The 446,673-nt window shown below is 36.6% G+C and overlaps 7 protein-coding genes, 2 long non-coding RNA genes and 2 other non-coding genes across 34 annotated transcripts; 7 read left to right on the top strand and 4 right to left on the bottom strand.

Moving 5' to 3' along the window:
- The first annotated feature begins 42,288 nt into the window (after nucleotides 1-42,288).
- ARFGEF1 (ARF guanine nucleotide exchange factor 1) lies at nucleotides 42,289-192,080 on the top strand. 4 transcript variants are annotated; one of them, XM_060610667.3, is made up of 39 exons: nucleotides 42,292-42,656; nucleotides 94,334-94,364; nucleotides 94,890-95,046; nucleotides 96,150-96,296; nucleotides 98,195-98,374; nucleotides 106,373-106,649; nucleotides 109,908-110,018; nucleotides 122,263-122,438; nucleotides 123,615-123,748; nucleotides 127,344-127,578; nucleotides 134,472-134,571; nucleotides 134,677-134,816; nucleotides 134,923-135,031; nucleotides 135,716-135,917; nucleotides 139,871-139,982; nucleotides 140,320-140,525; nucleotides 140,780-140,864; nucleotides 145,010-145,181; nucleotides 145,860-146,011; nucleotides 149,968-150,096; nucleotides 150,948-151,106; nucleotides 151,348-151,498; nucleotides 156,562-156,652; nucleotides 161,811-161,851; nucleotides 161,942-162,111; nucleotides 162,472-162,623; nucleotides 162,762-162,934; nucleotides 163,709-163,869; nucleotides 164,777-164,907; nucleotides 168,275-168,404; nucleotides 169,717-169,852; nucleotides 169,934-170,072; nucleotides 171,997-172,069; nucleotides 180,369-180,501; nucleotides 184,544-184,683; nucleotides 186,205-186,373; nucleotides 187,920-188,058; nucleotides 189,011-189,128; nucleotides 190,622-192,080. In XM_060610667.3, exons 1-39 carry the CDS (start codon nucleotides 42,533-42,535, stop codon nucleotides 190,784-190,786), a joined length of 5,550 nt encoding a protein of 1,849 aa, XP_060466650.1. In that variant the 5' UTR covers nucleotides 42,292-42,532; the 3' UTR covers nucleotides 190,787-192,080. The 4 variants fall into 4 exon arrangements, with proteins under 4 accessions (XP_060466653.1, XP_060466650.1, XP_060466651.1 ...); XM_060610668.3 differs by lacking the exon at nucleotides 42,292-42,656 and adding an exon at nucleotides 62,168-62,188; XM_060610669.3 differs by lacking the exons at nucleotides 42,292-42,656; nucleotides 94,334-94,364; nucleotides 94,890-95,046; ... (2 more) ...; nucleotides 106,373-106,649; nucleotides 109,908-110,018 and adding an exon at nucleotides 110,842-110,915.
- Nucleotides 62,195-65,755, top strand: LOC145713474 (uncharacterized). Its single transcript, XR_014136598.1, has 2 exons — nucleotides 62,195-64,012; nucleotides 64,257-65,755. It is a non-coding gene; the product is annotated as an uncharacterized LOC145713474 (long non-coding RNA).
- Nucleotides 192,081-192,942: 862 nt separating the features above from the next.
- Nucleotides 192,943-347,110, bottom strand: CSPP1 (centrosome and spindle pole associated protein 1). Of its 15 annotated transcripts, XR_013553383.2 has the most exons (32): nucleotides 347,001-347,110; nucleotides 336,521-336,642; nucleotides 329,088-329,187; nucleotides 302,129-302,232; nucleotides 301,386-301,409; nucleotides 296,976-297,056; nucleotides 295,545-295,646; nucleotides 293,887-294,326; nucleotides 283,452-283,550; nucleotides 282,223-282,293; nucleotides 273,861-273,954; nucleotides 272,768-272,825; nucleotides 270,864-271,072; nucleotides 268,612-268,733; nucleotides 268,171-268,249; nucleotides 243,691-243,820; nucleotides 241,817-241,964; nucleotides 231,380-231,532; nucleotides 227,123-227,235; nucleotides 223,074-223,223; nucleotides 222,527-222,673; nucleotides 219,517-219,621; nucleotides 217,526-217,592; nucleotides 216,822-216,939; nucleotides 212,149-212,288; nucleotides 208,754-208,894; nucleotides 206,397-206,443; nucleotides 202,221-202,284; nucleotides 198,365-198,474; nucleotides 195,842-195,980; nucleotides 194,503-194,649; nucleotides 193,683-193,790 (listed from the first exon to the last, which is right to left on the bottom strand). XR_013553383.2 is itself a non-coding variant. In XM_060610672.3 (31 exons), the coding sequence occupies exons 2-31, from the start codon at nucleotides 336,617-336,619 to the stop codon at nucleotides 193,579-193,581; spliced, it is 3,666 nt and encodes a 1,221-aa protein (XP_060466655.3). In that variant the 5' UTR covers nucleotides 336,620-336,642; nucleotides 347,001-347,110; the 3' UTR covers nucleotides 192,943-193,578. The 15 variants fall into 15 exon arrangements, 13 of the variants coding, with proteins under 13 accessions (XP_060466655.3, XP_060466656.3, XP_060466660.3 ...); XM_060610672.3 differs by lacking the exon at nucleotides 194,503-194,649 and having other exon boundaries at nucleotides 192,943-193,790; XM_060610673.3 differs by lacking the exon at nucleotides 194,503-194,649 and having other exon boundaries at nucleotides 192,943-193,790; nucleotides 336,521-336,629; nucleotides 347,001-347,083.
- LOC132664887 (small nucleolar RNA SNORA31) lies at nucleotides 319,688-319,816 on the bottom strand. Its single transcript, XR_009603888.3, has one exon. It is a non-coding gene; the product is annotated as a small nucleolar RNA SNORA31 (small nucleolar RNA).
- On the top strand, nucleotides 346,513-349,407 carry LOC144615065 (uncharacterized). Its single transcript, XM_078441544.2, has 3 exons — nucleotides 346,513-346,699; nucleotides 346,744-347,198; nucleotides 349,134-349,407. Exons 1-3 carry the CDS (start codon nucleotides 346,513-346,515, stop codon nucleotides 349,215-349,217), a joined length of 726 nt encoding a protein of 241 aa, XP_078297670.2. The 3' UTR covers nucleotides 349,218-349,407.
- On the top strand, nucleotides 349,326-366,691 carry COPS5 (COP9 signalosome subunit 5). Of its 2 annotated transcripts, none has more exons than XM_060610688.2 (8): nucleotides 349,326-349,468; nucleotides 351,893-352,127; nucleotides 353,086-353,214; nucleotides 353,870-353,935; nucleotides 354,575-354,660; nucleotides 359,535-359,646; nucleotides 364,109-364,257; nucleotides 366,452-366,691. In XM_060610688.2, the coding sequence occupies exons 1-8, from the start codon at nucleotides 349,326-349,328 to the stop codon at nucleotides 366,534-366,536; spliced, it is 1,005 nt and encodes a 334-aa protein (XP_060466671.1). In that variant the 3' UTR covers nucleotides 366,537-366,691. The 2 variants fall into 2 exon arrangements, with proteins under 2 accessions (XP_060466671.1, XP_060466673.1); XM_060610690.2 differs by having other exon boundaries at nucleotides 349,362-349,476.
- A 6,113-nt stretch (nucleotides 366,692-372,804) lies between these two features.
- On the bottom strand, nucleotides 372,805-432,050 carry LOC144615086 (uncharacterized). Of its 3 annotated transcripts, none has more exons than XR_013553478.1 (4): nucleotides 431,718-432,050; nucleotides 423,267-423,407; nucleotides 420,625-420,668; nucleotides 372,805-372,927 (listed from the first exon to the last, which is right to left on the bottom strand). It is a non-coding gene; the product is annotated as an uncharacterized LOC144615086 (long non-coding RNA). The 3 variants fall into 3 exon arrangements; XR_013553479.1 differs by lacking the exon at nucleotides 431,718-432,050 and adding an exon at nucleotides 430,775-430,964; XR_013553480.1 differs by lacking the exons at nucleotides 420,625-420,668; nucleotides 431,718-432,050 and adding an exon at nucleotides 430,775-430,964.
- On the bottom strand, nucleotides 373,380-374,074 carry LOC132664160 (thymosin beta-4). The gene has a single exon (XM_060610696.3). It carries the CDS (start codon nucleotides 373,917-373,919, stop codon nucleotides 373,785-373,787), a length of 135 nt encoding a protein of 44 aa, XP_060466679.1. The 5' UTR covers nucleotides 373,920-374,074; the 3' UTR covers nucleotides 373,380-373,784.
- PPP1R42 (protein phosphatase 1 regulatory subunit 42) lies at nucleotides 377,192-429,954 on the top strand. 4 transcript variants are annotated; one of them, XR_009603486.3, is made up of 10 exons: nucleotides 377,192-377,389; nucleotides 383,294-383,511; nucleotides 385,884-386,050; nucleotides 387,927-388,065; nucleotides 389,743-389,859; nucleotides 390,054-390,098; nucleotides 411,281-411,398; nucleotides 415,170-415,301; nucleotides 418,525-418,711; nucleotides 422,864-422,939. XR_009603486.3 is itself a non-coding variant. In XM_060610691.3 (10 exons), exons 2-10 carry the CDS (start codon nucleotides 383,383-383,385, stop codon nucleotides 429,705-429,707), a joined length of 1,053 nt encoding a protein of 350 aa, XP_060466674.3. In that variant the 5' UTR covers nucleotides 377,192-377,389; nucleotides 383,294-383,382; the 3' UTR covers nucleotides 429,708-429,954. The 4 variants fall into 4 exon arrangements, 3 of the variants coding, with proteins under 3 accessions (XP_060466674.3, XP_060466676.3, XP_060466677.3); XM_060610691.3 differs by lacking the exon at nucleotides 418,525-418,711 and adding an exon at nucleotides 429,662-429,954 and having other exon boundaries at nucleotides 422,864-423,023; XM_060610693.3 differs by lacking the exons at nucleotides 390,054-390,098; nucleotides 418,525-418,711 and adding an exon at nucleotides 429,662-429,954 and having other exon boundaries at nucleotides 422,864-423,023.
- On the top strand, nucleotides 382,519-382,642 carry LOC132664889 (small nucleolar RNA SNORA51). The gene has a single exon (XR_009603890.3). It is a non-coding gene; the product is annotated as a small nucleolar RNA SNORA51 (small nucleolar RNA).
- On the top strand, nucleotides 431,186-440,440 carry TCF24 (transcription factor 24). The gene is made up of 3 exons (XM_078441660.2): nucleotides 431,186-431,360; nucleotides 432,015-432,427; nucleotides 440,031-440,440. Exons 2-3 carry the CDS (start codon nucleotides 432,038-432,040, stop codon nucleotides 440,142-440,144), a joined length of 504 nt encoding a protein of 167 aa, XP_078297786.2. The 5' UTR covers nucleotides 431,186-431,360; nucleotides 432,015-432,037; the 3' UTR covers nucleotides 440,145-440,440.
- Nucleotides 440,441-446,673: the final 6,233 nt, after the last annotated feature.

The raw sequence follows: 446,673 nt of genomic DNA, 5'->3' as shown, positions 1-446,673 counted from the left end.
ACTTGCCCCTGAGTCACAAGGGGCCACATGCTGCTCTTTGACTAAATCAGCTTTTCCATATCTCTGAGACTTTGTACGCAGAAGAAACATTATGTTCTTGTTTTTTCTGCACTTAGTTATCAAGACCCAGTTACAATATTATCTTTACCCTAGTGTTTTCCCTAACTCGCCCAGTGAGAAGTAATTGTTCCCATAGTCCTTTGCACATATCTTCTTCATCGCATGTACCCTCATATTTTAGAATTATTTCCTTACGCCTAGCTCCAAAGCATCAGGTATGGGGTGTCTGAGTTCCCAAGGACAAAGGCTTCGCTTCATTCATCTTTGAATTCCCAATGCTTGAGATATTATATCCTCAATAAATGTTTGTACCATTGTCTGGTTTGCCCAAGATTCAGGCCCCTATGACTTATTGCTAATTAATCTTTCAAAAATTGTCTCCCACAACTCTGCTGTATGTACTTTATACTCAAACAAGGCTAGACTACTTTCTGTTCGTGAAATAGGACTTACACTTTCCCACCTCTACAAATGTGTTTATGTGATTCAAGAGATTCTTATGTTTGGGAAACTCACCCTCTCGCCATGATAGCCACCTACAAAACTTCTATTTATCCTTATGACCAAGCTCACATCCACATTCTCCTGAGAAGTCCTCTCTTATACCCAAATGAAGCATTTTCTCTGAGCTTTTTAATGCTTGGTTATACAGTTCGCCTGACCCTAAGCACAAACTGCTGTGGATTGTAGTCACTTGAGTATATTTTATCTCCCTCACTAGGTTACAAAAATCTCCTTGATGCAAGAAATACACCTTATTAGTTTTTGTTTTCTCATTAGTACCTATGCAATATCTTGCACGTAAAGGTAGTTTTTCAAGTGAGTGAAATGGTGGATACATTCCCACCAACAGTACACAAGAGTGCATCACACTCTTCACTCTATTCTACCTACATGTGCTATCATACAATTACGGTCTATGTAAAGGAGCCATTTCAAGTTTCCTTGGTACATTATACAATTGTTACCTGTGTAGCAAATTCTTGTATCACGCTTGCCAGACTACTGCATGCTGGTTTCCTTACTGAGATAATTTATTTTTATTTGCTTTAATATTTATTTATTTTTGAGAGAGAGAGAGCACAAGTGGGGGATGGGCAAAGAGAGAGGGAGACAGAATCCAAAGCAGGCTCCAGGCTCTGAGTCATCAGTACAGAGCCTGATGTGGGGCTCGAACTCACAAACGGTGAGATCATGACCTAAGCCAAAGTCAGACACTCAACTGACTGAGCCACCCAGGTGCCCCAGAGATAAATTTTAAAACTCTACTCAGGATGGTTAGTTATTAACTAACCTTATTGTAGCAGTCATTTTGTAATACACATGTGTATGAAATCCTCACATTGTACATCTTACATATGTTAGATGCCACTGATATCTCAAAGCTTGAGGGGAAAAAAAAAAACCTTACATAGATGTTTTCCTCTTACTCTGGAATCTGAAAATTCTAATTTATAACACAGAATAAGTCGTCCTAATAAAAGTGAATTCCAATTCTTCTCCTGCAGGCAAAGGTCGTCTCTATCTCCTCTTTGTTTCAATTCACACGTCTATAATAGCAATTATTTCTACTGCTTTGTACTTTGTTTTCACCTTTATCTCCCCTGCTAGACTTTGAGCTTCTCAAGGCTGATAACCATGTATTCTCTATCTCCATCACTCTATGGATCAACCTATCATAATTAGTTTACATATATAAACATGTTTTATTTACTTTTTTATATTTATTCAGTTGAACAACATGGGGGTTAGGGGCACCAACCCTCACACAGTCGAAAATCTGCATGTAACTTTTGACTCCCCAAAAACTTACTACTAATAGTCCACTATTGACCAAAAGCTTTACCAATAACCTAGTCAATTAACACATACTTCGTATATTACATGTATTATATACTGTATCCTTACAATGAAGTGAGCTAGAGAAAAGAAAATGTTAAGAAATTATAAGAGAAAATACATTTACAGTACTGCATATATGTTTATTGAAAAAATCCACACAGAAGTGGACCCCCACAGTTCAAACCCATGTTGTTCAAGAATGAATTATATATAAATATTGTTTAAATATTTTTAATATTTATATACAAATGTAAGAAGTACCTATAAATTATATAACTATTATGCCTGGCAATATTCTCCATTCAATAAATGCCTGCACCTTACTTATTTTGTAACTGTAAGTTTTGTACTTCCTAATCACCTTCACCTATTTTGCCCATCCCCACTCCCCCCCACTCCCCCCACCCCCCCACTCCCACTTTCTGGCAACCACCAGTCTGTTCTCTGTATCTGAATAGGAGTCTTTCTGGTTTTGTTTGTTCATTTGTTTTTTTTATATTCCGTGTATAAGTAAATCATAAGATATTTGTCTTTCTCTGACTGATTTCACCAAGCTTAATACCTTCTAGGTCCATCCATGTTATCACAAATGGCAAACTTTTGTTCCTTTTTATGGCCGAGTTGTACTTCATTGTGTATATATGCCACATCTTTATCAATTCATCCTTTTTTTTTTTTTAAATGTATGTTTATTTTTGGGAGAGCACATGCACACAGGGAAGCGGCAGGAGGGAGGGAGCAGAGAATCCACAATGAGAACAGAGAGCCCCATGTGGGGCTCAAACTCAGGAACTGTGAGATCATGACCTGAGCTGAAGTTGGCCACTTAACAGACTGAGCCACCCAGGTGCCCCTATCAGTTCATCCTATAAGTTACTTCCCATACCTTAGCTGTTGTAAATAATGCTTCAGTGAACAAAGGGGAACATATATCCTTTCAAATTACTGTTTTCCTTTTCTTTGGATAAATACCCAGAAGTGAAATTGCTGGATCATATTTCTATTTTTAATTTCTTGAGGAACCCCATAGTGTTTTCCATAGTGGCTGCACTAATTTACATTCCCACCAACAGTGCACAAGAGTTCCTTTTTTTCTGTATCTTCACCAACACTTATTATTTCTTGTATTTTTTTATTCTAGCCATTCTGACAAGAGTAAGATGACATCTCACTGTGGTTTTGATTCGCAGCTCCCTGATGATTAGTGATGTTGAGCATCTTCTTATGTGTCTGTTGGTCATCTGGATGTCTTTTTCAGAAAAGTGTTTATTCAGGTCCTTTGACCAATTTTAATCAGATTATTTGCTTTTTTTGGTGTTGACTTATATGAGTTGTATGGAAATTAACCCCTTATCAGGTATATCACTTGCAAATACCTTCTCCCATTCAGTAGGTTGTCTTTTCGTTTTGTTGATGGTTTTCTTTGCTGTGCAAAAGAATTTAGTTTGATGTAATTCCAATACTTTATTTTTGCTTTCATTTCCCTTGCCTCAGGAGACACATTCAGAAAAAGGTTCCTAAGGCCAGTGTGTAAGAAATTACTGCCTGTGTTTTCTTTTAGGAATTTTTGTGGTTTCAGGTCTCATTGTTAGGTATTTAATCCACTTTGAGGTTTTTTTTTTTTTTTCTGTATGGAGTAAGTGGTTCAGTGTAATTCTTTTACATGTAGCTATCCAGTTTTCTCAACATCATTTATTGAAGAGACTGTCTTTTCTCCATTTCTCAATTTTAATTGACCATATAGGTGTGGGTCTATTTCTGGGCTCTATTCTGTTGATCTATATGTCTATTTTTGTGCCAGTACCATACTGCTTTGATTACTATAACTTTGTAGTATAGTTTTAAATCCAGGATTATAATGCCTCTAGGTTTGTTTTTCTTTCTCAAGATTGCTTTAGCTATTGGAGGTCTTTTTGGTTGCGTAAAAATTTTAGAATTTCTTGTTCAATTTCTGTGAAAAATACTACTGGTATTTTGATAGTGATTGCACTAAATCTATCAATTTTGGGGGGTAGTATGAACATTCAGCATATTCTTCCAGCCCATAAGCATGGTGTATCTTTTGGGTCATCTTCAATTTCTTTCATCAATGTCTTATAATTTTCAGAGTATAGCTCTTTTACTCCCTTGGTTTAATTTATTCCTAGGTATTTTATTCTTTTTGATATAATTGTAAATGGGATTATTTTCTTAATTTCTCTTTATGCTTCTGTGTTATTACTATATAGAAACATAACAGACTTCTATATATTAATTTTATATCATGCAACTTTACTGAATTAATTTATTCTGTCAATGTTTTGGTGGAGTTTTTAGTGTTTTTTATACGTAATATCATGTCCTCTGCAAATAGTGACAGTTTTATTTCTTCCTTATCAGTTTGGATTCCTTTTATTTCCTGTCTGATTGCTGTGGCTAGGATTTATGGTTTTATGCTGAATAAAGGTGTCAAGAGTGGGCACCTTTGTCTTGTTCCTGATCTTAATCCTGATCTTAAAGGAAAAGCTCTCCATTTTTTACAATTGAGTATCAGGTTAGCTGTGGGTTTGTCATGTATGGCCTTTATTATGTTGAGGTATGTTCCCTCTAAACCAACTTTGTTGAGAGTTTTTATTATAAGTGGATGTTGAATTTTGTCACATGCTTTTTCTGCATCTATTGAGATGATCGATATGATCAATGTGAGGATGATCAAGATGATCAATAGGATTTTTATCTTTCATTTTGTTAATATGATATGTGATGTTGATTTTGCATATATTGAAGCATCCATGTATCCCTGGAATAAATTCCACTTGATTGAGATGAATGACCCTTTTAATGTATTGTTGAGTTCAGTTTGATAATACTTTCTTGAGGATGTTTGCATCTATGTTCATCAAGGATATTGGCTTGTATTTATTTATGTATGTATGTAGTATGTATGTATGTATGTATGTAGTATCTTGGTCTAGCTTTAGTATCAAGGTAACACTGGCTTCACAGAATGAAATTTGAAAATTCTTCTTCCTCTATTTTTTTTTTTTAAAAGTTTGAGAAGAATACACATTAACTCTTTTAAAAATGTTTAGTAGAATTCACCTGTGAAATCATCTTGGACTTTGGTTTATGGGGGGGTTGTTGTTGTTGTTGTTAATTACCAATTCAATTTTGTTACTAGTAATCAGCCTGTTCCAATTTTCTATTTCTTCATGATTCAGTCTTAGAAAATTGTATTTCTATGAATGTATCTATTTCTTCTGTGTTGTCCAATTTTGTTAACATACCATTTTTCAGAGTAGTCTCTTTATAATCCTTTGTATTTCTGTGTTGTCAGTTTTACTTCTTTTTCATTTTGGATTGTATTTGAGTCCTCTCTCCTTTTTTCTTAATGAGTCTGACAAAAGGTTTATCAGTGTTATATTTTCAAAGAACCAGCTCTTTATTTCCTCGGCTTTTTTTTTCTTTTCTCCCTTTTTTTACTTTATTTCATTTATTTCCATCTTTATTATTTTCTTCCTTCTAACCTTTGGATTTAGTTGTTCTTTCATCAGTTCTTTCAGGTATAGAGTTAGACTGTTTGACTTTTTTTGTTTCTTTACCTAGGCCTGTACCACTATAAATTTCCCTCTTATGAATGCTTGTGTTGTGCTTCAAAAATTTTGGACTGTTGTGTCTTCATTTTTATTAGTCTCCATGTATTTTTTTTTCTATTTCCTCTGATTTCTTCATTGATACATTGGTTTTTTAGTAGCATGTTGTAGCCTCGAAGTGTTTGTATCTTTTACCAGTGTTTTCTTATTGGTAATTAGTTTCATATACTGTTTTGGTTGGAAAAGATGCTTGACATGATTTCAGTCTTAAATTTTTTGAGACTGGTTTGGAGTCTAACATGTGAGCTGTCTGAATAATGTTACATGTGCACTTAAAGTATGTGTGTTCTACAGTTCTTAAAGTATGTGTGTTTTGTATGTATATGTAAATCGACCTAGTCCAATGTGTCATTCAAACCACTGTTTCCTTATTTTTTTTGGGCGGGGGGGGGGGGTCTGGATAATCTATCCATGTATGTAAGTGAGGTGTTAAAGTCCCTTTCTTACTACTGTCAATTTCTCCCTTTATGTCTGTTTAATATTTGCTTTATATATTTAAGTGCTTCTAAATGTTAGGTGCATAAATATTTACAATTGTTATCTCCTTTTGTTGGCTTGAGCCCTTTATCATTATATAATGCCCTTCTTTGTTTCTTGTTATAGTCTTTGATTTAATACCCATTTTGTCTGATACAAGTATTGATACCCCAGATTTTTTTGTTTCCATTTTCATGGAATATCTTCCTCCATTCCTTCACTTTCAATCTCTATCTGTTTTGAGGTCTAAAGTGAGTCTCTTGTGGGCAGCATATAGATGTGTCTTTTTTTTTAATTTTTTTTAACGTTTATTTATTTTTGAGACAGAGACAGAGCATGAATGGGGGAGGGTCAGAGAGAGAGGGAGACACAGAATCTGAAACAAGCTCCAGACTCTGAGCGGTCAGTACAGAGCCCGACGTGGGGCTCGAACTCACGGACCGCGAGATCATGACCTGAGCCGAAGTCGAATGCTTAACTGACTGAGCCACCCAGGCGCCCCTAGATGTGTCTTTTTTTTTAAATCCATTCAGTCACCCTATGTCTTTTGATTGAAGCATTTAGATCATTTACATTTAAAATAATTATGGATGGGGCACCTGGGTAGCTCTGTCAATTAAATGGCTGACTCTTGATTTGGGTTCAGGTCATTATCACATGGTTCCGGAGTTCAAGCCTCACATCAGGCTCTGTGCTCACAGGGTGGAACCTACTTAGGATCCTCTGTCTCCCTCTCTCTCTGCCCCTCCCCAACTCGTGTGCTTGCATGCTTGCTCACTCATGCTCGCTTGCTTGCTCAAAAATATTTTTTAAAAATTTTTAATAATTATGGATAGACATGTAGTTATTGGCATGTTGTTGCTGAGTTTCTATGTAGTTCTTCTATGTTCCTTCTTTTCTTTGTGGTTGAGGTCTTTAGTGTTCAGATTCCTTTCTCTTAATTTTTTGTATGACTATTACAGGCTTTTTGATCTGTGCTTACCATGAGGATCATATATAACATCCTAAGTATAGAGCAGTCTATATTAAGTTGATGGTCACTAAATTCAAACACATTATAAAAGCACTACATTTTTACTCCCCCCGACACATACACACATTTTATATATATATATATATATATATATAATGTGTGTATGTGTATATATATATATATATAGTGTCTTACTTTGTCTTATAGTATCTTACTTTGCTTATTTTGTGAGTTCCTTAAGTAATTTTTTATCTACTTGATTTTTACTACATTTGTCTTGTAACCTTCATACTAGCTTTAAAAGTTATTGATTCACTCTTTTTGTATATATTTGCTTTCACCAGTAAAGTTTTTTCTTTCTTTCTTTCTTTCTTTCTTTCTTTCTTTCTTTCTTTCTTTTTAGTTTACTTATTTTGAAAGAGAGAGAGCAGGGGAGGGGCAGAGAGAGAGGGGAGAGAGAGAGAGAGAGAGAGAGAGAGAGAGAGAGAGAGAGAATCCCAAGCAGGTTCCATGTTGTCAGTGTGGACCCCAATGCAGGGCTCAATCTCACAAACCATGAACTCATGACCTGAGCCAAAATCAAGAGCTGGGCACAACCAACTGAACCACCCAGGTGACCCCAAAGTTTTCCTTCTCATAATCCTCTCTCTTTTTTTTTTTTTTTGTTTAAGTTGTATTTATCTTGAGAGAGCATGCGTGCAGGATAGGGGCAGAGAGAGAGGGAGAGAGAGAATCTCAAGCAGACTCTGAGCACTATCAGTGCAGAGCCTGATGTGGACTTGAACTCAAAAACCGTGAGATTATGACCTGAACTGAAATCAAGAGTTAGGCGCTTAACCTACTGAGCCACACAGGCACCCCTTATTTTTTCTTTTCATAATTTTCTTCTAGTTACAGTCTTTTCCTTTTCAAGAAGTTCCTTTAATACTGCTTGTAAAATCTTTCAATGGTAATGAACTTTAACTTTTGTTTGTGTGGGAAACTATCTCTCCTTTTAATTCTAAATGATAACTTTGCCATGTGAAGCGTATTTTGGGGTATAGATTTTTTTTTTACTTTCAGCACTTTGAATATATCATTTCACTTCTTTCTTACCACAGTATCTGCTTAAAAAAAAAATTAGCTTATCCCCTTATGGGGCTTTCCTCTTGTACAGAACTTACTGCTTTTCTCTTACTACTCTATATCTTAAAACTTTGGCATTTTAATTATTATGTGTCTTTGTTTGGGCCTCATTGTGTTCATCTTGTTTGGCACTGTCTGTGTTTGTTTCCTGAACTTGGAGGTCTGCTTTTCTCCCCCCAGGTTAGGGAAGTTTACTATTTAAACTATTTAAGCTGCTATTTAAATTTCTCTCCCTTTCTCTCTTCTTCTAAGGCCCCTTTAATGAAAGTGTTAATATGCTTGATGTTGTCTCAGAGGTCCCTTAACCTATCCTCTTTTTTTCTTTAATGCTTTTTTCCTTTTTGCTGTTCAACTTGGGTGCTTTCCATTATCCTGTCTTAGAAACCACTGATCTGTTCTTTTGCATCCTCTAATGTGCTGCTGATTCCCTCTAGTATTTTTCAACTCTGATTGGTTTGCGTGTGTATACATATATTGTTTGTATATATTTTTCTGTCTCTTGAAGTTCTCCCTGAGTTCATCTACTCTTCTTTTGAGTCTGGTGAGTGTCTTCATGACCATTAGATTTAACTTCTGTAGATTGCTTAATTCCATTTTGCTTAGTTCTTTTTCTAAAGTTTGGTCTTTTACTTTCATTGGCCCATATTCCTCTATCTCCTCATTTTGTGTGACTTTCTGTATTTTTCTGTGAATTAGGCAAAAGAGCTATCTCTCCCAGTCTTGAAGGAATAAACTTGTATAGGAACATATACAAGTGTAAACTGTGTAAACTCGATACGCTTGTGCAGTTTTGGCTAGCTGACTGACGCTGTAGTGGGCGTAAGCTGGGGATACTGGGACACACTTGGACTGCCTGGCTGGCATGGCTGGAGCTATAGTGAGTTCAGTCTGGGGGATATTCTAGCGTGGATTTCACTGGGGCCACCTCAGTCAAATGACTGGAATTCAGGTGGTCATGAGTGGATGGGCTGTTTGGGGGAGGGGGACTGTGGGCTAGGGGCCCAAGGTTCCCTGAGGCTGTAGGCTGGCTATAGCACCCAGACCTGCTCTTGTCTGTGCTATCAAGGTGGGGGGAGAACATACACAATGGCGTTTGCCAGCATCTCTGACCATTTGGTAGGTATTCTAGGGTGACTTCACTTATAGTCGAGTTGTCCTTTAAACTGTGTCTTCTTAGGAATAAACATTTTAAATGGTCAATGCTTTCCTTTTTATTTTAATTCCATTGGAGTTACCATTCAGTGCTATATTAGTTTCAAGTATATAATATAGTGATTCAGCAATTCCATGTATTAAATGGCCAGTGCTATTTATCACTAACAAATTGTTTTTAGATCTACTAGGGGAAGAAAAAAAATTAAAGCAAAGATAGTAAGACCCATTGCTCTGAAAGCAGTAATTAGAGATGAATATGTAGTACCTGTGAATGAATAGTAGTAAGTCAACAGTCAAATATGATTCAATTTTCACAGAACTTTATAGTTTAATATTATTGGTCCATAGTTTGATATTATTTACCCATGGGTAATATTCCCCTTCCATTACAGTTTAAAACAGTGTTTCTCAAACTGGAGTAACAAACAGACCTCTTTAAAAATAAAACTCTTCCTTCCATGTGTGGAATTCCTGAATCACTATATTGTACACCTGAGAGTAACACTGCATGTTAACTAACTGGAATTAAAATTAAAACTTTAATAAATAGGGGTGCCTATTTATTAGGTTGAGCACCTGACTTCAGCTCAGTCGGTTGAGCATCTGACTTCAGCTCAGGTCATGATCACATGGTTTGTGAGTTCAAGCCCTGCATCAGGCTGGCTGCTGTCAGCACAGAGCCTGCTTCAAATCCTCTGTCCCCTCTTTCTTTGTCCCTCTCCCTCTCACACTCTCTCTCTCTCAAAAATAAACATTAAAAAAACTTTGATAAATAAATGAAATAAGGGGTTTTATTTTAATTTCTTAAATTTCAGACTCACAGATTTGCCCTCATTTATGTTTATTATGTTACTATTTAAACATGTATGAAATTAAAACAAGTTACAAACATCTTATGCTTATGGCCTTCATATATTTTTTTGGCCTTCATATAATTTTAAGCCCACAATAAATTTAGAAATTCAAATAAAACCAGAAAAATGAATAAAACCCAAATTAAAAACAATGTGATCAATTTCCCTTTTGCTGAAACCAAATTGCCATTTGCAATAAGATAGTGGTACCCATGTCTAACATGGGATTTCTTGGGTTCCTGTGCCCCTACTAAATACATATGTTTTTCCCTCAAATCACTTTGTTCTGTCACTACTTTTCTCTGGTCAGATGTTATTCTTCTTACAAGCACAGAATGACTCAGTGGACTTTACTTGGCACAAATACATTATTTACTAGGTTAACCACTACTTTTATCATTAGCCCATGAGAATCAGAACAACTTGATGATATTTTACACCTACCTAATAGTAAATTTTGCCATGAGATTATTAGACAATACTATTATAGTCATCCTAGTGATTCATAATATGCTTATGTTAACATTTTAGAAGACTATCATCAAGTAGAAACCATCAAATTAGACCCAAGGACCTACCTTTCTCAAGAATATGGGGTTCAACCTCTTGCACTGTTGGTGGAAATGCAAACTGGTGTAGCCGCTCTGGAAAACAGTGTGGAGGTTCCTCAAAAAATTAAAAATAGACCTACCCTATGACCCAGCAGTAGCACTGCTAGGAATTTACCCAAGGGATACAGGAGTACTGATGCATTCGGGCACTTGTACCCCAATGTTTATAGCAGCACTCTCAACAATAGCCAAATTATGGAAAGAGCCTAAATGTCCATCAACTGATGAATGGATAAAGAAATTGTGGTTTACACAATGGAATACTACATGACAATGAGAAAGAATGAAATATGGCTCTTTGTAGCAACGTGGATGGAACTGGAGAGTGTGATGCTAAGTGAAATAAGCCATACAGAGAAAGACAGATACCATATGTGTTCACTCTTATGTGGATCCTGAGAAACTTAACAGGAACCCATGGGGGAGGGGAAGAAAAAAAAAAGAGGTTAGAGTGGGAGAGAGCCAAAGCATAAGAGACTATTAAAAACTGACAACAAACTGAGGGCTGATGGGGGGGTGGGAGGGAGGGCAGGGTGGGTGATGGGTATTAAGGAGGACACCTGTTGGGATGAGCACTGGGTGTTGTATGGAAACCAATTTGACAATAAATTTCATATATTTAAAAAAAAAAGAATATGGGGTTCAAAATCCAGTTTAACAAATGCTATCCCAAGAAATCTCCCCCATTGTGAGTTTCTCTTGGAATCCCATTCACAATCATACAAGGGACCTCGAAGGTTCTGTGTAAGTTAGCATGTTCAAAAGCAGTGATAAATGTGTGGCATCCTTAATATGAGAATATTTCTTCCATTTACTATAGTTTCTCCCTCTCCTCTCTTCCTCTTCTGCCTAACTCATCCTTCCTTCTTTATTAACCCACTTGATAATCTACTCTCTTTCACCTTTCCTATTCTATTTTACCCATTTCTTCCTTCTCACTCTCCTTTAACTGGACATTACATGAAACTGAAGTGTACTTCCAAGTTATTTTAGATGTTCCCTTTACCAATGGTCTTGTAAGGATTAGTAGCCACAAAGAGGGGGGGAAATGTTTTTTCATCCCTGACGGCATGGTGAGATGCAAGATGCATAGCATCTCCCATGAAGATTGGGTGACTTGTGCTCTGTCCCCAGTTTCCCAATTTCAGCAAATGCCTCTCTGAGAAGACTGGCTTGCTTTAATTGTACACAAAATAAGAACAGATCCTGTTTCTTTCCTTTATATGCAGCAAAGTTTAGAGAAAATGACTGACATCTGCATTTACACAGTGCTGAACATTCTTATCAAAGACTAAATATTTCCACTTAAGCTTGCCTCTTTGACGCTAGCAACTTTTTCTGAACTTCCACAGGTCATCAAGGCTTGATGGCAGACACAACAAAACTCTCTTAGAGAAAGGTCTGTATGTTTCCAGAAATATCCTTCCTTTCTCTACAAATCACAAAGAAATGGGAGGAGAGGCCAAGGTATCCTGGGCTCCAGATAACATTTCTCCCTTCAGAGGAATAAATGCTTATCTGTTTGAGCTGACCAGTGGGCAGCATACTAAAACTAAGTGTGTATACAACAAAATGGAGTTGATTATCCTATGACTCAAATAGAGTATCTAGAGGCAATTTCTAAAATATTTTGATTAGTAATCATTTCTGGGAATGAAAACAGTCTTCTAAGCAGTTTCTTTGAATGATAATGCTGGTAGCGGGTGTGTGTGTGTGTGTGTGTGTGTGTGTGTGTGTGTGTGTGTGTTAATAAGACTTGGATCCAATACCACCACTTTGAAAAGCTTTCCTTGATCTTTCTTGTAAAAATTCATGGTTCTTTTTATTTCCATAAATGTACCTCTATTGATTATCTGTCATTCTGATTCATATTGTGATTAGTTCCTTAAAAATTATTTTATTGCAAGCCTCTTGAAAGCAGCAGTTAACTTTATTTTTTTATTTAAATGTTTTCAATGTTTTTATTTATTTTTTTTTTTTGAGAGAGAGAGAGAGAGTGAGCATGAATGAGGGAGGGGAAGAGAGAGAGGGAGACACAGAATCCAAAGCAGGTTCCAGGCTCTGAGCTGTCAGCACAGAGCCTGACATGGGGCTCAAACCCACAAACTGTGAGATCATGACCTGAGCCTAAGTCAGACACTCAACCGACCGAGCCACCCAGGTGCCTCAAGCACTTTAATCATATTCTTCAAGTTCTATGCAGGTGCTTACAAGTAGAAGGTCTTCAATGCTGATTGGACTAAAAACCTATTAAGTTGTTACTTTAGTCATTAACAATTACAAGGCTAGTCGTAAGAGGTGAAAGTCTATACACTGAAAACTGTACAAAGCTCATGAAAGAAATTGAAGAAGACACAAAAAAATGGAAAAATATTCCATGCTCATGGATTGGAAGAATAAATATTGTTAAAATGTCTATACTACCCAAAGCATCTACACATTCAGTGCAATCCTTATCTAGCATTCTTCACAGAGCTAGAACAAACAATCCTAAAATTTGTATGGAACCACAAAAGACCCCAAATAGCCAAAGCAATCCTGAAACAGATAACCAAAGCTGGAGGCATCACAATTGCGGGCTTCAAGATGTATTACAAAGCTGTATTCATCAAGACAGTATGGTACTGGCACAAAAACAGACACTAAGATCAATGGAACAGAATTGAGAAGCATGAAATGGACCCATAAACATATGGCCAACAAATCTTTAACAAAGCAGGAAAGAATATCCAATAGAATAAAGACAGTCTCTTCAGCAAATGGTGTTGGGGAAAACTGGACAGTGAAGAATGAACAGAAGAATGCAGAAGAATGAACCCGGACCAATTTCTTACACCATACACAAAAATAAACTCAAAGTGGATGAAAGACCTAAATGTAAGACAGGAAGCCATCAAAATCCTCGAGGAGAAAGCAGGCAAAAACCTCTTTCACCTCAGCCACAGCAACTTCCTACTCAACATGTCTTTAGAGGCAAGGGAAACAAAAGCAAAAATGAACTATTGGGACCTCATCAAGGTAAAAACCTGCACTGCAAAGGAAACAATCAGCAAAACTAAAAGGCAACCGACGGAATGAGAGAAGATATTTCCAAATGACATATCAGATAAAGAGTTAGTATCCAAAATCTATAAAGAACTTACCAAACTCAACACCCAAAAAACAAATAATCCAGTGAAGACATGGGCAAAAGACATGAATAGACACTTCTCCAGAGAAGACATCCAGATGGCCAACCGACACCTGAAAAAATGCTCAACATCACTCATCATCTGGGAAACACAAATCAAAACCACAATGAGATACCACCTTACCCCTGTCAGCATGGCTAACATTAGCAACTCAGGCAACAGCAGATGCTGGCGAGGATGCAGAGAAAGAGGAACCCTTTTACACTGCTGGTAGGAATGTGAACTGGTGCAGCCACACTGGAAAACGTGTGGAAATTTTTCAAAATACTAAAAATAGAACTACCCTATGACACAGCAATTGCACTACCAAGTATTTATCCAAAGGATATAGGTGTACTGTTTCAAAGGGTCACACACACCCCAATGTTTATAGGAGTGCTATTGACAATAGCCAAAGTACTGAAAGAGCCCAAATGTCCATCGACAGATGAATGGATAAAGAAGATGGGGTATATAAGAGAGTATTACTAAGCAGTCAAAAAGAATGAAATCTTGCCATTTGCAACAAGTGTGTATGGAACTAGTGTATTATGCTAAGCAAAATTAGAGAAAGACCAATAACCTATGACTTCACTCAATGTAGAATTTAAGACACAAAACAAATGAACAAAGGGAAGGGAAGCAAAAATAATATAAAAACTGGGAAGGGGACAAAGCAGAAGAGACTCTTAAATATAGAGAACAAACAGAGGATTGCTAGAGGGGTTGTGGGTGGGGGGATGGGCTAAATAGGCAAGGGGCATTAAGGAGGACACTTGTTGGGATGAGCACCAGGTATTATATGTAGGGAATGAATCACTGGATTGTACTCCTGAAATCATTATTGCACTATATGCTAACTAACTCAGATGTAAACTTAAAAAAATAATAAAAATGAATAATTAACAATTACAAGGTTAATAAGTCTGTCACCTGGTCTTGAAAACTATGGCTGCTCCGCTCTGGAAAGCAGTGTGGAGGTTCCTCAGAAAATTAAAAATAGACCTACCCTATGACCCAGCAATAGCACTGCTAGGAATTTATCCAAGGGATACAGGAGTACTGATGCATAGGGGCACTTGTACCCCAATGTTTATAGCAGCACTCTCAACAATAGCCAAATTATGGAAAGAGCCTAAATGTCCATCAACTGATGAATGGATAAAGAAATTGTGGTTTATATACACAATGGAATACTACGTGGCAATGAGAAAAAATGAAATATGGCCTTTTGTAGCAACGTGGATGGAACTGGAGAGTGTGATGCTAAGTGAAATAAGCCATACAGAGAAAGACAGATACTATATGGTTTCACTCTTATGTGGATCCTGAGAAACGTAACAGAAACCCATGGGGGAGGGGAAGGAAAAAAAAAAAAAAAAGAGGTTAGAGTGGGAGAGAGCCAAAGCATAAGAGACTGTTAAAAACTGAGAACAAACTGAGGGTTGATGGGGGGTGGGAGGGAGGGCAGGGTGGGTGATGGGTATTGAGGAGGGCACCTTTTGGGATGAGCACTGGGTGTTGTATGGAAACCAATTTGACAGTAAATTTCATATATTAAAAAATAAAAAATAAAAAAATAAAATAAAATAAAATAAAAGCATTCCTGAACTTCAAAAAAAAAAAAGAAAACTATGGCTGCTGAGAAGTTAGGCTTCATGAGATAATAAATGCTGTGTATTATTATTTTGCATATCTACCACCTAAAGTTTAAGGACATCTTTGGAAACATTGTGTCCATAGTATATGTGAAATGGCTTTGGACACCATAAAACTTCATAAAAATGCTAGAGGTGACTTAGATTCTGATATAAACCAAGGGTATAGCATTTCAGTGGCTAGGTAGCCCAGTGATCTATGTTTTATTAAATGAGGTGGTCTAAAAGTAGTATAGTAAACCTCATGGCTATGATTCATTCATACTCCACTAAAATTTGAATTCATCACTATGATCACATGAACTGAAATGTATCTTTGCTCTACCAATAGCACAAGGTTTTGTTAAAGACATTTTTTTCAGAGTTTGATAGCCTGCATAAACAAATTATAATAAAAGTAATAGCTGTGTTATAAAACATTTTCAGAGACTGCTACCAAGGACCCCTATGTGACAACACTTTGGCCTAATGGAAGGGTGTCTCCATGGCTACTGAATCAGAAAGCATTAAAGCTGCCTAGCTATTAAAATAGCTGTTTGCTATTTATTTCCTTATTTCCTTTTAGCACAATTAATAAGGTGTCTATCTTGTACATAGTTTATTTTAAATTATTACACAGATCATTGGAGAATCTGGGCAATCCAAATTATTTTATACAATGCAATAGAAAATCATTTCAAAAAGACAGGAATGAACAAGAAAAATAACCTTCAGTTTTTACAAGCATACAAGTCAAAAACCTGATTACATTTGTAACAATCTACTATTATAAAACATGATATGAAAATTAAAATTCAGAGGAATCCTTTGGAATTAAACAAGGGGGTTCAGAAAGACCAAGATTGCAGGAACTCACCCCCACACTTCTACAGTCAGAAAATCAGAAATACTGGCCCATTGACATTTGGGTGTGCTACTGTTACTGAACAGCTAATATTTGAAGGACCTAAAACATCATCCAACAGTGTCAACCTTGAACAAAAAGAAGTCTAGAATTGTGCAATACTTCCAGAGCAAAAGTAGAGGAAAAACTTATAAAAGTTATCAGGAGCTCAAATATATTCCACTGAGTCGGAGTTACCCATTCTTCAAATTGTTTTTATTGGAAATTTTAAGTGGAACAACGATAGAAACGTTTTCCAATCCTAATTTAAAAAATAAAGCAAGGCAACACAGAGCACTCCCTAAAACTGGCATTCGAGTGAGGAAAAATCTTCACTTGGGTTTGAGAAAATGTATGACCAAAGACAATGACACATGCAGAGAAAAGAGAACTACGATGAATTTTAATTTTAAGGAACAATATCTGTGATCACACTTTTAGTCTTTCATTATAAATTTTACAGAATAACATTTGAAATGTGCTGCAAAGTATTCATGTTTTGAAGTAAGCTATAAATATAATTCTCGGTAAATGAAAATGCCACAGTACTGTATTTAAATGTTTTCTCTGTCAGGCCATATTCTAATCTTCTGTCTCATGAGCTTATTTTTATCTGCCTTTTTTCGTTACTCCAGTAGAAAAACTAGAAAATATAGGTAAGCAAAAATGAAAAAAAAATATTCTATATTGTCACCACCCAGAGATAAATAATATAAACATTTTTGGTTTCCAGACTTATGAAAGCTCTATTCACTATACTGTAACCTAATTGTTTCCCCCAGTTACTAAAATGTGGACATCTTTCCTTGTCAACAATAGACATGTCATCATTTTGAGGGCTTCACAATATTCCATATCATAATTTATTTAACCAAACCTGCATCAGTATGATGCAGGCTGGCTGGGTCCGAGGATCCGGAAGGGATTCTTGCAGGACCCACCAAGAGGGCCCTTGGCTTTGCACAGGATAGAAATCAAACCTGAGTCGAGAGGCAGTGAGAGAAGAAGGTATTGAAGACCTAGAGAGAATGCAGATACAGAGTGTCTGGGAGACTCAGAAAGGAAAGAAGGGTGAGCTTCGTCTTTGCTTGGGACCTGGGGTTTGTACTGAGGATTGTGGTCCAGTGTGTGTGTCTGCTCAGGCATCCAGGAGCAAAGATGAGTGTTGAGGTGTCTTCTGTAGGTCACATATGCCTTGGAGCCAGGGGTCTTGGTGAGTCAGTGCTTTTGGGCAATCTTCATGATAACTCTGCCTGGTCACTCCTTAGGTGTTCTCTATTGTGCTGGAAGACTCTAAAGAAATCATTAATGCCTTGAGTTTTACAAAGAGGACATACATAATCTGTTCTATTAGGCCTGTGTAAGGTGGGGGAGAACAGAGGCAGCAAAAAGGCAGTCTTTCATGAGGTCCTTTCAGTTTCCCGGTCTCAAATAGATGTTTGGGTTGTTTATTATAAAAAGGTGATAAACAATCTATTTTCTATCCTGTACCTGGAATGACCTTTTACAATGTAAATGAGATAAGTTACTCCCCCTACTGATAACTTCATTTTACTCTTGGGGGAAAAGACCTTAACTCCTCCCCTGGCCTACAGAACCCTACCTAAGCGGGGTCCTGGCTCCACACCAAGAACCTCCTATCTCTCTTCCTCTCATCTGTTCTAGCCTTGCATAATTGTTTCTCTGGTCAGACAAGCCAACAATGTGTTTCTGCCTCAGGAACTCTGAACATAGCTTACCTTTAGCTAGACACTCTTTAGCAAGCTCCTCACTATCTGGGCCTCTGCACCTGGTAAGGCTTTCTGTTACCATCTGCCACTCTGCCACCAGTTTCAGTTACTGCCCTTCATACTGTCCAAAAACATCCTTCATTCTTTTTGTTGTGTTGTTGCTGTATATTTTGTCATCCCCTCGAGGCTGTAGATAAGCACAGTACTAGGCACATGCCAGACCCTTAGTGTTTGTTAAATTGATTTGTTAATTCAGGACAGAAACTTAACAAATGTTGTCCTTCCTACCTTAGTTGTGTCTTCAGAGGCAGCATTTGCAGGGAAAAGAACATTGGTCTAGGAGTAAGCCAGGCTTTTCTAATCCCGGGCGCATTAAAAGTCATCAGGGGAAAACTTCCTCTAACTCTCACCCCTTTCTGCCACAACCACACCCTCGGAGGTAATACTCAGCAATTCTCCTTTGTGGTATTTACTACAGTTGTTAATTATTCACATCATTGTTTGTCTTATGGAGAAGAAAGGTTGTTTTTTTTTTAATATGAAATTTATTGTCAAATTGGTTTCCATACAACACCCAGTGCTCATCCCAACAGGTGCCGTCCTCAATACCCAGCACCCACCCGCCTCTCCCTCCCACCCCCCATCAACCCTCAGATTGTTCTCAGCTTTTAAGAAAGGTTTTAAACAAACTCCATGAGGTTCAGGACTGTCTAACTCCCCGGCTGGGTTCCCAGCTCTGGCAATCATGCCTGGCACACAAAAAAATATTTGTTGAATAAGAGAAACATTAGTCTTCTCTGGGCTGAAAATACTGGAGTTTAATAAAAATTTTAACCCTCTATATTTTATCTTAGGAGCTGGCACTAGAATTCTTAGGAAATATCCGGTAGATCATTTGGAGTAGGTTAGGACTGTGAGAAGGTGCTGAGGCAACAAAAGAAAGGACTGACTGGTTCTGCATGACAAAACGAGAGGAATTTGTTTTGGCTCTAACAGAGAGGAGGAGGCCAGTGATGTTGACATAAAACTGGGGCACCAGGTGAAGGAGGAAGGGTGGAGGAGTGCAAATTCCCTTGGCAAGGTCTCTACTTCTGTCTTTCCATCTTGGTAAAGAGAATGGCCGAGCAAACCACCCTGTGAGTGTGGTGTGTATGTGGAGGAGGCAGGGCAGAGGGGTGAAAACAGGAAAGAACCTAAATGTGACATCTGAGTCCATGTGCTGCTGAACAAAGGCAAAAGCACGTGACACTGAAATAATCCATAAACCGAGGACACAAAAGTGTGGAGCCAGAGGTGCCTTTGAGACTGTAAAGTGCCTGGGAATTGAGAGAAATCAGCCACAAGCCTTGGAATTGGGGGATTGATTTCATTTTAGCTATACCTCAGGGGACAAGGAGACCCCAGGTCACACCTGAATTGAAAAAAGTGACTCCTATTATCGCCTATATCTGACCTTAGTTGCCACCCATCCTTGCACCAGTTTGGAATTTGGGGGATGAGAAAGGGAGAAAAGTTGGAATGAGAGACCTTCTCCCTTATCACCACATAAGATTAACTTTGCCAAAATGTCTCTTCCTCCCTGTCTTTTAAGGGATAACTTAGTAATTCAGTGACTTACAGTCTTTGGGCAAAGGGTGCTCTATAAATAAATGGCATACCCTTTGCAGTTAGAATTAAGGTACTCAAAGTAAACTCCACATGATTTTACTTGATTACTCAAACAGATAATGCCATTTTGAAATGTTTCCAAGAATGAATTGCTATACTGCTTTCGACTCCCTACCTAGAGAATAGTCTGTGAGGACAATCCTATAAAATCTTTGATGACTCATGAGTAACCTGCCAGCAGAAAAATATCTGATATCAAGAGTACTATTCTTTACATTTGTGTAATTGTAGAACACTGCAGGAGAAAGGAAATAGTTGCCCATTCAGACAAATTATTAGAATGTATAAATAAGTTCTTTTCTTTTTCCCAGAACTCAGGAGGCTAAGCTGTGTTGTGTTACAAGTGTGAACATATCCAAGTTTCATTACTGCCAGTGGCTCCTGTTTTCATTGGAACAACTCTGGTTCTTCCCAGGAAGAAAGTTTTAAAACTTCTTGACAAATTCAACTGGCTCCCAAGTCAGCATACACTAATATATTCACTCCACTTCCTCTGTCTTCTGAAGGGAGAAAAGGCAATAGGCAGGGACATTTTTATTGACTCTTCAATGTCTACTTATTACATTCAAAGTAGTTTTATTGATTATAAACCAGAGGAGAATGACCTACATGTTATTCAGAAAACTGAAACCACGGTCTATAGCTATTCAGAAAACCCTATTCCCAACATGGACATTATCCTACTTTAAAGCAAGAAAGAGTCTATTACATACAGTTCATATTTGCATGTATGTGATTTTGACAAAGATTAGGAAATTATAGGTATTTATGATTGATTCTGAATAGAGATTATGGTTATGGTAGAATAATGATACTCCCCAGCCCCCCAAAGATATCCATGTCCTAATCCTTAGAACCTGTGAATGTGTTTTACATGGCAAGAGGAGTTACGTTTGCAGGTGCTGATCAGTAAATAGATTATCCTGGACCATCCTGGGTTATTCAGGTAGGCCCAGTGTAATCACAAGGGCCCTTAAGAGTGGAAGGAGGAGGCAGAAGAGAGAACGGATGAGCTGTGACTATAAAGGAGCAATGATCAGAGATGAAAAGCTGCTGGCTTTCAAGATGGAGGAAGGGGGCCACAAGCCAAAGAAGGTGGGCTGCTTTGATAAGTTGGACAAGGGAAGGCAATAGGCTGTCCCCTAAAACCTCCAGGAAGAACAGTCCTGCTGACACCTTAACTTTAGCACATTGAGACTTGGATCAGATTTCTAACCTCCAGAACTATAAAAAAATGGAGTTGTGTGTGTGTTTTTTTAAGTCGATTTGTTTTAAGAGAGAGAGAATGAGAGCACAAGCATGAGTGGGTGAGGGACAGAGAGAGAGGAAGAGAGAGGATCCCAAGTAGGCTCTGCACTGTCAGCGGAGAGCCCAACACGAGGCTTAAACTCTCGAAATTGAGATCATGACCTGAGTGGAAACCAAGAGTCAGATGCTCAACTGACTGAGACACCCAGGTACCCTACAAACTGAGTTGTTTTAAGGCACTAAATTTGTAGTAATTAGTTACAGCAGCAATAGGAAATTAACACAGGTGAGTCTGATTATTATTAAATGGAGGATTTTAAAAGACTGGGAGTTTGGTACTTTCCAAATTCTATATAATATATAATATCTTTTAATTAGGAAAAAAATCTCATGTTTGTTGGGGCGCCTGGGTGGCGCAGTCAGTTAAGCGTCCGACTTCAGCCAGGTCATGATCTCGCGGTCCGTGAGTTCGAGCCCCGCGTCAGGCTCTGGGCTGATGGCTCGGAGCCTGGAGCCTGTTTCCGATTCTGTGTCTCCCTCTCTCTCTGCCCCTCCCCCGTTCATGCTCTGTCTCTCTCTGTCCCAAAAATAAAATAAAATAAAAACATTGAAAAAAAAATTTTAAAAAAAAGATCTCATGTTTGTTATTTTTTCAAATAATACTAAAATGGTAATGAGGGGGAGCAGGGTGGCTCAGTCAGTTAAGTGACCGACTTCAGCCTCAGGTCATGATCTCACAGTTTGTGAGTTCCACTCCTGTGTCAGGCTCTGTGCTGACATCCTGGAGCCCACTTCAAATCCTCTGTCTCCCTCTCCCCCCCCCACCTCCCTACCCCAGCTTGTGCTCTCATTCTCTCTCTTAAAATTAAATAAACATTAAAATGGTAATGAGGGAGGTGGTAAATTTGAGCACTTAGGCTCAAAACTGAAAACACCCTAATTGTTCCTGAAAGTTCTTAATACCACTTACGGAGCAAATTGACTTATGAAGACCCACACAACAAAAAGTGGCAGAGTTTATTTTAATCCCGTAACTTACAATTAAAACTCAATATTTATTGACTACCAGCCGCCATCTAAATCCATCAGCTGATGTGTATCTTTTCCACACAATTCCTTAATGGACAAAGCATAACATTCTCCACAGGACATGTGCAATTACTTTCTGACACATTTCCCTTGCTTGAGTTTTACCTGCGGTGCTTGGTGACTGTGGCAGTCTGAGCTGGTTCATAGGGAGGTTGTCAGACATAGTGAGGTGAAGTTAATGGTGTTGTAACCCATAGAAGGGGTGGTGGCACTGATAGGAGAGGGGTCTGGGTGGGTAGAAATGATGGACTATTTCACAATGAACTACAACACTTGTGTCCTTGTTTGTTAGAACATGCTGGTTTTCATGTTTTCCTTTGGTGTTTGTGGACCAGAGAAAAGGTGATGTGTCTGAAAGGGGATGTGGGGAATTACCTAGCCACCTTTTTTTTCTTCATTTGCTCCAAACTCCATGGCATGTTACACAAAGTCCCCAGTGCTTTGTCTAACCTAAATCCCTGCGTCCTGTTTTCTCTCTCCAGGCAGTTGGCTGGAAGCATACCATCAATCATTCCCCACCTCGCTCTTGAGCCTCAAACTGTCAACTTCCATCTCCATGCTGTTCCCTCAGCTAGAATACCCTTCTCTTCGTTTTCAGGTTTTTATCCTTCAGAGCTCAACTCAAATGCTAACTGCTTCTTACAACAGTAAGGGAAACCATGTGCCAAGGACTTTCATATACATTATTGAATCTGTTCCACTTGAGCCTTGCTTTCTCCTCTTACAGTATGTTTACTTGAACCTGAGTCTGTATGCTACAGGTGCTACTGCATAAAACCTCCCTTCAGTCAGGACCCATGGTTGGTTACCCTTGGCTCCTTGCTCCCTTAGCTCTATGCCTAAATCTCTGTTATTGAATATTGTATCCTGCTTCACAATTAGTTACTGTTTTACATGTTTGCTTCCTCCCTTCAGACCCCACTGTCAGTTTGTTGAAGCCTGGTACCTGTATTATCCTCCTATGAGATGTATATCCACAACGTGCCACAAGTAGGGCTTTATAAACTAAAACATATACATATATTAAGTTACAGAACAGGAATTTCTTCTTCAGCTGCTTCTCCTGCCCATGAATACTGACAGTCACAAGGTTTCAAAGAGTTTAGAATTTTCTTTACACACTACCACCATTCTTAATGTGGAAAGTTCACAGATGGGTCACAGACTGGAATTGGGAAATGCTACTAAAATTGTTGTTTGCTGCTGCTATTTTTTTTTTTAAGGTTTAACTAACAGGACCTGTTGCTTAATGAAGTGGAGTAATGAACCTTGTAGAAATGTCTCTAGGATTTCAAGGTGGATTGGGGAATAATATCACTGGAGAGGCAGTACAGGGAAATAATAATCTTCAACTGAGCAGAGACCACCCCTGCCTCTTCCAACCAAGCTTACTTTTGCCTGCTAAAACATGGGGGTCGGGAATAGACAGATTCTGGGAGACTGGTTTAACCTGTTGGTCTAATGCTCAGCCGAATGAGGCAATGGTAGTTCAAGCCAGATTTGAGACTCTTTACAGGAAATTATTGAAGAATTTCAAAGCCAGTTAAAAGATGCATTAATATAAGTGAAAATTAAATAAATTTCTCATGAGTACTTTGGTTGTTTGAAGAATAAGTGGGTCTGATAATTCTTAGAGGACATAAATTGTTGATGCCTTCCAGGAATGGCATCTCCCCAAATTATATTGCTAATTTTGTGAGGCAAAACTCTAGAAACTATTACATGTTTACAAAATAAAAATCCTAATGTAAAAAATACAGAGATATATCTCTTTTGCCAAAATCTGTTTGTTTCCAAAGTTAAGGATTATTTTCTATTCTTTGAAAGAATTGTGTGCGTGTGTGTGTGTGTATTTTTTGCAAAACTACATAAATATTTAACTTAGAAAAACAGGAGAATATATTTGCCCAAAATAAAGCTTCTTCATACCCCTTTTCTTTTCCTGAAACACATGTTTCCAGAAGCAAAGACTTCTTTTTGTGGAATGAGTTTTTCCATATAGATAAGCTTTTCCAAACAAGATGAAGGAATGAATTAAAAGTGCCATGATGCCTGTCACTGGCTACAGCAGAATGTAGAAAAATAGTCATTCTTCCTGTACCCTTTCTCAATGACCTTCTCCGTCAGGAAGGAAAGGTTACCAGCATCCCTAACATCCCTCCGGTTCTCTGGTGGTAAGAAGGAAGAGGCCCACAAAGGCCTCATGCTGCATATTCTGGGACCAAACACACTTAATCTTCATCTATCGAAGTAGAAAGGAAAGGCAGTTACATATAAATACAATCATTTTTTTCTTTCCAAGTCTTTCTCTTCGAAACAAATACCCAGTTACAAAAATGTTAGCCAAAGAACACATTTTAGGATACCTTGGAATTTTTTGAGGGAAGAAGATAATAATCCATTTCATAAGCTCTAGATTCCACTCACCCTTTCCAATGGCCAATTTTGTCATGGCCATTTAGCAATTGTGTTATAATTTCAAAGATTAGTGAAGGTTTCTAAGAGCATTGGTGGACCAGGATCCTTCTAGCTTTCATTTTGAGAGAAAACTGAGGGGGCGGGGAGTGGTAGGAGAAGGAGGGGGAAGGAGAGGACCAAGAATAGGAAATTTTCCAGACACATTCTTCAGGTTAATGTTTACTGACATAACTAGGCTCCCAGTCACAGTTAACTAACCAAATCCTAATTATACTTCATGGAGCAAATTTAACCCTCTACAACAATAGTGCTCAAACCTTAGTCCATCAGAATCATCACAAGGTCTTGTTAAAACACAGATTGCTGGGCCCTATCCTCCGAGCTTTAGATTCCATTGGTTTGGAGTGAGACCTAAGCGTTTGCCTTTCTAACAAGTTCCCAGATGATAAAGATAATATCCTTGGTCCAGAGAACATACTTTGAGAACCATGGACCTAAAGCAGTTATTCACAGTCCTGACTGTATCAGAAGGCCCTTTGGAAGTTTTATAAAATCCTGATTCCTTGACCCCACCCTAGATCCACTGAAACAAAATCTCTGGGGTTGATCTTGTCAAAGATAAATAAATCTGGACACTAGTTAAAGCAGTAAAGATAGATTTTATTCAGTAATAACTACTGAAATAGGAAGAAAGATCCAGCATGAACTGAAATCAACTTTGTCAGAACAAAAGGCTAGAGAGTTTTTAAAAGTTGAGGTATGCTAAGGGAAAAACATTAAGATGTGTTAAATGTCTGTGGGACAGGCCATCTGGGTTCGTTAATTGGCACTTATCCTGAGGAGAAACAAACTTCTCCTATTTTTAAAGCAGGAGGCAGTAGAACATGTTAGAGCCAGCTGAAGCCACCAAAGTTAGGCCCTTACCCCCCTACTGTGACTGGGAGCTAAGTCAAGAGTGAGAGTTCGCCTGCCTTCATTCTTGAAAAGACTGTTCTGGGTGGTAGCATTTTACATCTCAAAGGGACAGAGAAAAGATTTATAGTTGCAAGCTTTCTAAAGTAACTGCTGTATGAGAGGGTTTAGAGGCCTATCTGCCTATCACCAGGTTTTGGCTAGAATAAACAGTTAACTCACCTGGCAACATTGAGCTTTCTCTGGCAGGAATTTCAGGGGGCTGCTGTTATCATCCCAGGGATGCAGCCTTGAGCTGTTAGAAACTATGCTAGTGTTTTTTCAAGTCTCTTAGTGTGTGTGGAGAAGGGGGTGAGGGGGCAGGGGAGTGGATGAAATCATTAATGCAGAGAGTCTGGTTTTTACTGGCCAAGGTTGAGGCCTGGTTAAGAAGAGAACTCAGAGGAGACTGAGTAGGATTTGTTAAGAGTCTGGCATCTGTATGTTGAAGCTTGTGCATTGATGATTCTAGTGACCAGGGTTAAAAAAAACAATTCTTACAGTAAGGAGATATACAGTACTTGAAGAAAGGCAGTTTGATTAAATGTATTTCTAAGTTGTTCCTAATACTCAACTGCAGAAGCAATTGCCAAACAGGAAAGATTTCTGCACTGCTCTGTGGTGTGGACACATAGCATTTCAGAGCAGTTGTAATTACCTCGCATTTCATAAAGTAGCATTTCATTCAGGTTCCAAGTCAAGGAAGATAGGGGACTGAGAAGTAACTGCAACAAACACCCTCAATATTTTTTCTTCAATATTTAAAAATATATATTCAGGGACATCTGACAATTGGCTGTGAGAGACCTAGTGCAAGCCCTTACCTCTCCATATAGAGTTACCCCTGCACCCAGGGAAGAGCATATCAAATGACATCCCCTGGCTGCAGCACTTTTGTCTAGGGGAAGTCATGTTAAAATAAATACCAGATGCAGCATTGAATGGGATAAGAATTTTAAAAAATGCAGCCTAACAGGGCAATTTCTTTGGTGGAAGTAAACTGATGGTGAAATCTGCTATGGACTGAATTGTGTCTCCCCCCCACTCCCCAAATTCATATGTTGAAACCCTAACCGTCAACATGACTATTTGGAGATACAGCTTTTAAGGCTAAATGAGGTCATAAGGGTGGGATCCTAATCTGATAGTATTGGTGGCCTTATAAGAAGTAGGCGGTGGAGATCGCTCATGCAAGCACTGAGGAAAGGTCATGCAAAGACACAGGGAGAAGGCAACCATCTGCAAGCCAGGGACCCAATCAGCCCGCACCTGATCTTGGACTTCTACCTTCTAGAACTGAGAAACAAATTTCTGTTGTTTAAGCCACCTAGTCTATGATACTGTGTTATACCAGCCCAAGTGGACCTAAGACAGGATCAATTGTTGGTTCATTCATTCATTCATTCATTCATCCATCAACTATCCCTCTTTTAGGCACTGGAAATATAGCAATAACTAAAGGTCTAGCCTTTGAGGGGCACCTGGCTAGCTCAGTCAGTAGAGCATCCAACTCTTGATATCAGGGTTGTGAGTTCTAACCCCATGCTGGGCATGGAGCCTACTTAAGAAAAGAAAGAGAGGAAAAGAAAAGAAAAGAAAAAGAAAATCGAGCCATCAGTGGAGCATGGGACTCTTGATCTTGGGGTTGTAGGTTCAAGCTCCACAAATATATATTCAAGCTCCAAAAAAAATAGACTTCAAATAGAAGAGCATAGTTTGCAAGCTCATTATCTACACCCTGATTACATTACTGGCCTGCTATCTTACTCCTTCCTACTTACACAGATATGGTCAGTTCCTCTTACAGACATATACATTCACTGTAAATACTAGCTGTACTAAATTGCTTTTAGGTTCCTATAGCACCATACCAACATCACCATTTCCATTTTCACCTAACTATCATCTACTAACATTTAGACTTTCAATTAAGTGGCTTCTACTTCCTAGAAGTATTCCCTAATTCCTTCTGTCTGAGTTCAGAGTTGTTTTATGTTCCTGAACATTTTCCCATAAGTCCTCTTGCAGACTAAACCATTGCTTGTTTTAATTGCCCATATTTTCCCACTAGACTGTAAGCTCTATAACTATGGCTATCTTATTCACTGCTCCATCCATGAACCAAGCATAAATATGGAAGCATAATGCATAATTAATCAAGCAAATGGACTTTTATTGCTAATGCATACAAATTAACTGTAAATAATCTTTTAAAGATATTATTTTATTTTCTTTTAAAGGCAGTATGTGTTCATTGTGGAAAATTTGCTAAATCCAGATACAATTCTTAAAGTTACATTTATCCCTAATTATAACACATAAAAATAGTAGCAATTTTTGAAAATCCATCATCTACTTTATTTGTATACAATTCATAAAGTTATATTGTTCTCTAAGTTGCTTTTTAATATTGTGTTCAAGGTTATTTTATAGTATGCATCAATGTGATTTGGTTTCTTTGAAAATCAGCAATACTTACATGTTTACTTTTCCTGATACGGAGTTAGAAATAATAAATTCAGTGAGACCAAAAAAAAAAAAAAAGCTCTAGCCTTTGAGGAGCTTATATTCTACAGGGGGGAAAAAATCAAAGCAATAAATAAGTATATGAGAAATGGTGAACAAGAGTAAAGATCTGGAAGCAGAGCAGAGCACACTTGACAAGTTCAGGAAATACCAAGAAGTCTAGTGTGGCTGGAGCTGAGCAAGCCACCAAGAGCATAGTTGAGTGACTAAGGTGTAGGTGCACTGCGTACAACCTCGTAGGTTTGTGTTAGGACTCTGGCTCCTATTATTCTGAGTAAACTGGGGAACCACTGAGAAGTGTTTGAACGTAGGGGTGATATGAATTGACTTCTATTTCAGAAGAATCCCTCTTATTAGCTAAATGGTGGTGGGATGGGGGAAAAGGCCTAAAACACGGAGACTTGATAAAAGTGGATAGATACTTACCAGAAGTTTCAGTTTATTTTGGTTTGGCTTGTTTTTTTTTTTGGGGGGGGGTGGGTAGGGGCAGAGGGAAAGAGAAAGAATCTTACACAGCCTCCACGCCCAGCATGGAGCCTCACACTGGGCTCGATACAGGGCTTGATCTCATGACAGTGAGACCATGACCATGAGATCATGACCATGAAATTATTACCTCGGCTGAAACCAAGAGTTGGACGCCTAACCAACTGAGCCACCTAGGTGCCCTATATTTTGATTCGGCTTTTAAAACAGCTAACGGACGCATCTTGGGGGGCATGGCTTTCAATGATTTTGTTCATATTCTTGGGTTATTAACAGATGAAATGGAAAATAAATTGCATTTTTACTTACACCCAGGAGCTAGGATTTCCCTTTTGACTTTAGGTGTTAGGATCTTTCTAAGATTCCCTTTGGTTCTTCATCAAACTTGAGCAAAGCCTGCTCAGTGACCTTTGTTTCTCTACTCTGATAGACTATCAATTTGTCTAACATTCTAGGGTTATCGGCATTGTCTCCATCCAACTCCACCCTGCCTGTTGGAGCAGTACTTCTCACACTTGAAGGTGCACGAAAGTCCCCTGGGGGTGGATTTTATTAAAGTGCTGACTCTTTGGTAGGTCCGGGGTAGGACACAAGGATTCTGCATTTCTAGCCAGTTCCCAATGCTACTGGTCCTTACACAATACTTTGAAGAGCAAGGTATTAGAGTATTCAAAGTGTGTAGAGTATCCTACACACTTAAGATTTTTTGTGAGAGGAAAACAAAACCACATCAAACATGTACAATGAGAAATTTATTTTTCAGTGCATTTCTAATGAGTGAGACTATGGGGGCCCAAAAAGGAAATCGAATTATTGTTTCTTCTTTTATTCTAGGGAATTAATTTTTTTATGTTTGTTTGTTTATTTTGAGAGAGAAAGAAAGCACAAGCAGGGGAGAGGGCAAAGAGACGGAGAGGGGGGAGAGAGAGAGAGAGAGAGAGAGAGAGAGAGAGAGAGAGAGAGAGAATATGAATCCCAAACAGGCTCCACACCATCAGTGCAGAGCCCGATGCGAGGCTTGATCTCACAGATTGTGAGGTCATGACCTGAGCTGAAATCAAGAGTCGGGTTGCTTAACCGACTGAGACACCCAGGTGCCCAATTAAATTTTTTAAATTATGTAGACACTCTGTTTTGAAGAGAAGGGGAATGATTTTTATTTTAATTTATTTTTGTAATATGCAATGCATTCAAGGGTTCAAAATATAGAAGATATAAAGTGGTCACCACCAATAATAGCTCCCAATTCTCAGCCCAATTCTTAGCACCTAATTCCTCACTTCTGTATTCTTCCAAAAATGTATTTACTTAGACTAAGTAACTGCACATGTGTGTTTGTGTATAAACTTTCCCATTTCCCCACAAATAACATGCCTACTATTCTGAAGCTTACTTTTTTTATACCTATTAGACATCACTTCATATCAGTCCATTATTCTTTATTATGGCTATAACATGCCATAGATGGATGTATCATAGTTTATTTAACTCATCTCAAAAAGTAACTTTAATATAATTAGAAATAAAAATTCTAAAAACTGAAAATGAAAACAAATTATAATCTACTTCTCCAGCCATGGAGGAAACATATTTATACACAAGATTAAGACTAAATTGTTATTATTCCCATAGTAAGTTCAAAATTTTTTTAATATTTCAAAAAATTAAAAACTTAGCTACGTATCTGTGATGACATTTCAAAAAGAAAACACTGGATTGTTTAACGTGGATGGAACTAGAGAGTATTATGCTAAGCAAAGAAAGTTGGAGAAAGATATCATGATTTCACTCATAAGTGGAATTTGAGAAACTCAACAGATGAATATAGGGGAAGGGAAGGAAAAATAAAAATAAAAACAGAGGGAGGCAAATCATAAGAGACTCTTGAGTACAGAGAACAAACTGAGGGTTGCTAGAGGAGAGTAGGATGGGGGGGATGGGTTAATTGGGGGATGGGCATTAAGGAGGGCACTTTTCAGGATGAGCACTGGGTGTCCTATGTAAGAGATGAATCACTGGGTTCTCCTCCTGAAGCCAAGACTACACTGTATGTTTACATACATTAAATTAAAAAGAGAGAGAAAGAAAGAAAATAATAATAATAATAATAATAATAATAATAATAAAGAAAACAATGTCTTCAAGTATGTAAGAGATTGCCTTGGAATTATGAATCGTGTGCTAGGAAACTGTAGTAACTCTTTCATGTGAAAACAGTGGTAAGTCACTAAAAGCTTTGAAAGTATGTAAGCGTTCATGGAGAGTTCCAAAAAATTTAACTTATTGCAGTGGAATTATTTATGCATTTAAATAAGAGTCTTGCTTGCTTATACGTGAGAGGAATCATGTGTAATGATCCAGAAAATTCCATTCATGGCCTATCTATATGATTTAGCCTCTTTACTACTAGCCAGACCTTCCTCATTCCCCTCCCCATACCACTTATATTTTTCTCCTGCCTGATACATATAGCAAACCTATGTTTCTTTCAATTACCTAAATTCTAACTACCTATGTGGAATTTAAGAAACAGAACACATGAACACAGAGGAAGGGGGGCATTGGCTCCTTCCATAATTTGGCTATGGTTGATAGCATGGCTATAAACATTGGGGTATATGTGCTCCTATGAATCAGCACTCCTGTATCCTTTGAATAAATTCCTAATAGTGCTATTGCTAGGTGGTAAGGTAATTCTATTTTTAATTTTTTGAGGAACGTTCATACTGTTTTCCAGAGTTCCTGCACTAGTTTGCATTCCCACCAGCAGTGCAAAAGGGTTCCTCTTTCTCTACATCCCCGCCAACATCTGTTGTTTCCTGAGTTAATGTTAGCCACTCTGACCAGTGTGAGGTAGTATCTCAATGTGGTTTTGATTTGTATTTCCCTGATGATGAGCAATGTTGAGCATCTTTTCATGTATCTGTTTGCCATCTGGATGTCTTCCTTAGAAAAGTGGCAGTTCATGCCTTCTGCCCATTTCTTCACTGGATTATATGTTTTTCAGGTGTTGAGTTTGGTAAGTTCTTTATAGACTTTGGATAATAACCCATTATCTGATTGTCATTTGCAAATATCTTCTGCCATTTCATCAGTTGCCTTTTAGTTTTGTTAATTGTTTCCTTTGCTGTGCAGAAAGTTTATCTTGATGAGGTCTCAATAGTTCATTTTTGCTTTTATTTTCTTGGCTTCAGAGACATGTCAAATACGAAGTTGCTGTGGCTTAGGTCAAAGAGGTTGCTGCCTGTTTTGTCCTGTAAGATTTTGATAGTTTCCTGTCTCACCCTTAGGTCTTTCATCCGTTTTGAATTTATTTTTGTGTATGGTTTAAGAAAGTGGTCTAGTTTCATTCTTCTGCATGTTGCTGTCCAATTTTCCCAGCACCATGTACTAAAGAGACTTTTTTCCATTGGATACTGCTTTGTTGAAGATTAGTTGGCCATATGTTTGTGGGTCCATTTCTAGGTTCTGTATTCTATTCTATTGGTCTATGTTTCTGTTTTTGTGCCCATACCATATTGTCTTGATGATTACAGCTTTTGTAATACAGACTAAAGTCTAGGATTGTGATGCCTCCAGCTTTGGTTTTCCTTTTCAACATTACTTTGGCCATTCGGGGTCTTTTGTGGTTCCATACAAATTTTAGGATTGTTTATTCTAGCTCTTTGAAGAATGCTGGTGCTATTTTGATGGGGATTGCATTGAATGTGTAGATTTTTTGGGTGGTATAGACATTTTAACAATATTTGTTCTTCCGATCCATGAGCATGGAATATTTTTCCAATTTTTTGTGTCATCTTCAATTTCTTTCATAAGCTTTCTATAGCTTTCAGTGTAGACATCTTTTACCTCTTTGGTTAGGTTTATTCCTAGGAATTTTATGGTTCTTGGTGCAATTGTTAAGGGGATCAATCCCTTGATCTCTCTTTCTGTTGCTTCAATATTGGTGTATAGAAATGCAAGTGATTTTCTGTACATTGATTTTATATCTTGCAACTTTGCTGAATGTATGTATCAGTTCTAGCAGTATTTTGGTGGAGTCTTCTGGATTTTCCATGTAGAGTATCATGTCATCTGCAAAGAGTGAAAGTTTGTCTTCTTTGCCAGTTTGGGTGCCTTTTTATTTCATTTTGTTGTCTGATTGCTGAGGCCAGGACTTCCAACACTAGGTTAAACAACAGTGGTAAGAGTGGACATCCTTGTCATGTTCTTCATCCTAGAGGAAAGTCCTCAGTTTTTCCTCATTGAGGATGATATTAGCTGTGGGCTTTTCTTATATGGCTTTTATGATGTTAAGTTATGTTCCTTCTATCCCAACTTTCTTGAGCGTTTTTATTGAGAAAGAATGTTGTATATTGTCAAATGCTTTTTCTGCATCTATTGAAAGGATCATATGGTTATCCTTCCTTTTATTAATGTGATGGATCACATTGATTTTGCGAATACTGAACCAGCCTTGCAGACCAGGAATGAATCCCACTTGATCATGGTGAATCATTCTTTTAATATACTGTTGAATTCAAAACAAAAGACCCAAAATAGCCAAAGCAATCTTAAGAAAGAAGAACAAAGCTGAAGGCATCACATGCCCTGATTTCAAACTATGTTACAAAGCTAAAGTGATTAAACAGTATGGTATTGCCAACAGTATTAACACAAAAACAGACACACAGATCAATGGAACAGAATCGAGAGCCCAGAAATAACACCATGCATATTGGGTCAATTAATTTACAACAAAGGAGCCAAGAATAAACAGTGGGGAATGGACTTTCTCTTTAATATTTGGTATTGAGAAAACTGGGCAGCCACATGCAAAAGAATATAATAAATAGACTACAATTTTAGACCACACACAAAAGTTAACTCAAAGACCTGAAAACCTAAAGCTCCAAGAAGACCTAAGCAGCAATAAGCTCCTTGACCTTGGTCTTGGTGATGATTTTTTAGAACTGACTCTAAAAGCAAAGGAAATCAAAGCAAAAATAAACAAGTGGGACTATATGAAATTAAAAAGTTTCTGCACAGCAAACAAAACCATCAACAAAATGAAAAGGCAGCCTACTTAATGGGAAGGAAATATTTGCAAATCATATATCCAATAAGGCATTACTATCTAAAATATACAAGGAACTTCTATAACTCAATAGCAATAGATCTGAATAGATATTTTTTCCAGACAAGACCTACAGATGGCCAACAGGCACATGAAAAGATGCTCAAAATCACTAAAAATCAGGGAAATGCAAATCAAACCCACAAAGAAACACCACTTCACGCCTGTTAGAATGGCCATTATATATGTGTGTGTGTGTGTGTGTGTGTGTGTGTGTGTGTGTGTGTATACACACACACACACACACACACACACACACACATATATATGAGAACAAATAATAAGTGTTGGGAAGAAATATGAAAAAAAAGGGACCCTTGTGCACTGTTGGTGGGAATGCAATTAGGTACAGGCACTATGGAAAACAGATGATGGGAGTTTCTCAAATAATTAAAGATAAAACTATCAGAAATTCTACATCTTGGTGTTTATCCAAAGAAAACAAAAGTACTAATTTGAAAAGGTATATGCATCACTGTTTGCTGCAGCATTATTTATGATAGCCAACATGGGAAAACAACCCACATGCTCAGTGATGGATGAATGGGTAAAGATGTGGTGTATACACACACACACGGTGGAATATTACTCAGCCATACGAAAGAATGAAATCTTGCCATTTTGACAACAGGGATGGTTCTTGAGGGTATTATGCTAAGTGAAATAAGAAACTGAGGTATCAGTGATCTTACTTATATGTGAAACCTAAAAAAACAAAACAAAACAAAAACCTCATAGAAACAGAAAACAGAAGGGTGGTTCCTAGGGTAGAGGGTGTTGGGATGTGGCACAACAGGTAAAGGGGGTCAAGAGGTACAAACTTCCAGTCATAAATAAGTGATAGAGATGTACAGTGTGGTAACTATAGTCAATAATATTATATTGCATGTTTGAAAATTGCCAAGAAAGTAAATCTTAAAAGTTTTCATCATAGGAAAAAACTAAAATTTGTTGACACAAAGCAGGAAACAGACTCTTAACTATAGAGAACACTCCAATAGTTACCAGAGGGGAGGTGGGTGGGAGGATGAGTTAAATAGGTGATGGGGATTAAGGAGTGCACTTGTGGTGAACACTGGGTGATGTATGGAACAGTTCAATCACTATATTACACATCTGAAACTAATGTAACATTGTATGTCAACTAACTGGATTAAAATTAAAAATTTTTTAAAAATCCAAAATTTTTGTAACTTTTTATATTTCACCTTTACATACACATTTTATAATAAGCTTCTCTATAACTACATAATTAGAATTGTGCTAAACTCGAGATTAGTTGACACCTTTACAATGTTTTCCAGTCCATGAACATATCTTTCATTTATTTAGGTCTTCTTTGAGTTTCTTCATGAGCATTTTGTTGTTTTCAGCATAGGATCCTGTATGTTTTGTTAGATTTATAGTCAAGCATTTCATTTTTTGATTCTGCTGTAAATGGGATTTTTTAAATTTTGGTTTCCAATTGTACATTAATAGTATATAAAAATACAATAGATTTTTATGCATTGATTCTGTATTCTGACCTTGTTAAACTTATTTATCATAAGTTCTAGGAGTTTGGGTAGATTCCTTGGAATTTTCTACATAGGCAATTAGGTTAACTGTCAGTAAGAACGGTTTGTTTCTTCCATTCCAATCTGTGTGCCTTTTCTTTCCCTTGCCTTATTGTATTGGCCAGGACTTCAAGTATGATATTGAATAGGAGTTGTGAGAATGGACATCCTTGCCTTGTTTCTGACCTTAGAATTCAACGTTTCACCATTGAATTTTGTCACAATTGAGTATGATGTTGGCTGTATTTGTTTTTTCTTTTTAAAATGTTCTTAATCTGGTTGAAAATGTTTGCCGAGAGTTTTTATCATGAATAAATGTTGAATGTTGTCAAGTGCTTTTTCCTATCAATTGATACGATAATGTAGTTATTTTTAGTTCACTAGAGTGGTCAATTACATTGCTTGATTTTTCTAATATTGAACAAGCCTGCATTCCCAAGATGAACCCATACCTTCCCTCCATTGGTTATGGCATATTATTCTTTTCTATATTGCTGAATTTGATTTGCCAATATTCTGTATTTTTACATTTATGTTCTTAGGGGATATTGGTCTGTGGTTCTTTTTTTGCAGTTTTGAGTTTTATTGAGTTTTGTTCTCACGGTTATGCTGGCCTCATAATATAAGCTGAGAATTGTTCCATCCTCTTCTATTTTCTCAAAGAGAGAGTGTTGATGTTATTTCTTCTTTAAATGTTTGATAGAACTTACTAGTAAAATTAACTAGGCTTGGAGATTTCTTTTTCCAAAAAGTTTCAAAATGACATTTCAGTTTATTTAAAAGGCAGGCTTTTAATAGAAATTCGTGGAGCCTCTGGGTGGCTCAGTCAGTTAAGCGTCTGACTTCAGCTTAGGTCGCAAGCTCACAGTTTGTGAGTTCAAGCCCCACAATGGGCTGTGCTGACAACTCAGAGCCTGGAGCTTGCTTGCTTCAGATTCTGTGTCTTCCTCTTTCTCTGCCCCTCCCCCGCTCGATTTAAAGAATTTTTAATAATAAAAAAATAAAAATTCCCATTTCTAATGAAAGAAAAACCTGACATCCAGGAAATTAATGCCCACTTAGTCATTAATGTTTAACAGTTCAGTGTACTAAATGGTGAGTAGTTTCAAAGCAAAGAAAAGATGTAGTCCTGTCTTAAAATAATTATGGCACAGTAATGGTGAAAAAGCATTTTCAAATGGGTATATACAAATATGTGACTAAGAAGAAAGACATAGGATAGAACAATGGTTAAGAGCATGCATGAACTTTGGCATAACATAGTTGGTTCTGTAACCTTGGGCAACTAACTCCTCTAACCTTTTTTTTCCCCCCTCATTTGTGAAAGAGCAATAATACCATACACATGGCTGAGTTGTTGTAAGGATTGAATGAGTTAACGCTTATTAAGGGATTCATACGAAGTAAACACCTAATATGTAGTAGCTCATTAATGTGACTTTCCTGGAAAAATTATAATTACATATAGAGGAAAGAGAAGAGAATAGTACCATGGATTATAAGTAAGCACTTTCCACCCTTCTAGAGAATTATGTAGCTTGAATATTTTAAGAAAATTTAAGTGCTTATGCTTTCAGTTTATTACTCTGTAAAACATTAGTCCTTGATGATTTAAAATTCGTGAAAAAATCTCTTACTTTCAACTTCCTGCTATCGGTTTGGAATTTTTTTTCTGCAACTTTCTAATTTTCTTGAAACTTCACTGTGATTACCAAATACCATAATGTAGTCTCTTATTTAATAAAAATTTGCTTGCTCCTCTTATCTTTTCTTTCTAAATCAAATTCTTTAATCTACCATGTTCTCCCTCTGTCTGTCCTGTCCAGTGTATTGATACTTTTCCTGCAGAACAATGAGCAGGACCTCTGCATTTGAAGACACTATTCACTTATTTCCTTATTTAACAAGATTGAAACTAGCGGACTGATAAAAGAGGAATATCAAATTAGTTTAGAAGCCTCTTCACATGAAAAGCAAGAAAGCAGATTTGACTTGCTTTGGATATGGCCTTTTAGTCATTGTTACGGTTTCAGCAAAACTGATATGGTTCTGTTTAATCAGTGTTTCCCATTTTTTACTAAGTTGCCTGCTTTATCTTGCCTTATATCCTTGGTCTTCAAAAATTTGCAGCCTCCTTAAACACTACCATGGAAATCGAATAGGTATGAAGTATAAGGTAGATGATGCTATAAAAGGAGACGAGGAAGGGATTCTCGCTGTTGGAGATAGAAGTAGAAGACTTAGAAGGTGATGGATTTTAATGAGGTTTTGAAGGTTGGGAAGCCTCTGAGGAGAGCAAACAAAAGAAAGGTGGTAGTGGGTACTCTGGATTGCTGAAAGCTGAACAAAGGCATGCAGATGCAGAAGAGCTCGGTGTGTGTTTGTGGTGTGGGGATGAAAGGAAGAAGGATGGACTGCAGGAAGGGTTGGAACTTGAGTGCTTATGCATGTATTTCAGGGGAGGAGAGAGTAGGCAGAGAAGGTTACAAGAACAGATTGTTTAGAGAAGCAGTAGAGTCTATGGGCTCTGGAGCCAAACTTTTGAACCTGTAATCCTGGCACCACTACTTATTAATTGTATGGCTGGGCAAATTACCGAAATTCTGTCTGTTTCTTCATCTATAAATCAGGGATAATAATGGAAACTTCATTTGGGTTACTGTGCCTGGCTCATAATAAGCTCTATATAAATGTTAATTATTATTACCATTACTATAGAGAAATTAGTTGGAGAGTCAGGGAAGGGTCAGATGATGGAATGTTTTGAAAGCTAATAGAATTTAGAGATCATGTGAAAGACTACTTTTTTAGTCAAGTGAACATGATGCTATATTTGATGTTAACGAATATTGGCTTTTAACATCAATCAGGTATGCTCAGCCTTAATTAAAATTTTATTCTGATTTTATTTAATTTTCATGTTACTCTGAACTTCTATCTGTATTTAAAAGGATGATGATAAAGCTCACCAACCAAGGTGCTAAAACCCAGGTCAAAGTCTTTTATTGTTTGATATTATTTGACTCTTTGGAATCAAGGTGGGAATATTATCCAAAGAAAAAAGGCAGCTAATCTATAACAAAGTTATAAATGAAAGGGAAAGTGATGAGGGGCAATGAAGTGATAGGAAGGTGAGATTATAGACTGAGGGGTAAAAATGGACTAAGGAAAAGCAATCATATATAAGAAAAACCTATTTTATTTTATTATTTTTAAAATACTTATTTATTTTGAGAGAGAGCACGGGCGGGGGTGGGGGTGGGGCAGAGAGAGGGAGTGAGAGAATCCCAGGCAGGCTCTGTGCTGTCAGTGCAGAGCCCAACACAGGGCTGGATCCCACAAACCATGAGATCATGGCCTGAACTGAAATCAAGAGTTGGATGCATAAGCTACTGAGCCACCCAGGCATCTCAAGAAAAACAGATTTTAAAATTTAGAGGATGATGGGCATTTCAGAAGAATTTGAATGTTTTAAAAACAGCAATGAGTCAAATGCAAGTGAATACTCAGATTGAATTTAAGTAGGTTGGGTAAGCACCAAGCAGCAATAACAATTAAAAAAAAGGGGGGGGGGGAAACATATGTACAGGGAAACACACTCAACATTTCATGTAAAAATTGCCTGAGCCTAGTACCCCCTAACTCCTTCCCCTTCCCCATCTTTCCCATACTTGTGAATAACAGACTAAAAATATTATCTTAACCTTTTTCTTCCAACGTTATCTTTGTTTTAGAGTCTTAACTTATTTTTTGCTCCAGGCAGGTCAGAGTTATTACGTTGATTTCAAGTTGGATGAGAATGCCTACCTTCCAAGGCTGGACACCCCCTGCTTCCAACACTACCACCTTCGGGGTGAAGTCCTAGCTAGACTTAGGAAAGGAGGAGGAGGAATTGTCCTCCGGGAGAAAGGATGGAGGCTATTCTGAGAAGGTTAGGTCATATCTCAGAGCAGTTGATTCTTCTAAAACTGAAAACTGTACCCTCGCCATCAAATCTGCTCCTATTCTAGTCTAGGACATCTCCACAGACAGCATTTCTACTCATTCTCTCGCTCCGGTAAGAAACATGACATTCAGTGGTGACCTCTTCCTTATCTTCACTCCCAACTCATTACTAAGTCCTGTCCACTATGCCACCAAAGTGTATCTCAAATCTGTCCACCTTGCTCCATTTCCATCTCCATGGCCATCACTCAGACACCGCTGATCTAATGTTCATGCAAGTTAGAAAAAGGAGTCCCTTCCCCTGGGCAGATGCTGGGGCTCGACTTCAGCCTTATTTGCCATCTTTCCACAGGTGATGATCTCTAAAACTGCCTAATGGTCCTGGACCCCAGCCCACGCCATGCTGCTCTGTTGTAATCACCTTTTCTCTGTTCTGCACACATCCACTCTCGTCCCCTTTCAACCCACTCTCCACACAACAGAGGGACTACTTTTAAGTCCCAATCTGATCACTTGACTCCCTAATCTTTCAATAGGTTTCTACTGCTATCAGAATAAAATCCTGAACCCTTAACACGGCTTACAAGGTTCTGTATGGTCTGATACCTAGTTTCCTCTTTATCTTCACTGGCACCATTTCGCCTTGATAACTTACAGCCACATGACCTTGTTTTGGTTCCTGAAACTTGCCAAGCTTCCCACTTACTCCAAAAGACTGCCTGACTTAGCTTGGCTAAATTTTACTCTTCTTTCAGGTCTCAATTTAAATGTTACTTCTTTATGAAAGCCATCCCTGAATCCAAAATCTAAAGAGCCCCTTATTGCACTCTATTCTTTAATCGTACTTAACACATTTTATAATTATATATTCACTAGTGATTTACTTAATATTCTTTTCCCTACTACATACGCTAAGGTCCACAGGGGTGAGGATCATACCTGACTTAGTCCAGTATCTTTCATTCACCTAAGTTTCTATTCAAGCTCATTCTAAAGGCCTTCTCTATGCCATTAACTATACTAGATGCTAGGCATAGAGAAGCCAATAGACAGATGAAGTCCTTGCTCTTTTGAGGAAAACAAAACCAGTCAATAAACAAGCAGACAAGATGATTACAGATTGTGATATGTGGTATGCAGTAGACTCTGGGCACTTGAAGCTCAGAGATCTGTTTATATGAACGCCAAATGTTTAGGAGAGAGCTAGCTGCTAAACATAACTGAAGAACTTACTTTGTTCATATAAAGTCCAAAACAAATATTCCTGATGGATGGATGCCTCTCCTCCAAATGCTAATTCAGGGACCCAGGATCCTTCTAATTTGTGGCTCTGCCATCTTCAGCATGTGGCCAGAGAAGGGGAAACAAGCATGGAAGATTGATTGTGGAATTATTTTTTTTAATTAGGTAAATCTGGATGGCTACACCTAATTGCAAGGGAGGCTGGGGAACACAATGGATCTCTGCACTGAGGAAGAAGAGTAAATAGATTTGGTGATTAGCACTTTCCAAAGTACCTGGCACAAACATTGGCATGAAGAAACAAAGATAAACTAGAAATGGGGCTTGTTCTAAAAAATTTTTATAATCTTTGTGTGTACATAGAAATCAGTATTATGTCTGCCTAGTATACTAAATCTCCAATCGCTTAGGAATGTAGAAATTGTCTTTAAAATGAAATTAATGAACTTGTGTATGTTTCTCAGTTTTAAAAATTAATCTACTTGTCCACTTTAATTCAGGGTCACCTTCAAGGTTTCTACTTTTACTTCCCATGGTTTTTAGCCTGTCCCAAATCTTACCCCATCACAGCCCCTCTGTTTCATGGGTTTGGTTGGTTGCATTAGGACAAGTCCCTAGTCAGAGCAATAGAACAGATCAGAAGTGAGAGATCCTCTTAATAATTTGGGACCCAGGAGATTTGAACTTGTAGACATGCACCTAAATCACTATATAAATTCCCTGCATATATTTTATGGTATTCTTCATCGTATGCTCTGAATTAAACACTGTAGAAATTTTAATTATTCTTTGGTACCAAAGCAGAAACATGGTCACATGTTTGTGGCAATCTGTATTTAAAGCTTTTCTATTCTTAAACTAGTTTTCGTGTCCTGGACCGCATCGTAGTATTACAAGCACAGAAACACAGAGCTCTAAGGGACCTCATCAATCAGAAACATTTACCTGTTCACCTATCTTTAGACTTAATTCAGAAGGGATCTGAAATCTAGAATTTACTGACTAATCCTACAAAGATTAAAAAAAAAAAAAAAAAGTGCAACATGCCTGAATCCATGTCAAATTGTTTTTAGTTTACTCTTCCTAAGAGAAACTCCTCCTTGAGGTAGTCGGAGAGCACGGTCCTGGATAGCCGTTTCACACATTGGTAAGGAAATTTAGAGTCGAGCGCGGCAGGTGGAAACACTGTGCGGCTGAGAATGGGCGATGCGGGTGTTTCCGCGATCCCTGGAACTGAAGGGACTGCGCTTTCACTAACAGGATCTTCAGGAAGTCGGAGAAGTGGAAGCAGCATAGCCTGGAGTCCTTTTCACCGGGTGGGAGCAAGGGTTCCGCGGGTCCTCGGCCCCGCAGCAGAGCGGCCCCGAATTGCCAAGCGCCGCAGGACGCCCGCCACGCCCCACGCCGCCCTGCAGGCGAACGAGGGAGGCGGCGAGGCCCCGCCGGGCCACCGTAGCGCTGCGGCTCGGGCCTCTCCTCCCGCGCCGCCCTCCGCCCCCAGCCTCCCCGCGCCGCGGCAGCTCTGGGCAGGCAGCGCCGCCGCCGCCGCCGCCGCCGCCGCCGCTTCCTCCTCTGCAGCCGTTCGGCCGCTGCGTGACGCGTCGTTTCCTCCCAACATGGCGGCCGGGGCAGGTCGGCGGTGATGGAGGCCAGTCCGCGGCCGCGGCGGGTGCTAATCCCCACGGTAGCTAGGGCAGCCGTGCTCTCTTCGGGCTTCTGAGCTGCCGCCGCCTTGTCCCTCGGCTCCCGGCAGACGGCCGCCCGGACTGGGCTCCCTCGCCGCCCCTGGGCCGGAGGGGCGAGTGAGGGGGGTGGCCGGGAAGCGACCCCAGGCAGGAGAGCGGAGGTCCGACGGGCGCGGCCCTCTAGGGGTGGCCTCTCTAGAGGCGGTGAAGACCTCCGTGCCCCTCGCCTGCACCGCGACTGCTCCCACCTGCCCGCCCCTTCCTGATCCTGCCGCTGCCCTCCACGCCTCCTCTCCTCCACTTCCACCCCCTCTCCTTTCTCTCCTCTTCTTCCCCCTCCTCCTCCTCCTCCTCCTCCTCCTCCTCCTCCTCTTCCCCTCCAGCCGCTGGGAGCCGCGGGTCGGACGAGCCGCCGCCTCCTTCTCTGCGTCCATGTATGAGGGGAAGAAGACGAAGAACATGTTCCTGACCCGGGCCCTGGAAAAGATTTTGGCCGACAAGGAAGTGAAGAAGGCGCATCACTCCCAGCTGCGCAAAGCGTGCGAGGTGGCGTTAGGTGAGCGGGGAGGAGGCCCGGGGCGGGGGTAGGGGCGGCCCGCGCGGCAGCCGCCGCCAGAGGTGGGGTCGTCTGGGGCTGCCCTAAGCCGGCGCCGCTGACCTCAGGGAGCCCTCGCGAAGCTCTTTGCTCCCTGGCTGGAGTTGACACTAACTCGGCTGGATGTGGGGCAGAGGCAGGGTGGAGGAGGAAGGGCAGTAAGCTAGGCTCGGGGAACAGGGCAGGGCTTGGAATCGACTTGAGAGTATGGGAAGATTTTGCTGATGGACCGTGCGGTGCGGACAGGATATCACCCTTTGTGATGAGCAGAAGATGAGCTGTTGTTTATTAGCTTGAAAATCGAGGTGGAGCTGATTTGTCAAGATTGGGCGTGGGAAGGGTTCCGTATCGTAATTTCGATAACTTTGTCGTTTGGTGTGATACTTTGGGAAGATAGGCCGAAGTTGTTCCCTTGTTGACAGTCTTGAGCAGCAGGGGTTTGTAAGAGGTGTAGCCCATTCTGACATCTCTCCGCCTCCGCCACAAGAAAAACAGAGTGATGTTGTGTGTGACTGGACTGACCTGGAAGAACAAGACCAGAGGTTAAGGGGTGGGGGTGGCGATATAAAGGCGAGGAAGTGAAGGACCTTTAAATATGCTGGCTTTATGACAAGAAAGGGAGGTTTTGAAATGGGGAAAATGAAAAAGACAATGACACCCACCAGCCACATGTCTGGACAGTGGCAGCTGCTCTCAAGCTTGCATTCTGATCTGTAGTTGAGACGGAGGAGATCTAGTGTACTGAAGCCCATAGCAGAGTAATTCCAAACAATACCTATAGCGAGGACAGGCAAGATGAGGAATTGTTAAAGGGAGAACACTGATCTATGGCATCCGTCAAAGATGAAATCGTTTAAGGAGAGACCAGGACATTTAACACAAAGATGAATTCCTAAACTTAGGCTTTTATTTTATAGCAGTGGAAATAGACTATATCGAATTGACAAGAAAATGAAACTTGTTAAATGGGCTTTGGAAAAAAAAGTGTTCTTTAAGGGAAAGAAATCCAGGGTAACTTAAAGGTGTACTAAAGTAAAGCGTGAAGACAGCAAAGACCTTTTAATTATTAAAATATACTACTTTCTAACTTGCTACATAATCTGTATTGTTTTAACTTCTTTTCTAGATACTTTAAGGTGGTGATGTGAAAAACATTACCATAGAAATTTTCGTTAAAAATTCTTTAAATCTGTGGTATAGTGGGTTTAAGTTTAGTTTTCTGGCCCTTCGTGGATTAGAAGTTCGTCTTTTATTATTCTCGTAGCTAATGAAAGACTGTTCTAGGTATATGACAAGACATTGTATAATGTAAAAAATTGAATTTACATCTAGGTCCTGAAAGGAGTAATTATTAAATTGGGGTGGGATGAGGGAAGAAATGATTTTTAGAGTTTTTAAAGGAATTACATGTTTATAAATAATGTGCAGGTTAAAGAACTCTAGAGATTCAAACTAAACGTTTAGTTTGAGGCCAGATTTTCCATGTTAAATATATTTTTAATATACTAAATTATAAGTATTAGACTGAAGAAATGGAGTGTGTTTTATATACATATTTTTTCTTCTCCAAAATGCCAATATAAGTGAGTGGGTTGTTTTTTGTTTTTTTCAAGTTGATTGATTTATTTTGAGAGAGAGCATGGGAGGGTCAGAGAGAGAGAGGGAGAGAGAGAGAGAATCCCAAGCAGGCCCCTCACTGCCAGTGCAGAGCCTGACGTGGGGCTCTAACTTATGCATTGTGAAATCATGACCTGAGCCAAAACCAGTAGTCAGACACTTAATCAACTGAGCCACCCAGGCACCCCTAAGTGAGTGTGTTTTAATGGAGAGTTCAGTGGAAGGAGAGTCTGGGATCCTGGGTTAAATCTGTTACATTGCAGTATAGTCGAGTCTTTGGGCCTTAGTTTCCTTCCTTGTAAAAATGGGATATGGAACTTAATGATTGTAAGGTTACATCCCCTCTAATATGCCATGAACGTGAACACACAGTTTTGTTAACTTGTGCATTGAATATTCTTGTCCCTCTTTTTTTTTTAATTTTTTTTTTAACGTTTATTTATTATTGAGAGACAGACACAGAGCGTGAGCAGGGGAGAGGCAGAGAGAGGGGGAGATACAGAATCTGAAGTAGGCTCCGGGCTCTGAGCTGTCAGCACAGAGCCCGATGCGGGGCTCGAACTCAGAGACTGCTAGATATGACCTGAGCTGAAATCGGTCGCCCAACCAACTGAGCCACCCAGGCGCCCCTTCTTGTCCCTCTTGATTGGCACCTTTAGAGGGCTTATAGCTTGGTCCTTACCGTATCTAGGTATAGGAGCTACTTGGTAGTGAGTGTGCCAGCTATATTAGGAATTGTCTATTGCAGATTTTGCTGGGTTTTTACTTTTTGTCTGCCTCTTCCATATAGTTAGCAGAAGCTTTATTATGAGGAATGTGACTACCCAGGCAGGGGCTAGGCAACACAGTACTTTCTTAAGATGTATAAGGCTTTTTCTCACATTTTCTAGGAGTTACATTTAGTCTCCTACAAAATTTAATTGAACAATCTTAAAGTAGTTAATCCCTGATGAATTTAGTTTCCTTCCAGTCATACATTTACATTATTGCCAAACATAAACAGATAGGGATAACCCATTTCATTGTTACAGAAAGTATAATGTCTTGTAGTAAGATGGTATCTTCAAATATGTATTGTCCCTGGAAACTATTATAAGTCTCCCCTTGGTCTTCATTGTTGAGAATCCAGGCCCACTTTGGTCTCTTAATCTATGTGGCCATCAAGCAGGATGGGAATGTAAACTGGAATGGACTGGTTTGGTCATCTCTGATGTAGATTAGGTTGTGAACAGGTAGGAGTTGGATGATGGAAGTATAGATGTGAGTGTTATAATCCTTCTAAATATACTGTGTATATAACTCTTCTGAATACACCTGCCTGCATCCTTTCTCTTCTCTACCCCCAAATAGTTACTGAGCACTTACTGAGGAGTTGAAGGGAGATGGGCAATAAACAGGAAAATGTATGGTATGTCAGACTTTTAATCCTTTTGTGTTTTAAAATCATTTTATTGGCATGTGAGGAGATTTCAGAGCACTGGTATTCCAAATTTGGTTACCTTTTAATATAGTGACCAGTTATGAATAGGAATTCTGTAAATAATACTGATGAAATTATATTTCATCACAGTTCTTAAGAAAACTATATTTTTTCGTTAAACGTTTTAGGACACCTTATCTAGATTAGGGGAGATTTTTATTAAAACAAAATCCATTTGCAAAGATACTATATACAGAAAATTTTTATTTTTTTCACAAGAAAAATAATGAAAACTTTAAAGGGTATGCAGATTATTTAAATTTTTTAACAAATTATCTTACATTTCAGACTTTATTTTGAAGAATGGCAAAAAAAAACACAAAAACCCAGAAAAAAAACCAACAAAAAAACCCTTCACATCTACATTGTTAAAATCACTGTGAAGCCCACAAGCCCAAGAACAGCTCCAGGTTGCCCTCTCTTGGTACCTGCCCCACTACAGCTCTCTGCAGCTAAGACCAAACTCTGCAGAGGGCTTCTAGGCTGCCCTAGCTTAGCTTGATCCATTCCTGCTCTCTAGAATCCTGAATTAAAAATAGTCTGGCCATCTGCTGGCAGATGAGACAACAGCTGAGCTATTTTTAGTTTCAAAGAATTTAGGATTGTTAGAGGATCAGACTTGAAGGTAGCATTGTTTGTCTTTCCGGGAGGGGAGGTTGCCTTTGTGCCATATTCCAATTAGGCCTCTAAGTTTCAGGAGTTTCTTTGATGTTAGGTCTATGACTAATTTAACTTCTGCTTCTAATATCAGATATCTATGAAGATATGCTGCAAATGTTAGGATGAACTAGTTCAAGGTTGGAAGTTGGCACTGATACAGAATAGGAGTGAAAAGGGTGACCAGAAGAAGGTTTTAGAGGCAAGGGGAGGCATTCAGGGACAGTCATAAGGGTGGGATCCCTTGAGATATGGGAGAATGATGGAGAAAAAAGAGGACTTGTGAGGGAAGTGATTTTTGCATCAGGGTGTGAATTTGTGTTGTTTAGCATATTCTAAAGTGATCCTACTGATTTAGTTTTTTTATTTAAGAATCTGTTACCTACCATTATAGTTACCCCCAGAAATGTAAGTAAAATATTTAGGCAAAAAATTTTGCTTCTTTCTGTACCTCCAGTCCCAGCCTTATTTTGGTTAGTGGTGTTATTAAAAAGGGATATATGGGGGGAGGGGAGATTACTTGAGTGCCATCGACCCCAATTTTATGCTTTTGGTAATTTCAATTTTTTCACCATTTATGAAAAAGTATAGTGACTTACCCCAAATAACATCCTGCAGTGAACATTTTAATTATAATTTAAATCCATTAGCAAGTCTCCTTTTAAACCTTTCTTGTCATCTAGAGTAAAAAGTGTCTTTGGTAAGTCAGGCTACCAAGATTTTTGAGATAGCTGGGGAAAAAAGTAATGAATGAAATGATTGATGCAAGATTCTGTTAAGTTTGAGTTGAAAAAAGTAAGTTTGGGTTTCAGTGCGTATACTCTTTCCATTGTGGAGATTTACAATCTACATTAACATAGTTAAGATTCTGAAAAGTCCTCTAGGAACAATATCTGCTCTATTTTGCTTATTGAAGTTTTTCCTAAGTTTATTTGACCCTTTTCAGTGTCTTTTAACACCTCTGTGAAACATTGTTCCTTGGAATTTACTTTGGAACACTATTCAAGGGAAAGAAAGGCCTTAATGACTGATAAGGTAGAGATACAATAGGGTAGATACAATAGCCCTAAGTATTGATGAGTCTGTTCTCCAGAAGAGTCTTTGTGTTTTTGGAAAGCAGATCTACTGATAGTTTAGGAAGAGGAAAGGAGCAGTTGGGCAGAGTGTTTGTTATCAGATCAAAGGACTGTGAAATGGGAACTAGCCTTGTTTCCCATCCCATCTAATGGCAAGCAACAGGTTGCCATTCCTGATAATATTTAACTTGTAGAGAAACTTCTGTTGGTAATTGTTTTTTTCAAAGCAGAATAAAAATGTATTGTGAATACATTTGAAATATTGTATTCACATATTGTGAAATAATTTGGGGAAATATTTGTCGTAATATTCCTCACAAAATGGAGGTGGGGATATTGGAAAAGGGAAATACATGAAAAAGTTATTGCTGCCATTCAAAGTTAGGTATGTTCTTCATTTGGGTATTAGTTGTGCTAGCATGTGCCAAATATTCCACTGCTTTCATGGAACTTACTTTCTAGTGCATTGAGGTTAACAGTAAAGAACAAACTAATGTAGATCATCAAATTGTTATTTTCTGAAACAGTAGTTCAGAAGGGTAAAGGGAGACATGACCCAGGAGTGCAGTTTTAGATAGTGTTGTCAGGAATGGCCTTTCTATGAGGTGACATTTCAGCAGAGAAGTGACAGAGATTCAGCCTTTCAAATAACTGCATGAAATAGAAATAGAGGTAGCAGTAAGACAGGTGTATGCTTGGTATGTTCCAGGATGAAAGGAAGTTTGGCTGGGGGAGGGGGAGAAGGGGATTGGATTGGATTTTATTCTATTTGTGATGGAAGCCACTGGAGAATTTCATTAGGAGAGTGATATAGCAGATTTACATTTTAAAGGCTCACTTTGGCCCGATATGGTAGTGATTTTTGACTAGGCTGGTGAGGCAAGTGAGAATTGGCTGCATTTGGAATATATTTTATTCTTTTTTTTTTCAACGTTTTTTATTTTTTTATTTTTGGGACAGAGAGAGACAGAGCATGAACGGGGGAGGGGCAGAGAGAGAGGGAGACACAGAATCGGAAACAGGCTCCAGGCTCCGAGCCATCAGCCCAGAGCCTGACGCGGGGCTCGAACTCACGGACCGCGAGACCGTGACCTGGCTGAAGTCGGACGCTTAACCGACTGCGCCACCCAGGCGCCTGGAATATATTTTAAAGGAGTCCACAGGACTTGCTGATGTGTTGGTTGTATCACAACAGTCTTGAAGCCAGAACTGTAGGGTTGTTGGAGAGGGCATTCACCGTGATGGGGAACACCAGGAGAGAAATAGCCTTTGGGAAATAAGTTGTTACAGTAAAACGTTTTCATCTAACTCTTTGTATGTATTTTATAATTTTTTAATGATAGAATGTCCTGATGATATAATAGGACACTTTCTACTGAGAAAGGGCAAATTAAAATGATAGGATATTTTCAACTGAGAATGCACAAAACAATTTCAAATTTAAGTTTTTTTTCGGTGAGGTTTGTCCTAAAGAACGAACTTTCACGTATTTAAAAACAACTGGTCAGGGCGCCTGGGTGGCTCAGTCAGTTGAGCGACCGACTTCGGCTCAGGTCATGATCTCGTGGTTTGTGAGTTTGAGCCCCTCATCGGGCTCTCTGCTGACAGCTCAGAGCCTGGAGCCTGCTTCCGATTCTGTGTCTCCCCCTCCCTTTGCCCCTCCCCCACTCATGCTCTGTCTCTATCTCAGAAATAAACGTTTAAAAAAAAAAAAAAAAAAAAACACCAAAACTTGTCTAGTCCCTTTTTGGGGTAAGATCTTTGTAGATGTAATTAGTTCAAGATCTCCAGGTAAAATCATTTTGGATTTAGGGTGGCTCCTAAATCCAGTGACTGATGTCCTTATAAGTAGAGGAAGGGACAGGGAGACACCTGAAGGAAGAAGGTCATGTGAAAATGGAGGTAGAAATTGGAGCTGCGCTGCCATAAATAAGCCAAGGGATACCTGTGTCACCAGAAGCTAGGAAGAGGCAAGGAGCTTCCCTGGAGCCTTCAGAGGTAGTATGTCTCAGACATCTGGGCTCCAGAACTATGAGCAAATTTCTGTTGTTTTTAAACAACCGAGTTTGTGGTAATTTGTTAACGTTAGCCATGGGAAACTAGTATAAGTTGCCTTTATCCTAACTTTTCAGACCCAGTTTGATTTGAGCTTCCATTTATACAGTGAAATGCAGTCTTTGGCTGATTTGTTTCAGAAGTTACAGAAATTCCTTAAGTTACCTAAATTTTATAATTACTAGAAAGTAATTATTCTGAAGCTTTAGAGTGTGTGAGTCTCTTGAAAAAGTTCTTTAAAAAAGGGTCCTGGGCCCAAGTATTTAAAGGGTTTGTGTTCTTTTAGTATTTTTGTTTTGCTTAGATTTAGACTTGGTGTGACCACATTGGTCTATGTAACCTGTTATCTTCTCATCCAGGAAAGATTGTGAAAAACAATCTTTAAAGTATTTCATATCACAAAATTACCTCGGGCAGTACGTTTAGAAAAATCCACGTGGGGCAGTTAATATTTTTCTCTCAATTTTGAATCACTTAATCAGCTGTTTAATAATTCTTTACTTCTCTAGAACCTTGCTAAGAAATGACATAGTCAATAAAAAAATAAGCAAAATAGATACGACAGCCAATTACTTTATTCAGAGGAGAGTCCCCTTGTCTTTACTCAGTCACTTTTTTTTTAATGTTTATTTTTGAGGGAGAGAGAGAGAGAGAGAGAGTGAGCGAGCGAGCATGAGAGGCGGAGGGGCAGAGAGAGAAGGAGACACAGAATGTGAAGCAGGCTCCAGGCTCTGAGCTGTCAGCACAGAGCCGACGTGGGGCTCGAACTCACAGAGTGCAATATCATGACTTGAGCCGAAGTCAGAGGCTTAACTGACTGAGCCACCCAGGCAGGCGCCCCTCAGTCACTTAAATTGTACATAAGTCCAATAAATTTGGCAGTTTACTCTTTTTGTTTTAAATAAACAAAACCTTATTTTCAAAAGTAAAACCGGGGGAAAAATCACCCATGACACTATTAGGTAAAGATAACCATTGCTAACTTTATAAAAAACAACTTTGTTGAGGTATAATTTACATACAACAAAATCTACCTTTTTTTTTTAAGTTAATTTATTTAATATCTATACCCAATGTGGGGCCTGAACTCAGGACCCTGAGAGCAAGAGTTGAATGCTCTTCCTACTAAGCTAGTAGCCACTTACCCCCAAATTTGCCCATTTTAAATGTAATGATTTTTACTTAAGTTCATTGAGTTGTACAGGCATAACCATAATCCAGTTTGAGGACATTTCTGTTACCCCAGTAAGATCCCTAGTGCCTATTTACAGTTAATCCTTGGTGCCACCCCCAGGTCTAGGTATCTACTCATCTACTTTCTGTGTCCAGATTTGCCTTTTCTGTGTATTTCTTATAAGTATAATCATACATATATGGTCTTTTGTGTTTGGTTTCTTTCAGTCAGCATAATGTTTTTGAGGTTCATTCATGTTGTAGCAAGTATCAGTATTTCATTTCTTTTTATTACTGAAGAGTATTCCAGAGTGTGGATGTACCACATTTGGTTATTCACCAGTTGATGGACATTTGGGTTGAATGAATAATGCTAATGGAATATTTATGTGTAAGTCTTTATGTGGACGTAAATTTTTATTTTGTATAGTTACTACCAAGGTGGAATTGCTGGGTCATATGATAAATCCGTGTTTAAATTTTTAAGAAACTAAGTTGTTTTCCAAAGTGGCTGCACCCTTTTACATCCCCATCAGCAATGTAGGAGGGTTTCTTTTATCCTTGCCAGCCAAAATTATTACTTTTTTATTTTAGCCATCTTAGTTGATACGAAGTGTTATTTCTTTGAGACACTATTAACTTTTTGAGGTGTTCTTTCCAGACTTTATTCTAAATTTTTTTTAATGTTTATTTTTGAGAGAGAGAGAGAGTGACAAAAAGCAAGTGGGGGAAGGGCAGAGAGAGAGGGAGACACAGATTCTGAAGCAGGTTCTAGGCTCTGAGCTGTCAGCACAGAGCCCTGTGTTGGGCTTCAACTCACGGACCGCGAGATCCGGACCTGAGCTAAAAGTTGGATGCTTAACTGACTGAGCCACCCAGGTGCCCCTCCAGACTTTATTGTGAACACACACAAGAGGCGCGCGCGCGCGCGCGCACACACACACACACACACACACACACACACACACACAGATGTATTCAAAAATTGAGCTACTTAATTTCTAAGGCAGCAGTAATTGTTTACTGTATGCCAAGTTGTGTGCCTATGGCTTTATTGGCTTTATCTCAATTTGTCCTCCAAACAACCATATGTGCTTAGGTGCTGTATTATCTGCATTTTACAGATGAAGAAACTGAGGTTTTATAGAGCTTGTGTTTGGTAGAATTTATAGATGAGTGCTTCTTTTTGGCCTATTGTGGCCTACCTAACCTGCACCCTTACCCACAAAACTTTGTATACAGTTAACAAATTACAAAAAGGGAAAGAATAGCCTCCTTGGAAACAGTCACCTTTGAGAAAAGAGAAAGGGCAAAATACATAACAAACAACTAACAGCAGTACAGAAAAATATTGTTCTCAACATTTCAGTGAATCTCAAAAGTATTTTTCTACTATGTGTTAATAATGGCATCCCTGAGTCCAACTGTCCATCATACAAGAGACCATTTTATCCTGTGTTCTGCTTAAGAAGTCAGCCAGAATCATGTGTATTTCTGTGTATCTAAGATTTTAAACAACATTGTAAAGTAAGATTTTAATAATTTAAGCCATTTGGAAAATTTAACTGTCCTGTGACACTCCCAAGGATTCTGGTGATATTTTATTATACGTGAGTTCCTCATCTTTTAAAAATATTCTTACTTTTTATCTTAGTATTTTATAGCATCTTCAAATCATTTTTTTTTTATTGTTTTTAACGTTTATTCATTTTAGAGAGAGAGACAGAGGGTGAGTGGGGGTGGAGCAGAGAGAGAGGGAGACACAGAATCTGAAGCAGGCTCCAGGCTCTGAGCTGTCAGCCCAGAGCCTGATGCAGCCCTTGAACTCAACAGACCGCGAGGTCATGACCTGAGCTGAAGTCAGATGCTCAACCGCCTGAGCCACCCAGGCACCCCTCAAATCATTTTAAGAACTCAAGTAAAAACAAAATCTTATTAAAATGTCATCTTATAGGAAATAAGCCTTTGTCACCTAAAAATAACTGGTTGTATATCTCAGTGGCTTTCATAAGAATATAATTATAATTATTGTGTAATTGTCATAATTTTCAGTTGTAGAGTCTCTCTTCATTATTTCATAGGCTTTTTTTTTCTTTAAAGTGTATTTATTTTCAGAGAGACAGAGTGAGCAGGGGAGGGCCAAAGAGAGAAAATTCCAAGCAGGCTCTACACTGTGAGTGCAGAGCCTGATGTGGGGCTTGAACTCAGGAACTGTGAGTTCACGACCTGAGCCAAAACCAAGAGCCAGATGCTTAAGTGACTGAGCCACCCACGTGTCTCCATATGCATTTTCTGAATATGTATTTTGTCTTCCTACGAAGTATTTTAATAATGCATCCTGTTTTAAAGTGTTTTTTGAGTTTGGGGACATTTACATTTAAATTTTGCTTCACAGACTTTTATACATATTTTTTATTTATCCCAGCAAAATTCATTGAGTATTGTATGTGCAGAATTATCTACAATAAACTCTGAGATTGAGCTTGCTGAATTAGAGTATGGTCATTTATGGCTCTTATACTCTGTTGTGGGTGCAAGTATATAGCTGACTGTTGAGGAAAACAAGACAAGAGTATTCATTCTCTTTAGATTTATTGGTTTTGACCTATTTTTATGTAACTATTCCTTTTCATCTTTCCTTTGCAATTTTTTTCTGTTCTAAAAATAGAAAACAAAGACCTCCCCTTTACCATCCAGATATGTATACTTTTGTTTTCTATAGATTTTGACTTTTATGGTACTTATTTTCTTGAATTTATTAGGCTATAATCTGAAGTATTTATGTAATAAGTTTATTTTCTCCCTTTGAATTGATAGTCAGGTGGTAAAAAAACAATTAAGTTAAAAAGCATTTTATTACTTCTGATACCATTGATGATTCTCAATTTTTTGTAGCATAGTGCCTAACATAGTATCTGACAGGATCGGTTAGTCCTCATTGCCTCGTATTTATTTTTTTATAATGGTGTTTGAGTTTTTTCCCAAATTTTAAGATTTTATTTTTTGCTCTTTAATGCTTACTCTCAGCATCTTAATAACATAATGCATAGTCAGCATTTCTATCTTTTATTTTTATGTATAAGACAAAAAATGCTATAGTTGGAAAGAAATTGGTTATTTTGTTTAGTTTTTTGGATTCTCTTTATTCCTTAAGTTTTAATTCTTACATGGTAATTGAGAATGTGTTTAGTGCATTTACAAGCCAAAGCTAATGCATAATTTCTGTATGCTTATATCTTTAAAAATTAAAATGGAACAACATGCGTCTTCTATTAATGAATATAAATAAAATGTATCTTTGATACCAGTTAATAATTAAATTAACAATCAATACTTAATAATTGAGCTTTTAAAATACCAGTGTCCAAAATAGGTATTTTATTATGATTAGAGGACAGAAGTTTAATAGTGAATACTATCTCCAGTTATTTTGCTACAGGATACATGGACAGAAAAACTTACCAGAATGTATTTTGTTTTTACAAATGCAATGATCAGTCTGAGTGTTTGTTATATGAAATGAAAGTTATTTTATTCTCTCTGTTTCACCCCAGCCCCCATTTCTATGACTATTAGAGAAGACTCGTGAATGGAAAATTAGGAGGAAAGGTACTTTTTTTTTGGCTAATATGTAGCACACACTTTCCTTAAAAAGTCAACAAATATGTCAACGTATGGTATCTTAAATGTTATATGTGATTATATATTCATTGGGTTATATTCCTTTTGAAATAGTCAAAACAAATATTTTTCAGTTTGTAATATTCCCTTACATTTCAAAAAACACACTTGATTAAGTGATTAACATGCCAAAATCTGATTTCCTTATAAAAAGGTTAGGCATTCAAATTATCATAATTATAATTCTCTTTGGTTGGTTTTTCTTGGTTTGAATGAAAATGTCTTTAGGAAAGAACAGTTTTTTTCAGTTTTACTACTAAATTAAAATTATACTTATGGATATTGAGCAGTTTTAAATTTTATATTAAACTGAATATCCCTTGATTTTTTTTTTTTTTTTAATGCTTTCCTAAATGGTTTCTATCAATTTGGTCTCATTGAATACCACTTGTAAAAAATACAAACAAATAAGTGGCAATAAGGACTAATCAGATACCGTGTTAGGCACTATGCTAATCTAAATTGAGAATGCCTGATGGAATAAGGTGTGATAAAATGCTTTCTAAAATGTTCATTGAAGTTTTCTGTCTTTAACATTATTAAGTTATATCAACTTTGACTAATAGCAAATAAGGAGCTTTGATTGTCACTCATGCATGCCTAATGCTATTCTGTATAATTACAATCTCTCATTAGTTTGCTTGACTAAAATTTCTTAATGTAAAGCTTTTGTTGATTAAATAAATTAATGTCTCCAAACATTTTGTCTAGGATAGTCACCATTAATAATTTGGCTTTCCAGGAAGTATGTAAAAAAATAAAAATACCTTTGTGTTTGGAAATTAAATGTCAAGAATGTTTGCTTTTCTTCAGTTTTCCATGTTTATTTTTTAAACTTTTATCCTGAACTTTGCACTTAAAAAAATTACCACAATATTTAGTTCCTTTTTTTTTTTTTTTTTTTTGGAACCACTCCTTTTATGTTCATTTGCTCCCTGATCGTCCTTATCTCTCTCCCTTCTTTTCAAACCTGAGAATCTTATCAGCACTGATATATGAATCCATTCTTGATTCACAAAGACATATTCGAAAGCAGTTGAGACAATTAAAAAATCATCAGAAAGTAACTAGACACCTGGTTAATATCCCTTGATGTGACCTCCCAAATGACCACTAAATTGTAGAAATGGAGGAAAGTTCACTACATTATGGAAAACCAGATTAATGGCAATCTGTTACTAGATCTGGGAGGAATGAGAAGAAGCTAAAAGGATGAGAGATATCCTAGGTATCTAAAACTGTCTGACATAGGGATAATTCTTTTTTTTCCTTAATGAAAAAAGTTAATTTGAAATTGCACACAAAGTAATAATCAGCGACATATGGAAATGTCTGCACTAGAAAACACCTGTGCATGCAAACTGCCATATTCCAGGAAGAAAAAAATTCTTTACATTGAGATTCTTACAAGTCTAAATCTATAGATATGATTTAAAATTCAGAATAGGGGCACCTGGGTGGCTCAGTTGGTTAAGTGGTTAAGTGTCTGACTCTTGATTTCAGCCCAGGTCATGATCTCCTCAGTTTGCAAGTTCAAGCCCCGTATAAGAGCCTGCTGGGGATCCTCTCTCCTCTCTCTGCTGCTCGCTTGCATGCGCTGTTGTGCACTCGCGCTCTCTCTCTCTCTCTCTCTCTCTCTCTCAAAAGTAAACATTTAAAAAAAAATAAAATTCAGGATAAAAAGAATCCCATGAATATTGAGGCAGAGAAAATAAGCTTCCAAAGAAGGAATTGTTACGATTTAGTTTACGATTGCAAGGAAGGGTTTTACCCTATGTAAACTTAAGTAACAGGAATTTGCTGAAAATGATAGAACAGTAATAACAACTCTGCTAATAAACTCAAATATACTATTTGTATTTTTTTTTAAATCTATGTCTTATTCTGCTGCTCTTTCTGTTTTGTTCCTTTCCTTCCTCTCCTTTCCCTGTCTCCTTCATCTGTCCACTCCTTTCTCTCATTCCCTTTACTTCAAATAATATATTTATCATTTGCTTTATTTCAAATAACATCAAAACAATTGTTAGAAAATAATCAGACATGTTGTGAAGATAGCTGTACAAATTTATTCATCATTGTACTCTTTATAATTACTAAAAGTTGAAAGTAAGTTGTCAACAGTATGGAATTGGTTAAATAAAAATGGTATGTCCATGCATTGGAATACTACAAAGCATAGTGACATGCTGGAAATGCATTCATTGATAAGAAAAGATGGAGTGGAAATATATAAAAAATCTATAATGTGTTATATAATAGTATTTACCTTTGAGCAAATATGTATTCCTAAGTACATAGAAAAAGTGTTGCAAATACAAGGAAATCTTGACAAATACATTGAGAGGTATGTTTCATTGTCTTGTTTTGCAGAACTACAATGTAATGTCTATAAGGTTGTTAGACAAATATGTCATTAAAGATTCCATATGCTTCTTTTTTTTAAAATATTTATTTCTGAGACAGAGACAGCATGAGTGGGGGAGGGGCAGAGAGAGAGGGAGACACAGAATCAGAAGCAGGCTCCAGGCTCTAAGCTGTCTGCACAGAGCCCGACGTAGGGCTCGAATTCACAAACCATGAGATCATGACCTGAGCCAAAGTCATTACCTCAACTGACTGGGCCACCCAGGCGCCCCAAGACTCCATATGCTTCTAAGGAACTTTTATATGAGACAGAAATACTTGTTTTCCTCCCCAAGCCTGTGGAGTTTAAATGTAGAGTTAGGAGGAAAAAGAAAAAAAAAAAAAAAGCCACAAAGGTAAGCAGTGGCCTTCATATTGAAGTAGAAAATAAAACCAAGAAAAGAAGGTGGAAGTCCTCAAAGCTAGCCGATTGAATGATAGTCACATTTATTTACTACCAAGTGTTCCTTGTAGCAAACACAGAGACAATTTAAATGTGTTTTTGGTATTGCTTAGAGGACACCTAATTATCAATTAAAAATTGTACTCTGGGCTTCATCACTCATTAGCTTGTGATAATAGGAAAGAACTTTTGTTTTTCAGGTAATACCATCATGCTCTCAAATGAAGGGAGAATAACTGATTTCAGTCAGACTTTTGACTAGGAAATACTTATAATTTATACCTGTAGTTATCTAAATATCATGTAAGAATTAAAAAGTCTGTCTGAGAAAACACCATTGGTTGCTATATGTCTTCCAAAATACAAAGGAAGCCTTAGTTTTCACCTCAAATAAATCCTAAGCCAGGAAAATTATACAGGTTTTAAAAGCTCTTCTTTCCATGAATGTATCTATTGTGGCTTTCTCAACACGTTTAGAAAAGGTATGAAAAATTGAAGAATAGAGGTTTCTTGAGGTCTGCCGAAAGTCCATTAGTGTTAACTGGTTTAGACTTAGTCTTGCAGATTCTTGGGTCTACGTCTTTTCTGGAGTTAGATATCAAGTTCTTTTCAATTACAGTTGACCTTTGGACAGGGTGGGAATTGGGGGCATTGACCCCTGAACAGTCAAAAATCCTCATGTAACTTCTGACTTTACTAATACTTGACTAATAGCTTACTGTTGGCTGGAAGCCTTACTGGTAAACAGTTGATTAATACTTATTTTGTGTGTAAAATGTACCATATACTGGATTCTTACAATAAAGTCAGTTAGAAAAAGAAAATGTTGAGAAATTCATCAGAGAAACGTTTAAAGTACTATACTTACATTTATTGAAAAAAATCTGCCTCTAGGAGGTCCAAGGGCCATGGGGTGGGTCTGGCCGCCTGGAGTTGGCAGTGTACCAGAACCTGGTGTCCTTGACTCAGCAGAGGCAGCCACTAGGCTGCTCTCAGGCAGCAGTACTGGCCTGGAGGCTCACTACAGTCGTGGCAGCTCCATCTGCCTGGAGGTCTATCATGAGCCTGTGATCTTTGGTGGATAAAGCCACACTTGAATGTGCCCTCTGCAAGGTTGGGGGTGGGGCAAGGCTGGCCAGCCTGGGAGGGGCCCCAAGGGTTCCAGGTATTCTGATACTACAGCCTTGCTAGGGTGCTGGGAGAAGAAGGGGTCCCTGCACAACTTCCACCTTGCCCTCTAGGTGTATTCTTCTGCTTCAGCATAGCCTCCTGTCCACCAGCCTTGGGTTATTCATTTGTTATTCATTGTTGGTGCTGTCCTTAGATTTCTGGAGAATGCTTTCTTGGCTTCATCATCGACCTGAGTTTTGCCCATTGAGAGAATGAGAGGTTTGACTGAACTCACAGCCCTGCCTGGTCCTGGGCCACAGGGATGGAGCTGCTGACCATCTAGGCAGGCCTCTTTTTGGTACTTAGAGGACCAAAGGCATGACCTGTGTGCCAGTTGCCTTCCATTCACTTGTGTGGAGAATGGGGTGGGCAGTTGGGAATAAATGCCTTGTGGCTTTTGTTGTCACTTCTCAACAAAAGAAAATAAAACCAGTGTAAGTGGGCTTGGGCAGATTAAATCCCTGTTGTTCAAGAATCAACTATACACAGAACCTGTCATTAAGTATTTTCCTGTATATTTCAGTTGAGTCACAAAATAACAGTGTGAGTTATAGATGTTGGTATTCTTCTATGTTGATAAATCCTTGCCTGAAATCAGTTACCCAAAATTTGTGCTCATTCTATTGTACTGTGATTACAACTTGGTTTAGTCTTGATGTGGTGAACCTCTGTGTTCCTTCCCTTCCTCACCCACTGGGAAATTTCTCCTTGAAAATCTTTTCTTATTATACCAATTCAGTATTTATTTGCATTTAAAATTACCTCTTTTCAAATGCAGATAATCTTAGGGAATATTAAACATATTAGTTATTCATTTGTTGGTGCTGTCCTTAGATTTCTGGAGAATTCTTTCTTGGCTTCATCATCGACCTGAGTTTTGCCCATTGAGAGAATGAGAGATTTGACTGGAAAAAGAGAGAGAATGGATTAGTTTTGGAACATGGGACGTTACAGAACTGGGACAGGCCTGAAACGAGCTTCTTTACATAACCTAAGGATACCATGAGGTTGTGAGTAAGAAAGAATAGGTAGAAAGGTACAGAATGATGAAGTGGGAAAGTATTAAAAACAAGTTGCTATACTTTGCTGCGTGTAGGAACAATGTATACTATTTAAAATGTATAAGCACTTGTTTGAATTTGTTGGCCATAGTTTGTTTTGTGTGTTTGGGAGTAATGCTAATTATTAGCTATTTTCTGTTACAAAAGCAAATTAGTGGATTTTGCCTCTGTATGGCTATTTGGGATAACCTAATGTTTTATATATTAAATTTTGTTATTTTGAACTCTTGATTTTACCACAGGGTTAAAGCCAATATAAAGATTTTTTAAACCACATTAATAAACATTTACTGGACACTTTCAATGTGTCTTATAATTTTATTAGATTCTGTGGCTCCTAGAGATCATTTATGGCCTCTGTCTTCAAGTAGCTTATAGTGTTCTTGGGGGAAATGGATTGCAATAATAATATATCTTACAAGTGATAGGTACTATTGTACACATACATGAAATTGTTGGAAACCCAAAGGAGGAATTGATCAGTTCTTTCCAAGAGTCGTGGTTGTGTGGGAGCATGGATCAGGTATAGCTTTATAATGTAATCTCCCTTAGATCTCAGGCTTGGAAGATCACTAGATGACTATACTGTGAAAGTCATACATGTTATGAGTTAGTATGGCTGTCCCTTGGGAAATGCAGGAAGTTTGGTGTGAGTGTAGGGTGTAGTTTGATAGAGTCGATAAGGAGAGAAGGTCTGGACAAGACCACAGGGGCCAGAAGACCTTTTATACTATGCTAAGGAGTTTAGACTTTTTCTTATAGACTGTAGAGTGCCAAGCAAAGGAGTGAAATGATGTTGCAGTTCAGAAAGATCATTGTTGACATTATGAAAAATAAATTGCTGGGGTTCAGAACTGTAGGCATAAGACCATTATATTAATGGATCTTGGTGTAGCCCAGATTTGAAGAAACAGGGGCTTGAACTTGAGGCCTATATGGAGATGGAGAGCTTCAATCTCAACAAATTAGCAGGACTTAATAACTGGGTGTGAGAAATGAGGGAAAGGAAGGCATTTAGGATGATTGAGGTTTCTAACGTGATTTGGGCTCTTGGATCCATTTACCAAGAAAATGACCACATTTAAGAGACAGAATTGAGGAAGAATATGGATTCAGTTATGGTTACATTGATTTTGAGATACATTTGGGACATCTAAATAAGGCTGCGTAGTTAACAGTTGTTAATAACAAAACAAGAGCTAAGGAGAGAGCCAGCTGACCTGTGTATAAAAGTTTAGGTGTTACTCAGTATATAGTTAGCTACTTAGGTCCTTTTGGAGAAAAGAAGATGTGTATTAAGTTGCCTAGTAAATTTACTCTCATTTTTGTATTCAAGAAACATTTGTTAAGGACCTATTCCAGATTTTAGGCTAAGCCTGAGGAAGAGAAAGATCTAAAGGATGGCCTTTGCTGTTAAGGAGCAAATTGAAGGAAGTGGACGCACAAAATGATTTCAGTAAAATAAGGTAGCTATTGATAGCGATAACCAGAGAGGCTATGGAGATAGAGAAGTGGTGTAATTATTTTAGCCTGGAAATGCAGGCGAAGACTTCTTAGAGATGACAGATGTTTATTCTAGAATGAATTTATGTTAGCCAGGAAAGAAGGGTGGGGAAAAGTATTCTTGGGAAGGAGGAGTATCATAACTAAGGCATGAGCAGCTGAAAAAAACACGAAGTTTGGGAGAGAGTTACCTAGAAGATGGGCATTTTAAGAGTCTTAAGTGTGAGGCAATAATGGTAGGAGATGAGGCTCGTGGACAGTATTAGATAGGTGATGGTGAGCATGGACAGAAAACTGCTGGAAGTGACATAAAATATGTAACCAAATTGGTCTTAAAAGGTACTTGCCAGGCAAATTCATGGTGGGGGTGGAATTCCAGGCAGAGGATGTAGTTTGAGCAAAAAGCCTAGCTAGAGGTGTGAAATAGCAGGTCACTTCAGGGGATTTAAGTGTTTTTTTAATATTGGAGTGTGGGATGCAAGAAAGGGTGTGCAGAGAGAGGAGAGTGGTTGACAGGGGCCAAGTCTTGGAGGGTCTTGTGCTGAAGAGCTTGAAATTTATCCTGTCAGAGGTCACTTTGGTGCTAATGTAGTAGGGCTCAAGAATGGAGATGTGGAATCAGTAGGCCTCATGAGAGAGAAAAGCCTGACCTAAAGATGTAGCAGAAGGAATGGAGAAATCAAATTTAAGGAATTACAGCTGTTCTCATCCTTGGCTGTTCACCAAGAGCACTGATGGAATATTAAAAATGCAACCAGCTGCATCACATTACTGGAGATCCTCTTTTGCCAAGCCTGGGCATGGGCCCGAACATCTTATTTTGCTTTTTAATTTTATATTTTACATTAATACAAGTAAACAGTCACTGCTGTGTTCTGTCTCTATAGTTTTGTCTTTTTGAGGATGTAACATACATCAAATCATATAGTATGTAAGCTTTGAGTTTGGGTTTTTTCATTCAGCATGTCTTTAAGATTCATTGAAATTGCTGCTTGTATTAATAGTCTGTTCCTTTTTATTGCTGAGTAATAGTTCATTGTATGCATGTAATACAGTTTCTGTATCACCCATTGAAGGAGGACATTTGAGTTGTTTCCAGTTTTTGTTAGTATGACTAGAGCTGCTATAAACATTCGGGTATAGATTTTTTATTTGAACATAAGTTTTCATTTCTCTAGGGTAGGTACCCAGGAGTGGGACTGCTGGGTCATATGGTAAGTATATGTTTAACTTTATAAGAAACCTCCAAACTGTTTTCCCAAGTGGCTGTACCATTTCGCATTTCCATCATCAGTGTTGAAGAGTTCCAGTTGCTCCACATCCTCACCAACTCTTGTTGGTGTCATATTTTAACTATTTTTAAACTATTTTAAGAGGTGTATAGTGGTATCTCATTGTGGTTCTCATTTGCATTTTCTTAATGGCTGTTGATGTTGAACATTTTTTCATGTATTTGTCATGTTATATCTTTTTGGTGAAGTATCTTAAGTCTTTTGCTCATTTTAAAACTCCTTGAGTTTTAAGAGTTTTTAGTTATATATATATTCTGTATATTTAAAAATACATACATATATACTCAGATAAGTCCATTGTCAGATAAGTGATTGGCAAATAACTTCTATAGCCTACTTTTTAGTTTTCTAAACAGTGCCTTTTACAAAAGAGAAGGTTTTAATATTCCTTAAGTCCAATTTATTAGTTTTTTTGAATGTCTTATTGATCCAACTTGGTTTATAGAAAAGATTATCCTTTCTCCATTGAATTGTCTTTGCACCTTTGTCAAAATCAATTGGCTATATTTCTGTGGCTCTATGTCTGGATTCTCTAATCTGTGTATTGGTCTCTGTGTCTATCCCTTCTCTCGTATCACATTATTTTGGTTATTATAACTTTAAGTTTTGAAGCTGGAGATTTTATTTTCGCCTATTTTATTTTTTACCAGAATTCTTTTCTCTATTCTAGTTACATTGATTTTCCTTGTAAATTTTAGAACCCCATTATCTATATACAGAAAATTTTGCTGGGATTGTGATTGGCAGTAGGTTAATCTGTAGATCAGTTTGGGGAGAATTGACATCTTTATTATTTTGAGACTTCCAATCCATGACCATGATAGGTCTCTCCTATTATTTAATTCTTTGATTTCATTCATATTTTGCTCAGTTTATACTTAAGAATTTCATTTTGGGGCGAGCTATTATAAATAATACTATTTTTAAAGTTTTGGTTTCCAGTCATTCATTGTTAGTATAGAGAAATTTGTTTTTGTGTATTAAAACTTTGCTAAATGTTCTTATGTGTTCTAAGAGTTTTTCTTTATCTGGATTTCTTTACTTATATAATCATGTTATCTGTGAATAAGAATAATTTTATTTCTTCCTTCCTAGTCTGAATGCCTTCTTTTTCTTGCCTATTGCTCTGACTGGGACATTCACTGCAAAGTTGAATGGAAGTGGTGACCATAGATATTCTTGCCTTGTTCCAAATCTTGGGGGAAAGCATTCAGTATTACACCATTAAGTTTGGTATTACCTGTCGGGGGTTTTTTTTTAGCTACTTTTTTTTTTTTAATTTATGTGTGATACTTAATTTTAATCAGAATATATATATATATTTATACCTGATATTTCAATTTAACATAGGACATTTTTTCTGTTCCATTAAATATTCTTCCAAAATAATTTTTTGTTGTTGTTTTTACAATAATGAGTGTTTATTCTCATGCTCAAGGATTCTGCAGGTCTGGGCTAGTCTTAACTGGCCAGTTCTGCTTCAGGCTGCAGGGGCACTGGGCTGAGACTGCTCCACATCTTCCTTATCCACCTTTGTTTGTTTTTAAATTCCTGTTATTGTTAACATACACCATTCTGTTAGTTTCAGATGTACAATATAGTGATTCAGCAATTCTACACATTACTCAGGGCTCATCATGTTAAGTGTACTCTTAAACCCCTTTACGTATTTCACCCATCCCCCACCCACCTCCACTCTAGTAACCATCAGTGTGTTCTCTATAGTTATGAGTCCTTTTTTGGTTTGTCTCTTTCTTCTTCATTTTTTTTTTTTTTTTTTTTTTTTTTTTCAACGTTTTTTATTTTATTTGTGGGACAGAGAGAGACAGAGCATGAACTGGGGAGGGGCAGAGAGAGAGGGAGACACAGAATCGGAAACAGGCTCCAGGCTCCGAGCCATCAGCCCAGAGCCTGATGCGGGGCTCGAACTCACGGACCGCGAGATCGTGACCTGGCTGAAGTCGGACGCTTAACCGACTGCGCCACCCAGGCGCCCCTCTTCTTCATTTTTTAAAAAAATTTTTTAATGTTTGTTTATTTTTGAGAGAGAAAGATACACAGAGCGCAAAAAGGGGAGGGTCAGAGAGAGAGGGAGACACAGAATCCAAAACAGTCTCCAGGCTCTGAGCTGTCAGCACAGAGCCCGATGTTGGGCTTGAACTCACAAGACCTGAGCTGAAGTTGGACACTTAACCGACTAAGCCACCCAGGCTCCCCTGTTTTGTTTTTTAAGTTCTGCATATGAGTGAAATCATATGGTATTTGTCTTTCTCTGAGTTATTTCACTTAGCGTTATATTATCAGTATCCATCTGTGTTGTTGGAAATGGCAAGATTTCATTCTTTTTTTTGGGGGGGGGGCTCAGTAATATGCCACTGATATACCACATCTTCTTTATCCATTTATCTATCCATGGATACTTGGGTTGCTTCCACAATTTGGCATTGTAAATAATGCTGCATTAAACGTAAGGATGCATATGTCTTTTTGAATTAGTGTTTTTGTATTCTTTGGGTAAATACCCAGTAGTGGAATTACTGGATCATATGGTGATTTTATTTTTCATTTTTTGAGGTACTTCCATATTTTTTTCTACAGTGGCTGCACCAGTTTGCCTTCCTACCAACAGTGCACAAGGATTCCTTTTTCTCCACATCCTTACCAACACGTGTTGTTTTTTGTGGTTTTGGTTGTAGCCATTTTGACAGGTGTAAGGGGATATCTCATTGTGGTTTTGATTTGCCTTTCCCTGTTGATTTGTGATGTAGAGCATCTTTTCATCTATCTGTTGGCTATGTGTATGTCTTCTTTGGAGACATGTCTGTTCGTGTCTTTTGCCCATTTTAATTGGATTATTTATTTTCTTGATGTTGAGTTGTATAATTTCCTTATATTTTTTGGATACTAACCCTTTATTGGGTATGTCATTTACAAATATCTTCTCCCATTCAGTAGGTTGTCTCTTAGTTTTGTTGTTTGTTCCCTTTGCTGTGCAGAAACTTTATTTTGATGTGGTTCCAATAGTTTATTTTTGTTTTTGTTTTCCTTGCCTTAGGAGACATATTTAGAAAAATGTTGCTACAGCCATTGTCCATGAAATTACTGCCTGTGTTCTCTTCTACAGTTTTTATGATTTCAGGTCTCATGCTTAGGTCTTTACTCCATTTTGAGTTTATTTTTATATATGGTCAAAGAAAGTGGTCCAGTTTCATTCTTTTGCATGTAGCTATCCAGCTTTCCCAACTCCATTTGTAGAAGAGACTGTTGTATATTCTTGCCTCCTTTGTGGAAGATTAATTAACCATATAATCATGGGTTTGTTTCTGGACTCTATTCAGTTCCATTGATCTATGTGTCTATCTTTGTGCCAGTCCAGTATTGTTTTGTGGATAAGATCCTGTGATCTTATTGAATTCATTTATCGGTTGCAGTACATTTTTGGTGGAGTCTTTTGAGTTTTCTATATATAGTACCATTTCATCTTCCTTACCAGTTTGGATGCCCTTTCTTTTTCTTGTCTGAATTGCTGTGGCTAGGACTGTCAGTACTGTGTTGAATACAAGTCATTAGGGTAGATATCTTTGTCTTGTTCCTGACCTTAGGGGAAAAGCTTTCAGTTTTTCACCATTGAGTATGAGGTTAGCTGTGGGTTTTTCATCTATGGTCTTTATTATGTTGAGGTACGTTTCCTGTAAACCTACTTGGTTGAGGGTTTTAATCATGAATGGATGCTGTACTTTGTCAGATGCTTTTTCTGCATCTATTTCAAAGATGATATGGTTTTTATTTAATCTTTCTCTTGTTGATGTGATGTATCACATTGATAGATTTACAAATATTGACCCACCGTTGCATCCCAGGAATAAATCCCACTTGATATGGTGAATGGTTTTTCAAAATATCTTATTGTTGGGTTTCGTTTGCTGATATTTTGTTGAGGAGTTTGCATCTATGTTCATCAGAGAAAATGGTCTGTAGTTTTTTTTTTTTTTTTAATTAATTTATTTTTTAGTGTCTTCATCTGGTTTTGGTATCGGGGTAATGCTGGTCTCATAGAATGAATTTGGAAGCTTTTCTTCCTCTTCTATTTTTTGGAATAGTTTGAGAAGAATAGTTATTAACCCTTCTTTAAATGTTTGTTGGAATTCACCTGTGAAATGGTCTAGTCCTGGACTTTTGTTTGTTGGGAGTTATTTGATTACTGATACACTTTCATGGCTGGTAATTGGTGTCAGGAAAAATTGTTCCTGATTCAGGTTTGGAGGGTTATATGTTTCTAGGAACTTATTCATTTCTCTGAGTTTGTTCAATTTGTTCGCATATAATTTTTCATAGTATTCTCTTAAAGTCCTTCATGTTTGTGCGATGTCAGTTGTTATTTCTCCTTTTTAATTTCTGATTTTATTTGTGCCCTCTATTTCTGTTTTTATAAATCTAGCTAACAATTTATCAATTTTGTTAATGTTTTCAAAGAATCAGCTCCCAGTTTCATTGATCTGTTCTATTTTTTTTTTTTTTTTTTTTTTTTTTTGTATTTCAGTTATTTCTGCTGTTATTTCCTTTTACTGGTTTGGGGTTTTGTCTTTTTCTTTAGATGTAAAGTTAGGTTTATTTGAGGTTTTTCTTGCCTCTTGAGGTACGCAGTTATTGCCTAGGGTATTATTATTGCTTTATAATCTCTCTTAGAAGAGCTTTTGCTGCATCCCAAAGATTCTGGACCATTGTGTTTTCAGTTTGATCTATCTCCATGTATTTTTTTAATTTTCTCTTCTATTTCATGGTTGACTCATTCATTGTTTAGTAGCATGTTATTTCACCTCCACTTATTTGTGTTTTTTCCAGATTTTTTTTTTTTTTTTTTTATTGCGGTTGATTTCTAGTTTAATAGGATTGTTGTTGGAAAAGATGCATGATATGACTTCAGTCTTTGAGAATTTGTTGAGACTTGTGTTGTGGCCTAACCTGTGCTCTGTTCTGGAGAATGTTCCATGTGCAGTTGAAAAAAAATTGTGTTCTCTTGTTTTGGGATGGAACATCTGAATATATCTGTTAGATACAACTGGTCCAATGTGTCATTCATTGGTGATTTTCTTTTTGGATTATCTATCTTCTGATATAGGTGGGGTGTTAAGGTCTCCTACTATTATTGTATTACTATCGATTACTTCCTTTATGTTTGTTATTAGCTGCTTTATATGTATTTGGGTGTTGTGTGTTGGATAAGTAAATACTTAAAATTGTTATATCTTATTGTTGGATTGTTCCCTTTATGATTATATAATGTCCATCTTTGTCTCTTGTTACTATCTTTGTTTTAAAGTCTATTTTGTCCGATATAAATATCGCTACCCTGGTTTTTTTCACTTCCATTTGCATGATAAATATTTTCTATCCCTTTCAGTGCCTTTCAGACTTTCAGTCTGCATGTGTCTTTATGTATGAAATGAGTCTCTTGTAGGCAGCCTATACATGAGTCCTGTTTTTTTATCCAGTCTGTCACCCTGTATCTTTTGATTGGGGCATTTAATCCATTTACTTTCAAAGTAATTATTGATTGGTATGTACTTATTGTGCTTTGTTGTTTTTATGATTGTTTTTGTAGTTCTTCTCTGTTCCTTTCTTCTCTTGCTGTCTCACAGTTTGCTGGCTTTCTTTAGTGATATGCTTGGATTACGTTCTCTTTACTTTTTGCGTATCTTTTATTTGTGATTGGTGGTTGTATTGATTTTGTATATAACATCTTATGCATATAGCAGTCTTTTTTACATTTATCGTTGGTTAAGTTTGGGCCGATTCTAAAAGCACTAAATTTTTACTTTTCTCCCCCTTCTCATGTTAGGTATGTTGTGTCATACTTTACATCCTTTTATTTGTAAATCTCTTAACATTTTTATAGGTATACTTAATATTACTGCTTTTGTGTTTTCTACTTTTCTTCACTCTTGCTTATGGACTTTCCTTTCCACTTCCAGTCCCCTTTAAAATTTCTTGTAGGGCTGGTTTAATGTTCATGAATTTCTTTAACTTTTCTTTGTCTGGGATACCCATTATCTATCCTTCTATTCTGAATAATAGCCTTGCTGAATAGAGTATTTTTGGCTGCAGGTTTTTTCTTTCAGCACTTTGAGTATATCATGACACTCCCTTCCGGCCTGCAAGTTTCTGCTGAAAAATCAGCTGAAAGTCTTTTGGGGTTTTCCTTATATGTAACTGTTTTTTTCTTGCTGCTTTTAAAATTCTCTATCACATTTTTTTGCCATTTTAATTACTTATTAAAATGTATCTTTTTTACATTTTAATAGGAGGCCTGTATCTTCATAAGGGCCTCCTTGGGTTGATTTTTTGGGGGGACTCTGCCTCTTGGATTTGGATTTGTTTCCTTCCCCAGATTTTCAGCTCTTGTTTCTTCAAATAAATTTTCTGCCCCCTTTTGTCTCCTCTGAGGTCCCTATAATATGAATGTCATTACACTTGATGGTGTCATGGAGTTCCCTAAGTCTGTTTCCATTTTTTATTATATTTTTTCTCTTTGTACTCAGTTTGATTGCTTTCCATTACATTGCTCTTCAGGTCATCAGTCCATTCTTCTACTTCCTCTACTCTACTATTTATTCCATCTAGTGTATTTTTCATTTCAGTTATTGAGCTCTTCATCTCTCATTGGGACCTTTTTATGTTTTCTCTCATTTTATAAGAGTCTTACTGAGGTCCTCTACTCTTGTCTCAAGTCTAGTGAGTATCTTTATGATCATTACTTTAAATTCTCTTTCAGACATACTACTTACCTCCATTTCATTTAGCTCTCTTGTTATGGTTTTGTTTTCCTTCATTTGGAACATATTCCTCTGTTTCCTCATTTTGTCCAACTCCGTTCCTCTGTGTTATGAGAGTCAGCTGTGTCTCCTGCTCTTCAAAGAAGTGGCCTTATGAAGAAGAGGTCCTGTAGTGCCCTGTAAGTGCAGTGTCCCCTGCTCACTAGAACCTGGTACTTCAGGGTGTGTCTCCTATGTGCGTAGAGTGGGCCAGTGTTTTTTGCCTAAGCCTTTTTTCCCTTTAGTCCATTCATCTGTAATGACTGCTTTTTCCTGTTGTGGGCAAAATTGGTTCCTTGTGTTGTTAATGGGCCAGTTTGTGGCTGCCTTGGGTGTAAGTTGCATCAAACCAGTCATTCGCCAGAGATGCAGTGGCACCACACTGCAGAAAAATGCCGAGGCTAGGCGCTCAGTGCTAGCAAGGTATAGGTGGGTTTGCTGTCAGTTGGGGTCTAAAGCCCAGGCCTGGCTGGAGGGAGTGTGTTTGCAGGAGAACTCGGGGACAGGGTGTGTACTGTGAGCAAGCTAGATAGTGAATTTTGGCACCACGCTGGTTCCTGCAGGTGTCTGTGGTCCATGTATTTATGTTGGGGGAGCTGGATAGGGAAATGGTGCTTTCCAGCTTCTTCATTCCTAGGGAAGTCTCCCAAGATCCTTGCCTCTCCATCACATGCTCTGAGATGAGTAAACAAATCTTCCTTCTGTGTTTTCAAACTGCTGCTTCTATGCTATATCTCCAAGGGGTGCTATGTTGTGTTATCTTTTTAAGGGTGGAGATTCTGCCCTCTCAACTCTCAGAAGCCTACTAACTTTTAAAGTAGGTTACCCAAGTGTAGGGGTGCCTGGGTGGCTCAGTCGGTTAAGCGTCCGACTTCCGCTCAGGTCGTGATCTCACAGTTTGTGAGCTCAAGCCCTGCATCAGGCTCTGTGCTGACACCTCAGAGGGTGGAGCCTGCTTCAGATTCTGTGTCTCCCTCTCTCTCTGCCCCTCCCCACTTGTGATTTGTCTCTCTTTCTCCCAAATAAACATTAACAAAAATTAAAAAAATAAAGTTCCAAGTGTTAAGCCCTGCTGACTGTAAGATTTTGGAAAATCCAGTCCCTCTGGTTTTCAGAGCTAAATGTTATAGGGATTCATCTTCTTTACATGAGCTCCCCTGTGTGAGTCTCTGTCTCTCCTCCTTCCATGCCCAGTGTCCTTACATTCCAAGGCAGTCCTGTGGTCCGTTTAGTTCTTGGCTGTGTCTCACTTGTCCTATCCTCTTTGATGTCACCTCTTCTCTACATTTAGCTGTGGAGAGTCTGTTCTGCTAGTCTTCGGCTCATTTTCTGGTTATTTATACTTGTGGGTGTTACAAGATGAGCTTAGAGTCTTCCTACTCCATCTTTCCCAGAAATCTTTTGTGACTACTCTTAAGTTAAGGAAGTTCATTTCTATTGCCAGGTTGCTGAAAGTTTTTTTATCATGTTGAGTTTTGTCAGATGCTTTTTTTGCATCAGTTGATAGGATCATACGATTTTTCTTTAGCTTGTTTACATGATGGATTACATTGGTTGCTTTTTTGAATATCGAATTAGCCTTGGCTTCTTGGAATAAATCCCAGCTGGTCATGCTGTCTGTTTTCCTAGGTGCTGGTTTCTATTTCCTACTATTAGTGTCATGGATTTTTACTTATATATTCGTAAATGATAGCATTCTATATTTTATTTTCCTGTTCTGCTGTCTTTGTCCGTGCAGTGCGGTTCTGATACTAACTACCCATGGTGAGGTCAAATTTGACAGGTTAAATTCTCAGTCCACAAAACTGTCTTCACTTCAGACACCAGCCCTAATTTCCAACATTTCTAAGCCACCTCTACTTCTAACCAGCTGGCTACGCATTTTAGGTTCCCATTACTTCCTCAGGTTTGCTAGAACAATTCACAGAACTCAGGAAAGTGCTATACTTAGGATTACAATTGTATTGTAAGGAATAAAAGTCAAGACCATCTAAGAGATCATAGGGTGAAGTCTGGGAGAGCCCTAAACGCAAAGCTTTCCTGTCCTCAGGGTTTATCACCTTTCTACCACATCAGTATGTGTCAGCAACCAGAGAAGCTCACCCTAGCTTTGGGTGTCCAAAGTTTGTTGGGGTTTCAATATATAGGCAGGATTGATTGAATCATTGGCCACATGATTGAACCCAGTCTATAATCCTCACCCCTTTCTGGAGATTAGACTGAAGTGATGCAGCTGAAAGCCACATAGTTGGTCTTTCCAATATAGATGGCCAGCCCTATTCTGAAACTGCCCCTAAAGGCTCACCATGAATAACAAAGATACTCATATAACTTGAAAATTCCAAGGGTTTAGAGGCTCCTTCCCAGGATCAGGGACAAAGACCAACCAAATCTTTATTTGTGCAACAGTCCCATTTTGTTATCAGGATAATATTGGCCTCATAAAATAAGTTGAAAAATATTCTGTCCTCTTCTATTTCCTGAAGGAGATTGTATAGAATTGGTGTTGATACTCTGTAAACATTTGGTAGAATTCTCCAGTGAAACCATCTTGTCCTGGAGGTTTCATTTTTGGTTGTTTTAAACTAGGAATTCAATGTCTTTAATAGTTGTAGAACTATTAAAATTAATCTATTTCATATTGGGTGAATTGGGTACTTTGTACTTTTTGAGGAATTGGTCCATTTCATCTCCACTGTCAAGTTTATAGACAGTATAGAATTGTTTGTCCTAGTTCCTTTTAGTTTCTGGTGTTGATAGTGATGACCTGTTTTATTTCAGTTACTGGTAGTTTGTGTCTTCTCTTTTCCTTCAGGCAAGACTGCTTGCTAGAAGTTTGTCGTTTTTTAAATCTTTTCAGAGAACCGGCTTTTTTTTCATGTTTTTCCCTATTTTTCTGTCTTCAGTTTCGCTGATTTCTCCCCATGTGTTTTTTTTTTTTTTTTTTTATGTCCTTTAGGCTTTGTCTGACCTTTTTCTACTTTCTTAAGGTGTGAGCTTAGATTTGACAACTTTTCTTTCTTTAAAAAAAAAAATTCTGAGATTGGTGAGAACACTTAAGTTCTGTTGTCTTAACAGGTTTAAGTTGTATAATACAATGTTATCAGCTGTAGTCATTACATTATACATCAGATCCTCAGACTTTATTCATCTTACAACTGAAACTTTGTACCCTTTTATCAACCACTCCTCATTTCCCTCACCTCCCAGACCCTGGTCTAGTAACCATCATTCTACTCTGTTTCTGTGGGTTCAGTTTTTTTTGTTTTTTTTTTTTTTTAGATTCCACAGATAAGTGATATCATGCAGTATTTGTATTTTCTGTCTTGCTTATTTCACTTAGCATAATGCCCTCCTTCATCCATATTGTTGCAGGGCTGAATAATGTTTCTTGGGTGTGTTTGCACGTGCGTGTATGCACATACACCCCACGTCTTCTTTATCCATTCATCCATTGATAGAGACTTAGGCTGCTGGCATATCTTGGTTATTGTGAATAATATGAACACAGAACAGATACTTGTTTGAAATAATGACTTTGTTTTCTTTGGATATATATTTTCTTTGAAATTACTGGATCATATGGTAGTTCTATTTTTAATTTCTTGAGGAACCTCTTTACTGTTTTCCATAGTGGCTGTACCAGTTACGTTCCCACCAGCAGTGTACAGGGAACACTGTATCTCATTGTGATGAAGTGGTATCTCATTGTGGTTTTGATTTACATTTTCCTAGTTATTAGTGATGTTGAGCATCTCTTTTCGTATGCTTGTTGGCCATTTGTCTACAGTGGTCCCCAATTCTTTGGGGAAATGTATATCCAAGTTCTTTGCTCATTTTTAAATCAGGGTGTTTGTTTCATTGTTGGGCAGTAGTAGGTTGTTTTTTTTTTTTTTTTATCTGAATTTTAACCTCTTATGAGATACATGATTTGCAAACATTTTCTCCTATTCCTTAGATTGACTTTTCACTGTGTTGATTACATCCTTTGATAGAGTTTTTAATTTTGATGTAGTCTAATTTTACTTTTGTTTCCTGTACTTTTGGTGTCCTATCCAAAAATCATTGCCAAATCCGATGTCATGAAGCTTTTTCTCTATATTTTCTTGTAAGGGTTTTGAAGTTTTAGCTCATATGTTTAGGTCTTTGATCCATTTTGAATTAATTTTTGCATATGGTTGTAAGGTAAGGGTCTGTGTATGTGCATCTTTTAATATAAGCCTTAGTTTCAGAAAGATAAAACTTATAATATTAGAAGTTGCTAGTGAACACACAAAATCCTAAACAAATTTGAGTTGTTTGGTTACTAGAATTCTCTTTTTTTACTTTGGTGACCTCCTAAGGCTTTCTACAGTATTGCAGATTTTATTTAAGCTACTCTTTTATAGAAGTTACATTACTGTTTACATTGCCTATGGTGGTCATGAGTGTTGTGTAAACAGCAAAAAGAACAGTAGTCTTAGAATAACAGAGAAAGACCAGCATTCTCTTTTTGTTTCCCTCATACTGTTCAGATAGATATCATGATATGATGGAAAGAAGTCCTGACAGCCAGTTTTTTTGAAATTCTGTTCCTGATTCTACCATTTATTAGATCTGAGACAAAGTAATCAAGTCTCTTTGGGTCTCTTTTCTCATCTGTCACTCCTGCTTCATAGGGTTTTTACAGGATTAAATGAGACTATATGGTCAATAAAGGTTCTTATCCCCTACGTTGTAGTTAGCAAGGAGATGTGTAGACCATTTATGTACAAAACTGTAAGTATCTACATAATATTAAGACAGTTACTTAAATCATTTTTTTTTCAAAGTAAAGTGAGGTAGTGCATGTATATTTGTAAAGGAAAAGCTATCAATCTGAACACTTACAACTCATATACTTCCCATATTATGTGTTGTACTTTAATAAGTTTACACTAAAAATAACGTGCATAGGATAAACATATGTTATAATGTTAACGAGAGTTTTCTATATGGTGGGATCATAGTTGATATTTTTTTCTCTTTTATACATTTTTGAAGTTTCCAGATTTTATAAAGTGATCATGGGTTACTTTTATAATTGTTTTTAAAGAATATTAAAAGGTAATTTAATACTGAAATATTTGTCATTGGTGTACCTGGATTTTGCTTTAATTGAATTCATTGGGGAAGGGGAGCATGAAGTAAATGGGGGTGTTTAGGTAGAACAAGGTAATTGTTCAAAGTGCATAATGGAATTGTTATACTTTTGAATGTGTTTGGAATTTTTCATAATAAAAAGTTTATAAAAGCTGTTAAAAGCGTGCACTGTGAGATAGACTTCATAAAGACTCAAGTATAAGATGACTTTCTTTTTTTCTAAGGAGAATAATTTTTGGAGAGCATAAATTTGTCTCCTGATACTGGAACATGCATACTTCACAGTTATGGGAGGTTTTTTGTTTTCTGGGCTTACAGGCTCCTACATTTTAGCTGAGTTGCTTCAGCTGAGCAGTATTTACTTACAGAATATATATAAAATGTTATTTGCTCTCTACTTTGTTACAAGTCCTTCATTCCAGTCAGGTATATGTCTTTTTTTGTCTTCGGTATAACTTTATTGAAGCATATTTTATATGTCATGTAATTCCCCTATTTCCAGTGTACAACTTAAGGTTGTTGTTGTTGTTTAGTAAATTTACTGAGTTGTGCATCCATCACCATAAATCAATTTTAGCATGTTTCCACCACTTGTGTAAAATCCCTCCTGTCCATTAACTGTGAGTCTCTATCCCGGACAACCACTAATCCACTTTCTATCTCTTATAGGTTTGCCCTTTCATGACATTTCATGTAAATTGAATCATATATAATCATTCATATATGGCTTTTTTTTTCTTAGCATAATGTTTTTGAGTTTTATGCTTGTCTTAGCATGTATCAGTATTTAACCCCTTTTTATTGCTGAATAGCATTCCATTGTATTGAGTTGATGTGTTTATCCATTTACCCATTGGTGGACACTTAGGTTGTTACCAGTTTTTGGCAATTATGAATAATGCTACCTTCAACATTCACATGCAAGTCTTTGTGTGGATGTTTTCATTTCTTTCGGATATAAGACCTAAGAGTGCAATTGCTGGGTTATATGGTAAATTTATTATGTTTAACTTTTTAAGAAATTGCCAATGTTCTCCAAAGTGGCTACAGCATTTTCCCTCCAGTAGTGTATGAGGGTTTCCATTTCTCCCTATCCTCACCGACATGTGTTTATTATGTATCTTTAGAATGTAGAAGAGCCATTCTAGGACTATGAAGCAGCATCTTACTGATTTGATTTACATTTCCCTAGACTAGTGATGTTGAGCATCTTTTCCTGTGCCTATAGCTATTCATATATCCTGCTTGGTGTAATGTCTGTTCAGATCTCTTGTCCCATTTTTTAAATTGGTTGTCATCTCATTTATTGAGGGTTATACATCCTTACTGACTGAACAACACCCTATGCACATTCATCTCTTCTCTTGCTCTTTGTCATTCCTTTCTTTGTCAATACTTTGTATTTTCCTAAATACAACCTTTTTTAGGACTCTCCTGCTTACCTATTACTTACACTTCTTACTCTCCTGGTCCCTTACACTAATTATATTTTGTTCCTTGAAATTTAGTACTTAAGTATTTTAAAAAGTGGAAAGATCTTGGCATTGGTGGACTTAAAATTTACACTTTGGAATATTGAGCTTCTCATATAGGTATAGTAATTTATAATTTTTCTGAGGCATGAATTTGAATCAGTTGTGTATTAGTTTCCAAGGCAGGTCTGAGGAAGTGAGTCACTTAGCTAATAACTGAGGTTAGCTACTGCCTGGGAACATGGCAGATTTGGGTTCTCCTTGTGAGACAAATTATTTGCCATAGACTTATTTACAAATTTTAGCATTTTTTAAAGGTCTGCAGACTCTCCTTTATCAATTTCAGTGGCCTAAAGTTATCTTGATTTTTTTTTTAATTGTTTTCATGTATAACTTACATCCTCTACTACATTTTATGATCATTCACTTATTCATGCAACAATCATTTACTGAGTGTCCACTATGTTAATAACATTGGACCTGGGGCGCCTGGGTGGCTCAGTCGGTTAAGCCTCCGACTTCAGCTCAGGTCACGATCTCACGGTCCGTGAGTTCGAGCCCCGCATCGGGCTCTGGGCTGATGGCTCAGAGCCTGGAGCGTGCTTCCGATTCTGTGTCTCCCTCTCTCTCTGCCCCTCCCCCGTTCATGCTCTGTCTCTGTCTCAAAAATAAATAAACGTTAAAAAAAAAAATTTTAATAACATTGGACCTGTCTATCACTAAATGTGTAATCCTGGGTATGTCACTTAGGTACCTGTGTGTGTTTTCTCTTATATACAATCAGAACAACAATAGTATCTATCTCAAAGTTTCTGGAGGTTCTATTAAGATATTTTATTATTTTTTAAACATTTATTTTATTTTTGAGAGTAGGGAAAGGGCAGAGAGAGAGGGATACCCAAGAATCCCAAACAGGCTCTGCAGCTGTCAGCTCAGAGCCCGATGTAGGGCTCGAACCCACAAACCGTGAGATCATGACCTGTGCTGAAATCAAGAGTCAGATGCTTAACTGACTGAGCCACCCAGGTGCCCCTCTAATAAGGTAATTTAAAAGAACCGTCAGTAGCACCTGGCACTTGGTAACTGCTCAGTAGACATTAGGTGTTATTATGTGCAACTTGTGATAAGAACCAAAGATGCATTGGTACATGAGACTGACAGGGTCCCTTTTCTTGCACAGTTAATAATCTGGTGGGAAATGGAGACACAGAATAAGTAATTAGGTAAGTGAAGAGCACTACTAAGGGGAAATAAAATGTTACCTCACAGGGGAAATAATGGTTAATTGAGGGGATAAAGATTGGGGAACTATGGATTAGAACTGTAAGGGAAAGATTAAGCCAAGGAAACAATTCCTTTGGAGGATAGAATTATATTAGAAGTCTAATGATATGTATATATGTATAACTTGTTTTATCATGCTTTTGAAAATTGTGCTATAAGAAGTGTGGTATCAAAAAAAGTGTGGTATCAATATGCAGGTTTGTTCACAGTTAAGATATGCAAAAAATACATTTTCAAAATCTAGAATGCATTTTGGAAGAGTAGAATCTTGACTTTCCACCGTGTTATTGCAACTTTATTAAGTGTCATGCCAAACCAGGCAGTGGACTTGATGGTGGTGCTTCAGGAGATTAAACTTGTGAATGTGTGTGTTTAATAACTTTTGCCATACAGTTGTGAGAAATGCAAATTTAAGGTTTTCATATGTGTTTGTGATGGTTCAAATCTTGACTTCTGAATCATTCTTCAAGATATGTGGTTCAGTCATACTTGAAGGTCTATATGCTGGATATAAGAAAATTTGGTTTTTAACTCAAAACACTCAATGCTGTATTAGTTATTTAATTCTTACTCCTTATATGTTTTAATGTAAAGATGTGTAAAATTTTGCTGACCTATACTAAGATACGTCAGAGATTTTTTTTCTTGAAAATAATTTTATTTGTAGGTAACTACTGGTAGAACCTTCTGATAAAATCATAAATGTATGATTACATGAGATGTTTGCTGTTATGACTACAATGAGCATAACTTACAGACTGATAAAAAAATGCAAGTTTTTATATACTGTAAATACTTAGAGGTTAAGTCATTTTCCCACCTTTTTCATTTTAAAATTAGAGCTATTTTTATGAGGAAAATGGTCTGTAAGATAAAAATCTCAGTAAAAATGCAAAAAACTTTAAAGAAATATTTTTAAAGAATATTAAAATTGGAAATTAGTATTTGTAGATTTAAAAGTAAAGGAATATATAAATAGATATCAGCCTTTAATATTGGGCCAAACATAAAAATATTTACCAAAATCTTTATTGTCTTGTTTGCTTAATTTTTTAATTTCTCAAAATAGTTAAAATATACAGAGTGTATAGTTTAAAAAGTACGCAGAAAGATAAAAGATGAAAAATGTTTTCTGCTCTTATCTAGTCACTTGACTTTTTTTTTTTTCCCTTTAGTCAAACACTATTACTATTTCTGGCAAATTCTTTGAGCAGGGCTTCATGTATTTATATTATGCATATGTATTGCTTTTAAAATTTTCTATTGTCTGTTTTAAGTGGAGGCTTTGGCTACACCTCTATCCCAAATTTAAATACTTTCTTTTAATATCCCAGGGTTTTAGCTGGTTGTTCTAAAAGTCTCTTATAATTGGAAAGAGCTAATCACTTATGAAATGCTACCATAAAACCATTCAGGTGGTTGGTTACTTGGTATTTATCATATTGTTGTTTGTACTTTTTCATATTTAAAACTTTGCTCAAAAAATAAAAAGATTAAACCTAGCTAAAACAAAGTACTTTCATACTGCTTTGATACTCCTAATATTCTTCTGAAACCCACAACTATTTGAAAAATGTATTAACTGAAGTTTAGAAACTTCATGCAGTGATAGACCTGGGGATTAGACTCTGTCTTTTGGGGCCTTCAACCCATTTCTTTCTAGATTCTGCTTCTGTGACCAAGCCTGAAATAGAACCCAGGGCCCTGACTTACAATGCAGTATTCTTTCTCTGACCCCATAGCTGCTGCTTCTGCAGATCTTACATTGAGCAGAATCTATGAAATGCCTAATTGTTTATTTGCCACCAGGGATGTTAACACTTAGAACATAACTCAGTTCTTCTTGATTTTCACTGTAGTCACTGCAAGTTGTTGATGGTGAACAGCCACTGCATTCTTTCCTAAATATTAAGTTCCATTAAAAGATAATTTTCATAATTCATGATTTCTTTGAATGCTGATTTTCACTGTGTGAGTTTCCTTATATTTGGTTTACCGATAGTTAATACTTTAGTGTTTTTAGGCAGGCACTTGATCTGAATTCTGTTGAGATTTTTATTTTGTGTTATAAAGTCTGGAATGGAAAAGAAAATTATTGACCTGGAATATTTATCATTCAAGTCACATTTCTAGTTTTGCTTTTCAAAACAGCAAGATTCTTTTCTGAATTAATAAGCAGCACAGTTTTCTTTTTTGTTAGAAAACTAATTATGATAACATTGTAAAACTAGTATTTTTCATCACTGAGTTGTAACTCAGCCATTTAATTTGGGCTGTACCCCTCTTGTCATCTTGCAGAAGTCATTTCACTCTTTTTATTCTGTAAAATGGGCATGCTGGTAATACTGTGTGCTAGTCTAAGAATTAATAAGATGTATGTAAAACTGCTTTGTAAATTATGAAATGCTACACAAATGAGATATTTTTATTAGACTTGTTCCTATTCATGCAGTTTTGGTTGAGCTAATTACAGTTTTTAGCACCTTAGAAAATATTTCTCAAGGATCTCAGTATTATTGATGTGCCATACATTCAAGAATCAGTTTCAGTCTATTAGAATTTTTAATCCTAGTTTTAAGTTATTATGGAAAATTATTTAAATGCATTAGGGAACTTAAATTATACATTATCTTTGGCCAGAGATCAAGGCCTAAATTTAAAAAGTTTTACAATTGTACAGTGCCTTTCTTTTACAAGTAATTAAAACATTTAAAGATGTAAAGTTAAATTTGGAAATTCGAAGTTTGAGTTATTTGTAAGCTATCAGTGGTTCATGTGTCTACTTTTCATTTGGATTCAGTCCTCTCCTTTAGGTGATTTTTGTTGTTTTTATAGTGGAAATTTCATTTTTCACCTTTATTCTCAAAGTTCTAATACTTAGGCAATTGAAGGCAATAAAAATAGAATGATTGCAGTCTGAATTTTGTACTCCTTTTTGACATATTCTCTAGACCCATATTATAAAATGGGGCCTACTGGCTTTTAGTGAGGAGGGGGAACATTGGCTTTTGAATGAAAATCTATTCTTCTCTCTTTCATGTTTCAGAAAATAACCAGGCCAGTCTAGCTCTGGTATGATAAGAAAACATTTATTTGAAATTCAGCAGGAAATTTGATAATCTAAAGGACTGGTCAACTTCTTGCATCATACATATTTTTTCTTTTTTTCTGCTTAGTAAAAAATTAGCATTATGTTTGCCAATAAATTCGTTGGAAGTAATAGACTTTCCTAAAAGTGCATGTAAAGTACATTCAATTGAGGGAAAATTTCCATAGTTTGATTTATGGTACCTGTTTCCTTTTATAGAACACTGTAAGGTAAAATTTAGCTTAGCCCAGGGCAAAACATATAAATACATAATTAATAAACTTTCTGGATATGTAAAATAATACTAAGCACGTCCTTAGTAACTGTTTCTACTGTAAACCATGGAGGTAAACCTTACAGCATAAACGTATTCATTTAACCATTACTCTAGTGTTGAAGCTCATGCTACTGTGCGTTGTACCTTGCTTTTCTAAAATATTTGAATTTCTTAAGAATATCAGAATTTATGTATTTTTATCAGTTCTGCATTCATCATTTTAGTAACTGGGGACATGTTAATTCCTGTTAGTGAATATTCACTGTACAAGCAACTCCTAGTTGATCCCAGCTGACTATTTGTTGCCATTGCATCTTTTTGCTTCCATAAAAGAAGGGAAGTATAGATAGTGACAGTAGCAGCATAAGAAAAAGTTATGTCTTTGGGGTATTTTCCTGGGGCTAAAAAAGTAACTTAAACTGGTATTTTGTTTTAAATTACTTTTTACTTTAGTGGAAATCAATTGTTTATATATGATTTAGTCATAATTTTACAAACTAATATTGCAGATGACTCCAGATTCTGAGGAGACTGGTTAAGTATGTTACAAGGGAGTTGGTTTAGGGAACAAGTGCTTATTAAGCACTATACCTCTTAACTATCTGGTTTCCTTTATCCAAACCCTCATCACGTTAGAATTTCTCATGTTCCTGGCAGTCCTTTTGTGCCTCTCAGTTAGCTTTCTCTCTCATTTGCCAGGGAGTTATTTCAAACCCCAATCTCTTCAAAGTCTCCTGTTGTCTGTTGTACAGTAAACCACAAGACTTAGTGGTGTAACACAGTGAACATTTCATTATGTTCACAGATTCTCTGTCAGCAGTTCAGTTAGGGCATCTTGCTGTTCCATAATGTCTGAGGCCTAAGCTGAGAAGACTCATGACTGGGTGAGTTGTGAATGACTGGAACTGGAAACCTCTGGAGACTTCTTCACTCACATGCCTGGTGTCTGGGCTGTAATGACTTGAAAGCTGGGCTCAGCTGGGATTGTAGACTAACCTCCCATGTGACTTGGACTTTTCACATCAGGGCTGCTGGGTTCCAAGAGTGGGTGTCTGGAAACCCAGCATAACAAGTCAATATGAAGCAGTAGCTGTGTAGCCTTTTTTTTGACCTTATCTTGGTAGTTGTCCACTGTTATTTCCTATGCATTCTGCTGGTTATAAATGAACCTCTACAGCCAGCCCTGATTCAGGGGGAGAAGAACTAGATTTTGTATCTTGGAGGGCTTCCGGCAAGGTCACTTTACAGAAGGCATGTGGGATGGGAGATAAGGTAGCGACCATTTTGGAAAATATAGTCTGCCACACAGTGTCCTGATTTTCAAATTTATATGTCTTAGTATCTACTGAATAGTGCCACTTGAACACGTCAGTGGCTTAAAATAACCCTACCAAAATGTATCTCTTCTTCACCCCTGCTCCTTCACTGTCGCAGAGTGAGAAGACTGCATTTTGTGTTTAAGTTAATGGTATGTCTATGCAGTTATGCAAGCCAGATCTCTTCCTGCTAACACCCTTTCCTTCACCTCTAGATATATGAGATGGTTTCATTGGTTTTCCTCCCAGATGTTCATGGAATTCACATTTACGCATCCCTATTGTCACAGCTTAATTCAAGCCATTAGCTCCTCTTTAGGTAACTGTAGCATTCTATTTAACTCCTATATTTTTATTTAATCTTCAACTATATGAAATGTGATTCCAAAGTTAAATGGCTTGCTTTGAAAAAGTAAACCTAGCAGAATAGATACATCCAAAGGAATGTTATTTTTCAAAATAATCCCTACATTTGTGCAGTGTTCTTATAAATTTTTAAAACATCTATTATTTAAATTCAATTTAGTTAATATACAGTGTAGTATTGGTTTTAGGAATAGAACCCAGTGATTCATCACTTAAATATAAACACCCTGTGCTCATCCCACCAAGTGCCCTCCTTAATGTTCATTACCCATTTAGCCCAAAACCCTTCCCACCTCCCCTCCAGCAACCCTGTTTGTTCTCTGTATTTAAGAGTCTTTTATGGTTTGTCTCCTTCTCTGTATCTTATTTTTCTTTCCCTCCCGTATATTCATCTCTTGTGTTTCTTAAATTCCACCTATGAGTGAAATCATATTTTTGTCTTTCTCAGACAGATTTATTGCACTTAGCGTAATACACTCTGTTTCCATCCACATTGTTGGATTTCATTGTTTTTGATCACCCAGTAGTATTTCATTGTATATATGTACCACATCTTCTTTATCCATTCATCAATCGATGGACATTTGGGCTCCTTCCATAATTTGGCTGATAGCACTGCTGATAGCAGTGCTATCAACATTTGTGTGTATGTGCCCCTTCAAGTCAGCATTTTTGTGTCCTTTGGATAAATACCTAGTAATGCAGTTGCTGGGCCATAGGGTAGTTCTATTGTTAATTTTTTGAGGAACCTCCATACTGTTTTCCAGAGTGGCTGCACCAGTTTGCATCCCTACCAATAGTGCAAAAGCGTTCTGCCTTCTCCACATCCTTGCCAACATATGTTATTTCCTGAGTTGTTAATTTAGCCATTCTGACAGGTGTGAGGTGGCATCTAATAGTGATTTTGATTTGTATTTCTCTGATGATGAGTGATGTTAAGCATCTTTTCATGTTAGCCATCTGGATGTCTTCTTTGGAAAAGTGTCAATTCATGCCCATTTCTTCACTGGATTATTTGTTTTTTGGGTGTTGAGTTTGATAAGTTCTTTATAGATTTTGGGTACTAACCCTTTACCAATATGTCATTTGCAAATATCTTCTCCCATTCTATTGGTTGCCTTTTTGTTTTGCTGATTGTTTCCTTCTCTGTGCAGAAGCTTTTTATCTTGATGAGGTCTCACTAGGTCATATTTGTTTTTATTTCCCTTGCCTCTGAAGACATGTCTAGTAAAAAGTTGCTGTGGCCGAAGACGCAGAGGTTGCTGCCTATTTTCTCTAGGATTTTGATGGTTTTCTCACATTTAGGTTTTCATCCATTTTACATTTATTTTTGTATATGGTGTAAGAATGTGGTCCAGTTTCATTCTTATGCATGTCATCCAGTTTTTCCAGCATGATTTGCTGAAGAGTCTGTCTTTTTTCCATTGGATACTCTTCCCTGCTTTGTCAAAGATTAGTTGGCCATACATTTGTGGGTCCATTTCTGGGTTTTCTGTTCTGTTCCATTGATCTATGTGTCTGTTTTGGTGCCGATACCATACTGTCTTGATGATTACGGCTTTGTAACACAGCTTAAGGTCTGGAATTGTGATGCCTCCAGCTTTGCTTTTCTTTTTCAACATTACTTTTGCTATCTGGGGTCTTTTGTGGTTCCATATAAATTTTAGGATTGTTTGTTCTAGCTCTGTGAAGAATGCTGGTATTATTTTGATAGTGATTGCGTTGAATGTGTAGACTGCTTTGGGTAGTATCGACATTTTAACAATATTTGTTCTTCCAGTCCATGAGCATGGAATGTTTTTCCATTTCTTTGGGTCTTCTTCAGTTTCTTTCATTAGCTTTCGGTAGTTTTCAGCATATGGATATTTTATGTCTTTGTTTAGGTTTATTCCTAGGTATTTTATAGATTTTGGTGCAGTTATAAATAGGATTGATTCCTTGATTTTTCTGCTGCTTCATTTTTGGTGTATAAAAATACAACTGATTTCTGTATGTTGAACCTCTGACTTTGCTGAATTCATGTATCAGCACTAGCAGTTTTTGGTGGAATCTTTTGGGTTTTCCATGTAGAGTATCATGTCATCTGTGGAGAGTGGAAGTTTGACTTCTTTGCCAATTTGTATGCCTTTTCTTTCATTTTGTTACCTGATTGCTGAGGCTGGGACTTGCAGTACTATGTTGAACAACAGTGGTGAGAGTGGACTTCCCTGTCATGTTCCTGACCTTAGAGGGAAAGCTGTCAGTTTTTCCTTACTGAGGATATTAGCTGTGGGCTCTTCATATATGGCTTTTATGATGTTAAGTTATGTTCCTTCTATCCCTACTTTCTTGAGGGTTTTTACCAGGAATTGATGCTGTATTTTGTCAAATGCATTTTCTGCATCTATTGAAAGGATCATGTGGTTCTTATCCTTTCTTTTATTAATGTAGTGTGTCACATTGATTTTCGAATATTGAGCCAGCACTGAAGCCCAGGAATAAATCCCACTTGATGATGGTGAGTAATTCTTTTCATGTATTGTTGAATTCAGTTTGCTAGTATCTTGTTGAGAACTTTTGCATCATGTTCATCAGCGATATTAGCTTGTAATTCTCCTTTTTAGTGTTTGTTTGTTTTCTGACTTTGAAAGCAAGATAATGCTGTCTTCACAGAATGAGTTTCTTCCATTTCTATTTTATGAGAAAGTTTGAGAAGAATAGGTATTAGCTCTTCTTAAAATGTCTAGTAGAATTCTCCTGGGAAGCCATCTGGCCCAGGACTTGTATTTTTTGGGAGATTTTTATAACTGATTCGATTTTTTGCTGGTTATGGGCCTGTTCAAATTTTTTGTTTCTTCCTGTTTCAGTTTTGGTAGGGTGTGAATGTCTAGGAATTAGTCCATTTCTTCCAGGTTGTCCAGTTTGTTGGCATGTAATTTTTCATAGTATTCTTTTGTAATTGTTTAGATTTCTGTGGTATTGTGATCTCTCCTTCATTTATGATTTTATCTGTTTGAGGCCTCTTTTCTTTTTGAGAAGTCAGGCTAGGGGTTTATCAGTTTCGTTTATTCTTTGAAAAAACCAGCTTTTAGTTTCATTGATCTTTTGTTTCTATATTGTTTATTTCTGCTCTAATTTTTATTATTTCCCTTCTTCTGCTGCCCTTGGGCTTTATTTGCTGCTCCTTTTCTAGCTCCTTTAGGTGTAAGGTTAGTTTATGTATTTGGGACCTTTCTTACTTCTTGGGATAGGCCTGAAGGGGCCCTTTGAGAGGGCTTTCCAATTTTTTTTCTTGTGGTTGATTTTAAATTTCATAGCGTTGTGATCTGAAAATATGCATGGTATGATCTCATTCTTTTTGTAACTGTTGAGGGCTAATTTGTGACCCAGTATGTGATCTATCCTGGAGAATGTTCCCTGTGCACTTGAGAAGAATGTGTATTCTGCTGTTTAGGATGAAATGTTCTGAATATATCTGTTAAGTCCATCTGGTCCAGTGTGTCATTCAAATCCATTATTTCCTGATTTATTTTTCTGGTTAGACGATCTGTCTATTGCTGTTAAGTGTGGTATTAAAGTCTTCTACTATTATGACATCATTATCAGTGAGTTTCTTTATGTTTGTGATTGATGTATATATTTGGGTGCTTTCAAGTGGAGGGCATAAATAATTAAAAATTGTTAGATCTTCTTAGGGATAGACCCCTTAATTATGATATAATGCCCTTCTTCATCTTTTGTTACATTCTTTATTTTAAAATCTAGTTTGTCTGATATCTGTATGGCTATTCCAGCTTTCTTTTGACGTTTATTAGCATGATAGATAGTTCTCCATCCCCTCACTTTCAATCTGAAGGTGTCCTCAGGTCTAAAATGAGTCTCTTTGTATGGACCTTGGTTTTTTGTTTGTTTGTTTGTTTTTGTTCTTTTTTTAAAATCGATTCTGATACCTTGTATCTTTTAATTGGAGCATTTAGTTCATTTACATTCACAGTGATTATTGAAAGATACGAATTTAGTGCCATTTTCTTATCTGTAGATTGGGTGTTTCTGGTGATCTTTTGTCCTTTGTAGTCTTTGTTGCTTTGATTTTTTTTTCCCCCTCCACTCAGAGTTCCCCTTAAAATTTCTTGCAGGGTTGGTTAGTGGTCACAAACTCATTTAGTTTTTGTTTGGAAAAGTCTTTCTCTCTCCTTCTATTGAGTGACAGCCTTGTGGAAAAAGGATTCTGGCTGTATATTTTTCCCACTTAGGACATTGAATATTTTTTGCCACTCCCTTCTGGCCTGCCAAATCAGTGGACAGACAGGTCTTCCAAGTCAGTGGACAGGTCTGCTACTAACCTTATGTGTCTACCCTTGTAGCTTAAGAAACTTTTGTCCCTAGCTGCTTTCAGAATTCTCTCTTTATCCTTGTATTTTGCAGGTTTCACTATGCTATGTTGTTGTTTTAGCCTGTTTTTGTTGATTTTGAAGGAAGCTCTTTGTGCCTCTTAGACTTGGATTCCTGTTTCCTTCCCCACATTAGGGAATTTCTCCGATATAATTTGTTCCAATAAACCTTCTTCCCCTTTTTCTTGCTTTTTTTCTTCTGGGACTCCTATGATATGGATATTGTTTCATTTCATGAAATCCCTTAGTTCTCTGTCTCCGCCTCGTGATCTTGTAAGTTCCTTTCTCCTCTTTTTTTCAGCTTCATTATCTTCTGTAATTTTATCTTTTATGTCACCTGTTCTCTCCTCTGCTTCTTTAGTCCTTGCTGTCACTGTATCTAGTTTACTTTGCATCTCAGCTATAGCATTTTTTAATTCATCCTGACTAGTTCTTCAGTCTTTGATCTCTGTAGCAAGGGTTTCTCTGGGGTCTTCTATGCTTTTTTCAAGCCCAGCTAGTAGACTTGTGACTGTTGTTCTAAATTCTTGTTCAGATATTGTTTGTATCTGCTTTGAGCAAGTGATTTCTTCTTGACCTTTCTTTTGGGGAAAATTTCTCTGTCTTGTCATTTTGGCTAAGTTTCTGTCTTTTGAGTGGTTTTTTTTTTTTTTTAATTTCTTAATGTTTATTTATTTTGAGAGACAGAGCATGAGCAGGGAAGGGGCAGAAAGAGCTGGAGACACAGAATCCAAAACAAGCTCCAGGCTCCCGATCTGTTAGCACAGAGCATGATGCAGGGCTCAAACTCATAAACTGTGAGATCATGACCTGAGCCGAAGTTGGATAACCAACTGAGCCACCCAGGCACCCCTCTCAAAAGAGTGTTTTAAAAGCTTGTTATGTTTCCTGCACTTGAGGATACTACTATATTAAAAAGAGGTCGTATACTGTCTAGGGACTGGCACTCCAGGAAGTGTTTCTAGTGTATACTGTGTGCACTCTGCCTTTGCATTTTGGCTGCTCTTTGCCACTGGTCAGTCCTCTGCATACCTCCTCCTTGTTTGCAGTGGTAGAGTGTTTGGACTTTTAACTAGGTGTGCTTTGTTTGAGGAAGTAACCCTGGAAAAAAAAGGGAGCCTGATCTCCCCCTTCCCCCCAAAAAAACAAGAAAAGGAAAGGGAACCAAAAAAACCAAACAGAGAATCAAAAAAACTATAAGTCTGATTTTCAAAGAAAAAGGAAAAAAAGAAAAAGAGAAGGAAAAAGAGAAGAATAAAATAGCCTGACCTCTCCCCCCCACCCAAGAAAAAAAAGGAGGAAAAGGACATTTAGAAGAACAAATAAGGAACTATGAGCCTGATTCCAAAAGAAGAAAAGGAGGAGGGGAAAAAAAGAGTTGTCTTTTGGTGCCTGGGTGGGGTGGTAACTGTGCTGGTCTGGAGGAAGGGCTGGCTGCCTTGGTTCAGTCTGTCTTGGCCCACTAAATAAGCAGTAGTTAGGTATGGAGAGGCAGGGTTTGGTGCAGGTGGGTCCCACTTCCACTGGGGGTTGCTCTGTTGCTCTCTGAAGTCTCATCGTGTTGGTGTTGGGGGGAAAAATGGTGCTACCCCAAACTCATCTCCCCAGACCAGGGATCTCAACCCCTGCTGTTCACGCAGCCCTCACAGAATAGCAAGGGAAGTCAGCTCACCCTGTGCCAAAATTCACTTGCATTTTTTTCTTTGGCCTGCTGCTGGGATTCAAAATCCAAAGTCTTAATGGACCCACCATGGTGCAGCTCCACTCCCTTACTCTGGAGTAGAGCCTCTCTACCCTGATGATGAAAGGCCTTTGGCTCCACCTGCAGGGTCTTTTATTCTTGGGGAGGCAATAAACCCTCTTTCAGAAGTACTCCAGGAAGGGGACTGTTCTTCCCCCACCATGCCCTAGAGATTGCTATACCATGCAATGCACTCCTGGGCCAGTTTCCTTCTCCCCAGGAGCACAGGCCACAACTCCACTCCAGAGAAAGTCATACACTTCCAAAACCTCAAGTTGGAGCTCCAAGTGCTGTTTTCAAAAAAGAATTGGGACACTCAGTGCTTCTCACTCCCAGTCCGTGGTCCAGAGAGGTTTTCCTCTTGTGCTAACTCGACTCCTCTCTTTCTCTGCCTTTTTTCTCTCCACTGAAAGGATTCCCTCCCCTCCCCTGTGTAGCTATTTTTCTCTCCCCCAGTTCACATCCACATACTTCTCCCTTGCCAAGCTGTCTCCCTCCACCTGTGGAGATCCTTCTGCCATTCTGCAGGCCAATTTCCTGGGTGTTACAAGTAATCTGACCTCAGTACAGCTGTATTTGAGGGATGAGGAAAGCCCAGGGTCCCATTATTTCTCTGCCATCTTAGTTCCTCTATCTTCTCAATGTTGTTGTTTAAAATTCTTTTCACATATCTGTTGTCATAGTTGATCAGATCACTGTTCTTAATCGATCCTATATCTTTATAGTTTGGGTTACAAGCTTCTTGAGACTATTGATAGTTATGTGCTCTTTTTCTAGAGCACATAGTGCTTGCATACACACAGTTTGGGATGGTATGAAGAAGCCCTAAAGTTAGGGACTTTAGTGGTCACAGAACATTCTTCATACTTGGCTCCAAGCCATTTGTGATTAATTAATTGGTGGTTAGAATCTGGTTCCCTTTCTAGAGATTTTCCTTCTATGAAGTTACTCATTTAGAGGAAGGAAGCAGACAGGAAAGAACTGCAGATAGTGAATTCCACAAGTATTGTTGAACACCAGCACCATCATGATAATTGATGCCTGGCTCCCACAGTTACTGCTTTGAAGGAGACAACACTTTGGATGTATAAGTTCTAATGTGTTTACTAAAAACTATCCATTTCACTTATCAGGTATTTCCTTATATTACCAATGTAGTTTTCATTGAGTAAATACTGTTGTTCTGCAAACTAAAGGCAAAATGATGTCATGAGAGGTAGATACAAATCACTCATAGTATGTAGCTAAGAGAATGTTGAATTACATTGTTATTTTGAAGTTTATATTGTACTTTCGATGGACAACAAGAAAGCTGCTAAGCATGTTGATAACAAACGTAATATTGTAAGAGGGAATATTTTATATACTTAGGAAATCAGGCATATAATTTGTATATAATCAGTTATCTTTTAATAAATCATTCTTTTCTGTTCAATAAGTAAGTCTTGTGCCTTATCAACTCTTCACTTGGTTCTAGTTATTTAATGTACCTGGAAGGAGTAAAACTTGTATTTCTTTCAAAGTACTTTGAATCTGTACTTTTTATGCTAATTCACAATGATCCATTTCCTCCAAAAATTAATCTTTCTTTCTATATATAAGGAAGCGGTTATGTTTCTGTGGTTTACAACTTTTTATAAAACTAATTTTGAAGGGATATGGAGAGTTAATGGCTAGAGAGAAAATAATTCTTAAAAGAATTTCGGTAATAGTTTTTTTTTTTTTTAAAGGGCTAGGACTACATAGTTTAAAAACCTACATATGACTAAACAAATTCATCATCTGATTTTTATATTATTTTAGCTCAGAAGTTATGATTTTTATTACCACATCCAGTATTGTCTATTTGCACCATCTAGTGTTTCCAAAGCATTTTTAAAAATACTGTGCTCTTTGTGGTCATCCTTGTAATAATTCTGGCATTAAACACTGTGTGGTTTTTAGTTTGCTAATACTTCTTAATTTGTAATACTTCTTAATTAGTATGCTAATACTAATTAATTTCATGTTTTAATAATTTTTTTCTTCTGGGTGTATTTTCTTCCTTTAATAATTGAGAATTAATTAGTTTACTTATTGATTCTTCTGTTGAAGGCCAACCTGAAGCAAACTGTTTCCAAGCTCTAATTTATTAAAATAGGCAGTTTCCTGAAAAACTGTATTACTGGGCATTCGTTATAAGAAAACTGAAAAGTCATTCCTTTTTAGCATACACTCAAGTGTACTTGTCTTACAAATATAGTAAATGGATGTGGCCATGGTGGATGAAACCCATCTGTCTTCCACTCGTTTGTTTTAACTGCTTTATAGCAGTGATTTTTAAACTTGTTTGTATATCAGAATCCTCTTGAAGCCTTGTTAAAACACAGGTTGTAGGGCTCTACACACAGAGTTGCCGATTCAGTAAGTCTTTGTGGGGCTGGGTGGTGGTACTGCTCTGGTCCTGGGACCGTATTTTGAGAATCACTGCTTTATAATAAGTTTATGCTGGTAGTTGTAAAATGAATTTTTATTTCAGTTTAATCAATTAGTAGAAGGTTGAGTAAAGATAGCACAATGTGTAGAGTGTAATACACTAAGACCAGTGAGACTAGTTTCTGGATCACTACTTATCAGCTGTCTGACCTTAATGTTATTATGTAACTAATCTGATCCATAGTTTTCTCCTCCATAAGATAGGAGTTGTCCTTTGAGGATAAAATTAGGTAATGTGTGGGAAAATGTTTTAAACTGTATATTGCTACACAAATATAAAGTAGTATTGCATTTCTTTAAAAATTTCAACTTATTTTAAAATACTGTGGCTGTATCACATTGTTACTTTCAGTATTTTGATACTTACTTTCTACCTCCCCCCTATTGCCCCTTGTCCTTGTAATCTTGGTTACTTTTTAGTGATAATGTCTTCCAGTTTAAGTGACCTCAAATAGCTTTGAAAGGAAACATTAAAATGAATACAGGGTGTGTTGGTGGGACTATAAAAATATAAGCATTTTGTGGGACCAGAAAGATAACCATGCAAGCTGAAAACATGTAAGCTATGGTAATAATCAGTGGGGGAAGGGGTGCCTGGGTGGCTCAGTCGGTTAAGTGTCCAATTTTGTCTCAGGTTATGATCTCATGGTTTATGGATTCGAGCTCAGCATCGGACTCTGTGCTAACAGCTCAGAGCCTAGAGCCTGCTTCAGATTCGATGTCTTCCTCTCTCTTCTGCCCCTCCCCACTTGTGCTCTGTATCTCTCTCTCTCTCTCTCTCTCTCTCTCTCTCTCTCTCTCTCCCTCCCTCCCTCCCTCCCTCCCTCAAATATAAGTAAACATTAAAAAAATCAGTGGGGGGAAATTGTAATAATTGTTCTGTGACCTTTAACGATTTCATCAGTCTTTAAAACTTTTTTTTTACTGTGGGTTATAAGTATAGAGAAAGGAAAATGTATAACTCCTATTTAGTACAAGATAATTTAAAATATTAGAAATATTGAAAGTTAAGTTTTTTTTACAAAAATACAATTTATCTAAAGCATTTTGAACAGTACTTGCCTTGTATGACTTAACGATTTGGGGATTAAAAAACATATAGTACTATATGAATTAGAGAAACGTTATGTTTAGTATAGCTTGTGTTGGATATGTTTTATTAGACTCTTTAAATGTGGGCATTTAAAAATAATGGAGTCATAGAATAAAATGGTTCATAGAGTCTTATAAGATCTTTTGAACCATAATGTTTTAGAGCAAAGGTCAGCAAACCTTTTCTATAAAGGGCTTTGCAGGCCAAAAAGAAAAATCAAGGATATTATATAAGTACTTACACCCCAAGAGAAAACAGATTTACACAAATTTTTTATTGATAAGATTCAAAATAACCATAATTGAGTATACATTTTGTAATCCTGGCCTAATGACAATTCTTACAGGTGGAGTAACATTACTCTTCACTGGGTTTCAAAGTTAGTGTTCCCTGTCATCATTTTGACTGCAAATATTCAGCTGTAAAAACTGTCCTTAAACTTGGGAAAATGGGTGCTAGATGGCTTTGGCATGTGAGCGATAGTTGTTGACTGATATTTTAGAATATAAGGGACTTTTGTAATCATCTAGTTGTGAAGTAAGGGTTGTTTCCTAAGGTCACACGGCTGTTTAGTAACATGGTGTCGAACCATAGTGCTCTTTAAAATGTACTACTTCTAATATTCTTAACTAATGTATTATTAACCAGAATACCGTATTTCCTACTTATTTTATAAATGGAAATTCACCTTCTACAAAAACTGTTACCTTATCCCTTCACTTCCCTTACATTGTTTTTCTGCCTTACTTGGATTTTAGCAATACCTCAGATTCTTAAATAATGATGATATTTAAAAATAAACAATATGGTTAAAAATCTTAATGAAAATTTGGGGCATTTAATTTTCCTTTCATCTGTATTGTATTTTTAAGGTGATTTAAATTATTTTTAATTACATATATTGGTAAACTGTACAATTAAAAAATTATTTTTAATATCTATTCATTTTTGAGAGACCGAACGCAAATGGGGGAGGGGCAGAGAGAGGGAAACAGAATCTGAAGCAGGCTCTGCCCGATTTGCAGCTCAAACCTGTGAACCGCGAGATCATGACCTGAGCCAAAGTTGGACACTTAACCGACTGAGCCACCCAGGCGCCCCCGTGAACTATACAATTTTAATAGCCATATACAAATCTTAACTGCAGACATTGTGAACTTTTATTAAGTAGTATTTTAAATACCTACAGGTAATATTTTTGTATCGTCTCCCTTCCACTTCTACCACTGGTAAAATGAAAAGAGCTTTAGCCCACAGAGAACTAAACTGAAATACCAAACATCAGATGCTCAGCACAGAGTAGGTAATGACAGATACAACTTTATGTATCTATGATAAAGTGATTTGACAAAATCACTTTAGAAAGGGCTTAATATAGTCTCTGGATAACTTAATAATGATTAAGTTACAGGCTAGTAATTTATAATACCAGTTTTAACACATTTGGTCAATCTTCATAGGTACACATATGTAATAGAGTGGTTAAGAAACCAGGATCTGAAGTTAGATTATCTAGTTGTGAAACCTGATTAGCCATACACCCAAGCCATGCAGCCCTTGAGCAAATTATTTGACCTCTTTGTGCTTCATTTTCCTAATTTTTAAATTTTTTTAAGTGTTTGTGTTTGAGACAGAGAGAGAGGGACATAGTGCAATTGGAGGAGGGGGTGGAGAGAGAGGGAGGCACAGAGTCCGAAGCAGGCTCCAAGCTTTGAGCTGTTTTAGCACAGAGCCTGATGGGGGGCTCTAGCTCACAGACTGAGATCATGACCTGAGCTGAAGCTGGACGCTTAACCAACTGGGCCACCCAGGTGCTCCATCATTTTCCTCATCTTTAAAATGAAGCTTGCTGTGAGGCTTATGTTAGTACATTTAAAATGTAATAGTGCTTGGCACATAGTTGTCAACAACTGTTGGTTATAATAATAGTAATTATAAATGTTATGTTTGATTTTCCTTCCAAATTTTAAACAGGTTTAAACAATTAACCGGACTCCCCAGCCTATCAGTTAAATTTAAGGGTCTTTTAGTATAGGTAGGCTTTATCTAATTTACCTCATTTCTTATGCTATAAACAACAAAAGGGAAAATTTCCCATTGAATTGAGCATGTGTATTTTTACAGTGCCTTGTGTAGTCATAGTAGAAAAATTGGTTAAATATCAACACATATGTCCCTGGTCAAGAGGTTACAGTCCTAGTGCGATAATCTTGAGATAATTTTAGGAGTGATGTGTTCAGTTTTTTCCTCTCACTGAACATATGCCTTAATTTTATAACTTGAATACAATATACTTAATACTCTATTCTTAATATTAATCCTTCTGGTTAATGTAGTTACTTGACAAAAAATCAACAAAAAAAAAAAGAACTACTTTGAGAAAACAAACGCTTTGGGAATTAGTAACCTGTAGTTGTACCTATCCTTATGGTTATTAATATATATTCTTTGTATAGTTTGATAAAATTATATTTTATAAATTAATACATTAAACAGCAAGAGAATTTTAGCTACTGAATTTTCTTTTGAATTTGCATTCTTCCCAACTTCTTATAGGAGTTATGAATTAGTTTACAAAGTTTATAATGAAATTACTTAATGATCTTTCTGTTGTCAAGTTTTCTAACATGTGCCTCTTTTTTTCCCCCCCAGAGGAAATAAAAGCGGAAACTGAAAAACAGAGGTTTGTGGGGTTTCTTTTCTTTAGTAAAAATAATTTGCAAACTTATCAGTCTTGGTTAAAATAGTAATACAGTCATCTATATGTGGCAGATTTTCTGTATGTGATCTTTATGATAAAATTAATAATAAAAAGTTTTTAAGAAATATAAGCAGAAAGATCTCATAAATATAGGAGGGTATTCCTGAAATACCATAAGATACACTTAAAAGTCTTTGTGTAAAGACTTTGATTCATATTTAGAAAGATTACCAAATGATTATTTTATAATTTAAATACTTTTTCAGTGATTAAATAGCTATTTTAATTTCTTTGATTTTCTTGCATTTAGTTACAGCTCTGGCCATTAGCTTTTTACCTGTAGCAAATCATTTCATTTCCCTGGGCTTTGGTTACCCTCATGAAATACGGGAAGATGGAAGATTGTTTAGCAAAATTCCTTTCAAACTGAAATTTTGTGTTTTCATATGAGTTTATCATCAGTACAATCAATGTAATATTCTAATCATACTCTTCTTTTTCCTTTAGTCCTCCTCATGGAGAAGCAAAAGGTGGATCAAGCACCCTTCCACCAGTGAAATCAAAGACAAATTTTATCGAAGCAGACAAGTACTTCTTACCCTTTGAATTGGCATGCCAGTCCAAATGTCCCCGTATAGTTAGTACATCTCTTGATTGTTTACAGGTATGTATAAAATGGCATTATCTAAAAACTATTTAATTTGAATGTGTTTCTAAACATTACCATAATTGGTGGTTCAGACATTTTCCGTGAAAGCCTTGAGTATTCTTTTTGTGGTAAGAGGCCAGATGGTTGCTAATATACAAGAGAGACAGAATAATAGTTTCAAAAAGGTGTTTCTAGCTTAAGGGTAACAAAAATCATTAGTTGGCTTAGTGAGACAAATAATCTTAGTGTTTATTTGGTCTTATTTTCCGTCAGTGAAATGCAGGAACCATAGTACTTTTAACCTGCTACTGACTTTACATACATCATTATTTGCAATGATTTTACTGAATGCCTGCTGTTTTATATAAAGCAATAGGTTAATATTGACAGTTTAATTATTCACTGCTGGACTTTAGCTCTGATTTTCACGTATGTCAGAAAAATTCCTTAACTCTTTCATCCTGTTTTACTTAAACGTGTGTGTGCACACACACAGGATTCTCTTAAGATATTTGTAAAATTTCCAGATAGAGGGGTCTTTCTCTCCTTAGGTCTTTTCACTGTTTGGGGAATTATATGTATTGAACCAATAATTCAGTGGCTAGGAAAAAACCATATTTATATGATTAGTTTGGGATTTAGATGAAGTTCATTGATATCTAAGGCTTTCCAGGGCTATAATGGATGAAGATTGAACAAATCCATGATTTGTTACAGCCAGTGCATGGAAATTGGGTTTTCTGTATGTTCACAGATCTGATGCAGAAAGAGATTGAATCATTTAAATATGTTGATAGCTTTCACAAAAGCAGTATCAATAATGGTTAGACAGAAAGCAGTAAGCTATTCTGATTCATCAGACCAGATCTAAAGTGTGGCTTTCTCAAAATAGGGCCTGATGGTTTTATTCTGGTTAGTATGTTTCTGTGGTTTTACATGTTTATAGCTAATACACCTTTCTTCAGGAAAAGTTGGTATAGCCTTGGATTTGATTATACTTTAATGTTTTTATGTAAAAAATTTAACATATATTCAATTACATATTATAATTTTAAAGTATATTCAATTAGTATATCTATTAGCTTAATTAGGATCTTTATTTTCTTTCTGCATCTTAGAAACTTATTGCTTATGGGCACTTGACTGGCAATGCTCCAGATAGTACAACACCAGGCAAAAAATTAATTGATAGAATTATTGAAACCATTTGTGGCTGCTTCCAAGGTCCTCAAACAGATGAAGGAGTTCAGCTGCAAATAATAAAGGTAATTGATTATATAGTGAATTTGTCATTCATTGTGTGTGTGTGTGTGTGTGTGTGTGTGTGTGTGTGTATACATTTTAAAGTTTATTTAGTTTGAGAGAGAGAGCCCATGCCAGCAGGGGAGGGACAGAGAGAGAGAGGGAAAAAATCCCAAGCAGGGGCTCAATTCCACAAACCATGAAATCATGGCCTGAGCCGAAATCAAGAGTCAGATGCTCAGCTGACTCAGTCACCGAGGCATCCCTCTATATATTTTTTAAATTAGAAGCCATTTATCTTGGATATATTTGGAAAGGTCATTTTATGTGCTTTCCATCGCTAATAAAGGTCATTTAGTTGCTTTTTAGACCCCATATGAGTGGATTTTGTTGAATGCCAAGAGTTCACTAGTGAACTATATTTCTAGGTCTGTTATTTTGAAGGTCCCAATTTAGGCTTTGGCTCCCAGAGTCTTCCAGAGTATTTTGGTTTCTGGAATGTTTGCCCTACATATTCCGTCTTTTGAGCTTTAGGGTTCGTATGATGGTCCTGTGATCCCTCTAAGTTTCTTGTCTACTTCTGGATCTCTTATAGTCTGCCCTCTAGACCCATGCTTCACCATGTGAACTATTTGTGTATCAGCCTTACTGATTCCCTTGCTGATTCATTTGCTGAACATGCTCAGCCAAACTTTCTTCTGGGTTTGTGCTATAATACACCTGGATGATTAAACTCCTTTAAAGAAAAGTCACTCAGTTGTGTTTTTAGTCTGTTACAAATATTGAAGTCTTAATATGACTGCTAATGGTCATGGTGATATGTTAAGCATCAGTAAAATTTTCTTGTACTTTTGAAATCATTTACATGTATAAAGTGTTTTTCATGTGTAGATAAAGCCCCTCTGAGCCTTTCAGTTTCATAGCTGTAGTCACTTCACAAGTTATTCTAAAAATGCCGTCCAATCAGTTGGCCTGTCATTTGCAATTTATTTATTTATTTTTTAAATTTTTTTAGTGTTTATTTATTTTGAGAGAGACAGAGACAGAATGCGAGTGGGTTAGGGGCAGAGAGAGAGGGAGACACAGAATCCGAAGCAGGCTCCAGGCTCTGAGCCATCAGCACAGAGCCTGATGCAGGGCTCGAACTCACGAGCCATGAGATCATGACCTGAGCTGAAGTCGGATGCTCAACTGACTGAGCCACTCAGGCGCCCCCTGTCATTTGCAACTTAATATCAATCATGGTTTATTTAAAATAAACTCAGTGCTGACTTTGTGTAGTATTGTACAGCATAAAGGACAAAAGAGTCCTTGCTCTTGAGAAATTGCATGTACCCTAATCTGTGAACATTAATACAAAGTTTATTGGGAAATTCACTTAGGATTATTTTAAATGCTTTATTCTAATTTAATCTGATATGTGAATGCTTTATTCTGTTTGTAAACATCTTCACCAACAACAGCAGTACATTTATTTAGTCTGATCTGTGAGAACCATCTCAGAAAAATTTGTAAGTGAATAAGACAGTGGGTACCCTCCAAAGTTGACAGCCTTATTCAACAGATATGTCATATAAAGCATATGTCTTAGAAAGCATATCTGTGTTCTGCTGGACAATTAGTGCTGTGCATTTTAATAGACTAATAGTTTTATAAAAATGAAACTTGAGTGTTGAAACAATTTAATTGTATAGTTTTCTAGTGTTCTGGGTTTGGGAAGATTATTTGGAAATTACTGCCAGTTGATAATACATATTCAAGGTTAGAAATTCGGTTGGGTGTATACTGAAAATTCTGTTCATGTGTACTTGAAAGTGGTAATGGTATCTAAAAGTTTTAATTCTAATATAAAAATACTCATATTTTTGTGCTGAAATGCAGGATGCAGAAAATTGCTTTAACTGTGTCTTTATTTTTAAAGGCTTTACTTACTGCAGTAACATCACAACACATAGAAATTCATGAAGGAACTGTCCTGCAAGCTGTGAGAACATGTTACAATATCTATCTAGCAAGCAAAAATCTCATCAATCAGACGACAGCCAAAGCTACTCTTACTCAGATGCTAAATGTTATCTTTGCACGCATGGAAAACCAAGCAGTAAGTATTAAAAAACAGAGATTGTAAAGAACACCACAGGTACCAAATATAGAAAAGAATTTAGAGGAAATTATAGTGAAATCTTTGGTACTTGTAGAGAAGAATGTTTTTCATTTACAGTTGTACTTTAGTGAAGATTTGTGGTATTTTGCCTTATTTTGAGGTTAACTGACTTGTTTAACTTTGGAAAAATATATTTTTAGTGGTTGACAAGTAGAATTTGAAAGATATTTATTGTCATCCTCATGGAAGTGTTTATAGATTGATGATACTTTTATTGTACTCAAGTTTAGTAGATGAGTGTAATGTAGCTATAATGCTACCTGATTTGATCTATTCTGCTGTAAAATATTTAGTCATTGAGTCCTTTCAAAGTAAAATGTGTATCTACATTGATGAAATAAATTTTGGGGGGGGCTAAGAGATCAGCTAAAGAATCATTTTATGTATTCTTTTTAATTGTTTAGGTCTACATAATTACATATCAACTTCTAACTTTTTTAAAAACTGATTTTAAACTTTAGGTATTACAGAGAGATCCCCTTACCTGTCTTTCTGTAATGCCAGTGTCTTATATAACCATATTATAATACTTGTACATTACTGTTAAATAAACTACAGAGCCTACTTGAATTTCACCAGTTTTCCTACAAATGTCCTTTTTTTTGTTTCAAGTTCCAATCCAGGATCTGACAATGTACTTAGTATGAATTTAGTTGTTATGTCTTAGTCTTCTGCAGTTTGTTGTAATTTCTCAATCTTATCTTTGATCATCTTGATGCTTTTGAGGGATACTTAAACCATTTTTTTTTAAGGTACCTCAGTTTGCTTTGTCTGATGTTTTCTCATGATTAGACTGAGGTTGTCCAGTTTTTGCTAGAATACCTCTGAAACATTGTTGTGTCCTTTTCAGTGCATTGTATCAGGAGTTCATGATGTTGACATGTCCTATTACTGGTAATGTTAACTTTGATTACTTGGTTAAGGTGGTATCTTCCAGGTTCCTCCACTGTAAAGATCTTGGAGTTACCTTAAAACTGAGTAAATATCCTGTTTCCTTCTTATACTTCCCCATCCCCATTTTAACTATCCTTGTCTTGTTGGCAACATTTATTACTGTGGTGTTTCCCTAATGGTGATTTTCTGTTGATCTCTTCTTCTTTATAAACAAGAGTTATTCTTCTGTATCTATTAAAAGAATTCTTCTTTCCTATATATTTTTCAATTTTTTATTTATATCGGTCTTTACTCATAGATATTCTGTTGGTTATAATTCAGTGCTATTATTTATTTTGTTGCCCAGATTATTCCAGCTTTGGCCTTGTGTACTTTTGACAAGCTCCCATCCTTTTTTGAGCACCTCCTTACTTCCTGTAATCTCAAAATGTTCCAGGCTCATTTTGAATTTTTTCTCCTTCAGCCCTAGAATCAACCACTTCAACAGGGAGTTTTGGCTCCTTCAATTGGAGAATGGTAATTAGAAACCAAAATCTGAGTGCTAGGTGTATTCATTGCTACTGAGATGTTATTGCTTCTAGGCCCTCTCAGCAGATAGAGCTAGGAAAGATGTATCTGTATAGTCCCTCTTTCACCTAACCCCACACCTATATGTCTGTATATTTTTATACTGATACATCTTTCAGTCCAACATGACAGGGTTCATTTCAGCCTTTTCCCTTTACTTATTTGTAACTTCCTGTCTCTAAACAATGAAAAGTATGGCTTTTATTTTCTATGATACAGTGTTTGTTGAGTCCTATTATACACATAAAATAGTTTTAGAATAGTTAACCCATACCACTGTGAGAAGCAAACTTACTAAGTAGATTACAGCATTTATTCTTTTTTTTTTTTTAATTTTTTTTTTTTAACATTTATTTTTGAGACAGAGACAGAGCATGAACGGGGGAGGGTCAGAGAGAGGGAGACACAGAATCTGAAACAGGCTCCAGGCTCTGAGCTGTCAGCACAGAGCCCAACGCGGGGCTCGAACTCACAGACCGTGAAATCGTGACCTGAGCCAAAGTCGGCCGCTTAACCGACTGAGCCACCCAGGTGCCCCAATTCTTTTAGCCTTATAAAATTCATTCAAACTATTGTTTTCTGAAGTTACTTAGGTTCTTTTTTTTCTCCACACTCTTCATGCCATAATGTTATTCCTTTATACGATTAAATTAATTTATTATTGCTTGTTTTTCCTTTTCTTGGTTAGTTTTAATTGCTTATTTCTTGAGTATGTTAAACAGGACTATGATTTAACACAGCTACACAAAAGGTATACTCAGAGGACTACTCCTTCTTCATCCCTCTGACTCCATTCTTCTTCCCCCTTCTTCCTACCCCTTGGATGCTGCTAATCTCTTTTGTTTCTAGTTTATCCGTCCTGCATTTATGTAACACAAATGAGCAGATACATGTATGATTTCACATATCCTCTTTCTTACATGAGAGGTAGCATACTATAATAGTTATGTATCACTGCATAACAAATCACCCCAAACTTCAGCTGCTTAAAACTTATCATTTAGCTGCTTATCTCTCATAGTTTCTGAAAGGCCAGAATACAGGAGTGGCTTAGCTGGGTGGGTGTGGTTTGGGTTCCACATGAAGTTGTAGTTCCCTGCATGGATCACAGTGTGATCTGGTGCTGCCGTCATTTAAAGGTTTCATTGGGCTAGAGAAGACACTTCCAGTCTTACTCATTTGGCTTTGGTGAAAGGTCTCAGTTCTTTACTGCCTGTTGTCTGGAAAGGCTTGAGTTTTGTGTGGATCTCATAGGGATGCGCACAGCATGGCAGCTGGCTATCTCCAGGGAAGATGATCAGACAGAGAGCAACAAAACAGAAGCTACAGTGTCTACTTTATGATCAGAAGCGGGTACCCAGACCATCCCTGGTGCAATGTGGGAGGGGACTTCGCAAGGAAGTGAAAATCAAAAGGAGAAATCATTAGTGACCATCTTAAAGGCTGGCTACCACACATACTATATACATCTCTCTTAGTACTTTGCTCTTTTCACTTAGAAGTATGTCCTGGAAATCATTCCATATTACTTTTTAGAGATCATCTTTTTTGTAGGTGTATGGTACTCTGAGATGTGGTGTAGTCTATTCAGTCACTCTTCTACATATTGACATTGGATCCTTTCTAGTATTTTGAAACTACAAATAGTAGTTGTACTGCTTTTTTTAAAAAAATGAATGCATATAATCTTTTATCACTTATTAATGGCAGAAACATGAGAAAAGTTTTATATGTTTGACTTGTTCAACAAGTTTTTTTTTTTTAATAATTTATTTTTTAATTTACATCCAAGTTAGTTAGCATATAATGCAACAGTGAGTTCAGGAGTGGATTCCTTAAGCCCCTTACCCATTTAGCCCATTCCTCTCCCACAACCCCTCCAGCAACCCTCTGTTTCTTCTCTATATTTAAGTCTCTTATGTTTTGTCCCCTCCCTGGTTTTATATTTTTGCTTCCCTTTCCTTATGTTCATCTGTTGTGTTTCTTAAATTCCCATGAGTGAAGTCATATGATATTTGTCTTTCTCTGACTAATTTCACCTAGCATAATACCCTCTAGTTCCATCCACATAGTTGGAAATGGCAAGATTTCATTCTTTTTGATTGCCTAGTAATACTCCATTGTGTATATATATATGTGTGTGTGTGTGTGTGTGTGTGTGTGTGTATATATATGTATATATATATACAAATATATATATACACACACACACACATATATATATACAATGGAGTATTACTCCACATATGTGTGTGTGTGTGTGTGTGTATATATATATACACACACACACACACACACATACACAGCACATCTTCTTTATCCATTCATCCGTTGATGGACATTTGGGCTCTTTCCATCCTTTGGCTATTGTTGATAGTGCTGCTATAAAAATTGGTGTGCATGTGCCCCTTTGAAACAGCACACCTGTACCCCTTGGATAAATGCCTAGTAGTGCAATTGCCGGGTCATAGGGTACTTCTATTTTTAATTTCTTGAGGAACCTCCATACTGTTTTCCAGAGGGGCTGCACCAGTTTGCCTTCCCACCAGCAGTGCAAAAGAGATCCTCTTTCTCTGCATCCTCACCAATAACTGTTTTTGCCTGAGTTGTTAATGTTACCCATTCTGATAGGTGTGAGGTGGTATCTCGTTGTGGTTTTGATTTGTATTTCCTGGATGATGAGTGATGTTGAGCATTTTTTCATGTGTCAGTTGGCCATCTGGATGTCTTCTTTGGAGAAGTGTCTATTCATGTCTTTTGCCCATGTCTTCACTGGATTGTTTTTTGGGTGTTGAGTTTGGTAAGTTCTTTATAGATTTTGGATACTAACCCTTGATCTGATGTCATTTGCAAATATCTTCTCCCATTCCTTCGGTTGCCTTTTAGTTTTGCTGATTGTTTCCTTTGCTGTGCAGAAGATTTTTTTTTTTTTTTCAACGTTTTTTTTTTTTTATTTTATTTTTGGGACAGAGAGAGACAGAGCATGAACAGGGGAGGGGCAGAGAGAGAGGGACACACAGAATCGGAAACAGGCTCCAGGCTCCGAGCCATCAGCCCAGAGCCTGACGCGGGGCTCGAACTCAAGGACCGCGAGATCATGACCTGGCTGAAGTCGGACGCTTAACCGACTGCGCCACCCAGGCGCCCCAACTGTGCAGAAGATTTTTATCTTGATGAGGTCCCAATAGTTCATTTTTGCTTTGGTTTCCCTTGCCTCTGGACATGTGTTGAGTAAGAAGTTGCTGCAGCTGAGGTCAGCGAGGTTTTTGCCTGTTTTCTTCTCTAGGATTTTGATGGCTTCCTGTCTTAAGTTTAGGTCTTCAATTCATTTTGAGTTTATTTTTGTGTATGGTATAAGAAAGTGGTCCAGGTTCATTCTTCTGCATGTTGCTGTCCAGTTTTCCCAGCACCACTTGCTGAAGAGACTGTCTTTATTCCATTGGATATTCTTTCCTGCTTTGTCAAAGATTAGTTGGCCATACGTTTGTAGGTCCATTTTTGGGTTCTCTGTTCTGTTCTATTGATCTGAGTGTCTGTTTTTGTGCCAGTACCATACTGTCTTGATGATTACAGCCTTGTAATAACATCTTGAAGTCTGGGATTGTGATGCTTCCAGCTTTGGTTATCTTTCTTTCTTTCTTTCTTTCTTTCTTTTTAATTAATATAATTTATTGTCAAATTGGCTTCCATACAACACCCAGTGCTCATCCCAACAAGTGCCCTCCTCAATGCCCATCACCCACTTTCCCGTCACCCCCACCCCCCATCAACCCTCGGTTTGTTCTCTGTATTTAAGGGTCTCTTATGGTTTGCCTCCCTCTCTCTGTTTGTAACTATTTTTCCCCCTCCCTTCCCCCATGGTCATCTGTTAAGTTTCCTGAGATCCACATATGAGTGAAAACATATAATATCTGTCTTTCTCTGACTGACTTATTTCACTTAGCATAATACCCTCCAGTTCCATCCATCCTGCTGCAAATGGCAGGATTTCATTCTTTCTCATTGCCAAGTAGTATTCCATTGTATATATCATTTGGTTTTCTTTTTCAAGATTGCTTTGGCTATTCGGGGTCTACTCTGGTTCCATACAAATTTTAAGATTGTTTGTTCTAGCTCTGTGAAGAATGCTGGTGTTATTTTGATAGGGATTGCAACAAGTTTTTATTATATTACTTATGTTTCTAGCACTGTTCTCAGTTTCAGTTGTAGTGATGGGCAAAACCAACTTGACTACTACCTTGAAAGATCTTAAAAACTGTGGGGCATAGAAGGGAAAGATGAACCTTAAACAGATAATCACACAAATAAATATATAACTGAATTTTGATAAAAGCTGTGAATATGTTTCATGTCATGAAGGGTATTTAGTTCTGTGCTATGTAAAATTATAGGAAAAAAAAGACAGGAGAGAGAGAAAAAAAAGTGGGGAGCAGACTGATTTAACTTGAACATTTGCTAAAATATTGTAAGCTAGAAGTCTAATTCACTTACATATACCATTAATAACCTTTCCCTTCCCCCTACTCATATAAAACTTTCTATAAAATGTTTAGGTCTAAAATATTTTCAAAGGAGAAAATGCTAATTTCTTTCTATAGAACAGTGTTTTTTTGCCCCTGAGGCCACACTTGAGTCTCTTGATTATCATGACTGGGACGGGGAGGCTGTTACTGGCACATAGCAGGTAGAGGATAGGGACGTTGCTAAACACCCTGCAGTATACCACACAGTACCCTTCCACAACAAAAACTATCTCACCTAAAATGTCAATAGTACTGATGTTGAGAAACCCATCTAGAAACTAGGGAAGTGTATAGAAAATGTTTAAAGGTTTATTTTCATGCAATAACACTGCTTTTTTTTTTTTTAAGGATATTTCTAGAGTTATAGAAACGCTAGAATAAATAGAACTAGAATTGGACACCATGCTTGTAGGTGATTCCAAAGCATGTGCTTGTTTCACTAAACCACATTGCCTGTCTGTTGAAGCTTAGCCTGAGGGTGGGATTGGATTGCAGGTCATAGGTTCTTCACTGCTACTTTGGAAATTGACTTTCTCATGAATGGGCTAAAGTATCAGTCTGAAAATTCTGTTCTGATTCCAGCTGTGCAAATAGTCATGTGCATCATTTTCTTTATCTGTAAAACGTGGATTTAGACATGTTTATTATAAGGAATTTTGGCATTGGCACTTTGGGCATTAAAGTCTTTTAGTTTAAATATATTTTATACATTCATATAACTAGTTCTGGTGTTTCCACATAAAATGGAATATTACTAAGGAATATGAAATGTTCTTATTTGACAGAGTATTTACCATTATGGAAATTAATTCTGTGAGAATCATTCTTTTTTCATATATATATAAAATTTATTTATTTATTGAGAGAGAGAGAGAGAGACAGAGTGTGCACAAACTGGGGAGGGGCAGAGAGAGAGGGAGAGAGACTCTCAAGCAGGCTGCATGTTGCCAGTGCAGAGCCCAACTGAGAGTGCTCGAACTCCTGAACTCTGAGATCAAGACCTGAGCCAAAATCAAGAGTTGGATGCTGAACTGACAGCCATCGAAGCATCCTGTGAGAATCATTCTTATTCTTCGGTTATGAGGACCAAAAGAGTTGTATCTGAAAGCAATAAAGTGCTAAAAAATGAAACTCTGTGATTCTGTTTGTTACTGGTTTAGCATCTTACAAGTAAGCCACTTTTACAGGTGGTATTCTATATATAATAATGACAGGTCTCTTAAAATAAACATTTGTTGATATGATTTTTTCATCCTTATTAAGATGACTGGACAGAGACATTTAAGTACTCATTGTGATTTTATTTATTATATGTAATTTTATTATTTTTACTTAAATGACATTTGACAATGTGACATAAGAACATGTTACAGAAGAGTATACACTGAAAATTCCCTCTGACCCTTGTTTCTAATTTGGTCATTTCCTAACCCCCCCCCCCCCCCCCATAAGTAACCATTATCATTGACTATTTTCTTGTGTATCTAGATTTCATTTGTTTATGTATGTATAAGTAAAATGAGTGTGTGTTTTATTTCCCCATCCACTTTTTCCCTCCCTTAGTGAAATTTTGATTTTAGGAAAATCCACTGTTTGCATTAATCCAATTATTATTCTGAGACTATTAAAATTTATTTCAGTTTTGTAAATTTTGCTTAGGTTATACAGTCACATGATTCAAACACCAAAAATAGTGAAGAGAAGATATGTACTGAAAGACTTTCATCTCTGTTTTTATGTACCAATTTCCGTCCCTCTAAGAAGTAACCACTGTTACTTGTTCTTGTGTGTTTTTAGTATATTTTATGTTCTTTGCTTCTGATGGACTACAATTTCTAATCCCAGAGACAAAATGACACCTTTATATAAAGGATTTATAGTTGAGCATAACATTATCCTTCCAAATTTTAAACAACTTACTTTACTAATATGGGAAATTATTTCTTTCTAGTTGCAGGAAGCCAAACAAATGGAAAAAGAAAGGCATCGGCAGCATCATCATCTGTTGCAGTCTCCAGTAAGCCATCATGAGCCTGAATCACCTCAACTTAGATATTTGCCACCTCAAACTGTTGATCATATGACCCAAGAACATGAAGGGGACCTTGATTCCCATACAAATGATGTGGATAAAAGCCTTCAGGATGACACAGAACCCGAAAATGGATCTGATATTTCCAGTGCAGAAAATGAACAGACTGAAGCTGATCAGGCAACTGCAGCTGAAAGTAATCTTTTTGAGAAGGGGTTGTGGGACGTGTTAAGGGAAGAGTGTAGGCATGCTGTTTGGGAAAGAAATGTGGAAAGGGTAATGTGATTTAATGGATAGCAGACACATGGTGGTTAGTTGTGGATGTTTTCCATCCTAGGTAGTGAATTTAATTGACTTCAAAATACAAGATATCTATTAAGAATACTATGCATTCACTGGCATCTCATGAGCAGTACAATTTACAGACTTGTTTTGGAGGAGATACATGTTACTAAAGGGGGTCTTGAATGTTTGTTACCACATCATATAGGAACTTCACTTTTCTTAAAACAGTTTCATAACAAACAAAAGATCTGTTTATAAGATTTTCCGGAATGTGACTGCAAGTTTTAGGGCATCAATGTGTTACTGGTTCAGAAAATACTATTGTCTAAAAGTACTGAAATTAAGTATAAAAATAGAGTAACCACCTAACATACAAAAATATTTTTATATCCTGATGTATAGTAAGCCCTAAAATTGAGATGTTCTCTGATAGTATTTTTCTGAGTAAATTTATTTGTAAGAGAAAGGTTACAAGGGGTACCTGGATGGCTCAGTCAATTGAGCATTCAACTCTTGATTTTGGCCCAGGTCATGATCTCCTGATTTGTGAGCTCTAGCCCTGTGTCAGGCTCCACACTGATAGCACAGAGCCTGCTTGGAATTTATTTATTTTACTAATTTGTTTCTCTAAAAATAATCACATGAAGTCATTTTTTTTTTTTCCTCCCAGACATTATTTTCAGCTTTAGCTAGTTTATAAAACTGCTAGGGAGTTTTGTTGTTCCCTTTGTTTCTTATTAACTTCCATCAAAAAATGATGGAAATTCTGTTGCCTGTTTACTATGTTTGCATGGAAGTGGGATGGTTAGGTCTTAGTTACAGTTCATCTGAATTCTGTATTTTTCTTTGAGAAAAGACTTCTGTAATATATTTTCAGCCGTTGATTTTTTTCTACCACATCTTTTTTATAATGTAATAGTGGGATGAACATCAGCAGTGGCATGATTAGATGCCTTTTTAATGCTTTTAATAGTGCTTTACTCTTTATTTTAAAAGGGGTAATTTTGGGGTGCCTGGGTGACTTAGTTAAGCGTACAACTCTGGATTTCGGCTCAGGTCGTGATCTTGCAGTTTGTGAGATCAAGCCCCACATTGGGCTCTTGGCTGACACCATGGAGCCTCCTTGGGATTTTCTCTTTTCCCATTCCTTCCCCCATCCCTCCCTGCCTCTCTCTCTCTCTCTCTCTCTCAAAATAAACAAACGTTTTTTAAAAAGGGATAATTTTGATAAATCTAAGCATTCACAGTACCCAAGCTAATAGTAAATCTATGCTGCTTATATGATTTACATTTTTCTAGCCAGCTCTTGCCAGATTTCACCTACTTTTACTGTGAGCTTGTAAGAGGCTGATTCAAAGGACTGATCTCTAATAAAGCTGGGACTTTATTTCTTCATTTCTTCATGCATTCAGCAAATATTTATTTAGCATACTGTGTCCTAGGCACTATGTGGCACTTGAGGTTAAAAAGCTGATAGAGATAAAGACATTGTTCTAAGGGTGGCCATGGTTTGCCTGGATGGTCAGGCATATATAAATGAGGTATAATGTGATAAGTATCCTGAAAGTGACCTGCACAAGGTAATTCTGCTGAGGAGAGTTAAATAATACCTTTATAGAGAAAGTAATGATGTTTTGGTTGAATCTTGGTGGATAGGAGTTGAAATTGGCTGGCTAGAAAATTTAGGAAATTTTGTGACAGAAAAAGTAACATGGGCTGAGACTCAAGGAATGGAAGCATCTACTGTGTGCAAGTCACCTTGTAGGATACAGAATTATAAATAAGACATAATTTGCTGTGGTAGAGTCATGATTATTTTGGCCCTGTAGGTGTTTTTCTCCCAACAGCTGATAAAAATGAAAATTCTGCCTGAGAACCATTGATTAAGAGAGCTCTGGAGTTTGCTTTGAATTACATCTCTGTCACTTATTAGTTATGTGACTTTGGACATAATAGTTAACTTCTCTAATGATTTCCTATGTGTAATAAATACTGCTATTTCTGTCAGATAATTTGAGTGAGAACTGACTCATGATTCACTATTTTGTACACATATTAGTGACTGCATATTTAGTTTTGTTGAAACTAACTTTCAGACTCTAGATAATTTTAGGCAGCTAGAGGACAGAAATACAAAGCTTAAGGATGGCAGAAAAATTATCTGTCAAAACATCTTATATGTTTTTACTCCACCGAAGAATCTTGTGTTATTACCGTATTTAGATTTTTTATAAAATAAGTGTACTGATTGGTATGCTTCTTTATCAGATTTCCCCTTGTGCCATTCAGTATTCTGTAGAGTGTAGCAAACAGTAGATTAGGAGCAGTGAACAATAGGGAGGACAGGTTTCTGGAGGGCAGTGTGAGTTGGGATGAGGGTGTTAGCACTATCAGCTAATGTGCAGTCTGATGCTGTTTGGAGTAGGGCAGAACAGGGTCCTTGATCCCAAAGCATCCAAAAATGTTAATTGAGCCTTCCTGAGGTATTTGCAACATTTCAAAAAAACCAGTAGAAATCCTATTTTTATCTGCAAGCTAACTCTGGAATGTCAAGGTTTATCAGTTTCTCTTAAGCTGTTCAGAAGTTCTGTTGGGCATATATGTCTGTTTGATTGTGAAATTGGAGAATGAATCCTTTTTTATTTATTAAATTTAGTTTTACGTTGGGTATGTAGATTGGTTTGGGGAAGAAACAGTAAGGAAGGGCTGGAATGCACTGTTGGAGGCCCACATGGCCCTGTCTCTTTGTCTTCACAGACTTCACAAATACAAAGGCACATTATTGATAAACGGAATTGATCAATGCAGGCTTTAGTTACATTTAATATATTACTTGATAAGTATGTCAGACATGTTAGAAATTTTTCATTCAAAATACTTTAAATGTTTAGCTTCTGAAGGAATAATCTAGAAAATTTGCTTAAGTTGAATGATCATTTAATAGTTTGTCAAATGAATCATTTTTGAAATTGACTTAAATTTATAAAATATTGTAAATTTGGTATAGTTATGAATTCTGAATGTTTAACTTGTAATTGCTTCTAGTTTCATGTTATCCATTGGATTTTCTTTTATTCTTAATTTTTTAGCAAAGTTTTTAATTTTAAATGTTTGGTAAAAGTTTCCAAAAAATTCAAATAATGTTTTCTTGGATTTTTATTTTTTAAAGCATTATCTAAAAATGACATATTATATGATGGAGAAAACCATGACTGTGAGGAAAAGCCACAAGACATTGTACAGAGCATTGTAGAAGAAATGGTGAACATCGTTGTTGGAGGTAGTGTGTTTAACTCAAAATTAGTTTATTCTTTGATATTTCATCTAACTATGGAGACTATTTATATGTGGAACAAAAAGGGCAAATATATAAGCTCTTTCTCAAATTAGAGTGTGTGTATAGAAAAAAATATCTAAATGTTTTTAATTATCAAAGAATTAACTCTCTTTTTCTCTAGGTTCAGTTACGGTCTTTTATAAAAATCCGTTATTCCCCCTCCCCATTGAAAAAAAGTTGATGCCATTACATTGTTTTGTTTTTGTGTTTTGATGGTAGAGATATATTCTTTACACTCCTAAATGCATGAAACTTGATAAAGAAAATATTTAAATTGATTCAGTTTTGAGTATTTCATGTCTTTTTTTGAAAAAAATTAGGCTTTCTTATACCTTTATTGTCACAACCAAGGTATAATTGATACAGGGGCAGGTCATATCTTATGGATATATCTTTGTAATACTATAAAGATGTTTTATTACAGTTTGTTAGGATTTTATCTCCCATTTTCCATAAATAGTATTATTTATAGATAGGATTAGATTTGAGACTAATCCACTGAAACTTATTTAATTCATGGTATCTTGCCCAGGATTAAGCATAGAACCTTGCTACATAGACTTCTACATATATGATTAAATGTACGTACAGTATGGCTCTTGAATGAGAATAATACTGTTTCAGCCATACTAACTCCCTTTTATATTACCATTCTTTGTAAGAATATCTTTTCTCCTTTAATGAAACACTAGAACCAGGCATTCATCTGATTGCCTTCTTGTTTTTTCATCTTTTCATTCAGCAAATACTAAGGAAGTACGTACAGTTGTGTGGCACTGTAGGAGGATACAAAAGTTAATCCAAGATAGACCATGCTCTGGAAGAAGGGGGTTCTGGAATGTATGTATGTAAGACTAATACAAGGTATAAAGTGATAAGTGCCGTTAGAAAGAAATAGCTAACATCCTATTAAAATTTTGTAAAAAGTGATTATTTCTAAAATGATCCGGGAGGACTTCATGTAGGTGATGACACTTGAACTTAGACTCTGTGGATTCACACAAGTTTGGGGAATGGTATTTGATGTATTGGAAACTCTGTTAGTTCAGATTTAGAGGAGAGGATGGTTTGGGAATTGGCAGGTGGTAGTTTGGCTGAAGTATAGAGTATGTGATGTCATACAATAGAAACTAAGGTTAAAGAGATTTTTTTTTTAATGTTTATTTATTTTTGAGAGAGAGTGTGAGCTGGGTGGAGGGGCTGGGGGGAGGGGAGGGGAGGTGCAGAGAGACAGGGAGACACAGAATCTGAGGCAGGCTCCAGGCTTTGAGCTGTTAGTGCAGAGCCCGATGCAGAGCTTGAACTCATAAACACCATGAGTTCATGACCTGAGCTCAAGTCAGACGTTCAGCTGACTGAACCCCCCAGGCGCTCCTCTTTGTTTTTTTTTTTAAGGGGGCAGGGAAGAGAGGGAGAGGGGGAACTTTAAGTAGGCTCTACACTGTCAGCGCATAGCCTGAGTGGGTGTGGGGCTCAAACTTGCGAACCATGAGATCATGACCTGAGCTGAAATCAAGAGTTGGACACTTAACTGACTGAGCCACCCAGGCACCCCTAAGGTTAAAGAAATCTTAAGCTTACTAATTAAAAGTTTAGGATTTTAGACTTTATTCTATCACAAAATGAGTTACCATTATGAATTTTTTAACTAATAGATGGAATGATTAGAATTATTCTGTTAGAAGAAGGAAGTGCGGAAGTAGAAAGTACAATAGGAGACCAGTGCAGTAATGGAATCCTCAGCAGGACAGAAACAGTGGAAATGAAGAAAATGTGAATGAGAAGTGAGATATCGAATGTTGAATCAAGTAGGCTTTGCAACTGGGGTGCCTGGGTGGCTCAAGTTGGTTACTTGTCCAACTGTTGATCTCAGCTCAGGTCATGATCTCATGGTTCGTGGGATTGAGCCCTGCGTCAGACTCTGCATTGACAGCTCAGAGCCTGCTTGGGATTCATTCGTTCATTCATTCAGTCTCTCTCTCTCTCTTTCTCTCTCTCTGTCTCTTTTTCTCTTTCTCTGTCTTCCCCCTCCCCTGCTGGCTCTCTCTCAATATAAATAAATAAACTTAAAATAAATCATTAAAAAAAAGACCTTGCAACTGATTAAATACCTTGCTGAAAAAGAAATTATAAGGTATGTTAAAGACCCCAAGAATATCTCAAGGTTTTGTGATTTACTAGAGGGACTCAGGACTCATAGGACTCCTCATATAATTATAATCACCACTAAAATTTTTACCGTGTAAGAGTACGATACAAAATCATCAAAGGGAAAAGACGTGGGGCAATGTCTGAAGGAAATCAGGTGCTTACTTCCAAGAGCCCTCTCCCTGTAAAGTCACACAGGAAGCGCTTAATTCCTCCACATCAGATTGTAGGTGTTGGCTACCAGAGTAGCTCATTAGACTCAGTGCCCAAAGTTTTGTTGGCACCCTCTACTTGCATGTACCCAAATTTCAGATTTCCAGAAGGAAAGCTGTATTTAGCATAAACCACATTATTTGTACAGTTTAGGCACAGTAAGCCACTCCTCCTAGGTCTGGGAATAGTGCAAACTCTTCCAAAATGTAGTTCCAGGTGCCAGCCAAGGACCAACCTTGCAAGCAGTCTTGGGCCTGCTATGTTAACTCATCTCTGCTTCAGTGGTATCCCAGTTTCTGAGTCTAAATGGGTAGGTGGATGGTTGTGGAATTGGTAGAATTAAATTATGTTGGAGGAAAAGTTGGCTTGGGAGAAAAAATTACTAATTTTTTAGTGCACCATCCATGTGGAAATTTTATGATACACATAATAGAAATCTAGAAATCTGGCCTAAGATATCAAGACAGGTGCTATAGATGGGAGTCATTTTGTTATAAAGTAGTAGTTAAAGCCATAAAATCATTGAATGGGCAAGTATAGAGACTAAAGAAGAGGCCATGCTCCTGGGAAGTCCGAATTTAAAAACAAAAACCCTTGTAAACTTAGGGAAGAAAGAGCATTATGTGCCCATGCGTTCTTTAGAAGTTTAGTAATACATGTTAGGGGATGGCGAATTATGTTCCATGAGCTAAATTTAGCCCATTGCCTATTTTTGTAAATATTGCTTTTTTAGAACACATGCTTATTTATGTATTGCCTACAGTGGCTGTCTTTGCACCAGGGACCATATGGCCTGCAAAGCCTAAAATGTTTACTAACTGGCCCTTTGCAAAAAACTCTTTTACCAGTCTTGAATACATATCAATACAGAGTGTGAAGTGAAATTTCTTTGATTTTTCTGCAACTTTTTACTTAGAACATTTTCATACCTAGAGAAAAATCCAAAGAACAATGCAATGAACACCTGTATGCCCTTTCTCTGGATTCACTAGTTGTTAAAATTTTTGATACATTCATTTTATGTGTGTTTAAATAGACCTACACACATACGTGTATGTAAATGTGTGTGTTTTGCTTGCCTTTGCTGAACCATTTAAAGATGGGTTATATATATCCTGATGCTTTACTCTCTTACTTCAGCATATCTTTTCTAAGAATAAAGGCATTCTCATACATAACCATAATTCGTTTTCGCACCTAAGAAAATTAACACTATTTCAAGGATATCTAATATAAATACTACATTTTATAATGTTCCCAAATTCCCAAATCGTCTCTCTTATATCCTTTTTTTCCTTTTCCTTTTTAAGTACAGGGCCCAATCTGGGTACGCTCACTGCATTTGATTGTGTCTCTTTGGTCTCATTAGTTTAGAACAAGTTCTCTTGTCTTTCCCCCCATCTTTCATAACACTTACCTTTTGTTAAAGAGTATGAAATTGTCTTGTCGAATGTTACATATTTTGAGTTGATAGGGTAGTTTCCTGATTTAGAGTAAATGTATTTGGCAAGAATACTGCATAGGTAATGTTGGTACTTCTTATTACATCATGTTATGTTAATTGATACATAACAAGTTACCCATATTAGTGATGATGTTTGATCACTTGGTTAATGGTGAGCACTAGGTCTCTTCATTGTAAGGGAGCATTTTTCCCTTTATAACCATAGTTGACCATTCAATAATGAACTGCATGAGTGCACTATATGTGGATTTTTTTCCATAAATACAGTACTATGAATGTATTTTTCTTCTTTTTTTAATGTTTATTTATTTTTGAGAGAGAGAGAACAAGCAGGGGAGGGGCAGAGAGAGAGAGAGAGTGAGAAGATCCTAAGTGGGCTCTGCACTGACAGCACAGAGCCTGATGGAGGGCTTGAACTCACAAACCATGAGATGATGACCTGAGCTGAAGTCGGACACTCAGCCAGGTACCCCATCTTTCTTTTTAAGTGGGCTTCACACCCAGTGCGAGCCTTGAACTCACGACCCTGAGATCAAGACCTGAGCTGAGTTGAAGAGTCCAGCACCTACTCAGCCACCCAGGCGCCTTTGTATTTTCTCTTTCTTAATGATTTTCTTTATATTTTTTCTAGTTTACTTGATTGTAAGAATACAATATATAATACATGTAATATACAAAATATGTGTTTATCGACTGTTTATGTTATCAGTAAGACGTCTGGGCAACAGAGGCTATTAGTAGTTAAGTTTTGTGAAGTCATAAGTTATATGTGGCTTTTTAACTATTTGAGGGGTCAGCACTCCTAACCCCCGTGTTGTTCAAGGGTCAACTGAAAGAAATAATTCGAGAGTGATAGGTTGAGGTCATATGAGGATCCATCCACTTAGTGGTTTTAGCATCCATTGATGATCCTTGACTTCTTTAGATACTACATTGTTTACCAAATAGTGATTTCTTGATTCTAACATTAATTGACACTTTTCTATAGATAAGAGTGCTTCCCCTTAAAAAAAATAATACTGTGAACTCATGAATTCTTTTGTTATTCAGTGTATTATAATCATTTACCGTCATTATTCTTTGTTCCCGATTTGGCCAATAGGAATCCAGCTCCTGTGTCTTTGTGATGTGATTCCATTATCTTGGAGCACTTCTTGTTTTCTGGAACAGTGAGATGTTTTAAGTTAAATGTTCGACTTCCTCTTGCCTTAGCCCTGGAATCAGTTAGTTCTTTAAGGAGTTTTTGTTCTTTTTAGTGGGCAATTGTATTTAGAGACTAGGTGTGCTAGTGAGGTGTCGTTACTTCCTGGCCTTTCTAGTGTAGTGAGATAGATCTACAATCACAAATCATATTGATAGTTGCAGTTCACATCCAGTGCCACTAGGTTTCTCTTCATCTTCCTGCATTTCATATTTGTATCTCCCTTTTCCCAGCATTTCATATTTGTATCTCCCTTTTCCCACAGTAAAATCCCAGATTCTCAGCAACAGTGTATCATTACCAGCAACAACTAATTTAAAGTTCAAAAAAAAAAAAAAATTACGTATGTATTTAGTACATTTTCTACTAATGGTGAATAATAATACTATTTATAATTACAGAATTTACAGTAGTAAACTGTATTAACTGTTGATTTAATGTAATTTATTTTTGTTTTTATTTTTTATTTTAGAGAGAGAGAGAGAGCCAGCAGGGAAGAGGAGCAGAGGGAGAGAGAGGGAATACTAAGCAGGGCTTGATTGATGCAGGACTCAATCCCACAACCTGATTTTTGCAAAAACTTGACCTGAGCCAAGTCAAGAGTCAGACACTCAACTGACTTAGCCACCCAGGCGCCCCTGTTTTGTTTTGATTTAATTGAAGATCCTATATATGATTCAAAGTCAAAATTATATAAAATATTGACTCAAAGAATTCTTTTATCCATTCCTTCCTTTGCTGACATACCTTCCATAGGTAGCCACTTTCATTACCTTTTAGTTTATCCTTTATGTGTGTGTGTATTTCTCCCAGAGTAATAAGCAAGTATTCTGATTATTTCTCTTTGGCAAAACACTGTAGGTCTCCTCCCCTTTTTTTTTTTTTTTGGTCCCCCTTTTTTTCATTTAATATATTCTAGGAATCCTTCTATTTCAGTTGATAGAGATTTTCCTTATTTTTTTTTTCTCTTGACTCTATTACGTGGATGTATCATAGTTGATTTAACCAATCCACTACTGACAGGAACTTTGGTTGTTTCCAGTGCTTTCCTATTACAGATATTGCTGCAGTGAGTAGCCATATACATCTGTATTGTTTTGTATTTGTGGGGGTTTATCTTGAGGGAAGATTCATAGAAGTGAGATTACTGGGTCAGGTGGTAAATGAGTATGAAAATTAATTAGCTGTTGCTGAATATCCCTTCACAAGTGTTGCACCATTTTGCACTCTTACCAGCAATGTATGAGAATTCCTTTTTATCCATAATTGCCAGTGGAATTTAAACTTTTGTATTTTTGCCAACCTGTTAGGTGAGAACTCTATCTTAGTTTATTTTTTTTTAATTCTAGTGCATTTAATATTCAGTGTTCTGTTAGTTTCAGGTATTCAGTGTAGTGATTCAGCAATTCTGTACATTACTCAGGGCTCATCATAAGTGTACTCTTAATCTCCTGCACCTATTTCACCCATCCCCCACTTCCCCTTTGGTAACCTCCAGTACTCTATATTTAAATGGAGTCTGTTTATTTTTTTTCTTTCTTTGTTTTGTTTCTTAAAGTCCACATATGAGTGAAATCATATGATAATTGTCTTTTTCTCACTTATTTCACTTATCATTACACCCTCTAGATCCATCCATGTTGTTGCAAAAAGCAAGACTCCCTTCTTTTTTATGGCTAAGTAATATTCCATCGTATAGGCGTACCACATCTTCTTTATCCATTACTTAGTTGGGTTTTAATTTGCATTTCTGTATGAATGAAATTAAATATATCATACGTAAGGGCCATTGTATTTCTTTTTTTAGTGAATCATCTATTCATGTCTTCATTCTATCAGGTTTTCATCCTTCTGTTATCCTTGATTTTTTTCCCTTAATTTTTAAGAATCCTTTTTACATTAGGATTCTGTGATATTTTTTTTTTTTTTTTTTAATTAATCAAGTGATTTATTAAAGTCCTGCTGAAACTCATCATTGGTATTTTTCTTCCAAAGCTAGCATTACAGAAAGCATTTTTTAGGGTGGGGGGCGAATACACTAATATTAAAATACATTTTGCCATAATTGTTTCATATAAGCATAGACCTCAGTATCATGAACTATATCTCCATACATTTAACCAGGACACTGAATGGAACTCTTCGATAGTTTTACAAATACCATATTAATTATTAGCCTGTTTTTGTTGGAGAAACCTATTGGACTGGCCATGGTAAAACTCAGTCTTTGATCATTTATAATGTAAGGGTTTTTTTAAGTCTACATTATTAATGGGGCTCAGTGATTTACAAAAATGAATTGAAGTATCTTCTGTCTCTAATACAGGTAAAATTGTGCAACTTAAAAAATATATTAAAATAAGATTGTGATATATTTTATGAATATTTTCTTTCAGTTTATTATTTTCCCAAGTCTTTTGACTTTGATACACTGCTCTGAAGAGCGTTCTTGTTACAGATATCTTTTAGCACTTTAGGATACACTTCTAAGAAAAGGAATACTTTGATCAAAGTGTATGGGCATTTAAAATTTATATGTAATGCTGTTTAATATCACTTTGCTAGATGGATTATATCTTATTTTAATTTGTTTTTGATTACTTGTAGGGTCAAAACACAGGGAGCAGTCATTATTTTTGTAGGTTAAATGTTGGCAGTTTCATGGTCCAACTGAGTATCTATGGGTTATTTATACTTTTCTGAATTGCCTATTCATGACTTCCTAGCGATTTCCTTTCAGTTTTTTGGTTTCTCTGTTCTGATTTCAAGATTTATTCATATTAAGAAATTAACCCTTATTCAGTGTATTTTAAATATTTTTTTCTAGTCTTTGTTTTATTTTCATTTTGTTTAGCCTTTGCTTAGGTTATTGTTCTGAGCAGATATTTGACCACATAAAAAATTGAACAAATACTGCCTTTTTCTTTGTGAATTCTGTTTTTGTCTTGCTTAGAATGGATTTTACCACAAAACTACAGAAATAATCTGCTATACATTTTTCTAATACCTTTTTAATTTTTTGAATTCAGATCTTTAATTCATCTGAAATTAATTTTTCGTATATAGTATGAGATTGCATAGCTAACCTATAGAATAATCCTTTCCCAATTAATTTGAAGTGCCAATTTTATCCTACATGATTCTGCTGGAGTTTTCTCTGTAGTAACATTGAGCTATTTATTTGTATTCAGTGCTGAATTGTTTAAAATATTTTAATTTTATAGTACATTTTAGTCTTTGTAGTGCAAGTCCCCCATCCCCTTGCCAGTCAGTTTTTGTAAACATCTGTTAAGTGTGTGCTACATAACTTTAGAGCCAATTCATTCAATTTAAAAAAAAGTTAGTGATTGGAGTTGTATTGTGTTCTTAACTTGGGGAGCTGCATCTTCTTTGTAGTATTAAACCTTCTTATCCAGACACAGAAGTTCATTCAGTCAAATCTTCTATGTCACTCAGTAAAATTTCATTGTTTTCTTTCTTTGGCTCCTTCACATTTCCTGTTAAATTATCTCTCTGTTTTTTGTTCTAGTTGTTTTAAACAAAAAATTTTTTTAATGTCATTTATTTTTTGAGGGAGGGAGGGAGGGAGGGAGACAGAACACAAGTGGGGGAGGGACAGAGACACACACACACACAGATGTGAAGCAGGCTCCAGGCTGTCAGCACAGAGCCCAATGTGAGGCTCGAATTCACAGACCATGAGATCATGACCTGAGCTGAAGTCAGATGCTTAACCGACTGAGCCACCCAGGTGCCCCTTTTTTGTTTCAGTTTTGATAGTATTTTGGATGAGTTTTTTCCCACACTTCCTAATTTATTTTTTTCATTTTAAGTTTATAAAGTCATATATAAGATTACTTTATTACTGCATCTTCTCAGTTATTTCTTCCTTATATTTGTCCTTTTTCTTTCTTGGTGAGATTTGACTTTATGTTCAACGATCTTTTTGTGGTCTTTGTCCTGTTTTAGTCTAGTGATAACCATCCTGCTAGGGTGAATGCCCATGTGGGCAGCTGTGCCATTTGTCTTCTGTCACTCATTTGCTAAGTGTAGATGACGTATTTCTTCCCATACACCTGAGCTACTTTGCCAGTTTGCTGACCTCTGTTGTGTCCTCATACAGCCTGTACTTCCTCATCCTCTGGGTGTGTGTGGATCGAACTGTGTACTTCTGTGTCAGCTCTTTGGAAAGAGGAGAATCTCCCTGCAAATATGGGAAGGTGCATTGAAATGACTTTTACAGTTCTTGATCTGGTCAGAAGTCACAAAGGGATTGAACTTCATTTTGACTGGTGGCACTTAAGCAATGGCCACAAACAGTTCCCACTTCCTAATTTAATTGGAATATAGAAAAACCCTTGTTTTCCATATTTACCGCCTATTTATTCATCTTCTGAACTCTGATATTTTCTAAGCGTTTTTTATTGGATAATCTTGGGTTTTCTTGGTGAAAAATATATTTTGTATTTTTTTCTTTTACAGTATTTATTCCTCATTTTTGTCCTTTTGTTTCTATTATATAACATTGGTTCGAACCTCATTTTGTTTTTAACATTATTGCTGTATTTCACTAGTAGGTATGATAATTGCTATTGTTTTTTGGAGGATACTCTGTCAAATTAAGTATACGAGTGTGTGTGTGTGTGTGTGTGTGTGTGTGTGTGTGTGCGCGCGCGCGCGCCTGGGTGTGATTTTACTTTTTTTTTTTTCAAATCAGTCTTAACTTGAATTTTTTCATACCAGTGAAAAATACCAGACCAACAATTATCAAACTTACTGATGAAATATAGCAATAATGTTAGAAACATCACATCTGTCTCTTGTTTATATTTCTCCTAGTAATTTCAGTGGGATTTATCAAAGGAGAAGTTAATTTTTAATTGACTCTATTTACCATCTTGAAAACAAAAGTCTACACTTAATGTTTAGGGAACAGTTAGAAGAGAAAACAGAGAGAATAATAATATCTAACTCTATTAAGTACTTTCTGTATATCCCAAATGACTTTATTTGCTTTATTTACATTTATTCATTTAATCCTCCCCAAGCACTGGGATGTTTAGGTGCTGGTACTGTTCTCTTTTTTACAATGAGAAAATTGAGAGATTTTAAGTTAACTTGTAGGAAGCAGTAAAATGAAGATTCCAACTCTAGGATGTCTGGCTTCAAAACCTGAAAATAAAATCATAGAATGTTCTTGATTTCTTTTGAGGAATATACTAGGAAGGGAAGAAGGAAAGTATCATCGGTGAATATTGATTATTCCTCTTAGAAATTTGATAAAAAGGAGAAAAATGGGCAGTAGCAGAGGTATAGCAAGAGTTAAAGGAAGATTTTTTTCCAGTGAGATTTGAGTATGTTATGAGGAAGATTCAGTCATATACATGAAAATGTAATGTTATAAGAGAATACTTGGGGAGGGAAGACACAAATGAATGCAAGAAGAGATGAATTTGAGGGTGAATGAATAGTTCACTTTAGAAATGCAAAGGAATATTTTTTCCCCTGAAATAAGAGGGGGAAAAAATTATTGGTGTCAAGGAGCTTTATGGTAGGACAAGGGAGATTGAGGTAGCCTACCTACTTCTTAGTTGAGTTGCCTGACTTCTTAACTACGTAGAATGTGAAAGTCATTTGTTAAGGGAAAGTGGTGGGGGGAGGCAGTGGGAGAAGGTGTAATTAGGTACTGAGAGAAAATGGAATAAGCTTTGAGGGATTATCCATTTCTGATAGTCGTTATTAAATTTTTTTACTTCTTCCAGAGAATTCTTTGCTATTAAACATATATGTAAGATATATGTAATAAATAACACGTATTTAAAAGCTGCAATAGCATTTAGCACATAAATACATATATATTATACACATAATATATATATTAGGATAGTATATTTAGCATGTCTAACACTAGCATGTTAAAGCTCCAGAAAGGTCTACTGGGAAAACTAGTGTCTTATTTTGTGCAGCACAGAGCTTCCCAAATATATTTTATCAGTATCTTCATGTACCAGTTGTTAATTGCAAAACACGCTTTGAAATTATCCAGTTTAATCTATCTAGGATATTCTAATTTGGAGAGCAGAAAGCAGCTTTAGACTAGGGGCATGAGATACACTCCTTTCATTACTGAATCAATCAGAAATTGGGCATATATTACCATATATCTACAGAATTATAGCTACCACTTATTGTGAATCATTTATGTTCTTTATGTGTTGTGTGTGTGTAGGGTATGTGTGTTTTGGTGATTCCTCATTAACATTATTTTTGCTGCTGATGAAGAAACTGAGACAAAGAAAGATGAAATAAGTTATCCAGTTAAATGGGAAAGACACGATTGAAACATAGGTCTTTCCTATTTCAAAATCTACTCAGTATAGTATATTTCCCTTGCTTATAGTTCTCTTTTGATTGATAGCATGAAATGAGCAATTTCCTGCTAGTTATGGCCACAGACATGTATGTATTTCTTTCTTAAAATAACATAATTATATCTAGAGTAGCTACGAAACTTGGTATTATTTGTAATATCTGTTCTACCAGAAATCATTTATTTCTGTTTATGTTAATTAAAAGTATGATTATTCAGAGTGACATACTAAAAAATATTCAGGGGTATAGACCATTTTTTCCATATATGTGTTCCAAAGAATATGGAGTTATTAATAGCTATTCTAAAAAGGGGAAGAGGAGCTCATTGTAAAATAAATTTTGGAAACACTGCATATCATATATTCTCTTTGGAGAGCAAATTAAAGACTAATAAAGGAAGCTATTTCCCAGTATTTCTCTAACTTGCTTGATAATGGGATATTTTTTTTTTTTTTGGAAGACACTGTCTTAACATCTTAAGGAATTAGCATTCATTAGAACCAAGTTTAGTAGATGATAATATAGACTAAAAGCAAGCTTCTGTTTTGGCACATCCCAGTTAGCCTTTCATCAGCTGAGTGTGTTTCATAGCTAGAGCTACTTAAGGATTGTATTTGGATGTATTCCAAATGCATACTTACTACTAAGTATACTAACCTTTAAATGGTGCCAATTCATACTATTTCACATTGCTTTCCTGCCATTGTTGCGTTTTAAATACTCTTTATGCCTTTTCAGTATACTTAAGTCAGATATATTTGCATGTTTTTTTATTCTTACCATTTTAGAAATGGGAGAAAGGACGACTATAAATGCAAGTGCAGATGGCAACATTGGAACTATAGAGGATGGTAGCGACAGTGAAAATATCCAAGCAAATGGAATTCCAGGAACACCAATTTCTGTTGCATATACACCATCTTTACCTGATGACAGATTGTCTGTCTCTTCCAATGATACTCAGGTATAAATGGGGGGCAGCAGATGTCCTGTTAATCTTACACATTTATAGGCTACCAGCACTTTGTGGTGAATGTATCCAGTTGATAATGCTTGCTGATTACAGTTTGGGGAAATAAAGACTTAGTTTTTTCTCACTGATAAATCAAAGCAGTTTATTCCCTAAGTATATTGGGAGCTAAATTTCCAACTCTAAGCTGTGTTTCATATGTGTTCACATCTTCTCTTTGTACACCCCATTGAAATTACATTTAAAAAGAACATTTTTATCATATATTTGTAGGACAATTCTAGTATCACTGGATGAGGAAGAACTTTTAGAATAGAGAACTTCATCTTACTTTCATTCAGGGCTAAATGAAATCTGAACTATGGTAGTGATAAGGTTCTCCTGATCCCCCCTACCCTATATTTAGTGTGTTTTTATTCTTATCCTTTTAATTTTTTTTTTTTAATGTTTATTTACTTTTGAGAGAGAGAGAGAGAGAGACAGAGCATGAGTTGGGAGGAGCAGAGTGAGAGGGAAACACAGAATCTGAAGCAGGCTCCAGGCTCTGACCTGTCAGCACAGAGCCCAACGCAAGGCTCGAACCCATAAACTGTGAGATCATGACCTGAGCTGAAGTCGACACTTAACCAACTGAGCCACCCAGGCGCCCCTTCTTATCCTTTTAGATAAGGAAGTCCTAACCTGTATCATTGACCCGTATGTAGGGTTCAACTTTCTTGGCCTTGTTGACCTTCATCAGTTAATAAGTTTTAAACATTGCCTTGACAGTTTCTGCTGTCTTATGTCTATCTGTGCAAAATAGCTAAAATAGGACAAAAACAGAAAACACCAAATGACAGGTAGTAAAAAGCATGGTTTAGGCAATGGATGAGGTGTCTTGTCAGGGCATGATGTGCTAGATTTTGTTAGTAATGGTATGAAATGGATAAATTTTGAAGAGTTTTTGGTAGCAAAGAGAATATTTTTAAATAATTTATTTTTTTAAGGTATTTATTGTTGGGGAGCTAGGGTGGTATGACAGATTAAAGAGAAGCAATGTGGCAAATTCTTCATCAGGTTTTTTTTCCAATAGAACCCCCTGTATTACTGAACTGAATAGAATACATAGAAGGCTGAAATGATTTTACACTGTCAAATGTCTCTATTTACATGGTATATTAACTTGTTTAGGAATCTGGAAATTCTTCAGGACCTTCACCTGGTGCTAAGTTTTCCCACATTTTACAAAAGGATGCCTTTCTAGTATTCAGGTCATTGTGTAAACTGTCCATGAAACCACTGTCAGATGGACCACCCGATCCAAAGTAAGTCATTGGCCATTCTGCTTGACACATACAGTATTTAATCTTGAAAACTTACTTACTATAAGATAGTCTTTGGATTTTCTTATGTTCTTTTTGTCCTGTAGAACCCTGAAAAATGTATTTTAGGATTATTTTGCCTTTTTTTAAAATTTTTTTTAATGTTTATTTATTTTTGAGAGAGAGAGAGAGCAAGCATGAGCAAGTGGGGGAGGGGCAGAGAGAGATGGAGACAGAATCTGAAGCTGGCTCCAGGCTCCGAGCTGTCAGCACAGAGCCCGACACGGGGCTTGAACTCACAGACCATGAGATCATGACCTGAGCCGAAGTCAGACACTCAACCGACGGAGCCACCCAGGCGCCCCAGGATTATTTTGCCTTTTAAAAAATGTACTTGAAAAATAGTTCCAAAATTGCTAGATAACTTATACTATTTCCCAAAGTATACCAGCAACATTAGGGGATTGTGCTTGGTACATAATAGGTGCTCAATAAATATTGAATGATTGAAAGAATTCTTATTTCAATATTATAAATAACTTTGGAGTTAAAATAGCCCTGTTATATGTAGCCTCATGCTAGGTTTCTGAAAGCTACCAGTTGAAAGTTAAGAAAACTAAGAGAAATAAATTTTAAAATTCATAATGAAAGGTATTATGTATTCACTAAGGTCTGAAAAATGCCATGATACCTTTCTCTGTGGGGAGCAGGGAATACTTAGAGATAGGAGTCACTTGTCTGGTTCCTGTCGAATGTGTAAGTTTAAGCCATAGGAAAGTGCCATTTGTAAGTCATAAGTTGTCAAATATCTTTCATTTCCTGTGAGTCAAATGTAACTGATTCTTGCTTAAGACTGGGTTTGGACACTCTTAATGTTGCAGCATGATGTAATATAGCATGACAATTTTAGGAGAACTTTCTGGAGAAAGAAATCTTAAAGAAGGCCTGAGTGACTTTGAGAAAAGAATATTGAAATAGTGGAGAAATGTAAGCAATGCTACTTCATTTTTTAAAACTGTAGAGCATTTCAGTTTCTAAATGTCAACTGAGAAGAAAGACTAGAAGCAGTTACATTTGTTATATTTTCTATAGTTTTATTTTGTCACATTGTACTGATTCAGTGAGAAACGTCTTTTAAGCCCCAAAGCCAAAAGTTCTAAAATCATTTTAGGCCCAAATCCTGGGAGTCAGAGATATAACTTACTGATTTTTCTTTATTTTGAAAATACAAACTCTACAGAAAAAGGATTAAAGTTGTTCAGATTGCAATGTAAATTTGATTATACCCTATGTATGTTACAAAAATGTATTCAAAATTTTTTCAATTTTTTATTCTCACTATGAAAAGAAAAATAACCATCTCATTCTGAATTGTTAAAGACTTTAAGGAGGTAGTAACTTAAGAATTTGGTGTTATTGCTGAAGGCCATCTTTGCCTTGATTTGAAAATGTTACTAATCTTAAAAGTCTCAGATGTTTAGTTTTCCAAGTCAGATGTAAAAAGGTGTGATTTGAAAAACTATAAACAGAAAAGGGAGAATTCTTTAAAGTGCCCAAAATGAAAAGAACACAAAATAGATGAATTTTGAGGAGTACTATGGGGGAAGGGTATTCATTTAGCTCTATAAAAAGAATATAGTTTTGGAGATCTGAAATCTTTAATATTACAAAGGATTCTTATAAGGAATAATGTAAATTATCCTTCTACTCTGTGGGTTCAAACCAAATATTAGGAAATTTTGAACATAGAAAAGACCTTGATCATCAGGGACATTAAACATTGGAATTGAATACTGAAGAAATTAAATTTTCTAAACTCTTCTTTTCTAAAGAATATATGGTTTTCTCTCTTGAATGATTTTTTTCTAAAATTAATGGCTTTTTGTAGTTATGTTTTTGTTTTGTTTTGTTTTTTTGTCTTTGCTTCTCTTGATACTTTGTGATGTTGCTAAGATGATGATCCAGGAAATGTTTGTTAAGCTTGATTCATAGTTTGAAACTACCCCATTAAAATCTGCAGACCTGAAATTTCTAGCATCTTTTGCCTATAAAAGTGTACTTTATTGTGTCATAAGACAATCATTTGGTCATTTCTTTATTAATTAATGCCTTATAGATAGTAGGTAGTTAATAAATGTTTAGATGATCCATGAGTTACATTGAGCACGTGCTAGGTACAAGGCATTTTGTTAGAGCTGGGGATACAAAAATAACTTATAACAGAAACTCATGTGTTAGAGAATAGTAGGCTGCAGGTTTTAATAACTATTGGAATTGAGCAAAAAAGATGGTAAATTAGCTAGACTAGGAAGTAGCCATAACAAAAGCCTTGGAAGGCTTCAACATGAAGGGGAGATACTTCACCCATGCCATGTTTTCCTATAGCTATTTAAAATCTTCTCACTGTTTCTAACTTGATTTATTTAAGGTGTGTGTGTGTGTGTGTGTGTGTGTGTGTGTGTGTGTGTGTGTGTTATACTATATTTGCTGCACATACATAGATTCAGAGGCATAGCCATCTTGGAAAGTTGATATGTAATAATGAGCCATGATATTATTGGTTCCAGTTATTTCAAAGATGGTAATATTTGTGTGGTTCCCACTTACATGAAATTAAATATTCCTTGTTAGAGTTTCTTAGGTCCTTGAATTACTCGGCACTTAAAAACTATAAAATTTTTACAGTAGAAATCAGGAACAATTAAGTTTACTGTCTGTGGTGTGAATGCGACTGATAATAGCATTTGGAATAAAAAGAATTAGCTGCTAGAACGTTTAAGTGTGTTCTGCATTTGAAAAGTTGCCTGGGATCCAATCTTCCTCGTCTGTTGGACTTAAGATGCCTGCTTTAATGGGAGAGAAATTATATTTGTGAAATCTGATAATTATAATGCTAGATACTGAGTAGAATATGGCATGGTGTATTGTTCAGAGAAAAAAGTGAAAATTTAAGCTGAAAGGGTAGTTTTTTGCTTTTCATTATTTAAAATATTTGGAATAAATGGGTAAACTTTAAGAGATAAATGTTCTGAAAGCCTCTTTGTATTTCAAAAAAGAAAACAACTTAAGTGGTTATTGAAAAAGTAACCTTGAAGTAGTCCTGTAACTTGGTCATATAACCAAAACTTTTTTAGGATTTTTGAGTAGCATGCCTAGGAAAAAAGCACATTATATATGAAACTATTATATACTATGGAACTATTATATACTAAATATGGTACTTAATCTGAGAAGAGTTCGTGATATTTTCTAAAAAGTGAAATACACTTGTGAAAGAAAGGAAGAAGGAATAAATCTTTATTTTTCTTGTCTCGTGGAACAGTATGTTGATTTTAAATATGTGTGGATGATTGTTTTCCATTTAAAAAGTTTATGAAATTATGTGCTTCTTGAGAACATAAGGGGAACTAACCCATTACTAATGGCGAAGTATTAGTATTATTCATATACTGTACTTTGTTTACATTGTAGACTTTTCTGTTCCTCTCTATTTAAAATTTGGTGAAATTATGTGGTACCAGGAAATATCTTTGGAACAGCTTTTAATACCATAACACTAAATTTGTCCATATACTTTGCCCTCTCTTTTACATTTTAGGTCTCATGAGTTACGATCCAAGATTCTTTCATTGCAGTTACTTCTATCCATTCTGCAGAATGCAGGACCTGTTTTCAGGACAAATGAAATGTTTATTAATGCTATTAAGCAGTATCTCTGTGTTGCACTCTCAAAAAATGGAGTCTCATCTGTTCCAGAGGTTTTTGAGCTTTCTCTTTCCATATTTCTTACTTTGTTGTCAAACTTCAAGACGCATCTGAAGATGCAAATTGAGGTATGTTCTGCATTTAGGCATTGTTAGGTATTTCGCTTGTTTCATGTTAAATCAGATTATTAATACCCTGGAAGGTTTTTCAGAACGTAAAATAATATTCGTGTATTGTTGTGAACAGTTAACCCTTAAACAATAGTGCTTTGAACTAAGTAGGCCCAGTTACATGTGAACTTTTTTCACTAAGTTCAGGTACAGTAGTGTAAATGTATTTTCTCTTCCTTATGATTCCCTCCTTCCCTCATTCTTCCTTTCCTATCTTTCCTTTCTTTCTGTCTTTTCTGTCTTGAGAGAGAGAGGGAGCGAGCGAACGAGCCAGGGATGTTCAGAGAGAATCCCAAGCAGGCTCCATATTGACACTGCATAGCCAAGTGCAGGAGTTAAACTCATGAACTGCAAGATCGTGACCTGAGCCAAGATCAAGAGTCAGATGCCTACTCCACTGAGCCACCCAGGCACCCACCCCTTATTATTTTCTTTTTTCTTTGTTTTAAGTTTATGTATTTATTGAGAGGGAGAGAACGAGTGAGGGAAGGACAGAGAAAGGGGAACAGAGGATCCAAAGCAGGCTCTGTGCCAATAGCCAAGGTTGGAAGCTTAACCGACTGAGCCAACCAGGTGCCCCACCTCTTTACGATTTTCTTAGTAACATTTTCTTTTCACTAGTTTATTTGATTATAAGAATACAGTATATAATACATATATAATACAAAATACGTGTTAGTTGAATGTTTATGTTGTTGTAAGGCTTCTAGTCAACAGTAGGGTATTAGTAGTTAAGTTTTTGGGAGTTAAAGTTCTATGTGGATTTCAAGTATGTGGTGATCAGTGCCCCTGACCCTCACATTGTTCAAGAGTCAGCTATGCTGCTTTTTTTTCCATTTACCCATTTAACTAACGTGTACTTATGAAATACTAAGCACTGGGTAAACACTGAGAATACAAAATCAAATTAAGACACAGCTCCTGCCTTCAAGGAATTTATACTGGTTGAGTGATTCTAGTTGTCTTGAGTTAATTTGGCCCTCACAATAATTTTGCCATTGTGTATATGGCATGTAATAATAAATTTGGTTATCTTAAAAGAAAGTTGCAAAATATACTTTATATATATGGTTTTAAGCCATCGAAGTCTTGGGTACTTTAAAGAGGCTATTATTAGTAAGGATTATATTTTTAAGGTTGTATTTTAGGAATTTGACATTTTAATTTTTGCTTTGTATTATTTTTCTAATGTGTATATTTTATTTCTGAAGTTTTATCCCCGGGTCTGAATGGTCATGTGGTGCTAAAATATTTCCAGAGACTTGGTAGAACTAATAAATTAGGGAGTTTTCCAGCCATGGCTGCACATATAATGCAGGTGTATCAGTTCGTGATCTTTTGTTTTCACTTTCAAATAATTGAATATTTAAAAATGGTATTTATGTTTTACTGGACTTAATTGGTGCTTGTTTCCATTTACCAGTTGTTATTTTATTGTCTTGGTTGGGACATTATACATTTTAGAAACCCTCGCTTTTATGCTAGTTAGCTTTCAACTATGTGTTTGATAGGCAGGTTACATTTTAATTGTTACAATTTTTTGAAACTGAAGTATAGTTGGCGCACAATGTTACATTTGTTTCAGGTGTACGACATAGTGATCTGACAACTCTGTACGGTGTACGACATAGTGATCTGACAACTCTGTACATTATGCTCTGCTCACCACAAGTGTAGCTGGCATCTGTCACCATACAATGCTATTAAAATGCCATTGACTATACTTTTCATTACCGTGATTTATCTATTCCATAACTAGAAGCCTGTATCCCCCAGTACCTTTTACTTATTTATAATTCTTATAAATTTTATATTTAGTCTTAACTAAAGATTGATAATTCATTAGCTCACAGAACAGATATATTATCATTTTCCCAGAGATTTGAGATGGTTAAAACAATCACACTTTATTACTAATCTACAGTATCTATTAAAATTCACATAGGATATTATGGGAATAAGACTGAATAAAGCCTTGATATTTTAAGTGAAAAGTTTTTATATTGGGGCCAAATTTTGGACAGGAAATAATTTCTGGTACATATATATTGCCAAATTTTAGTTTGTCTTATATCTGTTAAAATAACGGAAGGCATTTAACTAGGTAGGAGTAGTTGCTATTTTTTGATAGTTTTTTCCCATTATCTTCAGGAACTACAAATGAAGGAGATTAAAAAAACCCAACTTTAGGAACTTTTGCTTCCATACTAACCCAAAAGTCTTTCATTTGATGATGAAGCATTTGGATTGCCATTAGATTATTTTGAAAGACTGTATTCATTTACTTAGAGATTTTTGAATGCAACTTTTTAAAGTACTGTTTAGACGACTGTGAAATATAAATTCATAGGGAACCAGATATCACAAAAATCATTTAAATTGGGATTACTATTTTTGTAGATTAAATGCAAATTAAATGCAGATTTATTCAATATATAAAATTTTTGGAAGCACAAATTTAAAAGGAAATACTACTAGTAAAAATTTCCTTTCTCCTCAGATGATAGATTCTCATTACAAAATTGTTTTAATACTGTTCTGTATATTTAAAGAGATTACATTTATTTTACTCTCCATTGTCCCTTATGGGGAGATTGAGGATCAGACAAGATAAATGTAAATCTGTTTTTGAAAATACTAAACATGCTCAAATGCTTGATAAGCTGTATTCTAGTTGGAGAAAACAAAGCCAACATATGAAAACCTAAATTTGCAAAGCAGTGTTGAAATTGTTATTACATGAATATTCATTTTATGAGAATATACACTTCAGAGTTTCTGTAATGTGATTTTTCTATGGACATTAACTTACATGTTTATATCAGAAAATCAGAAAATAGTTTATGCACAACTTTTCAAGAAAATATCTATTTGCAGACAAAGTGTTTATGATAGTACTGTTACTCTACATACGTTATGTTATAGGTGCTCTTTAAATCTTTTTTTTTTTTAAGTTTGGTTTTTCTAGAGCCCCTGTTGATAAGCATGGTGTCTTAAATACAATTGAAGGCTGTTGCTTATTAGTACAGTTTGATAATCCATAGAGAGTAGCTAAAGTTTTCATTTTCCTCTTTCTCCGAATCTAGTGGTTTTATTTATTCCATAAATTGGAGAGTTCCAAACTTTTTTTTATGTATTTGTTTGTTGAATATAATTGACAATATTAGTATCAGGTGTACAACATAGTGATTCAGCATTTGTGTACATTGCAGGATGGTCACTGTAATAAATCTACCATCTATTACCTTACAAAGTTAATACAAAATTATAGCTATATTCCCCATACTTGGTATTACATCCCCAAGACTTATTTTATAACTGAAAATTTATACCTCTTAATGCCCTGGACCTGTTTTGCACCTCCACATCTTCATCCCTCTGTCAGCCACCAGTCTGTTTTCTTTATCTAGGAGTCAGGGGCTTTGTTTCCTTTTGTTTGTTTTTTTGTTTTTTGGACTCCACATGTAAGTGAAATCATGCAGTATTTGTCTTTCTCTGTCTTATCTCATTTAGCATAATACCCACAAGATTCATCCATGTTGTTGCAGATAACAAGATTTGTTTTATATGACTGAGTAGTGTTCCATTGTACATAAATATCCTATCTTCCTTATCCATTCATCTACCAGTAGACTTGGAGATTGTTCCTGTATCTTGTCTATTGTAAATAATGCTGCAGTAAACATAGGGATCATCTATCTTTTCAAATTAGTGTTTTCATTTCTTTGTAGAGATATCCATTAGTGGAATTGATGGATTATATTGTAGCTCTACTTTTAATCTTTTGAAGAACCTCCATACTGTTTTCAATAGTAGCTGTGCTACATTGTAAACTGTACAAGAGTTCCCTTTTCTCTACATCCTTGCCAACACTTGTTATTTCTTATCTTTTGGATAATAGATGTTCTGATAGGTTTAAGGTGGTTTCTTGTTGTGGTTTTGATTTGCATTTCCCAGGTATATACATACATTTATATATTTATATGAATATGTATGTGTATATATGTATTTATATATATTTCATGTTTGCTTATTTTTGAGAGAGGAAGAGAGACAAAGCATGAGTGGGAAAGGGGCAGAGAGAGAGGGAGACACAGAATCCGAAGCAGGCTTCAGGCTCTGAGTTGTCTACACAGAGCCTGATCCGCGGCTCGAACTCACTAACTGTGAGATCATGACCTGAGCTGAAGTTGGATGCTTAACCTACTGAACCACCCAGGCGCCCCTGCATTTCCCTGATTGAGCATCTTTTCATTGTGCCTGTTGGCCATCTGTATGTCTCCTTTGGAAAAATGTCTGTTTTTATCCTCTGCCCAGTTTTTAATTGGTTGGGTTTTTGTTTTGTTTTGTTTTGTTTTGTTTTGTTTTGTTTTTTGCTATTGAGTTGTGTAAGTTCTTTATATATGTTAGATATTAACCCCTTATTAAATATATGGTTTGCAAATGTCTTCTTCCACTCAATAATAGTGGTTTCTTCACTGTGCAGAAGCTGTTTAGTTTGATATAGTCCCATTTGTTTAATTTGTTTAATGCTTTTGTTTCCCTTGCCTTTAGAATCAGATCCAAAAAGACATCACCAAGATTGATGTCAAGAAGCTTACCACCTATGTTTTCTTCTAGGAGTTTTATGGTTAAAGGTCTTACCTTCAAGTCTTTAATCATTTTGAGTTAATTTTGCATATGATGTAAGATAGTGGTTCAATTTCATCATTTCGCATACAGCTGTCCAGTTTGCCCAACACCAGTGATTGAAGGGACTGATTACTGATTCAGTCTCCTTTCTAGTAATTGGTCTATTCAGATTTTCTATTTCTTCCTGATTCAGTCTTGGAAGATTGTGTGTTTCTAGGAATTTATCCATTTCCTCTAGTTGTCCCATTTGCTGGTATATAATTGTTCATAGTGGTCTTCTGTGATCTTTTTATATTGGTGTAATCAGTTGTAACCTACTGTTTCATTTCTGATTTCATTTGAGCCCTGTCTCTTTTTTTCTTGGTCAGTCTACCTGAAGGTTTGTCAATTTGTTTATCTTTTCAAAGAATCAGCTAATTGTTTATTGATCTTTTCTATTGTCTTTTTAGTCCATATTTATTATTTTTTACTCTGATCTTTACTATTTCCTTCCTTCTACTGAGTTTAGGTTCCATGTATTCTTCTTTTTCTGATTACCTAAGGTGTAAAGTTAAGCTGTTTAATTGAGATTTCTCTGGTTTCTTGAAGTAGGCTTTAGGCTTGTATTGCTGTGATTCCCCTCTTAGAACCACTTTTGCTGCATCATACAGAATTTGGGGTGTTGTATTTGTTTTCTTTTTACTTTAAGTAGTTATGACCCAGTTGATCAGTAATGTGTTGTTTAATCTCCACATATTTGTAGTTTTTCCATTTTTCTTCTTGTAATTTCTAATTTTAAACATTTGTGGTTGAAAAAGATGTTTGCTATGATTTCACTCTTCTTGAATTTTTGAGACTTGTTTTGTGGTTTGACATGTGATTTGTCCTGGAGAGTGTTCCACGTGCATTTAAGAAGAATGTGTATTCTGTTTTTGGATTCTGTATACAGTTAACCCTTGAACGAAACAGCGACACCTCCTGCATAGCAAAAAATCCACGTTAAATTTCTGACTACCCCCAAAATTACCTACTAATAGCCTACTGTTGACTGGAAGCTTTACCGATAACATAAATAGTCAATTAACATACATTTTGTATGTTCTATGTAAGTATTTATTGGTTGCCTACTTTATGCCTTGCAGTGTGGACACAGTACTCAGCAAGAAAGACCCAGTCCCTCCTTCTTAAAAAGTTATGGTCTTACAGGAAATGGTGGTGACATTAAGGAAGTAATAGAAATGTATTGGATTTTGTGAAAGAAAAGCACATTTCTTTTGGGCTACCTCAGTTGGTACCTCACCCAATTAGGAGGGAGAAGATGTTAGTCACCTCATGTTATCAGTATGAATTTCTGGAGCACATAACCTTCACAAAGGTTAATATGTGACTTCTGGTGTTTTGTTTCGTTTTGTTTTGTTATCCCCTCTTAAATCAGTCATTTTTCCAAAATAAATTTGAATCTAAAAATTCTTTCTTAGCTCTTAAATCATAATTTGTTTAATTAGGTTGATTAACTTATTGTATTTGACATTATTTGGGGTAAAAAATACTGAAAAATAATTTGTTTACAGACAGTAGAGATTTCCACCATGAGAGTAATTATAATTTAAATTTACTTATTTTGAGAGAGAGAGTGCGGATGTGTGCGTAAGCGGGGGAGAGGCAGAGAGAGAATCCCAAGCAGGCTTTACACTGTCTGTGTGGAGCCTGAGGAAGAGTTGGAACTCACAAACTGTTAGATCGTAACCAGAGCTGAAATCAAGAGTTGGAGGCTTAATAGGTGACTGAGCCACCCAGGCGCCCCAAAAGAGTAATTATAAAAAAATACCATAGTGTAAGACATTATTTTTATTGTGTGGGTTAGAACATTAGGTACATTTAAATCTAGGAAAATTAAACACCTGGTACTATGATGTCTGTAAAACATAAATGATGAACAGAATATAATTTATACTCTTTGGGGGATTAAACAGTGAAGTATGAAACATTGGTTTTATAAATGTGTTCATGAAATTATCATGCAGAGGAGCTCCAGATCTTTGCAGATTTCTTTTGTAGTGGCTGTGTGATAGCAAACAAAATATTGTGAAGTGCAGTGCTCCTACTACAAGGACTACTCAAAAGGACTCCAGAGGAGCCTGGGTCATAATCTCTGCTCTATAGCTTTGGGATATTTAAAAAGTGATCATATATATGAATTATAAACACTATTTTAAACAGAAGTTTTTCCCTAATCACAGGTGTTCTTTAAAGAAATTTTCCTATACATTTTGGAAACTTCTACCAGCTCATTTGACCACAAATGGATGGTTATTCAGACATTGACAAGGATCTGTGCAGGTATTTGAAATTATCCTTCTTTATTATCTTTTCTTATTAAGAGATATTTACTATACTCCTATACCAGATGCTTCTTGTTAAACGTAATATATTATATTGTTACAGATGCTCAGAGTGTAGTGGATATTTATGTAAACTATGACTGTGACTTAAATGCAGCAAATATATTTGAAAGACTAGTAAATGATCTATCAAAAATTGCTCAAGGACGGGGCAGTCAAGAACTTGGTATGAGTAATGTTCAGGTAAGAACTTTAAAAGCACTTTCAAATTTAAACTTGGCCAAGGAAGAGCTATGTGTTTTCCTTTAAAGAGCTTTTTGTTTTATTCTTTTTATGAATTATTTCGTAGGAACTGAGCCTGAGGAAAAAAGGCTTAGAATGCTTAGTGTCGATTTTGAAGTGTATGGTTGAATGGAGTAAGGATCAGTATGTGAATCCCAACTCTCAGACAACTCTTGGTAAGGTGGCATTTTGAGTTATAATTCTTTGTCATTTCAAGTAAATGATACTTGCGAGAGGATAATTCCAGTTGCCATTAGACCAGTTTAGTGACCTCTTTGCTCATTTAGCTGATAAAGAAGCATTCTGTATGAGTTCAATATGAGCTTTAGAATTATGTATTTCCAACTTAGTTGTCCAAACTTTTTCTTTCTAAATCTTCCTTGAAATACTTTAAATACCACATTAAAGTGAAGAATATTTATGCAACTTAAGTAAAAGATAATTATAGAAGAAACCTATACAAGCCAAGATGTTTTAAGATTGATTTGTTCATCTGTGTTTGGCATTTACCCTTACTAGGAGAAAAACTCATGCTGCAGGTCTACCCTAGTATTACATCAGTCAGCAGTCCTTTGAGGGGAAACTATTCCTTCTGTGGCATGAGCTGAGAGCAGAAACGCAGTGGATACTTAGCACTGCAACTACAAAAAGAACTTTTAATGGTGCAAATTACACAGATACTAATTGCAGTGTGTTTTAGTATCAAAGTATATTGTCTGGGATGGCACCTAATTGTTTGTATTGCATAATTATCTAAGAAGCATTAAAATATCTTGCCTTACTTGACAATTTTTTTTTTAACCTTTTACATTTTTTTTCTTTGAAAGAATGATTTACTGTATCAGTCTTTCTACTTACAGGTCAGGAAAAACCCTTAGAACAAGAGACGAATGAAATCAAACACCCTGAGACAATAAACAGATACGGAAGTTTAAATTCCCTGGAGTCAACATCATCATCAGGAATAGGCAGCTACAGTACACAGATGTCTGGCACTGATAATCCAGAACAGTTTGAAGTCCTAAAGCAACAAAAAGAAATAATAGAACAAGGAATAGATTTGTGAGTGTCCAATTTTAAGGAGAAATGTTATTGAATATCCTTTTGCTAGTACAGTATCACCCTTTCCCTGGGTTTGTCTACATCTTCAGATTATTTCTGTTCCCTTCTCATTATCACCTTTCATTGACTAAAACTGGGCATAGTTCTCCTACATCCAAGACTTTTGGTGGCTCCTTATTCAGCTCTCCTTGTTTATTGTCGTCTAGCCCAACAGACCCTTATAGCGCACGTTAAATTAATTTTGCAGTGTATATTATATGCTGTTGATTAGTATATCATCTGTGTAGTTTTGCATTGTTCAATTAGTAGCTCAATTATAAAATCCCCATTATATTTCCTAAGCAGATGACACGTCAAAAAATTTATAGTATGAGACTTCTAATCGCTAGCTAGCATTCTCCTTTATAGGTTTTATATTTTCTCCAGTTGAGTTACAAATTTGCTTTCTTTTTTTAAATTTATTTCTTTTGAGAGAGATAGAGAATGAGTGGGGGAGAGACAGACAGAGAGAATCTCAAGCAGACTTCGTGCTGTCAGCATGGAGCCTGACATAGGGCTCAGTCCCATGAACTGCAAGATCACAATCTGAGCCGAAATCAAGAGTTGGACCCTAAACCGACTGAGCCACCCCGGCACCCCTACAAATGTGCTACTCTTGTTATTGATCCCTTGTTATCAATGTCATTTTTATATGTTGATTAGGTGATAACTTCCATTTCCAACCTGGCTACTCTACCAGACCCAGATCTTGGGAAGTCTGTTTTCCCACTAAGCTTTATGGCATAAGCCTGCTCCTGGACTGTTTCCTGTCTAAGTAGTACCATGCTGCTTTTATTCCCTGTAATTGCCCATCTCTTTCAAAGAGAAGCTGTGAGGAAAAATGAAGTTGCTGGCATTTCTCCATGAATCTAGCTACTTATAAACTGTTAAAAATTCCCGTGTACATTTACATGGTTTGCTCCTTCTACTGGAAAGCATTTCTTCCTAACTCTTAAGCAGTGCCTTTTGGTGAATGTTCAAGTTTCCATTTTTTTAATCATTAATATAAAAAAGTTGACAAAATGCATGCACATGTTTTGGTGATAAAATTATAAAATCTTGCAAAATTGCCTCAGGAAATAGCCACTAATACTTCACTCATTCCAGTTTTTCAGTCAATATTTATCAAAGTCCCATCTGTTCCTGACATTATGCAAGGTCCTAGGGAAACTTGATGAATGAAACAGACATGGCTTCTGAGGGACTCAAGGTCTAGTATGTATAATTAGACATTCATATTGAAATTCTGGTTACTCTGCAAACATATATTTGGTGTTTGGGACTGTGTGCCAAGAACCATGAAGGCACTGGGTCTTGTATTTAAGAGTACAGTGAATATAATATGAGCAAAATAGTTTTTTTTTTGAATAGTACTCTGTCCAGTCTATAATAGTAGACAAAGTGCTGCCAAGGTATGGTAGCTCTGTTTGTGGTACTTGGGAGTGAGAGGGAGTCGTGACAGGACTTCAGAGTGGTCTCCTTAGTCTCTACTGCTTTCAGCCCCTGGACTTGATCTCTGCTTCATACTTTTATGAGAATGCTTTCATGTCACTGTGCTCCCATTACACTCTTCCATGACTGTTTGTGGCACCACTCTGTCCTGTTCCTCCTACCATTTTGACCCTTGTCATCTCAGTCTTGTTATGGGCTGTTTATCTCCTGAATACAGCTTAGCATTTCCAGAGTTCTGTCCCTCAGTTCTTTTCTTATTTTGTAATTTCTCCTAGGTGATCGTACTCTTTTTCATGATTCACTTTGTATGTGCTAGCGTGTCACCGCTCCCAACTATTACTTTTAACATAAATACCTCTGCGGAAGTCCAGAATCATGTCTGTAATTACCTGTTGGACAACTCTGTTGGATACTGTTTAGCTTCTCACATTCAGTATTGTCCATCACCGAATTTATCAGTCTCCGTTCTCTCCATAATCAATTCCCTAATACATCTACCAAAAATATATTGGTAGATTAGATTGTCTAAAAGACAAACAGAAAACTACTGTTTCTGTATTTCTTATTTAGGCTAGTAACCCCAGCAGGCTACTAAATTTGTAAGCTAGAATTCTGGGAGTTACTTAGATTTTCCCCTTGGATCTAATCTGTCATTAAATTCTGTTGATTCTACTTCCTAAGTATCTGTGCTATTTATCTCTTCTCTCCATCTCCCACAATTGTTCTCTCAAGTCAAACCATCACCATTTCTTGCCTTGACTAGTGCAGTCTTTTAATTGGCCTACCTTTCTTTGGTCTTATTTATTCTCTAGTCTTTTCTCACACTTAGCTAGAGTGATCTCTCTTGAATAAAAGTAAGCTTCCATTTCTCCCCACTTCTGCTTTTAGAGAATAAAGTCACAGTTTCTTATAATTGGATATAATACCCTTCATGATATGGATCTGCTGGACTCTAAGCTTCATCACCTGCCACTTCTTTATCTCATTTCAGCCTTCCAACAATGCAGAGCTGTTTATTCTAACGTCATGCTGTTTTATGCGTCCATGTATTAGTATGACTCCTTCCTCTCTAGGATGTTTTTTTCTTACTCTTTATGAACTGTGTAATCATTCTTCAAAGCCCAGTTTCACAGTCCCCTCCCCAGGAAATATATCACAACCATCTCTGTTAGTCATTTCTCTTCTGTGCTATCTTACCTTGTGAATACATTAGTTGTTGCACTTTTACAATTTTTAAAAATCGTGTTTATTTTATTAGGGAGAGAGCTTCTAGAGGGCAGAGATTGTGCTTATCTCAGTGAAAAATGTTTGATTTTAATTTATGGTATGAATTAGGACTTGACAGGAGTCATTAGAACAGGTGAGGACATTTCAGACAAAGAGAATGGCATGTGCAGCAGCACGGAGGAAAGGGACATTTGAGGATTACTGTTCAGGATAGCAGAGGCAGGGTTGGGGTAGCAGTCACAGAAAATGAAATGAGAGCATTGAGTTGGATCCAGATTACAGAAGGCCTTATTTTCCATGGGAACAAGTTTTTGTCTTGTTCTTGGCTTTAGCTTACTATGTATGAAGGATTTTAGTCATAGTAGCCGCAGCATCAGGTTTCTGTTTTGGAACGATGTCTTTGCCAGTAGCCTGAAAGATGGGTTAGAATGAGAGCAGAACCAAAGCTAGCAAGACCATTTAAGAACTATTGTAGTACCCTGGTGACAGGTGATGAGGGACCAAAGTAATTAGTGGTGCAATAAAAGTAGAGAGTAAATGATGTGGAAACAAGGAGGTGACATTTGAACTGGATCTCTAAGCATGAATGAGAGTTCCACAGAAAATGAATGGAACAAGTAAAGGTCATGTAGAGGAAATAGACTGCAGAAATGCATTATGCTTAGGAATTGAGAATAGGGTATTTGGGAGTAGATGGGTGAGAGGGGTGGAGATGAACTGGAGCTATGTTGAGAAAGATTTTGTGTATCAGTCTAGTCGGTTTGGACTTGCCTTTGAAAGCGTTGGTTATGTAGGAATTTTTTCATAAAGGAAATAATGATGTCAGATCATGGTTAAAACAGTCACCAAAATCAAGTTCTTTACTTTAAAAGCAGGAAACTTAGAATTAATCACTGGGTGTATGTGGAATGAACCAAGATTACTTGAGCATCAAGGTGAATATATATATTAAAAACATGAGACATTTAGTATTTATATCCTTACTCAAATTGACATTATCTCATATAGTCTGTGAACTGGTCCATATCTTTGATAAATATGGCCTTTTGCTTGAGACTCTTAAAAGAAAAATAAAACTTTGTATAATGTAATAATTTCTGTATATTTATGTATTGATTATGTTGAGTAAACTATTTTCTAGTGGTATTAGAAAATTAATTTACTGGTAGTTTAAGATCTTTTCAGGGAAATGCAAAAGATTTTCTAATGTTTCTATTAACTTTAACATCATCTAGATTTAATAAGAAACCAAAGAGAGGAATACAGTACCTTCAAGAACAAGGGATGCTTGGCACTACATCTGAAGATATAGCCCAATTCTTACATCAAGAGGAAAGATTAGACTCAGTAAGAATACCATTTTTTTATTCTAACCTTTTCTGTAAAATTCCTTAATTACATAATGCTACATACTGTTTTCCCTTCAAAATGCCCTATGTATATAATAAAACTTAAAAAATAACCTAGGTATTCTTATTTTTGCTTTTTAATTTTCTAAACTCAAACGAATATCATTTTTTTAATAAACACATTTAGTGTGTTTAACTTTTTAGCTTCATGTCTGAAATAGTTAACCCTGTAGACAAAACCTGTGAATCTTACAGATTTTTCTACTTTTTAAATGTCTCTGTGGCAAATGTAGCATTTCATTAGGATGTCCTTTTTTTAATCTTTTGTTCTTTAGACTCAAGTGGGTGAGTTCCTGGGAGATAATGATAAATTTAACAAAGAAGTCATGTATGCATATGTGGACCAACACGACTTTTCAGGAAAGGACTTTGTTTCAGCTCTTCGTATGTTTCTGGAAGGATTCCGTCTTCCAGGGGAAGCTCAGAAAATTGATCGATTGATGGAAAAATTTGCTGCGAGATACCTAGAATGCAACCAAGGGTAAGCAAGATTCAAATTCAGGCACTTATGGGTTGCCAGCTATCACTATGCTAGGGAACATCAGGAGATTCATTGTCTCCTGCTCTCAGAATTTAGATTGTCTCCAATTTAGAAGTGATGGATGTTTTCGTGAAAAAAATTGTAGTATGAGCTAAAACATAAATCCTGAAAGAGAAAAGTAAGGGGGTTTGATTTATTTAAATGCAAGTGTAAAACAATAAAAGTTTATAACATGATACATTTATTTTTTTCAGACAAACCCTTTTTGCTAGTGCAGATACTGCTTATGTTTTGGCTTACTCAATTATCATGCTGACCACAGATCTTCACAGTCCACAGGTATGTGCTCCATGTAACAGATAGTACACATTAACTACGTTCTTTTGAATTCAGTAAGTAATAGTTGAAATTTTAATCTTATTTAGTGAAACTCGTCACCAAATGGGAGTATTTAATGCGGTGTAGTGTACAATTTACAAATGCAGTTTCTGGTAATAATTCTAATTAGACTTTTAGACATTTGCAAAATAAGTCTATATTTGTCCCATGATTGACAGCTATATAAAGCTTAAGATAAATTTTATCGTAAGAATATGCATATATTCTTCTGCCTATACTTAATACAACATGGAAAAACCCTGTATATAGGCATTTTTTCTTTGAAACATTTCAAACTTAACAGAGTGATTAGTATGGGAATCCTGCATGTGCCTATCAACCAGCTTCCAGTTACCGACTTATGGCCAGTCTTATTCAACTTTTATCCTTTCTCTCTCTCCCAGATCATTTTGAAGTAAATCCCAGGTATCATTTCATCTGTATTTATTTCAGTGTATACCTCTGAAAGACACACAGTCTATTTAAAAATAACCACAATACCATTACATCTAAAAATTAACAATAATTTTAAAGTATTAGATATCCAGGCAGTGTTCAAACTTCCATTTGTTTCTTAAAATTTGTAGTTCCTTCTTAAATACTAAGGTACTGTCACTTGATTTCTGATATCCATTAGCAAAAAAAAATTTATTTTTATAAGTTTTAGGTATTTCAGGCTTAGTTTCAAAAACATGCTTTGAGTATCTTTGGGGAAAATTATCTTCATAAATTTATCTATTTGCAAGAATTTCTTTGTACTTATGGATAGGCATCTAATGATATCTATTATTCTTAGGAAGTGAAATAAACTATTACTAATCCAAGAGGTATTAGAAAAATTAAAATTTATTTAAAGGTTGAGATTAAATTTTGCAATATAGGGTGTGTGTGTGTGTGTTTGGAGATGTTTAAGGCAAGGCTTATATGGAAAATATGTATCAAATGTATGAATGGGAATTATATACAGAGTTACCTTCAACAGCTATGCATTTACCAACGATTTACTTGATTTTATATAGACCTTTCTTAAAAAGTGATTTAATATTTTAGTCATTTAAAAATTGCCTTTGTTATATTGCTGGGAGTATAGTTAAAGCAGCTCACTTTCCGGTTTTTATTATGCAGCATACTTTTTTCCTATTATAAGGCAGTCTACAGATACTGACCTATTTGGATAACTTCATATCACAGTTTTCTGTCTGGTGTTTTGGTCCAAACCAATATACTACCTCCATTTGTTTTTAGAATGTTATATTTTTAAAGAATTTGGTTCTGTAAATGAATTGTCAGTGTTCTGTGCATCTGTGTCACATGTACGTTCTTGTGTAAGGTATTTTGAGGAAATACTGAAACTTCCTTCAATGTTCTTTCATAGGACCCAGATTGTTAAAAATTTCTGAACACATATCCGTTAGGAAACATCTTGAGAACAGTGTTCTGTCTTCGTGGCACTCGTTTGTGTTCGTAGAGCATGTGCGTGGAATCCTGGTCTGGCAGTAGTTAACTGCACTGTGTCAGACTGCTGCTGGCTGACCTCGTGTCCTTATATGCAGCCTGCAGCCACAGAACAGCTTATAAGTTGCGGTGAAGGAAACTTCAATTAGAAAACTGAACTAGGGGTGCCTGGCTGGCTCTTGGTTAAGCATCTCTGTTTCAGCTCAGTTCATGATTTCACAGTTTTGTGAAGTGGAGCCCCACGTCGAGCTCTGTGCTGGCAGCGTGGAGTTTGCTTGGGATTCTCTCTCTCCCTCTGCCCCTCCCCCACCCGCACTGTCTCCATCTCTCTCAAATAAATATATAAACTTAAAAAAAAAAAAATTGAACCCATAATCATGACCCCATATGATTTGATTCAGGACCACATGAACTATAACAAATGACACCATTTTTAAAGAACACAGGTGACTTTAAAGGAATTCCTTAAAACTAATTCTTCTCATTCTTAGTTGTTTTTCAAAGTTAAAATATTTAAACAAGTCATTTATGTTCCTTTTTTACCTAGAATATTTATAGTTAGACCACCTTTTATATATTGTGTGAGTCAATGAATTTTTTAAAAATTTGAGGCATACTTAGAACACATTTAATTTTTAGTGTATATTAATCTACATTGTAATAAGGGATTTAAATACTAAAACTAAACACAGCTTAATTTAAGTGCATGAAAACAAAAGTCAAGAGTAGGGTGTTCCATAAAAGATAAGCAGGAAAAGGAAAAGTAGGGTTATGTGTTATCCTACTTCCAGAATACCACTGTGTTCTGTTTGAGCAGTGTATTTTTATTTGGGGTACCTGAAATTAGTGTATTCCCTACTCCCACCTCCACCTCCCAACCCAGATGCACAAGCATAATATACAGCTACTTCAGATTTTTTACCAAGACTTCTTTTTGTCTCTGGTACAATACTAAAAACAACATGCCATGCTTAAGATTTCCAGGTAATGTTTCTCTTTTTTAGCCTCTTACTGACAGCACTTATATGGTCTTTTATTTTAGTAACCCTATGTCATTGTTAATTAGTATTTATCAGAACTTCAGGTGAAACTTCCTTCATTCGTTCGTTTGTTTATTTATTTTTGGTGCTGACTCAGATGAGGGTTTTTTGGTTTGTTTTTTTACTGTTTATTTTTGAGAGAGAGCGTGTATGTGCGCAAGTGCACAACTGGGGGAGGGGCAGAGAGAGGAGACACAGAATCCTAAGCAGGCTCCAGGCTCTGAGCTGTCAGCACAGAGCCCGATGCTGGGCTCAAACCCACCAACTGTGAGATCATGACCTGAGCCGAAGTTGGACGCTTAACCAGCTGAGCCATCCAGGTGCCCCAAGATGAGTTTTTAAGGTTAGGACTTGCTTGCTTTCTATGTGTCTTATAAATTTACAGGAAGAGCTTTATCTTTAGAATGCCTTAAATTCTTCATGGGAGATGGTAGGAATATATTTAATTAAATATGTGTGTGTGTGTATATATTTGTGTGTACATATATATATATTTAAATATATATATATATACTGCATTTTGTAGGTAATAGTGTTTTTACAAATTGAAGGCCTGTAGCAACCCTGCATCAAGCAAGTCTATCAGCACCATTTTTCCAACGGCATTTGCTTATTTCATGGGTCTGTCACATTTTGGTGATTCTCACAATATATCAAACTTTTCTTTATTATTACATTTGTTACAGTGATCTGTGTTCAGTGATTATGACTTGTTGAAAGCTGAGATGATGGTTAGCATTTTTTAGCAATAAAGTATTTTTGAATTTAGATATGTACATTGTTTTTGTAAGACATAATGCTTGATAGACGATAGTATAGTGTAAGTATAACTTTTGTATGCACTAGGAAACCAAAAAATTAATTTGACTCACTTTATTGCAATATTCACTTTACTGCTGTAGTCTGGAACCAAACAAACACAGCCTGTAATTTCTCTGGGTTTTGTCCAGATAAAAACATTTTGGTTGTGCTAGTTCTCAACTTTGGTGACAGGGCTGCATCTTACAAATTACAAGCTTGTACTCCACAGATTGATGAAAGTATGCTGTAAGACATTCCTGGTCAGAGTACTCTTAACAAGACAAAATGTTCTGAGGACACTTGACCCAGATCACCTAACCTTCATTTACCACAATGAGTCAGTCAAAGAAACTGTTATCTGATTTAAATAAATTCGGCTATTACTTTGTATCCACTGTTATGTAAAATTAGCTTTTAAATCTTTACAACATATTTCTGTCCCCCCCCCCCCCCCACTAAGATTTGAATCTTTTTGATACCATGCTTTTAATACTTGTCATGGTCCTTTTTTTTTAAAGACTCTAGCTAGAACTCTTAAACCTTGGGCAAAACCAAATAATTTCATTATTCAATTTCCCCGTTTCTTGTTACAAATTATATATGTGCACATCAGAGCAAGGTTAATAGCATATGCCAGGATAGGTCTTCTCTACATTACCTTCATTTTCGGTGACTTCCTTTTCTCATTTAAATATGTTTCACTGAATATTTGCCCTGTCCTGTCCTCAAAGTATTTATAAATTCTCTTCTAAAAGTATTCAAATTCTTAAAATAGGAGTTTTAGGAATTAAAATGGTTTTTCATTTCTAGGTTAAAAATAAAATGACAAAGGAACAATACATTAAGATGAATAGAGGTATCAATGACAGTAAAGACCTTCCTGAAGAGTATCTGTCAGCCATCTATAATGAGATAGCTGGAAAAAAGATATCAATGAAAGAAACAAAAGAACTAACAATCCCTACAAAATCAAGTAAACAAAGTAAGTATCCAAATCAACTGAATTCTGATTGTTCAGAGGAAAAATGCGGTTTGCTAAAAGTTTTTTTTCACTTGGTTTAGAGTAAGTCAGATACTACTCTAATGAAAAGTATTATACAGTTTGCTGATCTGATTGTATGTTTTTCCACATTCTGAATAAAGATAGCACTGACCAGTGATCAAAGAAAATGCTACATAATATTCATGATTTAGTGTGCATTTAATACATACTTGTCAATTAATGTGGTAGTAAATCTCAGCATGGATTAGGAGGTCAGTGAGACTGCTTAGGGAACCCCAACAGACAGACCTCAACTCTCAGTCTTTTCCTGCCTCCTCTACAAGCAACACAGTTCTGTCTTTTCATTTATTGTTACACATAAACAGAAACTGGAAGTAGGGGTGATTCAAGGAGATGCGGAAGGTTTAAGATTAAACTTCACATTATCTCCCTCTCTCCCGCCTCTGGCTGCCACCAGTCTGCTTTCTATTTCTATGGATTTACCTACTCTGGATATTTCATATAAATGGAATCACACCTTATGTGACCTTTTGTATCTGGTTTTTTAAGACTATATCTAATTAGTATTAATTGGTGGCATTTATTATTTTATAGTAAAATATCAAAGCATTCTTAAATGATTTATTTTTTAAATGCTAATAGTGTTTGTTGTTTCAGATGTAGCCAGTGAAAAACAAAGAAGACTTCTGTATAACTTAGAAATGGAACAGATGGCCAAGACAGCAAAAGCACTCATGGAAGCCGTGAGCCACGTTCAGGCACCTTTTACAAGTGCAACACATTTGGAGCATGTGAGGCCTATGTTTAAGGTAAGAGTTCTAATAACTTTTTTTTTTTAATGTGTATTTATTTTAAGAGAGACAAATGTGCGAGAGAGGCATAGAGAGAGGAAGAGAGTAGAATACCAAGCAGGCTCCTCACTGTCAGGGCAGAGCCTGATGTGGGGCTCAGTCTCACCAACCATGAGATCATGACCTGCCGAAATCAAGAATCAGATGCTTAACTGACTAAGTCACCCAGGTGCCCCAAGAGTTACTAATAACTTTTGATTGCAGTATACATTTATGTACAGTTTTGTTCAGCATGTTTTTAAGTTAAGGAAATATAGTGATCTCTAGCCCATTAGTGAGGACCTGGAAGCAAAAGCAATGTTATTTACGATACAGCAAATAAAAATTTTTTCTTAAAGAGAATGAGAAAAAGTATACACTAATGGTAATTAATAAATGTTTGATCTTAAGAAATAAGAATAGAAAAATTTCAGAGAATGATCATTAATCCTTGGCCTGGTTTTCGTTAAATGACATCTATTTAATTAAGCCTTTGGAGTTAGCTAAAATTTCTTGAGCTTCTGGCCCAGGATCTCCTATGTGGGTTCTGAGTACGCCTGGAGCGCAGAGAGTAAAGTGGAGAACAAAAACAAGCATTATTTACATTTATAGGTTGACCTAGTAAGAATGATACTACTGGTTCCTTACAATTTGATTGCCCATTCCTTCTTCATTTTCCTGTCCTATATTCCTAGCCTTTCTCCAAATTGCAAAGTAAGCAGTGACTAAGGATTATAGGGAAGTAGAGAGTGTAGTCAAATTTGAAAAGGGAAAAGGGGTCAAGTACATTCCAGTTCGTGAGACAGTGTGGGAAGATTGCCTGTGGAAGCTGAAGATCATAATTTGAGTTCTTTTTCGGACATTAAGGACACATATGCATGGGCAGTAAAAGAGGACTGTAAGATTTCTGTGCTTTCTTTTAGCTCTCAAGTTTTATCATTCTACTCTTACTTCAAGGTGTATGGGATAACTTTATTTCTGAAACTTGATGAAGAATTAGAGGATGGGGTGCTAGGGAGGCAGTATTAAATAGTGGAGTATAAAAGATAAGTAGCCTTATCTTTGGAAATAATGTAGAAAATGATGTTAAAATATAAGAAACACTTTTTATGAAACAAATTGTATACACCAGCTTCTCGTTTTGTTTTAAATAATCTTACACTCTTCTTTTTCTTCTCAGATGTGTTTGGTTGGGGGGCAGGTGGAGAATGAAAAGAGCAGGAACCAGCCATAGTTCTGTCACTCAGAAAAAACTTGTTAATATGTTTATATACTACTTTCTTTGAACAGTTGTGATCATACTATGTGCAGAATTTTATAGTCTGCTGTTTCTCACATAGTATTTCCCCATATCATTAAAAATTCTTCATAAATAGCTTTTATTATCTGTGCTCTAGATTAGTTCTAGTTTATGCAAACATCTTCTAAGCTAGAATTAAGAATCTTTCCTTTCACCAACACTTCTGCCATTAACCTCTCCAGACATCCTCATTTCTTACCTTTAATATTATAATGTCCTAACTAGTATTCTTATGTCTATTTTTGTGCTCCTCTTATCCATTTACAGAGGCCAGACTGATCATTTTAAAATACAAAATGAAATGTTGCCTTGTTAAGACCCTTCACTGACTTTGCATGATACATGATGAAATTAACGCACCCACAACATCCTCTGGCTCCACCTGCCTTTCCAGCCTCATTGCTAGATTTCTTGCTATGCTGCAGTCACACTAACATAACATCAGTGTCTAGAATGTCCTAAATTACTTTGTCTTCAGAACATTCTTACAAGCTGTGCCTTTTATGTAGAATGCTCTTTCCTTCTTTGCCCAAGTGGTTTCCACTTTAACTGTTACCTTCTCAGAGAGGTCTGCCCTGCTCTGCCCCTTCCAAATTTGGTCCTTTTAATAATGTGCTATACTTATCCTTTATTGTATTTTTAACAGTTGGTATTTATACATTGACTTATTTTAAAATTTAATATCTATCTCTTTACTAGACTTGAGGTAAGGGACTGTTCTGTTTACTTTTCCCAATATCTTGCACAATTCCTAGCTTGTAGTAAGTGCTCAATAAACAAGCATTGACTGGGTAGAGGAATGAATGAGAGGTTTCTAGGATGTGATATATTAAGGGATATAAATATTAAGTATCTTTTTACATACTGCCAAAGTGTAGTTTACAAAGGATTACACAGTTATGAATGAATAACTGCAATGTCCCCTGGATATTATTTAGGGGTAGTTTGATAGGAGAAATCATTATCTTTAATTCCTGGTGGAGTTAAACATATTTTTCACTGGCTTTAGAACCATTTATACTTCTTGTATAAAATATTACACAGGTTTCTGAATAGATGTGCTGTTTCTTTACTTACAATAGAATGTGTAATTTATTACTTCCATGTGGTACTTCATATTTGAAAAGTATTGCACCTCATGTGCTTCCTAAAGCATCTCTCTATAGTGGCAGTCCAGGTATTGAAGAGGACGATAGTGAGGTTCAGAGAGGCAAAGCTAGGACTAGAAATTAGGTACTAAGGTTGATGTTCCTTTGTTTAGGGATTATATACTTCTAAACTTTCTGATGTTACAAACACAGCTTTGGTTAATCCTGTTTTCTTTAATAATCTTAAAAACTTTTTAGATCTTGGGGTGTCTGGGTGGCTCAGTCAGTTGAGCATCCAGCTCTTGATTTTGGCTCAGGTCATGGTCCCAGGGTCATGGGATTGAGCCCCCCATCATGCTCTGTGCTGAGTATGGAGCCTACTTGAGATTCTCTTTCTCTCTCCCTCAGCCCCTCTCCCCCACTCACATACTCTTTCTCTCACTCTCTCTAAATAAATATATATATTTTTTTAAACATTTATTTATTTTTGAGACAGAGAGAGACAGAGCATGAACGGGGGAGGGTCAGAGTGAGGGAGACACAGAATCTGAAACAGGCTCCAGGCTCTGAGCTGTCAGCACAGAGCCCGACGCGGGGCTCGAACTCACGGACCGCGAGATCATGACCTGAGCCGAAGTCGGCCGCTTAACCGACTGAGCCACCCAGGCACCCCTAAATAAATATTTTTTTAATTAAAAAAAATTTTTTTAAACAAAAACTTCTTAGATCTTTTGAAAATTCCAGTTGTCATGTAAATCTTTTTCATCTCTATGGTTATATAGTTTTGCTTCATTAGAACTTATTAAAAGCAACAAATATTCACATTAGACATACATGTTTTGATATTAGAATTTTCAGTAGTCCAAAGGTAGTCCTTTTTTGTTTATTTTACATTACAGTTTTACTAGGTATTGAGTGTTACTAGTAAAATTTAGTGTTTGTTGGTTTTCACAGTCTATAATGAAATATTTTATTGAACTATATTTTTAAAGTATTGCCCAACTAGGAACCAGAGATATCACTGATGTTTCAATGTAAAATATTTGACTACAAAAAAAGTAAGTCTAAATGGTGTCCAGGGAGCAGGTTAAAAGAAAGAAGAGTAATGTACTTGTTGCAAGGAGAAAATGACTGAAAGGATCTGCTTAGAAATAAACAGTCTGTGGATTGCTGCAGGCGACAAAGCTTGTAGAGAGAGAGAGGTTCTGAAGGTAAAGTTAAAACTAATACCATTTCTGGATATTGGCAATTCCCGTTGATGTGAATAATTTATAGATGCTGTGCTTAAAATATGTCTAAGGTCCTTCTACTGAATTTATAGTCCTGCTGTGCCACTTATTGAGGCCCAGGCAACATTGCATAGTTTTTCTCCTTTGTCCAAGAAAGCTGTCCAAAAAATATGCCCAGGAACTCATTGGTGTTTTTTCCCCAGAACTTCATCAAATCATTTATTTTCTGAAGCTTTGAGAAATATTAATGTAGTCCTATCATAAAATTTAATTATCACTTGATGTTCATGATACGCCTTAAATTTTTAATTTTTCTAGTTGGCTTGGACACCTTTTCTGGCTGCGTTTAGTGTGGGTCTGCAAGATTGTGATGATACTGAAGTAGCCTCTCTTTGCCTGGAAGGTATAAGATGCGCAATCAGAATTGCATGCATTTTCAACATTCAGGTAACAAAGAATTTCACCTTTGTAGCTAGTCCGGGAAACATAAATTACTTATGTCATGACTATAGTTGCAATAATTTTTTTATGTCTGACTTACTAAAAAGTAATTTCAAGTTTATGATGGAATTTAAATGAATCGTAATATTTAAGTTTACAAGAAGCTGTGACAGAAGGAGTAGTTCTATATTGATGTGTCTGGAATTCATCAAAATAACTTCGGTTTGTAGTTTTTTTCTCTATACAATATTAGCTATATACAAAGTTCCTAAGACTTTGAATTTCTATATGTTAATTTGAATATATTATTTAAATATGTTGCATGTTCACACTTATTGAATCATATTTTTTCATATTTGTGTTTTTATATATTTCATTTAAGCCTAAGAAAAGTTGTCTTAACAGGAACCAAGTATCTAGTACTTGTTTTTCATGAGGACAGGCCCCTCTAGTAACTTATATACTTTGTCTGATAATAAATTGTAGCCAACGCTTGCTTTTTTTTTTTTAAACCCATTTCACATTTAATTATGAATGTTGTGTCTTAAAAAGCACAGCCTAGCTGTAGAGAAAGAATGGGCAAATTTATAAACCTGGTTTCTGCTAGTCCACACAGTACTTGACACATAAGTACTCAATGAATATTTGTTTTACTGTATGAATTCATTTGTCATCACTAAAATCTCATCTTGATTTGACATCCCATCTCCATCTCTAATTGCCTTTAGATTTTAGAAATTCATCCTTTCTACTTCATTTATCATCTTAAAAAAAACAACACTGTAGTTTGAGGCATGTGATTTGTCAGTTAAAACTTACTAAATAACCATGTGAGTGTACTTTTTTCTTTTTTATAGCTGGAAAGAGATGCATATGTCCAAGCACTAGCAAGATTTACCTTACTTACAGTGAGTTCTGGTATTACTGAAATGAAACAGAAGAACATTGACACAATAAAAACACTTATCACAGTGGCTCATACAGATGGAAATTATTTAGGAAATTCATGGCATGAGGTATAAGCACTTTATTTTCAAGTTTGCAATTTGGTTTATAAAATAATTTAATGTTAAATATTCTGGCAAGTTTAAGTGTTTAGGGAACCATTAATTTAGTACATTCAGGATAAGTTTATTTAGCTTTTTATAATGATTTATAATATAGCCTATATTTAAGTCCTGGCTGCATATATTTAAGTATTTTTGCAAACATTTTTAACATGGAATTTTAAAAAGTTTTTTTGTTGTTGTAATGAAGATTCTGAAGTGCATCAGTCAGTTGGAGCTTGCACAACTTATAGGAACTGGAGTGAAACCTCGATACATTTCTGGAACAGTACGGGGCAGAGAAGGATCTCTTACTGGAACAAAAGATCAGACTCCTGATGAATTTGTGGGTCTGGGGCTAGGTGAGATAATTTTTTAAACTATTTTTATGAAGTATCAAAAATTATTAACTTGTTCAATATAAGTAACTTTATTATAGCAGTGAAATGTAATTAGAGGGACATGGTGAAATGCCCTTTGGCTAACCTTTTGAGGAAAACCAAGAAAAGCATGTGGAGAACTAAGCCATTTTTGCCTGGTCTAGTTTGCAACATAAGTGACCAGACCCTTAGTCTTAATCTCAGAGTTGGGGGTAGTAAGAGAAAGGTGCAGTTTCAAATCACCTGTTTTTTAAGACTAAGCAGGTCACTTAAACGAGTGAAGGCTTGTATAAGATGATAAATACTTGGGGCAACTGAAGAAAGAAAGCATTCATATCATATTTTTTAAAGGCACTATGCAGACCTAACCAAACTCATATTGGTATGGAAACTTTCCCATGGTTCCTTGTGAGCTATGTGTGGCCAAGAACTTCCAGGTTTAACCCAATAGAACAAAGGAAAATATTAGTGAGAATGGCTACAGAAGAACCAATGACAGTATATATTTTAGTCATAAATGGAAAGAGTTCCACCAGGGAAGAAGCAACATTTAGACTGTCTTTGACTTTGAACACTATATTTTGGGGTGTGAATTCATTTGTATTTTTTCCTTACTGTGTGCAAGTTACTTTAACTCTCTGAGCTGCAGTTTCCACTTGTGGAAACTAATGGCAATATCTATTTACAGAGTTGTTAGGATTAAATAAGATTATGTATAAATGGACTTAGCACAGTGGCTGGTATATTAATGGTTTCTGGATTGTTCTTTATCCATTTTCCCCATCCTACTTCCATCTAAGAAATCTAGAGATCCAACTTAAAGAGAGCAGGAGAGAATACACCTGAGATCTAGGAATATTTACCTTTTAAGGTTTTGTACTGTAGCACTGTATATTTGGATGTTGTCTTTTTGACTTTTAATGAATTCTTGTTGCTCTCAGTAAAAATTCTTAAGAAATCCAAAAGAACTTCAGGTTTGAAAAAATGATCCATAGGGAAAGAAGAAACACCAGGACCATGTTGTGGCTTCAAGTTAGGCTGGGGACATTAGTTCCCAGTGATATTTCAACTGTGGGAGCCAGCAGTGCAGTTCTGCTACCCTAGTTGTATCTTAGATCCTGTGGTTCTGGGAGGTGAAGGTATAGATCTAATAACTTAGTGACCCAGCAGCAGGATTTAGAACTACCTGAGCACCTTCATGTAACCTGGAATCCTGAAATACAGATGGAGGCTGTTTACCAACAAGTGAAATGAATGTGGACCGATTGATTCAGTAACTTTTGAATGGCTTTTATTTTTGATTGATTGATTGATTGATTGAAAAAACCTTTGGAATGTAGGAAGGCTAAAATAATGACAGGTGCAAATTGCCAGGGCTTAATTGTGGCAAGTAACAACAGTAGGTTACATTAAAAATAAAACACCAGTGGAGTATTTTAACTTCTAAAAGTTTTAGTCAAACAAGATAAATAATGATACTTATTGATCATGTTTCCTAGTATACTTAAAAATGAATTAAAATTAATTTGATCACTGTTGTTCTGCTACTTAAGTTGTACAGATATGAGATGACCTTCCTTCCACTTCAGGAAAAGGGAATTTACATAAAAATAAACATTCATTGGTTCTGGAAATGAAATAAAAATTTTGGGCTTCCAAGCCATACTCTTCAAGCAACTAGCCATAGTCTTCCAGCTGTCTTTCATGCTTTATCTGTTTTTCTTCTTGGGCTGCTCCATTCTCCACTCATTCCTGATTGGTTAGCTCTCTCATTTTGGAGTCTGCATCCTAGAGGGATCCATTGTGTTGACTTGGCTTCTGTTGGGCAGAGTCCTCCCTTCAGGCCATCTCATTGGTTATCAACTAGCCCAATGTGGCAGATTTCCACCCCTGTCCATCTGTGCCCTGTCACTAACTCAGGCAAGAGATGTTTTCTCCAGCAGGACACTGTAGTCAGAATTTAAGCTAGAAGAGGATGTAGTACAGACATTTGAGCAGGTTTTATCTATCGATCAATCAATGTATCTATATTTTTTAAAATAAATTAGTATCCTCTTTTATATTCCATGTAACCACATTAACTGGGCTGAGTATATGTTAATCTGATTTTCTAACTGATATGCTATAAGTCTGTACTTCATCCTTTTTGGAAACATGAAACTGAGTTACTAAGTTACTTAGTTACTAAGAGTACATAGCATATGGGGGCACCATATGCATCCAGTTAGCAACTCTTGATTTCGGCTGAGGTAAACGATCTCATGGTTTCGTGAGTTCAAGCTCCATGTTGGGCTCTCTGCACTCACTGCGGGGAACCTGCCTGGGATTCTCTCCCTCTTTCTCTGCCCCTCCCTGCTCACAGTCTCTCTGTCTCTCCCTAGATAGATAGATAGGTAGATAGATAGGTAGATAATTGTGTATATAATAAAGAGTACATAGCATATGATTATTAGAATTATATGCATACTGTTCTTTTAAGGTGTATATCAAAGTTTAAGAATCCACTGGGGGGGCACCTGGGTGGCTCAGTTGATTAACTGTCCAACTTCAGCTCAGGTCATGATCTCATGGTTCATGAGTTTGAGCCCTGCGTGGGGCTGTACGCTGACAGCTCAGAGCGTGGAGCCTGCTTTGGATTCTGTATCTGCCTCTCTCTCTCTGCCCCTCCCCCCACTCACACTTTGTCTCTGTCTCTCTCTCAAATAAACATTAAAAAAAATTTTTTTTTTAATTCATTGTCTTGGTCTTATAAATCTTAAGTAAATATTCACAACACCTACCTCTTTGTTCTTAGTTAATCTGAATATTTTTGCTTTTGAGCAATTTGGTAAAGCTGAAACTATTAGCCTGTTATGTTACGGTGTCATACAGATCTTTGATTTCACGTGTTTCTGAAATAGGTTCTTTGGATTGCTAAACATTTTATATATATTTTTTACTCCTCTAAATATGTTTATTATTAATGACTACAGTTTACCATGTAATAATAAAAGCTCTTAAATATAAAAATAAAAGCTTTCCAGAAAGGACGTGAAAGCTATGTGGTGATTGGCATTATTTTTTCCCATAGATTTTTCTTTGTGGAATTCCTATAACGTGATCGCGTGCTTCAAGTGTTGCTTGACACTGTCTCCCTAATCACCCCAATTCTCTGTCACTTATTTCAGGCTTTGATCCTTGTTCATTTGTATTATAGAAATAGACTTAGTCTTTCTAGCTCCATTATCTTTTCCTGTTTCACTGTGTTCTACAGATACTACCAGAATTATTTTTTAGAAAATAGATTTGATCATGTGAGTCTTCTGAAAGGTCTGTTCCTTATTTTCAATGGCAGTACATTAAACATGGCAGTCAAGTGTTCTTCACATTCTAATTTTAGTTTATCTTTCTCTCCCTTTTCTTGTCCCCTGCCAGATCCTCAACTTATGCAAGTGTGTTAAAACATGGTATTTACTTGCATCCTTCCAGAGTATATGCTGCTCCTTGTACCTAAATTACTTTTCCTTCTGCCTCCTTTCCTATGTGATCATCTTTCTAGGTGCAACTTGATTTAATAGATCATCATATGTGAAGCCTTTTCTATGAGCTAACATCCCTGTTCTCCCTTCTTCTATTAAAATTAGTTCTCTTTAGTAAAACTTGTATTATATGTCATTAGTTTATCTCAGCCATGAAGTAATTATTACATTTTACTAAAGTTGGTTATAAGTCTGTGTTTCCTGGTAAATTATAAAATAAACTCTGTGAGGACAAGGATCACGTCTTTTTCATTGTTCATTTCCTGAAAGAAAATTTGAGTTTGGCGGCTTTAAATAATATCATCTATTATGGTTGTATTCATAAAGGCATTTATTAAGTGTGTGGTCATTTGAGTCAACAAATATTTAACATCTGCTTTGGACTTAATATTGAGGAAGGTAGAGAAATAACAAAAAAAAAAAAAAAAATGTGTAACTTGGTTTCTTGCCTTAGGTAACTTCCTATTGTGCTGAGAAGGCAACATTAACACATGTATAGTAATTTATGTGAAACTTAATGGAAAAAATTCCTGATTTGACTATTATTTATTTAAGTAAATGCTTAGTTCAGAGGAACAATGGGATGGAATCCTTCCTGAAAACTCAAATTGGGTTTTAGTAGATAAGTTTTAGATAGTCAAGGGATGGCCTGAACAGAGACATATAATGGCTAGAATGTTGAAGGGCAGTGCCTTAAATGTTAGGCTTAAAAAATTTATGCTTTATCCTGCAAGTAATAGTAAGCAAAATGAATGTAATGATTTAGAAAAGTTAACCTGACAGGAGACTGAGAGAGAGGTTGAAGAGGGGAAAAATTAGCAGCAGGGAAAGCAGTCAGTAAACTGTGTCTATAATCTGGGCCTGAAATTATAAGGGCCTAAACTGAGTAGGAATGAAAATGAAGAAATGATACCAAAAACAGGTCAAAAGAAAGATTTAGTAACTGGTGGAGGAAGGGAAAGGTATCCAAGGTGATGGAGAGGTTAAGAGTTTGGAAGTTGGGGAAATTGTTCTGCTGTCCAACATGTGGGACCAGTTTTTGAGGGAAAGAAAAATAAGTCTTTTGAATAAGGGGATGTTAGAAAATACAGGTATAATTTCCAATAAGCATCTGTAAATAGAGGACTGGAGATTAAATGACAGGGAGATCCAATCATATGGCATTGGGAATCAACCTAAGAAGGTAACATTGGGAGTGCAGTTAGTGTTATTTCTTCAACATTAAGGGAAATTGTGCCTAGTATGATTAATTTTGTGATCTAAATTCTCAGTGCCCTTAATTTGTTGATCTTTGCAAGCACAATTTGTCTTTATAACCATCCATGTCTGTATGCCACTTAGTATAGCTAATTAAGCACATTTGGCTTTGATATAGGTCCCTGAGGCCAAATAGGTCACTATTCACCAAAAGCTTTATTTCTCTCATTAGGAAAATAACTGATTTCAGAAATATGTTTTAGAACTGTAGGTGTATTCTTCCACTGAATTATTTTCAAGCTGAAATGACTCTCTTTTTATGTGTGGTAGTTGGAGGAAATGTGGACTGGAAGCAGATAGCAAGTATTCAGGAATCCATTGGAGAAACCAGTTCTCAAAGTGTCGTTGTTGCTGTAGATAGGTAAGGTATTTATTTTATTCCCTTTTTGAATGAATACAATTATTATTCTGTAGCATTTAGATATATTTTGCTCAGTAGTAGTAAAAAAAAAAAAAAAAACCACTATTGCCAGAATAACTTTCCTGAAGCAATTAAGACTGTATTGTGATATATTGCAATTTACATGATGAAATACCCATAATTTTTCTCTAGATCATGGAATATAGGAAGGAGATAAACAATATGAAAATTCAACTTAAAATAGATATTAGTGGGCATTAGGGAAATGGTAATCTTGATGAAAAAGAACACATTTTATGTCTTTTATAGAAAACTAATTGCTCTTACTATCCCTGTGTGAAAATGGAATGTAAAGTGTCTTCAAGTCCTATTTGATATGACTGCATTATGAATAAATGAAGGATTTGGTGGCAATTCTCATTGCAGACTTCTTTGGAAAGGACTTTGGAATTTGTATATTGTATACACTATCAAGTATTCCTCATATTTAGTTTGTTTTCTAACAGTAAACCCATACTAAATGTTCTTTTGAAGGTTAGGTTTTTCTAGGTGAGTGCCCAAATATTTGAAACTTAACGTTTTATATCACTGATACTTAAATTTTTTTTATTGCTTCTGATGAAACTTTAAAAAATAGAACATGTATTTTTTTTTCTTGGTGCTTGGAAACTTACACTAATCCATTATTTTACTTCAGATAAAACATTTTGCTCTAAGTACAGACTGAACTAGGGTGTTCAGTGGCTACTGACCTTGGAAAACATTCCAAATATTCCTTGCAACTTTTTCCTTGAAAAAGAACTCTGTAATGTCTGTTTGCTGACCTTTTTTTTTTTTAGGGGAAGGAGGTCATTTACCTTTACCTTGTGAAGGCTGAAGAAAGATTTTGTATCATCTGACATGTACTGTGTAACTTGAAGGTTTAACAACGTGCTTGGCACTTTGCAAAGTGCTTTACATGTATTATTTCATTTAATCCTTCCAGTAACCTCATGAGATGAGTAGTAGTAGTAGTGTTGTTAATTTGCAAATGAGGAAACGGAGACAGAGGGGGATCAAATAACTTGCTCATCCCCACAGTTAATCTTGTCTTGATTATTATTGTGATAACCGTTTCATCCACAGAGAATTTGAGGAGTGGTGCCAGGACATACGTTCAGGCAGCTTATCTCTTGAGTGTACACTCTTATCCTCTCCACCTCTTTGCCTGCATGTACAACCGTAGAACAGTGTAATGTCTCCCCTTCTGCCATCACAGTAGCTTTTTTCCAAATTATTTTCTGGACTTGCAAAAAATCCTCTTCACTATCATTATGAGAATCTCTTCAGGCAAGAGTCAACATTTTACCTATTTGTTTCCATAGTATATTTTATATGACCATACCAAGTTCTAATTTACCTATACATCCACTGTTTGTTGCAGGGAGACATGTCTCTCATTTGAACAAATGATATGCCTCTCCATTTTAAGAATTTAAGTATATTTTAGAGGATTCTTAACGCAAATTCTATTAGTACTTTGTTGTCTCAAATTCATCATTGCCAGATAACTTCTATGACCCTAAATCCAATGTCCAACTTTATACAAAACCTCAATATTGAAATTTTAGCTCATAGAGAAAGCATTAAAAGTGACGTCTTTGATTTTATTATAAGATTATATTCTTATTTGGTGCCTTTCACTTTCTCATTAAATTTCTTCTGTTTCTGAATATATGAGTTTATTTTCACATGTAATATCCTGACTCTAATTCATAAGCCAAGTCATTTAGATAATCTAGATATTCAAGACAGTGATGCAAATATTGTCAGGCATCACCCTGGAAAGTTCTCTACTTGTCCTGCAAAAAGTAATTTTCTTGTCCTTAGGCCTGTTGTTATGAATAATCTGTTATGACAAGTAAAGAAGTAAACATGAATAATCAAAGTAGCTCTTTTTTGCTTAATTATGTATAGCTTCTGTTTCTTAACAGAAAACGTATATGATTCTATTAAAAGCTGTAAGATGGGTATCTGAATTCCACAAAGCTTCAGAATAACATTCCTTCCAAGGTCTCTAATTTTTTCATGTGGAAGAGACAAAGGACACCCTTTGGAAGGACATGCCCTGGGGCATGCGTGTTCCCCTAATATAAAAGGAACCAGGGGCGTATAGGCAAATACTCTTGCTATGGTAAGCAAGAAGTGGGATCAAAGCTGCGGAGTCTGTCACACTAAAACACTGACTTCCAAACTACCTCTTGGAATGCATTTTTGCCTTTTGGAGCGTCACAATGGAGACCGATTAATTTATTATTTAAAATGAAAGTTGTCCCGTTCAACCTCAGACATCTCCATTAAAAATCTGTGATTTGTGTTAGCTCTTTGTAACTTGGGCTTTGAATATGATGGAACAAATAATATATGTAAAATTGTTTCATTCTATTAAAATTTCTCCTACATAAAAAATAAAAAGTGAAAGTTTTAAGATGATAAAATTTTCTCCACTTTTGTTTTAGGAATCCCAAACCATTAGAATTTAGGAGAATATGGGCTGTTTAATCTACAGTACCTGATCCTTAGGATTTGCTAGGGTAGAATTTGCTAGACATTGCTAAACTAGACCAGGTTAGTAAGTATTACTAACCTGTGCAGGAATAGGTTTTGTCCAGGAATGATTTACTGCCAAAAGTGAAAAAACAGTACCATAGTTTTTGTTTTTATTAACTTTAAGCACACCAAATCTAGCTTTATACTGGCCCATCTCACACTTTGGAACATTCTGTCACCTATCAGAAAATACATGTAGCTCATCCCCAACTGTATTTGCTCACAAGCGTCTTCCAGTTAGGTCTAAGAAATAAGTGTTACCTCTGATATTTTCACTGTGAAAACTTTTTACATAATACAGTAATTTAGTCTGCTTCTTTAGTGCATACAGTTTAACATGTATGTGATTCAGAATCTGCAGGTTTTGTCCCCCCCCTCCCTTTTTTTTTTGCGTTGCCACAGTGCTTTCATTTTGTGGATGAAGCAGTAATCTATTCTATTTTCCTGCTAGTACTTTTCAGAGCATGTCTTTTAATATTAACACACAAGGTTCTCATGCGTCTGTCCTTTGCTTTTCATACAGGGAATGTAGAGTCCATTTCCTAGACTGATTTTGTGAAACATAGCTCTGTTCTCCTGCCTTAGTTTATGAAGGCTTAACTTTAAATGCCTCCACAGACTTCTGTGCTCTACCGTATGGCTTATCTGTAGTGGAGCATTACTAGACATAGAGTGACCCCTCAGAGGCTACCAAAGTGAGTAGGAATTTGTATGCCCTTTTTCAGGATGCATGCTCCCCCTAACTTCTCCTGTCACCCTGAGTCTGTAGAACCTGTCTGATTGCTACTGGTATTTCCCTGTTCTTGTTCACCATTATTTCAGGGCCTTCAGAGAATTTGTTGCTTCTTTCCCCTGTAGTTGCATATAATCTCCCTCTCTGCTTCTGTTCTTTATCCCTTTTACTCTTTGCCATATGCTTCCTTCTCAGTTTAAAGAAATTTTTTTTCTTTTCTTCCTTTTCCTGTTGTTTCTCCTATATACTATCTAATTTTTATATGTCTCTGTTTGTGGTATTTTTTTTTAATAGCCATTGCCTATGAGAATACAGTAGTTTGAGAAATCAGCTAATGACATTTATAATGTGCACTCTAGCAGTTTTCATTTTTGTTCATGTGAGAACTTTGTAGGCTTTGTATATTTTTAGTTTCTGAATTCAGTCTATCTACTGGATTAAATGGGGACTTACTATTCTATTTTTTCCCCCAGATTGTGTTCTCAGCCAGATCTTTGAAGTATTGTTTTGTTCTGACAAGAGCAGTAGAGGAAGTTTTAAAATATCCCTTTAGCAGATCAGTTTCTGAGTTATCTTGTCAGTTTTTAGGCTGTTTTTCCTGTCGTGTTTTTGTTACTCATTGCCAGAACACGTGGAAAAACATTCAAGGGCACTAAGGTTAAAAAACCATTATATATTCAGAACATGGATATAGTGGACATAATAGGAAAAAAACAATAGATTTTAAATGTTCATGTTTTGCTCAGGTTAAGTGTGAGGTAATACAGCAAAGTAGTTAAGAGAGTGGATTCTGGAGTGTGCCCGTCTCGGTTTGAATCTTGGCTGTAGCACTTACAAGTTCTGTGACGTTGAGGAAGTTATTAAAATACCTTTAAGTGTCAGTTTCTATGTTGATAAAATTGAGAGTCTAAAAATACCCACTTCACAGAGTATTTGTGATTATTAAATGAGTAGATACATATAAAACACTTAGAATAGTACCCACCTTGTAACTGTTGGTAGCCATTACTGTCACTATGATTACTTTTATTTCTAAGTTTAATATTTGGCCTGCTCCTGCCTTTAAGGTTTCCATTTTGTCATGCAAAGCCTATGGTACACAACTTAAATTGAATATCAGTTCATCCTGGAAGTCACATCAAACCCTCGGTTACAAACCCAGAGGATGGGTAAAAATGCAGACTTTTAAAAGAGGGCTAATATAGTAGATTTATGCTGAAATCTTCTATGAAACTTTGAAACAAAAATTGCTGAGTGAAGAAAGCTGGGCAAAGCTGGACAGCATATCTTAACTCTAAATATTTGAATTTTCTAAGAAAAGTTATTTAGCCACTTCTTGGTTAAACGATTGGAGACTATTTTACAAGCTTCTCTTAAATTGCTTGTAATTTAACATAAATGAGTTTTCTAACCAAACATATGATACTTGTAAAAAAGTCGAAATTTCCATTTTAAGAATGTGTTTAATGCTAGTAGATAATCAGGAAAAATGAAAAACCTTCTGTTTTGTAGTGTGCCAATGTTTAATTCGTTTTACAAATTGTTATTTTTTTATTCTTAGAGTTTCATGAGATACCCATCTCGTGTTTGTAAATTTACTAGTAAAATTACAACGATAAATTCTTACTCATATTACTGAATACGAAGGAGGGACGGAGGAACATCCAAACTCTACTTGTTATTAAACTATATGATAAAATATTCATTTGACTACCTGATGTTTTTGTTCCCTTAAAACAGATTTAAAGTAGCTAATACCTCAGGCTACTTACTTCTGAATTGATGTAGCAGAAGTCGGACTTTATAAATTTTTGAATTATGGTTTTCTTTCTTTAGAATATTTACAGGGTCAACAAGGCTAGATGGAAATGCTATTGGTAAGTATATACATTTATTTCACTTACAAATTGGTTTTTTGGCTAAAAAAACTTGAAAGCTAAAAAAATGTATATCTGTTTATATTATAGTGGATTTTGTCCGTTGGCTCTGTGCTGTGTCTATGGATGAATTACTTTCCACTACACACCCAAGAATGTTTAGTCTACAAAAAATAGTAGAAATATCCTATTACAACATGGGAAGAATAAGACTGCAGTGGTCTCGAATTTGGGAAGTTATTGGTGATCATTTTAATAAGGTATTTGAATAATTAGAAGATACGCTTACATTTGTAATATTTTTCGTGTTTTGAAATTCCTTATAATGTAATTGAGGCTTTTTCCTATTCTAGCTTTTCTAAATTACATTTTTGTAATTGAAAATAGAAAACCGTTTGAATCCTGTTTTTCTTTTTAGAAGTGATTACCTTAAGTTTTAAGAATTTAGTTAAAGTGTATTTTTCTTGTTGAGAAATATTATCAGTACACCTAGTGTCTTTGTGGAGAATCGTAGGATTTACCTGTCTATGCTATGAGTTCTATACTTTTTCTAAAAGAAAAATGAAGAGATGGATGTTCACTGCTGACATTAGCACCCTATATTTCTGTTGCCATTACAGGTTGGCTGTAATCCTAATGAAGATGTAGCTATTTTTGCAGTAGACTCCTTGAGGCAATTGTCAATGAAGTTCTTAGAGAAAGGGGAGCTTGCTAATTTCAGATTCCAGAAGGATTTCTTAAGACCTTTTGAACATATAATGAAACGAAACAGGTATGACATTTGTTGAATTGCTTAATATCATAAAAATACTTTATTATTTTCCTCAGAAGGGGGAGAAACAGAAGAAAGGAAAAAAAACTGATGGGTTTTATCTGTGTGTATATCCACGCAATTATATTAATATTTTAGGTCCCCAACAATTCGAGATATGGTTGTACGTTGTATAGCACAGATGGTTAATTCTCAAGCTGCTAACATTCGGTCCGGATGGAAGAACATTTTCTCTGTGTTTCATCTAGCTGCATCTGATCAAGATGAAAGCATAGTGGAACTTGCATTCCAAACAACAGGGCACATTGTCAGTGAGTATTCTTCTGGCTGTGTTCAAGTTAAAAACAAAACAAAACAAAAAAATGTGTTCCAGAGATAATACAAGTGTAAGATTATGGACCTGTTATGGGTTTAAGTTTACTAAGTTTTGCCTGTAGAAACAGAATAAATAATGAGTGTAATACTGTTATTACATTATTATAGTTAACATTTATCGAACGTTTACTGGTATGGCAAACACAATACATACTCTGAATGTGTTTCCTTCAGTCTTCACAACAGCTCTATGAGATAAGTATTTTCATTATCCCCTTTTTAATAGATCAGGAAACTCGGGCCCAGTGAGGTTAAGGTGAATGATGGAATTGGGATTCAAAGCCAGGGAAAGGTTTTTGACCACTGTGTTACACAGCCTCCTTTGACTGTAAAGGAGAATGAAATACTTAGGATGTAAGTTAAGCCTGATTGAAAGATAATGATGACCATTATCATTTTTTATAGATTAAGAAACTGAAATACAGATGGGTTAAATGTAATTCAAGACCTGCTGATTCAGTACCTACTGTGTACTGTCACTGCATTAGGTGCTGGGTTTATAGTGTAAACAGAACACAGACCTGTGTCCCTGTCCCCTACTACTCAAAGCAGTCAAGTAAGCAGTGATGACAGACATGAGGCCATGTCTGTTAGACATCGAAACCCTTAACCGTTAAGTATGCTCTTACATCTAGGGGTTGATGTTTTTTGTTGCAGGTAAGAATAATTGGAAAATTATAATTATCTTGATATATTTTCCACCCTTTTAGCTCTTGTGTTTGAAAAACACTTTCCAGCGACCATTGATTCTTTCCAGGATGCAGTGAAGTGTTTGTCTGAATTTGCGTGCAATGCAGCTTTCCCAGACACAAGTATGGAAGCAATTCGACTTATTCGCCATTGTGCAAAATATGTGTCTGATAGACCTCAGGTATAGCGTCATTTAGTAAACAAAATTATGCTGAGTATTTATTTCCAGTCTGAGATAGAAGTTTATTTGGGAATCCAGGGTATATGAAGCATTTATTTTTCAGTAAACCCCAAAATTATCTAAGCTTGATTCTGACTGAAGTGTTTAGAAATGATAGCTATTATTTATTAAAGGTGTCAGGTGTTTTTCTGAGTATTTCACAAGTATTAACTTGTTTAGTCTTCTACACTTTATGGGATAGGTAGTGTTTATAGCCCCATACAGATAAGGCGTCTGAGGCACAGAGAAGTTAAAAAAAAGTCTCCATGGTTGCAGGGCTAGTAAAGGAGACCTAGGGTTTGAACCAAGCCTATGTTTTTAGCCATTTCTGTATACTGTTTCCTACATGTTGTGCTGTGCAGTACTGAGGTTGACTGTGTGGGTGATTGTAGGCTTAAACAGTGAAGTAAAAGGTCAAATTGGCTGCCAGCCTTATCTTGCGTATCTGAATCTGTCTCTGTAACTGTCATCAAGAAAAGTGGTGCATTGCAGAAAGATTTTACTGCACACCAACTTGGACCTGTGGGGTGCTTAGTACTTTTTACATACATCAACTCATTTGACCTTCACACTTCCCAGGGGTGGTTAGTGTGGCTGCATGGTGTCATAACCATGAAATGATAAAAATGGAAACCTGATTTAACCTGGCATAAAAAGCAGAAAAGCTGGTGTCAGAGTTGAAGCTGAAACCAACTTTTGGATTCTAGTCCAGTGCTCTTTTTAAGCAGTTGTAATCTCCATCTTTTTATAAATTGTTATTTATCAAAGTGCTGACTTTGAATTTGTAAAACATTTAAAAATTTTGTTTGCTGAAATATTGTACAGGTGTTATATTTTGCCTTAAGTATATCTACCTTTCTTCTTGAAGGCTTTCAAGGAATACACAAGCGATGATATGAATGTGGCGCCTGAAGACAGGGTGTGGGTGAGAGGATGGTTCCCAATTCTCTTTGAGTTATCCTGTATCATCAACAGATGCAAATTAGATGTAAGAACCAGGTAACAATCAGTGTTTGTAACTACAATTTTGAAAGGCTCATTTTGACTTAAATTAACTTTTCTCACGTGAACACAAGTTCGATAGTTAAAGGCCCTAAGTCCGTCGTAAGTCAGGTGTTTTATCAATATAGCAATTATTAGACAGATTTTAAAATATGTTAAATGGAGCAACAGTAAAAATGGAAATACATTACTTTTCCTTAACATTTTCTTATAGCATCCTACTTTGAGTTTTAGCTTCTGTGTTCATTTGTTCACACATTCTATCTTTTCATATGTTTGTTTCCAATTAGAAATTGAAGTTAGTGGCAAAATTTATTTTATTTCCTGATGAATGCTAGAAGAATCTCCAAATGCACACGCTTGGTGGATTTTAGATAAAGAACCATTTCTCTTTGAAGACTGGTCAGTAACAGTTTTGAATAATGTAGGTCTATTAAAAAGAAGTAAGATCTTTCAAAAATACATTCTCATTAAAAGATCTATATGAATGTATAGTCCATTTGCAAAGAAACGATTATGGATGTAATGTAACTGGATAAGCATTCAGTATGTACTTCTTATGTTACAGCTCCTGTCAATCCCATAGTAAAATTTTTATCATAACTACCTTTTTGACTGCCAAAATGAAATTGCCAGTTTGTATATCCTGTTACCTGTCAACAAGTGCTTGAGGCATCATGAGTTCAATTTTGTGTTTAAATACAATCCTTCTTTTATGTATCCCATCTTCTTTTTAGGGAGAATCATTAGTCATTTTGCCAATTAACTTCATTGGATTTTTAAACTATACCGGTAGTACATACAAACTTATAACATATCAATGATAGAACTATAATGAAGGAATGAATTTCTCCTTCCTCACTTTATGCCACAACCAGCCTCATCCCCATCCAAGGTTAAGTGTGATACGTATCCTAAGAAATTTCATTTTTATTTGTTATAAAGAGAGATTTTTATGAAATTACATTAAGTAATCCAAAATAAGACTCAAACCTTGGGAATTTGTCAGAGAATTTAGTAATCATAAGAACTTATACGGCATTTTATTTTGCATTTAGACATTGAGGATTATTTGGCAGTGGACCTGTTAGGAGCTTGATAAACTTCAAGATAACCCCTGATTCATATTAATCTAAATTATTAAGATTTACAATTTTCTGTTGTCCAGCCACCTCAGTAGAGCAACCAACATATCATGATGGACAAGTCTTATAAACTCAGTACCCCCTCACTGCCCTTGTTTGTTTGTAGAAACTTATTTGACAAAGGACCTACCTGCTTTCTTAGCTTTTGAGCCTGTCCTTGTCGGGGATCATCCTGCTTTCCTTCTTGCCATATCCCATGTTCAGATAATGGATGAGTTTTAGTTGTTAAAGAGAAGAGAAAACATATATTCTAGCTAGTAAAGGAGAGGAAAAATATGAGTAAACTTTGTTCAGTAATGGCTTTTTCTTATTTCATTCCAGGATTTGTAAGGGCTGATATGTAGACTACATTTAAAAATGTAGTACCATGGAGGAACGTGGGTGGCTCAGTCAGTTAAAGGCCCAACTCTTGATTTTGGCTCAGGTCATGATCTCATGGTTGTGAAATCAAACACCATGTCAGCTCCACACTGAGCGTGGAGCCTGCTAAAGATTCTTTGTCTCTCCCTCTGTCCCTCTTCCCCACTCATGCACACTCTCTCTCTCACTAAAATGTAATGCCATGATTTGTATAACAGATTAATTACACAGTACTTTCACATATGTTTTTATTTGATTGCCTCAAAATTCTATGGATTTAGGATTGGTTCATTAACCTAGGGTCTCAAACACTATTTTTCCCTATGTCAGCAACTTAAGTATTGCTTTCAAAAAGACTTCTTGAACAGTGAAAATCCTTGGAAGCCTCTGTGGATTTGTGTTTGGTTTCGGGGCCTGGAAGAAACAGGATTCCTCTTACCCCAGCTGTGGGAGTTGGCATCCAGTTACTTAGAGTGGGAAGAAATGGATTTCAAGCTCAGGAGATGGAGGAAAAAGGAGCCTTGTTCTGTTGTAGGGAAACAAGGAGTTTTGATAGGCTTCTCCCACAGAAGAGAGGGTGTTTCTTCTGTAGGAATTTGTTTACTACGGTTTCCTTACTTTTTGTTATATACATTAGATATCTTATGGGTCAGATAAAGTGCTGTGAACTTACTGTAGGACCAAACTACTACTATGTTACTTTACATGTTTATTTAACAAATATTTATTTAGAGCCTGTTATGTGCCAGACTTGTACAAGGCCTGGAGATAGCACAGCAGTAAATGAGCTGGACTGTGAACCAGTCCTTACGGAGTGTTTCAGAGAAAATTTTATAATGGCTTATCATCAGACATTTTAGAGAAAATTTTGTAATGGCTTATCATCAGACTTTTTAAAATATAAGCCTTTTCTAAATGGAGGGATATCTATATTTTGTTAGAAGAAAATAACATATAGAGAAAAGGTCAAGCTTTTTAATGGTTACCTGAAGGCATTATTATTTAGAGGAAGATAATAAAGAATCAGGAAGACAATGTTGAGTTTTAGTTTTAACACTTAAACAAAAGATAGTGAATGTGATACTAAGCAGTTTATTCAATAGATACTTACTGTGTGCCTCATGGGTGACAGGCATTGCTCTGTGCCTAGAATACGGTGGGCAGCAAACCACTCACATGAATGTCATAGTCAATCAGTTTTATAATTCCTTTTGTTTACAGATGCTATATGAACAATTATAGTGTTAGCTAAAAAGTCCTATAAATTTTCCAGAACTTCATTTTATGATGATCTTTTGCAATCTTTATTACCTTTTACAACTTTTAAATGTGGGAAGGATAGGGTGGGAGTGAAGGAAAGATGAAATAAAACATTGTAAGGCCAAGGCTTTTGGAGTTTTTCCCTACAAAATGCATCCTAAAGAAACCTAGTTTATAGCTGAAATTTCCTTTTTTTTTTTTTTTTAAATGTTTATTTATTATTGAGAGACCGAGAGACACATGAGCAGGGGAGGGTTAGAGACACATGAGCATGAGCAGGGGAGAGTTAGAGAGAGTGGGAGACACAGAATCTGAAGTAGGCTCCAGGCCCTGAGCTGTCAGCACAGAGCCCGACGCAGCGCTCGAACTCACGTACTGTGAGATCATAACCTGAGCCGAAGTCGGTCGCCTAACCAACTGAGCCACCCAGGCACCCCTATAGCTGAAATTTCTTAAAATTGAATATCACGTGTTAGTTTAAAACTATTTCTAAACTTTTTCACTAGCTTTATGAACTCTGAAAACTATTTTAAGAGGGGATTCTGATGCAGCATGCTTTTTTGTATTCCAGTTTTTCTACTTGTGTTTTATCATTTTAGGGGTTTAACAGTAATGTTCGAAATAATGAAAACTTATGGCCACACTTACGAAAAACACTGGTGGCAGGATTTATTTAGAATTGTTTTCAGAATCTTTGACAACATGAAATTACCAGAACAGCAGACAGAGGTAAGAGAAAATGAAATTTTATTTAACACAGTCAAGTTAAAAGGTTCTTAATACTTTTCCTAATACAGTTTACTATTTCAAATTAAGGACATGGAAAAGAAAAAAACTAGAGAATTTTTCATTATAATAAAAGGTATGTCTTTATAAATAAAGAACAGTATTTGGGGATAGAACTGAGTTAATGAATTGGTTGTTTTCAGTGACTTCTGGTTTCTTTTTTCTTTTAAAAAACATTTTTTAAAAAAAATCTTATTTCTGAGAGAGAGACAGAGTACGAGCAGGGGTCGGGGGGCAGAGAGAGAGAGGGACACACAGAATCCAAAGCAGGCTCCAGGCTCTGGGCTGTCAGCATATAGCCCGACAAGGGCCTCAAACTCACAAAACGCGAGTTCATGACCTGAGCTGAAGTCGGACGTTTAACCAACTGAGCCACCCAGATGCCCCTGGTTTCTTTTTTTCATTTGAATATTGCCACAACTACAAATACCAGTAGTTTTCTTTTAGTATTCATAGTGACCTCTTATTCTGAAGTGAATAAAGAATACATAGTGATGTCTTATTTTATTTCAATGTATTTTACTACAAACCAATTATAGTATGCATTTCAGTAAATGTAGGGAAGAGAGAGCCTCAAGTTTTCTTATTTTGTCTCATACAGCTATATTAAATGCAAACTTTGGGGACTCTCTGGCCTGTACAAAGTTTTACTTTAGATCTGTGTTTTTTAAATCTACAGGTAGACTCTTACTTAAAAAGTCTTATTAAGTAGACAGATGTATATGCACTGTCACAAAACTGTATATGAAAATAACAGTCCAGATTAGTCTTTATATACTTGAGAAAAATAAATTCTTTACTTTGCATGGCCTTATTCACCATTTACGGTATTTTCAAGAACCATACTTCACAAAAGTTTTATTTTAAATTTATGCTAAACCCATTTGGATAAATTCTTATCATTTTCTTCTTGTTTATTTCTCTTTTAAATTCTATCATATTCTAGAGCAAGGCCAGCTGTTGTTATTCATTGTTTTGAGAAGTCATAATGTTAATAGCAAGACGATTCAGTGGTAATTTTTTATAATCAAAAATAATGCAAAAAATATTTAAAGTATTTTATATATAGATGGTTATGGAACAGTGGAGAAAAATAGATCTTGTACTGAGTTGAAGTGAATGGAATATTCTAGAGGGAAGTGAGTGCTCTGAAAGGAACGTGAACAGACTTAGCTTTTAAATATGCAAAATTTTTTTCTTGAATTCTGGTGGTTGATGAATGGTCTGACCTTCTTTTAACAACTTTTCCCCCTAGAAAGCTGAATGGATGACTACAACTTGTAATCATGCACTTTATGCAATTTGTGATGTGTTCACCCAGTATTTAGAAGTACTCAGTGATGTACTTTTGGATGATATTTTTGCCCAGCTCTACTGGTGTGTGCAGCAAGGTAGGTCTATAGCAAATAGTGACACAAAGTGTTAAATATGGCCCTGGCAATACATAAATGAATTGCTCTTTTCTTTTCTAGACAATGAGCAGTTAGCACGATCTGGTACAAACTGCTTAGAGAATGTTGTCATTCTGAATGGTGAGAAGTTTACCCTAGAAATCTGGGATAAAACTTGTAACTGCACACTGGATATCTTCAAAACCACAATCCCACATGCGTAAGAAGATTTTTTACAACTTTATATTTGTATATTGAACGATCGACCTAAAAAGTTTGATAGTAACTAGTGATTTCTTACAACAGAAATCCTTTTAAAAATACCTCAGTGTTCCATGAATTTGCATTTATTGCAAATCAGAGTCCTATAAGCCATAACAAATACAAATACTTGAATTAGATTATTTATAAACCAGACCCTTGAGTCTGATTGGTCGTGTGGTTATTGGTCACATTGAAGTGATTCTACTTGTACAAGGTTTTAATTATCCAGATTAAAGCAAGCAGTGGTTTTGGATTGGGGGGTGAAAAACTCAACATATATTTCAGTTACTGTAGATTTAATAATCTAAGGAAAATTAATTTGCAAATATGTTTTACAGTTATTTGTCATCTTCTGATGGATTAGTTTGGAATTGTAGTGAAGGAGTTTTTATCAGCGGAGAGACTAAGACATGGTGTCACTAAATGACTAATAAATAGCACCTGGATTATTTGTACAACATAATTGAATTTACTTACCAGCTCAGCTTCTGGGGCTCTCTGACCTGCACAAATCTACTACTTTTAAATCTGCTGAATAAGATGATTTAAAGCGTACTTAAAACATCTTATTAAGTAGGCACACGTATATGTATGTGTATGTGTATAAAACTTACATGAAAACTATGATTCACATTTTTAAACATCATAAACTTTTTCTTGACATGAGTTAAGTATATTTGCGCTGACATGATCCCCTTCTAAGTATCCTAATAAATAGGACATCAGAAGTTAAACAAAAGGGACACACCTCTAGGAAAGCAGTCTGTAGGTGGTCATACACTGAAAGGACAACTGTTGGTCAGATTTTCTTATTTTTTTGGTACACATTTTGTTGGAGCAACCTACCTGACCGATGACCCATTTTTGTCAGTTTATCTGTAGCCCTTATGTCAAAAGATGGTATGAATTCTTGCCTAGCCATTTTCCCTTTGAAGTCTTCACAAAAACCAGTCAGGCTGAACTTCCTTTTTTTGTTTTTAAGAACTGCTTCTGTTTTAGTTTATTAAACTACACATTCAAGTTAAGGTACGTGATCTTAAAGATCATCTAATAAGCATTTCTTCATAGAAACTGTGCCAGAGTTCTTTCTATACGGAACTGAAATGATGTCTCTAGCCCCTATCTACCCAATTCCCAGGAGCTCCTGCTTCTCACAAGCAAGAACTTGGGCCTTAATCATCTTTCTATTCCAAGTACCCAATCCAGGGGTGGCAAGTCATTTCCCCTTTGGGGCCAAATTTTATTTCACTTATTGTTATACATTAAAAAAAAAAAAAAATAGAATCAGGGCGCCTGAGTGGCGCAGTCAGTTAAGGGTCCAACTCTTGTTCTTGGCTCAGGTCATGATCTCACAATTCATGAGTTTGAGTACTGCGCCAGCCTCTGTGCTGACAACATGGAGCCTGCTGGGGATTCTCTTTCTCTCTCTGTGCCCCTCCCCCACTTGCTCTCGAGTATGCACGTGCTTGCTCTCTGTCTTTCAAATAAATAAACTTTAAAAGAATAGAATCTAAAGAGTTCTATGAATTTCTTAAAAGTCTCAAACTTTTCTCAGTCTCAGTTTATAGAGAATATATAATGGCATTAATACTTACTATAAAGTTTTTGAAACTTTTCAGAAGCAGTTTTTGGGTTTGTTTTTTTTAAATGATGACCAGAGTACCCTTTTAATTATGCTAGTTAATTGTTTCCTGGAGGTACATATTTTAAACTTTTCACTAGATTTTTTTTTTTTTTAGTAAATTGTTTTTAGCAGTAATCAAAGAAGGATTATATTGTTTTTGGCATATTTTTGTGACTTTTTTCTGCCTGTTTGAAAACATGTTTGATGTGTCCTGTTTCACACTTTCAATGACTGGTGTGATTTTGGTATTTTAAAGGCTCTTGACCTGGCGTCCCTCTTCTGGAGAAACTGCTCCCCCACCTCTGTCTCCTGTGAGTGAAAAGCAGCTGGTAAGTTTTCATAAATAAGGCATATTTAAAATTGTTTTTGAGAAGTAATTTTCTGATGGGCCAAATTCTTTTATATGAGTCCAGGTATAGCATAGGGGCACGTGGGTGACTCAGTCAGTTAAGCATTGACTTTGGCTCAGGTCATGATCTCACAGTTTGTGGGTTCGAGCCCTGCGTTGGGCTCTATGCTGACAGCTCAGAGCCTAGAGCCTGCTTTGGATTCTTTGTCTCCCTCTCTCTCTGGTCCTCCCTCTCTCGTATGCTCTCTCTCTAAAATAAATATTAAAAAAACTTTTAATTAAAAAAAATAAAAATAAAAAGATGGCATAAATGTACTGTGCAGAGAATTCTTAGGTTAAATTTCATGGTGGTGAATTTCCCAGGTGGCTAAAATTTATTTCTGTAAGTGCCATGAAGGAGGTATTTTAAATTATTTTATAATACAGGTGGTCTGAGACATAGAGTAATATAATGTCCAGAGTTTTAAGAGGCAGGTATGAGGTTATGTAAAAGGATTTCCATGCCAAGTTAAAGACATTATTGGGTATTTATTTTAAGCTTTTAATTTGGATACAGTGTGACCTAAAAGAAATATTATAAAAACAGTACAAAGAATTCTAATATATGATTCACCCAATATATTTGTTTCCTAGGTCTGCCACAAGAAATTACCACAACCTTGGTGGCTTAAAGCAACAGAAATTTGTTGTCTCACAGTTCAGGAGGCCAAAGGCCCCAAATTAAGGCATCAGTAAGGCCACGTTCCCTCCAGAGGCTTTAAGGGAGAATCCTTTGCCTTTTCCAGCTTCTGGTGGCTGTTGTCAACCCTTAGCATGCATTGACTTGTACACACATCACTCCAGTCTCTGCCCCCATCTTCAGATGGCTGTATGATGTCAAATCTGTATGTATCCTGTCTGCGTTTTTCTCTTGTAAGGACACTAGCCTTCTTATGTCTGGAAGATAAGATATAAGCCGTCTCATGTCAAACTCTTTAACTTAATTCCGTCTTTAAAGACCCTGTTTCTAAGTAACCTTCATAAGTACCAGAGGTAACAACTTAGATGTACCTTTTTAGAGCCACTGTTTGTTCAACCTATTGCAGTTTGCCCTCTGGCACCCAGAAACTAATGTTCATCTTTCAGGCCAAGTATGTTCACCCCCTCCCAATATTCCCCAAAGTTTCAACTCATTATGGCATCAGTAAGTCCAAAATCTGTTCTAAACATCATATCAAAAGTCCCAAATCTCATCATCACAGCCATCTAGATTAGGTATGTGGTCTCTTCTGGGGCATCATCCCTCCCCATCTGTGGACCTGTAAACAAATTACAGGTGGTGGGACAAGCGTAGGATAAACATTGTCATCCCAAAAGGGAGAAATCGGCAGGAATAAAAGGGTAGCTGGCCCTAATAAGCAAGTTGAAAACCCAACAGGGTAAATTCCATTAAGTTTCAAGGCCTGAGGATAATTCTCTGTGTCTTGATGCTCTGCCCTCTGGGCCCATGGCTCCTCCCTATGATCCTGCAGGTCTGCTCTCTAAATCATTACTTCTTACAGGTTAGCACATGTTTGCAGCCGTGCAGCTCCATCAGCCCATTTCCTGCCTGTAGAATCCCAGAATGAAACCTTCCTTCATTTTGTCCCAAGTCTGTCCTTCTCAGTCTAGGCTGGCTGTGTTTCTACCAGTAAATCATTCTTAAAATCCCTGTGGGTCTCTTGAGTGTGTCAAGAGGTTTATTCATGGATCCTTTGTAGATAACTTCCTCTCTCTCCTTGGCTTCTGCTGAGATGTTTGATTGGATCCATTGAATCCACATACCTAATGTCTTTCAACAAAAAGTTGTCTTGCTATCCAAAGAAATGCTTTCATAACAATGAGTTTTCCACTTTTAGCATCCTTTGCGGTCTGGATAGGCCAAGATCCTATCAAATTATCAAGTGCTAGTTCCTTTTTAGTTAGTAATTTCTTCCTCAATGTATCTGTGTATCCTCTCATTTTTCTGTAAACACCAAGGAGAAACCAGGCCGTATCTTCAACCTTTTGCTTGAAAATATCCTCAGCTAAATATGCAAGTTCATCACTTACAAGTTCTACTTTCCACCCAGTAGTACAACACAATTTAGCTAAGTTTTCTGCCAGTTTATAACACATGCAGAAAACCTTGGATTGCAAGTAACTTGTTCTGTGACTGTCCACAAGACAGGCAGACATTTCTAATAAATTTTAACTTGATAAATGAGTAGTACATGACACCATATATCACATGATCACAACTGAGCCAGTGGTTCTTGAAACTCACCTTTGATACACGAGTGCTTTGTTGTTGTTGTTGTTGTTGTTGTTGTTGTTTTAATTTTTTTTTTTTAACATTTATTTATTTTTGAGACAGGGAGAGACAGAGCATGAACAGGGGAGGGTCAGAGAGAGGGAGACACAGAATCTGAAACAGGCTCCAGGCTCTGAGCTGTCAGCACAGAGCCCGACGCGGGGCTAGAACTCACGGACCGCAAGATCATGGCCTGAGCAGAAGTCGGCCGCTTAACCGACTGAGCCACCCAGGCGCCCCGAGTGCTTTGGATTATAAGCATGTTTCCGGATGGAGTTATGCTCACACACTAAGATTTTACTGTTGCCTTTCTTCCATTATCCAGTAACATAGTCCCAATTTCCTTCTGAGATCTTATTAGAAGAACTTTTAACATTCATATCTCTGTCAGCATTCTATTCATGACCATTATATGTATTCTTTAGGATGACAGAAGATTTCTCTGACATGCATTTTACCTCGTTCTCCATCCTCACCAGAATTGCATTTAATGTCCATATTGCTACTAACAGTCTCTTTGAGGCAATGTAGGCTTTTTCTGTCATATGCCTCAAAACTCTTCTAGCTTCTACCATTACCCAGTTCCAAAATCACTTCCACCCCCACTTCATGGTACCAAAATCTGTATCCATCAGTGTTGTACCAGTGAAGTGGAACCAGCAGGAAATATCTCTGTTTCTGTCTGTACATATATATTTGTTCGTGTATGATATATGCACATACATATCTATATTTTTTTTATTTAAATTTCACAGGATTGGCTATGCAATTATTAGGGCCAATAATTTGAAATCTGTAGGGCAGACTGGAAAGCCCTGGGCAGGAGCTGCTGCTTCAGGGAAACCTGACGGCCTTTCAGCTGATCACGTGAGGCTCTGCCACATTGAGGATCATCTCCTTTACTTAAGTCAACTGGCTGTAGATGTTCACCACATTCACACAGTACCTTTACAGCAACACTTGTATTAATCACTGGATACTAGACACTAGACAGTTGACACATAAAACTAACATGACACCCAAGTTTCTCCAGATGTTATCATTTCACTGTATTTGCTTTATCATTTCCTCCCTCCCTCCCTGCCTCCTTCCTTTTTCTCTCACTCATCAACCCCGCCCCCAAGACTTTCTGAGTTCTTTGAAAATAAGATGTCCTTTTATCCCTGAGTTCCTTACTCTGTTTTTCCTTTGGAAGAAGAAAAAAAAATCTTACATAACCACAGTGCAGTTAACAAAATCAGGAAATTACCATTGAAACAGTGCTATTCTCTAATCTGGCCTTATTCAGGTGTTTTGGGTTTTTTTTTAATGTTTTTGTATTTATTTTTGAGAAATAGAGCACAGATGGGGGAGGGGCAGAATCTGAAGCAGGCTCCAGGTTCTGAGCTGTCAGCATAGAGCCCAACACAGGGCTTGAACTCGTGAACCAGGAGATCATGACCTGAGCCAAAGTTGGCTGCTCAACCAACTGAACCAACCAGGCGCCCACGGGCTTATTCAGTTTTAAACCCAGGACGCCAGCAGGAGCATATTGGTGTCCATTGGTTGATTTGTCCCCCACAACTTTTAAATTTCTCAACTAATAGTCAATGACTAAAACTTAGATCTCATAGTAAAGTACTACTGTGAGTTTGTCTCGAGAGAGCTGTCACATCTGGAACCTTGGGGGCACGCTGCTCCATGATCCTGATCTGCAGGACTGGTCTGTTCATCACAGACTCTACTTACGAAGTCCTGTTTTAAGCCCAGAATGAGCTTACTCTGTTTCCTGTTTTTCTTAAAATTGGCCCACTCCTTGCTTGCTTTGTGTCCTTTTGGTTTTTCTGCCTCTGCTGTATAGTATAGTAATTTGCAGTGTGGGCTTTAGAGTCAGCCCCAAAATAAAATCCTGACTGTGCAGTGACTGGCTCTGTGGCCTCAGCAAGTTACCTGACCTTGTGTTAGAGTGGTCTTGTGATGAGAATTAGGTCAGGGCATTCACTGCACAGAAAGCCGTTGGAGCGGCATGTGCCAGGTGAGTGCTCAGTGCCTGGGCTGCTGCAGGGCTCCCTGGGGCGAGCCAGTGGGGCCCCTCAGGACCGTCTCATCCTCTCTGTGGCTCCTTCCAGAGCTGCTGCTGCCACCCCTTCTGAGATCTACTGCTTCTTGCACCCTGCTTTCCTTTTCTTTCTCTTCTCTCTACGACTTATAGTTTGCCAAGAAATTATGGTATTTTCTAATGCCATTCTCAGCTGAGTATATCTTGCTGTGCACTGAAGGACTACTTTGTATTTATTTTTGTTTTTCTCATTAAACTTGTTTTTAATGGGTCTCAAAATTCTGTGACATATTTTTGGCCAAGCTGATTGTTCCATTAAAAAGTAGTGATTTTAAAACTAATAACTTAAAACTGCCACACACTCACTCACACACACACACACACACACACACACACACACACACACAACAAATGGTCCACAAAACATTCTGAAGGTTTTACGATGCATTGTTACCATTAACCAGTCTTTTACTGTTAAACTTAAAAGGCCAATTGACACAAACATTTCTGAGACGTTCTTCCACCACTGAATAAGACTGGGGTGGCATTGGGGCACCTGGGTGGCTCAGTTGGTTGAGCATTGACTTCGGCTCAGGTCATAATCTTACAGTTCGTGGGTTCAAGCCCCACGTTGGGCTCTGTGCTGACAGCTGAGAGCCTGGGGCCTGCTTAGGATTCTGTGTCTCCCTCTCTCTCTGCCCCTCCCCTGTTCACGCTCTGTCTCTCTCTGTATCTCAAAAATAAACATTAAAAAAAAAAAAAAAAAGATAGGGGTGGCGTTATTGGGGATAACGCTCATGTAGCCTGCTGAGCTTTCTGGGCAGACTTGGTCCCATTGCCAGCTCCAGCTGCCTTCTTGTCCACTGCTTTGATGGTGACCCACAGCAGCTGTCTGTCTCCTCTCCCAGAGTATGCTCTCGACACGCATAGTCTTGCCAGGAACCATATGAACGATGGCAGCACCACCAGATTTCAAGAATTTAGGGCCATCTTCCACCTTTTCCCCAGAGCAACAGTCAGTCTTCTTCGGTTCAGCAAACTTGCAAGCACTGTGAGCGTGTGACAGTCCAGCACAGGTGCATATCCAGCACTGATTTGGTGAAGGACTATTTTTTCAATATTAAAAATAGAAAAATACCCAGTTATTGTTAAAAAAAAAATTACAGAAGAAAATAGGGTAAAAAAAAAATGCAAGGCCCTTTTTATACTGTACCCTTCCACTGCAACTCCAGGGTTTAATATTGTGGTGTATATCCTTCCAGCTTTTTTCTATACATTTATATATACAGTATATAAATTTACATATAGTTTTCTCAAAAAATGAAATTTTATTTGGAGACTAACACGTCTGGAATATCTAAGAGATGTCTCCACTTCGATACGTAGAGATTTCTTTCATCAGAGTTCCTCCTTTTCCATTAAAGAGTCCTTTTTAAAAGGAGAGGTGTGGGCATACGTCTGGTTCACAGCTGTTCTAAAAAATGCAGAATTACCAAAAAATCGTCTTTAATTGGTTGATCAGAAAAACTGAGAATGCAGTATGCCTAACATTAAAAGATTCCTCTGAGGGGCACCTGGGTGGCTCAGTCGGTTGAGCGTCCAACTTCGGCTCAGGTCACGATCTCGCAGTCTGTGAGTTCGAGCCCCGCGTCGGGCTCTGGGCTGATGGCTCAGAGCCTGGAGCCTGCTTCCGATTCTGTGTCTCCCTCTCTCTGTGACCCTCCCCCGTTCATGCTCTGTCTCTCTCTGTCTCAAAAATAAATAAACTTAAAAAAAAAATTCCTCTGATACAAAGGAGAAGTTTTAAATTCCTAATACTGTGACCTAGTTTTTGTGTACATTTGGTTTTCTGGGGAGAAGCTTTTTAGGGATCATGAGAATGTTCAAAAGAGCCAGTGACCCAAAAAATTCAAAAACCAGTACTTTCACTTATATTCAGTAAGATAATACATTTTTTTATTCTATTAACTTATTAATCTCCCCCTTAAAATATACTTACTAAAATGTACAAACTGGGGCACCTGGGTGGCTCAGTTAGTTGAGTGTCTGACTCTTAGTTTTGGCTCAGGCCAGGATCCCAGGGTTGTGGGATCATGCCCTGCATCCCGGTTCTTGCTCAGCATGGAGCCTGCAAAGATTCTTTCTCCCTCTGTCCCTCTTCCCCGTGTGCACACGCTCACTCACTCTCACTCTCTCTCTCAAGAAAAAACATACAAGTTAAAAAGAGACATTTGCTTATATATTTTTTAATTTTTTTTAAATTTTTTTTAACCTTTATTTATTTTTGAGACAGAGGGAAGACAGAGCATGAATGGGGGAGGGTCAGAGAGAGGGAAACACAGAATCTGAAACAGGCTCCAGGCTCTGAGCTGTCAGCACAGAGCCCGACGCGGGGCTCGAACCCACGGACTGCGAGATCACGACCTGAGCCAAAGTCGGACGCTTAACCAACTGAGCCACCCAGGCGCCCTGAGACATTTGCTTTTAATAGTTAATTTTAAATAAACATTCCTTTAAAGGATTTATAAATTAAGAAGTGTTGCTATATGCATTCTTCCATTTAAGTTTTTCTTTTAATGTTTATTTATTTTGAGAAAGAGAGAGTACAAACTTGGGAGGGGCAGAGAGAGAGGGAGAGCAGGAATCCCAAGCAGGCTGCACACTCTCAACGTGGAGCCGTAGGGCTCGATCCCACAATCTGTGAGATCATGACCTGAGCTGAAGTTGGATGCTTAACTGACTGAGCCACCCAATCGCCCCACTTCCATTTAACTTTTTACTTAAAAGTGTATTATAGGCCGTCATGGTCAAAGAAATTACCCAATGAGTCTTCTGGATCTATGTAATTATTATTAAAGGCCTCTTGTTTGTTAAATGCTTATGAAAAATACAAAGATAATTAAGAACAGTTATAACAATAATAATATGGCTTTAGATTTGTGTAGCACGTCACTGTTTAAAAAATATTTTTACATGTGATCCTTTTAGAAATTTTTTGAACCCGATTTGGTACATTATCCCCATTTTATACAGAACAGCAAATGAAAAATCATAAACTGATATTTTAAGTCTAAGTTAAAATACCATTTTGATTAGCACTGTTCCTTGGGAACACAGGCCCCTGTCTTCCTTTCAGAAACCCAGGTGAGTTCGCTTCCAGCTAAAACTGTTGAGTCAGAATTCTCAGTTCCTCTGGAAAACACATTCTGGCTTCTTTCTGGTATGCTGTATTGCTGTAACAAAATAAAGCCAGAATAGTATTGACAGCTATCATATATTGTCTGATAACTGTGCCAGTGCTTTGCATTTATTATCCTAATAACCTACTAGGAAAGGTCCTCTCCATTTTCAGATCAGAAAACCCTAGCTCAGAAGTGTTCATTGCTTTTCCAAGGTTATACCTAATCCTGGAGCCAAAGTCTGGTGTTGACTTGAATGTTGAGCTTCTCTCATGACACCACACTCCTAGTCACCTTCTCACTGATCTTTCTGGTCGCCATTTCCTTGGATGACAGAACATCTTTCCTTAAACTCATCCCTACAAAACTTTCCTGAGCTCCACCTACACAGAGCTTGCAGAAACCTATCCCACCTCTGCCACATACATGTTCTGTTTAGACTGCATGAAGAGTCCTGGATATCCCTGATTGGTTTTTCCATACAATGAAGCTTAGCATTTTTATCTGTTGCTTTTGGGTGGTACCAGACCTGAGACCATCGAGGGTCAGAAAGGAAGCTTTTTCTCTTAAAGGCTATCAGCTCTTATCTGTGCATATGTAACTTTAAATAATTTCCCCATTTTGTCTGTAATCACTGTGTAGAACGTCCTTTTCATAGTGACCCATGTAATTGTTTTCAAAAACAGCATACTAGAAACTGTTTTCATCCTTAAGATTTGTTGTACTTACAAGGAATTTTTTATTTTATTAGGATACAATATCACAGAAATCTGTAGATATTCATGATTCTATTCAACCAAGATCTGCAGATAATAGACAGCAAGCACCATTGGCTTCTGTCTCTACTGTGAACGAAGAAGTCAGCAAAATTAAACATACAGCAAGTGAGTTATTTCTCCTAATAAAAATAGTGTGTTTTGTTTTATGTAGGAAAGGGATGAAATGTTTGCTCTTACTTTTGTTATTAACAAATATATACTGTAATTGGTTGTGTGGTCACTTTGTTACTGCATTTGCTCCAAGTTGGACATTTCGCTAACACCTGCAGTACCAGCTTTTTCCACAAGTGCTTAATGTTTGTGTTGAGCACCTGACTCTCTTCTCCCTGTTCTCTTCTGCATGTCAGCCTCATATTCTTTCTGCAAAAGTAGGGCCTGATGGGCCTTTCTCTGTAGTGCCTTCCGAGCAGGGGCACCCAGCTTCCTGAGAAGCCGACCTTCTTTCCACTCGACTGCCCCACACGATGTCTTGTGCTCACCTTCTTAGTACTTGTCACAAAGAAGGGCAACCCTTTCTATTTTTTGAAAAATTGATCCAGCTTTGTTTATATAAGGAAATTATAATACCAAGGAAAAACTACCCCGTTCCTAGAGGAAAACAAGACAGCTATAGTTGCTTCTATAAAATGAGGTGAAATTCACATAAGAAAAGTAATCATTTTAAAGTGAACAGTTCAGTACATTCACAGTGTTGTGCAATCACCACCTCTGTCTAGTTCCAAAATGTTTCTATCACCCTAAAAGAAAACTCCCCACCCATTAATGCTATTCCTTCTTACTCTCCCCTTCCCCTGCCCCTAGCAACCACTAATCTGCTTTCTTGGTCTATAGATTTGCTATATTTCATATAAACGGAATCATGCAGTATATGACCTTTTATGTCTGGCCTTTATTTAGCATAATGTTTTTAAGGTCCACCCACACTGTGAAATTGGTCAGTGACTGATACTTCTTTATGACCAGTTGTCATTTGTTTGGATATGTATCACATTTTGTTTATCCAGTCATTTGCTGATGGCCGTTTGGGTTTGTTCTGTCTTTTGGTTATCATCATGCTGTTGTGAATGTCTGTGTACAGTATAACTTGAGTACCTGTTTTTAATTATGTTGGCTGTACACACAGGAGTGGAATTTTGGAGTCATATTATAGGATAGTTCTATGTTTAACTTTGTAGGGAACCACTAAAACATGTTCCACAGTGGCATTCCAACTAGCAATTCCAATGTATCCACATCCTCACCATCACTTCTTTTTTTTTAAATGACCATCCTAGTGGGTGTGAAGTGGTACCCCATCGTAGATTTGATGTGCATTTCCCTGATGATTAGTGGTGTTAAGCATCTTTTCATGTGCTTATTGCCATTTGTTTGTTTTCTGTGGAGAAATATTTATGTCCTTTGCTCTTTTTTAAATTGGGTTGTCTTGTTGTAGTTGAATTGTAAGTTTGTTACACACTCTGGATACTATACCTGTATCACATATATGATTTGCAGATATTTATTTTCTCATGTTGTATAGTTCTTATCATTTCTTTAATAACATCTGATGCACAAAGTTTTTAACTCAGATGAAGTCCAATTTACCTGTTTTTTGTTGCTCATGCTTTTGGTGTCATGGCTAAGAATCACTTGCCAGAACTAAGGTCATGAAGGTTTTCCCCAATGTTTTAAGAGTTTTGTACTTTTAGCCCTTACATTTAGGTTGTTGATCCATTTTGAGTTAATTTTTTTTTTCAGGGAATTTTTTTTATGAATCCTAGGTTCTTATACTTGTTCTTGAGAGAAGACAGAGCTTCTGGCTTCAGTCACGGTGTTTTGCTAACTTCTTAAAGGGGAGAGGGAGATGGGTAGTGGTGAGTGGCTGATTTTCATTTTTTATTCCTGTTCTCTGGAGAACAGCATATCTCGTGCAGGAATCCACGACAACTTTGCACTGGAACATGCCATAAGGACAGAATAGTGAGTGGCTCTTCTCTCTCTCAGCCCCAAGACTGAATTTAAATATACTTTAGCCTTGCAAAGTAAGGATGTGGTCATCACACATTAGAAAGTTTTCACGTGGCTAATCTAGGGAAACACCTTTAACTGGAGCTGCGTGCTGCTCCCCATACCCAGAGCCGAGGGCCCAGGCTTGTTTCCTACTATCAGATGTCCTGCCCTCTATCTCCTTTAAGTTCTTTAGGAAAAGTTTGCCATGGAATTGTTGATTCAGAATAGGTGGAGCTAGAGGAAGAACAAATGGCCACCATGTCCCCATGAGCCCTTTCAACTTAGTGGAAGAGAGACCGTCTGCTGTCTCCTGCTCAGGGGAAAGAATCACAGCACACACCTGAGTATTTTGCCCTGTCCGAGGGGCAGCTATCTCGTTCTTCCTGTACACGTTCTTTCTGTACACGTTAAGAAAACACCACCACCACCCCATCTAGTCTCAGCTCAGCGCCTGCTGTCCCACATAGTGAATCTTGTTTAGCTTTGGTGAACCAGTGAAATGGTCACCCACTATAACCCTGGCAGTGTCAGCCCTCGTTATAAAATCTGTCCAAACATGCTGCTGGTCATTGCTAGTGAGTCTAAGATCGGTAGCCTCCCAGGACTACAGATCCTGGGCCAGGAGATCTGGACTCCTCCCAGGACTACAGATCCTGGAGAGGCCTAGCCTTACCCACTCAGAGTCGAGTCTCGTCAGCGATTCTGTCCGTTCACCCTGCTGACAGCTCTTTCTCCCCTTGAGTGGCTGATGCTGGAACCGATGAGAACACATCTCGTCAGACATCAGCCTAACTCCCAAGTCTCATTGAGAGTTCCACCTGTGCTGCCAGGAGTCTCCTGCTCTAGGGACGGAGTTTAGGACTTGAATGAAGGAGGTGAATGACTGACTGGTACTTGTCAGCTCTGACTGAGGTGAAGGACTAGGAAGAAGATACTGAAGAGGAGACAGTTGTGGGATTTGTGGTGTCTTTGTTTTACTTTTTGTTTGACATGAGATCTAGTAAGAAATGTTACATACTCCAGCATTTCTGAAAACTACCCGGAAAGGAGTCTTTATTAATGACCTCAATAAGAAGAAATTTACGCAAATTGTTTTGCTACCCCTAAAGCCCTTAAAACATGAGTTTGCATTCCACAAATTGGTGCCACAAAACGGAATTTGTAATAAAAGCAAAAGTAGAGACTGAAGGATTGTAAGTCTGTAATGCTGAGTGATTTCCAGGCTGCTCCCCCTAGGCAGTCATCTGCCTCCTGGAAAGCTCACTGGAAGAGCTGCTCTGGACATCCCAGGATTGAGGTATGGCCTGGGGCCATCATTGCAGCCACGTGTCAGTGTTGCCAAGCTCTTGGAGTATCTCAGTAGTTGAGTCCTTTTTCCTAACCTTGTGCTTTTGCATTTGCTTAACTGGGATGGTCAGTGAAATGGGAAATTCTTCTATGAACATGACCTTATGGGCTGTGGATTGTCAGAAACAGTCTTGTGTCTTGTTGAGCAAATTCATCCGGCTAGAGGAATGTAGTTATGTTTCATTTCACCTGTGGAGAGCATTTTGTGATCATGCACTTGGCATAACTTTTTATAGACTTCTTTGCTTACGGATCCATTTGAAAATGTAAGGTCATTTTGGCTACAACTTCTAACCTGGATCCAAATAAAACGTGCTCTGGTTAACCTGCAGTATTGTCCCACTTATCAGAATTTGTGGCTGTCTCAATCCTTCCTTTCCCGCAGATCTGGTTCCTGTTGTTTTCTTTTGGTATAGGCTTTATATTACCTATATTCAAAGGCCAAACTTGAGTTCCAGTAAATGCTATTAGCTTTTTTTTTTTTTTTAATTAAGCTTTTAATGCATTTGTTGCATTTTATTAAAGAATAACTTAAATCTTCTTAAAGTTGCAGTGGGACCTTTTTGGACATTATTTACTGTTCTAAGTCATGGAGAATATTTTTATTTAAAAAATTACTTTCCTGAAGCTTTTCTAAAAATTGATGAGACTGAGTGGTGCTTATGTGCAAAGGCAGTATGTACTCAGTGTGATGTGTGCAAGTAACCTTCATTCATATGAATGTTTCCTTAAGCATTGTAATGTCATAGAAATTATAAAGGATTCAAAATAATTTTTGTTTGCATGTGCATTGGGGTGGGTTTCCTCACAGAATTTCCAGAACAAAAATTGTTTGCCGCCCTGTTGATTAAATGTGTTGTGCAGCTGGAACTCATCCAGACTATCGACAACATTGTGTTCTTCCCAGCCACAAGTAAGAAGGAAGATGCTGAAAACCTAGCTGCAGCCCAGGTATGGGGGTGTGAGGACAGCTGCTTTTATGTTGAATAGGAAGTTGGCTTTCACAGTCTGGGCCTCAGAGCAGAGGTCAAGCTAGAGACTTGATTTGGGGGCTGTTCATCACATAAATGTCATTTTAAACCTTGGGACTAAACGATATCCTCCAGGCAATAAGTGTGGGTGGGGCTGAGAGGACAGTTGGGTATTGAGCCCAGGGGCTTCCATGGTCAGAGCTCCTGGTGATAAGGCAGCTGGTAAAGAGCCTGAGAATAAGAATCCATGAGGCAAAGGAGAGAGAGCAGGAGACAGTGGTGTCCTGGAAGCCAAATGAAAAAGATGTTTTAAGAAGGATGTGATCATCTCTGTCAGATGCTCAGTGGGTCAAGTAATATTTTTTTTTCTTTTTTTTTTTAAAGTAATGTTTCATCTGAGAGTTGCCTTCGAGCAATTTGGTGGACTTCAGTGACCTTGACATTGTGCTTAATTGTAATGTTGAGGACAAAAGCATTATTGAAATGGGTACCAGAGACGAGAGGAATTGCAGACAGCAAATATTTGATAATTGTGTCGAATATTGTTGTAAAGGGGTACAGAGAAATAGGATAATTGCTGGAGGAAGATGAAAGGGTCAGGAAAAGGGTTTGCTTTGTTTGTGTCTTTAAGATTGGCAATATTGCAGCATTTTCACTGATGAGAATTCTTCAGGAAAGAGAGAAACACAGAAAGAGGGACAGTTGCTGTCTTTTTGAGTGAATGGGGGTGGCATCTAGGGCCAGTCCCCGGGGGGTTAGAAGCACAGGCAGTTGGTGCTTTGTGACAGGAAAGCAAGCAAAGTATGTAGCTCTTAACACAGGAAGGTTGGTCTGTTTGCCAGTGGGAGTTTGCGGGAGGTCTCTTCTGATAGCTTCTGGTTTCTCATTGAGAGAAGAAAAATCCTCTACCAAATGAAGTGGGAGGAGAATATTAGATACTTGAGGAGAGAAGTGAAAACATGAGTTAATCATCTAGAGAGTGGACTCAGGCAGTGCAGGATTGCTTGGGCACCACCCAGAGCCCACTGGATTTAAAATCAGTCTGTTTTCTCCCGTTATGTTTGTTGTGTGGGTATAGACGTGGAGTAGGCAGTTTTGCCAGCCAATTAATCTAAAAAGAGTGAGCGATTATGCAAGAGAGCAATTATAACTGCAGTTCCTAGAATCCAAACTGGTGAAGTAGAGAAGTGAGGACCTGATGGGGGTGAGGAACAGTGAGGGCTGTAGGCTCTGGTAGGGGTGGAGTTCCTGGAGTTAGGAATTAGGAAGGGAATTGGGAAGATAGGAGGTGGTGCCTGGTGACTAGGATGCATGGAATATAAAGGCTCAGGAAATGTAATAACAAAAGATGGACATTTTCCTATTTTCTATTGAGCTAGAAAAGATTAAGTTCTGTGGCTTGCTCGTAAAGCTGATCTTTGGGGGAGCACGGAGTTCTAAATTTACTAAAATTTGTGACTCTGTGTGTGTGCGCGTGCTGTGGTGCTTTGTTTTTCCAAAGAGAGATGCCGTGGACTTTGATGTTCGAGTTGATACTCAAGACCAAGGAATGTACCGCTTTTTAACATCACAACAACTTTTTAAGCTACTGGACTGCTTATTAGAGTCACATAGATTTGCAAAAGCATTTAATTCCAACAACGAACAGAGGACTGCTTTATGGAAAGCAGGTAAGCTGGGCAGGTGTCACACTTTAATGTTCACCATTAATGCTTGTGCACTGGGGCTGTATACATGGATCAGAATTCATGGTTTGTATGCTTCAGGTCTATGGCTTTCACTGTGTGAACTTTTTACCTTAACAGTAGTAATCGGAAGGCAGTCCGATTGCCAGAATCGATAGCCAGGCCTTTGTCTGATCTACACTAAGCCAGCTAACTGCTGGGGGAGATTTGTTTCCCCCTTGTTTAATCAACTTGTTCTTTGATTTGGCCATTTTTTCATCTTGTTCACCCAGCGTGGGCCTTCCTGTTGATACTGTCAGCATACTAAAAGCTGCTGTTTTATGAAAAAAAGCATATGACAGTCCTAAACATGAGATCTTGCATCTGTATTCCAGTGACTTCTCCATACTTACCTGGGAGTGGCCACACCTCAGAATGGAAGTGAATGTTTTGGGGTGGGGGGCGGTGGTGGGCAAATTTACTTTTGGACAAGTTGGAATCTTTAAATGAAGCAACGTTTGGGGCGCCTGGGTGGCTCACTTGGTTAAGCGGCCAACTTCGGCTCAGGTCATGATCTCGCAGTCCGTGAGTTCGAGCCCTGCGTCGGGCGCTGTGCTGACAGCTCAGAGCCTGGAGTCTGTTTCAGATTCTGTGTTTCCCTCCCTCTGACCCTCCCCTGTTCATGCTCTGTCTCTCCCTGTCTCAAAAATAAATAAAAACGTTAAAAAAAATTTTTTTAAATGAAACAACTTTATAATAATTATATTGACATTCAATTTTTTATTTAAGAAATAGTTCCTTGGTACCTATTATGTACAAAACAGTGCTGGAAGAGTGAGAGGCAGAATATGCAGCAAAACAATATTTACTGAACATCAAACTCTGTGAAATAGTGTTGGGTACTTTACATTTGCATATTTACTTAATCTAAAATGATTGTTTAATTCCTAATTAAGCTCATGGCTTTGTTCATCCTCTTCCCTCTTCAACCTGACTTCTGGAAAGAGTAGTTCAACCGAAGTTGTTTCTACCTTTCAACTGGGAATTCTCCTGCTAAAGCCACCAGGCTCCGTGTGTCCATACGCAGTGGGCACTTTGCACTGCTGACGACCTTGGAAAACCATCTCCATGCTGAGTGGTCTGCCCTGTTCATCCAGGAGCCCTGGCGCAGGCTATCTGGAGCTCATCAGGGCAGTTTCATTTGAAGAGTTCCACTTTCCCAGCCCAAACGTTGCTTTGTATTTCCTGGCCCCAGCTTGAAAGAGGAGGAAATTTTAAACGTAGAGATCGCCTTCTTGCCGAGTCTCCAGCCCAAGCTGGCCGCCTTCACAGTCTTGGGGTGTGCCTTCTCTGTGCACTCCTGTCCCTGTGGGCCACCTCAGGGGTGCTGAGATCCTGGGCTCAGGCTGCTGTGGCTTAGGGTAGCTTTGCTTTGTAAGCAGCAGTTGACACAGCTGAGTGACACAAAATGTGCCCTCGCATGAGGCTCTTTTGCCTTTCTTTCTGTAAGATGCCTTCCCAAGTTAATCCTGGAAACTTCCCTTTTCTGCAGGTTTCAAAGGCAAATCCAAACCTAACCTTCTGAAGCAGGAGACGAGCAGCCTGGCCTGTGGGCTGCGCATTCTCTTCCGGATGTACATGGACGAGAGCCGGGTTAGTGCCTGGGAAGAGGTCCAGCAAAGACTTTTAAAGTAAGACTCTTGGTTGAGTTTCTGTCTTTGATTCACATGGCTCCATGGCACAGAGTAGGAAAGGACCGCTAGATTTGCACTCGGGGCAGAGTCCACAGCCCAGCCCCACTGCAGTGCCATGCAAATATTAGAGTGTAAGGAAGAGATTGTGAAAATTAAATACAGTCTCCTAGATGAACGTACTTGTGCACAGTTGGGGAGGACATGAGCAAATCATGTCTGTTGCTGCTGCTGGACAAAGGAAAAAGTGTGCTCTCTTAAAAGTTAAAACTTCGTCATTTTTAGGCTTTTTCATGCCACATAACTCCATTTTCACAAACTGATCTTTTGTGAAAGTGAAACCTGCCTGCCTGCATTCAGTTAAATATTTAGAGTTTTGTTAGTGTTACTTTTTTTGCATTCACTTTTTACATCATGACGACTTAAATTTCAAGTTCATGCTGAGAATCATGTCATTCAGAAAGAATGCTGTCTTCTGCATGATACTTTTGTGTGTTCACAGGGAACAGATGTTCTCAGAGACCAATTAAATACATTTTAGAATTTTAAGAGATGACTTAATCCCTATTTGCCCATTTTACTGATGAGACTCCTAAGACCCAGAGTATCTACACCTTCACAGTGAGTAAAGGGAAGAGCCACCCCAAATTTCAGCCCAAGTTTCTTGACGCCAGGCTTGGGCAGGTGCTACTGCACAGGGGCTCCGAAATTCAGTGAGACTTTGAGTAAAATGTGAATTTCCTGATAAACTACAGTGGCTTCTTATGTCTGATTTTCTTCCTAATTGGAAAAGCACACATTTATGTTGACAATCTAGTAAAGTTTGCAGACAGAATCTAAATAGTTCCTAATAGTAAAGTCCCTATCCACCTTGTCCCCGCTGGTCTTGATCTGTGAACATCCATGGCAGCAGGTACATAAGCACATGTAAAATGAGCCTTTTCTGTTACAGTGTCTGCAGTGAAGCCCTAAGTTACTTCCTTACTCTAACATCAGAAAGTCACCGGGAAGCCTGGACTAACTTACTGCTTTTGTTTCTAACTAAAGTTCTAAAGATAAGTGATAATAGGGTAAGTATGAGAGATTTTTTTCCAGCCCTGCATTTCTAGCCTGAGCAGCAGCACACTCAAGTGGGAGGCAGGGGCACAGGGTAGCAGACCCACTGCTCAGAGGTAGGTCAAGCAAGGTCCAGGCCACAGTGCTGCTCTGCCCTGGGCCGCCGCGGCCCTTGTGCCCATTGGCCCTTCATTCTTCTCCCTCCTTACCCTGCTTTGTTCTCTAATTAGTGACTCTGTAGCGGATTCAGTAAGGAAGGAATCAGAATCTTTAGGACACTCTTGACAAGCCACTGACTCCCCCACACTGTGCAATTTCCATCCTGACCCTTGAAGTCTCTCCTTTGGCCCCATTTTGAAAACTGCTGTTCTGCCCAACCCCTGGCTTGTACTCTGCCCCCTACCCAAGGCTATTTCTGGGCCCCAGGCCTCAGCCATTCCTTTGGCATATTTATCGGTTCCATGTGACACAGAGCCCCTAGTGAATGGGCCATAAATCCCTTTGAGAATTTGAAAGTAGAAATGAAGATAAATTAAAAATACATAACTATAAATATAAATACAGATGTCAGATTGGCAAAAATACGTATTTCACTTTTAAAACGAAACTAGCTCACATAAATGGAAGCGGGTTGCTGTGATCCCTGAATAGGTTTAAAAATGCAGTGAGGTGGCCTGAGATTTGAGCCATGGGACCCCACAGAGGCCGCGCAGTGTCAGTTGGTGCCATACAGATGTTCATCCCAAGTCATATGCTCTGGTCCACATGCATTCCCATCTGACTCCCAGGCTGGATAAAGCTTAGAGAAGTGACCTAAGGCATGAGCAGCCACGGGGCCAGGAAGGACTCCAAAGCGTAGTCCGTCTGATTCCACAAGCTTTCGTGCCACAGTCTGTCACACTGCTTCTTTGTCCCTCGTGGGGTGTGGGGAGCAGGAGAGAGAACAGGCAGGTGACTTGTATTCAGAAATTAAAGAAGTCTAGCAAAGACCGTAATTGTGGAATGTATAATCTTTGCCTGAAGAGTACATATTTTACATTGTAGCATTAGGTAGAAATTATAAATTTCTTTAACAAGTAAGGTATTTTCCCTAAAATTAGAAATTTCTTTAACAAATAAGGTAGTTTCAATAACCCATAGCTTGTAAAAACTCAACTGTGATTCCCGCTGGTCTTACTTTTGCTTATTATCCAGGAAAAACAATGATAAATACTAGAAGTTTACCATAAGTTCAAGGAACTATAATAGAAAATGTTTTCCAAAATAAGGGTAGGTTAAGTGAATAATGTTTGTATTAAGTCTTTTGAAGTCTTTTCTCTTTTTAAAGAGAAGTATCTCTTTCAGTTTCCATAATCAATATAGTCACTGCTTTATGCAGATGTATTTCCTCTGTCTTCACTGATTGGTGCAGGCCCCAAAATGGTTTGACTCTAAAGGCATTTTGAGCTTCTGTGATTTGGAATGCAAGCACTACTAACTGAGAAATTCTTACCCCTTCCACCCCCAGTTTAAGGCTCACGCGTCATTCTACTACCCTCTCTTATGTGAAATTATGCAATTTGACTTGATTCCTGAACTTCGTGCTGTTCTTAGAAGATTTTTTCTGCGAATTGGAGTAGTTTTTCAGATATCACAGCCACCTGAACAGGAACTTGGAATAAACAAGCAATGATGGCAACTTGGTATTTTTCTGTTGGCGTTTACATCCCTCCGCTCTTTAAAAGGACCCCGGAGCTGAGGTTTCCTACCTGAAAAATGGTTTCTCCGAATTGCAGTGTCTGAGGGTTACTGGTAAAGATGCTCAGAACTATAACTCAAACTTGCAATGCTCCAGTCCCTATTAGTAATCTGGTGGATTCTGTTAGTCATGTTGGGCTCATGTTGAGCAGAAAGCCTCTTTCCACAGTGTCCGCTTGTGTTCATGTGTCCTTCCCTGTCCTTGGCAGCAGGGAGAGCCCCACATATGTTTGGCAGGTGTGGAAGCAAAACTTTACCCAAAGAACTATAGATGTAAAGATTTGAACTTCTGCAAGAAGTACAACTCAGGAGAGCTGTATTTTGAAGGATAAAATGTTTATAATTGGGGTTGGGGGAGAAGAAGAAATTATTGTTCATGGTAAAAGATATTTAGCAACTATGGTATTCTTATTCTGAAGATTTTTGCACACTCAGGCTATCTGAGATACTGGTAATCATCCTTCTGTGAAAAATGTACAGAGATGCAGGTCTGTAATATAAAAATCTTTAAACATTATATAGTTCTTCCTGCACTGTTTTATTTTAATTTCTTTATTTTCTTATTCATTTGCTAAATACCTATAATATTTTGTCAAATGCACTAAACATTTGGGTTGAACTTTCTTTTTTATTTTGTGGGGATTTTGGTTTTGCCCTTTTGAGGGGTGGGTCATTTTCAAGGTTTGACATGCCCAGAAGCTGTTGTGGCTGACACTTGTCATGATCAACAACAACAAAAAAGGTAGAAAATACTCCTACTGACTTAACTACCTGTAATATACTTCTCTTAGGGCCTCTAAAAGATGAGCCATTAAAATAGAGTTGATCCTTCATGGATTGAAACTTGAATCACTGCAAAATGATCTAGGTTGCTGTCACTTTCTTTTTTCTTTTGGGTGGAGGGGCTTGATGTAGATTTTACTCTATGTACAGAATTTAATGTTGAATATGTTAAAATAACAAATCTGGCATGGTTTGGGGAAGTTAGATTTACTGGAAATGTATTCATACTGTGAATTGTGCTCTGATGGTTAAAAAAAAAGACAAGATTGTCAAGCATTCCGTATTAACAGTGGATGTAGAAAATTTTTTCAGATGGATAAAATGTATATGGTACAGATGTAAAGTTTTCTATGTAAAAAATTCTGTACAACTTTCTGTACAATATTGATTCTCATCTGGCATATTCTAATCAGGTTATAGGTCAATAAAGTTTTTGGATTATTTCATCAGTGCAATCAAACCCTGTGTAATCCACAGCCCCATGTTTCATTGATTTTTTTTTTTTTTTTTCTTTGTTAAAAGCTGAATTTAGGAATATTCTTGGCTGGAACTACAAATTCAGTGTTAATTCTGACATTTTCGTTCCAGCTTTTGGCATTGGGATCCTGCCTTCTCAACCGTTAACATTTTGTGTAGTAATAACCTGAAATAAGGCTATACTATCTGCTAAAAGAGCTGAAGTCCCCTTTGGGGCAATTTGCCAGGGGACATTGTGTGTCCTAGGAGTCCGTTTGAGTTGTGTGGTACAATGGCATTAAAAAAAGGGGGGGGGGATAACTGTTTATACTTCTAGATAATGAGTTTTTGAACAATGCATTTATAAAAGTGCCCCCAAGACACAGCCCTCTTTAAGCCCAGCTGGATGCTAGAGCTGGGAACCGGTGGTTTATTTTATGGTACCAGGACTCTCCTTAGAGGAGACAAGAGGCTTTCGTGGTACTTTGAAATGAAGATAGGAGAGGAAAAATCTTCACGGTGAAGTAAACAATGATTAGGGTACAAAATTAAGATTTATATGCAGCTAAAATTTACAATGGTAAAATTTCACACGAGGTAAACTTGTCCAATAGTTCCAATGGAAATGTGCAAGAAGTAGGATCTGGGGGTGTTCTCAGTGGTCATGGTGCTAAAACCAAAGAATTACTTCCCAAAGGTACCATTTAATGGAGTGATTAGACAGACTGACTCACTTATCCAAGGGTCCATGGCGGTGCAGCAAGGATTCCAGTCTCTGTCGACCCCTGGGTGTTCTTGTCTGTCTTCAACTTCTAAAACACTTTGTTTAGAACCTCAGTTCCAGTTAAGAAATTGACATTGGCAATAAAAATTTATTTCTATCAAGTAGTAAAGTCATATTAATCAGTAAATATAATGCCTTCATTCATAGAAAAATAGAGGCAGAAAGATGTGATAGTGTATGGCTCGTGGGAATGAAATCGGTTAGGATTCCCATCATTTGTACTGAATCAGTAGCTATAAATAACATGGAAGTAGCTAGCACATGTGATTCATTACCTAGCAACTGAAAGTCACAATTACAACCAATGTATTTATCAAGCGAATCATTTTGAATCGCGAGAACAATGGCAAATGTACAAACAAGAGTATTCAGGTTTTGCAGTACTGTTAAGACACTTGTTTTATTCACCTTATCTTACGAGAATTTAATAATGCACATATGGTAGTTGATTCCAAGAGTTCATTACCACCTAATGTATGGCAAAATTGTGCAAAAATAATTCTATTTAATTCTACATTATATAAATTAATCATGGCCTTTTATGTACATCATATACATCATCATGGGAAAAATACACCTTATATACAGATGGAACTTGTGTAACGTTCAGGTAGTGACCAAAAGTAGCACACATATTACCAAAGGTTCAGATTTAACATTCCTTTCACCTTAAAAGGCACTGCTGGATCCCAATACAGATTTATTTAACCGTGGGCAGTAGACAGGCCCTGCCAATTGAAAATGCCTAGTTTTCCAGGAACCTGCTGCTGCTCCTGGTTCAGTTGCTCTGCCATGAATCCTTTCAGTGTTTCTGAGGTGCCTGGGCGGAGCCAGGGCTCAGTCGCTACAGAGTTTGATCCATCATCTCCCATGTGCTTCAGCAGGTCATCAGGGTCAACCAGTGAACTTTCATCGTCTACAGGAGGCAAGAGGGACATGACTCAGGTAACACTGGTGGCAAGGAGGTGACATGAACACAGATCTCTTGTCATCTAACCCGTTCCAGCCCCGCATTTCTCCATATTATGGTGTTCTACAGTGTACTGTCCTGTCCAGATGCTTCATTTTAACGTTTTATTTTTGAGACAGGGAGAGACAGAGCATGAACAGGGGAGGATCAGAGAGAGGGAGACAGAGAATCTGAAACAGGCTCCAGGCTCTGAGCTGTCAGCACAGAGCCCAACGTGGGGCTCGAACTCAGGAACTGTGAGATCATGACCTGAGCCGAAGTCGGCCGCTTAACCGACTGAGCCACCCAGGCGCCCCCAGATGCTTCATTTTAGAGGTCAGGGAAAAAAAGAAAAAACGGCCAAGTGAATAAGTTGACTGACTCCATGGTACCATCACCCACAGGAATTCCAAAGATAGCAAAGTAGATGGCGCCAGACAGGTAAGGTGTTGGTAGAAGTGTAAGCAACCTTACAAAGCTTTAAAAATAACTCCGAACCTTTTAACAATGCTATAAAGAAATAAAGTCATTTTAAGGAAAGCACCAGACAGGGGATGAAATTATTTACATTCCTGCACCTAATCTAGGAGGTTGGGGTCTTCTCCATTAGCAAGTCCCTAATTTAGAGTTCATTCTTTAATTAAATGTGTTCAACTTCTTTATCTGTATTTTTACTTACTAGATATAATAGGAAAATCTGTCTTCCTACTCTGTGATGTCAAAATCTTTTTAAATTACATCTCCCGGTCTGTGAAGGATTAGCCCAGCAAAGGGACATGTGCAGGCAATTTAATGAGCAATCAATCCACATCGCACCAAAAAGCTCCTGTTTGAAAGGACAATGTTACAGTTTAGAAGCTGAAAACCTTCTGAAAGAGATTCTTCAAATGCTCTATTTTCTCTCAATTATTTAAATATATTCCTATTAAATATTAATTCTCCTTACTGGTTCTAAAAGAAATTGAGGAATAGGTAATCCTCGGTACACATTAAAAGAATTGTTTTCCCGTTGATCCACATTTTTTCAGGTATGATATGAAAAGTATGGCTCCATCAATTTATATCACCTGGACTGCTGCCAATTGTATGAGTGTAGTTTTAAATTAATAAAGTGTTAAAGGTAGGAAAATTGCTTTTAGAAAATTATTGGATGTAGGTTTACAGACTAACAGGAATTGTCCCAAAAGACCACTCTGCTATTTGCTAAAACTAATACAGGGAGGTCAGTAGCTGCCTAAGGAACCATCCTGCCTGCCTGTGCTTGGTGAACACGCTTTAACTTGCTGATCACCAAAGCAATGAGACAGTGAAGCTCCTAATGAAAACAATGGCTTCTGGGGCGCCTGGGTGGCGCAGTCGGTTAAGCGTCCGACTTTAGCCAGGGCACGATCTCACGGTCCGGGAGTTCGAGCCCCGCGTCAGGCTCTGGGCTGATGGCTCAGAGCCTGGAGCCTGTTTCCGATTCTGTGTCTCCCTCTCTCTCTGTCCCTCCCCTGTTCATGCTCTGTCTCTCTCTGTCCCAAAAATAAATAAACGTTGAAAAAAAAAATTTAAAAAATAAAAATAAAAAAAAAAAAAAAAAGAAAACAATGGCTTCTAAAAAGAAATACTAACCTGAGGCTATTTTGCTCTATGGCATCAAAAGGCAAGTAAAAAAAAAAAAATTGTGAAGTTAATTTCTAACAATCTCTAACTTCAATAAGGGAGGTGAGATAACGAAACTAATACATTTTCCCTGGTGAAAGCAAAGCCTAGATACATTTAGTAAAAACTTCATCTGTTTAGAATCCACTAAAAAAAAAGTACCCTCTCTGGTAGAAAGAATCTGATGCAAAATTGATCCTAAGTCGAGGTTTTCCTGGATGGTATCTGTGGTTCTAGTCCTTACAATTCAAAGAGATTTCAGAATTCCTTCCTCTATCCCCTGACCCCAGCCATCAGTGAAAACTCCCACGGAAACAGGTTTCAGTTCTTACAGAATGTGCTATGTATACAGTCTATTAAGCTTGGCCATTTACCTGTATTAATCGGTTTATTCTGAAATTCATTCAGTCTTCGCATCCGTTCTTCATTTCTCGTTCTAAGCTGATCAATGTTTATACTGGACACAGATTTCAAAGACAGACCATCTGGTGGTACATTAGGATGACCATTATCCTGTAATTAGAAAATGGAATTTCAGAAACAATCATTAGTTAACATAAAATGTTAATAAATCAGTGAATCTAAAAATACTCTTGCCCCTAATAAGTGTACAGTGTGATGACCAAAATAAAATGGAAATCTGTAGCATTTATATTCTAACTCCTGGTTTTTATATTCATGCAGGCTCAGATGAAGGTATAGCATTTGTGATTATATTTAAATGCCATCAGGCTGGGGTGAAAGTGGGGAATTGTAAGACCCAAAAGGTAAAAATTGAAGTAACGGGGTAAGAATCAGTTGAGCTACAGTAATCAAGACACGGTGGTAATGGCATAAAGACAGACCTACAGATCAATGGAATAGATATGAGAGCCTGGGAATAAACCTTTACCTTTATGGAGAAAAGAGCCAACAAAATTCACTAGGGGAAAGAATATCTTTCCAACAAATATTGGAACAACTGGATTGTTCACATACAAAAAAATGAATTTGGAACCCAAACCTCACATCAATTGCGAAAGTTAACACAGAGTGGATCACTGCCTTAAATTTAAGAGCAAAAGCTATAGGGGTGCCTGCGTGGCTCAGTAGGTTAAGCATCTGGCTCTTGGTTTCGAGCCCCATATCGGGCTCTGTGCTGGTAGTGCTGAGTCTGCTTGGGATTTGATCTCTCCCTTCTTTGCCCCTCCCCCACTCACACTGTCTCTGTCTCTCTCAAAGTAAATACATTAAAAAAAAAATGCAAAAGCTGTAAAATTCCTTCGAAGAAAACACAGAAGTAATTTTCATGATAACTGGGTTAGGTAATGGTTTCTTAGATAAAATACCAAAAGTACAAGCAATAGAAGACTGCTAAATTGGACCTCGTCAAGATTAAAAGCTGCTCTATTTTAGTAGACACCATCAAGAAAGTAAAAGCCACAAAATTAAAGAAAAATATGCAGATCATATATCTAGTAAAGGACTTGTGTCTAGACATATAAAGAACTTACAAAACAACAGACAACCTGATTAGAAAATGGACAAAGGATTTGCATAGACATATTTTCAAAGATACACCAATGGCTAAGAAGCACATGAAAATATACTGAACATCTTAGGGAAATACAAATCAAACCCACAATGATATATTGCTTCATCACACTCACTAGGATGACTATAATAAAAGAGACGGTAACAAGTGGTGGCCATGATACCGAACACCTGGCTTCCCTTCATATACTGCTGCTAGGAGTATAAAATGGTATAGCCACTTTGGAAAACAGTCTGGCAGTTCCTCAAAATGTGGGCCACAGTTAACTCTATAACCCAACAATTCAATTCCTAGGTGTTTATGCAACAGAATACAAAAGCATTAAAAAACTTGTACACATGGGGCACCTGAGTGGCTCAGTCAAGTGAGTGTCTGACTCTTGCTTTCGGCTCAGGTCATTATCTCACAGTTTGTGGGTTCAAGCCCCATGTTGGGCTCTGTGCTAACTGCGTGGAGCCTGTTTTGGTTTCTCTCTCTTTGCCCCTCCCCTGTTCGCTCGCTCTCTTTCTAAATAAGTTTAAAAATTTTTTTTAAAAACTGAACACAAATGTTTTAAAAGCAGTATTCCTAACAGACAAAAAAATGGAAAAAACACAAATGTCCATCAAATGATGGATAAATGAAAAAAAAATGGAATATCCATACAAAGAAGTATTCAACAATAAAAAGGAGGCAAGTACTGACATGCTGAATCTTCAAAGAAAAAAGAAGTCAGTCACAAATGACCGCATCTCATTTCTGTGTATCCAGAAAAGGCAACTCTATAGAAACAGAAAGTAAATTAACGGTTGCTGGGGAAAGAAATTTAAGAAACTGCCCAAAGTTGTCTACTCAACAAAGTACATATCTCAACAATGTCACAAAGGCTTTTTACTAGCTACACTGTAAAAACATTTACAAACATCCTATGAGAAGAATATGGGCTGAATATCAGTCTTGCTGTCTAATGTGACCTTGGGCAAGTTATCTGACCAAAATAGAAGAAACCTATACAGTACATGCCTAAAAAGATACAGCAGATTTTTCAATAAATGTTTATCAGTTGCTTCTTGTACATTCTCTGAAATCTAAATACTCCGCAAAGGAGAAAGAGGAAGATTAGGGTGTGGAATGAACATTACTGAACATTCTGTGCCAGCACTATTAGACTTGTACTCACACGAAGAGACAGAAAAATACTACCTCAAAGAAGCCAAGGTACCAGAGTTCAATGACCTGCCTCAGGTCAGCCAACTATTTGGTGGTAAAGCCTACATACAGACCTAGGGCTATCTCTTCCAGAACAAGTGCTCATTGTTTACTGGACCACACCTCTCACTCCTAAACTGAAAAGGGAAAAAAATGAAAGACATTTCATACATACAAAGTCCAGTCCTTTCAATTTGTTCCTCCTGCGCTCCCTTGCAGAGGGCAGCTGTGACTGTGGAGGGAGGGGGTCATCTTCAATGGAAGGATATGTTTCACCATAAGCACCTAGGAGGACCACACAAAAAGAAGTCTTAAACATGCACCATTTCACATCTTTTTACTCAGAGCTAAACCAAGACTCTCTTTTTTTTAATAGCTTTAAGATATTATTTACATATAATAAAATTCAGCTACCATAAATGTACATAGTTCAATAACTTTTCTAGAATTGTGCAGTCATCACTACCACCCAGTTTTAGAACATGGCTGTCACCTCAAAAAAGTTCCCTTTGCTTGCATGCAATCACAACTCCCACCTGCCCAGCCCCGTGTAAACATTAATCTGCTTTCAATCTCAGGAGATTTACCTTTCCTGAGATTCCATATAAATGGAATTATACAATGTAATATTTTGTGTCTTCCACTCAGCATAATATGTTTGAGGTTCTTCTACATTGTACCATGTATCAATTCATTCTTGCTGAATAACTGCTCCATCATATGGATACATCACATTTTATCTATGCATTTACCAGCTGATAGACACTTGAACTGTTTCTAGTTGGTGATTATTAATGCTGCTATGAACATTCATGTGCGTGTCTTTGTGGCCATACATTTTCATTTCTTTGGGGGTATATTCCTAGGAGTTAAATGCTGGATATTACATGGAACTTAATGTTTAGCATTCTGAGTAACTGCCAAACCATTTTCAGAAGTGGTTCTACCATTTCACATAGTAAGAAGGTTCTAGTTTCTTCATATCCTCACCAACACTTGGTATTATATTTTTAATTACAGCCTTTCTAGTGACCATGGAGGTAAATAGCTTATAACATTTAGAATTTTTTCCCCAACTCCTTATTAAAAAAACAAACAAACAAACAAAAAAAACCTGAAGGAAAGTTGTAAATATAACAAATACCTAAAATCACCATTTCTTATTTTTCCTCATTTCTATTTGAGGGGGGAGGGTGTTGTTGCTGGTTTTTGCTGAACCAGTAAGTTGCAGGTATCATGACACTTCATCCCCACATACTTGAGCACATACTATCTACAAGGACTGTCTCCTACATTAAGCCTACAATTCCACTATCACATTCAGGAAATTTAACATTGATACAATACTATCATTTATCCCTATAAGTGATACTCAAATTTCTGATATTTAAAATGTACTGGGTTTGTTGTTGTTGTTGTTCTTTTTTTAAGGCAGCAATAGCTACATTTTATTTAATAAGATGTGGTTTTCTAAAACTCCAAAAATAAAGTTTTCTGACTTCGGAGCACCTGGGTGGCACAGTCAGATGAGCATCCAACTTCAGCTCAGGTCACGATCTCATGGATCGTGAGTTCGAGCCCCACATTGGGCTCTGTGCTGACAGCTCAGAGCCTGGAACCTGCTTCAGATTCTGTGTCCCTCCCCCCCACCCCATCCCCAGTTCCTCCCTCACTCACACTCTGTCTCTCTCTCTCAAAAATAAACATTAAAAAATTTTAATAAAAAAAAATAAAGTTTTCTGACTTCTATATATACCCCACCACTAATTCATTTGCTTTATTTAAAATATATATACTATTTTTTTTTTACAAGAACTTTAAGTTCAGTAAAATGGAGTAGAAAATAGAGAATTCCTATATACCCCTGTCCACACACACATAGCTTACCTATCAACAACCTCCACCAGAATGGTATATTTGTTGAAATCAATGAGCCTGCACTGATACATTATCACCCAATATCCAGAATTTACATTAGGCTTCACTCTTGGTGTTGTACATTACATAGGTTTTGACCTGTATCCACAATGACAGTATCCTACAGAACAGCTTCATTGCCCTAAAACTCTTCGGTGTACCACCTATTCATTCCTCCCTCTACTGTAACCCTTGGCAACTGTTGATTTCTTTACTGCCTCCATAGTTTTGTATTTTCCAGATGGTCATATAGTTGGAATCATACAGTATGTAGCCTATTCAGATTGGCTTTTTACACTGGTAAGCATTCAAGGATCCTCTGTCTTTCCATGGTTTCATAACACATTCCTTTTTAGCACTAATATTGCATTGTCTGGACGTACCAGAGTATATTTATCCATTTACCTTCTGAAAGCCATCTTGTTTGCTTCCTGGTCTTGGCAATTACTGATAAAACTGCTGTAAGTATCTTGGTGAGGATTTTTGTATGGACACAAGTTTCAACTCCTTTGGGTAAATACTAAGGAATATAAGTGCTGCATTGAAAGGTAAGGAGTATGTTTGGTTTCCTAAGAAACACCCAAAGTGGCTGTACCATTTTACATTCCCATCAGCTGTGAGAGTTCCTGTGGATTTTGACCATTCTAATAGTTGTATCTCGTTGTTAATTTACATTTCCCTAAAGACATATTTTCAAGGGCCTATTTGGCATCTGTAAGTCTTTAGTGAAATGTCTGTTTGTATCTTTCACCCATCTTTTAATTCTTTCTTATTGTTGAGTTTTCAGAATTCTTTGTATATTTTGGCTAACAGTCCTTTATCAGATAAGTCTTTTGCCAAGTATTTTCTCCTAGTCTGGGCCTGTCTTCTCATTCTCTTGCGATGGTCTTTCACAGAGCATTAGTATTTAATGAAGTCTAGTTTATCCAATTTCTCTCTCTCATGGCTTATGCCTGGTGTTGTATCTAAAAGTCATCACTATACCCAAGTTCTTCTAGGTTTTCTCCTCTACTATCTTCTAGGAATTTTATAACTTTACATTTTACATTTGGGTCTATAGTCCATTTTGAGTTGATTTTTGTGAAGGGTGTAAGGTCCGTGTCTAGATTCATTTTTTTGCATGTAGATGTCCAGTTGTTCTGCAGCATTTATTGAAAAGACCATCTTTTATCCATTGCAACTACCTTTGCTCTTTTCAGTTGACTATACTTGTTCGGGTCTATTTCTAGACTCTACTCCGTTCAAATGATCTATCTGTATATTCTTTTACCAATACCATCCCATCTTGATTACTGTAACTTTATAGTAAGTCTTGAGGTCAGGTAGTGTTAGTCCTCATCTTTGTCCTCTTTCCATATGGTGCTGGCTATTCTGGGTCTTTTGCCCCTCCATATAAACTTTAGAATCAGTTTGTTGATATCCATAAATTTTGATTGGGATTGCACTGAATTTGTAGATCAAGTTGGGAAGAACCACGGTCTTAAACCATACTGAGTTTCCCAATCCATGAAATAGATATTTCTATTTTATTTCATAAGAGTTTTATAGTTGTTTTCATAAAACAAAACAAAACAAACTTAAAAAACTACTAAATATATATTCTTAGGACTTTTTAAAATTGAAAGATTCACATACAGTTTTAAGAAATGGTAGAGGTCCTTTATACACTTTGCCCAGTTCCTCCCAATGGTACTGTTTTGCAAAACAAGAGCAATAATCTCACACCCAGGATATTGACACTGATAAAATGCACTTGATACTGATCTCTTAGTAGCAGTCCATAGTATGGAAGTACTGCAGTTTAACTACTCACCTATTGAAGGAAATCTGAGCTGAGTCCAGCTTTGGCTATTAGAAGTAAAGCTGTTATGAAAATTCATGTACAGGGATTTGTGAGAACCATTTCTATGACTTCTAAAGTTCATTTTAGTTATAAAGTTTTGAAGATTAGAGTTTTTAAGATTAATTTGATAATTATTTAGTTAGTAAAACAGAATATTCACTTTTTACCACCTTGTAAAACAAAGAGTAGTGATTTTGTAAATATGGAAAAAAGTACTTAAATATAATGTTTAAGATTTAAATAACTAGATCCGTAAAATAAATATACTCACCAATAAAAGCACTATCAGATTCCAGTAATGAAGTTTTCAAAAAGTCATCAGCGTGCTCTCTAAGCTAAAAGAAACATCATACATAAACAACTTTTATTAGTATTGTATGGAAAAATAACAAACTTTTACCAAGAGGCACATGTCTCCACACTGTTCCCAAAATTAGCAAAAAAGGATGGCTGCTTCCTTCCTACACCACATTCCAATGTCCCCCAAATACAAGAAAGGCCCTTTTTTATAAATTTTTTTAAGTTTATTTATTTTTGAGAGAGAGAGCATGCACATGAGTTGGGGAGAGGGGGAAAGAGAATCCAGATCAAGAATCAAGCCAAAATTGACAGCTGGATGCTTAACCAACTGAGCCACCCAGAGGTCTACCCCAGGAAAGGGGTTGTCTACTGAGGTTCACAATTAAAATTAAAAGGTCTTTAAACACCGCCAAGACCCACTCATTCTTTCAATAAATCTGTGTAGTGCACTATTTCCTCCATGCCAGGAACAAAGATGAGTAAGAGTTTCTACTGTGGAGTGGATCACAGTGCCATGGGGGACAGAGAGGAGCACGCCCCCAGACAAGGAAAGCCCTGTCTGACAGCAGTGGTCACACAGGTATAGCACAGATGTAGAGAGAACAGAAGAGTAGGAAACAAAATAACACTATGACTGGGCTTGTAATGAGCTCTCAAATAAGGGATTAGCAGATTTACATACAGAGAATAGTATCACCTTAGATGCTAGAAGGAGCCTAAAGTCACCTGACACCACCTCCCCACCAGATTTTTAGGATGTGCTAGAATGCACCACCAAAGAGCTATTATCCATTAATTTCTAAATACATTCCACTGATACACAGCATTGATTATCACAAAGTTCTTCTCTTTCACTCAATTCTTCCATATACTGCATTTAACTTTCCTTTTTAACACCTATTGATTCTGCTTTTACTTTTTAGCATGAAAATAACAGCATCTAATATTTACCAAATGGTCTGGAGCAGGTGTCCCTAGCATGGCATACTTATCGCCACACCTCTCTGTTCTTCATCACAGTCCTTCACATAACTGAAAAGTGATCCAAGTCCACCCAAGCTCTATCTTCTCCATGACAACCTGCCCCACTTTCATTTGTGTTTCCTATATAATCCAGTTTCTAGGAAGATGAGGAGCCCAAAATTTATTAGCTTTTTGGTAACAGCCATGATAAACTGTTGGCTTATGCTAAGTTTCTACTCAGCAAAATACAGTGTTACTAATCCAGGGTTTTTTAAATTTTTTTTTAAATTTACTTCTGAGAGAGAGAGCATGAGCGGGGAGGAGCAGAGAGAGGGGGAGACACAGAATCCAAAGCAGGCTCCGGGCTCTGAGCTAGCAGCACAGAGCCTGACGTGGGGCTCAAACTCACAGATTGCAAGTTCATGATCTGAGCTGAAGTCAGCCGCTTAACTGACTGAGCCACCCAGGTGCCCCACTAATCCAGGATTTTAATCAAAATCCCAGCTGTTAAATTTCGATATCTTTTCACTGAGAAATGTGGCTGCCACACACAGAGAAACCTACTGACCTACAGAATCTTCAGGAATAGGTGTGGTACAGGGACAAAGGAGCTCTTGAGACCACCTTGGTTTCAGATCTGGGCTTTGCAGCTTACTGACTGCGTGGCCATGTGCTAGCAGTTTCCTCATATGTTAAATAGGGATAAGCACACCTTGTTGTGAACTTTAGAGAAATAAATATCAAGTATCTGGCACAGGTGAGCAGTGGTCACGCTGTAAATGGTAGCTATTAGCAACATCATTATCAGTTCAAAACTAAGTACCAACAGCTACCAACTGGTAACCCTGGGCTACTAAAACAGCCTACCTGAGCCTTATCTTTATAATCTGAAAATGGGGGCAATACTGTTTCTGCCATTCATGTGTGTGAAGATTAAATTTCTTTCCAACCCCAATCTTTTCCCCTGAACTTATCTGTCTGCTACTTGCCAGTTCCAACTGTTTGTCTAATAGGCATCTCAAAACTTACCATGTCTAAAACTAAGTTCGTAAATCTCTCCCCCCACAAATGTGTTTCTTCTGCCTTCCTACTGCTATAAACGTCAACTCCCAACCAGAACCCTTGACTCCACCTTTGATTCCCCATACTCTAGAACCAATATGTCAAAATCCTTTCAGGTCTCCTTTCAAAATAAATCCAAACACTTCTGGGGTGCCTGGATGGCTCAGTTGGTTAAGTGTCCAACTCTTAATTTCAGCTCAGGTCATGATCTTACGGTTTGTAAGCTGGAACCCCGCGTCAGCCTCTGCACTAACAGCAAGGAGACTGCTTAGGATTCTCTCTCTCTCCCTCTCTGCTCCTCCTCTGCATGCATGCGCGCGCGCGCGCTCTCTCTCTCTCTCTCTCTCTCTCTCTCTCTCTCTCTCTCTCTAAATAAACATACATACATACATAAATTTGGCCACTTCTGACCACTTCCACTACTCCTACCCCAGGCTAAATCACTTAGATTATAGCAGTAGCCATGTGTCACTACTCTGCTCTAAAACTCTGGAAGCTTCTCAACATGTGCACAATGTAAAAGGCAAAACCCTGTGATGAGTTTGGAGGCTCTGCAGTCCAGCCCATCACCACTCTACCCACTCTGCTCATGGTTCTCCAGCCTCCCCAGCCTGGTCACTGCTTCCTGTATGCACCAAGCCTACTCTTGCCCAGGGCCACTGCCTAGAAGCTGCTTCCTCCAGATGTGTCCCCTGCTAATTCACACAGCCACTTCCTTGATGTCCTTATTTGAATATTACCTCCTCCATGAAGCCTTTCATGCCCACTGTATTTCACATTATAAACCCTCTTTTTAAATGTTTGAGAGAGACTAGAGAGAGAGAGAGACGAGAGAGAGAACGTGAGCAGGGGAGGGGCAGAGAGAGAGGGAGACACAGAATTTGAAGCAGACTCCAGCCTCCGAGCTGTCAGCACAGAGCCTGACGTGGAGCTTGAACTCATGAACCACGAGATCATGACCTGAGCCAAAGTCGGACACCTAACCGAGCCACCCAGGTGCCCCCCAACATTGTAAACTCTCTTACCCCAGGACACCCAGCACCCTTTCCAGGCTATTATTTTTCTCCAGAGCCCCACAATCTAACATACTATATATTTATTTATTGTCTCTCCCTCTTAACAGAAAGCTAGCCCTCAGAGGGCAGGGATTTTTGTTCATTCCTGTGCCCCCAGCACCTAGCACCATCTATCTGCTCCACAGTAAGTATTCAATACATATTTGTTGCATGAAAGCAGCTCATCCCTTCTCTTAAGTGTTTACTTGAGAGAGACAATACATGTACACACATGCATGAGGGGCAGAGAGAGAGAGAGAGAGAGAGAGAGAGAGAGGGAGAGAGGGGGAGAGAGAGAGGGAGAAAGAGGATCCCAAGCAGGCTCCACACTGTCAGCACAGAGCCCAATGCAGGGCTTGATCTCAGGAACCTGAGCCACAATCCAGAGTCAGATGCTTAACAAACTGAGCTGCCCAGGGGCCCCTCATTCCTTCCCTTTATTCAGTCTCTGCACAGATTTCACCTCCTCACGATAAGAGTAACACCCTTACCTTGCTTTCTTTCTTAATAGACCTCACCAATATTTATATAATAAACTCCTACTTCCACTGCTGCTCATACTGACAGCAAACACGCTGCACTTATTATGGGCCAGGCTCTATGCTAAAGGCTTTTTTAATACATTATCTCACTTAATCCCCACAACAACCCAAACTATTTTTCATTTATTTAATCAACATTTATATAGAAATTACGTGACAGGCCTATCTCTAAGTGCCTTGCAAATAATAATTTACTTATAGCCACCCTCAGAGGTAATACTATCCTATTTTACAGATCAGGAAGCTAAGGCACAGAAAGATTAAATATCTTGCCTGAAGTCACACGATTAAAAACAGACCAACTTGAAGAGCCTAGATCCAATGCCACAATATACTTTGTATAACAATATATTTTCTATGTATTATACTAATATATCTCTACTACCCACTACATGGATGAGACAATATTTAATTTCTTTCTTAATTCAATATTCAAAACTGGATTACTCACCATATTTCTAAAAATTTTTTATCCCCCAAAAACTAACCTGAAAAATTGTGGTAAAAAAATAAGTGGTTTCTTACCATTCTGTGGTCCCGTACTTTAGCACTTGGGATAGCATCCAAGTCAACTACAGTTAATGGAGAAAAAAAGTTAGAAAACATTTTAAAATAAAAATTTTTCGGGGCACCTGGGTGGCTCAGTGAGTTGAGCATCTGACTTGAGCTCAGGTCATTATCTCACATCTTGGCATGAGTTCGGGCCCTGCGTCAGACTCTGTGCTGACAGCTCGGAGCCTGGAGCCTGCTTCAGATTCTGTCTCTCTCTGCCCTTCCCCAGCTAGCATGCTCTCTCTCTCTCTCAAAAATACATGAACATTAAAAACAGATTTTCTAAAATAAAATTTAAAAAAAAATTTTAGAATATCTTTTGTAACTAGCTAGTGCTCTATTAGAAATTCTTTTTCAACTATCACATTTTACAATTATGTTAAGATATTACTTATTAATAAATATAACTAAGCATCCATTTTAATTGAATAAAATTCTTCCATTCACATTAATGAATAGAAACTGTAAAATCACTGTGAACTTGAAACTGATGCCTACAGAAAGAGAAAATAATGCAGAATTCTTCACCATCTTCTTTCATACTTCCACAATCTGTGTAGAAATCTGCTGAGTGGAGTTAAACACAGGCCCCTCACATGAACTGAAGGAGGCTAGTTCAGCTCTAGGTTTCTGGTTCCAGGGGCAAATATTCTGGATCATGTATACCAAAGGTCCCTCTTTGATCTGACCAGTGTTCCTATGTGTTCCTCTGAATAGTGCATTTTGTCCTTTAGAACCTGCCATTGGGAATAAATACTCTACCAATGAATGACAGCCTGTATTCCTTCTTAGAATTTTTTTTTTAATATTTATTTTGAGAAAGAGAGGGAGAGAGCAGGGTAGGGGCAGAGAAAGAGAGAGGGAGAAAGAGAGATTACCAAGCAGGCCCCATGCTATCAGTACGGAGCCCGGCACAGGGCTTGCCCTCACAAACCATGAGATCATGACCTGAGCCGAAAATCCAAGAATCAGATACTTAACCAACTGAGCCACCCAGGCTCTTAGAATATTTTATACCATGTTTGTGACTGTTTTATAGTTAAACCATATTTTTATGAATTAAGTCATCATACTGTTTGTTGGAAGGTGGCAGATGTTGCTATGGATACCCACAGCGCAAAAACACATCTGAATCTACCTGGGGACTATTTTTGGGTTAATCAGCCTAATTTGCCAAGATCACACCAGATCAGATCATCAGCTGGAATTCCTAAGGGAAAATTCCACCAAAATGCTTGTAAAGGTTGAACAACGTATTTGCTTTTCTCTTCTCTGATGGCATGCCTAGTATTTATCATAGCATTTGGGTTACTCTGCCGTCAGAGGGTGATCTATGAGACCATTGTGAAAAATTCTGTACAAGATAGAGGAAAGACTTTCCCTATATCAATCTTTATCAAAGTCTTGACCTGGGCCTAAAGTGGTATACCCCTTACTCCTGTGATACTGTCTCATGGTCAAAAAAAGGTTCCTCAGATCCTGCAGGCCAGATCAACCTGCCAAAGTTAGGGTCTTAAATTTTCCTAAAAGTAACTGGTAGGACCATGTCTTCTCATTCTTGTTACCAGACTATAGCGTTTGTACAACTCATTTTCTATGGCCACTCTCAGTGGCCTGAAGGCTAGCAAAGCTGGTGAAATATGTGTGAGGGTCACTGGATCAACAGGGAGCACAAATACTGAGGCAGCTGCTCCACTCTGCTACCAGATGCTCCCCCACCCCTAGTTCCACACTCCCAAGGGACCCTAGATTTCTCTTTTGCAGCATTCATCACACTTAATGCTTATTTAGCAGCTAATGTCTCCCCCGAAGTATAAGCTCCTAGAGAGCAGTAGCATTATTTCCTTCATCACCACATCCCCTGGATATGCGTATTTGTGCTCACGGTAGTCACTTAGTAAGTATCTGCTGACTGGCTGATTATACAAAAACATGTTCACAGCCCAGTCTGGTACTGTACAAACTTTATGTCGTATCAAAACCTGGCAGACACGCATGATAAAGAAATGCCCCAGCATTCCTTCCCTTGGTTCCTACTTCTTGCTGCAGATGTCACCTGACCTAGCCAAGGTGCTCAATCTTCCTCATTACAGTGAATGGCTGGGCCCTTCTCATACATGGATAACATACCTCAGCCACACCAATCAGAGCCCTCCCTGGGACCTGTATTTTTCTGGGACTATATGCCACAAGAGCCATGTGAGCATAAAGCCACCAGTGCAGGGAAATTGCCTGGAACTGAAATCAATACCAGAGAGAGAAAAAAGCCAATAACAACAACAAAAAACAACTCACTGATACTATTTGAGATAGTAATGACTATTTCTTACCTTCAGCACCTTCCTGCATCTTTATTCTATTCAGTTTCTTCTGCTGTTCTCTTAGCAGGGCTTGCTGCTGAATCTCTAAGGTGTGGTGATCTCTTGGAGGATCCGGGTACATAAATTTCAGATCAATTCGTGTTTCTGAATCTAGTACAAAAATATACAGCTAAGTTCAATCTTGTTTCCAAATGAAATTTTATTAAACTTCACTATAAACATATGAATAACCTAATTTCAAAATCAAAGAATATAAATAATAAAATATCACTAAAGTCAAAAGATACTAAAATTATCATAAAACTAAAGAACATGAAATTAATTTTCTTTAAATAGATGCCCTTTCACAAACTTACCAACATTATAAGGAAACCCTCACCAGAACAAGCACTAACTTATTAGGCATTCTCCTACCATCCCACTCCCGAAGATACCCCCCACCCCAAACACATAGCTAGGCAACTATGTCCAAGCAGTCAGTCATATGGCTATAACTCAGGCAGCCATGAAACACTGTAATCACAGCCAATCCCTAAAATATACTGAAAAAATGAAAATATAATGTTACTGGCCAATTAAAATTTTAACCCTTGCAAGTATCATGCAAAAAGCAAGACAAATGTAGACTGGCTGGAACTTTAGGAGAGAGATGTCATTAGTGGAGGAAATGACAGTCTAAGAATTCACCTATGCCACAATTCAAGAATATTAATTGATCAGAATGAAAATGTTAAACCTTAATTTTTAAATGTTGAGAACAAAAATATACTACATACATTAAAAAGCCCTGAAACTATTATTCCCTTTGATCTACTAATTACACTTCTGGGATAGAATTTAAAGAATTGATCCTAAATATATAAAAAGCTTTATGATCAGAAGTTACCAAAATTATCAAAATAATGTAATAGTATAACATAATAAAAAATGGGAACTATGTTGAATGCCTAAGAATTAGAAAATGATTAAGGACAAAGTTAACAGAAGAGACTGGACACATGAACTTGGATTGGATAGACCCTGACTTTGCCACTTTCAGACTCTGTTTCCTCTCTGTAAAAACAAGAGATATCAACAACTGAGTCACATGATGAACAAGGACTCAATGTGGAAATAACATAGGGAAAATGAGTGGCTCAATTTGTGGTGTAAACCTTTTTTGTTCTCATGATCTCATGATCTTTGAGGACCCCTAAGAGCTTTTATCTAAGTCTCTCACATACACAAACTTTATTAGAAATTAAACTAAAAAAAAAAAAATTTAAAAATGAGAACACACAAACACACTGTAGTATTAGCATCAGAGCAATGAAGTTATCAGATGCTGTGTAACCTCCAGAAAACCTGTATACACACGTGAGAATAAAAATAAAAAAGACAAATAATGTCTTAATTTATAATAAAAAGGTTTTTTTTAATGTTTATTTATATTTGAGAGAGAGAGAGAGAGCGCAAGTGGCGGAGGGGCAGAGAGAGGGAGACAGAATCTGAAGCAGGTTCCAGGCTCCGAGCTGTCAGCACAGAGCTCAACACAAGGCTTGAATTCATGAGCCGTGAGATCATGACCTGAACCGAAGTTGGACACTTAACCAACTGAGCCACCCATGTGCCCTGAATAAAAACAGTTTTGACCTCACAGATCCCCTGACCAAATTCTTGAGATGCACTGGCTTGTTTTTTTCCAAACATTTATTTATTTTTGAGAGACAGAGAGAGAGCACAAGCAGGTGGAGGGGCAGAAAGAGAGGGGGACACAGAATTTGAAGCAGGCTCCAGACTCTGAGCTGTCAGCACAGAGCTTGATGCAGGGCTTTAACTCACCAACCGTGAGATCATGACCTGAGCCTAAGTAAGACACTTAACTGACTGAAACACCCAAGCACACCAATAATTTTTTTTAATGTTTATTTTTGAGAGAGAGAGAGCTTACCTACATGCAAGCAGAGGAGGGGCAGAAAGAGAGGGAGACACAGAATCCAAAGCAGGTTCTGTGCTGGTGCTCTAACCCATGAACCGTGAGATCATGACCTGAGCAAAAGTTGGATACTCCACTGACAGGCACCAAGGTGCCCCAAGACCCACTGGGGCTTAATACAATTCCTGCATACAGTAAATTGTCAACAATAATAGAATTAAAAAGCTACAGTATATGTAAATGATGACACTTGTAAGTATAAATGAAAAACAAAAGGAAAAATTAACACTTAGATCTTATTTTTACCCTTTTTGCTTTAATTAGGCTCAGAAAGAAGACTTGAAATAAGAATGGTGTTTATATTTAGGTGGTTTGAGTAAGGTGATTTTTCCCTCTTTCTTTATCTGTATTTTCAAAACTCTCAATAATAGCTCTTACTCTTAAAAGTAAAATGAAGACCCTCTCTCTCTGCCCCTCCCCCACTCATGCTCGCTTGCTCTCTCTCTCTCTCACAAATAAACAAACATTTACAAAAAAGTAAAAAGAAGAAAAGTTAAATTCTGGTATAGATCATATGATCACACATCCATCTCTGCCCCCTTGACTCCAATACCTGCTCTATTAAATGGTCCAAAAGGAAAGTCACATATAACACACATTTTGGCTCCTCTACACATTTTCCATCTCCCAGGCCACTGTGTATCTTGGCAATCTATTTCCCTACTAAGCTTTCTCTCCTCCTTCTAAGTGCTTTATCAAATCTTCTCTACTTTCTTCCTTCAAAAATCCTCTATTTGCTCCTGCCTCCTCAGGGACCCTGCTCTCATCATTCTCTCTCTCTTCTGTATCTCACACCTCTTCCCCAGTGACAGCCCTTCATATTAGCATCCTAACAAGTTCCCCAGACCTGGACCCTTTGCTCCTCCCCTTCCTGGCCAAACTTCCTCCAAGGGTTGCCTTCAACACTTTGCCTCCTAGTCAATCCTCATTGCAAAGTTAATTGGTTTCTGATGCCATAATTTCACCAAAAAAGATCTAATTGAGGTCACCAGTGACATCTCATCCAACTGACACTTTGCAATATTCATCTTACATGATCCCTTCTCCTTGACACACTCTTCCCTTAGCTTTCAGGATACCACATTCTCCTGCTTTTCCTCCAATCACTCTGGCTGTTCCTTCCCAGTTTCTTTCCTCAGCTCATCTTGCTCTGTCCACCTTTCATTAATGACACTCTTCTCATTCTACCTGATTGAATCCACTCCTGACAGGCTTTAACAGCTCTATGCTCTTCAAAAGAAAAGAGATACACTAAAGCTTCGTTCGGATACTGAAGAACTAGAGTATACGGAAGTTTACTCATCATCTTACTCATCATCGTTTAAAACATGTATTATAAATGAAACTACTTTAGAAAAAGGATACAAATAAATACTTGAATATGGGTAGAACACAGGCTGTGTCTTTAAAACAGCAGCATTCTACTCACCTCTGTCTTTCAACTCATTGAAGTCATGAATATTCTGAAAAGTAGTAGCATCTAAGCCCTTAGGTGACTGTCTTCTGACAGGAGCTTGCAACCGATGTCTAGCCATGTCAAATATATCCATGGGATTCTTTTCTCTTTTCCTACAGATAAATGACAAATTTTGATAAATGTGTTTTAAGGAAAAGAAAATTAGAGTTCACATTTAACTCCCTGTTCAAGAAATGTGGCATCTGACATCACAATATATTATAAAAATTTAATATCTGCTTTTTCAAGCTCTTGTATTAAAAAATACAGTAAAGGTTACTATAATCTTTCAAGATATTCCGATGCAAAGTACCTTATTAGAAGAGTAAAATGACTTAGCTTTACCTTACAATGTTCCACACAGTAGAGAGGTCACAGCCGTTAAGGTCAGCAAGACCAAGATTCAAAGACCAGCTCTGCTATTTACTGGCAGTCTGACCCTGATTTTATCATCTGTAAGATGTAGATGATGTCTATTCCTTTTAATTAAGTGAAATTACACACTGTAATGTACCCAGCATTGTATCTGACACATATTAGGTAATTAAAAAATGTTATCTTCCCCTCAGCCTAAAATAAAAATTATACAGAGAAATGTGGTATTAATATGCTGCCCAATATAACGGGTACTACCCACAGTCTCGAACACTAATTTTACAGTGGGCTTTCAGGGAATTCAATACCTAATTAGTTAATTAATGCTCTAATCCCGTGGTACCTAGAAAGTTAACATAATAAGCAGGTGGCTTAGTAAGCGAGTTTCCTGCTAGGGCTTTGGGGAAGTGACTAAGAAGAGGACAGGGATGGGGGACAGTGTCTTTAGCCCTGAAAAGAAAAACCAGGTATCCCCTGCTGCTTCCCATAGCACCAGATAGGCCTATATTATTTAGTATTCTTTTTGAAAATGGAACTTTAATCTACAACTGTCAGAGACTTGGTCCCATTCCTGCCTTCATTTCTTTGTTCACTAAATCTTCCCTAAGCACCTAGATGGGAACAGCTTGGATCCCAACAGGCGATACCACCTCAGGGTGAGGATGAGGAGTCACTGGGGCCACAAAACTATCTTGTCAAGGCTGAGACAGACCTCTAAATAGTGAGCCACCCAGGGTGACAGGATTCATTAAAATGCAAAACAAATGGTAAAAAGGCTTACAGGAGGCCATTAAATTTGACTCCTATCTAGTTTCCATTAATGCTAAGAGTTAAATAAAATGCTAAGTTAGGAATTAGGTTGTTAAATCTTCTTTGCATGTGAGCTAGCTAATGTTTGTTTTGTGCCTAACATATAGTAAGAGCTCAATAATGTGAATTAACAAGAGATTCTTTTTGTGACAGTTTATAAAATCAGAATAAAGAATCAACTCTGGGATGTCTCTGACTACAATACATGTTAAAAATTATACCAAAGTAAATGTATTAAACAAATCTTGCTCAATGATGGCAATTCTAACATATATTCTCTAACTTAAGTTAGCACATAGAATTTACAAGGCAGTTTCAAATACATACATTTATTTATTCTTCACTAAAGTATCTTGGGGTAGAAATTATCATTACCATTTACAAATGAGAAAACTGAAGAGCTGCCTGGTTTCTCTTTCTTATATTGGTTTGCTAAAAGGGAGTACAGCATTCAACTTATGAATGAAAAAAAGAAAATAAATAAAATGCCAATAACCTATTATATTGAATTAAATATGCATGTCTGAATACAGAATGCTGCAAAAGTTAAGACATTTATAACATCATGAAAGTAAATACAGAAAAACTATACCGACCTCTCAATTACTTAGAAGTAATTAATCTATTATAAAAGAAAATCACCACCTTGGTTAATACATCATTATCTAGCCATTCTATATCACAAAACTTTCTCACTGTGTTTACTTTGCCAGAACATACTCAGAGGTTAAGATGCTATAAGGGCACCTGGGTGGCTCAGTGGGTTAAGCACCTGACTTCAGGTCATAATCTCAGTTTGTGAGTTCGAGTCTGATGTCGGGCTCTATGCTGACAGCTCAGAGCCTGGAGCCTGCTTCACATTCTGTATCTCCCTCTCTCTCTCTCTGCCCCTCCCCCACTCATGCGCGCACGCTCTCTCTCGCTCTCTCTCTCTCACAAAAATAAACATTAAACAATTTAAAAATTTAAAAAAAGATGCTACGTAAAAATCCTACTACATACTGGATTAGAATCATGAATGTCATTATGAACTGAACAAATATACAAAGTGACAGACCCAGGAACAATGACAGATATATGCTAATATGACTTAGCACACATACATGTATTAAATTCTCTAGCTCTGTCCACTGTCCATCTGCCCAGAAGCAATGACACCCAGTAGCAGCAAGCACAACCAGCATCCAGAGCTTGGTTTCTAAATACCATTCTCCAAGAGGAATCATGGCTCCCTGGAGAAATGGCTGATTTTAGGGCTGAGGTAGGGGAAGTATAAGAGGATCCTGGAGTGTCTTATAATACCAGAAAGTAAAGAAGTGCCCACAAAAAATGGAAAATGGATTATAACTCAAAGTACAAAATAAATATACAGGAAACAAGAGTGATATAAATAAATGATTGAATAAAGGGAAGAGAAGGGACAAATCTTTCCTACAGTTTTTATTTTTTATTTTAAATTTTATTATTTTACCATTTACAATTCTGAATAATATATATAGATAACCCACCCCCTCTCCAGGAGATGGAGCTTAATCCCACCTCCTACCTATTCTTGCAAGTGTGCCAGATTTATTGATTCGTGTCCTAAGAATACTAACTGCAGCAGAGAAACTTGGCAAATTCTACTTTAACCAAATGATAAAGGTTCCCATCCCCAGGGATATCAAGTAGATGCCGTGTACCCCCATGATGCGATGCAATGTGATGTGATGAGAAGACCACCTGCCCTGTGCTATTCTTTCCAAAAACCCTTAACACCAGTCTAATCATGAATAAATAAACTTCAGACAAACCCAGATTAAGTGACATTCTACAGGATTCCAGAACTCAATAACCCTCTAGACTGTTAGTCATGAAAACAAGAATGAGAAATTGTTTCAGACCAGAGGGGATTAGGAGACATGACAACTAATTGTAATGTGGTACTGTATATATTGATTACATCCTGGAATAGAAAGAGAACATTAATGGAAAAACTAGAGAAATCCAAAAAGTCTGGGACATAGTAGTAATGTTCCAATATCAGCTTTTTAGTGACAGTCATACTCTAGTATGATGTTAACAATTGGGAAAACTCTAGTAAGATGTTAACAATTAGGAAAACTGAGGGGCATATGGGAATTATGTACTATGTTTGCAACTTTTCTTTAAAATTATGCCAAAATAAATAATTTTTTTAAAAATAAACACCCTTTAATAAAATTGTGGCAGTTACCCACTATATTGACTTTACTTCCTACTAATAGACTACAATCTGCAGTTTGAAGAATACTGCTTTAAAAAATATAGGAGTCCTTTTGGCAAAAATTATCAGAAATATTTGGTAGTAAGTTACTTGGCTAGAAAATATTTTAAAAAATACATTTTTAATGTAAAATGCAAAAAATAGCTTTAAAATGATTATTCCAACTCTGAAGTCTTCAATTCCTATATCATTTTCCCCTAAAGGACTAAATTTCTGTGCCTGATTTTGTAGAAGACTAAGAAAGGGAAAGCAAAGAGATTGTTTTCTTAATTGCCTAGTTTATGTCTTCTTCTGGTCTTGTTTCAACTACCTCTTTTCTAATGTGGACTTCCCTACCACTTAAATCAGTTTTTACAAAGCAACTTCTGCACCCATTTGCCTTCTGTACATAAGGTCAAAAAAATGAGTCAATTATTTTTCATTCATGGATTTATGTGGTGAGACAAACAATCCATTCTAAGATAGAGCTGGAAGAATGGTGTAATCCCAAAACTTAAATTTCACTAAATCTAATCCTATTAAACATTTCAAGGTTAGGGCTATTATTTCTGGTTTTCCTTCAAGAAGGAACTACTTCTTTCTAACTCCCCCATCCCAGTATCTCTGTCAACACAACCACCACCATCATCACTGCCATAAATATATTATTGGCAGAAGGGAAAGACAGTTAAAACATTCAATTTAAATGTTTTATATTAGGTTAAGTATTCATTAAATATCCCGTATTTTCACAATGAATGGGTTCAACAGGTGTGGATAAATGTTTTATGAAGGCAATGTAATCTACATAAAATTCAAGAATGTGAATCTAAAAGCATACTGGTTAAAGAAAGAGCTATTTTGCCCCCACCAAAAAAAAAAAAGAAGAAGAAGAAGGAAAGAAAAAGAAAACCTACCACACACTATAAATACAGGCTCAATAAATCATATATTACTTTGGATTAGTTGTACTGAGTGCTTCCACTAAGATATAACTGTTTAGCTAGATTTCTTTTGAGGGAAAAGGCTATTTCAGTCATATAATTTCACCAACACTCTGTTAAAAACTTTTCTCAAGCATGCATACCATTCATTCTAATAAATGTGACTTTACAATAAAGATTAATTAATCCTGTTCCAAAACTGTAGAATTACTGGATAGGTTCTGATTAATGTACGATTCCTTTTCCTGAACACAAAAGATATTAACAAATAAAAAACACAATTCAAAACTTACCTTATATGAATTTCATCATCACTATCCATATGTAGCAACCGCCCTTGTAGACGCCGCTCTTCACTACGAAGCTGTTTCCTCATTTCTGATAACTCCATTATTACATTTTTTTTCTCCTCTGAAAATTCACAAAAAGTAAAAAATAAGACAGGTGTAAGAACAGAAGATTAAGCATTTAATATAACCTGACATCACAAAATGCTCAGAGAGACAGTTTTATGAAAAGTTAATTTTTATGTTTTTTATATATACACAGATCACATTCATGAACACCAGTAAGGCCCCACACACATTTCTAATAATACAGGAATTTCAAAAGTCAAGAAATATTCTTGGGGTGGGGAAAGTGCAACTATGAAGGGGCAGCACAAGAGCGTTCCTCTGAGGTGATGCCACAGTTCTACACCCTGACTGTATAGTAGTCACACAAGTTTTACATAATACAAATGCACAGAGTCACACAAAAATACAAACACACATAATTACTTCATGTTCAAACTGTGAGCCCTGATAGAGGTCTGTAGAACAGCAATGTTAATTTCCTGGCTATCGTACTATGTAAGATATTACCACAGAGGGAAGCTGCAGTAAGGGTACACAAGACCTCACTATACTCTTTGGCAACATTCTATGAGTGTATAATTATTTCAAAACAGAAGTTTAAGGGAAATATTCTAGATTACAGACTTCATAGTTAACTCTACCTTCTGCACGGAGCTGATTTCTCCTGGCAGGTACTGGAGGAGACTGTGCCCTGGACACGGAACTTTCCTGTTTAATAATCATAACAAAGACACACTCAGTATGTCTTCCCTACTCAGAAGCTTGAAAAGAATAATTTTTTTAAGTAACTATATGTAAAAAAACCCAGACTTCCCAGTATCCTATCTATACTCTTACCTACATGTATTTTTCTTATCACAATGGGACAGTCTTTGCTCCATCCAAAAGCAATCCCTTCACTGTCCTGTCTATCTAGTTAAGTGACTCTCACCTCCTCCCATCACTCTCTTGCCTCAGCCTATGCTTAAAAATCTTTTCCTTCTTGGGGCGCCTGGGCATCCGACTTCAGCTCAGGTCATAATCTCACAGTTTGTGGGTTTGAGCCCCATGTTGGATTCTGTGCCTCGCTCTCTCTCTCTGCCCCTCCCCCGCTCATGCTCAGTCTGTCAAAAAGAAATAAACATTAAAAAAAAATAAAAAATAAATCTTCCTTCTTAAAAAAATTCTTACCTCCTCCTTCATCACTATCTACTAGCCCTTCTCTACTTCCCTCCATAGCCCTCCCACTTTCAAGAAGAAGAGATGCAATGTGGGTATCTACTTCCTCATGCCCATTCACTCCTCACCATACAGCTACTGCCTTTGCTTCTATACCCCATTACTCCACTAACATAGCACTCCCCAAAGTCACCAGTGATCCCTAAGTGACAGTTAATGGGTATTTTATGCCCTTATTTTACTTGCCCAGTAGCAACTGATATTGCCACGGTCGCTTTCTGTTTGCTTTCTCTGCTTCTTAAATATTTAATTCCCTAGTTTTCCATCCTCTATTCTTTGCTTTCCCCAAACTCATCCTAGACTATTGTACTAATCTAAGAAGCAAATGGTAATGGCTTCCAAAACTACAAAACCAGTCCAGAGCGCCTTCCTTAGCCCAACCTATTTTCAACCGACTACTCTATAAATCTCACAAGAAACTTGAAAGTCGTCACTGATACCTACCCCACATACACAGTTAGTAAATACCACTATTTATGTCTCTTAAGTATGTCTTGAACTTGTCACCCATTGTCAGTTGTTAATGTCACTGCCTTTAAGTCCTCAAAGTCTCACAGCTGGACTTCTGCAAAACCATTTTAACTTGTTTCCAAGTTTAAGGTCTTGCTCAACCTCTAAAATACACTGATCTCCACACCACTGCCTAAGAGAACATTATGTAAGACATATATGGCCATTCTCCTACTTATGACATATATCATTCCCTTAAAGTAGTACATGCATTCCCATTTGTTATCTACTACAGACCTACTAAATCAGAGTCTCAGAGGGTGAGATTCAGGACAATGTTCTAACATCTTTGTCTACTCCAGTAATTAGCCTGTTTGGTATCCATGGGAATAAAGTCAAACCCCTTAGCACTCCATACAACATCCCACATACGTTCTGACAGATACTTCTGTTGCCATCTTGGTCAGGCATTATCAGGCCAGACCAAACTGCTGTATTCTCCATGTGTGCCATATGGCTTACACCTCCCTTCATTTTACACACACTAAAAGTCCCTCATGCTCCTCTTTATGGCAAATTCCTACTCCTTTTTCAAGAGTCAACTCAAAGGATCAACCCTTCTGGAACATCTTCCCGGCTCTCTTTTGATGGGAGCTCAGTATAAGGGACTTTATTAGCATAACTACAGCTAGCCAGATATTATATTATCAAAGAAAAGGCCTTCTTGAGGGACCTACACAAGAACCATTTGCTAAATTATAAACTGTCAAAAGAATTTAAAACTTAGGGCACCAAATATCAACTACAGGTGAAGCAACAAACAAATGTAAACATTATCTGTATTTCAGATCTGAAAAAATGTAACCTAGCTAAATATAATGACTAAAAAAAGAAAATCTCATTCAATTCCCCCCATCTAAAATAACTTAGCTAAGATTAACATATCAAAAGAAAAAGTATATACCTGAATAAAGGAACTTATAATGCTGTCAACTGAAGGAGGTCTTTGGAGTTTGCTTGCAATTTTGTTCTGAAGAGCAGGAACTACAGGAGAAGGCTGTCTCAAGTGCTGGGGGAGAAAATATACACACATTGACCAACATATGTATGTATATACACATACATGCACATGTGTGTGTGTGTGTGTGTGTGTGTACAAACACCCCTAATAGTTAGCAAGACCATTTAAGAAGTTCAGAATGCTATTGCTTTTATTTCATAAAACACTTTTTACCAAAAAAAGTCAGAAATTCAATTATGTAGATCAAAAACATCAGTTATGATAAACATAAATTGACTTAGATATTGTTATTAAAAGAACTCTCAGATTAGAATAAAAAAATTCAATAAACTTAAGCAACAGTAAAAACCAAGTATTAGCAAAAGAACAAAAACAAAAACAAAAAGAACTAAAGTAAAAATTTGTCTTAGTAATAAAAAGAAATAGAACAACACAAAAAACAAAAACTCTTTTCTGGAAAATAATATAAATCAAACTCTAAAATCTAGATCCCTAGTCACCAAGAGCATCTTGGATGAGGGAATTTTCCAGATCACAATAGCATTCTGTGTCTCCATAAGAAAATAAAACAGGGTTTTAGTTTACAACATAATAAAGCTAACAGTTGCCAACTTCACATTAAAATCAAAACACTAAAGACATAAAAACTCCCAACAAAATGCAATAATAATTATCTGGTTAAAAAAAAAACCACCCAGACCAGACCAGAGTATGTGTGTGGATATTAAGCTGTTCATGTTGCATGGTACAAAATCAAATATTACTTTCACTGGTGACTTTGATAAAATTAGAAATATATGAGAAAATCTTTTCTTTTAAAATCACTAGATGACCACGAGCAGAATCATACAGACAATATAAACCCTGTAAAGGACCACAGAGGATGAAGCAAGCAAAGCATACTACACATAATAAGAAAACAAGTAACTATCAAGGAGCAAAACAAACAAAAAATCAGAAATTCAATTAATATGATCAAATATATTGGGTATGATAAAAAGAGAGGGATATAGGGATCACTATTCCAAAGACTGTAACTCTGATTAGGATAAAAAAAGCAAATTAAAAAAAAAAAAAACCTCACAAAACCAAATTCAAAAAACTAAATATATAAGCTAACTAAAAAATAAATGGTGACACAAAAGTAAAAACTGAGAGAAAAGACAAAAATATCTATCAGGCATACATGAATAAAAGAAAAATTATAGCTAACAAGGATAACTTCACAAATGAGAGCAAAATGCATTAAACAGAACAAAGCTGATTTAAAACTTAGGTACTTCAAAACTGAACTATAACAGTCATAAAACTGTACATTCCTATGGAAAGCATTTTCTCTTAAACATAGTAAGAAATTGGCAATTGTGAAAATTGTGGAAAACAACTATTTTTCATTCTTAAATAATCAATTTTACAAGAAAATATTCTCTGTGTTTTCCACTTGGTTTTGCTACAAGCCTCACATGGCTCTAAAAAATAAATGTTATTAATTTAAAAAATAAATGAATGACACTTGAATACTATTTTAAAAGGTGGAACAAATATATATCCAACTTTATATCCTATGAATGAAGGATATAACATTACTAGAACACTGAAAAGAAATAAAACAAACAAAAACATAGGTGTTACTTATAAATTCTCTTTTAAACAATATTTCAGTAGATTCTAATTGCAAACATTTATCTCTATCACCATAAAACCTGGGGTGAGAAATAAAACAGTGTATTTGAGACAATCAGAAATGGTTCATATTGTTTATAGTAGGTCACATACTGAATAGTGCACCAAACCACATCATAAATACACTAGAAGAGTCCACTGGTTAAAAGTAATCTTGCAAATGCTGTTTAGAAAAAACAATGTCTGTATAAATCTAAATTTGTGAAAACCATTTTCTTAAATTGGGGTAAACCTACAGAACATAGAGTTTTTTTCAACGTGTGGTCCACAGGCTGATATCCATCCAAGCCCTGTGAAATGCAGATTCCTGGACTAACCTCAGACTTATTACAATGTCAGATACTCTATAAATGAGACCTAAAGATGTATTTTTAACAAATCCTGTGATACTTATGCATATAAAATTTTAAATACAGCTTTGAAATATGAGCAAGGGTATAAACTAGAGCTTTATAGGGGCCAACTGGTTTCCTTGAGAGAAAACCTCTAATAACTTTAATCCATGCACCTAACTGTGGATATCCACCAATCTCAGATATGGACTTCAAACCAGTCCATTGTGAGCCACTGGGCTCTTTTTTAATTTCCAATCCATCAAGGATAAATACGTAAAACAGTAAGAATGAACTACTAGATACATGAAATTTTTTATTTTTATTTATTTTTAATTTTTTTTTAACATTTATTTCTTATTGAGAAACAAAGAGAGACAGCATGAGCAAGGGAGGGGCAGAGAGAGGAGGAGACACAGAATCCGAAGCAGACTCCAGGCTCTGAGCTGTGAGCACAGAGTCCGACACGGGGCTCGAACTCACATACTGTGAGATCATGACCTGAGCCTGAGTCAACCAGGCGCCCCATATACGTGAAAATTTTTAAAAAGACATTACACTATTCAAGTCCAACTTAATCAGATTCAACAGACATATGATTACTCTGACAAAGTGCTACAAAAGCTTCCTAACATCTACTCTCCATTTCTGTACTTACTCTTATCATGAATAGCTGGTTGGGTGCTGCTCCACTGACCATATGAACAAGATTAAGAATGACTAAGGTAAGTAACCCCCTTACATTCACTGGGGGAGCGGGGGGGAACAGCAGCAAAGCACAGGAAGTTCAGTGCACTGTACCCAAATGAAGTAGCAAGATGGAAGGGAGGAACAAAAGCATCTCCTCCACCATTTCCTGTTTGCTAACAACTCCGTGACTCTCACGGAGAAAGTGGGTTAAACTACAGGTTTAATTTACATTTTTGTCTGAAACTTACTTTTGTTTCCTCCCCAATTATATTTTCTCTTGCATAGTAGTGCTGAAGCTGAAGATTATGTTTTTCTTCCTCTTCTTTCTTCTTTCTTTCCACTTCTTTCCGTCTTTCTTCAGCTAACCGAATAAGCTCTTCATTTTTGAGCCTTTGCTTTAAAATAAAGAGAAAAATATAGACTCCATACATACATTCTATAGTCTATTCAAATATCTCTTATTTGTCTGAAATAAAGAGATAAAATTGAAGATATATTTCTAGTAGAGGATATTCGGTGTTCTTTAACAAAAAGAAGCTATTTAACAATAAAGTATTAGGCATCTTTTATAACATCCTAGTCAACCTAAACCAATTTTTGGATTTAAAAAGTTATCATTTATCTTTCTTCTTAAGTCTTTCACTTTAATAATAAAATAGTTTCCAATAAATGAATATTGATCTGATATTTTCTAAACGTACTCCAGAACTGTTCTCCTCTGTAATATCTTTCCAAGTCAGAAGAAATATTTTACTTTCAGGGTAAGGAGAAAACTAGAGTAGGAAAAAAATGCACCTCCTCCTCTTTCTCCCTCTTCTTTTCCTGTTCCTCTTCATACTCTTGCTGAATTCGTGCCCTCTGTTCTGCAAGCCGTTTTTCTTCTTTTTCTTCTGCGATCCTCAGTCTCTCTCGCTCTGCTTCTTCTCTTTGTTTCTTTTCCTCAATCTAAAGAATTAAATCTAGTTATTACATTGCAAAACTGCTGAAAGTTAGAGTACCATGTAATATTTTCTAGTATCCTATGAATTCAACACTCATAACACCCTCTTTTAAATTCCTGATTTTTTCAGTTTCCTATATTTTGCTAGGGAGGCCACATGATGTAATATTAAGAATTATGAGCAAAACTTCAGCTCCACCAAATATATACACACTGGGTGAACTTAAGATATTCTTATTTAGTTCTGTCATCTGGTAAAAAGAGTTATTAATATCTACTTCCCCAACGAGTGCTCAAAGAATTGAAGTGAAACAACGTATATATAAAAAATATAAAGTTCCTCCTGTTTAGAGGTACTCAGTAAGCAACTCATCATTATATTATTTTATAATGATTGTTACTATTATGTCTCAAAGTTCCTTGGCTTAATTACTATCCGGCAACAACAGTGTACTATTTTAGCATTTAACCATTCCTTATTCAAGAATCCTTTCCCCAGAATGCCCTTTCTTCTTTCCTATCTACTGGCAAATGGTAAGGAAAACAAGGATTTTAGCCACAAGGATTCATAATTAAGTTCCATCTTGAATGTCACCTGGGGCCTATAGTGCTAAGTACTCTGAAGAAATACTCTAAGGGAGAGTCTAAGACCTGAAAGGAAGAGAACCCTGAGATACAGTCTACATCCTCCATGAATGAGGTAGAGAACGGCAGCCTGGGTATTGGGTATTCATGACGCTGGTTTTAAGGTTATCAGTAGATTTTAGTTACTTTTTAGTATGACATGGTTATGACTATTCACATTATTTTCATTGTTCTTATCTACATTTCCTCTACCTTCAAGGCTGTTATATCTAGTGTTATCAATCTTTTGAGCTATAAGAACTATAATCTTTTCACATATCTCATGACTTCACATGCTAGGGCTTCTTCCAACACTTCTTTCAAACAACACTATTAAACATGCACAATCCTAATATTCAGTACTAATAGGGTACACATAATCACTTCTTCAAGCACAATAAACCTACATAAAATGTCATTTATGATCTATACAACAAAACCTCACATTTAACACTCAGTTCTCCCTTCTCCCTATTACACACACACACACACACACACACACACACACACACACACACACAAAATCAAAATCACAAGGTCACTTCTCCATTAATGGTCAGGGTCATAATCATAAATGGATCACACACCTAAGAAATCCACAGAAAATGCCATTCCAACAAAAATGCTACACAGTAGTTCAACAGAAAGAAGAAAGCTATCATCTAGGTCAGTGGTTTTCCAAATGTATAATACAAAAGTACGTCAAAGGTTCTGCAAATACTGTATCAAATTTGTTAATCATTGGGGCGCCTGGGTGGCTCAGTCGGTTAAGCCTCCGACTTCAGCTCAGGTCACGATCTCATGGTCCGTGAGTTCGAGCCCCGCATCGGGCTCTGGGCTGATGGCTCAGAGCCTGGAGCCTGCTTCCGATTCTGTGTCTCCCTCTCTCTCTGCCCCTCCCCCGTTCATGCTCTGTCTCTCTCTGTCTCAAAAATAAATAAACGTTAAAAAAAATAAAATAAAATAAAAAAATTTGTTAATCATTTCTAAAGCTATAATTAAAATTGACATGTAAACACTCATAAGTGTTATTTACCAAATTTTAACCATATGAAGATTTCTTCTGCATTAACTTTAACAGTGTACCTTTTTATGCATTCATGGAGCTAAGGGCTTATGTTGCCATTTTTGCACACAGATTTGAACATTTTATAACATTTCTTTTAACATTTAAGTTTGGGGATACTTCTTGTCTGACACTTTAGTGTTGACAGTAACAAGTACCATTTAGATATTTTAAAGTTAGATTTGGGGGGAAAGAGTTTCAAGAGGCTGCTAAAAAAATATGTAGGCCACCATTTGAGAGCAATCCATTCACAGGTGCACTGAAGGTTTACAGGATGGGAGAACTGAAGGCTAAACTTACTCTAAAACTAATATAGTCAAAGCTTCCTCTATTCCTAGAGGAAAGACTTAGAGCTCTCTAGAAATGTAAGCACAATACATCCAGATATGATACTCAAAGCCAGGAGACCTGGGTTCTAGCACTGGCCTCACAATTTTCAGGCTCTGCCACCATGGATGAGTCTCTTAGCCTACGTTTTAGCTGCATGTCATAAAACAAATAATAATACCTTCCTCAGAAAGTCTGAAGATTAATGAGACACTTATATGCAAAAGTACCTTATAAATAATAAAAGGCTATAAGATCAAGATTTTTTCCCCTGAATTCTACCCTAAACCATGCTAATACTTGGTAAGTATAATAGGAATTACATAATTCTGACTTGCTGTCATTATGGACAGTATACCACAGGGTAATTCAAGTTCAAAGGTGACTCTCACCCTCAATTAGCTGCTACCTGACTTGAGTGGCCAATACCACTGGGAATTCTGATGCCACTCTCCTACATTCAATAACTCTATTCATTTTGTCAATCCTTAGAAAGGTCTTTCCATCTATTTCCACTGTTGCCAGTGTAGTAGAATATCCCTGCTTCCAATCTTTTAAATCCTTCAATAATACACCCGTAAGAGCATATACATTATATTGCTGCATTATTGAAGAGTCCATGATAATTTGGATTAGAGAGATGACATGTTTGAGTAGAACTTAAGAATTTAAGAGGTTGGGATTAGACTGGATAGCCTTAGAAGTCATACTAAGGAATCTGGACATTTTCTGTAGAAAAGAAAAGCTACTACCAGATTTTGAATACCAAAAGAAGTAAGAAGTCATGTCAAAGGAAGACTATTCAGGCCACAGGATTAATCTGACACTGGGATATACATGTGGGTGGGAAGGGGTGTGCAGGTGAGGGGAGAAGAAACTGAATCCTTCTCATTCACCTCAGGCTCCACCCCTACTATTCATCTCTATGTCTACAAGAGTAGACACAGAATGGGAGTTCAATAAGTCTGTTTGCTCAATAAACACTGGATGCTCAAGTGTCTTCCTTTGGGCATTTCTATTTTTATTATATATATATATATATATATATATATATATATATATATATACACACACACACACACACACACACACACATATAATTTATTGTCAAATTGGTTTCCATACAACAACTCCTCCTCAATGCCCATCACCCACTTTCCCCTCTCCCCCATCCCCCCCCCATTAACTCTCAGTTTGTTCTCAGTTTTTAAGAGTCTCTTATGGTATGCCTCCTTCCCTCTCTGTAACATTTTTCCCTCCCCTTTCCCCTCCACCTCCGGTCTTCTGTTAAGTTTCTCAGAACCCACATATGAGTGAAAACATATAGTTTCTGTCTTTCTCTGCCTGACTCATTTCACTTAGCATAGTACTCTCCAGTTCCATCCATGTTGCTACAAATGGCCAGATTTCATTCCTTCTCATTGCCAAGTTAAATGCTATTTGCTTACATACATAAATGAGGCAAATAATTGCAAAATGTGATTCTGTATGATTTTTAATAACTTACTATACCCTGTCAAGAATATCATATCACTTGGAAAAAAACTTGATTGTCTACTAACACATAAGCATCTAGAAAGATTCACTCTATGCCTAATAAATATTTTAAGTCTTTCAGTTTTAGAAATTTCAGCATTCTTTAACAACTAATGATTTAATAAAGAAAAGATTAAGACAACTAGCATGCCTAACATGTTTCCATATCCCTTTTTCAGATATAAATGAAATAATATTGTTTTAGTACTACCTCTACCTGATATAACTGAGATATTTTAAAAACTGCAGTATTTCAGAATTTAGTCTTTATCCTGTGGATAAAATCTTTGCAAGTTTGGCTTATTACAATTCTAACAAAACTTTGAAACTATGATCAAATAAGTACTTCACCTGAAAACGAAGAAAATTCTTGTATAATTCTTGCTGTTTAATCTGAAGCTCAGTTGGAGGCTCACAAAATATATTTCCCCGAGCAAAAGGAGAGTTCTGTGTTTGTGTATAACCTTGAAAGAGAAATTTTGCAAAGACATACCATTACTCAATGCTTAGAATATTCTGAAGGTTAAAGAATAAAGTTTGCTAATAAATCCATACTTTGAATAAATGTGCTACCTATGGAAGTCCAGAGGTTAAAAAATCAGAAGAGAAAGGCTGAGATTAAATCTGAAGACAGATGAAAGGTCATGAGAGAAAGAAAAATGGTGAAACAAAAATAGTTGAAAAAATCATAATATATCAATACTTGAGAGACACCAAAGAAACAAAGATAATATGGAGAGAAAAAAAGTACATCTTTAAGTCCTTATGTATGTGAATATCCTTTTCTTAAGGATATGCTTAATTATATATTAAAATGTATTGTATACATATATTAAAATTTTTCTAATATTACGTTTAAAAATTAGTAATTCCAAAGTCTTTCCATCTATGGTTCACAAAAGATTAGAAAGCCAGCTCTGTAAACATTTTTTATAAAATAGGAAGATTATTTTAATCATTGCAATAATTTTTATTTAAAATTTCTATCAAATTAATGGGATATAGGGGCACCTGGGTGGCTCAATCAGTTGAGCATCCAACTCTTGATTTCGGCTCAGGTCATGATCCCAGGGTCGTGGGATCAAGTCTTGTACTGGGCTCTGCACTGAGCATGGAGCCCGCTTAAGACCCTATCTCTCTCTCTCCCTCTGTCCCTTTCCCCCACTCATGTGCTCTCTCCCTCTCTCAAAAAAAAAAGGGGGGGGATATAAACATGAACAATAAAAATATGCTATATGTTCCTATAAATAGTATTATACATCCTGGGGAAGGATAAAGGCAACTTGAAAAATAATTATACCCCAGGAGACTCTCTTTAAATGCAGGAAAAAATAAATTTAGGCCTCACATAACTTTTTATATTATTTTTTTAGTTACTGATTCATTCTTTATACCATCAATATAAATCATGTATTTCTCTCACTCATGCTTTGCATTTTAGCTGCCATTTAGGTCTATTTTGCCTCTGTATTTAATTTTATTAATGTTTCATTGAATAGATCAGCAGAAAGTCAAATCAATACTTAAATATTAAAATGTTATGTATGGTAAAGCGCACCCAGGTGGCTCAGTCAAGTGTCAGCTTAGGCTTGGGTCATGATCTCACCGTTCATGAGTTCGAGACCCACATCAGGCTTTCTGCTATCAGTGCAGAGCCCAGTTCAGATCCTCTGTCTCCCTTTCTCTCTGCCCCGCCCTGCTCATGCTCTCTCTCCCTCTCTTTCAAAAATAAACATTTAAAAATAAAAATAAAATTTTATGGTGAAAAGGAGGATTAGCAAAACAAATTTTTAAAAATAAGGTTTTTCAAGAAAATAAAGTATAAAAATAAAATCATAAGGAAACGTGCTCTATATAAAGAAAATGGAAATGTATCTAGGCATCATAATAAACTAAAAATTAAGTTGAAGCCAAATTAGTATAGACTTCATAAATATGGTTCTTCATTCTAGAACCATAAAGTAAAAGAAAAACAATGAACTTTGGGAAGGGCCTCAAAAACATGAGAGGATAATGAATTTTAAGCACACATTATAACATTCAATTTTCAGATACGTTCAAGTTCCCTAAGACCTTTAAAATATTAAATGCCATATATGTGTGTACATACACATGTGCCTATATAAACATACACTCACACATATATGCTAGCAAAGCAACAAATTAGGTGACTGGATACTTTCTTGTATTCATAAAGTTTATTTTAGGTTAATTCTTAATTTCAATTCGCAAAAAAGGGGGAATTTTAACATTTTATGATGTTGTGTGATTTCTTAAACTAAAGCATCCTGGCCAAAATGTCAGCACCAAAACCCTGACAGTGTACTGAAAGGCGAAAGACAGTAAATTCTGCTGTCCATATTCAATCATCAAGCTTGTATGTTTTATTGCGAAGGGGCCATAGAACTGCTGATTTTTCCAGTGTTTCTGCTTGATAAGCAGAGCTAGATGCCCAAACTGTTATTACTACGATAGAAAAAGGTTTGGGTGGAGACAGAATTACCAACAATACCAGGTGTGGAAGAAAAATGTAGAAAGAATATTTGGCACTGAGATCTCAATACAGACTACTAGAAGAAACACATGAAGAGAAAACTAATGATGTATCAAAAAGAAGTCAAAATATCTTCAATAATGAAAGGTGTTTTTACTGCACACTGGGTTATTACAGACACAGAATGAGAGCCAAATTAATTTCATCAAAATCAAAAATTTCTATTTTAGTGCTCCCAAAATGGAAGACTGAATCCACTAGGTAAAAATCTACTTGTGCATCAAAGTAAGAAAGCACTTTCTAATAATTAGACATCCAACAGTGGAACAGGTTGTACATGGAAACAACATATAGTGTATCTCCTAAAGTGTTCCAAAAGGCCACAGAGATTAGATTAGCACTACCATCAAAGACTTGAAAGATGAAAGGTTAGTGATTCTAATCATAGCTCCTTACGTAATCTGCCTATGTGGCCAGATAATCATATGGGTTAAAAAAAATTTTTTTTAATGTTTATTTATTTTTTGAGAGAGAAAGAGAGAGAGCATGAGCAGGGGAGGGACAGATAAAGAGGAAAACACAGAATCCAAAGCAGGCTCCAGGCTCTGAGCTGTCAGCATAGAGTCCAATGCAGAGCTTGAACTCACTAACCATGAGATCGTGACCTGAGCCAAAGTCAGATGCTCAACTGGCTAAGCCACCCAGGTGCCTCCATATGAGTTAAATTTTTTTTTTAATTTTTGAAGCCTATATGATCAGTCAGGGATATTTCAGAAAGACTTTCTATTGTGAAGTTCTTTTCTAGTCTAAAATCAAAACTTTTGTGGAAGTACAAAAGCAGAATTTGTAGTAAATGGTTACTTTTATAGGCATTAAAGTATAGTGCAACATATAGTGCAAAATATTTTTAAAATTCCCTTGAATTTTAAATACTTAACACATTTTCATATATACTTGATAAAAAAAGATGCTGACGACTTTTCCTGCCAAGTCATAAAGATACTGAATAATTTTCTATTTATAGAACCTTTCATTAAAGAATGTTGTTTAATAGCAAACCAAAGATATTTGCTTAAGGGGTGCCTGGGATGGCTCAGTCAGTTAAGCGTCCAACTCTCGATTTCAGCTCAGGTCATGATATCACAGTTCTTGAGTTTGACCTCCATATTGGGATCTGTGCAGATAGCACAGAGCCTGCTTGAGATTCTCTCCTCTCTCTCTGCCCCTACCCCATGTGCACGTGCATACGCACTCTCTCTCAAAATAAATAAATAGTTTAAAAAAACATATTTGCTTAAAAAATGGAGACATGATCAGATATCAAACTTTTAAAACATTAAACCTAATTTCTTTGTACTTTGTGGTTTTACAAGGGAAGGTAAATGACTACAAAATAAGCAAAAAAATTAAACAAAATTAAAATTAAATATAACAAAAACAGGGGCGCCTGGGTGGCGCAGTCGGTTAAGCGTCCGACTTCAGCCAGGTCACGGTCTCGCGGTCCGTGAGTTCGAGCCCCGCGTCAGGCTCTGGGCTGATGGCTCGGAGCCTGGAGCCTGTTTCCAATTCTGTGTCTCCCTCTCTCTCTCCCCCTCCCCCGTTCATGCTCTGTCTCTCTCTGTCCCAAAAATAAATAAAAAACGTTGAAAAAAAAATTTTTTTTAAATAAATAAATAAATAAATAATAAATATAACAAAAACAGTTACTTTGTACAATGTATCATATCACATCTGATGCACTTTCACTAATCAAATAGTTACCGATATAAGAAGCAAAAGAGACTATTTGTGTATGTGTAGACTACATGATTTTAAGAAATGTCCTCCCACCAGCAAAATAAAAATTTTAGTAGCAGCTCAAGTATATATAAGTTATAAAGCTCAGAAGAAATACATAGTATTACGAAGCAAACTTTTTTTCCCTATTCACTTTTGTCAAACTACTTAATACTTGAGAAAAGGTATTATAAATAACATGAATGTGTTATGCTTCCTGACTCTGAGTACCCAAATTCTCAAAATCACAATATGAACTTTGTCAGACAACAGAAGAGAAATATTACTGAACAGCTTTAAAAATGTAAAACAAACAAAAATAGAATGTAATTAAAAACCTGAGTTTTTATTTGCAGAATCTTCTAAGTTCTCAGCATTTGAGGTGGCTAAATTTTGGTCTAGAGATACAACAGCCCTTTTATCTTCAAATGTTCTTGCATCTGGATTATGGTAGGCATCTATATTTTGTCTGTGCATCCTATTCAAATCAGCTAAGAGGGAAAAATAAATTCAACAAATACATTTCTATAATTAGTATGCTTAATACATTTTCTTAGAGTAGAGAATCAGAGAAAACAGTAGGATAGGTTGGAATAATTCAATGGTATCTTGGTGCCCTGAAAACAGAAACAAAATTATTAAAACTTGTAAGAAGATTTTCAAAAAATAACCTTATGAAAATCAGTCAAGACGTTAAGAATATAAAAATCTTTGACAGGCCATAAAAACCATATTCATATGTATGTTACTTCAGAACTTGGAATCTCTGTAAATACAGAACAAACACCAACAATTCAAAACAAGTCATAGTGAAATTTAGCCAACTTCATTAGCATTCCTAATGAAAATATATAATCATGTAGTGTGGAGTTTTAAAATATATTCATAACTTTTTGACAATCCTCTCTTAAAAGATGGAGCTCAATTACCCTCCCTTTGAACATAAGCCAGAGTTACAAACTCACTTCTTAAGAACAGAACATTGTAGGATGATGGCATATGACTTCCAAGGCTACTTCATAAAAGACATTATGGTTTCCACCTTGCTTAATCTATTACTTCAAAGATAGTCAGCTACTGTATCATAAAGACAATGATGTAGTCCTATGGAAAGGCCTACATGACAAGGAACAGAGGGAGCTATATTGGAAATGAATTCTCCAGTCCCAGTCAAGCCTTCATATGACTACAGACCTGGCTGAAATTTTGGACTGTAACCTCATGCAAGACCCTGAGACAGAACCACCCAGCTAACCCATTCACCAATTACTGACTCACAGAACCACAAGATCATGAGTGTTTGTTATATTAAAACATTACATGTTGGGTAATTTTTGTTACACAACAGTAGATACCACATACACATCACAAAAATCTAACCACACAGGACCAGGTCAAACAACAAATCAATCTTAAAAACAGACCTGAATGACTACAGAACTCTAAAGCTTTAATAAAATAAAAAATATTTCTCTACAAAACAACTGGGATTGTAAGGTAGCAGTGAAAGAGAATTTAAACCTGGACATAAGACGTATTTATCAGAAAGCCTATTATGTTCAAGAATGTATTTTGAACATGAATCACAGTATCAGATACAACACGGCCAATAACAGGAAATGTTACCAGAGAGAACAGAGCTCAGAATCAGGAAGTTCATATCCTACTGCAACATTTGGACAGTCTGGACTTGGAAACTGGATAGGAGCTTCAGAGATGAAGATGTATCAGAAAGGATAATAAACAGAAAAATGTGAGAAACAGCTCCAAGGGGGAAAAACAGGAAAAGTGTTCTGGCAATATTAAAGCAGTCCAGCTCGACTAGATCACAAAACACATTTAATAAAGCAATGAGAGGAAAATGGAGATTACATGCCTATTCCGGAATATTCTAACACACAAGCTGATGGTTCTCTATTCTGTTCTGTAGATGATAGTAAAGACAGTCCTGGTAGTAATAGAAGCATTACCAGTAATAATGGCAGCTAGGGAGAGAAAATAGATGGAGGTTAAGAGTATATCTAACTCAAGGAACACACAATGTCTGAAGATAGCCCTAGAACAAAGATAATGTTCACAAACCTAGAAGAGTTTAACCTGGTTCATAATACACATCCCAATAAATGTCAGCTGAAGGGAAGACAGCATCAGAGAGAATGCACAGAACTTAAAGGAAGGAACTGTCAATCCAGTTCAAAGAAAGTAAGGACAGACTAAAATCCACTAAATCAGAAATCAGGACATCAGTTACTTTTGAAAATGTCACATCAATAAAGCAGTAGGAGCTAGAATTCATTTTATGGAATATGAAACAGTAAGAAGTTAGTAAGACGTGGCAGCAACAACCACAGACTACTTTTTGAATATGTTTTATATATTATAAGTGTAAGGTCAAGGCAGAGTTTTTGTTTATTTGTGTTGAAGAATACAAGTAACCTAAGTATATTTAGATGTTAAAGGGAAGAAATGAGTAAAAAAAATGGAAAATGCAAGAAAGAAGGGACTAACTGTAATCAGAGAAACTGACTGCAAAGAAACTGCCAAGTACCAAGAATTGGTAAGGCAAAAATTAGCTGGGTGCTCCCGCCACCATCATCAAATCATGGGATTTATCTGGATATGGAAGGTAAATGAAAATAGAAAGATGATGAGGAAGTTGAAGTAATGAATTAACAGCTGTGATCCCTAAAAAGTCACCAAATTAAACAAAAGAACTTAAATGGGAAATTAATATCTCATCATCCAATTCGCTAAAACAGCATAAGATCAGACTATATAAATGAGAAGTCACTATGAATAACAATGCGTACAGTACTCTTCCATTTTCTGTTACTAGAGTATGGATATCAAGCTCACTCCTTTGAAAATGATACCCAGGGCCTTGTTACCAAACTAATGAGTGCTTAGGGAATGCAATCTCATCCACAAGCCATAAATTAAGAGATAAATGTCATATAAACAAAAACTATAATAAACTCAAAAATCAATAGCATGTTTTTCTTTACTGTTGTGACTATACACAGTACTCTCAATTAGATAAGTCAATGTATTTATAAAAAAAGAAAACTGATGTCAGCAGAATGCATAATTATTTAAGACTATCAGATTCAGCAATCAAGACAAGTCCATATTGCTATTTATTAGAAAAAACTATCAATCAAATAGTCACTCCTTGTCTATCTTTCTGTGAGGTGTAAAACAAAGGTTTGAAATGAGCTAAAAATTAAAATTATACAAGGCACTTCGGTGAAGAGTATAATTTGCCAACCGCAAAGATGTCCCAAAAAATGGCCTTTATTTCAAATGTACACCATCATAGTATTTAATATAAAATTGCTAGCATTACAGAATAATTCTACAAAGAACAGAACAAAATAAAATATTACAGATTCATGATTGGGAAAAAAATTCTACTATCTGAAACATTTATTAGACCAGGGTTAAATTTTATGATAGCTACTACAGGTAAATAAACAATACATACAGTACTTAAATTTTTTCATTCCTTGTTTTATTTTATGCTTTTTTTTATAAACCTAAACATATACTTTGAAATTAAAATTAATTTTGTTAAGTTAGTCGTTCTTTGGTGGAAAATACCAAAACACTTTAAAGAAAATGGCTGAAAATATTTCTACAGACCCAAGATTATTCAGCAATCATGACTGATACACAAACTCTTCTTTAATAAATCAATTCAGAGGGCTAAAGAAAATTTTCAACCCTGATTCAACTATTAACATATATTTCCAAATTAAAATATACATATTTACTTATAAAGATCACAGTCTCTAAGACAAATAAAAATCTAACTCATGGTCCATAAAATAAATCTCACAAACCTAAAAATATTGAAATAACAAAAAAGTATATTCTCTAAACAAAAGAGAATATACCCTAAAAGTGACTGAAAGTTACTCAGAAAATACCCAAATATTTGGAAATTTTTAAAATTAATGTCTACATAATCAATGGATCAAAGAAAAATTACAATTAGAAAACGGAATTGAATGAAAATGAAAAAACCACGTATCAAAATTTGTGAGATACATTTAAAGCAGTACTCAAAAGGAAATTAATAGCATTTTTAAGTGCATATATTAAAAAAGAAATCAAATCATAATCTAAGCTTCCACATTAAGAAAATAGGACAAAGAAAATTAAGTACAAAGTAAACTAAAGAAAATAGTAAAGATGAGAGCAGGTATCAATGAAACACGAAGGGAAAAACAGAAAAATCAATGAAACCAAAGCTGGTTCTATGAAAAGATCAATAAAATGGATAAACCTCCAGGCAAACTCATTAAGTAAAATAAGAATAAATAAATTACAAATATCAGGAATAAAAGAGGAACTATCACTGTAGATCCTACAGACACAGAATAAAATACTGTGAAAAATGTTATGCCAATAAACTAAAAAGATGAAATGGATAAATTCCTTTAATGATTCAAACCACATAAGTTCACACAAGAAGAAATAAATAAACTAAATGTCTTTATTAAATAAGTTGAATTCAGGGTGCCTGGGTGGTTCAATCAGTTAAGTGCCTGATTTCAGCTAAGGGCATAATCTCACAGTTCTTGGGTTTGAGCCCCGCATTTGGCTCTGCACTGATGGTGTGGAAGCCTGCTTGGGAATCTCTCTCTGTCTCTGCCCCTCTTCCATTCATGTTTTCTCTCTCTCTCAAAAACAAATATATAAACTTTAAAAAACTAAATAATTTATTTTAAATAATTTTAATTCATAGTTTAAAGATTCCCAACAAGAAAATTCCCAGCCCAGATGGCTTCACTGGTGAATTCTACAAACAGAAGAGGAAACTTTTCCCAATTCATATTTGTGAGGCCAGCATCATCCTGATACCAAAACCAGACAAAATTATAAGAGAAACAGACAAATATCCCTTATGTGCCTAAATGCAAAGAACCTTAACTAGCAAATCAAATTGTACAACATGTAAAAAAAAATTAAAATAACATTAAATAGGGTTTATACCAGGAGAAAGAGCGGCTCACCATTTAAAAAAAAAATCAGTCAATGCAGGGGCATCTGGGTGGCTCAGTCGGTTAAGCATCTGATTACGGCTCTGGTCATGATCTTACAGTTCGCAAGTTCAAGCCCCACAACAGGCTCTGTGCTGACAGTTTGCAGCCTGGAGCCTGCTTCAGATTCTGTGTCTCCCTCTCTCTGCCCCTGACCCACCTGTTCTCTGTCTGTCTCTCTCAAAAATAAAAAAAAAACATTAACAACAAATAAAAAGAAACCAGCAATACATGATTAGAATTTTTTTAAAAAACCAATGTAATTCACCATATATCAACAGAGTAATAAGAAAGATGAAATTATCGTTTCAAAAGATGTAGAAAAGCACCTGATAAACTTCAACATATATTCATGATGAAAACTCTGAGAAAGAAGAGAATGTTCTAAACCTGGTTTAAAAAAAAAATCTACAGAAAACCTACAGCCAAGACTGAGTGCTTTCCAAATGAAATCGAGAACAAGACAAGGATGTTGGTTCTCAAGATTTCTAAATATTGTACTGGAGTTCCTATCTACTGTAAATCAACCAAAATAACTGAAAAGTATTCATACTGGAAAGGAAGAAGTAAAACTATTTGCAGATAACTGTCCATATTAAAAAATCTCAAAGAACGTACAAAAAAACCCCTAATAAAACCGATGAGTTAAGCAAGAACATACAAAAATCAACGGTCTTTCTATACACTAGCAATGAACAAATGGATATTGAAATTTTTTAATGTTATCATTTAAAACAGCATTAAAACATATGAAATATTTACGGATACAATTTACAAAATATGTTACAAGATCTGAAAGCTGCAAAATATTGCTAAAAGAAGTTAACTAAGACTAGTAAGTGGATAAATATTCCAAATCCATGTATCAAAAGACAATATAGATGCTGGCCACCCCAAATTAATCTATAAAGTCAAGGTAATCCCAATGAAAATCTTACCACAATTTTTTTTTTATTCAGATTGACAAACAAGAGTAAAATTTATCTGAAAATGGAAGGGAAGTCAAGTTGACAAAACAATCTTGAAAAAGAAAAACAAAGTTGGAAGAGTCACACTTCTCACTTTCAAAACCTACTACACAAAGCTACAGTAATCAAGAGAGCGTAATATGGGCATAAGGATAGATATCTAGATCAACAGAACAGAACTTAAGAGTCCATAAATAACCTTATAGTCAACTGATTTTCAACAAGAGTATTGAGGCAATACAAAATGTTATAAAACTGTAGCACAGTTCTGTGAATATAGTAAAAACTACTGAATTGTGTACTTCAAAGGGATAAATTCTGTGTCATGGAAAATGAGATCTCAACAAAGCTATTATATATATAAAAACAATTAAGACACAGAAAGACAGAAGAACTACCAGCTTGAAGGAGACTAAAGAGACATGACAACTGCATACAATATGGGATCCTGGACTAGAGGCTGGAACAGAATAAGGTAGGGGAAAATCCAAATAAAGTTAATAATTTATTTAATAGCATCGAACCCATTTTAATTTCTAGTTTTGGTCACTATACCAAGATCATGTAAGATGTTAACATCAAGGGAAACTAGGTAAAGGGCATCCTCTATATATACCAAGATCATGTAAGATGATAACATTAAGGGAAACTAGGTAAAGGGCACCCTCTATATCTTCACAACTCTTCTCTAAGTCTTGAGTTATTTCAAAATAAAAAGTTTAAAAAAAAACACAATGACTTATCCTACCTACTTACTAGAAAGGCTAAAATTTTAAAGAAGAACAATCACATGGGCTGATGAGGATGCAAAGCAACGAGAAACCTAGTGCTTCAAAATAGAACAACCACTTTGGAAAATGGTCTGGTTGTCTCTTATGAAATTAAATACATACTTACTATTCATCCTAGCAATTCCATTTCTGTGCATTTAACCACGAAAAATGAAAATTTATGTTCACATAAAGACTTGCAGGTGAATGTTTATAACAGTTTTATTTATAATAGCCTTAAATTGTAAACAACTCAAATATCCATCAACAGGTAAAAGGATAAACAATTGTGGTACTTCCACATAGTGCAATACCATTCAGTAATAAAAAGTAAACTACAGCCATATACAACAACAAGAATAAATCTCAAAAACATGAAGGGAAAAAAAGACACAAAAGTCAATACTATTGTGTCAGAATGCAGATCAGAGGTTGGCAAAGGTATAGGGCTGGATACTGGAAATGTTCTATATCTTGACTGTGGCAGTGGCTACTGGAATCAGTTGTCAAAACTCACTGAATAATAAAGGATAAATTTGGGGGACACTGGGTGGCTCGGTCAGTTAAGCATCCAATTTGATTTTGGCTCACATCATGATCTCACAGTTCATGAGATTGAGCCCTGTATCGGGATCTATACTGACAGCACGGAGTCTGCTTAGGATTCTCTCCTCTCTACCCCTCCCCCACTCACAAGGGCCCATACGCTCTTACTCTCTCTCAAAAACAAATAAATAAAACTTTTTTTTTAAAAGGGTATATTGGGGCACCTGGGTGGCTAAGTAGGTTAAGCATCCGACTTCAGCGCAGGTCATGATCTCATGGTTCCTGAGTTCGAGCCCTGGATCGGGCTCTGTGCTGTCAGCTAAGAGCCTGGAGCTTGCTTCGGATTCTGTGTGTCTCTCTCTTTGCCCCTCCCCCACTCATGCTCTTTCTCTGTCTCTCAAAACTAAATAAATGTTAAAAAAAAATTTTTAAAAAGGGTGTATTTTGTCTTATGCAAATTGTGTCTTAATAATCAACATAAAAACAAACATAAATCTAACTGGCTCAAATACAATACATAAACACAAATACTTAAATATATGTAAAGAAACATTTACTCTCACTACTAATCAGTTAGAAGTAGGAGATACTTTCACTATCTTTCAAACTGGTTAAGTGTTTTTTTTTAATTGTTTTTTTTTTTTTTGGTGTAGTTTTTAAAGAATTTAACATGTGTGGGAATGCAAGCTGGTGCAGCCACTCTGGAAAACAGTATGGAGGTTCCTCAAAAAACTAAAAATAGAACTACCCTACGACCCAGCAATTGCACTACTAGGCATTTATCCAAGGGATACAAGTATGCTGTTTCGAAAGGACACATGCACCCCCATGTTTATAGCAGCACTATCAACAATAGCCAAAGTATGGAGAGAGCCCAAATGTCCATCGATGGATGAATGGATAAAGAAGATGTGGTATATACATACAACGGAGTATTACTCAGCAATCAAAAAGAATGAAATCTTGCCATTTGCAACTACATGGATGCAACTGGAGGGTATTATGCTAAGTGAAATTAGAGAAAGACAAAAATCATATGACTTCACTCATATGAGGACTTTAAGAGACAAAACAGATTAACATAAGGGAAAGGAAACAAAAATAATATAAAAACAAGGAGGGGGACAAAACAGAAGAGACTCATAAATATGGAGAACAAACTGAGGGTTACGGGAGGGGTTATGGGAGGGGGGATAGGATAAATGGGTAAGGGGCACTAAGAAATCTACTCCTGAAATCATTGTTGCACTATACGCTAACTAATTTAGATGTAAATTTAAAAAAATAAAAAATAAAATTAAAAAAAAATTTAACATGTGATACTCATGTAACATCATCATAATCGGGATACAGAACTGTTTCATCACCCCAAAATACTCCAACATGGTATCTCTTTAGAGTTACTCCCTATCCCCAACCATTTTGTCATTTTGAGAATATACATGTATGTCACCATTAGAAAGGGGCTATTTTCACTTAGCATAATTTCTTTGAAGACTCTTCCAAGTTATTATGTGCATCAATAGTTCATTCTTTTAATTCCTGAGTAGCATCCCACTGTATAAATGTACCACATTTTGTTTATTCATTCATCCACTGAAAGACATTAGAACAGTGTGGTTTTTTTTATAGGAACTTGAAAAAAGAACTTTAATGAATAAAGAACTTAGAAAGGAAACAGATTTTAAGTGTCATACAAATAATAAAAATGAGAGATATTTACTTAAAAAGGGTTGCTATTATTCCACTTGTACAGGTAATAGATTTTAATATTTATTAATAACAATTCCCCTTATAAAGAGATCAAAGATCCTCCCTAGAGAGCTAAGACAAGGACGAACATTAAATTTCTTTCTTTGTAATAAAAGATCAAAGATAAAACAGGAGTAACTAGAAAAGCCAGCAACCAAATTAAAATTAGGAAACAAAGTACAGAGGATACATGGTCTTGGTCATCATCACATGGCAAAACACAGATCTTTACTACATATTTCAAATATAATAGAAACCACCCAAACAGCATCAGAATGTGACATAACTGGGGCATCTGGGTGGCTGGGTCAGTTAAGTGTCGGACTCAATTTCAGCTCAGTCATGATCTCACTGTTATGGGTTCAAGCCCTGCATCGGGCTCTGCACTTACCACGCAGAGCCTGCTTGGGATTCTCTCTCTCCCTCTCTCTGCCCCTCCCCTGCTCATGCATGCACTTGCGCTCTCTCTCTCTCTCGCTCTCTCTCTCTCTCTCTCTCTCTCAAAAATAAAAAAAAGAAGAAGAATGTGACGTAACTGAGAAGTAAACTTTTATTTATTAAACCTTAAACCTCAAGCCTCTGAGAAATAGGGGTTGTTTCTTATAGCACTTTTTGTTAAATGCCTGGACTAATATCTGTACTTTAAAAGGAAATGTTATAGCACTATCCTTAAATGAAAAACCAGTGTTTTTCCAATATATATTCAAATAAACATTTAACTTTTAAAATAAGAAATGTTTATCTATATATCACCTAAAATTATCTCATCTATAAAAAAGAGTTAAGAGTTCCAGTCTTCAAAACTATGAGAAAAGAGTTATCTTAGTAATTTAAGTGGACCTCAAATACTTTTTTTAAAAGCCATCTTTAACAAAGAAGCAAATCATAATATTTAAGAACTCTTAATAACTCATATCCAAAAAGTATTCTGACTACATCCCTCAACTATCACTAAAATTGATGTATAGTGCCTAAAGAACAACATGAAATCTATATTTTTACCATTTAATGGGTTTCTATTATTCATTTCTAATTTCTAATGAAACAATTTTCAAAAAATCCATCTTTGTCTACTTTTATTCATATCTAAAAGTTAATAGAGACCATCCTAATATATATAACAAGTTGTATAAGGCCTCTTTTGCTAAGTGCCTTGTGTGGTTTCTAGATCAAACATTTTTGAGGGTACATAATTGAAAGACACATCGACATGATTTTACAACCTGCCAGAAAGTTTCTGAGATCAGGTCTTTATTTACCAACAGAGTCCTTGCACTATGCAGGTATATGGCTATATATGAAACACCACATCCCACAACTATTTCAGATCACCTATTTTAAATATGTTTTACTAGTTTAAAAAATTTTTAATAAGGGGTTTTTCTTACTAGGATTTTTTTTAAATCTAATTACTAGGTTGGGTTAAAACTTACCAATTAACATGAGCTTTTCTCTGCAACTGAGTTAGCACTAGAGGATGAAAAATGTGTAACAAAGTTAAATAGTACTCTAAAGAAAAAAGACCCTCCAAACTGCTATTACATTTATTGCAAAATACTTCTTTTGTATTAAGCAACAAAAAAAAGAGACCTTGCCTTTGAGGCTTTGATTCCCATTTCTACTCCCCATTCTTTTAAAAATTTAAAAACAGTTCAGTTTCTTTTAGAAACAACAGATCAATGAAAGCAACATACTTATCAGATTGCCTTTTGCATCTCTCAGAGGAGCACCACCTCCACCTTTCCCCCAGGGGTTGTAACTTCTCATTTCAGCTTCTAATTTAGCTTCATATTCTTCTTTTTCTTCACGTTCTCTCTTTCTTCTTTCTTCTCTTTCCCGAATCTTGATAATATGAAGGGATATTTATAAGTGCTGACAAGCACTCTGATATAAAAAGTTTAGTTTTAATATCAGTTTTTATTTTTCTTATTAGAGAAAAAACCTTGGGAAAAAAAATTTTACAGTCTATTTCACTATAAAATTTAAAATCATAAATCAATGGAATACTCAATTTAAAAACACTTCCTTGGCTAGAATGAATAGCGGCTGGTCCCTCATATCATGCCATGAGTACTTTCCAGCCACTGATGCCAGTTGAGACTGAACCAATTCCTCCTTCCCACCCCCAACTTCTACCTGAGCCACTCCCTCCCTAACATCACCAGTTGCTTGAGGACCAACAGGATCTCCCTACTTTCCTTTTCCATTTATCTTTTCATGGGACCTGGCCAGCCACAAACTAGTCCCCACACCTCACCAGACTTTTCTACCCTGGGCAAACTCCATTCTCAGAATTCAAAGAGGTTGGAGAATTCTGGGCTACTTTAAGTACAACTTTATGAAAGCAAACAAAATAGGCTTCTCATCATCAAGTATAAGCATAGGATTGGGTCTCTAGAGACATTTCGATAGGCAATGAACAAGTATCTACATTTTGGGAAGTTACTTTTAAAAACATAACCACATACATAGAAAATTTAAGCACCCATTCCAGCAAAGCCATGGAAGTCATCACATGCATGAAATAAAATTCTAGAATTAGGAAATCTAGTTTTGTCAGTGGTGTTCAGTCTTCTATTTGTAGAAACCTACCATCCAAAAATTAAAGTAATTCTCTAATTAAGAAAAATCCATTTTCAAGGAGGTTGCCAATATAAAAACTGAAAAAAAGGAACTTTAGAAGAAATCCAAGTAGAACTTTATAGAAAAGTACCTAAGGTGGGCATATACCTACCAAGAATTCCAGGATCCTCTCTGAGATATATGGATATTCCCCAAAAAACCCCAAACATTTGATACAATTACTTTTAAGTAAGCTCTCTTCAAATATAACAAACTACAACAGAACCCATTATCCTTCTCCCTAAAAGTGTTCTACTCTTTTTCTCTTAATTCATATTCATAGCCTCATTATTCATGTAGATTACAACATACAGAATCATCTTCAAGCCATTTCTTCTTTCTCATTCCCTATATCTAAGTACTATCAATAAATCCCAGAGTTGTCTTCTGGATATTCTATCTTCCCTGTCTGGTTCAGAGCCTCATTACCTCCTATCTGGACTGCCTCAATAGTTTTAAGGTTTCTCCACCACATCTCTTTCTCAATCATACACATCACAACTAGCTATCCTCCTAAAACTTTTAAACTATTCCTTTTACTCTCTGGCTTAAAATTTCCTCCTTTAGGCTATCCATAATAGGATGAAATTGAAAACTTATTAGCTAAACTTCACAATCCAGCACAATCTGACATTTCAGATCCTTCTCCCACATCAATTCTATTTCCTGAGTATGCCAAGAATTTAAAATCTATTCACTGTATAACATACAGCTCAAATATCAACAACACATGAAGTCTTCTTAATCACCAGGCAATTATTCTTATCCTATGTTTCCAAAAGCATTCTAATCTATCTGCATCAAAAATTTATCATATTGAATTATAAAGGACTGGTATTGTTTTCTCCTGTGCCACAAAGAGTTCTAAGGGACCACTGTGCTAACATATAAGATGTTCAACATTAAATGTATCAATGAACAAATGCATGAATGAATAAATGAATACCTGTTGCTGCAAAGCTTCTTGGTAAGACTGAAGTGACTGTTTTGAAGGCTTTGGTTTATCTTCAAAAATTAATCCTGAATTTATTCCTCGATCACTTGTGATTTTCAGTTCGTTCTGTCCAATCATATTCCTACATCAAGTACACAACAATTTGTATCCATTTATGACAAAGCAAGAATACAACACTCCTTTGAAACAGCATAGCATTTAAGTAGATTTAAAAATAGGGGAAGATATTTCTCTGTAGGTCAAAGAGAAATCCTTAAGTAAATGTTCCCTTACTAAGCTCTCTCCACTCTCTCTGTTTTCACAATTAATGAAACTTTTACATTTATTAGATCTATTTCTTGACCTATGTGGCGGTTACATGGGGGTAAAATCCGTGTGATAAGTCATCAAGTGGTATATGTATGACTTAGGCACTTTTCTGAATGCAGGGAAATAATACAGAATTCTCTGAATATCATAAGAATGTACTTAATAAATGTATACCAACTTCTTAGCCATCTCAAAAATAAAACAAAATCACAGTAAAAAGTCTGTCTCAAATAAAATTTATATTTTTGAAAAATTTGCAATGAATCAAAAAAGGAAAAACTTAAAACATATTATGGTTACAGAAATCTCAAGCAATAAAGTGCTATTTGTCTTAAACATAGGAATGTAGCCACTGTGAAGAAAATAATACATTTTAAAAATCTGAATTACAAAAGATAAACTCAAATATTAGTTTTATTATAAAATTATAACTATGAAAAAGAGACTACGAAAGGCTTATCTCCAAAAACAGTATCATGTCTTTAAATAAGAGTTCCTTTTGTGTATCTAATTTATCCAATTTATTTATAATTTTTTATGAAGATAAACAGGTATGTTTATGTATACTGTCACACTGCATCCTGAGAGGATAAAAGGACAGATGAGAAGATCCAGAGCAAATGATTCCTAACAGAACTTCTACTTTGTGGGGGCTCTGTATGTGCAAATGAAGAAGGCTGAAGGGGCTTATTTGAGTAAAACCAATCTCTCAAAACAAAATAGCTACAAATTACATAGCGAATTGATTCACTCATTATCTATTTCACTCCTTTTTCTTTCTGTCTTTTACCATTCACTCAAGGACCCAAATTCTTGGCCTTTATCAATTTCCCCATGGCCCAAAGATGAGAGGGTTTAGAGATACACAGTCAGATTGGGATGGGAGCAAGGAGAGAAGTGGTAAGGGGGTGGTAGTCAAAAAATAACACTATTTTTGAGGTATGTTGTAGCATACATTAGGATTTCCTAACTTTCTATGGCTGAATAATATTTCACTTATACGGATACAACACATTTTGTTTACCCATTTATCAGCTGATGGACATTTGAATTGTTTATACTTAAAGTATTATGAACAATACTGTTATGAACATTCACATATGAGTCTTGGTGTGTATATATATTTTCATTCCTCTTAAGTATATACCAAGTGTTGTATGGTAAGCATATGTTTAGCTTTTTAAGGTAACTGCCATTTCCTCCAACTGCTTTTTATATATACTGATTTTGTACTCAGCAATGCTGCTAAAACTATTAATTCTAACATTTTATGTGTATGTTCTTTTGCAAATAACATTTTGTTTGCTCTCTTCCTTCCTAATACTCATACCTATCTTTCTTCCTTTTTTATTTTTGATCTTGCTGCAATTATTGGGCCCTAAAAAATGTGGTCATAAGAACACTCGTCATATTGCCAATTTCAAAAAGAATGTTTTACATGTATCACCATTAAGTAAAGTATATGATATAGGTCTTTCATGTTTACACGTTCTCAGGTTAAGTAGGCTCTTCTCTAACATATTCTGTTAAGTTTTCAATCGCTAGTGGATATTGATGTTTATTACTTCTTTCTCTGTAACTACTGAGATGGTCATATAGCTTTCTTCTTTATTATACCAATATAGTACATTATAATACTGATTTTACAATATTGACATCTAACACCAATTAGCATTTAGTATATGTCAGACACTTTTTTAGACACTTTACATATTTTAATTCATTCAATCCTCAGAATAAACCTATGAGTTGATACCATTATTATCCCACTTAATAAACAGGGAATAGAAGTTAAGCAACATGCCTCCAGCTGAATAGAAAAACCAGGATTCATACCAAGACACTCTGCCTCCACAGTCCACACTCTTAGTTGATGTGTACTACTACATTTATTCATCCTATTTTCCAGAAAATTCCAATTTAGAATTCAATATCCCTTTTTACATTATGAGGTTCAGTTTTAGGATGGCTGTATCTATCTTTATGATTGAAATTAGCTGGAAATTTCCAATTGTCATTATGACCTTGTTGGGTTTCATATCAAGATTATGACATTCTCATAATCACAGCTGTGGAGTACTCCCTCCTCTTCTGTACTCTGTATTATTTTGCGTAAGTTTGAGGGAAGATTTGAAACTTATGACCTAATTTCTTTTTTTTTTTAATTTTTTTTTTGATGTTTATTTTTGAGAGAGACAGAGACAGAGCATGAGCAGGGGAGGAGCAGAGAGAGGGAGACATAGAATCTGAAGCAGGCTCCAGGCTCTGAGCTGTTAGCACAGAGCCCAACGCGGGGTGCGAACCCACGAACCGCGAGATCATGACCCGAGTCGAAGATGGACGCTTAACTGACTGAGCCACCCAGGCACCCCTTATGACCTAATTTCTAAAAAAGTTTTTATATTATTCAAGTTTTCTATTTCTTTTTGAGTGTATTTTATTAAGTTAAATTTTAAGAGGAATCTTTCTTCTTCACTTAAATTTCCATATTCATTGGCATAAAACTATGCATAATATACCCTTACTATCATTTTAACTCCAACTACAGTGACAATTTTTCATTCCCAGTATTTATTTATGCCTCCTCATTTTTTTCTTGATCAACTTCAGTAAAACCTTGTCTTTTATTAATCTTTTTATTCTTCTATAACCCTACTGCTTATTTTCTGCCTTATCAAGCTATCACTTATATAAAGAAATAATATAGTCTCACACTAGGATTCTGTTTGTCTACTTTAATCTGAAGTTCTTTAAAATTTTGCTTTATATATTTTGAGACCTTATTTTTAGGTGCATAAAATTTTGTGTTGCCTTTATGCTGCTAAAATGAACCTTTATTCTTTATAAAAGAATTATTTTGATCTTGAAGCTTTATGACTAAAAAATCCATTTTATCTGATGTTAATATAGTAAACAAAATTTATTTCATATTCTCCTAGCGTATTTGTACCCTTTTACTTTCATATCATATTTAAATATATGTAATACGGGTAACCCCTGGATTTTGCTTTCGCATCTAGTATAACAAGCTTTCTCATTGAAACAGATATAGATACTTAAAAATTTACTAATATCAAATTAAAATTTTCCACTTAATTTGGACTTATAATCAGGTTAAACAGGCTTGCTCCTTAAACCTTTCTATATCTCATTTTGTTCTTTTTGCCTTTTTAATTTTTTCCCTTTAGTACATTAGTAAGTTGTGCCTTTTATCTCAATACTTTTTAATTTTTTTTTTAATGTTTATTTATTCTTGAAAGAGAGACAGCACGCGAGCGGGGGAGGAGCAGAGAGAGACAGAATCGGAAGCAGGCTCCAGGTTCTAAGCGGTCAGCACAGAGCCCAACGCAGGGCTTGAACCCATGAGCAGTGAGATCATGACCTGAGCTGAAGTTGGATGTGTAACTGACTGAGCCACCCACGCATCCCTTATCACAATACTTTTCATGCTTACCCTAAAAATATAACATCCATACTTACCAAAGACTAAAGCTAATCAAAATATTTACTATCTTCCCAAATGATACAAAGATTTTAAAACACATTAATCCTATTTAGCCCCTTCCATATTATATGCTATTCCTATTAATTATTCTTAATTTTACTTACCCTTAAATCCAAAATAATTTTACATAAATATTTAATTCCACCTACTTATTTACCACCTTTCTTCCTTTCCACTCCTTTATGAAACTCAGACCTTTCTCACTGCAACCTCCTTCCTTCTGCATTTAGAATTTCATTTACTAAGGGTCTGCTAATGGTAAATTTAGTGGTTCCTCTTAAAATATTTTTATTTCATTTTCATTAATGAAAAATAACTTTGCTGAGTATACAACTGTCTCAACACATTGACAATATCTTTATCTTCTGAATAGCTTTCTAGAGTTCCTTTGAAAGAAAGGTCTTTTCTCTCTGGCTGATTTCACGTTCCTCTGTATTTTATATTCTCAAGTTTTACTACAATTGTCTTTTATCTAGCCTGTTTGCAAGGTGTTAGGATTCCAGAATGTATAGGTTAAAAAATTAGAAAATGTTAAGATATCATCTCTTCAAATATTTTTGTCCCACTCTCTCTAGAATTCCAATTTCATACAGTTAGTCCTTTTTAGTTCCATAATTTTTATCCTTTTTTTTTTTTTTTTTTTTTTTTCATATTTTCCATGTCTTTTTCTCCCTGTTCTGAATGATTTCGTATCTACTAGTTCAGAGGTTTTCAAATTTTAGAGGACAACATGGGGTGCCTGGCTGGCTCAGTCAGTTAAGTGTCCAATATCAATATAGGTCACACACAGTTCATGGGTTCATGAGTTTGAGCCCCACATAGGGCTCTCTGCTGTCCGTGAGGAGCCCACTTTGGATCCTCTCTCCCTCTCTTTCTCTGCATCTCCCCTGCTCACTCGCTCTCTCTCAAAAATAAACATTAAAAAAATTTTTTTAGTGTACAACAGAATCATCTGGAAAGCTTGTTGAAACACAAGGTGTCACCCCTCTACAGAATTTTCATTCACAGGGAGGGTAAGGGCCTGAGAGTTTGCCCTATGATTTTGCTACTCTGGGAGCCACATTTTGAAAACTGTTCTAGTTCATTAATTCTCACTTTAGATATGTGACATATGCTATTAAGGTCCATCCATTAAGTTAATATTCTCAATCATTTAAAAATTTTTCTAAAATACATAGCTGCATTTAAACTCTGACTGGTCATTCTTCATAAGTTTATTATGCCCTGATATAAACATGACCAATATGACTATTTTACATTTTGTCTAATAATTCCTAATCTGAGGTCCTTATCTGTCTGTTTTTGCAAGCCTATCCCCACTCATGGGGATAGAGAGAGGGAGACACAGAATCCAAAGCAGGTTAAAGGCTCTGAGCTGTCAGTGCAGAGCCCAATGAGAGGCTCAAACCCATGAACTGTGAGATCATGACCTGAGCCAAAGTGGGATGCTTAACCGACTTAGCCACCCAGGCGACCCTATTTGGTGATTTTTAAATGTGAACTTTATATTTTCCATGGAAAAGTATTTAAATTACTTTTTAAATTACTATTTAAAGTACCAATTACTTTAAATTCCTGTTCATTGAGAGCAGGAATTTCAGGAATTTCCCTTATGTTACTCGGACTCCAGCACCTTCATTAATAATCTCTGTACTTTTTTCCTTCCTTCATTAATCCAATTTCTATCATCCTCCCTTAATTCTATCATCAATTTTTCAATAATTCTGCTTAAAGAACGACATTGCTTTCATGTTTCAAGAAATCAATTTTTTAAAGTTATCAACAAAAGAAGCACAAAGAACAAAGATAAACAGCATTCCAAAAACAAAAATAAGAAAAACACATAAACTTAGACACTTTTTTCCTTTTTTCACGAAGTCATTATAGATTTTACCGATGGTATTTATGGCTTAAGACTAGGAGATTCTCTAAAACCCTGCCATGTTTATGGGACCTGGGATGGACACTGCCAAAAATGGTTTTGAGAAGTGAATAAAGTTGAAGCAGTGATTCCCTAGCAGCTGAAGACTCCTGTTCTTCTCCTTCTTTTTCCCCCCTCTTTCTCTGGTGATCCAGAGCTCTTACTACTTAGAAATCACCCAGACCAGGGGTGCCTTGGTGGCTCAGTCGGTTAAGTGTCAGACTTTGGCTCAGGTCATGATCTCGCATTTCAGAAGTCCAAGCCCCCCGTTGGGCTCTGTGCTGACAGCTCAGAGCCTAGAGACTGCTTCAGATTCTCTCTCTCTCGCTCTCTCTCTCACTCTCTCTTTCCCTCCCTCCCCACTCATGCTCAGTCTCTCTCTCTTAAAAATAAACATTAACAAAAAATTTTTTTTAATCTTAAAAAAATCATTCAGACCATAAGGTGTACCATTCAGACAATGTAGTTAAATTTATTGTCACATAAGAAATGAGCGTGACAAAGTGGTTATTGAGGACAATGCCAATATCAGAACTGGAGGAGTGGATAACACTGTCAAAGTCACAGGAGATAATTTGGCCTGCAGCGTAGCCATGGATACCTACCAACGGTTTTATCTCATCATCTTTGGGAAGGGAGTCCTATCATAGTTAATTTGAGAATTTGATTAAAAGATATCCACATTTATTGCAGAAACATATATACACAAAATTTAAGCATTCAATATTTCAATAGATTTGTAGCCGCTCTGAAACCTTCATAGCGTAAGAAATTCCAAAGATCTTTTTCAACTCTAAAGTTCTTTAACATGGTCCTTAATAGACCTTGCTCAACAAAAAGATAGTCCTTTTGTAGGTGGCAAATTTTGGTTCACAAAATAAATATATTTATAAAATAATTACAATTTCTGCTGTAATCACAAATCATTACAGTGTAAATGTGACTAGTTTCCTAAACTGTAGCAAAGAGTTGAGGCTTTGAAGCCAAACAAAGCTACTTCAGTCTCCACCTAAACTGCTTATTGACTGAGGACTTAGGGAAGTCATGTTATAATTTTTTTTTAATGTTTATTTATTTTTGAGAGAGAGAGAGAGACAGAGTGTGAGTGGGGGAGGGGCAGAGAGACAGGGAGACACAGAATCTGAAGCAGGCTCCAGGCTCTGAGCTGTCAACACAGAGCCCAACATGGGGTTCAAATTCATGAACTGCGAGATCATGACCTGAGCCAAAGTCGGACACTTAACCAACTGAGCCACCCAGGCGCTCCAGGAAGTCATTTTATATAGCTGAGTTTCAATTTCTTCAATTGCAAATACTGATAGGTATAAACTATAATGTATATAATGACATGACATGACAACATACACTACTCAGTAAACTGAAATTGCTATTATTATTATGACTTATTGTTCTAGTAAATATATACCAATTTAGGACAATCAAAATTCTAAGTACAAATCATCAATCAGTCAACACAGGTTTGGGGATGTGAATGGCAGACTTACAAGCCCCTTTGCTGTACCATTTTTACCTATGAATTAAGCTGTCTTAAAGAAATACGACATTGGAAAGAAGACAAATTAGGTGCACACCAAAACAGTTTACAGAAGCACGGGTTCCTTCCATTTCTAATTAGACTAAAATGCTTGGGGATAAATAAGTGCATGAGAAACTGGCTTGCAAAAAATTAAAGAGGTCATTTCATTATTTAACCGTTATTATACAACAATTTTACACTCTGTAATATAGCATTCAGAAAAATATAATAGAAAAAAGACAACTTAAGAAACAACTACACTGGGGACAGGAATCAGGACTAACAGTAAATGGACGTGAGGAATCTTACTGAGATAAAAGTGTTCTAAAACTGGGAAAGACTTCCACAATAGCAAAGTAGGAACCTCTGAAAATTTGCTATTCCATTGAAGTACTGAAAACACTGCTAACAATGGTCAAAATCAACTTTTTAATAATTCTGAAAATTAACAAAAGTCTTGCAACAATCCAAGAAGAGTCTTAAAAAATTAAAAAATAAAAACTTTCATTAAGAACAGGAATTTATGACATGTGAACTCCCCTTTCCCATTCAACTTCTGCCTAGCTCTACTGAAGCCTTAAAATCCAACAATCTGCCACAGATGGCAGCTGTAAAAACCAACAGCCCTCTACCACTGGACGTGTAGAACAGATTTGAAGCTCCCCAAACATCCAATCTATACATAAATGTCACTTGTGACCTATCTGGCAGCTCCCTGGAAAAGCTCCATTCTTAAGGCCTGCCTTTATTTAACACATACCCAAACCTTATTCAATATAACATCCTTATCATGAAGTGTTTGTAGAAAACAATCAGCAGCAACATTACAGTTATCTGAGGCAGCAAAACCACTGGAACAAGCAAAAGGCTGACCAAAAAGAAAAAGGGGGGGGGGGGGGGGGGGGAGAAAAATTGGGGAGTAAAATATCCATAGGGGCTTGAAAAACTAACATATTCCTGTGAATCTAGAAAGCCTCGTGCATATGCAGAACTACAAAGATGCCCAGAAAATCTCTGAGAACACTCTGATCTCTCACCTCTGGCTGGCAGTGAGGTTCTGTGCCAGGAGGAAGTGAAGGCAGAGGTATAAACTGCTTGGGTACTGAACATGCACCAACATGAAGACAGAACACTCCACGAAGAGTCTTACAGGTTTAAGTCCTTTAAGGAAATTTAAGCCCTTTAAGGAAACCTCTGTTCAGTCATGACCTAACTATTAAGCTAATAAGACAGGAGAGGAATCAGTAGTCACACATAACAATATAAACTTTACAGAACTGGTTCACAATATTACTTGAAAAAGAGTCACAACAACAAATAGCAACAACAATAAGCCTTAGGGAAAGGAAAAAAATCTGATCTCCACAGTTGCCACATTGTATCTTTTTAAAGGTCCACTTTTCAATCACACAAAAAAAATGTATATGAGACTAGTAAAAAGCAGAGAAGTATAGACCATATATAGGAAAAAGAAATCAGTCAGTAGAACCTGTCCTTGAGAAATCCCATGTGTTGGACTTAGTGGACAAAGACCTTGATGAATTACAAATATCTTAAAAAATGAAGGAAAATCATATCTCAAGAATTAAAAGAAAGTGTAAGAACAATGTTACACCAAATAAAGAATATCAACAGAGAGAAATTATTTAAAAAAAAAAATCAAATAAAGGGTTGCTCAGTTGGTTAAGCATCCAATTTCAGCTCAGGTCATGATCTCATGGTTTGTGAGTTCGAGTCCCACATCAGGCTCTCTGCTGTCAGTGCAGAGCCTGCTTTGAATCCTCTGTCCCCCTCTCTCTCTGCCCTTCCTCTACTCATTCTCTTTCAAAAATAAACACTGAAACTTGTTGGGATGAGCACTGAGTGTAATACATAGGGGATCAATCACTGTAATCTACTCCTGAAATCATTATTGCAGTATATGCTAACTAACTTGGATGTAAATTAAAAATAAATAAGAAAGAAAGAAAGAAAGAAAGAAAGAAAGAAAGAAAGGAAAGAAAAGAAAAGAAACATTAAAAAAATAGATATTATAGAGGTGGAAAGTCACTAGAGATTTTAGTAGAAGATTTTAGCAGGCAGGCAGAAGAAACATTCACTGAACTTGAAGACGTGTCACTTGAGATGAAGTCTGAGGAACAGAAAGAAAAAGATTGAATAAAAATGAACAAAACCTCAGAGGCCCTGTGGGACACCATCAAGAATACCAAGTATAGGAGTCTCAGAAAGAAAAAAGACAAAGTGACATAAAGAATGTTTGAACACTGGCTGAAAATTTCCCAAATTTGATCAAAAATATTAATCAACACATCCAGTAGCTCATCAGATTCTAAGCAGGAAAGCACAGATCCATATGTATACACATTATAGTCAATATGCCGAAAGACAAGGAGAGACTCTTTAAAACAGCAAGAAAATAACAATTCATCACGTACAAGGGAACTCCAATAAGATTAAGAGCTTATCAGAAACCTTGAAGACAAGAAGGCAATGAGATGACACATTCAAAATGCTGACAGAAATGACTGGGCCATTAAATAAAAACTCAGAGAAGTCATCTCTAACAGACATGTCCTATAATATTGAATGGAGGACCTCAGATTGAATTGAGGAACACTTGACAGCAACTGGAATAAACACAAAGAAATAAAGAACACCAGTAACAGTAATTACATAAAGATAAAAGAGATTACAAATATGTTTTTATTTGCAAGTCTATTCTTCTCTAACTTAAAAGATAAAGAAACAAAGGATCAAGAAAGGAAAGGAAATAATTATAAAACCATGTTAACGGGCTTAAGTGTATAAAGATGTAATTTGTACAACAACAGTGGCATCAAGGAGAAGGGAAGGAATGGCATTATATTGGAGAAATATTTTTTACATTGTTTTGAGAGAGAGTGCACATGCACTTGAGTGTTGGGGTGGGGGGGTGATAGAGAGATTCAGAGAGAGAGACAGAATGAATGTTAAGCAGGCTCCATGTCCAGCACGGAGCCCAGTACAGGGCTCAATTTCACAGCCATGACCTGAGCCATGACACATCACGACCTGAGCCACAATCAAGAGTCAGACACTTAAGGCGCCTGGGTGGCTAAGTCAGTTGAGTATCTGACTCTTGATTTCGGCTCAGGTCATGATCCCAGGGTTGTTGGACTCTGTGTTGAGCATGGAGCCTGCTTAAGATTCTCTCTCTCTCTCCCTCTGCCCTTCTCCCCTGCTTGCACACACGCTCTCGCGCTCTCTCTTTCAAATAACAAAATTAAAAAAAAAAAGAGTCAAACTTTTAACTAAGTTACCCAGGTGTCCCTTTACAATTTTAAATTAAGTTGATATTGATCGAAATTCAGTTCTTTTTAATTAATGTGTTAATTTTAATCTGTAACAAAAACACCAAAAATCCCACAAAAATTATAACAGAGGAAGAGAATTAAAAGTGAATGCTATAAAATATTTAACATAAAAGAAGGAATCAATGGAGGAACAGAAAAACAAAAATACCCTCTGTATTTTTTTAAAAGGCAAAATAGCAAACAGGTTCTTAATAAGAATTGGCAATGCAAATTTAGGCAGAGGCTAGCAGAACAGGGTGGGTCAGGGGATGGGAGGGAATAGGGGCAGACAGAGAAGAATGCAAAAATAAGTTGTCTGCACAGAGACACACTTTAGATTCAAATACACAAATAAATTGAGGGTAAGACATGGAAAATGCAAGTTAACCAAAAAAAGAACAAAAGTATAGCAACATTTATAACAGACAAAAAATATTTTAGATCAAAAATTGTTCCTGGACCCAAAAAGGAATCTTTTATACTGATAAAAGGGTCAACTTGTCATTAAGACATAAAAATTATAAACATATATGTACAAAACTACAGAGACTCAACATTAAAAGTAAAAACTAACAAAACTGAAGACAGAAACAGACAAATCAAAAATAATAAGAGACTTCAAAGCTTCAATTCTAATAACAGGACAAGTGAACAACTGCACAGAAGATCAACAAGGAAATACAGGAAATAAACAATACTACAAGCCAACTAGATCTAAGACACATTGATAGAATGATCCACTAACAGGACAGTGCACATTCTTCTCAAATTCTCAAGTGAACATTCTCCATCACAGACTATATGCTGGGTCACAAAATAAGCCTCACTAAATTTAAAAGGACAGAAATCACATTAAGTATGTTCTCCAACTGCAAGAGAATTATATATTAGGAAAGGAAATTCAGGAAATTCACAACTGTGCGGAAATTAACACACTCTAAAATAACAGATCAAGGAAGAAATCAAAAGAGAAATTAGAAAATGCTTTGAGATGAATGAAAATAAAAGACAACATATACAATGTCAGGGATTCAGCTAAAACAGTACTCAGAGGAAAATTTATAGTTGTAAATATATATATATATATAAATATTATAATTTATATTATACTATAATATAAATTATAATTATAATAATTATAATAATTATATAAATAAATATAATAATAAATATATAATAATAATAAATTATAATTATAATTATATAAATTATATTATTATATAATTATACAATAATTTATATAATAATTTATATAATTATATAATTATAATTAATAATAAATAAATATAATAATTATATAATTATATTATAATATAAATATTATATAAATATATATATGTATATATACATACATACAAAGAAAGACAACGTATCAATAACCTAACCTCCCACCTTCAAAAACTGGAAAATTTAAGAGCAAACTGAACACAACAAAATGAAAGAAAAAAATTAAACCAGAAATAAATGAAATAAATGGAAACCAGAAGCACACAAGAGAAAATCAGCTAAATCAATAGTTGATTCTTTATAAAAATCAATGAAACTGACATGTGTTTAGCTAAAAGAACAAAAAGAAGACTAACAGTACTGAAATCAGGAATAAAAGAAGGAACATTATAAAAATTATAATACTATAAGGGAAGAGAATGAATACTTTAAACACTATACCAACAAATTGGATCATCGCAAGGACATAAATTCCTAGAAAGATACAAACTACCAAACAGACATAAGAAAAAAAATTTTAATATAAACTGATGAAAAGTAATGACACTGAACTGTAATTTAAAAACTACCCACAAAGAAAAGACAAGAGCCAACTGGTTTCTTGGTAAATTCTACCACAGAGAAAGAACTAACAATTCTTCACAAACTCCAAAGTAATAGAAAATGGAGGAACACTTCCAACTAATTCTATTAAGCCAGTACTATCCTGATATCAAAATCACACATGAAAAGAAAACAAAACCAAAGACTAATGTCACTCATAAATACAGAGGAAAAAAAATCAACAAAAACTGAATAATCCGGTAACATATAATAACGATTATGCTTTATGACCAAGTGGGATTCATCACAGAAATTCAAGGTTGATTTAATATAAGAAACTAATCAATATACTACACCGTATTAAAAGAATAAAGAATAAAAACCACAGAAGCACCTCAAAAGATGCAGAAAAAGCATTTGGCAAAATTCAGCTTCCAGTTTAAAGATATGTTGACATATGCTAAATACTACTTCATGATGAAAACAATCAGAAAGAATAAAAGGAAACTTCCTCAAGCTGATAAAGGCAATTACAAAAAACTCACAACATCATACTTAATGGTTAAAGACTAAATAAATGCCTTCCACTTAAGATCAGTAAGATAGAGAAGTCCATTCTCATAGTATCTATTCAACATTGTACAAAGGGTTCTGGTTAGGGCAATTAAGCAAGAAAAAGAAATAAAAGGCATAAGAATTCAAAGGAAGAAGTAAAACTATATTTACCAATGACATAATCATGCATTTAGAAAATTTTTTAAATCCACTAAAAACACTAAAAATAAGAGTTCAGCAAAGTTGCAGGATACAAGATCTATATAAAAAAGTTCAATTGTATTTCTATACACTAGCACAAATAATATGGAAATGAAATTAAGAGCAATTCCATTCACAACACCAAAGAGTATTAAATAGTTTGGAATAAATTAAACAGAAGTTTAAAAGTTAGTATAAAAGTTAGAAAATATTGTGAACAAAATTAAAGAATCCTAAATAACTTTAAAGACATCCCATATTTATGGACTGGAAACCTAACATTGTTAAGATATGAGACTAAACCATAAAGAAATAGAAACTGTGAAAAGACCATTAACTAGTAAGGAAATTTAATCAGTAATCAAAAATTTCGTGACAGGTGTGCCAGTTGGTTAAGGGTCCAACTTCGTCTCAGGTCAAGATCACATAGTTTACGGGTTTGAGCCCTGCGTCAGGCTCTGAGCTATTAGAGCTAGAGTCTGCCTCTGATTCTGTGTCTCCCTCTCTTTCTGCTCCTCCCACACTTGCACTCTGTCTCTCTCTCAAAAATAAATAAACATTAAAACAAATTAAAAAAAAAAATTTTGTGACAGAGTAAAGCCATGGACCTGATGGCTTCAATGGTGAATTCTACCAAACACTTAAAAGAAAAACTAACACAGGGACACCTGGGTAGCTCAGTCAACTGAACATCTGACTCTTGATTTTGGCTCAGGTCATGATCTCATGGGTTTGTGGGTTTGAGCCCTGCGTCAGGCTCCATGTTGACAGTGTGGAGCCTGCTTAGGATTCTCTATCTCCCTCTCCCTCACTAAAAAATAAACAAACAGAAGGAAGGGAGGGAGGGAGGAAAATTAACACCAATCCTTCTCAAACTTTTCCAAAAACTTGAAGAGCAAAGACACCCTAACTCATACTGGGAAGCCAACATTACCCTGTTATAGCAACACCAGACAAAGATGCTACAAGAAAAATACAGACCAATATCACTTATGACCACTATTGTAAAGTTCCTCAACAAAATACTAGCAAACCAAATTCAAAAGCCTACTAAAAGGATTAAACACCACAGCCAAGGAGGGGATTTATTCCTGGAACACAAGGATACAAAAAAATCAATCAATATTATATACCACATTAACAGAAAAAAGCCAAAAAACAAAAACAAACAACAAATAACAACAAAAAACACATAATCACCTCAACTGATGCAAGAAATCTGATAAAACTCAACAATCTTTCACGATAAAAATACTCAAACTACAAATAAAAGGAAACTACCTTAACATAATAAATGCCATATTTTAAAAACTGAAAGCTTTTCCTCTAAGATATGGAACAAGGCACCTGCTTTCACTACTTTTATTCAACATAGTACAGGAAGTACTAGCCAGACCAATTAGGATAGAAAAATAAGTAAAAGGCATCCAAATTGGAATGTAAGGAGTAAACCTCTTTCACTGATGATATGATCTTATATATAGAGAACCCTAAAAGATTCCACACTCACAAAAAGAATCTGTTCCACACACATACAAAAATTAAGCAATGACAGGATACAAAATTAACGCACAAAAATCAGGTGCTTGTCTATACACAACAATGAACAATCTGGAAAGGAAATTACAAAAGCAATTCCACTTAAAATAGCATCAAACAGAATGGAATACTCAGGAATTAAGTTAACCACAGTGGTGCAAGACCTGTACATACACTGAAAACTACAAAACACTGCTGAAAGAAATTAAAGAGGATATTCATAAATGGAGACACATCCCCTATTGATGGATTAGGAAACTTAATATTGCTAAGATATTAATACTACCCAAAATGATGTACAGATTCAATGCAAGCCTTATCTAAATTTCAATGGTGTTTTCAGAAAAAAAATAGAAAAACCCTTACCAAAATTTATATGAAATCTCAAGGGACTCCAAATAGTCAAAAATTTTTTTCAAAAAGAATAAGCTACAGGACTCACACTTCCTGATTTCAAAACTTACTACAAAGCCACAGTAATCAAATCAACATGGTACTGACATATAGCAGACATATAGAATAAATGAATAGAGACCTCAGAACTAAACTTATGCATGTGAAGTAAAATAATTTTTGCATGGGTGCCATGACCATAAAATAGGAAAAGGACAGTCTTTTCAACAAGAACACTAACAAAATGATACCCACATGCAAAGGATGAAGTTGGACCCTTAATAATACTTTATACCTAAGTTAACTCAAAAGTGGATCAAAATCTTCAATTTAAGACAAAAATCCATAAAATTCTTAGAAGAAAACATAGGGCAAAAGCTTCACAACATTGGATTTAGCAATGATTTCCTGGATGTGTGTTTTAAAGACAGTCAATAAGGGGCACCTGAGTGGCTCAGTCGGTTAAGCGTCCGACTTCAGCTCAGGTCACGATCTCGCGGTCCGTGAGTTCGAGCCCCGCGTCGGGCTCTGGGCTGATGACTCAGAGCCTGGAGCCTGCTTCCGATTCTGTGTCTCCCTCTCTCTCTCTCTGCCCCTCCCCCATTCATGCTCTGTCTCTCTCTGTCTCAAAAAGAAATAAAACGTTAAAAAAAAATTTTTTTAATAAAAAAATAAAAAATAAAGACAGTCAATAAAAGAAAAAAAAATTGGCAAATTAAACTTTATGAAGATTAAAAATTTGCATGCATCTCTAGTGTTGCTAGATTCTACCAACAGAGTAAAAAGGTAACATAAAGGATGGGACAAAATATTTGCAAATCATTTATCTTAAAAGGAGTTAATATCCATAATATATACAGAACTTGTAAAACTCATCAACATAAAAACAAACCACCCAATTCAAAAATGAGCTAAGGACTTCAAGAGACATTTCTCTAAAGACAGGCAAATGATCAATAAGTACTGAAACTTTGCTCAACATCAGTAATTATAAGGAAATACAAATCAAAATCACAAGGAGATAAAACTTCATATCCGTTAGGATGGCTATTATCAAAAAAAAAAACAAAAGAAAAAAATAACAAGTGTTGATGAGTAGTTGGAGAAATTGGAATCTTTGTGTACAGTTGACAAGAATGAAAAATAGTACTGCTGCAGTGGGATATAGTATGGTGGTTACCCAGTGGGTAATTACCATAGGATCCAACAATTTCATTCCTGGGTATATACTTAAAAGAACCAAAAGCAGAGTCCAGAAGAGATATTTGTACACCCATGTTCATAGCAGCATATTTGCAACAGAAAAACATAAAAAGCAACCAAAGTGTCCACTGATGAATGGATAAGCAAAATGTGGTATCTACATACATCAAGTATTATTCAGCCTTATAAAGGAAGGACATTCTGACTTTATGCTACAACATGGATTAATCCTTGAAACATTATAGTAAGTAAGCCAGACACAAAAAGACAAATATCGTATGATTCGACTTTTAAGAGGTACCTAAAGTAGTCAAAATCATAGAGACAGAAGTGGACAGGAGGGGGGAAGAGAGAGATGTTGTTTAATAGGTAAAATTAGTTTTACAAGACAAAAAGAAATTGGTGGCGATGATGGTTGCACAACAGTATGAATGTAATTTAATAGCATTGAACTACACACTTAAAATGGTAAATTTTGTTATGTGTATTTTACCACAATAAAAAATTAAGATGATAATACTAAACAGATCTACGGATTCTATATAATCTCTATCAAAATCTCTACTGCCTTTTTGCAGAAACTGACAGGCTTACCTTAAAATTTATATTCAAATGCAAATGACCTAGAATAGTCAAAGCAATCCTGGTAAAGAAAAACCAATTTGGAGAACTCACAATTCCCCAATTTCAAAACTTACTGTATCACTACAATAATCAATGCTCCCAGCATACGGACAGACACATAGATCAATGGAATAGAATACAGAATCCCAGAAAGAGACTCACACAAATATGTCCAATGGATTTTGACAAAAGTGCAAAAGCAATTCAATACAGGAAAAACACTTATTAACAAACTATGCTGGGCACCATTGGACACCCATAGGCATGCATAAATAAACAAACAAACAAACAAACAAACAAACCTTCACTCTAAGCCTCACATCTTATCCAAAATTAAGTCAAAATGGATCACGGACTTTAGTGTAGAACAACAAAACATTTATTAGGGAAAGAAAAAAACAAGAGAAAATCTTTGGGATCGAGACCCAGAAAAAGAATACTAGACTTGACACTGAAAATATGATCCATAAAAGGAAAAACCGATAAATTGGGCTTGATCAAATTTTAAGTTTTGCTCAAGTGGTGTAACCACTCTATTAAACAGTATGGAGATTCCTCAAAAAGTTAAAAATAGAACTACCCTATGATCCAGCAATTGCACTACTAGGTATTTACCCACAGGATATAAAAATACTGATTTGAACAGGTAAATGCACTTCAATGTTTACAGCAGCATTATCAACAATGGCCAAACTATGGAAAGAGCTCAAATCTCCATCAACTGCTGAATGGATAAAGAAGATGTACACACACACACACACACACACACACACACACACACACACACAGGAATATTACTCAGTCATCCAAAAGAGTGAAATCTTGTCATTTGCAATGATATGGATGGAGCTAGAGTGCATTACACTAAGCAAAATAGTCTGACAGAGAAAGACAAATACCGTATGATTTCACTCATATGTGGAATTTGACAAAACAGATGAACATATGGGGGTGGGGAGAAAAAAACGAGAGGGAAACAAACCATAAGAGACTCTGAAACATAAAGAATAAACTGAGGGTTGATGGAGGGATTTGGGTGGGGGATGGGATAGATAGGTGATAGCTATTAGGAGGGCACTTGTTATGATGAGCACTGGGTGTTGTATATAAGTGATGAATCAATCACTGAATTCTCCTGAAACCAATATTGCTGTATGTTAACTAACTAGAATTTAAAATAAAATTGGAAAATAAATTAAATAAAAAATAAAATAAACTAATAAATAGAATAGAACCAAACTTTTCCTCTATGCAAAACCCTACTCAAAGGATGAGGACAAGCTTTAGACTGACAAAATATATGCACAATATATATACCTGACAAAGAGCTAGTATTCAGGATATAGAACTCTCAAAACTCAATAGTTTAAAAAAAAACTCCAGGGTCATCTGGGTGGTTCAGTAGGTTAAGCATCTGACTCTTGATTTCAGTTCAGGTCATGATCTCATGGTTTGTGACTTCAAGCCCTGCATCAGGCTCTGCGCTGACAAAGTGGAGCCTCTTGGGATTCTCCGTCTCCGTCTCTCTGCTCCTACATCTCTCTTTCTCTCTCTCTCAAAATTAATAAACTTAAAAAAAGAAACTCCAATTTAAAATGTATAAAACACATCAAGAAACATTTCATCAAAGATTTATAGATGGCAAATAAATACATGAAAAGATGTTAAGCATCATCATTACTGGGGAAATGTAAATTAAAACTCCAATGATACAATCCTCAACAAGATACGAGACAACCAGATCCAATACTATGTTAAAAAAATAATTCACCACGACCAAGTGGAATTTATACCTGGCATGCAGGGCTGGTTCAATATCCACAAAACAATCAAGGTGATACATCACATCAATAAAAAAAAGGACAAGAACCACATGATCCTCTCAATAGATGCAGAGAAAGCATTTGACAAAATACAGCATCCTTTCTTGATAAAAACCCTCAAGAAAGAGGGACAGAAGGATCATACCTCGAGATCATAAAAGCCATATATGAAAGACACATCACTGATATCATTCTCAAAGGGGAAACACTGAGAGCTTTCCCCCTAAGCTCAGGAAAAAGACAGTGATGTCCACTCTAGCCACTATTATTCAACATAGTATTGGAAGCCTTAGCCCCAGCAATCAGACAACACAAAGAAATAAAAGGCATCCAAATCAGCCAGCACGAGGTCAAACTTTCATTCCTTGCAGATGACATGATACTCTATATGGAAAACCCAAAAGGTTCCACCAAAAAACTGCTAGAACTGATCCATGAATTCAGCAAAGTCGCAGGACATAAATTCAATGCACAGAAATAAGTTGCATTCCTATACACCAATAATGAAGCTACATAAAGAGAAATCAAGGAATCCATCCCATTTACAATTCCACTAAAAACCATAAAATACCTAGGAATAAACCTAACCAAAGAGGTGAAAATTCTATACACTGAAAACTACAGAAAGCTTATGAAAGAAATTGAGGAAGACACAAAAAAATGGAAAAATATTCCATGCTCCTGGATAGGAAGAACAAATATTGTTAAAATGTCAATACTACCCAAAGCAATCTATACATTCAATGCAGTACCTATCAAAATAACACCAGCATTCTTCACAGAGCTAGAACAAGCAATCCTAAAATTTGTATGGAACCAGAAAAGACCCCAAATAGACAAAGCAATCTTGAAAAAGAAAACCAAAGCTGGAGACATCACAATCCCAGACTTCAAGACCCACAAACCTGAGGCCAACTAATCTTTGACAAAGCAGGAACAAATATCCAATGGAATAAAGGCAGTCTCTTAGAGGAACCCTAGGCTTTCCGTGTTCTTCAAACACAGCTGTTTTGAGGTCAGATCACTTGGAACGATCTGAGGACTGATTAGCAAAAGGATCTTCAAGATTGGAGGGAGACAATGTGTAAGTGCTGCAAGGCTTATTTTAACAACCAAATCAAAGCGCACCTAGTTATAGGTCCAAACACTTCCCACTGCAAGCAAGGAGGAGCTCTACAGAGGATTGACATGGGGGAAAGAGCAGTGAAAACTCCAAGAGCATACACAGCATATACCAGAAACATTTCCTGAAGTGCCAGGCCCTGGACAGTGTATGACCCCTTTTAAATACAGCATTACTCTCAGGTGCAGGAAACATAATAAGCTTTCAAAACACACAAAAGACAGAAACTTAGCCAAAATGACAAGATGGAAGAATTCTCCCTAAAAGAAAAGTCAAAACGAAATCACAGCCAGGGACTTGCTCAAAATTGGTTTGTGGGACAATACTGAAAGAGGTAAAATACTTGCAAAGAGATTATCAGGAGAAAAAAGAGGCAATGGAGCAGAAAAACAATTGAGAAAATGATGACCAAAAGTTGCCCAAACTTGGTAAAGACATAAATTTAAAGATTCAAGAGCCTTGGTGATCCCTAAAAAGATAAAGAGACAGAAAACTCCACCTAGAAGTACCATATTCAAATTATTGAAGACCAAAAATAAAAGAGAAAACCTTGAAAGCAGCCAAAGAAAAAGACACAATCTAATAAGATAGACCATGAATTCAGAGGACTGCATACTTCACAAAAACAATAGACACAGACAGTAGAATTTGAAATGCTAAAAGAAAACAACCTACAATTCTATATGTAGGAAAACTATCTTTCCATAATGAAATTAAAATAAAGACAAATAAAACTACGATAATTTATCTCAAAAAAATCCTACATTATAAGAAAAACCAAACAAAGTTCTTCAGGTTGAAAGAAAATTATACCAGATGGAAACTTACAGTGTTCCTGCTGCACCCTGTGCTGATGAAGCCAAACTTGGGGCAGCTGGTAAAGAAGAAATGGTTACTAACTCCAGCACCACAAAACAGGGTAAAGAAGAGTTGATTTGAAGTTGAAAGTCAAATAATTGATAATTGGTATACTGATGTAGAAAATTTTCTTTTGATTCTAGTTTGCTGAAAATGTATACCAAGAGTAAGCATTAAACATTGTCAAATGCAAAAAAAAATAAATAAAAAATAAAGACACTCTCTTCAGCAAATGGTGCTGGGAAAACTGGACAGTGACATGCAGAAAAATGAACCTGGACCACTTTCTTACACCATACACAAAAATAAACTCAAAATGAATGAAAGACCTAACAAAAGATAGGAAGCCATAAAAATCCTCGAGAGAAAGCAGGCAAAAACCTCTTTGACCTCAGCTGCAGCAACTTCTTACTCAACACGTCTCTGGAGACAAGGGAAACAAAAGCAAAAATGAACTATTGGACCTCATCAAAATAAAAAACTTCTGCACAGTGAAGGAAACCGTCAACAAAACTAAAAGGCAACCGACAAAATGGGAGAAGATATTTGCAAACAACATATCAGATAAAGGGTTAGTATCCAAAATCTATAGAGAACTTATCAAACTCAACACCCAAAAAACAAATAATCCAGTGAAGAAATGGGCAAAAGACATGAATAGACACTTCCCCAAAGAAGACAACCAGATGGCCAACTGACACATGAAAAAATGCTCAACATCATTCATCATCAGGGAAATACAAATCAAAACCACAATGAGATACCACCTCACACCTGTCAGGATAGCTAACAACTCAGGCAACAGATGTTGGCGAGGATGCGGAAAAAGAGGATCTCATTTGCACTGCTGGTGGGAAGGCAAACTGGTGTGGCCACTCTGGAAAACAGTATGGAGGTTCCTCAAAAAATTAAAAATAGAACTACCCTACGACCCAGCAATTGCACTACTAGGTATTTATCCAAAGGATACAAGTATGCTGTTTCGAAAGGACACATGCACCCCAATGTTTATAGCAGCACTATCAACAATAGCCAAAGGATGGAAAGAGCTCAAATGTCCATTGATGGATGAATGGATAAAGAAGATGTGGTATAGGGGTGCCTGGGTGGCTCAGTCGGTTGAGCCTCCGATTTCAGCTCAGGTCATGGTCTCACAGTTCATGAGTTCAAGCCGTGCATCGGGCTCTGTGCTAACAAACAGCTCAGAGCCTGGAGCCTGCTTCCGATTCTGTGTCTCCTTCTCTCTCCCCATCCCCTGCTCATGCTCTGTCTCTGTCTCTCAAAAATAAATAAATGTTAAAAAAAAAAAAAAGATGGGTACATACATATATATATATATATACACATACATACACATATATACATACATACATACAATGGAGTATTACTTGGAAATCAAAAAGAATGAAATCTTACCATTTGTAACTACGTGGATGGGACTAGAGGGTATTATGCTAAATGAAATTAGTCAGTTGGAGAAGGACAAAAATCTTATGACTTCACTCATATGAGGGCTCTAAGATAAAAAAGATAAACATAAGGGAAGGGAAACAAAATAATATAAAAACAGGGAGGGGGACAAAACAGAAGAGACTCTTAAATATAGAGAACAGAGGGTTGCTGGAGGGGTTGTGGGAGGGGGGGATGGGCTAAATGAGTAAGGGGCTTAAGGAATCTACTCCTAAAATCATTGTTGCACCATGTGCTAACTTGAATGTAAATTATATATATGTGTGTGTGTGTGTGTGTGTGTATATATATATATATACATATATATATATATATACCTCCAATAATATATCATTACACACTTACCAAAGTAGCATAAACAAAAGTCACAACACCAAGTGCTGGTAAAGACATACAGAAACCAGATTCTGAATAAACTGCCAATACAAATGTAAAAATGGTAATACAGTCTCCGTGAAAACAGTTTGGCAATTTCTTATAAAACTGAAGTTGTAACTACCATATAACCCAACAACAACCTTCCTGACCAATTATCTTAAAGAAGTGAAGACTACACTCACACAAAACCTATACACAAATATTCATAGTAGCTCTATTCATACTAACTTAGATGTCCTTCAACGATGAAAGGGTTACCATGAAATGTTACTCAGCAATAAGAACAATTTATACACGCAACAATCTGGATGAATATCTAGAGAATTATGCTGATTTTAAAAGGTCAACCCTGGGGCACATGGGTGGCTAGTCAGCTAAGTGTCTGACTCTCAGTTTTGGCTCAGGTCATGATCTCAGGGTCATGAGATGGAGTCCCACATCCATCTGGCTCCACAATGGGCATGTAGCCTGCTTAAGATTCTCTCTCTCCCCACCAAAAAAAAAAAAAAAAAAATTCTCTTCCTCTCCCTTTGCCCCAACCCACTTGCATGCACACACACTCTCAAAAAATGAATAAAAATAAAAATAAAAATAAAAATAATAAAAAACAAAATAAAAAGTCAACCCCAAAAGGTTACATATGTGATTCCATTTATACAGCATTTAAAATATATATATACATTTTTTTATTTTTTTCAATATATGAAATTTATTGTCAAATTGGTTTTCATGCAACACCCAGTGCTCATCCCAAAAGGTGCCTTCCTCAATACCCATCGCCCACCCACCCCTCCCTCCCACCCCCCATCAACCCTCAGTTTGTTCTCAGTTTTTAAGAGTCTCTTATGCTTTGGCTCTCTTCCACTCTAACCTCTTTTTTTTTTCTTCCCCTCCCCCATGGGTTTCTGTTAAGTTTCTCAGGATCCACATAAGAGTGAAAACATATGGTATCTGTCTTTCTCTGTATGGCTTATTTCACTTAGCATAATACTCTCCAGTTCCATCCATGTTGCTACAAAGGGCCATATTTCATTCTTTCTCATTGCCACGTAGTACTCCATTGTGTATATAAACCACAATTTCTTTATCCATTCATCAGTTGATGGACATTTAGGCTCTTTCCGTAATTTGGCTATTGTTGAGAGTTATATAGCATTTTTTAACAGTATTAAAAAGAAATGGAAACCAGATTAGTTGTTCCTAGTGCCTATGGAAGGAGTAGGAGCAGGAAGGAACTACATGTGGCTATAATATAAAAGGTAATTATAATGAATCTTTGTGAAGATGGAAGTGTTCTGTATCGTGACAGTACCCAATGTCATATATCTGGGCTGTGCTACTATACCATAGTTTTATAAGATCTTAGCATTAGAAGACACTGGGCAAAGGGTATACAAGATGTCTCTATATTATTTCTTATAATTCCATCATGGGAATCCATAATTATCTCAAAATAAATAGTTTAATTTTAAATAATGATGCTACAAAGTATACTAACATGCAAAAGATATTTATGACATACTGTTAATTTAAAAGCAGGTTACAGAATAATAATTATAGTGTATAACATAATTTTGGTGTATGTTGTGTGTATGTTTATACAAGTACATAAAAGGACTTCCTGAATGCTTATTTAGATACATCTATCACTAGATGAGTGGGATTTAGGTGATTTCAATTTTCGCATATGCCTATTTATATTTTTATTTATCAATAATATGTATGAATGACTTTTCTAACATGAAAGTGAGATTACTCTTTATTTTTTAAATGTACTTTCCATGAACACAGACTAAAAGCAATACTTTGAACGTATGGGTCACACAATAATTGACAGTTAAAGTTACATCTGTTCTGAAGAGAAAAAATGATTAATACAGGTTCTATGGAAGACAAATTAATTTTGAAAGAAATTATTTTAACAACTTACATAATAGGCTGTGCTGGCTGTTGGGTGACAGGAGCACTAACATAAGCTGCAGGCTGTCCTCCCATCATTCCCGGACCATCTTAAAAGAAAACAAACACATTTATTTCAGAGAACCCGTGTATTAACACTTTATCCATAAAGAAAAAGTCACATACTAAAAATGTCACCTAAGGAAAAAATTCCGTATTTCCTTCTCAGTTAGGAGTGAGCAAAGAGCATTGCAAGAAACCACAAAATAGTTATTTCTTAAAGCTAAACAAAAAAGAAATAACTAAGCGATATAGTTGAGTTTTAAAATAGGACATTTTTAAGTCAATAAACATGTAATATTTGAATTAAGTAAAGCTGTGCTTTTCCAACTTATTTATTTTTGCTTACAAAAAAAAATAATTTTCCTGACTGAACCACTAGGAAAACATGTTTACCCTATAGATAACTTACAATAAGCAAGACTGGGATCCAAAGTATTCCTGGCCCCATAAAAATAGTACGCATCATCATAAGGAGTCCGATAATTAGCAGCCAAAGGTGGTAGCAGGGGAGGAGGAGGCAGAGGTGCAATCCTGTATCAAAAGAAAATTGGAAAAATTTTCTCATATTTCACTGCAATGTTTTTTAAATCAAGGCATAATTCTTTTACAAAAATGTTATTGAAAATGTAACTGCTGCTTTAGAAAAGCCACCATCTTGCTTTAATCTCATCAAAAATAAGGATTCAAAAAGCAAAAAATACACTACCAAATTTCAGAATCTAAGGCGCAATACTTATATGACAAAAACTTTGAATAATAATCAATTAACATCTAATTAGTCAGTATATGCAAGTATTGAACAAATATGGTCCCTGTCCCTCAGGAATAACACAAAAATAAACAGACAATTAAAGCACACCATGGAAGTGAAACAATACAAATAGACATGAGGTGCTGTAGGAACATGGAGCAGGGATATTTAAATCAGATAGGGGTAAGGAGGAAAGAATAAGTAAGGCTTTCTAGAAAAGAGAATGCTTCAGCCATGTTGCTGGAGTAACAGAGAGGACAGTGCAGGAAGAAAAAGCAAAGAGGTATAAAACAGGATTATAAATGGTTCCATTTGACTGGCAGGTAAAAGGTGTATTTTTCTAATTGTAAAATAACTTAATTGTTCTTTCAAAGGAAGTCAACCATAATGTAAACAAAAACAACTTATATATCAACAGTAAAGTCTTGGCATAATGTTTTCTATTTCATGAAGTTAAAATGTTTTAAAAACCTCTACCTCAGCACTTCATTGCTGATTAGCAAATATCTATTTCCACCAAGGCAATATTTTCCAGTACTGGAAAAGGCAAATTGGAAAAGGCAAATTCATTTAGATGACCAGAAAGGGAAAAAGGGGCATCCTAGAATGTTTTACTTTTGAGTGTATCTTAACAGGTTATCCCTTGTTGTATACTTCAAAATAATTCTGAAGAGCTAAGAAGTCATTAAAGTTCTCTCCAGTCATGAATATTTTTCACAACTTACTGGTCACTAAGTGTGTCTAACCTTATTATCCTCACTGCACAGATACGTCAACAAAGTAGTTAAGAAACTGCTATGAAAGGAAACTGTCAACATCATTAAATCTTAAATTTGTATAGAGATTTATATAAAATTTGATCCTTACAACAACCCTGTAACTACAGGTAAGAAAAACTAACTACTATTTCACTTTTACAAATGAGAAAACTAAAGTTTAATAAGGTGTGGTTTTCCCAAAATCCAGACAGTGGAGCTAACCATTTTAATCCCTAAGCCAATGCTAAGACCATCATACCATGCTCTGTCATTTCACTCCCACCTAGTCTTTTGAGTCAAGAAGCCATTAGATGAAAGAAACAAAGGACCCAATAAACAGAATACACATCACGCTACAATTTGTTAGTACTAAACAAAAGATAAGACCAAGTCCTACCGGAGGAAAGTACAGCACAGAAAAACATCAATGTTAAAAAAGAAAAACACCTGATTAAACACACTTCTCTAAGACATTAATAGTAAGCAAAAAATAAGCTCAACTCCTACTAAGGAAAGAAAGCACAGCCTAGAAAATTTCAATGTTAACAAGACAATTTTCTTTATGTATAGCCTTAGTATGGCTTAATGCTTTTTACCTATAAAAATCAAATCCTTATCCTAATACCTAAGTTACAGGTTTTATAACCTCAACACCTTTTATTTCAGGAATTTGATTTGCATAGCCTGTAAGCAATCACAGAGAAAGAGTTGAAGGAAACACAAGCTGAAATAAAGTAATATATACAAAAAAGTCACATTAGAAACTTTGTTTTGCTTAAACTGAAAGAAGTATTCACTGTTTGCCAAGTGGAAATTACAAAATTTAAGAAAATATATAGCTTTTGTATGTTAAAAGTTTTTAAAAAATAGATATTCTAAAATGTAACCTAAAGCTAAATACCAAATGTAGTTACTCATTCTAAAAATACTAAGCATCTTTAAACAATAAAAGAATGTTGTAAGGATTTCCCTTGTTTTATAATAAAAGACCAACAATGCAAACAAATTTCAAGAGAAATTCTTTGACAGAAAGCTGTTATTTGTACAAAAATCTCTGAAGGATAACTGTATTCACTTCAGCAAATCCTTCTCAACATGAAATGTAAGGATACCTTACCTAATTCCCAAACACAAAACATTTTAAACAAGCACCTGGGAGGCACCATTTCACCAAGGGTGCAGCTGGGTCCATTGTGCAAGTCTTCATTTTGAGATGGGATGGAGTGAACTGATGGGATGGGTGGGGCAGATGGGGCAGGTAAGGGAGGGAGAGGTGTCTGGAAAGCTACTCTGGGTCTTTCAGGTGGTATCTTCTCTTCAAAGTGTCTTGGTGCCACACTAAACTGCTTTAGTCTATCAGGCTAAAATAAAGAAAAAAGTCTGTTTGTTACATAAAATCATAAATTTAAAGGTAGAAATTTAAAGGTGGAAGGGACCTCAAAAGACCCTCTATATCAGACTGTCACAGAATAAAAGAATTTTACAGCAATAAAAGGCCTTGAAGATCCAATCCTTATTTTATAAATGGGGTAACTGAAGCTCCCATTTGAAATTGAAGCCCCCACATGGAAGTACATGAATCACCTGATGTCTCACCATTAATAAATAATCAAGCAAAGATTAGAGGCAGATATTAATGCTGAATGTAAAATTCTTATTATACAACATTGTGCTGTTTCTCTATCCAATTGACATTTCTGACATTAAGTGTTCTCTAGAATGATTAGCCAAGGTTTTCTGTAAAGAGCCAGAGAGTAAGTTGATCAGGCTTTGCAGGGCATGTGGTTTCTTCAAATGCTAAAGTAGCCCAAAATAAAATGTAAAACAATGAGTGAGGGTGTGCAGCCATACAATACAACTTTATTTACAAAACTAGGAAGCAACTAGATTTGGCCAAGGCTATAGTTTGCTAACCCCCACTTCAGAACATCATTTATGTATCCTCTTCTAAGATTTGACATCAAAAGTAAACCCAAAAGTATTGGTCTATTATGTCTAATGTGTTTATTTACCCTCATAAAGCCACTTGACATTCTAAAGGTTGTTTCATTTAAATATAAATAGGAATATCCATCAAATACTAATGTAACTATAAATCAAATGTTTAATAACATACTACTATATTACATTAAAAAGTTCAAGATATTAAAAGAAAGTTTTTGATTATATAAATTATTTCCAAGGTATCCATTAATAGAAGAAAATGTATTTAGCTTTGGAATTATCCTTTTTTTCCCCAAGTTGGTTTAATTCCTCAGGAATCATTTCTCAGATTAATCTAAAAGTTTTATTTTATGAGCAGTCAAGCACCCTGGGAGTGATACTGGTCCAGTATTACACTTCTTTAAATGGGCAACCCACAGGATATATACTCAGCACAAGTAAAAGTGTATCAAAAGCTGCCCATATTTGAATAATTTTAAGTTGCTGTATTCTTTGCAGGAATGAACTTTTTAATGAAATTAAAGTTTCTTAGTCATCAAAGGTAGACAAAAACTTGTGTTAGCAAATACATTCTACAGATCCCGCTACAGAAAAAGCACAATTTGAGAAGAGCAATAAAATATTACCTCCTCCCCACTTAACTGCAATGATGTAATTCATTCCATTTAATGAGAATTGCAAAATTAAAGCAAAAACAAGATTATTATCTCTCTAGTCCTACATTAAATAAAAATTACTAAAATGCTTAAACACTAGAATCAAAGATTTCAGTTTCTTTGGAAATCATTCCTATACAAGAAAAACTCAAGAAAAATATTAACGTCTATTGTAGATTGAATTGAGATAACTTTTCCTGCAATAGTGCATTTGAACCAAGTAGAAAGAACTAATTTAAAAACAAACTAAAAAAATGATGCACATATGAAAAAGGAAAAATTATCTTAGAGAAATAAACAAGAGTTAGAACTTAAATTTTATGAGAACTGAATTTATTACTATTCAAATTGGTCTAAGCTTATATTTCCCCCAATATCTTCTATCTCCACCTGCCACCACCTTTGAGGCTTATTTAAATCAAAGAGTAAACATTAAAAGATTCCAGGAACCCTTACCGATTTCTCAGGGTCTCTTGCTCCAGAAGCTGCAACCCTGAGTTCCATATCTTTTTCTCTGAACAAAATTAAAATTCTATATATTAAACAGTTAAAGTAAACATAATCAAAATCATTACTAAGGCAAATTTTAGCACAAAGTCCATGCAATAACATCTTCAAGTACAAATAATTCTATTTACTGATAATAAAGCCTTAAATAATTCTGAAAACTCAATTTTTGATTTGGTGCAAATTCACCTGTAAACTGACTTACAGTAAGTGCCTCAAGTACTTAGAAGCCTCAGCAATTCACACAGAATAAAGTACAGAAGTAAAACAAAATCTTCACTTCATGAAACAAAGACATTTAGGATACATGTATATTTTGTCGGCAAAAGGAAGGGTAAAAATTTAAAAATTAATACCATACTTTCTAGTAAGTTTCTAATAAGAGTTTTTAAGAAACTGATGCTAAAAAATTATTAATGTAAGACAGGAGATATTGGCTTTCTCTAAGATAGAGGGAAAAAGGCAAAACTAAAAGATGGTAGGTCTCAAAATTCTCCAGAACCAAGATATCTAATCCTACTTGTAAACTATAATTAGTATTTCACAGGTATTTCTACAAGAAAGATTGCAAACACTAGGACTTGTATACAATATAAATATCTATCAATTTATCATGATTATTTTTATATTGCATTTATGGGTATGCTAATCATTTCACATTATATAAGACAAAATACTTCCATTTCATATTTGTTACTACATATGAGATAATATAGTGGGCATGTAGATTTCACTAAATGCTACCCAAAATCAAAAATTGAAGAAATTAATAAAGGTATCTACAACGCCTACTATAGGATATACACATCGTCTCATTTGCTACCTATATGACACAGTAAGTGAACACTCTCATAGTATTTGTTCTACCACCCTGGCAGATTGATGTACATTGCAGAGGCTGAAATGGAAGTGATTTACAGATACATAATCATCTTAGGAAAAATATTCCATTATTTACTATGTAATTGTTTATCGCCATGTCATTTTACACAAATGCATTTTAAATTCAAAACATCTTTTTTAAATGCAAACCTTTCATTACCGTCTCTTGTTCTTCTGTTGTTCGGCCATTTGTTCTAGTAGTTCTAGTCTGTATTTCTCCTTCCTTCTTTGAATAAGTTCTCGATCTTCACCTCCTAGAAAGTGGTAAGAAAAAAAATTGTCTAGTGGTATCTGAGTGGCTCAGTCGGTTAAGAATCCAACTTGTGTTTCAGCTCACATTGAGATTGAGAGAGATTCTCTCTCCCCCTCTCTTTCTGCCCCTCCCCCGCTCACACTTGTGCTTGCTCTCAAAATAAATAAATAAACTTAAAAAAAGGGGAGGGAAATTGGCCCTCTTTTTTTAAGATGATTTATTTACTTATTTAGAGAGTGAGAGAGAGAAGGCGCATGCACGCAAGCAGGAGAGGGGCAGAAAGAGAGAGTCTGCGCTGTCAGAGCATCTCACAAACTGGTCTTAACTCTTAAGGAACATCTGCAACTAGAAACTCGAATTTTAAATAATATAAATATAATTTTTAATTATATCAAAGAGTACTGCATGTGCAGAAAATATAAAAGGTAAAATCGTGTATCATTACCTCTTCAATTAATTTCACAATTTATGAATATCTACTATATGTCAATCACAAGATACATTACTCTTTCCTAAACCTCTATACCTCAAAAACCTTAAATAAGAGAATACTCTAATAATCTCCATCCCCATTTTTCTAATAATTGAGATAATAATTGCCACTAGTAACTCCCACAAGCCCCTTAAATTTAACAAGTATGTCCAAAATGAACACTTCAAAAGCAATTGCCCTTCTTTGTTTTCTGTTAATGGCCTGATCATTGAACCTCAAAACCTGCTATAACTTTGATTGCTCATTCTCTTATTCACTTCATATTCAGATCCTCTTTCTATTCTCACCACAATTAACCTTGGATCCAACCAATCTACATTTCACCTAGACTGCAGCAATAACCTCCTAATTAGTTTCTCCATTCCCCTCCCTCTGCTCCAATAAATGCAGCATATTTATGTAAGATTAACTGTCTTAAAACACAACATTAATCACATTGGTACCCTGCTCAAATTCTACCTCAGTTCTACAGAAAAAAATATAAACCTCTCACCCAGGTATCATGTGCAAATCAAGTTGTGCAAACATTTATATCCACAGAAGATCATTATTACTGCATTTAATTTTTTGGACTTAGAGGTGATTTTTTTTTTTTTTTTAGGCTATAGTTGACACACAATGCTACATTGGTTCCAGGTGTACAACCTTGATTCAACAAGTCTATACATTATGCTACGTTCACCACTACTGCAGCTACCATCTGTAATCATATAATGTTATTATAGTTATCACTGACTACATTCCCTATGATGTGCCTTTTATTCTCATGACTTATTCATTCCATATCTGAAAGCCTGTATCTTCCACACCCCTTCATCCATTTTGCCCATCCTCCCACTCTGTTCCCCTCTGGCAACCATCACTTTGTTCTCTGTATTTATAAGTCTGACTCCACATATTTGTTTATTAATTTGTTTTTCAGATTCCACATCCAAGTGAAATCATACAGTAGTCATCTTTCTCTGATTTCACTTAAGTGTAATAACATCTAGGTCCACCCATGTTGTTGCAAATGACACAATCTCATCCTTTTCGTGGTTGTGTTATTACACACTCACATTGTCTATATATACCACTTCTTCATTATTCATTTGTCAATTGAGGGGACACTTAGGTTGCTTCCATATCTTGGCTATTATAAATAATACTGCAAAAAACATAGGGGTACATATATCTTTTTAAATTAGTGTTTTCATTTTCTTTGGGTAAATACCCAGTAGAATTATTGGATCATTTCTATTTTTAATTTCTTGAGGAACCTACATACTGTTTTCCACAGTAGCTGTCCAATTTGCATTCTCATCAATAATATATGAATTCCTTTTTCTCGATATCCTCACCACCACTTGTTATTTGCCTTTTTTTTATTCTAACCATTCTGACAAGTAGAAGGTGATATCTCATTGTGTTTTTGATTTGCATTTCCCTGATGATTAGTGATGCTGAGAATCTTTTCATGTATCTGTTGGTCATCTGTAGGTCTTCTTTGGAAAAAATATCTATTCAGGTTTGCTGCCCATTTTTAATTGGATTTTTTTTTTTTTTTTTTTTTGGTGTTGAGTTGTATAAGTTCTTTATATATTTTGGATATTAACCCCTTATCAAATATATCACTTGCAAATATCTTCTCCCGTTCACTAGGATGCCTTTTCATTTTGTTGATGATTACCTTTGCTGTGGAAGGAATTTTAGTTTAGTTTAGTTTAGTTTAGTTTAGTTTAGTTTAGTTTAGTTTAGTTTAGTTTAGTGTAGTTCCAAAAGGTTATTTTTGCTTTTGTTTCCCTTGCCTTAGGAGACATTTCTACAAAGATGTTGCTACAGCTGATGTCAGAGAAATTACTGCCTGTGTTCTCTTCTAGGACTTTTTTTTTAGTTTCTGGTCTCACATTTAAGTCTTTAACCCATTTCGAGTTTATTTTTGTGTACGATGTAATAAAGTGGCCCAGTTTCATTCTATTACATGTAGATGTTCAGTTTTCCTAGCACCATTTATTAAAGAGGCTATCCTTTCCCCATTGTATGTTCTTTCCTCCGTTGTCATAGATTAATTACCTATGTAAGTGTGGGTTTATTTCTGGGCTCCCTATTCAGTTCCATTGATCTATGTATCTATTTTTGTGTCAGTACCACACTGTTTTGGTTACTGACTGTAGCCCTGTGATACTATCTTGAAATTTGGAATTGTGATACCTCCAGTATTGTTTTCCTTTCTCAAAATTACTCTGGCTATTCACTGTCTTTTGTGTCATTCAATACAAATTTTAGTATTATGTTTTCTGGTTTTGTAAAAACTTCTATTGGTATTCTGCTGGAATTGCACTGAATCTGTAGACTATGGTGGGTAGCACAGACATTTTAATAATAATTCTTCTAACCCATGAGCATGGAATATCTTTCCATTTGTGTCATCTTAAATTTCTTTCATCAACGTTATTATTGCATATGTTAGTGACACAAAATAACCTCTTAATCTAGACATGCATCATCTGAAACACCACACAAATCACAGGATAGCAAAAATGCAATTGAGCCAGAAATTTCTCTACTACCTTAATTATTAGTTTCCCAACCATCAGTGAACATACAGCATCTAAGTATGCCCATTAAACACAGATGTCAGCAATTGTGAAGTTCCCATAGGAATAAGACAAATAACACTAAGGTTAATAATAATCTTTTATATTAAAGTAGATCTATCCATTCTACTTCTGACCATGATGGAGTAATAAACACAGAACTTAACTTTCCACCATAAAAGAAAATAACAAAACTAGGCAAAATATGAAATATAGTAAAACCTTGGTTTGTGAGCATAATTCGTTCTGTGCTTGTGATACATGCTTGTGATCCAAAGCACTTGTATATTAAAGCAAATTTCAAGAACCACTGGCTCAGTTGTAATCATGTGACATTTGGCATCACATACTACTCATATTGCAAGACATCACTTATTTATCAAGTTAAAACTTATTAGAAATGTATGCTCGTCTTACAGAACACTTGCAGAACAAATTACTCACAATCCAAGGTTTTACCATAACTGTTTTTCAGACACTGGACAACAGGTAGCCAAGGACTGTACTACCTGAGAGAAAGAAAACTAATGAGGTGAGCACTTTAAGCACTGCCATTTCTGCCTGAATCTAATTTACAGAGCATAGGTACAGGGAGGGAGAATCCAAACAAAGCCAGGAAACTAAGCAAATCACATAAAGATCAAGATCAAGAAGGCTAAAATGTCTAGAAGTTTACGCCAAACATCCAAAAAGAAGCATAAAAAGAGCTTTAGAAATCTGTGGAGGGGTCCCTTCAGACGTTACTGTAGACTAGTCTATGAATGCACGGGATAAAATCCCATTAGGCTGGACAGAAAACTATGGAAGACACAAACTGAAAAATTCTCCAACATCCTCAAAGTAGAGACAAATTCAAATTCCAGCCAGCTATAGTGCAGTTCTCAGTATCCCTTATAGTGTTCAAAGAAGAGGCCCCCAAGAAAGGTCATTCTGTAGTAACAAGGCTGGATTGTCCCTAGGAAGAAAGCTACCCTAAGATTTCCCTAGCTAAGCTTAAAGTAAAATCTCAAAAAGACTGGTTCTTAAATATCAGAAAAATGTGACTGTAGTAGGCAAAATTCTAAGGTAGATGCTATGCTACCTGCCTTCTGGTGCTGACTCCCTGTATAAACTCTCCCCATGAGTATAAACAGAACCTGTAACATGCTTCCAGCCAACAGAAAGGAGTTTGCTAATATGATTTAGGTACCAATTCTGGATCAAAATTCAAGTCTGAATTACTTAAAAGGGAGATTATCTTGGGTGGGCCAGATATAATCAGGTAAAAGCCCTCCCTGAGTTTAGATATTCTCCTTGTTGGCATAATAAAGTGAGCAGCCATGGTAAGGTAGCACACATGGCAAGAAACAACAGATGGCCTGTAAAAATTGTGGGTGGTCTCCAGCTAACATCCAATAAGAGGCCCTTAGTAATACAACCACCAGTAAATGAATTCCACCAGCAATGTGAATGGGCTTAGAAGTAGATTCTTCCCCAGTCAAGATTCAGATGGAAAATAGAGCCTGGCTGACTCTATGAGACCTGACCCTTATGAGACCTGAGCAGAGAACCTAAACTCCTGATCCACAGACAAGATGAGATAACGTGGGATGTTTTGAGCCCCAAACCTGTGCTAATCTGTGATGCAGCACAGAAAACTAATACAGTGACCAATAATTATTAGAAAAGTTAGTCAATAGAAAAAAAAAAACAAAACACAACAGATGATGAAACAAATAAAGACATTAAATTAGCTACTGTAACTATGCCCAAGCATTTAAATAAAAATGGGAACATAGGGGTGCCTGGCTGGCTCAGGCAGTAGAGCATGCAACTCTTGATCTCTCAGGGGTCGTGAGTTTAAGCCCCACATTGGGCATGGAACTCCCTTAAAAAAAAAAATTAACTGGATTTAATGGAACTTTAAATATATATATATATATATATATATATATATATATATATAGGAACATAATGAGGAAGAAATGAGAAGCTGTTTTAAATTTTTTTAATGTTCATTTATTTTTGAGAAAGAGAGAGACAAAGCAAGAGCGAGGGAGGGGCAGAGAAAGAGGGAGACACAGAATCTGAAGCAGGCTCCACTCTGAGCTGTCAGCACAGACCCCGTTGCAGGATTCCTATGGAGGGCTCGAACTCACGAACTGTGAGATCATGACCTGAAGTGAAGTCAGACTCCTAACTGACTGAGAAACCCAGGCGCCCCAAGAAGCTGTTTTAAACAAAAAACAAAAACTGAGGAGTTCTTCTTCTATTTAGCAGAAAGCTACAAGAGAACACTACTCAAATCCTACAATGGTGAAAAAGCTCAATCATCTACAAAACTGTAACTTTTAAAAAACCTGTCAGAGAGCTGAGGTTATAAGCAACCAGGTAAAGTGATTTCAAAAGGGCATAAAAACCAATCCAAAGAGATGGGATAATCCACATTTTTTACCTTTCCCAGAGTATGAAGAAGTAGGCAGTTACCTTAAAAGCAGGTAGGAAGAAAAATGCTGAAATGTTAATGACTTCTTAAAGGCTTTGAGCAGGCTAGAATAACGATATAGATTCTCTGGAATCTACCCAGACACAAGGGGAATCTCACTCACTTCTCTACCTTCACCAGAAGCTTATGAGACTGGAGATGGGGCAACAGGAGACATATGAAAGAGACCATTCTTTCCAGATCCTTCTTTCATTATAAAGCAATGGCCAGAATCTACTGGTGAAAGAGCAGAAAACCTGCTTGGACACAGTTCTGAACTTACAAAAAGCAAAGTCCTGTTACTGTTAGGGGAAGGGCACGAAATTCTCACACAACAAGCTCCACAGACATAAAGGAGGGTTTGGCTACCACTCTGGGAAGCATCATGAACACTGAGACTTATTTCTGAGAATGAGACACACAGAATCAGCCTTGCACCAAAGAAAAAGCAAAAGCAATCACTCTGTTAGAGTCAAACAGGTCCTGAAAACTGACAAAGATGCAGGCACACTAAGAAAATCCCTCCAGCACTCCAGGTTCCACATTAAGAACAAGGTAGTCAGAGAATTTAAAACTTGATTTAAACAAGTGGTAGAAGAAAAACTAAAAAATCATTAAGTATGCACAAGACATGAACATTACTACCAACCAATTGACCTACTTGGCATTTATAAACCACTACACTCAACAACCATACAATGCACATTCTTCCAACTACACACTAAACACTCACCAAGATAGACTATATTCTGGGCCATTAAAAAGTATTTTAAATTCAATTTGAAATTGAAGTTATACAAACTGTTTTTTCAGACCATAAGGGAATTAAACAGTCAGTAATAAAAATATAAAAGGAAAATCCCCAAATATTTGAAAATTCAAATGCATACTTCTAAAAAAATCAATGATTCTTTTATAAACCACATAATATATTGTTGTTTTTGCTCTCATTAGACACAGTCTTAATTTTTTAAATAAAGCATAAGTTCTTGGAGCAAAACTATAGGAAGACAAATTTCAATTCAATTGAAATGAGAATTTTATAACAATCAGATTGTGCTGCCTCTAGAGTTCTTTATGGGTCCATACAAATATAGGCTGGGGGAAAAAAAACAATCATTAGATAAATCGCTGGATTAAATCACTTCAACGGTTTGTTCCAAGCATTAGAGTCTATTATCTCACCAAATATTCATCCATAATTCCTGGACTGCAGTAATGATAAATTCATGACATTCAACATTAAAACTTTAGAGTAGAGTAATCCATTTATTGATAACATTATTTGTCAGTGAGCTCTCAACAAAGAAAGCCATTTCTCCAATTTTTACCATGTTTAACAAAATACACCGTAAGAATGAAGACTTTATCTTACTTACTGATAGGTTACACTGGTAAATTCTCAATTAAAGACATTAGAATAAAACTCTAGTTGCTACGCCATATTTTCTCACCATAACCATCTCAAGGAAATAAAGATCTGAGAATATCATGCAATTAAATATCTCTAAACCAAGATTTAAATTACTGACTGCTTTTGGGTTAAGTGAATCAAAAGTGTTATCTAATTTCCTCACATACTTCCACTGAAACCAAATTTCAGGTAATTTTTTCTAATAGTTTTTACACAGAAATCAGACCACTTTTCTATTTTAAAGTTACACATAGGAAATAAGTAAGGTACTCTTCACACAGTTTCTGAAATTATGACAAGTAGCAAATCAACATACTTATATTAAGCAACGACCTTCATTTCTGATAAATAGAAAATTTGGATTATGATGATTTGAACAAAACACTTCAAAAACCACATGGAAAGAACATAGGAAAGATGTATATCAAAGAATAAAAAGGTTTAGTTCAGGGAAACTAAACTTAAAATGTAAGGCAATTCTGTGCTAGCTAAAAAGAAGAATGAAGAAAAAAAGCTATCACATACAAAACAGAATAATAAACAGTCACACTACAACAAGGTTACTGAAATTAATATTTCATGCATCATCTATGTAAAGTTCATCAATAAATAAAAGTTATTCCACTTTAAAATTATATACAGACTGGGTGGTTCAGTCATTAAGCATCTGACTTTGGCTCAGGTCATGATCTCAATTCGTGAACTCGAGTCCCACATCAGGTAAGCTTGAGCCCCACTTCAGGTGAGCACAAGCCCCACTTTGGTGAGCTCAAGCCTCACTTTGGGTAAACAGAAGCCTCACTTCAGGTGATCCCCGCTTCTCTCTCCCTCTCTCTCCCCCTCCCTCCCCCTTGTGGGATTCTCTCTCTCTGCTCCTCAATCACCTGAGCCCTCTCTCTCAAAAAAAATTTTTTTTAATTAAAATTAAAATTAAATAAAATTAGGGGCGCCTGGGTGGCTCAGTCAGTTAAGTGTCCGACTTCGGCTCAGGTCATGATCTCACACTTCGTGGGTTCTGGCCCCGAGTCTAGCTCTGTGCTGACAGCCCCTCGGGGGTTGCCCCTCCCCAGCTCGTGCTCTATCTCTCTATATCTCTCAAAAATAAATAAACATTTAAGAAAATAAATAAAAAATAAAAAATAAAATTATACAGACCTATACAATATACACTAAATGTTTAGCAGAGGGTCTACCCTAAAGTAAGCACTAGATAAATATTTTATATTACTAATAACTAGTATTAATGATATCACTGAGTTCTCACTAAAGACCTTTTATAAGAACAGTATGCAAAAGTTTAATTAATGAAGTTTTGTACATACCAAAGAGCATCCCCGCAAAAGGACTACAGATGTCTTGGTTAGTGGATTTAGATGGTTTATTATCTCGAGCACTAAAACAAAAACAAGAATTAGAACTCAAATGATTTTCAGGCAACAAAAATTTACAGTAAATTGTAGGTATGAGTTATTGGACTTTGAAAGTACTATGGACACTACAATAGTTACATATTTTTAAAGTCAGGGTAAAATCATAGCATTTTATCTCTTTCTACAGTGAGACCTTGATATGTATATTCAGCCTCTATAAATATATAACCTTTTTCTTCAGTCTGTATTATTGGTTCTATAGATTCCCAATAAAATTCTTTTATATAAGAACAGTTAGCCCAATAAAAAAAAATGAATATAAATACAAATAAATCCTAAAAAAAGAAGTGAAAAGTGATACCTATATGCACACTAGAAAAAGAAGATCATCCCTTAAAAACTCCTTCCTTGAAATACAGAAATGGGGGAGGGGGAGGAGAGACAATTTCCTCAAAGAAAGCCTAATCAGACCCAAATAGCAAATTATCTTATCTCAAGCACTTCAATATATTACTTTCTTCAGAGAAAATAGACACCTTTCGTGACATAATGACATTATTATCTCCATTATGCACTATGGATTCAGAACTGTTTATCCTTATGTATGGTATAAGAAAGCCACCAAAATTAAACTATAAACAGAAAGAGAACATGAATATAAAATACATATATTTCCATTCTTTTTGACATGACAGATTATGAGCACTAATTTTACAAAGTAAGCATAAAAGTTATCTACTCAATAAGCTGAAAATCAAAAAGAAATTTTTTTGAAAGGAAAACTCACATTGGACGAACATTTTCAATTTATTCCCAGTTAAGTTACATCACTCCCATAACTCCAAGATATTATAAATTGATTTTTAGTCCATTAAACTATATGCTTATTTGTCCTTTCATTATTTCAACCAAATTTAAATACCTTATAATTATAGGGACTTATTTGGAATACGTTGGCACACTTATAATCCAAACTTGCAATTCAAAATAACGCTGTAAAGTACTATAAATTTTCATTTAACACAATTCTCCCACCCTCCTTTTTCCCCTTTAATTCTTTTCTTATTAATAAGGAATCTGTTAACATACTATACCTTCCTACTTATTCAGTAAGCCAGTTTTAGCAGCTGCAGTTTCACAGTGTAATGACTGAAGAGCAGAATTCATATTACATACTATACCTTTTATTTCCAGCAGATGAAATGCGTATGTTTGAATGCTCTGTGACATCACCACCATACTCCTTAGGAGGCACATTCCCTTGTCTGTTCCCGTACATCCTTAAAAACACATTAGCTTATAGAGCTTGCTCCACATACAGTGGGCCTTCTCATATATCTCTTTGGTGATTTTACATTTGATGTTGGAGATGTTAAAGGGAACAAAGTGTTATAATGAAGTTTTACTGTAAATATATTTGAAAATTAACATGAATGAGATTTAATTCAAGTATGATTTGCTGGTTAATAAGAAACTACTAAGAGATTAGATTCAATAGTCTTTAAAAAAAAGAGGTTATTATAAATTATTTGAATATAACTTCTAGAAAATTTTAATTTCAAACTATTGTATATACTAAGACTTTTTTATCATTCATTTAATTCAAAGAATATTTACTGAGGACCTGCTACATGCAAGTACTATTTATTCATTTATTCTAGGCACTGGGTATATGAATGTGGCCCTTGCCCTCATGAGGATTACAGACACATTTCACAATCAGATCTCTTTTTGCTGAAAGAAACAAAATTCAGATTCTTGGAAATTATTTCACTGCATATAAAAACCTTTTTTATAGCAACTGTCTTACCAATTAAAATCAAATGTAGCAAGCCACAACATTTGATAACATTGTAAATCACATGAAAGAATAAATATTAGCAAAAGGAGAATGGAAAAAATTATAAACAGGCTGATATACGCATAAAAACTTATTAGTTCACTTTACTCACAAGGTCTTGGACAACAAAAAAATGTATCAGAATGTTTGTTTTCTTCTTAAAAATCCTTTCCAGAAAATAATTTTAATATTTTTTCAATTAATCTTTTTTTTTCCACTTGGCAAACATTGATTTCTTTAGCTTAATTCCTCATACCAGAGAAATCAACATGACTTTTCACACCAACACTTATCAGCATCCATGAAAATCGGCATTTCACAAGTCATATTTCTTTTCACTGCTGTTAACAAGCTATACTGTCTCTCAAAAGGACTATTAGAAAGAAACAGGGCTGTTAAAGTATTATTCAATATTTTCGGTGAATTTCATTTTCACATTAAGAAAAATGGCAGTTTTTAGAAGAAAAGGACTTCTCATTCTCAACTTCCCAGCATAGAAGTTGTTCTTCATTTGTTCCCATCACACAGACGACTATCAATATTATCTAGGAGAAAAGGCTACTGAGGATTATAACCTTCATAATATAGAACCTGGCATGTTACATAAATAGCTTCCATTTTTTAATCCATATCTAAAATAACAGAAACCTCCAAAAGCCACTTCAAAAAGGAATTTCACACTATTTCAATTTATCAAAATACAGCTGGTTTTATAGCTACACCTATGTGCTCAAAACTCTGTTTTAAACTGACATATCAGTTTCGTCATTCCCTATTGCTACCACTTAAAGAATTGGTAAATATAAACTCAAACTAATTTGTAATTTATAATGCCAAGCAACCAGAATTAGTTATACTAGTCTATATTAAATATGCAGGAGCAGAAAAGAGTTATCAGAAATGCCTATTTGGAAGGGTGGTCCTTGGCTGGCACCTGGAACACATATTTTGGGAGGGGTCCCACCATTCCCCGGATGGAGAAAAGTGGCTCACTGTGCATATACTGTTTATACAAACCATATAGTTTATGTTGAACATCTGCTTTCCTTCAGAAGTTCAGAATTTTCCTACATCCTCGAAAAAGGGTGCCTGTGTGACCAGCCCACAATAAAAACATGGGCGCTGCGTCTCTAATGACCTTTCCTGGTAGACAACGTTTCACTCACGCTGTCACAATTCAATACTGGAGGAATTAAGTATGTCCGGTGTGAGTCCACTAGGAGAGAACTCCTGGAAACTTGCACCTGCTTACCTTCAGACTTTGTCCATGCCCCTTCTTCCTCTGCTGATTTTATTGTGTATCCCTTCACTGTAATAAGTCATACCCATGAATATAACTACAGATACAAAGTCTTGTGAGTCCTCCTGCTGAATCACCAAACCTGGAGGTGGTCTCCCATTACTCGACAAAAATAAATGTGATGTGGTAAAGTACTGCCTGAACAAATGAAAGTTTTCAAATATAAAGAAATTTAAAGTTATAAATTTTTAGAAACATACTTTGTGATTAAACCAGAATTAACCAGAATTAAAGACTATTTAGATATACAAAAATCTTTCTAAAATTTTTCTAAGAACTGTGGCTTCCTGCATTTTTAGGTAAGTTCTCTAAAGACATTTGCACTTGCAATTCTAACCTATCTTTATGTAGCTATAACCAAAGTACGCTATATCCAGAGCAACTATACTAAAACATGTTTTACAATTTTTTCAATATACAGAGCTATCTTAATAAAGTAAGCACCATAAACACAAAAGGCCATATTCAAAGTTCCTTCCAAATTAATCATTTTATTTATGTATAAAGTCAAGGTCTATGCTAAATTCTACAGTAAAATCACAAAGACTTCCCAATGAACTGCCTATAAGGAAGACAGCTTTAAGGTATACCCTTTCACTAAAGAAGAAAATTTCACTATCAAAACTATAAAAGTCCCCTCCTGTTGCTGACAATTACAATAAAATCAAGACTAGAGAAATGTTTAAGAGGCCCAATAAAAGCAGAGATACACATTTCACCAAAAAGGATAAAATAAAATCTTAAGGCATCCTATTTAATTGTATGAAATGACTCATAATAGGATTATGCTTACTTTGTTAAACCAATGAAAAACTATTTACAGATAGTGATTCCATAAATATTTTTTAAATTTACTAATATAAGATTTTAAAAACAAAAAAAAACTAGAAGGGAACCCAACAAGCTGTGAAGTCAAATTATAAATTCATAAAAACAAAATATTTACCATCTCTTGGTCATAGATTCCTATGGCTCACAGCAAGGAAGAATCATTTTTCACCTTACTTTTAAAAAACTCATCTAGGGGTGTCTGGGTGGCTCAGTTGGTTAAGCGTCCAACTTTGGCTCAGATTAGATCTCACGGTTCCTGAGTTCCAGTCCGGCGTCAGGCTCTGTGCTGACAGCTCAGAGCCTGGAGCCTGCTTCAGATTCTGTGTCTCCCTCTCTCTCTGCCCCTTCCCTGCTTGTGCTCGCTTGCTCTCTCTCTCTCTCTCTCTCTCTCTCAAAAATAAACTTAAAAAAAATTTTTTTAACTCATCTAATTCACAAAATAGTTACATCATCTTGTTTTCATATCACGAACTTCTCTAATGTGAATGAATTCTGTTATTAGGGGTACTCTCCTAGATGTTAAAAATACTGAGCTATTAACTGTGGATCACCCTTTTTCCCTATGTTTTCAGTTGTTTCACAATTTTTATATTTACTTTAATAAATGATTTTCTAATATCAAGCCCATCTTTAAAATGGAGAAAATAACAGTATTAAAATAGCCCTTTCAAAGATAAATGAAAATTAATTACTATATATTTTTAAAAAGTTATATCAAATAACTCAAGTTCTAATTAGCCATTTCTCCTCATTTATATCTTACATATTAAGCAGGCACATTTCTTACAATGTCCCACACTAAGTAAGCATGTACTCATCCATGTGGATAATACACAGATTCTAATTTCAGATGGCATGTTATTTCAGAAATTTATTAAATGACTATTAAGATTACAAACTATCAAATATCAAGAGTTAAATAGAATGGAAGTGCTAACTGCATTAATCACATAAAAACTTCTTTAAAAAGCATTTTTTAAAGCTCAAAGTTTCTTCTACTCGCTAACATTGGTTATAAAGTAAACATAGTAAAGTAATACAGTAACTTCTACAGATCAAGTTAATAAATAACAAAGACTAGGAGGATCACATTTAAAAGTGGTCTATAAATTTCAAAGTATTAGGAAACATACCATTACATTCAACTTATAAAAACTCCTAAAACATTATTTTAGTTAAATTGTAAATATTCATAAATAAATAACACACACACACACACACACACACACACACACACACACACACAGAATACAAGTGTTAAACAAAATGTTAACTACCTTGTTAATTATTTAAAACCACTGCCAGTGATTAATCTTGACTTCAAGAGTGTAAAATCATTCCTGGACTTTAGCTTTCCCATAAAATGGACAAAATAGTTCATTAATAAAGACATTATGGCACATGAAAACATTTATGGGCTAATCAGAAAAAAACTGAGACCAAAAATATAAAACTCAAAAATTGTTAAAAATCAAAACTAGAATTTATACATGCTAAATTTTATAAGAAAAAAGAATAAGAGAAACTTAGGAAAATGAAGGAAAATTAATTTTGTACTTCTCACAATCAGTTATAATTATTTTTTGTCAAGAACTTCTGGTTAAGATTACAATATATTATGAATAAATGCTTAGACAAAAAATAAAAAAGGTATTACATAATGATAAAGGAGTCAATTCATGGAGAAGAGATAACAATTGTAAATATCTATGCACCCAATATAGAAGCACCTAAGTATATAAACCAAATATTTACAAACATAAAGAGAGAAACTGACAGTAATAGTAGAGGACTTTAACACCCCCTTTAAATCAATGGATACCATCCAGACAGAAAATCCAGAAGTAAACAGTGGCTTTGAATAACACATTATACCAGATATATTTAACAGATATATAAGGAACATTCCATCCAAACACAGCATAATACACATCCTTTTCAAGTGCACCTGAAAAATTCCACAGGACAGATCACATGTTGTGTCACAAAACAAGTCAGATCAAATTTAAGACTGAAATCCTATCAAGCATCTTTTCCAGTCACAGGAGTATGAAAGTAGAAACCAATTACAAGTTGGGGGTGCAGGGGGGGACAAAAAATATAGAAAATGTGGAGGCTAAACAACATTCTCCTAAACAATCAATGGGTCAATGAAGAAATCAGAGGAAATCCAAAACACATGGAGAAATATGAAAAAGGAAGCACAATAGAGTCTAATCTTTGGGACATAGTGAAAGCAATTCTTAGAGCATTCATAGTAATATAGGCCTACCTCAAGGAACAAGAAAAAAAAACTCAAATAAACAACCTAACCTTATGCCTAAAGGAACTAGAAAAATAACAAAACCCAAAGTCAACAGGAAGAAAAAAATAAACAAAGATCAGAGAGAAAATAAATGAAATGGAGACTAAAGACCAATAAACACAGAGCGGGTTCTCTGAAAACAAAACTGACAAACCGTTAGCCAGACTAATCAAGAAAAAAAGAGAAAGGACTTAAACTCAGAAATCAAAGAAAGTAACAACTGACACCACAAACATACAAAGGATTATAAGAGAATATGAAAAATTATATGCCAACAAATTGGATAACCTAGAATAAATGGCTAAATTCCCAGAATCATACAATCTTCCAAAACTCCATCAGGAAGACACAGAAAATCTGATCAGACTGATTACTAGTAACAAAACTGAACTACAATCAAAAATCTTGCAACAAACAAAAGTCTAGGACAAGATGGCTTCCCAGGTGAATTCTACCAAATATATGAAGAAGAGTTAATACCTATTCTTCCCAAACTATTCCAAAAAATAGAAGAGGAAGGAAAAGTTCCAAATTCTTTATACAAGACCAGGATTACCCTGATACCAAAATCTGACAAAGACAGTATATTAAAAAAAAAAAAAAAAAAAAGTCCACAAACCTACAGGTCAAAATCCCTGATGAACACACATGCAAAAATTGTCAACAAAATATGAGCAAGCCAAATTCAAAAATACATTAAAAGAATCATTCACCCGATCAACTGGGATTTATTCTGGGGATGCAAGGATGGTTAAATACATGCAAACTAATAAAAATGAAGGATAAAAACTATACGAACACTCAACAGATGCAGAAAAAGCATGAGACAAAATACAGCATCATTTATGAGAAAAACTCTTAACACAATGGATTCAGACAGAACATACCTCATAATAAAACCTATATATGGAAAACACATGCTTAACATCAATGGTGAAAAACTCAGAGTCTTTTCTCTAACTAAAATCAAGAAGAAGACAAGAATACCCACTCTCACCACTTTTATTCAACACTATACTGGAAGTACAAGTCACAGCAATCAGACAAGCAACAGAAAGCAAGGAAGCAGTAAAACTTCCACTCTTTGCAAATAACATGATACTGTATACAGTAAGTCCAAAAGACCACCAAAAAACTATTAGAATTAATAAATGAATTCAGTGGGGTACCTGGATGGCTCAGTCGGGTTAAGCATCCAACTCTTAATTTCAACTCAGGTCATGATCTCATGGTCAGTGGGATCAAGCCCTGTGTCAGGCTCTACAATGACAGTGCAGAGCCTGCTTGGGATTGTCTCTCTCCCTCTCTCTCTGCCCTTCCCCTGCTTGCGCTCAATCTCTCTCTCAAAATAAATAACATTAAAAGAATGAATTTGGTAATGTTGCAGGATAGAAAATTAATATACAGAAACTGCTGCACTTCTATACACTAATCAATGAAGATGCAGAAAGAAAAAAAAATTCATCCCACTTACAATTGCAACCAACCAACCAACCAACCAACCAACAAAAAACCTAGGAATAAATTTAACCAAGGAGGTGAAAAGCCTATGCATGAAATTTATAAGACTCTGATGACAGAAAATGAAGATGACACAAACAAATGGAAAGATATTCTATGTTCATGGACTGGCAAAATATTATTAAAAATGTCCCTACTGCCTACAGCAATCTACAGATTCAATGCAATCCCTATCAAAATACCAACAGCATTTTTCACAGAAGAAACAAATAATCCTAAAATTTGTACTGAACTACAAAATACCCTTAATAGCTGAAGCAATCTTGAGAAAAAAGAACAAAGGTAGAACCATCACAATCCAAATTTCAAAATAGTACTACAAAGCTATAATAATCAAAACTGTAGGGCACTGGCATAAACACAGACATATAGATCAATGGAACTGAATACAGACCCCGGAAAATACCGACACTTATACAGTCAATTACAAGAATCTACAATGGGGAAAAGACAGTTTCTTCAACAAAAGGGTGCTGGGAAAACTGAACAGCTACATGTAAAAAAACAAAAACAAACAAACAAACAAACAAACAAAAAAACTGAACCACTTTCTTATACCATACACAAAAATGAACTAAAAATGGATTGAAGACCTAAACATGACACCTGAAACCATAAAGCTTCTAAAAGAAAATACAGATAACAGTCTCTTGGACATCAACCTTAACAACATATTTATGGATATGTCTCCTGAGGCAACAGAAACAAAAGCAAAAGTGAACTATCAGGACTACACCAAAATAAAATGTTTTTGTACAAAAAGGAAACTGTCAACAAAACAAAAAGCAACCTACTGGAGATATCTTCAAATGATTCATCCGTTAAGGGGTTAATTTCCAGAACATATAAAGAACTCACACAACTCAAACCAAAAAGCAAATAATCCAATTAGAAAACAAGCAGAGGATCCGAGTACTCATTTTTCCAAAGAGACATACAAATGGCCAAAAGACACACAAAAAGATGCTCAACATCACTAGCCATCAGGGAAATGCAAATGAAAACCACAATAAGATATCACCTCATATCAATGAGAATGGCTAGTATCAAAAAGACAAGAAATTGTAAGTGCTAATGAGGATTTGGAGAAAAGGGAACCCTCATGCAATGTTGGTGGAACTATAAACTGGTGCAGCCACTATGGAAAACAGTATGGAGATTGCCCAAAAATCATAAATAGATACACCATATGATCCAGTAACTCCACTACTGGGTATTTAACCAAAGAAAATGAAAACACTAATTTGAAAACATACCTGCATGCCAATGTTTATTGCAACATTATTTACAATAGCCAGGTTATGAAAACAACCCAAATGTCCATCCATAGATGAATGGATAAAGAACATATGGTGTATATATATAGAATGGAATGCCAGCATAAAAAAGAATGAGCTCTTGCTGTCTGCAACATGAATGGACCTAGAGAGTATTATGCTAAGTGAAATAAGTTAGAAAAAGAAAAATACCATATGCTTTTACTCATATGTGGAATCTAAAACACAAAACGAATGAACAAATAACAAAAAAACAGAAAAAGACTCATAAACACAATAATCTTATTGCCAGAGGGTGGGGGCACACAGGGAAAGAGCTGAATAGGTGACAGGGATTAAGGGATACAAACTTGGTAGTTATGAATTAAATAAATCACAGCAATGAAAACTACAGCACAGGGAATATAGTCAACAATATTGTAATAATGTTGTATGGTGACAGACAGTAACTACACACATTGTGGTGAGCACTGCATAATGTGTAAAACTGATGAAGCCCTATGTGTGCATGTGAAATCAACTGCATATCAACAATACTTAGTAATTTTTTTTAAAAAAGAATAAATGGTTAGAGCAAGAAGCCACATGTAGTTACACATTTCTTTAGTCTCAAAAAACTTCACTAATAAATAGAGTCATTTTTCCTACCAACCACTCTGCCTGCTAAATAAAAACTATTGAATGATATAAACTTTTTGTGGGAATTAAGGAATCTACAAATCTGAAATACAGAAACTAAATTTTAACTTCAAATGTCTTAGAGACATATGTGAAAAACCTACATCTGGAGATGTAAGTTTATGCATTAACAAAGTGCAGTAACATATAATAATGATTTAAATTTGAAGAAATACTTTTAAACATTTTAAAATGTACACCAGGAATTATACTCACTGATCCTCATGTTTAATCTATTCTTAAAATGCTACCTGGAAAGGTTATATAGAAAGAGTTCACTTCATTTATAGGATACATAAGAAAATAAGCTAGTTCTCAAAAAATTAGGCTGAAATTAATTTGTTCAAGTTTAAAATTATCACAGGATATAATTACAAAAAAATATATCAAAATATTTTTTAAAAGCAATCATCATAAGTTTCTTGCAATTCCAAACTCAAAAGATAGCATTACATTATACTTTAAAGATAAACAGACACCATAAGGAAAAAAATGTTCTCATGTACAAAGAAGGCAGAACCAAGAGTCCAAGATTACCTGCACTTCCCTATTTGAGAACTCTTTTAGTTTAGGCAGCCTCTGACTACCTTCAGTTATAAACATTTTTAAATATAAAACATTATAGGATTTGGAGTATTTTCTGAAGCACAAACAATTCAAATCAGAGATAAAGACAAGTAGCACTGCAAAAATCTAATCTTTCGTTAATATCACTTAAATCAGGGTGAATATTAATTAAAAAGACTGGGTGAGCAGGCCATAACAGCTACAGAATAAGAAGTAGAAGACAACAAACTGTAAAGGTTCTGTTAATATTTAGAATATTAGCATTTAGTTAGGATTAACTAATATTTAGAATACTAAATGTACAGCAATAGATCTCAGAAATTTTCTAAAATATTTAAAAAGTAATCTATTTGGACTAATGAAACAGGTCTCATAAACTCGTGAAAATTTAGATTTAACACTTGCAAGTTAACAAGTCACTGACAAATATGGAACCCTGCCATATTTCTATCTCCAAATCAAAAGTTCCTTTAAATATAGCAAATTGTAAGTATTAAGGTAAATGACTTAATAAAATAAAACCCCAGTGTAGCAGTTAAGAAATTACAAATAGTGTCCCAAAAACAATCATCAAAAAAACTGAAAAGCACCTGAAAATCTGATAGTAAAAACCTGGTATCATTTTACTTAAGTAAATGTTTAATAAGTGACTTACAAACAATGAAATATACTGATAGAAGTACTTGGGAGCATAGGAAAATTAAAGGAATAAGCTGTATTTCATCTATTTTAAAATGTCCTTTTTATCCACATTTTAACATGTGAATCTGGGATTGCCATCAACCTGGTTTTAAGTCAAGTTATGGCAAAGAAGAGTTCTTCTCCTGTCAGTCACCCAGGGGCATTATGAATCTGAGACCACACTGAATTCTTGCCTCAAGGTTTTTCAGACAATAGAAGCAACATGAATTCAGACTGCAAACCTCAATTAGTACTGGCTTACAGTTCAAAATCTCAGGCAAGTTTTTTTTTTGTACACCCTCTGTTCAGTGCCAAGGTTGAGACATGGAAGATTCCTTTCTGTCCCCTTCTGTGAAAAAGTTTATTTCCCATCTAATTTTACATAAAGGTTGTAGCCTTTCAGTGTCACAGCTTTATTACAGGGTCCCTTTCTTGCCGTTTCAGGAATTGTATTTGTTCCTTCGGTGGCACATAAAAAAGAATGGTATAACCTAAAATTGACAGCATCTTATAATTAATCAAATATGTAAATCAAATGAAACTCCTTCTCCCTAGCATAATGATAAAAAATAACATTAATATTAAACAAAGAAAATAAAAATAAAGTTGTAAATACCTGTCATTTGTATACACTCTCAAAAGTCTTCTATCAAAATCACTTTCATATCTAAACCTCTCGTCCATTTCTTCACTTACTTCAGGATCTTGATCTGGTCTATAATAGTGTCTATCAAAAACACGATCCTCATTAAACTTGCTAAATCTTCTCTCTGGAATGTCAGCCTTGCTGGCAAACCTTTGATGTTTTTTATCGGAAATGCCCACTTCTTCATTAGTTTTTTTAATGATTCTTCTATTCCTTAATTCAATTTCATCATCTAGTTGTCGGTATCTGTTCTCCTCTAGTCTTCTTCGGTTTAGAAGCTCTTCATATGCCTCCGAAGGAGTTAAGACATTTCTCCTAGGACCCTCTGAATTTTCACAAGATGTTTGTATTTGTGAAGGTAAATCAGGCTTAACCTGACTAATAGGTTTTTTATTTCTTTGATTCTTGTCCTGGTCAAATAGAAAACAAGAAACAGATCTTAATACAATTCTATTTTTTTGATTCTTGTCCTGGTCAAATAGAAAACAAGAAACAGATCTTAATACAATTCTATTTTTTAAAAGGTAATTAAACCCTCAAATGACGCTGAGTCTACTTACAATCTCAACTCCAAGGCTTAATCACCCAAAGAAATATCTTTATAAAGAAAAAAAAAAAAAAACCTTCATGGAAATGCTATCCTTCAAAACATAATAAATATTAAATAAACCATCAACAGTGATATAAGTAAGTGGGTATAAAAAGAGAGGATAAACTAAATGCAAATTCCTATCCCAGGAAATATTAAAGCATACTTTGGCAGGTAAAATTGCTTCCAATTATTTCAAATTAAATTCTTAACACAAAGAATATAGAAAGTGCTCAATTTTGGGGCCCCAAAAACATCAACCATTTTTTTTTAATGTTTTATTTATTTTTGAGACAGAGAGAGACAGCATGAGCAGGGGAGGGGCAGAGAGGGAGCGAGACACAGAATCCGAAGCAGGCTCCAGGCTCCGAGCTGTCAGCACAGAGCCCGACGTGTGGCCCAAATCCACAAACCGCGAGATCATAACCTGAGCCCGTTGGACGCTTAACCGACTGAGCCACCAAGGTGCCCGTAACATCAACCATTTTTTTTTTTTTTTTCAACATTTTTTATTTATTTTTGGGACAGAGAGAGACAGAGCATGAACGGGGGAGGGGCAGAGAGAGAGGGAGACACAGAATCGGAAACAGGCTCCAGGCTCCGAGCCATCGGCCCAGAGCCTGACGCGGGGCTCGAACTCACGGACCGCGAGATCGTGACCTGGCTGAAGTCGGACGCTTAACCGACTGCGCCACCCAGGCGCCCCACATCAACCATTTTTAAATGTGGAAAAATATATATATAGCTAGAAATTGTCAATGTTCTAAAAATCACTTAAAATTAAAAACTAAAAATCACTTAAAGTCAATCTCTAAAATTATACCTCCCCAATAAAGTTAAAAAGTAGGGTAGATTCTTCAACATATGATAAAACCATTTATAAAACTAAATACTGTCCTGAGTTTAGTTCAATTTGGTTTACTCTTTAAAATATTTACATAAAAACCAAGTGAAATGTTTAACATACAAAAATATTATCAATAAAGTACAAAATATTCAACCTTTGGTGTTAAAGATTTACTTTAAAAGGAAAACCTACCTCAGTACTACTCTTTTCTACCTGTCTGAACTTTTCAGTGGATTCTTCCTTACCCCTGAGAAACTGATTATATTCTTTGTTGCGTTCAAGTTTCAATCTTTCCTTAAAATAAAAACCAAAAGGTAATGTTAAAATTCCAACTTCAGAAAAAAATACCTTTATGTCCAATCAAACACATACAACATAAGATATTACCCAGAATCAAGCACTGCTAATAATTTCAAGGACAGAAATAGTTGCAAGGCACAAGAGGGGCAGGAAAAGGTCTGAGACCACCAATGCAATTCCCCACATCCTTTCTTGTCACATTAAAATATGCATTACTATTTTTTAAAAAATTAAAATATGCATTACTATTTTAAAAAAAATTAAAATATGCATTACTATTACTACACACTTAGGTCCAGGTTAACACAGGAAGTCATTAATAGAAGGGAGGTGTTTTGGTTGTGAAACATCTCCATTTTATACATTTTATAAGTTACATCACTTAGTTAACATTTTCCAAAAAGCCATGCCCCATAAATCCATGGGATTCTAGGTTTGTTTACCAACAGCAATCTTAGAAAATCCAGGTGCACTCTGCAAAAGGCATTCATAAATAAAACCGTCCCACTAGTAAATACATGAGTGTGTTTGCCAGGAGAGTTGTCAGCATGTTTCCAAGGAGATTTGACCAGGTTACCTTCCTTCTTTCCTTCTCAGGGGTATCTCCTGCCTCTATTCCTCCACCCTACAGCCAAAACACCTGCTGCTAACCATTTCTTTCCCAAGTATAAAGAAGTTGCTTGTTGTATTTTAAACATAAGAAGGTAAAATTATCACAGACACTAATATAAGGTAAATGTTTTGTTGAAGCACAGGAAATGTTCTTAAGCCTTAATACTTCCACTGTCATTGAAACAGCACAATCTAAAAAAGAGATAAAGATTTAACTAGGTCATCTTTTGAAGCTTACTACTGCCCATTTGTCTTATGTACTATGTTGTGATCGCTCACCTAGCTTTGCAGTGCTTTATTAGTCCATCTCTAAAGAGTATGGACATATTATTTGTACAGTGATAGTAATACATTCAAATAGCCCCAGACCTCACCCTACATAAAAGCTCAGTATACTCTCATCTACTCATCTCACTGATAACTGTGACACATGAAATGAATTTAAAGCTCAAAACCAATGCTGAAAAATATATATTCTATATACTCAATTAATTCACAGATTAAAGGTATCTTCTTACATTGTTATAAATGTTACGTTCAGAAGTTTTTTAAAAAACAGCACAGAGACTCCGCAGACTTTTTTAAAAGGCATATATTCAAGTATGGGAAATGATACAATCTTCTGCTTGCATTTAAGTCAGGAGTATGTTCTTTAATTATCTTGATGCCTCATAAAACTATTACTCACAATAACTACTCCTATTCACCTACCTTAGCAGATAACCTCTCACCAATAGGAAGAGAAACTCCCAGAGTAGATGGATCTGTTTCACTCGTGGACAGAAAATTTTTCTGTATACATACACATTAAAAAAATATATTATCTAATTGCCTTTATAAAATGTTCCATAAATGTGTCTTACGTTCTATTTTCTAAGTGATTACTTATGCAGAGCAAAAGAATGAAATGGAGATGAAGACACAAAGTACAATTCTACAGAGTTCATAACAAAAGTAATTAGGAAACAGAATTTTCTTCCAATCAACAACTCCCTGAAGAAGAGAATCAGGTCTTAATTTTCACTTGCTACATACATATATGTATATTCCAGATGATTCAAAAGCATAGGAAAAAAGGAAACTCTTTTTCAATTTATATTCCTCATCTAAACACATATTCTTCATCCTCAGTGCCCTACTGTCCTTTTGTTCTTAAGGCCAATTTAAACTTGCTCACCAAGATCCGTGTGCACACTGCAATCATGTTTGTTTACTAATTTTCCTGTAATAATTTATGAGTGGATATCCACTCAAATGCCAGAAGATATAAACTACGAACACTGTTTCCTTATGTGTACCTCCATCCTTGATCATTAAACATTTAGAAAATGCAGTGTAGCAAAAAGACCATCAGGTTAGGAGTCAAAAGACATAGGCTCCAGGACTAGCCCCAACACTTAGTTCTGTCACACTGAGCAAGTTACCTAATCTTCCTAATCTAGGCTTCTACCATAAAATGAGAATAGTAACCGCTCTGCCTATCTACCAAAGCTGGCATAATGATCAAAGAGGATTAAAAATGTAAAATCTCGGGGTGCCTGGGTGGCTCAGTCAGTTAAGCGTCCAACTGTGGCTCAGGTCATGATCTTGAGGTCCGTGCATTCAAGCCCCATGTTGGGCTCTGTGCTGACAGCTCAGAGCCTGGAGCCTCCTTTGGATTCTGTGTCTCCCTCTCTCTCTTTCTGCTCCTCTCTCACTCTCGCACTGTCTCTCTCAAAAATAAACATTAAAAAAGAATGTAAAATCTCTTTGAAGGCTATAAAGCAATCACAAGGATTAGAAAAATATATATATGATCTCCAACTTTCTGGTACTGCTACTTTGTAGTCACAATCTAGAAGTTATTTAACTTCTCTGCCTCAGTTCTTTTGTGTGTAAAACAGGGATCTAAATCACTAGCTTATGAGGATTAAATCAATCAATATTTGTTAACCTATGTAGCTCCATGCCTTTTACTTATTCATTAATTATTGACTACCTAAAACAAAAGTTATTTTTTTTGGTGGTAGGGAGACAAAGATGAGAATATATTCCCTATATGTAAGAAATTTACAGTGTTGCTGGGGAAACAAATATGTAAACAATTAACTACAATTTAATGTACCAACTGCTATAATATAGTTATATCTAAAACATTTGGGAACAGTGATTAATAAAACTAAGCGATTAAAAAGGTTTCACTGAATCTGAATTTACAAATAATTTACAAATAAGTTGTGCTACAAAAGCTAATATGAAAGTTGGTTGTATAGAACTCTAAACTTACTTGTCAAGGAAAACAATAGGATACCTGACTAAATCCCTAAATCAGTTTAACCCTTATATAAAAAGTACACTATAAACCTAGCCATTTTGTAGTTATACATGTGCAAAAAACACATTCAGAGTTCCAACCCTTGGAAGACAGAGATACAGCACCCTCACTCCTTCACTGGGCAACTCCCTATAAAGGCCCAGGATAATGTTTGAAATTTTCAATAAAATGAAAAACATAATAAGGACAATATAGTGAGTTATTCAAAAGTCTAAATTTTAGTCATTCGCTCATTCATTCAATATTGAGAGCCTATGTCCCAAACTGTTTGAAACATCTGAGTTGCATCAGTGAGGAAAACAAAGATCCCTGCCTTCCTAAAGCTTACACTCAAGCAAAGGAAATTGAAATAATAAACATAAGGAAGAGTATGGTATGTTAGTAGATGATAAGTACTGTGACAAAAAAATTAAAAGAACAGGCTACAAACATTCCAGGCTTCTAAAGGATGGGAGAGGGAAGAATAGAAATCTAGAGTTCTCTTTTGGACATGTTCAACATAAGATACCCATTAGATTTCTAAGATAGGTAGCCAAATAGAGTAAGTGTGAGGTTCAGGAGAGAAGTCTGGGCTGGAAATACACATTTATTAACTCAATTTAAAATTTATTCTCCTGGGGCGCCTGGGTGGCTCAGTCGGTTAAGCGGCCGACTTCAGCTCAGGTCATGATCTCGCGGTCCGTGAGTTCGAGCCCCGCGTCCGGCTCTGTGCTGACAGCTCAGAGCCTGAAGCCTGTTTCAGATTCTGTGTCTCCCTCTCTCTGCCCCTCCCCCGTTCATGCTCTGTCTCTCTCTGTCTCAAAAATAAATAAACGTTAAAATTAAAAAAAAAAAAAAAAAATTTATTCTCCTGAGAATATATTCTCCCTGCAATGTTAGATGACCAAGTGTCTTTTGTTCTAAAAATTGGGAAAGAGATGGTAATTAATTGTTTTAATGGCTCTTCTTGGCAAAATTTAAAGATCTGATTTTTTGTAATTTAACTATCCACACAATCCAAGTCTGGAAGCCACAAAAAAATATCTAAAAAGAGTAGACTTGGAAAATACATATTCTAGCGGTCAAGGAAGCCACTGCAGCCACCTACCCAAATCCTGTTATTTTCTTTTTCCCTTGCCTTCCTTTCCATGTCCACGTTCTCATATGTCAACCAAAATGTGTCTCTTGCATATTAAGAAACTACTGCTCCTCTATCATAACCACATTCTTGATACTCCAACACCAAAACTCCTTCATATCCATTTGAATTTAAAGATTTGTACTCCTTGATTCTTTTTCTTTCTTGATTCTTTCTCTCCTTCATAAAGGCAATTTCTTCCTATGCCTCCTACCATCATTCTTTTTTAAAACCTTCTATCTATGAAGTAGATAAGTGAAAATGGTAGATACCAGAGGAAAACCTCACCTAACAAAGGAGTGCTGGGAGAGGGGACAAAACTGAGTACAAGGCGAGGGAGGCAGGCTGGAATACAAAAGACTTCAAATGCCATGCTAAGGAATATGCATTTTTATCCAGAAGCTCAGTGAGGAGACAATGAAGTATTTAAATTGGTAAGAAACAGGATCATTGTGGAAAGTAGCATGAACAGACTGAAAATTAGCGGGAAAAGAAGTGTTAAAAATCTGTAGCAATAATTTAAAATAAACACTAAGAATCTCTAATATGCAGAACTAACAGTCCTAAAACAGTTATTGAGCTCTTCACAGGCTGCTTAAGGAGGTATAGTGTTTCACACATATGAAATTAATAACCTAATCTGAGGTACCTGGCTGGCTTAGTCAGTAGAGCATGCAACTCTTGATCTCAGGATCGTGAGTTCAAGCTGCATGTTGGGCATAGAGCCTACTTAAAAAATACATACATACATACATACATACATACATACCTACACAAATAAAATTCCTTTAAAAAAACCTAATCTGATGCTTTCCTATCTGTCTACATCATTATTTTTTACTACTCTCAAAAATAATCTAGTCTAACCAACCTAGGCTGGTAAACCCAATATGCCTCATTCATACAAAGCTAAAGCCTCCCTTCCAAGTCCTTCTTTATTCTATATTCTCCATCTGGAAAACGTCCTCTCCTTGATTTACCCTCTAGTGTATCCAAATTCTACCTATCGTGTCTTACAAAATAACACCTTGGAGTCTCTCCTAATCATTATATCCTTATTAGGTATCAGTTTCTGACCTGTATGATGTCATCTCTACAACCAGACTCTTAAGACCCCTTGAAGATAAATTCGTCTTCATAAGTGCTTAAAAACTGTTGGGTGAATGATGATGGATGCGTGAGATACTTTTTTTAAAGTTCTGTAAAACTATAGTGTTTTTGTTTTCCAGTATAAATTTACAAATGCAGTCCATGCGTTTGGGTGCAAAAATATTGAGTAATCCAAATCCTGACAACACACTTTAAAAACATCTTAGAATATCCTGAGTATTATTAATTTTAATGTGATTAGCAAAATTAGAAGAAAAAAATTGGCATGCTGAAAACAAATGGGCCATAGAATATTTCTAAAAGATGTATAAGAAAGCAATAAAAATAAATGCAAAGCAGGAATCAAAAGGAATAGTGCCTGATTGTATTAATGGAAAATTATAATGTATAGACTGACATTGGTAAAAGGATACAAAATGTTACCATTCAAAGAGTCAAAATCACAAATGAAGTTATTTTTCTTAATAGTTTGAGAGCAACATCATAAAATGAAAATAACTGCAAGCTACTAGATCTAAAAAAATAAAAGAAAAGAGAAGAAAAGAAAAATGAAAGGAAAACGTTTTGCAGGCAACCCTACCTTTCTTTTCGCTTGTGTAATACCCTAAAGTCAAGGGAAACAAAGTATTCAAAGTTCTTTCTCTCCATGTGCACATCAGAATAAATAGGAAACCACTTAAACATTTGGAACAAACATTACAAAGTATGAAAAAACTATAGAATATCTTGAGATGACTAGAAACATCATGATTGTTTAAAATAATTTGGTAACTTCAAAAATAAATTGCATTTGAAAACTACAAGAAATCTTTAGCTTAGAAATTACATAATTTAACCAAATATACTTAAAACAAGGGTTCTGCTAAGTAAATATATTAAATCATAAAGCAAAGACTTGGGAGGTTAAATAAATATATTAAATGAAGTTTTTATAAGCTTAGCTGACAGGAAAATAATTAGCAACTAGAACCCCATGTGTCATTTTAATACATGTTTGGAGGGAGTAGAGGAGTTCGGAATCATAATTGGGCTATTTTAAACCATGATAACTCTACAGAAAACATGAACAACAAGAACTTACCATCAGATTTAAAATTAAAACCCACTACCCTGTTCCAAAGGTCAAGAGTCAATGGTACTAGTTCTCAGCACCATTTTTTTTCTACCAATGTCATACATGTCACTTAACTTTCACTATAATATCCTACTGCTAGATACCACTGAAAACCTAAAAATTAATACATATGACTAAAACCTTAGGAAAATAATTTAGGAGAATTCTGAAGCATAAGATCTGAAGCATAAATTAATAGAATTTATTACCTGAGTAAGATAGCGTCTGTAATCTTGCCTCAATTCTTCTTTTAGTTTATGTTTCTTCCGTTCATAATCTTCCCCAAGTGGTAAACTTAATCCATAATCAATTCCTAGAAAGAGAACAACTTAAATAATATAGCTCATTTTCAAACCAATGTCAATTTCAATACAATATGCTGTCACCAGAGCACAGTAGGTAAGAACACAGTCATGCTGATTCTGAGACCAGGATCGGGATAATGAATTGTTTATTTAAAATATTTCAGTAGGTCATACATTCACATAGGGAAAATATGCCTCCCACCCATGAACCTGTCACCTCGTTCTCCTGCCCAAAATAACCAACATCACTGTTTCTCGCATCTCCTTCCAGAGACTTTGTGCATTTATAAACAGATATTTTTAAATTACTGTGTCTGTCTGTGTGTGTGTGCATGCGCACGTTTACTTTATCCCCTTTAGATAAATGGTTCTGCATTGTTTGGAATGTGGCTTTTCACAGAGTACAAAATTAAAGCAAAGAAAAGCTGATTACCTTTACTTCCTCACTTAACCCTACTGAAATCTCTATAAAAACAAATACAACAATTTTAAGTTCTGTTTTAATTAATTAATAATGTGATTTTAACCTAAGAATATCTTTATTATAAAATGTTTGAGAAAAAATTATTAAAACTGTGTGGCTCAGGCTGAAATGTCCAAAAACTTTTAATGTTAAGCCACCAATTCTGACTTCACATAAATGGATATTAATTTTTGTTGTGGCAAAATATACATATTACAAAATTTTCATTATAACCATTTTTAAGCATATGATTCAGTGGCATTAAGTATTTTCACAGTGTTGTGCAACAATCACCACACACACAAAAGGTGAGCCCACTTCTAGAATTTTTCATCATTCCAACAGAAATTCTGTAAAAGGATGTTAATATTTTAAGGAAAACTTTAATTTAGAATTATGTTTCATTACATAGAGTTCAAAAACCAAATGACATCTTGGGATGGTAACAACAGTGATGGCTGCACAACTTGTAAATACACTAAAAATCAGTGTTGTATAATTTAAATGGGTAAATTTTATACTATGTACATTATATCTCAATAAAGCAGTTAAAATCAAATAACACTACTTTGGAAACATTTTAACAGTAAAATACTATGTCAAGAAGCACAGATATTGAGTGTTTAGATTTTTGAAGCTCCTCTCCCTTCTTCTACTCCTACCATGTAATACTACAGTTTAAAAAAATTATCATTTTTAAAATTTAAATCCAAGGTAGTTAACATATGGTGTAATAATGATTCCAGGAAGGGGTGCCTGGGTGGCTCAGCTGGTTGAACGTCCAACTTCAGCTCAGGTCATGATCTCACAGTTCGTGAGTTCGAGCCCCACGTCCGGCTCTGTGCTGACAGCTCAGAGCCTGGATCCTACTTCAGATTCTATGTCTCCCTCTCTCTCTGCCCCATCCCCACTCATGTTCTGTCTCTGTCTTAAAAATAAATAAAAAACATTTTTAAAAAATTAAAAAAAAATAATGATTCCAGGAAGAGAACCTAGTAATTCATCACTTACATATAACACCCAGTGCTCATCCCAACAAATGCCCTCCTTTAATGGCCATGACCCACTTAGCCCATCCCCCAACAAATATGCCTCCAGCAACCCTGTTTGTTCACTGTATTTAAGAGTTTCTTATAGCTTGTCTCACTCTCTGTTTTTATATTATTTTTGCTTCCCTTCCTTTATGTTCATTTGTTTTGTATCTTAAATTCCACATATTCATGAAATTGTATAGTATTTGTCTTTCTCTGACTTATTGCGCTTAGCATAAAACACTCTAGTTCCATACACATTAGTTGCAAATGCCAAGATGTTATTCTTTTCAATTGCCGAGTATTATTCCATTATAAATACATATATCACACCTTCTTTGTCCATTCGTCCATCGATGGACATTTGGGCTCTTTCCATACTTTGGCTATTGTCAACAGCGCTGCTACAAATACTGGAGGGCATGTGTCCCATCGAATCAGCACTCCTGTATCCTCTGGATAAACACCTAGTAATGCAATTACAGGGTCGTAGGGTAGTTCTATTTTTAATTTTTTAAGAACCTCCATACTATTTTCCACAGTGGCTGCACCAGCTTGCATTCCCACCAACAATGCAAAAGAGATCCTTTTTCTCCAATCCTTGCCAACATCTGTTGTTGCCTGAGTTGTTAATTTTAGTCATTCTGACTGATGTGAGATGCTATCTCATTGTGGTTTTAATTTGTATTTATTTCCCTGATGATAAGTGATGTTGAGCAATTCTTCATGTTTGTTAGCCATCTGGATTTGTTTGGAAAGTGTCTATTCGTGTCTTTTGTCCATTTCTTCACTGGATTATTTGTTTTTGGGGTGTTGACTTTTGATAAGTTTTTTACAGATTTTGGATACTATCACTTTATCTGATAGGCCATTTGCAAATATCTTCTCCCATTCCACTGGCTGCTTTTTAGCTTTGCTGATAGTTTCCTTTGCTTTGCAGAAGTTTGTTATGTTGATGAGGTCTCAATAGTTCATTTTTGCTTGTTTCCCTTGCGTCCGGAGACATGTAAGAAGTTGCTGCAGCCAAGGTCAAAGAGGTTGGTGCCTGCTTTCTCCTTGAGGAATTTGATGGCTTCCTGTCTTACACTTATGACTTTCACCCATTTTTTAGTTTAATTTTGTGTGTGGTGTAAGAAAGTGGTCCAGGTTCATTTTGCTGCATGTCACTGTCCAGTTTTCCCAGCACCACTTGCCGAAGAGACTGTCTTTATTCCATTGGATGTTCTTTCCTGCTTTGTCAAAGATTAGTTGGCCATATGTTTGTGGGTCCATTTCTGGGTTCTCTATTCTGTTCCATTGATCTGAGTGTTTGTTTTCGTGCAAGTACCATACTGTCTTCATGATTACAACTTTGTAATACAGTTTGAAGTATGGAACTGTAATCTATTATGTGATCTATTCTGGAAATGTTCCATGTGCACTTGAGAACAATGTGTATTCTGCTGTTTTAGGATGAAACATTCCCAATGTATCTGTTAGGTCCATCTGGTCCAGTGTGTCATTCAAAGCCATTGTTTCCTTGTTGATTTTCTGCTTATATGATCTGTTGCTGTAAGTGGGGTGTTGAAGTCTCCTACTATTTTGGTATTATTATCAATAAGTTTATATTTGTGATTAATTGATTTATATATTCCAGGTGCCTCCATGTTGGAGGCATAAATACAACTGTTAGATCTTCTTGGTGGATAGACCCCTTAATTATCATATAATGCCCTTCTTCATCTCTTGCTACAGTCTTTATTTTAAAATCTAGATTGTTTGATATAAGTGTGGCTACTCCAGCTTTCTTTTGGCGGCCATTATCATGATAGATGGTTCTCCATTCCCATACTTTCACTCTGCAGGTGTCTTTAAGTCTAAAATGGGTCTCTTGTAAGCAACATATACATGGGTCTTGTTTTCTTATCCATTCTGTTACCCTATGTCTTTTGATTGGAGCATTTAGTCCATTGAACTTTAGAGTGAGTACTGAAAGACATGAATTTAGTGCCATTGTTGTGCTTGTAGAGATGGACTTTCTGGTGATGTTCTCTGGTCCTTTCTAGTCTTTGTTGCTTTTGGTCTTTTATGTTTTGTTTCGTTTTTTCTCCAAAGAGTCCCCCTTAAAATTTCTTGCAGGGCTGGTATAGTCGTCACGAACTCCTTTAGTTTTTGTTTGTCTGAGAAACTCTTTATCTCTCCTATTTTGAATGAAAGACTTGCTGGATTAAAAATTCTCGGTTGCATATTTTTCAGATTCAGCATGTTGGATATATCCTGCTAATCCTTTCTGGCCTGCCAAGTTTCTGTGGATAGGTCTGCTGCAAACCTGATCTGTCTTCCCTTATAGGGTAAGGACTTTTTTCCCTTACTCCTTTCATAATTCTTTCCTTGACTGCGTATTTTGTGAATTTTACCATGATATGCCTTGGTGATAGTTGGTTTTTGTTGAATCTAATGGGAGTTCTCTGTGCTGCTTGGATTTTGATGTCTGTGTCCTCCCCAGATTAGTCAAGTTTTCTGTTATAATTTGTTCACAGAAACCTTCTGCTCCTTTCTCACTCTTCTCATCTTCTGGGACTCCTATGATTAGAATGGTATTCCTTTTTAATAAGTCACAGAGTTCTCTATGTCTTGTAATGTGATCTTTTACCTTTGTTTCCCTCTTTTTTTCTGTTTCATTATTCTCCATAATTTTATCTTCTAAATCACTAATTTGCTTCTCTGTTTCATCCATCCTTGCTGCTAAGGCATCCATTCAAGATTGCATCCCAGTTACAGAATTTTTAATTTTGTCCTGACTAAATTTTATATCTTTTATCTCTGCAGAAAGGGATTCTATGCATTTTTCAATACCAGCTAATATTCTTATTATAGTGTTTCTACATTCTAGTTCAGGGATCTTGCTTATATCTGTAATAATTTAGCCCTTGGCTGTCATTTCTTCCCGTTTTCTTTTGGGGTAAATTCCTTCATTTTGCCATTTTGGAGGAATAAAAAAACTGATAAAATACAAAATTTTAATTTAAAATAAAAAAATCAAATATGTAATACTATAGTATAAAAATTATCATTTCTAAACAGAATAAAATTATTTTCCTTAATGAAAATATAGATGAAATAACAAACTGCAGTTTATAAACTGCTATGAATTTCACCATATTTGTACTTTATTTGCACACAATGCACCTAAATGATGGGACTTGCCATAAAAGTATCATATATCTGCTTTATTACATCACAAATATTTCAGCGGGGAAAGACCCATGCAGTATAAATATAAATGAATGTCTGTTGATTTTTATGGAATAATTAAATTCCACTTTCCACCATGAACACCATGGAATTCTCTTGATACATACCTCTGGCTTCCATAATCCTGGTAATAGTGGGTAAAGCAGAGGATTCCTTAGAATCCTCTCACTGATGCTCTCAACACTCCCAAAAATATCCCATATGCTTAAAATTTTAAATCATCCTAGAAAAGCATTCTTTCTTCAAAAAGAATCTAACTTTATTTTTAAAGATAACAGAATTGAAGCCTAAAGAGAGAAATTTTTGATTCTCACATTCAGAATAGAGTATCACACATGGAACAAAACTATGAAGTCAATGAACGTAAGGCCATGCTTTCTTCAATTTTATAATGCCTGGCATACAAGCTATACCCAAGAAACGTTCACTCAATGAATGTATGAATGAGTACATGAGAATGAATGCCTGAATAAGAGGAATGAATGAGAGAATGGGAAAAAACACAATTCTTAATATTTCATTTCTGCTTTTAGGCAGTCTGACTGCATGGAAAGCATAATAAGTAGTAACTAAAGTTACATATCCTTAGTCACAATGGTTACTCTGTTGTGTCAAGGAGAAAAAGAAAACAAGGATGATGTCTCCCACCATGTGAGGCTTTCCTACTCGGGGAACAGTAATTTACAGTTTCTGAAGTCATATATTTAGATTTTACCACTGTTTTCCAATCCTGCTTGCTGGATATGTGGAAGAATAGAAACTAAAATATGATTTTCATTTATAAATAACTATTTATACTGATTTCAATTTTATTTATCAAGAATATTTGCTTTTTACTATTAACTCAATACTGTCTTAAAAGACAAAGACAAGGAAGAATAATACATAATGCCTTCTGAATTAGTTTAAATGTTATTAGTTTAAGGTTTAGTCAACAGAAAATACTAACTGTTTAATTCTTCTTTTGTCATCCAGTACCAACATTTCATGGCATTAGAGGTAGGTAAGACAAAATTAAGAACTGTATGGAACAATTTTAATATTCTGTTCATTTTAAACTATGCATTAACTATGGCATCTCAATGGACTTAATGAGCTAAGAAACATGGTCAGACTTACTTATTCAGAGTAGTTGTCTTATGATGGTTCTACTGGCAAGTAAAGCAGTAGTCACCTTAGGGTCATTTGAAGTGATGTCACTTCACCAAGTACAACATCAGTGACTCTAAGCCAGTTAACATTATGCTTCAGAACTACATCAATTAGAAGTATTAGTTTCTATAGTGGCTATGGGCTAAATAAACTATTCAAAATAAAGTACACAATCTTTTTAAAGTTAATTTACTTCTAACATAGCACTCATAATAAATGCTTTATAAAACAAATTACCTAGGAACACTTAGTTTTTTCTTTCATTATATCACCATCAGAAGTTATTATGTAAACATAATCAAAAGACTAGTTATAGGAAATAATAAAAGGACTTTTCATGAACAGGTGAGTTATCAAGTGACATAACTGCTTTAATAGAGGAGGACACTGTACTCAAACTTTAGCTATAAAGGTATGACTACAAAGGACTCACTTGACTTATACAAACTGCAAAAAGGCAGTAGAATGTCTGGCATTTAATCTGTAATAAGAGAAACCTAAGACTACAAATGCTGAAAAGAATGTTAATTGAAAATGTAACTTAAAAAACTAGAAAACCATCAACAATTTCCTGTTGCCTGAGTTCCAAAATCTTTACATTAACTGTAGTATTTTTACCTTAGTCTAAACCTCAGAGCTTCTATGCAATTGATAATTCTGCAGTTGCTTCTTTTCTGATACTTTTTAAATTAAACAATGTAATTTATTTCTTCCTTATTCTTTTCCAAATTTCCATGAGTATAATTGTATTTAAAAAGAATTTTTAGGGATGCCTAGGTGGCTCAGTAGGTTGAGCATCCAACTCTTGCTCTCAGCGCAGGTATTGATCTCATGGCCTTGAGTTCAAACCCCATACCCAGCTCCACGTTGGCAGTGAAGCCTACTTTAAAAAAAAAGTAAGATAAAATAAGATGATTTTTTAAAAATCACACAAAAATTCTAGTAACAAGAGTAAAATCTCTTTATCTTACTTTGTTCATCTGTAATCACTTTACTTGATTTCCAAAATAATTACTTCTAAGCATGAAAAATAAAATAAATCAAGAAAGTTTTAGAGCCTAAAATACAGATCAACAGTATTTTGACATAAGGTTGAGAGTTATTACCTGGATAAAAAACACATAGGGACTATGGTCATGGAAGATGGATCCTTCAAGTACCCAAAGTTTAGTGTGGGAATTGAAAAGGAACCAGAAAAAATGAAAAGGTGTGTGTTGGGAGTCCTCAGAGGTACCTTCTGGGTGATTCACTAGAAAGATTCACAGGATGCATTATACTCATAATTACAGTTCTTCCCCAATGGAATCACATAGAACATGCTTAATTCTTCCAGCAACAAATTCTGACAACATATGTGAAGCTCATTAGAGACTCAGTGCCCATAGTTTGTTTGGAGCTGTTCAGACAGGCACCCTTTGTCTAGCACATATCAAGATTCCAGACTCCCCAAAAGGAAAGCAGGTGCTCTGCATAAGTCACATGGTTTATAAAATTTAGGCACAATGAGCCTTATCATTTAAGGTAAGTTTTATGTCAGTATAGGGAATTGTCTGCTAGCTAAGTTCCAGATACTAGCCAAAGATCAGCCTTGCAACCAGGCCCTTCTAAGGATAGTCAGTCCCAGACCTGCTTTTTTCCTATGCAAGGAGGAACTAGTAAAAGCAGAGGAAAACCAGAAGACTCTAGAAGCCAAGTGAAGAAAATACTTCTAGAAGTGGTAAGATGTTAGGTGAAGCAGTTAAGTTGAAAAATACAAGATTTGAGGGGCACCTGGCTGGTTCAGTCGGTGAAGCGGGCAACTCTTGATCTCAGCGTTGTGAGTTTAAGCCCCATGTTGGGTGTGGAGATTACTTAAAAACAAAATAAAATCTTTGGGAAAAAAAAAAAGGAAAGAAAAAAATATGAGATGTGAGAACCACTCATTAAATGTTGCTATGTAATGGGCTATTACCTTGATCTTTGTGGGTGAGCAGCACAAAAGCAAGCCTGATCGGACAAGTTTGACAGAGACCAAGGTGAAAGGACTTGGAGATAATAAATATAGACAACTCTAACTTTTGCTAAAAAGAACCTAGAAATTGACAGTAGCTGGAGAAACATAAAGGATTTTATAAAATAGGAGATACTATAGCAATGCATAGATTCTGAAATAAATGATCTAACAGGAAAAATATCTGTGATTCAGATGAGGAAGAAAATTGATGAAGTGATAGTATTTTCAGTCAAAAGGGAAGACAAGATGCTATATAAGTAAAGCAGTTGGTCTAAGGCACAATGACAACCTCTGGTAATAGAAGACAAGGCAGAATATATGGTACAGGTGTGGGTTGGCTGACAGATGGAAGGAGATAAGGGTAAATTCTAATTGCTTCGATTTTTGCAGTGAAATAAAAAGTAAAACCATGGGCTGGGGACTGGAGAATAGAATTTATACAGAGAGGAAAAAGATAAAACAGCTGCCTTGTAGAGTCAGACAGCAAATATTAGGGAAATTTAGTAGAACCACCAACAGGATTGAGGACCCACCTTGTATCAGTAGTCAGTACTTTATAAGACAAAGGGAAAGAAAGGCAAGAAAGATGAGGGGGTGCAAGGGAGTCAATATACTGGACCACAGAATTTAGACTGCATAAGGAAGGAAATAATGAAAGAGTAGGTCCGTAAGGGAGTAGAATCAATCAATGGTAGGTCGTAGTAATGTCCATTATTTGGAATGTCAATTACTTGGACTATTTGTTGGAGGCAGGGTACAAGATAAAATTAACTGGAAAAAAAATGGAAGTGGTCATCAAAGAAAATATTTGCAACTATAATTCAGTTACTGGCAACATAAGTCTGGGATATGACAATTAGAGTAGGTAGCTGAGGAACTGAAAACAGTATCATGAGATGAAGAAGTCAAGAAACTTAAGAGGTACTAAAGTCAAGCTGTATTACAAAGCTGTAATCATGAAGACAGTACGTACTGGCATAAAAACAGACACTCAGATCAATGGAACAGAAGAGAGAACCCAGAAATGGACCCACAAACATATGGCCAACTAATCTTTGACAAAGCAGGAAAGAATATCCAATGGAATAAAGACAGTCTCTTGGGCAAATGGTGCTGGGAAAACTGGACAGCGACATGCAGCAAAATGAACCTGGACCACTTTCTTACACCACACACAAAAATAAACTCAAATGGATGAAAGACCTAAATGTAAGACAGGAGGCCATCAAATTCCTCAAGGAGAAAGCAGGCACCAATCTCTTTGACCTTGGCCACAGCAACTGCTTACTCAACATATCTCCCAAGGCAAGAGAAACAAACACAAAAATGAACTATTGAGACCTCATCAAAATAAAAAGCTTCTGCACAGTGAAGGAAACAATCAGCAAAACCAAAAGATAACCAACAGAATGGGAGAAGGTATTTGCAAATGACATATCAGACAAAGGATTAGTATCCAAACTCTATAGAGAACTTATCAAACTCAACACCCAAAAAATAAATAATCCAGTGAAGACATGAGCAAAAGACATGAATAGACACTTCTCCAAAGAAGACATCCAGATGGCCAACCGACACATGAAAAAATGCTCAACATCATTCATCATCAGGGAAATACAAATCAAAACCACAATGAGATACCACCTCACACCTGTCAGAATGGCTAACAACTCAGGCAACAGATATCGGTGAGGATGTGGAGAAAGAGGATCTCTTTTGCACTGCTGGTGGGAAGACAAACTGGTGTGGCCACTCTGGAAAACAGTATGGAGGTTCCTCAAAAAATTAAAAATAGAACTACCCAATGACCCAGCAATTGCACTACTAGGTATTTATCCAAGGGATACAGATATGCTGTTTCGAAGGGGCACATGCACTCCCATGTTTATAGCAGCACTATCAACAATAGCCAAAGGATGGAAAGAGCCCAAATGTCCATCGATGGATGAATGGATAAAGAAGATGTGGTATATATATACAATGGAGTATTATGCAGCAATCAAAAAGAATGAAATCTTGCCATTTGCAACTACATGGATGGAACTGGAGGGTATTATGCTAAGTGAAATTAGTCAGTTGGAGAAAGACAAATATCATATGACTTCACTCATATGAGGACTTTAAGAGACAAAACAGATGAACATAAAGGAAGGGAAACAAAAATAATATAAAAACAGGGAGGGGGATAAAACATAAAAGACTCTTAAATATGGAGAACAAACAGAGGGTTACTGGAGAGGCTGTGGGATGGGCTAAATGAGTAAGGGGCATTAAGGAATCTACTCCTGAAATCATTGTTGCACTATATGCTAACTAACTTGGATGTAAATTTAAAAAAATAAAAATAGGGGAGCCTGGGTGGCTCAGTCGGTTGAGCGTCCGGCTTCGGCTCAGGTCACGATCTCGCCGTTTGTGGGTTTGAACCCCGCATCGGGCTCTGTGCTGACAGCTCAGAGCCTGGGGCCTGTTTCAGATTCTGTGTCTCCCTCTCTCTCTGTTCCTCCCCTACTTGTGCTCTCTCTCTTTCTCTCTCTCAAAAATAAACATTAAAAAAAATTTTTTAATAAAAGTAATTAAATTCACGATTGCAATGGGCTAACACTGAAGAATAATAGTCTTTTTATCCATCTCAAAAAAAAAAAAAAAAAGCAAGTGAGTACAAGAGACTATAATGTTGTAAATTTCAAAGATGTCAAGTTATAGGGAGGACAGGAGGCATGATAGTATGGAAGTCCCAAAAGAAGAACATGTCATTTACTCCAACTCCAAATTAAATTAGGTAAGAATGCAGTACAGCATCTGACACACAGTAAGCGCTCAGTATAGGTTATTTGGTAGTAGTAGCAACAACTGCAACAACAGCAGAAAGAATAGTGGACTTTAATGTTTTTAATACATTTAATTTTTTGTTTATTTATTTATTTTGGGAGGGTGAGGGGGATTGGACAAGGGAGGGGCAGAGAGAAAGGGAGAGAGAGAATCCCAGTCAAGTTCCACAGGGCTCAATCCCAGGAGCCATGAGACCATGACCTGAGCTGAAATCAAGAGTCAAACGCTCAACCAACTGAGTGACCCAGACGCCCCTGAACTTTAATATTTTTACTGACCTTTCAAATATTAGGATCTTTCTTAATTTAAATTACGGTTTTTGGTTTCTCTTGCAAATGTATAAAGTATCAGAAAATCTAAATTTTCTGTCAAATCCCAAAATACCTACTAATTTTAAGCACATCCTACTATGGAAATCAAAGAAAACTTTCTCCCAGAAGCCCAATTTTTTAAAGTTGAGGAATACTGTATGTACAGCAAAAAGTACAACCTTAAGTATAATGCTCAAGGAGTTTGTTCAAACATATGCACTCATTAAAACTATTTCTTTACACCTCAGAAGGCACACTTATGCTCCTTCCCCATTAACACTCCCTCCCAGAGTTCACAAGTATTCAGACTTCTATCAGTGTGGATGTACTGGATCTGTTTCTTGAACCTCAAATAAAAAGCTTGTCATCTTTTGCATTTTACTTCTTTCACTCAATGTTATGTCCATCAGAGTTAGCCACGCAGCTATATGCAGCAGTGGTTCATTCTTTTCACTTTGTGTCTTCTCTCATTGTATGAATACAGTACAACTTTTTTTAATCCATCCTGTTATCAGGCATTTGAGCTTATTCATGCTGTTTGGGAGGGTGGGGAGAGCACTATTATAAACAAAATTCCATTGACGTTCTTGTACACGTCTTTCAGTGGACACATGTATTTCTCTTGGCTATATTCCTAGGAGCAGAATTGTTGGGTCACTGGATAAGGTCACAGGGTTTAGTTGAGATTGCCAGTTTTTCCAAGTTGCATTATTATCCATTCCTACCAGCCACTTGCCCACTCTTGGTTCTGTAAGTTCTTTAAATATAAGACATCATACCTGTGTGTAATGATGTCTTACTGTAGTTCCAATTTGTATTTTCCTAATGACTAATGATGCCGAGCACCTTCTCAATGCATTTGGATTTCCCTCTTTTAAGAATAGCCAACCAAGTGTTTTGTCCATTTTCAGATTTCAGTCTTTTTAGATTTTCAGTCTTTTTCTCACGGATATGTAAATTTTATGTACACATACATATAAACATACGTGAATCTTATACATATGGCTGCCTTTTCCCATTCTTATGTATTGTGATGAATAGTTTTCTCCACCAGGAGTTTATTGTTGGGGGCTTGATGGCTTTTACTAGAACAACAATGACATCTTCAATCCTATCAGGGTTCTCTTCCACAGTGTTGACAATCCTTTCCATGCAGTACCATATGTAATGAGCTATAAAGGTTCATACAACTCCCTGATTTAGAAGCTGAATTAAAGATGTTGTGTTTGGGAGCAAGAAGGCCACTTCTACACCTTCAGTGTTGAACTCATGGGGTTCTGGGTAGCCAGGGGCCTTGTCCAACATCAACAGATAGTGATACCAGGAACAAAGCACAAACATCAATGGAATCAATCTAGAAAAAAAGTTCTTATTGTCTAGCCCTTCTTGCCATACAACCAAAAGACTGGTAGCTGGTGTTTATCTTTTCCCTTCAAGACTCAAAGATTAGCAGCTTTAAATGTAAAGGCAGTCCTGATCATAAACCCAAATGCATTTGCGCAAAACAGTATGGTTAGCCTAGCCCCTCCTGCCTTAAATCCTGGTGCTCGCTTTTTTTTCTTACTAACAAATGTCCTTTATGGCACTATTTCTTTTTCTTTTTTTTTTTTTTTTTTTTTTTAGAATAGGACATCTTCATCTGCCTTAAAACCTGTTCAGACAAATATCCTTTCTCCTCAGTGATTTTCTTAGTGCTACCTAGAAACCTGTCTGCTGCCTCTTCATCAGCAGAAGCTGCTTCTCCTGTTATCTTGATTATTTAAGTTAAACCTCTTTCCAAAATTATCAAACCACCTCTTTTTGCCATTAAATTCTCCACCTTTAGATTCTTCACCTTCCTTTTACTTTTAAGTTGTCACAAATCATGGTAGTATTTTTCTTTTTCTCAAATCATAGTAGTGTTTATAGGTGTGACTTTCTTATAGCAATCCTGCATCCACATAAAAGCCCATTTTCAATATAAGATGAAAAGGCATTTCACAGAAAGTGCAGGGTTTTCATACCCACTGACCTAGCACAGCTTCATGAATTTCCTTTCCTTTTCTTTCTTTCCTTTTAACAATGGTTCTTACATTAGATTCTTTTATCTTGAAATGGCAGGCAACCATAGCTGCAGACCCTAATCTACATATCAAGCAATTCAATTTTTTCTTGTAATATGACTTTTCTCTGCTTCTTGGGAGCACTCCCAGCATCACAAGAGGCATTTTGTTTGGGTCCCATGGTGTAACTCAGTTTACAACATTGCACTAAACACAAAAACATGAGAAAATCACAAAAGAGATCACTTTGTACCGCAATACATCATTTATTGAAGATGAACTGCCTTCTCAAGAGATGATCAGCATCACATGGCTTTTTTTTTTTTTTTTTAATTTATTTAAGTAATCTCTACACTCAGTGTGGGGCTAGAACTCATAACCCAGTATCAAGAATTGCATGCTCTGGGGCGCCTGGGTGGTTCAGTCGGTTGGGCGGCCGACTTCGGCTCAGGTCATGATCTTGCAGTCCGTGAGTTCTAGCCCCGCGTCGGGCTCTGCGCTGACAGCTCAGAGCCTGGAGCCTGCTTCATATTCTGTGTCTCCCTCTCTCTGACCCTCCCCTGTTCATGCTCTGTCTCTCCCTGTCTCAAAAATAAATAAACGTTAAAAAAAAAATTAAAAAAAAAAAAAAGAATTGCATGCTCTTCCAAATGAGCCAGCCAGGCACCCCAGCATCACATGGTTTTTTAAGTGGATACTCCCAACACTTGAGCTCATCACAACAGCAATAGAAGGTAGATACAAAATTATTACAGTACAACAGTATGTACTACAGTTAATTGTACACAGTTATGATTTAATAGTGCATCTTGATATTTATTTACATTTCTTTCTCTTGCATTTGAAAGAGTGCACATACTCTGCGCAGGAGAGAGAAAAAGCCAAAGTAGACTATGCTGTCAACACAGAGCCCAACAAAGGGTTCCAAAATCACGAACTATGAGATCATGACCTGAGCCAAAATCAAGAGTCAGATACTTAACCAACTGAGCCACCCAGGTGCCCCTACATTTCTCTTGACTACAAATGACACCATATACAGTCTGTGTTCAGGGCATAATTTTGATAACTTTTAACTTTTAATAGATCTGTATACATTTTAAGACAATGAATGATAAAATAGACTAGTATCCACATATTTTTAACATTCACAATACACCTTTCTTAATTTTTTTCAATATTTCTAGGCTAAAAGGTTCATCTGTGAAATTTTTCAAATTGTCACAAATCTCCAAAAACATTTCTCATATTTACTGAAAAAAATCCACGTATAAATAGAACCCCTGCCCCCACCGCGCCCAGTTCAAACTCCTGCTGTTCAAGGGTCAACTATATTTTATTCTATTTGTTGCTACTGCAAATGAAACTGTTCAATAAAGATTTCCAGATTGTTCTAATATATAACCAAAACAGCTTACATATTTTTTTATTGATCTCATATTCTGTTAACTTCCTAAGCTCATTTATTAATTCTAATAGCTTTTTTGTAGATTCTTAGAATTTTCTCCAAACAGAATTATGTCATCTGCAAACAAGGGCAGTTTTTCTTCTTAACCTTGATGCCTTTTATTTATTGTATTTTTTCATCACGCTGGCTAGAACTTTCAGTACAAAGTTGAATGAGGTGATAAGAATACACATTCCTGTCTTGTTCCTTGTAAGGAAAGCTGACAGTCATAAACATTATGTAGGATGTTGGCGGTAGGTTTTTCATAGATGTCCTTCTTCAGAAATCAAAATCTTTTATTCCTAGTTTGTTGACAGTTTTTATAATAAATCAGTGTTGGATTTGTCAAATACTTTTTCTGCGATTATTGAGATAATCATGTGCTTTTTGCCCTTAACTCTATTAATCTGGTGTATTAATTTAGACATGTTAAAACTAAAAACTTGCACTACTATGATAAAGCTCACCTGGCCAGAGTGTATAATCATTTTTATATGTTGCTAGTTTCAATCTGTTAACATTTTGTTTAGGATTTCTACATCTATATTCCTAACACATACTGCTTTGTAATTTTCTTGTGGAAACTTTATCTGGCCTTGATATCAGGATAATACTAGCCTCACAAAATGTGTTGGGAAGTGTGCATTTCTCTTTTAAGTTTATCAAGTACTGGTATTATTTCCTCTTTAAATGTTTGGTAGAATTCATCAATGAAGTCATCCATGCCTGGGCTTTCCTTTGTGAAAGATTTTTAATGAAGAATTCAATTTCTTTACATGTTAGAGATCTATTTAGATTTTGCATTTCTTCTTGAATCAGTTTCAGTAATTTGGGACTTTCTAGGAATTTATCAATTTTGTCTAAGGTGTCCAACTTGTTGGCATAACAATACACTTGCAATATTAGTTAAGCCAACAAACACTAAAGATTTATTAGTGCTAACAGTTACGTGAAATTCTACTTGCATTTAATTTTTAACATTATTTCTATGCCACTTGTCAACAAAGTCAGGAAAAGAAAAGATTTCAGTAGTGACTATGATGGTTAATTTTATATGTCCACTTGGCTAGGCCATGTTGCCCAGATAGTTGGCCAAACATTATGGAGGGGTGCCTAGGCGGCTCAGTCAGTTAAGTGTGTGACTCTTGGTTTCCATTCAGGTGATGATCTCGTGGTTCGTGAGATGCAGACCTGAGACAGGCTTTGTGTGTGCTGACAGAACAGAGCCTGCTTGGGATTCTCTCTCTCCCTCTCTTTCTGCCACTCCTCTCTCCCAAAATAAACATTTTTTTTTTAATTTTTTTTTTCAACGTTTTTTATTTATTTTTGGGACAGAGAGAGACAGAGCATGAACGGGGGAGGAGCAGAGAGAGAGGGAGACACAGAATCGGAAACAGGCTCCAGGCTCCGAGCCATCAGCCCAGAGCCCGACGCGGGGCCCGAACTCACGGACCGCGAGATCGTGACCTGGCTGAAGTCGGACGCTTAACCGACTGCGCCACCCAGGCGCCCCTTTTTTTTTTTTTTTTTTAATTTTTTTTTTTTCAACGTTTTTTATTTATTTTTGGGACAGAGAGAGACAGAGCATGAACGGGGGAGGGGCAGAGAGAGAGGGAGACACAGAATCGGAAACAGGCTCCAGGCTCCGAGCCATAAGCCCAGAGCCCGACGCCAAAATAAACGTTTTTAAAAAGACATTACTATGGATATTTCTGTAAGAATGTTTTTCAGGTGAGATAAACATTTAAATTAGTAGACTTTGACTAAAGCAATCTGCCCTCCATAATGTGACTGGGCCTCATCCAATCAGTGGAAGGCCTTAACAAAGACTGACCTTCCTCAAGTGAGAAGGAATTCTGCCAACAGACAACTTCAGACTTAGAACTGCAACATCACCTCTTCCCTGGGTCACGAGTTTTGCGGCTTACCTTGCAGATATTAGACTTTCCAGCCTCCATATAATCACAAGCCAATTCCTTAAATATACACTTACTTACTTACTTACACACATACACACACACACACACACACACACACACACACACACACACACACCCCCTATTGGTTCTCTGAAGAACCCTGACAAATACAGTGACTTTTTTTTTAATTGCTGAATTTGAAGTAAAATTTATCTAAACTTAATCTAACATCTTATTCTTATCAAATTAATGAGATTTGATAGGAATTTGTTTTTCATGTTTCTTTTAATTAGTGAAATTTTATCAAATAACTTATCGAAAATATTAAATTTCTTTTTTTGTTGTTGTTTACTTACTTAGAGAGACAGAAAGAAACAGCATATGAGCAGGGGAGGGCAGACAGAGAGGGAGAGACAGAATCCGAAGCAGGTTCCAGGCTCTGAGCCATCTGCACAGAGCCCAACACAGGGCTCGAACTCATGAACCATGAGATCATGATCTAAGCCAAAGGTGGATGCTTAACAAACTAAACCACCCACGTGCCAGAAAATATTAAATTTCACAATTGATTTCTTCCCTCTATGAATTTTGTTTTTTTTAATAAAGTTTCAACATTGCTACATTTAAAAGCCAACCTCTCTTCCAAGACACATACTCAGTAAGTCTTCATGTAACATACTAAGCATCACCCATGTGCCAGATAGTTTGCTGGTCTTGGGGAGATAAACAGATACATAAGTTTTTGCCCAAAGGTACAGCATCTAGACAGTAAACAAGCAGGCATACAGTTTTAATATAACATAATAAGTGCTATATAACACCTTCTATATGCACCACACGTACCAGTTTGGTATACAATGAACTTTCTTTTCACCCAGAGATAAAGCCTGTTTAATTCAGTTTTATGCCCAAGTCTAGGCTGCCCCTTTTAACTCAAATTTCAGTTTCCTTTTTAGAGTATAACAGGGTCTTCACTATTTACAAGTTATTTCTGAGCTGCAAAATTCTCTCCCCATGTTTCCCCCTGTATTATCATGTTTCCCCCTATATTCCCCCATTCAATCACAGCTGCCACAATTAGACAGAAGGGTAAGGACAACTTTTTCTTGCATCTGCAATAAAAACCTTAGCAGCAGACAGTAACTGCTCCAGGTCTGTCAAATAGATGCATTCCATTGCTTTTTAATCTCGAAAGGTTATGGCTATGTCCCCATACTATAAATCACAAAGGTAGTATTTTCAAAAAGAGAACAGGATCTAAGCTACCACATGGAAAAGAAGAAAGGGCTATATACACACGTATACAGTCTAATCATGAAATTATATACAAGATACTGCTTATCAAGAGAGACTGGACAACAGGGTTGGGAGGGTCACAATTTCCATGTTATATTGTTTTGTACTCTTTAAAATCATTTTGCCATATGCAAATTTTACTTAATATAAAATTCTTTTTATAAAACTCAAAATAAAGCAATGCTTTTTATATTCACCATTTGAACCAGATAATACATTTCAAAAGCAATGTAGTATCTATCTACGGATGTTGGGTCAAAAATATGTATATAAAAAACAATGTTGAAAATACTGGCTGTATTATGTCAACTATTAAAAATGTCTTCCAGGATATAAAGCGTTAAAATCAAAGCAATAATGCTCAACCTAAGGTAAAACACTCAACTTCTCTAAGAAAGAGAAAAGAGAAAGATGAAATTTAACTGAAGTACATAGATCTACACTTAAAAAGTTAATGACTTAAAAGTTAACTGACTTCAGCTCAGGTCACGATCTCACAATTTGTGAGTTCGAGACCTGCATTGGGCTGTGTGCTGGCAGCTGAGAGCCTTGAGCCTGCTTCAGATTCTGTCTCCCTCTCTCTCTCTGTGTGCCCCACCCCTGCTCACACTCTATCTCTCTCTCAAAAATAAATTTTAAAAATTTTTTTTAAAAGTTAGTGAAAGCATTTCTTAACAGTAATAGTTATTAAATAATGAGTTAGTAAAAGTTGAATTTCTTTTAATTATAAAATGATTAATATGCCTAGAAATGGTGTAGGAAGATAGAAAATACAATTTGCTTTTATAGATCGTTTTCAGCTAGCTCTCATATTTCACTAAACCTGAGTTATTCTAACAAAGTCCTTACAAAGGACATAATTTTATCAGCTTATATAGAGTAAGCCATGTACATGCTACATAGAATAAAGAATTTTGCTAGCCTTTATTTCTGGTTCCTGGGAGGTAACTTCTAAATCCTTGGAATATTCCAAGTGATGGGAGTGTTTTTGTTATTCATGGTAGGTTCTGCGACCCATATCCAATAGTTTATGCTAATATGCTAACTCACGGTGAGCTCCTCTATAGTTTAGCTGAAGAGATGACATAGATGGAAGCTGGTCACACCAGAAAGACCACACCAGAAAGATGTGATTAAGAGGGTTAGACCTCTAAGCCATCTGACATCAGCCAGATCTCTGGGGAAAGTTGGGAGTATGGAGTCTGAGCCACAAAGGCAATGCAGTATCAATAAAAACTCCATACACTGAAACTCAGGTGAGAGTGGCACAACAGTAGTGACGTGCCAGGGGGGTGATACATCCCTGAGACTGGTAAAAGCTACATTTGGACCCTCCCAGACCACATGCTACACACTGCCCCCTTTGGCTGGTTCTGATTTGTAGCATTACGCTACAATACAACTGTAATCATTAAGTATAGCACTTTCCTGAGTTCTGTAAGTCATTTTAGTGATTTATCACATTTGACAGTGTAATGGAAACCCCATATTTATAGCCAGAATAGAGGATGGCTTGAGGACCCCGATACTAGCAGCTGATGTCTAAAATAAGAGAAGTCTTGTGGAGGGCTGTGCCCTTAATCTGTGAAGTTTGGTCCAACTCTGGGTAGCTGGTGTTAGAAGTCACTGTAATGCCTCTCAAATACTTTTGTGAGAGATATACAATGAGAATGCAAGAATGAGCCATGTGGATAAGCATTACCCATAAATATTACCACTAACACAAATGCATTTACAAAAAATCAGAAAATGCTTATGATAGCTGTACTATGAGCTATCAGTATATTTTCACTGGCTAAAACGAATATTGCCAGTATATTACTGATAACTACTATGCTTAATTACTTATTCAAAGTATGGTGTCAAATATATTTCACTGAATATGTAATTTCTAAATATGACCTTTTTTAGACCAGTTTGTGTTATAAGTCCTATCTGAGACCATGTGAGAAAACTCTCCATTGCCAAATTATTTTCCATTTTCCCACTGTGAAAAACTACGTATTTGGTGTTCTTTCCAGTTTTATTGAGAAATAATTGACATATATCACTGTGTAAGTTTAAGGCATATAGCTTGATTATTTGATTTATATATATTATAGAATAATTACCAAATAGGTTCTGCTAACATCCATCTGCGTGTATAGATAAAATGAAAAGGCAAGAAAAAAAGAAAAGCTTATTCCTTTTGATGAGAACTCTTAGGACTTACTTTCAACATATTTCCTATAGATTACAGAGCAATATTAGCTAAAATCATCATGTTGTACATTATTTCCCTAGTACTTATATACATTATAAGTACCTTTTGACCATTATAAGTACCTTTTGACCACCTTCCAACAATCTATCCTACCTCCACCCTTCTTCACCTCTGGAAACCACATGTCTGATCTTTTTTTCTGAGTTTGGTTTTGTTTTCTGTTTAGATTCCACATGTGAGATCATACATTATCTTTTCTTTCTCTGACTTACTTCACTGAGCATAATGTCTTCAACCCACCAACAGTGTGCAAGGGTTCCATGCCAGCATTTGTTAACTCAGTCTTTTTTTTTTTTAATCATTTTCTTAAGTTTATTTCTTTATTTTGAGAAAGAGAGAGTGCATGCATGCAGGGAAGGGGTAGAGAGAGAGGGAGAGAAAAAAATCCCAAGCGTAGAGCCCACCACAGGGCTCGATCCCACAAACCATGAGATCATGACCTAAGCCAAAATCAAGATTCAGACACTTAACCAACTGAGCCACCCATGTGCCCCCTTTTATTTCTGTCTTTTTGATGACGGCCAATGTAACAAGCATGACATGATCTCTTTGTAGTTTTAATTTGCATTTCCCTAACGACTAGTGATGTTGAACATCTTTTCACGTGCATTTGGTCTAATTTTAAGACCAAAATTATTCAAGCAAGAAGTCAGTAACTGAATGCTGATAAGCTATAAAATTAGTCAAATTATATATTATTCTTTAATAAGATTCAATGTGCATCAAAATAATTGTTTCAGGGGCGCATGGGTGGCTCAGTCAGTTGAGCGACCAACTTCAGCTCAGATCATGATCTCATGGTTTCTGAGTTCGAGCCCCGTGTCGGGCTCTGTGCTGACAGCTCAGAGCCTGGAGCCTGCTTCTGATTCTGTGTCTCCCTCTCTCTCTGCCCCTCCCCCACTCATGCTCTGTCTGTCTCAGAAATAAACATTAAAAAAATTTTTTAAAATAAATAAATAATAATTGTTTCAGTTGGCAACAAAAGAAACATTCCATGAAAATTCAATTCTACATACCCAACAGAATAGTTTATTTTTGCAATGGGGACCTTCATTTATTCAAAATATCTTAAGGGGTGCCTAGGTGGCTCAGCTGATTAAGCTTCCACTCTTGGTTTAGTCTCAGGTCATGATCTCATGGTTCATGAGATCAAGCCCCGCACTGGACTCAGGCTTAGCCTAGGCACTGACAGCACAGAGCCTGCTTGGGATTCTCTCCCCCCGCCCCTGCCCCTCCCCAGCTCATGTCTGCACATGTTCTCTCTCTCTCAAAATAAATAAGCAAACATTTTTTAAAAATATTTTCCTTAAACACTGAAGTGCCAGGCACTGTGCTAAGTAGCAAATATACAATGGCAGGCAAGCTGGCATACCACTGCAATACAAGAGAGCTGAATAAGTTCAAAATTACACTTTATGGGGAAAACCAATGTGACAGAAACACAAAGCATGAAGAGCCACACAATCTGGGAAAAAGAATAAAAGGATAAAATTATACAGGAAACAAGAATACATTAAGGGTTTGAAGCAAAGACTAACATGATTCTAGATGTTTTTTGAAAGGACATTAAAGGGCAGTGCAGAGACTTAGTTGGGGGGCTGGGGAGGTTAGACCAGAAACCAAAAAGAACACTAGAAAAAAATCTGATGAGAGACAACATAAGCCCACATAAAACAATGTTTATGGGATTAGAGAAAGGTAAATTTATTTTTAAATTTAGGTAGTAGAATCAACCAGACTTGTGTAATTACTTGCTGTGGGAGGCAAAGGGAACACAGAGGTCAAGGATGACGAGGTAGCCAGCTATCTCACTGGAGTACCAGGAAGTTTGAGAAGAATCAAGGTAATTTTGCACATGTTACTTGTGAGGCCATGACATCCAAGTACAGATATCCAATAGGAAATTAGGTATATGGGTCTGGAGTTCAATTCTATTTTTTTTTTTTAATTTTTTTTTTTTACGTTTTATTTATTTTTGAGACAGAGAGAGACAGAGCATGAATGGGGGAGGGGCAGAGAGAGAGGGAGACACAGAATCGGAAGCAGGCTCCAGGCTCTGAGCCATCAGCCCAGAGCCCGATGCGGGGCTTGAACTCACGGACCGCGAGATCATGACCTGAGCTGAAGTCGGTCGCTTAACCGACTGAGCCACCCAGGCGCCCCTGGAGTTCAATTTTAAAAAATCAGGATTGGAATACAGACTTATCAGTTATGAACAGACTGATAGCATATAAAATCTTTGAGTGGATGAGGTCAGTCAGAGAGTATATGAAATGAAAAGAAGGCATAGTTGAGAGAGAACGTCAGCTAGAGAGGGGCAGAGAGGGTGAGAGAGCATCCCAAGCAGGCTCCACGCTGTCAGCACCAAGGCCTAGTTCGAGCCCGAGCCTGAACCCAAGCCCACCAAGGGGCTCGATCTCATGAACCTCAAGATCATAACCTGAGCCAAAAGCAAGAGCCGAAAGCTTAACCAACTGAACCACCCAGGTGCCCCTTGAAATTAGACTTTAAAGTCTCAATCATTTGTTTTTTTATTTTTTTATTTTTATTTTTACATTTATTTTTGAGAAACAGAGTGAGACAAAGCGTGAGCAGGGGAGGGGCAGAGAGAGAAGAAGACACAGAATCTGTAGCAGGCTCCAGGCTCTGAGCAAGCGGTCACCACAGAACCTGATGCGGGGCTCAAACCCACAAACTGTGAGATCATGACCTGAGCTGAAGTCCGACGCTCAACCAACTGAGCCACCCAGGTGCTCTGAACTCTCAATCATTTGTGCATGTAATAAAAAATAACTCTTAAATTCTTAATATAATTCTCAAAACCTACACTTAAAAAAATAGGAGATCACAAAGTAAATGTTTATCATGCACCACTTATGTGCCAGTCAGCTTTTCCTGCCACAGTAACTTTTTAAAATAGATGCCAATTACTAAGATAAGGCAAGAGAGAGCTTAAATAACCTGTGCCAGGTCACAAAGACAGGACAGGTACAATCCAAAGGAAGTTGTAACCCAGAATGCCACAGTGATTCTGTCTAACCTTACTGTATAAGAAAATCTACTATTAAGCTTAAAAAATTATTTTTTGCAATAATCAAAATTTCACTTCATAAAACTTTAGGGTGAGAAGACAACCCAACGTTTTTATATTAAAGATAAGGAAATTGAGGTCCTTGGAGATAAACAAGTTTAACCAAAATATAATACAGTACTTAAATTCAGAAAGACCTTGAACATGAAATGCAAATCAAAACCATGATAAAATACCACCTCACACCTGTCAGAATGGCTAAAATTAACAACACAAGGGGTACCTGGGTAGCTCAGTCAGTTATGTGACCAATTCTTGATTTTGGCACTCAGGTCATGATGTCAGTTCATGAGTTCAGGCCCCACGTCAGGCTCTGTGTTGACATCGCAGAGCTTGCCTGAGATCCTCTGTCTCCCTCTCTCTCTCTGCACCTCCCCTGCTTACTCGCTCACTCTCTAAACTAAATAAACATTTAAAAAGAAAAAAAACAAACACAAGACACAACAGGTGTTGGCAAGGATGTGAAGAAAGGGGAACCCTCTTGCACTGTTGGTGGGAATGCAAACTGGTGCAGCTACTCTGGAGATCAGTATGGAGGTTCCTCATAAGGTTAAAAATAGAACTACCCTGCAATCCAGCAAGTGTACTACTAGGTATTTACCCACAGGATACAAAAATATTGATTCAAAGCGGTACATGCACTCCGATGTTTATAGCAGCATTACCAGCAATAGCCAAACTATGGAAAGAGCCCAAGGGTCCATCAACTGCTAAACAGATGAAGAAGCTGTGATGTATGTATATACAGACACACACACACACACAGACACACACAATGGAATATTGCTCAGCCATCAAAAAGAATGAAATCTTGCCATTTGTAACAAGATGGATGGAGCTGGAGTATATTAAGATAAGCAAACTAAGTCAGTCAGAGAAAGACAAATACCATATGAATTCACTCATGTGGAATTTAAGAAACAAAACAGATGAATATATGGGGGGTAGAGAGAGAAAGAGAGAAAGAGAGAAAGAGAGAAGGAGGGAGGGAAACAAACCGTAAGAGACTCTTTCTTAAATTTTTTTTAAGTCTATTTATTCGGGGGGTGGGGAGGGGGGGAGGCATGGCAGGCAGAAAGAGAGAGAATTCCAAGCAGGCTCCACACTGTCAGTGCAGAACCCCACATGGGGCTCAAACCCACTAAACGTGACACCATGGTGTGAGCCGAAATCAAGAGTCAGACAGTTAATAAACTGAGTCACCCAGGAGACTCTTAAAGATAGAGAACAAACTGAGGGTTGATGGAGGGAGGTGGGTGAGGGATGGACCAGATGGGTGATGGTTATCAGGAGGACACTTGTTATGATGAGCACTGGGTGTTGTAGTGAATTCTATTCCTGAAACGAATATTGCACTGTATGTTAGTTAAGTAGAACTTAAACAGTGAAACAGAAAAAATAAACTCATTTGTATTTAAAATAAAATAAATGATCCTGAAGAGTCAAAGCAAACTTGAGAAAGAAAAACAAAGCTGAAGGTATCACAATCCCAGATTTCAAGATATACTACAAAGCTGTAAGGTACTGGTACAAAAATAGACACATAGATAAATGCAAAAGAATAGAGCATCCAGAAGGAAGCCCACACTTAAATGGTCAATTTATGACAAAAGAGAGGTGCCTGGGTTGCTCAGTCAGTTGAGTGTCCAACTCTTGGTCTCAGCTCAGGTCTTGATCTCAAGGTCATGAGTTCAAGCCCCACACTGGGCTCCATGCTGAGTACATACATACTTAAAAATATGTATATAGATATATGACAAAAGAGTCAAAAATATACAATAGGGAACAGATAATGTCTTCAATAAATAGTGTTGGGAATATAGGACAGCTAAATGCAAAAGAATGAAAGTGGATGACTTTCTTACCCTATACACAAAAATAAACTCAAAATGGATTAAGACCTAAAGGTGAGATCTAAAACCATAAAAGTCCTAGAAGAAAACACAGGCAACAATCTCTCTGACACTGGTCTTATCATCATTTTTCTATATATGCTTCCTGAGGCAAAAAAACAAGAGCAAAACTAAAATACTGGGAATACCCTAAAATAAAAACCTTTTGCACAGCAAAGGAAACCATCAAAAAAACAAGACAACCCACTGAATAGAAGACATTTATAAATGATTCACCCAGTAAGAGACTTACTTTCTGAAATATATAAAGACCTTACACAACACAAAAAGAACAAATAATCTGGTTAAAAAATGAGAAGACATGAACACTTTTCCAAAGAAGACATAAAGGTGACTAACAGACAGATGAAAAGATGCTCAACATCACTAATACACAGGGAAATGCAAATCAAAACCTTACACCTGTCAGAATAACTACAATCAAAATAAACACAATAAACAAGTGTTGGTGAACATGTGGAGAAAAAGGAACGCTCATGAACTGTTTGTGGGAATGTAAATTGGTGTAACCACTGTATAAATCAGTATGGAGATTACCCCCAAAATTAAAACTAAATATAACATATGATCCAGTAATTTCATTACTGGTTATTTAACAAACAAAACAAAAATACCAATTTGAAAAGATATATCACCCCTAAACTTATTTCAGTATTATTTACAATAACAAGATACGGAAGCAACCCAGTGTCCATCAATGTATAAAGAAGATACGGATATATATATATGGAATGGAATATTATTCAGTCATAAAAAATAAGATCTTGTGGGGCACCTGGGTGGCTCAGAGGGTTAAGCTCCGGACTTTAGCTCAGGTCACAATCTCACAGTTTGTGGGTTCAAGCCCCACATCGGGCTCTGCTGACAGCTCAGAACCTGGAACCTGCTTCAGATTCTATTTCTCCCTCCCTTTCTGCCCCTCCCCCACTCACACTCTGTCTCTCTCTCTCTCTCAAAAATATATAAACGTTAAAAAAAATTTAAAAACAAATAAATAAATAAGATCTTGCCATTTGCAACATGGATGGACCTAGAGAGTATTGTGCTAAGTGAAATAAGTCAGAGAAAAATACCATATGATTTCACTTACATGTGAATCTAAAAAACAAAACAAACAAACAGAAGAAAAAAAGACTCTTAAACACAGCAAATAAACTGGTGGTTGCCAGAGGTGAGATGGATGAGGGTGGTGGGTAAAATAGATAAAAATCCAAATTTCCAGTCAAAAGTAAGTCACAAAGATGAAAAATACAGTATGGGGAATAGTCAGTAATACTACAATAATGTCATATGGTGACTATACTTATCATGGTGAGTAATGTACAAAATTGTTGAATCAATATATTGCATACCTGAAATTAATAGAACACTATGTTATTTATACTTCAATAAAAAATTTCTAAATATTTTCATAACAAACCATAATCAAAGACTTAGTATAGTTGCAATATATTAACTTCTGCCCAATTGTAATAGGGTAACCAATAATTAAAATGGTCATTCACCAAATTACATTTTGTATCCTCTAAGCATCCCTTTGATTTTTTAAATAAAAGTCCACCATTTTTATTCAATTAACACATTTCCCTCTCACACAGACACAAATTCCATGCAAGTTTTTCAATTAATTTTTAGTTATATTATATATATACTTACTGCTATGATTCTGTAAATTATAAGGGAATATAATTTAAAATGGGCAGATGGTTCTCAGGATGTATTATATTTCATTTGTAGACAGTACAGTCATATGTAAGGTTCCAGAAAGGAAACAGTTACTGGGATTCTAAAGAAATCTTTTTTTCTGACAAGACAAAGCTCCTTCACAACAGCATGCTAATAATACTTTAAAATCAATTTAATACACCTAATGACATACCTAAGGAACTCCTGGTCTGTTGACTATTTGGTGGTATGTTTTCTTTGGCCATGGAAATTAATATTTTACTGTTTTCAGAAAGCTTCTCTGATGCCTTTCCCTGAAAGAGACACAATATTTACAAAAGTATGGGAAAATCCACAAAATACACAATGTATCCCAATACTCTTATTAAATGACTTGAAAAACTATACATCACGAAGAAATTTAAGTGTGAGATTTGAGGAATTAACCAAAAGTATTAACACTGTGATAAATTCTAATTAAATCTTAGAATTCATTTATCAACTAATAGTCACTGAGTTCCTGCTACATAGTGTCCCAGGTACTGGAAACATGAATGAAAAAAACATATGAGAATCTCAGCCATCATGGAGCTCAAACTATTCAGGGGACTAACAACAGACATAATAAATCATCAGACTATGTAATATACAAAGAGTAACTGGTAAAGGTTAAGGAAAAATAAAAATAGAGCATGGTATGAAGAGCCATAATGATGCAAGAGGAACTAAAAGACCTCAATGAGCATGATATTTGAACTAAGACTTAAAGATCATGATTTATGTACTATTTAATATTAAAAATTATAATAATGCTGTATTTAAAGCTATATAATAACCATTTTCAAACACTGTAAGGTAGTCCTAAGTGGACAGTGGTTAAAAACCATAGACTTTGGAGCTGGACATATGGTGATGGCAATTCTGAATCTATCACTATGTATAGCTGGACGAATTACTTAACCCCTTTGGGTTTCACCTTCTTGACATTTATTTTGTAAAACAAAAATATTCCACCTACTTAATAGGGGTATTATGATTAAGTGAGATAATAACATGTAAAGTCCTTGACACAACTCCTTGACCACAGCAGCTCTTATGGAAAGAAGGCAAACTAGTATGGTGGTTACGAGAACAGGCCTACAGTCAGGATGTAAGGAATCAAAGCCTACTTCTACCAACTCTATAACCTTAGTCTCATTACTTAACTTTCCCATGCCTTAGTTTACTTTTAGAAAATGACCATAACAACAGTATTTATCTCACAGATTCATGTGAATCATAAATTTAACTTCTTAAGACCAAGCCTCATTCCTGAAAGGAAAAAAACCTGTAACTAAGAATACTCTATCCAGCAAGGCTATCATTCAGAATGGAAGGAAAGATAAAGAGTTTTCCAGACAAGCAAAATTTAAAGGAATTCACTACCACTAAACCAGCCTGATAAGAAATGTTAAAGTGGAAAGGAAAGACCACAGCAGGAAAAGTAAGAAAGGGGAGCACCTGGGTGAATGTGTCGGTTGAGTGTCTGACTCTTGATTTGGGTTCAGGTCATGATCCCAGAGTCGTGGTATCAAGCCCAACTTCAGGGTCCATGCTAAGCATGCACCCTGCTTGAGATTCTCTCTCTTCCCCTCGGTCCCTCCCCACACTTGCATGTGCTCAAATTAAAATTTAAAAGGGGTGCATGGGTGGCTCAGTCAGTTAAGCCTCTGACATCTGCTCAGGTCATGATCACACAGTTCGTTTAGAGCCTGCTTCAGACCCTCTGTCCCTCTCCATCTGCCCCTCCCAGGCTTGTACTCTCTCTCTCAAAACTAAACAAACATTAGAAATAAATAAATAAAATATATAAATAAATAAACACTCAAAGAAAAATTTAAGGGGTGCCTGGGTGGCTCAGTCAGTTAAGCATCCAACCCTTGATCTCGGCTCAGGTCATGAGCTCCAGGTTTATGAGACTGAGCCCCTCATGGGGCTTGGGATTCTCTCTCTCTGCCCCTCTCCCACTGGCACAGGCACACTCTCTTTCTCAAAATAAATAAATAAGCTTAAAAAAATTAAAAAGGAAAGTAGGAAAGGAAAACAGTTCACAGGTACATAAACATAGTAAGACAGAATAAATCCTTATAAAACCAATATGGAGGTTAAAATACAAAAGCAGTAAAATCAAATATATCCATAAAACTCAGTCATGGAATTCACAAAACAGAAGAATATAAAGTATGACACCATATACCTAAAACAGGGGGGAGGGGGAAGTAAAAATTTAGTGTTTTTATAATGGGTCCAAACTTAAGTGACCATTAACTTCATATAGACTGCTATATATGCAAGATATATATACACCTAATGGTAATCACACATCAAAACCAATAATAGATATACAGGAAATAAAGAGAAAGGAATCCAAACATATCACAAGAAAACAGCTGTCAAATCACAAAAGAAGAGAGCAAGAAAAGAAAGGAACAAAGAACTATAAAAATAACCATAACACAAGTAACAAAATGGCAACAAGTACATACCTATCAATAATTACTTTGAATGTAAATGTACTAAACATTCTAATTCAAAAGACACAGGTGACCAAATGGATAAAAAAGCACACAACATATGCTGCCTACAAGAGACTCATTTCAGACCTAAAGACCCATGCAGATTGAAAGTGAAGGGACTGAACATTTATCATGCAAATAGAAGTGAAAAAGAAAGATGGAGTAATGATACTCATATGGGACAAAACAGTCTTTGAAAAACAAAGACTGTAACAAGAGACACAGAAGGACACTACATAATCATAAAGGGAATAATTCAACAGAAGGTATAACAATTATAAATATTTCTGTACCCAACATAGGAGGACCCAAATACATAAAGCAGTTATTAACAAAATTATAGTATTATTAGTATTGACAGTAATACTACTAATAGTAGGGGACTTTAACATGAACTTACAACAATAGGTAGATCACCCAGACAGAAAATCAACAAGAAAACAGTGGCTTCATAGGACACATTTAAACAGATGGATCAACAGATATATTCAGAACGTTCCATCCTAAAATAGCAGAATACACATTCATTTCAAGTGCACAGCGAACATTCTCCAGAATAGATCACATATTAGGCAACAAAATAAGACAACAAATTCAAAAAGACTGAGGTCATATCACCCATCTTTTCCAACCACAATGCTTTGAAACTAGAAATCAACCACAAGAAAAAAATCTGGAAAGAACACAAATACATGGAGGTTAAATAACATGCTACTAAACAATGAATGGGTCAGCCAAGAAATCAATGACAAAATCAAAAAGTACATGGAGACAAATGAAAATGAAAACACAACGGACCAAAATCTTTGGGATGCAGCAAAAGCTATTCTAAAAAGAAAGGATTTTAAGCAATACACAGCTACCTCAAGAAGCAAGAACAATCTCAAAAGAACAACTTAACCTTATATCTAAAGGAGACAGAAAAAGAACAAACAAAACCCAAACCAGTAGAAGAAGGAAATAATAAAGATCAGAGCAGAAATAAACAAAATAGAAACTAAAAAAAACCACACCAACAAACAAAACAAACAACAGAACAGATCAATGAGACCAGGAACTGGTGGCTCTTCGTAAAAATCAACAAAACATGGTAAACCTTTAGCCAGACTCACCAAAAAAAAAAAAAAAAAAAAAAAAGGCTCAAATAAACAAAATCAGAAATGAAATAGATAACACCACAGAAATACAGAAGATTATAAGAAAATATGAAAAGTTATATGCCTACAAATTGGACAACCTAGAAGAAATGGATAAATTCCCAGAAACATATAGTGTTCCCAATCTGAATCAGGAAGACAGAGAAAATCTACACAGATCAATGAAATTGAATCAGTAATCAAAAAACTGCCACTAAACAAGAGTCCAGGACCAGACAGCTTCACAGGTGAATTCTACCATTTTAAAGAAGAGTTAATACCTACTCTTCTTAAACTACTCTAAAAAATAGAAGAGGGAGAAAAGCTTCCAAATTCATTCTGTGAGGCCAGTATTACCCTGATGTCAAAGTCAGACAAAGACCATACCAAAAAAAAAAAAAAAAAAAAAAAAAAAAAAAAAAAAAAAGGAACTACCAGCCCCTATCTCTGATGAACATAGATACAAATAACCTTAACAAAATATTAACACACGAAATCCAACAATACACTAAAAAAAAAAAATCATTCACCAAGATCACGTGAGCTTTATTCCTGGGATGCAAGGGTGGTTCAACATTCACCAATCAACACAATAATCAACAACAGAAAGGTTAAAACCATATTATTTCAATACATGCAGAAAAAGCATTTGACAAAGTATAACATCCATTCATGCTAAAAACTCTCACCAGAGTAGGTTTAGAGGGAACATACCTCAACATAACGAAGGCCGTATGTGAAAATAGCTAAAGTCATTAACAGGAAAAATTTGAGAGCTTTTCCCCTAATATCAAGACCAAAACATGGATGTCCATTCTCACCACTTTTATTCAACATAATACTGGAAGTCCTAGCCACAGCAATCAGATAAGTAAAAGAAATCAAAAGCATCCAAATTGGTAAGGAAGTAAAACTATTTGCAGATGACATGATACTCTATATAGAAAACCCTAAAGACTCCACCAAAAAACTACTAAAACTGATAAATGAATTCTGTAAGGTTGCAGGATTAAAAAAAAAAAACCCAATATACAGAAGTATGTTGCATCCCTATACACTAATAATGAAGCAAAACTCAAGAAAACAGTCCCCTTTACAAAAGCGACACAAAAATAACAAAATACCCAGGAATAAACTTAACCAAGGAGGTGAAAGACCTGTACTCTAAAAACTATAAAATACTGATGAAAGAAATTAAGGACAACAAAAAAAATGGGAAAATATTCCACACTCACTGATTGGAAGAATATTGTTAAAATGTCCATACAACCCAAAGCAATCTACAGATTTAATGCAATTTCTATCAAAACAGCAACAGTATTTTTCACAGAAATAGAATAATCCTAAAATTTGCATGGAACCACAAGAGACCCAAAGCAGCCAAAGTAATCTTCAAAAAGAAGAAAACTAGAAATACCACAATCCCAGATTTCAACATATACTACAAAGCTGTAGCATGAAAACAGTATGGTAGTGGTACAAAAATAAACACACAGATCAACAGAACAGAATAGAGCCCAGAAATAAACTCACGCATATACAGTCAATTAACCTGCAACAGTAGCAACAAGAATACACAATGGGAAAAAGACAAACTCTTCAACAGATGGTGTTAGGAAAACCGGTCGGTAACCTGTAGAAGAATGAAACTGGATGGTCTTCTTATACCACACACAAAAATAAACTCAAAATGGATTAAGACCTAAATGTGAGGCCTGAAACCATAAAACCCCTAGAAGAAAACACAGGCAATAAGCTCACTGACACTGACATTAGCATCATTTTTCTAGATATGTGTCCTTTAGCAAGGGAAACAAAAGCAAAATTTAACTAATGAAACAACACCAAAATAATGAGCTTCTGCACAGTAAAGGAAACCATCAATGAAACAAAAAGACCACCCACCAAATGGGAGAAGGTAATTGCAAACGATACATCCTAGAAGAGGTTAATATCCAAAATATAAAAAGAACTTCTACCACACCACCAAAAAAGAAAAAAAAAAATTCAATTTAAAAATGGGTAAAGGACTAGATACACATTTTTCCAAAGACATACAGATGGCCAACAGACACACAAAAAGATGCTCAGTATCACTAATCATCAGGGAAATGCAAATCAAAACCACGGTGAGATAACACCTTGCACCTATCAGAATGGCTACAATCAAAAATAGAAGAAATAAGCGTTGGTGAGACTGGAGAAAAGGGAACCCTCATGTTCTGTTGGTGGAAATGCAAACTGGTACAGCCACTGAAAATAGCATGGAGGTTCCTATATTTCCACTACTGGGTATTTACCCAAAGAAAATGAAAACATTAATTCAAAAGGATATATGCACCCCTGTACTTATTGCAGCATTATTTACAATAGCAAGATATGGAAGCAACCCAAGCATCTATCCGTAGATGAACAGATAAAGATATATACACACATACAAATATACATACATATATACACACAATGGCGTATAAATGGTGTATGTATCAGCCATAAAAAAGAATGAACTGTCACCATTTGCAACAACATAGATGAATCTAGAGGGTATTATACCAAGTGAAATAAGTCAAAGAAAGACAAATACCATAGGATTTCACTCATATGTGGAATTTAAGAAACAAAACAAATAAAGAAGAGAAACAAAAAAACAGGTTCTTAAATATAGAGAACTGGTGGTTGCCAGAGGGGAAATGGGTGGGGGTGAAGAACATTAAGAGTACACCCAGAGTGATGAGCACAGAGTGATGTACAGAACTGTTAAATCACTATATTGTACACCAGAAACTAATATAAAACTGTATTTTAATTATACTAGAATTTTTAAAATCAAGAGAATAAAATACAATAAAACTAAGCCTCTTCTACACATAGCATACAATAAATGTTAGCTATGTAAGTAACATTCCCCGATAATTAAAGTGTCAATGTTATTTATCATCTCAACCAGATGCCCATACCTTTGCCCAAGATAAATGCTAAACCAGATGAGACAAGGGGTAACAGGTAACCCAGGACTGTCTTGGGCATACCAATATATATGGTTACTATGATTTCAGTGCACTATATGATAGACAGATTAATCTATATCCTGTATCTTATTAGTACACTGAACTCACAAAAGAAGGTGGCACATCTGTCCAGATGAGTGCTATGGAAGAGTTTAAAATAGTATCTAGCACAGTCTCAGTATTTACTGAGTGGATCAACCATTATTTCACCAAAACTAGGAAAACTTTAAGAAAGCTTTTTCAAGTACTATTTTCAAGAACACTCAAAAAAATTTCTAATTTGAAAAGCAAAGATATCAAAATAAACTATTATAATAAATTCACTTCTCAATTAAAAAAAGAAATTTAATGGGGCGCCTGGGTGGCTCAGTCAGTTAAGCCGTCGACTTCGGCTCAGGTCATGATCTCACGGTCCGTGAGTTCAAGCCCCGCGTCGGGCTCTGCGCTGACAGCTCAGAGCCTGGAGCTGTTTCAGATTCTGTGTCTCCCTCTCTCTGACCCTCCCCCATTCATGCTCTGTCTCTCTCTGTCTCAAAAATAAATAAACGTTAAAAAAAAAAATTTTTTTTTTAAAAAGAAATTTAAGATCCTGATTTACTTAAAAGATACTTTTCATGTAGAATATGAAAACTTGTTTTTATAATATCCTGAAAGTTCCCTGTACTAAAAGTAGTCTCCTTATTTTATGAAGCACAGCAATTATCAATTAAAACCCTAATAAGAGAAAACAAACTGTGAGATACAAAACACCACAACAGAAAAGAAAAACTGCATTCAAAATCAATGCAATCTTGTCCAGAGTCAGGCTCTCAGACTCAGAATGACAGGACCCAAACTAAAGTATGAAACAGAAGATTCTCACTCATAAAAGAGAATTTTTTACATTTACACAAGACTAATCTTCAGAGACAATTTTAATGAAACATCTTGTAAGAAAACTAAGTTTACCTTCATTTCCATGTAAGGTGGATCACTTTCCAATTCTGCTTTGTCTTTGGCCAGTTTGGCTTTTCGCTCTTCAATAAATTCATCCAAATTATCAGCCATTTTGAAGATACTAAAAAAACAAACCGAAAAAAAACTTACATGAACACAGCCATACCACAATATTTTTAGGCTAATTAACAACATGGAGGCTTAACCCACATTTAATATTCAATTTCACTTACCAAATTCAGTAATCCAAATAAGCTTGACCAAAACATGTCTGCCTGCTTCTCTCCCAAACCCACCCCAAAAACCAATGACATATATCAGAAAATTCTGAATACACACAACCACCATCATTTCTCTCTCACACACACATACACTGATCCAGGAGTCAAAGCACCTTTTTTCAGCTTTTTTAAAACTATTCACAGGTAATTTCAAGTTAAGAAAAAACTTACGAATAAGAACAGCACGAAGAACACCCAACCTTTTTTTTTTATTTTTTAATTTACATCCAAATTCATTAGCATATGGTATAATCATGATTTCAGGAATAGATTCCAGTGATCCATCCCCTAAGTATAACACCCAGTGTTCATCACAACAAATGACTTCCTTAATGCCCCTTACCCATTTAACCAATCCCCCTGCCACAACCCTCCAGCAACCCTGTTTGTTCTCTGTATTCAAGAGTCTCTTAAGTTGTGTTCCCCTTCCTTGTTTTTATATTATTTTTGCTTCCCTTCCCTTATGTTTATGTTTTGTATCAAAGTCCTCATATGAGTGAAGTCATGATACTTGTCTTTCTCCAATTTCACTTAGCATAATACCCTCTAGTTCCATCCACAGAGTTGCAAAAGGCAAGATTTCATTCTTTTTGATTGCCACATAACACTCCATTGTATATATACACCACTTCCTCTTTATCCATTCATCCATCAACGGACATTTGGGCTCTTTCCATACTTTGCTATTGTCAACAGCTCTGCTATAAACATTGGGACACATGTACCCCTTCAAAACAGCATACCTGTAGCCCTTGGATAAATACCTAGTAGCGCAATTGCTAGGTCATAGGGTAGTTCTAGTTTTAATTTTTTGAGGAACCTCCATACATTTTCCAGAGTGGCTCACCAGTTTGCATTCCCACCAACAATGCAAAAGAGATCCTTTTTCTCCACATCCTCGCCAACATCTGTTGTTGCCTGAGTTGTTAATGTTAGCCATTCTGACAGGCCTGAGGTGGTATCTCATTGTGGTTTTGATTTGTATTTCCCTCAGGATGAGTGATGTTGAGCATTTTTTCATGTGTCAGTTGGCCATCTGGATGTCTTCTTTAGAGAAGTGTCTATTTATGTCTTTTGCCCATTTCTTCACTGGATTATTTGTTTTTTGGGTGTTGAGTTTGAGAAGTTCTTCATAGATTTTGGATACTAACCCTTTACCTGACATGTCACTTGCAAATATCTTCTCCCATCCTATCAGTTGCCTTTTGGTTTTGCTGATTGTTTCCTGCACTGTGCAGAAGCTTTTTATTTTGATGAGGTCCCAATAGTTCATTTTTGCTTGTTTCCCTTGCGTCCGGAAACGTGTCAAGTAAGAAGTTGCTGCAACCAAGGTCAAAGAGGTTTTTGCCTGCTTTCTCCTTGAAGATTTTGATGGCTTCCTGTCTTAAGTTTAGGTCTTTCATTCATTTTAAGTTTATTTTGCGTATGGTGTAAGAAAGCGGACCAGGTTCACTCTTCTGCATGTTTTCCCAGCACCATTTGAAGAGACTGTCTTTATTCCATTGGATATTCTTTCCTGCTTTGTCAAAGATTAGTTGGCCACACGTCTGGGGGTCTATTTCTGGGTTCTTTATTCTGTTCCATTGATCTAAGTGTTTTTGTGCCAGTACCCACTGTCTTGATTACAGCTTTGTAATACAGCTTGAAGTCTGGGATTGTGATGCCTCCAGCTTTGATCTTTTTCAGGATTGATTCGGCTATTCAGTATCTTTTCTGGTTCCATGTATTTTAGGATTGTTTGTTCTAGCTCTGTGAAGAAGGATGGTGTTATTTTGATAGGTACTGCAATGAATATGTAGATTGCTTGGGTAGTAGCATCATTTTAACAATATTTGTTCTTCCTATCCAGGAGCATAGAATATTTTTCCACTTTTTTGTGTCTTCTTCAATTTCTTTCATAACCTTTCTATAGTTTTCAGTGTATCAACTTTTCACCTCTTCGGTTAGATTTATTCCTATATATTTTATGGGTTTTGGTGCAATTGTAAGTGAGATCATTCCTTGATTTCTCTCTATTGCATCATTATTGGTGTATAGGAATACAACCAATTTCTGTGCGTTGATTTTATATCCTGCAACTTAGCTGAATTCATGGATCACTTCTAGCAGTTTTTTGGTGGAATCTTTTGGGTTTTCCATATATAGTATCATGTCAACTGGGAATAGTGAAAGTTTGACCTCCTCCTGGCTGATTTGGATGCCTCTTATTTCTTTGTATTGTCTGATTGCTGAGACTAAGACTTCCAATACTATGTTGAATAACAATGGTGAGAGTGGACATCCCTGTCGTGTTCCTGACCTTAGGGGGAAAGCTGTTTTTGCCCATCGAATGATATTAGCAGTGGGTCTTTCATACATGGCTTTTACGATCTTGAGATATGATCCTTCTATCCCTACTTTCCTGAGGCTTTTTATCAAGCAAGGATGCTGTATTTTGTCAAATGCTTTCTCTGCATCTACTGAGAGGATCACGTGGTTCTTATCCTTTCTTTTATTGATGTGATGTATCACATTGATTGTTTTGTGAATATAGAACCAGCCCTGTATCCAAGGTATAAATCCCACTTGGTCATGATGAATAACTCTTTTAACATATTGTTGGATCCAGGTGGCTAGTATCTTGTTGACGATTTTTGCATCCATGTTCATCAAGGAAGTTGGTCTGTAGTTCTCCTTTTTAGTGGGGTCTTTGGTTTTGGAATCAAGGTAATGCTGGCCTCGTAGAATGAGTTTGAAAGTTTTCCTTCCATACCTATTTTTTGGAACAGATTCAAAAGAATAGGTGTTAACTCTTCTTCAAATATTAAATGTTTAAATCTTTCCCTGGAAAGCCATCCAGCTCTGGACTCGTTTTTTGGGAGATTTTTGATTACTAATTCAATTTCTTTACCAGTTATAGGTCTGTTCAAATTGTCTATTTCTTCTTGTTTCAATTTTGGTACTTTATATGTTTCTAGGAATTTGTCCATTTCTCCAGACTGCCCAATTTATTGGTGTATAACTGCACATAATATTCTCTTATTATTGTTTGTAGTTCTACAGTGTTGGTTGTGATCTCTCCTTTCATTCATGGTTTTATTTATTTGAGTTCTTTCCTTTTTCTTTTTGATCAAACTGGCTACGGGTTTGTCAATTTTGTTAATTATTTCAAAGAACGAGCTCCTGGTTTCAATGATCTGTTCTACTAGGGCTTTTTGGTTTTGATAGCATTGATTTCTGCTCTAATCTTTATTATTTCCTGTCTTCTATTGGTTTGGGGTTTTATTTGCTGTTTTTTCCAGCTCTTTAAGGTGTAAGGTTAGGTTGTGTATCTGAGACCTTTCTTCCTTCTTTAGGAAGGCCTCGATTGCTATATACTTCCCTCTTATGACTGCCTTTGCTGGATCCCAGAGATTTTGGGCTGTGGTGTTATCATTTTCATTGGCTGCCATGTACCTTTTAATTTCCTCTTTATCTTCTTGATTAGCCCATTCATTCTTTAGTAGGATGTTCTTTAGTCTCCAAGGATTCAGTCTTTCCAATTTTTTTCTTGTGGTTGATTTCGAATTTCATAGTATTGTGGTCTAAAAATATGCATGGTATGATCTTGATCTTTTTGTACTTACTTAGGGCTGATTTGTGTCCCAGTATGTGATCTATTCTTGAGATGTTCCATGTGCACTCAAGAACAATGTGTATTCTGCTGCTTTAGGATGAAAAGTTCTCAATGTATCTGTTAAGTCCATCTTGTCCAGTGTGTCATTCAAAGCCATTGTTTCCTTGTTGATTTTCTACTTACATGATCTGTCCGTTGCTGTAAGTGGGATATTGAAGTCCCCTACTATTATGGTATTATTATCAATGAGTTTCTGTATGTTTGTGATTAACTGATTTATATATTTAGGTGCTACTACATTTAGAGCATAAATATTTACAACTGTTAGATGTTCTTGGTGAATAGACCCCTTAATTATGATATAATGCCCTTCTTCATCTCTTGTTAGTCTTTATTTTAAAATCTAGATTGTCTGATATAAGTATGGCTACTCTGGCTTTCTTTTGGCAGCCATCAGCATGATAGATGTTTCTCCATCCCTGTTCTTTCACCCTGCAGGTGTCTTTAAATCTAAAATGGGTCTGAGCAGCATATACACGAATCTTGTTTTCTTATCTGTTACCCTATATCTTTTGATTGGAGCACTTAGTCCAGACATTTAGAGTACTGAAAGATGTGAATTTATTGCCATTATGTTGCCTGTAGAGTTGGGAGTTTCTGGTGGTGTTCTCCGGTCCTTTCTAGTCTTTGTTGCATTTGGTCTGTTTTGTTATTTTTCAACTTTTCTCCCTTCAGAGAGTCCCCCTTAAAATTTCTTGCAGGGCTGGTATAGTCGTCACAAACTCCTTTAGTTTTTGTTTGGGAATCTTTTTCTATTTTGAATGACAGCCTTGCTGGATAAAGAATTCTTGGCTGCATAGTTTTTCCAATTCTGCACATTGAATATAGCCTGCCACTCCATTCTGGCCTAACACGTTTCTGTGGATAAGTCTGCTGTGAACCTGATCCGTCTTCCCTTGTAGGTTAAGGACTTTTTTCCCCTTGCTGTTTTCATGATTCTTTCCTTGAGTATTTTGTGAATTTGACCATGATGCCTTGTTGATGGTCGGTTTTTGTTGAATCTGATGAGAGTTCTCTGTGCTTCCTGGATTTTGATATCTGTCTTTCTCCATAGTAGTTAAGTTTTCTACAATGACTTGCTCACATAACCCTTCTACCCCTTTTTCTCTCTCTTCATCTTCTGGGACCCCTATGATTTGAATGTTATTCCTTTTTAATGAGTCACTGAGTTCTCTAATTCTTATATTGTGCTCTTTTGCCTTAGTTTCCCTCTTTTTTTTTTCCACTTCATTATTCTCCATAAGTTTGTTCTCTGTATCACTGATTAGTTGCTCTGCTTCATCCATCATTGCTGTCATGGCATCCATTCGAGATTGTAGCTCAGTTGTAGCATTTTAAATTTCATCCTGACTAGATTTTACTTCTTTTATCTCTGCAGAAAGGGATTCTATGCTTTTTTCAACCCCAGCTAGTATTCTTATTATGAGATTCTAAATTATGGTTCAGACATCTTGGTTGTATCTGTGTTAAGTCCCTGGCTGTCATTTCTTCCTGCTCTTTCTTTTGGGGTGAGTTCCTTCATCATCATTTTGAAGGAAGAAAAGGAATTAATAAAGTAAAAAGTAGTGCATAATGTGAACTTCATTCTATTATTTACTTCCAAAAAGAACACTGATTATAAAATATGGTTTTAGCAAAATACATTCCAAACCAACAAAAGTTTATATAGTTAAGCCATTTTTAATTTGCTAATTGTGACAAAAGTTTTTTTGTAGTAAAAATTTAAAACAGCTCAACAGCAAACAGTAATTTTCATGTTTAAAAAAAGATCACTTCTGGGGTGCCTGGGTGACTCAGTCGGTTATGAATCCAACTTCAGGGGCACCCGGGTGGCTCAGTTGGTTGGGCATCCAACTTTGGCTCAGGTCATGATCTCACGGCTCATGAGTTCGAGCCCCACATCAGACTCTGTGCTGACAGCTCGGAGCCTGGAGCCTGCTTCATGTTCTAGGTCTCCCTCTCTCTCTGCCCCTCCCCCACTCATGCTGTCTCTGTCTCTCAAAAATAAACATTAAAAAATTAAAAAATAAAAATAAAAAGAATCCGACTTCAGCTCAGGTCATGATCTCATAGTTCATGGGTTTAAGCTCCACATCAGGCTCTCTGCTGACAGCACAGGGCCTGCTTTGGATTCTCTCTCTCCCTCTCTTCCCCTCCCCCACTCATATTCTCTCTCTCTCTCTCTTTCTCTCTCCCCCTCCCTCAAAAAAAAAAAAAACATTAAAAACAAAAAGCACTTCTTAAAATCCCCTAATTTCCCTAAATATTTTATGTCTAATAGAAATAAAAGATGATGGGATAATATTTACTTTGAAGCAGAATTTTATACAAAATTTAAGCAGAAATGTCATTATCCAAAAAAACCACAAAGGTAACCTGAGTAATCTAAGGTCTCCACATAATACTATTTACAATTATCACTTGAGTACATAAATAAATTTCCCTTTAGTATAATATTTTACCATCCATTACAAATTCTAGAATTGATTTTATGTAACCATAGTAATATTTTTTAACAATGGTTGTGTGTATAACACATGACATAACTAAAGCACCAGATTTATTACATATATGTTTAATCATTTATTTTGTTCCACTATCTGATTAAAATACAGTATCTTTAATATTAAATTGAAAAGCCAAGGCAAGCTTTCTCCTGCAAATGCCCTCCAAATACCACCAGGAACATTTTTGTGGTTAAACTCGTTGGGTTATTATTACTCATTGCATCAAGGGATGCATCCTAGATATCCACCATGAGGAACTCTGGAGTATCTAAGTATAAAGGTGTTAGAAGAGACTAACAGGATTTGCAACTCTTAGGTGATTTGTGAGCAGAGCTTTGCTCAGGAATGAAGCCTGTCAGAAAGTGAGGGTAATTCTATGATTGGACATCTTAACAAATCTTATCTAAAACTGTAACTGGTTAAGAGCCAGCAGTCACTTATCAGCTGGGAGAGGGGATGCTTGGTCTTTTGTGGCTTGGACAACATTCATGTTTTATCTATATTTGGACAGGATTATGGAGTGGTATTTTTATTCTCTTGATCTATCACAGACACAGAACAGCTTTGTCAAATGTTGATGTTCTGTGCAATTGTTTCTCTTCAATGGAAGAACACTAAGCCTAAGCAGTAGTGCCAGGCCAGTTCCTAGCAACACCAAGGCCTTGGTGATAGATAGTACAGCCCAGCTTCCAGCTGTCATGGCCCATCTTTTCTTTTTCACTCCTTCAACATGACAACTTACATAAAACATATTTCAACTACAAAATTACTCAAGAATTATAGTGAATCACATAGACTGAGTTGATGGGCACAGCCTAAGTACAAAATAGATTATTTATCATTTAAAAATTAAATTACACAGGTACCTGGGTGGCTTATTCGATTTAAGCATCTGACTCTTGGTTTCAGCTCATGATCTCACAGTTTGTGGGATCAAGCCCCAAGTCTGTCTCTGCACTGACTTGGGATTCTCTCCTTCCTCTCTCTCTTCCCCTACCCCACTTGAGCACACATGCTCTCTCTCAAAATAAATAAATCAACATTTAAAAAATAATAAAAATAAAGATTAACTTATAAGAAAAATCAGCTGAAAGAAGAAATCTTAAGAGGATTTTTATCTTCCTTCACCCTACAATGTAAAATCACTCACAACTTTTAAGATATTACCAAGTTGTTTCCCCCCACCCCAGTAGCTACATACATAGTATGTAGATGATAAACATTTGTTTTTAAGAAAACAGTTTAACTGAAAGACCTGGATTTGAAACCCAATTCCCTCACCAATTAACCCTATCTGATCAACTCAATATGTTCCTTAACCTCCCTTCTGCTTTCCTCATCTGTAGGGTAGACATATCTACTCCAGAGCTGTTATGAAGAAAAAACAAAATGATGCATATAAAATGTGTGGCCACACCTGGCACTGAAAAAAATCAATAGATCATAGCTGTTTTATTGTTATTATATTTTCATAGTTTTGATATACATCAGTAATCATCTTTTTAAAGAAAGTCTCCAAAGTACACTGGATTTTAAATCACCAGTAACTGATACTTGATTATCATAATCCAAATCAACATTTCTAAACCTTTTTTAAAATTTTTTTTAAATGTTTATTTTTGAGAGAGAGAGAGAGAGCAAGCTACTTCTGCTGTCTCTGCACTGACAGAAGAGAGCCTGATGTGGGGCTTGAACTCACAAACTGTGAGATCATGACCTGAACTGAAGCCAGATGCTTAACCAACTGAGCCACTCAGGCACCCCAACATATTTAAACCTTAAACTTAGACCCTTTACACTTATCATATAGATAGAAATATAAGACTAGAACATGCACTCATTGTGCTAAGCCTTGGTGAATCTAAAAAACACAGAGGACCCAGAACTGAGTATACCCAATTCTTTCTCCCAATTTCTTCAATCACAAAGAGAGCAGCAAATGTTCACATCCTTTTTCCTCTTGAGTGAAGTGTAAATTTCCTCCCCACTATAGAAGCATAAGGAACAGAAAATAACCTCCCTCCTATAGGAGGACATTGTTCTAGATGCTAGAGGAATGGAAAGTGTAAGATACGGACCCTCCCCTCAAATTTGAACAAGATAATGCCCCCTGTCACATGGCTCCATCTGGCCAGACTGATGGGAGATACCCATAAGACAGCAGCAATATGAAGAAAACAATTTGAGTATGTCTGGAATTCAGAATAGAGTTCAAGATGGGGGCAGGGATGACTTGGCAGGTCTTAAAATGATCATTAAAGCTATAGGATCATTAAAGCCATTTCAAAAGGGCTGCTTTGAAAAAGAGACCCTAGAGAAGAACAGGGCTGAGGACAAAAGAGCAGAGATTGATAACATATGTGTGTCCTTTCACAGGGAGGAGCCTGTGAAAGAGTTTTAGAAGAAAGACGAGGGATGAAGTGAACCCCGACAATGTTTCTCATTTCCCATCCATTCAGAGATTTTCCCACCAAATGAAAGGTGCTTAATCTTTTTCTCCTGGCAGATGACATCCACATGAGCAACTTGCTTCCATGGGCACACACAAATTTTGACAAATCCCCCTAAAAGTTGCTAACAAGTAACTTGTGGGAGAAAGGAAGGTTGAGGGTTAGGATACAGATAAAGTAAATATATAAGCACACTATTAAGTCCTTTAGCAACTTACATCATTAATGGTGACTAAGGACCGCAACATAAGTTAGATGGTCTTTGGGTTATACAAAATTTCCAGAATACTTGCTCAAACACCTCTGTCTCCCACTCAATATAGAATGGGAATGCAAGTGAGAATGTTAGAAGAATAATCTGCAATCTGCTCACAGTTTGTAATAAATAAATCACATTTATCTGAAAACTGCATTTGAGAAAAATTGTATTAAACCATTCCGTTCCAATTTATCCTATTTAAAACCACCTGCTCCCTTTCAGGTCACCCGTACTGAAGGAGACCTAAACTTTCATACCTGGGGAGCACTTCAGCAGCTATTTAACCACCACACAGTGTCCTCCTAGTGAGAAGAAACATGCAGAAAAGAAAGCACCATCTTAAGGATTTCTGTGAGATTCATTCTTGCTTGTCAACATGACATGCCATTCTTTCATATAAAACAGAACCTCTCTGAGGATAAAATTGGCTTTTTACAAACCCAAATTGGTTGCTGTTAGGTTCTAGTATTTTCTGAGGTGTTTGGAAACTGCTGGTTTGCTTCCCGGTAAACTTAATCCTATAATCTTGAGAATCAACCTCTCTCAAGAAATAAGTCCCAAGGCTAACATTTACTGAAAGCTGGATCAAAAGCCCAGATAACAATCCTAAAACGAAGGCAATTAGAAGAGACCCAAGCTCACGGAGGCAGAGGAAAACAGGAAAATAACAAGACCGACTTCACAGGGCTGTGATTAAATAAATTTTACTTGCAAAACAAAACACTGAGAACCGCGCCAAGAACATAAGTACTCAATAAACGTTAACCATCAACCAGCACCAAGTAAAGGAAAGGTGCTCCGGGAAGCTTAGCCCAGCAGCGGAGAGCCGGCTGCTGGGAAGACACGCGGGAGATGTGGGTGGCGGCCACATTAGAAAGCGTCAACGCGTCGTCAAGCAACCGGGTCTCCACAGCACCCACGGCGGCGGCAGTTGAGGGGCCCCCAGAGTCCAGACCGCGTAACCAAGACACCGCGCCCGACCCCCGCCCACAGGGTACCCTTGTCCCCAGGAACCAAGCACCGCCCCCAGCCTACTGCTGTGAGACCGAGACCAGGATCTTGTACCTCCGCCACCGTCTCCAGCCCTGAAGCCGCGAGACCCCGACCTCTACCCAGTAACTCAGGCCCCGCCCCTAGCCCAGCGGCCGCGAGACCTCATCCCGCAAAGAACCCGGCACTCCCAAACGCAGCAACTCCAGCTCCGCGGCCAGCGTGGCCGCCGCGAGACCTCCACCGCCCCCCCGCTAGAGCCCCTGCCCCCGCCCAGGGACACCACTTCCCCCATCCCCCGACCACACCCCGCCAGGCCCGCTCTCCACCCACGGCTGACTAACGCTTACTCAGGAGAGCGGGCTCGCGTCCGGGAAGACGCACAGCGCCCTAGAGAGGCTCTCTGCGGGCCAAAGAGGTGGCGGCAGCCGCCGGGCACGGGAACACTGCGACTAGCCGCCTGGCCCCGGCTCCTCCTCTTAAGCCGAGCCCGCCCCCCGTCCTTCCCCAACGGCCAAACGCGGCCCCGCCCCACTTCGGCCGCGGGGGTAAGGTCGCGCAGTCGGGGCGCCCCCTATCGTACCGGAGGCCACACAGCCTCCCTATCGCCAGCAGGACTTGCCTGCAAGCATGTTGGGTTCTCCGCCACCTAGTTTACCTGGTCTGACTGGGAGCTGTTAAACCGTGGAAAATTCTTCCCAAGCTAAATTGATTCCAGCCCCTCCAAACCTTCCAAGCCCCAGCCGGCATGAAAAGAAAAAAGAGCAGGGGTGGCAGTGAGAGAAAAAAGTGTTGGCATACCTCTCCACATTTCTCTTCTAGGGGTCTGGTGAACGTTTAGTCCTTATTACTATTTGCAGCATATTCAATTAACGCAATACTGAGTGGCCATGTGCCATCATTAGAAAAGAAATCTCTAGGGGCGCCTGGGTGGCTCAGTCGGTTTCGTGTCCGACTTAGGCTCAGGTCATGATCTCTCAGTCCTGAGTTCGAGCCCCGCGTCAGGCTCTGTGCTGACAGCTCAGAGTCTGGAGCCTGTTTCAGATTCTGTGTCTCCCTCTCTCTCTGACCCTCCCCTTTTCGTGCTGTGTCTCTCTCTGTCTCAAAAATAAACGTTAAAAAAATTTAAAAAAAAAAATCTCTAGCTTCCCAGGAGAGTGGAACTAGGAATCCTTTTTCCTAAATTACTTTGTAAGAGGGTTTTAAAAACAAATTTTCTTCAAATGGAAGTTAATGTCAAAACCGCAGGCAGGGGTCTGGATTTGGTCTTTAATGTTTTTAACTATTTGCCACAAACTGTACTAGGATTGGTGGACACAACTGATAGAGTGTCCTGAACTCTAAAGTGTACAGTGAAAAGAAAAAATTCCAAATACATTACTACAATGCAATGTAACAGTTATGCAAGCATCTACAGTACATTTAGAGAACCTTGAATCATCAGATTTCATGGTAGAGATCTCTGAGCTCTGTTTTTGAAGATTAATTTGGGCCCCCAGACAAAAAAAAAATAAAGGGGGGGGGGGAGAGTATTTTAGGCAATGCTAACCACATATGCTAAATTTCAGGATGATTAGATAAAGATGAAGCTGGAGAATTGAAGTGTGATCCTATTCTTCCGCTCCCTCCCCTCACCCCAGGCAAAACAAATTACTGAACACCTGTATTAGATATTAGGGATAAAACAAGGAACACAAACCTGGTATCTAGGCTTTGGAACTTGAAATCTAGAGTGGAGTTGGGGGGGGGGGGGTGAAGGAAAAATACCTAAAACAGGAAAATAAGTAAAATAATTAAACATTGTACTAACTATTGGAAGAAAAGTTGTTGAGATTAATTTGGCCTCAGGGACAGGGAGTGGTTTAAGCCGTAACTAATGTTAAGACTTGGGTACTAGAATTTCAGAACATGAACAGCTCCTGTAGATGTTAATTTTTACAAACAGGTCAGAATACACGATCATAGCCTTCCACGAGTCTCCACAGCCTCTTCGGAATGCCAGAAAACACCCTGCTACAGAAGTGTAGCGCCAACCCACCAAAGAAGCCTTAGGATTTTACACAAGTGCAATTCATCTGCAACTAGAATGCCATGTTTAACTTCGTCTTAGCCCGCATCCAGAACTACTTATATCTCAAGTTTTTCACAGACATCCTTATTTTTTTAGGTGTTCAACAAACATTTTATTTGAGGTACCTACACCCACATGAAAACAGTTTTCTCCCATCCTATCTCACGGATCTACCCATTTTTAATATGGCGGAGGCCGAGCCTGCGCAGTACGAACAAAGAGGACCGGTTCCAGTTTCTAGCATAACGTTAACGTGCCCTTCTTCCGGTACAGAAGGCTATACCATTCCCGTGCCCAATCATTGTGTTTGTTCTATTCATACATAAATTTTTTTTAAGGTAACATATTCTCATTTCAGCCACAAGAAGATTCTTCTGTCTCTATTATGTAACCGCTATTTATATCGTGGCAGCCCGGAAGCCCTCCCGCCATCCGCGAATGGTCTGGACCGACTTCACCTCCGGTTTTAGGTGTCATGGCTGCCTCGAGAGACTAGTACGAGTTTGCACCTGTGCTCGGGAGGGTCCGAAACCCACACCTGAGAACCCAGCGAGGTAAAGTTGCGTCTTGGTTGTGGAGGCGACAACTTCTCCGATTCCTCGCAATGGCGGCGTCCGGGAGTGGTATGGCTCAGAAAACCTGGGAATTGGCCAACAACATGCAGGAAGCCCAGAGTATCGATGAAATCTACAAATACGACAAGAAACAGCAGCAGGAAATACTGGCGGCGAAGCCCTGGACTAAGGAGTGAGGAGGTCCCTGGCGAGACGCAGGGGAGGGAAGGGGTGGCGGGAGTTTAGGACACCCAGAGGGAGTGGGAGTTGCAGAGGGTGGAGAGCTTGTGTTTTCATGGGCAGGGAGAAGAATATGCGCCCGAGAAATTTTGATCCACCTTTTGTCTCCGCAAGTAGAGCCAAAGGCCCTCTAGGGAGGCTTGCTTTGACTCCCCCTTCTGTCTCTCTTTAACCCGTTTGCCTCCAGAGGATGTAAGAGAAAAACGACAAGCGATTTTTTGGTTTGTCATTTCTCAGTATCTGTATTATCATATATATGCCGCACTCTGCCTTAAGCCTTGTGTCGATAATACACCTGGTTAGGACCTTCAGCTGATCTCAGACTGGAGACTGCACCTGTCTTCAAAAACTAAGTCAGCCCCAGGGCCTCTAAAATAACTATGAGCCATCTTTTAGAGATCTATAATCAATTTTTGATTGCCGTAAAAGTTTCAGAAACGAGGGTCCACCCAGTCTCCCAAAATATTACTTCATCAGTTCACATAAGCTAGGAATTATATCAATAGAGTTTAAAGCTCTTTGCCCCTTAGCAAAAGCCCTGTGTCCCTGGGAATGATGACAAGTCAAGGACTGTTTACCCACAGCACTTACCTTTCCTGAAAGCAGATTATGCTAGGGAGAGAGTAAAAAGAGCAGTCTGTCAAATGGAAAGATAGAAAAGACAACAGTGTCAACAACAAAATACTTCCGTCTTTCTCAGTTTTTTACAAGGGCAAACTCTTGTCAGTATTCAGATTCAGCCGTGTTTATCAAGTATTTAATACAGATTGAGCACTGAGCTAGGAATTTCCATATATTATTTAATCTGCATGATAACCCAGTACTATATTTTTTTTTTTATTTAAGTAATCTCTACAGGCTCCATAGCTCAGGGGTTAGAGCACTGGTCTTGTAAGTCATCTCTACACCCCACGTGGGGCTGGAACTCACAAACCCATGATCAAGAGTGGCATGGTCTTCCAGCTGAGCCAGCTAGGTGCCCCTGCAGTACTGTATTTTCATTACTTTTCTGCATATAGGAAAACAAGCAAATATAAGTAACTTATTTCATGATCACACTGAGGCAATGAACTCTTAAGTGACAATAGACTGAAGTTCAAACCTCATAACTGTCACTAGTTAATTGGCCCTAGAAAATTAATGTATCTTCATTTTTTACCTGTAAAAAGGAATTAAGACCTACCTTTATGGTAATGTCATAAAGATTAGATGAGATAATGTATTAAAAAATGGTCTACAATGTATGTAAATAGGAGCACAGTAACTGTCTTTTTTTTTCTTTTTCCCAGTAAATGGGGGAGCCAAGATTTTAATTCATGTCTGGATGCCCAATACCAGGTCTCCAAATTTTTCAGTTGGGATTGAAACCTGTGGGCAGACATCTTAAAAAGGCTTCTCAGAAACATTGACCACTTTATTAAAGACTAGTTATCAAAGACTGCTTGTCTGCTTACTTCTAGAGCAGGCTATGCATTTTAGGTTGCTGTAGCCTATTAAATATTTGGAAATTATCTGCTTCCCCTACTGTCCGATTGTGACTCTAATTAATTATATTCATCCTAGCTCTCTTGGGCTGTGTCAGTGAGATGGGAAAATGTAATTGTAGTGAAGAGTAGTTTAGTCACATCCACAGATGACAAACTCTGAACTAAAGATACTAGAGCTACATTCTCAATTTTGAAGCAGATAACACAGAAAGAAACCACACCCTTCAACACACTGATTTTTAAGAGTACTGTAAAAAGATGGGTTAAGACTAATAATAGCTAGCACTTATAAAGTTTTAGTACATGTTAGGCACTAAGCTAAACACTTTATATACATTATTTCATTTACTTTATTTCCTCCTAACAACAACTCCGAAATACTCCTATTTAAAGATGAGGAAACTGAGGCACAGACATGAAGTGGTTCTCTAGGCCACAGCTAGCATGGCAATGCAAAGATTCAAACCTAGGCAGATGGATGTCAGAGTCCACATTCTTAAACATAAGGCCAGAAAGTTAGACCTGAGAATCTTTAGGCACAGCCATCCAACTAAAGTCAGAATCAGAGATTTGGTGATTCCAAAATTAATGGAGAAAAAGCCTACTGAACTGGTCATATAATTCCTTTCTACTTGAATAGCATATTTAAAAAGCTTTTCATACTTTTCCATTCCCCTAAAAGGAAATACTTTTCAGGACTCTGACATGTTTATCATTTCCAGCCCCCTGCAGCAACTTCTGCTTCCTTTTTCTTTCCCATATTCTACAATCTTTCTCCCCCTCCCATCACTGTAAATTCCTTCAATACTTACTTGTTATCTTCACAAAAACTGTCTTTGAAATTGTGTTTTATAAAAGAAAGTTAATTATACTGTGCTTTTGTTTTATAGTCACCATTACTTTAAGTACTGCAAAATCTCAGCATTGGCTCTATTGAAAATGGTGATGCATGCCAGATCAGGAGGCAACTTAGAAGTGATGGGCTTAATGCTGGGAAAGGTGGATGGTGAAACCATGATCATTATGGACAGTTTTGCTTTGCCTGTAGAGGGCACTGAAACCCGAGTAAATGCTCAGGCTGCTGCATATGAGTACATGGCTGCATATATAGAAAACGCCAAACAGGTAAAAATGTTGTTTCTTTAAGTTTAGTAACTCGAATAAGAGTCTCATGGCGACTCTTGAGTTTCTAAACTTAAAACTATCCTCTTTACATTAAAGTTTATATTTAAGTTATTTTCAACAATTTCTATGTAAGATGTATATGAGGTTAGCATGGATTTTTTTTAATTAAATTCTTATACTCAAGAGTAGATCTTAAAAGTTTTCAACGTAAGGAAAAAAAAGTTGTACCTAATGTATGGTGATGGATGTTAACTACATTTCTTGTAGTGATCATTTTGCAGTATATACATATATTGAATTATTATGGTGTACACCTGAACTAATACAATGTTATATGTCAATTATATCTCCATAAAAGTTTTTTTTTTAATTCTCACACTCAGTATCAGATGTGTGTTTAAATCCAAAATTTTGGAAACAACCTAAATGTTCCTGAATATAAAACTGATTAAATAGATTATGGTATATCCATACAATGAACTGCAAGCCAGCCTTTAAGAAAAATAAAAATTAAAAAGTAGTTATCTATATATTTTATTTACGTGGAACAAACCCCACAATATTTTGTTGAGTGAAAAAACAAAGTATAGAAACACTGTATGTGGTATACTGTTGTTTTTGTATTAATCTACATTTATGCAAAGAATATATCTGCAAGATAAGTATGTAAGCAACTGGTTATAGTGGTAACATCTGGGCTGAGGAACAGGATAGTTGAGGGAAACAAGGTGGGAGGGAGACTAAATAACCTTACTGTACTTCTTGTTAATTTTATGCTTCAGGTATTATGTTTCAGTTATTATATATGCCAAAAAAAATTTTTTAACCTGAAAGCAGCATATGCTATGAACTATTCTGCATGCTATTACTTTATCATAATGCTATGTAAACAGACAAATTACAGGTGTTTCTAAAATTAAACAGAAACCTCAATCTTCTTTGCCCTCTTCTTTGTTAGGTTGGCCGCCTTGAAAATGCAATTGGCTGGTATCATAGCCATCCTGGCTATGGCTGCTGGCTTTCTGGGATAGACGTTAGTACTCAGATGCTCAATCAGCAGTTCCAGGAACCATTCGTAGCAGTAGTAGTAAGTATTTTTGCAACCAGTCTTAATTAAGTTCTTCACAAAGATTTATTAAAGCAAGTATACTGAGAAATAACAATTATAGTAAAGAGCAATGATCTGGTGTCAGTATGCCTAGGATTGAATCTGAATTTCACCTCTTATAAGCTGGGACTTTGAACAAGTTACTCTGCATCTCTTGTCTTATTCTATAGGATGAGGGTGATCACAGCACCTATGTCTCAGTTCCCTGCACATAATAGGCATTCAGTAATGTTGACTGAATTGAGTAAGTCAGGAATTGCTAGAGCAGCTCTTGCTATGCTCAGTGTTTTAGATGCAATCCAGGTTACCATAAGAAAGATTGAAATTGTTCATCTAGTAAAAGGAAACTTTTGAAAAAGGGCTAAACAAATCTTCAAATAACATTCTTAAATAGTATAATAACTAGATCTAAATTCTAAATTCACTATGAGATTTCTATATTTACCCACTTTATTGAACTTTTTTATCATTTTTGGTTATTTTTTTCCTTATTTTTTTCTATTATTTGGTTTATTTTAATCAGTGTTTGTGTGTGTGTATGCATGTAGTATTATATATACATATGTATTTCTAACTTTATAACATTTAAACAAATGAAGTATTTACATATATATTAAATATATCTTTCTTGTAGATTGACCCAACAAGAACAATATCTGCAGGGAAGGTGAATCTTGGAGCCTTTAGGACATACCCAAAGGTAATTTTTAAAATTTTAACTCCTTGTAATTTTTAAATGACTTATTTTTAAAGTCATATTATGGTTAATATCTTGTTTTGACCTAAAACAATTTAAAAATATTTACAAAATAGCAGTCTAACTACCACAAATTGTCCTTAGCAAAAGACAACATATTTATGCTATGTATTTTTTGTTTTTTAATGTTTATTTATTTTGAGAAAGACTGCACACACGGGCAAGTGGGAGAAGAAGGGGGGGGTGGTGGAGAGCCTCCCAAGCAGGCTCTGCACTGTCATGTGCTATATATTATTAACTTTACTAAAAAGTAGTCTTCATTTGTTAATAAGTCTCTGTATGCCCATGGCATTCTGACAGGAACTAGACAAACAAGCTAAAAACATCAGTTTCCTTCTCTGCAATCTGAAATAGATATTAGCATATGTGTATATCACCTAAGGACAAGAAAAATGAAAATCCAGCCATCAGCCACCAAATGGGGTTGAGGGAGAGTAAAAGCAATATACTTTTTTTTTTAACTGGAATGTTTAAGTTCAATATGTGGCTCCCCAAAATTAATGTTTCCATAAATGGAAAGCTTCATAGGAAACATGTTTCTATGTTTTTTTTAAACCTTCTATTTTCTTCATTTTTGTTGAGGGCTATAAACCCCCTGATGAAGGACCTTCTGAGTACCAGACTATCCCACTTAATAAAATAGAAGACTTTGGTGTACACTGCAAACAGTAAGTAATTTTAAAATGTATCTGATGCCAAAGTCATCATAGGAAACCATAGAGATCATCAGTCTAAGCCCCTAATTTTACAGATGAGAATAAAGGTTCAGATGAAATGTATTTCATAATACCTTTTAAAACTGCAGTAAGAATATAAAATTTAGGGTAATGTTTAAAATTTTTATTAATAATTGTTTTAACCTAACATGTTATTTGCCTTTCACACAACCATAAACATATCAGTGTACAAGATAGTTAGCTCATTAATGAAATTGACAGTTGAGAGAAGTTGTATTCAGGGCCAGCCTGACACTAGCATGTCTACAAGCCCTCAAAGTACCCAAGTTCCATTTAGCAAAAATTCTTCCTAAACATTTTCACTCCAAAATTTAAAGAAGCCATGCTAAAACCAATGAATTATATATACTCTTTAAGATAGTCAATCTTACAGTATATGAATTACATCTCAATAAATGTTAATTTATTTATTTTGAGAGAGAGAGTGAGTGAGCAGGGGAGGGACAGAGAGAGAGAATCCTACACTCCCAGCACAGAGCCTAACACAGGGCTCAAACTCTTGAACCATGAGATCATGACCTGAGCCAAAATCAAGAGTCAGACGCTCAACCATCTGAGCCTCCCAGGCGCCCCTATATCTAAGTTTTTAGAAGTGTTAAAGCAATGAAAACAGTGTTCTCTATCTTCTAAATATATCTTGCTACCTAATATTGACCCAAGCCAACACCATCTGGATCCTGAACCAGAGCACTACTAGCCTTCTAACTAGTCTTCCAGCTTCTGCCCTTCACCCCTTTAAAGATCTTTTGTCAAAACTGAATCTGTTAAAATGTAAGTCAGATCACATTCCTCCTTCTCCAGAATGATTTCCTGTATCACCAAGAATAAGATCTATAGTCCTACCATGGACTACACAGTCCTATGTGATCTGACCCCTACTACCTCTCTGAGCTCATCTCCTATCACAAAACCCTTGCTTTTCCTGTCCAGCCATAGTGGCTTCCTTATGGTTGTTAGACAGGCAGATATCTGCCTCAGGGCCTCTGCACTTGCTGTTCCCACTGCCAAAAAAATTGTTCCTTATTTCCACACGGCTCACTAACTACTTCAATCATGGAATATCTGTTTACGGGTCGCCTTAACAGAGAGAATGCTCACTAGTCCTCTTGTCTAATATAACACCTTCCTGTCATTCTGTGTTTCAGTTTCCCAGCTTTATATTTCTTCTTAGCACTTAGGACCATCTGATAAGTTTTTGCTTCCTTGTTGACCCCATTAGAATGTAAATTTCATGACACTAGAATTAATTCACTGCTGTATCCTAACATTTTAAACAGGGCATGGCACACAGAAGGGTAGGCATCCTCCACCCCCCAAAAAATGTTACTTAAATGATTATTTAGTATCCCATTTTCTCCATACCTCCTATCTTAACTTCTAGGAATACCTATGACTACCCATGTACTACTACTCTTTATTTTTCTGTTCAGAAATTCTTAGAAAATTCTAGAATTTCTTTTTTTTTTTTTTTTTTTTTTTTTTTCAACGTTTATTTTATTTTTGGGACAGAGAGAGACAGAGCATGAACGGGGGAGGGACAGAGAGAGAGGGAGACACAGAATCGGAAACAGGCTCCAGGCTCCGAGCCATCAGCCCAGAGCCCGACGCGGGGCTCGAACTCACGGACCGTGAGATCGTGACCTGGCTGAAGTCGGACGCTTAACCGACTGCGCCACCCAGGCGCCCCTAGAATTTCTAAAATTGAGTTTTTAAATATATCTGTCATCCTTGACATACTTATAAAAAATATATATTCTTTTTTATTTTTCAGTTAGAGGCATGGGATTAAATCACATAATTTGCCCTATTGAGAAAAATTTAAACCATTCCTGTTTGAGAGAATTGCTCCTAAGCATGGAAACACCTTTGCTGTGATACTTTCATTTTCAGAGTAACAATTTTTTTTTTTCATTTATATTGAGTTACAGTGGTATAAAAAGCTTACACCTTTAATACCTACACTGCTTTTTTCACCAATTGCAGCTTTTGAAACAAAGACTGAAGCAGTCTATGCTTTCTGTATCTAAACAAACCTGCATTTCCTGTTTTACTGAAATAAGAGTCCATCAGAGAAGAATAGCCACTTTCTAGCTATCTTCATTGCTAGAGCCTAGAATTTTGAGCCTGGAATTGCTAAGATATTCAAAGATGTTCTCTTAGGATCAGTTCCTAAATAAGAGAGAGTAAACTTTTTCATAGGGCAAATGAGTGGCTTACTTGTCCCAAGTTGAAAGAGCAGGGGTTTGGAGCAGGCTGCTTACAGATCCATTTCCTAAATTATTTGGTGATGAGGTATTATTTGCAATTTATATTGATCTTTTTTCTTTCCTATTTTAAATCCCACATCATATTGCACATCCAAAGTCTGTTTTAAACATAGAATATAATGTAGATAATAAATATTGTCAACTTTAAAGAATTTTAGTGAAAATAGGACACAAAGTGTTTTCAAATAAGCTTGTATGTTGTATTTATACAGGAACATGGCTTAAAGAGTAAAATGGTTCTGTGAAACTTATTACAAAAAACGATTTTGTACCATTCCCTTTCCCATCCCCCAGAGACAGTCACTTAAACTATTATTATAGATATTCCTGTAAGTATTTACCCCATCTCTTCAAACAACATGCTGATAGTGCTACTTCTCGATTTTCAGTTCTAGGCAGTATCTATTATTGACTTCCTATACAGAAGATGAGGATTTAGCTCCACAAGTAATTTTGAATATTCTTCTTGTTTTCAACTCTGCTACTGAGATTTGCAGCTAATCACTACATATTAAACAAAAATTTTCATTGCATCAGCCTATGGAATTAAAACAGTAATTACATTAAGGTGATCCATAAATTTTAAAACATAAAGCCTATTCTAAAACTTCAAGTTTGAGTTCCCTTATTTTCCATCCTTTATAAATTGGAATATCTGTTGCTATGTTCATCTTCTCATCTCTTTTTTCCTCAAGTATCAGCAATACAACCCCTCCTTTCTAAAGCTGACCTTTCCACCTGGCACTTCACTTCTTAAATACTCTCAAGTGTCTACAGTCTGGATGTAAAAATAAAACTGAGGCTTTTGATAATAGATACAACTTTCCATATCCTTTCTCTTCCTTTCTCTGCCACTTACTAGTTTTAAGGCTTTCTCTGTAAATGTTTGTCTATAAACTGGGAATAATAAATGCATTCTTTGTATGGTTATAGGGAAGACTAAATGAGAATATATGTAAAGTACACAGGAAATAAAAGGTGCTCAAAAAATACACTGTTCCACTTCCACATTTCACTAGCTATGCCCTGTCCTTCTTCAGATCTGCACAGGTATCTTAATGTTGAAAAGGCCCTCACTTAATTGCACAACTAACTTGAGCCTGAGCCTTTCTCTCTTCACATCTGCTGCACTGCAATAGTATCTTTTGTGGTCTTCCTGCCTACAGTTTCTCTGTAAGACATCCTACCACAGCCAGCTTTCTTAAAACACCTCTTTGGCTATATCATTGTTGTAAAACACCTCTTTGGCCATATCCATCACCTTCCAGGAGTCCCCACTATCTAGAAGATAAAGTTTAAATTTCTTTTTTTTTTTTTAAGTTTTTATTTTTAACTCCACTTAGTTAACATACAATGTTATATTAGTTTCAGATATATAATTTAGTGATTCACCACTTACATATAATACCTAGTGCTCATCACAAGTGCAATCCTTAATCCCCATCACCTATTTAACCCATCCCCCCACCTATAAAGTTTAAAATTCTTAATCTTTTATGTAATGTGTCCACCAACTGGACATTATTCTGCTATGGCTTAACTGTCCAGACAAAGTGATTTACTTACCGTTCCTTTTGTGGCTTTCCTGTTTGTAAGTGGATGCTGCCTAATGCCCTCCTTGCTGTTAACATATCCACACCATAGACTCATGAAAGGGTTACTCTGAGTCCTGCCTTCTTCCTGGGGCTTCTCTGGCAGTTCTGTCTACACTAAGAGTACTCATTTAATTATATTTAATTAGTAGGTGATTAATTTTATATATGCACTATAGCATCACTTCCTGTTATTCAGCACACATATTTAATTTTTTGTGTATCCATACCACATCTCCCCTATAAACAGTAATAGGCTCCTGAAGGTAAAGAAGTCCCTGTGTTTCTTTGTATTTACTAATATACAGAACCTATTTATTACTTTAAAAAATATGTTTTTTCATACATTCAACCAAATTTTTCATATTTCTTGCTCTCCCTGATTATAAGTTAGGCACTTTCGGAAGCAGAATTTGAGGTACTCTAAGGATTCTGCTTTAAAATTTGCTTTCCCAAAAAGTAGTAGGTCCTAATTAGGAGATTAGAAAGGGAGAAATGGGAAATCCACATGTCATTTTCAGTATATTTAAAAACCTATCAAAAATTATCATTGACCCTAGAGAGGCAATTCTTTAAGTTTATGTGCTATTGGATAGAATTTATGAATTCAATACATAGATAAACATATGTCATTCAGACATAGATAACATTCAATAAAATAGATAAACATATGTCATTCAGAAGTTCTGATTGGTTGTTGATTAGCTTGGGGGACTTTCTGGGCTCTACAATGGGAAGAAATATAACACAAGAAAGTTTAGTTAACAGAAGATTTAAAAGAAGAGTAAGGAACCCGTGGCTACTGATTGTTCTATTGAACTAAAAACTAAAACATAACTATTTAGATATAAAATGTAATTCTTTAAATTTGGCCATAACTTTTATATATGGTTGAATTGTTTGGGTTTTTGTTTTTACTTATTAAATTTGTGCTTTTGTTTTGTAGGTATTATGCCTTAGAAGTCTCATATTTCAAATCCTCATTGGATCGCAAATTGCTTGAGCTTTTGTGGAATAAATACTGGGTGAATACCCTGAGTTCCTCTAGCTTGCTTACTGTAAGTACTATATTTCCAAGGGATGCATTTGAATTTTATCTGAGCTATATAAGTGGTTTAATATCTGGAACACTTTTTCATAGAAAGGCTATACCTGACTTGGCCAAGATATCAGGGCTGATACCAGATTCTGTATGACCAGACCTAGATTGGGATACTAGGCCAAGCCAAGGTCTTTGTCATATACTACTGAGACTAAGTCCAAATGACAAATATAAGCAGTCAGTTGCGGGTGAAATCTGCCCCTGCCTTAAAGAGACATCCAGAGAGAAAAATACAAATAATGTTTTTTGTTCTGTCAGGTGTCTCAGTTGGGACTCCAGTTACAAGTGACAGGAGACCCAACCAAACTGGGCTAAACAAAAAAGTGAATCTTGTAAGATGCAAAGTCTAGGAGTAGGCCTTACTTCAGGCACAGCAAGTTTGCATTCATATATTATTATTAAGTCTTGGTCTTTCTGTGTCAGGTTTGATTTCATATCAGTTAGCTTCAGTTTCAGGCTGAAAATAAGATGTCAGCATTAACCTGGGACCTCCCAGCCCCTCAGTTTCCCCTTCAAAAGAGAACATCTAGATACACACACTCACGCATAACCCCAGGCCAAACCTCATTGTGTCTGAGCCTTGTTTAGATCACATTCCCATCCCTAAACCTGTTCCGGGCCAAGGAAATGAACACCAAGAGTGGCTGCGCCAAGTTATATACTTCACTGTTAGGCTGGGGTAGAAAAAACTCTTTCAGGAGCACATGGACTAAGAATTAGGAAGGGTTATCCCCAGAAGAAAATCAGAATACCATTAACTTAAAATAGCAGATGCTGGGCAGCAAAAAATAAAATAAGTCACTGAATCTTTTCCAATTATCATTAAAACCTAACATACTTAGAAAGGTATTTTACAGCTTGGTCAGGAACAGTTGCTTTCCTTTTTCTTTTTCTTTCTTTTAAGTAGGCCACCTCATATTGTACAGTATAGCATAATGGTTAAACCACAAAATTTGGTATGAAATAAACTCAGTTCAAAGAAAAAAGAAAATTCTGGCACTTCACCAGCTATATGACCTTCAGAAAGCCATTTAATGAGCCTGAGCCTTCTCTTGGGTTACCCTGAGAATTAAATGAAATTCTTTTTTTTTTTTTTTTTTTTTTAAGTTTTATATATTTAAGTAATCTCTACACCTAACATGGGACTGAAACTCACAACCCCAAGATCAAGAGTCAGTATGCTCTTCTGACTGAGCCAGCCAGGCGCCCCTAAATGAAATTCTTTATGTAAATAAGTAGTTAGCAAAGTGCCTGGCATATAATAAAGCCTCAATAGGTTACTGTTATTTTTTGTTTGTTAACAGGAAAAGGCCTCACTTGAGCATATTTTCTATGATTTTTTTAATTTAATTTTATTTTTTTTTTTATTTAAAAAAAAATTTTTTTTTTAACGTTTATTTATTTTTGACACAGAGAGAGACAGAGCATGAACGGGGGAGGGTCAGAGAGAGGGAGACACAGAATCTGAAACAGGCTCCAGGCTCTGAGCTGTCAGCACAGAGCCCGACATGGGGCTCGAACCCACAGACCGCGAGATCATGACCTGAGCTAAAGTCGGCCACTTAACCCACTGAGCCACCCAGGCGCCCCAATTTTTTTTAATTTACATCCAAATTAGCATGTAGTGCAACAATGATTTCAGGAGTAGATTCCTTAATGCCCCTTACCCATTTAGCCCATTCCCCCCACCTACAACCCCTCCATAACCCTCTGTTTGTTCTGCATATTTAAAAGTCTCTTATGTTTTGTCCCCCTCCCTGTTTTTATATTATTTTTGTTTCCCTTCCCTTATGTTCATCTGTTTTGTCTCTTAAAATCCTCATATGAGTGAAGTTACATGATATCTATCTTTCTCTGACTAATTTCACTTAGCATAATACCCTCCAGTTCCATCCACGTAGTTGCAAATGGCAAGATTTCATTCTTTTTGATTGCCGCATAATACTCCATTGTATATATATACCACATCTTCTCTATCCATTCATCCATCAATGGACATTTGGACTCATTCCATCCTTTGGCTATTGTTGATAGTGCTGCTATAAACATTGGAGTTCATGTGCCCCATCGAATCAGCATTCCTGTATCCTCTGGATAAATACCTAGTAATGCAATTACAGGGTCGTATGGTAGTTCTATTTTTAATTTTTTGAGGAACCACCATACTGTTTTCCACAGTGGCTGCACCACCAGTTTGCATTCCCACCAGTAGTGCAAAAAGGGTTCCTCTTTCTCCAAATCCTTGCCAACATCTGTTGTTGCCTGAGTTGCTAATGTTAGCTATTCTGACAGGTGTGAGGTGGTATCTCATTGTGGTTTTGATTTGTATTTCCCTGATGATGAGTGATGTTGAGCATTTTTTCATGTGTCAGTTGGCCACCTGGATGTCTTTGGAGAAGTGTCTATGATTTTAAATACAGTTCTGACAAGCCTTCTGTTCTTTTTTTTTTTTAAGTTTATTTATTTTGAGAGAAAGTGCAAGCACAGGAGGGGCAGAGAGAAAGAGAGAATCCCAAATAGGCTCCACACTGTCACCACTGAGCCCAACATGGGGCTCGATCCTACTAACCATGCGATCATAACCTAAGCCAAAGCCAAGAGTCGGACACTTAACTGACTGAGCCACCCGGGCACCCCTGTTCTTATTTCTTACCCTCAGCCATCAGAAGTAGCAAATTAGAAGGAAGGAGAGTGATCATTATAGCATACTTTTATTAAGTGCTTCCTTTGTGCCAGACACTGCTAAATGCTTTATATGGAGTTATTTCCTTAGAGGCAAGTTTCCTAATAACAGCCAGAACTGACACATGATAGCAGGGGGAGTAAACACTAAGACCAGAGCAATCTAAATCTTTGTGTAAAGGCAAACAGCTCTACATACTTAGCCAATGGCCATCCCTGTATTCTAGCATTGCATGTATTGAGGATATTAATAATCAAGTACAGATTAAATTATATTTCCTCTTGTGGTTTTATATATGGTAAATTGCAGCATTTAACAAAAAATTTATAAATATATGTTCAACTCCTCTCTTTCCCCAGCTAAAGCATATAACCTAAAAACTACAGAAGAAAGTAATTTTCTGACTTAATTACTTCCCTATACTCATTCCATGTGTTTGAAATATAATGTCATTTTATGTCATTTTAATAGTATAACTGTTGCTGCCATCCTACATTTTTAAGGCTTGAGATAAATATTCCAAATGTGCAGTGGTCTGCAAACCTTAGTTTTCAAATCTTTGGGGGCAGAGAATGTATTGGTGTCCTAAACCATTTAGATCTAGACAAAGTGAATATAATTGCATCGTTAAAAAATATTATCAGCCTATAAACTCATTGGAAGAACTGGTAGCCTTGTAAAAGGCCCTGTGTAGTGACTGATGACGGCAAATAACTTCATGTTTGGTGGATGAACTGTATTTCATGTACATGTCTTTCTGAGTAAATAGAGTAACATATTGTTGCCAAATTTTTTATTAATCTTCATTCTCTTCTATTGAAGATAAATGGAATATGTACTTCATAACTCATCTTTGTGAAAATTTGTTTTGTATTTTAGATATCCCATAAAAATGCTTAAGTGTTTGTAACGCTTAAGTTACATAGGTAACTGTTAAAATTTTTCTTTTTAAAAAGTATAAAATATTAACAGATAAAACAGTATATGTAGCACTTGCCAAATGTAGGTGTTTAAGCAAGCATACAGCAATATTCTAAAATATAACTAGTTATAGCTAGGTGGAGGGATTATAGGTATTTCCTTTTCTCTTTATATTGTTCGGCATTTTCCAAATTTTCTGCAATAACTATTAATTTTATAATCACAAAAGCTAAAACAAATTTTTTAAAAACTGTTGTTAAGTACTAATTCTGAAAGTTCAATGAGAACAAATAAAATTAGCTAACAATTATTAAGCCTTTACCAGATGCCATGGACAGTCCTAAGATCTTTATATATGTTACTTTAGATACATCACTTAATGTAATCTTCATAAATAGCCTTAATGTAGAAATTACTGCTGTCCTCCATTTTCAGAAAATGAAAGTCCAGAAAAGTAAAGGAGTTTTCCCAAAGCCTCCGACTAATCTGCAGCAAGGCCAGACCTGAGACTCAGACCTGTGTACTTTAAAGCCTCTCATAATAACAAATATTAGATTTAAGGAGTCAAAAAGAATTCCAAATTTAATCTTTAAATTATAAAAGGGGGAAAACTCTAAACTTGAACTGTTTGAACTTTGGAGTCAGTTTTTTACAAATAAATTTGATTTCTTCACTATCTACTTATACTTCATGGTAGAATTCTTTGTAAATGAAATGTTCTAAATAGAAAAAAATTAATTCATATATATATGTATATATATATATATGTATGTATATATATACACACACTGACACAATACCATTTTCCCTACAGAATGCAGACTATACCACTGGTCAGGTCTTTGATTTGTCTGAAAAATTAGAACAGTCAGAAGCCCAGCTGGGACGAGGGAGTTTCATGTTGGGTTTAGAAACACATGACAGAAAGTCAGAAGACAAACTTGCCAAAGCTACAAGAGACAGGTAAGAGCAAATCTATTCCTGCCCCTCTTTTTGTTTCAAAATTTGCACATTATATATAGTAGGATTCAAATTCCTTTTCAACTTATTTACAACTTAGAATTGTACCTGAGTATTAATTTCTTGAGACTTTCAGGAGTTGTCAAATGCACATTTGAACCTAGAAAATTCAAGTTAAAACATTAAAGGCTTAAAGATCTAGGTAATGTAATGAAAAACTCCCAGTCACCTTTTTTAGATTTAGCTAGAAAGTATAACAAAGAAAACCAATCCATCACTGCATCTTTAAAAGAAAAAATTTTTGCAAAGGGACATGCCAATCTATTCTGTCTTACTCATCTGTTAAGGGTTTATGTTGAGATTTCTTAAATTGATCAAATTTCACATTTTTATGAAGTTTCAAACCCCTAAATATCACAGAAATTATTGCATCTCTCTTAAGTGATTCTTCTGAAATTATCCTTAATACAGTAATTTAGTATCCCAAATCTCACTCCCAAAAATTTGTTAGGAACAAACCTAGAATGTGTTCTCTGATAACTTACGAAATAATCAGGTGGCCCTTCAGATACATAGAGGACTGGGAAGAAATCTAAATAACGTTTACTTTCACGAAGGTTTGACTTTTAATGTGATAATTAGAAGCAGAGAGGAAGGGAAAACTATGTTGACATCTCTATAAACTGACACTTTGGTATGCAGAAAAACTGGACTGGTCAATAGGAAGGAGAAGGGAAAGCCAAGTGTGTTAGGAGGGAGCCATCTTGGGTTAAAATCATCTCATTCCTTTCTTTTCCATGAGTTTTTAGAAGACATAGGGCTGGTGGCCTGGATAAAAATTACATTTTTCTTTGATATTAGGTCTCATTTTTGGTACCTGCACTGAGTGTATGTTTTTGCTAATCTAGATGTTGTCTGTGATTTGTAATTTTATCTACATTTATATCTCAGTTTCTTATGAAGCAAAAATTTCACAATGGGAATGTCTCCAATTATGTAAGAAGAAAAGTAGGAAGGAAACCAATAGTAGTACAAAAGTAGAGAATTTTCCTGTTTTGGGTAACTTTATAAGAATCATATCTCTTCCAAATATTGGTGGGTTTTTTGTTTTGTTTGGGTTGTATTTTTTTTTTTTTTTTTTTTTTTTGCTTTTTGCTTTTAATTTTTTATCAATTCTAAAATCTAAGTCGTTTACCCATTGTAACTTTGACCTTTGGTGATTATTTCAGAAAAAAAAAGTATAGGATTCTTTAAAATCTTTTTTATTCTAAATAATAAATAATAAGGAATGACAGATTTTAATGTAATATTAGAATCAGTCTTTAATTATGACATATATAATTTCAGTCACCTTCCAAAACAGGACTTTCCCCAAAACTCCTGATAAGTAATAAAATTAACTTATGAATTACAGTAAAACTTTGGATTGCAAGAAACTTGTTTCTGCAAGTATTCTGCAAAACAACCAAATATTTCTAATAAATTTTAACTTGATAAGCAAGCAGTGTCTTGCAATACGAGTAGTATGTGATGCCAAACAGCGCATGATCACAACTGAGTCAATGGTTCTTGAAATTCGCTTTGATATATGAGGGCTTTGGATTACAGGCATGTTTCTGGAACAAATTATGCTTGCAAACCACAGTTTTACTGTATATCATATTTTACACTGTTATTCTCTTGTGAAGGTTCTAGTAAGTATAGTTGACTCTTGAACAACATGGGTCCACTTATTCATGGGGTTTTTTTCTATAAATACAGTATAGTAGTGTGACTGTAGGTTTTCTTAACACTTTATTTTCCCTAGCTTACTTTGTTATAAGAATACAGTATATAATACAGGTAACATACAAAATATGTGTTAATCATCTGTTTATCAGTAAGGCTTCCTATCAACAGTAGGGTATTAGTAGTTTAGTTTTGGGGGAGTCAAAAGTTACATGTGAATTTTCAGCTGTGCCAAGGAGTTGGGACCCTTACCCCCCACATTGTTCAAAGGTCAACTGTAATGAAATCGTTAAAAGATATGCAGAAGGCTAAAAATCAGAAGGGTAAACTGTAAATTGTTGTGATTTGTGGAGTATGAATAGAAATGAAAATCATTATTGGGGGTACAAGGATAGAAATGGGGGGTACTTGCGTTTTCGAAAGTTTTCAGCTCTTGTGACATTATGTGATGTGTTTTTTTTCTTTGCAGCTGTAAAACTACCATAGAAGCTATCCATGGATTGATGTCTCAGGTTATTAAAGATAAACTGTTTAATCAAATTAACATCTCTTAAACAGTCACTAAGTAGGCTTTTTGACTGAAAGCCAATATGAGAAAAATACTCAAGTAACACTTTAAAACCAGTTACCAAAAATCTAATTAGAAGTATAAGGTGCTCTGAAGTGTCCTGAATATTAACATCCTGTAATAAAGCTCTTTAAAATGAAATTGTTCTTTCATTATTTTTCTAGTATCCTTTAATGTTCTTAAATATAAGGGAAAGAAATATTTATTGGAATCTATTTTTTAAAGAGTCTTGCCTATCTAAGTCAAAGAATTTCAGCACTTTACCTGCCATACTGATTATCAGAGCCACTTTTCAATTTGCCTATACCTTCTTTTGGTAGTCCATTAGTAAAAATATAATTTGATTTTTTTTGTTCTTATGAAATGTTAACCAAGTCACACCAGAAATTATTTTCCTGAACAATAAATAACTTAAGACAGAGCCTAACATAGGTTTTCTAGGTATTCAAATATTTACCAAGTACCTTTACTGAACAGGCCTAATTTTATTCTGCAGATATTCTAAACCAGACAGACAAGGCCACTGTCTTCACAGAACTTACCATGGAGGCTAAAGCTAAGTTAACAAGAACCTGTGTGTACTAGGAAGGGAGAAATAGTGTGCTGGGAAACTCAGGAGGAACACTTAAACCAGAGAGGAGTTCCCAGAGTGAGCTTCCTGGAGGAAGTGACCTGACATAAAAATGAAATTTAAAAGACAGGAGGACTAGCCAGAAAAGCAAAATGAGGAGGCAAGTTTATAAGCAGAGAGTATAGCAATGTGTAGAAGGCAAGAGGCAGAGAGCAAGAACCTAGTACCTTCAAGAACTGAAATTCCATCAGACCTGAGAGTGTCCAGTTGGATGTAAGAAGTAGCAAGAGATGACTTTAACAGATGAGTATAGATCCTGCAGAGGCATTTGGGACTTTATCCCAATAGCAGTGGGATCTTAAAGGTTTTAAACAGCAGAAATGTACTAGATTGATGTTTCTAAGAGCACTGTTGAGAGATCTGGGGGTGAGGGCTGGCTGAGAACAAATGAAATGACTTGTGGAAGATGGTGAAAAGAAGACAAATCATGGAAACATCAAATATGAAAATCGGCAGAGGAAAACAAGACCACAGGAGCAGAAAACTTTTAAGTAATTTACCCATGACCTGACACACTGCCAAAAAGGTCAAGGAAAACAAAGCCTAAAAGTTTTCCATTGGGTTTAGCAATGAGGTAGTCTATGGTAAGATGAAGAAGCCCATTAATACTAGTATCCAAATACATTCTCCAATGGTTGATGTGATATGTTAGCATTTTGGTTTCATTTTGTAACCCTTTAATTTTTTTTTTTTTTTTCTAAGTAATCTTTATGCCCAATGTGGGGCTTGAACTGATGACCCCGAGATCCCGCTAAACCAGCCAGGTACCCATTATTTTGTAACTCTATATAAAAGCAGGTATCCCCAATTTCACATGGTTCAAACTGACCTCCATTTTTATACCCTTTAAGAAAAAATGACTGCACTCAACAAGCAGCCAAAACAATCTACTGCCACAGTCTTCAGCAATACCTTTAGGAACAATGACAGGGCTGAATGGTTAAGTTTTTGACATGAAAGAATAAGGAGTCATTGGAGTCACCATGAAAACATACTAGGAGCTTTCATTCTAAGATTTAAATACAGTTAATCCACATTTAATCTGACATTCATGACCTAAACAAGACACCTTTGTGTTATGGAAAATGCCTATAATAACAATTACTAGGAAAAGAAAGTATTTCAGTCCTAACTTCATTGGACTCATTTTGAGAAATCACATTTCAGTAATGATGCCTTGACTGGAAGTAAGACACATATACACATAAAAATATCCAATTGCTGAGGCACCTGGGTGGCTTGGTTGAGCATGTCTGACTTCAGCTCAGGTCATGATCTCACAGTTCATGTGTTCGTGAGTTTAAGCCCCACATCAGGCTCGCTGCTGTCAGCCTGTCAGCACAGAGCTTGCTTTGGATCATCTGTCCCCCTCTTTCTACCTTCCCCCCGCTTATGCTCTTCCCAGAACAAACAAATACATATTTTTTAAATCTAGTTGCTTAAACAAAAAGGATTTGTTGGCTCACCTGAGTCCAGAATCATATTTGGTTTAGGCACAGTTGGATTAGGCTTCCTGTTGCGGTTCTCAGCTCTGCCTTCCACATGTTGACCTAAACCTAAAGCTGGATTCCCTCACGCTGGCTACCCACCACACCATCCAGTTAGGGTGAAAGCTGCTCGTGATCGTCAAAATAAGATTCTAAGTTCACTCTGGTCAAATGGATCACTAGCTCACCCCTGAGATTACATATAGAGACTGGTTTAAACCAATTAAGGGCCACACCGGGAGGTAGGAATGGGATTAGTAATACCCAAAATGTATGACCACTATACACTGAGAGGTTAAATGGATACTACAGAGGCAACCAAAAATGTCCCCTCTACTCAATGGTCCAATCCAGCAAAAAATGACCCAGAAAGGAGCATTTGCACTTTGTTGTAAATGTATTTGCTTTATTAAAAAGCAAGATCCTTTGTAATGTATTTTCATGATCACTTTTGGCATAAATGCTCGAATTTAGATTAATTTGCTTTTAGGAAATCAGGGTTTAATTGCAGCCATCATTCAGAAACTAAGTTGTGAATTGGGGTTGCCTTTTCCTGCAAAGTATTATCTTACAGTCTTGAGCTATTCAGGAGCTGAAAAGAGCATTTTCTAAGTGAAGTCTGTTTTTTGTTAAGTTTCCTTTTTTTTTTTTTTTTTGGAGATAATTTCTCAAGGTCTTTGGTGATATTATACAGGAAATGTCACTCGTCATCAAAAACTTAATCCCAATGTCCAAATAATAAGACTGGAGCCAGAAGCACAGGCTGGAGCAGAGATAGAGAAGTCAGTGGATATGGAATGGGGATTGGGACCAGTCAAGAATACATACAGCAAGATCCCGGAATCAAGGGTGTTCCAAATTTTCCATATTGTTTTAGCATCTCTAGGTTCTTGTTCAAAACAATTCAGCAGTGCTATACATTATTGAGAATTTATGCATTTACTACCATTTTTTGGTTACAATGTCCAATTATGAAGTGAGTTCTTCATTCTACAGGTTTTACTTATTGATTAACAATAAGATACCACACATGCTGTTATTTTGAAATCAGCAGTACTGCCAAGAACAAAGAACCAATGGGAAGAGAAGCCATTTGTGCTCCATTGTTTCTGAATTTGGAAAATAAGTTCTGAGACCAAACATCATGTGCTCCATTTGAGGGATCTAGTGTGAAGACTGTTGTCACAAATTAGTAGGACTACCTGGTATTCAGAATTTTGAAAAATCACTGCATTGCACAATAGTAATAATAAACTGACCAACAGCACAGCTGTATGGAAAATAAACACAGAAGAGCAAGAGCATAAGCAACAATGAATCACAGAAACTGAGAGTTGCAGTGCTGCATATTACAGAGGTTCAGAGTTTCCAAAAACTCTTATATGAGTGATGAGGTACAGATGCGTAAGTCATGCATGCAGAGAGGAGTTCATTTATATTGCGAAGCCTGCACTGTATCCACATGTAGCTGAATAAACTGAACTGAACAGAGACTATTGAATTTCCAAGGTTTCTTTCTATATTTCTGGATTGTTTTAACTATAAACACCAAAGACATACATTGGTGGACAATGTGAGGGCAGGGGTTGTTTGGGTATTGTTTTTTTGAAGATGGGAAAATATATTAGACACAATGGCAGCTGTTATTTTTATTCATCCTTATTACATAAAATAAGTAAAAGGTGATAATGTTAAAATTATGATGAGGTATTTATTTCATTCACTTTCATTATTTAGTAACTGATGTATCTGTATCACTGTGTTTGCAAAATATTAGTTAGAAAATTGAAAATCTAATTGTGTGTTCTCTTGTTTTGGCCTGTTTTCGATACAAGTTCCAACAGCAAATAAATTTACCTTCTTGGGGCGAAAATGCTAGTTTAAAGATTTTAATTAATTTCTTCTGAGGTAACCAGTCTGTAAGTTTCTAAACTTTTCTAAACCTTTTATCCAAATATTAGTGGAAGAAATACCATCTACCTTTGTAAAGATAAAGTTATGATCTACTTATTTTAGAAAACTAATAACACAAAGCTCAACTCAACTATAACCAGATTGGCATATTTAAACTTTTGATCTCAGAAATCAGAATATTTCAAAAATAAAATAAGGAACTCTGTCATTTGGGGTCAAATTTGGGAGGAAATAGCTAAAATCACAGCTTGATAACTAGCACCAATGATTAATTGCTTTTTCAACATGTGGATTATCTTGGTGCCAAAAATTATGGAACAATTGCCTAACAAATTGGAGAGTCCCTGATGTCAGTACTCATATTTTCTTTGGATTATACTAAGCAATTATGCTAACCTTACTAATGACTGAGTAAAATGGTATTGTGCCTTGGGGCACATTTTGATGAACTACAGTTGTACTTCTCATAACCTAAGAGGCATATGCATAAAGAAGTATATTGTTCAGAATAGGGCTCTGTGACCTTTATGTTAGATTATAGAGAATTATAAATATCTATCACATAACTATGAATATGTTTATCATTAATAGTCATAACTTTAAATTATTTACCTTCCTGAAAAATTAGTTGATAAAAGCTCATCTCCAAATAAATGTTTGATTTAAATAGCTCCGTTTTTGTTCCTAGAATTTACTACCCCATACCACATCCTCATATTCAGTTCAATTTGTTATTTGTACTAAATTTATTTGCATTTATTATTTGTACTGTATTTATGATATCAGATAAATCCTTTAAAACATGCATGTATTTAGCTTTAATCCTTTCCTTCAACTTCTATGTAATCCATCTATCGTTTCTTGCATGTGTTTCCAGTATACTTGAGGCTATTATCTTAATATCCTGGGCTTAAATAAAGTAACACAAATTAGGATAAATAAGAAATTTAATTTATGATCTGACATTATGAGGACACAATCATGGTTGAATAATTATAACTATCTGAAATGTTCTATAACGTCAGAAAAGTTGATCTGTCACCAATGTGAGAATTACAAATCAACACCACTTTTCAGAGGAGATTATTTTTAAACATTCTAAATGGTCTTAATATTTAGGTAAAATACTACATCACTTAAAACTAAGGAACTATTAACTATTGAAATAGTAATTTATTTAGACAGACAACAACACAATGAACTTCTAGCTATCCCCAGATCTAAAGCTATATTAAATATGAGAATTGGGAGCACAAATAGAAATTATATTTTCTAACTCTCAGGCTCTTGCTATCAGATTTCTAAGAGCACCTTTGATAATACCATATAACATTACATTTCAATCAAGATTTTGAATTTCAAATTTTAATAAAGTGACAACTGTTCTTTCATTCAAATTTTAAATATAATAAAATTAGTTTTTCCTAAAAACAAAGGGAAATTTTACATTCTGCCTTATGGGTTAAATGCTGCTATATATCAAAATCCAAATTTCACACTGTGGCCTAAGGGCTGATGGATTCCTGTTTTGCTTTCATTCCATTCTCTCCCTCCCCCTCCTCAAAAGGATCCAGCAACACTGTCCTCTGGGTCCTTAAGCTCATCCAGTTCTTCAACACTCACCACACACCACACTCCTCCCCACCCCTGTCCCCAAGCCCTCAAACTGGTGTTTCTCAGGCCTGGAACACTTCCTTGCAGGCACTCAGACCTTGCTTGTTAGTCTCCTCAGCCTTCAAGTCTCTGTCCAAATTCTGCCTCCTCAGAGAGGCCTTGCCATCTCATCTTAAGATAACACCTCTCTCCTTCCCTCCTTCCACCCCAGTTTCACTCTATTTCTTTCACAGACTGTACCACAATCTGAAATTATCTTGGTCATTGATTTATTTACTTTTTCACTGCCTCTCTCCGCTGACTAGAATATAAGCTCCAACAGCCTGGGGACTTGGTCTAACTAACTTCTGTATCCCCAGCACCTTGAACAATGGCACATGGCAGGTACTTGGTGAATATTTGTTCAGTGAAGAAACAAATGCAATGGACATTTCAACTTTTTAAGAAACATTAACAATATGTGTTTTTACAATGACAAGATTAAATGGGTTCACGTCTTTGTATGGGAAATTGACTTTTGTTACACTGTGCAATCACTATAAAATAAATCTCTTTTCTCAAATTTCTTTTTCTCAAATTTTAATAGATTTAAAACAAGAGTGGAAAAAAATTGTTTTTCAATCAAGGGTCACCATTATGGAAATATGGAAAGGGCCACACATTAGCAAAAAAGCACCAGCCATTTTCAAAAACAAGCATAAAGGAAAGGAGCTCTTTTCAAACAAGCTGACCTAAAATAAAGCAGAGAGAAGTCAAATAAATAAAGCAACTAAATAAAGTATACAGGTATACAAGATGTTTCACTGATTTTGATATATAACCTGTGTACAAATCATTTACAATTATAGAATATATAATATAGCAAATGACAGAAATCAGTTACTAAGTTTTTTAATTTTTTTTTTTTTCAACGTTTTTTATTTATTTTTGGGACAGAGAGAGACAGAGCATGAACGGGGGAGGGGCAGAGAGAGAGGGAGACACAGAATCGGAAACAGGCTCCAGGCTCCGAGCCATCAGCCCAGAGCCTGATGCGGGGCTCGAACTCCCGGACCGCGAGATCGTGACCTGGCTGAAGTCGGACGCTTAACCGACTGCGCCACCCAGGCGCCCCAGTTACTAAGTTTTTTAAAAATTATTTCTTGGGGCACCTGGGTGGCTCAGTAGGTTAAGTGACCAATTCTTTTTTTTTTTCCAGGTTTTAAAACTTTTTATTTGCATACTAAAAAAAATTGTGCATTCCAATAATTAAAATCATTTGAACAAAAAAATGGCACTCTGATTAAACTGCATTTTACAGCCTGTAGGACACCTTGAACCAGCTTGGTTTTTAGATTTCTCTGGTCCTCCCACCCAGCTTCTTCCTTCACCAACATGCAAGTTCTTTTCCTTTGCTGCCAGTCAGACAAGCAGATGGGAGAGGTAGGCGCCTTTGTTTGTCAGTAGTTCTCAATGTGGCAAGGGGCAGCACAGTCATTTAAACTTGATCCAACCTCCCTGCATCTTACAGAGTTAAACAGCTAAAAGAAGTAAAATAAGAAGGCAATGCTTGTGGAATGTGCAGTGCATACTGGTGGCGCGTGCCTCATTACGATTTGCCTGCTTGCTTTTCCTGTTCAATCGTTTCTTTTGAAGGCAGTGGATTTTTCTCTTGCGTTTCTGTCTTCTTCAGTTTCGACTTATCAAATTTCTCAATCTCAGCCAAATCAGGTTTGTCAGTCATAGTTGCAAAGGAGGTGCACAAGCAAGCGAAGTCCGATCTGTGCAGTGGCCTCCGCCTAGTGCCCAAGTGACCAATTCTTGATTTCAGCTCAGGTCATGATCTCATGGTTCCTGAGATCGAGTCTTGCCTCAGGCTCTTCACTGAGAGGAAGGATTAGGATTCTCTCTCTCTCTGCCTCTCCCCCCCACACACTCTTGTACTCCCTCAAAATAAATAATTTTTTAAACATTTTTAAATAAATAAAAGTTGTTTTTTATTAGTTCCCATATTGCATACATCATGGCATTAGTAGGCCATGAAGCTCTTAATTAAATGATCATCCCCAGGTTACAGAAATCAGGAGTAATACCTTGAATGGAAACTGCCTCATCCATAAGCAAAGGGTTTTCTTTGTACTATTCTACAAATGCAGCTTCTATAAATGGATATTTGTTAAGAAACTTTTCATTCCACCTAAACTAAAACTTTCTGTAATCACTTTATTTCCTTTCCAAATATCCTATAAAAATAAGAATCATGCCCCAAATTTCTAAGCATCTCTTCCTTGCTTAAGGGAATTTTCCATTGCTCCCTGTATTATTTATTGCTGCAAAACAAATTACCCCAAAACTTAGTGGCTTAAAACAATATACTTTTGTTATTTCACAGGTTTCATGGGTCAGGAGTTTGGGTCCTCTCCTTCAGGGTCTCTCGTAAGGCTTCAATCAAGGTGTTGGCCAGGGATAAGGTTCCATCTAAAAGCTCAACTGGGGCATGATTGACTTCCAAACTTAAACAATAGGTCTCAGTTCCTCATTGGCTGTTGGCTAGATGTCATGTTCAGTTCTTTGCCATGTAGGGCCCTCCTAAATGACAGTTTGTTCTATCAAAGAGCGCAAGTTACTTGCTCTAACTAAAGTTACTTGGAAACTCCAGTGGAGACTTTTTAAAATGTGCTTCATAGCACTATTCTTCCAAGAGTGCCTTTTTTTTTTTTTTTTTTTTTTTTGGCCCAAGAGTGCCTTTTAAAATGATTCTCAAGACTTCACAACATTTCTTTTGCAAATACAAATTTACCAACATCTGTCAAAGTGTAAATCTTAGAGTACTTTACACTAAACGTGTCACTGAAGACAAGTATTTCTTGTGGTCTGCCAAATTACTGCCACATTGGAAAATACACAGATTATTGTTTAACACTGTGTGCCACTAGACAGGGATTATATCTCACATATTTTCTCTCTTTTTAAGTTTATTTATTTTGAGAGAGTGCACACACTCATGGGGGAAGGGCAAAGAGAGGGAGAATCCCAGGTAGGCTCCTCACTGTCAACGCAGAGCCCAACAGATCTGGAACTCACAAACCAGGAGATCGTGACTTGAGTGGAAATCAAGAGTCAGACACTTAACCAACTGAGCCACCCAGGCATCCCTGTAGCTTTTTATTCTTTAGGTACCCCTCCTCCTCAAACTCTCCCATATCTGAATCTAAATTGTTAATTTATGAATCACTGAATTATTATTTCTCCTCAGAACAAATCTCATCTCTGATGACTCTGACATCTTAACCAGCTTTGCTTCTCTCTTCCATCCAAACTACTTGGCCTAGTTATTGACTTGCTATTTCTCACTTCCCTACCTTCTCCCACACTGCCATTTATGACCTCATGGTTTCAATGATTAGTTCTATGCTGGAAACTATTAAACCTCACTTCACACTTAACATGCATATATAAACCAAACTCATTGAGTTCCCCTCAAATTACTTGCTACCTCTCCTCTTTCTCCATTATCATTCCTTTATCCTAGCTAATACCCAGGAATTATTTTCAACTTCTTCCTCCCTTTATCCTATAAATCTCTGTTAAATCATGTTTCAAGATGCCTCCTAAATTTGTTCATTCCTTGCAACTTCCTTTGCCTTCAACCTAGTCCAGGCCGAAACTGCCTCACAACTGGACTTTAGCAACAATGTCCTGAACGGGATAAGGGTTCATCTGTCCATATCCCCCTATCTTTTCTTCTAGGTCAATGAGATATAAGAAAAGGGGTTAGGGTTAGGGTTAGAGTTAGAGTTAGGGTTAGGGTGAAATCAGGAGCCCAAGGGTAAAGCCCCTCTCTGTCACCTCAGATGTGACCTGTAGCATATTTCTTTCCTCCCTCTAGGCCTGGGAGTCTCCTTATCTGCAACATGACAAGTTGGACAGTACACATGGGCACTAAGTTGCCTTGCAACTCTAACAGTCTTCTACTCTGATGCTTCTTTGCTCGAGGAACAGCAATAACAACTTTCCACCTTTCCCCACACCTACACCACCCATACCCCTACCCCCATCCCACCAATATCACAAGTGTTACTGTTTTCCGGCTTGCACTGTTTCTTACATCCAGACTGCTCAATTTACCATATCCCTAATGACTGCCAGTCTATCCACTGTAAATGTCAGTTCCTTGTTCTATTCTTCCCCTTCACTTATAAATTATTCATTTTACAAACATTTATAGAGTGACTGCTAATGTACAAGGCACTTTTTGCCAAGTCCTGGAAATAGTGAAGTTAAAGACATAATCCTTGCCCTCAAAGAATTTACCAGCTTATTGGATACAATTAATAGGTAACAAATATATACTAACATGTTAAATGCTATGTTAAAGAATTTAATATATCCTGGGGGGGGGGGGGGGGCGGAAAAGAGAAACACTTAACAAGATTGAGTACATAGGAAAGCTTCAAAAAGGATGTGCTAATTCCAAGCTGGGTCCTTGGAACTCAAAAGGGAAAATAAGAATTAAGGAGGAAATAAAGTGTGCCCTATTGCTACTTTGAAAAGCTATGAGACGAAGGGAAATTTCTTTTAAAACAGGGCATATTGGGCCAAGTGTCAGAATACTGGAGAATAGAGGGCAAGAAGCAAGCAGCGAAGCTGGTCATGATGAACGAAGTAGAATGTCACCCTAAAGACTTTTTTTTTCTTTTCCTGAAGAAAGGGTGGAGTATGCACTATACTTTGGTCTGTTGCTGGGAAAAGGTGGTTATTGGGCACTGAAACGTTTAAAGCTGATAGAAGGATCATCTAGTAAGAAGGGGAAATTGTGGCCTACAAAAAATTGTTCTGGCTACTGTTTGGTTCAACTAAACCGCTAACATGACCGATGCCTCACAACCTCACCAAACTAGCTTCATTCAGACCCCATCTAGTCGCCATCAAACTCTGGCCGCCACGTCACAGAGAGGGACCAGTGTCACAGGGACCAGCGCCAGACCTGACGCTTCCAGACACCTCGCGCGAGATTTCCCGGAAGCCATTGCCCTAGGAAGAGCGTTGGGTCGCCTGGCAACCGCACCAAGGCTGCGGAGGAACGAGGCACTGAGGAAATTTACAAACCTGACTTCCAGACTCAGTTCCTCCCGCAAGGGGAGAGGTGCCTTCAGGGAAGAAGTCTGGGGGCTGAAGAAACCATAAAGCCACGTTTCTCAAACTTGTCTGCCAGTAAGTAAGACCTTCCTGGGTTACTGGTTAAAATGAAGACCCCTGAGCCTTATCTCTAGACATCTAGAGTTTCCAGAAAATCAATCTGCAAGTCTGTATTTTAAACAAATAGACTCAGGCAAGGCTGAGAAACCGCTTTAGAGAAGGGAGACACGGGTGAAGGGGTGGCCGCGGAGTGAGGGAGCGGGATCTGCGCGGGTATGAGTTTGTAAAGGGGGAAAAAAGCCTGAGAGCGGAACCCCGCGATTTTGAGCTTTGGGAAGCCAGTGAGCCTGGAGCTCGCTAAAGGAAAATACACAAACTAAAATCGGAAACATCTACTGCCGGTAGCCTGTGGGAGCCCCAAAGGATAATTTAAGCCAAGGGGTCCACTAAAATGGATTCCCAGAGTGCCTGTAAAGCAGCTCTAAACTGTCTCCCACTGGCAATCCAGACAGAGATATCCTAGCAAGGGGAATCCTGAGATAACAGGTATCTAGTAGGGAAACATTATGAAAAAGTAGTTTCACAAACTTTAGAAAATAATGAACCTCTTTTAAAAGAAAAGCAAGGACACCCCACAAATGTTGACTTAATTACTTTTGTTATAATGTTCTAAAATGTATCCAAATCCAAACTAGGTTCAATTTAAACACCTGAAGGTTATAATATCTCTAAAACAAACTACAATACCAATAAAGTTTAAATTAATATTACATTAATAAAATGAATGGTGGTGTTTTAATGAAATTAAATCTTCGTGTGGATATGACTGCTACAATGCAGGTTCTTTTGAGTTAAGTCTCTATTATTGTGTGTTATTTACTTACTGGGATCCCTTTCCATATTCAAGCTCCTGGAATGTTTTCCTATAGCTTGTTGATGAGGTCCATTGCCCTTACCTTGGTTTAATAAATATTTCATTTCTATATCACATTTGCCTCTTTACTGTCCTAGTTATCTGAGAAAATCAAATTTATTTCTATACAAACACCACTTTGTGTACTGGAACCTAGAGCCAAAATCCATTTATAGCATGGTCATTCATGACGATTCAGATGATCCAAATTTTCTCTTTTAGCCCAGGTTAGAAAACAGAGCCTGAAGCAAAAATTCATACAATAACACATTTTGTGGGGGAGGGGGCTGTTAATTTTAGGGAAGTAGTACAGAAGGAAAAAAGGAATGAGAAAGAGATGGAAGAACAAACACAACCCATACAGAGCTGTTTTCAGAGAGACCCTTTGAAATGGCTGTGTCTCCTAAAAGTGCATGGGGGAAAGAAAGAAGGGAAAATAAATAATTGAGACTACTGTCTTCCATGTGTAAAAATTACCCCCACAGGGCATCACCCCCATCCTAGTACAGGATTGCTCCTGTATGGCCACCTGTATGGCAGTTCCTGCCTCAGCTATGAGAGAAATCCTGGGGTGTACAGCCACTTTAAGATGTGCATTTTCACCGGTTATCAGTGTAAAAGTGATATTTGAAATTTCCAGAAAAGGGTCTAAAATTTTAAAATATGGGTAAAGAAATCATATTTTAAATATTTCAAATATTTCTTAAAATATTGCATTTCTATACACAAGCTCTAGAGAATGTAATTCCTAAAAGAATGTCACTTGCAGTATCAACAAAAATATATAATCCCTAAAAATGACTTTAAAAAACTTATGCATGGCCTTAATTACAAGAAAATTATAAAACTACATTAAAGCAGCACTCCTAAAATAGAGAGGCATACCATAGTGATGGAAAAGAAGTCTCAATATTAGAGATGTGTTGGTGCTTCACAAATGGTTTATAAATTCAGTGCAATTCCTAACAAAATCCTGACAGGATTTTTCATGGAACATAACAAGTTGATTTTCTTTTAAGTTTGTTTGTTTGTTTGTTTTGAGACAGAGCACACATGCATGCTGGCACCAGCAGGGGAGGGGCAGATTGGGAGGGGGAGAGAGAGAATCCTAAGCAGGCCCCATGCTGTCAGCACAGAGCCTGATGTGTGGCTCCATCCCATGACCCCATGAGATCATGACCTGAGCCAAAACCAAGAGTCAGACGCTTAACTGACTGAGCCACCCAGGCACCCCAAGAAGTTGATTTTTAAAATGTGTATGAAAGAGTTAAGGACGAAAGGATTCTGGGAACATGGCAGAGTAGGAAGCAACTGTTTCCCCACCTAGACAACAAGTGCACTGGCAGAATCTGTCTGATATAAGTATTTTGGAACCTGGAGTCTACTGAAGGCTAACAACTTCCAGGAGAAGGCTTAGACAATAAACTGAAATAAATTTTGGTCAATTTCAGTTCTACAGCAACTATCCATCCCCTACACACAACCCAGTAGCAGGGTTTCTAGAGTACCTTACATATAGCTTGTAGAAGCCAAAATGGGCAAAAAACATACTAGCCACCAAATATCAAGGATCTGTCCTCTGAGCACTGATTGCTGCTTCTGATCACAGTAATGCAGACAAAATTTACAAAGCAAAGCAAAACTAAACATGTTTACAAGAAAAAAAAAAGGTCTTTCTCTTAAATGTGGATAGGGAAGGGGTTACTAAATAAGCCACAAAAAGCATAAAACATGAGCAAAAAAATGATACATTTGACTACATGAAAAAAATATATAGCTTCTGTTTTTTAGAAGATGCCATTAAACACAAACTAGGAGAAAAAAAAGGAGGAAAAACAAACTAAAGTCAGGGAATGGATATTTGCTACATGTATAATCAACAAAATACTGGTATCTGATAAAAATATAAGTGTATCTAAAAATTACTTATAGGGGTGCCTGGGTGACTCAGTCAGTTAAGCATCAACTCTTGATTTTAGATCAGGTCATGATCTCATGGTTCATGAGACTGAGCACCCCATCAGGCTCTGCACTGACAGTGAGTAGCCTGCTTGGGAGTCTCTCTCCCTCTCTCTCTGCCCCTCCTCCACTCGCACGTGCACATGCACTCTCTCTGTCTCTCAAATTAAAAAAAAAAAAAATCTTTTAATAAAAATAAAAATTACTTATAAAAACACAACCCATAAGGCAACATGGGAAAAATATAAGAAACCACAACTAACAGAAAAGGAACTTCATATGGCAATAAACAGGAAAAGACCCTCAATCTCTAGCAATTACAGAATGGCAAATTAAAACATAATGAGATGAGACTATTGATCTGGCTGTTTTCAAATCCCTTTTTTATATATAAAAAGATCTGAGAAAAAAACAAAAGCAATGATATTATCATTTCACACCCATCAGATTGGCAGTAATTTAGACTGCCAATATCAAGTGCTGACACTGATGTTGACTGCATAGTAGAGCAATAGGAACTCTCTTAGCTGCCAGTGGTAAAACTCCTTTGGAGAACAATTTGACAATACATAGTAAAGTTGAAAATGTGCAACCCAGAAATAGCCAGCCATCCCTAGTTTTAAACCCTAAAGAAACTCTTGCATATGTGCTAAAAATGACAGGTATACAAGAACCATAAAAGCAACATTGCAAATGAAGAAAAAAACACCACCCAAAGATCTATCATTAGAAGAAATAAATTCCTTACAATAGAATATTCACAGCAATGCAAATATTCCAGAGCTATACACATCAACTTTGATGATTCTAACAAACAAAACATTAAGCAAAAAAAGAAAGTTGGAATCAAAATAATACAATTTATGGGGCACCTGGATGGTTCAGTTGGTTAAGGGTCCAACTTTGGCTCAGGTCATGATTTCATGGTTCATGGATTCGAGCCCTGCATCAGGCTCTGTGCTGACAGCTCAGACCTTAGAGCCTACTTCAGATTCTGTGTGTGTGTGTGTTTGTGTGTGTGTGTGTGTGTCTCTGCCCTCCCCTGCTCATGCTCTGTGTGTGTGTGTATGTGTGTCTCTCCAAAATAAACATTAAAAAATAATAATACCATTTATGACTGTAAAAATGTTTTAAAAAGTACTATATATATATTGTTTAGATATACATACATCTGTAGTAAAAGTATAAAGACATGAATAGAGACATCTAATTCTAAACTCTAAAAATAAGAGAATAGGGAGAAGGAGGAGGGTGGTGTACCTGGGTGGTTAAGCAACTGACTCTTGATTTCAGCTCAGGTCAGGATCTCGAGATTCATGACTCTGAGCCTCACATGCTTGGGATTCTCTCTCTTCCTGTCTCTCTGCCCCTCCCCCTGCTCTCACTCTTTCAAAATAAATAAACTTAAAAAAAAGAATAGGGAGAAAGGCATAAAGGGAATACAAGTGTATTTATAACCTTTTATATTTAAGATTACCTGTAGGTCCATGAGTGTGGGTGTTATTCTTTAAACTTTCATCATGAAATATTTTTAAGGCAATATTAGTAAAAGTTATTTTTACTTAACTAGAAACTTTGTTCAGAATATTATTGTCATGTTTGAAATTTGATCTGTAAACAATAATCTTAAATTTTTGTTAAAAATAATGAATTCATGAAAATTTCAAAAATCTATGAAAATTCAGTGATTTTATTCTACAGATTACATTTTGTATTTTGAAATAAAATGATTCATTCCATATCTTCAAATATTTTATTGTGGGCATTTTATATAATATAGCCTGGGTAGTTATATGTCAATATGTGATAATGCAAACTGAATTTATCTTCTACTGAATTCACTTTCCTCCTAAGCATTGATTTCATGTCCAGAATACTACACAAACTGAGGTGTTTGGCTGGTAAAATTCCAGATATATTAGAAAAAGAATGCTCAGTTTTAAACTATATTTTAAAAAGACAATAAATTTTACAAAACTGTGGTTATTTATCACAGTTTTGTGATGGTTGGAAAAAAATGGGTTACTTCAAACTTATGGACCACATATGGATCTCTCACATAAATCAATAATTAATTAATTAATTATTTGATAGTATGTTCCCCTTATTTAACAGCCCTAATATATTCCAGGTGAAACAGTGAAGTAAATAGTGTTCACCTTATCTGTGAACAAAACAGTGAAACAATAATGGTGATAGCAAACATTTGTTGACCTATGTACCAGGCACTGTGCAGAATATTCTATACATTTTTATCTCATGTAATCTTCACAATATCCCTAGGAAGTAGGTACTACTATTATCCTAATTTTATAAGAAACAGACGTAACGTAGCCTCCTGGTGCATATGAGGCTGTGTTCTTACACTGTATAGAAAGAGGAGGCAGAGGAAACCCATCCATAAACATCTCAGCCCAGGCCCTTTTCCTGGTCTGTATTGTGAATGGGGGACACTGGGGGGGGGGGGGGGGGGGAAAGAAACTGATGCAACATGCCCAAGATTGCCTGACCAGTAAGCAATGGGACCAAATGTGAACCCAGGCAGTCTGGATTGAAAAACACTGCATTGTGTTGGCTCTTTGTGGATTGCAGCTATACCAATTTCAAGGCCAACTCCATTTTCAAGTATTTTGCCCCACTGTCCTATGTGCATACTCAAGGTTTTTTACATCATGTGTTCTGATTTGAGGGTTTAGAAAATATGATCACCATGGGTTCTATGGAAAAAGGAAAAGAAGACCATTCTGGTCTCATTCTCAACTGCCACTAGCTTGAGTAGAGACCAACCTCTGGGCCTTCATGTGAAAACATCAGATGATACTCCTTGAGAGGGAAAAAAAAATCCTTTAAAAGATGCCCACAGTAACAACTCAATACTAGGGAGAGGAAAATATTAAAAATAGAAATGAATGAACATTGTATATTTAATTAATTTTGGTTTTTTAAGCTGTTTATAAGAAGAATTAAGTCTATAAACTTAGAAAATGCCTTTTAAAATGTCTCTGAAGTAGTTTATCAAATAGTTTTACATAAGAAAATTAAAGAGCAAGTCAAAATAATTTTTCCTAAATTGCCATGTACATAATGCTTTTTTTTTTTTTTTATAGAAAGTTGAGCATAAAACAATAGTTAAACCTGCTTCCTGACATGGTATCAGAACAGAGCTACTGCTGAGAGTTTGACTTATAGAGAAATCATGGTTCGACTAACCTTGGATCTAATTGCCAAAAGTAACAATCTTAAACCCCGAAAAGAAGAAACCACTTCACGATACCTGAAGAAAATAACTCATCTAAATTTTTCAGACAAAAATATAGATACAATTGTAAGAATTCTAAATTTCCTATTTTTACATAATTAACAATGTAAAGTTTAGAAATTGGTGTCAGAAAATACCTCCTTATTAACTATATTTTGATCATACTCATTAACTGTATTTTGATTAGTCAGCTGTATATTGTATTTTTATTTTAATTTCATGCTTATGATATTAAAATTATTAAAACTAAATCTCTACAAAATATATCATTGTGATTGTTAAATCTATGTGCTAAATATATGTATCTATCCCTGAAATACTCTATGTAGCAAACTAGAATTGAAAGTGTTATGTTGGAAAACAATTTCAAAGATAACGCTTTTGTATAATTCCAGCTGCTTGGAATATGAGTTTTTTAACATATCAAGTAGTAAGAATGAACTATATGAATACCATATTTTAAAACTTTAACAGTGAAATCTTTTTTACACATAATTTAACTGATTATATAAATGTAGGTTATACTGTCATTTATATCAGACAAGACTGTTTACTTGGATATATTCTGACACTGTATTTTCTCTGTGTTAAGTTGGCCTTAATGTGGGTAACTTTCAAGGGAGCAATAACTCTTGTAGGCCATTTGTATTGATGTCTATTGTCTACAATAAAATGCTAAAGACTACATCAGAGAAATTTTCTCAGAAACATAAGGTACATAAAGGCCGAGATGATGTCTATTTTGTTCATATCACTCTAAATCCCCCATCCAGCACAGTGCCTAACCCATATTAAGTGCTTAATAAATGTTTTTGAAGTGAATGAAAAAAATAACAAAGCCCCAGGCACAAGTGTCAATTAAGACTTTTTTTTTTTTGCAGACTCTACCAAGTTCCTATTCTGTATTTCTTTCCAGTTTCTTAGTGATTCTTCTCCCCATGAATCCAATTGCCCAGAAAACTCTCTACATCATTATACCATTACACACTTGCCCTCTGCAGACAGCCTCTGCTGTTCTTTTGTCCTGTCACAATCAGTGCTCCTTTGGTGTAGATGACCCTTGTTAAGAGGAAAGCAAACTAGGTACAGCTGACCCTAGAAAAATATGGGGGTTAGAGATACCAACACCCCCACACTCCTCAATACCCTGTCACCCAACACAATCAGAAGCCCTCATATAAGTTTTAATTCCCAAAAAACTTAACTACTAATGGCCTACTGTTGACCAGAAATCTTACTGATAACATAAAGTCAATTAACATATTTTGTACGTTACGTGTATTATATACTGTATTCTTAAAATAAAGCTAGAGAAAAGAAAACATTATTAAGAAAATAAGAAAATATATTACAGTACTATATAGTATTTATCAGAAAAAAAAATCCATGTGTAAGTGGACCCATGCAGTTCAAATCCATGTTGTATAAGGGTCAATTATATATAATTCACACCAAGATAAGAATAACTTATAAACTTAAGTTTATAAGTCCCCAAGATGGTGTTATATTTTAAAAGAACTTGTTAATAAAAGCTGAGATTTTTTCAGGTTTTTTTTTTTTCTTAAATAATCTCTGTATCCAACATGGGGCTTGAATTTACATCCCCAAGATCAAGAGTTGCGTGTTCCACTGACTGTGCCAGCCAGGCATCCCAAGCTGAGGTATTTTTGAGTGTAACTTCACTCTAGCTCTTGCCTACTTACTCTAGGCTGACTCTACCACCCACATAAGAATGGCAGACTTTTAAAAATACCTTTAATTATTTTCTTATCTCAAAAGTAACTGATGTTCACTAATATAAATACATATATAAAAAAAGAAACTTATAATCCTGTCATGCAGAGAAAACCACTATTAACACGTAGGTGATGTCCTTCCAGTCTTTTTTCTAGGCATGTATTCATATAATTTTACAATAGTGGGTCATATTGAATGCACTGTTTTCATTTTGAGATCTATAAAATATTACTAAGGAAACTAAACAATATTTAATGGTTAAACAGTATTCCCTTCAATAGTACTATCATAATTTATTCATCTATTATTTTTGAATATCCAATGACTTCCCATTTTCAGTATTATAAATAACAGCTTCCTTCTAATTCCACAGAATGATTAATCTCTATTCTACAATGTTGAAGCATTAATTTGTTAAATGTTTCAACTTCCAGAGAAACCTAATTGCTTCCAAGAAACACTGCTTGCCCTAGGAAAATCCTTCTTAACAAATACAATTTTACTGATATAGTTACAGGATACTAAAACCTAGAACTAATTTTATAATCATTCTAGTCTTGTTTTTACTGTGCTAATAAGAACAGAGATACACTATTATATTAAACTTAAGGAAATGTACAGAAAGTGGAAAACTTTCTTAAAAACAAACTTCTAAGTTTTCAGGAGAAATTAAGTATAACCTGTTTTTGTTTTCCTTTTAGGGAGACCTCTCTCCTTGCAAAAGTCTTAGTGTTTTATACTTGTATGATAACCGTATTAGTGAAATCACTAACTTGAATTATGCTACAAATCTGACCCACCTGTACCTACAAAACAATTGTATTTCATGTATACAGAACCTCAGGTCATTAAAGAAACTGGAAAAACTGTAAGTGCTTTTTTTTTAATGTTTGTTTTCGAGAGAGAGTTCGTGTGTGTGTGTGTGTGTGTGTGTGTGTGTGTGTGTGTGCGCGCGCGCGCGTGAGCTGGGAGGGGCAGAGAGAGAGGAAGAATGCCAAGCAGTATCCATGCTGATAGCATGGGGCTTGATCTCACCAACTGTGAGATCATGGCCTGAGCTGAAATCAAGTTGGAGGTTTAATCAACTGAGCCACCTAGGTACCCCTAGTGCTTTTATTTTTAAGTAACATAATTGTTTGTCATCATTACAGTAATATTTTTGCATACAGACCTTTCCATTATCTGCACTTTTGTGGAATAGGCCTCAATTTTTATTCTCTTGTACTATTATTAGTGCAAAATAAAGTGTTACACGCGTTATACTTGGCAATTTGTTTCATTAAGCCTGACATACTTTTCTTTTGCAGGAGAGTAAGGTGTCTTAACCACTTATAAGGATACCTAAAGCATCCTTAAAGGCTCAACTGGGGAAAAAAGTTTCCATGGAAACTTTATGATTTTGATTTTTGATTTTCCATGGAAACCAAATGAGCTCTGTGTCTTTAAGAATCACACATCTCAAAGGGCAGGGTCAGAGAGTTGATAACGTTGATTTAGATTTGAGTGTAAAAAGGCATTTACTGCCTATAATGATTTTAATTCAATGAAGGCTGGTAGATTTATTTTCCCAGACTGGAAGAACTATCAGTCCTTCTCAAAAAGTGGGCCAAGAACCTCAAAATGGGAAGAAGATAAGGGAAATGCTTATTGAAAACACAGATGGCAGGGTGCCTAGGTGGCTCAGTCGGTTGAGCGTCCAACTTCAGCTCAGGTCATGATCTCACAATGGTTCCTGAGTTCGATCCTCACATCAGGCTGACTGCTGTCAGTGCAGAGCCTGCTTCAGATCCTCTGTCCCCCCTCACTGCCCCTCCCCTGCTCATACTCTCTCTTTCTCTGTCTCCTCTCAAAAATGAATAAACACTTTAAAAAATGCAGATTTCTGGGTTCTGACCTAGATAGCCAAATGAGAATCTCTGGGGTTAGGCCCAAAAATCTTAATTTTGTTTTAAAAAAAGGTTATTTATTTATTTTGAGAGAGCAAGAATGAACGAGCAGGGAAGGAGCAGAGAGAGAGGGAGAGAAAGAATCCCAAGCAGGCTCTGCACTATCAGCACACAGCCGGACGTGGGGCTCAAACTCATGAACCATGAGATCATGACCTGAGCCAAAATCAAGAGTTGGATGCTTAACCAACTGAGCCACCCAGGCGCCCCTAAAACCCTTCATTTTTAAACCTACTACCCACATGATTTTTCTGTGCTCTAACATATAAAAGGAGTACTGGTAGATCATTTAATAAGGACCATTCCAATTCTCTCACTTAAAAAAAAATAATTTCTTAGATTAAATTAAGTGTAAGAATCATATAAATAAACCTTTCTTTGGCACATTGTAAAGAGAAAATTCCACATATTTCTGCATTCTTTGTATAATTTTCACACAGCTCAGTGATTGTTACTATGTTTTCATTATGTTTACAGATCATGATGTTCTCAGAATGTCTATTTAAAATTGTTTTATATTGGGATGCCTTGGTGGCTCAGTCAGTTGAGCAGTTGAGCATCTGACTCTTGATTTTGGCTCAGGTCATGGTCCCAGGGTCATGGGATCAAGCCTTGCATTGGGCCCCACATCAGGCCCCTCATCAGGCTCCGTGTTGAGCATGTAGCCTGCTTGAGATTCTCTCTCTCTCCCTTTGCACTCTCCCCTGCTCACATGCTCGCTCTCTCTCTCTCTCTCTCTCTCAAATAAATAAATAAATAAATAAATAAATAAAAATAAAGCTGTTTTATATTTTGCAGGTATTTGGGAAGCAATTATATTGCTGTCATAGAAGGTTTAGAAGGATTAGAAGGACTAAGAGAGCTTCATGTTGAGAGTCAGAGGCTTCCCCTTGGAGAAAAGCTTCTGTTTGATCCAAGAACTCTTCACTCTCTGGGAGTAAGGCCACATTTGAATATTCTGACAAAGAATATAGTGATTAACAGTTATAATGGAACAGGAAGGTGGCAAAGGTATATTTGGACATTATACATACTGTGTATGTTTATATGGCCAGTTAATTTATTTGAAGGCTAAAACTAACTTTTCTCACATAATTTCTCAGAGACTCAGCAGCTATAAAGTTGGGATAATAACGCCTGCCTCTAGGGTACTAAAAGTATCAAAAGAAGGATATAAAAAAGTTACGTAAATTATCAAGTTCTAATCCAGATGTCAATTCATTCATAATTTCAACCTTGGTGATTATCATGATTCAAAATTTTAGGAAAAAGTTTAAGGAAAGAGTAATGGACAATTATTTGGCAAATTTTAAACAACCTAGAGAATAATGATGATGATAAATTGTCTTCTCGCTGGATTCTGATTTCATTGTAGGCTGCCTTACATATGGCTCTGCCTCATCAGAAGCAGGTAGATCTGGGAGTACCAGATTTGATGCTCCAGCTGTGACCTGACACCCAGATACATTGCAGAGGTGTCACAATTAGTTGAGAAGCCAGAGGTGGCTTTTTTATGAAATGCCATTTATTATGAAATGCCACTAAAAACATTTTTGTTTGCTCAAGTTTTGCAAAGATTCAAGCAGATTCCAAAATTCTAAATATAAGGCATAATCCTTTTAAGCTGTATTTAAAGTCTTAAAAAGTATCAAGAAGTATATTATCTAAAAGTTGGCTATATAGGGGCGCCTGGGTGGCGCAGTCGGTTAAGCGTCCGACTTCAGCCAGGTCACGATCTCGCGGTCCGTGAGTTCGAGCCCCGCGTCAGGCTCTGGGCTGACGGCTCGGAGCCTGGAGCCTCTTTCCGATTCTGTGTCTCCTTCTCTCTCTGCCCCTCCCCCGTTCATGCTCTGTCTCTCTCTGTCCCAAAAATAAAATTAAAAAAACGTTGAAAAAAAAAAATTTTAAAAGTTGGCTATATAGATGCCTTGGTGGGTAGACTCAATCTTGGTAGAGATTACTGGGCCATCATAGATTTTAAGATGGCTTTGGTTTAATGCTTCTCTATTGTATATTTATGTCCTCACTAACAGCCAATGTTGATCCCTCTTGTTAATTAGCTAATTATTATTTTAAGTACCTCTGAACATGTGGATTATCAAGAGGAAACTATAGAGAGGGAGATAAAAATAAAAACCAGATATTCTTTTATTCTTACCTATGTTTCCTATTTTAAAAAACAGACAAAAACTGTTTATTCCTACGTAAGTACAAATTTTAGTGATATTTAATAGAACATGATAATTTGCTTAAACTGAAATAAGCATTTTTCTACACTGTGTTAACATTTGTTTGCTGGGCATCTTTTTTCTTTATTGATTCCTGGCTTCTTTCTTCTATAAATCTCTTTTATATTCTGGAAAGGGAAAATGAGACTTATGAAAGAACTTTAGACAAAAATAGTAAGTCATATCACAATTACTGAAGTCCCAAAGTTATGTCTGAAAAAACATATGGCATAGAAACAAAATCTCCATGGATTTTAATTTTCTTACCTAAAGAGCAAAACAGCCTGAACTGATAAATCTTAAATTTTTCACAGATTAAGATTTCTGGTTCCTATATATAGTATTTAATTAGACTGTTTACTAATGCTAATTTATTTTTCTTACAGAAATCCCTCTCTATATTGAATATCAGCAATAATAATATTGATGACATAAGAGACTTAGAAATACTGGAGAATCTTAATCAGCTCATAGCAGTTGACAACCAACTTCTGCATGTGAAGGTAGTGTAAAGAAAAATTAGTTTAAAAATATTTACATGAAATTGTGATTTAAAAAAATTTTAAATATCTATAAAATTTATTACTTTAAAAACTATTCTAGATTTACTCTAAAACTAGGTTATGAATCTCTACTTTTTAATATATTTATTTGCATAATTCTGCCCTCTTACCTGGTTTTCTCTTCCATACCCCAGTGCCTCCACCCCTCACCAACAGAAAGAAGTTTCTCTGAGAAGAAAGTATGTGCTTTTCCTCTCTGTAATATTTTGCCAGCAAATGTTTCCCTCTAGAGACTAGATTTCTTGCCACTTAACAGTGATCTCCCAATGAATGAATTTCTAGTAACTGGGATTAGATCTGAACTCTCTCCAGGCTGCTGCTCCTTGGGAAAGTACCTGGATCTTGAACTTATTCTAATTTGCACTAACTATATTCATGTCATAGTATGTCATATCATCCCATATTCATTCAGTTATTTATTCATTCAAATACGCACTGAGCACCTACAGGTCTCTCAGGCACTGTACTATTCTGTGTAAATCAGAAGAAGGAAGATTATAGTCCAGGGGCTCAAAAAACCTACAGTCAACAAGTAATGAAAAAACGATGTGATTCTGTTTTCACAAGTATTGTGGTGGCACTAACTCAGCCTGGGGCTAGGGAAGGCTTCCTGGAAACAGTCGTCTGTAAGCTGAGCCCTGTCATAACCTCACAGTTTCTGATTTGGCAGTGGGATGGCTTGTGGTATAATTTCTTTACATGGAGGGACGCCTGGGTGGCTCAGTTGGTTAAGCGACTGACTTTGGCTCAGGTCATGATCTCGCAGTTTGTGACTTCAAGCCCCGCGGCAGGCTCTCTACTGACAGCTCAGAGACTGGAGCCTACTTCGTGTTCTGTATCTCCCCCTCTCTCTACCCCTCCCTGCTCACGCTCTGTGTCTCTCTGTCTCTCCATAATAAATAAACGTTAAAAAAATTATTAAAAAAAAAAACATTTATAATTTCTTTACATGGAGCCACCAGAGGAACGAACAGCTTCTTTCTCCCATAACAGCGCTCTTGTTTTCAAAACTACTTCCAGACAGCTATCCACTGACCTTAAAAAAGTATTCCCTGGGGTGCCTGGGTGGCTCAGTCTGTTAGGCATCTGGCTCTTGATTTCAGCTCAGGTCATGATCTCATAGTTCATGAGTTTGAGCCTGACGCTTGGCATTGCACTGACAGTGCAGAGCCTGTGTGGGATTCTCTCTCTCCCTATCTCTCTGCCCTTCCCCTGCTTGCGCTCTCTCTCCCTCTCTTAAAATAAATAAATAAACTTAAAAAAATTTTTTTCTCTGACCTTGTTTCCAAATTCATACCTATTACCTAGCTCATCCCATAACTACTATAAGCAGTAGATAATTACAAAAATAAATATTATATGTATTATACTACTAATGAATTCCTCAAAAACACCCAAAATGCCACTGATCAGGATGGATGTTTAAAATATAAAGACCAATAAGGAAGCATGACTCGATTAATTGTTTCAACTTACAACATGAAGGATGTAAGAAGTTCATGGGATAAATTCTGCATTCAAAAATACTTTAAGTTTTAGGGGTGCCTGGGCAGCTCAGCTGGTTAAGCATCCAACTCTTGACCTCAGCTTGGGTCTTGCTCTCAGGGTTGTGAGTTCAAGCCCCATGTTGGGCTCCACGCTGGGCATGGAGCTTACTTAAAAAAAATTTTTTTTGGGCAGGGGGGCGGGGGGGCACCTGGGTGGCTCAGTTGGTTAAGCGTCCAACTTCGGCTCAGGTCATGATCTCACAGTTCATGGGTTTGAGCCCCGCATCGGGCTCTGTGCTCACAGCTCAGAGCCTGGAGCCTGCTTCAGATTCTGTGTCTCCCTCTGTCTCTGCCCTCCCCTACTTGTGCTCTGTCTCTGTTTCTTAAAAAATGAATAAATGTTTCCTGAACCTGTTCCCATCAAGCTAGTCTATTAAAAATATTTATGGTATCATATGTGCCAGGCACTGCCCTTGGACTTCAAAAACATGTTCTAGGCACTGAGGATACCATGATCAAGAGAGACAGGGTCTCTCTACCCTCAAAGAGCTTACATTAAAATGACACAGAGGAGGGAACAGTCAGAAAATAAATAAGCAGAGAAGATTGTGAAAAGGGCTATGAAGGAATTAAATAGGATGACATAATGGAAAAGGGGTCAGTGGATATTTTAAATCAGGTTATTAAAAAAAGCCTCTGAGGAAATGACATTTATGCTGAGATCTGAAGAATGATAAAGAAACAATCTATGCAAAGAGCTAAGGAAAGAACATGCCAAGCATCGAGAACAGCAGGTGTAAAGATTCTGAGTATTCTAGGAACAAAAAAGAGGCCAATTTACTATGATAGGGACCCCAGTGCCTAGCTCAGTCTCTAACACATTGTGAGTGCTCAATAGGTAATTGGTTGAATGAATGAAGAAGCAACAGTATAACATAAGATTATGATAGGGGAGAGATCATAAAGATCTTTTAGGCCATGATCATAAGTTTGACTTTATTCTAAGTGCATTAGAAAGTCACTGAAAGGATTATATTTTAAAGACTTCTCTATCAGCTATGTGCAGAATAGGTTGCAAGAATAACAGCAAAGAGATCATCTGGGAGACTACTACAGAGGTTAAAAAAAATGGTTGCTTGGAGATGAAAAGGAGTGACTGGATTGGAGGTTTATTCATTCATTCATTCATTCATTCATTCATTCATTCATTTATGAAAGACAGAGAGAAACAGAGCATGCATGGGGGTGAGGGGCAGAGAGAAGGAGACACAGAATCTGAAGCAGGCTCCAGGCTTTGAGCTATCAGCACAGAGCCCGATGCGGGGCTTAAACCCACAAACTGTGAGATCATGACCTAAGCATGCCTAATTGTCCTACAGTGAGACCAATTAATTAGTCAACAAGCCTGTCGCATTTGTTTTCGTGAATGAAAAAGTAGCTAAGCATCACTAATCTGAAAATAGCTTCTAAAATCTAAGAGAGGGACACCTGGCTGGCTCATTCTGTTAAGCGCCCAACTCTTGATTTTGGCTCAGGTCATGATCTCATGGTTCACGAGTTCGAGCCCCATGTCAGACTCTGCACTGATGACACAGAGCCTATTTGGGATTCTCTCTCTCTCCCTACCCCTGCTCACACATGCACTCTCTCTCTCTCAAAATAAATAAATAAACTTAAAAAAAATAAAAAGTAAAATCAAAGAGAAAGACAGAAACAAACATTTTTGGAGAAACTGATAATATGGAAACAAAAAAAAATCCCACTATAATTAATTTAAGAGAAATAAAAAAGGATTCTATAACCTTGAAACCAAAACAGGATTTTTTTTTTAAAAAGGAACATTAAATGAATGAGAGGACTTCAAAATTTAGAATAAGGATAGAAGAAATTAAATATTAAATTAAATATTCTCCAAGAAAGAACAAAGAGAAAGAATGGAAAATAAGCAAGTAAAAAAGAAATGTAGAGAATTAAATTCAGGAGATCCAACATGTGACTAGTAAAAGCATAAGAATCAGAAAATAAGAAAAAAAAAAAGGGAAATAAAATTGTATTTAAAAATGACATAGGGCTGCATGGGTGGTTTAGTCAGTTAAACGTTGGACTATTGATCTCAGCTCAGATCATGATCTCACGGTTCGTGAGTTCAAGCCCCACATGCTGGAGTTCTCTCTCCCTCTCTCCTGCCACTACCCCACTCATGCTCGCTCTCTCTATCTCTATCTCTCAAAATAAATAAATAAAAACTTAAAAAAATTCTTTTAAATAACATAATGGGCCATGATGTATTAACCAAAACAAGAATCAGTATCACATACACATACACGCATGCGCACACACGCACACATACACACACACATACACACAGAAAGCCAAACAAAATGTGTGAAACAACTTCTTCAGACACTGAACTATATAAGCGACACAGGACTGTGGACTCTAAGAGAATGAAAACAAACAAGGTGAGCTCTATAATTATCCCAGCTTTCTGCCTGAAGGCACTTTCCAGACCACAGTGCAGGGAGGGAAATAGCAAACAAGTCCTATGAAAATTAAATCATAACTGGAGAAAAGCCACTCAAGAAAAAACATCTAGAAATGACATGGAGGATGGAATTAGAAGACAGGACTTCTAAAAAGCTATTATAAATATGCTCTAGAATTTAAAGGAAGCATGAACACAAACAGAAGGGAAATGGAAGATGCAAAGAAAAAAATAACTTTGGAACTGAAATATGTATCTAAAATGAAAAATTAATTGGATGGGATTAAAAGTGTATTAGATATTATAGAAGAAATTATCAGTGAACTTAAAGGTATCACATTAGAACTACTGAAACTAAGGTACAGAAAGTAAAAACACTAAAAGATGAGCAGAGCCTCAATGGCTTGTGAGACACAAGCACTCAAACATGTATGAAAATGGAGTCCTAGGAATAGGGGACTAAATGATTATGTCTCTTCAAAACTCATAAATTGAGGGGCGCCTGGGTGGCTCAGTCGGTTAAGCCTCCGACTTCAGCTCAGGTCATGATCTCACGGTCCGGTCCGTGAGTTCAAGCCCCGCATCGGGCTCTGTGCTGACCGCTCAGAGCCTGGAGCCTGTTTCAGCTTCTGTGTCTCCCTCTCTCCCTGACCCTCCCCCGTTCATGCTCTGTCTCTCTCTGTCTCAAAAATAAATAAATGTTAAAAAAAAAATTAAAAAAAAAACTCATAAATTGAATCCTAATCCCCACTGTGATGGTATTTGAAGGTGAGGTCTTTGGGAAATAATTAGGTCTCGAGGCTAGAGTCATCATGAATGAGATTAGAGTTGTTACAAGAAGAGAAAAGACAGTAGGGCTTTCTCTCTTAGCCATGTGAGCACACAGTGAGAAGACAGGCATCTAAAAAACTAGGGAGAACGCTCTCACCAAATCACAGTATCTGCCAACACTTTGAAAAAAAATTTTTTTAACGTTTACTCATTTTTTGAGAGAGAGAGACGGTGCAAGTGGGGGTGGGGCAGAGAGAGAGGGAGACATAGAAACCAAAGCTGACTCCAGGCTCTGAGCTGTCAGCGCAAAGCCCCATGCAGGGCCTGAACTCAGGAACTGTGAGATCATGAGCTTAGCCAAAGTCGGACGCATAATGGACTGAGCCACCTAGGCACCCCTACACTTTGATCTTGGACTTCCCAGCCTCCAGAATTGTGAGAAATCAATGCTTGTTGTTTAGGCCATCCAGTTTGACAAGCAGCCCAAACTAAGAACCAGAAAATATCTTTGAAGAAATAATGACCTCAAGGTACTCAGAGTAGTCAAAACCTTCTTGAAAAAAAAAAAAAAAAAAGTTCAAGGATTCACACTTTCCTATTTCAAAATTTACTACAAATCTATAGTAACTAAGATAGTGTGGCATTGCCACAAATGTGAAACTGGGAATCCAGAAATAAACCTTCACATTTATGTTAATTGATTTTTTCTTTAATTTTTTTTTCTCTTAACGTTTATTTATTTTTGAGACAGAGAGAGACAGAACATGAACTGGGGAGGGTCAGAGAGAGAGGGAGACACAGAATCTGAAACAGGCTCCAGGCTCTGAGCTGTCAGCACAGAGCCCGACGCGGGGCTCAAACCCATGAACTGTGAGATCATAACCCCAGCCGGAGTTGGATGCTTACTCAGCTGAACCACTCAGGCACCGCATTTATGACCTTTATTAAACAAAAATTTCTTAGATACGACTCCAAAAGTATAAGTAAAAAAAATAATTAATTAATTAAATGAAATAAAAAATTTTTGTGCTTCAAAGAAGACCATTAAGAAAGTGAAAAGAGGGGCGACTGGGTGGCTCGGTCGGTTAAGTGTCCACCTTCGGCTCAAGTCATGATCTCATGGTTTGTGAATTCAAGCCCCACATTGGGCTCTGTGCTGACAGCTCAGAGCCTGGAGCCTGCTTTGGATTCTGTGTCTCCCTCTCTTTCTGCCCCTCCCTCACTCGTGCTCTGTCTCTCTATCTCTCAAAAATAAATAAACATTTAAAAAATTAGAAAAAAAAGGAGGTGAAAAAGATAAGACAACAGAATGGAAAAAAATATTTGCAAGTCCTATATCTGATAATAGACTTGTGTACAGAAACTCTTGCAACTCAGTAACAAAAAGACAAACAATCCAATTTATAAGTGGGCAGAGGACTTGAATAGATATTCTACAAAGAAGATATGCAAAGTGGATAATAGGCACATGAGAAGATACTCAAAATCATTAGTCATTAGGGAAATGTAAATCAAAACCACAATTGTATACCACTTCACACCTGATGAGACAGCTATAATTAAAAAGACAGATAATAACCAGTGTTGGCAATAATGTAGAGAAGTTAGAACACTCATACTTTCTGAGGAGAATGTAAAATGTAACAGTTCTTCAAAATGTTAAACAGCATTACCATATGACACAAAACTCCACTAATCACTATACACCAAGAGAAATGGAAACATACATCCACAAAAAAAGTTGTACATGAATGTTCACAACATTATTCATAATAGCTGAAAAGTAGAAGCAATTCAAATGTCCATCAACCAATGGATGGATAAAAGAATGTGTACGTGTAATCACATGGAAAATTTTTTGGCAATAAAAAGAAATGAATACTGATTTATACTACAACATGTATAAACTTTGAAAACATTGCACAAAGTGAAAGACACCAGTCACAAAAGACCATGTATTGTAAGATTCCATTTCTATGAAATGTCCAGAATAGGTAAATTGACAGATATAGCTATATTATTGATTGCTTAGGGCTAAGAGGTTGGGGAAATATAGGAAGCAATGTTAAAGGGTACAGGGTTTCTTTTGGGGTAATAAAAATATTCTAAAATTGATTGTACTGATGATTATACAACTCTGTGAATATACTAAAAATCATTTAATTGTATACTTTATTTTTTTAAGTTTCCCTTTATTTATTTTGAGAGAGAGGGAAAGATAGAGAGACAGGGAGCACACAAACAGGGGAGGGGCAGACAGAGAATCCCAAGCAGACTCTGTGCCGATGATTAAGCACCCCTTAATTGTATATTTTACATATGTGAATGTATGGTATGTGAATTGTGTCAATAAGGCTGTTGAAAAACAAAAAGCAGGGGCACCTGGATGGCTCAGTCAGTTAAATGTCTGACGCCTGATTTTGGCTCAGGTCATGATCTCACAGTTCATGAGTTTGAGCCCCACATCAGGTTCTACATTTACAGTGCAGAGTCTGCTTAGGATTCTCTCTTTCCCTCTCTCCCTGTCTCCCCTCTGCTCTTTCTCTTTCTCTCTCAAAATAAATAAATAGGGGAGCCTGGGAGGCTCAGTCGGTTAAATGTCCGACTTCAGCTCAGATCATGATCTCATATTTTGTGAGTTCGAGCCCCGCATCAGGCTCTGCACTGACAGCTCAGAACCTGGAGCCTACTTCGGATTCTGTGTCTCCCTCTCACTCTGTGTCCCTCTCCCACTTGTACTTTCTCTCTCAAAAGTAAGTAAACATTAAAAAAAAATAAACTTAAAAAATAAATTAAAAGCAAACAACAAAAATGTAAAAATATAATTGTCCCCAAATTCCCATATTTGATGAAAATCATAAACCCACAGAAGCTCAATAAAACCCAAACAAGAAAACCACCAAGAAAATTACACCAAGGTGTACAACCATAATAAAATTGCTGAAACAATGATAATAAGAATATCTTTGGAGCAACTAGAAAAAAGACACATTGTATAGAGAAAGGTGAGAATTATCACAGACTTTTTGTCAAAAACATTGCAAGCCAGAAGACAATGGAACAGCTCTGAAGTGCTAACAGAAAAAAAAAAAAAATATCAACTTAGTTATATATCCAATGAAACTATCTTTCAAAAAATGAAAGCAAAATACTGTTTTCGGATAAACTAAACTTGAAAGAATTTGTCCCCAGGAGATCTACACTACAAAAAAATATATTAAAGTTCTTCAAGGCAAAGGAAAAATGTTAACAGAAACTTTTATCTACACAAATGAGAAAAATATTAAAAGTGGTAAGTGCAGGGTAAATACTTTTCACATTTTTTAATTCCTTTTAAAGATGATCAGTTTTTTTTAAAGCAAAAATAATAACCACAGACCATGAGGTTAATGACATGTAAAACTAAAATGTACGATAACAATAGCACAAATGGGAGGGAGGGTGGAAATGGCAATATACTAAGGTTATATATGAAGTGATGTCATTATTTGAAGAAATTCTGTGCTGATTTAAAGATGACTGTTCCAAACCCTAAAGTAACCACTAAAATTAAAAAGATGTATGGAACTAGTCAGTAATAGACAGAAAAATGAGATGCAAAAATAGGGGAGAGCAGGAATAAAGGAAAAGGGAACAGACGAAACAAATAAAAGATGGTAGTTTTAAATTCAGTTATATCAGTAATTGTAGTAAATGTAAATAGTCTGAATTTTCCAATTAAAAGGCAGAGATAGTAAGACTGGATTTTAAAAATCCAATCATGTACTCTCTATAAGAAACATACTTTAAATATGAAGATATATAAAGGTTAAAAGTAAAACCATAGGGAAATATATACAATAAAAACAAATAATAAAATAAGAAAGCTGCAGTGACGATATTAATATAAGATAAAAACAACTTCAGGATAAGAAATATTACCAGAGATAGATAAGGAAAATTTATGGTGATAAAAAATGCCAATTCATTAAGAAAACATAACTATCTGGGGGCACATGGGTGTCTCAGTGGATTAAGCATCCAACTCTTGGTTTCTGCTCAAGTCATGATCTCATGGTTGGTGAGTTGGAGTCTGTGTAGGACTCTGTGCTAACAATGCAGAGCCTGCTTGGGGTTCTCTCTCTCTCCCCCCTCTCTGCCCCTCCCCTACTCATGTTCTCTCTCTGTCTCTCTCTCAAAATAAATAAATTAACTTAAAAAAATATAACAATTCTCAATATTTATGCACCTAACAACAGAGCTTCAAAATGCAGAAAGCAAAAATTGACAGAAGGGAAATAGATAAATCCATAATTGTAACAGAGATTTCAACACTCTTCTCTAAGTAGCTGATGAACAGGTAAATGGTAAATCAGGATATAAAAGATTGGAGGGGCGCCTGGGTGGCTCAGCTGGTTAGGCGGCCAACTTGGGCTCAGGTCATGATCTCGCGGTCGTGAGTTCGAGCCCCCCATCGGGCTCTGTGCTGACAGCTCGGAACCTGAAGCCTGCTTCAGATTCTGGGTGTGTCTCTTTCTCTGCCCCTCCCCAGCTCACACTGTCTCTCTGTCTCTCAAAAATAAACATTAAAAAAAATTTTTTTTTAATTGTAACAACAGAGCCAACATGAATTAATCTAATTGACTCTCACAGAACATTCCATCTAACACTAGTAATTAGAATATTCACCAAAATAATCCATATGCTGGGCCATAAAGCAAGCTCCATAAACTTTAAGGAACTGAAATTATATAGAGTATGTTATTTGACCACAATGGAATTAAATTAGAAAGGAATAAAGGAAAGATATCTTTAAAATCTCCAAATATTTGGAAATTCAGAAACACACTTTTAAGTAACCTCTGGGACAAATTAAAAAATCAGAAGGGAAATTAGAAAGTATTTTGAAAACAAAAACTTGAAAATTTGTGGGCTCCAGTAGCCTAGTGCTTAGAGGGACATTTATAGCTTTGAATTCCTGTATTACAAAAGAGGGAAAATGATCTAACTTCTACCTCAAAAAGCAAGAAAACTAAATGAAATTCAATTCAAAAAAAGGACATAATAAAGGTAAAAGCAGAAGTCAATGAGATAGAAATATAATGACTACAGACAAATCAATGAAACCAAAAGCTGACTCTTTGAAAATATAAGTAAAATAATCAATTCTAGGTGGGCTGATAAGAAAACAAAGAGAGAAGACACTAACAATATCAGAACAGCAAAAGATATCACTATAGCTAAAAGGATAATAAAGGAATATTGTAAAGAACTTTATGCCAATAAAGTTGAAAGTTCAGGTAAAACGTAAATTCCTTGAAATAAAAATTAGAAGAAATAGAAATTCTATATAGTTCATATCTATTAAATACTTATAAATAAAAACATTTCCACAAAGAAAACTCCAAACCCAGATGACCCCTTGATGCATTCTATCATATACTTAAGAAACAAATTATACCAATCTGGGGGCTCATGGGTGGCTTGGTCAGTTAAGGTTCTAATTCTTGATTTCGAATCAGGTCATGATCTCACAGTTCGTAAGTTCAAGCCCCAAATTGGGCTCTGCACTGACAGCGTGGAGCCTGCTTCAGATTCTGTCTCCCTTTCTCTCTGCCCCTTCCCCCTCTCAAAAATAAATAAACATTAAAAAATTTTTAATTAAAAAAAAACCAATCCTACACAATCTCCTTTAGAAAATAGATAAGCAGGAAATATTTCTCAACTCATGTTATCAGGTTAACATTATTTTCCTATCCCCTCCAATATTACAAGAAAAGAAAAATACAATGAATGAAATACATAAAAACAATAGCCCCCATGAACACAGAAACACACTAAACACACATTATAGATAATAGATTATAGATAATATATAGATAATCCATAATGACCTAGTGAGATTTATCCCAAGAATGAAAGATTGGTTTGACATTCAAAAATCAACATACCACACCAAACAAAATAAAGAAGAAATATGATCATCTCAACAGAGGCACAAATGCATTTTTAAAAATTTAACATACATTTCTATTTTTTTATATGAAATTTATTGTCATACTGGTTTCCATACAACACCCAGTGCTCATCCCAACAGGTGCCATCCTTGATGCCCATCACCCACTTTCCCCTCCCTCCACCCCCCATCAACCCTCAGTTTATTTTCAGTATTTAAGAGTCTCTTATGGTTTGCCTCCTTTCCTCTCTGTAACATTTTTTCCTCTCCTCCTCCCACACATTTGATTTTTAAAAAATTCTCAGCAAACAATAAATAGAAAAGAATTTAACATGATAATTGGCATTCATGTAAAATCTATAGAAAACACCAGTTAATGATGAGAGACTAAATGCTTTCTTCCTCGAGACTGGGAATAAAGCAAGGAGAAGGAAATAAAAATATCTTTACTTGGATACATATAAAATAAAAAATCTGGTGTGCCTGAGTAGCTCAGTTGATTAAGCATCCAACTCTTGATTTTGGCTCAGGTCATAATCTCATCATCATGAGATCTAGTCCTGTGTCAGGCTCCACACTGAGTATGGTGCCGGCTTAATATTCTCTCTCTTTCTGGAGCAACTGGGTGGCTCAGTCAGTTAAGCGTCCAACTTTGGCTCAGGTCATGATCTCATGGTCCATGAGTTTGAGTTCTGAGTCAGGCTCTGTGCTGACGGCTCAGAGCCTGAAGCCTGCTTCAATTCTGTGTCTCCCTCTCTCTGCCCCTCCCCTGCTCATACTCTGTCTCCCTCTCTCTCAAAAATAAACATTAAAAAATATTAAAAAACAAAAAGTTCTCTCTCTTTCTACCTCTGCCCCCTCCCCTGTTCATGCTCTCTCTAAAATAAAACACAAAAAATATTTTTAATCATTTTAAAATCCATAAAAAGCTATTAGAACTTATAAAATAAATTTAACAATGCTAGGATACAAGATCAATATGCAAAAATCAATTTTTACATACTAGCAATGAACTGGAAAATGATATTTTTTAAGATGCCATCTACAAATCATGTCAAAAAACATAAAATACATAAGGATAAATTTAAGAAAATACATGTAAGGGCTGTACAATAAAACACTACAAAATACTACTTGGAGAAAGTAATGAAGACCCAAATAAATGGAGATAGGTACCATTTTCATGAATTAGAAGACTCTATATTCTTAAGGTGTCATTTCTTTCTAAATTAATCTATACATTCAACACAATCCCATTCAAAATCCCTGCAGAACTTGGGGTAAGCAAACTGTATTCCATGCAGAAGAATATTACCCAACAATAAAAAATGAATGAGCTACTGATGCACACATGGGCAAATTAAAAAACATTATACTGAGAGAAATAAGGTAGACAAAAAAGAGTACATACTATATAACTCCATTTATATGAAACTCCATTTATATGGAACTATATACAAATGTCTACAGTACCAAATGTATCAATAGTTGCTGAATGGGAAGGGGAAGTTGACTGGAAAGGGCCATGAGTGAATTTTTTGGAATAATGAAAACATTCTGTCTTGATTATAGTGATTGTCATATGGATGTATATGATTTAGGTTTTTAAATGGATGCATATCGTATGTAAGTTACAACTCAATAAAGTTAATTTTTAATGTTAGAAAAACTTTCAAAACCAAAGGACACGAATTTCCAGATTGAAACTGTCTCCCCAATGCCAGCACAGTGGATGGAAACTGACCCATATCCAGGTTCAACCTTAAAAGTTTTTAGGACATCAGGAGTAAGGAGTTCCTAAAGATCTTGACAGAGGGGGGAAAAAAAAGATAATACAAAAAATCAAAATGGAATTATAATTATCAGACTTTCTATGTGGAAGACAGTAGAATAATATCTCCAAAATTTTGAGATAAGAATATTCAAAATCTAGAATTGTATACTCCATCAATTTTTCAATCAGTTATGAGGTATAAAATATCTTTGAACATGCATGCTCTCAAAAAAATGTATATTCCACATGCCGTTTCTCAGGCAACCCTTGAAAAATGAGTTCCATCTAACCAGGGCAGAAAACTAGGAAAAGGGAAGACATAGGATCTAGGAAACAGGAGAAAGGCTAAAGAAATTCCCAGAATGGATATGAAGGGACTCTGAAGTGAAGTCTTAGGACAGCATCTACCAGCCCAGTTTACAGCAGGCTGAACTGGTGATAAATACACAGAAAAATAAGCAGATAATCAACCAATTTTTTAACTGTAGGGAAAATAAAAAGCAATCATGGTACATTATGTGATTTAGCTTTGAACAATATTTAAGTGAGCTTAATTACATAGTCAATAAATACTAACTAGATTAACAATTTTACTATAACTCTATTGACAGGATTAAGGAAGGGAAGTTTATTAGGGGGGTGGAGTGGTACTTATGAGAATTATATCATCATCTTCCACAGTAGGAATTCAGTAGATAAATATCTAAGATTTAAAAATCAATAAACAGCAGCTGTTATTTAGTAAAATGTGGAGGTAAGTGTGTGTAGGGATAGCTGTAGAAATTAAAAGAGGTTTTGTTGTAAGCCCTCAAGTACTCTTTAACTTTTGTTATAAACCCTATGGTCTTTTTTTGTTTTTAACAGTTTTGATTGCATTGCTTTAATTTTTAAAAATCTAATTTAAAAATGAATGATTGTAAGGAACACTTGGTTATAGAATTTTGTTATCATATACCACCATATCCCCATTACACTGAGAGCCTTTAAGAGCATGGAATTTTTATTGCCTTCAGAATTCCCTAGAGTTCAGCCCAGTGAGTGCTTGGCACATAACAGGCACCTACTACATGTTTACAGAATAAATGAAGAAAGGAACAATACAAAATATTCAACCATCTGAGGAAGGAATGTAAACCATTCAGCAAGTTCCTGAGGCTGGGCTATGCCAAAAGTTGCTTTTTCCTCCCATAGAGAAAAGATACTCAGGGAATAAGGATTAAATTTCAAGTTCTTATATTTCTAGCAAGGAGACAAGTGATTTAAAAATTTTAAATGCACAGCTTCTTGGAAGAGGAATATAGACTTGCCTAGCATTCATTTGAAATGTGCTCTTATGGTCCATTTCAAATCATCTTCCGATGGCTTAGTAAAAGGACATGTTGAAGTTTAGCAACAAAATATTAACTTGTTTCTTGAAATGTATTATTGGGGTCAGTGTCTCCTTTTTTTTTTTTTTTTTTTTTTGCTTTTATTTTTCCATTCTTTATGCTCACTGATTGAAGCTGCCCCAAAGCTGCTGACATCAAACCCTGTGCCATGGGAGGGAAAGCTCAATGTGCCATACAGAAGGTCGCTGACATCCATCCTAAAAGTCTTCAACAGCAGACAGCTTTGTGCCATGGGGAAAAAGAAGTGAACATCATTAGAGACTCCTAACAAAACCCTGTAATTACCCAAGGTTTTTAGCAACTTAGAGCAGCTGCTTTTATAAGGACATCCATAGCTTCCTCACATACACCTACAGAAAATACATGAAAAAGGGTGGGGGGTTCGGGAGGGAAAATAATGGTTCCTTAGAGAGTTAAATAACTTTGAATCTTCCAATCAAGATTTTTGGTTTGAGCAGTGAGAACGATATTTAAGAAAAATTAAAAGGAACACATGTAACAACAACAAAAAATACTGTCAGAGCAACTAAAAATCCTGAGGCTCCGTGGAAGGAATAAGAAAAGGAAAAAAGAAAAGAGAATTGGGTCACTAGCAAATATAGACATTCCCAAATGATGCCCATGCTCTAGCCTACTGAGGGTACCAGAGGCACTAGTAGCTACAGCTACATTAGAGGTAGAGGCACAGGATATGGACCCGTTAAGAAGCTTCCTGCTATTTGGGATTTCATTCCCCTTCCTTCACACCTTGTACAGACCCACAGCTGCCAAAGACTCCTCCCAAGATCCTCTAACCCTGCCCTCATTTCTCCTATTCCCTGGTCCAAAGCTGATCCAGGTCAGAGATTTGAGGCAAGGAGGGGGAGGGGGGAGAGGGGGAGGTGAGGGAAACAGAGGACTAGAGGAAGAAATAGAACAGAAAATAAATCCTGTCTTTGCTCATTCTATGTCTGTGGCCCCTCTAATCAGCGAATTTTTCAAAGTGGTTCCATATAATTTCTCCTTTATAATTCCTGTCCTCCTTCTAGCCTCAGATCCATTGATTCATTGCATTCATTTGTTCATTTCTTCTTATCCATTCATTCAAAACCCCCACCATCTGGCAGTGCTTGCTGGACGATAGGGGAGACAACAATGAACAAAAAACAGATATAGTCCCTGGCCTTGAAGAGCTCTCCTCATTGAAGGGAAGAGAAACATTAAGCACATAATTACCCCAAAACATATGTAAAATTGCACCTGTGGCAAATACTACAAAGAAAAAGTATGTGATTCTGAGAACCTCCAAAAGGGGAATTTGCCTTAGTCAGGGACTCAGTGAAGGCTTCCCTTAGGAAGGGATTGCTAAACTGGACCCTGAGAGAACAGAAAGGATTACCAAGTAAAGAATAGCATGTGCAAAGGCCCCAATGCAGGTAAGAGCATGGCAAAGATGAGAATAGTAAACTGGGAGTGTGAAGGTGCAGTATACTACAAAAAGAGGCTGATGGGTAGATGGGCCACACAGGTCATTATAGTTTTATCTCTAACCTAAGAACAATGCAGGATCACTGAAGGTGTTTAAGCAAAGGGTAAAGTAATTAATGATTAGCATTTTGAAAACATTAGCATAGCTACAGTATGGAGAATAGATGGAAGAGGCTAGACTATTTAAGAAGTGAGAGATGGTAAAAACTTAGAGTTGGGGTGGAAATGAAGTGAGGAGACACTCTGGAGAGCTGTTTGGGAAATCGAGTGTACAGAACTTGGGTGGTGAGTTGGATATACAGAGCATTGAAGAAGGAGTGGACAAGAGGGATTCTCTGGCTTCTGCCTTGCATAACAGAAAATAGGGAACTCAAGAGTCACATCCAGCAGAGTGGGAGAAGATTATGAGTTTTGGTCTGGTAGAGTGTGAGGTGCCTTTGCAGTGTTCCAAAGAAAATATTAAGTGCACAATTGGATACATAAGGCCAGAACTCAATGGACAGAAGAACGTGGGTGACTTCAGCATATTGGTTATGTGGTCACTTAAACTGACATCATGAATGAGACTACCTAGATACGGAAAGAGATAGCATATGATGAAAATGCTCAATATAGTTTCCCACAAAATCTGGTTCTTCCTGTCATGTACAGATGACCCTTCCTTCCTCAGTGTAGCAGATGTTTTACTATTTTCATCAATGCATCTATTCTTTTTCTGTAAAGGGTCTGCAAATAAATGGAGATCACAGTGGGTTACAGACAATTGTTTTTCTAGCCATGATTTTACAGTCGGCTGTGCTCCAGGGAGGAAACAAATACTGTTTAAAAGGAATAAATGTAGATTATAGAAAAGCAAGCAAGTGAACTGATTCCTGAAGGTCTGCCACAGGGACACTTATCTTCTCCTGTTCCCCAAAGGAAACTGTATGCTCAGAAAACATGGTGATGCACTTGGAGAGGTTTTATAGCACTGTCACTGCACATATTATCTTTGGGCTTTTTCTCAAATAGGTTCTTTCCATAGGCTGACTCAGGCAACGGTCCACTGGGTATAGCTCTGTTTTTTTATGAGATGTGTTCTCCAGTCTCAAAAGCAACTTTTAGAAAACACCTTGTTTACACATCAGGGATTTCTATGGTCAGAAGTGCATGGGACACCTGGGTGGCTCAGTCAGTTAAATGTCGTCAACTCTTTTTTTTTTTTTAATTTTTTTAAATGTTTTATTTATTTTTGAGAGCGAGAGAGAGACAGAGTGTGATGGGGGTAGGAACAGAGACAGAGGGAAACACAGAATCTGAAGCAGGCTCCAGGCTCCCGAGCTGTCAGCACAGAGCCCAACACGGGGCTCAAACCCACAAACTGAGATCATGACCCGAGCCGAAGTCTGACACTTAACTGACGAGCCACCCAGGTGCCCCAAATGTCATCAACTCTTGATTTTGGCTCAGGTCATTATCTCACCAGTTTGTGAGATTGAGCCCCACATGGGGCTCTGTGCTGAGAGTGTGGAGCCTGCTTGGGATTCTCTCTCTCTTTGCCCCTCCTTCCCTGCTCAAGCTTTCTCTCTCAAAATAAATAAACATAAAAAAAATTTTTAATGTTTGTTACTTATAGAATGAGAGATTCATGCAGGATCAGGGAACCTGCAAAAATGTGGAATCACAAAGCCATTAGGGAGCAGTCGGTAAGGTAAGATGTTCCAAAGAAGTGAAACTGAGGAAGTCCAAGATTGGCAATGTTTGGCTTAGTGACAAGGTCAGCAGTGTCTATTCAGAAGTACTAGGCTGCAGGAATGCCCAGTGATTGAAGAAGCACAGCCAGTGGCCTAAACCAAATGTAGTCTGAGGATCAGCAGCATCAGCATTGGAAACGCAGAATCTCAGCTTCTTCCCCAGACCAACATATCAGAATCTGCATTTAATAAATGGGATCCCTAGGTGATTCTTTTTTTATGTTTATTTATTTTGAGAGAGAGAGTGTGTGTCTGTGTGCACATGTGTGAGTGGGGTGGGGGAGCAGAGAGAGAGGGAGGGAGACGGAGGGAGAGAGAGAGACAGAGAGAGAGAGAGAGAGAGAGAGAGAGAGAGAGAGAGAATCCCAAGCAGGCTCCATGTTACTGTGGGGCCTGACAGGGGGCTCAATCCCTTGACCACAAGATCATGACCTGAGTAGATATCAAGAGTCAAAGACACTTAACCAATTGAGACAACCAGGTGCTCTGAGATCCTTAGGTGATTTTTAAGCACATAAAAGTTTGAGAAACACTGCTTTCTACTACTCTATCAGGAAGTATAGTGACGGTAGGTAAGAGATAAGATAAAAGCCATAGGAGAGGGAGAGATTGGAAATGGAAATGCAAAACAAAGAAGACTGCAAGAAGAGGAGGCCCATGGAAAAACAAAAAGATCAAGAGGACTGATTAATTTGAAAAAAAAGAGGTGGGGCTTTTCCTTTATCGACAAAAATAGGAAAGAGGATGAGGAAGTGTGAGACCAAAGGCAGAAAACTGAGAAAACTCCATGGGCAATGACCCAGTTCTCTCCAATAAAATTGATCACAAAGTCAAACACTGAGGAGGACAAAAAGGTTTTAGGCCAAACAATACTCCATAAATTCACAGGGCTCTAGTTTAAATGACATTTACTTTTGGGTCACCTGGGTGGTTCAGTTGGTTAAGTGTCCGACTTCGGCTCAGGTCATGATCTCATAGTTTGTGAGTTCAAGCCCCACGTCGGGCTCTGAGCTGACATCTCAGAGCCTGGAGCCTGTTTCGGATTCTGTGTCTCCCTCTCTCTCTGACCCCCCCCCCCCCCTTCATGCTCTGTCTCTCTCTGTCTCAAAAATAAACGTTAAAAAAAATTTTGTTTTGGGGTGCCTGGGTGGCTCAGTCGGTTAAGCATCCGACTTCAGCTCAGGTCACGATCTCGCGGTCCGTGAGTTCGAGCCCCGCGTCGGGCTCTGGGCTGATGGCTCAGAGCCTGGAGCCTGCTTCCGATTCTGTGTCTCCCTCTCTCTCTGCCCCTCCCCTGTTCATGCTCTGTCTCTCTCTGTCCCAAAAATAAATAAACGTTAAAAAATTAAAAAAAAAAATTTGTTTTAATGACATTTACTTTTGGTGGGGTGCCTGAGTGGCTTAGTCGGTTAAGCGTCCAACTTCAGCTCAGGTCATGATCTCAGGGTTCGTGAGTTAGAGCCCCCTGTTAGGCTCTGGGCTGACAGCTCAGAGCCTGGAGCCCGCTTCAGATTCTGTGTCTCCCTCTGTCTGCCCCTCTGCTGCTTGCACTCTGTCTCTCGCATTGTCTCAAAAATAAATAAACATTAAAAAAATTTTTTTAATGACATTTACTTTTGGTTAACATTTCTTTGCATTTCTTCCTGTAATTCCTTTAAATAAGTACGCTTAAATGGATTAAAATTTTAAATACTCACTGGCCATTTACAATAAAACTTCCATTTCTATAAGTAGCTTGATAAGCCATGAACTTCACTAGGGCCAATGTTATAAACTTTGATGATATATTAAGTCAAATAAATATCATGGTTGCAAAAATGGATAAAAACTTGAAAGAACAATAACATAAAAAATCTTTACCTATAGTTTTTATGTCTGCAAAGTTTGCTAAATCAATAAAATGATCTGAAAAGTTCATCTCACAATCAGATATATTAGTGATTTACTTCATTGGTTTTCTGAGGACCATTTATCATGAGGTAAAGCATCTTCAGAATGAGTGGTGGAAATAAAGAATTTGATGTGCTTGCCTCTTAGATAAACTAAATATCTGATTTATAAGACACAAACGAACAAACCACTATGGCCTGTCATGTTTTTCCAGTTTCTAATTTATTCAACCTCTGCTCAATATTGATCCTGACAAGCAGAGTAACCCAAAGATAAATTTATTCACTCTACAGTTTAGTCAGAAACAAGCCAAAAATTATAGATTTTCCCAGGCAGATGATGACAAGCAGTCAGGGGGATGACAAATGGCTGTCTTTAGATTTAGTTAGGACAGTTGGACCAGACATTTCCAATAAAGATTGCATGCTGGTCAAATACAGGTTCATCAGTGGCCATCATTAATTGTAGAGCAAGCACTGCCAGTTCCTGCAAGCGCCTATACAGAAGCTTGGGCACCAGCCCTGCATTAGAAATAGAATCAGCTCCTCAGTATTTTGCAGCACACCTCTAAGTGATAGCATGACATGATCATTTATCAAACAGAGACTGTCCAGAAGAATGTCTGCTCCCTTTAGTAACACTGAAGGGCCGGAAAGTGAAAGCATTTATTAAAGACAGGAAGGCAATGAACTACCAGAGCGTATCCAAAGGGTAATCATATTTCAGCATAGGATTAGTTTAGTCTTAAATAAACATACACTGGAGGGAGTATGTTGAGGGTCATTTATCAAGTGAGGAACAATTAACTAAACTCTACAGGACTCTCTTTATCTATTAAATTTAAAGTTCTCTTATTATTAACTTTTGGGACGATGGGCATCATATTCAACACTACAAAAATACATTACACAATTCCTTCCTTAGAAGTTTTTAGGCTAAGAGAAATACAGTGAAACTCTCACATAAAATAATCATGGCTGTATCAAAGGCTGTTGAACAAATACTGTGGACAGGGCATAATCCAGGGCCCAAGACTGAAGGACGAAGTTACAACTTCTGAAGAGAACTTTATTATAAGAAGTCAACTACTCATCGGTGAGTCAGGAGCTTATTCTTCCTTACAACAGTTTTTGCTCTTTATTGACCAAAATTAAGAGAAAGGTTATAAGCCAAGGGGTGGTAGGGCAGACAAAAAGAAAACCAACATATTTATTACTTCCCTTCTTTGTTCCAGACACTTTATACGCCACAACAAATAACCCTAACTATTCACACTTTATAAACGAGGACACAGATTTGACTAAGGTTATACAGTAAGCAACAGTGCCAGAAAGGTTGGGGTTGTCTGTATTTTTTTAAATTCCTATATATTTTTCACAAACTATATATTTAGATACCTCAGAGTCTGGTACAGAACTTAGCCCATGATTCAGTAAGTATTCTGTTGAATAATGAAGTAGGTAGAATTGGAAATATTTTTACCATTTTATGTAGAAAAACATTGGTCTCAGGAAGACTAAGAGACCCACCAATCACTCTGCACTGGATCCTAGACCCCAACTGTCCTTGTAATTATTCCCCTAAAATATCCTTTCTTCATGTAGACAGAGGCACATATCTGGATGTTCCAAATTTGTTACCTTCATGATATCACAGAGTTTTGTGAGGATTTTTTTTTCATGTAAGCTCTATGCCCAAAACGGGGCTTGAACTCACTACCCCAAGATCAAGAGTCATGTACTTTACCAACTGACCAGCCAGGTGCCCCCTGTGGGGATTTTTAACATGTGGAAACGAATTGTTCTTACAAGCTCATAGTAAAAAAAACAATTTTCTAAAATCTAAAGAATAAAATACAGCCTTATCAAAAGAAATTTTTCCAGGGCACTTGGGTGGCTCAGTCATTTAAGCATCTGACTTCAGGGGCGCCTGGGTGGCTCAGTCGGTTAAGCGGCCGACTTCAGCTCAGGTCATGATCTCGCGGTCCGTGAGTTCGAGCCCCGCGTTGGGCTCTGTGCTGACAGCTCAGAGCCTGGAGCCTGTTTCAGACTCTGTGTCTCCCTCTCTCTGACCCTCCCCCGTTCATGCTCTGTCTCTCTCTGTCTCAAAAATAAACGTTAAAAAAATTAAAAAAAAAAAAAAAAAAAAAAAAGCATCTGCCTTCAGCGCAGGTCATGATCTTGCAGTTCACGAGTTCGAACCCCACGTCGGGCTCTGTGCTGACAGCTCAGAGCCCAGAGCTTGCTTCCGATTCTGTGTCTCCCTCTCTTTCTGTCCTTCCCCCGCTTGCTCTCTGTCTCTCTGTCTCTCTCAAAAAATAAATAAAAAACAAAAAAAAATTTTAATATAAAAAAATAAAAAGTTAACTAATATAAAAGAAATACTGATGATTATGATATACTTGTGCCTTGCTTTTCTTTTCTAATTATAGGATTTGGAATTTTTACTGAACAAGTTGATGAAGCTGTGGAAAATGGATCTAAATGGAAATCCTGTTTGTCTCAAACCCAAATACAGAGACAGACTGATACTGGTGTCCAAATCACTGGGTACACATTTATATATATTAATATAATTTTCTTAGAGAAAGAGACCTGGTTAACTTTTTAGTTATTTTAACACAAAACCTTGCGAAATACAAATATGTCTAAATCTATAAAAATAGTCAACTTTAAATTCAATAAATAAAAGCAAAAGTTAAAATTAGAAATAAAACATGAAAAATATTTTCTGTTCAGAAATAATTAAGACACCACATGCCCTTTCTTTAAAAAGAAAATGTAGCTGTTACCAACAAAAATGGTTAATCATAAATGTGTAGAACTTGCTGACCTTTTGCCAAATTCTCATTGCCACAAATCCTCTGAAGATCCCAAGAGATTCTTTAGCACTTGGAACTGTAGACAAAATTAATCAAAATTTTCATTGCTTGAAAATTGTCCTAGGAACGTACAAGTGTTCCCTTCATTTGAAAGGAGAGCAAGGTAGGGAGTCCCTTTATGAGATCCTTAGAAATAATAACATCCTGATTGTGCACTATATTGGGGGTAATGGACCATAGCTTCTCAATAGGAACCACGTTATACAACATCAGAGAGATAAGGACTGCTTTCTCACAAAGGACATTTGTGAGGTTTCCTATATCTGAACTTCTATGACATGCTATACTCGAGTATAAAAAGTAATGTATGGGAAAACCACTTCAAAGCCCATAGCTGTAGTAAACCTTGATTAATCATGATGCTAGTGCAGCAATTCTCTTGGGGGTAGGGAGGAGCTGACAGAGGGTGTATCAGAAAAATCCAAGATTTTTCAAAATACATATCCAAGGGTCACACCCTGTCCACCGCCCTTGACCCCACCAGTCAAGGGAAGGAAACAGAATACACTGGGAGAACAGTCATGTGTATTTTTTATAAGTCATGCAAATGAATCTGCAGTGCACCTTCCCCCAACTCTCCCATCTCCTTCCCTCCCTGCCTACCACATACAATTGTATTACTCCACTTTCCTTAGGAAGCAGAGTAAATACAACTAATGTTAGATGATTAAGAACCTTCCAATGTTAATGGAACCATTTCTGGAAACTCTTCTCATGATATAGTACTATAGGTGATGCAGTAAAAGATGTGGAGATAAGGTACTGATTTCCAAATAAACAGGACTTAGTCAAAAAAATTTTTTAATAAATACTTTCTAAAACATATTTTGTGATTATAAAATCCATACACATTTTGTATAAAAATATACATTTCTTATAGAAATGCAGATAATACAGAAAAGAAAATGAGTATCATTCATAATCCCACCATAAATATGCTGTTAACACTTCACTATACGTCTTTTCAGTCTCTTCTCTGATTCTAACTTGTCTTATTTTCATGTCCTTTCTTCCTAAATACAAAACCAAAATATAGAAAGTGAATTGAGGACCTGGTTTGATGTGTCCCAGTAAGGACTGTGGGGAGGCATCTCATGCTTTGTAAGTAACCCAGTCCTCACTAAACAGAATGACAAACAACGTACTTAGCATGAGTGGAAACAAATTTTATGTTAAGAACAACTTATTAAAACAAATCTCATAGGTCTCTGATCTTATGTCCATTACCTGGCTTCCCCTCCTGAACCACCTCTACATGATCATTTGCTAAAAGATGAAATAAGGCTTACTGAGGCATAGTCTCCTAGTCACTACTCAGCTCTGTCTGGAACACTAACATGAGGAAAAAGGGATCATGGTAAAGGACTTGGATTTTTCATTCTTTATCTTTATAATAGATGTTTTAAAAATATGTATTGATTTACATATATCACATCCAAAAATACACTAACAAATTATACAATTAAACAAATCTTAAAAAGATATCAATAAATCCAAGTGGTTGGGAAAACTAAGCATAAAATAATAACTGTTAATGTAAAGTGCTAAATACTAAGATGCTTGATAATAGAACTTTTAACCAATTTTTTACATTATAATTTGGAGAGTATTAATTTCAGTTAAAATAAGTACATAAGGCAATTGTAAACAATTGTATTTCTAAGGTTTGTGGCTCTTTATATTTCCAGTTTCATCACTTTATTTTGTACATAGGGTCTAACAATATTATGAGTCATATTTAAGTGGCAATGTTAATATTTTCAGTAGTGTAATCAATATTTTATCAGGTTACTGTCATTTTCTCTATAAGAATATGATTTCAAAATTTTTTTATTTAAAAAAATTTTCTTTTAACATTTATTTATTTTTTGAGAGACAGCATGATCTGGGGAGGGGGAAAGAAAGAGAGGGAGTCACGGATTCTGAAGCAGGCTTCAGGCTCTGAGCTGTCAGCACAGAGCCTGATGAGGGGCTCGAACTCATGAACCATGAGATCATGACCTGAGCTGAAGTCAGATGCTTAACAAACTGAGCCACCCTGGTGCCCCTGATTTAAAATTTTTTACTACATTCTTTTCTCACTCTGGAATCCAGTGGAAGACATTACATGGATGATAAGAGAAAAGATATATTTAATTTAAAAAACTACCATATAGAGGGTGCCTGGGTGGCTCAGTCAGTTGAGCTTCTGACTCGATTCGGCTCAGGTCATGATCTCACAGTTCATGGGAGGGAGCCCTGCATCTGACTCTGCACTGACAGTGTGGAGCCTGCTTAGGATTCTCTCTCTCCCTCTCTCTCTCTCTCTGCCCCTCCCTGTTCACTCTCTCTCTCAAAATAAATAAACAAACAAAATAAAGGCCCAATAACTACTATATAGAAAAGACAGTCTTTTTATCAGGTGAAGGCCACCTGTATTCATGTGATTACATGTAACACAAAATATCCTATAAGGGAATAGTTTAATATTTTATAATATATGTATTATGTATACATATATAATGGAATACTGTCAGCCATTAAAAATTGTGTTTAAAGAAAGACTTGGTAAAACGATCACAATATAATATTGAAAATTAGAATGTAATACTGCATAGAGTTCCAATTTTATATAGTATACACACACATATACACATACATGGACACATAAACAGAAAACAAAAAATGTTAAAAATATACTGTTAGTGGCCTTTAGTGATTATTTCTGGTTGTAGATATAGGCAATATTAATTTTTTTCTTTTTCCACTTTTGTATTTTCCAAATATCTTACAGCTTACAAAAATTTTTTTGTGTAATTTAAGATGCTCAATTTTCATAACTTTTTTAGGGGAACAAGATATAAATGTAGTTGAAATCTTCATAGAACCAAGAAGCTAGATTTGTGGGTTGTTCCTATTATATTTATATCCTAGAATATAGTAAGCATTATTAATATATGTGCTTTTAAAATACCAGGCTAAATGTATAAAACTTCTTATTCACTTTAACATAAAATATATTTTGCTTTTTCCTAAGAATAATAACCATAATATGGAAATGAATAGATAGCATCTAATTTTTGTTGAATATGACAACATTTTTGTTTTCAAAAACAACAATATAGTTTATATAAGACCCCAGAAGGGAAACCATACATCAAATTGTTTACAGTGATTATCTTTGTCAGTGATGGGAAGGAGAGGTATGGGTAGTAATCACAGTCTTTTTATGTTTTTTTCCACTGTGTTTAAGTTGTTTATAATCAGCACATATTTTTTTTGAAATCAGAAAAAAATAATTAAAAATAAATAAAAGCTCAACAAGAACAAAGATGTGCAAATAAGGTATTTTTAAAAGAAATTACTTCAACTTATGGTATAATTTAAGTTCAGATATAATTTAAATATATTACCTATATATTTAAATACTGTATTTTTTAACATATGTATTTTTCTCTAGAATTTCTTGATGGAAAAGAAATTAAAAATATGGAAAGACAATTCCTAATAAATTGGAAAGCATCCAAAGATGCCAAGAAAATCAGCAAGAAAAAGAACAGTAAAAACGAGGATGCAAGTAACTCATACATAAGTAAGCAGATTGTCATTCATTCGTTGATCACTTCTACTAGCAAAGGGAATGTTCTACTCAACACAAAAAACCCCAAGAAATAAGAAACTTTTGTTTAGATTCTTTGCTTAAGATTTGGGGTTTTTTTTTAAACTTATTTACAATTCCTAAGAAATTCCACCTGCAATGTTTACATATGAAAATGGTGGCTACTATCAACAAAAGCAGTTCACGTTGAGTCTGAATGTGTCAGTATGAAAACAGAGCCATGAGGGTGGAGGAAAATGTATAATTTTATATCTGGCAAAAGTACATGATTTAATTATGTAAATGGTGAAACAACAATCAGCTACATAAATTGTGAAACCTAAGTCACTAGTACATTTGTTTAGCAGCAGTGCAAAAATCACATTTTCCATCAGGATAAAAAATAAAAATGTATGACAACCATATCTGTGGTCTATACTCTGTAGCCTGTCCCCTTTCTTATGTACATGCCCCACCACTTGAATTTGACTTGAATTTGATTATAATATGCTTACTGTTTTCTACATTACATTTTCTTTTTTTTTAATGTTTTATTCTATTTTCGATAGAGAGAGAGAGAGAGAGAGTGTGTGCACATGTGCGCAAGCAGGGGAGGGCAGAGAAAGTGGGAGAGACAGAATCCAAAGCAGGCTCCAGGCTCTGAGCCATCACCACAGAGCCCAATGTGGGGCTTGAACTCATGAACCGTGAAATCATGATGTGAGGCCAAGTCAGACACTTAACCACTGAGCCACCTGGGCACCCCAAGTTTACATATATTACAAAGGACAGGTCAACCTCCCTTGCCTAACTAATTCAACTAAATGTAGCCAAGTGTAACATGTAACAATTATCTTTTTTTTTTTTAATGTTTATTTATTTTTGAGACAGAGACACAGCATGAACGGGGGAGGGTCAGAGAGAGGGAGACACAGAATCCGAAGCAGGTTCCAGGCTTCGAGCTGTCAGCATAGAGCCCGACGCGGGGCTCGAACTCACAGACTATGAGATCATGACCTGAGCTGAAATTGGATGCTTAACCAACTGAGCAACCCAGGTGCCCCACAATTATCTTTATCACATTTGGGAGCATCCTAGAATTCATTCTTCACAGATTCTATAGTCCACAACATTGGAATAAGCCTCTACCTCTGTTCCATGATAGTGTTTGAATGCCAACAGTCCTCATTTCACAGCTAATGGGATGGGATCATAGAAAGGGGTTAGGCCAGGGGAATATGGAAAGGGAAACTAGAATACTGTAGTGAGGCTTTATGCATGGATACCACATCCTAGGAGCTCTGACAATCTAGAACAAGGAGGTTGAGGTGAGTAGAAGCAGAGATGGAAAGGCATGGATCTCTGATGATTTTGCCTTATCATGTCCACTGAATATGAACTATGGGAAATCATTTTGAAGAATGGGACTTTCTGAACTGACAGTATACTCGTAAGTGATGATACTGTGCTGGCAATGTGAATTTTTCAAGGTCTGAAACCTATAAAATGGACAGGAAACATTTCTTCTCCTCCATCGATCCCTGGCTGGTTTTGAAGGGCAGAACCAGATCCAGGATAAAAATTCCAGTATTTTACGTGTTTTCAGTTTTATACCAAAGATGCCAAAGTACTTTCTTAATATGGAAATACTCACAAAATTCAATACCAGTCCTCACCCAAAAATTGAACCTATTCTAAAAATAATGCAGTTTTCTCCATCTTAATAGATTTTTAAAAAATTCTTCCTACTTCAGAAATAATCAGGTTAATCTGTTTTTAACTTCTCCAATAAAATTCAACAAAAATAACGATTATAATGTGCCCTAAAATTTATACTTTAAAAAAATTACACTGTCGGGCACCTGGGTGGCTCAGTCGGTTAAGCGTCAGACTTCAGATCAGGTCATTATCTCACGGTTGGTGGGTTCAAGCCACACATCGGGCTCTGTGCTGACAGCTCGGAGCCTGGAGCCTGCTTCAAATTCTGTGTCTCCCTTTCTCTCTGCCCCTCCCTCACTCACTTGCTCTCTCTCTCTCTCTCAAAAATAAATAAACATTAAAAAAATTTTTAATTACCCTCGCATCTGATTTTCTCAATAAAATCCTCATTAATTTCTTCATAATCTAGTGTGACCACTAACTTAAAAAAGCAATCGTTAAAGCCATAAAGATACAGTAACAACAAACTATCTGAAAAGTAAATTAAGAAAACAATCTTATTTACAATAGCACAAAAAAGAATAAAGCACCTACAAGTAAATTTAACTAGGAAGGTAAGAAAAAAAAAAAAGATGAAAGAACTGTATACTGAAAACTACAAAACACTAATGAAAGAAATTAACACAAAAATGAATGGAAAGACATCCTGTGTTCATGAAATGGAAAATTTAATATTATTAAAATGTTTATAATACCCAAAGCAGTTGACAGATTCAGTATAACCCCTATCAATATCTTAATGGCATTTTCACAGAACTGAAAAGAACAACTCTAAAATATATATGGAACGATACAGGACTACAAATAGCCAAATCAACCTTGAGAAAAAAGAACAAAGCTGGAGGCATCACACTTCCTGATTTCAAAATGTATTGCAAGATACAGTAATCAAAACTGGCATAAAACAGCCATACAGATATAGGGAATGGAATATAAAACTCAAAAATAAATCCATCTATAAATGGTCAACTGATTTTCAACAAGGGTGCCAAGAATACACAGTAGGCAAAGGATACTGAATTGTTAAGAAAACTGGATATCCACACACAAAAGAACACTTATACTATACACAAAAATCTACTCAAAATGGATTAAAGACTTAAACATAAGACCTGAAACTATAAAACTCTAGAGGAAAAAATAGGAGAAATGCTTCATGACATTGGTCTTGGCAATGATTTCATGGATATGACACCAAAAAACACAAGCAACAAAAAACAAAAACAAACAAGTGATAGGAAGTACATTGAATGAAAAAGCTCATGCTTGGCAAAGGAAATAATGGAGTGAAAAGAAAACCTACAGAACGGTAGAAAATAATTGCAAACTATACATTTGATATGGGGTTAAGTTCCAAAATATATAGAACTGCTACAACTCAGCAAAAAAAACTAACAACCACATTTAAAAATGGGCTAGGGACTCAAACAAGCATATCCCCAAATGGCCTAAAGGTATATTTAAAAAAAATTTTTTTAACGTTTATTTATTTTTGAAGGAGAGAGAGACAGAGCGTGAGCAGAGGATGGACAGAGAGAGAGGAAGACACAGAATCTGAAGCAGGCTCCAGGCTCTGAGTTGTTAGCACAGAGCCCAACGTGGGGCTCGAACTCACAAACCGCTAGATCATGACCTAAGCCGAAGTCGGATGCTTAACCGACTGAGCCACCCAGGCGCCCCTAAAAGTATATTTTTAAAATGCTGAATGTCATTAATCAACATGGAAACGCAAATCAAAACCACAATGAGGTATCACCACACACCTGTCAGATGGCTATTATCAAAAAAACAAAAGACAACAAGAGTTGGTGAGGATGTAGAGAAATTTGAACCCTTGCACACTGTTCATGGGGATGCAAAATGCTGCAGCCACTATGAAAGATAGTATGGTAGTGCATCAAAATTTGAAAGTAGAGGGGCGCCTGGGTGGCGCAGTCGGTTAAGCGTCCGACTTCAGCCAGGTCACGATCTCGCGGTCCGTGAGTTCGAGCCCCGCGTCAGGCTCTGGGCTGATGGCTCGGAGCCTGGAGCCTGTTTCCGATTCTGTGTCTCCCTCTCTCTCTGCCCCTCCCCCGTTCATGCTCTGTGTCTCTCTGTCCCAAAAATAAATAAAAAACGTTGAAAAAAAAAAAAATTTGAAAGTAGAACTATCATATGATCTAGCAATTCCAGTTTTCTGTATTCATCCAAAAGAACTGAAATTAAGATCGTGAAGAGACATTAGCACTCCTGTGTTTGCTACAGCACTATTCACAAGAGCCAAGATGTAAAAACAACTTAAATGTCCGTTGACAGATGAATGGATAAAGAAAACATGGTATATACATACAATAAAATACTATTCAGCATTTAAAAAGAAGGAAATTCTACAACATGTGTCAACATGAATGAACCTTGAGGACATTATGTTAAATAAAATAAGTCAGTCACAGAAAGACAAAATACTGCATGATCCCACCTATATGAGGTATCTAAAACAGTCAAATTCATAGAATCAAAGAGTAGAAAGGTGGTTGCTAGAGGCTGGGGTAAGGAGGAAATGGGGAGCTACTAATCAAGGGGCCTTAAGCAAGATGAATAAGCTCTGGAGATTTACATTATCTATCGCACCTATGATCAAAAACAATGTATTGTATACTTAAGAATTCATTAACGAGGTAGATCTCATGTTAACTGTTTTTACCACAAACATTAAAAAAAAAAAAAAAAGCTCTGCACAGCAAAGGAAACAACAAAAGTAAAAGACAACCAACTGAATGGGAGAAGATATTTGCAAATGATATATCCAATAAATGTTTGGCATCCAAAATATATAAAGAACTTACACAAGTCAACACCAAAAAAACAAATGATCCAATTAAAAAACGGGTAGAAGATATGAACAGACATTTCTCCAAAGAAGACATACAGATGACCAATAGACACATGAAAAGATGCTCAACATTACTCATCACCAGGGAAATGCAAATCGAAACAACAATGAGGTATCACCTCACACCTGTCAGAATGGCTAAAATAAAAAACACAAGAAACAACAAGTGTTGGCAAAGATGTCAACAAAAAGGAACTCTTGTGCACGTTGGTGGGAAAACAAACTGGTGCAGCTAACATGGAATACTGTATGGATGTTTCTCAAAAAGTTAAAAAAAGAACCACCCTACAATCCAGTAAACATATACAAAATAGAGAAACACTCATTCAAAGGGGTAAAAGCATCCTTATGTTTATTGTAGCATTATTTACAATAGCCAAATTATGGAAGCAGCCAAAGTGTCCATTGATAGATGAATAAAGATGTGGTGTATATATACAATGGAATATTATTCAGCCATAAGAAAGAATGAAATCTTGCCATTTGCAACAACATGAATGGAGCTAGAGAGTATAATACTAAGCAAAATAAGTCAGTCAGAGAAAGACAAATACCATATGATTTCACTCATGGAATTTAAGAAACAAAGGAGCAAACGGAAAAAAAAAGAGAGAGAGAGAAACCAAAAACCAGACTCTTAACTACAGAGAATAAACTGATGGTTACCAGAGAGGAGATGGGTGGGGAGATGGGTGAAATAGGTGAAGGGGATCAGAGTTCACTTACCATGGTGAGCACTGAGTAATGTAGAGAATTGTTGAATTGTACACCTGAAATTAATATAACACTGTATGCTATCTGGAATTAAAATTAAAAACTTAATAAAATTTAAATTAAAAAAATTTTAACTCCTCTAACTATAAATTTTTTAAAAAGCCAAATAGGCTGTTACATAGTACAAAAGTATCATTTCACACCTTATTGTAGTTGCTATTTTAATAATCATTAACAATTTAAAACAGAAAGCACATCAGTCTAGGAAATAAAGAAAACGGGGTAAGGGAAGAAACGAGAAGTAATTCTTACTGTACTAAACATTTCAGATATTTATAAACATCACTGCATTTAATCACTATAACCTATGGAGAAAATAATTATTACATCCATTTTGTAGACAAGAAAGCTGAGTTTTAGAAAGATGAAATAACTTGTCTAAGGTCACAAAGATAGCAAGGGGTACAGAGATTAATCAAAGTTACCTAACTTCATCAAACAGCTTGGCTTCTAGTGACTGCTCTAGCAATGACTGGCTCAACTGTGCTTGGATACAAGGACAATGATGTCTGCTCTACATAGAAATTCACTTCAGGGGCACCTGAGTGGCTCAGTTGATTGGGCATCCAACTTCAGTTCAGGTCATGGTCTCATGGCTTGTGAGTTCGAACCCCGCGTTGGGTTCTGTGATGACAGCTCAGAGCCTGGAGCCTGCTTCAGATTCTGTGTCTCTCTCTTGTTCTGCCCTTCCCCCGCTAATGCTTTGTCTGTCTGTCTGTCTCTCTCTCAAGAATGAGTAAACATCAAAAAAATTAAAAAAAAAAAAAAAAAAGAAATTCACTTCAAATTGGTGGGGATTTAAGAAAATCTCCAGATATGTAATTATGTGACAATGTAAACAAATAATTTTTATAAATAAAAAGGAACTACAGAGAAAAATGGGATAATATAAAAAAATTTAAGTAGATTATATGATTTACTATATTGAAAAACAAACTCTAAGGTCAGTTAAAATAAAATTGAAAAAAAATTAAAAGCTGACTAGCTGTGACAGAAAATTATCTGAGTTTTCCTCAGGAACACTTAGTTATTCTCCCTTGGCTACTTGTAGATATCTTTCTCTCTCACCTCCTACACATTTGCCATCCCTATCTAAACAAATGCTACAGTTCTGAGCCTTTCAGGTTTAAAATCAGTGACGTCTGTGAAAACATGTTTGTAGCACACAATAACTCTATCCTTAGGTATGTGGCCAACAACTTAACACTATGGTCTTTATACAAAGGCTCTGTTAGTATGGCTCAAAAAAGAAAAATGGAAAGCATGAATTAAAGTTTGGAATATATATTACGTATTTTTAAAATCCACAATATTCCTTCAGGTCTTTAGAAGAGCTGAAATGAACACTTTAAAGACAATGCTGTACAAATACATTGTCAGTGAACAGGAATTCTTAGGAAGATAGTAATTTTTGTACTTCCTGACCTTTTACGTATTTTTGATAGCCTTATAAATTTGGAGCTTTACCTCAAGGATTATGATAAGATTAATAGGGATTATGACTTCAGACTTCAAGTATCTTATGATAAAAAAAATCTTGTCCTAAATATAGCCACTTAACTATATAACCCAAATTTGGAAACAAAATCAAACACTTTAATAAAATCCAAAACATATGCATATCTTTCAGTATATATCTTTTGTAGTGCTTCTCTGAAAACATTCATTTATTCATTTAATAAATATCTGAGCACAGGACTATGCTAGGCACTGTAATTAAAGGTGAATAAAACAGTCCCCATTCAAAGGGAAATAACCGCTGGAAAGGGAGGAGGATCTGTAAACAGGAAAATGATGTGGAATGGTAAGTACCAAAATAAAGGCATGAACGTACTACAAAAACTATATATAAACTATACATAACTAATATACTCTCTAAATGCCTAACACTCTGAAAAACTAAACTCAGAAGAGCAGAATGCAAGGGAAGTTAATATTTATGTTAACATTGGTGTACACATTTTGTCAATGAGGGCTGACTATAAATTTTCCTGGGTAGGTTTTTATGTATGAAAGTCTGTGATACTTTATCTGGGATATAAGTTTTTAATTGGTCTTACTGTGGATCTATTTAACTTTAATTCCATTTCATAAATTATAATTTTGGATAGTCTAATGCTGTTATAAGCCTTGTTTACAATTTAGTTATTAGTTTCAAAGCAGAATCCTTTTAATTCTTTGTACACTACAGGTAACTTTGAAAGAATCCATCACATAGTTCCTGTTTATCACCCACAGGTGGGTAAGCCAAAATTAGTCTTTTTCTCTGATATACCAAGAAACCTTGCAAATGGAAATGCATCCTCAGAAAGCTCCCAAGAAGATAAACCTAAAATTGCTGAAGATATGGGGTAGGTTCTTTCAAATATTTATGTGATTTCTTTCTTGGGGGAAGATGGGATACCCTATCAACAACATAGAGGAAGAAAGTCCCTCCAGCTGTCTTCTTGTTCTCTGTTCTCAATTCTTCTTGACCAAGCACACCCACCCCCAAAAATAGTTCAGTTCATCATTGGTCTACTCAAATAATCACACAGTTGTGGTAGAACGACTAGTTCAAGAAGAGCTGGGAGTCACAGACTACATATACTCACTGAGGTAGGGCAAATGACTCAGGACAGTCCCAGAAACAGCAGGTAAAGATGTCTAAATGAGCAGGGATCATATCAAAGGAGCCTGAGGCCCAGTTGATGATGGGTGGTCCACTAGTGAGTAGATGACTGTACCAAGGGCATCTGGTGACAGGAGACATTAGAAGTTTCATTAGATTCTCAAAGGGGTTTATGATCTAAAAAATTAGTTTAAGAGTCACTATTCTAAACCTTGAGTGTATGTATAATGTAGCTCCATACGAATCAACTTTAAGTTTCCTGATAAGGAGGAAATTGCTTTTTCAGTTTTAAAAAATGATATTGCTTCAATGTAAAGATAAACCATACCAGAAAAGAACTTCATTTATTCATAAAACTAATAGGTACCTGCCATATGCTGGGCAATACTGAATATAAAAATTCAAATGAGATAGTCCTGATCTCAAAAATCTTGCAATAAGCTGGTTGGAGAGTCAAATATGATACAATTACTGTAGAGTGTGATAAATGCTATGAACATTATAAACCAGATCCTAATACATCCTATAAATTATTCATTCAACTTTTTCTCATTTATAGTCCATATGATTGCTCTATTGATCTTCCAATCATATCATAGTAGTCATTACAATATAGTGAAGGAGGCAACAGCATATTTCATTGAGAAAGTAATCAGAGCCAGGGTACATACTCTAGTATAGATTTCCTTTTTCCAGAACTGCCTGTTGAAGATCAGGTAGGTTTATCATGAGACCCTCTTTGCAGAGTCTAGTCAAGGTATGGTGACTTAGCATTACTTAATGAAGCCCACCTAGAGAAGATCTATGAACAACACTGCTGCACTGTCCTACCCCCATTTCCTGAAGAGTGGCTTAGGCTTGCTGGGATGGAGGCGTAAGGGAGAAAGGGTCCTCTGAGTCTGGGAAATGCTTTATTTGGGGAGAGGAAAAAGGAAATGGAGAGAGTCCTAGTCTTGCCTCATCTCCATTCACCAAAAACAAACAAAAAACACAGAAGCTGTGTGAGAGTCTGCTTTACTGCTTATGTCCTTTGTCGTTACCACCAAAACCATAGCCACTCTGTCCATGGCACCCTGGTAGTTTCTTAAAGATCTACACAACTAGTGTCAATTCTATGACAGTGTTCTTCAGTTTCGTTTCTTTGCCAAGAATTTTGAAAGATCTTGCTAACATATCATCAAGGTGGAAAGGAAAACAATAAAAATGGACGCAGACTCAGAACACAATGTTGGTAAATTCTATACATTGCCACACACACTATGTTAGATCAGCTGTGAACTACCGCACATACCATATATTCTACAGTCCCAAGCAAAGCTCTAATCACCTCACTGACAAAACAGCAAATAAATCATTCTATCTTCATTTTCCTAACTAGGAACACTAAATACAGAGCTAAATGCATCTTTAACTAGTATGTACTGCAAAGACAGGCTGCTCTAAAAGAAGCTGGCAGAATAGAGAGGCTCCTGGGAGAAGAAAATAAAGAATGTCCTGCTTCTGTCACTGGCAATTATGTTCAATCCCAAGTCTTCAGTTTTATAATGTGAAAAAATATTACATAAATATTTTGTTTTAAAGTTTTTTTTATTTCTGGGTGCCTGGGTGGTTCAGTCGGTTAAGCGTCTGATTTCAGCTCAGTTCATGATCTCACGGTTCACGAGTTCGAGCCCCACGTCAGGCTCTGTGCTGACAGCTTAGAGCCTGGACCCTACTTTGGATTCTGTGACTCCCTCTCTCTCTGCCCCTTCCCCACTCACGTTCCATCTCTCTCTTAAAAATAAATAGGGGCGCCTGGGTGGCTCAGTCGGTTAAGCGTCCGACTTCGGCTCAGGTCATGATCTCACGGTCTGTGAGTTCGAGCCCCGCGTCAGGCTCTGGGCTGACGGCTCAGAACCTGGAGCCTGTTTCAGATTCTGTGTCTCCCTCTCTCTCTGCCCCTCACCTGTTCATGCTCTGTCTCTCTCTGTCTCAAAAATAAATAAACGTTAAAAAAAATTTTTTTAAATAAATAAAAACATTAAAAAAAAATTAAAAGTTTTCTATTTCTTCAGATAACATTTTTACTGAGGGCATACCAAAATATCATTTTGGTATCATAAAAATATTTAAGTCTTACTAAATGGGACTATCAGTTCTACCTCTCTTTATTAAAAGGTGATCAATATGGAATTTCATTAAGCTCTTGATAAAGATTTTTATTGTGTGCCTACTTCTAACATTTTATGAAGTTAGCATAAAACTAAGAGATAATGAGAATAAAGCTAGGTCACTAAAGTGTTAAAAAAAAAAAACACCTAACCCAAACACAAAGAATTTTTCATATCTAAAAATCTAGAAAGTTGAGTAAAGCAACTCCTTCCCTTAATTACTTTAAGGGGAGAATGAGCTAGCATCAGCAGACAAGTCACCTACAGTCTACATTTAATGCTCAGAAGTATAAAGGAGCTTAGAGTCTTCTTCCAAAATGATGAAAGTATGTGTCCCATGCTCCTTTAAGGTTCTGCACATTAGGAGCTGTGCCCGTATCTATGTGAACACAGTGAAGCAACATCTGTCCAATGACAGGGGAATGTTTTCCACCTTCTTTATAAATGTGTGCAGTCTGTGCTCATGTATATTTATACAAGCCTGCTTTCCCTACAGGGAGGAAAAAGTCAGACTCATTGACGTTGTTTTTGACCCTCAAACTGAACTTGATACTATCAATGTACACTTTAATTAAAGATTAGTTCAAAACTATTTTTTATTTAAAGGCTGGCTGTAAACAAATGCCTTGACTATTCAATTAAAAATAATTTATGGTATTAAAAAGATTGTTTCTTTCTGTGTTTGTCACAGTAAATACTTTTGACAGATGTTTCCTCTCTTTTCAATCATGCTAGGAGGTGCTTGAGACTTAGTAACTTTAAAATAGACATTAAATGCATTTACATATTGTAAATAAGATCCACTGAGAATACTGTAGAGCACTGTACACTGAAGGAAGCAAATTGTTACTTGATTATTTATCTTTAAACCCTAAGCTATGTCCATAGAGTCAATCCATCTCTTTTGTTACTGTAAAAATAACTGTGTAGCTGGGTTAGAATGACCTTAGTTTCAGATACCTTCAAGGAATGTGAATCTCTGGGACCCATAATTCACAGGAAATGTTCAATGTATGTTACTTAACTATTTATAAAATACCTACTATCTTTAGTTAGAATATGGAAGTATTAGGTTTCTTTGAGTTAAAAAGTGAACTTTAAAAACAGTAAAAATAACTTGCCTTCACCACTGCTAAGATTATGTTTGAACAGTTGTAACAACAGATCTTCTATGTGCCTCAAGAGTTTTAAAACTTCAGTAATATTTTTAGTTGCAAACTCTGGGATGATCTGACATGAACCCATCTGCAAAACTCTAAATGCCTTTAATTGTGCTGTGATAAACCTAACATCAGTCTAATTAATTTTATATGCAAAATAAACTTCTATGTATCAATAATGTAGGTATAAGACTTGCAGTTAGTTGTTAAAGAACCCTTCTTAAATTAGGACATCCCTCTCAAAAAGAGCAATAGTGGTAAGCAACAAGGTTTTTTTGTTTTGTTTTTTTTTAGAACAATCTAAGCTAGGTTTTGTGACTTCTAGTTTCAACTCTGTCAATGGCTTACTCTGTGGAAAAGAGTTATGTAAGATCTAATTTTTAAGAATTATGTAATTTTCCATTTTATTTTTTAAAGAAGTCTTATATATTTTTAAGTTTATTTTATTTTGAGAAAGAGAGCAAGCCAGTGGGGAGGGGCTGCGAGAGGAAGAGAGAGAATTCCAAGCAGCCTCAGCACTGTCAGCACAGAGTCCAACATGGGGCTTGAACCCCTGAACCGTGAGATCATAACCTGAGCCTAAACCAAGAGTCTGACACTCAAACGACTGAGCCACCCAGGTGCCCCAATATTTTCAATTTTAAAATGTCTACTTTGATACCTGAATCTTAACTACCCAAACAAATTTTTTAAAACAGCAGAACCTGTTGAGATAAGAATCAGATGGGGAAAATGAGCATTAGAGAGGCACAGTCAGAAAGAGGCCCAAAGTCACACAACTGCCATAAGGCATAGCTGGACCTTGAATTGAGGTCACTGACTGTAAAAGCCAGGTCTTCAACTATTCTGCAAGGGGGTCTCAAAAACACGCTCAGGCATAGGTAGGTAAAATAAAGAAAACAAAGTGAATGTGATTGAGGTCAACTGGAGAGTACATGTCCAACTAAAGGCACCTGCAAAGGCAAAGGCACTCTACTCCAAAGGCACTCTACTGCAAAGGCACTCTACTCCAAAACAGTATAGCCAGCAGACATGCTGAACCTGAGAAATCAGACTAGCTGGCAAGCAAGATATCTAGATTAAGAAATCAACTGATTTTAAAATATTGAGTCAACAATTTTTCTTAAAAAAAAATCTACTAAAATGGATACAAAGAATGTGGAAATGATAGCAAAGATATGGAGCAACTGGAACTTTTGTGCACTACTGGTAGGAATGCAAAAATAGCACAGCCACTTTGGAAAATATTCAGACATACTTTTATAAAATTAAACATGTACTTAACACATCTAACAGTCCCACTCCAAGCTGAAGTGAACACCTATGCTCACATAAAACTCTGTACCCAAATGTTCATAGTGGTTTATTCATAATCACCAAAAAGTGAAAACGACCCAAAGCTCTCCCATTGGGGAATGGATAAGCAAACAGTGGTAAATCCATGCAATGGAATACTACTCAAAATTAAATACTACTCAAAATCAAAATCAACTAGTGATACCCAAAACAACATGGACAGATCTCAAAAGCATTATAAGTCAAAGAAGCCAACTTAAAAGGCTACATACTGTATGATTCTATGACCTTCTGGCAAAGGTGAAACTACAGAGACAGAAAATAGATCAGCATTGCCAAGGCTTAGGAGTCGAATGCAAAGGGTCAGCACAAGGCAATGTAAGGGTGGGAAGGTGAAATGCTGCATCTCTTTGCTGTGGTAGTTTTTAGCAAAACTTACTGGACTATATAGTCACAAGGGTGAATTTAATTATGCAAATTATACCTTAACTAAACAATTAAGGGAAATAGTTGACAGGTGAAAAAAAGCACTGATTATATAAAACCTATTGTTTTACTATATTATACATCTATACATATAAAATGCAGCAATATATTTTCTTCACTGATACATTATTTTACATTATAAAGATGGTGAGTTAATGACAAATTGGCATATTTAGAAAGACATCTAATTTTAAGATCTACACCACACTCTGAAAAAAATCCACAGCACTCTAAAGCCTTCTACTTTCTGGAAGACTAAACAAGAACTCCCAAAGAATAATATACTATACCATGAAAATAGTGTTTGAGTTGTTAATAGGGAGTCAAGTTAAAACATTAACTTTATTGAAATAATAGATACAAAAAATGTCTGGCAAATAATGAAGAACTCTACAAATATTAAATAGGATAGTCTGGTAAAAAGCAAAAGCATTAGGGTCAATCTGTCTACCTTGAATCCTCTCTCTGCCACTTATTAGCTGTGTGACCTTCACAAGTTATTTAATCTCTCTGCGCTTTATTTTCTCAACCACAAAATGTAAAATCCTCAAAGGGTTTTTGTAGACTGATTGAAAAAATAAAGTGCTTTTTTGTAAAGCACTTAGCAAATATAAAAACTTAAGTAAGGTACCTGTTACTAATTTATGTAATGTCGAACATTTGAAGATTTTCATCTTCTATTTTTAATTTAACGGGGAACATGGTTTCTCACAGGAATTAGGACTACTCTAGAATCATCAGAGGATTCAGAGAGGCTGCTTAGAGTAGCAGCAGATATGACCAGGTGGCCCACAGTGGTCAGTATTGTTTCCTCAGTCCTTTCTTTTGAACCCGACTATGGGGCAACAAAGCTATCCATTTTCCAGCCACTGTCATCAGTGAAGAGCTTCGCTGGTGCCCCCACCTCCACCCCACCTCTGGCACTTAGACAAGGCTTTAGCAGGCTAGGCTAGAATGAGGCATGTGAGATGTCAAGGGTGCAAAAGTTAAGGAGCCCTAGGCACCTAATTTGCTTCACTCTAGCCTCAGCCCACCTTCCTTCCAAAATTCTTATTTCCACACTTTTCCTAACACATACTTTTTCCACATTCTTCCCTACTCTGGGGAAGTGGGGAAATCTTTCCTTCTGCTTTTTAAAGCCTGAGAAGATTCACACAGTTTGGTGACTAGCTTTTCTAGTGATTAGCTTCTACTATTGTTGTATTATAGAGTCTGTATGTTTGTGCGCGTTTTGGATGAATTTCATTTTTGAAATAATATTGCTCTTTTTTTCTCTATTAATACAGGAATCCCTCTTTGAAGGAATGTGAAAGCTTGCTGACAAAAAAATGATATATATGAATTTCACCTTCTCCATAACCCAAAAGAAAATGTTTGTAAAAAAAAAAGTAAATTCGTCCTTAAGTGTTCTTTAACATTTGTTTTTTACCTTTACAGTACTAGACAATAGCATCTTCTGCAATTTGTAGCTTTATGGTATCTCATTATGTAAAGAAAATGAAAATTGCTTTTCAATTGCTTTATGCCTCATCACATACAATTTACTGAGAAAATAAAGATGTGCTTCCACATTCATCAAAAGAAACTAATCCTTTTTTGAACCACTTTCCTTTCTAAAGTGTAAATGTAATTACAGTTACTGAATGGGAATTGAAGATATACTGATTCACTAATGTGTGGAATGATACATTAAAATACTAGTGTCACCATTACTACGTACTACTTAACAGTTCCAATTTAAAAATCTATTGTAAAGAAATGATGTCGCATATACAAGAGCAAATTGATTAATGATATTTTAAATTTGATATTGTCTTGAGTCGAAGGAAGATGGAAGATTTCTAAACGTCCTGCTCTTCGAATTGTAGGAATTATTTCAAGGATACACTAATTACGTTCTAGAAAATACCGTGCGTCCACTAGGACTTCACCTCTGAAGGCCATGCATGGGTTCCCAGGGCCGGCGGGAGCCACAGAGGCGGGGCGTCCCGGGCCCAGCGCCTCCCAGGCCGGCTCGGAAGAGGCCAAGGCGCAGAGCCAGCATTCTAAAAGAGCCTTGGCTGGAGCGCCTCATCGCACAGCCCGAGGACCACGCTTCCCGCGGGTCTTCCCAAGTGCAGGACTTCTCAGGAGAGTTCCCCGCAGAGGGGGGCGGAGCCAGGACCAATTTTAGGTCAAAAAAAGAAGGGAAAAAACCGGGGCCCGGCGTTCGCTACGGAGGCAGCCCACAACGGTCCGCGCCCCCGGGGAGAAGCGACCGCGATCCCAGGGCCATTTACGCTGGTCTGAGGAACTTCAAGTACCACAGTGGGAGCATTATCTCTGAGCGGCTCAATAAACTAGTCACGAACTACAGAGGTGGAGGTGCTTTAAGTAATTAGGGCACACGAAACATTTACCTTGGTGGTAGAATAATAGGTTAGCGCATGGCAACGGCACACTTCACATTTCCTCAGAAAATTAAAAGTCACTCTCCACAAAACGCCAGGGTTCCCGCCTCAGCTCTGCGTCTGCCTAAGAGGCGCCCTCGCTCAGATTGGGTCCGGGGCTGAAGAACCGCGGCGAGGCGCAGTAACTCAGGAGGCCTTCAACACCGCGGACGCTCGACAGGCAGGGCGTGCAGGCTCGCCTCAAAGTGAACCGCGACGGGGGGCGAGGGCGGGGCCAGGCGGAAGCCCCGCCCTCTATAGCCCCGCCCCGCCGGACGGTTTGATTAATGACTCTCAGCTCCGGGCAGAGCCCCTCAGGTGGGCGCGAACCTCGCCTGGTACTGCACTTCCGCCTGACATCAAGTCTGGCCCACACACGCCTGGCCACGGGGGCGCCTGTATAAAAGACGCGCCCAGCAGGGGCTGGAAGCGGCTGTAGACTTCGGCTAGACGAGGACGGAGTGACCTGTGGCGGCCCTGGCCACGCAGACCCAGCTCGACGCTCCTCGCCCGCTCGCGCAGCAGAGCCGAGCCCTGCACTGCCGCTCCAGGAAAGGTGAGGATTTCGGTTCGACCCCCCGTCGCGACGCTTGGTCCCCAGGTTTTAGAGGGGTAGCGGGTGCCTTAGTACAAGGTGAGGTCAGGGTCCCCGTCTCCTCCCGTAGAAATTAGAATGAGCTCCTGCAGTCACCTCCCCCCCCCCCCCCCCGGGATCCCTGGCCTCGAGAGCGAATGGTGCGAGGACTACCCGCGTGAGCACTGACGGCCGTGAGATGGCCCGGGGCTACCCGCGTGAGCACTGACGGCCGTGAGATGGCCCGGGGCTACCCGCTGCGCTCCGCGAGAATGACCTGCACCCTGTTTCCTGCGGGGCTGGCGCACAAGGTTCCAGAAGTGCAAACAAGTTACGAACCGGAGCTCTGCTTCCGAGATCCTCCTTCCTCGGTAGAATAGCCCTTCCATTTAATTTGTCCGTGAAAAGTAAAGCCGGCACCGCGCCCCTCCTTAGCCCTCTAAGCCCAGGAACTGTCAGGCCCCACAACTCTCCTCAGACGCGGGGAGGCAAACACGCCCCAGTCAAAACAACCTCATCTCTGAGAACGCCCCAGCCACGTCGTTGGCCCGGCGTGCAGCTGAGGCGAGAGGCCTGCGCTTCCCCGGTTTAAGCCCGACCAGCGCCGGGCCTCACCACGCCTTGGGTCCTTTGCAGGGCACGCAGCTCAGGAAGCCGCCATGGACCGCGACGGCCCCGCAGGCAGCCCCCTGATCCCTAGGAACGAGACCGCGCCGGCGGTTGCAGCCACCCGCGACTCGAGCCCCGGCCGGGCAGGGGCAGGACCGGCGGGCCCCGGCGGCGGTGCGCGCCTGGGGGGCGGGCGGCCGGCAGCAGCGAACGCTGCGCGGGAGCGAAGCCGCGTGCAGACTCTGCGGCACGCCTTCCTAGAGCTGCAGCGCACGCTGCCGTCGGTGCCGCCGGACACCAAGCTGTCCAAGCTGGACGTGCTGCTGCTGGCCACTACCTACATTGCCCACCTCACCCGCAGCTTGCAGGACGACGCCGAGGCGCCGGCAGACCCCGGGCTGGGCGCCCTGCGCGGCGACGGCTACCTACACCCTGTCAAGGTAGGCAGGCAGGGCGCCCTGCAGAGCCGGGGCGGGGAGCAGGGCACCTTAACCCTCAGTGTCGGCCATCGCCTGGGCTGATGCCACCGAACTCTCACTCTTCGCTCGGGGTGAGGCGGAGAACTGACCTGGAGATCGATCTTGGCCCACCAGCGCCTAGGTAGCGACGTCCCCACTGCAAAAGGCTACTCCATAACTGTTGGCAGGTCATAATCGTTGGCAGGTAGTGAATTTAAACCCGAGGTGGCTTTGGGAGGGGTGTATCGCGCCTCTTTATAGGATGCAGCCTATGCAATGCCTTTCCTAAATGGAAAGTTTCTCAGGGGTGCCTGGCAGGGTGTTTGGTTGGCAAGTTTTGGTGGTTTTTAGAATCAAGAGTTACAGTTATGAGCCTTTGAGAGTTTTTAAGTGTTTTTAATTCACATAATTACATTTCCATTGTGGTTTTTATCAAATGTTTGAAAAGCTTCGTTCAAACGGGGGTGATGGAATTATCGCCCTTTAAATAATCCAGGAAATCACTGTTTAAAATTTTTTGTAAAACTGGTAAGAACAAAATGAAACCGGTCTGCCATCCTATAGAGTAAATTTTCAGTCCCTTTTAATAAAGGTTAATTATCATGGATTAGACAGTTACCTAGAATGTTAAAAAAACAATAATTGTTTATGTAATTTTCACAATAGATTGGCATATGTTAATCAAGCTGAGTACTATATTCAAATTCTGTAATGTGCAAAATTAGCCCACAGAATGCTTTGTATAATTTTTTACATTACATATAGATAAAATAGGGTTTTTTATTTAATATAGTGTATACAGTTATGGTTTATTACCTGTATTGCAGTATTTAGACTTTGCATCATCCTTTTCGCCTAGATTTGATTGTCTTGAAATCCAGCATTCATCTGGCTTTGTTCAAGATACATCATCTTCCCTGTTTTCTCTAAACCTAAATTTTTGAATTTTTGGTTCTACATTTTGCCACACACACACAAATACAAGATTAGGACTTGGCCTAAGCATGTCAGTGTTCAATAAAGTATTGAATAATCATCATTGAAATGTGGTAAAGTACACTAATATTAACTCTACTTAAAACTATGTGAAGTTCAGGTTCACAAATATAATCAACATGATGTTAGGTTCAAATTATTTCAAATATAGAAATTTGGAATATCACTTATTTATGATTATGATAGACCTTGTTTTGTGATATATAATATAATCTCTGCTGAAAAGTCATTCACTAATAATTAGGGGTTTTTCACTACAGTCTGCTTTGGATTGATATTCAAATGTATCATTAATATTAGATTTCGTTTGGCTTGACATTTTCCATATACTCTAAAAAAGTTCAACATTAAATAGACTTTAATACAGAAAACATCTGTTAAATGTCTCTGTGGGAGATACGATTCAAATTGTTTTCACCTTCGTTTCTTGTAGTATCTTTTTGAATGAATACTATTAATAATTTTCATGTAACAATAAGCTTAACAAGAGTTTTTTTGTAGTTGTTTTTTCAGGTACCAAATGTTTTTGTAGCTTTACAATTCTTTTTAAAAAATTAAATCTCATTTGTCCTTGGACCAATTATTTTGATTTTAAAAGACAATTCTAGGGATAATAAAACAAGGCCAAGGATTACCTCTTTAAAATGAAATTGATGATGGTTGAACAAGCGACTAGTCTGTATTAAAATTATCTACTGAGTGTCTACTGTGTGCAAAGCATTGTTAGGAGAATGAATACAATTAAGAATAAGACTCAATCTCTGCCCTAAATGAACATATAATAAAGACAAAGACAAAAATAAAGCAACAGTCTGTAAGGGATAATGTTCTGTGTGCTATAAGAGAGTTATAACCATGTGCTGCAGAGGTTTGGAGTAAAGAGGTTTCATACACATAATTGAAACCACCTGTAACACATTATTTTATGTATATGCTTAAGTATTAAGTCTATCTTTGATTAATCTTATGCAAAAGGAATAAAAATATTCTGATTATTTGTACTTTTTGGTTAACTAAGGGTATTGTAACCCTTAGTTAAAAAAATGATCCAAGATTCTGCCTTACACCATAGTATTACTATGTCTTTGATGATTAAAGATCTGTTAACAAATATTTAAAGGCCATGATTTTGAGTCATCAGTCCTTATTATCAGTATTGGGGTTAGCATTGTGGGAGATTTACCTTAAGAGTATCTCAAATGAAACTGGAAAGTTTAAGTGAATGGGGTCCTGGGGCATAGCCTAAAAGAGCAGTTTTCATCCTTTTGGGATGTGAGCAATTTGATCAGCATGAGTGTACCAAAATGAAATGATCCTCCAAAGGAAGAGGGATATATTTCAGATTCTGATATCGGGAGAAAAGTACAAATGTCTTTATTCATTGCATTACCCCTGGAGACTCATTGTTGATATTATACATATAAAATAATTTAAAAAATAAATACAAAGTTTTGTCATTGGGTCATTTAACTCCAAAATCCAAGAGTGCATTTTTAAGGTTTTCAGGTTTAATTCGGTTAATTGTATGAGTTTACTTAGATTGTTCTAAGCCTAATGAAACAACATGGTTTCAAATAAATTTTATTAGGTAAAGTAGAGGTCAGAATTGTGTTAATCTACACAATGTTAAAACAGACCATTGAAAAGTGAAATGTAAATCCATCAACTGGCTTTTTTGGCATGATGCTGACATGCAGATTGATATTTTATTTACATTTTATTTCTGACTCTTAAAACTATATGTGTACAGTAAATTCAGTTGAATAAAATCATTAGAAGCCTTTTTCAAAATCAAAAGTTCTTAAAATAGAAAGTTTTATTAAGTTCATGAAAAATGAGGCAAAAATCCACATATGCATTTTTTTAAGTTTATTTTTAGTAATCTCTAAACCCAATGTGAGGCTTGAACTCCTGACCCTGAGGTTAAGAGTCACATACTCCTGGGGGCGCCTGGGTGGCTCAGTCGGTTGTGTCCGACTCTTGATTTTGGCTCAGGTCATGATCTCACAGTTAGTGAGTTTGAGCCCCACATTGGGCTCTGCACTGACAGTGCGGAACCTGCTTGATACTCTCTCTCTCCCTCTCTCTCTGCACCTCCCCTGCTTGTGCTCTCTTTCTCTCTCAAAATAAATAAACATTAAAAACATATATATTTTTTTTTTTTAATTTTTTTTTTCAACGTTTTTTTTTATTTTATTTTTGGGACAGAGAGAGACAGAGCATGAACGGGGGAGGGGCAGAGAGAGAGGGAGACACAGAATCGGAAACAGGCTCCAGGCTCCGAGCCATCAGCCCAGAGCCTGACGCGGGGCTCGAACTCACGGACCGTGAGATCGTGACCTGGCTGAAGTCGGACGCTTAACCGACTGCGCCACCCAGGCGCCCCAAAAACATATATTTTTAAAAAGAGTCACACACTCCTCCCACTGAGCCAGCCAGGCATCCCCAAAATTGACATATATGTTACCTTTCTTCATTAATTACCTATGTCTCACCTTCATTTGTCTCCACATTTGGTTGCATGATTTAGAGTGATTCTGAATACAGTAGGACCCAGGTAGCACATATCAGAAATATCAGGGAGCATTCAGTAGTATGTTTATTTTATTTGCTTTTAAATATATTTAATTCATACGGAATACTCAAATTACATGTGAACTTTAAGCATGAGGTCTTTATGCTCATGAATATGAGGCAGGAATTTAAAAGACTGAGAGGCACAGGTTTATAATATGCCAAAAATTTTACACTTGAAATTGATGATTTCAGCCCTACACTATTCACTACATGGGTTAGTCTGCTCGGGCAGCAATAACAAAATACCATAGGCTGAGAGGCTTAAAAAATAGAAATTTATTTTCTCACAATTCTGGAGTCTGGGAAGCCTAGGATAAAGGTGCTGGCCAATTGAGTTCCTGGTGAGAGTTCTCTTGGGGCGCCTGGGTGGCTCAGTCTGTTAAGCGGCCAACTTCGGCTCAGGTCATGATCTCATGGTCTGTGAGTTCGAGCCCCGCGTCGGGCTCTGTGCTGACAGCTCGGAGCCTGGAGCCTGTTTCAGATTCTGTGTCTCCCTGTCTCTGACCCTCCCCCGCTCATGCTCTGTCTCTCTCTGTCTCAAAAATAAAATAAAAAAACGTTAAAAAAAAAAAAAGAGAGTTCTCTTCCTATCTTGAAGTTTGGCAACTTCGCTCTTTTTCAGAAGAGAGAAACTTTCTCTTCCTCAAAAGGTCACTAATCTATCATGAAGGACCCACCCTTTTAACCTCATTTGGCCCTAATTACCTCCACAAAATACCATCATGTTGGAGGTTAGAGAATCAACATAAGAATTTTGGGGGTTAGGGGGCAGGGACACAAATAGTCCATAGCACTATGGCACAGTGTTCTTCAGTATAAGGCAGGACTTGAATCTGACCTAACAATGTCAGGTCCTGACCTATCAGAAAAACCCCAGACTAGTTTCTAAAACACTTCATGTTATGAATCCATGGCAAGAATCCCAAGGACAGGACCAGTGATACACCCAGAACATATAAGAATGCACATCTGTGATTTAAAACAACAAACCTGAAGGGGCACCTGGGTGGCTCAGTTGGTTGAGCTCTTGATTTCTGCTCAGGTCATGATTTCACAGTTTGTGTGCTTGGGACTCTGTCTCTCTGCCCCTCCCCCCACTTGCACACATCCACATGCGCTCTTTCAGGCTCTCTCAAAATAAATAAATATTAAAAAAAAAAAAAAAACCCTGAAATGGAGTTGCAAAAATAAGTAGCACACTGTCAGTCTTATTACTGTATCAAATTTAAGATGTAAGGTTATTTATAGGAAGATTCTATAGGAGTAGGCCATTTTTAATTCTAAGTAACACAAATTTTACGTTTTATCCGTATTTAAAGTATAGATTTCCAGCCAGAATAATCTGAATTTAGGACTCTAAAATGGACCTGAACTGCATGAGAGCAAATTCACTTATCATATATGGAGGCATAAAAATAGGACTTTTGTTGGTTGTTAAGAACAGAAACTCCTGGATTATATCACATGCGCACTTACTATCCCTTATAGCTACATTTTACATCTGGAATGCCAGTTTAGGTGAAAGTAACTGTACTCAGAAGTACCTTACACTCAACTTCTGCAAAAAGAGGTCCATTCTGATTTCATTGGTCTGGTGTGTGACTTGGTCATCAGTCTTTTTTAAAGCTCCCCATGTAATTTTAATACGAAGCTTGGGTTTAGAATCAGAAGCTCTTATGGTCTTTGCCTTGTTAATAATTGTATTTCTATTTGAACACTGCAGATCATCTGTCAGGCATTTAAGAACATTTCATGGTGCTTGTAACCAGCAGTCTGCCTGTAAATGTTCAGTGATAAAAATAACCTGCTGCTCATGTCAGCATTTACTCCCTAGAAAGTGTGGGATCCCATTGCTGACCTTTGGGAGTTACACTTTATTAGACTTTTCTCTTTGTATAAAAGTAGTATTTCTTGGGGCACCTGGGTGGCTCAGTTGGTTAAGTGGCAGACTCTGGCTCAGGTCATGTTCTCACATTTAGTGACATTGAGCCCTGTGTAGGGCTCTGTGCTGATAGCTCAGAGCCTGGATACTGCTTCAGATCCTGTCTCTCTCTCTCTCTCTCTCTCTCTCTCTCTCTCTCTGCCCCTCCCCAACTTGTGCCTGTCTCACTCTCTCCCTCAAAAATAAATAAACACTAAAAAAATTAAAAATACTATTTCTCTGATTAGTATTCCAAGGACCTATTACAAAACTGACTACCAGACCGCCCCCCCCAAATTCTGAAAGTACTACTTATGTAATACATTTTTTCATCATCATGTCTATTTGGCAATAAGTTATGTTAATTTTTTAAATGTTTATTTAGTTTTGAGAGAGAGAGAAAGAGAAGCACAAGCTGGGGTGAGGCAGAGAGAGAGAGGGAGACACAGAATCTGAAGCAGGCTCCAGGCTCTGAGCTGTCCACACAGAGCCTGACGCAGGCTTGAACCCACAAACCATGAGATCATGACCTGAGCTGAAATCAGATGTTTAACCGACTGAGCCACCCAGACGCCCCAAGTTATATTATTTTTGAGAAGTACATGTTTAAAGTGAATTTAGAAAAGTTGCAATCAAAATACAAATGTGATAACTACTGAGAGATTAGTGCTATATGATGCCGCTACATCCAGACATTTATTTTGGATGTTATATTTATATAACACCAAATATTCTAATATTTATGACTTTGAGATGCTCTTTTAGCTAGATAAAATGTTTAGATAGTTGAATTAGTCACTTTTCATTATAGTTCTGTGACAAGTGGAGACATATAATACATACCATGTATTACTTTTTAAAAGATCTTTAAAACCAGGAATCTTGTTTTAGGCTTTATCTTGCTTTAGGTTTAGTTTTTGTTTTGTTTTTTTAATTTTTCTAAGTTTATTTTGAGACAGAGTGTGAGTGGGGGAGGGGCAGACAGACAGAGGCTGACAGTGTAGAGTCTGATGTAGGACTGGAAACCTACATCAGGTTGTGACCTGAGGTTGTGACCTGAGCCGAAATCAAGAAGCAGACACTTAACCGACTAAACCACCCAGGTACCCCTAGGTTTAGTTTTAAATTAAAACATTATTGATAGATAGATTTTCCTACACTTAACTATTATCATTCTCCCTAATTTCTTGCAGTTCTTGTCCACATGCACATGTATTATATTTATACAATTATAATCAAAGTCTTGGTATATTTTTACTTTCTTTAATGTTTATTTTTATTCTTTTTTAATATTTACTTATTTTTGAGAGAGAGAGGGAGACACAATCTAAAGTAGGCTCCAGGTCGGGGCGCCTGGGTGGCTCAGTCGGTTGGGCGGCCGACGTCGGCCCAGGTCATGATCTCGCGGTCCGTGAGTTCAAGCCCCGCGTCGGGCTCTGTGCTGACAGCTCAGAGCCTGGAGCCTGTTTCGGATTCTGTGTCTCCCTCTCTCTGACCCTCCCCCATTCATGCTTTGTCTCTCTCTGTCTCAAAAATAATTAAACGCTAAAAAAAAAAAAAAAAAAAAAAAAAAAAAAAATTTTAAAGTAGGCTCCAGGATCTGAGCTGTCAGCACAGAGCCTAACAGGGGGCTGGAACTCACGAACTGTCAGATCATGACCTGAGCCAAAGTCGGGTGTTTAACCAACTGAGCCACCCAGGTGCCCCTAAGGTTCATTTATTTTTGAGAGAGAGAGTGTGTGTGAGCAGGGGAGAGGCAGAGAGAGAAGGAGATAGAGAATCCCAAACAGGTTCCATGCTGTCAGCACAGAGCCCAATACAGGGTTTGAACTCACAACCAGTGAGATCATGACCCAAGCCAAAGTCAGACACTTAACCAACTAAGCCACCCAGGTGCCCCTATTTTTACTTTTATTGTTAGTATTAATAAACATTTTTTTCATGTTGTTCCTTAGATTTCACAATTACAGTTGTTACAAACATCATGATATTGTATTTGTCTTGAGACATTGGAATTTTTAGTATTACTATTACAGGCATATCTGTCATAGATACTAACTTTTGGATTCTTGTTTAAATATTCTTTTTCAGAAATGGCCCATGCGATCAAGATTATACATTGGTGCTACTGGTCAGTTTCTGAAGCATTCTGTGTCTGGAGAAAGAGCAAATCATGGCAGTACTACAACAGACTCACAGCCTTAGGCTCTCCTCTGATGGGTGCTGGTAGAAAGTGGCGTCATTTTTAAATAGTAGGAAATAATTCTATATTTATTACATCAGACATAACAAACATCATTCCTGAAAGTTCACATGTGAATCCATGGTTGGAAGTTCAGATTTATCTGTCTAATCTATATAAATGTGGATTTAAATAATTGGTCTTGGACAAAACACCCAGCTTATCTATTCATTGTGAGAGATAGTCACTACTGAATACTGTAAGAAAAACTATTGGAAAAAAGAAAAACACCAAAATCGAAGAATTGTGTATGTATCCAGAGACTGTACATGTTTTCTGTAGTATATCTAGTACACACTGAGAAGCTGATATCTTAATAGTCTTGACACCAGTATTCCATCTTTGTGAAAACCAGTTTGTGCTTAAAGTTGGTCTAAGAAGCCATTTCAGTTGGAAAGCACGAGATCATTTATTCAGTTTTAGCTAAATACGTGTGAAAAGATTGTTGAGATAATATGAAGTTGCAGTAACTTCTATAACTAGTCATTTTTCCCTCTTAGAAAACTTGGAGCATTAGAATAGTTTGCTGTATTGGACAGGGCTTGGCCACCTTCCTAAATGACTGTTAAATATCTTACTATGTTTCCAAATTGTGGAAGGCTTTGGGAATCCCTGCAGCCCAGTGTGAATAGCAGATAAGTGTCACTGGGCAGAGGGTTTGTCACCCTCCTCCCTGGTTACTTCACCTCCATCCCACCTGTGTTCAGGTCCTGGACTAGATGAGCAGGTGCAGCTGCAGCCATCTTACAGAGAGCCAAGCCTGTCAGGGGCTTCAAGTGAGCGCCCATGACCCTTGACAGTCACTGCTTTGGCTAGGCTCCTTCTCTCCCTTGTCAATTGCCGTTCACAATCTACCTACTTGGCCATTACGAAATATGAAAAAACTGGGGTGCCTGGGTGGCTTAGTTAAGTGTCTGACTTCTCAGGTCATGATCTCGCCATTCATGAGTTCAAGCCCAGCATCCGGCTCTGTGCTGTCAAGCTCAGAACCTGGAGCCTGCTTTGGATTCTGTGTCTCCCTCCCTCTCTGCCTCCTCCATCACTCAGGCTCTGTCTCTCAAAAATAAATAAACATTTAAAAATTAAAAAAAAAAAGAAGAAGAAATAGGAAAAAACCTGTCTGATTTGGGAATTCTGGCACTGATCTGCACCTTAAGAGAGTCTGAGGACACAGAGTGACTATGAGATAAATCAGGCCAGAGCAGACCCCACTGAATCTGCCCCAATTTAACCTACAACAGGAAGGTGCCCTGCTATGGGCCTCTCCCACCACACTACACACCAAGTGCCCAGGGAGCTGCTGTTCTGCCTGATTGCACCAGTTTCGGTTTTCAGCAGAAGCTTGAGGGTCAGAGCCAGAAAGTAGGAATGTTTGTCGGGGAACACACTGAATCTCAAAATAGGGTGTAATACAGATTTAAAAAATCATCAGTCTCTTATGTCTTAACTCCCTTTCTTCTTTTTCTCCTCAGTCCTTACTATTCCACTTTCCAACTGTAAAGTTCATTTATTTCTAAATAACCCAGTGTTAAAGTAACTGAATTTGATCCAAGATTAGCAAATAGAAAGGTATATTAATGGATTTATGGACTTAGTTGGATTAGTATAGCTGTTGACCACCATTTTATTTTCTCCTCGCCTCAGTTTTCTTCTAGCTTTTGGCAGTGAAATGATGTGAAAGACCATTTGAAGGCAAAAACTGTCATTCAGTTGATTCAGCTGAACATAGCTCATACCTGATAGTTTGTCATTTTCATTACTTTAATGTGAATACTCCTTGTAATGTGACCAAAGCATGTCTTTAAAAGAGGAAGCATATAATAAAAACTTTCTACATATAAATATGTAGCAAAGATGTTTACATATTTAAATATTTGTGAATATATTTACCCACTCATATAACATTGAAAGGAATAAAATGTAAAATGAGATATGAATTTAGCCATTCACTATTATAAGTTATTGCCATAAAAAGTGCTAAGAGGGGCGCCTGGGTGGCGCAGTCGGTTAAGCGTCCGACTTCAGCCAGGTCACGATCTCGCGGTCCGTGAGTTCGAGCCCCGAGTCAGGCTCTGGGCTGATGGCTCGGAGCCTGGAGCCTGTTTCCGGTTCTGTGTCTCCCTCTCTCTCTGCCCCTCCCCCGTTCATGCTCTGTCTCTCTCTGTCCCAAAACTAAATAAAAAAAAAAAAAATGCTAAGAATAATCTTTTAAGGAAGGAAATCAAACTTCTTTATAGTTACCCGAAACTGAACTCTAAATACTACATATGATAGCAAGAATTTCAGAAAAATGGTTTCATTGCTAATAATAATAATAATCTATTTGGCTACAGTTGTTAAAACATTTAATTGGGGGGAAATAATGACTTCTGTTGAATTCATCCTGTTAAATAGTTAAGCTTCGCCTTTAACATTATTACTTTTTATTTCCTCTTGTCCACTTACAAAAAAATGTTTTAATGCCAAAGAAGTATATTTCTGTCATAGGTTCACATAACATTTCATTAAATTGCTAAATATGCTAACAACTTTTGGTAGGCTGGAAAATCTCAAGGGAGAAATTGCATACTTTCACCCAAAGGTTCAAAGGAGCATGCTGTTTTACTTAATGGTGCATGGTCGGGATAAGGGTATTACTAAAATAAAGCATTACTTGGAAAATTAATTTAGTCTGTTAAATTTGCATCTGTCTCTGTGGACATTTAACAAATATTTAAGGTACTTAAGGTACATTTTAAATATTTCTAGTAGATAACTATTTGGCATTAGATTCTTCACTGTGCTCTCCTTAACAGAGTATATATGAGGACTGGGGATGGGGTATATTTGGATCACAGTAGTATTCCATCGTCTGCAAGGAAAATCCTAGGTTAAATTTCTGTCATTTCACTCAGCTCTCAGCAATATGACATACATTTAAATTCCTCTGTAATGAAAATTTTAGAGGATAGGGAAGTATCTTTTTAGAAGTATAACCAGTTCCAACAGACTTTAAAAATATTCTTTTTCCGATTATAAAAGTACAGTGCAGTTTATCATATGGCAGTTATGCATCAGTAGTTACATTAAAAGTATATACATACCCATTTTAAAAATCAGAACTTAATAATAAAAGGGATAATGTGGAAAGTAAAAGTCCTACAATGGAAAAGGGTGTTTGGGGATACAGAGTAAGGGTGAGGGAATCTATGTTACCTGTTAGTAAAGAGTGGTTTTGCATGTTTATAAGGTTTATTTGGCCAACTACTTCAATCTGCAGTTATAGATATCTTAAATAGTGGTTTTCTTATCTATTCATGGGGACTTTATTTAAACATAGAAGAAGCTGTGCAAAAAGAAAAGAAATGCTGATTGACCTTGCTGAAATTATGTCATTATTTTAGTTGAAATTGCTTTTTAGGTTAAATTATTCAATAATTTCACTTTCTCTCATGGGTCCTCATTTGATATTCATGAAAGCAACTAACCAGTTATTGTCAAGAAAAGAAAAAGTATTCAGGCTCCAGTAAGATCTCTCTCTCTCTCTCTCTCTCTCTCTCTCTCTCTCTCTCTCTCTTTTCTATTGAACAGAGGTAATTCTCTATATATTTTTCCAGCACATGATTTAATCTTTTTCTTTAACCCCTGGTATATTAATTATAGTGCCATTCTGAGGAAATAAGCCAATGCAGAAAAAACATTTCTGCAGTGGCCTACATGATCCCCTTAAAAATCAACACATGAATTGTATTTGGCATAATTATAAGCTTGCTTGTTGGCTCCACATAAAATTGTATTCTTAGCTGGAGGGGAGAAGAAATTGTAAATCACAACAGACTATGATCCAAACTTATATATTAACTATCTTACTTTGAGAGGATGGCTTAATCTAAATACTCTTTCCTAACCCTATATAGGTTATTGCAGATTATATCAATCATATTGTATTTGAAAAGATACGAACTTGAACTCTTCAAGCATTGGCAGATTCTATTTTAATCTGGTAACAGGTTCTTTTTTTTAAATCATTGCTGGAGGATGTGACATCTACAGATTCCCAAATAACTTAAAACTAGTAGGGTACTATTTCTACCTTTCTCCATGGTACACACTTTAGATCTTTTAGTTTTGTTTTTGTTCTTATTGTGACTTTAAAAATATCCAGGGGTGCCTCGGTGGCTCAATCCGTTGAACATCCAACTCTTAGTTTCGGCTCAGGTCATGATCTCCTGGTTCGTGAGTTCAAGCCCCACATCAGGCTCCATGCTAATAGTACAGAGCCTGCTTGGGATTCTCTTTCTCTGCCCCTCCCCCACTTTCTCTCGTTCTCTCTTTCTCTCTCTCTCTCCCTCTCTCTTTTTGGTCTCTCTTGGTCTCTCTCAAAAATAAGTAAATAAACTTTAATAAAAATATCCAAAAGCTAAGATTCCCAAATTTTAAAAGCAACAGTAGAGAACTATAAAATTGTAGATCTCAAAGAAATTAATATGCATTTCTATTACATATTGGTAACAGTATGAAACTGTTATAACTGAAAAAAATAAATGCCCTTAAATCCTATAGATTTGCTTCCCACAGACTTTGAGGACAGCACAGATGGTACTGCAGCACGGTTGGGAACATGGGACATTAAGTATTCTTGCCTAACTACATAAACCGGGGAAGGGCTTCCCTTCCTATGTTTATACAAGTCTTAGTTTCAACTCATAGGAGAAACCAGCTCAGTGAAATACACCTCAATCACTCAAACTCTTTCATTATAAACTACCATAGCATTCAGCTGTCAGAAGCTTTTAAATTATAAACTGAAGAATAAGCTTGTTAGGCTTAAAGATTATGTCAATAGTCATTTCCTGTGCATATGATGTTACTGAAGAAACTCATGCATTCCTGCCTTCTCAGGACCAAGAAGTATGTCCATGGGGATTTCTGGGGATGGACTTAAATCACTTGTCTCCATTTTTATGGTCAGTGCAAAGTCTAAATAAGAATTTATTTTAAACATTCTTATTTTCCAGTAAGTTCTGAAATCACTCAATTTAGAAATTTTAAATGTGTCCTATTATAAAGTATCTTAGTGCTTTACATAGAGGGGCTTACCATACAGATCAATATATTTTTTTAATTAAGTTGTATTTAAAAGAAAAAAAAAGTCCTGCACCAGATTGTTTGTTCTTTGCGTGCAGTACATCCGTGCCTCTTGCTGATTGTAAGTTCCTATACTGGAGTCATCTTGAAATGTAGGGTATAACCAAGTGGAAAAAGTGATGTGCTACAGCAGAAACAGGAGAATCAAGAGAAGGAAGAACGGTGGGAAGTAGGAAGCTATTTCCAGATCCTCCTTTCAGAAAGAGGAGGCCAGTACCACCATGGAACCAATCAGATTGGAAGAGTGTTATTCTGGGACATACAGGAGAGCCTGCCTTCAAACGGAGACCTGACTTTGGGACAAGACCAGAACAAGGACAAAAAGCTGCTAATGCTGTGCCACACTTGAGGCCCAGAGAGCAGCCACAAGGGGTCTCAGGAAGGACTAGGCCAAGGTAGTTCTACTTTCCTCTCTGGCCAGACAGCCAATGCCAGAGGCTGGACAATGTTTACAGTGATGGTAGTGGTGGGAATGGCTTGAGTCGAGACAGAAACTTCTCGTCACTCAAACAGTAAGTGCAGTCTTCCAACCCCCTCAACCCATGAAAGCCCCACCGAGACTTCGGCCATTCTTGAGATACACACTCATTACATTAGTGCCCTCCCTTCCCTTGTTGAAGCAGGGCTTCCTGCAAAAATGAATGGTGAGCGGTGAGACAGCTTATTACTCAAGATCCACCTCTAGTCCAACTTGAGGAAATGAGGAATGGGGAGGCCAGAAGAGATGGAAAAAGAATAGATTCTAGATAAAAACCTAAATCCCACTTCCTAGTAAGAAGTGAGTTGGGGGATTACCTATGTGACTACATTGCCTTAGGGCATGAAGTAGTTTACCAACGACAGGCAGGTATCTTGTATTTTTAAGTACTAACCTGATTCAGTAGTCTGCAGGCTCCCCTATTCACTGAATTAAGGACCTCTGGTTAAAGGGAGACTCCTAGAATGAAGTCATTATATACACCTTTGAAGTCACAAAAGTGAGTCAGCATTCCTAGCAAGATAATGGACCTAAAATTCAAACTTTATTAAGAGAGAAAATAAAATTCAAAATTCCAAAAGTTGTCCTCTATGTATTAAGAGCCAAGATTGGAGGCATAGAAACAGTTTTACGCTAAGTGGTAATAGAGGGGTCAGGCCAAGGGGCAGATGTAATTCCCCCGTGTCATTCGCTGTGGGTAGAATGAGGAAATGTGGGGCAGTGAGGATATGGAGAGAAGGGCTGGCCTCACCACACTTCTCTAGGTAAAGCCTGGAAGGCTGCAGACCCCTGGAAGAGCCCTGGATTCCACCCAGACTGGTGAGAGGCAATGGCTGAGTGGGGACCCTGAGGGCAGCCGGCATATTGGAGCCAGTTGCAGAAGCCAG

Source organism: Panthera onca, chromosome F2, assembly GCF_046562875.1.
Source record: "Panthera onca isolate mPanOnc1 chromosome F2, mPanOnc1 haplotype 2, whole genome shotgun sequence".
In the NCBI taxonomy this organism is placed as follows: domain Eukaryota; kingdom Metazoa; phylum Chordata; class Mammalia; order Carnivora; family Felidae; genus Panthera; species Panthera onca.
This window is presented reverse-complemented; position numbering and strand designations above follow the sequence as displayed.

Bases quoted from the DNA above. Each gene is read 5' to 3' on its own strand.
- ARFGEF1 (XM_060610667.3), top strand. From the start codon at position 42,533: ATGTATGAGGGGAAGAAGACGAAGAACATGTTCCTGACCCGGGCCCTG. The intron at 163,870-164,776 runs GTATAGCGTCAT...TTCTTCTTGAAG, and splicing joins ATGTGTCTGATAGACCTCAG to GCTTTCAAGGAATACACAAG. The intron at 170,073-171,996 runs GTAAGAAGATTT...GGTATTTTAAAG, and splicing joins AAAACCACAATCCCACATGC to GCTCTTGACCTGGCGTCCCT.
- CSPP1 (XM_060610672.3), bottom strand. From the start codon at position 336,619: ATGGCTGATAATTTGGATGAATTTATTGAAGAGCGAAAAGCCAAACTG. The intron at 271,073-272,767 runs GTAAGGGTTCCT...TCTTTATTTTAG, and splicing joins CAAGAGACCCTGAGAAATCG to CCTGATAGACTAAAGCAGTT. The intron at 231,533-241,816 runs GTATGTTGCTTT...TTTCCCTCTTAG, and splicing joins TGCAAAAGGCAATCTGATAA to CTGATTTGAATAGGATGCAC.
- LOC144615065 (XM_078441544.2), top strand. From the start codon at position 346,513: ATGTGGGTGGCGGCCACATTAGAAAGCGTCAACGCGTCGTCAAGCAAC. The intron at 346,700-346,743 runs GTGAGACCGAGA...CACCGTCTCCAG, and splicing joins ACCGCCCCCAGCCTACTGCT to CCCTGAAGCCGCGAGACCCC. The intron at 347,199-349,133 runs GTAAGGTCGCGC...ATATCGTGGCAG, and splicing joins GCCCCACTTCGGCCGCGGGG to CCCGGAAGCCCTCCCGCCAT.
- COPS5 (XM_060610688.2), top strand. From the start codon at position 349,326: ATGGCGGCGTCCGGGAGTGGTATGGCTCAGAAAACCTGGGAATTGGCC. The intron at 353,936-354,574 runs GTAATTTTTAAA...ATTTTTGTTGAG, and splicing joins CCTTTAGGACATACCCAAAG to GGCTATAAACCCCCTGATGA. The intron at 359,647-364,108 runs GTAAGTACTATA...TTTTCCCTACAG, and splicing joins GTTCCTCTAGCTTGCTTACT to AATGCAGACTATACCACTGG.
- LOC132664160 (XM_060610696.3), bottom strand. From the start codon at position 373,919: ATGACTGACAAACCTGATTTGGCTGAGATTGAGAAATTTGATAAGTCG.
- PPP1R42 (XM_060610691.3), top strand. From the start codon at position 383,383: ATGGTTCGACTAACCTTGGATCTAATTGCCAAAAGTAACAATCTTAAA. The intron at 386,051-387,926 runs GTAAGTGCTTTT...TATATTTTGCAG, and splicing joins TTAAAGAAACTGGAAAAACT to GTATTTGGGAAGCAATTATA. The intron at 388,066-389,742 runs GTAAGGCCACAT...TTTTTCTTACAG, and splicing joins GAACTCTTCACTCTCTGGGA to AAATCCCTCTCTATATTGAA.
- TCF24 (XM_078441660.2), top strand. From the start codon at position 432,038: ATGGACCGCGACGGCCCCGCAGGCAGCCCCCTGATCCCTAGGAACGAG. The intron at 432,428-440,030 runs GTAGGCAGGCAG...ATTCTTTTTCAG, and splicing joins GCTACCTACACCCTGTCAAG to AAATGGCCCATGCGATCAAG.